This window comes from Ips typographus, linkage group LG1, assembly GCF_016097725.1.
Source record: "Ips typographus isolate SLU linkage group LG1, UJ_Ityp_2.0, whole genome shotgun sequence".
NCBI classification, from domain to species: Eukaryota; Metazoa; Arthropoda; class Insecta; order Coleoptera; family Curculionidae; genus Ips; species Ips typographus.
The window spans coordinates 24,947,390-25,524,105 of NC_138422.1; the positions used below are offsets into that span (position 1 = coordinate 24,947,390).

A 576,716-nucleotide genomic window follows, 5' to 3' on the forward strand; every position below is an offset into this window, starting at 1 on the left:
TTTTTGTATTTTGAAGTTTTCTGATTTTTTAATAGTTCGGTTTTGTTTTACCCTTTTAGCAAGACGTGCATTAACTTGATTAATTGCAGGCTTGTATCCTGGTAAATCTATTAGGCAATTTCCTTTTAATAACTGAACGTACAATTACAGTAAATTAAATCCTCTAATACATTGATCATCAAAAATAAATGAAATCACTATTGTATTACTGACCATAGTGACAATATTTTCTAATTCGAAGAGGTGTTTTGACCATCTTCTATTTACCTGTTTTAGGCTTTCTGCTAGTAATAATGTAAAAGTCACAATCTGCTTTCCTAATATAGAGTTCAAAATAATAGGAATTATTCTTATAAGAATTTCTTGAAGAAATCCTAGACAAAACATATAAAAAATATCACTCTGTTAAATTAACACAAAAATCATTTGGAACTACTGTTTATGAGATAATTTATATAGAATACGAGCAAATTAACCTAATTTGCCTACAAATTACTCTTATTTTGACCTTCGTTTTAATATAAATACATATGTCGTTTCCACACCTTAGTTTCAGAAGATTTGGACAATTTAAGTATAGGAAAGTATGCTTACATTAATATGAGTTCAGAAACTTTTCTATAAAGGTTAGTAATTCCAATGTTCCTGTATAAAACTATCTATATACAAATTCATTGACATTACAGTTCTCTTATAATAATAAAATGTATGCCATATCAACGATTACTGAAAAGCAATCACTTAAACTAGAGATAGTTTTTTTAAAGACAAATCCTGTTTAATAAAATGAGATATTAAAACAATAATTTAACTGAAGTAATTGTTTGTAATATTTTTCATATCGTAAATAGGTATAGATATAATAATCATTACCTAGTGGAAATGTAAAGTTATCAAAAGTTATCAAAAATGTGTCTAGTCTAATGTAATATTAATTTTGTCACTTAATATAATAATAACTAATCTTCTAACAAAAAGTAGATATTTGTTCTGTACAGGTCAGGTTTTACTAACAATCAAAAATCAAAATAATATGAAACTATAATGAGACTGATAGATACTATCCAGATATCTTGTATAAATTATGTGAAGACTTAGTAGTAAAATCATCTTTTGAGGAGAAGCACGAAATTATGCATGTACTAGAATTATACTAAAAACAGCTTACATCCTCAATGAAGACTTGCTTTTAGGTTATGTATGTACAAACACCAAGTTGGACAATGATATCTCAACTTCTCTTTTACTGTTCGATAGTTTTTCGAGATAGTATTTTTTTTTTGTTTTTAACAAACAAGCTTTAAGAATCTATTGATCCTTATTTAATGATACAAGTTCTTGTTTATTAACCAATATGACAGATTAGCCAGTGATTATATTATTGCGTTGCTTTTAATTATTGCAGTTTCGATTTCCATGTATTGCATATTTTTTAAATGCTTTCCAATTAATGCAATGTTAAAATTAACTCGGTTGTTTCAATACTTATTATAATATTGCTCATATTTTTTAATTTATCACTTTCAATCAAATTTTGTACTACTGCAAGGAAGTTAATAACAAACATTTTCAACTAGATTAATTCTAAGTTTTTTGTGTTGTAAATTGTTATTATTTTGATTAACCTGACAAGCAAGTATATCAAAAAATCACAAATCGAGTTTATAGTCGTTTTTTACTAATTTGAGGTCAGGGAATTGGATGCAACTAAAATTAATTGTGTAACTTCTTCAACCACACTGCCAAAACTAGCAAATTTGCAGTCAAAATGGCGTTACAGGTTGAAAAAATGTTTTTTTGAGGGTTTTTTTTGGTTTACTCCACCCTAAAATGCATAGTAGAAAATGAGTAATCTTGTTTTTCTATAATTTGAGACGCCATTTTGCTGATGGCAACTGTCAAACTATTGTCACTTTTGGTCTTTTTGTGGTTGAGTAAACTGCAATTAAATTGGACAAATTGAGTTTTTACTGGTTTTCTATTAAGTTTAGGTCAGGGATCTCAGTGCAACTGAAAGTAAGTGTATAACTTTGCCCTAACTGTCAATAATTAGTTTTTTTTTTCGTTTTTAAGCTAGAATGTACTACTACCGGAAACTTCGATTTTTGATTACTACATCATTTACACAGGTAGTTTAGAAAATATCACTTGGATTTTAGAAAATATAAGATGCATCTCAGAACTTCAAAATTGTATTTCAGTCTCGTAAATTTGATTTTAGAGAGCGTGAGTTGGATTTCAGATTAGTCTCTTGTATTTCAGAAAAGGTCTGTTGGATATTAGAATAGTTATTTTAATTTCAGAATTTGTCACGTGTATTTTGAAAAAAGTTATTTCAATTTCAGAATTTTATTATGTTTCTGTGTGTTTATTAGTCCATTTTTTTAATTTAATATCAGCGAATTGTTCTATATGTAGTAACAATTACGAGTTACAAAACGCCAAGAAGAATAACTTTGTCAATGAATACAAAATTTACATCCAAACTGGCATATCTTCATTTGCTAAAACTTTTAATAACTTTGTAACAATAACAGCACAATTACCTTTCACAAATGTTAGTATGAAGATTTCTGATATACAGTTTTAATTTTCCAAATTACAGTGATATTTCTAAAATCCATCACATGATATCTAAAATTCAACTGATGCTTTCTAAATTACATATGTAAATGGTGTAGTAAGTCAATAAATTAACGATTATTTCGAACGAATATCAAATATCGATAATACGGAAACTGTGTTACTCAAAACAAGTCAGTCTCGGTGTATCTAAAACTTTTTACATTATTATGTACAGGGTGGCCTTTGTTAGAAAACTTAATGGCGAAAACCGTTGGTTCATATTTGTCACCGTTTGACAGATATAAGGTGCTTCTCAATTGTCCAGGTGCATTGTTCTGAAAATACATTTCTACAGCAGCTTTTTGCGTAGAATCGAGTAGTGTAAATAGTTTTTTTTCTATTATACACGGTTTTTGAGATACGCACATAAAATTGTTTTTTTAAATGGAACACCCTGTATATTATTTTATTTTTGAAAAGATCCTAAAATTACCATTCTAAAGACATATAATACTTGATATTTCAAAATTTTGTCTTTTTAACGATGTCTATTAGAAAAAAACTATTTACACTACTGGACTTTACGCGAAAAGTTGCTGTAGAAATGTATTTTCACAAATAAAAAATAATGCACCTGGAAGTTATGAGGAAAAGTACGAATTCTGAGAAGCAGCTGTCAAACGGTGACAAATATTAACCAAACGGGTTTTCTCATTAAGTTTTGTATCAAATTTCAACTTCAGACACCGACATCAGTCTTTGCCTATTTGTATTAGTAAGAGCACTTTAAATACGTCCAATTTGGCCCATCCTGTACAGGAAATATATTTAGTTACCTACCTTAAAAAATATAAAAAATGTCTTGTCTTTAAATAACTATAGTAAGTAGAGATATAGTAAGCATTTAAGTAGAATTACAAAAAAGTGTCTTTCTCAAAAATAAAATAGACGTGTCCGATTTCTGGGTAGTTTTTGATGGGCCACTCTGTATGCAATGTGACAGTAAAGGTTGATTTATTGATATTTGGGTCGCACTGTATAAATAATAATTGATAATTTAAAAATGAAGACACATTGACAATTGAAACCAAAAGGTTTCTCTTCTAATTGATCACTCGTATCTCCGCGATAGCGCCGTTTCTCTGAAACTTTTTACCAAAAAATGAGTGAATTTAGAACATTTTTACCACACACAACTGCTTTTGATGCTATTTGAGTTTCTACCACCAAATTAAAATGTATATTAAATACTTGTTGCTAAACAAATTGCCGGTTTTCCGGAATAGTGTCAAAAAGGTAACTTCTCTTACTTTTGGAATAGTCATAGGACTTTTCCCATATGCAAAGCCTTTAAAACATATTCCGGAGAACTAACAAAATGTAAAGCAAATATTGACTAAAGACGACTAGAAAAGACAACAAAAGACAGCCAAAACAGCTGAAAAATTATAAAAAAAATGTCTTTAAATAACTATAGTAAGTAGAGATATAGTAAGCATTTAAGTAGACTTACAAAAAAGTGTCTTTCTCAAAAATAAAATAGACGTGTGTCCGATCTCTGGGTAGTTTTTGATGGGCCACTCTGTATGCAATGTGACAGTAAAGGTTGATTGATTGATATTTGGATCGCACTGTATAAATAATAATTGATAATTTAAAAATGAAGACACATTGACAATTGAAACCAAAAGGTTTCTCGTCTAATTGATCACTCGTATCTCCGCGATAGCGCCGTTTCTCTGAAACTTTTTACCGAAAAATTAGTGAATTTAGAACATTTTTACCACACACAACTGCTTTTGATGCTATTTGAGTTTCTACCACCAAATTAAAATGTATATTAAATACTTGTTGCTAAACAAATTGCTGGTTTTCCGGAATAGTGTCAAAAAATTAACTTCTCTTACTTTTGGAATAGTCATCGGATTGTTCCCATATGCAAAGCCTTTAAAACATATTCCGGAGAACTAACAAAATGTAAAGCAAATATTGACTAAAGACGACTAGAAAAGACAACAAAAGACAGCCAAAACAGCTGAAAAATTATAAAAAAATGTCTTGTCTTTAAATAACTATAGTAAGTAGAGATATAGTAAGCATTTAAGTAGACTTACAAAAAAGTGTCTTTCTCAAAAATTAAATAGACGTGTCCGATCTCTGAGTAGTTTTTGATGCGCCACTCTGTATGCAATGTGATTGTAAAGGTTGATTGACTGATATTTGGGTCGCACTGTATAAATAATAATTGATAATTTAAAAATGAAGACACATTGACAATTGAAACCAAAAGGTTTCTCGTCTAATTGATCACTCGTATCTCCGCGATAGCGCCGTTTCTCTGAAACTTTTTACCGAAAAATTAGTGAATTTAGAACATTTTTACCACACACAACTGCTTTTGATGCTATTTGAGTTTCTACCACCAAGTTAAAATGTATATTAAATAATTGTTGCTAAACAAATTGCTGAAACAATTTGCAAAAAGGTAACTTCTCTTACTTTTGGAATAGTTATAGGATTTTTCCCATATGCAAAGCCTTTAAAACATATTCCGGGGAACTAACAAAATGTAAAGCAAATATTGACTAAAGACGACTAGAAATGACAACAAAAGACAGCCAAAACAGCTGAAAAATTATAAAAAAATGTCTTGTCTTTAAATAACTATAGTAAGTAAAGATATAGTAAGCATTTAAGTAGACTTACAAAAAAGTGTCTTTCTCAAAAATAAAATAGACGTGTCCGATCTCTGGGTAGTTTTTGATGGGCCACTCTGTATGCAATCTGACAGTAAAGGTTGATTGATTAATATTTGGGTCGCACTGTATAAATAATAATTGATAATTTAAAAATGAAGACACATTGACAATTGAAACCAAAAGGTTTCTCTTCTAATTGATCACTCGTATCTCCGCGATAGCGCCGTTTCTCTGAAACTTTTTACCAGAAAATGAGTGAATTTAGAACATTTTTACCACACACAACTGCTTTTGATGCTATTCGAGTTTCTACCACCAAATTAAAATGTATTTTAAATACTTGTTGCTAAACAAAATGCTGGTTTTCCGGAATAGTGTCAAAAAGGTAACTCCTCTTACTTTTGGAATAGTCATAGGATTTTTCCCATATGCAAAGCTTTTAAAACATATTCCGGAGAACTAACAAAATGTAAAGCAAATATTGACTAAAGACGACTAGAAAAGACAACAAAAGACAGCCAAAACAGCTGAAAAATTCTGCAAGCCGGCCGTGATTTCTTCGGCGCGTAGCAGGAAAGAGTTATCTTCGACAAAAATCGTGATTGGCGGGGGCGATGGCGTTATAAAGCCGTACTGAGCCGGTTCGCGCCCAGTTATCGTTTTACTAAGCCGACCCTGTAAAGTAACGATGAAGAGCTTCGTGTGCGTTTTAGTGCTCAGTGCACTTGCCTACTCTGGTATGTACCCTGTAGCAGAGACCATTGTGAACCCGGCCATCGAGAAAATATCGCGATTCTAGTGCTTCATCTGGATGTGTCACTATAATTTCCAAGTTGGTTCCAGAACGTTCCAAACAAGTGCGATCGGTTTTTTTTTCTCGATTGCCGGTGGTCATTTGGTGCTTTTGTGTTTAATTTGATCGCAATTTTATGTTCTACGAGTCAATTTTTTTTATTATACTTAATATAACTTTCAAAAAAGGTCTAGTCCTCTTGAAAACGAAAGTTCCCTGGGTCGCTATTCTAGAAGTAAAACGAAACTCTCAAAAGAAGAGTTGATAGAATGTGACATAACTAACTGAACCTTAAGTCATATTCGGTGTTTCATCCATCTTTCGTTTCCAGAATCTTAGGTGCACATTGTCCAGAAATTCTAATAATCGTATATTATTGGACAGTAAGAATTCTTCAAGTTCTAAAATTGGAGAACTTTTTTTTAAATTACCGATAAAGAAGAAAACTCTAAAACTTCTTGTTAGGTAGAAAAAAACACAATTTAACCAAATTCATTGACTGGGAAGCTGGTAAGACCAATTAACGCGTAACTAAGAGTAAACCACTCCAAGACTTGACCGTTCGTTTATTGGAAAGTGAAATGAACCAAACGGTTCGGACATATGGCGAATTATGCAGCCCCAGATTATGCCTTTCACCGAAAATCATCTGAAATTCCTGCGATGCAATACAGTGTGCCAAAAAAAATGTAAAATAGAAAAGCCAGATTAGATAGTATGTCACAACTATTACTTATGTTAGCGACAAATCGTGCGTATATTGGAATTTGTTTCGTTCAGAAACAGGTCTAGAAATCTTAGCCATATAATCGTGTTTACTTATATGTGGGACAAAATAAAAGCGTTTTAACCGGTAAGCGTAATCTGGTTTTGAATTTGTCGCAATTAATTAAAGCAACATTGCTAATTTCCTAGTTTTATCAATTTAATGCCAGAAAATGTTAAGTAGGTAATGTTATTACAACATGCTAAATTGAAGGCTAACACGTTTCGAAGAAATTTCTATCCGGAATGCTGTTTGCAGGAATCGTAGAAAGGCCAAGGTTGTTCTACGGTTTACTAATGCAACGTTTAATATACGATCGTAACAAAAAGTTATATTGAATACAGGTTGGCCCGGAAGGATATAATCAAATTAGAAAGGGGCTACGCTTGTTTGAACCGTCTTTCGATTAATAATTAGATAAAAGTAAGAACAAGGAAGCATGTTAGTGGGTAACAGTGCAATTTGACTGTCCCATAAAGTTTTTACTAGTGTTGGTCAGTTTTTGTTTGAGATTTGGCGAAATTCTAATTCAACCTTTATAGTAATTTATGCAGCAGCAATGGTGACAGTTGGAAGAAACGAGTTTTGCACAATTCACCAAGTATGGAAGTAACGCAATAACGATTAAGTCCAGAACGGCAAAAAAATTATCTTGCATGTTTTCTTCATTACATAAATTGCATAATAAACGTGTCTTCTTGTACCTTGGTGGTTTAAAAAAGCAAGTAGTAGAATATTTTATCTAGAAGATGTTGTATGAGGAGTTTTGATTTTGGTCATTTGACCTTCTCACAAAGTTTGTGCTTTCTTTCTATGTCTAAGCATTTTTACTTTTCAATGTAATAGGCTTAAGTGGACATGATTTTCTATGGTTGTTGTTATGCTGGATAGTTGCGATTAGTTAGGCGCAAATTAGCATATTTTTCATCTAAATTACAAAATTTTACCATCTTTGATAAGTGAAATATTATTTTAACCCCAAAAAGAGTTTTTGGATGCAAAAAATATATAGACAAAACTTTTTTAGCTACATTGTTTTGAAATAATATATTTATCTTAGTTAATGTGTTGATATGTTATAGTTTTAATAATAATAATAATAATAATAATATTTATTTAGCAGAAATGCTATATACAAATACAATAAGGAAAACAGAAATTTTAACAATTAAATAAAAACCAAACTATTACTAACAATGTGCTTGGTTAACAATACTTTAAATGATTTTAAATTTCTACATTCTTTTATCACTTCCGGTAATTTATTGACCGGTTTTTTATTTTCAAACAAAACTTCAGGTAAAACTAAAGTTTAAATAAAAAAAATTGAAATGACAAAAAGGTTTCTATCCTAACCGCTCAGTAGTATCTCTGAGACAGCGTTTACCAGTTTCCACGTTTTTGTATTGGTAATGTGTATATGATATCTATATCTGCATTTTAAATTAATTTTGGGGGTGTTATGAAAGCCCTCACACAGAAAATTGCAAATTTTTCTTTTTTAATTTTTAGAGAAATAGTAAAATTGTTTTTGTTATTATTATCAAATGCTAGTTTTAGCAGAACTCTTCAAAATTTATTTTATGTTTTCCTCACAGATTGTTTCAAATTGAAATTTAAAAAACTGGTGTTTACTTTTGTTTGAAAATTGATTATTTTTACACTACAGGTTAGGTTAATTAGAAAAAGAAAAATAATACAATTCAAAGTTTGCTTGGAGGCATACTGAACTAGTAAAACGAAATCTAATCCAAAACTGACTAACTTTTTATTTCATTTTTTACTGTTTCTACTCCTAACATTGATTGCTTAAATAACGCAGTTTGTTGAATTTGTGAGAGGTAACTCTAGTTTGATGAGATGAAAACTACTTAAAAATTTCCACACAAAACTGGAAAATTCAACGTTTTTCCTAATTTTCAATAAGGCTTTTCGTCAGTTGTTGTTATTTCCATTCTTGCCTACAAGTTACCTAATTAATGCTTCAATTCAATAGTTCAAAAATAAACTGACAAATGTAATTATGTGCTGTTTTTAAATAACTTATGTATATTTTACGTTTAGAATAGCAATTTTTTACTAATCATAAGCAAACACCGCTGATTTTGTTTTTAATGAATGTGTGAACACAATTTTTTAGTAAAAAATAACTTTGATTTAAAATCAATAAATAAATCAGTTTCTTCTGAACAATTTAGTTTAATTAAGTAAAAAATAAATTGACACTCTGTTACGTTATGCCAACTTAGTGTTAATAGTTCAAATGGCTACTTGCTTGAATTGAATTCAATTCATTGTAACAACTAGAAAAAGGTAATTACCACTTCATACCAATTCCTGCTTCCTTTCCACTTCTAAATATACGTGTAGTTACCATTCACCTAATTTTATTCAATGTCTTAAACGTTAAAAATGACCTCCACATTCTTTAAAAAAAAATGAAACGTTATAATCAAATTAGTATTGTTTTGAAAACCAAAGTAAGTAAAATTTTAGGCAAAAAATTGCAACTGCAAGACATGGGAATATGAGAATTTTGATTTTCTTGCACACATACAAGAATTGGCCAAGCTAGACAAACTGTCTTGACTTATAAATGTATTACTACATTAGATAAAGCTATTTTACATTTTACATGTGAATATAGTTTTGCAGATGTTTCTACATGACTTAAGTTGCCATTTAATGTTATGCATGTTATTTAAATAATACGAAATGTATTTTCCATATAACTCTGCAAAGTACCCTGTTTAGAATACTAAAATATAATTGCTTATTGGATATTTATTATTGAAATAATTTAGTAGTGAAAACATAAATTTTTCTTCTTCTCCCTGCTCTTCTCTTTTTCGCCTTCTTTTGGAAACTTTGTCAAATATTTATATTTTAAACTAACTAACACATTGATAATTCCAAATTGACAGAAGAAATCTTTTTTACTTTTGTGTTTTTGTATAATGTTCAAGTTTTAGCAAAAGTCTGACACTCAAATTATCTTTAACTCTGTTTAAAAGTTTACAAGATAAATCAGAATAAGGTAATTAGTACTGACAAAGAAGTTGAGCACAAAAAAACAAATAGTGAGTAATATAAACTATCTGAGACCAATTTTTATAAGTATTTTTGGTTATTTGTAACTTGTAACTCCCTCATCATATGACAACTGTTGTTCTGTAATGTCTATACCTGTAATATAAATGCCAAACTTCCTATTTAATTTAGAGTTCTATACATTGAAACAAAATATTGCATAAACGCCATTATCACTCAGGATTGAAATAATCAGTCAAACGAAACCAAAAGTTATAATTTACGTTAGAATACCAAAAATACTAAATGATGCAACCATAGACTCGTTAAAACCTAATGCCTTTCTCTGAGTATAAATTTGAATAATAAACACTATCACTGTTTTACATATCTTCTTAATTTATTAAAGATTACTTTCAGACAATCATTAATTCAAATTTCAATTAATATAGGCTTGCTGGTAGCAATCAAAATAACAAAATTTAACCAAATCAGAGAGCATGATGATAAGGATGAGCTGATTATTCTGGCAGAAACCAGAGAAAAGTTCTAGAATTTGCAGAAACACACGTCTGTTGTTTAGTCAGTCATTGGTCCAAACCTACACGATTTACTTTACTAAAATATAACAGTTTATGCCACAGTTTAAACGACCATAACACAACTGACCCTAATAGTTTACGTTTTACGGTGTTAAAAATGATGAAATTGAAGGAAAATCATTACAACATTTTTGATTGAATATGGCCACGTCTTCCCTTTTTGTTGAATTGATGTGGACACATTTCACTACAGTAACTTTCCAAAGGCCGAAAGCTTTTAAGTCTATTTGTATACGACCGACGACATTCCAAAATGACTTTGTAATCGTTAAGGTTCGATCTATTGCCGCAACCAATTCGCATAAATTCATATTATCGTTACGTGAAAAAGACAATTACCATTGTGGGCTGGGAGACGTAGGATAGTTGCATTTCCCGCATACTTGTTCACTGTTTTTTTTTTCTAAGTTGAGTAACAACAATCCCAGTGAATCACTACTTTTTGTACCGTTATTGCTGGGATTTGAGAGATAGATGTCTTTGTTTGTTTACGTAATGAACTTGATTATTTGTACACAAAAAATGTAAACAGCAATGAAATGCCTTAGAGCTTTCTTCTTGACCAAGATGCGGTTAGTCGCCTATTACTGACCGATCGTATTTCAAATCAATTTCTCCTTTCTAGTTTCTACAGTTTTTCGTTCTCAAAATTTTGCGCTAAATACCAAAAACCCGATGGTTTTTACTTCACAACATACCTGTTGAGAGTGAATGGAATTTTGTTGATATTTATGATTTTAAATACCAAGCGACATTTCGAATACAAAAATGGAAAGTGGATCTCATGGGTAGAAAACCAGTTTTACGCACATGCATATTACGACATAAGCTGTTGTTTCTGATGAAAAACGTACTGATCAACTTTTCGTAATTTATCTTACACATCATTCATTTAAATCTTAAAGTAACACAAGGTATTGTTGTAGAGCTCGAATCAGATGAGAAAAGGCCACCGCATCATCAATGACGCAGTTTTTAAAACTATTTCTTTCTCCTTCTACAGTTGCCGTCGCATTAGATATAATCAGAGGCGTCCTATTAAAATATTCCCGAAAATATATTGTTAAGCGGTCAAAAAGCCACTTGGCAACGTAGTACGGTTTTTACTTGGACACAATTAAAACAGATGCGGCAGCGGCCAGGGACATTTGGACCTTTTTATATGCTTTTACTAGCCGGCACTCTAAACGGTGTTGCCAAGTTTAAAAAAATGTAGTGGCGGACAGGAAGACTTAGGTTAGGTTCCGTTTTAGTCTGGTGTTTTGGTTGTATTGTTGATGGTCGCAGTTGAAGTTCACATAGTGTTATGAATAAAAAACGTTATTTTGTCAAAATGTCTTTCAAAAAGGTTGGAAAGAAAGGTGTTATCATATACAGCCAAGGCCGTGAAATCGTCAGTAACGTCTTACAATTTATGAAGAAAGAAGCAGAAGGAGTTTCCATTCCTTTGAAAAACTTGTTGTCTTTTATTTTCTTTATTAAAAACGACGAAAATGTTTCATTTTACTGATAAAATAATAGCACGCCACTGACTGGCTGCAACAACTTGGAAAGTAACGAGAGCAGCAATATTTAAAGCGAGACGTACAGAGATCGTGACATCATCGTTTGATGACGCCTGTGGCCTTTTCTTAGCTGATTCGAGCTCTACAGCATTTTTTGATGGGCAAAAAATTACTGCTGTGCTACTATGTTTGTGTAATTAATTTTTTGAACGGAAGAATGTATGTCGTTAAATTATTCGGTCTAGTTCGATTGTGCACTTAATAACTTCCTAGTTTTAAACTGGTTTATTAATAATAATTATTGTATAAGTCTGTAGCTAAACAGGCTTCCTGCATAATACAATTTTAAATTGCGTAAGCTCGACCTGTCGCGTGAGTTGTTGTTGGTCTACATTTTGTGATACTGTTGGTTTTTAAAAATTTATTAAATTATAAGGCAAATTGAATAAACAAGGAAAAGAAAAATAAATTTGGTTAGCATTTGGACCAAAATCTCACTTGAAACTTTGGTTCAGATAGTCTTTTCATTTTGATGCAGTGCAATATGGGCATCATAGAATTTTACAAGATTACATTATATCTACCCTGGTTCTTGAGTCTTTCCTATAAATTTATTTAGTTATAAGAAGTTACTGTTGCAGTTTTCCAGTTCCTTGACATTTTCGTTTGCATACAGCTTCAGAAATATTAACCTGTTTATATCTGTCGTTCATTCTGAACTTCAGTTGCTTCATACTTCTAAAATTAAAAATGATGATCTATTCCTTTAAATATTATAGAAGCACTCTTCTGCTGAACTTTTTATTCTTTAAAGAAAATGCAATTGGTTTTGCTTCTTTCCACAGGACATTTTACTTATTTCTTGTTTATCTTTGCTTCGTTAGTAAGTAGTTATACTGATGCCTTTTTAAGTTAAATTTTGAGTTTCAACGCAGTTTTAGAATTAATTTCTGACATAGTTTTTTTAAATTTTAATCTAATAGTAAATTGTGTTGTAAATTCTTGCAATAATGTTTAACCAAATGTACAGTATTTACCCTCACGTATTTTTGCCAAGTTAAAATATTATAGATTCTGGTGTAGAATTTCACATTTACCTATATTCTCATTTCCAAATTTAACTCTGGGTAATTGTAGATTTTTGCAATTTTTTTAATGGAAGAAGAGCCTAAAGAAGAACTAAAGTACAATAATAATAATTGATGGGAGTATTCCTGGGAGCCACAGGCAAAGCAGTCTAGTTGACTGGACCTCAATAATGTAGATTAATTTTTATAAGAACATTTTGAAACATCAGCGTACAGAACACCACTTATTGTAAAGCAGTTCTTAAAAAGCTTCCACAGTTCAAGCATTTTTCAAAGAGAACTTAATAAGCAATGAAAAAACTGACATGCAAGAAATTGTTATGATGATTATTCAGCTATTGAATACATCCAATTGTATATCAGATGGTAAATTGCTGACTAAAACCGTTAAGTTAACATTAAACCAAGAAAAATTTACCTTATATGCTGTCTTTCAATTTCTATAATCTTCATTTTTCTTGATCTATCCTTTCTTCTTACAGATTTTTTTATTGTTACATAATAGTTATTTGTTGTTCTTGTTCCATATTACACTATTAAGCATCGCAATCGCTTTAATTGATGTTCCTTTCAGATATTCTCTTGTCAAGTGTTCTTTGCCTCATTCCCAGATCCTTAAAACATCGTTTTTTCTTGTGACTTGCTGTTCCTCAATACAGATATTTGGTATTTGTAATATTGACTTCCAGGTCGCGTTTTAACATTTTTCTGATCAGTTTTCGTGTCATGTTCTTCATGTCATCAATGTTTTGACGATCTACTACTTAGCTTTTCACTGTAGCTTTCTTCTTGCTAACTTCCATTCTTCTGCATTTTTTCTCCAATTTTTTTATACCCTTCCCAAGTAAATTGTAAATATTATTAGGAATATGCAGCAGCTTTGTTTGGAAATCTTTGTAACCTCAAATTCTGTTGTTAACCCAGCGATCTTGTGTCTTGATACACTGATTTTACTGCTTTACTTATTTCAACATTACTCAAAGCACAATGTTAAGCTCTTTTCAAGTAGTTGAACAAGATCTGCTGATAAAACGTTGATTTTTTTCTAGAATTTGTGTCAATGTCAAGAGATCAACTATCGTTGATCTTCCTGCTATGTCTGTATATTCATTTTCTATTCTGATTTTGTATGCTTTGTCTTTTTCTTTAATAGAAGATATGTTTGATCACCTTCATTCCTCAGAAACTCTCAAAGTGATGGTCTTTGGAACCAGTTTCTAAAAGCATGAACTAGTTTCTCAGTTCAACTTTCTGATAAAAGTTTTTTCCAAGATTTGTGTCAATGTAACGGATTGGTTATTGAGATAGATTATTGTGAGTCTTCCAGTTTTGCGTGTCGCAAATATCGTTGTCTTCTTTTTAAATGGGGAATATGTTTGATCATTCCCATTCCTCGAAAACTTCCAAAATAATAATGCATCTGTGGAACCAGTTTCTAAAATCACGAAGTGGTTTTTACTTTAATAATTCTTCCTGAATATGTTTCTTGGTCCTGGTGCTATACCGTTTTTTATATTTACACATTCACTTTTAACTTCTGACATTGTTATTCTAATTGGAGAGCTGTAGTAGAGCTATATTTGGTTTCTCGTATTGGGCGTTGATTCCATTCTTTTGAAACTAACTAGTGTGAATATTTCTCATGTTTGCAAGATTTCTATATCTGGCCGAAGACTTATTCTCAATAAGTTATACAAATCAACATAAAAAATAATGTTTATTAGAGAACATAAAGTTCAATGATTCATTTAAATAATCCTATTAGTATAATTCAATTTGTGATTATGATTTTTGGAAATAATTACTTATATTCAATTTGGACTTTAAAAACCATTCCTGTATTGAAGAAATTGCTCATAAATTTGAGAAGCGGAGTAAAAACGATTGGTTAGTAGTAATAGTAGTTTTGGAACATAATTTCAATAGATATAACAAGTTTGTACAAATGTTCTTTTTGATTCACTTCCGCTTCAACGTATGAACAACTACAGAATATTAATATTGATAGTCCGGTTGAATACTGATGGCGGTTTTTTGGACTTGGATCCTGTAGCAGAATGATGCAAAATTTGTTTACTAAATTTACTGTTTATATTAAAAACATAATCTAGCAAATACTTTTTTACTGACTTTTGTTATTTTTTGTTACAGCCAATGCACAGGACAGTTTCAAATGCCCGGACGATTTTGGTTTCTACCCACACACCAGGTCCTGTGACAAATATTGGAAATGTGATAATAACGTTGCCGAATTGAAAACCTGCGGTAACGGTTTGGCTTTCGATGCCAGCGATCCGAAATACCTGACCGAAAACTGCGATTACATTCACAACGTTGATTGCGGAGACAGATCCGAACTCGGTGAGCCAAAAAAACACTTATAAATGTACATGTAAATACTCATAAAATATGCATTATGAGCCAATCAGATTATGTAACAGTATTGGTTTCGAAGCGACACGAGAGGTGTTTATTAGCATAATGTATTAGAAATTTGACAAGTGAAATTTTTATTGTATAAGAATATATTACACTGTGTTAATATTAAGTAACGTTATCTAGAACCGCCAATTTCAAGCGGACATTGCGAGAGGCTGTACGGAATTTTCGCAGATGAGGCCAAATGCGACGTGTTCTGGAACTGTTGGAACGGTGAAGCATCTAGGTAGGTTTCACTATTGATTTTGTTTAAATTTCTCTCTTGAAAATCACTAAAACGTTTGCATATCGTTAGTTGTACGGTTTAATTAAACGTGTAAGCGCACCGTTAATTGCTTGGAACGGTTTGTTCATTTACGATTAGTCAATTGTGCAGAACAACTTTCCGTGTTGCAAACAAACACGTATTTCGTTTTGTTTTTATTGATTCTTTTGTTTATTTTTTTTCGACAATAACAAACTGTAATTTTCTGTTATTGTTTTGTAATCGGCGTGTTTTTCTAAGGTTACGCAGCTTCAGTTAGGGTGGAAGGAATGCGCCTTGAAGCAATACATTTTTGTTATTACCACATTTACGATCTCAAATTTTTGAACTTTAATGTATCCTTATAGTTGATTTAATTGGTGTTAGCTGGTACATAGGTCTACCAAGCTAACTTAGGCTATTATTTAGACCAATTTTGAGTAATTATCAGTAGGTAGTTGATTAGTGTAATTCTAATTGACATCAACTGCTTCAGCATTAGTTAAACAAAATTAATCCTAATTCTTTTGCAAATTTAGCTGTGGCAAACCATTTTTCTTCACAAGAGCTTTAAAGTTACCGATATGATTTTTCTGATAGCATATTTTCTTTACTGTTGGTAGCTGCTTTTTTTGACCAATCACAAACTACCCACTGTGCGAGATTTTCGGAAATCCTGTGGACGTACCATCAAATATGCTGGCAAAGTCAAACAGGTTTAGCAAATATAATCTGATATTTGAAAAGAATTTGAAACTATTCAGCTATCGCTATTTTAAGTGGAAACAGTCTATATCTGTTATATTCTCTTTGTCCAGTAAATTTCCTGAAAATAAGCTTTATTTTAAGTTATATACGAACATTTTTTTTAATTTTGTAGTTTATGTCTTGTTCTATGCTTCTTTACCTGCACAGTACATACTTTTTACTTCAAGCTTTTGCTGCAAGTAAAATAAGCTAATACTAACTTAGTACATAGCGCAACCACCTTACTCTTCTCGTCAGTCCTATCAAAATAAGAAGATAATTAAACATTGAGCAATAGTTCTTGTACATCCTTAGGTTACACATGCATGATCAGGTAAATCATGTTTCTTTGCTGATATTTAAATATTTCTTTAGGTTAAGTGTAGTTCAGCTACATATTCGTGATCAAGTCTAGTATTTTGCTCGCCTTGTATATTACTATAATTCTCTCGGTTACTAGCAGCACCACTCCTTGTAACGGTCAGTGACGCAAATGTCACTTGCGTGCATTATGGTTTTTCATAAAAGCTTGTTGAGTCTTAATAGTTAATAAATTCTTGTTCAATAGTCAATTCAAACTTTGCTTTCATCAGAACATTTCCACAAAGCATCATTTCATTTTTATCATGCTTTCCTATTCTTCTGCATGGTCATTCAGCAGCACTTTTGACAGAAAGAATCCCATTTAGTGGAAGAAAGTCATTCAGGAAAAATGATATTCTGTTCCATTATTCTAGCCACGTTTTTTTTGTGTGAGTTTATGCAAAATTGTGAGTGTTAAGATCAATCATTACCAGAAGTTTATGAACTAAAGCTGCTAGCCTCAGCAAATTTTGTTATTTAAAATCACATTTTTTATAGTCACGACCTGTTGCACTGTTAGAAAGAATTTGTAAAATACTTCTATACTCTTACCAGATGATTCTTCTTCGGATTAATCATACGAAATTCCTGTTTATCACGTATATCAGCATTGGTGGGAATTCTTTTGGTGAGTTTACTCATCTGCTGGTTGAGAAATATGCCAACACTGATCTTAGCATCTATTGCTTTGTTTTAGCTAATTTTTGTACTTGTATTAGATAGATATCACTTTTTCGGCCACTTTTATCCTAAAGTCAGTTGTCTCGTTATGGGTTGTTTGCGTCATTCAAACTGTCTTTTGAAGATTAACCCATGTATGCATATCAACAGTTACAGTATCATCCGCATAAATATTGTACTACTAATGGACACCACCTTTTTCTTATTATGCACATGTTTCATATGGAATCAGTTTCTGTTGCACTACAGGTTCCAAAATAGAGAAGGGCTGAAATTTTGAAATTATTAACTAAATAGTCAGTAGACTGAACTGTACAGAGATACGTATGTATCCTAATGCAACGTTTCAAAGTTTTCCAGATCTTGGTAGAAGCTTCTAAAACTGGCCGAAACATTCTAACCCTTTCTGCAACATTTCGGAATCTTCCAGATTTGTGATGACGCTTCTGAAACTAGTTAGAACGTTCTATAGGGCCTTAGGCGGCGTTTCCAAACCTCCAAGACCTTTGAAAACGTTTCTAGAACTTTTCATAATGTTATAGAGTCTTTGGCAAAGTTCCAAAATCTTTTAGTTCTTTGATGAAGCTTCTAAAACTAGCCAGAACTTTCTAGAGCCTTTGGCAACGTTCCCAAACTTTCCAGAAGCTTCTAAAATTTGTTAGAATGTTATATAGCCTTTGGCAACGTTTCCAAACCTTCCAGACCTTTGCAAACGTTTCTAGAACTTTTCATAATGTTATAGAGCCTTTGGCAAAGTTCCAAAACCTTTTAAATCTTTGATGAAGCTTCTAGAACTAGCCAGAACGTTCTAGAGCCTTTGGCAACGTTCCCAAACTTTCCAGAAGCTTCTAAAATTTGTCAGAATGTTATATAGCCTTTGGCAACGTTTCCAAACCTTCCAGACCTTTGCAAACGTTTCTAGAACTTTTCATAATGTTATAGAGCCTTTGGCAAAGTTCCAAAACCTTTTAAATCTTCGATGAAGCTTCTAGAACTAGCCAGAACGTTCTAGAGCCTTTGGCAATGTTCCCAAACCATCAAGACCTTTGCAGAAGCTTCTAGAATTTGTTAAAATGTTATATAGCCTTTGGCAACGTTTCGAAACCCTCCAGACCTTTGCAAAAGTTTCTAGAACTTGTCAGAATGTTATAGAGCTTTTGGCAACGTTTCCAAACCTTTTAGATCTTTGATAAAGCTTCTAGAACTAGCCAGAACGTTCTAGAGCCTTTGGCAACGTTCCCAAACTTTTCAGACATTTGCAGAAGTTTCTAGAACTTGTCAGAAAGTTATGGAGCCTTTGGCTACATTTCAAAAACTTTTAGATCCTTGAAGCTTCTAGAACTATCCAGAACTTTGTAGAGTCTCCTGAAACGTTCTAGAACCTTCGAGAGTCTTCTAGAAGATCCTGAAAACTTTTTTACTTTTGAACTTTTCTCGGAATTCGGTGAAATTTAGATGGTTCTCGAGTCATGCTGAAATCGACACTGAAGTGGCTTAAAAATGCTGAAATTTAGAAAGAAATAACCGTATCGTTCTATGTTTGTTAGTGTTTAGAAATACCCTGTAAAATCATCGAGTCCAGGATCTTCTTTCGGTCGTAAATCTTAATTGTGTCGTAATATTAATTACTTATTTTTCTTCTCGTTAATCTACATTTTTTAATTTTTGTCTTCTTGCTTTGCAAGTAATTTTAATTTTTTTTAGGTTGAAGCTCGTTAAGAAGAGCAGCAAGATTTCTTGACATTTTCAAACACAAAAACAACTGTCGAGATACAGAACCCGTTGGCTTTATTCTGCTGTTTTTTTGCATAATTTTAGCTAGAATTTTACAAAAACTTATTTGGAAGCAGATATCTCGAGAAAACGATTCTGTATCTCGAAAATCAGCACAACATGTTTGGTAGAATAATTTTAGCATCGTCCATTTACCTTTATTTATCATTATTTTTGGCCAACATAAACGGGACACTTTGTATATCCCATTTCCCCTGCTTGTATTCTTTGATGAAAGTTGGCTTTGAATAAAAAGTTCTATTTAGTTATTATTTTGTTCATTTTGTCCGAAGAGAAATGAAGATATCCAATCTACATCGGTTATATAATACAAATTGGTTTTCCAAAAAGTCGTACAGTCTTATAGGAATCTTCAGTAATAGTTTGTTTACCTTGAAAACACGATCAGGCACGATCTGTGTTTTTCCTCAGTAATGTAACTCAGTTTTGCAATGTAAATTATCGTTTAAAATACTTTAAGATGCTTTATTTTTATTAAATCTTCTTATTTTTTAATAGATACCAATGCTCTCCCGGTCTAGCTTACGACAGAGAAGCTCGCGTTTGCATGTGGGCTGACCAAGTACCAGAATGCAAGACTGAGGGTGAGTTTTTTGATTTCAGCCTTCAAATTTAAACACAACTAACTTGTTTCCTTTTATTAAAACTAAATTTGCCTAATTATTCATTAACCACGTTTTTATTTTAATAAAGTTTCTTATAACCTGTCTATACTTCAATTAGAGCAAAAACAATTAACCACCTTAACACACCTGCATGATAATTAATTAAGATAGTTACTTACTTATTATACATACACATTATACTGGCTCTATTCTTTTTGGCAATTGTACATAATTGGCACACTCTTTTCTACACTCTTGTTAGAAACAATTTCAATGTACAGTAAACAAATAAAGTAGTGGTTTTTATGAGGGTTGTACCAACCTTCAATCGAAATTCCAAATTGAGCCAATCCCTTGGTCTTGACAACAATATACTTACCTATTTCAGAGGTAGCAGGAGGTTTCAGTTGTCCAGCTGCTGGTGAAGTCAGCAACTCTGGCTCATTCTCCAGGCACGCGCACCCTGACGACTGCAGAAAATACTACATCTGTCTTGAAGGTCAGTCACTTGTGATAATAAAGAAAACTCAAGCTTACAGGGTGTTTCTCTTAAAACAGGACAAGCCCGTGAGTACGGTTGCCCCATTGGAACCGTGTTCAAAATCGGTGACGCTGACGGTACTGGTAACTGCGAAGACCCTGAAGATGTCCCTGGATGGTAAGTTCACTCACCCTGTATATATTTGAATTTAACGGCTGGGTTTACTACTATATTTGTGTAAATAATAGGGTTCTGTTGTGTTTCCTCCACTTTCACTATATAAACTAACTTTATCTTCTTTTCACTTTCATTCATCATAGTTTTCCTTGTCTCCCTTATTTTAAACAATGAGTGCAGACCACTTTAACCAAGTCGTTTTAAACAAAATTGCTGTTAAATTATTATTGGGTTAAAAGTTTCACTAATTATTACTAGATTACTAGAATCGACTTAAAGTAAAGACAACTTGCTTTAATTAATGTTAATTATACTGCTGTTTATGCACGCAACATTGATTTACATACAGGGTGCGCCAATTTAGTAAGAGAAAGTGGAATAGTTTCGTAATTATTTATTCTTATAAATAACTTTAGTACAAAAGATAGTTAAGATAGTGATTGAATTTTTTTCTAAATGTAAATTTTTTAGTCTAAAATAATTTTTTTATACAATTTGTATGTTGATTCTTGTATAGTACAGCCATATTTGAAATCCAAGTTAAATCACCTCACTTTTCAATGACTAGTTTTTTTTTAGGATTTAATGATCAATTACAAAATTATAATACTTTATAATCGTATTAGCTTTGTCAGGGTCAAGATAACTCTTCTTCAAATTACTCTTCTTATTTCTAAATAATTCTAGATGGTAAATTGTCAATCAATCAAAATTAATTTTATCTACTTCTAAAATATGCTTTTACGTATACTGAGGATTTTATGTACTTTGGTTTTGCTCTGAAGTATTTAATATACATCAAGTTTTAAGAAGTCTGCAACCAGTTGCCATAAGAGAAATTTTAGCAAAAAAAAAAAGTCGATTATGAATACTGCAACTCCCTATGTTTCAAATCTAGGAAAATATCATAAAATTTTTCTTTACCTGTCTTGGTCATAAAAATTGGGACGCTCTGTAAATGGCTATTTTCTATTCTCTTAAACTTTCTAGAAGCACCCTTAAATGTATAAGAATATAACAAAAAAACAAATAAAAGACATAAAACAATGAAAGACATTTAAAGCAATAGAGACGATAACTTTATTGAAAAGCTTTCAAAAACTAAATAAGCATGGATTCGCAAATCACACTTTTTAAATTCAGCAGACAACAAAAAAGAAAAAATATTAAAATTTCAGTTGTAAAATAATTGGTTGTATATAGGGTGTTAGTTTATATACCGTCAGATCTCTGGAATTAAACAGAATAGCCTATTTTTTGTAAAATTTTGATTTGAACAGATCTGTTCTGCTTTCTGTATTTTAGATTCATAAAGTATTTAAAAATTAGTTGTAATTGTAGTACCCTGTAGGTTTATATGCCATATCTATCTTAGTTAAGCTAATTTGAAGAATGTTAGAGTTGTCCTAGTATAAACTGACTCATCGTGTATATAATTTTAAATGGATTTTTTTTCTGAATTTTGACGCAAGAAAAAATATAGCTTGGTTAAACGGTTTGCACTCTTTAAATAACTGTGACATTTTACAACCACCTTTTATGATAACCTGATAATTTTTGAAGAAATAACAATCTGAATCCTTGCTTCCGCAAAATTTGTGATTTTGGCGCGACCAAGCAAAATTTTTCGAATTTGGGTAAATTTTCCTTGTCGTTGACCACGCACTTTCCTGGCCAATTTCAGCGAAGACTACTATGGCGACCTGGACTTGAAGAGCATCAGGAAAAGCGAACTTCTGGCCGGTTTACAGTCGAGCGGGTCAACGCGGGCCAATCCCGCCCCCAAAAAGACCGCCCCCAGGCCCGCACCCGCCTCCCGTAGCAACCCCGAACCGTCCAACTAAAATAGTTGTATAGAATGAGACTGTTTTTTTTTTTAAATAATCTTTTCATATTAATTTGGAATCCGGCCCTGTTGTGATGTTTTTGTACATATCGGTCAGTTTCACAATTAACGGGGGCTGATTTTTAACTTAAGGTGTACCTCCAATATGGGGTGAATTTTTTCTTAGTCCAGGCTTTTAGCCAGAATGGGTACAAAATTTTTCGGATTTTTTTTTTATACAAAAAAACAATAAACTGTAATATAAGTTTCTTGGTAGTGTTATTGCAACAATCCCAACGTCCTATTGACCTTATACCATCTTGACCTACCTACTTACTCAATGTATGCACTACTTCATCATGATTGCGTGCACATTTTATTTAACATGGATAACTATCTACTGTATCTAAGCATGTACTGACTGGAATTTTGTAAAGTTAATTATTTGCACATTTAACTAGAACTTTCTTCTCTGGGCACGTCTTTTTAACATGTAATCATAACTTTCTACTCTTCTTCTCGATAATAGTTACGTAAATGATACTACTAATCAACTTGTTTATTTTAACGTTCAGTAGTGAGGTTTACACACCCACAATAATAGAAAATGTTTATGTCACAACTCTCTTAAACGTAAAGTGTTAATTGGTTACTTTTAACGACCAATACTTTGCATTTTACAATATCCAGAGTTTCTTAAAAAGAAATAGTCAAATTTGAACACAAGGAAGATAAGTGTGAGCTTCGTTCAAACACAACTTAAAGAATTATCTCTAAAAGGAAGTATTTTACATAAATAAATCCATGTCCAAAGAAAAATTCCATGTTTTCTGCCAGATGATTAGATAACCTTATTTAGTTGTAAGAGTTTATTTTTTGTTTTTTCCTGAACAACATCCAGCTTTTCTTGTGAGTCAAATTGGCAAAACTGGCACTTTCTGACAGGAAAAAATCCTGATTAAATTGACTAACTAAAACGAAACAGTTTTTTGCCAAATGTCATTACTCTGAAGCTAGGTGACTTAATGCCTTAATTGATAATACTTAGAGATTAAATACACAAAGTACACTTATTTATTGTTTAAATTATCATTTATTGATAATAATTAAAGTAAAACCAATAGATAATTCAAACTCGTGCCAAATCGTTCCCAGTTGCGTGACGCAAGTAATCTGTAGGTATAAAACAATGTTGCCATAGTAGGTTAGGTTTGGTTAACTTTACTGAATTACTCTTAAACTGAAATGACTCTTACTTACTTACACAAATTCTATAAAATATCCTTTCCTTCTTCTATTTTTCTTTTTAAAGAAGGCTTGAGTAGAGTAATAAAAATATGTCAAATTATCTCTTAAAGTTTCAAACATACCTTTCAGACTGTCTAAAATAACGCCTTGCAGCATTTTAGAAAACTCACTTGTGTATTTTGATTATTCAGTGGGATTTGTGACACACTAATCAAAGTCGTTGTGGATTCACAAATGAAGTAATCAACCAGCTCCTTCAAGAGCCTAGTTTTCTCAAAACTTTCCAACTGGGACTAGAATGTGCTATTTCTTAGGAAAGTAGAGAAGCTGGTTAATGTAACCCTTGTATAAGCTAGGCTGGAAGTTTATACAAGGGTGACATTAAACCAACAAACAAAAACGTTAATTCTTAAAACACGTTGATGTTCCTTAAAAAGAGGGCAATATTTGCATTTTCTACAACATTGTGGTAGTTCCTGGGAGTCCATCGATAACGGTTTCTTTCAATGATTACTCTCCCCAACTTAACCTAAAAAAAACTGACTCTTATCCAGTTTTTCCTTCCACAAAATATAACAGTTTGTTCTTGAATCAGACATCATTAAAGCAAAATGTTTAGGAGAATCAAAAGGCGATGAATTTAACCTTATTTACGTGTATGTACATGAAAATTTCAGAATTATCCTTAGGATAGAGGAGAGGAACTATTAAAATAGTAAATATCTTTGTTACGTTACGACCTTATGGTAGTTGAATGTTTTTTTTTCCTGAGGAATTTACCTAATCTAACCTGACCTGACCTATCCAGAAAAGAAAATTGTTTTAAAGCCTTACAGTAAAAACATTAAAAAGGTTTTATTTTAAAAGATCTTTAACGCCATTGAAAATTAATAAAAAGTTTCAGAGAGTTTCTGGTTGATCAAAATATCGCAAAATTTGATAGAGTAATTGTGCTCATTGAAGTAGTTAAACAATTGTTAATTTAATGCAATACCAATTATCTATTGACAAGGATCTTTATTAAATCTATCAAATATATAGTTTAGCAACAAAATATGAACTCACAGTTGAATCATTTTATACATATTTTGTAGCAAAACATTAATTATTGTTGTTTTCTACTGCCAAAACGTCTAGTTAGGAACCTTTCTAAAGCTTAATATAGGCAAAATTACTAAGAAGATGTTGCTACTTTAAAATAATCGTAAAACAATCTTAAATTCAACAAAAGGCAAATTAAATAATATGTACTCAAAAAATCTGTCGAAGATTTGTTGGTATGCCATCAAGACGTCTCTAGGAAACAAGATAAGCCAGGTTTTCTCTTCGATAATCATCATAAGAAGATTTTAGTAATTAGTAATGAAAGTAAACGAGAATGTTGTCCAACAGCTCCGGTTATTACTCCAATAGAAAAAAATTAAAATTATTGACATAATCTCAAAACTAAATCCAGATGTCGACACAATTGACAATTCGTTATGTTGGTTGGAATACGGATAATCACGTAACATCAGAAAAACAAAAATAATGGTGGTATCTAAATTACCACAAGACTTCCCTTTCACAAACGTACATGGTAAAAAAACTGAACGTGTGAGAAAATATAACTGGGAGCAGTTATCAACGAAAATAACGATAGCTCTGAAGAAAAGAGAGTGACAAATTTGGAGGTTTCGCAGAGAATGCAGAGAGAAATAATTGACTATTAAGACATACCATGTGAAGAGGAGAAATACCAGTTGCTGCATCTGATTATCCAGGAAAAAATAATGGGCAAAAGATCCATAGGAAGAAGAAGGAATTCATGTTTGAAGAACTTGAGGGAATGGTACAATTGCAACAACTGCCAACTGTTTAGATCTGCCGTATGAAGAATACGCATAGCTTTGATGATAGCTAAACTTCAAAACGAAAGAAGAATAACAATAGCTCTGAAGAAAAGAGAGTTGCAAATTTGGAGGTTTTGCAGAGAATGCAGAAAGAGAAATAATTGACACTATTAAGACATGCCATGCAAAGAGAAATACCAGTTACTGCATCTTATTATCCAGGAAAAAATAATGGACAAAAGCCATAGGAAGAAGAAGGAATTCATGTTTAAAGAACTTGAGAGAATGGTACAATTGCAACAACGGCCAACTGTTTAGATCTGCAGTATAAAGAATACGCATAGCTTAGATGATAGCTAAACTTCAAAACGAAAGAAAAAGAAGACTTAGGAAAACTACATTAAAGCTGTTCAAGACTTATCAAGAAGTTTCTCAAGACAGCACATTGAGCTCACCCCAATATTTGATAATGTGGTATGGTGTGTGTCTTTCATATTTGACAAGCTTACAGTATACCATAAATGCCAACTGTCAAAATTCTTACTTTTATCTGTCAATTCAGTTTTGGATAGACTGTTTTGATAAACGGACGTTCTGTCTTCCTTGTGTCTCTGGACTCTGTATATCAGGTTGGTAGCCTTTAAAATACTTTTGGGACTACCCTGTATAGTTTGTATATGAGAAATGTCAAATAACTGACTTTTTTAAGAATAATATGTGACAGAAAACAATCAGAATGAAATGAAGAGAAGTAAATTAGAGAGTGTAAGCGAACTTCAATACTGAAATCTTCAAAATAATGTTCATAAAGTTAACCATCCTGAAGAGTACCAACTAATGGAAACGTGGGCTATTTCCAAAAAAATTTGTAAAATCACACTGGTTTAAATTGAAGGTGTGATTGTTTGTACCACGTTGCCAAATTGCTTCTAGTTTTTCAGATTTTGACCGAAGTTCAAAATGTTAATTGGATAAATACATACCCAGATACAAAAAAAATCTTATTTTACCTTTTTTTGTATCTCTTGTTGTTTCCAACATAACAGAACTGTTTGAAACGCCTTGTTACGTAACAGAGATATACAAGGTGTTACAAACAAGGTAGATTAATTCATTAACCACAGGTTACTTACTTGACCAAATTAAATTCAACTTTTACATAATACTTTAATTTGAGCCACAGTATTTTATATACAGAGAAACTAAATATACTTGGAACAACCCATTTGTGTTTCTTTTTGTTTTAACTGTCCTATTCTGTACGCAGTACTGAACCTGAACCAATCAGAGGTAAATTAAACTCATTTATATGAAAGAAAAATGAAATTTTAATTCTCTGTATATCAAATATTGTGGTCCAAATTAAAAATAATATTGGTAGAGTTAAGTTTAGCCTTTTGGTATTACCCTGTATACTTAACTGTTTACAGAGTAATACAAAAAGTGTGGTTGATACACATGAATTTAAACAACATTGAAAAATATTTAACATGGTTTTCCATTCCTCTCACAGTAAGATATTCCTAAAAATCATAATTTAAATTTTTTTCTTTTTAAACTTATTTTAATTCCCAACAAATTGTTCAATTGCTTCTATTGTGGAAATAGCTTTTTATTAATAACTACTTCATAACAACCGGATATATTGGAAGAAAGTATTCCAGGGCAGTGTTTGCAAATAATGGTCAAATTAACACAAGTCATTGTAAAGCTAAAAATTATGCGGTGAAAGTTTACCTATTTATACAAATTAATTATAATAATCAACGATTTATAGTAATATTTCTGTTACAGTGAGGACTATTACAAAGACGTGGACCTAAAAGCCCTGAAGAAATTGGGTTATTAAAACCACCACAACCACCATCTACTGAGGAATAAATGGAAAAAGAGCGATTGAGTGCGTGTAATGTTACGAATGTCTCTCAATTTAAGTGTAAAACCATATAGTTGTAAGCCTTGGAGTCATTAGAATCAGTCAAAATTAACCAAAAAAGTGTCAACGATTTTACTGTAAAATAAGTAGAATAATTTATTTGTTAAAGTCCCATCTGTTATGTACTTTTTTATGGTAATAACGTGTATAGTAGGTTAGTAAAAATACATTTTTTACACAATTAATAAGTTGTTTTTTTTTTCAAAATGTCAGCTGGTTTACCCATGCAAGTCCGTTATGAAAGTGAATAGTTTACTATATTCCATTACATTTTGCGCCAGTAACCTTGGTGTAGATTTCTTACATTAAACAATTTCTGAGTAATTAAATTGTTTATTACTTAGTGTATATTAAGTGAAACTTCCAGAATTTTCTAGAGGTTTTACCTATATAAAGACAAAGTCTAATGCTCACAAGTTAGGTTTAAGAACAGCTTGATCTGTCACGTTCAAATCTTCACTTACTCTTTATAAGTGAGTATACGTCGGTGGAATTGACCTACGCATATAAACAAAAGCAACTTCGTACGAATAAACCAGAAACCTAGATGATTTGCATTTTAATGAACCGATTGCGTATTTTGAGTCTTCCGAGGTCAGCTCCACCTGCTCGGAGATGTGATCTACATTCCTAAGAATGTTTGCGGTATTCGGATTTGTCAGACTCGACCTTCCGTATTTGGTAAAATGTTTCAACAAAAACATGCATAAATTATAAAATATTATCCCAGCAGGTAAATAAGTTAAGAAAGATAATATTTGATGTGTCTTTTGGATAACCCGGATCGAATCGAATATTCAATAATGCATTCCCCCATCGAAAATTCATATTTCTATCTACCGTATACATTTCTCATCCCTAATCTATCCTCTAATTTGACGTTATCAAGTATTTTAGTTAACAATTTAACCTGCTGTAGGATGCTGAAAGTTTAAACTCTGATTTCTTGAAACTGTCTGAATAAAAATTTGCAAAACCTTATTTGCTGATCCGAAGATGCTGGTCTGAAGATCTGGGTTCTAAAAATTCGAAATGATCATCAAGAGATAGAATTTTTATCCTTAGAGGATATTCAAAAATTTGTAGCTTTCACCTTGTGGAAAAATCCATTTCGAAACATTTCGAATACCCTGTATATTAGTCAGACGTAGAATTTATCGTAGAATCTGAATTTGCAAAAATAGTTATTTGTTTTACAAGGCGAAAAAGTAGCACATTTACTGCCGCAGCGCTATTCATTGCCGAGTCGAAGACGAGGCCATGAAGAAAGATGAGGCAGTAAATGTGCATTTTCTCCGAGTCAAACACATAATTTTTTCGCCGATTATTGTCAATCAGAATAACTTTTTATATTTAAGTAGTAATACACCTCTCCTATTTCTAATAATGAAAACTGTCCACCTATGATGTACTTACAACAATAATTATACCTGTTTGATCTTAAATAGACATCTTAAATAAGCCAAAATTGACATCAAAGTTTCGTCAAATTTATAAGTTGTTTCTTCATGATGGAGACTATGGAGAGTGACGACGATGTACCACTAACGCCTCCGGAGGTGCGAGAAGCAGCCAGGAATATAGAAATTAATCTCCTACCGGAAAAATCGAAAAAAATATATGAAGACACATACTGCCGATTTATGGATTACCGGAAGAACAAGAACATCGGTTCGTTTTCAGAAAACGTGTTAATCGCATATTTTGCTGAGCTGTCTCAAAAACTAAAGTCTGTGGAGTGTGTATTCTATGCTCAAATCCACCTTAAGCACTCATCATAATGTAGATTTGGCAAAGTATTTGAAACTAAGGGCTTTTTTAAAAAGGCAGAAAGATGGATACCAACCCAAAAAATCTAAGGTGATTGAGAAGAAAGAAGTTATTAAATTTTTATCGGAAGCTCCAGATGCCAACTATTTATCAACCAAAGTAAGTTTCAGAACTTTGGATCGAATTTTAAGTGAATAACCAAGTATTTTTGTCTAGGTTGCGGCGGTTCTTGCGATTGTCGGAGCATGTAGAAGTGACGAACTTGTGCGAATGCAATTAGATGATATTGTAACATAAAGATTACACTAGGCGCCGTTACCCTAAGTTGCCCCGGTCTCCCCCAGTACAATGTTTGTGTCAGCAATATTGGCGAATTGGGGTCATGATGTGGGTATAAATACTGCACCAAAAGCACGTACAGATTACCGAACTCTGGGGTCTTCCCCAGAGGGAAGTCACTGACTGATCTCTGGGATAGTCTGGGATTACCATCTGTGTAGCTTCTAGTGGAACAGTTGGTAACCAAGTGCAAGCACCCGGAAATCAGCCTGTCAAAGGAAATAGCACGGGCGAGCAGCATTAGTTGCCGTACCGACTTATCTCCCTTTGACAGTACGAACGCGTCTTATTCGGCGTGGTGAATGCCCTGGGACACTAGTCTAGGGTTCTATTCACCCCCGGTAAGCGTGCGCCCTCCGCGAAACCCTTCAGACGCTCCTCACATCATGATCCTCGCCTACTTGGCAATCTGGGGGTAAGACCTTTGTTGATTTGTCTTAAATAAAAACGGCTTACCTGTATACCTGTGGTTTTCTTCTACTGAGCTACCCCTCAACGTGACAATATTGAAGATATGGGCAATAAGCTATTAGTTTCCCTTCCTGATACCAAAACGAAGACACCGAGATCTTTTGTGGTATCAGAACACTTGGACATGTATAGAAAATATGCTTCTTATCGTCCTTCTGGATTTGAAAGCCGAAGATTTTTCTTCAGATATTGGAGAGGTAAAGCATTAAAACAAGTTATTGGAATTCATAAATTTGGTGCTATGCCACAAGAGCTAGCAACTTATTTAAAACTACCAAATGCTCAGAAGTACACTGGACATTGCTTTAGAAGGACGTCTGCTACTTGGCTTGTTAATTCTAGAGCTGACATCACAAATGCTAAAAAGACATGGAGGATGGAAGTCCACAAGTGTTGCTGAAGGCTACATAGAGAATTCAGTCGAAAGCAAAAGTGTGATTAGTGAAAAAATTCTAGCGAATATTCCCACCTGCAGTGACAGTGGGAAGAGAAAAGATGAAACTTCTAGTTCATCGGTGTATTTGAAAAATAGTTCTAACGAAGTGACCGACAAATCAATAATAATAGAAGGATGTTCTCATTTTACTGTTAATGTTTATAAATAATTATATATACTTTTGAATGTTTGACTCCAAAAATGTTATAGTGTTTGGTGTTTTTTCTTAATAAATGTTAAATTTTATGTTGTGTAAACGATGTCATATTTATATTGTCCCTGCGCCAGGTAAGCGGCAGTAAAAAAATTTTACTGCCTAGGCAGTAAAAGTGGTTGTTTACAGCCTGTCGTTAGGCACTAAAACGACAGGTTTACTGACAATCGGCGAAAAAAAAAAAATATGGCATCGCATTTTAAAAAAAGGGGTGTTTGGTAGACCTTTGTATCTATCAGTTTTTTATGGAAAGTTTTCTTCTAAAACTGAAAATAAAACTTGTATTGGCGTGGTCTAAATTCAATCAATAATTCTTAGAGATCCTTAGTAGGATCTTACTTATTGTAAATGTTTTACATCATTTTTTCAAATAAAGTTATAAAATTGTGTATCGTTGTGGTCTTTACGAGTAGTCCTAAAATCTGAAGTAATATACAGGGTGTGAAGTTTGAATTAAGAAAGTTGGTGGAAACGTTGTGACTGACCCTGTATACTTGCAAACCTCGTTTCACCTTCACGTTATGTGCTTTTATTTACTATAACAAATCTGGGTGAAAAATAAAATTAGTAGTTTTCGAGATATTTGCAATATTCCAGACTTTTTGGACAAGTAGCTTGTTTTATGGAAAAACTTAGCTAGATAAGAGCTGTTCGTCTAAAGTCTAATCTAATTGGTTTTCAAAAGAAAATTAAAGAATAGTCATTGGTTGAATGCTCACGTGACTAAGACATTTCCTGAATTCTCGTCAATGTTCAAGTCACGCCTTCATGTCAAGAGTAGAAACTCATTCAAATCTTCCATAAATTACAACACACAACTCTCTAAATGGATACTTTGGATACGACTTTATTGGGTGCTACATCACGCATATCATTGGGTGTTTAATTGAAAATAGTTGAGAGTTTTGATAGAGAAAAACGAATTTTTCTACTCTTCCCATAGAAACGTTGACAATACGACAAAAGCTACAGAATAAAGAATGGCGTCAATTCCTTTGCTGCTGGTTTTTGTGTTAAAATTATCAGCAAAACTGTGGAAAGAACTGAGCATAAAGCATCGCTTGGGTTTAAACAAATAAGTTGGTGCAATAACAACGTACTTTTAATTTTTTGAACAAAAATCCATTTAAACATGTTGTCCATAACCCAGTCATATAGCACCAATCCAATGGTAGATTTAACTACACGTATTTATGTATGATATTCATGAAGGTCTGTGAGTGATTTTACTGGTGATGAATTCAACCGGATCTTGAAGCACACAGGCACAAGAATTTAAGAATACAGATTGCAAATTGAAGCAAATCAATAATAGAAGTGAATTCCCAGTAGGTACCAATGGTAAAGAAAGCGCACCCATCAACACGTTCCGGTTAATTAATCGTTACCAAGTTACTACATTATTTCCTAGGGTGTGGACGATTTGCAGGCTCTGCATATAAACGCGGTTGTTTAGACGCTTATAATTTCAATCGTCTGAATCAGATGTCGCAATTACCTTGTGGATTTATACAAGTTCGTTCTTAGTACGCCTGGTACAGCCCGATTTTCTCTTAGGTGATCGTGATTGAACTTGATCATGCTCTTCTTTTCGAATTAAGTATATGCCGCTCGTAGTTAGGAGGATTTTTTGCCCCCTTTAACAACTTTAAAAGTGGTCGAAGCTTAAAGTTGGATGGCAAAAGCACCAGACTGCACTTCCTCTTCATTCTTATTGAAGAAGCCTATGAGCTGAAGATTGGTCTGATAAGTGTAAAAGAAAATCCCAAAATCTGAATTAAAGTCGATATCCTTGCCTATAATAAACGACGTGGGGAGGTCGTGTATAAAAGCTCAAGAACGAACGAGGTGTGGCTGTTTACCACTTTGTGCTTTGTTTTCGTTCGTTGCGTAGTGGTTCTTTAGCTGGAAAATGAAGATATTCGTAAGTATTGACATTCACTTTTTACCCTTAACTTATGCGATTAAGTGCGCACAAATCTTTGACATTGAAAGTCGATATAAACCGTTTTGTTAATCATGTTGTATGACTAACTTTTTTTTAGATTTTGACGCAAAAGAATTGCTTGAAGATTAATAAAAATTATAATCTTTTCAATATGTATTTTAAAAAAAAGTTATACAGGGTGATTCCAAAGTTGGTGCTTTCCTTTCACCTACGAATAGGGCTTCAAAAAATAAGTTTTTTTTTTCTTTGACGCTTTTTCGAAATATGAACAATAACGAAGATACAGGGTGTCAAAATTTTACTGAAAAAAAACAAAATAAAAAATAACTTAAATTTAATTTTAACTAACTACAGGTTATTCTTTATCAACAGACATAAACATAAACAAAAGATTTCAGCCGCCTTTGAACTAAGTTTTAATAATTTGACATTTTAAATTAAGACAGCATTTAATTTTAGGCACGCATTAAGATGGTTTTTATTTTTTTACTCGAAAGCGGTGCGTCGTAGCAAAAAATAATAAAAGGGGTTTTATTGTTAGAATTGAACAAGGAATTCAATAATAAATTTTATGTTGAAAAAAAAACTAGTAGGGTAATATATTTTACGCGCGCCACTGGTAAACGCAAAAAAATTGTTGTTTCTTGAAAAATTTCCTTTCCACGGAGCTACTGACACCTACAAAATTTTGTTTAATTACTTCAAGTGGTTTGGCCAAAATCATAAAATTTTTATTTTTTCAGTAAAACTTTGACACCCTGTATCTTCGTTATTGTTCATATTTCGAAAAAGCGTTAAAGGAAAAAAAACCTTATTTTTTGAAGCCCTATTCGCAGGTGAAAGGAAAGCACCAACTTTGGAATCACCCTGTATAAACTAAGCTAACTAATCAGAAATTTTCTTACTCACCTAAAATCCACATATTAAATGCTATACGTTATACACAGTTTTTGCAGGATTTGATGTATGATTTTTTAATATTTAAATAAGAAAGCTAATTTATTTTTTTAATTTGGAGTGCAGTGCATTCAAGTTATAGTGTGTAAAGTGGTACTTTCAAACACGACACTGCTGTTGCAACAGTAAACAGTTAAAGGGCGAGAAAGACGCTTTCCGCATCTGTTAGGTACAATTTGTTACCCACAAGTATCAATTTTTATTAAATTGAACGAAAATGTATAGTACAATTACGCAAATAAAAGTTTTGTTTGCAATGATGATTAAAAGTGTAAGTAAAGTAAAGTAATTAAGTAAAAAAAAAAAATATTGTAAATTTACCAAAAATTACAATTTTGGAACATTCTTGGTTTCATGACCTTCTTAGAGGCTATTGGTATTTTTTGAGAGGTTTTTAGTAGTGTTTAGAGGCCTCTGGCATTTTCAAAGTGATTCTAAAAATCCTTGGCAATTGTGGAAAATTCTCGGAAGTTTAGGAAGCTTCTGAGAGTCTCCTGGTATTTTTTGAGAGATTTTCAGTAGTGTTTAGAAGCTTCTGGAAATATCTTGCGGACATATCTTGTTGGAATATGAAGAATCAAATCAAAAATTCAACTAAACCAAATTACACACAAATCAATCTATGAATTTGAACTGTTGCAAGGTGCTTTGAAGATTTTCAGTACAAAATTCATGTATTGTTGCTATCTCAGAAAAATATTTTACTTTTTTTTCACTTTCTGTTACTGTTTGCCCTAAACATGTGTGTAAGTTAAGACTGTAGTTTTGTATATTTTTTTTTAAATTTCGTTAATTTTTGATTTCGAGAAATTTTGCTTCTTCATGGAAACACTAAATCAATTGCTCTAACAGAAAGATGAGTCTATCAAAGGTGTTCTGATCATAGAGGAGGTTGACAGAGAAGTCAAATTTACATAAACAGTAAGCTAACGTATTCAAATTTTTGATGGTAAATAATACGATTTTCTTATCTAACCTAACGTGCTAAATATTTACAAAAATAAAAGGTCGAAAAAAAATGAAGAAAATCTAATTATATCGTTAAATTATTTTCTACTATTGATCAGAATGAGAAATCCTATTTTTAAAAACGACTTCTTCCTGTAATAGGATGTCTAAACAATATTTTCTAAGTTAATTAATTATTGCTAAAGTATTATTTTAGAAGTTGACTGAAATAGAATTGTTAATTTTTGGCCCTCAATATTTAAACTACTATATGAAAATAACAATATTGAAACAAAAATAATGAATATTTCTTTCTAAAGAATTATTGTACCTAAAGAACTAATACACATTTTTTGAAGTCACGAAAGCTTAAATTTGGTCAGATAGTTCTTATGCTGTATTAATTAGAATACTTTCTTTTTGATGAAACTAGACGAGATTTGTTGGAAAAATGACCAGATCATAATTTGAAAATTTTGCACAAATTCAATTATGAAATTAAGCTAGAACAGCGAGAACAGTTCTCATATGAATCTACTTATATGAAATATCTATTTCAGATCGATATACCTATAATTAGTGCCAGTTTGACAAGTGACAAATCAATCAAGTGAATATCCATGATGATCAACAAGGAAAAAATCATCCACGATTTGTCATTAACAATGCAGTTTCAGTTAGTAAAAACGGTATATCGTATATTATCACTAAATGATTTTCTAATACATGTGGAACACAGTTATGAGAAACTTTTTTTGAGACGATATGTATTATCAAAAATGTCAAAATTCTGTGGTTAGGGTAGATCCAAAAAGGCCCTAAACAGGCTTTACAAGTGCATGTACACTTTTCCTATTCATTGCTAATAATAGTAAATAAATGACAAAAAATCGTTAGGTGAATCATAAAGCAATATATGTCCCACAGTTTCATTCATCATTTATCATCAAAAACTCGCTCATAATTTTAATATACAGAGTGCACCAAATTGTAATCGTGATAACTGAAGCTTTTTGTATGAAAACAACCAAAACCACTTTTGTACGTAGCTTTCAGAAATTGCTGTTAGCTATACCCCTTTTGTATCATCATGCCATTTTTGACATATGCAAAATTTGCTTCTAGAAATATTCATATTTTTATTATAGCTATTTGGCGAATTTCTAAATTTTTTTTAAATTTGCTTTACCAATTTGACACTTCTTGTTTTGAAAACGAAGCATTTACACATCGATGCTTACGAATGTTCATATAAAACGTCAGTCTTTTCAACTTTATGCTAAAAATTCAGAAAAAAATAAAATATAACTCAATAACTGGGTTGAACCGAAATTAATTAGATGATATCCTGGAGAGATCAACAGTCGCGTAAGTCAGAAACCTCTGCAAACCCGCATTTGATGTAAAACCAAAACCAGGATATTAACCATCGAGACTGCTTCATTTAGCTTCAAGAAACAATGACTAAACGAGATGTTAAAGAAGAGAACTAACCCATAAATAGCGTGGTGTAACTTCCGCGTAGACACAGACAAAAACCCGGTTCGATACTATCTCAAATGAAAAATATGCCCAGTCAACAATCAAGGACGCTTTTTTTACAAGCTTCAGGGGCCACTTATACAAAACATTTACATTTCAACATTATCACTCTTAATGTAACATTATCGTTTGATTTACATATTATGCAAAACTGGACTTTTACCTTTTGGAGCAATTTCTATACAGTTTTAGGTTCCGTTGGACTAATTAATTATCTAATTGATTTCAGGTGGTATTTTGTGCAGCACTGATGGGTGCGTCAGCCCAAAGGCCTTACGGTGGAGGGTATGACAGAGAGTATACCACCCCTGTACCAATTTTAAAACAGATTGATCGACATAATGATGACGGATCCTACAGTTATGGGTGAGTTTCTAAGTATTGCAAAATTGATTTCTTGAGTAATAAAGATTGTGATTAGATACGAAAATGCTGACGGATCGTACAAAATCGAAACCAAATATCCCACTGGGGAGGTTTATGGTAAATATGGTTACATTGACGATACTGGAAAACTTCGAGAAGTCGAGTATGGAGCTAGCAAACGTGGATTTGAACCAGCAGGAACTGATGTTACGGTATGTTACGTTAATTAGGTTTTTTGAGTGTAATTTTTGTGATTTTATGTTAGGTGGCTCCTCCCACACTGACCCAAAATCCGGACGCTCAACGTCCTCTAGGCCCTAACGAAGAGGACGATGGACAGTACCGTGAAGACCCAGCTGCTTACTACAAAAACGACCCCAACTTTGTCCCCAAAGCACCCACTTACAATTCATACGCCCGACCATCATTCGAGATGAGTTACACCCCTACCAAGTACACCGCTCCAATACCACAAGCACCATCAAGACCTGTTTACACTCCCACCTATCCCACCTACCCAACTTACACTCCACCCCAACCCCAACCACAATACAATGACTACTACAACAACAGGGTTAACAACCCACCCCAATACAACTACGCACCCCAACCTGCATACAACTGGAACCCCTCTCCACCCGCCTACCCCGGATATAACGCCTTCCAAGGACACCCAGCACAAAATGTGGATATCTGGTCCGGAAGCTACACAGTAAACTACCGGAGGTAGTTCCACAAGTAGTGTTGTTGTAAATAATAGCTGAAGTTCTAGTCTTAAGACAAACTGACTGTGTAACCTCCTTTAGTGTTATTTATTCGTGAAATGCCCTAGTAAATAGTTTAACTCGAGGAACAAAGAAGTGTTTTTCTATTGCTCCACCCCGGTACTACAGGCAGCGTGAAATGCCATTAATCTAAAAAACTGGACCAGTTTGTGGGAGTTTTATGGTACCGGCCCGCTGCCTTACATTCAAGGTTTCGACCACGCCTGGTTCACGTCATTTTACATTCTCGATTACGATTACATACGAGGGTTGATATGAAACTTGAGTAATGTTCTTTTGTTCGTTTGTGCTTCGTATGACTGACCAGAGCGGAACGGTATGCATTCTTGGTAAGGTCGTCCACTTTCAAGGCGGTTTGATTCTTGGTTTCGTGGTGAAGGAATAATTTGCAAGTTTTCTGAAGTTTGTTGATTTTAATTATCATTTAATAACAAATTTTGGAACAAAAGCTACTGAAAGTGTCATTATAAGCTGTGAGCATTAAAATGCCTAGTAAATCCCTATCCAATCTATTTTTCTTCCAATTTATATCAATAAAAGATAATGACAACCGTAGCAGAATTAATCTACCCGTACATCAAAAAGTTACTATAAAAATGTTATCATCTTTAAAAACTCTTCAAAAAGTTAAACGAAAACTTACTTACTAACCTTAAATTGATAAAATCGAATTAAATGTTAGTAAATCCTGTTTAAGTTTAATTCTGACGATTGGTGTTTAGTAGTTATTCTTATCGTAACAGGCAAGTAAAATTAATTTGAAAGCCACTTGATTTTTTGTTTAAAATTAACTTATTCATTTCACTGTTTCTATCAACAATCAAACTTACAAAAGTCACGCAAGAAATGTCTTTTAAAACAATACCTGAAACTCAAAACAGTACTCTACTGTACTTACAAAATAAAACATTAAAAGTTCGACTAAGACTTCTGAATTGAAATTTCGTGTGATATTTTTTAGAGATTTTTTTCAAAACTTGATCAGATTAATCGTATATTGTCTAAATAAGGACTTAAATATAGATAGAAACAAATAAAAACAAATTCAATTTGATTTCTTTTTTTGGCTTTATATTTCACATTTCACAGTTATATTTAAGATTGTAATATATATTTTTTTTTTGTTTTGCAATCAAGATTTCAGTGATTTTCCTGACATTTTTGTAAAATTTTACTTTTTCTTTAATAAAATTCAAATATTCATCAAAATATCATCATATACAAAAAGAAGTCATACACTTGGACTTACATATTCTATTATATCTTATCTACCTATTTTATATGTTGTTTAAGTCACATGTTAGTGATTATAGTTTAAGAATGTTTTTAAACATAATGTTATTTTGTAGGTTCGTTTGTTTTCGGAAAACAATTTTTCAAACTTAAAAACTTCTAAATCATTCTACTACTAAAACTAATACATTCTCTAAAAGCACCCTAAACCACTAAGTACTGTGTATGATTGAATTGAGCTAAATCACTTAAAAATACCAGCTATGTACTTATTTCTTGTAAATTCTTGTCAAAATTACATTAGATTTTATGATATTACTTTCATATCGGTCGTTTCTTTCAATAACATTTTTATTTGGTTTATTTTGTGTTTATAAAGATGAGGTTGAGCATTGTTTTGTTTCTCATAAGGTACAGTTTTGGTACCTCGCTCGTTTGACGTAACTAATTTGTAATATATGTAATTAACACTAAATAATGTGTACTATTCATTAAAATAATGATTAAATTAAAGCCAAGTTACAAACATGTATTAATAGATTTGAAAAATAATTTTGTAGAAAACTCTTTTGGCTGTCTTAATCAATCTTATAGAGTATTATAAGGGTTACAATTATTACTTTTGCATTTTCCTAACAATGCTAACAATTTCCACAGCACTTGCTGGATTGCTTCCGCTTTCAGCTAGTTTAGAGGTAATTCCTTCATCATAAACACGTAAACATGGATTTTGATTAAATTTTTTGGTTTTCTTGTGTCATTTTTATGTCCCTACTATAATGCATTATGCAGGGATTTTTGAATTAAAATTTCCAATATACTTAAATTAGTCAGAAACCAACATAAAATACAAAATACAAATTTTCAATTGAGCAAATAAAATACAAGGTATTTCATTTATAATAATCAAATCATGTGTCAAAAAGTGATTGACATCTGCCACTTTTGACACATTATACTGAATCACAAAAAATACTGCAACTTTGCTAATTTGAACTATGTCAGATCAAAATTAACTGAATTATCTATTCAGTAAATCAAGACATTTCCCACTCGCGACTATAAAATAGCATATAACACCCTAGTAATGTAAATAACTATATTATATACGACTAGCATATTAATGATCAGTACACAGCTCACTTTGAGTTTCACAATGAGCGATTTTACCACACAGTGAAAGTGCGGTAATGATAGATTTTAGCGCACTAGTGCGGAGTGCCCAAAATCGCAAAATACATAAAAAAATCTTATTATTGGCTTGTATATTATCGAGTATTTATTACTTTTTTATAATCCTAATAAATTGACTGAATAGATTAAAATCAGTCAAAATTAGCTTGAGTCGATTTTCCAAAAAAACGTTTATAGTTAGCGGTATGAAAGCTTAGTCATTTTCGATAGAAAATTAAATTTTGCATACACTCTAACTATAAAATAAGGGAGTTCCATTTGATTTTGACAAGTTATTACTTTTTAAAAGTTTTAGTTTCCTCGTAACATTTTTGAGACATTCCCATGAGCTAGACTATTTATTACCCTTGAATCATAAAACTTGATCTTTAGGCAGTTAGCAAGCGAATTTTGGTTAACAAAAATCAAACAGAGGTTAAGTGATTATACTTTAAACTTTGTTCTGCATTGTTACAAAATAACGAATTTCTGAGAAACTGTACACTTTAAACGCATCAAACCTCAATGTACCTCTACCAAGGTAGATTCTAAAAATCTAATCAAATACTTGGTGTTCCATTTGAAGAAATACAACTTTTATACGTTTTTTGCATTTGGGACAACCACTTATACTTTTAAAAGATATCTCCAATATAGGTCTATATTCTTTTCACTTTTTTTGAAAGTAAAATAGTTTAGCCACAATCTTCGATCAAGTGAACTCAACTTTGCTAATTTAATTTAGGTATAATGATGAAAATTATTAAAATCTTAACATACAAAAATCCTCTTTGAGCAAGAGACTATGTAATCAATAAAGAAAGTATAAAAGCTTCTTTATTTAAGATAAAAGTTTTATTTTTACATTTTCCTAACAATGCTAACAATATCTCATAATCTATGAAAATGAGCAATTAAACATGTCATGTAGACGGACTGCTTATTGTTTTTAAAATCTAGATCAGAGACCTAAAGAAGCACGACCTTGTCCAACAAGAAATTTGGGTAAAAGGCACCTGGGTCACTTGAAAAAACCGTATGAGACCTTTCACTTATTACGTATGTGAACAGTCGGTCATAAGAGTCTAAAAACTCAAAACAATTTAAAAAATTTAAATATTTTTCAAATTTGTTTTATTGACCACGTCCTTTAATTCTGCATATGACATTAGGGTAGCCTCCGCAGGTTCCAAGAAACTGGTCTCACTTCCAAAAATGCCTTCTCCATGGCTAAAATGTGGCTGGATCCCAGACAGCAAACCTCCGGGACCTTGTCCCCTTCTTCCGCAAATTGGCGCTGTATAAAAAGGAAAAGTACGACCCCCCGCGCCACTGTAGTGCGGTACCCCGACCACGAACCATGTTGACATACGTGAGTACCAACATTCACTTTTTTTTTGTTTCTTAAAAGTGTCATTTATTCATCCCCCCACCCCCTTAACTTTTTTTGACACTCATCCTGTCAAAAACAGATTTTTCAGAACAACAATTTTTTTGTAGAAAATTGTGGTGACGGCCTTATCCTTTAAATTGTAATTTACTGGACAATGGTTTAAAAGTAAAAGAAGTGTGTAAAAACCGGTCTTATTTCTTGTTTGCTGAAGGTTTCAGCCCCGCCCTGGAAATAGTCGATAAATAGTTTACGGATTGGGTAATAATACTTCTGGTCTATTGTAACACCAATAGGAACTCGGAGCTTCCTGAAGATTGTACTTTTGTCCGTTGACCGCTGTTTTTGCCTGTCAATGTGACCAAGCACTTTTATAAAAAGCCTTCTTTTTATTTCAATTTTTTCTATATTTAACCTTGATCAATTAAATACAATCTTGACCTAGCTCTGTTTTATGTAACATATCTAACCGGTTTCACCCCTAAAAATATTCCTAAATTAAATCAACATTCCTTCATTGACTTGAATCATAAAATAGATCAACCAGTTGAACTAATTGTTCACCAACCATGTCGACAAAGCAAAACGCACACCTACATTCTTATATAGTATTTGAAATTAGCATAAACAATAACTTTTTTCCTGCTCCGGTTTATTTTATACAAATTTAACGGTGCGCAATGCTAATGATTATCTCGGGGTCGGTTAGAAGCAAACTACCGGTCAGTGGAATAAATTGCCTTAAACTACTGTTTAAGGCAAAAAGGAAGTGCCAATTTAAGGACTTTGAGCACACCTGGCTCAATTTCGCTTTCAATGAAAACCTGCCGATTAAATCTGGGCGTATATGAATGTGTGACCCTCGTGAAATTCCACCGTAATATACTACATACTATGTATGAATGTTAATAAACTGTAAAATTCTAGTGACATTTACGATACAAGTGACTGGCTTAGTTAAAAATTATGTAACATCTCCACTTATAAAGACCGGATTTAGAGTAGATTGTTTAAAAATGTCATTGAAAACAACTTAACTTAAAAACTAATATAAGTACTGTCTTTTAATTCATTTACAGGGTGTGACAGAATAACAATTCCTAATTTTCAAAAATGATAAAGTGCACCTTTAAACTTATATTATTATTATCCCCAATTAATAGGAAAACACAAGTGGAGTTATATCTGGTGAACGAGGATGCCAAAAAATCTGCCCCTCTCTTTCGATCCATTCGTTTGAAAATTGTTCGTTTACGTGAAAATATGCAATCATTTGGAAAATTGTTATTTTTTAAAGATTGCTTTGAAGATTTCTAACTTATCTTATCACTGAAAAATTTACGGACACTCACTTGTTCGTTGATAACAAAATATTAAATGATTCTCTCTATCATTTCTCAAAATAAGGAATAGTTATTCTGTAACACCCTGTCTAGTAGATGGTAAGTATTGCTGTTAAAGCTTTACTAAACGTTAACACCTTGTAGCTACTAAAGCTTAACCATTAATGAAATAACCAAATCGGTTTTTAAGATATTGGATATCTCCCCTGTGTTGCATTTATTATTAATACACTCTAAAAACTACCATAATCTACAGAGATTTCAGTTACTTTTCAAATTTGTACAGTCTCTTGTGGTACATTGTTATTCATTTAAAAAAATTATTTAATTTTTTTAAAACAGTTTTTCTCTTCACTTTTCCGCGCGTATTTTTGGTTAGAAAGTTCAAGTTTTACGATGTAGTGCGACAAAGTTACTTTTTCGCTACAGCCTTTGAAAAACTGATTTTTTGAGTCCGTAAGACAAGCGTTTATTTACGAGAAAATAGATAAATACAGGGTGGTCCAGTTTTAAATGTCAATAATTCACCAATCGATAGCCCATCAAAAAATAAGTTGACATGCATTATGTCATTTTCCTGAAGAACGCTTCCTAAGGAAGACACAAACCTCCAATGTTATATATTAGCTTGTCTGTGATGTTATTCAAAATTGTCAAAAATGTCTACTTGGGTTATTGTGTTTTTTACTTTAAAATGGTTCAAAAGTATTCAAATCTGGTGATCTGTGAAGTTTACGAGTTAATTTTGGTCACTGAATATTAGTCAATAGTCAAAAAACAGGATTTTTGGACTGATGTTTACTGGCGTTCAATTTTTTTGACTATAGGTAGTGTAAAACTGATCATTCAATTCAAACTTTTTTTTTTATTTAATTAAACATTTTGGACTAATTTAATTCTAAAAATTAGCGTTTAAGACTAATATTGTAGAATTTTTAATGACAAATTTGTTTACTTTCATCCATGAAGAGTCTGAAACTTTACTTTTACTATAAAAATAGTTTAAAATTTGATTTTTCACTCTTAAATCACAGTGAAGCGTGGGTATAAACTGTATTTTTTCCTTGGGAAGCATTTTTCAGGAAAATGACATCTATGTATGTTAACTTATTTTTTGATGGGCTATCGAATGGTGAATTATTGACATTTAAAACTGGACCACCCTGTATTAATATGGGAAAATATTATATTTGCCTTTATGTTTACGTGTTTCTTATGTTAACATTCATTGCGAGAGAAGCATTTGACTCACTGGACAATAGTGACACAAGCTTATTTTCTATGACAATGGAATAGATGACTTGAGCAGAATATTAGTATTTTACTTTGATAAATAAGAGTAATAATATGATCTTATTACTTTCCATAAAATAAACACAATGTTCCTTACTTAACAACATCTGAAAATTTAGCAGGTTGGACTGTAGAAATGCAGAAACAGATAATGTTTAGGCATGAAGTAACGCTATTTCTAAAAAAAAAACAAAATACAGCACATAATAGACACACTAAAAAATCAAAATACATAATTATACCAAATTATACCATTAGAATTCTCCGAGGCTAGAAGAATCTGTATTTGTTGTACAAAAGCTTATTTACTTAACAATTTAAGAAATGCCTTTGAAGAGTGAAATCAAGACATAAATACCATTTATGTAAAACATGTTCTTATAATTTTAAAGTAAAATGTGAAAATTTATCATACATCTTAATGGTCTATTGCGAATTGTATCTAAGTTGTCCCAGATTCCGAGCATCAAAATGTATATTAGACTGGGTGACCCTGTATTACGAAGAAAATTTCGGTTACATCAGATTTATTTCTTCTTTTACATACATACAGTATATGGAGATCGAAGAATGTGTTTTTTGTAAGATTTTGCATGATAATTATTTGGTTATCTTCTTCTTCTTTAAGTGCCGAATTGAAACACTTTCTGCCTGTAACTGCTCTGTATTGCTCCATTTCCATGGCAGAAAGATTGACTTTACGCCCTATCTTTACACTCAACTCTCACATCATAAAGATTGCAAACTTAAAGCGAGCATAATCGTTCTTTCAACCCTTGATACGTAAATAAACATTATCATGCTTCTTCAGCTTAATTTTGATAGAATGTTTATGATATCTAAATATTCAATCAATGTTAATTTTAAGGTGGCTCTTTTTGTCTGTCTGGCACTGGTGCAAGCTCAAGACTTTGACTACGCCTCAGCTCCCCGACCGGCTCCCTCCAGGGTGCAACCGGGATATTCCGGACCTTCATCCGCTCCCAGGCCAGCTCCAGTGGCCATTATTAAACAGATTGACAGGTAAGTGATCTACTTTTGATCAATGTTCCAGTCTAACCCATAATCTTAGACACAATGAAGATGGTTCCTACACTTACGGGTACGAATCCGCTGATGGTTCTTTTAAAATCGAAACTAAACTACCCACTGGTGAAGTGAAAGGAAAGTACGGATACACAGATGATTTGGGAAAAGTCAGGGTGATTGAGTATGGTGCCACTAAGCATGGATTTGCTCCAGCTGGAGAAGGTAGTACATTTCCAGTTGCTCTTGTGAAATATAGATAACTCAATGAAGGACTTTTATGCAGGAATCACAGTTCCTCCACCAACCTTAGTAGACGAAACCACTGATAAAGGTGGTAACCTGCTTCCTGAATTTTCTGGAGCTTACGATCAACCAGATGACCAGAATCAACAAGCACCAGTCAGACAGCAACCAGTCTACAATAGACCAAGACCAGCTAGTTCCTTTGAATTTTCGGCTGAGCCAGCACCGAGACCAGCACCACGTCCAGCTCCTAGACCTGCCCCCTTCGAATACTCACCTCCTCAATCTTTTGAACCTGCACCAAGACCAGAACCACGTCCAAGACCACAATTACCAGGTAATGATAATTTGATCAACTTAAACCGATGATCCATACAAAGTTTTGTTGCAGCCTCTTCCTACTCTTTCGACTTTCCTTCATCACCAGCTAGCAGGCCACCAATTTCTGCACCAGTACCCCCAAGGCCTGCTTTTGCCAATGCCGTTCCATCGCAGGGTTTTGATGACCTACCCAGCCGATCTGCCCCTAAATTCTCTCAAGCTGATCCTCTTCCTCCAAGGTAACTTTCAACGTGATTTTTGTGGTTTTTTTAATAACACCACCTACTATAAATAAGCAGGCCTGCGCCGTCTCAATCTTTTGCGCCAGCTAGGCCAGCACCTCAGTACAGACCTCAGCCTGCTCCACGAAGTGGAGGTGGATCCATCTTGGATCAGCTGAGCAAAGACTACGCTCTGCCTCAGAGCAACTCCGCTCCTTTGCATGATATTAGCTTTGGGTACTATTGAAAAGATGCTTAAGATTTTAGGAGAATTTTTTGTAATTTGGTGTGTACTTACGGTGATTGTGGTCGGGGGAATGTGTGCTTCTTTTAGGTTACCAATATGACTTGTATTTATTCTTTCTCTATATCTTTAATCTATGCACTTTCTTTTCTCACTTCTAAGCACGTCTATCTTTCTCTTCCAAATTTCTTCACTTATACTTCTCTGTTCTGTCTATCTTTCCTATTTTCTGTGTAAATTGCTTTCTGACTGCTGCACTTCTCCCTTGGCCAGCACCAAAACATGTTAACTACTATAGACTGTTGCAACTTGCACAATTCAATTTTCCAATTTTTGTAGCGTTAAGAAATATAATTTTATTTTTTTGAAAATGATTGCCATGATGTAAGAAAATTACGAAATTTGTAACATATATGGTATAATTTGTTAATAAAGTAAGATTAAAAGTAAAAATGCTGTTTTTACTGTTTTAACTGAATCATTTTCTCATAGAAATTTTTCCAGAAAAAATCAATAATTATTTTTGAATCACATACATTACTTAATAAAATAAATGGCAAAGGTAGTATCAAATGTGTCTATTATACTTCTGGCATAATATTTGTTATCAAGCCTTTGCCAGATAAAAATTTTGTGACAGGAAGTGCTAATACCAGTTTAGTAACAAAAATAAATTTGAGTTTTATGTGTCTCTGTCAACATATCATATAGTCATTCTACTCAATTTTTCTGGCTGACATATTGAAAAAACAGTAAAAATGTATGAAAATTGGCTTAACCAACCGTTTCTAGTCGTTCTAGTTTCTTTTCAAGATCAAAATCTTTAAAACGATCAAATTTTATGACAATTGACTTATCGGAGTATTTGCAGTCGTTTTAGTAGATTTTTAAAGTCATAACGTTTAAAAATAGTCAAATACCATGAAAATTGACTTGATTTTCTGTTTTCAGTGGTGCAAATAAATTGTAAGGTTAAAACGCTAAAAAGGGTCAAATATCATAAAAACTGATTTAGCCGGCTATTTGCAATCAATCTAGTCAATTTTCAAGACCAAAACGTTGTAAAACAGTCAAATTTTATGGAAATGAACGTACTTGATTCTATTCGCGGTCAATTTTCAAGATCAAAATATTGGAAAATGCTAACATTTCATAGAAATTGACTTACAAGACCATTTTCAGTCATTCTAGTCTCATCTTTGAAGGTCAAAACTTTGAAAAACAGTCAAATTTATGGAAATTGACTTACTGTATCATTTGCGCTCACTTCAGTAAATTTTTAAAGTCAAAACGTTAAAAAATAGTCAAATATCATGAACACTGATTTATTTCCCTATTTCCAGTAATTCTAGTCAATTTTCAAAGTTAAAACAGTCAAATATCATAAAAACTGATTTAGCCGGCTATTTGCAATCATTCTAGTCAATTTTCAAGACCGAAACGTTGTAAAACAGTAAAATTTTATGGAAATGGACTTACTGGACTATTTGCGGTCACTCCAGTCAATTTTCAAAGTCAAAACGTTCAAAAAATAGTCAAATATCATGACCACTGATTTAACGCCCTATTTCTTGTGATTCTAGTCAATTTTCAAGATCAAAATATTGGAAAATGCTAACATTTCATAGAAATTGACTTACAAGACCATTTTCAGTCATTCTAGTCTCATCTTTGAAGGTCAAAACTTTGAAAAACAGTCAAATTTATGGAAATTGACTTACTGTATCATTTGCGCTCACTTCAGTAAATTTTTAAAGTCAAAAAGTCAAATATTATGAACACTGATTTAGTGCCTTATTTCAAGTGATTCTAGTCAATTTTCAAGATCAAAATATGGGAAAGTGGTACAATTTTATAGAAATTGACTTACCGGATCATTTTAGTGATTTTTGAAGGTCAAAACATTAAAAAAGAGTCAAATTTCATGAAAATTGATTTAGCCGGCTATTTGCAATCATTCTAGTCAATTTTCAAGTGGTTTCAACATTCAACAACGATTCTGGTAGGAGACAGTCTGTTGGAGGGCATTTATTGCCTTTGGTGAGTGCGCACGATTTGGCAACATTGCCAATGCCTTTGCTCGACAATAAAAAAAATGTCAAAATCTGTCATTATATCTATCAAAAAATGTCATTCTGACGCTAAAACAATCAAAAGTTGGCAGAATTACAGTAAAAGAAGTTGGTTGAGAATGTCAAATTTAAGGAAATAAAAATTGATGTGTTGACTAACAGCGATATTGGCGATTTTAACATTGTAACTGATAAAACTGTCATTTTTAACTTTTCATTAAAAATGTAACGCAAAATCTATTATTGGAAATGTCAGTTAGAAAGAAAACATAAAAAGCAATGTTTGGGGAGTCAGAAAAATTAAAAAAACAAAAACTAAAACCGTATAATTTAAAAAAACATATATTTGAAATCAGAAAAAGGAGATTTTTTGATTAAGCAAATAAAATGCAGAAAGAAATAATTATAACATGTGCCATAAATTTGACAACTGATTGACGTATATCAATTTTGACATCAGATTGCTACCAAGGATTCGTTCCATCAGGTAATATGACTTTCTTCAAGTCCTCGAATGTCTAAAATGCTTTTTCTCCGTGTATGTTGGTATCTATGGATGGTGAAAACAAATATTTCTTGATTTCTATTCTCACTTCTACCAGTGTCTTCTATTCATATCAAACAAAAAATAACAGTTTTAACAACAGAATTTAGGTTAAATTCTTATTTAACCAAATTGGTACCGTCACCAATATTGTAGGATATCATACTTAATAAAAACCAAAATTAAGCAGTCTCTAATAATTTTTTTCTAATTGTGATAATAAAAAATATTTTAATCACAGAGACAAAAAATACTTCATGTTATAAGTAAAGTACAAAGAATGGCAAAATTTTGTCCCGATTTGTCCCGTAAAAAATCTGTTTTGCAGCATTTTCTGTGTCGTTCGTTTATGCAAAAGTTATTAACACTTTTTTTAAATTTTACTATTTATCTAAACTATACACGGTCCTTAGTTGTTCGTAAGTTACTGAGATTCTCACTTCCATCCCTAATCTAAAATTCAATGTAACACATTATTCTAATCAACTCAAGAATACATTATCTCATTTTACCATATTTGAAACATTAAATCAAATTTTGTGAAGCATCTAAATAAGTTCGTGAACTGAAAACTTTTATTGTCGCAATATGCAAATCTATTGGAACAATACGCTTTGCATATGGTCGTCGTTTCCTGCATCCTGTCGATCTATGTGTAAAGTAAAAGTGTTTTGCTCAAAATAGGCCTACGAAGAAAGCGAAGAGTTGTGTTTGTTTTATGGTTTTGATATACATAATTGGATAATGTTGGTCGCACATACGCCAGTTGCAATTTTAAATCGTTTTCCTGGTTCTCCTCTAGTTCTGTGGAATTTTATTTGTGACTCAGTGGCAGAAATACTGGTTTGTAATTATAGAAAAGCTGATTAAATCAATACAAAAATTAATTATATTTCAGTAAACATGAATCTGGTGATCTTATATCAAAATGATGTATGTAAATCATGATATTCTTAACTTTCACACAGCTTCATGAGTTGTTTAAATAAATAATTTACAACTTATAATTAGGTTTTTAACAAGGAAATTGGGTTAGTTTTTATAAAAAAAATTTTTGGTTTTAAATTGCTATATCTGATTAAGTTCAAAAAACAAGCGAATTAAACTTCCATCCATTTAGAACCCATCTTGTAGTACAGAATTCTTCGAGAAACTGTTTGCTAAAAATTAATTACTTTGAAGATTGAGAACAATTTTTATATCATTTTTTATTTTTTCAAGTTTATCAAAAACGTTGATAACATTTTACCAATATAATTTTAATATTTTTTCTTACTATAACAAAATTCTTAGCTTACTCATTTTAATTCCAGCTATAATAAGGTGATAATAATTACCCGCAATTAAAGTAATAACTTGATAATTGCTACAAAACGCAACGTATTGCAACACATTCGCAATTGTTGTTAGTTACACACTTACAAAGTATCACTAATTGTTCACTTACTATATTAACGGATTAGACAGTAAAGTTATTTAATAAATTTTGCGAATTCCAATAATTTCATCTGTTTATTTAATACTCTAGCTAATAATTTAAAATTACATTTTATCTAAAGTGCTAACCAATTGAAACTAATTTTATCATGTTTCTTGTCTCATCTCAAGCTTCAGTTCTGTTTAAAACTGATTTTTCTTGTTGAATTTCAAAATAATTAAAAAATTTTAAAAATTGAATTAAAATTGTTCACTAAGTAAATAATTAGTTTAATTTTTACTGCATTATTTTACTGTCTGAATTTTATATGTGTGACTTACTAAATTATTCCAGTCAGTCAACAGTAACTTACCTCATTCATACAAAATTATTGTCTTACGAAACTATGGTACATATTTGTATTCAATATAAGTTTGCAATTTGTTTTGTCCGTCAAAGTCCACTCGTTTACCTAATTCTTACATTACACGTATCTTTTGTAGATGTAGTAATGCAAGTTAAGATTGTAAACTTGTGAAGACACACTGTTCTACTTATAGTTCTAATGGTAGGAAGAGTTGCAGTATGTAATTTCCATATTTTTGGTGTATTGGAGGTGAAGATAGCTAGTTTAGAGTGGCGTGGGTGGTTTAATTAAAATTTCCAATGTGGTTGTTGTTGAAATTTGCTGGAAGCATGTTTTCCATAATTTACTATGCATGACAATAAGTATTTTTCGCAGTTAATAAAATCAGTCACTATACCCAAATTTTGCATTTGTTCTTTTCTTAAAATAACATAAGTTTTATCAAATGTTTTTCAGAGAACACAAAAGAAAAATGAAAAGTTATTTTACAAGGTTTATTTTAAAGAAAATCTTTCAAAAAAACGTGCTTTCCTAAATTACCATCTTGAAATACACAAAATATTACGACTGAATTGAATCAATTCTTATCCATCTACAATGCACGTTTTAAGGCCATTTTTTGTTAGAAAAAAGGACTGTTAATGAAAAATGACCATCTACGCTACTGACTTTGAAATTATTTTTTTTTTAGTTTAGGGAAAAAATAAATTTAAGCCAAAAAAACTCAGTTTTATGATTTTTTTTTCTTGTTTTCCTGGAAAGGTGACATTTCGCAAACATCTACTGTCAATAAGTAACGAAAGTCACGTGACTTTTTGAACTAAAACCAACTTACACTTTAACAAAACTTTTTGAACCTAAAGCCTAAAAACCACAATTACTGCTTTAATTTCTAGGAAAATTGTCAGTTTGGCAACGCCTCACTAGCTAATTGTGTGGGTTGTCATCAAACCAGTGAACGTCATAACATACAGAGCGTCCCAATTAAATTGCTTTAAATGATGATGCTAATTCTTGTAGCAAATGCAATTTTTACCTTAAATATCTTGGAAACTGCAAATGTGCAGCACATTTTCAGTTCAACAGAGCGTAGCTCCGGTATCTGAAAAGTGACAGAGAAAATGTAAATTAGAGAGTTGAAAGGGATTTCACGCTCTACAAGATTGCCTTAAGGCATCTTTGCCCTAAATGGACAAACAAGCCGAAAGACTTACAAGCCGAAATCTGTCTACTATGCATTCAAATGCTTCAGTAACTGCATAGTGTGACTTCAATAGAGCGTAGCTCCGTTTTTTGAAGTGTTACAGAAAAAGTGTAAACTATAGAGTTGTAGGGAATTTTACGCTCTACAAGATTGACTCGTGGATCTGTTTCGTCCGAAGCCTTGTTGTTCTTCCCTGTTTGTTATTTGTGTTTCAAGTCTTTCCTTCAAAATGCCGGTAAAGAGTTTCATGCTTGTGTTCAGCAGCGTTATGCCCCTGTAATTGTCTGGCTGTCCTTTCTTGAATATAGGGATAGTTTTGTGCCATTCCGTAGGTATTTCCGATGTTTCTAAAATTTTCTTGTAGAGGATTTTTAGATATTTTCCTAGTTCAGGTCCGGCATATTTCAGAACTTCATTTGTGATGAGGTCTGTCCCAGGAGCTCTTCTGTTTTTCAATTTATTGATTTTTTCCATTACCTCTTCTTCGTTCAGTGTTATTTGATGGTTTGTCTCGTAGTTTTCGATGCTTGTGGCTTCTTCGGTGTTATAGAGTTTCCTGAAGTATTTTTCCCATACATCTTTGGTGACTCCTTTTGCTTGCACAAACTCATGTATTGGCTTTTTCCTGTTCTTGACCATCTTCCAGACTTTCTTCTGTGCTCCATATAGGTCGTGATCCATGTCGCTTGTACCTTTGACGTCATTATAATTTACTTTTACTTTTGATATTATACTTTACTAAAAAGTGTCTACAATTACATTTTCAAATTATTCCAAAACTGGATTTATAGATTGGCGCAACATAAGATAACCCAATACAGAACCTTGTGTCGAATTAATATAAATAAGCAGCAAATGTCATTCGAGGAAAATGCAAAATCAATCGATTTACATTAAAATAACTGCGTTTTCTAGGAGACTATTCCTGCAAAAGCTGTTTTAACTGAGACAAACAGTTTTGGAGATATTTACAGAAAAGGATATTATTGATTCAACTTTGAAACCCTGAATTTCAAAGAAAGGTTTATAGAAGCTTTTTCTTATTTTTTTGTTCACAGTTTGTAACACCAATTCAGGGACACTTTGTATATTATATTTGAAACTGTTGACAACAATTAGTAATCTACAATAATATTATATAATAATATAATAATATTCGTTTTATTGCAAGCAGTAAAAACCGCACCATCTGTAGGCTGTATTTTTACGTTTGATCATTATTTATATTTATGGTGGTCTATTCAACAATCAACGGTGTAATAGTAATAATCGACCTTCTTGCCCAACCGAGGTGTTTGGGAACGCCCTGTGAATAGTCGTTTGTTATCTTTGAATGTCTCTCGCAGTTAGAGCTTTTAAGTGAGATTTTCACAACACCAAAGTGCGTAATTAGGAAAAGGAGCTAATCAAGATATTATTGTTTCTAACGTTGTACAAGGCCGGTTAACAGGGAGCAATTAACACCTCAGACTTAACAGTAAAACAGTTATAAATTTGGGAATCCTTCACGTTTAAATGGGTGTGGTCACCGTGTAATTATGCCATTTTTAACCAGGATCTACTAAACCTTCAACTTAACGGATTTTAATCTATTATCTGATCGAGCAAATTTTCAGTGTGCAGAAATCGTGAGTGAAACACAGACTTCCTATGCCATACAATCTCCTTTTATAGTCTGGTGGGTAGTAATTAAAGCAGCATTTGTATATGAAGTGTGTTTTGTTTCCAGTTGATAATTCAAGGATAATCAGTGAAAATTTTAAGTGGGAGACCGATAGAAAGCGAATTAAAATGCAAATCAAGGGCGTTCCCAAAACAAATTACATAACAGTAAAAGAAATTTCTCTGCGATGATTTAATTGAATTTCTTTCAGTAATATTACGTTATTTGTTTGCCGGATCTAGATCGAAATATAAATTATTCAATACTGGCCGTAGACCCGCAAGCAAATATGTTAAATTAAATTTACTAGCCGCAAAATAGCCTTACATAACCAAATTTTGTGAAAAGTAAAACCTGGGCAATTAGCACTGTGTGTGTGTGTCTATAATACCATTCATTCATTATTCACCAGAATTTCTCAGGTCCTTGATAAGCGGATTTTTTCACAAAAAAAATTCTCACCGCTGTTATCCGACCAGTCGAACATAGAAAGTATAACAAAGTTTATCTCAATTATAAAAATTAATATCTGATTGTTGCCGCAAACTTGGAATTGTTTATGTGTAACTAACAGAAAAAGTTCTTTTGTGTCTGCCAAGTGTAGCGTTTAAATTAATTGATTATGTGGATTTCTTTGGATTACAATGCAGCACGGGAGAAAAAATTATAAACTTAATTAAGGACGAAGGTTGAGAGTAAAAAAAAGTTGGTCATCGTTTATGTTTATTAGCGTATTATGTATTAAATTGACACAAATGTTGGAAATGTTGTTCTATCTCTCTATGCAACTGCAGCAATTATGGTTTTTCAATTAAGGCTAAGAAACTAGCAGAAGTAGAGACAATTTGGTTATTTGGTTAGTATTCTGTAGTAACTTACAAAATTCTACTGGGTTGAAATCTGCTGGTATAAATGGTCAAGAAGTTGCTTTGTTACTGATTTATGTATTTTGTTAAAAATCAAAAATTTTAAGAATAGTAGACGATATTGACGTAAAGCTACACAATACAGTATGTCCCAACTAAAATTGGCTCATTGTAAAGGCTTGTTTACACCATTCTTTCTCTCTGAATGTTGGGTATATGAAATTGTGTAGACACTTGATTATACAGAGAAAGTAGACTAAACCTTAGTGTGAGCTGTGAACTAAACTAATTTAATTGAAACCCCTGTACAATTCAACGTCACAATATGGACTTGTGTCCAAGGAATGTAAAAGTTGATGTGAAAAAAATAATGAAAAGATCTTATTGGTACATTTGTATACATTAAAATCATGTCAAAAATTATTTTGGACTTAAAGCCAACATATTTTTTTTTACAAAAGGTGGTAACTGAAATATTCGAAATTCTGCGTCTAAATCAAATGCCTTAAACAAGTTAAATATCGATTGATTTCGTTTACGTTTGATTTTGATTAGTTACATTTTCGAAACAATTTAATTGATCATTCTAACAAAAGAGTTGCAATTTGCTTTAAGAAAACTTTTTCAACCTAATTAATGCTTATATGGCAACCCCGGGTTTATGACTCTTTGAGCTACTTCATGACTAGATTGGCAAATCAACATTTGTAAAGTTACCAAAGTAACATTTTTCCTAAAATTGCACACAAATAGTCCATTTTTCAGAAATGTTGCCAAACTGACAAGTTTTCAAATGTAGTACCAATTTTTTGCATGAATGGATGATACAGCTTAAGTCAAATGTCAAAAGTCTGTGTAAAGTAGGAAAAAGGCTATTTTTTATACTAAATGTCGCTATTAGCAACCAGCTAAAATAGTACAATTTCTCTAGCAGTGTTGCCACAGTTTATATACTATTTTGAAAAATATATGCATCTGTATTTGGTTTTGACCGATATTACTTTGTGGATTATTCACTTTAAAAGCACTTGTTTAAACTAATTAACTGCTTAAATATGGCAACACTGTGTTGGCTACTATCATGACAGCAGTTGGCGAGTCCACATTTGCAAATTTGACCAAATTGGCGCTATTCTTAAAATTACTTACAAACAGTCGATATTCATTTTTCAGCAACGTTGCCGATGTTTTGCTTGCCGTTATGTACAACTTTTTTTAAACTTTAAATTTACATAAAAAAATTGTCTAACTTTTGTTTTTTTCTACTCCTTCTGTGTTTTACTTACACTTTACAGGTAAACCCCAATTCATTAAAAATTATTAAAAGCTAGAGAATGTCAAAATAAGGATTAAAACAAATTTAGGATAATTCTTTATAACTTTAACTTTAAATTTTTTAAAACTGCTTTGAAAGCCTCAAGCTAAACATACATTTAATACTATAAACTAGTTGAAAAGGAAAACATATTTTAATTAGTTCCTTCGGATGTCATTTGCAGTGTTGGAGAACACACATTTTTTGTAAAAGTGGGTAATTTCTTTGATTCCATGGATGCTTTAATTACTGAATGCTGATTTCACTTCACTAATTACGTGAACGTGCAACAAATTCCAGTCGACGTTTCAGTGGTAATTTTGACAATAATGGGCGTTTTATGAATTTGTATTAATACTTTCGGTTAACGACTTGCTACTAGGAAGAAATAGTTGAAGTAGATTTGTAGATGTTTCCGTCTTTTATATAAATGGTCAATGATTTTAGTTGTAAACTATTCCTAGTATACGCTAAGAAACTGCTAGAACCTATTATTAACTGTTTTAAATAGTACCAAAAACAATAATTTTAAATAAAAAATAAAAATGTACATAAGTTTTTCACAAATTGGAAAATGAGTCAATGTTTTCTCAAAAAAGCTTAAAAAACTTTTGAAGAAAGCATTTTGATAAAAATTCTAATTAATTACTTATTAACAAGTTGTATTATATTTTAATATACTACCAATTTGAACACAAAGAAAAGTGTTTATTTCTTTTTTTTTTTGATTACTAGATTTGATTTGAACGTTTTACACTGCAAGGAATGTCTAAAAATTTATTGAAAATTAAAGAACATTAACCACCATACTAATAACTCAAACTTTTCAAGACATTTCTACTACTTCTTCAAGATTTGTCAATCATTTACTTGGAAAATCAACACCGTGTAAAATCCAAGAACCGTAGCGGAATATGGATACAGTATTTGACTATTATGCAAATACACTACTCTAAGAAATTAACGCATCATCTAAACTGTTGCTAAACAATCAAATTGGTTTTATTAATTTTTACAGAAATTCAATTTGTTTCTTCACAATCGATGTAAAGCTTAAAATGCTTTTAAAATCACAATAATTGTATTTTTTTCATAATTGAGGGTGGTCATTCTAATAATAATAATAATAACTTAGCGACTAATCATAATAATAACTTAAATAAAAATATTCCGAATAGTTGAATTGGTCGGGGAAACAAAATATCGTAAAATTACTTTGACCTCCTGTATATCTGTTTCTCTTGACAATTGGTCTGAGGTAAGTTGTGTTAAATCGAATTAATTTGATCCCAGAAAGCCGCCATTAAATTATTTACCATTACTTATAGGACACCCTGTATAAATAACAAACCTGCTAGCATTTTAATTGCAAGTTGATTTACTAACTAATTTTCCTAAAATGTCAGTTTTGGTTCTGTTCGATATGTCATTTTAGCGTTTTTTAAATACTGAAATTGGTTAGTTATACGATCTAAAAGCATCACGGATTAAAATGATTGCTCAGGATCTGTGATTGATGTATTTAAAACATAAGCTTGATAGCTGAATAGCTAAAGCTTTTGCCCTCCTTATGACGTAACACTATTGACAAACAAAATCATTGGAAACGAGGCCACCAAAATTATATCATTTTAAATCCACCGACTCAATCATCCAATTCGCCATCATAACAACCGTATCGTTGTTATATACTTTTACCGGTTAATTGATCGTTTTTACCGAGATCTTCCTACCTACTTTTTACTAGCTCAATGATGGCGAAACCCAACGATGTTCGCGTATCTTTAACCTGTCGTAGGTTAAGACATAAATTAATTCATCGACCCATCCGATGCTGGCTTTTCGTTACTGTATAGTTAACATTCTTCTATGTGGAAAAAATGCTAATTATGCGTATTCATGAATGTGTAACGGACGACTTTCAATTACGATGTCGCGTATATGTTTTGCGGTGTTGTAACGTCCGTAACGGACAATAAACCGGCGTGATTTCACCGTGGATGTAACGAAAGAAAATTTCCAGTTTAATAAGCTCTAGAATTACTTTTCCTGTTTGTTACCTTAAACTAAAGGATAAAGTTACAAAACCTTTTTTTTTTTAGAAACACTAAAGGAACTAAACTCAGCTAAAATAGGTATGTATAAAGCTTAGGATGACCGTAATTTTTAAGTTCAAATACTTTATTTCGTTCTTCTTTTTTCATTAAAAATCCATATCTATTACACAAACGTCAATTTTAACAGTAATGTGTGTCATTTACAATTGATATTACATTATGAAGTAATGCATCACAAACATAAGTTTATTGTTAACATTCTGTGCTCAACATGAGAAGTGTCAAGCTAATTATACTCAGAATCTAAATAAAAAAAAGAAGTCAAATTCGATTTTTATCAAAAGCAGAAATTTGCAATAGTTTGGATCTTTAATTAAACGTTTTTGAACACATTTTTAACGGTTTTCAATGAAGAGTGTCCGAAATTGAAAACTTTGTGCTCTATAAATAAAAAAAAAAGTTATTAAATATTTTGTAGATGAAAAAGTGGAGTTTACCATATCTGAATAAAAAAATCACAAAAAGTGCATACAAAAAAACAGTTTGGCAGTCTTTTTTACCCGACCTTGCCCTATCAACTAGCTTCCTGTTAATTGGAAAGAATTTTTGAACCTACGTTTACCTTGGAAGTATCAGTTGACATAATAATTCCGGATTTGGACATGTTAATCGTTAATTTGTAATACTCTTCTTATCATTGTAGTTAGATATACTTTAATGTCTTGAAAATTAAGAAAAGAGCAGATAACAAAACGTAAATTTCACTCAAATTAGGGTACCTTGGAGACACTTTCTGTATTCATCAATCAGTTTCAATAAGAATCTGAATGTGAATGGATTTAAAAATGTTCAACAACTAACCTTGTGTACGAGACAAAACGTTTTTTTAAATATAAATACGTGTAAAAGTTTGTTTAGTGAAAGCGACAGCCAAAAATATTTAGTTTTTTTAGTGAGAAACAAACATTTTTCAAAGTGCTAGTTTGTGACAAAAAATAAAATCTGAAAAAACGAAAAAGATTGTTTGCATGTATAAAATCCTACCACAAATCTCAACGAAACTTTTGCAGAAGAAATCAATGCATCCTAAGCTAGATTTGCTCTATTTAACAGAGCTTGCTCTATTTTTTTATCTATTCAACCTGATATTTTGTTTCTCGTGTATAAATAATATTTATGTCAATTCTTATGTTTCCTTAAATAATTACTATGTTTATTTCGCTTTCCAATCATGATTAAGTTAGACTTATCCTCTGCAAGAAGATTACACTGTGTCAGATCAGAATTCTTAAGCCTTAAGTAACATTTCTCAATACAAAATTAAGAAATTACGAAGGTGTAGAAGGGCCACAGACATTATTTTTCTTAAATTTTTACTTCAAACTCAGAAATTAACTAAATTCCGACTTCGAACTCCGAAATTAGTTAAATTCCGACTTCAAACTCGGAATTTAGTTGCAATGTTGTCAAACTGACAAATTCTACTAATTAAGATCAAAGAGTGTTTGCAATGTTGCCAAACTGACTAATTTTACTAATTTGGGTTGAAGAGTATATGCAATGTTATCAAACTAACAAATTTTACAATTTTGGTTTGAAGAGTGTTTCCAATCTGTCCACACTGACAAGTTCAACTAATTTCTTTGAAGTGTGTTTGCTTGCAATGTTGCCAAATTAACAAACTCTCCTAATTTAGATCGAAGACTGTTTGCAATGTTGCCTAACTGACAAAATTTGGTAATTTGGTTCAAAAGGTTCCTTGCAATGTTATCTGTAAACTAACAAATTCTACAATTTTGGTTCGAAGAGTGTTGGTAATGTGTTGTGTTTGCAATGTTGCCAAAGTTAACAAATTTTACTAATTTGCTTCAAAGAATGTTTGCAATGTTGCCAAACTGAAAAATTTTGTCTAATTTGGTTTGAAGAGCTTTTGCAATGTGACAATGTAAATTCTGAGTTGGAAGTCGGAATTTAAATAAATTCAGAGTTCGAAGTCGGAATTTACCTAAATTCCGAGGATTTTAAGAAAAAAAAATTTTGTGGCCCTTCTACGCCTTCGTACGAAATAAACAGCCAAGTTTTGTATTATTTAAAAAAAGGACCTAAATTTAGTTAACAAAATGCTCCTGTTTCTTTGAACAATGCAGATTTCAATCTTAGTTAGTCCATTGTGTTTTTTCTTAAAAAAAAAAACAAACCTTCAGATAATTGATAGATTATATTGAATTTAAATAGGATAAAGGTCGTTTGTATGAGTTTTCTTTAAGTAAATCTAAGTTACACTTTGCAAATCTAAATGACATTTTATAAACGATTTCTGTTTTCTTCACTATAAAATTTCCGTTAAGTGAAAAATAATTGCTACTTAAGATAAGCCAAAGAAATTATCCGAATGTTCTACATCACTTTTGTAAATAAGTTATCATATTGGAACATTTTTTTCTATTTTTATTATTTTTAAAGTTAATTGGTTAAAAATATCTGAAGTCACTTTTTTATGAGATATGTAATTTTTGAAACTTACTTGAAAATGCTTTTTTATACTAAGTTGGGTACTAAATAAGTTATCAACTTATTTATTTGATTTATTAGTTAAGTGTGAATCTTCAAATTGTATTCCAGTTGTTTGAGGTATTCAATTGAAGAGATTTAGTGCTTATAGCATTTTCTGCAAGATGCTTCGAAAATGTAAACTAATTTTGATTTCTGGTTCCTAAAAATGTTTTTAATCCAGAAATATCTGGTAGGATTTTGTAGAGGACAAAGTACAAAATATCCTCAAATATATTTGTTAAAATACATTAGTATTTCCTAATAATATAGTTTTGGGCACCGAATAATAATTATATTAATCAGAATTAAATCTGACAATAATTAATTATACAATAGGAATCTAAATTACAAACAATATCACCAATTTTTTTCAGGTAAGTGACTTTTCTGCTCATTAAACTCATTCTTCACACATTTGTTATAGTTGTATGAATAACTCTCTAATTTTGAAGGATTCCGCTTTTTTACACTCAAAACTTAAATTCTTTTAAGATCACGCTGATCTGTTATACATAAAATACATTACATCATCATACATTTTTGCGTCATATCCTGTTACTTTTTGACATCAGGATCTTCTAGAAACCTTTAATGGTCAATGTTTAAAACTTAAGCATAACATAAATTTAGCAATATATAAGAACCTATAATAATTTCATCTTCTTGTTCCATGCTCTTCACATGAACAGCTTTATTGGGTACTTTGGTTTTTTCTTTGGAAATCAATTATAATAAGAACTTTAAAACTGACATAATTGAAAACCAAAACAAACGTTTTACCTGGCTTAGCAAGTAAGAAAATATTAACTGATATAATTTATACTAATAACTAGTCATTTTTCATCAAAAACATTTAGTAGACAAATGTATTTAGAAATTAAAATAGCTTGAGGAATAATAAAATAGGAAATTACCAATCAATGTAGTTTAATTTTAGATTTATAGAACCAGCTTTAATAAAGTAGGTGTATGTTGCATTTCATCACTCATATTAAGTCATAATCACCTAACATTTAATCTAATTAGACTTATGAAGCTCAATTTGACAAATATAACACATATGGAAGCAGAGTATCAAATTAAAAAAGTTTCTATGATAAAGCCATTATACAGAAACACAAGTCAACCAGTTATGATCTTTGTCTCTTTTTTGCTTTTTTATGTGTGCATCCTTCGTAACTTTACTACCCTTTACTTTCTTAGTCTAATCTAATTGTAGTTGGAATTACGACTCTCTGACAGATTATTACCTTTCTATTAACACAACCCAATCTCAAATTGGTACTCTACATACAACCTAATAAATCAACAGCATAGACCACCAATGCGGGCGATCGCGATCATTTCGGCCTTTCAATGATAAATAATAGTACGTCGAACCACCGAAGAGAGCAAAAAAAATAAATGACTCAAAGCTTCCCCCAGGTACCACCGCCCTGGCGGAGGTTATAAAGCGGCTTCGGTACAGCTCAAGACATTGAAGTCCGTACTCGCTGTTATATATTTGTCGACCGTTGGAGGTACCACCGCGCTTCAAGAAGTACCGTCTCTGGGTTAGTAGACCGATTCGTTGGATTTTAGTCGCGAGTAGTGTTGTGACTATTTTGATCCAGCAAACTTGGACCATGACTGGTTTTAGAATTTTGGTAAGTAGTTTATCATCCATTTTGCTCAAATAATTTTTTTTCTTCATTTTTATCTGATTTACCATCAGCAGCAAAATCACTGAGATATTTAACACCAAACAAAGATCAAGTTAATGGTCTTCTTAGCACTTCCACTAATTGCTCTAGGAGTTAATCCGGTTTTGCAATGGCCCCTTCGAATATATTTACAGTATCCGTTCACCTGAGGTCGATTAATTGCATTGTTCACGGTTTGTTTACTTATATCTCAGATATCAGCATGAGTAATAATATTAAATATGACCTAAGGCGACCACTTTTTTGCAACAAATACTTGTGGAATGATTGCTTGTCTGGTAAAATTACGTTTGCCAAACGTTATTATGTGTTGGGAAATATCACTAGAATTTTTTGCAGGAAAAAACTGCACAATATGGACACAAGATTGTAGAAATTTTCTCTAAAGCAGTGTATTGTTATACTCTGTGGTAGCCCTTTTTTCAACTAAAAGTAAACGTGATTAGGTCATGAAATTTTCAAGGCTTCATGACATAACACAAATTGTTCAATAAGTTGATCAATTCAAAAGAACTGAAAACTGGAATGAGAAAAATTCAAAAAAGTGTTGTAATTGATAGTTGTGTGGCAACATAGAAATTACAAATTGTTCATAATAATTGTCAAATATCGATATGAACAAGCTTTGCTAAATAGTTAAGTTGGGCTTAGTTAATGATCTTTTGCCTAATACTTTAGTCAATAAAGTTATTGATTGATCTCGATAAATTCTTCACTTGTAATGACTTGACAAATATTTGTGTTCCAAAAAAGTCATTGAAGATTGCTAAGTTACAACGTTTAAGGCTAATTCAATAAGTAAGTGGTTGAAGCTTACATCAGTCTTCTCTAACTGTGCATATCTCATCATCTCATTGTCCTTTTTCTCTCTCAAACGATTAAGAAAATCTTAATAACAATTTTAAAATCACTAGTTTCAGCAAATACATTTTTCAAATGACAGAAGGATTTGTAGGCTTGATCTGTGGGAATTATTTTGAACTATTCAGTCTTATGTTCAAGTCAAATTTTGTCAACATATAACCAACTTTGTACCTTAAAATCGTTTTATTTGGTGTCTGAGAGAACTTAAAATATGCTCTATTGGGAAAGAAGATGATATTTCTTTTGCGTTATTAATCAGTAATATTATTTTCTTTTAATGATTGACTGGAACACTAAAAAAGGGTTAGTAGACTGATTTGAATACATGGCTTATGTTTCCAGTTAATTTTTATAATTTTGAAGATAATTCTTAAGTTTCAAGTATTGGGAACTCAATTCAAATAGTTACAAAGTGAGTTTTAAGTTCAGTTCGTGTGTTTTGAAGCAGATTTCACGATTCTAAGAGTATTTTCATAGTTTTGAACAAAAACATTTAACACAGTTTAATACATAGACATCACATACACGTGTTTTTTGGAGGATACATTTTGACTCAGCAATCACGTGACCATTGTCAAAATATCGGTCATAATTCTGAGAAATACGTTTTGTATCGAATACTGCAAGAAAACTTTTCTAAACCCCTGATTTTTGCAACTTTTAAGTACAGTTTGACAGTGTGACAGTCAGGAAAAAACTTGCTAGTCAAGTCTACTTGGATTGAGAAAATTCCAGTTTTAAGTACATTTTTGGAATCTTCATTAAATTTCCTATCCAATAACATGAAAAAACAGTACAAAATTTGGTACAGTCAGGAAGAAAAGCGGTGTCAAAATTTGAACTGCCAGAAATACAGTTTGAAAGGACAGTCAGGGATAAACTCGGTTGTCAAGCCCACTTGGAGCGAGAAAATGATAGTTTTAAGCTCATTTATGAAATCTTTATTAAATTTTCTATCTAATAACATAAAAAAACAGTACAAAATTTGGTTCAGTCAGAGAGAAAAGCGGTGTCAAAGTTTAAACTGCCAGAAATACTGTTTGAAATGGCAAAAACACAGTTTGAAAGGACAGTCAGGGACAAAATCGCCTGTAAAACCCTCTTGGAGTGAGAAAATGACTTTTTCAGGCACATTTTTGGAATCCTTATTAAATTTACTATCCAATAACCTGAAAAACACTACAAAATTTGATACAGGTAGAGTGAAAAGCGTTGTCAAAGTTTGAACTGCCAGAAATACAGTTTGAAAGGACAGTCAGGAACAAACTCGGTTGTCAAGCCTACTTGGAGCGAGAAAATGATAGTTTTAAGCACATTTTTGGAAACTTCATTAAATTGCTTAAATAATAACACGAAAAAACTGTACAACATTTGGTACAGTCAGGAAGAAAAGCGGTGTCAAAGTTTGAACTGCCAGAAATACAGTTTGAAATGCCAAAAATACAGTTTGAAAGGACTGTCAGGGTCAAAATGGGCTGTAAAACCCTCTTGAAGTTGGAAAATGACTGTTTTAGGCACATTTTTGGAATCCTTATTAAATTTGCTATCCAATAACCTGAAAAACACTACAAAATTTGATACAGGTAGGGAAAAAAGCGGTATCATCAAGTTTGAACTACCAGAAACACAGTTTGAAAGGACAGTCAGGGACAAAATCGCCTGTAAAACCCTCTTGGAGTGAGAAAATGACTGTTTTAAGCACATTTTTGTAATCCTCATTAAATTTCCTATCCAATAACGTAAAAAAAACTACAAGATGTGATACAGTCAGGGAGAAAAGCGGTGTCAAAATTTGAACTCTCAGAAACATGGTATTTGTAATTTACCAGTATACTGGTAATTTACCGGTCAAATTTTCCTATCACTACTCTATATATCTCTATCACTCTCTCTATAGAATCTATTCAAATTGCTCATTAAAAAGTTTCTGAAATCTTACTAAACTCCATTTTTCAAATACACATCTACTAGATCCACAATTTTCTTGATCCAAACAAAATTACATTTTATTTTATGACCATTTACGATAAGTCATTCAAATACGTACTTTTCGACTCTGAATCTCTTTTATGCATATTTAACAGAGTAAACGATTTGCTTGGACAAAAATAGCCTTCGTTTTGGCAGACTTCTTATTAATTCAACGGGTCAGTAACAATAACCTTCTAAACAATTTTTTTATCGCAAATTCAGATCTAACTCAATGGTTTGTAAACACGAACCGATTATAACCGAACATAATTTATTGAATAATTTTAATGAACGTAAACATTGTATCAATATTTAAATGCACAATAATTGTTTTTGAGAAATTTGATTTGTTCTGCTAGAGTACAACTGTTCCATGTCTTCAATTGTTGAGTTTTGATGAAAATACCCTATTGACCATAGAAAGAAAAAAACTAATAGATACAAATATATTGATACTGCATAGCAAAATTTTATTAAAATTTGTAAAAGCTATTGAAATTTGTAAAGCTAAATAAACTCTGTAACTTCTGTAAAACTTGCACCAAAAATAAACTAAGCTTCGTAAAAATCAAAAATAAACTTGCCAACACAGCTATTTGAAAACAACATTACCTCAATTTTTGTTTTAAAATACTCTTGTTCTTGTTTTGTTCCTTAAAAGTTTCTTTGTTAGTCAAGAATTTAACAATTTAATGGATTCAGCCGCCACAGCAATCGATACCACCATAGTTTTCAATTTCTGACCATCTCCTCTGAATTCGAGTAGAGTGCCTCTAAGTAGCTATGAATAGAGGTAATGTGTGTACAAAAATCCTGTAGTTGAAACAGTTCCTAAGATGTTTCCAAAATAATTTAATGAAAAATCATAATTTTTCATTAAAGCAATTTTTAGGAACACGCTGTATATAAAGTCTATGTCGAAATATTTATGTATGCATTGTGTTATTTAAAAAAGCAAAAATTTTCTGAGACAAACAGCAACGCTCTACAATTAAAAAATACTTTAGGAAGATGGATCATAACCAAATTCAGAGTATTTCTACTCGTTTCTAACTTGTTCTTGGTAAATGTTTAACTTACCATCCAACTTCATATACCTTGTATATTGAAAATCATCTCAACTCACCTCAAAATTGATTTTTATCCAGGAAAGTCACTAAAGTGTAGTGTCCTAGGTGCATGTTATTAAATTAGGTTTGAAAGTGTTTCTAACTATCCATGGTCTTTTCAATTCAAGTCACGCCTTTAATGAAAAAAATTACTAAAACAGATTCGGTATTCAGACTATTTAAAGTTGGTTAACAACAAAACATAAAAATTTTAATTTAATAAGGTATTAATGTGCACCAAAACCAATTTGGTTACATAACCAATGAAATTTAGACCAATTATCATTCCGTAAACTTCAGGTTCGTGACCAATTACAAACATTTCAATTTCATTACCGTTTAAACTTGCCCAATATGTGTGGCGGCCTTTAGGACGAGCTTAAATCAGCTTGATCCAATTATACTTTTAAACCTAATCACACAAATTTAGCAAATTGTCTGATCTACGCAATTCTAGACTATATAGAAAGCGCACTGCATATTACGTTAAATAATAATGTGCTACTAACGTTGCTAATAAGGAAAGTGCATGAGATGGCGTAACTAAATTTTCCTTTTTCCTCTTAAAGAGTTGTTTTAGTAATAGAACGACAAAGACTCGATTCAGCCGGACAGGAACCTCGTTAAGGCTTTCTTTGTCGTTATGCTAATACGGGAGATATTCTCTGAATTTGTACAACGAAAAATTACGTGAAACAACCGGTGAAATATTAAAATCAACCGGGCACTTAGCCTAGTTTGGACGGTGTACCAGAGTCATATTTCACGGAGGAAAGTTGCCTTATATTATTGCAGTATTTTTTTAATAATAATTACCGCAATTAATTACCGTAATTTGGACCGGTCTACATAACAATGTACACGCATCGCTGATGGAATGTTATGGTTTAATTAAAACCGCTTATGTTTGGCAACCTTTCTTCTGGTAACTAAAAATAACTTTAGAGGGTTTTGGCACATTTAAAAGTCTATTAAAAGGCTGAAAATGGAGCATGACAAGCTCAAGAAGGTTTTAGAGGCTTCTGGCCAACTAAAAATGACTCGTATAGAGGCTTCTGGCAGTACAAAATAGCTTCTAGAAGCTTCTGGAACTTTAAAAACAGTCTTAACAAGCTTAAAAAGATTGAGGGAGGCTTCTGGCAACTGAAAATTACTTGTAGAACCTTCTGGCACTTCAAAGGCAGTCATGACAAGCTTAAGGTGGTGTCAGACGCTTCTGACAACTAAAAATTACTTATAGAGGCTTCTAGCAACTGAAAATGACTTGTAGAACTTTTTGGCACTTGAAAAACGGTCATGAGAAGGTTAAGGTGGTGTCAGATGCTTCTGGCAAATAAAAATTACTTGTAGTAGCTTCTGGCAGTACAAAATAGCTTCTAGAGGCTTCTGACACTTTAAAAAAAGTCTTAACAAGCTTAAAAAGATTGAGGGAGGCTTCTGGCAACTGAAAATGACTTGTAGAACCTTCTGGCACTTTAAAAACAGTCATGACAAGCTTAAGGTGGTGCCAGACGCTTTTGGCAACTAAAAATGACTTGTAGACACTACTGGCGGTACAAAATAGTTTCTAGAGGCTTCTGACACTTTAAAAACAGTCTTGGTAAGCCTAAGAAGATTTTAGAGGCTTCTGGCAACTGAAAATGACTTGTAGAACCTTCTCTGGCACTTGAAAAACGATCATGACAAGCTTAAGGTGGTGTCAGACGCTTCTGGCAACTAAAAATGACTTGTAGAGGCTTCTGGCAGTACAAAATAGCTTCGAGAGGCTTCTGATACTTTAAAAACAGTCTTGATAAGCTTAAGAAGATTTTAGAGGCTTCTGGCAACTGAAAATTACTTGCAGAACCTTTTAGTACTTCCAAGACAGTCATGACAAGCTTAAGATGGTGTCAGATGCTTCTGGTAACTAAACATTACCTGTAGTGGCTTCTGGCAGTACAACATAGATTCTAGAAGCTTCTGGCACTTTAAAAACAGTCTTGACTAGTTTAAGAAGATTTTAGAGGCTTCTAGCAACAAAGAATGACTTGTAGAACCTTCTGGCACTTGAAAAACGATCATGACAATCTTAAGGTCGTGTCAGACGCTTCTGGCATCTAAAAATTACTTGTAGAAGCTTCTGGCAGTACAAAATAGCTTCTAGAGGCTTCTGACACTTTAAAAACAGTCTTGGCAAGCTTAAGAAGATTTTAGAGGCTTCTGGCAACTGAAAATGACTTGTAGGACCTTCTGGCAATTGAAAAACTGTCATGCCAAGGTTAAGGTGGTACCAGATACTTCTGGCAACTAAAAATGACTTATAGGGGCTTCTGGCAGTACAAAATAGCTTCTAGCGGCTTCTGACACTATAAAAACAGTCTTAACAAGCTTAAAAAGGTTGAGGGAGGCTTCTGGCAACTGAAAATAACTTGTAGAACCTTCTGGTACTTCAAAGATAGTCATGACAAGCTTAAGGTGGTGTCAGACGCTTCTGTCAACTAAAAATTACTTGTAGAGGCTTCTGGCAGTACAAAATAGCTTCTAGAGGTTTGTGACACTTAAAAAACAGTCTTGAGAAGTTTTAGAAGATTTTAGAGGCTTCTGGCAACATAGAACGACTTGTAGAACCTTCTGGCACTTGAAAAACGAGCCTGACAAGCTTAAGGTGGTGTCAGACGCTTCTGGCAAACTAAAAATTACTTATAGAGGCCTCTGACAGTACAAAATAGCTTCTAGAGGCTTCTGACACTTTAAAAACAGTCTTGACAACCTTAAAAAGATTTTAGGGGTTGCTGGCAACTGAAAATGACTTGTAGAACCTTCTGGCAGTTGAAAAACGGTCATGACAAGCTTAAGGTGGTGTCAGATGCTTTTGGCAACTAAAAATGACTTGTAGAGCGGTACAAAATAGCTTCTAGAAGCTTCTGACACTTTAAAAACAGTCTTAACAAGTTTCAGGAAATTTTTCCTGCATTTTAACTCCCAGTAGCGCTGTTCTGTGGTCACGCTATAAATTAGGGTCTTACAAATCAACTCTACTTTATATTTTTCTTCTCAAAGTTGACAAAATAGTCCAGTCCATGCCAAATTCCTGTTCTCAGATATTTTTTTATACTTCAGGAGCATTTGGAAATCATTTGGGTAGTTTAAATTTATAACTTTATATAGGATGTCTTAATTAATAAAGGTAATGTTCCAGATTTCTTTGATATGAAACTAGATTTGAATCAGAAATCGCGATTAAAAACCGTAGGTTTCGCAGTAATATGATAATTACTTGATAATACATCATTGGCCTAAATGCATGCATAAAACTGCATTGCAGGCAGCATTTTGATGGCATGTTGGTCAACCTCGTAACTGGTCTGCAAAACTTCAATCAAATCGTCATAATTACAGCATTTGCCCTTGCGACACATGTATTACGCTACTGGTTTCGGCTTTCTTTACCCCTGACCAGTAGATTGACGAGAACCTTTGCAGCCTTAAACTTCCAGGTTGTCGACCAAGGTAAACCGACAGTTTAGCGTTCAGGACGCGTAACGAAATTTCCCAAGTGGTAGAAAAATTGAAAAAAAAAAAACATGTTGCAACTGAACGAAACTCGTGAGAACATGTGCCATTACGTCGCCATTGTTCGATTCGAACTGTTGACCTTTGTGTGCTGCATTTTGGTTTCGCAATTTGCGTATGTATCGATGCTTCTAAATCGGCTATACATCGGGGGTTTTAATTGCTCTAGTTTGTTCTACTGAAGAAATGTTTGAAGAATGAAAAACCCTCAAGCCTACTTAAACACTTAATAAGTCAAACACAAGTATCTTCAAACCAATCATGAAGATGTCAAGTACTGTTCTAGTTCTTATAGGACTGCAAGCATTTAAAAGCATAATTGAGTGCTTTATAATTAGGTTTTCGTTTTACCTACGGTGGTTAAGTAATGGTTATTAATACCACAATAAACTAGTAATTAGTAGGAATCAGGTAATGGATACAAGGATAGGAAAATTATGGTATAGAGAGTCAAAACTTGACAACTTTGTAGAGTTTGTCACAAATTAGAATTATAGCGACAGCCAACTACACTAACCTAATTACTTTAAGTGAAGATCTTAAATTGAGTGATAAATTGCTCTTTAGCTACTTTTACCACATTTTCACACCATTTTAGATTATATACGCCGCACGTATGATGATAAGCAATCTCTCAAAAACGGCGGAGGTATTTAATTAGTAAATAGTGAAAGCTTTTTGTACAAGCACTTGTTATTCCATTCGCCTATCAGCAATATGAAATCTGTTTTTAATATGTTGTTTTCCTTTTTGTTTTTGGCGAATGATGATGGCAATTTTACGGGCAACGGTTTAACAGTGCTTATTAGTTGAATTGCATTCTGTAAATGTATTGGTTAATCTGCGTTACAGTTTCTAAATCGCAAAATTGCATCTTAATTCTATGGGGGTGATATCTGATTCAAATTCTATTATGTTTGAATATCAGAAATAGATAGTATGGAGAAGCAAGGCAAAAACAATAATATCTATAATCTACAAGTCATTTTCAGATGCCAGGGCTCTAAAATTTTTTTAAGCTTGTCAAGACTGTTTTTAAAGTGCCAGAAGCTTCTAGAAGCTATTTTGTACTGCCAGAAGCTTCTACAAGTCATTTTTAGTTGCCAAAAGCATCTGACACCACCTTAAGCTTGTCATGGCTGTCTTTGAAGTACCAGAAGGTTCTACAAGTCATTTTCAGTTACCAGAAGCCTCTAAAATCTTCTTAAGCTTGCCAAGACTGTTTTTAAAGTGTCAGAAGCCTCTAGAAGCTATTTTGTACTGTCAGAGGCCTCTACAAGTAATTTTTAGTTTGCCAGAAGCCTCTGACACCACCTTAAGCTTGTCATGACCGTTTTTCAATTGCCAGAAGGTTCTACAAGTCATTTTCAGTTACCAGAAGCCTCTAAAATCTATGTTGTACTGCCAAAAGCCACTACAAGTAATTTTTAGTTGCCAGAAGCATCTGACACCACTTTAACCTTGTCATGACCGTTTTTCAAGTCCCAGAAGGTTCTACAAGTCATTTTCAGATGCCAGGGCTCTAAAATTTTTTTAAGCTTGTCAAGACTGTTTTTAAAGTACCAGAAGCTTCTAGAAGCTATTTTGTACTGCCAGAAGCTTCTACAAGTTATTTTTAGTTGCCAAAAGCATCTGACACCACCTTAAGTTTGTCATGACTGTTTTTGAAGTGCCAGAAGGTTCTACAAGTCATTTTCAGTTACCAGAAGCCTCTAAAATCTTCTTAAGCTTGCCAAGACTGTTTTTAAAGTGTCAGAAGCTATTTTGTACTGTCAGAAACCTCTACAAGTAATTTTTAGTTCGCCAGAAGCCTCTGACACCACCTTAAGCTTGTCATGACCGTTTTTCAATTGCCAGAAGGTTCTACAAGTCATTTTCAGTTACCAGAAGCCTCTAAAATCTATGTTGTACTGCCAGAAGCCACTACAAGTAATTTTTAGTTGCCAGGAGCATCTGACACCACCTTAACCTTGTCATGACCGTTTTTCAAGCCCCAGAAGGTTCTACAAGTCATTTTCAGATGCCAGAAGGCTCTAAAATTTTTTTAAGCTTGTCAAGACAAAGTAAAGTTCCAGAAGCTTCTAGAAGCTATTTTGTGCTGCCAGAAGCCTCTATACGAGTCATTTTTAGTTGGCCAGAAGCCTCTAAAACCTTCTTAAGCTTGTCATGCTTCTAGAATTTTCATTTTCAGCCTTTTAATAGACTTTTAAACGTGCCAGAAGCCTCTAAAGTTATTTTTAGTTACCAGAAGAAAGGTTGCCAAACATAAATAGATAGTATGGAGAAGCAAGGCAAAAACAATAATAGTTACAAACTTATAGAATAGACTGCTTCTATGTACAAACTCGAAATATTAATTGCCTTTTTAATCATTTATAAATAGCTATGGCACCAAGATAATAGAGCTCTGAAAAGTGTAATTGAATTGAAAACAAAATTTGAATCAAATTTTATAGAAATACTCATCACATCAGGTATAATGTGAAGCAAAATAAGAAACAAATATCTGGAAACCACCTGGACATGATAAAATAGAAGAATCGAAGCATATTAAGCAACGCTTATAATTAAATTAGTATTTTATTAAATGGCTAACTACAAGTGATAAAAGTGACTACAATTTACACCTGTATTTTGCTTTTTTTTTGGTGATAAGCCAACCTCATAACTAACATAACTTCTCCGTGAAGGAACGATGTTCCAGGTCATCCAATGCTGAAAATGTTTACAATTAACCTCCATGCAGTAGTACAAATTCGATCTGGCATGCAGAATCTGGGGTGTAATTTGATCACATTACAGTACAATACTTTGACGCAAAAGTCTTCTAATGAGATAGGTTAGATTCGGTTTGGTCTTCAGAGGAAGAAATCTAACCATGACAAATCAGGGAAACCTGCCGGTCATTCAATGGCGTCGCTTCATCCAACCTATTGACTTTGGTAGTGGTAGGGTTAACACCTACCAAGAAATAGAAACTATCATGTTTTACGTTCTTTCGTTATCAATAACAACATTGCCTACTTTTCAAGTGATCTTTTCGTTTACAATCACTCATCTTATAATCGTTATGATGTTGAATTTTAAGCTCGCTTGATTTCTTTTACCAGAATTACTTGTGCAAGTTTTGTAATGGTTATTAATCAAACTTCCTGCTTAATTAAGCAGTTCATATACTAAAGCTTTTACTATGCAGGCCGGAAATTTGCGTTTGTTGCAATTAACTGTAGGCTTAACTAAATTAATTCCTCAAAAGCACCTTGAAAGTACGATTTCCGCATTTCAATCTATGCCAAAAATGTCTAGGCAAAACTTATCGAACCACACACTTTTTTGCGAAATTTGCGTAAATTCAACTTTTACGTGGTCGTGATTGCTTACACTCACGCAGATCACTTTCATAACTCACTTCTCTTAAACTTACCAATATGTATTTACATCATTACTGACAATTCACTTTTTGTGTAAATGGTTGTGTAAAACGGCCTGACATAATATTTTTGTTAAGGCGTTTCTTTGTTCTTCTAGTTTCGGTCGTACTCCAGGTAAACCTACTCTCAAGCAACCGCGAAATCCTTGACCTTTGCGGTTAGCTTTTTTCTAGTATAAAAAGCATTTTAGATACGTGACTGGATCCTAGATACAGATCAACTCGATTCAAGTGCTGATAAAAAACAATTCAATCATGGTTTCCGTGTTTTTCGAGTAGATCTCCTACATTTGTGTACACTTTCGTTTTTGCCAGCTTTCTGTAAAACGCAAACAATTTGATCAATGCTATTAAATAGGTGCGCTCACCAATTGATTAGTGCACATTTTACATCGTTCTGTGCCTGCATACAAGGTGTTAATTGGACATAAATAGTAACCAGGGGAAATATTAACGAGCTCCATATTTGATTTGGTGCAAATGTGAAGGGTCGATCACAAATTGCGTGTGTGTGTGCATGAATACGACAAACCAATTGTGGGGACAAACCAATACTCCTCAACCATTATTGGGGACAAACCAATACTCTATATTATTAGTTAAAATAATTAGATGATTGCAACAATGGTGCTTCAAACCATGTATAGGTTATTTGACCAGAAAGTTATATCTTGTAATTTGACATCTTTGCACACTGAATATTGTTGTGGATTTTAAGTTGGAAAATAAATTGTCACTCAGCACTAGTTGACTTCAAAAAGGGTAAAGCAATGACACTTAAAAAAGGTTAAATAATAAGGAATACAAATGGGATACAAATTTTGGTTTTGCCCGAATTGTCTTCTTATAATTATTAGTTATTAATTTTCTTGGAACATAACTGTTGAAATTCAAAAATAATTTATGTGACAAATACCTCAGTTTTATAAGTTTTTTTTAAATTTTTTAGATCATTTAAATAAAATATAATATTCTTTCCCAGATTCTAAAACCATTGGTAATATACATTTTGAAATTAACAATTTGTTTAGTATTCTATTAGCTATGCTTTTAACATAGACGAATCATATTTGAAATCAGGAAAAAATCTTCTGATTGAGAAAATAAAATACAGAGTGATCTGTTTAAAATAAGCTAAACCTGTGTCAACATTTTGATTGCATCACCAACGTCACGTGACGTGTATTTTGCAATTTAAGGTTTTTGCAACTGTCTAAATTTAATTTACCAATTTTCTAAAGTTTAAACTGCTTTTTGAAGGTCACGTGACTAGTTTTGACATATGTCAACTGACTTTTAGAGGGTTACAAGCTCAGAGAATTGCATAACCAACGTCACGTGGCGTGTATTTTGCAATTTAAGGTTTTTGCAACTGTCTAAATTTAATTTACCAAGTTTCCAAAGTTTAAACTGCTTTTTGAAGGTCACGTGATTGTTTTTGACAGGTGTCAACTGGACTTTACAGTGTTGCAAGCTCTAAAATTACATAATCAGTCAGGTAACGTGTCTCTTACGATTTCAGCTTTTACAACTGTCTAAAATAGTCTAAATTTAATTTACCTGTTTTTTTAAGTTTAAACCACATTTTCAAGGTCACGTGACTAATTTTGACAGATGTCAACTTCAACATCACGTGACGTGTATTTTGCAATTTAAGTTTTTTGCAACTGTCTAAATTGAATTTACGAATTTTCCAAAGTTTAAACTGCTTTTTGAAGGTCACGTGATTGTTTTTGACAGGTGTCAACTTCAACGTCACGTGACGTGTATTTTGCAATTTAAGTTTTTTGCAACTGTCTAAATTTAATTTACCAATTTTCCAAAGTTTAAATCACATTTTAAAAGTCACGTTACTAATTTTGACAGATGTCAACTTCAACGTCACGTGACGTGTATTTTGCAATTTAAGTTTTTTGCAAGTGTCTAAATTTAATTTACCAATTTTCCAAAGTTTAAATCACATTTCAAAAGTCACGTGACTAATTTTGACAGATGTCAACTTCAACGTCACGTGACGTGTATTTTGCAATTTAAGTTTTTTGCAACTGTCTAAATTTAATTTACGAATTTTCCAAAGTTTTGCAAGCTAAGCACTGAAAATTTGTAGCCAGTTTTCCTTCAAGCCTTATTGTCCGAGAAATAATTATTAAGAAGTTTGTTTTGAAATAAAAAGTTTCAAATTACTTTTTCATAAAAAAATATCAAATTACTTAAACTTAAACACTTCACACAATCTCATATAAAGTCAATTAAAATTTCTCTTGCAGTAGTAAAGTGAAAGCAAATTAATTTTCCACTGATATCGATATCAAGTTAATATTAATTGTGTCTCATATGACTATTAAATACAGATAACTAATAGATACTTTCAAAGACAGTGTGTGAACGTAACACTTATAAAAATTAGGTTTTGAATCAAATTGTAAACTCCGGTTTCCTCTTAAAAAAAAAATAGAGTGGGTAGTGAAAAGTTTGATCTATCGATTTCGATCCTGTTTCATTACGAAACTATTAGCCGATCGTTTATTCTGTAAAAGTAATTAAGATTTAATCTAGAACGTTTCCTGGTTGTAGGAGCAAAATGTGGGAACTGCCGAATAAAAAAATAATGGTAAATCCGCCTTGCCTATTTTTGGCACAGTTGAGACATGCACGCAGAATTGGGGCCAATAAGTGCTATAAATTTCCTTTGAAAAAAAAAAACAACTGACCGATTTTGTAACAAAATCGTGAATTACCCAATACACATGCGCCCAACTTATTATTATGTACAATGCTTCCCAAAGATATGGTCTGTTGAGTTAGTAGAAAGTAAGCAAATTGTTTTCTTTTAGAGGCAAAGGTGAAGGGGTGAAATATTTTTCTGCCTTGCCTTACTTTACTTTTCAAGATTTAGCAGTTTGACCTATGGAAACTGTCCGTTATGGTCGGACAAGGCGTTCAAGTGACTTTTTAAAAAATTTCAACATTAAAATCCAGTCTTCAACACACATCTTACATTTACCGGCTAGGTGAACTAGTAAAAGTACCACGCCTTTCAGAAAATGTCCTTCACCGCGTGACTTCGTGATCTGTCGAAAGAACCGAACAGATTTTTTACCTCGTAAACCAGTTACGATTCCACATGCCTCGTAACCACGTAAATAGATTAATATTTCTTGCATATTTGCTAGATTACACCATTCTTGCTATAATTAAGTAAACACACCACTGAACCAAACGTACAGCCCCTAGAAACGACTGAATTAAACCAAGAACTGGCAAAACCCTGAGGCTTTCTACCACTCTAATGAGAAATAAATTACATTCCAACCATTATAATGAAACACTTTCAAAATATTTTTCGTGCAAATGACGATTTTCTTTCAACTTACCAAAAAGTTTACACAAGAGGTTTTCCTAATGAGAACGTCGATGAATGTGCAATTTTAGACAATAACCTATTGTTCACCATTTTATTGTTGTTATTAATAACAAACACACATACACACACATAAAAGAAAAGAATACAAGGTCTTAAGCGTGCACATGATTTATTCATGAATTGGTTATGTTTATATTATTACAAACAATAAATATCCACCGCATTCAGTTCATATAACACCAAGAATGAACACCAAAAATCCAGAACAAGACCGACTTTGCCAGACTAAACTAAATAAAGAGATCAAAGTGGAATATCTTTAAAAAGATTAAAAATAGAGATGGAGTGAGTAAGATGGGCTTCAGGTTTTGTTACATGGATGGTTATAGTGTATATTCTGAAACAACTAATACGACCACGGAGTGGGATTGATTATCAGAAAGGATGTTGCTAGACACTTCACTAATTTTGTGCCTATGAACGAAAAAGTCATGCTCCTATAATTTAATACGGCACCAAAGAACGCCGCAGAATAAAGATCTTAAAAAGAAACTCTCTAAACAGGAAATCTTAATCTTAATGGATGACTTCAATGCCAAAATAGACGAAAGAAGAGAAGGAATGACAGTAATAACAAACACCTTCTATGAGATATCAGACAGACGACTATCCACCTAGACTTCTCCCAGATACAACGGAGAAGACCATATCATCCGAAACCAGATTGATTACATGTTAATAAATTGAAGCTAGAGAAACAGCTTCAAAAGCGTGAAAACCTGTCGGAGAATATAGGACAAAATTTAAGATTATACATAAAACAAAATTAACAAAATATAATCATAGGAAACTTAAGAACGACACAGTAAAGAACAGAATAAAGAAGGACTTCAAAGGCAAAAGCAGACTGATTGCGGAGATGATTGATAACACAGAAGAACAAATAATGATACTTGCTGAAAGAACTACAAATGGCAACGATGATGGAGCGAAACATAAATTATAAATGACGAAAGAAATTTTGTTACACACAGGGACAGGAGAGGGACACACAGAAGAAAATTTCTGTGGCCAAACAAAAATTGGATGAGAAATACCAGAAAATAGAAGTTTTGAAAAGCAGATGGAGATAGTTCAATGTACATAGGAAAATAAGAAAAGTTACGGAAAAGTTCAAAAGAAAGCATGTAGGAAGATGCAGGAATTGTGGATAGAGAAGATATTAGAGAAACTTGGAAGAAGTATATAAAACAGTGGTTTTTTGATGAGAGAAAAGTCCCTCCCCTTATTCAGAATACTCTAAGGGAAGGAAAGGCTCCAGACCAGGATGGAGTACATTCGGAATTCCTCAGGCTTATTAATGACGTTTTTATCACATTTCTGACTAGCATTTTTAATAAAATTACAATACTGGGAACAATTCAAAGTATGGTTTAACTCAGTTTATAGTCATCATATTCAGGATGATCGCCAATATTCTGAACGAATAGACAATTGAAGAAGAAGAAGATTTCTTAACGATAAAACACATAATTGTGTTTTTCTAATTTTGGCATATAAAGTGACACTTTTCAAAACTGATTAGAGTGACAAAACGTTTTACTTTATGTAACTAGTTATGAAAAGTTCATTTCATCACTCCCTGTTTTTATGCATTTCCGTAGAAACATATGGCGACATCCATCATAACATGTCGTTGTCACTGTTTATACAAGGTGCTATGAAAGTGAATATTTGTGTTAAATCACTTTAAAAGATGGTTTTCACAGCTTTTTGGTCAAAATTAGAAAAAATTATGTATGCAACACGTTTCGAAATTGTCTTCGTTACACAAAATCGATCTTTTCGTAACTGGTTACATAAATAGCTATTATATATAAAATTAAAAGCAAATCGTTTTTTGTACATAGCTTGAGTAACAAAATAAACGATATTATTACTGTTATTTGTTATCTTCCAGTGGGTGTTACTAGTGCTGGCGCTAGTCAATCTCACTCAAAGCAGAAGAGTCAAAGTTCAGCCCAGACTGCAACCCCTCGAAGATGAGAGTAACATCCAGTATTATGCTGCGGAGCCCCAGGAGGAGCCTGATAATAGACAGAGAGTGGTTCTTGGTGAGTATTGCTTGTCTCCCCCTTTAACTTAGTATTAACTTTAGTGTTAATATAGTGTCGTCAGCAGATCAGTACAACGGTCTTTACGGTCAGCCTACCGCTGCTTCAAGAAGTGCCCAAGACAATTACATCCCTAGACAATCATTGAAAGCTCAGAGAGTTAAAGAGACACCCAAAGAGCCGCCAGTGCAAACCATTAGGTAAATATTACTATTTTCTGGATTTAGTTATATTCCTAAACTATGTTTTGTCCTACTCGGAAGACTGAAGATGCCAAAACACGGATTTTTACTCTTGCTTTTTGAACAGTATATTCCATAACAAGCTATTATAGCCCTGGTGGTATCATAAATGTAATTACTTACTGATTACAGAAACTACAACAAAGTTAACGATGATGGTTCCTTCACCTTTGGCTACGAAGCTGCCGACGGAAGTTTCAAGGAAGAAACCCGTGGTACCGACTGTGTGGTACGTGGCAAGTACGGCTACGTTGATCCCGACGGTAACAAACGTGAGTTTACGTATGTGTCCGGAAATCCTTGCGACCCTAACGCCCCGAAAGAAGAAGAGGACGAAGCACCAGGTTAGTTCCTATAACTTATCCACTCGCTGAAGTTAACCGGTAATTTAATGGAATTTAGAAGAAAACGAAAGCAACGAAAATATTCCCGCTAACTACCCTACTAGACCAGTCAGACCGATAGCTAGACCAGTAAGCACCCCCAGACCTGTTACTCTATTCCAAAACCAATACGAACAGAGCGAGGAAGAACAGCCTGAACCTGAGCAACTACTCAGACCCACTCCCACAGTAAGTTTTTTGGCTTTTAATTATTAAGGTGTAGAAATTGACAGATTTAGTGTCTAATAAAAGTCTTCTGTATAGGAGTCAGGCTAAAAAAATACAATTTAAGAACTACTCTGTATAAAGTAAAAAAGTGGAGTAAAGACACATAAGAGAATATCGAAATTTCTAATCTCAGTTAAATTAGATGGTGTGGACTTTTTGATGAAACAATGACACACATAGATGAAGAAGCTTATTGCAGTTATCCGGTTTTTTGGTTTCTTATTTAGTATCTCAATTTTTCTCAAAAATTGTTGCCTCTTGCAAAGCGATTTGATCTGGACTGAGAGGCTGAGCATTTGTCATCTTACCAATTCTCTTCTACTTCATATGGAGTTTTTCTTTCGAGAGCCCTTTACGCTCCTTGGATAGAAAAAAATTGCAACAATTCTAGATGAAATATTACCATCCTACCTTTATAACTTGGACTTTCCAAGGTTTGGTCAAGGTTTCTGACAGTTCTACGAGCACAAGGACACCACTTGGGCTTTACGTAAAAAAATATTATTACCAACTATTTGGCTTCCAAAAAGCTTCGTTCTTAGCTTTGTAATTGGGTCTGCAACCTAAAACTTCTATATTTTCTCTCAGAATGTTTAGTTTCTATATTGTTCGAGCTTCTGACAGGCCATTATGCAAGAGCTTTAGTGAAAGTTTCAAAAAATCCTCTCTACTTCTTGTGTTAGTGTCTTTTTTGGTAGTTTTGTCATTTCTAACAAAATTTTGCAACATGATAGTCCAATATTTCCAGCGTGATGCTCATATCAGCATACAGTGTGTCCAAGATTCGGTTTTCTTTATAGGAATCTTGCTTAACATATTTCCAGCCCACACTGTTTCAACAACATTAAATTTTTCCTTCGTTTTTGAGTTATTTTCCAAAAATCAAAAGCAAACATTTTCAAAAAATTGCTGTATTATCTCTAATTTGAAAAATGTTTAACTTTGCCTTGAGCATTTTATTAAAGCAACTTTGTAAGAACTATCTTCCTATGTAGATCGTTTTCAATCCCGATTATTCATCATCTTTTTGCCTTATGGAGGTCATTTTGTTGTTTTCTCTAATTAAAAAGTGCACTTTTTTGCTCTGAAATGACACACATGACTTTTTTTGACCAAATCTAGGAACAGCACCATTAATGCCAAAAAACATCGAAACGAATGGAACGCCATCTGTACTTTCTAACTCATAGAGTTGAGTACAGATGTCACCAGATGTTGCACAACAACTATCATTTCTGGCATTGACTATACTGGAATGAAGGTGTTATTCTTTGGTTATCAAGCCTCTCTGATGAGCCGTAATACGGCGAAACCGGTCAGAGGATTGGGATTGATAAACAAAAAACAAAACCTCACCATTTTTATGCTTAGATGTATTTGACACATTTGTTCAAATTTGTGTACGATTTACCTTTAAACCAGCTGATTTGTCCAATGTTGACTCTTCAACAGGATTGCATACAACACTAAAGTTATCACAGATCTGCTAAACAAAACTCATAAAGTGGCCACTACTATATGTATTAACTTACTCACAAATGTATTCATTTATACAGGGTGTCCGGAAAATACGTGTACAACGTTTGACGACAGACTCCTGACGTCAAAATATGTCGATCTAAGCCGACTTAGTTATATCCAAAATTGTCTCGTTTAGCCGGTAGAGGGCGTCAAAAATTTGTAAAAATATTGGGTACAGGTTCATTTCTTAAAGAGTATTGATAAGTGTATTCAGCAAGATGGCGGTCATTTTACACATTTGCTTAAGTAATGTTTTTGGTTTACTTAGTTTCTTACAATAAATAATTTCAACTTTATTATACCTACTTTGATGTATGCAGGTAATTGTAAATTTTTTTTTTCTGGCGAAACTCCACCGGGATCCACCGGGAAATATTAAAGAGGTAAAATAGCTTCAAAATACTTCCGGTCACTCGACAAAAATATCTGGGTTGTCATAACGCCGTTCATATAAAAAATGAGGAGAAATGTTGACGTATTATATCACTTTTATAACACTTCCACTTATTTACAGCCGGTGACTATACTACTAGAAAACGTCATTTTATAGTATTATTCTACATACTAAAATTCATTAAAATCCATTAGCAGGTTTTCACGTAATTTAGTAAAAAACCAATATTTTTACAAATTTTTGACGCCCTCTACCGGCTAAACGAGACAATTTTGGATATAACTAAGTCGGCTTAGATCGACATATTTTGACGTCAGGAGTCTGTCGTCAAACGTTGTACACGTATTTTCCGGACACCCTGTATATCATTTTATAGACAAAATTGATAATCAAAATTTTAATAAAATTTTAGCCTGTGAGAAGCCGTCCTCAATATATTTCCAGACCTCAGTACGTAGAGCAAGCCCAACAAAGCATCGCCTATCAGAGACCCCAACCAGTACAATCCAGCACACCAGCATCTTTGTACAGGTAATAAACAACAAAATTACTATGGTTGAGTTTGAAACTTGAAATTTTAGACAAGCAATTGCAATTACTCAAAGACCAGCCATCCAAAGTGCTTCTCCCACAACTTCAACGAGAACCCAGTTGCCTGCAACTACTTTCAGGCCGCAGCTTCTCCAAGTCTCTGTAACACCAAGACCAGCTCTGCTTTACACCCCTAAGTCGGTGTCACCCTCTCCAGCTCCTAGTAAAGGGGTTAGTAAATCTTTATTTTTTTTATGCAATAGTTTTTGAGAGTTGTTTGTTTTAGGTTGATTTTGACTCAGAGTTCCAAAGATTCCAACAGGACAACAATCTGCTTTCTCCTACTCCTTCTACAGCTTCTAAAGCTGCTACTGGTCAGGTGTACAGTTCTGCCTTGGTATATGATCCTGCTACAGGTTTGTAATGAGTCAAAATGTACTCTTTACTTTCTAAATAAGACGTGGTCAACACAGGTCAATACAAAAACCAACTGTACCAGTCTTTACCTCAAAGTGAAGGACAGTTTACTTTCAACCAAAGGATACAGCCCTACGTACACCAGCCACAACAACAGCAACAGCAACGCCCTTCTTCAAGTCTACAGCAACTGCAAAGCCCCCTCTACAGGCAGCAGGTGGGTGGTTACGACGTCTACGACTCAAACGTCGACTACTGAGCCTCTCTGTGACTAAACCTTCAAGTTACCACTAACAACAATCATCTAAACTTGTTTATTGTAGGAACCATTTAGCGTGTAACATCCTGTATATACACCGCATGACAGTTTCTTCTACCATTTCACTAATTATTGTAGACGTATCTATGTTAATCTTCTATATCTATCTGTACGTTTCATTCACGATGCACCAGGGCACAACCTTTACCATCCCTAACCTAAAATATTAACTGAAAGATTCCTGCGCAGATCAACCCGCAGGCTGTTTACCAAGCGCAACAGGCTGAGGCACAATTCCAGAATTCTGCGCAACTGTACGCGCAACAACAGAAAGCTAGAGAACAACAGCAAGCTAGATCGACAGTGGCGCCTCCTGTATACTACGTACAGCCAACTGTAGGTGGTAATGCTGCACTAGGTGTCAGTCAAATTGATGCTTTCTTGAGAGGGCATAATATACAGTTTTGAGGAGGGGGTTTTTAATTGTGTGGGAGTTGTCTCCGGTCTAGCCATGTTATTTTTCTGTATGAAATGCCAGTTTTATTTGTTTGAGTCGGTGAAGTAATTTTTCCGAAGCGTATAGTTCTTCGCCTTGTGTAAATTTATTTATTTCTTTTCGCCGGTTTTTATAGCGTGTAAATAATAATTATTACGTTGTAGAGTCAATTCTAGAAATAAGTGTTAGCCGTAGTTTTATACTTTGATTATACTCGTAATAAACATTGTAAAATTTGTTATTATATTAAATTGATTTTAAAATAAAATTATGTAAATAAGACTTTAAAGTTTTCTTGTAACTCCCAAATTCTGCTTCTTCCCGTGATGTGTTAGTACTTTCAAAAATTACTTTTTGTGAAATAGGGGTTTTTCCTGCGGAAATTAAATAACTGTACATGAAATCTTCACCATTCATCATAATAACTTATTAAGGGAGTTTCTCGTTTCAGTAGCTTGGAATTTGGTTGTAAACCACCTTACCGACAGTAGAATAGATGCTATTCTATTAAGAACTCAGTTATCATAGCTCTAGTGCAAAAGTAACACTATAATAAGGCAAACATTATCAGTTGCCTCATGACTCAAGCAACTTATAGAGAGTGATAATATAATGCAAAAATGGTTAAACCAAGGCAAACCCAATATAAATCTTCTTCTTCTTCTTTAAGATCCGTGTTTTCCTAGAACCTTGGCAATAAGACCTTCACTTTGTCCACAGCCGACCTAAATAGTGTCGTGGTGTTTACTCGTGAACTTCTCGGTGACTTACTAGTGAAATTTTGAGTCAAGATGTTCTTCTGCAACTAGGATCATGATTTACCTCTATTTTTCCTTAAATAGTAATGTGAAGCAATTCATATTCCGTATTTCTCATTAAGTAAGCAAAGTCTTCCAGCTTTCTTCTTTTCAAAGTATTAAGTACCCCTCTTTGTTTATTCATCCGGTGTAAAACTGCTTCATTTGTTGCACCCACGATATCCTCAGCAGTCCACTTTTCGAAATCCTCTTGCACATTGCTTCAATAAGGGTTCATGCTTCATTCCCATAGTACCATAAGATAAAGACATAGCAATGTAATAGGAGTATTCTTAAGGAAATTCTTAGATATCTGTTGGTAAGCACTTTTTGCATGTTCTTGAAAGATTTTAGTGTCTGTTCTATTCTGCATTTGATTTTCGAAGTTACGTCCCATTTTTCATTCACCTAGCAGCTCAGATATTTGTATTTTTGTACTCCAATATTTTTCCAATTTATGCATCTGATATCTACTAAGTTATTGGCTATAATATATGTATATAGACAACATTTTCATTTTTAATCGTAGACTCATGCTGGCTATGGTCTGTAATCCTGTGCTGTGTCATCCGCGTATCTAAGATTGTTGATGAGTATTCCATTAGGAATTATACTCTCTGCTGTGTCTTCGACGGTAAACCCAATATAAATCTTCTTCTTCTTCTTCTTCTTCTGCTGTGGACGAAGTGAAATGATCTTCACTTCGTCCACAGCAGACCTAAAGAGTGTCATGGTGTTTACTCCATACCATTGAAAAATTTTTGAGTCAAGATGTTCTTCTGCTACTAGGACCATGATTTACCTTTATTTTTCCTTAAATAGTAATGTGAATCAATTCATATTTCGTATTATAGACAACTATCTATTTGGCCTTTTCATTTTTAATCGTAGACTCATTTGTTGGCTATGGTCTGTAACCGTGTGCTGTGTCATCCGCGTATCTAAGATTGTTGATGAGTATTCCATTAGCAATTATACTCTCTATTCTGTCTTCGACGGTTTCTATGAACATTTTGTCTGCATGTAAACTAAACAAAAAGGGAGAGATCCACACAGCCTTGTACTACTCATCTCCTAATAGGAACTTCTTCAGAATATAAATCATAGAGAGGTAACTGTAGTACCATTCACCACATGTAAACTGCATAGCTTAGACTAGTTTTGTCATTCTTTAGCTTTATGGGAATCATTTTGATTGTTTCCAAGTTTATGGCAGACTGAAATATTCTCAAAATTAGTATAGTGTCGAAATTTGAAAGTTGTACATAGAAAACCAATGGTAAGAACAGAAAACCATTAAAAACCAGTGGGCCAGACTTTGTAAGTGATACGTCAGTCATTCGATAGGTGGTCACATGACCACTCTATTAGAAAGACTGATTGATATCATGTGACTAAAACTCCAATTAACGAACAGCTATACTGGAGTCAATCATGAAAGCTACAGAAATGCTGCAAATTTAAATTTCTCCATATTTTTCATAACGATAGTTGAAAAACTTCTGTTTCGAACACATGCGGAAAGGGTCGTTCCTGCACTATACAGAATGAGGAAAAGTATCTTTCCGCACTTGTTGGATATAGTTATTTTCATTCCGCACTATTTTTGTTCCCGAAATATAGATTTTCCCGCACTAGTGCGTAAAGAAATCATTTTCCCGCATCTTGTCACTTTGTCCTTCACTTCAGGCAGCGTGCGGGAAAGTATCACTTTCCGCACTTGTTAGGAAAATCAACTATTTTCACATGCATAATAAAACCTTCTCCTTTAATTCTAAATGAAAATGTTTTTTTCTTCAACCAATATTTTTTATGTAGGTGAGTGTTTTTATTACTTAATTAAATTACTTTCTGACGTCTTTTCATCTTAGCTTTCCAATAAATTGCTTTATTATTTTTACGTCTTATAAGGCTGCTAGAAAAGAAAAAGTGCAATTATTTCTGCTATAAGCAACAAAATTAATAACATCTCTAATGATTAAATGGAGGTGTTAATCAAGTGTTACGTAGTAAAAAAACAAGCAAATCATTGCACTCGACGTTAATTGCATTAGAGCTGTCGTCGTACAGTAAAGAAAAAAATACTGTCGTAATGTCTTGCATCCTAAATGCAGTCATTCTTTAAATATGGCACATTTCTCAGACTGTTATCGTTAATTGTTTAATCGCCCATTATGTCTTAGTTTTGGTTCTGAAGCATGCCAGGCTGGGAATTTTCACGATAATTTATTTGAACAGGTCCGTACTGGGTTGTGAGTAGTACCGGTAACTTTATAAGGAGACGTTCAGTTACCTGGTAGTACGTAATCGTCGTGAGCAAAGTTATTTAGGTTTAAATTAAGAAATAACTTAACAGTGGAGGCTGTTGTTTATTAAAGTGGTACTCACAAATTAGTACCAAAAATTTTGCAAGTACCTACTAAACATAAGTTGGTTTTGACATTTTTGTGCCTATTACACTACTTCTTCCAAAAACCTCAAAATGCCAGAAATAGCACAACAATTGAGTATGTTCTATATAGAAGGTACGCACAATCGCAGGTTATGACAATTATACCATTAACAATAACAAATACAGGGTGGTCCAGTTTTAAATGTCAATAATTCACATAGCCAATTAAAAAATAAGTTGACATTCATTATGTCATTTTCCTGAAAAGTGCTTCCTAAGGAAAATACAGTTTTTTAAATTTCTGTTTAAAAAATCGTTTTTTTTTGTCATGACTGTCAGACCGTTGGAGCAATATTGATCAAATTTGGAACAAGCACTTTATTACACGTTATTACGGTCAAAGACCCAAAACTAACCCAACCCAACTTAAAAATAGTCTTGGAAACGGAAAATTCACTTAAGAAGTTTAAAAAATATTATTGTAGCCAGTTTTCATAGTTTCCAGACAAACTGAAAGGCTTGTTAGTTTTGAAAATTGACTTTTCATGCAAATCGAGAGACTTTAATACTAAAAATTGACTTGTAGACATAAAAACTACTTTTTCAAGAATTTGTTACTGCAAATTCATACATTTAAACCTTAAAAATTGACTTGAATCCCAAAATGTGACTGAACTAATGAAAAGTGACATCAGAAGCTTAAAATTTGCATTTGAAGTAAGTTTTCATAATTTGAAGACAAATTTCAATATTTTAGTCTTGAAAATAGTCTTAGATGCAGGACATTAACATTAGATTCATGAAAAATGTCTTGAAAACGAACTTTTCGTGCTTTTTACTTTGCTTTTCATTTTCTTCGAATTCTGGACTATTTTTAGTGCTTAGTGCAAAACTGCTTTCAGCTTGGAAAATCGAGTTTCAAGAATAATAGTCTTGAGAACTAATTTAATTTAAAAAAAAAATGAATTGAAAATTTAATTTACTTCTAGACTTGTTGTCCAGTCCAGAAAATTCAGTTGTACACCAATTAAAGTCTTGAAAACATACTTTTGAACTCTCTTTAGTCCTAGTAAAGTCAGTTCTAGCATTAAAAGTCAACTTTTATATTATTTTTAGTAGTAAAAAATGAGTTTCATGCACTATACAATTTTTGTCTTGATTTCCGGACTTTTTTTAGTTCTTTAATGCCAGTTTCAGACACTCAACCAGGATGGCAGTCTGAGAAAGCGAATCATAAGATCATTCCTAGTAGTAAAAAGCAAGATTTTAGACTATTGAGTACAAATTTCGACTTTCACAAGTCTTGAATGTTCAGTTTTAAACTATAAAACGATTTTTTAAATTGAAATTTGGAGGACTGTATCTTCCTTAGGAAACGTTTTTCAGAAAAATGACTTAATGCAAGTCAACTTATTTTTTGATTAGCTATCAAATGGTGAATTATTAACATTTTGAGCTTTTTGAAATCTCTTTACTTTCCTCAATTGGGAAGCATTACTGTAACATTGAAATATTTATTTTCCATTTCTCAAATGTTACAAAAGAACGCATTATAAAAATCAAAATATCAAAGAGTTTCGTATTAAGGATAATTTTGTGCCAAAATCATACAAATTCAAAATTCCCTTCCAAGTTATTCTGATTTTCATGTATTTTAAGTAACTGATAAAAAAATATAGGTAACAGGATGGTAAAGTTAAAATCCATCCAAAAGTTGGATTTAATCTGACTATTTGTTCATTTAAGGACTTCTTTAAAATAAGTTTTGCTTAGTAATAGAAATTTCTGGACAGTTAGCCAGCTCAATCATTCCAATTCTTCTACTTTTCTTTTCTGGCACTGAGTAAACTTAATTCTTCTTCAAAATAATGTTACAACATATTGCAGATAATGGAGATACCATATTATTCCAGTACTTCCAATATGAAGTAACTTTCAGTTGAACACAATCATGTTCGTATTGGAAACATTGGTCAATCTGTTTAAACGTTTCCTACTAACAGATTTAACATTTCTGATAAATATAGCGAGCTAATGAATGTGTAGGCGAATAGGCTAATAATAATGAACCATTGAAGATTAAAGTTCCCTTTTAAACAGTAGATAGTATTCAGCAACTATTAGGAAAAACAAACAAAAAGATTGTGATGTAATAATGCATACATATCAATGATGGGAAATACAAATACCTATTGTCAGTCATATTGGAAGAAAATTACCATAAACATGTACTTCCTTGAGAAAAATCATACATTTATGAGAATAACGGACAACTCTCACTGAAAAAAAAATCACTCTTATTTTCTAATAATTAAAAGATACTTAGCAAATGCTGACATTACAATTTTGACGCAAAACATCCTTGCTGATATTAATCGGGACCACCTAAAAACTGCATTGTATTTTAACGAGAGTAGTACCAAACAGTGGCACCGCGTGGGAAATGGTCCAAGTACCATTGGGTGGACGATTAAGCCTTTTGTTAAGAACCGATTTAGAAACTTTTTAGTTTCTGTTGCGGCAATTCAAGGTTTTTTTGCTAATTCAATTAATAACGCAAGTCGAAACCTAATTTCTGCAAATCAACAGTCATTCATTATTATTTTCAACACTGTTATAAGATTGAACCTCTTAATAACTGAACGATTATAAAATCAAATTGAACAGGCAATTAGAAATGTGGTACTGATATTAAAAACATCGAACCGACACACGTTACTACAAATAGTACCTTCTATATAATATATCCATCATCAAGAACCGGTCATTTTCCCAGTCGAGTGTGTAATTGCATATCTCACGTAACTTTCACTACATAAGTACTATCTGCTGTACCAAATGATAATTCTTACTTTTTTAACACAAAAATGTTTTTATTTTGTGAGGAAAAAATATATTTGGTAGATACCTACCACTTAAAGTTATAAGGAAACCACGAACTTAATCTTGGATTACAATCGTACCACAGAAGTAAGGTACAGTGACTTAAATTATATTTCATATGTCCATGATTAGTTTTGCCTTTTATTCAATTTGTAGTTTAAGTTGATACTACACTGTAAACTGTTCAAACACAGCCCAAAAGATAATAAAACTCTAAAACATAGTTGAAAGGTAAAAAACCTTATACAAAGTCTATTAAATGCATTTTATATGTCTATGGATCGGATTTTGACAGTTGTGACGTTTTAATGTTGTATTGGAGCAAGTAGTTTTATCTGTCATCATATTGTTTATTCGAAAAATTGTACCAGGAAACTATAAAGCTGCAAAAACAAATTTGAGTTTTAATGAAATTAATACATGTCACATAAATTATATTTTATATGTCTATGGTTAGGATTGTGACAGTTTTCCCGTTTGTTCAACTTGTAGTCTAAGCTGACATTACTCTCCAAAAACAACCCAAAAGGCAATAAAACTAAGTTGAAAAGGTAACAAACCGTATACAACGTATCCCGTATGTGCATTTTATATAATGTCTATGGTTAGGTTAAGTTGGGTTAGACAGAAACTGTCCAAATAAAGCCCAAAAGACACTGAAACTATAAAACACAGTTGAGCCGTAACAAACCTTATCCAGAGCATATTAAATACATTTTATATGTTTATACTACTTCGACAGTTGTGACGTTTTATTGTTGTATTATGACAACTGTCAACTGTTAAAAACACAGTTTTAATCAGAGTCTGTGACAAAATATCTGGGACGCCTATAAACTCACCTGTAGTGGAATCCCCATTAAATTTGCTCATTAATAACCTAAAAAAAAAATCATGAAAAAATTTGGTAGAGTTCGAAGGAAAGCGCTGTCAAAATTTGAACTGTAAAATTGACGTTTGACGGGACAGTCTGCGACAAAATCACCTGTAACACCCACCCGTAATCCCCGAATTACCTTACAAAGCACACTTTTGGAATCCTCATGAAATTTCCTATTCAAGAATCCAAAAAAATACAAAAAAAATAAGTACAGTCGAGGAGAAAAGCGTTGTTAAAAGTTGAACTGTAAAAATCACTGCTGAAAAGACAGTTCGAGACAAAATCGCTTGTAAAACTCACTTGCAGTGACCGGATTACCTTTTTAAGCACATTTTTGAAATCTTTATTAAATTTCCTATTCAAGAACTTAAAAAAAAGTACAAAAAAATAGGTACAGTCAAGGAGGAAAGCGCTGTTAAAATTTGAACTATAAAAATCACTATTTAAAAGACAGTTCGAGACAAAATCGCTTGTAAAACTCACTTGCAGTGACCGGATCACCTATTTAAGCACATTTTTGGAATACTCATTAAATTTCCTATTCAAGAATCTAAAAAAATACAAAAAAAAATAAGTACAGTCAAGGAAGAAAGCGCTGTTAAAATTTGAACTGTAAAAATCACTGCTGAAAAGACAGTTCGAGACAAAATCGCTTGTAAAACTCACTTGCAGTGACCGGATTTCCTTTTTAAGCACATTTTTGAAATCTTCATTAAATTTATTATTCAAAAATCTAAAAAAAATACAAAAAAAATAGGTACATTCAAGGAGGAAAGCGCTGTTACAATTTGAACTATAAAAATCACTATTTAAAAGACAGTTCGAGACAAAATCGCTGGTAAAACTCACTTGCAGTGACCGGATCACCTTTTTAAGCACATTTTTGGAATCTTCATTAAATTTGCTATTCAAGAACCTACAAAAAACTAGGTACAGTCAAGAAGGAAAGCGCTGTTAAAATTTGAACTATAAAAATCACTATTTAAAAGACAGTTCGAGACAAAATCGCTGGTAAAACTTACTTGCAGTGACCGGATTACCTTTTTAAACACATTTTTGGAATCTTCATTAAATTTCCTATTCAAGAGTCTAAAAAAAATACAAAAAAATAGGTACAGTCAAGGAGGAAAGCGCTGTTAAAATTTGAACTGTAAAAATCACTATTTAAAAGGCAGTTTGAGACAAAATCGCTGGTAAAACTCACTTGCAGTGACCGGATTACCTTTTTAAACACATTTTTGGAATCTTCATTAAATTTCCTAGTCAAGAACTTAAAAAAAATACAAAAAAATAGGTACAGTCAAGGAGGAAAGCGGTGTTAAAATTTGAACTATAAAAATCACTATTTAAAAGACAGTTCGAGACAAAATCGATTGTAAAACTCACTTGCAGTGACCTAATCACCTTTTTAAGCACATTTTTGGAATCTTCATTAAATTTCCTATTCAAGAATCTATAAAAAATACAAAAAATAGGTACAGTCAAGGAGGAAAGCGTTGTTAAAATTTGAACTGTAAAAATCACTATTTAAAAGACAGTTCGAGACAAAATTGCTTGTAAAACTCACTTGCAGTGACCGGATCACCTTTTTAAGCACATTTTTGGAATACTCATTAAATTTCCTATCCAATAACTTAAAAAACAACACTAAAAAATTAGGTACAGTCCGGGAAAAATCGTTTTTAAAGTTTTCTAACTTGTTTCACTCTGTAATATCTGGATTACTGCAAGTCCTTGCTTTTTTCATTTTTATTGAAATCTACTGGTGATATAAGACTAAATTTAAAATTCACTTCCTCAATATCATGAAAACACAAAATCAAACCCTCATGATCGGTTTCGTTATCACTCAATGTATTCATTTCATAGGAGGGTACTAGTATAACTAAATCCACACTAATTAAATCACCTGGTTGCATAATTGTACAAATACCATCCGTGTAAATGAAATTCTCGCTCCAAAAAAACATAAGTAGAACAATTTGGAACAATACCAATTCGGTGCCTTTAAAGTGGTACCGTCAAACAGTTTAATCGACAAACAAAACGAATGCACCACTTCTTGCAAGGTCGCGCTCTCCCTCTCGGTATCTTCACGAAGCCATCCACTAAGTTATATAGGGAACCCGGCTGGTACTCTCGAATAGTCTGTGGTACCGCGGCTAAATGGCATGAGAGAAATGATGGCTTGCATGGGCAAGGTGAGTTCCGCGTGCGTGGGTGTGTTTCATTGATCGTGATTTAGTTTATTTTTTCTTTAAATGTGTTTGTTAAAGTTTTTTTCAATTTTTTAAGGTGGTAAGTGTAGTTTTAGACACTTTTGAGTTTGTAACAAGTGTATAAAGTACACTTGCCATCCCAAAAATACTACCTTAACCTTTCATTATTGACATCAAGTGCGGAAAGTGATACTTTTAGGTACGCTGACTGAAAGTGGCGTTGGTAGAATGCGTAAAAACAAACTTTCCGCAAATGTTAGTAACAAATTTTCTCCCAAGACGTGTATTACAGAAACATACATATTTGAAGTCTTTTAGTAAGATAAGTTTCATACAAAACCAAAGAATGACGTTAAAAAATTTTTGCAAAATTTTGTCAAATCAACACAAACACACTTTTTGTTCAAGTTTCAAGTATTAATTTAAATAAAATAGTATTTATTACAGAGTTTTTGCAATTTTTCTTAATAAAAAATATTTAACTAATTAAAAACATTTCTTAGTGATTTTCTCGGTACAAATTTAAACAGGTTTCCAACGAAAGGTTAAGTAGTAATTTGCGACTTTGAAAATGTCAAGCGTGAAGTAGCAAGAAGATTTCATACATAAATTGGTGTAATAAGTGAAAACAAAAGCTTGTGCTCGCTTTCAGTAGTAATTTTCCGCCTAAAATCATCAACAATTTCTTCATTAGGTTTTGTTGACGATCCTGTTGGTGATATGGACGCAGGGTGTCACCAATGCGCAATCTTTGAATCAAACCGACAATGTTGCAACGACTTTTAAGAATGAAGACGAGGAACTAGTACAGTCGGAGACTAAAGATGGAAAATTGGAAATTGTTAAAAGAATCAAGAAAGTTAATCCGGATGGTTCTTACACCATTGGTTATGAGGCTGATGATGGTTCGTTTAAAATTGAAAGTAGAGACGTTCTGGGGAATATTAAAGGAACTTATGGGTTTGTGGATGATGAAGGGGAAATTAAACGAGTGTCCTACAGTACCAGTAATGCTAGTGAAGTATTCACTAAGCATGAACCAATCACCCTACCGGAGTTTCCACAAAAGTCTGCCGTACAGAGAATTCAACCCAAAAATTTCAAAAAAGTCACCACGCAAAACACAACCCCAACCACCCCAACTACTACCCCTTTAAGTGTTATACAGAGTATTGCTAGACGTAGGACTAGCAGTACTACTTCAAAACCTCCAGGGGTTGTCTACAGTTCAGCATCTCCTAGAGTACTACTGCAACGACCTTCTTTGATACTTACAAGCACCACAACCAGACCTCCTGTAGAATTAAAAACTGAGGGTCAAATTGGTAGACCTGAAGTTGACGAAGAAGAAGATGTAAAACCAGTTACTGAAGATTTTAGTGAAAGTCGTAACACCAACAGAAGACAACTACCTCCAAGTTCCACACAACCACCATCTCCCACTTTCCTTCCCAAAGAACATGTCTACAACCTTCAGCAATCTTTAGGGCATAACGATTTGCCTGATATTTACAACAGCGGAGTGACTTCAAGACCGTTATTCACCACAACTAGATCATCCAGGCTTGGTCTGTCCAGTACCACGCCACCACCTCCAGTACTGCTTATCAAACCCAACCAAAATTACTTGGCTAATTATCAAAGAAGTCAGCTGCAGGAAGTGGACAGCAATACTGCAGCCTACTCGCAGCCAGTGGAAGAAGTAGCCACAACAACATCAGAACCAGCCAGTACTACTACTAATGTTCCAGTCGTGCAAATTCCTCCTAATAACCAAGACCCTTTGGTAGCTGTCCGCAACCCTTTCCAACCTGGTACTATTTTAGTGCCACTAAGTCAACTCCAGAACCGTATAGTACCAGTACAGAATATGGAAAATCTATACGAAGCCCGAAGGCAATACTTACCCCAACCTAACATTGAAATTGAACGAGTCAACGTAAAAAGGTTAAACCCTGTACCTCTACGACCCATTCCAGTTCAAGTTGACGAGAATGGATATATTCGCGAAATGTCCAGAGCTTACACCCATCCTGCCCCAATTCCACCACCAGTACAAACCACTTTAAGACCTGTAGAAAGTGATATTTCCAACGAAATTGACAGTATTCACCCGCCAGTTAGTACAAGAGACTTTCAATTACTACTCAACCACTTGATTATGCGACAGAAAAAGCTGGAAAAAATTAGCGAGCTGACCAATCCAAGAGTGCAACGCGACTACTACCAGCAGCCTAGATATCGACAAAGACTGGCACCGGTACGTCCAGTTTTTGTCCAAAAGTACGACCAACCACAACCGACCAGTTCCACAAGGCAGTACGTGGCGGTACGGCCACAGTACCAATCCCAAATCGATGTAGAAGAGGAGCAGGATAGAAGAATGCCATCGTACGAGCTGGTTAACAGGCGTGAAACCAGAGTACTGGTACCACAGTACCAACAAGGTAATTATGATTGTTAGTTTTGTAAAAGAATGGTGAAAGATGTTCTGTTTTTGATTGATGTCTAATTTTTATAACTAAAAATGCAATATCTTTCCGAGAAAAAGATTTTTAAAAAATTACTAGAAACTTGCATTATTTGCGGAATACCCTATACTTGAACGTTGTTAAGCTTGTTTACCTACGACCTCAGTGTAAACAACTAATTACGCATAGTTTCCCGTTACGTAATGGTTCTCTTTACGCACCCTTGTAAAAAAAGCGCACAGTTTTAATGCTGGAGAAAATTGATTTTGTTTTCATTTTCTTTGTGTTGTTTCCTTACTTTGTTTTTCTAAATAATTTAATAAGCTGGTGCATAAAAAATGAAAATAGAAATGTTAATCCGATTGTACTATCCGATTTTTGATTAGAAATTTTTGTAACAACAATCTGATGTAACATGTTAAGCTTTTTACGATGTATTTTTTGGCATAAAATCCAGTGATTGCTAAAAATTTAAAAATACACAAACGTATTATAATAGTCAATAATACAGCAAATTAACGTACTATGCAGTTTGTCTGCTGTATTCTAGTAAAAGAATAACTGAAATCGTGCTAATAGTGAAATTGATAATTCTCGTCCAAAAATATTAGGTATTTTTTGACATCTACAGAATTTTGCCTTTACCAGTACATCGACAAAGGATATCGCAAATCTTCATTACCGACAATAACTGTGTAGCCGGATGTTGATTAAAACCTACTTTCACAAATTATTATTTATTTATACAAATGGATAAAATGTCAGGATGTATTCCTATAATAAGATATTTAGCTTTTAAAACTATCATTTCTGGTAAGCCTGCGACTTTAATTCAATGTTTGGTTCAAATTTCTGAACATTTTGGTTGTAAAATACACAATTAACTTAATTAACACACGTAACTTTCAATACTTTGTAGCTACAACACGACTGCATGGTTACAGTTTTACTTACTTATCTCTAGTATTTTTATTACCAGATTTAACTCTCCATTGTAAAAATAGCAACATGCCAATAAAGTTATAATAATTGTACAAAATTTCAAGTAAACAATCACAAAGCTGTTTTTTGATATGTTGCATTACATTTTAGGTAAAAATTGAGTCAAATTATCATTGAGTCACTATTAAAACATTGTAAAAGTTTCAGGTGCTACTCAAATAATTTAAAAAGAAACAGAGTGACACATTTTGAGAACCGCTATAAAATTAGTATATTCCGTTAGACTATTATAATAATCAAATACTCTTTCTTACATAAATGACATTAAATTAAATTTTTCTAATTTTGGCATATAAAGTGACACTTTTCAAAACTGATTAGAGTGATAAAATGTTTTACTCGTAAACGTTTACGTTTTACTTAAGTATCACTTTATGTAACTAGTTATGAAAAGTTCATTTCATCACTCCCTGTTTTTATGCATTTCCGTAGAAACATATGGGCGACATCCATCATAACATGTCGTTGTCACAGTTTATACAAGGTGCTATGAAAGTGAATATTTGTGTTAAATCACTTTAAAAGATGGTTTTCACAGCTTTTTGGTCAAAATTAGAAAAAAATATGTATGCAACACGTTTCGAAAATATCTTATTGTGTAACTCATTCAAATTGTAGGACCTCGCTGCGCTCGCCCTACAAACATACAACAACTTTTCGTAACTGGTTACATAAATAGCTATTTTCAATGCACTAAATATGACAATATATTTACTTGTAGAAGAACGCAAAAAAGAAGAGTATCTTCCTCCAGAAGTGCGAGAGATGCTGCTACTCAGAATGCTCCAACTGGCTATGAATCCCGCATTGCCTCTGGAAGAAGAAGAGGAAGAACAGGAGGAAGGTGACCAAGTCGCTACTATGCCAGCCCCACAGTTCCTCCGAAGACCTCCTGTTAGGAATGTGGAGATATTGGGGGAAGAAGAGGAGCAAGAAAGTATTCGAAGAAGGAAACCGGTGAGCAGAACTAAAAGGTACAAAGACGAAGATATGGAGTATATGGAATGATGATCTTTTTACACTCATAATATTTATTTTGCATTAGTATTAAAAAATGTGCAGTATTCTTGTTCAACATATGGTTTAAGTGAAACTCATATATGAATACGTTCTAGTGTTAGGTTTAATTGTGTAAATAGATTGCGTAAAAGTTACCAAAGATGTGAACAAACCTGTGAGAAAGACTTTTAACTGTTGTCGCTCTGAATTTGTAATAAAACAATGAAAAATTTACATGCGGACGTTTTTTCTCAGTTTCGTCATTCCTAGTTCTACGTACAACGAAAAAATGAATTGCGCATTAATTATGCGGCCTAATTGTACTGGTAATACAACAGTTTTTCTCACGTACACTATTCTAACACAGACTCAAGCCTTGAAGGTTCTTCCACGTCTTCCAGCTCTATAGCAACCTCTTTCTGGGAATTGTTCCATTCTTGGACGGATCCACTACCGCAAATCATAAAAAATATCGAGGTGAATAGAAGAATGGCGGTTGAGGCACCAAACACTAATCTCCACCAACCTGCAAACTAAAAATATATTCAATTATATTTTAATTAATTTAACTATTAGTATGATCTGTTAAGTGGAAGACACTGGATAAGAGAGTCTTGATAGACAAATATGTTTTATACATGACATATCTGACTTTAGCAATCATTACATAAAATTGAATTCAATTGAATCTATTCTATGGTACTTCTACGAAAATTCTTTAAATATTTGGTTTAACGTGAAGAAACAACGTTCCATTTCTGCATCGTATAATAATTATTGCTTGTAGTACCAAAAATGTTTCTGTGAAATCTGTTAGCACATTTTTTTCAATTTAAAATTAGTTAAATGAAATCAAGAACACTTGTTTTACTTTCATTGTGCTTGCACAGCGGTTGAAACATAGCAATTCAATTTCTTTTTGTGCTTTTTTTGACCTGACTGTCATTACAGTTTAAAATGTTTGTAATACATAATCAAGGAATATTTTAGTCGTTGATTTTAGCGCAAATAATTATACCAAAAGTGGTGCATTTTCTGAATATGCGCATATTTTCATCACACTCACTGTCTCTCCATATTGTAATATTTCAAATACATAACTTAATCATAAACAAGGCATTTAAAATGAATACATCGGTACTGTCTGAAGTATCTAAATCTGATAGACATAATTTCTTTTTGTAGAAAAAAGTACACTTAATTTAATGATTTTTAGATTTCTATAAACAATAAAGTACATAATGTGCAGAACGTTAGGAAAGTTATATTTTTCATAAATCGTAGATAGGTACATTAAAAAGAGTCTTACGTCTAATTGACATTCATGACGTAAAATTGAGTTCCATTGCATTCTTAAAGTAAAACACAAGAACGTAGCAACTTTGCATATATTCACGTTTCTTTTAGGAAACTTACGGAACCGTGTAATCCTTCAGAAACTGCATAGTTGGCTGCTAACAGCCCTGCAGCACCTACAGTTTGGCACAAACCAAAAACTGTCCCTATTAAACAAATTTTTAATATTATTGATCATACATGTGAATTTGAATAGTCACCTGCAAAATTCGGAGCTATATCAGCTGCACTGGAGAAAACTCCAGCTGGTGTAGCTCCTGTCATAGCCAAAGCGGCTACATAGAGGGCTGCAGGTGCAGCGGGGTCGCAGCCTGTATAGCCCAGAATAAACATTAGGGCTGCAGGTGGAAAATGTGCTGGATCAAAATTACACATTTACCATTATGCTTAAATTGCAACAACTTGGGAATACTAACACATGTAAACAAAAAGTTTTCTGGCGGTGGTTGTGGACACAATTCCCGACTCCCTGACGTGGTCCACCACAATACCAAAAGCTATTGCGGCAAAAAAGTGACCAATATGAGGCATAAACTGCAAAATATCGTCCTAAAAATCACAAACCGAAAAAAAAATCCTCCTGCTTTACAAAAACAATACTACAACACACATATTCAATTGAAAATCCATAAACTAGTTTAAGGTACTTGGTGACACCCAACATAAGAGTGGCATCCGCCCATTGACTGCCCACCACAGCCACCCCGCAAGCCCAAGCTGGTTTGGAAGCCAACAGTTGTCTCCAAGGCAAGTTTCTATGTTCCTAGTAATTAATTATGAATTTACAACACAAGTTTTGGTGTGGAAACTTACATCCCGCTTCGGACGATTGGGGTGCAAGGATTCTTCTACAAACCTCCACCATAGAAAGTACCACACGCCCGACACCACAGATATGACGTAGCTTAACCAATCTCGGCCCCATTTTCTTACCAGAATAGTACCCAAAATACCCACAACCGAGTATCCCAAGTTGACAGCTGAAAATGGATTATTCTAGTTTAGTGCAGGATCGAAAATTGGGGTGTATATGATTGTAATCAACTACATCAAACTTATTCTATGTGAAGAAATGTCTAACAAATACTTATGTAGCAATATATTTATATTGAGTAGTGGGGGATCCTTTTGAGATGAGTCGACATATTTTCATATCATTATCAGAATGATGCAGTGTTATTGTTCTTGAAGCACACCAAAAACACGATATATAAATAAAGCTTTCATAAAGATATGTTAGGAACAGTCTTGAAATTTCTTAGATATGAAAATCCACTGGATTGGACGAAGCAATAGCATGATTAGAAAAATTTTCCTGAAGCTGTAACTGATGTATTTCTACCGAAAAACTGAACACCTTCCAACCTATGGAGAACATCTTCAATGAGACAAAGAAAATCTTTCATCACCTTAATTAGTCTGCGGTAATCACAGCATAATCTGACATCTCCATCTTCCTTGCAAACTAGCAACCAGCAAAATCAGATGTACTAGATTTAATAACACTCTCCTTTAACTACTTATCAATCTGTTTTTCCTCTATCAATTCTCAGGTAGCGTCAACAGCATTCTTCTACAACTTTCACACTATTGTTAAATGAAAAGTTCCTTTCCTGGATGTGTATTCCTGTACAGACGCTTTTCTTTTCTTCTTTCGTGTCATTAGCATCTTATGAACTTGAGAACTACTTAACTTTTGCTCAAATTCTTATATCAATCACTTTTTTAATATTGAACAAACAACTTTGCTAGATCACTTAATGATTTTTTAGCAAAAATTGGTTTTTGTAAGACTTTCCACTGGGTAAGTTCGGCTATTTCCACAAAATCTAGAATCCATTTGGTTATTGGATATCCAGGTGAACCACCAAATGATTGGATACTGTCTTCAATGTCTCTAAAGGTCAAAAGCAAAAAAGTTAGTTTTGACACCACACTTTTTGTTTTATCATCATCATTTTGGTCCTTATCTTTGATTTGTTCTTCATCTTCTTCATCGTCTTTTGTGGCTGTCATGCCATCAAGTTCAAGATTATTTAAAAAAGAACAAATACGAATACCCACATTTTCTTTATTTCCCTGATGTTCTGATATCAATATGTTAGAAACAGCTACCAAATCAGAAACATCAAAACGTCGAACAACCTGAGCAACTTTATCATTAAAGTGTAAACCTTTAACATGCTAATTAAATACTTGTCAAGTCCTTCGTGGTGGTGCCTCTACACCAAATGCAATAACATATAATTACAATAATACATTTGTTGTCCTACTAAATAAGGAAATTGAATGAATGTAGTAATAAGTAATAATAATACCAGTAACCAACCTGAATATAATGACACAAAAGCGCTGATATTTTTCGGTTTGATCCAAGTCACGGCAAGCATATGAGCTGCAGGCCAAGTTGCTCCCTGGAATCATTTCAAATCATTTTTAGGCTATCTTAAGTGAGAAACAAATTACCATAAAAATTCCTTGTACTATTCGGACACAAACGTGACCTGCAGTGAGCCAACTAGCTGGTACCAGCACAGCCACCACTCCAGTACCTAAAACGCTAACTCCATAAAGGCGCTCCGCCCCCACTCTGGCGGCAATTCGACTAGCCGCCAAAGGGGACACTAAGGTTCCCCACATAAAGGCTTGACGAAGAACTCCTTCGGTTTCATCAGTTCTGGTCATTGGTATCTAATGCATAACATTAGTTTTTGCTATTGTCGAAGGCAGTAATTTAGTAAGTAAATACTACTGATATTTAGATCTTTATTTTTTGAACATAATAAACGAATAGTAGTGCTAAACCGTATCTCAAAATACAGGGTGGTCCAGTTTTAAATGTCAATAATTTACCAATCCATAGCCATTTAAAAAATAAGTTGACATTCATTATGTCATTTTCCTGAAAAGTGCTTCCTAAGGAAAATACAGCCTTTCAAATTTCTGTTTAAAAAATCGTTTTTTTTGTCATAACTGTCAAACCGTTGGAGCAATATTGATCAAATTTGGAACAAGCACTTTATTACACGTTATTACGGTCAAAGACCCAAAACTAACCCAACCCAACTTAAAAATTGTTTTGGAAACGGAAAATTCACTTAAGGAGTTTAAAAAATATTATTGTAGCCAGTTTTCATAGTTTCCAGACAAACTAAAAGACTTTAGTTTTGAAAATTGAATTAGAAAAGATAAAAATTTCAGAAGCTTAAAAATTGTGTTTGTAACCAGTTTTCATGCAAATCGAGAGACTCGAATACTAAAAATTGACTTGTAGACATAAAAACTACTTTTCCAAGAATTTGTTACTACAAATTCATACATTTAAACCTTAAAAATTGACTTGAACCCCAAAATGTGACTGAACTAATGAAAAGTGACATCAGAAGCTTAAAATTTGCATTTGAAGTAAGTTTTCATAATTTGAAGACAAATTTCAATATTTTAGTCTTGAAAATAGTCTTAGATGCAGGACATTGACATTAGATTCATGAAAATTGTCTTAAAAACAAACTTTTCGTGATTTTTACTTTGCTTTTCATTTTCTTCGAATTCTGGACTATTTTTAGTGCTTCAAAACTGCTTTCAGCTTGGAAAATCCGGTTTCAAGACTATCTTCACCAAGTTATTGACATAGCAAACTTAAAAAACACTTTTTACATTCTTCATAGACTTAAAATGGCATTCCAAGCTTTGTCACTATTAAATCGACTTCTAGACACCTCAGTGCTAAAAATTCGGGTATTTCTTAATATACTAGACTGTTTTTAGTGTTTTAAGGCTGTTTTCAGTGCCTCAAATCGAGTTTCAAGAGTATCTTTACAAAGTTTTTGACTTATCAGGCCTAAAAGCCAGTGTGTCCACTGACCATAGTCTTGAAAATGTTATTTCAAGCTTCTTCACTATTAAATTGACTTCTACACTCATAGGTGCAATAAATTGTAGCATCTCTAAGAAATTCAGACTGTTTTTAGTGCTTTTTAAGACTGAAAAATCGAGTTTAAGACTATTTCCAAAAGTCAAGTTTCTTCAGTAATAAAAGTAAAAAATTTTGGTACCAAATGCTACAATAATAGTCTTGAGAACTAATTTTTAGAAATAAAATAGTCCGAAAATTTAATTTACTTCTTGACTTGTTGAAAGTTAAAGAAGTTACACCAATTAAAGTCTTGAAAATATACTTTTGGACCCTCTTTAGTCCTAGTAAGGTCCGTTCTAGCATTAAAAGTCAACTTAGTAGTAAAAAATGAGTTTCATGCACAATACAATCTTTGTCTTGATTTCCGGACTTTTTTTAGTTCTTGAATGCCAGTTTCAGACACTCAACCAGGATGGCAGTCTGAGAAAGCGAATCATAAGACCATTCCTAGTAGTAAAAAAGTTTTTAGACTATTCAGTACAAATTTGGACTTTCACAAGTCTTGGATGTTCAGTTTTAAACTATAAAACGATTTTTTAAATTGAAATTTGGAGGACTGTATCTTCCTTAGGAAACGTTTTTCAGAAAAATGACACAATGCAAGTCAACTTATTTTTTGATTGGCTATCAAATGGTGAATTATTGACACTTAAAACTGGACCACCCTGTATAATACAGGTTGAAACATAAACAACCAGACTTTCCTTGTTCTGCTTGTAGTAGAGATCTTGAAGATTAATATGAAAGTGTTAACAAAATTACTCAGGATTATTTTTATACCCAGACAATATATACTTTTTTCAATACCTTTTTGATTATTACAACTAAAAAATCACTAAAGGGAGCTTGCAATAGACATTTATTTTGATGACAAAATAATCAAAAATACCCCAACCCAAGTTTTATGCAGACATAATTATTATTTCTATAATTTCTAACTTAAATGCTGGACAATATTTAAATTAATTTTCAAATCAAATACCTTTTTAACAAATGCAAAACATTTCGTCTTCTAAATATCGAATTCCTTTTATATGATCTTGATTTTCTTCATATTTGTGAATGTTTTGTTTATTTTATTAATGATAAACTAATCTAATAACCGTATTTGGCTGTAGTGTTGCACACCTATGAACATCAGTTTCTTTTAATAATTATGTAAGCCATTAAAAACTTATAACTGAAGAAGAGATTTTTGCGGAACTACTTAAATGAGTTAGGTAACCAGATGCAGCACCAACGGATGGCATATGTTTTACAACTTGAGACTATTACTATACTGTACATTGTTTATAAGGTTTATTTTAACCCCTTCAATTGTGGCCACTTTGGAATTTTTGACAGCTTGGAGCGACTCCAAATTAGTGAAAACAATTTATTTCCCAAAATTTTTCTGAAATGGTTTCTTAAAGCATGTTCATGTCAGATAACTTAAGAAGGCCAAGAGGAATCGATTGAAATAATAAAAATGTTCTGACTGTTTTAACTCTCGTTTTTGCATATTATACAAAGTTTTTATTTTTTCCATCTTTTTAGATTTTGACTATTTTTTAAAAAGTGAAAACAAACTAGTATTTTTTTTTTGGAAAACGCAATCAGAAAAGTGATATGAAACGAAGGCGCAGTTTGTGGTATACAAAGTTGCAATTTTCAAGTTTTTAAGACGTTATAGTTTTTCACATTTTTTAAAAAAAGTATTTACGTAATATAAAACTTCTATTTCTAGTGTGTGTATGATTGCAATTACATTATAGAAAGTTTTTAAATTTACCCTGTTTTTGGATTTAAAAGTTTTGACTTGAAATTTAAAAAAAAACCCATAGATATTATGTAGTTGTCAAGCTGTGTACTGAATTTTAATATCAAAATAAAATTATGTAAATAATTAAAAATGAAACAAACATTATATTAAGTAAAATTGTTATGTATAAGTAGTAATATGTTTAAATAATTTTGTTCTTTATCTACATATAAAATCAGTAACTTATGCGATTTTTCTACATAATCTAATTTTTTAATCATTCATTTCCTAAATTTTGTCGTTTTTGAGAAAACTCTATCTTAGTTTTCTCAAAATTGGGTGCTGCAAATTTCTATACTTTTTGAAATAAGATAATCCATAGTTATTGTGTAAACAGCAGCTCAGGGTCATTTTTTTTAGTTAAAACTACAATTTTCAGTACCGGAAAACCTTAAAAACACAACTTATCAATTTAAATTCTATGCTAAAATAGCTGGTTTGCCAATTCTTCAAAAAATACCATTGAAAGTCTAATTTCAGGACTTTAAACGGTTTTCAGACCTAAAACTGGTTAATTTTAAGCAATAAAGCTATTTCTTTAGTAAAAAATACAGTTTTCAATACCTGAAAACACTTTTTAATTGAAATTCCACGCTAAAATGGTTGATTTGTCAATTCTTGGAGAAATATCATTGAAAGTCTAGTTTTAGAACTTTAAACTGTTTTCACACCTGAAACTGGTTAATTTTAAACAATAAAGCTATTTCTTTAGTAAAAACACAGTTTTCAGTACCTGAAAACACTTTTTAATTGAAATTCCATGCTGAAATAGCTGAAAATAATTTTATTTAAATATGTACAAATTAAGTAATTAAGAGATTTTTTGTTGAAACTCAATAGTTGCTTTATCTGCATATATTTACTTTATTCGTTTTTTGTAGAATTTAGATTATACTTAACAGAAACCTCTTACATACACAATCAAAGTGTTTAAAACACTAGAGAAAGAACAAAAAACACGAAAATAATAGAAATTAAATTACCAGATGGAGGAAAAGAAAACACTGTCTAACCTCTGATGCTTAAAAAAGAAGAAAAAGCAAAAGATCTTAAAAAAACATTTATTAAAAGTAGATTATACAGGGTGATTCCAAAGTTGGGGCTTTCCTTTCACCTGCGAATAGGGCTTCAAAAAATAGGGTTTTTTTTTGTTTGACGCTTTTTTGAAATATGAACAATAACGAAAATACAGGGTGTATACTATCGACATTTTATAACATTTTTTATCATCTTTTCAACGATATATAGAATATCTAGATTGGAGAGCAAATTACAGCGTCACAAGGCTTCAAACCTGGCAACATCGCTGCAAACTCACAAAAAGTGACACAATTTTTGAATTAAAATATCTGAAAAACTGTAAACGTTAAAAAATTCTCTCAAACTCCATTTTGCATCTTTTTTCCATTTGAGTGCAAATTACGCGTCACAAAGATTTAATCCTGGCAACAACGCTTTCAACTCACAAGAAGTGACACAATTTTTAAATTAAAATATCTCAAAAACTGAAAAAGTTAGACAGTTTGTTCAAACGCCATATTGTGGCATTTTCTATCTTCTTCCCAATGACATATAGAAAATGTAGATTGGAGTGAAAATTACAGCGTCACAAGGCTTCAAACCTGGCAACATTGCTGCAAACTCACAAAAAGTGATTCAATTTTTGAATTAGAATATCTCAAAAATTAAGAAAGTTAGAAAAATTGTTCAACCACCATTTTGTAGCATTTTTTATTCTCTTACCAATAATATATAGAAAATCTGGATTGGATGGCAAACTACGGCGTCAGAAAGGTTTAAACTTGGCAACAACACTGCGAACTCACAAAAAATGACACAATTTCTTAATTTATATCTAAAAAAACTGAAACAGTTAGAAAATTCGTTCAAACTCCATTTTGTAGCATTTTACATTTTCTTTCCAGCGGTATATAAAAAATCTAGATTGGAGGCCAAATTACAGCCTCACAAGGGTTCAAACTTAGTAACAACGCTGCAATCTCACAAGAGTGACACAATTTTCGAATTGAAATTTCTCAAAAACTAAAAAGTTAGAAAATTCGCTCAACCAACATTTTGTAACATTTTTCATCCTCTTTCTAATAATATATAAAAATCTAGATTGGAATGCAAATTACAGCTTCACAAGGCTTCAAACCTAGCAATAACGCTGCAAACTCGCAAAAAGTGACCCAAATTTTGGAATTAAAATATCTCAAAAACTCAAAAAGATAGAAAATTCGCTCAACCAACATTTTGTAACATTTTTCATCTTCTTTCTAATAATATATAAAAAGTCTATACTGGAGTGCAAATTACAGCTTCACAAAGCTTCAAACCTAGCAACAACGCTGCAAACTCGCAAAAAGTGACCCAAATTTTGGAATTCAAATATCTCAAAAACTCAAAATTTAGAAAATTCGTTCAACCGACATTTTGTAGCATTTTTCATCTTCTTTCTAATAATATATAAAAAGTCTATACTGGAGTGCAAATTACAGCTTCACAAAGCTTCAAACCTAGCAACAACGCTGCAAACTCGCAAAAAGTGACCCAAATTTTGGAATTCAAATATCTCAAAAACTCAAAAAGATAGAAAATTCGCTCAACCAACATTTTGTAACATTTTTCATCCTCTTTCTAATAATATATAAAAATCTAGATTGGAATGCAAATTACAGCTTCACAAGGCTTCAAACCTAGCAAGAACGCTGCAAACTCGCAAAAAGTGACCCAAATTTTGGAATTCAAATATCTCAAAAACTCAAAAAGTTAGAAAATTCGTTCAACCGACATTTTGTAGAATTTTTCATTTTCTTTCTAAAAATATATAAAAAGTCTATACTGGAGTGCAAATTACAGCTTCACAAAGCTTCAAACCTAGCAACAACGCTGCAAACTCGCAAAAAGTGACCCAAATTTTGGAATTCAAATATCTCAAAAACTCAAAAAGTTAGAAAATTCGTTCAACCAACATTTTGTAACATTTTTCATCCTCTTTCTAATAATATATAAAAATCTATATTGGAATGCAAATTACAGCTTCACAAGGCTTCAAACCTAGCAAGAACGCTGCAAACTCGCAAAAAGTTACCCAAATTTTGGAATTCAAATATCTCATAAACTCAAAAAGTTAGAAAATTCGTTCAACCGACATTTTGTAGCATTTTTCATCTTCTTTCTAATAATATATAAAAAGTCTATATTGGAGTGCAAATTACAGCTTCACAAAGCTTCAAACCTAGCAAGAACGCTGCAAACTCGCAAAAAGTGACCCAAATTTTGGAATTCAAATATCTCAAAAACTCAAAAAGTTGGAAAATTCGTTCAACCGACATTTTGTAAGGTTTTTCATCCTCTTTCTAATAATATATAAAAATTTAGATTGGAATGCAAATTACAGCTTCCCAAGGCTTCAAACCTAGCAACAACGCTGCAAACTCGCAAAAAGTGACCCAAATTTTGGAATTCAAGTATCTCAAAAACTCAAAACGTTAGAAAATTCGTTCAACCGACATTTTGTAGCATTTTTCATCTTCTTTCTAATAATATATAACCCTAAAAAGTGACAATTTTTAAATTAAAATCTCTCAAAAACTAAAAAAGTTAGAAAAAAAAAAAAAAAATTGTTAATGTATGTTGATAGGAAATAACCTGTCAGTTAGTTAAAATTAAGTTATTTTTTATTTTCGTTTTTTCAGTAAAACTTTGACACCCTGCAGCTTTGTTATTGTTTACATTTCGAAAAAAATTTATTTAACCTTGAACCTTATTTTTTGAAGCCCTATTCGGAGGTGAAAGGAAAGCCCCAACTTTGGAATCACCCTGTATATGAGTTAACCAGAAAAATAATAAGTGCAAGTCTAATTACAGGAAAAAACAATTTATTATGAAACTCTCTTGAGACTTAGTTTCAGTCTGATATAGACGAAATTTCTATTACTACATAATTGTAACTAATACATTTTTTGGCAATTCAATCAATTAAAATATCGATTATGATTATCAACGCCTGTACTTACCTCTATATGTGGAATTGATCTCACCACATGAATAGTGTACGTACTTTCAGTATCATTGGCATCCTCGAGGGGTTGACAGTACCTAGTGATGTAACTAGTATTTTCCACGTATTCAGCAAATTCCTCTGCCGAGTAACTGGAAGTGCTGTTAGCCCTTAATGCTACAGAAGCACTTTGTTCCACCACCCCACAAAGAATGAATCCAGTGAATACGAAAAAGGCCAGAACTTGCCTTGACCCAATTTGATCTTAGTTATGTTGTACTTGTTATTTCAGATCATAGTTTAGTATTAATGGCTTACCATTAACTACTTTGGCAGCCCTCTGAAGCTGTACGCTACCTCTCTTTAGGGTGTTTAGCCCTGGAGCCATGTTAATACAGCTCACTGTTATCACTTTCACGTTTTCGGTACTCATTTTTGTTTCGTAGACGAGAATACTGAACGCTTTAAAGCGCTGATCAGGTTAAGATGGTTTTGATAGGATAATTTGGGCCATTAGAGCCTGTTAAAAGTAGCAAGTGGGTTCCATACTTTTGCCTACTAGGAAAACACTTGCAGGGTCAGAAACAAACTTCAAAAACAATAATTAGCTTTATTTATACAATAGTGATGCTTAAGTACAAAAACCCTAACTAGACTAAAACTAACGACTAGAAAAATTAGGTGTTTGCATTGACAGCGCCCTTAACTTATAACAATAAAAGAGCTTTTCAATTTCACGGTTGCTTAGGTTATTCATTACTGGACCGCAGTACGTGTTTGCAATACGTGCATAAATTACCGATTTACGTGCCCCAATAAATCCAAATTTTCGGCGGTTAAACCTTGACACCGTACTTTTTTTAAACACAACAAATATGGACGCTGCATTGACCAAATGGCTTTTTAAACGAAGACGTTGAACAACCTTTTGGCAAAGTTTACTACGGTGGCGTTTTCTAGGATTCTGTTGATGTACTGCAAAAAAATGCGAGCTAATTGTGTAACAGGAAAATTTGTTGGAAACTTACGCGTTTAATTTGATCCTCAACGGATGGTTTGATTTCAGGCCAGAGCATCGACAAAGCTTCAGGAGCCATACGTCCAATCACCCTGTTAATGATATCACCAGTTTCCTTGTCTTTTAGAAGGTTTTCAAATCGATTCTGAGAAGCAAGAAAATCACGTTAATAAGGGAAAAAGTGTTAATTTAAGAGGAGGAAGAACTAACCTCCAATTGTCCTAATTTGATGTCCACGTTGAGACTTTCCACTCTAAGCTTGGCTGGCAAAGTAAATTTGAGGATTGTTGAGGTACCCAACTTGAGGTCAATCAGGTTCAGCCTAAATTTGCAGAAACCTAATTAGATTTTGTTTTGAACAAAATTTAGATAACAGTATTTTTTGGAATCTTTAGAATATAAAAACAAGTAAAAATTCCATTTAAGTCTAATCGACAAAATATTGTACCTACTCGTTTTTCTTAAATAATTATGAGTGAGAAATTTACAGAAGGACAAATACCAATAATTCTGTAAAGTTCTTGAACTACTACTATTTAAGTTAGTTATAATACGCTATAAACAAAAATTACACATTTGAAATCTGAAGAAACATAATAATAAATTTAAGCAATATTTTTTATAATGACAGCATTGATTATTATTAAAGAATTAGTATAATTTTGACCATCGTATAACAAATGCAAAATGCATTTTATGTTGAAATGTAAGTTAACAAAATTATGTGTTCTGTGTAAAAAATTCTCAGATACTATTAAATAAACAAAACTATGAGAAAATATGTTCCTGAAAAACAATGTAAATTAAGGTATCATCGATGAAATACTTAAGATATTGTTTAATTAATTAAAACAATAATTTTAGCCCATTTTAGACAAAAAAAACTAAACTAACAACCCAAAACAAAATTTAGTTTGTAAGCAGAGATTTGTTTTAAAAAATATTTTCCTGAAAACTGTTATGTATACAACTACATTTTTTTCTAATGCAAGTGGTAAAGAGTTAATTTTAAATAAAAAAAGCATTTTTAACAAAACATTTTTCAATTATACAATACTTTCTCATCGTTAGAACATCCTGTATACCTTTAAGACCGGCAAGTTGTTATCGACTTCCGCCAATAAGAGAAATTATGGTCAACTTAAATGTTTTTTTAAAATTAATGGTTCTAATAAATTACGTGAACACGTTGCTGTAGTTTAAATATACAGAGTGTCGACCCTGAGATCTTCAGAAAATTTGCAATATATTTCGTTTTTTTTTATTTCATTTTTACTGGACGCAAATCCAGTAAAAGTAGTATAAGCAAAACCAAACGTAATTTATAGCTTTATTAGTGTAATTTTGACAGTTATGACATTTGGCTCTGTCTTTTGTTCTGTTCGAAACATAAAAACTGTCAAATTCAATCCAGCAGAGGAACTAAACAACAAAACATATTTGAAAAGTAACCAAATCAGTTTGAATTTGGTTAAATGCATTATATCTTTCCCTCAGAGTATTTTTGACTGACTAACTTAATTTTAGTCTATTTTTTGATATGACAACCGTCAAAATCCTTTCCAGAAAGCTGTAAAACCACAAAACCGTCTTAAAATCAAGTAAAATCAGTATAAACAATACCAAACGTATTTTATAGTTTTATGAGCGGAATTTTTACAGTTATGACATTTGGTCCTCAGTTACAATTCTGTTTTAAACCTGGAAACTGTCAAATTTCATCCCATGGAGGTATAAAACAAGGAAACATACATTGATTTTTGCAATAGCTGTACTATAAACAAAAAATAATATTTGATGTTGTGTTAAATTAAAAATCTGAAGAAAGACATACTTTCTCAAAATTGCTTTTTGAGAAGGAGGAATTTTTGAATGGCTTTTAATTCTTCAAGCAAAAGCCATCAAGAGAATGATTGAAGAAAATGAAAAAGAAAAAATTTTACCCACAATAACATCCGTTCAGGACTTCTACGGAAATCTATACAGTTCTAAAGTCCAGGGCCGTCAATACCAAAGGGAAATACGCAATGTGGGATCCGAAGAAGTCCCTGAAATAACTATCGGAGAACTGGAGAGCACTACATCAAATGAAAAACAGAAAGAGTCCAGGTGAAGATCAAATCACGAGCGAAATAGGAGGTGAGACGCTGATGGAGCATGTAAGATTGTTGCTGAATGAATGTTCGACAGAAGGTAAAATCCCATCTAAGTGGCTCTGTCGAAACCTGGGCAGTTCTAGAATCCCTATACAATGCCAGGATCGACTCTAGATACTCAAACCTCATCAAACACATCTATAATAACGCTTCCATTCATGTAAAAATAGATGATGAGTTAAAAACCGACAGTATTCCAATCAAAAGAGGAGTAAGGCAAGAAGACACCATCTCACCAAAACTTTTTACCCTTGCCCTGGAGGATATCTTCAAAAAGCTTGACTGGCAAGAGAACGGGATTCATATCGATGGAGTGCGTCTAAACCATTTACGATTTGCTGACGATATTGTGGTTGTTGCCAGCTCAGGTGAAGAGCTGAAAAACATGCTTCGGGAGCTTCATCGAGCATCGCTGCAAATTGGACTTGAAATGAACTTGAACAAAACAAAGAACATGAGTACAGAAGACATCCAGGTGACCGTTAACGACCAACCCTGAAGGTTGTCTCGGAGTATGTTTATTTAGGCCACAAAATTCAAGTTGGCAAACAAAATCAATCTTCTGAAATCACAAGAAGAACAGGCCTCTCCTGGGCAGCCTTTGGCAGACTAGGATTTATTCTTAAATCTAGTGAATTTCTTATAAATTTGAAAAGGAGAGTGTTTAATGCCTGCGTGATGCCGGTTCTCACATATGGAATAGAGACAATGGCAATTACCCGCAAATTTGCCAATAAACTGCAAACCACCCAACCAGCAATGGAAAGGGCTATGATAGGAATCACTCTAAGGGATAGAATCCGCAACGAGGAAATTCGTAGAAGAACTAAAGTGACAGATGTTCTAAGGCTTGTGGCACAACTAAAATGGAGATGGGCTGGTCATGTGGCAAGGCAGGACAACCACAGGTGGGCATATAGGATACTATTTTGGCGCCCAAGAGAGACCAAACGGAGCATTGGTACCCCCAGAGACGATGGCGAGACGATATCCAGAATGTTGCAGGAAGGAATTGGACCCGGACTGCTAGAAATAGAAAGGCGTGGAGGGATTTGGAAGAGGCCTACATCCAGGAGTGGATAAATACGGGCTGAGAAGAAGAAGAAGAAGAAGAACATCCGTTATTTTAGTGTCAACTAAAGCTTCTTGCAGCATATTCAGACCTGAAGGAAATAAAATAAACATTTTGAAGATATCTTTTCCAGCAATCTGTAAAGGTATCAACATTTCTTAATTTGTTAACTGAAAAAACTATGGTACATTTTTCCTCTGGAACTTTTGTAATTTTTATTCCACACGTCTATTAAGTGAAAACCATGAAAGAATAATTTTCGTCAATATGATGTTAAATTGAATTGAACCGATACAATTAATCCTAAAAACATCAATACTTTCTAAAGTGTTTCTTGCATAACTTCCCCAAAAATTAACTAAACCATTAAAATAATTTCATAAATTGAGAAAAAAGTAAACAAAAATATACTTAATTAGTAATCTAAATTTTCGCGATTAATGAACATCCAAATTCCAATTCTCATCTGTATGATGAATGAGAAAATATCCATTCCTTGTACTATTAATTTAATTTATAGTGTTGACGTCGACCACTAAGTAACCGCAGGTTTTAATGAGCGTTCAATGTCCCGATTAGTAAAAAATGTCAAAGGAAATAAACGAAGAACAATGACGCTGAACACAAATAATGGTTTTACCAAAAAGGTCCGTCGCCGTATATGACAAAGCCTCTGCCAATTTTTCCATCAATTTTATAGTTTCCAGTCACTTTAATGTAGGGGAAAGTCAGATTCAAATCCAGCTTGAACCTGTACAATTACATTAATTTTAATCTTTAATAATGGCTTAGAATGGGAGCGTCATACCTAAATTGACCCAAGTCAGTAAACCTCTCCTTGTCCACTTGAAATTTAGATATGTGTTTTATCGTCAAGTTCTCTGCTTTCCCTTTTAATCTGCAACACAACAATCGTTACCCAACTCGGCTCGTGACGAAACCACACCAAAAGAGCCCACCGAAAGAAAACCTAAAGGAATTTGCCGAGTTGCCCAACCAGAAAAAGTTTGACACTATTATTAGTAAATGTAACCGAAAAACTTACTTGGCGCTATCGTGGTTTACGTCGAATTCGACTTTGTTGACGTGCAGAGGATCGAGCACTGGGATATTAAGCTCGGGGATTCCTCTAAGTATAATTCCTCTAAACTCCTCCAGGAGAGCGCGTAGTCTGTCTTCTACTCGTCCGAAAGTGTTGATCACTCTATCCACTGCTCTACCTACGAAGTTTACACTGCCCCGGATAAGACCTAAGAAGAGAAAAACATGCTGAATTGTTAGTACTACTGCAATGTAAACTGTTACAGTTTTAAGAGAGTTCAAACACTTATACAGAATCTACCGGGTGATTGATTTCATCATTATCATGATCATCATCATCATCATGCTGTCCACTGCTGGACATAAGCCTCCTCTAGTTTCCTCCTAGTTGTTTTTTAGTTACTCGAGTTTCTCTGTTCTTCTGCTTCATATGTTATTTCCGGTAACACGCATTGTTTAGACACTTTTCCCTTCAGACTTCAGCATATTTCACTCTTAAATACCTCTCGGAATTTGCCAAAAGCTGCCCAAACCTATTTTACATTGTCACGTTTGATTGTTCTTTCCAATTTGTATTTCGTATCCCAGGTATTTGTACATATACGTCTCTTTTATCTCGGAGTCGCCTATTTTGATGTTCTGTGCCAACACTGGATTTGTCATTATTTGGTTTTTACTTGCTATTTATCCGGAAACCGACTTTTGATCTACTACATCTTCGAGCATTTTGCTTTGCATCTCCGATGTTATTTGTGACGAGAACGATATCCTTTGCGAATCTAAGGTATGTTAGTCTTTCTTTCCTTTTTCCTTTGTGGTGGCATTGCTGTATATGTATTCCATAAGCCTAGTAAATCTGTATATTCTTCACTGGTCCAGTGCTTCTATTATAGATTAGCTAAATCGCGTCGAATGTTCTATGGAAAACAGAGGACTTCTAACCAAGTTGCTGGATGCCGGCTTTTCAGTCGGCCTGGTAAAACTAATTAGATCCTTTCTTTCAGCTCACCGCTTTCGAGTCAAAATCGACAGCGTCTACACAAGTTATAGGGAAATGGAAGCAGGAGTACCGCAAGATGCAGTACTGTCGCCATTTCTCTACAACATTTTATTTTCAGATCTACCTAGAACGTAGCGGACCAGCTTAGCGCTCTACGCAGATGACACTGCAATCATGGCCCGGAGCAGAAGCGGCCGACTCCTGACCTGATACCTGCAAGAGGAGACCACAGCATTGGAGAAATGGTGCAACAAATGGAAGATAGTCTATCATCCTCATCATAGTCTTCAGAAGAAGACCAAAGATGAGGATAGAAGGAATGAAGGATCAAGCAGAGCGCAGTGGAGAAATTCCAAAAAGCGGAAAGCAGCAAAAATCAGTTACTGCGAGAAACAGTTTTTCTTTCTGTTTCAGATAGACGACAATTCAGGACCAACCAGCCAAGAAGAGGACCACAATTTCCCCCAGACCTTCCCCCTGGGTAGCGATAATTTTATTCTCAAAATCTGGGTAAAACCTTTCCGCAGTTATCCCGGTGCTAACTGGGCTCTGGCTGCACTCCTGGCACCTTCCCCCGTTTTGCCTAAGCAAAAGGGGTAAAACCATCCCCCACTCACCAGACTCCCCAAAACTTTAGGATGTAAAAACAGGCGAACGAAAGCCGGCTGTTTGGACATCCTATAGTTTGCCAGGACCACCAGAGGTGGATGAGCTGACGATGAAAAAAGGAATGGAGAACAAGAAGAGCGCCAGAAGAGCCTCTTCGTCAGCGGGGGCATCCTTTTCCCAGGACAGAGTATGCCGATGCAACTCTGGGAACTTCCCGAAAGGGAAAATTCCTGGACTGTAGCGACTTCCTCTTCCAGACCTATCCTTTTGGTTTACAGCGATGGGAGGGTAAAAAGGAGTAGTCTTGCTTGACCCATCTATCTGAGGCCGCATTCCCAGCCAAAGAATATTGGCGCGGGGTTCTATGGAAATCGATAAATACCAAAGCAAAGAATCTATTGTACTCCACCGACTTTTCTATCCAGACTTTAATTGCTGCTTGAAGATGGTCATTTGTTACGAAATATTTCGTAAAGTCATCCTGTTCTCTGCTGTTCTCGCCTGCTCTCGTTTGGCGATGATTTTGGTAAACAGCTTAAACAAATGGCAAAAAATGCTTATCGGTTCTCAAGATCTCAAGCTCGGTGATATCGCTCAAGATAAATGAGAAGCTGTACATCCTAAGAAATAAGTAATTCAGAATTAAGACTTACGTACGTACGTTATACAAATACTGAAAAGGTCACATATGTGGCCTCTTTTATTTACATAATCGTAATGTAGTGCATCCTTATCTTGGACAACATGTGCATATGCAGAACCTGCCGCATATTATGTACTATTTTTTAGAATAGGTATATAATTTTCTCCACTCGGTAATTAATCGGAAAGGAGCATTTTTCAACTTTCAAAATTTGGAAATTAGTGTTAAATATATTCATGTATGTAAATAAAATGTAATTCATAAATGATAAAGCTAATCAAAAAGTACAGTATGTCACGTGCACTTCGCATACTTTCTGTTATTACCAACAGATTTGTATTAAGACAAGAGACAGCAGATTGGTTAGAACATTTTAAACCAGGTCAGTTTTACTTTAAAAATACAACAATTCTCATTACAGGGAATAATCAGCAATTCAACTATTTAAAAGTTTTTCAGCAAAATCTTCTCTATAGCATCCAGTCAAGATTCTCTCCAAGCCTTACAATTCAATAACTAAATCAGTTTATCAAACTGTACATTATGAAACGTCTAAAAGTGAGTGGCACACTATAATAACCGGCATAATAAGTCCTTTATTTACATCTTACATAAAGTCAGGAAATTACGGGTTTTTACTACTACCAATCGACAATAATTATACTGCTTCCTATACACACATATTAAAACAAACTGCTGCAATATAACTAGAAAATTACGGTATTTTTTTTTCAAAAGCACATATCTTACTCTCACTTACCGAAAGTAGTGTTAGACACCCGATTTAAAATATCAGCAACCCTGGGAACCCTAACGTCGAACGACATTTGTCCTTGTCCCACATGAACCAAACACAACCAAACGACTAAAAAGTGAATTTTCCGCATTTTTCCCAGTTATTTTAACTTTCGGTTACGCGAATTACTTTCCCCGAAGACGGTTCACATGTTTTGGCCGGGCACCAGCCCGATGACATAAGAATAACTGAAGAATTCGCGGTGGTACTGCTCACTTCGTTTAGTACCCAAGCATTAATGTTCACCTGTTAACTGTTACCAGACAAGGCTAAAACGCGCGCATTATATTGCGACCACTAATTTTTTTCTTGCGTTCAAGTGCACAATAAATTGTTTTTGACTAATGCGGAACTTTGATACAGGGTGGACAACACCGAAATTGTTCAAATAAATCGTTAACACTCCTTATGTATTGCTCATGAATATTCAATTGTTAGCTTTTAGTGGTCTAAAATTGTTTAAGAGTAGATACCTCCTATAACAAATGTCTTAATAGCCTAGCAGTAAAGATACTATGTAACTTGATAGAGATAGATAATGAAGACAGACTTACAGGAAGAAATGTAAGTCAAAGTGAGATAAAGAAAGATTTCCTTAGATAGTTCCACTGCAGGCTTTTTAGTTAATATTTGATATCCTAATTTTACACCAAACTTAAATAACTGCCTTAACGTGTATCTTATGAACGGTTGAGATCAATGTAATCACGCAAATTCCTTATCAATTTTGAGAAATCACCCATTATTCCACTTGTACCTAAAAGATGGTCAGCTAAGAAGGTAAAAGTTATTACTTTATGTTCCAATCTTGCAATGTTTCCATTACCTGGAAGAGGTGTTATCTGTATCAAAGACCATTAACTTGCTAAAGCTGGTGATACTGTTACAAGTCCATTTTGTTCCATTTTTACACATCGGTACCATTACTTAGTTACCAAAGCAAAAAAAAATACGAATTTTTAAATATTTATCTGAGTTGGTTGTGGAAAAAATTGTTGCATGAATTATGGAAAACACAAGGCAATACTACTATGTTTATCTCAAACAGATTATTAGTAATTTACCATACAAAATGGATTCGGTTTAATGTTTTCCTCACCAGGTGAAGAACTGTAGGAACATTATCATCACTAATTTCCTTAAGGTTCCTCCTTTTGGCTCAAGAATACATTTAAAACGTGCTAATATCAGAAACACATACAAGAATGTTTTTTCGCGAACGTCAAGAATCGAGGTTCAGGAAGGTATTGATGGTTGGAAAAAACTCCAAAAACGACAGACCAAGAACCAGAAGACCTGATAAGGAGAAGAAGGTAACTAAAAACCCACATCGTAGAACTCGGTGTCTATAGCGCATTCCATCTTGGACCAAGTGGAACCAAGAATATAGATTTTCCAAATGAGAGCATCTTGCTCCGAAGGCATGGAATGAAACCAATAGAACGGTTGAAGCAACATTTTCTTATTCCAAAAGTCAAGCATATCTTGGCAGTTATTGTATTTACCGTAGACCGTAGTCTCTGTCTTGCTGGGAGCAAACCCTGGCCTTGTCAGAAAGAAACTTTAAAGATGTCATCATCGTCGAGAGGTACGGAAGAGCATTTCGACCGTTATACGTCATCGCCTTTGATAATGTCCGTGGACGAAACGTCAGAAAGAAATTCCATTTGACCACGGCTTATAAGCCCGGATAACTGTCCTTTTCAGTCATGGTATGGTTGGTGTTGACTGAACCTGAAGAAACCTAATCATATTAACAAGATATCTTCTATATGACCAACCAAGTCTGCCACTTGGTGACACTGGTGGAATACTGCAATGAAAAGCAGATCGGCTGGCTCTGCTGTGTTGATAACACCCAGACACATAATATGGAAAAGCTGAGAATTTAACAAATAAGGTTACTAATAGAATTAGAGACTGGTGCTAAATCGTCACCAATGTGGATATCAATCACAAGACTTCACAGAAACGACACACATTGCCAATAAAGAAATTGCGCTAGGCGTCTTTCTTGATTGGGTTCTTTCTTGGTGGAGACGACTTTGTGTTATTCAACTAGCCCAGTTTACTTCAACTCTCTCAATCTTTCTTGACATTGTGGAAGTTTAGTTTGAATCATTCAAAAAAGCTGTTGAAAGCAACCAAAAGCCTAATATGAGAGTGAATGAATACCATGATCATATCAAACAGGGAAGTAACAGACACTTTGGGAGCTTTGGTAGAATCCGCAGGATGGATGGGCTTTGCAGCCACAAAAGGTGAGCAGATGACACAGCCTTGATCGTACCCTGTATAATGTGCGTTAGATTTACACGCTTCCAAATGTTGTTGAAGAATTTTGGTAATAATGTGCTATGATATACAGTAATGTTTCAAGTGGATATCAATTGTTACGCATTTCTAACAGAATAATTAATTATAAACAAATGATCGGTTAACTATAAAGCTGCAAAGTGCGGGTTTCTGGTTTTTCCGTATTATTGTTTTATAAAAAAAAGCGGTATTCCGCTTTCTGTAAAATAGCGGAAAGAGCATAATATAAGCCATAAAAGTAGTTTCAGGGACATTTGACTTGTTTCTAAACATACGGAAATTTTTTGCGTTTCGTGCCTCGAATGTTAAAACTAAATAATAAGTTGAAAACAAAATTTACAAGTGTAGGTAATGAAATTGTTTATCTGAAAGATTGTTGTTATAGGATCAATTACTGTTGTAGTCATTCGAATCGATTACAACCGTTGAGGCAATTTAGAATATTCCCATTTTTTCCATAAACAACAATTGTCGAATTCTAATGACTGGAGTAGTGAATCACCAATTTTAATACCAGTATTCAGTTTCACGGTCCACTGTCCAGTTAGGTTTGCAAAATTCCCATTTAACACCACACTTTTGTAGCTGGTAATCGAACTTTTATGTATGAAAATTATAGTACGTAATTTGCTTGCGTATAATACTCGAAATAACAAACAGTCAAAAACGTAATTATTTTTTAAGCAATAGTAATCGTCAACTACTGTGGTAACATAAATGAGGATGTAACTTATTAAGGAAGGTGCAATTAGGTACGAACATGATACTTAATATAAATATTTCTCTAAAATTAAATGATAAAAGACTACCTCAATTATAGTATGTTAGGAAATTTGACAGAAGCATTTTAGTATTATTTTGCTAGATCTTTTGCACAATATGCCTCTTTAGTAACTTGTTAAACTTGTTTTTCATCAAACTCGAAGATAAGTTAGAAGATGCTTTTGCCACGTGATAAACCCAATTCACCACCACTAAAATCTTGTACTTGGGCTAGATGAAATCTGCAAAAACCAATTGCAACTGAAAATTTACGTTTTATCAGTTTATCATAAGATAATATTGGTTGTTTTGTTGGCAGCATCTCTGCTTCTTTTGGTGATCCTCAGAGTTAGCGGAGGGTATTTTGTGAGCCCCCAGAATCTTGATCATTTCGAATAATAACCATTTTACACACGTTGAAGAATATACAAGCCATAACAGGTAAATAACGATAACATTGCTTTACTTGCTTATCTGAGGCTGTTTTGTCAATAATAATTCCGGGAAGATAAACATTATAATCTGCAGATTACGTAACAATTATCAAACTTAACTTTTTCACATACTTTTTATTTTTTTAATAACAGTGCCTTAATAATAATATATTGAAATGGAAGCATACTAGTCAAAGTAATCATCCAACTCCTCTTCCTCGGATTTAATTTTATACATCAATTTGTCAGAAATATTGGAAAACAAGTCCTCCGTCAGTTCCTTTATAGAAGTTATCGTCTTCTTCACCCTAAAATACCAAACTAATTAAGGGATTTTAACGAATCGATACAAAATAAAATAATCTACTTCTCAAAAACAGAACGCTTGGCTCTTATTTTATCCTCCACTTCTGGGTGATCAACAGGGAAGTCAGCCAAATTACTAAAATTAAAAAACATTAAAAATTGCTGAAGTTTGCTTAAGATTAATTCCTTGCTTATAGGTTAAGTCTCGCTTTCGTCGTCCGTCTGTGTCCTTATTGGTTATGGCAGCTTCCAACTTATATCCTGCTTGACCCGCTATATTTTCTAAGTATATTTCAATTAACCCAACGATTTCTGTAATCTGAATTTCTAGCCCAGGCAGAAAATCTTGAACTAAGCTTAAACTGTCACAGATTTGTAGTCACAATTTTTGTAATATAGAAACAACTTATATACACACCTGGAGTTTAATAACTTTTGTTTGTGCACGTTAATGTCTTTGTACAGTTTGAAGATTCCTTCAAAAATAACCAGAGTTGCATTTAAGTCAACTAGAGCGTTAGTATCTTCTGATGGTTCATCAGTAGCTTCACGTATGTGCCTTGTCCTGCAAATATTTTGATTAAAAACTCTCTTTTCCTATTGTAAAATCTTTTTACTTCGATTCTTTGGTGGTGTTGCTAGAGTCTTCCAGTTGCTCTACCTGGCTACAAACAAACAACTGCTCTGTTAGTTTATTTCCGAAAAAAATTTAATTTACATACCTGAATTTCAACATGAGCTTCAAAGCAGTTTTTATAAGTTTAAATATACTTTCGACGACAAACACACATTTTCCTTTAACTTCAATAGATTTCAGGGTATCGGCAACTTTTTGAATTATACCTACACCCAATTGCTGGACATGTTTAATTTTGCTTTTCAGAGTATTTATTAATCCAACTGGAGTCGATAGACTATAAAAAAGCTTATGCTAGTTATTCTGACAAAAATTAACTTAAACTTACATATTTTTATTCTTGGGAGCATCATTGGAAACATCTTGCACACTTCTGAAATAGTCCACATAGTCCTGTGGTGGAGGATCTGAAAAGCAAATTTACCTTAAGTTCTGCTTTCTTGCAAAATATGAACCTTACCTTTGGGGGGTTTGTTTGGAATACTACCCGTTAGGTGGGGCACCCCAAGAGCGCAGCAACTGATGGCCAATACTAGTAAAATTAATTTAAACATGGCTACTAGCAAACTGATAACTTTTCACAATTTTTGCAGCTATTTGTATGATGTTGCCTAAAATTATTTCAGTTTACGTGGATTTTTAAACGTGACAAGAACAAAAGCAAATTTTATAGCCATTATATTTTTATAGCAATTACGCTATAAATTTTACATAAAAATAAAACTTAAATATTAAATAATTAGAAGCTTTACACATGTACGAAATAAATATAAAAATATCCTACCTCTAGTTGATTGATAACGTCGTTTGGCTGCTAGAGGGCGTCACAGTTCCTTCACCATAAAATAAAAAAATCACCATGAAATATTTCTCGTTGTGTGAGTATAACTCGTTGCTTTGACCCTAAATTACTCCCTTATTTGACAAGTTACGTCAAAATGTCATAGAAAACAAGAAATAGAGCAGATTTCAGGCTTTCCAAAACTATCCTCCCATGATTCGATTGATTGCACCGTTTGGCCGCTAGAAGGCGTCAAAGTTCCTTCACCATGAAATCACATATTTTTTGACACACGTTGTTTTGACCCTAAATTGCTCCCTTACTGGACAAGATACGTCAAAATATTATAGAAAACAAAAGATAGACCAGACTTGAAGCTTTCCAAAAATATCCCCATATAAATATTACAGTGCATCGTACACAGTTTTAATTAAAATCCTTAAACCTGCAAGATTATATTAAAAGCGATAATATTTTAGTTTATTTCAATCATTCAATTAAAAAATAATAACTAAAATTATAGAAAAATGATTAAATTGCCATAAAATTTTAACTCAGTGTTCAATTCCGGAATGGCCTTATAAATGATTCCCACATGACTTTCACATACAGGCTCTCATCCAAAGTTTCTTAGAATCAAATACTTGAAATTATGGAATTAAGATAAATTTGATGCGTGCTACTTAGAAACCAAGAGGATTCGAACAACAGCTTACCACCCAGCTGCCAATGGAATGGTGGAACGTTGGCATCGTTCTCTGAAAGCCTCTATCATGTGCCATGGTGACAATGACTGGGTTGACGTTTTGCCCACCAAGGAGGACCTAAAAGGCACAGCTGCGGAGATGGTGTATAAGACTACGTTACGACTTCCTGGAGAGTTCTTCACAGATGTCGATATGCTCCCTGATCCTCAACCTTTTCTTAAAAAGTTTAGACAACACATGCAATTAATTCGTTCAATTCCTGCCGCTCATCATCATAAGCCGCTTTTGTTCACCAAGATTTGTTTACTTGTTCTCATGTGTTCTTAGAGTTGATGCCGTGAAGAAACCTTTGCAACCACCATATGAAGGCCCCTACGAAGTTCTTGAACGTATTTCCGACGTGGTTTTCAAGATCAAGATCCAAGGCGAAGCCGTGACAGTCTCGACGTCCAGTCCAAGAACTTCAGGAACAGTCTCAAAATAGTTCAGGCAGATCCTCAACTTCAGCAGTACCCACCCCTAGGCACCTACTCCTGCAAGAAGAAGGTCCGTTTCAGTGACCAGGCAGGTTAAACTGGACCATGGCCAAGTCACTTGGGGGGGGAATACCTGTGGCGGCCACTATGCCTTTCCCTGACCACCTGGGGCCAACCTTGCTTACCTGAAGTTCCACGGCACGACGGACTTTGATTATTGTTGTTGTTGACTGTCAGTCAGAGACTTGAGCGTTCAAGAGATTATTAAAAGCATTGTTACATTTCTGCCTCCTTTTATTTGTGGACATCAGTACCCTCAAGATGTCTATTTGCTTATTTTAAGCGGGACACCCTGTATATTTTGCTTACCATTTTCTCTAAAATTCGACATTTTTAGTACCTAAAACAATTTTAATTTACACATATCGGAAAACGGTTTTTTCTAGGTAATTGTGTGTTTTGTCGTGTTGAACAACAATTTTTTCAAACAGAACATTCCTATTTTTATAATTTAATTTCCTGTTCAAAATTAGGGTAAGTTTGTGAAGGAAACTTATTTGAAAAATTGATACTTATTGAAATAATTAAAAATGATTGATTTTCTTTCCCATCTACGCAAAAGTTGAATTTTTTTTTTCTAAAATTAATTTTTACAATTAAAAGCATAAAATTATAGCAAAATTCTTGAAGCTTGAAAAATTCATATTTGAGATATGAAAATTTGCTGGACAATTTGACCAAATAGTCAATTTATACATTTTCTTGTTTCAAACTGGTGAATATGAAAATTTGAACAAGGCATTTTTCATGTTTTGACATTTGAAGCATGAAAAATGACCTGAAAAGTAGATAATTTAATGGTATTTACATTTCAGTTATGAAAATTGACTTCAAAATTTTTCCAAATAAACAATTTGTATATCTTCTGGTTTCAAGCTGAAGAATTGACTTGAAAAGTTGATCATCAAGGCATTATTCATGTTTTGACATTTGAAACTAAAGAATGACTTGAAAAGTATATATTTTGATCAAATTTTCATTGCAGATATTAAACTTGACTTGATAATTTGACCAAATAAACAATTTGTATATCTTCTGGTTTCAAGCTGAAGAATTGACTTGAAAAGTTGATCATCAAGGTATTATTCATGTTTTGACATTTGAAACTGAAGAATGACTTGAAAAGTATATATTTTGATCAAATTTTCATTTCAGATATTAAACTTGACTTGATAATTTGACCAAATAGTCAATTTATACATTTTCTTGTTTCAAACTGGTGAATATGAAAATTTGAACAAGGCATTTTTCATGTTTTGACATTTGAAGCATGAAATATGACTTGAAAAGTAAATAATTTAATGGTATTTACATTTAGTTATGAAAATTGACTTCAAAATTTTTCCAAATAAACAATTTGTATATCTTCTGGTTTCAAGCTGAAGAATTGACTTGAAAAGTTGATCATCAAGGCATTATTCATGTTTTGACATTTGAAACTAAAGAATGACTAGAAAAGTTTATATTTTGATCAAATTTTCATTTCAGATATTAAACTTGACTTGATAATTTGACCAAATAGTCAATTTATACATTTTCTTGTTTCAAACTGGTGAATATGAAAATTTGAACAAGGCATTTTTCATGTTTTGACATTTGAAGCATGAAATATGACTTGAAAAGTAAATAATTTAATGGTATTTACATTTAGTTATGAAAATTGACTTCAAAATTTTTCCAAATAAAAAATTTGTATATCTTCTGGTTTCAAGCTGAAGAATTGACTTGAAAAGTTGATCATCAAGGCATTATTCATGTTTTGACATTTGCAACTAAAGAATGACTAGAAAAGTTTATATTTTGATCAAATTTTCATTTCAGATATTAAACCTGACTTGATAATTTGACCAAATAGTCAATTTATACATTTTCTTGTTTCGTGGAAAATTGACTTGAAAGCTTGATCAATAAATAAGGTATTTTTCATGTTTATTTATGTATGCAATATGTTCCCCGTTTATCTGAAGAAACAATAAATTATTGTTTGTTTCTCCGAAAATGCTTCAAGATATAGGTGATTTATTACATAAAATTGATTTTGGCAAGTTCAAAAATATGAATTTTTGGCTCGGGATCTCTGAATTTTAGAAAACGTATCATGAAACAGAACAGAAACATAAAGTTTAAACTATGTGCTACCATTTTGTAAAATTGTATTTTTTTTGTATCTTTCATAAATATGGGAACACGGCATTTAAAAAATTGTCCTACAAGAGGCACAGTTTTCTTTTATGTCACTAATTTTTTGATTTTCCCTAAAGAATTAAAATTTGTTTTATGTATCATAACCTATATCTTATGTAACTGTTTTAGAGATATTGACGTTTGAAAAATGTCGTTTTCACGCTTTGAACCGTCATAGCTTTTTAATAAAGATAGACCAAAACGGTTTGCATTGCAAGTACCAACTCCTACGATCCTTCGACAGAAAAGCTAAGGAAAAACAGGAAGGAAACAAACAGGAATCTAATCTGAACAAAAAGAATAATCGATATAATCCATTTGGATAATTATATTGGAGAACAATCTTGTTATCATTCATTTTTATGTACAAGTATACTATAATTAAATTTGTTTTCCATGTCAAAAAGTATACGTTTAATATATGACAAAGGCAAACAGAATAGGTTAAGAGAACCTTAAGTGATAAAATATTCTTAAGTTGCACTTAAGATTCAGCGGTGAAAGCGAAGTGTAGTTCTGGATGGAAATGGTAGACGTCTAGTAAACGGTTTTGTATTGCTTGGGTCTTATTGAACGTGGCATCTTCCAACTTGTGTCCTGCTTGACGCGCCTTATTTTCTAAGTATATTTCAATTAACCCAACGTTTTCTTTAAGTTGAAGTTCTAGCGCAGGCAAGAAATCTCGAACTAAGCTTATACTGTCACAGATTTCTAATCACAATTTATGAAAAATATTAAAAAATTATACATACATGGATTTTGATAAATTTTGTTTGTTGGCCTCAATGTCTTTGTACAGTTTGAACATTTCTTCAGTAATAGTCAGTGTTGCATTAAAGTGAATTAGAGCGTTAGCATCTTCTGATGGTTCATCAGTAGCTTCACGTATGTGCCTTGTCCTGCAATATATCTTGATTAAAAACTGGCTTTTCCTATTGTAAAATCTTGCTAAGTTGCTCACCATGGCTACAAACAACTGCCCTATCAGTTTATTTCCAAACAAAATTGAATTTACTCACCTGATTCCAATGAACTTTAAACTACCTTTTATAAATTTAAATATTTTGTCGACGACATACACACATTTTCCTTTAATATCAGTAGATTTCAGTGTATCGGCAACTTTTTGGATTATACCTGCACCCAATTGCCGGACATGTTGAATTTTGCTTTTCAGATAATTTATTAATCCACCTGAACTTATTTTAGTCAATAGACTGTAAAAAAGCTTATGCTAGTTATTCTAACAAAAACTAACTTAGACTTACGAATTTTTATTATTCGGAGCATCATTGGAAACATCTCGCACACTTCTGAGAAGTTCCTTGACATGTGGAGGACCTGAAAAGCAAATTTTCTTAAGTTCTGCAGTGTAAAAATGTCTACCTTACTTGTGGGGGGTCTGTTTGGAATACGGGGCACCCCAAGAGCGCAACAACTGAGGGCCAATAGTGGTAAAATGAATTTGAACATGGCTACTTGCAAACTGTTGACTTTTCACAATTTTCCCAGTTATTTGTATATTTTTGCCTAAAATTATTTCAGTCTACGTAAATTTTTAGCGAAACGTGACAAGAACAATAGCAAATTTTATAGTCATTACATTTTTATAGCAATTACGGTACAAACTTTACAGAAAAAGAAAAGTTAAGCAATAAATAATGAGAAATTTTACACATATACGAAATAAAAATTATTAAATAAAATAAAACGTATTTATTTTAGCACTTGGCTAGTATACATTATTTACAGAGTTGTTACTTAGCGCTACGACATCTTAAGGAAAAAAACATTTTTATTTATTTAAATAAAACATTTTTAATTTTTATTGCATTGCATCCTATTAGGAGATAATTCCACTGTTAATTTAAATATAAGTGTAAGTCAAAAAATATAAAATCAATCTCCACAAAATTTTTATTCAGTATAGCAGGTCAGCTAAACGCTACCCAACATGTTTCGAGTGTTTAAACAACTCATCTTCAGGGACTAAAAAATGTCACACATGTCTGCTCGTTAGAATGCTCACATGTCATTCTACATTAATCAGTTGGATTTAAACTCCTTCTTTTTGCTTTTCAAACAAATCTAAAAATCCAAGTATTCTTTGCTTCAATTTTTTCAGTAGTTTTGATTCATTTACAATAGTCGCTAAAACATCTAGACGTGGTGGAGAACGGTAAATGTACTTGGTACTGCCACACAGTATTACTTGGTTCCTTAAGTTGATTTACATTTTATATTATTAAGTGAAAAGTATTTTGTTCTTTCAATTTTTTTATGCTTTAGAATAGTATACAGGATGGTCCAGTTTTAAATGTCAATAATTCACCAATCCATAGCCAATTAAAAAATAAGTTGACATGCATTACGTCATTTTCCTGAAAAATGCTTTCTAAGTAAAGTAGATTCCTTCAAATTTCTGTTTAAAAAATCGTTTTTTTGTCATAACTGTCAAACCGTTGGAGAAATTTTGATCAAATTTGGAACAAGCACTTATGAAATTAGTACTCATTATGAATGACGTTTGTCAAAATTCTCCAGTACCGTAGATACAGGAAGATGGTTTTAATGTTTTTGCCTTATCTTCTACGTCTCATTTTTAAAAAATTACAGTTTTTTTAAATTTCACCGTTCACGATGAAAAAGAAATTACCTCTTATAAAATTCTGATTTAGTTATTACGTTCAAAGACCGAAAACGGAAAATTCACTTAAGTAGCTTAAAAAATTTCATTGTAGCTAGTTTTCATAGTTTCCAGACAAACTGAAAGACTTTAGTTTTGAAAATTGACTTAGAAAAAATAAAAATTGATTTCAGAAGCTTAAAAATTGTGTTTGTAACCAGTTTTCATGCAAATCGAGAGACTTTAATATTGAAAATTGATTTGTAGACATAAAAAAAACTACTTTTTCTAGAATTTTTGACTACAAATTCATACATTTAAACCTTAAAAATTGACAAACAACAAAAACTGACTATGAACTAATGAAAAGTAACATCAGAATCTTAAAATTTGCATTTGAAGTAAATTTTCATAATTTTGAGACAAATTTCAATATTTTAGTCTTGAAAATAGTCTTAGATAGAGGACATTGATATTAGATTCACAAAAATTATCTTGAAAACTAACTTTTCTTGCTTTTTACTTTGCTTTTCATTTTCTCAGAATTCTGGACTATTATTAGTGCTTCAAAATTGCTTTCAGCTTGGAAAATCGAGTTTCAAGACTATCTTTACCAAGTTATTAACACAGCAAACTTAAAAAACAATTTTCACATTCTTCATAGACTTAAAATGGCATTCCAAGCTTTGTCACTATTAAATCGACTTCTAGACACCTCAGTGCTAAAAATTCGAGCGGAAAAATTATTTCTTAAAAATCTAGATTGTTTTACGACCTATCTTTACGAATTTTTTGGCTTATCAGGCCTAAAAGCCAGTTTGTACACTGTCCATAGTCTTGAAAATGTCATTTCAAGCTTCTTCACTATTAAATTGACTTTCTAAACTTATAGGTGCAATAAATTGTAGCATCTTTAATAAATTCAGACTTAGTTTTTAGTGCTTTTTAAGACTGAAAAATCGAGTTTAAGACTATTTCCAAAAGTCAAGTTTCTTCAAGTCAAAAAGTAAATAAAATTAAAAAAATTTGGTACCAAATGCTACGCGATATTAGTCTTAAGAACTAATTTTTAGAAATGAAATAGACCAAAATTGTATTTACTTCAGTTGCGGTCCAGAAAATTGAGTTGTACACCATTTAAAGTCCTAAGAATAGACTTTTGGACTCTTTTTAGTCCTAGTAAAGTCAGTTCTAGCTTAAGTAAACTTTTAGATTATCTTTAGAAGTAAAAAATGGGTTTCATGCACAATACAATCTTTGTCTTGATTTCCGGACTGTTTTTACTTCTTAAAATCCAGTTTTAGACACTCGACCAGGATGGCAGTCTGAGAAAACGAATTATAAGACTATTCCTAGTAGTAAATAGCAAGTTTTTAGACTATTCAGTACAAATTTGCACTCTTACAAGTCTTGAATGTTTAAGTTTTACACTATAAAACGATTTTTGAAATTGAAATTTGGAGGACTGCATGTTCCTTAGGAAACGTTTTTTAGAAAAATGACATAATGCAAGTCAACTTATTTTTTGATTGGCTATCGAATGATGAATTATTGACACTTAAAACTGGACCACCCTGTATTATCAAACAAGCCTTTTATGACAAATAACATTGGCTTCATAATGAATTGTGGCGACTTACACTTTGCCTGTACATGTTTGCTTCGGATGCTAGCACACAGATGACGAATCAGGTGTGAAACATGGCTAAAATCGTACCTACATCACAATGCATATGCCAAGTAGGAGCCATTTTCTTCTTGACATTTTTCAATGTTCCACCATTGCCACAAAGAGCTTGCAGCATGCAGGAATCTTCTTGTTATATTAATCTCCTATTTTGATTATCTTCGTGCATAAAATTTAATTTTCCACACACTAGTAGAAAAATTAATGTTTTAAAAGAACGGAAAGTACATAGTACGAAATGTTTTTGACCAAATTATATGGATAACTTTCTAAAAGTAGTAAAGCAAACTAACATTATAATCAAACTACATATTTTATTAGTTTTTGTTAGTTTGTTCAGAAAATATTTTGCCCTATACATAATACATATTTTATTGTAGCTCTCTCTTCTTAAGCTTAATTGAATAATTTCGATTTTTCAGTCTGGTGCTAACGTCAACTATAAGGGACAAATCATGAAGAGTTCCATCGGCTTGTATGACAAAACGCTGAAGAATAGACGCCACCAGAATTTTTAATGCACTATAGGCAAAAGGCTTTCCTAAAAATCCAAAATTGTTAGTCTCAAAAATATATTCAGCCTGAAAAACTACATGAATTACACAATACTGTGAAGAACTTACCTAAACAAGAGCGAACCCCAGCACTAAATGGTAAGTACGCATAAGCGTGCCTCTTCCTTACTGCACTTGGTGTAAAGTGTTCTGGAAAAAATTGATCAGGTTTCTCCCAGTGGGCAGGATCTCTGTGGATGTTGTGCACCGCCACAGCGACTGATGTGCCCTTGGGTATGGTATATCCATCTAAACTCCTCAACTTACTCCTAGTAACATATTGAAGTATCATACAAACCTAGTTCAACATTTAGACTGGCTTGTCGTAAAATCACCGGAGCTACAGGAAAAAGCCTCATGCACTCCTTTAGAACCATTTCTAGTTTCTCCAGCTTTGGCAGATGTTCTTCCTTAACTTCTTTGCTACCAATAACACTTGAAATTTCGGCCGCAACTTCTTCTTGGTTTTGTGGATGCATACCAAGCATCAGCAAAGTGAAACTGGCAATTGTGAACAAAGTGTCGTAACTCTGAAACATAGTTTAGTTTGTCAGGAGAAGTTTAACACCAGCCACTCACACAGATAAGAAAAAGGCCGTCAAGTGGTCGACTAATTCCTGGTCAGTGGCAAATTCAGGAAAAACTTCATCCCGGATATCCATCATTTGCTCCAACACTGATCTAGTGGTATCCTTTAGTCCCAAATGGGAATGGACTTTTTCAGCATCTCGAAAAGCCTAGAAACCACACGTTATCAGAAAATCTCTGTTAAACAAGACAAAAGCACTAACTTTCCAAAAAAATCGATGTAACATTTCTTTGGAGTGGATTTGTCTTCTGTAGGTTGGAGTAAAGAAGTAGATCAAAGGAAAATGCAGCCACGGTTTGGTAAGTTTTTCGTAAACCACTTGGTGCAAACTAAATGAGTTAACTTTAAGTCGTGTGGTTGTCTAGAATGGAAGCACTCACTTTCTGACTGCTTCAAGGAAGTCGTCCATGTTACCCGTTTGAGCACTGGTTTTGGTTCCAATAATACTTTCTGAAATTCCCTAACAATGTCATTCCAATATAAATACGAGTTTATTGCCTCACCCATAATAATATCAGCAATCGTCCGCTCCATTAAAACACCCACGTTAAAATCTCCTACGTCAACTTTGTCTTCTAAAACATCAAGCAAAACCTTACAATGTCTAATGATTACTTCCTCGTACTGGCTGATGTTCCTTTTAAGGAAAATTGGGGAGAGCAATCTACGGGCCTTCTTCCACTTTTGTCCTGCATTCGGTTTAAATAAAATTGTGATTTAAACTTAGGAAATCTTGTTTACCAGAACTGCTAACCAGGGCATCTCCAGTATAATCTTTCAGAACATCGTAGGTGTGGTCTTTGAATGATAGTACAGACGACGTGAATATTTTCTGAAATAATTTTTTTTCGAAAGGTAAAATGAACGTAATGAGAAAAATTTACCTCAATTTGGGTAGGGTCTCTGAAGATGACATAGAGTTTCCAGCCTGGTAAAAGTCTCATTGGGCTGGGGAAGCTGTTGATGCAACTAACCAAATTTTGGAGAAAATCTGCAAAAATATAATATTGTTCTTATACTTGTAAATATAAAATTATAAATACAACCTAAATAATTATGTTATGATTTGCAACAACTCACAAAATACTGATGAAACTCTGGCTGTAATGGATCTCTTTCATACGATTTGTGCTTTTGATCGAGCAGCGGTTCAAGCAAATTGGTTTAATGTTTGGCCAGTTTGGCAAAGAAAGCAGAAGCTACTATGAATCTTGTACTTTCTGAAAATATTTAGCATCCTGTGTAACTTTGGCACTAATGAACTGAGTTGAAATTTATAACTTTTTTAAAACAATGTATGAAGTGAAAGGGGAATATGTTGCAAAATTACCTCTAAACACTCATATTTGCATAAATTCTCTTAATTGACGAGACACACACATCAATTTTATTATTTTTGTAGTTAACGTTTCAACCAACAAGGTCACTACAACCAATTAAAAATATATGTATCAATCGAGGTATCAATGCATGTTTTATGTAAATGTAACAACGTTTATAACATATAAAAATCTAAAAGAGTTATGGTCGTTTTCATCGACTTTATGGAACGCTTAAAGCTATGAGTGACATTTCTAATCAGCAAATTTATAATTAGAGTCCGGATTTCTAGAAATTTTGCCAATCTTTGACATGTAATGTGAACGATTTATGCAATAACGCGTCATTTGACAGATTTTGTTAATGCTTTTTTTGCTTTTTTCTGTGTTTTGTGCTTATTTTAGTTTTTTGTGCTTATCTACTGCTATTTTTGTTTGGTTTAACTAGTTTTTTACAAAACAAGCTTTTCAAGTTTTTAAAAATAAACTAAACTAATAACTGCTTTGACAAAAAATTGCTTTATTGAGATATTGAAGGCTTACTGAACGACAAAAACATGTTGCAAGTATCAATTTACAAAATTAAACTGATCAAAACATTTCCAAATACTCCTGAAGAGGTCTAAAAAAATGTAAAAACATTCCAAAACACTATAAAACCTCTAAAATGCCTTGCAAAGCTTACAAAGCAGCCTAGAAGCTTCTAAATGCTTTTAGAACAGTCTAAAAGCTTCCAAATGCTTTTCAATTTATCTAGAAACTCTCAAAAGCTTCTAAAGCAGTTTAACAGCTTCCAAAAGTTTCTAAAACCGTCTACAAGGTTTCAAATGTCTTAAAGGCAGTCCAGAACCTTCAAGGCTCTTTAAATTGCCCAAAAACCGTCCAAATGCTTCTAAAGTAGTCTAAAAAGGTTTTAAAACTCTACAGAAACTCCAAAATATGTCTAAAGCGTTCCAAAACAGTCTAGAAGCTTTCAAAAAATTTCAAGGCAGTCTAAACGCTTCCGTATGCTTCTAAAGCAGTTTCAAAGATTTCAAAAGTTCAAATTCACATGTCTTAAAAGAAGGTCAGAACCATCAATGCTCCTGATAGTCTAAAAAGATATCAAAACACTACAGAAACTTCAAAATGCTTCTAAAGCAGTCTGAAGTCTTTCAAAACAGTCTAGAAGCTTCCAAAAGCTTTTAAAACACTCTAAAGGCTTCCAAATAGTCTTTAACTAGTCTAGAAGCTCTCAAGAAATTTCAAAGCAGTCTAAAAGCTTCCGTATGTTTCTAAAGCAGTTTAAAAGCTTCCAAAAGTTCAAATTCACATGTCTTAAAAGAAGTCCAGAACCATCAAAATGCTCCTAAAGTAGTCTAGAAAGATTTCAAAACACTACAGAAACTCCAAAATGCCTCTAAAGCAGTCTGAAGTCTTTCAAAACAGTCTAAAAGCTTCCAAAAGCTTTTAGAACACTCTAAAGGCTTCCAAATAATCTTTAACTAGTCTAGAAGCTCTCAAAAAATTTCAAGGCAGTCTAAAAGCTTCCGTATGCTTCTAAAGCAGTGTCAAAGCTTTCAGAAGTTCAAATTCACATGTCTTAAAAGAAGTCCAGAATCTTCAATGCCCCTAAAGTAGTCTAAAAAGATTTCAAAACACTACAGAAACTCCAAAAATCTTCTAAAGCAGTCTGAAGTCTTTGAAAACCGTCTAGAAGCTTCCAAATAATCTTCAACTAGTCTAGAAGCTCCCAAAAAAGGGTTGGTTCTAAAGCAGTTTAAAAGCTTCCAAAAGTTCAAATTCACATCATGTCTTAAAAGCAGTCCAGAACTTTCAATGCTCCTAAAGTAGTCTAAAAAGATATCAAAACACTACAGAAACTCCAAAATGCTTCTAAAGCAGCCTGAAGTCTTTCAAAACAGTCTAGAAGCTTGCAAAAGCTTTTAGAACACTCTAAAGGCTTCCAAATAATCTTCAACTAGTCTAGATGCTCTCAAAAAATTTCAAGGCAGTCTAAAAGGTTCCGTATGCTTCTAAAGCAGTTTAAAAGCTTCCAAAAGTTTAAATTCACATGTCTTAAACGCAGTCCAGAATCTTCAATGCTCCTAAAGTAGTCTAAAAAGATTTCAAAACACTACAGAAACTCCAAAATGCTTCTAAAGCAGTCGGAAGTCTTTCAAAACAGTCTAGAAGCTTTCAAAATCATTTAGAACAGTCTAAAAGATTCCAAACGCTTTTCAACTAGTCTAGAAGCTCCCAGAAGATATTAAAGCAGTTTAGAAGCTTCCAAAAAAATTTGAGAACCGTGTAAGAGATTCCAAATGCCTCTAAAGCATTCCAGAACCTTCAATATGCTGTTTAAACAGTCCAAATGCTCTCAAGTAGTTAAAAAAACTTTTGAAAGTTTTCAAAACAGTCTCAAATCTTCCGTATGCTTCTAAAGCAATTTGAAATCTTCAAAAAATTTCTAGAAGTTGAACTCAAAAAAATTTTGCATCTCTGAAAAAGTTTTGTGCATTTTTACAGATTTTTATGCCTTTTTAGAAAGAAGAAAATAATTTTGCTATTTAAGCGCTTTTTTTCACCACTTTAGTGCTTTTTAATCTAGAAGTGTTCATGCTCAACAAGTCTGTTTTAATCGTTTTTCTGTGTCTGTTATCTAAATCCGACTATTCCAATGGCTTAAAGCAAACAATTCACACATTTTAGCGGTTTGTTAGTGTTTATGATAATAATGCGGTAATATTAATGAAGTTGTAAGAAGCTTTCCAAAATTTTTCTCTCCAGAAAAAGCTCTGAAATAATCCCGAACGTATTTGCTTAGTTTTCCAGATTTTTGCATTTGTCATCATCTAAGATGAAAGTTATTTATAAAAATATGAAACATATTGGAAGAGTGAGTGGAGTACCTATCAATGAATACATTTTGTGATGTGGGTTATGTAGTTGCTGATCGATTGTTGGAAACTATTAACACATTTCTTTCAAATGGCAGTTTTTGGAGAATTGGAAGAAGACAACGGTGAAATAGTAAATACTGCTTTTTTGTTGAAACGTATGAGAAAATTTTAGAATTAGCAGTAAACAACCAAATTTAAAGAAGACAACCCATCTTATTGAAGTGAAACTGTTATAATAAAGGTATGTGATAGCTTCAAAGTGGAACCTGTTAAGAGAATTTTGTATTCTTGGAATTTAAAAAGGCTTTGGAGACAGATATGTTTGTAAAATGTTGTTTTTGTTAAATGGTTAGTTTGCCAGTACTGTTTCAGGTCTAAAAATAATAATGTCTACAGTATAGAAATACTGTAGAGAGAACTCGCACCCTTTAAGGACCACAGGACCAAAAATTAAGAAAACAGTACCCAAGAGTATGTAAAGAGCCTCATCTAAGGGCTTTAAGGTATCTAAAAAACTCTCTAAAATGATGTTTTACTCGTATTTTTACGTGTAATGTTACACTGTTTTAAGTGACACTCATATTTAAAAAAAAAAAACACTTTATTTCTAGGTTTCACTTTAACCTCCAAGAGCAAGTTTCGCAACAGTATGTCAATGTTCAACCTAATAGCGTTCTACATTCGCAAAACCAGTGCAGAAATAACGTATTCTTGTTCTTGTCGTTTTTTTTTCCTCAAATCACAACAAAGTATTGTGGTAATACACTCGCTATGCACTAGATGTATGTGAATGGCAATGGAAATAAACATTAAAGCCCCATTACCTGTAAAAGCGGGACAACCACACGCGACCTAAATCTCATCCGACTCAAAATGGCTGCCGGAGTGTGACGTCAGTCGCTACAGAAGGAAACTGTAAATTGATCTGTTTGTCGACAATATTGCAGCAAAAAAAAACTGTAAACTATTACAGTTTTCTTCTATTATTATTCCACTCTAACTTGATAATGAATGGAAGTTCATTCACTCGTTCATTCATAATCTGATTCGAAAATAATGAATGGAGGTGAAGCTCATTGATAGAATGGGGCTTGCAAGTATGCAATAATATTTTAACCTATTTCGCCTTGGTTTTGTCACAGTCACAGACTTTTGGCAATGTATGAGGAAATGTGAAATATGCATGTGCTGTGCATTTGGTGTGATTAGTGCGTTAATTAAATAATAACAGAATACTTCCAATTGTGGTTTGGCTCATTCTAACTCATAGAATTTCATTTCTTCATCCATGAGAGTTGAAAACATATTGTAGAAAATTCTCCAGAGACATTATAGTCTTTCTTACCAACCTACACCAGATCAATGTAATAATTTCAACTTGATTTTTCTCTTTATATTCAAGCATTTGCCCTTGATTTATATGGCTTTATTTTCATTACTCATATATCTTTCATAAAATCATTATATTAGACTATGAAGGCTTTCACGGCCGGTCAAAACTAAAATATGAAAGTTATCCGGGCTTATAAGCCGCCAATGGACCACGGGTTATAAGCCCGGATAACTTTCATATTTCAATCATTATATTTTTTATCTGATTCTCTCATTTGAGAATGTCTGTAAAAAAGTGGTTTCCAATTATTATGTTATTTATTATTTAGTATGCATTATTGACAAAGAGTAAATTGACAAAAACAAAATTATATATTATAAGTAGGTATTTATAAGGTCATGGATTTATAAAACTACTGACAAAACAATAATTTTTAAAATAAACTTTTTTTATTATTCCTATTTCTTACCCTATAAAGTAAACAGGAAAGTTCAACCATTCATTAATTTTTATTCTAGTGGTTTTAAAAATCAGCTTAAATTTTTTGTATCCTATGTATAATATTATAATGTAATATAGTTTTAACATTTGCAAGCAGGTGATAAATTATTAGTGCAGAATATACATATGTATACAGGGTAATTCAAATTCGACCCTCACCATTGGGATCTCAGAAACCATAAGAGATACGAGAAAGTTTAAATTGGGGCAAAGTTGCGCAATATAAAGCCCCACCAAATGCTGTTTTAAAAATTTTGATTTTCCGAGTACTTCCGAAGATATCCGAAAAAAACTGAAAATTTGATTTTTTGTTTTTATTTATTTCTAACCTTATTTGAAGAGATATCCCAAAACTAAAAGCATCTTTTCATTGCCACTTTTTCTTAGCTATTCGATGATGGATTCAAATTTGCCACACGACGTTTCGTTTTCTGTCAGTCATCATCAACTTTCTTTTTTCTTATGGGCGCCATATTGGATTTTTAGCCCACCAAATAGTACGTTTTATTCTGATTTTAGTGATGTATAATAACTTATGATTTGCTTCATAAATAACAAAATAATTCAATAAAAACTATTTTTACTTTAGTTATTGGCTTTGAGTTAATGGGCCATTTTAAAAAATGTCATTGTTTGACAGTACTTGTCAAACACGATAATTCGGACTATCATTAGAGCGTCAATCATAGTTAAAAATGTATCTAGAAAAGAAACCCCCGCAGAAAATGTTATTATTATACAAGCATTGCTGAACTATTTAGGTTAATCAGAAAAAGAGATTTGTTAGCATTATCTCTAACTTAAAAGGCTTATTTATGTTTCCAAGAGAAAGATCATCATTTTAGGAACTTAATTTTTTGCCAAATTTCAATTTTTTATAATGTTAAGTGCAAGTTTATAGTTATTTATTTTGGAAGTGACAAACCATTTTTTATTCATTCATATTTATTCGAGTGAATAAACCGGTTTAAGTCACGTGTCTTATACAGTATTTTATTAAATTTCGACTTCTTATATTAAAAAAAAAACTAAAATTACAGTTCTATTAAATTTGCACCGCGCCCCGTAGATGTAACATTGATGTTTGTTTGTTTACATCTGTAAATAGGCGAATGTCATTCAGAGTGATTTAATAGTTACTTTGCAGCAAGTGACTTAAACCATTTTTTATTCACGAAAAGAACAACTAGGTCCACAAGCGTAGCGAGTGGCCTAAGCTCTTCGAGTGAATAAACCGGTTTAAGTCACGTGTATACCTTTGTGACTAAGTATGTTCAGGCCAATTGCGTGTGACAAGTACTACTACCAAGTAATCTTCATAAAACGTTTCATTAACTCAAAGCTAACTAAGGTAAAACCTAAAAGTGTTAAGCTCTAATGATCGTCCGAATTATCGTGTTTGACAAGTACTGTCAAATAATGACATTTTATGAAACGGCCCATTAACTCAAAGCCAATAACTAAAGTAAAAATAGTTTTTATTGAATTATTTTGTTATTTATGAAGCAAATCATAAGTTATTATACATCACTAAAATCAGAATAAAACGTACTATTTGGTGGGCTAAAAATCCAATATGGCGCCCATAAGAAAAAAGAAAGTTGATGATGGCTGCCAAAAAACGAAACGTCGTGTGGCAAATTTGAATCCATCATCGAATAGCTGAGAAAAAGTGGCAATGAAAAGGTGCTTTTAGTTTTGGAATATCTCTTCAAATAAGATTAGAAATAAATAAAAACAAAAAATCAAATTTTCAGTTTTTTTCGGATATCTTCGGAAGTACTCGGAAAATCGAAATTTTTAAAACTGCATTTGGTTGAGCTTTACATTGCGCAACTTTGCCCCAATTTAAACTTTCTCGTATCTCCTATAGTTTCCGAGATCCCAATGGTGAGGGTCGAATTTGAATTACCCTGTATACCTATAATAATAATAGGTAACTTGTTAAACACAGACTAACATCACTATTACAAAACCAGTCTTACAGTTTATCATTTTAGCTAGTGGGGATAAATCTACAAAATGTCCTAAGTAAGAAAGTAAGTCGCACCATTACCTCAAATCAGTATCCCTTCAATAGATAAATTTGTTTTGCAGCTCATTCCAGCTAGTTTTTCAAGCAAACGTGGTTTCTAGTTGTTGATACAAACCATCAATCATCTTCAGGCCTGTAAGTAAAACTTGAACACATTTGAAGTGTTAATTGAAGTGATAAGTGAAAAATCATGGAACACAGACCATAGTTGAACCAAGTTGAATTAGCACATAAAACCACCTCCTATATTGTTCTTTTTTTTTTCAGTAGAGTGACATGTTTTCATAAATGGGTAGATATCACTGTTTAAACTTTGTTGGACTTGCCACATCCACAACCTACATCAGAATTTGGACTTTGTAAACAGGTGAATTAGGTAGGTACTTTTAGTATCATAAGTAAACTATAATAACTATTCAAATAGATTTGTAGGAGAATCACAGTTACAGTAGTAGACAAAACCTGTCAGAACATTGAAAATTGGGTTGGTTAATCTCGTGGAATCATCACTTTCAAAATTATCTGGTTTAGTGACTTTTGTGTTGTGTTTTCTTTTGTTCATGTGTTTAAGTTCAACCACAGGTTCAACACAACATAACTGTTTTGTTTGTTGTACCTATGTTGTATGTAAATAAAAGGGATTTTTTGGAATCACTGATCAGATTATTTTTCCTAGATTTACAAGTTAAGGTATCTTAGATGTCTTAAACATATGATGTGATGATGTCTCTTAAACAAGTATTACAAGAAATCTTCCTATAACAGGAATAAAAATGGGGCCCTAAGTAAGAGTGGGACCCTAAGCAGACAGCTTACATTTATTAGTGAATGATTTTAGCCAAACTTGAAGATGGCTTAATCAGTTAGTGTTATGAGTCACTAGGTGCTGTTAGCTGTTATGCTAAGTTAGGATTTTATCTCTGAGCTTTCTAGAACTTTTTACCACTGTTTGTTTTTTGCCATCTGTTCAAAGCTCTTCACCAAACTGTATGTAGGGACTCTGCAAGTTGAAGTGTGAATCAATAAATACAAACTTTCAGTGTAAAAATCGTTTTTATTTGCAATAATTGGTTGTGGGGAAAAGTGGGTACAACTAAAAGTTAAGCACATTTTGTCCTTTCTTAATCAAACCACAGACCACTAGTTGACTAGTCCATTATTGTTTACAAGCCTGAGAAAATAGAAGGAGTGCAAGACAGCTGGATTTAATAATAGTTTATGTTTTATATCTACCCATTTTTGAAGACTCCTCATTGTACTGAAAAAAATCCATGTGGGAGGTGATTTTTTATCCACTTTGACTATGGTCTGTGTTCCATGATTTTTCACTTATATACACTTCAAATGTGTTCAAGTTTTACCTGCGGGCCTGAAGATGATTCATTGGTGGTTTTTATCAACAACTAGAAACCACGTTTGTTTGAAAAACGTAACCATTCAACCTGGAATGAGCTGCAAAACAAATTTACCTATTGAAGCACCGCCCTCTGTACAAGAAAGCCAAGAAGGTGCATGCCAAAAATTCCAATATGGCCGAAATATGGGATTGACAGTTTGCATTTGTTTGTATTGTGGAAATTGAGTTTTTCGATGATTAAATTAATTTTTAAGGTTTAAAGTCAAGACTTGGGATTACTTGCCAAAATAATTTTTGTTTGCTATTATATATTGTTGTTTATATGTTTATTGTTCTAGTGAAAGTGGAGTTTGTGTTCATTTTATTGTGTTATCACTATTGTTATTGTTCCTTCATTGTTCTATAATTTGTGGTTGGTTTTTTAACTTAAATTCTATTGCCTCTACAATATGCCGTCCACTGGTTGTTTGCCAAATTTCTAAAAGCAATTTGGTGAAAGGCCCAAAAGTGTCAGTCTTTTATTTTCCAAAAGACCCTGCTCGAACCCAACAGTGGTTGAAAGCTTTGAAGTGGAATGATTTTACTCCAACACAATACTCAGTGGTAAGTACAATATGCTTTCTCATTCAGTAAACTTATTGCCTCTTACATACATAGGTATGTGAGTTACATTTTGAGGCCGCCTGCATTTTGAGAGCAACAAAGGTTTACTCTGAAGAAACAGGACAGCTTTTAGAAGTTCTATTGGCACATTTACATTTTAAAAGAAAGGTCTTGGTAATAATATAAAACCCATTTACCAGTTTTGCTTACCTAGATTCAAGGATTTCCAAATTTTCTTTGATTGAGCAGTTTTTACATTAGTTTGTTGTACTTTCCAAGACAAAAGGTTCTAACCAAACTTGCTTTGGCTGGACTTTATTGGATATAAAAAGCCATATCTATACATATCTGGATCAGGAATGAAGCGTTCTTTGATTTTTCACTCACAACTTCTAATCAACTACACGAAAAAATAAAAAAAAACATATTTTCTACTGCATCTCCATAGGTTTGTGTACAAAAAAAAATCCGATAACGCCGCCATTAAAAGTGACATTCTAGGCTTTCTTGTAAAGAAGGCGGTGATTGAAGGGATACTGATTTGAGGTTATGGTGCAACTCTGCAACTTACTTACGACATTTTGTAGATTTATTCCCACTAGCTTCTAATAAAGTATCTTTATCGGCTTTCCGTTTCATTTTCTTTGCTTTATGTATGTAATAGTTAAAATGTATGTAAAAATTAACTCGATTAACAAGTTTGGCAAAGAGATAAAATGACATTTCTTTGTTATGATTTTAAAATGTTGGCAGCGCGGAAATTTGTTTACGGGCCATAGTTACCGTGCGGCGGGACATTCAAATTTTCGGATTTTTAGAGGCGTTTTGCGACTAAACGACTAAACCCACAGTACTGAAAAAATTACAGGTTGATAGCCGAAGTTGCACTCTACAACTTTTATTAAGGAAGTTTTATAATTAAATGAACCGTACAGGCGCAAAAAAATCAAAACCGTTTTCCCATGTTAATCTCCTAATAATATACAACATACATATCAATAAAAAATAAACTTATTGTTTTATTTAACTTCTATCTACGTTAGTTTAGGTTAGGTTAGGTTAGGTTAGGTTAGGTTAGGTTAGGTTAGGTTAGGTTAAAATCGATGATATTACGAAATAACTATAAATTGGCATGTCTATAAATATAATACATTTTTCTACTTTATACTTGAATTAAAAATGCATTAGGTTAGGTTAGGTTAGGTTAGTTTAGGTTAGTTTAGGTTAGGTTAGGTTAGGTTAGGTTAGGTTAGGTTAGGTTAGGTTAGGTTAGGTTAGGTTAGGTTAGGCTAGGCTAGGTTAGGTTAGGTTAGGTTAGGTTAGGTTAGGTTTTAAAATCGATGATATTACGAAATAACTATAAATTGGCATGTCTATAAATATAATACATTTTTCTACTTTATACTTGAATTAAAAATGCATTAGGTTAGGTTAGGTTAGGTTAGTTTAGGTTAGTTTAGGTTAGGTTAGGTTAGGTTAGGTTAGGTTAGGTTAGGTTAGGTTAGGTTAGGTTATTCCCGAACGAGACAGCGTACGTGTCGGACGCGAAAATTTATTGCTCCGGTAAATTCGTTGTTAACGTGGGAAAGCGATAATTGAGTGTGCTAATTGGGTGGTAGATAAATGCGGATGTGAGTGAGAAGTGAACTGAGTGGATTGTACGTGTAGCAGGCGCGTTTTTTCTGCTGAATTGAGTAGGCAAATTTAAAAACGTAAGTACTGTGCATAGTGCAATTATAGCCATTTCTTAGCAAGCTTATAGCCAACGCAAAGGCCGATAAGCATACCACACTATTTTTTGTTGTACTTTAATGTTGACAATTAATGTAAATACAAACAACTATTGTAAATAAACAGAATCTTGTAAATAAACAATCTTGTATATAAATATAAATATAATTAGTAGTAGAAAAGATTAGAAAATTAAAATCCGGGTAGGGAACAGACTATCTGCATGGATGAAAATAACCCTGACCCGAAAGGCGGGGAAATTTGTAAAGAAGTGGAAAAAGAAGCAGGAGCTGTACAAAAGGAATTACCAAGGCTGGATGTGTTAAAAAAAAGCCCTCTATTGCAAAGAAGAGGATCATTAGGTGCCACTCCGATGGAAGGGCACAAAGAATGGTTTGAAAACTTTTTAAAGACAAACAAAGAAGCAAGAACAAAAACCAACCCAACTACAATTGACTTGACACAGGCGTGGCTTGGAGAAAAGAAAAGAGCTAGACAAGAGGAAAGCTTCATAGCCGATGAAAGCAGTACCAAGAGAGGTAAACAGGAGACAACAAAAAATAATGAAATGGACCAAACGATCAAAACAATGTGTGATCAAATAACACGAGTTGGGAAAATGATTGCTGAAGCGCACAACCCTAAAAGAGAGTTGAAAGAAACGGTCCAAAGATTGGTGCAACAAACGGAAAACCTTAAAAAGCTGAAGGCGTCAGTCGAAGAAAAAGAGGAGGAACAAACCGGCAATATACTGGAGGAAAATGAGAACCTAAAAGCAAAGTTGGAAAAAATGGAGCAGAGAATAGAGGAGTTGGAAAAGGAACGCTACCAAAATAGGCCAAAACCCATACAACTGCTGGAAAAATATGAAAGAGAGGACTATAACAAGTGGAAGCAAATAGCGGACAAAAATTGGGAGGCAAAACTACTGACAAACACGGAAATAAAGATAGGTAGTCCCTTGGAAACAGAAAGTAGTATTGCCAAAGTTGTGATAGTGGAACCCGATGACTTAGAAATGGAGAAGAGCATTCAATATATGTTCAAATCCCGCTTCCCTGATTTAACAGATTTAGACGATCCTGTAGACGTGCTAGAAGTAACAACTTGCAGCCGGAAGAAAAGCTCAACCCAAAAAGTCATCAAACTGGTGTGGAACGGGAATGAAGAAGATATGTGGGACAAACTGATAGCTCTGAGGGAAGAAACAAAAAATCGAGAAGAAATAGCGACTCATCATGTCAAAACTATAAATACAGACAGATTGCAAAAGATGCTAAAAGCAATATTCCAAGATGGGCCAAATGTTACAATATACACAACGAAAAACAGAGACACAGCTGAAAAACAAACTAAACTGGAGGAGAAAAAACGGAAGGAACTAAAGTCATACGCTATAGTAGTCAGCAAGACGGAAGGAGAGACAAACGAAACGATCACCAAAATAAAGAAGAAATTACACGGAATGAATAGCAACAAAGCGATAAAGCAAATCAGAACTTCTAAAGAAGGGAAAATAGTAATTTCTCTGGACAAGGACATACAAGCTCTGAACGACCTGAGTGTAGCGATTGAAAGTACTCTTGGACCGGGTAGCGTCACAAAGCAAGGGGAGAAAGAAGACGAGGAAATATTCTATATAAGAGGACTAGATCAGACAGCCACAATAGACGAAGTTATGGAAGCACTTATTGACAGAGTCGGACCGATCCAGTCGACCGAAATCAGGCTGAGCCCTCTACGTCCTTACGGCAGAGGAAATCAAACCATTACCGTAAATATTTCCGGAAAATACCTCACAAAACTGATGGAGAAAACTGAAATAAGAGTGGGACTAGTCAGATGCAGAATAGAAAAGCATATCGAACTGGACAGATGCCATAGGTGTTGGGCTTTTGACCACAAGGCTGCTGAATGCAAAGGAGAGGACCGAAGAGCAAATTGCTTTAGATGTGGTAAAACGGGGCACAATGCGAAAAGCTGCACAGACGAGGAAAACTGCCTCGTTTGCATGGAAACTGGACACTCTGCAAGCTCGGGCAAGTGTAAGGTTTATAAGGCAGCAATAAACTCAGTAAGGAGACGCCAGCAAAACAGACTAGATTAAACACACACAACAAGGAAAACAACAAAACTAAACACACTAAACAGCAAAGACAACAAAACTACAAACAACCGACGAAAGCTAAATGAAGATCCTTCAAACAAACCTGGGCAGAGCCCACGGAGCCCACGACATGGCTATGCTGACGGCCAGAGAAGAGAAAGTCGACCTTATAATCGCCAGTGAGCCAAACAAGAAAAAAACTGACTGCTCTGGATGGATCTCGGACCCCAACAAGGACGTAGCGATCTACATTATGAACAGAAACTTAGAAATAAGCTCAATTACCAAGAAAAACGGAATCGTCACAGTACAAATGCAAGACTACGACATATATGCATGTTACATGCCCCCGAGCCTAACGCAGCTCCAGTTTGAAGGTCGAATAGATTATATCGTGCAAGCTGTCCGAATCAAGAACCGGGAAGCTATCATCTTGGGAGACTTTAACGCCAAGTCGGAAGAATGGTGCTCTCCGGTGAGCGACCTCCGAGGACAAACTCTGGCAGACGCAGCAGCAAGCCTAGATCTTATAGCGCACAATAAACCAGGACACCCGACATTCGTCAGAAACTTTTCACAATCATACATCGATGTCACATTTACGACAAAAAACCTTGCGAGACAGGCAAACAACTGGACAACCCTAGAAAACGAACCACTTACTTACCACAAGCACATACTATTCGAAATTGGACAAAGCATCAAGGAAACTACTGGAACGTTTGAATTTAGAGGAAAAGTGCATATAAACAAAATCAAATTCAGGGACGCAATGCGCAAGCACTGTGATGGGAAAAATCTAACAAGTACCCAAGAGCTAAATGCAGCATTAAAACGGTGCTACAGGACCGCCCAAACTAGACAACCACAAAGCCCGAACAGCGCCCCCTATTGGTGGACAGACGAAATTGACGAACTACGCAACGCATGCGTAATAGCTAGAAGATTATACCAACGACAAAACAAGCACTATGACACGAGAAACACACAGGCCGAAGTACTAAAAACGACATATAAGCACAAAAAGAAAGAACTGAACAACGCTATCCGCAAAAGCAAAAGTCTATGTTGGGAAAAACTGTGCAATGATCTAGAAACAGATATATGGGGCCAAGGATACAAAATGGTGATGCAGAAGTTCAAAAGTACTAAATTACCGTATACAATGACAAGCGAATTTAGGTCAGGAGTTATAGAAACCCTGTTTCCGTCTGCGGAAGAGCCTTTGATACCGGCAGCAAAAGATCCAAATCCACCTCTCTTTACCACAAACGAAATAAAAGCAGCAGCCAGTGGACTAAAAACTGGAAAAGCCCCGGGCCCGGACGGTATTCCGGCCGAAGCTGTCAAGGAATTAGCTACTCTGCAACCTGAACTTGTTAGAGACATCTTCAACAAGCTTTTAGTTGCTCAGGAAATCCCAGCAGATTTCAAGGAAGCGAAACTGGTGCTAATCCATAAAACAGGCAAACCCATGGACTTACACAACTCCTACAGGCCCCTTTGTTTAATCAACTCTACTGCAAAACTGCTAGAAACAACACTTCGAGACAGACTGTACCAGGAACTACAAGAGAACGGAAACCTATCGCCAAACCAATACGGCTTTAGGAAGGGCAGAAGTACTTTGGATGCGCTGAACAAAGTCAGGGAAATTGCAATAAACGCCAAATTTAGCGGGGCCGGTGACAGATGGTGCATCCTGCTGACTGTTGACGTGAGGAATGCGTTTAACTCTGCTTCTTGGAATCAAATTCTCCGAAGACTACAGGCAATAAACATCAGCAAGTACTTAATAGCGATAATCAGAGCTTACTTCCATAATAGAACCATAGTGGACGCCGGCACCAGCTACACACTAACGGCTGGAATCCCGCAAGGGTCCGTAATGGGACCTTTATTATGGAACATAATGTACGACCCGATTCTCGAAGTGGATTACCCTGACGGCGTGGAAGCAATAGGATTTGCGGACGACCTGGCTGCAGTAGTAGTGGCCAAAACAAGAGACGAACTCAGAACCAGAGTGAGCAGGACTATCGACAAAATAAACCAATGGATGGAACATAACAAGCTATCCATAGTGCCGGAAAAGACAGGAATAGTAATACTGAACGGTCCACGTGCACGCCGGCAGTTTAAATTTAGCCTGAACGGTACGGACATTGCCATAGCCAAGCACGTAAAATACTTGGGAGTGACTATCTCGGAAAATATGTACTATGCCCAACATGCAAAAGAAGCTGTCGCAAAAACCGGCCAAAAACTCCAGAGTCTTACCGCGCTCATGCCTAATATAAAAGGACCCAGTTTCCAAAAAAGACGCTTGATGTACGGCGTACTACAATCAACACTGGTGTACGCAGCGCAAATATGGGGAAGCATAGTGCAAATAGAAAAATATAAGAAACTTGTCGAATCTGTTCAACGAAAAGCCCTCATTAGAATCACATCGGCGTACAGGACTATCTCCACAAAGGGCTCTCAAGTTATTGCAGGCATTGCCCCAATCGACTTAGAGATAGCTTCTAAGCATACCGCGCAAGGAATAAACGCAAAGGAGTGGATCATGGAGAAATGGCAGGAAAGATGGGAAAAGGAAGAAGAAACAGCCCAATGGACAAAAAACTGATTACAAACATAAAAACTTGGACGGACTGCAAACACAGACACACGGACTACTATTTGACGCAAGCACTGTCGGGACATGGCTGTTTCAAAGCCTACACTCAGAAAATTGGAAAAACCGATGGAAACTGCCATTACTGTGGAATGCTAGACACTGCAGAACATACATTTTTCAAATGCGATAGATGGATGGAACACAGGCGACGCGCTGAAACGAACTTAAACAGACAAATTACACCTGCAAACATGATCGATCTGATGATAGCATCTAGAGAAAACTGGAAATACATCCATGCCATGATACGAGACATACTTGTCAAAAAAGATTCCGACGAAAGGAAAAGACAATAGAACTAGTTTCCCACCCCCCCCACTGAAGAAATGCGCAAGCGGTCCCGGGGGGACAAAGGGGTGAAGAGAGGGAAAGGAGTTTAGTCGGTCGGTGATCCCTAGATTGGGAAGCCAACCCGGCATGCGCGAGCACACAAGAACGCTAAATGCCAGGCTCGCGTATCTGGACGGCAGATTCTCTTATCCTCTATAATCTCAAAAAAAAAAAAAAAAAGGTTAGGTTAGGTTAGGTTAGGTTAGGCTAGGTTAGGTTAGGTTAGGTTAGGTTAGGTTAGGTTTTAAAATCGATGATATTACGAAATAACTATAAATTGGCATGTCTATAAATATAATACATTTTTCTACTTTATACTTGAATTAAAAATGCATGATTATTTATTGTTTGTTGTTTGTAATAAAATTTTGTAAGAATTATAATCAAAAAGGGTATAAAACTACTTAGTAAATACAGGGTGTCCCGCGAGGTAAGGGACAAAATTTTACTATAGGCATTTACGAATATTCTACCGGTAGATACCCGTTTAACCTAGAGCGTTCGAAAATTGTTTTTGGTAACTACCATTGCCGTTCTGAAATTTTACCCATATACCGAATATATGTACCCGGTTTATGATTTATGGATCGAGAAGTTCCGTCGGTAAATTAAGAAAAAAGTGACTTTTGACAGGTTTTCCCTTAAAATTTAGAATCATAACCTCAAAAATTAGTTTATGGTTGACGGTTTGGCGGTTTGTTCCACAGTTTAGCAAGCTTAGGAGAGTGACCTGTTAAATTAAAATGGATATTGGAATATGTTCTGTTTGCGAGATGGAGGGAGAGTATGCCGATATTATAAAACATTTCAACAATGAACATCTGGATGCCAGATCTCAAAGACATAGGATTACCAATCGCGTTCTAAAATTCATTCAACCATAATGAACCAGATCCTTAAAAGTTACACCGATTGTGGTAAACGGTGGAATTAGCAGGTATAATTTTCGTAAATGCCTTATGAGTTCTTTAGGTAAATTCGAGTCGAAAATGTCCTATGAACATGGGTCCGCAAATGCTTCCTTACCAAGATATGATTTTTTTAATTTAATAGTGTTATTGTGCCAAAAACTACAATAATGCCGGAAAATAATTTTATTTAAGAAAAAAAAAATGTATATTACTGTGAAAATAACTGTTTACAATAATTGCTCAAAGTGTCCACCTTCACATTGTAAGCATAGTCTAGCTCTTTTAATGATGTGGCTGATAGCTTTCCCAATAACACAGGATAATACTTAAATAAATAAAATTAAATTTAAAAAAATCATATCTTGGTAAGGAAGCATTGGCGGACCCATGTTCATAGGACATTTTCGACTAGAATTTACCTAAAGAACTCGTAGTAAAATTTTGTCCCTTACCTCGTATATATCACATGAACACCCTCACTACCTTTTTCAGCAAGCAAAATTACTTGTGACCAAAAAAAAACACATCAACTTAGATATCGAGGGGGAAGTTTAAAACTATATAGTGGATAAAATTTTTAAATGGCAGAGTCCGCCACTACTAGGTCATGGCCAAACGTAATATAATAGTAAATGGTAGTAAATTAATAGTAAAACGTGTCTCTGAGATCGCGTATAGTAAATTTAGTTTATCACTTAAGTTAAAGATGGCGCCCCCATTGCGTAGGTCCCCTGTTGGCCAAGCGCCATCTCCCCGATTAAACGTGTACTTCGAAAATTTTTATGTATATCGATCGCGCTTGGATGTTTGCGACGATGCCACTTTGTCAACTATGTACCTATAACTTGAGAGTGCAAATGATATACTCAAGAAAATGCATTAACATTTTTAAAAAATTTAGACTTAACCCGAACAGCCCAATACCAATATCTACTATATTGCTCGTAACTAACCTAACCTATAACTTATAAAATCATTTTATTTAATTCCTTAGTTAGATACTTCAATAACCGCCATTTGCACCGTCGTACTTTAAGCTAAGCTTAAGTTAAGTGTGGTTCAGAGTGTGACTTTTTTCACCTAAACTGTCACAGTCTGACCCACACTTAACTTAAGCTCGGCTTACAATACGGCGATGCAAATGGGGGTAAGTATCGTTCGGATTCTTGATAATAAATAACTCATTAATGTTTGTTAATCGATCATTTCAGAAAGTAAATATATACATTGCATATTATCAAATAAATAAAATGAAAATAGAACTTTGAAACATAACTTATGTTACCAAATAATCATAGTAAAGTTGCTAACCAAGTTAGCCTCTCCCATGATCCTTATTGGTTTTAAGTCCCTGCATGTGAATACGTCAATAATATTCAAAGAATGGCTTATTTAAGTCAATATAGTTATTAATAATATTAATAGTTATTGTCAATATAAGTCTAAATATAAGATTAATACTAGATTAATTACACATTATTATAAAAATAACCATCACAAAGACTTTTTATTATTACAATTGGCAACGTTGCATCAAGCGAACAGTAGGTTCGATGAGATTTATGCCCAATGCACAGTAGGCTGGTTGAGATTTAGGCTCGTAGCTACCGTCTCGTAAAAGCTACAATATTCCATCTTTTGCTAAACTAGGCGTACCCGCAAACTACTTTTTTTTCGTTTTTTTACATTTAGCTGTTTATTTGAATAGGTGTTGCAATATACACTTGTTTTATGTATATTCATTACAGAGTCTAGTAATAAATTATACTGGTGTAGTTAAATGGCGCTAAATTAGGTTGTTAACTGATTTGGTTAATACAAAGTTATCGAAATTTAGTTTGTGATTAGTTTAAAATACTGAAAACCCTTTGTTAGCAGTTACATCAAAATTGTGTGCACTTATTTACATAACAAACGTAATTTTCTTATATTTTGTCCACTCTTTTTTTGGTATATCAATCTGTTTCATAAATTATCTTTTTACTAACGTAACCTACCTCCTTTTTGTCCCCAAACAGTCCAAGCATTCCCAATTAGAGGATGAACTTCCGGTCCTGGTAGATTCGCAACCAAATCGGAAAGTCCATCATTTTTTCCAAATTTCTTCCTCCAGTAAAATACCAACAGCAATACTACCACTATAATCACCAATTCCACCCAGAATACCAACCAACCCATGTCACCAAATGTATCAAAATAAAAGTAAACCCAACTTTGTATAATACACTTTAAAGCATGAAACAATTCATAGAAAATTCACTTCTAGTCCTCGAAAATTGAACTTTACTCTGGTTATTGTTTAATGGTCTAGCACCGAGGACATGGTTGACGTTTAATTACTCCTTTTCGGTACCATTTATGGTACGTACGCGTTAATTACCCCAGCTTTTCACTAATATCAGCGCGACTTTATGGAAGAAAGTACCAACACGACTTTACGAAGAAAGTATTGCGTGTAAAGCTCGGTATTTATTTGAATCAAAATCAATTAGTATAATTTAATAACGTCTGATTAACATGTTTATTTTTGCTTACTCGTCTTGTTGTAATTTGTGGAAATTATCAATGTAAACCATAATCTAACGTACTATGATTGTATATCTGTACCGTAGGGTATTTTGGGGGTAAAACTTTTCGGCAAATTCCATACTAATCTAAAGTAAATATAGGCAATATACAGAGTGTTCCATGCAAACACTACTACTTCCGGTAAGTGTCAACATGTTGCAGCTAAGTTATCAGAACTCTGCATAGCAAATGGATCACAGTGAGTGAACTGATCAAAATTTGTCACTGCAGTTCAAAATTCTTAAAACACCAAAACTATTTACAATAGTTAACAAAGTACTGGTAGAAAAAAAGATCTTCTCAGCTGAGTTTGGAAGAAGAAGATGCCAGCTCTAGCCGGAACTAACTCTATTTCTATTAAAAATCTAATCCAACTAGTAAATGATTTAAATACGAAATGAGATTGAAAACTCAACTTCTTCGAATTAAGCTTTAATTGGCTTACAAATTCACATTCAATACCCACATTTTTCCATTTTTTAGCGTTGTTTAGTTTTACTGACCTTAAAGTGGACACAAATCAGAGTAATTGATAATATCAGTAACACCCACCCAAGTTTTGACCTTTTCAATTTCCCTTCCCTTACAAGAATAGCTTATAAACTTTACAGTACCTAAGTCTAAACGAATTGCGCGGATTGTGTGGTACGATACATTCAGTAGAGCAATTAGCAACAATTGTTATATCCGGTGTGTAAAGAGAATGCAAATTTCTTGGAGTTTGTGCTGTGTCGCTCTAATATTCGCGCTCATTTTGCTATGGATGATCAAAAAGTGGCGCTTTTATTGGTTATCCTGGCAGTTGTCAGGCCCTCCAGCTATTTGTCCCCTCATTGGAAATGGACTAGCCTTTATAGGCGATCCTAAAGGTCACTATTTTATTTTTTTATGTTATAAATGTTTCAATCTTCTTAAGGTGACTAAGTATACAGGGTAATTTTAGGAAAGTATTCTGAAAGAACTTAATCTTGTACACCGGAAAATTGACTCCATGAACCTCAATTGATACTACAAAAATGTATTTGAATTTTTCAGTTTTCGGAAGTTGTTAGCTCAAATTTACGTTGAAAATGTCTCCAATTCAGTCCCTTTCATTTGGTCAACAGTGTAAAAAGCTTTCAAGTAGTTGAATATGTTTTTTTTTTGGTTCAGCAACTGGTCAAGCCATTCGACTTTTTGCCATGACCTAGTCAATGCATTTTATTACAGAACTGCATAACAAAATTCTAAATGTTATTCGGTCCAACGTAGAACGTATTACCACAAAATGAATAATATTACACAAGAGGGTTATTCGGGAATTGCATAGATTATTAGGAAAGATGAAAATATGCAGATAAACAAATCTAAAAATTTGCTAGAATTCCTGATTGGCTACCAAAACATTTTTAAAGTTTTCAAAATGTTCTGTTCTACTGGAAATTTGAAGTATTCATAAATATACCGATACATTTTTAGAAGAAGTCATAGAAGAAAACGTATTTAATTTTGTGGAGTGATGAGAGTGATGTTGATCATGTTATTTTCTGTCATTCACATTAACTTCAATTGCAATGGATTTGAAGATTTTTTTCGGTAGTTATTATTAATCAAACAAAAACGAAACATTTATCTGTCTGTTACATTAATATCTTGTTTTTGTTTCATTTACCGTATAACCATTCTTTATTTGATTAAGTTTTAAAAATGTGTCTATATACTGAATTGTCTGACAATCTTCTGTATAAAAGTAAATTTTATCAAAGTCTTGTAACATTTTGTGTATAATATTATTATTGCATTCATATTGATATTGACTTTACCCACACGAAATATCTGTTTGGGTAGCAGCCCTTTACAAAGGATAAGTGAAGACCTTATGCAGCAAGGTTTTTAAAGGCTTTGCTATAGCTTGTTGCTAAACAGCACAAATATAAACAAAAACTTATAAAAAGTCTAAATTGAATGATGTTACTAAATATTCAATAATGTGAGACAAATATATCATTTAGACGATGACAATTTTCACATCATTTATTATAAAAAAGGTAAAATAATACATTTTCTCTTAAAGGCAAAAAAAAGTTTAAAATCAACAATCCAGTGCATATTTAAATATAATTATTTTTTATGAACAATGCAATAATAGACGCTCGACTAACCAAACACCTTCAAAAATGCAATACTATATGCTTCATTTGGCTTGCAATTAAAATTTATTCAAATTTCACTGTAAAACTATGAATATTTATATGATATTTAAGCATAAAAATCAATAAAGGGTATAACAACATAATTAGTTTGATAACTTAATAGGCACACACCATCAGTAATGAATTATTATTAACCTTATTAACGACCCAAACAAAGAAAAAACATTACCTAACTTTACAGTATGATGTTCTTAAAATTGCAGATTTGTTAAGGAAAATCTTGTTATTAACTGAACCGTATTCTTCGCCTTTACGTTTATGGATAGGGCCTCAGCTAGTGATTTTCGTTAAAGATCCAGATCAGTTACAGGTAATTTGCAAAGGTATCCGGTACAAAATTCAAATTTTTAATTCACATACAGGTTATAATGCAGAGCTCCAAGTTTACGGAAAAGTCGTTCATCTACAGTTTTCTAGAACCTTTTATGGGTCAAGGGTTATTTACTTCTAGAGGTATGCATTGAACTATAATTTAACAAAATTTTAAAAAATAATTTAAAGGAACGAAGCATAAAAACGACAGAAGGCTTCTGCAGCATTTATTCGGTCCTAAACTCCTAGACAGCTATTGCCCTCTTTTCCAAAAGCACGCCCTTAATTTAGTAAAAATGTTAGAACCGTACATCAACAAATCCCCTTTTGATGTACTTCATATCATCCATGAAACTGCATTTGAAGCCACAATGGGTAAGTTCTCACTAACCTTTATGGTAGAAGTAAAAAAGTTGCTTTTGCAGATATTCTGGTTGAAGACTCTAATGATCATGATATAGACTACAAAATTATTCCCGGTTATATCAGAAGGTTAGTTTATTCAGAAACGTTTTCTATTCTTGCCCAGTATTTTGCAAATTGCAGGTTCTACTACATTTTCACACAAAGAATTGTAAAGTTCTGGCTGTTTTTGGACTGCATCTATAAACAAACAGTATTTTATAAAGAACAGCAGGAGATGTCTAAACTTCTAGAAAAGTTTACTGAAGATGTACTATTTTTTACAACAAAGCATTAAAAAAAACTAAAACTCAACTTTTAAGATTCGAAACAAGCAAGTTGCTGCCCTACTCCAAGAAAATGGAAACGAACAAACCGTGTATAAGCCTCCAAAACGTGAAATTCCTTCAGTGCTGGAGATGATGTTGCTCTTAGCTGCAGACAATGAAGATTTGCAAAATGAAAAGAATTTCAGAGACCATATGACCACTTTTGTTGCTACTGTAATTATTACAATAAAATTGTTATATGATTTGATTATTAATGTTGTTTTTAGAGTCAAGACACTCAAAGTTCCGCCATTGCTTTCACTTTGATGATGCTAGGAATGTATAGCTCGGTTCAGGTATGCTTGTTTTAGAATGTGCTGATAACTAACAATAATTTTAACTTTAACTATTTGTATTTTGTAGTTAGGATCAGTTTAACTGAAACTTTTCAATTTAACAATATCTGCTACTACGACGTTATCACTCCTAACAAAACACCTCATTGTTTATTTTTACATTAAAAGTTGAACTGCAAAATTTGTTGTAAGGTATTTGAATTGAGCAAAGTTTTAAAATTGTGCCGAATACCTAATTGCAAAAATTGCACCGATGAACTGCAAAATTGCATGTCATTTCATCTGATAAAAAAAAAACTTGAAAACTGGGAGAATAATACTTAAAAAGACGACTAAACTGCAGAACAATTTTATGTTTTTTTTGCAGTTTTGCACAATTCAAACTTTACAAACAATTTTGCAGTCTATTCTTGCAATTTGTTTAAATCGCAATTATATGCAATTGTGCGGCAAATGATGCCCATGCAATTTTGCTCTAAATGCTGATAACTTTTTGCTTTTTTTTGTCAGTTTTTATTAATTTAAGGGATCTGGTTTACATGCAATTTTGCAACTAATTTCTGCAGTAAAGTTTTCTCCGCAATTTTGTAGTAAACTTGAGCTAAACTTAAATGTTGCTACATTCAATCAATGTAAATTCTTGCAATAATCTGTTTAGAACGCAATTCTATGCAAGTTTTGCCAGCAAAATTTTTGCAATTTTGCATTATTTTCAAATACAGTTTATTTACATGCAATTTTGTTGTCGTCTTAAGTCATTCAGTTGTTACTTGATTATTCAAAGTTGAACTCGTCTTTTCTAGTAAGTTCATCAAACAAACAGAAGTTTCAGTCATGATTCTGTTTTGTTATGTATTATTTCTTTTTAGTCACCAGAAGAACTGGCTCAGATTTGGCTACAAAGTCACCTTTCTTTAATTTTAGATTACTAAAGCGTTTGGTATTATTAAAAACTGATCTGAAAATATTAGCCATTGAAAAAATTAGATGTTTGCTCTATTTCTACTTGTAGTCGAAAGTAATGGATGAGCTTCTGACAGTTTTGGAAGGACGTAAAGACCTCACTTTAGAGGACACTTCCAGGTTAAAGTACATGGAGATGTGCATCAAAGAGTCTATGAGGCTATTTCCTCTAGGTCCTTTTTTACCTAGGGACGTACTACAAACCTTCAGGCTTGGTATGTTACAACACATTCTAAACTATGTTAAACTAGTCAGAAAACTTTTAAGGAAAATTTACAATCCCTGGAGGGTGCTCAATGATCCTAGGAGTGTACAACGTGCATCGAAATCCGAAATATTGGGAAAAACCAAACGAGTTCTACCCGGAACATTTCCTAGAAGAAGCAATGTCGAAGAGACACCCTTACGCTTATTTGCCCTTCAGTAGCGGTCCTAGAAGGTGCATAGGTAAACTAAACTAATCTAGAAATAACTTAAAAAAATTAAAACACCAATTCTAACCAGCTCAACAGTATTCCTACGTAAATATGAAGATAATAGTCAGCCAAGTTCTGCTGAATTACAAACTAAGTTGTCCTTTTACTCTACGAGAAATGGAACTAATGACTGATGTTTCTATAAGACCTAAAGCAGGCTATTTAATCCAAATCACTCGAAGAGAGCTCTGTAATGATGCAACACAGTAATAAAATACCATAAAAAGATTTTGACCTGGTTGTTGTTATTTTGTAATCTATAACCTTGTTGCAATTTTGTAGAAGACGTTTTGTTGTCTTGTTACAATAGTTCATGTTTTTCTTCTTTTAGTCCAATAGTAAGTATGAAGGTGCACAGTGTGTTGTTTCTAGACCATTTAATGGACTGGGAAAGTATTTTTGAGAATGACGGCCTTAAAAGGTAAGTTTTGTTTATTTCAAAGTATTGACTCAAATTGATTTATATTGAATCAATTAACTTTAGAACGGAAAACTGATGCAATTCGCGATTGATTGTGCTTGAAAATTAGACGGGACTTTTAAATTTCTTGCGTGACCTACTTTCGAACAACGCCCGGTACCATAATTTAGAAAAAAAATGGCACGAAACCAGGCGGAACAATGGTTGTGGTTGACTCACAATATCAATTTATGGTATAAAAACAATGAGGGCGAAACTGGTATTTTCTATGGTGGTTAAAAATGCTAAAAACAAGAAAAACCTTGATATGTGTATCATGTCAATGATTCAAAGGTGTTTATAGCTTGCACACAGAAATATTGCTTACAAGATAATTGTTTCCGTTAAGTTAGACTTTCAGGTGAAGGTGATGCAATAGGGTTCATGGGAAAATCAAGAAACTGGGATTTTTCCAACTTTTTTTTTTATTTCATGTGTTTTTTTATTTAAACCACACCGTACGTATAACGTTTTACTCACTCATTTGGATAGCAAAATATTAACAAGTAGTATAATTAGTTTGATTTTACTTTATGACGATGGGCTGTTTTGTAATTTTACCGCCCGTTGTTTTGAGAGACGAGCCGTAAAAGTAGAGCGTAAAGCTGTCGTTACCGCCATGAAATCTATGTGTAAACAGACATTACCGAATCATTTCTGAGTAAAACGTCTATTTTGAACTTTAATTTAAACGTAAAACAAAATAAAAAATTACATGAGTTTTCGAGATATCCGCTCTTGAATGTCTGTATACTAAGCAGATATTTTAAAAACTATACAAGATACCGGAAAACCTATCCAGTTTTTAATTTGTATAGTGGCCATGTTCTGACTTTCCTTCATTTTCAATAGAATTTATCACAGTTTGAGTTAAGTAAGTATGCATTTTAAGGTCAATTTACTGGCTACACGAAAATACTGACTGAAATTGTTTCATTATTGCTTTTTAAACTGACAATCTTTCATTTTTAATGCACAGTTTTCATAAAGTAAGGCTTGTTTATGCAAGAAATACAGTACGTCTCTGAATTTTAAGGTCAATTGATACATTCACCTCCTAACTAGTTCAAACAAAGTTACGAAGTCAAAAATTGTGTTCCAAGCATTTGTTGCCAGGACTACTATCAAAGTCTACGAAAAAATACTGGCCATTGTATAATTAAAAAAATATCATTATATTCGTATGTCCAGTTGGAAAAAATAGTGTGAAAATGGAAGAAAAGTTGTGTAATCATAGTCTTAATAACAGATGTAGAAAACATGGAATTTTTCGATTTGAAATAACTTGAAACATTACACACAACACAAAAATCCAAAAAATCACTTTTTTTAAATATCTCAAAAATTAAAACGTCGGCCTCGTTAAGCATTGTTTCGCATTTAATAACAAAATAATGGTGGCATTTATTAGAGCAAATTGATTAGCAAACGTTGTACCATTATGTTCTGATTACACTAATTGTTACTACCAAAATGAAAGAGACCAATTAGGTCAAATCCTACTCAACTCATTCATTATTTAAAGACAACACTGCTTTTTAAAATTTTTTAAAACTTTTCCATATAATTGGTGATTTGTGTTAAGTTAAACAATGTTTAAAACATGGTTTTGTAACAAGTTACAATAAATCGCAAGTTTGGGAAAAGACCAAAAATAAAACACTTCTCAGACTCCACAAAAGATTATCCTTAGACTAAAGAAAACAGTTTTTGCAGGTTTCTGATGTACATTGCAGCCAATCTTCTTGTCATTCTGCTAGTTACTTCAATAGCTCTTTATGTGTGGAAACGAAGATATTGGTACTTAGCATCAAGGAAGTTCCAAGGACCACTGGCCCTTCCACTGATAGGCAACGCTTGGATGTTTATGTGTAAAAATGAAGGTCTGACTTTGCTACTTTTCCCTTTAAACTGAGTTAGTAACCAACTTTAAAATCCAACTAGAAATCTTAATGAAAATCTATGAAGTAACCAAGAAATGTAATAGGGAGCCTATGAGGTTCTGGCTAGGACCAAGCCTTCTGATAGTCTTCACCAATTTAGATCACGTGGAGAAAATTCTGTCTTCGACCAAGTTTGCCTATAAGCACGACGTTTATGACTTTATTAAAGTATACGTGGGCGATGGTTTAATCAGTGGATCAGGACCGAAATACAAAACTCATAGGAGAATCATTCAACCCATGTTCAATATGTGTTTTGTCTCTGAATGTACGAGGTACATACAAAACCATGTGGACGTCTGTATGAATCAGTTGGAGGAATACGTGGGGAAAGCCACTTTCGATTTTGGTCAGATGGTGCACAAATGCATGGTAGATGTTTTCAAAGGTATGTGAATGCAAACTAGTATTATTTTTGTATTAATAAGGCTATAAACTTCCAGAAATTATACTGGGTTCCCAGGAAAGGTCTCAACTGAACGGCTTAAATGCTTTCGATCATGCTTTAACCGAGTAAGTATCAATTAAATACAAGTTTTTTATTTTTATTAATTAAGCTTAATTATTATAATGGCAGTTTCCATAAGTTTAAATAATTTAAATTGTTTTTTTTATACTTTAATAGAGGATACGATTACGCCTTCTCCAGGATAGTAAAACCTTATCTCCAACCTGATTTTCTGTACAAATTCACCCCATACAAGAAAATTCAAGACCGACTAAGAAAGGCTTTAAGAACACAAGCCAAACAAGTAATATGTTTAATTTTTTTTCTTTGTGAATTGTTTAGAAACCTTTTTGTAGTATATTGAAGCCTCCAGAAAGAGACGTCACTCATTCCAAACTAACACAGGCATTTGCCCCATTATTGACCGTTTAACTGATTTTATTGACGAGAACCCCGGGGTGATTACAGACGAAGAGTTTGTCGACCATGTGATAACTTTACATGCTGCAGTAAGTATATTTGTTAAAAAAACTGTTTAAAAAAGTACTGACAGTTTTAACAGTCAGAAGATACAGTTACTATTGTGTCCGGATTCTTAGCTGTATGTTTCGGGATGTATCCAGAATGTCAAGTAAGTGCTTGTATCTAGTTATGTGACTTTTTAAAGATGAAATTTTTAGGCTAAAGCAGCTAAAGAAATCCGTGAGATTTTTGGTGAATGTCCCAGACCAGTCACCATGGAAGATATTAACAGATTAGAGTACCTAGATCGATGCATTAAAGAGGTTTTAAGGCTGTTCACCATAGGGCCGGTTATACTCAGGAAGTGTACTGGAGATTTTGAAATAGGTTTGTAAAATAACGCCAGTTAAAAGAGGAAGTAACTTTGAAATTTGTAGACGGAAAGATTGTACCAAAAGGCTGCGCTATAGTGGTCCCAATCTTTACGATTCACAGAGATCCAAAATACTGGCAAACACCCGATCACTTCAATCCCGACAACTTTCTTCCGGAAATTGTTAATAAAAGGCACACGTACGCTTATATGCCATTCAGTGCAGGTCCGAGAGGTTGCATTGGTAAATACGTTACACAAACTTATTAAAAGTTACTTAACATAAAAATTGCAGGTAAAATTCTGGCAAATGTTACCTTAAAGATTTTCGCTTGTAACCTTCTGCAACGGTTCGAAATTGAGGCTAATGGAAAAGTACCCGATTTAGAGCTGAAAATGGAAATTACTACCAGACCGAAACATGGGTATAATTTAAGATTGAAAAAAAGAATTTGGTCTTAAGAAGACAACATATACTAAATTAAACTAAACAATCAATCAATCAAATATAATGTTGATAAAACTGATTTTTATATCTTTCCTTCACCAGTTTATGAGATCTTTGTATAAATTGAAAGGTTAATGATACTTATTACCTTCTCTATATTGATTAACGAAAACATAAACTAGAGAAAATAATAGACAAGAAGACTGTACAATCCTGGCACAAGCTTATTTTTCATGACCACAAAAACACAAACATGTAATTTGAACGAAAAACCACATGTTGTTTTATAGTGTTTTTGTGATATCTTTTCTTCTTATTTGTCAGATTTTTGTGAATAGTGAATACGGATTTTGGTGTAATATTATCAACTATACGTCTTCCCAAGCTAATATTTTCAAACTTAAGAGTTAATAGCCCGAACGATATCGTACAATGTTTCATTACCTGACTTTGATACAAAAAGGAGAAATGAGAAAAGTGTGCCAAACTCGTTTATAAGATTCTGTTCCAAAGTAGAATCTCTGCTTCGTGAACCTGATTGTGATTTCTTGAAGATTCTGGTCTTCTGTAAAACGATCAAAATAATTGGAAGAGATAGATATATGGAGAGGTTCTCAAAAAATTTCAAAAAGAACAAAAATTGTGACGGTTACTAAAAAAGATTAAAATTATTCATCACTTGATGGGAACATAATATTGTTTAAATCATATATCATATTGTAACTCATTTCAAACAGATTGATGAGAATCCAAGTAAGTGATTTAGCGGATAAAGTAGTTAATTTATCTAATAAATATGATAGCATTGATGTTAAGTCCACATGTGCAACCTTTACGTAAATCACAGTACTGCTTCATTGTGATTGGTGAAGAAAAATCGATGGAAATCACTAGTGATAATGTTGTGACGCTTGGCTAACACGTCAAAGTGCAAATTATTGATTTTATATTTTTGGTTGAACGATATTGGTGGGTAACATACAGGGTGGACCATAAGTAATGGGACATAGAGCTACAGCATATTCTTGACATCAAAATAATACGATTTAGCTAAATTGTCCTATGCCGAAAGTTAGTATTAAGAAAGATACAGGGTGTGAAAGTTAAATTTTAATTTTTGATTTTTTATCATATGTTCACGGTCTTTTGATATAAAGCACTGAAAATTTATATAGGGGGGTTTTGCCAGGCGGAAAATAGGATGCTTTTATTTATTTTGTAGTGGCCGATAGGGGCGCTACCGGCAACCATTTCAGCTGCTTTAAAAGACTCAAACTTTTTTTTTTCAACTGGACCAGCGATACTACTTCAAAATATGATTCTAATAGGTATTCTCCGTAAAAAAGGTATACTTGTTCTGGGTCTTAAATGTTGACCGTTTTCGAGATATTTAACATTTTGGTATTGCAAAGAGCAACTTTCAAATTAGTAAATTATTTTTTTTATCAAAGTAAGTTTTTATTTTGCCTATGTAGAACACCTGTTGTCCAAAAGAAACATTTTTTTATTTCTAATTCTTTAATTTCTAGTGGTTTAAATTGTTTCATCATTCAGATAAAAAACTGAGAATACGAATGCGATCTATTATTTTCGATATTTTTGTTGTGTGATTTATCTAAAAGGTCTCCCAATTCTAGTTTTTTTATGTTTTGTACGAATTACATAAATTTTCTTTCACCCTTAACTTTTTAATCTATTAGCATATGGACGTATGCAGTATTAAAATATTAAATACCTCGAAAACGGTCAACTTTTAGGACTCAGAACATGTATACCTTTTTTACTTAGAAACCCCATTAAAATCATATTTTAAAGTTGCATAGCTGGTTCAGTTGTGTAAATAAAAGTTTGAGTCTTTTTAAGCAGCTGAAATGGTTCTCGGTAGCGCCCCCTATCGGCCACTACAAAATAGATAAAAGCATTCTATTTTCCGCCTGGCAAAACCCCCCTATATAAATTTTCAGTGCTTTATATCAATAGACCGTGAAAATATGATAAAAAATCAAAAATTAAAATTTAACTTTCACACCCTGTATCTTTTTTAATATTAACTTTCAGCATAGGACAATTTAGCTAAATCGTATTATTTTGATATCAAGAATATGCTGTAGCTCTATGTCCCATTACTTATGGTCCACCCTGTATATAATATATGGAATAGAATTTTTGTTCTATGGTATATTTCATATTATCTTCCTACGGATTCGGTCATTTCGATAATTTCTCTCCCAATTGAACCTGCATTAGAACAACTTTGTCTCCAGTGTAGATATACCCAAGTGATGGTTAATTATTGAAAATCCTGAAACATATTTGCGCGGAAATAGGTAAATATGGTCTTAAGTTGGTGTTTTGGGTTTAAATTGCAGAGGCTCTATTAAACTTGTTAGTCTACACTCTATAAGGCTTAAGCGTCCATTTGTGCCTTTCATACAATGGATTAACAGATTTGATAGCTTGGCTGCACCTGAACTACAGTTCAGCGGGTTTTTAAATTACCGTGATCATTTATTGAAAACAACCAAAGGGTCCCTGCTATTAGCCACGTTTTGGCTTTGCTGTTTTTTTTGTGCCTCGGGCACCAACAATTGGCTCCTGAACCTGAAATTGAACTCCTGAACGTCTGCTGGATTTGACAAGTTCCAGGTGCCAGATATACTAAACTTGTAGTGGTAAGAAACCTTAAAACCAATTTGGCACCAGGGAACAGTGAATGTTGAGGCAGTCATTTTCTTTCTAGTTTATCACTTTCCTAAATTTAAGCTTCTTAAGTCTTAAGTTCCATTTCTCAATTTGGGTGTATTTGTAGTTCTTTATAGTATTTTCAAAATTTGTAAAAGAAAGTCGTAACTTACCCCACTTACCAGTTATAGAAAGAAGACAGTAACACTAATAAAGTTCAACCAGAGAGACAAGGCATATGTATGAGAAATTGAAAAAACCATCCCTCAATCAGTGTTCTGTTAAGGGTCCAAACATGATTGAATTAATCCATTCTTGGTTCCAAAACTCCATTAAGTGATCTAAAATTGTTGTTAAACCTGAGCCTTGACTTTGACTGATGCTAAATCAACTCAAATATGACTGTTTTCACTAACCTCTTTACCAATTCTTTCAAACACTTGAGTGATTTCCAAACAATCCCAAGGGCTTTAATTAATGTCCAGGAATTTTTTTCAGGAAGCTTCTTATCGAAAACTTCATTAAGTCATCTAAAATTGTTTTCAAACCTGCTCCAACTTGACTGTTTTCACACACTTCTTTCAAACTAAGAAAAATACTGTTACGATTTTCCCGTGGGTTTTCACAAAGTCAGTTTAACTCAACAATAAATTTATTTACACTTTAAAACACTCCGTACAATAATTAATTCAACTACTAAAAACACTACTACAATTCCACAATTATTCCTCTATTTAAACTTTACCGCGTTCCCAAATTCACTACTACACTACTCCGCCGTCGTCGACACCGCTTCTTTTATATTCGCAAACCACGTTCTAGAATGACCGCAAAACGCTTCGCGATTTGCCTCGAATATCAAAGATGCTTCCAGGTGTCGCTTCCTAACTGTGGCCTACTTTAACACGCGCCCGGCCAGATATTGCGGCGCTTCGATTCCATCCCGAATCGAGAGCTCGTTCAGAAGTATCGAGCATAGTAGGCCCAAACCGTAACAATACTTAAAAAGGGTTCATCAAGCTTTTTCCAAAATTCAAATTGGTTTTTAGGGATTATTATTATTTATATTATATTATCTTACGGAAATTATAACGGCAAACCATTAAGGTTGTTGCTAAGTAATCTTAATAACTTTAAGAAGAACAAAGTGTTGTCAAACCTCTTTAGCATAAACGTGTATTTCAAAATATAAAGAGATTAGTTATTTTCAGAGCACAGTCGAAAGACTTCTTCGGAGTATTTATGTCGACAACTGCATCACCAGCCTACCCAATGACAGTTAAACAAGTTTTGTCAAAGAAGTCAGTTACTGTTATAATAGAAGTTACATTTAATTTAAGAGGTGAGAGCACAAACGTCACAACGTCATCAGGTAAAATCCTAATCCGCTAGAGTCTGTTAGTTTCGTCAAGTTCTTGCAACATTCAGGCTCAGAATGTACTTCTGGTGTAACTTAGTCGGTTTTGGAGATCCAGGATCCAGAAGTCTGAGATAAAGGGTTTGTCCACAAAGTCCTTCCATATGGATTAGGAAAAAAATGAACTTAAACCTGTTAAATTGAGTTTTAGATCAACATTTTTTTCTACATACTCCTAAAACTGCCAACAAATCAGGACCGTACTTAGGTACTTACTTTAGGTTAATTGACACAGACAGAATGTTTGTGGCCATTAACTATTACGACGTTGTGTTGCATTTCTGGTTTCCGTTACCTTTGAAGGTTTCACTATACATTACTAGATGCGCACTAAGTTGTAGTGACAATAATTATCACTTAAATATGTGTAATAAATTAACATTAAGTAATAATTGCATATTGGATACCTGTTGCTAAACATGACCTACTCGAGCTGAATGGTAAATAATTGCAAAGTGGGGTATTATGTATTGAATATAACTTGACAGTACCTCTTTGGTATTCTATAAGATCAGTGAAACCTGAATCCGAATCGAGAATGGGTAAAATTAACGCGGTCATCGCTTTTTGCGTCTTATTAGTGAAAGTTACCAAAGCTGGACTGCGTAAGTCGACTTATTATCTAATTACTATTTGAAAATAAAATTATTTTAAAGCATATAGTAACATACAAAAATGTATCAATGTTCTGATTAATAAAATCAATTTTCAAAACAACCTTGAACAGATTTGAATTATTTTTAAGCCATTTAACCGGCATGATAACTGGATCTGATGTACAGTGATTTTTTAGTACGGTCTGTAGACCGCTTACTACCCAGAAACATACATACAACCTTGGAAGTATCTAAAATTACTGCCAAAAGCTTGGTTGGCAGTTACTTTCTGATTTTCAGCTCAAAAAAGTCAAGTACGATTTTCAGCATTTTAAATACTAAAATTACTTAAAAATAATTTAATTTTGAAAACCATAAAAGCCAAGTCCACTCTTAATATTTCAATATTTTTATTATTCCGGCCGGTTCTGTATTTAGGATCTCAGTTACTACGTTAACAGTAGTCTTCAGCTTGTTACGTAACTGAGTTAATTACTTGAAATTATATTTGAAAAATAAAGTATATTACTTCCTCAAAATTTAAATTACTTCTTTGGTTCTGGCACTAACTCTCAAAGATTTAGGCCAAAATGCCTATGTCTACTAATTTCTGAATATTTTTTAGCACTAGGAGGCAGGAATGCTTTCATTTATTACCTCTAATATAAGTAACCTCATTTAAAAGTATCTGAAATATGTCAAATAGTTTGAAAATGCTTATTTTGGCTTTTGAAGGTTATTTTCATATTTTAATCCAAAAATTCCAAGTATGCTCGATCTAGAAATATTTTCTTACTGCAGTCCTGCATGGAACGATTTACTATCTAGAAAGTAACTGCAGTGGCTTTGAATAGCTTGAAATTACTTAGTTTAACTTTTTGCATTTGCTTTACACTTCCTAATAACTAGAAAAAAAACAAATTTACTTTCAAAGTAATTAAAATTACTTGCAGCAGGATGAATTCAAATTGAAGTCAATTACTAGCAAGGTTTTCGGATAAAAACCTGATAAAGTGTACTTGATTTGTAAATTTCCTAATACGGATTGATACCAAATAAAGACTTATTTTTCAATATTGCGTAGTGCGACCCTGTAACCTCAATATTTCTCTAACAGCTGACTATTTGGAACCGCTGGTGTGCAAAGCAACAGATCCGAACTACGAAAAATGCTTTTTAACCGGTTTTGCAAAAATGCAGCCTCTCCTCCTCAAAGGAATACCGGAAGTTAACTTACCACCCATGGACCCTTTCGTCCTTCCCATAATGGTAATAAACAGGACTTTCAGTAACGACTTGGTCAAAATCAACGCGACGGTTAGGAACATCCGAGTAGAGGGCGCTAGAAACCTCCAAGTTAACGCCCTTAAGTCGGTCCTGCATAATTTTTAAAAAATTTGTTGCTACTTTTTGAGGTTTTTAGGCTTGAACCCGCTAAACATCGAGGAGAAATCAGGCTGACCCTGCCTTGGACTTATGTCGAAATGGAGTACGACGTCACTGGGAGGTTGCTGACTTTACCGCTTCAGAGTAAAGGCTTTTTCCGTGGAAATTTCAGTGAGTTTTAACGTAAACATCCTTATTTGTAAAGTAGTTTTATCTTTAAAAAAATGCAGCCAACACCCAAATGTACTTAAAATCAAGCCTGGAAACCTACACCAGAGACAAGGAGGAGTACTACAGAGTGAAGAAGGTGAACACTAAAATTGTGATTGGAGACGCCTGGATCAAACTAGTGGCCAAGAACCCCAGTCTTCAATTTGCTGGTATTTATTTTCTTTTCTCCTTGCTGGTTCTCATTTTGTTTTATTCTCTGTTCTTTATTTCTTCTTTTGTTTTCTGGTTTTTCTTCCTTCTCCTCTCTTTTTCTAATTTAGTTTTCTTGCTTCCTTTTAGTGTTCCATCTCTTTATGTTTAGTTTTTCCCTTTTTTTATTTTTTTGATAACAATTTTTTTACAGCGGATGCTATCGCAAATTTCGTAAATCAGGACACTCGAACTGTCCTGGATGCCATCGCTCCTTTAGTGGCGGACACGACCAATCAGCTGATTCGAGTTGTGGGCAGTCAAATCCTCGCCACCGTCAAAGCTTCCGATTGGTTGCCGAGTTAAATTTGAAAAAAAAAAACTTTTTTTTTTCTTGCCTTATTAAATTTTGTACTTCTACTACTGTAGGATAATTTTAGTTTTAATATATGACGCAGATACAGTGTGTCTAGGTTAAATGCAGTGTTGCCAACCCTGGAAATAACTTGAAACGCCACCGATTTGAAAGATATTACTAGAAAACAACACCAAAGAATAAAAAATAATGTATTGAATATTTGGATAAACATAAATATAAAAACAACTTGTAAAAAACAAAAAATAACTCTGCGTCACTAATCAGCACGAATTCTTCGATATTTTATCCTGTTTCTCACCCTTGTCAATACACTTTTCTTAGGAGTTAACGACCGGATAAACCTTAAAGTAATTCGAACCCTGTGCATAATGTACCGCTTTTTAGAACCGTTATTATCTTGACGTAAATTTTCGGTACTGCCTTCGTCAGGAACACTGACGGGACTGTCACCTTTAAAGAGTTTTCTACTTGGTGGTACCGCCTCACTTATTAATGACTGGATTTTCTTATTGTGTGTTACGCCATCCTGGCTTTGAATACTCCCATCTACGCTATCTTGGTCGTACACGTCAGGGTATTTGAAATAGCTATTAGAACTGTCTGATGATTTATTTTTAGGGGTGCTGCATTTTGAGGTTTGTGGCAGTATATATTTAGAAATAGTAGACAAAGATGGACAACCACCTAAATAAACACATAATCAAGTTTGATTGAAGGTGCATAAACATGTTGAAGCTTAACCTGAGATATTCTGTTACAGCTTCAAAATGTTTATACACCGTAAATTGTCTTAAAAACCCCACTTACTCCTATTTTTCTTCTTATGCCCAACTTGGTTAAACTCTTCTTTTTTAAAAGTTTCATAATCATCATAAATATAAGCCTCGTCAATTTTTTGTACAGTTTTTACTGTTTCCTCCATAACGCTTCTCCAGTCCAAAACCTCTCCTTCTTGTAAAAGATCACTAAAGTGAAACTCATCAAGAGCAGTTTTATATTGTTCATTAGTTTCACTTGAACACTCGGAACTTTCTTCCTCAATAAACGTAAGTTTATATGCTTCCACGTTAGGAGTGGATAAATCTTCAGTCTGTGTGTCGGCATCTTTTTGAAAACTGTTTTTCTGGCCAGTATAATAAATGTTAATGGATTCTCTAGGAGCACTAGTATAATGGCAACTGTGCTCACAAATACTTTTCCATCTAAGTATTAAAAATACCAAAAGCGGAAGATGTTGGTCCTGAATATATTTATTAAATTCAATTTAAAAAAGAAAATTTAAGCTTATTATTATACCTTAACATACCATCCAGGCCGAAAAGGTCTGCTAAACAGGGAATTACAGTAAAACCTGGAGAAGACCATCAAAGAGGTTCTGTTAAATTTATGACTATTTCTGTTGACTTTCCTGGCACACAATAGTCGAGCAAACTGAATGAACACATTGAGTAATACAAAATGATGCACAGGAAGCAGGTTTATCACTCTGAAATATTTTTACTTTTAAATAACTTAAGTCAATAATAGGGTTCAATATCACATTAGAAAAAAAAACTTATTTTATTTAATTTACTTTGCGAACAATTTCACTAAGTGGTAATTGCTCCATAATACAATCCTGAATTATTACCCAATAAGCTTTATAGCGTATCAATTTCTATTTTAACATTGATAGCAGATAATTTTAGGCTATCATCACGCTGAGAACAGTGAATAACAAAAAGACTGTGTGTTTTAAAAGCATCATAATCCAAAAGTTCTTCTTTGCTTGGTAAAGCAGTTTCCTGCAACTTGTATGGTCAATGTAATCGTAACAGAAAACACCTTGTCTTGTTAATAGAGCAAATTGGTTGTCAGTCACGTAAAATTCTTTTTGTGTTATTTTTAAATCGGCAGAGGATCCAGTGTAGATTCACTTAATGACACGTTTAAAAATCTCAAGGAATCTACAAAGCGAAACTTGAGATTAGTTTCAGATCGTGAAGGAAATATATTTTTCCTTGTTAAGAGGTAGAACAATAATCTTCTCATTTTCCCCAAAATTTTTAATAAGGAAGTGAGAATCAATGGAAAAAAACTGGAATTACAAATTGTTTTTCAAAGTTTACATTGCAGGCTTGATGGCTGAAACCTCTAATTTTTCCCGTAAAATAACAATGATTGAGAACGACAATAATGTCATTTGTGTTAAATATTTTTTTTACAAATATGACAATGTCCATTCTTCCTATCATCGTCACTACTGAGATCTATTGGAATAAAAGTTCTTATTTTAGATTTTTAACCAATTTTGATAGAGTTTGAAAACTAATCTAAAGCAATCAAGACCTCGTTTTGGCGTCGATAACTCAACTGGCAATTGAAATATCTTAATTTAAGTCAAAACGTGTTTCCTAGCTACAAAATTGTAAAATTGGAAAGTTTGAGCTTATAAAAATAGGTGAAGGACTTAAGTGAAGTTATTGAATTTTTCGATGTGTTATTCTGCATTGTATTCTTTATAATTCACACCCGAAATGGCGTCGATGACTCTACTGGCTGCTGAAATAACCTAATTTAAGTCAAATGAATTTTGGATATGGTATTCTATATTAAATCAATGAATTTGCTTTTTGATCTACCATTATCTACCGTTTTTTGACTTATTGTTCTACCGCCATTAAATATTTTGACTTGGCAACATTGATGTGGAATGAGTAATTCCCGTCCTACTCCCCTCCCTAAATGTCTCTTATTACGTCACAGGGAACCGCGCCCCGCTTATTTTAACTTTCTTTTTAAGCTTTTTATAAGATTACTAACGATGAAATTGAAACGTATGAAGTAAAAAGTTTACATTTAAAACCTTAAATTCGGTTTACAACTCCATTGAATAGTTATAGCAAATGTATGGACACTTCTAATAGTGTTATGTGCCCTGAAAAAGAAAAAGTGCAAAAACTTTCAGGGTCAATTGAATGAAAAGATAGTATTAAGAAAATTAAGAACAGTTAACCAAGTAACTGATGAACATCTACAAAGTGTTCCAAATTCAAGGCAAATAATTGAGATTTCAACAATGATAAGGGATCAAAAGGTTGCTAAAACAGAAGACAACAATAAAAAGTGGAGGCAGGGCCTTTCTAGCTTTAGTCATCACAGTACAAAGCAAAAACAACCCTATAATCAAGCTATAACAAAATCTACTAAATATAGTGCAAAAGACCAAGAGAAACTGAAAATAAATCCCAGAAAGACACCAAAAGTGTATACCAGGTGTCCAAGAGCACCCTGGACATAGGAGATTAACATGGGAAAACGGTTTTGATTTTTTTTGCGCCTGTACGGTTGATTTGATTAAAAAATCTTAATAATGAAAGTTGTAGTACCTATCACGGACTAGTTTTCTGGATTTTTTTCAGATCTCTAACTTGAACCCTTTCGTCGTAAAACACGAACAAAAATGCGAAAATTTTAACTTTTTACCTGCACTGTATAAGCGGTTGTCGAGCAACCGTACCAGCAACAATGATCTGTTTACCCGTTGCCCGACAACCGCCTATACAGTGCAGGCCAAAAGTTTAAATTTTCTCATTTTTGTTCGTGTTTTACGACGAAAGGGTTAAAGTTAGAGATCTGAAAAAAATCCAGAAAACTAGTCCGTGATAGGTACTACAACTTTCATTATTACGATTTTTCAATCAAATCAACCGTACAGGCGCAAAAAAATCAAAACCGTTTTTCCATGTTAATCTCCTATGTCCAGGGTGCTCTTGGACACCTGGTATATAAACTACATTTGTGGTACTAGTTACACAATACAGGGTGATTCAGAGTTAAATGTACAAACTTCACCAGGACTTAGAATTACCTTCTCATGATTTGAAATCACCCATATCTCATAAATCAATTGTTACCAATATACAGAGTGATTTCCCTTCTAAAATGACTATAGGAGAATAAGCTGTTAAAGAATCTTTTACAAAAATGTCAAATCTTTTCCAATACTTAAACAAAAATGATAATTTTAGCATATAGCAGAAATGTTGCATACTTACTGAGCAATGTCATATTCTAAGCAGCTACGTTGCTTCCCCTGAAATTGCTGTTTGAAGTACATTTTACATTCTTCAGCTAAAGAAGCCCAGTCCAGTATAACACCTCTAGAATAAGACGGCACTAAAGGGATGGGCAGCAGGCCTATAAAATGGCGGAGGATCCAGAAATAGTCCCCAGCAGGAAAACAGTTGATTGTTTGATAATCATTTGCAGAAACTAGTTGATCCTTAAGCTGCAGGCGTTCATTTAAGCCCCCTTGACAGCGACTTTTTGAAAGAAAAATAACTAAACTTCTCCATCAATATATAAAAGCAACAATAAAAGTACCTTCTTAAGATGTAGCTGATTTCTTTGTCTTGTAGTTTGTAGGACTCATATGCTTTACTGAACAAATACTATAGAAAAGACTGTCTATTTTAAATGCAGTGTGTATGGAAAAACTTACCTTAAGACGGGGGTGCAACTCTTCATTGCTATAAATGTCTTCTAAAGGTACCCCAAAGTCAAATCGGTACCAACAAGCAGTATTGCATTCAGAATTTTTCCTACAACGGTGCCGATTTGAAAACGGATTTCTTTCGCAGGAACTTTCGAGCATTTTAGATAGATTAGAAATATTCGAATATCAATATATAGAATTCAAAAATCCCTTAAAAATATTATTTCCGACTTTTTAAATAACCCTCCATTCTCCATTAAAACTCACTAAACTGTCATGTCACGTGTTGCAAGATAAGTGACGTTTGACAATAAGCGTTTTCGAAGTTTTTGCCAACCATAAGCAATAATTCTGTAATCCAAGAACTGTGTATTATAGATCATCCGCATTTTTTAACGTCTATTTTGATATTCAAAGACCACTTTGTTGTCTCTACGGGAGCATTTCGGACATGGGTCTTGTTTTTGCTCTACAAGAAGTTGTACATATGAATCCCATGATATAAGAAAAGGAAACTAAAAAGCAAATAAATGTTCTAGACAAATCCGTTTTTTAAATCCGAACGTGACGTGCGATTGTTGCGTATGTTTAGTTTACCATTACTTAATTCTTGTCCGTTAAATTTTATATGGTGTGAGGGATGCGGGCTAAAATGGAAAAACTCAACAAGACCAGATTCTCGACCCATTTCACAATTTCACATCCTGCATTTTAATCTGGCTGAACGTCTCACTGACGAGTGGCCATCGTAACCATAACACACACACACATCCTGCATGAGAGTACTGTTTTCGAAAAGCCTTAGGAGTGTGAGAGGCAACGTCGGCTTAATAATGTCAGTCAACTGAAATTTGAAGTTTGACAGTTTCCTCGTTTAGTGAGTGTGGTTGTTGGTGTTTTGGCTTTTCCTGTGATTTGTTTACATATTTTTATTGATTTTTTTGGTTTTTATACTGTTTATCTGGAATTCCATTGATCATTTAGTACTTGCTCTGTGTTGGCGTTTGTTTTGACCCTATTTGTGTTGCGGTAAGTGTTGTACTTTTTACGAAATTGCCCATTCAAAGTGAGGTTGTCATGTCTTATGTGAACTAATTGAGCTTGAAAACCAAGCCAAATCCCTGTTTCCTTGTCCATGGAAGTTAATTGCTAGAATTAGACACAAATACTCATCTAATAAGCCTTTTTCTCTTAGTTTAGGTACCTGACTAAGTGATTATTTAATTTTAAAGAAAGGGCTAGTCTACAATGGCTAGTCCTTCCCCATCCAGCAGCCCTATGCCACCACCCCAGGCTCCCAGTCCCATGGGATTGCCTCCATCACAAAGTCCAGCCCCCCCATCTCCAGCATCTGCCCAAGGCTCTTACTCACAGGGTGGACCACCCCAGCAAGGTCCACCACCTAATCCAGGTAAGTTGTTAATAGAATATCCTGTAAAAGTAGTTCTGCTTGTATTATTTATTGATACTTGTTTAGCAAGAAACTTTGGAAATAAATGATTAAATTTTGCATCTTGTATTTCTTAACACATGATGTCAAGAGAGTTACATGTTGCTTGGATAAAAGCTCTTTTGGTTGAACACTAATTGAGGACTTTTAGTTTAACTACTAAACTATTTGAAAATTATTGAAACCATTTGTGGACAACACACAAGAGATTCACAGTTCTATAACCTCAGGCCATATATTTTACATTATTTATGGCAAACAATAAATAATAAAAGAAATAAAAAGCCATACAATAATGCTTCATTATTATTCCCAGTCATCTGTTAGTTGAATGTTGAATTGTCTCTTTAAGTCCTATTTCTACCAATAAAATATTGGTTTTTAATTTATTGTATTGTTTAAAGAATATAACATTTTATACATACATAGTGTATAGTAAAATCACTCTGTAACAGTTAATACAAATTTTCTTTTGTTACATAATTTATAGGCTGTGAAAATCTAAAAATAAACTTTTTTTGGGGCAAACTGTAAATGATTGAGACTTGATTTTACATTACTGACCCCCCTTTCAAAAGCTTAATAACTTCCATAAAAGCCTATTTTAAATTTGATAACATTATTATAACATGATGAAAATATGCAGGAGACCCAAACAGTCACTTATCCTATGAATTGAAATGAAAACTATTCATACACCCATCTTTAAGAGTTTAGATGAGTTGATTTCTTGTGTGTAGGTTTGGAATTGAATAATAAGCCTTTTGCTGTTTGAGTTCCCTCTATTTCAGTTAGACTTTGCTGTAATGGCAATGACAAGCTACTTAAGTAATATTCTGACATTTAGGAATGTAATGGATTATTATATTAAAAACATACCTCAAAAATCATTTGCTGACACTGATCTAGCAATTTGCTCGACAATGTGTTTCTAAATATAAGCAAGCAGTTGGTTTGGTTCAAGTGTAGCTGCATTCTGACTGTATGTGTGTGTGAGAAGGTATAGAATGTTAAAAATTTAGGACTTTTTTTTGTTATTTTCACTATTTTATTAGGTTTTGCTGAGTTGCCATGTTTATTTTTAAGAGGAAGAAGCAAGTTTTGATTTCTTTGGCCCATTATAGTGCTACTATCTTGTTGATTTGATTTTTGTAATGATGTTGTTAAGTTGCTAGTAAATTATGATACAGTGTCCAGGATAAGGAGGGCCACTATGGAGATCTTGAAACGGTTAGAATTACAACCTTTTTTGGTTACCACGTAAATTGTGGGTACACTTATTGAAGTTTTCTTAAAAAACTAAAAACCTAGCAGAAATATGTTGTAACACAGTCTGTTAAAAAAAACATATAGTTTCGGTTTTTCCAATATAAGATTGTATACATTTAAAGGCTTTTATAGAGCTTTAAGTTCAACTTTTTAAAGGACCCCAGTATGTTGGGTATCCAGGACATGGTCCTCCGCAAGGTCCCCCTGATGGACCACCACATGTTGGTCCTCATGGAATGCCTGGTCCTCATCATCCTCAACAGGGTTATCCGCCCCAAAACCATCAAGGTATGTTCGGTAATTTATTTTTCCTCCATTACTTGCAGTTACTAGTACTCCTTAAAATCCATGAACAACCCACTAAGCCCTAGATGGCAGGTCCGATTCACCAAACTATATAAAGAACATATTTTATACAAAAGATATTGTGTTAATAGATTAGTTCTGGCCTCTGGTAGGTAAAACATATTATAGTATGCTCTATTGAAACGTGTCAAGAAATTTAGTTGCCACAGCGGACGGACAATCGATTCTGCCGTTCACGTAATAGCAGACTACTTTTTTCTTAAAATCCTCAAGTGGAGATAAACCATGTTTGGTTCAATATTCAATTCCTTTTGTTTGTCAGATTTTGGAGTTGTACTGTATTAATTTGTTTTATCAAGGTTGGCCTCCTCATCAAGGTCATGGTCCTCCACCTCAAGGCCATATGCCTCCGCAAGGGCATATTCCACCTCAAGGTGGTCCTCAAGGACATCCGCCTCAACCAGTACCTACAGGACATCCTCAGGTGAGTTTACAGACCACTTTGCAGAACAACCATTGAAGAAGTGACCATTATTGATTAAATTGCAGCATCCTCCTCAAGGGCATCCAGGACATCAGGGGGCTCCGCCACAAGGTTATCCGCCCCATCCTCAAGGCGCTCCCGGGCAATATCCCGGCCATCCCGCCCAGCATCCAGGTGCTCCACCTCCGCATGGGGCGCCACATCCCGGTATGCCTCCTCAGGGACCATATCAAGGTCATCCAGGGTATCCTCCACAAAGTCGGCAAGTAAGTTGGTCAGATTACTAATGGCAGATTGCACCAACACATTTATAAGTTCACTTAAGCTAAGTGAAGCTTCAATGTGGCCGTTTATGTGCAAAATGTCACAGTCAAAACGAAAGTTCACCAAGCAAGCTTAAAAATAGTTTGATGTATTTTTTTTCGCACTTAACATTAAAAATAGTAAATGCTGAATTACCTCTAGTGGAGAGTACAACATATTTTTAATTATTTTGCAAAATTGTTTACTGAATATGTCTAATAAGTAATCTATTACTGTATTCTACTGTTATTTTTCAGTGTGGTTATATGACAAATCCTATTGAGCAGTTTTACTCAATATGATAAATTGTAAAAGGTCATTTAGTGGGGACTGAAATAGCTATTTGATGTACTTTAAAAATTTCAATCCAAAAATTCCTACCAAAATATTTGTAACTTTAAAATAATTTACAGATATCCAAGGTTTGACAAAAGACAAAATAAAATTTTCCTAATAGCCAATATTTGGGAAAAAGGTTCAATTACCTACAGGGAAGCCCAAAAACGTGGATGAGCCTGTACGAATGATTGTATAGTTTCCTTTGCACTTATTTTAATTAGAAGAAATATCTTTGAATTTATCTTAAACTTTGGAGTTCAATAAGATTACTTAATAGTGATAAGGTTTAGTGGATTATAATGACATTATTGCACATACTTGACCTTCCTGTGAAATTGAGTTTTGATAAAAGTGATTTTGGGCTTCCATCAAATTCACTATATAAATTTAAAAAAAAAAAACCTGTATACACAAAAAAGTGACCGTTTTCTGCAAAGTATGCAAAAATCAAACAAAAACGATGTAATAGACAGGTAAATGTTTCAGTTGTGGTAAATAAACAAATGTTACATTCAAATTATTACCTCTGTCCATATTACATTATTACGCCATCTTTTTTTGGTTTGATTTTCTGCAAATAACAAAATCATTACATTAAATATAGATAGATTAATGTCAAGTGTACTAGTTCAGTTAACTCCCCCTGGATTTAATTTTGTGGTGGATTCTTTGCAGTTTACTTTCTCACAAATGAGCGAAAAATTATCATCATGTAACCCAAAGTTTAGAAATAACTTTGACAATCAGTTGTTCCATTCTTCATACTGACTGAACTGCTGTGTTGTCAAACGTCTAAAAAATAACTGTTTTTCTGTAATTAGGTCACTTTATACATACTAAAAAAAGTTTTGCTCTGCCTTCTAATTGTTAGGATATTTTTTCAGTTGTCAATAAAAAAAAACAGTTTTTTTTTCTTTTCTTAATAATAAATGTAATTTATGATACATTTGGTACACAAAGAGGTTTGTTTCTGGCTCATTAAATTCTGGTAATATAGAATGACGTAAAAATCTAACTGGTAAATGTTTTGATTTTTGCCATAGAAAGGTCTATTTGAACTGTCTGATGAAAATGTCAGAGAATGAAAACTAGGCTAAGTAATTAATGCTGTTAACTTGGGAAAGTACAATTTATACAGTAGATTCAATTTAAAACCAAAAAAACAGTAACACAAATCAATTATTACTTTGTAATTGTAATATCCGAACAAAATTTTGTAGTAGGTTTTACATTTTACACTCTATAAAGAATATAATACCAGTTTGATGTGTGGGAAAATGCCGACTTTTTTGTGACCGGTCGTAAAATCACCTTATCGGTCTTTTACCAGGGACGTTCACACATAATTGCAACGTTTTCTCTCGGTATTGTTATACATGAAAACAACATTTAGTCAGTCCCAGGTAAAGTTAAAATTGTTAGATTACCTGCTGGACTACAGCTCCTAAGGCGAGCTGCGTCAAGTGAGGTCAAATTTTACGACTTGCTTGATCAGACTGATTATTTATATCTTTGGACTGTGACTTTACTAACAGGAGGCTTGAAACTTAAGAAATAAAACATGTACAATAAAATGCCTTTAAATTTATTTTATTATCATAGGATGTATTCATCTATAAGAGTAAGTTTGTTTAACATTGTTGACTTGAGTCGCCAACTGCTAATAAAACTTAAATTGTTAACTTCTTGCCTGCAATTAAAAAAAAATATCCACTTTGAGTATTGGTGGAAATTTAATAAATTTTTCTAGTTGTTTCAACAAATTATTAATTTTGGTATTGTTTAACTGTGCATCGTTTTATTAGCAGAATCCTACTTCACCAAGTGCTCAGCAGCAACAACAACCACCTCCAGGTCCGCATTCCCAACCTCCCAGACCACCAGGACCTTCATCAGAAAATTTGTCTGCTTTACAGAAAGCCATTGACACAATGGAGGAAAAGGTTTATACATTAGAGTCTATGAAGTGTCTGGTTTGTAGCATTTGTAGCATATTCTAGGGAATGCAAGACGACCAGAGGTATTCGCAACTATTGGCTTTGAGAGCGCGCACTGCTCAAGCTCAAGCCAACTCCGTACTGTCCTCGTTGCAAATGAATCAGCTACGCAATCAAATCTTGGCGTATCGATGTCTAGCCCGAAACCAACCCATACCGCATCAAGTTTTGATGGGTTTGCAAGGAAAACGCCCAGATGGAGCACCCCAGTTTCCCACGCCTCCTTCCAGTCCGTTCCAACCTAATCCGCCTGCTGATCAACCCCCTCCATCATCAGAAGCACCTGGTGAGTTAGTTATGTTTGTCTATTAAAAAATAATTTTCATTCTGCTTCAGTGTTCTCTTTAACAAATATTCTTGTTTTATTTAATTTTGTAGTCCTATTTAATTTCTTTTCTATTTATGGTTAATAGTCGTCTTCATCAACTTAGGGTATCTTATAGCAATTGAAGAACCAGGGAAAATAATGATAATGAGAAAATAATTCTCCAAAAAAAGTTAACCAGACAGAAATATTTACTTTTTTATGTATAGTATCTGGAATTCGTACTACGAATAATGTTTCCACTAATTTAAAACCAAAAAAATAACCGACATACAGAATTTTAAAAATGTTGTATGCCATTTTCAAAAAAAGTCGAATATCTCAGTTACGGTTATGGAAACTTTGCATAAGACCATACATTTTCAGAATGACTTTCTACACTCGGTGGACTAGGTTTACCTCATACTGCTGCAAATGTGCATTACGTTTTCTTTGTTTTTTTGATAGTTAAAAGTACTACAACACTACATATCTATGTGCAAAATTATTAGAAATATTGTAAAATTCAATTTGCTAAGCAATCATTATGAATAGCTGATCCAAATAAACCTGGACCATCTCAACAACAACGGCCAGGTAATCAGTTAGTTCCCGCCAAACAGACTAGGGTCACTACAATGCCGAAACCGTGTGGCATTGATCCTATTGTACTTCTACAGGAACGAGAAAATCGAGTGGCCGCTCGTATTGCCGCTAGAATTGAACAAGTAGGTTTAGTAGTTTTGTTGTTAAACTCTTAACAACTAACTCAGTTGGTTGAAATTTGACGGATGGAAACAATTTTTATTTCTCAAAGGTGAGCAACCTGCCGTCTGACTTAAGCGATAAGTTGCGCTTACAAGCGCAAATCGAGCTGCGCGCTCTTCGTTGCTTGAACTTCCAAAGGCAACTGCGCAGTGAAATTTTAAGCTGTATTCGTCGTGACACCACTTTAGAAACTGCCGTCAACATTAAAGCGTACAAACGCACCAAACGGCAAGGCTTAAGAGAAGCACGAGCTACCGAGAAGCTGGAGAAACAGCAAAAGTTGGAAGCGGAGCGCAAGCGCCGCCAGAAGAACCAAGAGTTCCTCAACTCAGTTCTGCAGCACGCTAAAGACTTTAGGGAGTTCCATAAATCCACCCAAGCCAAGATTGCTAAAGTTAACAAAGCTATTTTGAATTATCACGCCAATGCAGAGCGAGAACAGAAGAAAGAACAAGAAAGGATCGAGAAAGAGCGTATGCGACGGTACGGTTAATTTAAACAGCGTGGATGTGTTTCAAAGTACGTGATGGTTTAATCATGTTATAGGTTGATGGCCGAAGACGAAGAGGGTTACAGAAAGCTTATCGATCAGAAAAAGGACAAGAGATTGGCTTTCTTACTGTCGCAGACCGACGAGTACATAGCCAGCTTGACGGAGATGGTGCGTCAGCACAAAGAAGAGCAGGCCAACAAGAAGAGAGAGGAAGAGAGACGAAAGAAGCGTCAACAGCGCATGCTGGAGCCCGATCGCAAGGTGACTGTTATGGAACCAGCCACCGGCAAAAAGTTGAAAGGCGAGAATGCCCCCACTTTCAGGGAGTTGCAAGAGTGGTTGAAGACTCATCCTGGATGGGAGATGATCGATACCGACGATGAAGGTAAGTCTAATAAAAATTTTATTTTCTATTATTTAGTAAATTTATGGACAAGAAACAATTTTATTTTGAGTGTTTTAACGTTACATACATTTTTTTCATACAACTTTCCACAGCCTTTTTGCTTAAGATTCGTTCAAAAAATATGTAAGAAATTTTGATAATCTTAAAAAACAGGGGCTACAGCTATTTGAACTATGTTTTAAATGAACACTACCAAATTGTAAATTAAGTTATAATATGTGTTTTCATATAGATACTAAAGTTAAATTAATACCTTCATAAATAAATTATTCTTGCCTAAAGATGAAGATGATGACGGAGAAAACAGTTCCAAACACAAAAAACAGGAGCCAGGCGAAGAAGACGAGATCACACAGATCATCCAGAAAGCTAAAGCTGAAGACGACGAATACCAGAGAAATGCAAAGGAGGAACAAACCTATTACTCCATAGCTCACACGGTGCACGAGATGGTGACAGAACAAGCGTCAATTTTGGTTAACGGCCAATTGAAGGAATACCAGGTCAAGGGTTTGGAATGGATGGTTTCTTTATACAACAATAACTTGAACGGAATTTTGGCCGACGAAATGGGTTTAGGAAAAACCATTCAAACGATCGCTCTTATTACATATTTGATGGAGAAAAAGAAAGTGATGGGGCCGTTTTTGATTATTGTACCCTTGTCCACAATTTCGAATTGGATGTTGGAGTTTGAGAAATGGGCGCCATCTGTGCAGGCAAGTTTTAATTTATTTATATTCGTATTGTGATAAAGATTATTGAGTATATGAAGATAATTTGTTTGTTAAGATGTGAAATATTCTCGGCTTGTGTAATATTTATGATAAATGTTTTAATTTTTTAAAATTGAGTAATTATCATATCAAACATGGTTTAGATAATTGCCTATAAAGGTACACCAGGCGTTCGAAGAACCATCCAAGCTCAAATGCGCGCTGCAAAGTTTAACGTGCTACTGACCACTTACGAGTACATTATTAAAGACAAGAGCGTTCTGTCAAAAGTACCTTTCAAGTACATGATAATCGACGAAGGGCACAGAATGAAAAACCACCATTGCAAGCTGACGCAGGTGCTCAACACGCATTATTTAGCGCCTCACCGTTTGCTGTTGACTGGAACTCCGTTACAAAACAAACTTCCAGAACTTTGGGCTTTGCTCAATTTTCTCCTCCCGTCGATCTTCAAAAGTTGTTCCACGTTTGAGCAGTGGTTCAACGCTCCGTTTGCTACAACTGGAGAGAAGGTTTGTGGGTGGTTTAGACTGTAGTAGTGCCAGCTAAACGAACGCTATTTAGGTGGAGCTAAACGAGGAAGAGACAATTCTTATTATCAGGCGTTTGCACAAAGTGCTTAGACCATTCCTGTTGCGTAGATTGAAAAAGGAGGTAGAGTCTCAGTTGCCGGAAAAAGTGGAGTACATCATCAAGTGCGACATGTCCGGGTTACAGCGCGTACTTTACCAACACATGCAGAGCAAAGGTGTTTTGCTTACGGACGGCTCTGAACGTGGTCACGCCAATAGAGGAAAAGGTTTTTCCTGATCGTATGATAGTAAAAATACAATGATTCTAGCAAAATTTGTTGACAGGAGGATCAAAGGCGCTGATGAACACAATCGTGCAACTGAGGAAGCTGTGTAACCATCCGTTTATGTTCCAGAACATTGAGGAAAAGTATTGCGAGCACGTAGGAATTCCTGGAGGAATTATGTCCGGAGCGGACACTTACAGGTAGCTCTCTCTAGCGTTCAAGTGAAAATTTCTGATTTCTAATAAACTCTAAATTGGCACTTAAAGGGCTTCAGGCAAGTTTGAACTACTGGATAGAATTCTGCCTAAACTGAAACGAACCAATCACAGAGTGTTGCTTTTCTGTCAGATGACTCAATTGATGACCATTATGGAGGACTATCTCAATTGGAGAGGGTTCAAGTATTTGCGTTTGGATGGTACAATTAAAGCTGGTAAGTTCTTTTTGTAAACATTTTTAAATTGAATATTTCCCTCATGTGTTAAATGTCCCATATGAGCAGTGCATTTTCACCAAAATGACAGCGATAATTGCATTCTAAAGTGATAATTGCATTTCGATAATTGCACTGTACGTATCTATAACGACTGCATTGTTGTAGAGCCTATTGCTAGTACACTAAAGCCGGATTTATAGATTTGCGTAGCGTAACACAACGCAATCCTAGCGCATCGTAAGAAAGTTGAATCATCCAGAATATGTTGATCAATTTATAGATGCACAAGCGTAGCGTAGCACAACATAAGTACAACGCAGCGCATCGCAAGAGTTGGTAATTTTCAACTTTTACGCTACGCTTACGCTGTGCACCTCGCGTCTAGCCAATGAAAATAGGTTATTTTTCTGGGTAAAGAAGAAATCTGTTTTAGTTACTGACAATTGGCAGATTGGGAGATCGATAGGTACTTATTTGGTTAGGTTTTCCAACAATAGTCAGTATGATTATTTTATTGATAATATTAGTATTAAGCAAATTTGTATATCGTTCCCAGAGAAAATGGACACTGACGGTCAACTAATTGAATTAATACAGTCGTTTCCACATTTGTATGACATGAAAAACAAAAATTAAAAAAATCTTATTATGCAAGCCGATTCATGGCAAGTGATTGCTAATACATTAAAGTGATTCAAGAAAAATGTCACTTGTCGCTTGTCAGTCTTTGTTTGACGCGCATGTATTCAAAGGAACTCACATCAAAGGCGGATTCACGTTCGTACTTACAAAGTCATTGTCGTAAAAAGTCGCACACGTAAAAAGTTAAATTGCATGTAGTTATATGAGGCAGTTTTCAGTAGTGCGTGGAACGGCGCAACATAGAAGTTCGTAATACGGCGTGACGTAAAAGTATGTACGATTTCAACTTTTGATGTAGAAATCGGTACGTTTTTACTCTTGATTGAAGTTGACAATCGACTGACAAGTGGTAATGAATAAAAATTTAGCGGCGTCGACCGGAAATCTGTCGCAATTAAACCCAAATTGTTTTATTGTTTTTTGAAATGAATGTTATGTTTATATGTTTAGTGAAGGGCAGTGTTCATTGTTTAAAAAAATTTTACTTGGCACATTTCATGACTTGTGCGACAGACGTTCCGCGTACCAAGAGAAACTCCATTTGTTGCTTTAATAATTTCTACGCATATCTATGTTATAGTGTTATACGACTTTTTACAACAGAGAAGTCTCAAGTGTGAACGTGAATCCGCCTTTAATAATTTCTACGCATATCTATGTTATAGTGTTATACGACTTTTTACAACAGAGAAGTCTCAAGTGTGAACGTGAATCCGCCTTTAAACAAATGAATCTATAAATTGCACTACGTAAGAAAATTGCGCTATGCTGTGCTACGCTGCGCTAAGATTGCGTTGTGTTACGCTACGCAAATCTATAAATCCGGCTTTATTGTTGTCCCTGCGCAGTTTTTTGACTTTTCATAACCAAAAAATGTCAAACTCGATGTCAACAAAAATTAATAAACGGTTTGGAACTTGCTCATTGAGCTCCATTGAGCAATCTATAGTTGCAGCAAAACCAAAACATTTTCTTTATTCGGGAAATATTCCCCAAAATTACATTCGTGCCTTAAAAATGACCTGATAATTCTGCGTTCAAACTTGTTATCTTTGCAAACTGCATTCGGTCATTTTCATATTTTTTTCTAAAAAAGCCCTCCACCTTCGGTGTCGGGCTCTTTCGCCAAAAAAATATGAAAATAAACTCATGCAGTTAAGAGATAACAAGTTTTCATGCAAAATTATCGGTAATTTTTATGCACTTGTGCAATTACCCCCGACAATTCCACTCATGTACAAAAAATGCCATATATACGTAATCAAAACACGGTTTGCTATCGGCTAATAAGGAAGGAAGAGAGTTTGCTAGCGGATAAAAAGATCGGATAAATTTTGCTGTTGATTTCATCTTTTCCACGGATTTTCACTACACTTCTATTGTTACAATGTCTCACCTTGAGATTTTTGCTGGCACTGTCAATTTTGATTTTTGTTTGTATTGTTTTGGTTATGGCTCGCTTCGGATAGAGTTCTACTGCAGAAAATCAAAAGAACCAGAAAAATGTATTTCTGCCAGTACAAGGAAGTGGCAATCTTATTATATTATTGATTATATTCAGGGAATTGTCTTATCAAATACCATTCGAGCTCAGATTTTGAACAGGATAATTTTTCCGCTTGTCTTCTCATACTTTCTTTATGGTACAAAACTCGACCTGTTTGGCAAAATCACTCGAGCTGCGCTCTCGTGATTTAGTTACAACAGGTCTCGTGCAGTTACACCAAAAAGAAAGTGTTCTAAAACAAGCACAAAAATTATCCGGCTAAATCTGAGCTCTTATGGTATTGCCCCCAATAATTTTATTGCTTTTAAAAACCACTCTTGATTCATGAATATTTTCAAGTTTCAGCAACAATATTAGTTGTAATAATGATTTTATTAAACTTATATTTTTATAACTCTAGTTGCACGTCATAAATCAGGTGATTGTTATATTTGTTGGCAATAAGATGCAATGTTGTGTGTTTCCCGATTTTCGTTCTACCGAATTATTCCGATCACAGATTATCTCACACGATCTTTATATGTCTCGAAGTGTCAAAGTTTGAAGTAAATAGCAAAATTTTCGAGATGTTTTGTCTCCTGTAATCCTATTTTATGTTTATGTGTTCATTGTCTCATTGAAAACTTGTAGAGACATATGCACCCATGTTTTTTGCGTACTTTTTTAAATTTATTATCGCGGAAATGTGAAAAGCTAGAGAAGCGAGGTTTGGCTCATTTTGTAGTGTTTTCCATGCTCTTTTCCAATGACGTTTGAATGAAATTGATTGGAGTTGAAATAGTTTAAAAATTTGGCCGAATTTTGTCAATTTTTTATTTAGCTCTAGATGAACCTTGAAGATGAAATAACCACAAAAATGCACTTAAAACTTCTAATTAAAAAAAAAAGTAAAAAAGAGGGTATTAGAGATGTTTCACGTACTTTTTGAGATTGAGACATAAGTTTTGCAAAAGTACAATATTGGCAATTTTTGTATTTAGCTTTATTAGTATTTATTAGCTTTATATTTACGACAAAAATTCTTAGATTAAGTGAAATAAGCATAAAAACACGGTTTGATATTTCTTTTTTTTTATATGGAAATTAGAGGGGATTTCACGTATCTTTTGATATTTAATATTTCTGAAACGTGCCGAGCTAGAGATGCGAGTTTTGGATCATTTTGTAGTATTTTAATGTTCTTTCCAATGGCGTTTGAATGGAATTGGAGTTGAAATAATATTCCTGTAAAAAATTGGAAAAATGTTATTATGAATATAAAAAATGTTAATAGTGGCAGAAGGTGTCCCAGAGGACAGAAAAAAATTGCTTTTATTTAATATTAATTATTTTAACGGTGAATCAGAATTACAAAAATTTACGTGACAATGGTTTTAAACGCGCAAAATTCTATTCTCTTAACTATTGTCATGTACGTGGGTAGAAAACTGGTTAATCTTAACCTGGTATCCGTCATCTGTATTAGAGCATTGTAGGGACATTTTAGGGAGACCTTCTATTTATTATTTATTTAAATTAATAGTGCAGATTTTGAATTAACCCAGTTGGTACAATTTCTAAAAAAGAATTGGTTTTGGATAAATTTTTCATATATTTTCCATCTAGTACAGTCATCTGAAATCCCTATTAATACATTTTAGAGGACAGAGGCGATTTGTTGAAAAAATTCAATGACAAAAACAGCGAATACTTCCTCTTCCTTCTGTCAACCAGGGCTGGTGGTTTGGGTCTTAATCTTCAAACCGCAGACACTGTTATTATCTTCGATTCCGATTGGAATCCTCATCAGGTATTTGAAAATTAGTTTTTTTTTTAAATTGATATAATTAATAAGGCCCAATTAGGATTTGCAAGCCCAAGATCGAGCTCATCGTATCGGTCAACAAAACGAAGTGCGTGTTTTGCGATTAATGACCGTAAACTCGGTGGAAGAGCGAATTTTAGCAGCCGCCAAATACAAACTGACTATGGACGAAAAAGTTATCCAGGCTGGTATGTTCGATCAGAAATCAACTGGATCTGAGCGGCAGCAGTTCTTGCAAAGCATTCTGCACAACGATGGAACCGATGAAGAGGCAAGCAATTTTTCTATTTTTAAGTCGAATTAAATTTTGGTTTAAACATCAAAATTAGGAAGAGAACGAAGTTCCGGATGACGAAACTGTGAACCAGATGGTAGCCAGAAATGAGGATGAGTTTCAGCTGTTCCAGAAAATGGATACGGACCGCAAACTTGAAGAAGAGAAAATCGGAATGACCAATAGACTTATACAGGAAGAGGAACTGCCAGACTGGCTTGTCAAAGTAGGTTGTCATTTTGACAGACATCCCAAAGTGTCTACTACTGTTGTGTTAATATTTTGACAGGATGACGACGAAGTTGATACCTGGAAGTTTGAAGACGACGATGTTTTGCTAGGTCGGGGCACTAGACAAAGGAAGGAAGTGGACTACGGCGATAGCTTGACAGAGAAAGAATGGTTAAAGGTGCGTTTAGTAAAATAAACAATTTGTTGCGAAAAAAGCAAAATGTATCTAGGCAATTGACGAGGATGGAGACTACGACGACGAAGAGGAGGAAGAGGAGAAACTGAAGCAGAAAAAACGCGGGCGCAAGCGTAGGAAGAAAGACGATTCGGATGAGGAAGACACGCCGCTGAAGCGCAGACGTAAAGCTCCCGGTTTGGCTAACGAAGCCAAGATGAAGAAGAAAATGAAGAGGCTGATGAGCGTGGTTATTAATTACACAGACAGGTAAGTCAATTTATTTAGGTAGAATAAAATTTGTATAATTTGTACCATCGAGCATGAAGTTTATACTCTATTTAACTGGGAGTAGTAACTGAAGAAGCCTGACAGACACAAGCAAAAGTTATTGTGTTATGGGTGTAACAAAAAAGAAAAGTATGTTTGATCAAGAATGTGTTGTATAGTCTGTTAATTAGGTGTAAAGGATATCCATTAGACAAAGCCAAAAATATCTTTTTCTTTACTAAAAGCACCATTATCAAGAGAGATTTTAAAAAGAAAAGTGAATTAAAGGCTGCCATCTTATGTGAGTAAGGGTGGTTACTTTTAACTGAAAACAAAGCTTCGGTGGTTGGTTTACGGTAAAAACCAATATCACAAACTGTAAATTTTATAATATGGTTTTTCTTTATTAACAAAAGCTTGTAACTCCATTGTGAACTTAATTTTGGAAAATTGTTTAAGAAGTTTAAATACTCACATACTGTTCTCGCGGAGTGAGTTTACCCGTGCGTCACGAAGGCTACGTCATTTATAATCATATGAATCAAATCAAGTTTTCGTCAACAAACCTGTTGTGTTCATATTATAGAAAAGGGCGTGTCTAAAGCTTCGTCACGTTTAAAATTTTGCGTATATTGTTAGTCAGAAAGTAGAGATCTTTGGCTGCAAATTTGCACTAAAACAACCTTATACCAAAGCAAATCAAAAATATCTTGACCGAAATAACATTTTTTATTTATGAGAAGTCTCCGTTTGGATCATAGAATTCCGTCTAAATTTGAAACCTAATTTATTTACCAAAATTCGCAGAGATGTATCACCAATATGTAGTATTTCTTTAACTTTTAGCTCTTGATTTAGGTTCTGGATGGTTACATGTTTCTCTAAAATAAATACAACAAATTAAAAATTCAATAAGACATTCTGAGTGATGCTGTAGTATCTCATATCTCATTTTCAGGTTGCAATCCACTAATTTGATTTTAAACCCGCTGGAAAACATTTTAGACGCTTATTTTATTTTTTCTATGACTTTATTATTAATATGTTTGAAGAAATTTTTATGAAAAATCTATCATGCAACCCAAAAATCTCAATCTCTGGAAACAATGAAATGTTAATAGATGTTTCTTACAAAAGTAGATATATTTTACTATTATTAACATACTATCGTTGTACATATCATATAATGTATTTCGAACATCCATTTTAATGCTTTCAGATAAATCAGTGGTCTTGACCCGTCGATAACGTCTCGATTTAGGTTTTCTAGGTGAGGAAATCATAAGATTACTTGCTTGCTTTTCCCGAATCGAATAAACAGTTTTGCGGGAAATTTTCAAAGCAGCTGCAACCTTCTAGTATCAAAAAAATACATCAGAAAGAATAAGTAAGGTCTTAAAATTTCTTATTTTCTTCCTGAACAGATGATAAAGCTTCTAAAGGTCCTCCATTAGATTTTTCCAATTCAAAATATTCACAAAAGTTAAGAATTAACTGCTGGGCTTGTCTGTAGAGAATTTTTCCAGGCATTTTCTAAAAAAATACTGTAATAGTAAGTAATTCCGAATTTAGGAAAAACCAAATGGCTAAATAAAAATCATAATAGACACCCCCACTTTTTTTTCAAAACAGGTTAGTAATTGTGCCAATTTTGGTTAGATCGTGACAGCCGACATAAAAAAAATAAAAATATTAATAATAATATTATGAAAGTACTTACAGAATGTTAAAAGCGTAGAAACAATAGCTCTTAAAAGAACTGTGGTGGTGTGGTAAATAGAAAACTTTATAAATGATTAACAACACAAAGAAAGGGAAAAGAATTAATAGTAAACAAATCAAATAAATTTCGATGGTTGTCAAACTGACAATGACTGAAATAGAAGCGCTAATCAGAAAATGTTTTTTTTGGAAGACATTCACTTAGATATTTACCCTTTCTGAAAGTGAACGATAGACAAGGATGAAGTCAATAATGCATGTCTACTTCTAAATCACAGGGGGATGACGCACGGGTAAACTCAGACCGCGAGAACAGTATAGATTCTTTATTACAGTTGAAGATCAGAAAGCAATCATTCTTGTTTTTGAAAACATGAGCCATTTTGACTTTTTGAAAAATTACCGTCGTTTCAGTCACAGCTTTGATCATGTTTTCTTTTCTATTAACAGGGATGAGCGCCAACTCAGCGAGCAATTTATGAAATTGCCAAACAGGAAAGAGTACCCAGAGTACTATTCGGTTATTAAGAAACCAATCGACATTAATAAAATTATGATCTACATTGATGATGGAAAGGTACCTTTACCCACATTTTTTTCCATAAATTCTTATTCAAACTACCTGTTTTTACTTGCAGTATTCAGACTTTAGCGACTTGGAACACGATTTTATGCTGCTTTGTCAGAATGCCCAAATATTCAACGAGGAAGCCTCTTTAATTCACGAGGATAGCATCGTCCTTCAATCGGTTAGTAAATGAATATACATTTAAAATTATGTTAAAAATGTTTATTTTCAAAATGGCTTCAACTTAAGTGACAATGTTTGTAAAGTATAAATGTGAGTTGTATGAGAATATGCAAAAAAACTTAAACTTTCATACTGCATCACATAAAGTATCACTTACACTTCTAAAAAAGTAATTTTTTTAAAGGTATTTTCTAACGCTCGATCAAAAATTGAGATTGACAACTCGGATGACGATAATATGGAGTCCGACGATGAACCGGAGCCCACTCCGAAAAAACGGAAGGACAAAGAACCGAAGGAAAAGCGCAGGCGTGGTCGCCCAAAGAGAAGCGCCAAAAAGTACGTGTCCGACGAGGACGACGACGATTAGTTCAGGTAGCTTTGGTTTTTGTTTTCGCCAGTTTTTTCTCTTCAATTTCCTAGTTTTAATGTCACTTTCCTTGTGGGAATAGTATCGTATATAGGCCTTAGCGGAAGTTCCTAATCACCATAGCCTTACATTTTTCGAATAGCTTTCTCTTTATCCGCAGTTCAAAGTTCAAAGATTAAATTTATTTTTTTGGTTTTCCGTTATTCTAAACTGGTGGTAGGGTTAAGATATTCTTATGATGTCCTACAGGGAAATCAACTTAAGTAGTCACTATGTAATCCAGATTAAAGTGTATACGAAACAGGTACTGAGAAGGTTTTTTTTCTTACTTATTTGTCATTTAGCATGTATTCTTCCCATTCCTTGTATTCATATTTTTTAAAACGTTACATATTTTATTTTACAAACAGATTGACAGTACGGTGGTCTTGAAAACGGTAAGAGATACAGAGGTGGTTAGATGAGGGTAAAGTTACTCAATTCAGAGTTAAAAGAAGTTAGAAAATTGCTAGGTACTTCAGGAAGTATCAGAAAATTGTAAATTGCAGAAAAACGTTTTTATTTTTTTTGCGCTCATTTGAAACGAACCACACGTAATTATTATATAATTTGATACAACTTTTTAAAAAAACACTTAATTTAATACAAAATTCTTAATTTACAATAAAGTTATACTTGAGTTACTTCATGGAAGTGCTGCTGCTGAATGTATATTTTCAGTTTTAAATATCGAAACAAATTATATAAAAAATACTTGTTTTGCCTTGGACCCAGAGAAAAAGTAACTAATTTCAGAGCAAAGAGAAAAATACATTTTGTCATTTTTTTTAGATAAATAATTTATTTATTAACCTTAAAATCCAGAATGTTTTGCACTCTTTTCATAAACAGCCTTTACTTCACTTAAACTGATACAGACCATCAAAAAGTAAGGATTGTCAGTTAAAACGCAATAAACACAATTTCAGTCAGTATTTTAGAAATCTGAGGGTTACGGCATTGAAATTTGCTATGTAACCCAGTAAATTGATCTTAAAGTCCAGGGACGTACTGTATTTTTCCATAAACAATTCTTACTTCACTCAAACTGTGATAAATATTTTTGAAAATAAGGAAAGTCAGAAATGCAATAAAACGCCATTTCAGTCAGTATTTTTGGAATCTGGGGGTTACGACCCTGAAATTTGCTGTGTAGGCAGTAACTTAACCTTAAAATCTAGGAACATTTTGCACTCTTTTCATCAACAACCTTTACTTCACTTAAACTGATACAGACCATCAAAAAGGAAGGATTGTCAGTTAAAATGCAATAAACACAATTTCAGTCAGTATTTTAGAAATCTGAGGGTTACGGCATTGAAATTTGCTGTTTAACCAGTAAATTGACCTTAAAATCCAGGGACGTACTGTATTTTTCCCATAAACAATTCTTACTTAACTCAAACTGTGATAAATCTTTTTGAAAATGAAAGAAAGTCAGAAATGCAATAAAACGCCATTTCAGTCAGTATTTTCGAAATCTGGGGATTACGACCCTGAAATTTGCTGTGTAGGCAGTAACTTAACCTTAAAATCCAGGAACGTTTTGCACTCTTCATCAACAACCTTTACTTCACTTAAACTGATACAGACCATCAAAAAGTAAGGATTGTCAGTTAAAACGCAATAAACCCAATTTCAGTCAGTATTTTAGAAATCTGAGGGTTACGGCATTGAAATTTGCTATGTAACCCAGTAAATTGATTTTAAAGTCCAGGGACGTACTGTATTTTTCCCATAAACAATTCTTACTTAACTCAAACTGTGATAAATCTTTTTGAAAATGAAGGAAAGTCAGAAATGCAATAAAACACCATTTCAGTCAGTATTTTCGAAATCTGGGGGTTACGACCCTGAAATTTGCTGTGTAGGCAGTAACTTAACCTTAAAATCCAGGAACGTTTTGCACTCTTTTCATCAACAACCTTTACTTCACTTAAACCGATTCAGACCATCAAAAAGTAAGGATTGTCAGTTAAAACGCAATAAACACAATTTCAGTCAGTATTTTAGAAATCTGAGGGTTACGGCATTGAAATTTGCTATGTAACCCAGTAAATTGATCTTAAAGTCCAGGGACGTACTGTATTTTTCCCATAAACAATTCTTACTTAACTTAAACTGTGATAAATCTTTTTGAAAATGAAGGAAAGTCAGAAATGCAATAAAACACCATTTCAGTCAGTATTTTCGAAATCTGGGGGTTACGACCCTGAAATTTTCTGTGTAGGCAGTAACTTAACCTTAAAATCCAGGAACGTTTTGCACTCTTTTCATAAACAACCTTTACTTCACTTAAACTGATACAGACCATCAAAAAGTAAGGATTGTCAGTTAAAACGCAATAAACACAATTTCAGTCAGTATTTTAGAAATCTGAGGGTTACGGCACTGAAATTTGCTGTGTAACCAATAAACTGACCTTAAAATCCAGGGACGTACTATATTTTTTCCATAAATAATTCTTACTTAACTCAAACTGTGATAAATATTTTTGAAAATGAAGGAAAGTCAGAAATGCAATAAAACGCCATTTCAGTCAGTATTTTCGAAATCTGGGGGTTACGACCCTGAAATTTGCTGTGTAGGCAGTAACTTAACCTTAAAATCTAGGAACATTTTGCACTCTTTTCATCAACAACCTTTACTTCACTTAAACTGATACAGACCATCAAAAAGTAAGGATTGTCAGTTAAAACGCAATGAACACAATTTCAGTCAGTATTTTAGAAATCTGAGGGTTACGACCCTGAAATGTGCTATGTAACCAGTAAATTGACCTTAAAATCCAGGGACGTACTATATTTTTTCCATAAACAATTCTTACTTAACTCAAACTGTGATAAATCTTTTTGAAAATGAAGGAAAGTCAGAAATGCAATAAAACGCCATTTCAGTCAGTATTTTCGAAATCTGGGGGTTACGACCCTGAAATTTGCTGTGTAGGCAGTAACTTAACCTTAAAATCCAGGAACGTTTTGCACTCTTTTCATCAACAACCTTTACTTCACTTAAACTGATACAGACCATCAAAAAGGAAGGATTGTCAGTTAAAACGCAATAAACACAATTTCAGTCAGTATTTTAGAAATCTGAGGGTTACGGCATTGAAATTTGCTATGTAACCCAGTAAATTGATCTTAAAGTCCAGGGACGTACTGTATTTTTCCCATAAACAATTCTTATTTAACTCAAACTGTGATAAATATTTTTGAAAATGAAGGAAAGTCAGAAATGCAATAAAACGACATTTCAGTCAGTATTTTCGAAATCTGGGGGTTACGACCCTGAAATTTGCTGTGTAGGCAGTAACTTAACCTTAAAATCTAGGAACATTTTGCACTCTTTTCATCAACAACCTTTACTTCACTTAAACTGATACAGACCATCAAAAAGTAAGGATTGTCAGTTAAAACGCAATAAACCCAATTTCAGTCAGTATTTTAGAAATCTGAGGGTTACGGCATTGAAATTTGCTATGTAACCCAGTAAATTGATTTTAAAGTCCAGGGACGTACTGTATTTTTCCCATAAACAATTCTTACTTAACTCAAACTGTGATAAATATTTTTGAAAATGAAGGAAAATCAGAAATGCAATAAAACGCCATTTCAGTCAGTATTTTCGAAATCTGGGGGTTACGATCCTGAAATTTGCTGTGTAGGCAGTAACTTAACCTTAAAATCCAGGAACATTTTGCACTCTTTTCATCAACAACCTTTACTTCACTTAAACTGATACAGACCATCAAAAAGTAAGGATTGTCAGTTAAAACTCAATAAACACAATTTCAGTCAGTATTTTAGAAATCTGAGGGTTACGGCACTGAAATTTGCTGTGTAACCAATAAATTGACGTTAAAATCCAGGGACGTACTATATTTTTTCCATAAACAATTCTTACTTAACTCAAACTGTGATAAATATTTTTGAAAATGAAGGAAAGTCAGAAATGCAATAAAACGCCATTTCAGTCAGTATTTTCGAAATCTGGGGGTTACGACCCTGAAATTTTCTGTGTAGGCAGTAACTTAACCTTAAAATCTAGGAACGTTTTGCACTTTTTCCATAAACAAACTGTGATAATTCCTTTTGAAAAGTCAGAAATGCAATGAAACGCCAGGACACACTGGAAATATTTATTAAGATAAACGTACTAATCTACTCTACAACAACAAACATCAAGCTAAAACTATGCAACCGAAAAAATAACAGCCTAAAAATAAAGTCGGGTTAAACCGATAAAAATCACTTTTCATCTTAAATAAATAACAAAAAAAAATTAGTGACAACTTTGGGACTGTTCCCAAATGTCCATCACGTAAGTTTATTGCACGAAATACACTAAAGCAGTTCTGGCAACATTTATTTAAGGGTTTTCACCCTTAACTTCTAAAACTCAGTTTTCTGATTTACCGAGATCTAGACAGAACCGCTTTAATAACGCTCTTATCACTATCGATTACTCGCAAGCAAAAACTCTCAAATAGCGATAAAATTGAGCGTCCACTTATAAACTAATCACATCCATTTTAATGGCACCAAAATTATTGTTATTAAAGGATTTTTTCCCATAAAGCTACATGTGACAACACTGCAAATAGTTAAAAGGTTTGTGGCGGAAACATGCAGAATGTTAAAACGGGCAACACAACACCGATAAAACTTGAAAGATAGTGAATGAGCAACATTTTAGTATTAATTATCGTCATCGTCTGAGCCGTATTTGCGCACATTTTTCCTGCGCTTTGCCGACTTTTTTTCTTTACCTAGTTTGATCTTCATTTTAACAGCGGCGTCCGCTTCCGACTTGCTGGTTGATGTATCTGATTTTTCGTCTACCTAAGAAACAATAAATACAACAAAAGTAATTACTGTTCTCGCGGTCTGAGTTTACCCGTGCGTCATCCCCCTGTGATTTAGAAGTAGACATGCATTATTGACTTCATCCTTGTCTATTGTTCACTTTCAGAAAGGGTAAATATCTAAGTGAATGTCTTCCAAAAAAAAAACATTTACTGATTAGCGCTTCTATTTCAGTCATTGTCAGTTTGACAACCATCGAAATTTATTTGATTTGTTTACTATTAATTCTTTTCCGTTTCTTTGTGTGGTTAATCATTTATGAAGTTTTCTATTTACCACACCACCACAGTTCTTTTAAGAGCTATTGTTTCTATGCTTTTAACATTCTGTAAGTACTTTCATAATATTATTATTAATATTTTTATTTTTTTTATATTGGCTGTCACGATCTAACCGAAATTGGCACAGTAACTAACCTGTTTTGAAAAAAAAGTGGGAGTGTCTAATATGATTTTTATTTAGCCATTTGGTTTTTCCTAAATTCGGAATTACTTACTATTACAGTATTTTTTTAGAAAATGCCTGGAAAAATTCTCTACAGACAAGCCCAGCAGCTAATTCTTAACCTTTGTGAATATTTTGAATTGGAAAAACTAATGGAAGACCTTTAGAAGCTTTATCATCTGTTCAGGAAGAAAATAAGACATTTTAAGACCTTACATATTCTTACTGATGTATTTTTTTTGATACTAGAAGGTTGCAGCTGCTTTGAAAATTTCCTGCAAAACTGTTTATTCGATTCGGGAAAAGCAAGCAAGTAATCTTATGATTTCCTCACCTAGAAAACCTATATCGAGACGTTATCGACGGGTCAAGACACTGATTTATCTGAAAGTATTAAAATGGATGTTCGAAATACATTATATGATATGTACAACGATAGTATGTTAATAATAGTAAAATATATCTACTTTTGTAAGAAACATCTATTAACATTTCATTGTTTCCAAAGACTGAGATTTTTGGGTTGCATTATAGATTTTTCATAAAAATTTCTTCAAACATATTAATAATAAAGTCATAGAAAAAATAAAATAAGCGTCTAAAATGTTTTCCAGCGGGTTTAAAATAAAATTAGTGGATTGCAACCTGAAAATAAGATATGAGATACTACAGCATCACTCAGAATGTCTTATTGAATTTTTAATTTGTTGTAGTTATTTTAGAGAAACATGTGACCATCCAGAACCTAAATCAAGAGCTTAAAGTTAAAGAAATACTACATATTGGTGATACATCTCTGCGAATTTTGGTAAATAAATTAGGTTTCAAATTTAGACGGAATTCTATGATCCAAACGGAGACTTCTCATAAATAAAAAATGTTATTTCAGTCAAGATATTTTTGATTTGCTTTGGTATAAGGTTGTTTTAGTGCAAATTTGCAGCCAAAGATCTCTACTTTCTGACTGACAATATACGCAAAATTTTAAACGTGACGAAGCTTTAGACACGCCTTTTTCTACAATATGAACACAACAGGTTTGTTGACGAAAACTTGATTTGATTCATATGATTATAAATGACGTAGCCTTCGTGACGCACGGGTATACTCACTCCGCGAGAACAGTATAATTTCTAACTGAAATAATTTTTATATCTTCTGATGAGCCGGTTTTAGCTGAGTTTCAATGAGTATTAAATCAGTATGTTAGATCATAGTCAAATTAAAGGGTCAACAGTGTTAGCCACTTACCTCTTGAGGCTTATCTTCACTATCAGACTCCAATCTCGCTTTGGCGTTAGTAAACACCGACTGCAACACTATACTATCCTCGTGGATCAAAGAGGCTTCTTCGTTGTAAATTTGGGCGTTTTGACACAACAGCATAAAGTCTCGTTCTAAATCAGCCATTTCCGTGTACTTAAAAAACTATATTTAGCCTTTGTTTTAAAAAAAAAAAACACATTCTGATACCTTGCAGTCTTCTATTCGAGCCATAATTCGCAGGATATCAATGGGTTTCTTGATAACTTCGTAATAGTCCGGGTAGTCTTTTCTAGGTGGAAGTTTCATAAACGGTTCGCTTAACAAACGTCCATCGCTAGAAAATGAGTTTTTTTCCAGTCGTTTCCAGATTTTAGTGAAAGTTAAACTACCTGTCTGTGTACTTGGTTACCACTGTCATAAGTTTCTTCATTTGTTTCTTCAGTCGACTTTCTTCTGAGGGTTTTCCCTTTTTCTTTTTGATACTAGGTCCGGCGTCACTACTTTACATATAAAGAGAAATTCTATGTTAATAGGCATTAAATTAAATTTTTAAATATAATTGAATAACGTTTAAAAAGGTGATTCTTCCTAAACTTGAAGATTGTTGATATGTATTAACAATTTTATGCAGCCACTAAAAATCATCATATACAAATCGGTGACACTTCCGGTTATACCAACTCGCTTACTTCAAATGACACACCCTATAAAATTGTTTGTTTTTTGGATTCTACGACAGCTCTATTCGTTTCTGAGGTATTCATGAAATTTGACATTTGCAATAACCAAAACAATTTTCGGTTTATGTGCTTCGTTTTGTTAAACAACGTAAAAACCGTCGAAAATACAAGGTTGTCAAAATATGGCTTTAAAAAACGAATTTTAAAAATTGAGAAACAAATTTTTTTTACCGGACCGCCTTTATTTTAATAATTTTATTATGTTTCCTGTCTAAAATTAAGGAAACTTTGCATGTTACTTATTTGAAAAAATAATACTTTTTGAAATAATTCAAAATAAATGAATTTCTAACTTCTCCAGTCGATTTCATTTAAAATCCCTCTGAATGCAAACAAATGAGTTTACATATTTCTTGCAAACCAATTTTATACGTTTAGCGAGTTTTCATTAATGCCATTTAGACTCTGAGAAATTTCACTTTCTGTAGTTGGAAGTGGTCGTGCCACAGTACCGTAGTTTGACAGTTGTCAAATTTGGTTTGGTTATAGTATAACGCTAGATTGACATTTGTTACAAATTTGACCTTAACTGCTCGGCTATTTCTTGAGAAATTTGCCTTTGGACCGGATCACCGCCCTCTGTACAAGAAAGCCTAGAATGTCACTTTTAATGGCGGCGTTAGCGGTCATTTAGCGGTTTTCGTTTTGCACACAAACCTATGCAGATGCAGTAGAAAATATGTTTTTTTTTATTTTTTCGTGTAGTTGATTAGAAGTTGTGAGTGAAAAATCAAAGAACGCTTCATTCCTGATCCAGATATGTATAGATATGGCTTTTTATACCCAATAAAGTCCAGCCAAAGCAAGTTTGGTTACAACCTTTTGTCCTGGAAAGTACAACAAACTAATGTGAAAACTGCTCAATCAAAGAAAATTTGGAAATCCTTGAAGCTAGGTAAGCAAAACTGGTAAATGGGTTTTGTATTATTACCAAGACCTTTCTTTTAAAATGTAAATGTGCCAATGGAACTTCTAAAAGCTGTCCTGTTTTTTCAGAGTAAACCTTTGTTGCTCTCAAAATGCAGGCGGCCTCAAAATGTAACTCACATACCTATGTATGTAAGAGGCAATAAGTTTACTGAATGAGAAACATATTGTACTTACCACTGAGTATTGTGTTGGAGTAAAATCATTCCAGTTCAAAGCTTTCAACCACTGTTGGGTTCGAGCAGGGTCTTTTGGAAAGTAAAAGACTGACACTTTTGGGCCTTTCACCAAATTGCTTTTACAATTTGGCAAACAACAAGTGGACGGCATATTGTAGAGGCAATAGAATTTAAGTTAAAAAACCAACAACAAATTATAGAACAATGAAGGAACAATAACAATAGTGATAACACAATAAAATGAACACAAACTACACTTTCACTAGAACAATAAACATATAAACAACAATATATAATAGCAAACAAAAATTACTTTGGCAAGTAATCCCAAGTCTTGACTTTAAACCTTAAAAATTAATTCATCGAAAAACTCAATTTCCACAATACAAACAAATGCAAACTGTCAAACCAGTATTTCGGCCATATTGGAATTTTTGGCATGCACCTTCTTGGCTTTCTTGTACAGAGGGCGGTGACCGGATACAATAAATAACAGAGTTTTTAATGTTGGCAGCTAGAGGTGGATGTAACAGTATCACAGCTTGACATCTGTCAAATTTCGCTTGTTTATAGTATAACGCTAGATTGACATTTGTTAGAAATTTGACGTTAACTCGTCAGCTCCTTTTTGAGAAATTTTACTTTGGACCGGATACTTGACTGAAACTTTACTTTTGACCGGAAGTTTGACGAAACCGTGTTACAAAACTTACACAAACTTAAATTAAGAAATAACCGTATTTTTAATGAAAATTTTATATTGATGGTTGGACGTTCTTTTCTGACATTTTTGGCAACTGTCAAAATTTGGTAAGTTCGTAGTGTAATGCTAGATTGACAGCCTTCAGAAATTTGACCTCGAATTGTCCGTTACTTTAAAGGCGTGTCTTAATTATCGAATTATGTTAATATGGTCCATACACATGGTTTTTCGATTCTCAGCTGTTTGGGTGAGATTATGTACTATTCTCCCGTTCTTTTTAAAAATACGGCCCCTGGTGGCGGAATTTGCAAAGCTGACAGAATTGTAATTTTCGAAATCTTAAAATAACACTTAAAATGGAATAATGACAACACTTTTGGTACTAGATTATAGTAACAGACAAAACTTGTCATTCCTATTAAAATGACAGGTGTAACTTGTGCATTGAACGAGGATTTCATACTGACAGATGTCAGAGACGAAATACGATATCTCTAAAACGTTAAAATTTTCCAACCTTGCATACCATAGACATAAATCAAAAATAGTATAATTTCCAATGAATAAAAAAATGTAGCAGGAAGCAAAGACATTAATATCTTAGGATAGACCCGCCTAGTCATTCATAAATACACATAATTTTTAAGCATACACCTCTTTTTATCGATCGGTTGCAGCCGAAAGTAATGAATGAACAAACGGCGGGTGGGGATGGGTCTGTGCTAACACGTGTTTTAGGTTGTTGTCTCTCTCCTTATAGTCCGAAGTGGAATTCAGTGGCGAAAAACTGAATTGTGCATCTTATATCATATAGGGTTAAATATATTGCTAGTATTATTCATTTTTTTACTGAAAATTGAGAAATATTTTTACAAACTATATGGAAATACGTGGTCACACCATCAAAATGCAAATCACAACAAAGCACTTTCAACATGGCCGCAATTTACTAGAAATACTATCACCAGCTAGGAGCTTCCCCATTGGTCAGCTTTGTATAGTCGTGTTCTGCGCTGTTGCCACGTTTCTTACAACGTTTTCGCAGTTTATGAAGCCAAATCATATTTTACAATGTAAATTTTAAAATACTCGTATATATTAATAAGCAGAACAAATGTGTAGAAAAAATACACACGAAAGTTTTTTTACAGTAAGACTTTCGCTATAAACTAATTTCGTCTTTCTTTTCGTCTCTTATAACTGTGTATTACTTGTCAGCGTAGTTGCACAAGCGGGCAACATTGCCTACATAATTGGCTCAAATTTTGGTGGGGTAAAAGATGTGCTAAATGCCGTTTATGATGTGACATTTCATCTTGGCACAAACTTTGATAGAATAGGGGCAGGTCTATATACGTTAGTATATATTAATGTCTTTGGCAGGAAGGAGCATTAGCAACCAAAGTAGGAGACAAAAATCGTTCAGTATAGCGGCCGTAAATTTCCGGTTGGCACTGTCAGAAAATCAGTGCCGATAATCAGTTTGCTGTTGCTAACTAATTTAAGTTTGCAAAAATTAACCTTTAACGGACCGCAAAGTAAAACAAACAAAAACAAATCTTTGCGGGTTTTAGCTAACTCTTCACATACCACCAAATATAAACAAAACTGTTTTACGACTAACTTGGAAGTTTCATTCAATTGCGCAGTAGGCGAAAGCGCAATCGATGTCGTTCACAAAGATGGCGACTTTGGTCGCTTAATGCACAAACGGGGGGTATATTGTTACTTCCTGATACTTGTTTTTTTTACTCGAAGATAATTTCACTTACCTATCAGAGTCATCGCCGCGTTTACGTCTTTTGCCTCTTTTTCTTTTCTTAGGTTCCTCTTCTTCATCTTCATCGTCGTCCTCTGATTCATCAATTGCCTATAAAAACAATCCTCACATATTTAAACTTTAGTCGATTAAAAAAAAACACAAACCTTCATCCACTCTTTCTCTGTCAAGCTGTCAGTATAGTCAACTTCTTTGCGCTGTCGCGTTCCCCGGCCCATTATTACGTCAGTTTCGTCATAATTCCACGGATCCACCTGTAAAATAATACGTAAGTCAACAATAATTTATTAGTCACTTGGAGGTTCCCTGAAAAGGTAAAAAAATACCGCTACCTCGTCATCCTCCTTGACCAGCCAATCAGGGAGCTCGGATTCCTCGATCAGACGTGGTTTTCTAGCGCTGCCAAGTTTAGCCTCTTCGCGCCTGCGCTCGAGGTCTAGCTTCTGAAACAGCTCGAATTCGTCGACCGATCTGGCCACCATCTGGTTCACTGTTTCATCGTCTGGAACTTCGTTCTCTTCCTATCAAATTATTCTCAGAGTTATCAAATTAGTTGTCGCCAAATTCAGCAAAGACTCGCCTCTTCATCGTCACCGTCCTGATGCAAAATTGTCTGCAGGAACTGCTGCCGTTCAGACCCAGTGGATTTCTGATCAAACATACCAGCCTGAATGACTTTTTCATCCATATTCAATTTATATCTAGCTGCAGCTAAAATCCGTTCTTCTACAGAGTTTACAGTCATTAATCGTAAGACTCGCACTTCGTTTTGTTGGCCGATACGGTGAGCTCGGTCTTGAGCTTGCAAGTCCTATATGATTCACTTAGTTAATTTTGTTCAAAAACGAGGTTTGATAAAATACCTGGTGAGGATTCCAATCAGAATCAAAAATTACGACAGTGTCGGCACTTTGAAGGTTTAATCCTAAACCACCAGCCCTTGTAGACAGTAGGAATATAAAGTATTCGCTATTTTTGGCGTTGAACTTTTTTAGTAGCTCTCCACGGTCTTCCGCTTTTGTGGTACCGTCCAAACGTAAGTAACCAAATCCCCTAAAATAATGTCACATTTTGTGTTTTATTATTATTATTTAATTACGAACAATTTACAAAAAACGCGTCAGAAATTTTAATTTGTTACAAAATCGACTGTCAGTTATTTATTATCTCCTCCTCTTCTTGTTATTTATTTATTCTGGATTGTTCAAGTCCAGCTCTCATTGTGAAAAAATAGAAAAATTATAGGTTTGAGGGAGAAAGCAAGTTTCGTAAATTTTGTGGTAACTGTACAGGGTGTCCCACGACGAAAGACATCGATTGATATTGGAAAAAGTATAAATAGGAGAGTTTTGAAAATTTGGCAGGATACTGATGTGGGCATGCCCAATCTAACTAAAATATTTTCAAGATGGTTGCACTTCCGTTTATACCGGAAGTCGATCACAACTTTCTTATTTTAAATAGAACACCCTATACAGGGTGTCCCACGACGAAAGACCTCGATTGATATTGGAAAAAGTATAAATAGGAGAGTTTTGAAAATTTGGTAGGATACTGATGTGGGCATGCCCAATCCAACTAAAATATTTTCAAGATGGTTGCACTTCCGCTTATACCGGAAGTCGATCACAACTTTCTTATTTTAAATAGAACACCCTATATATTATTACATATTTGGATTCCTCACAAAATTCTGACCAACTTTTGTATAGAATGCCCTATGCCTATCTCTAGCCGTTTTCGAAATATTTGATGTTTTTCCAAAAAAGTGACAGTTGCAACGCTCAACATATTTTTGTACTATGTTAAAACCGTATTTCATTTTGCAATGAAACTTTGGGTTATTGTAAATAAAGGATCGTTTTATTAAACTGAGGGTGCGTAATGACCCATTTGTATACAGAGTCGTCAAAAAAAAATCATAAACTTGCCACTAAAAAAAATGAAAAATGTCAAGTTTTTTAAATAGAAACCCACATTTTACTATACGTTTCAATTTACTTGCCTATACCTAAATCCAACCCATTTCGTTTTATTTGAGAATAAACATTTTTTTATTAGGCTGCATGGTTGGGATTAGCTGGTACTCTAGTTAGCCATGCTTTTGACACACGGTGATATTGGAGAACTGCAAAGCATGTTATGTTGAGCGTTGCAACTGTCACTTTTTTGGAAAAACATCAAATATTTCGAAAACGGCTAGAGATAGGAATAGGGCATTGTACACAAAAGTTGGTTAGAAATTGCAATTTCTACATTTGTATTATTAAGGATTGGTTTTGTTTTAATAGCTTTTATCTTCACAGATCCCGTATTCTTAAAATTTTCAATTATTTGCTTGACAGCTTTTCGTGATGGCTTTGGTTTTTCTGGATAACGAGCGGCAAATACCTCACATGTTCTACTCACAACTTTATCACATTCTCCGTAAATAATAAACAGATTTAAGTACTCTTGGTTTGAATAACGTAACCGCGACGGCATATTTGCAGTTGTCAAAACACTCAAAACTAGTGTTATTAACATGCCCTGCAGGTCTCCAATATCACCGTGTGTCAAAAGCATGGCCAACTAGAGTACCAGCTAATTCCAACCATGCAGCCTAATAAAAAAATGTTTATTCTCAAATAAAACGAAATGGGTTGGATTTAGGTATAGGCAAGTAAATTGAAACTTATAGTAATTTTTAATGCTCAAAATGATTCCGTCATAAAAAATGGGGGTTTCCATTTAAAAAACTTGAGATTTTTCATTTTTTTTAGTGGCAAGTTTATGATTTTTTTTTGACGACCCTGTATACAAATGAGTCGTTACGCACCCTCAGTTTAATAAAACGATCCTTTATTTACAATAACCCAAAGTTTCATTGCAAAATGAAATACGGTTTTAACATAGTACAAAAATATGTTGAGCGTTGCAACTGTCACTTTTTTGGAAAAACATCAAATATTTCGAAAACGGCTAGAGATAGGCATAGGGCATTCTATACAAAAGTTGGTCAGAATTTTGTGAGGAATCCAAATATGTAATAATATATAGGGTGTTCTATTTAAAATAAGAAAGTTGTGATCGACTTCCGGTATAAGCGGAAGTGCAACCATCTTGAAAATATTTTAGTTGGATTGGGCATGCCCACATCAGTATCCTACCAAATTTTCAAAATTCTCCTATTTATACTTTTTCCAATATCAATCGAGGTCTTTCGTCGTGGGACACCCTGTATATTATTACATATTTGGATTCCTCATAAAATTCTGACAAACTTTTGTGTACAATACCCTATGCCTATCTCTAGCCGTTTTCGAAATATTTGATGTTTTTCCAAAAAAGTGACAGTTGCAATGCTCAACATTTTGCAATGAAACTTTGGGTTATTGTAAATAAAGGATCGTTTTATTAAACTGAGGGTGCGTAATGACCCATTTGTATACAGAGTCGTCAAAAAAAAATCATAAACTTGCCACTAAAAAAAATGAAAAATGTCAAGTTTTTTAAATAGAAACCCACATTTTACTATACGTTTCAATTTACTTGCTTATACCTAAATCCAACCCATTTCGTTTTATTTGAGAATTAACCTTTTTTTTATTAGGCAGCATGGTTAGGATAAGCTGGTACTCTAGTTGGACATGCTTTTGACACACGGTGATATTGGAGACCTGCAGAGCATGTTAATAACACTAGTTTTGAGTGTTTTGACAACTGCAAATATGCCGTCGCGGTTACGTTATTCAAACCAAGATTACTTAAATCTGTTTATTATTTACGGAGAATGTGATAAAGTTGTGAGTAGAACATGTGAGGTATTTGCCGCTCGTTATCCAGAAAAACCAAAGCCATCACCAAAAGCTGTCAAGCAAATAATTGAAAATTTTAAGAATACGGGATATGTGAAGAGAAAAGCTATTAAAACAAAACTAATCCTTAATACAAATGTAGAAATTGCAATTTTGGGCTATTTTGTTGCAAATCCAACTTCGTCAATAAGACAAGTTTCCGTAGAATCAGGCATATCTAAAAGCTCAATTCAGAGGATCCTGAAGAAACATAAATTTCACCATTTTTCATTTAAATTAGTGCAACACTTAAAAGAGGTTGACTTTCCAAAGAGAGTGGTTTTTATTGAGTTTTTGCTCACTTGAGTCACTATGGAGAAGAATTGTTTTTGAATAATATTATTTAGAGCGACGAGGCCAAATTCACTAAAAATTGAATGTTCAATAGACATAATTCACATTACTGGTGACATAAATCCACACATAATTAGAGAGAGAAATTTTCAAGAAATCTGGAGTTTTAATAATAAAAAATGTTTATTCTCAAATAAAACGAAATGGGTTGGATTTAGATCAAACGTATAGTAATTTTTAATGCTAAAAATGATTCTGTCATAAAAAATGTGGGTTTCTATTTAAAAAACTTGAAATTTTTAATTTTTTTTAGTGACAGGTTAATGATTTTTTTTTGACGACCCTGTATACAAATGAGTCATTACGCACCCTCGGTTTAATAAAACGATCCTTTATTTACAATAACCCAAAGTTTCATTGCAAAATAAAATACGGTTTTGACAGAGTACAAAAATATGTTGAGCGTTGCAACTGTCACTTTAAAAACTCACTCACTCACTCACTCATTAAATATTTCGAAAACGGCTAGAGATAGGCATAGGGCATTGTACACAAAAGTTGGTCAGAATTTTGTGAGGAATCCAAATATGTAATAATATATAGGGTGTTCTATTTAAAATAAGAAAGTTGTGATCGACTTCCGGTATAAACGGAAGTGCAACCATCTTGAAAATATTTTAGATTGGGCATGCCCACATCAGTATGCTGCCGAACTTTCAAAACTCTCCTATTTATACTTTTTCCAATATGAATCGATGTCTTTCGTCGTGGGACACCCTGTATAGTAGTAATAGTTTCTAGAGGCAATGTAACTTTTTTTTTATTAGATTAGAAAATGTAGTTGATGCGTTTTAACTAAACTACTGACCAATAAAAGTGGATCTTCCAAGAACAAATTTTTTGTTCCCGTGCTTTCCCTTGGTATTTAGATTTGGGTTTGTCTGTTCTTAGGTGGTCTATATGAGCTTTTATGGTTACCAAGATTCCCATGACACTCTTTTGTTATGTAATTAGTATAATTTCGTTTTGAGCAACTGTCTTACCTGTAATTTAAATAATCTTCCATGATAGTCATAAGTTGAGTCATCTGACAAAATAGCAACACTCTGTGATTGGTCGCTTTCAGTTTGGGCAGAATCCGATCGAGGAGTTCAAACTTACCGGATGCTCGATATATATCAGGACTGAAAAGTCGCTTTATACATATAATCTTTCAAGAAACAACCAAGCCTCACCCCGAAATTACACCACCAGCGATGCCTACATGGTCGCACCATTTTTCTTCAATATGTTGAAACATAAATGGATGATTGCAGAGCTTCCTTAGTTGCACAATGGTGTTCATCAGGGCTTTAGCACCACCTTTACCTTTGTTGCCTCTTTCTGAACCGTCTGTTAGTAAAACACCTTTGCTCTGCATATGTCTGTATAAAACCCGTTGCAGCCCAGACATATCACACTTAATAATGTACTCCACTTTATCGGGCAACTGAGACTCCACCTCCTTTTTCAACCTGCGCAATAGGAACGGTCTGAGCACTTTGTGCAAACGTCTTATAATCAGGATGGTTTCTTCTTCATTTAGTTCCACCTAAAACGTATTCTTGTAGCAGGCTACAATACAGTCTAATCCATTCCTTAACCTTCTCGCCAGTTGTGGCAAACGGAGCGTTGAACCACTGTTCAAACGTTGAACAACTCTTGAAAATAGACGGGAGTAGAAAATTGAGTAGCGCCCACAACTCCGGAAGTTTATTTTGTAATGGTGTGCCAGTCAGAAGAAGACGGTGGGGGGCTATATAGTGCGTGTTTAAAACTTGCGTCAGTTTACAGTGGTGATTTTTCATTCTGTGTCCTTCGTCGATTATCATGTATTTCCATTGCAGCTGCAAGAAACAGTAATTAAGCAGAAAAATCCGGATTTTTTTTCTAAATTATACATACTTAGGAACCCCCTGATAAGAAGAGAGAACTATTTCAAATTAATGCTCTAGACTTATATGGAGATTTGTAAGTAATGTGTCAATGTTCCAGAGCGGATGTGACGTTCAAAACTCAACAAGAAGTCGGATTAAAGTATTTTCTGAGAAACTGTTAAATGACCTGACATCCGTTTTGGCGCACTGACATATGTCACTTAGAAAGATGGAGATAAACTTTAGACACATTTTCGTGTGAGTACTTACTAGAGTGTTTACAGTGTTGTCTATTTTATTTAACCTCCATTCTGACCGAATTAGATAGTCTATGTTGCTACAGCTGAAAAGCCTGATTAATACTAGGGTTGGGAAACTTTCGGCTTTAACTATTTGTGAGATAAGAATTTGCGCGCGTTTTTTTGCGAGAAAATTAAAATTTAGTGACTTCATGTGGAATTTATACTTATTCAACATATAATATATAATTTATTTTATAATAATATTTGTAATAACTTTTTCCTTCAAATCAATTTTGAATATTAAGAAGAAATAATTTATTAATTTAATTAATCATTTTGTTCTCATCTATCCTTGATTTAACATTGATTTTTTTTGCAAACTATTATGCGTTTTCCGCCCTGACCCTAAACAATCTACAATTTTTAGTAAATTGGTTTAAGGTTGTAATTTTCTTTTCTCCAGAATAAGTTTTGTTCAGCGTTTAATTACAAATTTAAATAATAATTTAAATTTTGCAGTTTCACCATGTAGAAAGACATTCGACACCGCCTTTTCACTTTTGAGATCCTGAAGATGGATACTTAGGTACCCGAAACATTTAGAGCGGTTCTCTTTAATTAGAAGCTCAATAAAGATTTATTTAGAGGCTTTGTTTCTCACCTTCTTTTTGTAGAAATAGTTATGCTAGAAACTTGATTAACTTTATATTTGGTTTTGGTAGATTTAGTATGTTTCAATAACATTTGATACAACAGGATACAAATACACTAGTTTTACTAGGCTACATCAAACACCGACATTACATACCAAATAAATTAATAAAAAAAATAATAACCCTTAAGGGGAGAGATTTATATTTCTTTTTGAACATCTACAACGAAAGCGATCAGGCAGGAAACTGTTCATTTTTTTGTTTCTCACTCCTATTTAAGTTTACTAATTTAGTATGCATGTATAATGTGATTGTGTCATTCACAATCACATTAAGATTTTTCATTTATGTGACACTTTCCTGAAAAAGGCTTCCTAAGGAAGACAGAACTCCAGTTTAAAAAAATTGTATTTTTTTTGCTATAACTGTCAGAACTGACATTTTTTAGACTATAAGTAGTGTAAAACTGATTGTCGAGTGTCTGAAACTGGATTTCAAACACGAAAAATCATTTTCGTCATTTTTTACTACTAAAAGTAGTCTAAAAGTTAATTTTAAAGGTAGAAATGACTTTACTATGATTAAAGATAGTCCAAAGGTCTATTTTCAGGACTTTATTTGGTGTACAACTCAATTTTCTGGATTAAAATAAGTCTAAAATTCACTGGTAACAGTTCAAATTAAATTTTCGGACTATTTTAATTCTAAAAAATAGTGTTCAAGACTAATATCGTAGCATTTAGCGTACTGAAGTGTCTGAAATTAAATTTCACTACATTCACTAATATAAATAGTTTTAAACTCGATTTTTTAGTGTTACAACACTAAAAACAGTCCGAATTGCTTACAAATGCTCCAATTTGTTGCACCGATGAGTGTAGAAGTCAATTTAATAGTGAAGAGGTTTGAAATGACGTTTTCAAGACTAATGGACAGTGTACAAACTGGCCTGATAAGTCAAAACCTTGTGAAGATCGAGAAGAGCCTTAAAACTCTATTTTTCAGGCTAAAATCAGCCTTAAGCACTAAAAAAGTCTAGATTTGTAAGAAATGGTCGAATTTTTAACACTGAAGTGTCTAAAAGTCTATTTAATAGTGACAAAGCTTGAAATTGCTTTGAAAAAGCATTTTTAAGCCTATGGATAATGTTAAAATTGTTTTTTAAGTCTGCTATGTCAAAAACTGGTCTTTGATAATATATTCTTGATTTTCCAAGCTGAAAGCTGTTTAAAAAACCCTAAAAATAGTCCAAAGTTATTTAAGTAAAGAAGCTTAAGTTAATCTTCAAGTTAATTTTCATGAATGTAATGTCAATATCCTGTATTTAAAACTATTTTCAATACTAACGTATTGAAATGTGTTTTCAAATTATGAAAACTTACTTCAAATGCTAATTTTCGGATGTAACTTTTCGTTGGTTCAGAGTCACAAGTTTTTTGTGTTTAAATGTGTGAGTTTGTAGTCAAAAATTCTAGTGAAAGTAATTTTTCATGTCTATAAGTCAATTTTGAATACTAAAGTTCTTCAATTTGTCTGAAAACTATGAAAACTGATTACAAAGACAATTTTTAAACCTCTCAAGTCAATTTTGACTGTTTCCAAGACAATTTTTAAGTTGGGTTGGGTTGGTTTTGGGTCTTTGAACGTAATAACTCAATTATCTCATAAACGAAGTTTCAAATCAGAATTTTATAAGTAGATAGCCTGACTAACCTACTTATTTTTTCAAACTGAACAAGAAAAGTAAAAAAAGTGTAATTTTTGAAAACGATCTTTCTGTATCTACGCCACTGGACAGTTTTGATAAACGTCATTAACATCACATAGGAGTAGTAATTTCATAAGTACTTGTTCCAAATTTGATCAAAATTGGTCCAACTGACATTTATGACAAGAAACTGACTTTTTTAACTGAATTTTAAACCACAGTATTTTCCTTAGGAAGCATTTTTCAGGAAAATAACATAATGCATGACAACTTATTTTTAGATGGGCTACAACTGGACCACCCTGTATAATTTATTCCCCTCTTTAAGCGCTATTTTCGTTGAGTTCATTTTTATTATAACATGGGTCTCACTGTCTTTACTAAGTTGCGATTTAAGCTTCTGAAGATGGGCATTTCCATGTCCTTTAATTCTTGAAGGCTGAAAAGTATTGTGGGGACGACGTTATTCCTTCCCTTTCGCAGAAAAAAAGGTTATCTCTATATTTGTTTACAGCATTAATTTACAACAGTTCTCTCTTTTTATCGTGGGGCATATTTGTCAAATTTAATAAGTACTGGTTCAAACTTCTGTTTTTTTTATTTGTAGTCATAGAAGCAACAACAGACATTAAGTACAAGCATTACTCCGTATTCAGAATAGCATATCATGGAAGTAATATTACAAGAAAAATTAACTGAACACTTGAGAAAAAAAAACAATTTTGTACTATTTGCCGGACTTTGAGGAAATAATGATTGCAATCCATGCAACTTCTAACACTTCATCAGAAAGAATCTTTCTTAACGTCTTCAGACTTCTAAGAAAAAAAATAGTAAAAGAGTAAGTACACTTACCTTCTTTCAGTGTTTAGAATTTTTTACTTTAATTCGTTTTATATCTTTAACTTTCGTGACAGTTTTGTCAAAGTATAAGTCACTTTTTTCCCGCCGGAGTATACGAATTATATCGAAAACAATACAAAAATATAAAGCCGTCCAACAAAATGTCAAAAACAGAAATCCGCGTCATAATACCGCGATTTTCACTATAAGAACTCAAATAATTAATTAGAAACTAAAAACGTCAACCCCTGAAGTTTGTATACATATTCCCTATCCAAAACAAATCTTATTAATGGTATAATCCATCACCTGAATAAAACATTTCAATTCAACACTATAACATAAAAATATAAAAAAATTCTTACCTTGGCCAAAACTCCTTTATCCTTGATGACGTACTCGTAAGTGGTAAGTAGGACATTAAACTTGGTTGATCGCATCTGGCCCTGGATTTGACGTCGACCCGCTGGCGACCCTTTGTACGAAACGATAATCACAGATGGCGCCCACTTTTCAAACTCCAACACCCAATTGGACAACGTCCTGTCAACAAATTATCAGTTAGTTAATCAGTCCGTTATTATTTGTGTACAAAAACTTACGATAAAGGAACTATAATCAAAAATGGTCCATTCACTTTCTTCTTTTCCATCAAGTAGGTAATGAGAGCGATTGTTTGGATTGTTTTGCCCAAACCCATTTCGTCGGCCAGGATCCCGTTTAAGTTATTGTTGTATAAAGACACCAGCCATTCTAATCCTAAAAATCACTTGTATAGATTTATAATTACGCAAATTTACAAAGTTATCTAACCTTTAGTTTGATACTCTTTCAGTTGTCCATTAATCATAATCGAAGCTTGTTCAGTGACAATTTCATGCACAGTATGAGCAATACCGTAGTAACTCTGTTCTTCGCCAATCTTCTTATGATACTCATCGTCCTCAACTTTGGCCTTCTTGATTAACGCTTTAGCTTTGTCTTCTTCCGTTTTGGGTTCTTCACGTTTCTCTTCTGTAAATTAATTAAATACATTTTTTTACACGCTTTGTTCAAAGTTAACCTTCATCGTCATCCTCGTCGTCAGTATCCACAATTTCCCATCCGGGGTTTTGTTGCAACCAAGCCTGGAGTTGACTCATCAAAGGAGCATCATCACCTGAAAGTTTCTTTCCCGTTGAAATTTCAATCACGGTGATAGGTTTGTCGGCATCTTGGCTTCCTTCGTCTCCTGGAATTAATACGCCTTCGGCGGCTAAACGTTTACGTTTTCTCTGCAGATTTAAGTACCAAATTACGGATCTTTACGGAAAACGGCGTGAAATTGACGTTACCTTTTTGCGTCTTTCCTCTTCATGTTGTTTTTTACGCTGTTCGATTTTGTGCTGCTTTACCATTTCAGTTAGACTCGCTATATACTCGTCAGTCTGTGACAGCAGGAACGCCAGTCTTTTGTCTTTCTTCTGGTCAATCAGTTTCCTATACCCTTCCTCGTCTTCCGCCATTAATCTACGCCAGAACAATATTAAACCACCCTCAAGAAAACTGTATTAAAAAGAATACCGTCGCATACGCTCTTTTTCAATCCTTTCCTGTTCTTTTTTCTGCTCTCGCTCTGCATTAGCGTGGTAGTTCAACACTGCTTTGTTCAATTTCCCAATCCTAGCTTGACTGTTTCTGTGAAAGTCTTTGAAGTCTTTGCCGTGCTGCAGCACGGAGTTGAGGAACTCCTGGTGTTTTTGTCTGCGTTTGCGCTCCGCCTCCAACTTTTGCTGTTTTTCTAGTTTCTCCGTGGCCCTGGCCTCTCTCAAGCCTTGCCGCTTGGTGCGTTTGTAAGCTTTCATGTTCACCGCAGTTTCTAAAGTCGTGTCTCTTCTCGTGCAGGCGATTATCTCGGTGCGAAGTTGCCTTTGGAAGTTTAGGCATCGCAATGCTCTCAATTCGATCTGAGCTTGCATACGTAGTTCTTCGGACATATCAGAAGGTAGGTTGGTTAGTTGCTCCATTCGAGCGGCTATTCTGGCCGCTACTCTACAAATTTCAGAGATGGATTTAACATAACAATTTATCAAATTGTAAAACTGTAGAAACCAGATGCTGTAACCCTCAAAATTAGGCATTTCTTGCAAAAACCAGCATTACAAAGTCATTTGTGTGTAAGAACCATTCTACTCCCATTACATAAATGTAAGGGGGGGTGATTTGAAGCCAACAAAAAAACTTTAGAATTTTAAAAACTAAACTAAACTTTAGAAAAATAGATAATTACAAAAACAGTTGGTTAGCACAACTGTTTCAAAGTTAAGGCTAATATCATGGCGGTTATAAAGTTAAAGTTGGATTTTGACCTTTGAAAACAGATTGGCGTTGACAATTCGTTCGGTAGGTCAGTTTTCATAATATTTGACTGTTTTTCATCGTTTTGGTCTTGACAATTGACTAAAATGACTTGTTGCTTTGTTTGCTTGTTTACATGCTTCAGTTGACATTTGCATAAAAGGTTCCAAATTGACATTTGAGTCAAAATTTCAGATGACCATTTTAAATGACGTCATGCAAGTGAAAAATCGCGCATAAATTGATGTGTTTCACGGCTTTTAACCTGCAAATTCTTTGGACGAAGAGCGTCTTTGCAAATAACTGATCTTGTAATAGCTATTTATGTAACCAGTTACGAAAAGATCGATTTTGTGTAAGGAATGAATGTTTGTAGGACGAGCACGGCGAGGTCCTACAATTTGAATGAGTTACACAATAAGACATTTTTGAAACGTGTTGCATACATAATTTTTTCTAATTTTGACCAAAAAGCGGTAAAAACCATCTTTTAAAGTGATTTAACACAAATATTCACTTTCATAGCACCTTGTATAAACTGTGACAACGACCTGTTATGATGGATGTCGCCCATATGTTTCTAGGGAAATGCATAAAAACAGGGAGTGATGAAATGAACTTTTCATAACTAGTTACATAAAGTGATACTTTTCTAGTTACGAAAAGTAAAACGTTTTTTTAAAGTAAAAAGTGTCACTTTATATGCCAAAATTAGAAAAAACATTATAGTGCGATACATGGTCGTATTCACTCATAATAACATCTTTGAACCTTTTTCTCTTCATAATCGAATCTAAAGCACAATATTTGGAATTAGCAATTGTTCTTGTTTCTTGTATTTTATTAATTTAGCAATTTTGGCATTTAATTTAATCAAAATTACATGTTTTTTCTCCTTAGACCACAATTTACTCTCCTGCCTTTTTTGTTAAAATCATTAATTTCATGTGATTGATACGGCAGAAACAAAGATGCAAAAAAAATAATTTCAACTACATATACCGTTTTTAACCTTACGGATTTACGTTCCAAATTAACTTTGTTAATTTTTTAGTCGTTTAAATTAATTTTTAACACCCTCTCGATAAGTGAGACCTTGCACACCCATTCCTATATGGACTTTTTACCTTTAAAATATAATCACCCTGTGAAATATATGAAAAAACACCCTGTATAGAAATTAAACTATTTTGTGGAGATGTATCTCACCTGTTTTCTCTTTCTTGAAGAAGCATTATAGGATCGAGCCCCACCGGTTTAGGAAGTGTGGTGATTCTGGCCTGTTTAGGGTGCTGAAGAGCTCCTGGCGGTCTTGGCTGTTGTTGTTGCTGCTGCTGTTGTTGTTGTTGAACCTGCTGCTGTTGTTGCTGCAACTGTGGCTTGTACGGCTGAAATTATTGATAAAAATAGTAGCATTCTACTTAAACAGTCGATTATGTGTAAAAAGAACATATTGCTATGTTTTAGAGGAATATAATTATGTAGAAAAAGTCACAGAGTAAATGGATGAGTAGGTAAATAGCATGAGAATAGTTACGCCACTGTATGTTAAACCCAACGAACCAAATTGCCTCTCACAAAACCTTTAAAGGAGGAATAAATTACCCTGGTTACCTGACAAGGCTGCTGTGGAGGATGTTGATAACTGCCAGGAGGAGGGGCGTGGGGATGCGGCATTGGCGGAGGCGGTCTCATAGTTTGAAGAGGCACTGGAGGCCCTTGAACTTCCTGTCCACCTTCCAAATTCGAGTCCCTCCCACTTTCCTGCAGGATCGTACTCCGTCAATAGAGGCGAGCATCATCCACATAAAGCTGCGCATGCATATTTAAAACCCTGCCAAACGGTGGGTTCCTGTCACAATTAATCAAATAGGCAACAACAGCCACTACCGAACCGTCTACGTCAACCTCAAAAGCATAGCAATACTTCTGCACCATCTACTGTCTAGCTACAAAGTATATCTACTTCATTTTTCATTTACGTCTTAAGAGCCAGGAAGTAATATTGAAATTTGTGAAAAAAATGAAAACTTTTTAAGTCACATTAGAAACTCCTCAAAAAAACCCACTCAATACAATGAGTTACTATCTAAAAAATAACTCCGGCCCATGATCTCTAAAGACGTGAACAAAAAGTGAACACCTGTCACACTTACCTGTCCAGGAGGAGGCGTTGGAGGTTGCAAAGGTGACCCATCCGGCCGTTTTCCTTGTAACGCCATCAAAATAGGTTGCGGTATTGGTTGGTTTCGTGCCAGATAGCGATAGGCCATGATTTGGTTCCTATGCACACCTGCTAGTTTAGGTTCCACCCCTCCAACGGATTAGGATCAGTTTTAAATCTCACCTCAATTGAGTCATCTGGAGTTGCGACAAAGCGGCATTGCCATTGGCCCGCGCTCTCAGCACCAGTAACTGTGAGTATCTCGGATCTTCTTGCATCCCCTTTTCATCCATGGAGTCTATGGCGGACTGCAACGCTCGCAAATTCTCCTGACCTTGAGGTGGTCCTGGAGAAGTTTGGTGCGTGGGAGATGAATGGCCTTGGGGAGCGTGGCCTTGGTGACTTGGCGGCATTGGAGGCATTCCTGTTGTTACACTTTGTTATATCAAAGAAGACAAGACAGTTGTATTTAGGAAACGAATTAATTTAATTAAATTAATTCAGCGTTGCCGTACCTACGTAAAATCATCAGATATCATCATTTTTGACCAGCTTAGTATATAACTGATACTATTTTTTTATATATAATAATTTTAGGTATATAGTTGGAATTTTACCTTTTTTAAATGACGAAGAAACAGAAGCCCACATCGTCATTGATTGCTACAAAGATGTGCATGATAGAGCATTATATGCTTTTTAAGTATCTTATCCTATGAATTTAAGCAGACGAAGTAGCAGATATGTCCTATTTCGTCCTTATTTCTAAGAAAATGTCGATTAGGAAAACTAAAATAACTACTCTATGAAAAACACAATGAGAGATCAAATTAATGTATGCTAAAACAGAATTATTATGTAAGAACAGAAATTTTGCAAAGACCATTATTGCAGGACCATTTCTGCCTTGCAATAATATGATGCAAATAATTGGTTTTAACTGTAAATAGCCGCAGAAACTATCTCTAACTGGTAAATTAGTCAGTACTTTCCTCAGTAATTTCAAAAATTATGGCTATTACTCACTTACAACACTCGCCTTCGGCTCATGTCACAAATTTCATCTTCGTGAGTAATAACTAACATTACATGCTCGTTGAACAATATAGAGTAGGAGATCTTCATTCAGAAATAATGCTATACAACTTTGAAATATCATAATACTAGTTAGGCGATTTATGATGCCACAGGGGGAATAAAGATGAATAGAGAACTTGAAAATGAATGGATCAATAACATTAGATACGCTGACGACACTGCCATTATAGCTAGTAGTCTGGAAGTCTATTACAGAAGGTGAACGATATATCCGAAGAATTCGAACTAAAACAAAGCATCTCAAAAACAAAGTGGATGTGCATTAGCAAACAACGAAAACCAATAGAAAAACTTACACTAAACCAAACACCCATAGAGCACGTTGAAAAAAACACATATTTAGGAACAATTGTCCACAGTTAATGGAACATGGCCATAGAAATCAAATCCAGGATTGAAGAGAAAGATAGAGGAAAAATAGTAGAAGAAACGTCTCACTGCCACTAAAAATTAGACTGATACACAGTCTTGCTATACGGAGTAGAAGCATGGACCAACAACATTATGAAAAAGATCCCACCCTTTGAAATGTGGATTTCTCGACGTGTTCTCTGAATATCCTGAAAGGATCACGTCACAAACGAATAAGTACTCAGAAGAATCGGAAAACCGCATTAAGTCACATTTATGGTAAAAAAAAAGGAAACTGGAATACTTTGGCCATCTGATGAGACACAACAAATATCGCCTTCAGCAGCTTATATGTCAGGGCAAAGTGGACGGTAGAAGGGGTCCGGGTAGAAGAAGAAACTCTTGGATGCAAAATCTAAGAAAGTGGTTTGGCCTGTCGTCTCTCTAATTGTTTAGACAAGCTCCTAATAAAGATAGAATCGCCAACGTCCGAAAGAAGTAAGAAAATCTTGGGTCTTCTTTGTATAAGTAGAGTCGGTCAAGATATCTTGTTCCATAGTAATACTGACTGTTCAGGTTGATCAATACCCTACATTACTTAGGAGATAGCAATAATTGAGTAAAATACAGGAAATAAACACTGTATCTACCTACAATATACGATATAATTTTTATCACTTTTACCTTGAGAGGGATGTCCTTGAGGTGATAAATGTGGAGGAGGTGGATGCATCTGACCCTGAGGCATGAGATGTCCCTGTGGAGATGCCCGGCCTTGCATCGGTTGGCCTGGTGGATGACTTTGCTGAGGATGTGGGTGGCCTTGAGGTGGAGGTGGGTGTGACGGCGGTCCCGGTGACGGGGAGCTCTGTAATTGGCCAAAATACTAACCTTAACTAGGTTTTTTGCTATTCTTACCATATTGCAGGTTTGGAGATAAGGTTATCGGGCCGCGAGGTCGTGCATATAATGTTTATGGTGTAAACAATGACGAAACAATTTCGATCGAGAGTGGATTAGTTGGTTGACATTGAGACACTTACTGGAGCATTTGCACCGATCAAAACAATAGTAAAATCCGAATGCTACTTATAGCGAACTGGTTTTTTCCAAACTGCGAGTCAAGCAAAAACGATTTTCCTGTCCAATAATACGTTATCAAATACGAAAGCGATAACCCGTTTTCGCCCGTAAAAATGCTATTTAAATACTTATCGACAAATTTATTACTTTATTTTAATGCATATAGAATAACTTTAATTATTGTACGATACGTTTGTTGATTAGTCACCAGTTTCCACAAGTCTACCATTACATAATAACTGTTACTAAGACAGAAAATTAATTTTAAAGTACAGGATTCACATTGCAGAGAAAGACTTAACTAATAAAAATTTGATTAATAAATCTTTAAAATAATTACTACTAAGGTCATTTTACCACAAGACATAATACAGCAAAATGTTTTGTATATGAACAAGTCAAGTATAAAAATAGTGTTTTTTTTATAAATCTCTGATTTAATACAACATCAATAATCTCCAGATAGTTTTTGCTTATCAATCCAAATGTAAAAACACGGTCAAACCAAACATTTTTACATTGGATGTTCAAAACTTCTACCATCAAGTTTAATGAATAGGGCTGTATCATTTTTCATGAACAGCTCTTAAACTTCTTGGCATTTTTGCAATATCAAGAACAGCCGTAACAATTCTTCCTACTAACTACACTCTTTCTCATTTAATGTTAGGGAGGGGTTTTGAGGATAAAACCCTCGATAAAACCTCATAGACAAATAATGGTCATCCATTGAAATAATCAAAAAAGTAGAGTTTTTTGAGCTATTACTCAAAGAGTAGCAGTAGCAAATCAGCGACATTTTAACCACATATTTGTGTTTTGTATTCATTTTACAATTTTTGACCAACATACCTACCGTAGCAAAACAGAAAACTGTATCTGTGATGCGAAAATTGGACAGATCTATAAGTTACTTCAGAGTAACGTTTATAAAGCGATTGTAAATTACTGTGATTATTAAACCAATTATATTTACTTTAAAAAAACCATCACATGCAAGTGATTGTAAAACTTGAAAGAACAAAGAAATTGGATAATGCATGTTAAACATTGAAGGTAGAAGTAAATACGGCTTCTTAAATGAAAACTCACATATCACATGAAATTGTCATGTCGAATTGCGTAACCAATTGAGACTACATGACTTGGATTTTAGAAAGCCTTCTTCTAACAAAAGCTAAAAAAACATTAATTTCTCAGAAATGCATTTGAAGAACAATATTTAACCTGAATGATGCAATATCAATTAGTATTACCGAATAAAGTGAAATATTATTTAATAAAACTTGGAATTAGTGTCTTCAAACAGTCTATTCTGGAGAGAACAAACAATATAAGGGACATTCCATTTAAAGTATGGAAATGTATGTTAACTGTTTTCCATAGTAAATCAAAGGTTGTCAAAATTCTTCATCAAAACACCTTTCCTTTTACACAATACTAATTAAATTGACATTAAATTAATTAACTCGGCGGAACCACATTAAAAAGGAACCCGTTATTCTTAGGCAGGAACAACCGAATCAGATTTCTATTTCAATGGGTCTGAAAAAATACAATTAACCCACACTGGTGGGAAATCCCAAGTTTAAGGCTTTAGGCAAAAAAAGTTTCCGTCAACAGTTGTTGACTAGTATTTTATATTACAACGCGATTAGTTGAGTAACTGCTATAGTTGTCTTTAGTCGTCACAATGGATTTGGTTTTTCGGTTGAAGAATTTGTGTTGTTTCGTTAAGGGTGCTATGGTGGAGGATGAACTGCAAAGTTACATGAATTTCGTGCTACCGTTAGTTTTGGCTGCTGGAAAGGTAAGTAAATATTTATCTCTAATAAAATTAAACCTCAAGACCGAATGTAATTTTTGTTAAGCCGGATGCACCAGTGTATTTACTTTGTAATAAATGTGAAGGAAAACGTGACACTCAAATCACGATTAAGTAGTTTGAGTTTCACGTTTTTGTCAACATATCTTTAAGCTTTACTTAAACATGTTAGATTTTGGCAAGGACTTTTTTCCAACCCAAGGTCCCAAAACTGTGAATTACATAACAGAATAAATCTGAAATTCTAATAATAAGTAAATAACTTGTTTTGTTATCTCGAACTGGAAAAATGAAATTAATATGTCTAGCCTTTCTCGTTTAATTTAGCCTAATTTAAGCTTTCCATGTTATCATGCTAAAGAGAAGGTGAATTAAAACAAAACACAGTATTATTAAATATAAAAGTTATTAAAAAAGGCTCCTTATACATCTTCCGTCAGTCAGTCAACCAAAATACAAAGTAGATGAGCCTTATAATAAAACACCCTGTATATTTTTCCGCTAATGTTTGTTCTGTCAAAAATCGTAGGTAGTTGTATGGTTTTTCCTAATTGCAGTCCCTCCGAATACACAAATGCATTGAAAGTCACTAGTAAATAATATATTTTTGTTTTAATAATTATGTCACACTTTTTGTAACAATCTTAAACTTAAACTTTCTTGTTCACTTAGTGAATAGTTTGTACATTCTGCGTAAAAGTCTGTTTTACACAGTTCAGTTAAAGTTGTAGTTAAAACATGTCTTCGCAGCTCAAAGTTGACAGTTAAATTTAAAAAATACTCTCAACAAGAACGAATTTCCACTCTCCACAGTCTTAACGATATCTACACTAACAAACAGCGATGGGACGCTAAATTAGACTTTACGGACATTCATTTAAAAATTGATTAAAACGGAAGTCATTATTCTGTCTAAGTGTCAATTTACAAACTTCTAGTTAACTTTCAGAACTATCTTCCAGATCAGTACAATCTAGAGTCTAAAACTGTTGAGATAGGATGCTACATTTCAATTCAAAAAGAGAGTTTGTTGACTAGTTCATATAACAAACTGGGCTTGAATTTGATGTAGAATTCATGACGTATAACCCTGTATACCAAGTGGTTCAAAAAATATGACAATATTTGTTTTCAAATTATAAAATTGATCGTTAAAACCAGGATATTTCTTTGTAGTAGTCTAATTTTAAAAATTTCCAATTATTACATTTTAATAGTTGAATGATTAGACTAATGACCTGATTCAATTCAGAATCATAAAACCAAAACCCTATACAAGTTGTATAGGCTGTTTCGCATTATCGCAGTCTAAACTCTGGTTCTGGTAATTACTTAATAAGACTAGTTTCAAGGTCTAGTTTATAACCTTGATAGTGTAACCCCAGTACTATTACTAATTGGCCAACAATGACTATGCATAACATGTTTTCTCTTTTCCTCCTTCAAGGAATTATTGACAGTGGACGACATCAATACAGAAACAAAAAATGGAAACGCTTGGGATGTGGTTACCATCTACGACCGCAAAATCGAGAATTTACTGTTTCAGAGGTTGAAACAGAGGTATCCATATCATAAGTACGTAGAAAATGCGTAAATATGATTGGATTTTAATGGATTTTTTTAAGGTTTATTGGAGAAGAAGAATCGTCCATCAAAAACGATATTGCGGTTCTGACCGACCTTCCTACATGGATTATCGACCCCATCGACGGCACTGCCAACTTTGTGAAGCAAATGCCTCTCAGTTGTATTTCAGTGGGACTAACTATTTATAAACAACAAGTGTTGGGAATAGTGTACAATCCTTATATGAACGAATTGTTTACCGCTATTAAGGGAAGAGGAGCTTATTTGAATGGAAAAAAGATTTGTACAAGCGGCGAAACAGGTATAACACCTTTTTTTTAAGGAAGTTTAATTGGTGGTAAAATTGGCTGGATTTCATCATGTTCCACTTACTCGAATTACCAATTAACTTTCTAGGAACAATCCAAGAGGATGCTAAATTAATAAGTCATGTTCTCCAAAATTATTAAAAATTTATTCCAGTGAACGAGATAATCAGACAAAAAACCAATTTCTCTACAACTGTCAATTAATATACGCATTCCAGATAGTTTTAAATTGATTAATAGTATCAAATCCACACCTCGGTGAATTCCAAATTGAAAATTACTGCTGTTGGTCAATCAAATCATTCCTATTTCATTTTGAACCCCCACAGCCAAAAAAATGGAGATATAGCGAAAAAAGAATATGATGATGGTGTTTTGTAACCGAATACACAAAATGATAGTCTAAAGTTGCTCTACTATTATGTTCAAGCCGCACTTTTTTGAAAATGAACGTTTCCATTTTTTCGAAAATATCTCAACAAGAAAGCAAAAATTTAACGTTGTTGGATTGCTCATTAATTTCTTTAAAACATTCTCTATATAACCTTTGAAGTGATTCTTACAGAAAGCGTGACCTCTGGATGAAGAAACGATCTTGGACACACTGTATAGATCAAAAATAAGTTGTATTAAGGTTTTTGGAATCTCATATCAATACTGAAATTGTCAGAGAGCTTAAAACAAGTAAAAGTTTGACTATCACCTCACAAAACTATTGTTTATCTTTTTTAACGTAAATATTGGAGTATTGTATTGAACAGTGAGTTGATCAGCTATCTGGCATTAATAAAAGAGGAAATTGCACATGTTTTGGAAAATAATTTAATTGAATTGTATTATGGAGTATCACCAGAAACTAGGTTAACTACGCTTAAGGCCATCTTAGCTAGTTCGCCTAATTTTGGCACAATTACAAATATCATTTGCAAAGCAATAAACAAAAAAGATATAAATCAGTAAAATAATAAACAGTCGACTGAATAGCAGCATTATTCTGTCGTTTAATTAAATTTATATTAAAACAAATTTTTGGTCTAATGCAGCCCTTTTTTGCCTTAATTTGATCCATGACAATTTCTTCATTAATTTATACAACACTACAAAGGAAACTGTTCTTGTTGATGAAAGGTACAGATTTCAATGCTAGCCAGATTAGGAGATTTCAGAAAAAGTTACTTATTGCTATTCGAACATTTGAATAACTATTAAATTGTCTTGATTAAAAGATTTCAAGTCACTGGTTTTCGAAAATTTGGTCTAAGCCCCATCCAACTACAGTAGAAACTCTTTTCTCTAAAAGCAAAAGTAAAACACTGTAACATAAGTAATTTTGCAACATTAGGTCGTTCTTACTGAGTAACTTCTGGCTTGTTGATTCTTAAGAAAAGAGATTACTGGCAAGAGTTTTTGGTAAAACAGTGAAGAAGTTATTCAAGAGCAGATTCGTTTTAACCACAATTTGGAACTAAAATTCAGAGAACCTAATTAACACATTATTAACCACAACTGTTAACTTATTATCTGTAGTAAAAACAGAAAATGACTTTTTATTTAATATATTGCATCAAAATATTAAGTACAATGAATAACAGAACTAGACTTATTATTTGTGGTTTCAGAAATGAAAAAGTGCATATTCGACTACGAACTATCCCTAGCAATACAGAACGAGACCCTAAAAGAATTATATTTAAACAGACTACAATTCCTGATCAACAAAATATCTGGGTAAGACCAAACCTTCCTCAATGAAACCAAAATTAAAAGTGACTGTTCAGGCTGAGAACTTATGGTTCCGCCGCCTTAGGATTGTGCTACGTAGCCTGTGGAAGAGTGGACGCCTATCAATGTGACGGTTTGTACCCATGGGATGCTGCTGCTGGTACTTTGATAGTCCAAGAAGCTGGTGGACACGTGGTCGACTCCTCGGGAGGAGTTTTTGACTTGATGCACCCCAACTATCTTGCCACCTCTACTGAAGCTTTGAGCTGTCAATTTATGAAAGAAGAACGAATGGCTGATGAGTGCCTAGTGAAGAAGCAGGACACTAGATTTATGGTAGAAGATATTCATTATAAAGACGATGAGAAAATTCAGTAGTTGTATGTAACTTAAATAAAAATTAATATAGTAATTTGTTAATAAGTTTTTCCCGAAAAATCAGTTAACAGTAGACCTTGGGTTATAATCGCATTTACAAACATTGCACTTATTTGATTAAAATGAAAAATAATAAGCCTCGTTTGTGGTCGTCTAAAAACACCAGCTCACAAAAGTACTTAAACATTATGCGGTTTAAAACTCACTTTCACTTAAAAAGCAGTTCTCGTGAGCGTAGGTAACACAACAAAATGTCCACCTTACATGAGCAAATTCACGAGTACTACAATTTCATCCTGCCTTTGGTGCTCCAGGCTGGAAAAGTGAGTGTTTCTCCTATTATAATCTTCACCAAAACAAGTAATAATAATAATCTTCACAAAAAATAATTCCAGATTATGAAAGAGGCTACAGACATGAAAGTTGAATTCAAACAGGATATAGTGTACGACTTAGTCACTGTGTATGATAGGAAAATCGAAGAGGTCCTCATCCACAAAATCAAGCAACGATATCCGGAGCACAAGTAATAATCCTTCAAATTATTTTTTTTCCATATAACAAAGACAATTTTTATAGACATATTGGAGAGGAAGAAACTAGTATCAAGGGTACCATCCCTGAACTAACAGACGATCCTACCTGGATCATTGATCCCATTGATGGTACCCAAAATTTTGTTCGATATATGCCAGTCACATGTATTTCAGTGGGAATGACGATAAATAAAGAACAGGTTTTGGGAATTGTTCTCAATCCCTATTTAGACGAATTATTCACTGCTATTAAAGGGGAAGGAGCATATTTGAACGGAAAACGCATTTACACAAGTGGATGCACGGGTGAGTATAATGAGGGAAGACACAAAATAATTTTATATTTTGAAATGTATTTTAACAGAATGTGCTTAATCAGTTGCAACATGTTTTACCAAAATAAGTGACAATTTTGAAAGAAATTAAAGGTTTTTTAAGAAACGAACGGTATATCGGAAGATTTAAAGCAAACGGGTAAAATTACTGAAAATAATAATTAAGTACAGAATGTTCTGGGTTGAATTAACTATCACAGTCAAAAATCCTTTTATCTCTGGAATTTTACATAGTAGAGGTATCCCTAGTTTAAAATTGAAGATTTTCAAACGATTATACAAAATCAACCAAAAACAAATTAGTTTCAACTCTTCTTTAGTTTTTGCATAATAAGCACTGGCCAAAAATAACCAATAAATAGAATAATGTAACCTTATTTTGAAGATATACAAAAATCAGTGATGAATTTCGAAATCAGCGTAGCCAGAAAAAACGAGTACTACTACAACCTGTGTATGTACCGGTTCAAGCGTCTTATTACAGTGATTCAAGGGTGAAAAAATCAAATCTATTCAGTAAATACGAAATAATGTTGATTTACAGGTTTCGATCACTCGGTTGTGCAGTTTTGGGTATTTGTTATATCGCCTGCGGTCGTACCGACGCCTACCAACTAGACGCGTTATTCCCTTGGGATGTGGCTGCAGCTACCCTCATCCTCACAGAAGCCGGAGGACACCTGGTGGATACTACAGGTCATATTATTAATTTTTTGAGGGTGGTTGATTGGAAAAATTGAGTTTTAGGCAAGGAATTTGACTTGATGAACCCCAACTTTCTGGCTGCTGCTACAAAAGAATTGTCTGACCAGTATATGGCGCTTGAAAATCAGGCGGATCTGGAAAGAGAGAACGACCTCAAACAGAAAAAGAATTTTGTGCCATAAGTTGAACACGTAGTTTAAAACGGTGTAACCTAAAATGTAATTTTAGTTTTTGTAATATACATTAACCTTTAAATGCTTTAGATTACTTTATTAGAACAACGTTGCATAAATAATAATAATTTAAGAAGCAACTTATTTTTTACATTTATAATTAATTGTATTAATTAAAATGCTGTTGGAGTATTTCAAACTCAAAATTTGTCATTTTGATGCACTTGAAAACCCTGACACATAATTGTACAAACTTACTTACAAAAACCAAATATCTCACTGACCATACCCCTTTGGAAAAACACTTTATAGGTTATGACGTAGCCTCTAGTAAGGAAAATCAAGTGATGCTAAAATATACAAGGTGTCCCAGTTAAAATACTGGAGATTTCTGGATCTGAAAGTAGTTTAAGCAAGTACAGTGCAATTCTCAATGCAGGCAAAAGTCAACTTTGACTCTAAATCAAAGTTAAAGTCAATTTAGTAAAGAGAATCGAATGACCTAAATATACAGGGTGTCCCATTAAACTAAACAAAATTTCTGGATCTGAAGGCAATGCACAAACGTACAGTGCAATTATCAAAGAAAGGCAAGAGCACTTTTGGCTCTGAATATCTCAGAAATTGTTTGCTCAATTTGTCGCATATGAGACCTAAAAAACTAATGAACTCTCCGATAAAATTATAAATTTGACTGAACAGATAACAAATCTTATACACCCTGGAGCAACTTGAAATAGTTCTCTAGGGGTGTTAAGCCTCCGCTTTATAGATGTGAGGAAATTCGAATGGTATTTCTGTGAGTTTTCTTATCAGTTTTAAAACTTTCATAAAATTGCAAGTTTTGCCAAAATGGTACCAGATAAACGAATTGAACTAGAAAGTCAAATTCGTCATACATACATAGGGTTTTATTTAAGAAACAAACACCAATTAATTATTTTTTGAGACAACCTGTACAATTACAACTAATTCTTAATTGTGCTTCTGGTGGACCAATAAAATATGCGTATAAAAAAAATTATAACGGTTTAGCTGTAAATGACCAACGCAAAAAGACACTCTGAATAAGTTGGTACTTTAAACTGAATTTTTTAAATTATATTTAAAAATAACTGGTATATTTTTGTCAATCGAACCGCAGAACATTCTGTATATCCTAAATCACGAGATATTAAAAACTGTATAAAGGTTGGAACCAATCCATTTATTATAATAAAAAATTCAAGTTTTGTTTCATCTTAAAGATAATATTGGAATATAATTTTAGGACCGAGAGTTTTAACAAATTATTAACGAATGTTTAATTAATAAACAAAAAATTGTAGCAGTGACATCATAAGAATAGGTTTAATTTTTGGCAACGTTGTTTCTAATCAATAAGTGAGAGAAAGAGAGACAATAACAAATAGACTGACATTGAAGTTCACAAAAGAAGAATCTATTTAACATAATCAATCTTGAGTTGCTTCAGTCAGATTCAGATACAATTATTTAGTGAAGAACCGCTTTGGAAAATGCTTGATTTTGCCAAATTGCATGTGTTGAGCTCAATCAAAACAGGGTTTTCATGACATAAGGAACTAATTTACTAAAAAAATTGAAGGAGTTTAAGGCTTATTTAAAGAAAACGTTCATTTTGTTGGCCGCTTACAGACAATTTAAACAATAGTCGTCCTTGAGTAACAATCCCAACTTTAGATATTGCATTTAATAATATATTTGCTTAAGATGAGAATAATAAAGAAATAATCAGACGTACACTCTCCAAACATCAACAACCTTTTTTTTGGTGCACACTTTCTTAAAAATGCAGTATTTAACTTTATATAAAGATTAGAATTGGATTTTACATAAAAACGCAGAGTTGCTGAATTCAGTCCTGCTGATAACGTCAAAATGTCCCTACAACAGCAGATCCACGAGTATTACAATTTTATCTTGCCTTTGGTGCTCCAGGCAGGAAAAGTGAGTGTTTTTTTTTATGTCAGACAAATACTAACAGACTCATTAAAGGTGATGAAAGAAGCTACTGACGTGGCGATTGAGTACAAAAAGGACGTAATTCATGACCTGGTCACTGTTTACGACCGGAAAATTGAGGAGGTTATCATCCAAAATATTAAAGAGAAGTATCCGGATCACAAGTAAATTTTCGGTCTACAATCTGTGAAGTAATTTATGTCATGAAACATTGTTAGGCATATTGGAGAAGAAGAAACTGAAATCAATGGTACTATTCCAAAACTAACAGACGACCCCACCTGGATCATTGATCCTATTGATGGTACTGCTAATTTTGTGCGAAATATGCCCATCACTTGTATTTCAGTTGGGTTGACAATCAACAAAGAACAAGTTTTAGGGGTAGTTTTTAATCCTTACATGGATGAGTTATACACCGCTATTAAAGGAGAGGGAGCTTATTTGAATGGAAAACCAATTCGGACAAGCGGATGTAAGGGTGAGTAAAAGGGTAAATTAAAATGAAAAATTTACTAGTGAATAATAATCATGGACTTAAAAATCAAACGTTATTATATAATTTAAGTGAATGTCCATTTTCTGTTGAGATTGTAGGATATCTCAGTTATTATTTAAGTTAGAGAAATTGGGTTTTTGCAATAGTGTGTTCAATTTTTGTCAAACGAATGTGATGGGTCTCCGCAGAAATGTTGGTTCCGCAGATAGAGGAGATTTTTGAAAATTGAAAATGAGATTTCTGTATTTCTATTATTCATCAAGATATTCAAAAAGTAAAACTTTCGCCTTAATTTGACTTTTTCAGATAAATCGATATTTATTGAGACACAACACCCAAAAACGTCCCGAGATATTGACCTAAATATTAATGCTTAGCAATTCCATATAGTTCAGTAATATTTGGCTTTGCTCTCATTAGAATTATTAAATGAGTTAACCTGGGTTTTTCTGAATAAAAGTAAACAAAACTTCAGTAAAGTAGTAGGTATTTTTTCATATTTTTTGTCTAGTAGAAAATTGAATATTTTCAATGCAGTGATGTTTCTAACAAAATGAAAAATGTAATATGTAATTGGACCTGGAATTTGAAAAAAATTTCACTACATATTTAAAATTTGTGATAGGCTCAATAATTAAACACAGTCAAAATTAAAACACTAATTGACAAATCCCAGAATTTCAGTAAAAAATACTGACTTGGAGTCGAAGTAAGAGAAAGCTTATGCTCATATAATTTTACAGATTATTACAACTCGTGTTTGCCTAAGAAACGTTTTACTGTAAAATATCTCTTCTTGCAGATATACAAAAATCAGTGATGAACTACGAAATAAGTATAGCCAGAAAAAACGACTACTACTACAATTTGTATATGTACCGGTTCAAACATCTTATCAAATACATTCAAGGGTAAATTTTTCCTTTTAAATTTAAATAAAAATTGAAACCAAAAAGTGCGTTTTTATCAAGGTTTCGATCACTCGGTTGTGCAGTTTTGGGTATTTGTTATGTCGCCTGCGGTCGTACCGACGCTTATCAATTGGACGGATTATTCCCTTGGGACGTTGCAGCTGGTACTCTCATTCTCATGGAAGCTGGGGGATGCCTGGTGGATACTACAGGTAAAATGTTCAAATTTAACACTGTAGCTGTTTGGTAACACTTGCTTTTAGGCAAGGAATTCGATTTGATGGACCCCAATTTTCTAGCAACTGCCACTAAAGAACTGTGCGACCAGTATATGAATATTGAAAAAGAGGCGGATGAGGAAAAAATGAATAAACTGAAGCAAAAAAAGTGTTTAGCTTGTTAATAAGAAATTCATTTTAATAGAAGCAGACGTTTCTGTAACTTTTGCTGTTTGGGGCGTTTGGTTGACGGTCTGACATTTTCTTGTATCCGTTATCTATTTGCGTATCATTTTTACTTTCCACTTGCATTTTGCAGTAAATCAGTAATTTTCAATTTTTTATGTTTAAGATGTGCCACTTAAACCGTTTTCTTATAACAGTTAGTAATATACTGTATAAATGTGTATAAAATTAGCCATTTGGACGACTCCTCTGAGCCTTTTACTTGATCATTAGTGAAGCAAGTTAGTGGTTGGTAGACTGGGAGGTAAAAATCAACTTGGAACCTCCTAGCATCTCTCTCTTTTCTCCTGGCTTCTAATTCTTGAAAACAAGAAACGGGATTCTCAAGAGAAGTGTTGATAGAATATGACAAAATAATCTGACAATAGCGGGTTTCTGTCACATTCTGCATACCTTTCTTTTGACAACTCCCTTCGCTCATTTCCCCTCGTTTGATTTCAAGAATTAAGGCTCAGGAAGGAGCCACCAGAGCATCCTCTTCCTCGATTTCCATCTAGTGAGGCTATTGCTGCATCCATCTTGGTGTATCCTGTGCTTCTTTCAGTTTTCCAAAAAGTCTCCAACCCGGCAATTTTGTGGACAAACTGACCAGGAATCTGCTTGGGCTGAAAAAGCCTAATGTCTCTAGGGCAGGAAAAAAGTACGTTTCCAGAAGAACCATGATTAACTAAAGAATCTATTCATCGACCCTTAGTTTCAGTTCGAGTATCTATTTTGAAAATGGCACCAACATGACTAGACGTTTAAAGTTATTCACATTGACCAGTTTGTGGCATATTATGGGATTTTGTGGTACCATCAAATTGCATAAAAAACTATCTCTCATATAAAACTGGGCAAACTGATCCTATTATTAGCTAGAATTGAAAATTATAGAACGCCACTTTTTCAAAATCTCCTTTAAGGCATTAAGCTCAAACTTCAAAATAATTTATCAAGTCGTAAAGTTAAGTAGTTGTATAGAAAATAAGTAAAGCCTCAAAACATGTGCGTTGAATAATTTTTTCGCAGAAAATACACGTGTGAATGGCTGCGCACGATTAAACAATGGTAGTCCTTGAACAATAATCGCAAATTTAAATATTTTTTTACCTAACAGGTATATGTGTATTTAAGATAACAACAATAAAGAAAACATGTATGTAGACAGTAACAACACAAATCTCCAAATATTAACGACCTTTTTTCAGTAGCCTTTCCTTAATGATGTTTAAAATTTCGTTTCACTTATAACCGCGTACTTGAGGAACACAGTTCCCCTGAAAACATTAATATGACTACCTTACACCAGCAGATCCATGAGTACTACGATTTCATCCTGCCTTTAGTGCTGCAGGCTGGAAAAGTGAGTATTGTTACTTCAAAGTTTTCCCAAAAAGTAACCACATTCTAATTAAAATTAAAGGTAATGACAGGAGCTAAAGATGTGGAAATTGAATTTAAAAAAGACGCAGTTTGGGATCTTGTTACTGTCTACGACCGGAAAATCGAAGAAGTCCTAATCTACAAAATTAAAGAGCAATATCCAGACCACAAGTAAACATACAGGTTTGCAAAAGTTTCTAGTTTCTATATGGGTAAAACGATTGACAGACATATTGGAGAGGAAGAGACTGAAAGCAAGGGTACTACCCCTAAATTGACAGGTGACCCCACCTGGATCATCGACCCAATTGATGGCACAGCAAACTTTGTACGCAACATGCCCATCACGTGTATTTCAGTGGGATTGACAATCAATAAGGAGCAAGTTTTGGGAATCGTTTTTAATCCCTTTATGGATGAACTGTACACTGCCATTTCGGGAGAGGGTGCTTATTTGAATGGAAAACGAATTCGTACAAGCGGATGTAAAGGTGAGTACCAATGTCGTCGAAATGTAACTTTAAGAAAGGGTTTATGTTTGGAATTTGACACAAGTTCGATATTTGAACAGGATTTTAAGCGCAAATAATAGTAGACACAGTTATGACAAGCTTTAATCCTGAGGAGTATGTCAAAAAAATAAGAAATAAATGCTTACAATTTCAGAGAGAAGGTAAATGGATTTGTATCCATTTTACAACTCCAAATCTTCTGTAGAACAGTTAATTAAAAAGCCATACTATTGCATATGAATTTTTCGAGATGAGAATGAGAATGATCTCTAGAAGCATTTTGAAAGTTCCATAGCTCTAAATACTACTGAGAACTTTCTAAAAAGTGCCAGAACCATCTAAAAATGTCTTAAACCTTCACAGAACTGTTTGGAATTGCCAGAGGCCTCTAGAACCATTTAGAAACTTCCAAAAACATCTAAATGGTATTTTGAACCCTAACCTAACCTACCCAGAATGGTTTTAAATTGTCAGGGGCCTTTAGGACCATTTTTAAAGTTCCATACACCTTTTAATGCTACTGAAAATCTTTTAAAAAGTGACAGAGGCCTTTATAAGTGTTTTACACCTTCCCAGAACTGTCTTCAAATTGCCAGAAAGCCTATAGAACTATTTTGAAAGTTCCATACCTATGCCCTTTGCAAAAACAGAGTCTCTATGAGTGGCCTTTCTCGTGATGATCCATTTCTTTATACATACATTTTAGACTAACCCCACTAATTACTTAATTAATAATAAGCTTCATCTGATTAGGATTTAAATTTGTATGCAGTTCTTGGGTATTACTAGTTATTAGTTTCACTTTCAATAAGCACTTAGTTTCAAATTTTAAAGCTTCTTGAACTTCGATTCAGTCTGAACAAAACGTGTAAGACTTTCTCAGTATTTTTAAAACTTTTTGATCGTAGGATTAAGTCTTTACCTTCATTTTTATGTTCGTTGTAGTGTTTAAAATTGATAAGCTATATTTTAAAACCCGCATTGAATGCTGGATGAAAGACAATCAGTGTGGATATAAAGAAGATGGCGCAAAAATCACAATTTCTGATAAAAGTGAATTTACACATGTTTCATATGACGGTGACGATATTCAAAGTCCCTGGAGAAGCATGATATCAAAACTGTAGAACAATAATTAGCTGAAAAGGATGAATCACCCATCTTAACGACAAGAACCATCTTCGAAGAAGACGATATTTCAAAGAAAAAATAGAATTAACTAGAAATGTCGGTGGAGCAGCTATGCTCTTAGATGATTCCTTAAAAGTACCAGCAGATTCATGGTATATATGTTTCAAAAAGCTAAACCTTTACATTTTCAAACTAAACAGAGTTCTTGTATAAGAGCTACATGATTAAGTCGACTGTGCTGTCTATACAAGACATCAGAGAAATATATATAGTATTGCTATGTTGCTAATTTTCATTTTTCAGAAATACAAAAATCGATTATGAACTATGAAATCAGTATAGCCAGAAGAAACGACTACTACTACAACCTCTACATGTATAGGTTCAAGCATCTCATAAGAGTTATTCAAGGGTATAAACAAAGGGTTTAAAAGTAACTGAGTGACGTAATAATGAATGAAACTTCTCCAGGTTTCGTTCACTAGGCTGTGGAGTTTTAGGCATTTGCTACGTCGCCTGTGGCCGTACAGACGCTTACCAATGTGATGGTTTGTATCCTTGGGACGCTGCAGCTGGTGTCCTAATTCTCAAAGAAGCAGGAGGATACGTGGTGGATTCTTCAGGTGAATTGAAAAAAATTGGTTTAAAATAAAAGAAATAATTGAATTTCCAGGCAAGGAGTTTGACTTGATGGACCCTAATTTCTTAGTCACCGCTACCAAGGAATTGTCGGGCCAGTATATGGAAGTCGAGAGACTGGCGGATGAAGAAGAAATCAATACCGGAAAGCAAAACAAGGCTTTCGTACCATAACTAATCTATTCGGCTCAAAGTTATAATATTAAAGTTAAAAGTGTAGTTGATGATAATAACGATAAAATCTAAAAAATTATAGAATAAAAAAATAAACTAAGTATGCAAAGCTCATAAACGTCTAAACAATATTATACAAAGACTTCAACAACCATGGGAATTTGATTGGAAGGTTTTTAAATAATAGAGAGAAAAAAATTCTTACGTAGACCTGTACAGGGTGAGTCAGTTTATACTAACATTCGATAGAGCATTTTAGTTTTAAGAAACACATTTCTTATAAACATATGTCGGTAGTTGCTTCTATTTCGAGATATCTGGGTGTCTCTCATTCAGTTTTTGAGATGGTTTGATCAAAAGTTACCCATAATGAGCTGCAGATTTTGGTAAATGATCGAAAATTCTATAAGGTACTGCTTTTTCATGGTAAAGCTCTCCAGTATACAGTCTAGAACTTTGTTTTGACGCTCTGTTGATTGCTGATTTGTAAACCATCAATTTCCTCATTTAATTTGAAAACTGGTTTAGGTACTCCTTGCACATTTAGTGTTTTCTACTTTCTACCTTGTAGAGAAAGGGAATGCATACCAGCAAGATTATTGAAAAAATTTTCATTCTAAGAGAATGTCATATAAAATATGTTGTCAAAGGCTGCCATTTTTGGGATACAAAAAATGTCAAAGTTTTGATAGAAATAATAAAAAAATCAAATCAATTTTTATTTATTAACATTGTCTATTTGACGTTTATTCTCTCACGTTCAAGTTAATCTACTTTACACAAAAACTAGTAGTGAATAGAATCTCTGCAGCTTCTGCTCCTTTTTATATAAAATTTTGCTCAACTGAAATTTTTAACCAGTTTTTTGTACGATTAGTGTATTACACACCAATTTTGAGACACCCTGTATTTACCGTACCCGATTTTTTGTTAGGTTGTGTATTACAGTTCAAGATCAAAGTAGATTAAAAAAAAATTAAGTTATTATTTGTAACCAAACCTGTATGGAAATAGTTATTTCACTTTTTTCCTACCACAAAAACCAGACCGCAAAAAAATAATGATTAATGAGTTAAAACACTTCTGTACAGATATTTTCGTATAAGCTGATAACTGAGTAATAGTCTACATAATTAAAAAAATATGTGATACCAATAAAGTTTAAATCCGTCACATTCTGCAAAAATAACACTGTAATACAAAGGTCATTGGATGAGAATGTTGATTGGAATAGCGACTATTAAAATAAAGAAAATATGAACTTTTTGTGCAAGATCTTTCTGCTAAATAAACAAAGCATTTAAAAGCAATGATGCGCAGTAATTATTTTATATACCCCTCCAGCTAAGCCTACCTTGACTCAGTTCCATTATGCGATTCTTACTTAACGAAAACTAAATACAAACGTATTTAGTCGCTTTCAAGGCTTTCGCGCGAATTAGTAGCAAAATTAAAACACACCTGAATAAGAAAATAATGGAACCTGACGAAATCAGACAATGCTTCGACTTTATCCTGCCTGTGGTCCTGGATGCTGGTCAGGTACTGTAGAAATGTTTGGATTAATATCCTTTAGTGTATTAATTGTATTTTAGGTTCTGCTCGAGGCCAAGAACATCAAGGGTGAAATTAAAAATGGACTAGACTATGACTGGGTGACAGTTTTCGACACTAAAATCGAAAATTTGCTGCATGAAAAAATCAAAGAGAAATATCCCAGCCACAAGTTTATAGGGGAGGAATCCAGCACTGAAGAAATTACCCTCACAAACGACCCCACGTGGATTATTGATCCCATAGATGGAACTGAAAACTTTATCAGAAAGCTAAGACTGTCCTGCATCTCAGTGGCGCTGACTGTTAATCAAGAAAGGGTTTTAGGAGTGGTTTACAACCCTTACTTGGATGAAATGTTCACTGCCCTTAAAGGTCAAGGAGCCTATCTAAATGGAGAGAAAATTCACGTTAGCGACCAGAAAGGTTTGACGATATTAGCTTGCCAAGGTTAGGATATTAATTTTTCTGCTTAGATCACAAACAGTCGTTTTTCAATTATGAAATTTCCATGGCCAGAGTGGGACCGTATTACTACAACTTGTATATGTACAGGCTGAAGCATTTGATTCCCAAAGTGATGAGGTAGAAGTTTTGTCATTTTGGAGCTTTTAAACTAGAAAAAAAATTGCAGCTTTAGGTGCCTAGGATCGGCAGCTTTAGGACTGGTTTACGTGGCCTGTGGCCGCACAGATGCTTACCAATGTGATGGTTTGTATCCTTGGGATGCCGCAGCAGGTTCATTAATTGTCCAAGAAGCAGGAGGGTATATTGTGGATAGTTCTGGTAAGTTTAATTTTTGAAGCAAAAGTAGTATTTCAAGTAGCTTTTCACAAACTTTGAAATTTACACAAAATTATTGTTTTTTTTTAATTCAAAGAAATAGTTCATTTTACTCTAAGAGACTTGGTTCAAAGACTGAAGTAATTCATAAAGTCAGAGTTTCAAGTTTATTTAAAAAATCAGTGATTCTCTGTTTTGCTTGTTAAGACATCTTACAATATTAAGCTGGACCCTGTTGTAAACTCAAGTATGCATCTGAAGATGCCTTAACTACGTACAAAATACTGATATATTAATACAAAATTTCACTACTGAACACCTTAGAATGATAAGGTAAAAGATCAAAAGTGTGATTTTTTAGGAAAAGAGTTTGACTTGTTGAAACCGAACTTTCTGGCCGCCTCAACTAAGGAACTAGCCGATCAGTACCTGGAAATCGAACGGGAGGCAGATATTGAAAACGAAAACGCTACAAATTGCAATAAACCTTTCAATCCTTAACCTATTTTTTAATTTCTTTATTCTGGTTGTTAAAAATATTGAGTTAAACTTGGGTCTGTTTTGCAATGCCTTAAGCTGTCGACAGGTAAATCAATTTACCAACATAATTAAGCTGACAAAATAGGTCTCAAAATATGGTATTTTCTTTGCCCATTTCCATAATTAATACAACAAACAAAACTCGAACGCTTTGCCACCATAATTGATTGTAATGATTGTATGACGCATCAGTTAATACCGGTTACCGGCCTTACACTTCTGCACATTCTTCTGTGGTAATTAAATAAAAACCAGGTTACCACCAGTTCTTCAAGTTGCAAATTAAAACCAAACAAGTTAGTAAGTGAACAAGTCCTTTGAATATTCTATTTCATATAAAACTAATACCCAGGCAGGTACAGGGTGATTTAAGTAAGGACTGAACAGCGCCTTGTTGACTTACTTGTATAAATGACAAACTTTAAGATAGCTATGTGAGGCAGTTTTTTCTGCAGAATTAAAAAAAATTAAAAAACAATCTGTAAAAACAAAATAGTGGCGACGTATACATTTTGCTTTTTAAGGTAATGTATAGTTTTGACATGAAAATGATGTGAGATTTGATTTCTGATTATACCATTTGGCAATGGCGCAGACGTACTTCCCAAATCAGCTATTTAATCAGATTCCACAAAATGCTATGTTAAAAATTGATGATTTTCAGAAGGATGACAAAAATGATGAATTTTTCATAACTAACTTCTCTACTATCTCCTCTTTTTAGAAAAACAGCTAGCTCAGAAATTTTTGTTCAAGCTCAAAGGCTTAATATTATTATGGTGAAGACTGTGTAACTTAATACACTTCCCTTCCAACTAAAAGTTTAATACAAAAAAGAAAAAAGCTTTTAATTCAATCAATCACTTACCTCTCGATGTTGCACATGTCCTCCTGGTTGCGGGTACTGATGCCCACCTCCTGGACCTGGAGGATGCCCCATATGATGACCCATCTGCTGATGGCTCTGGGGCTGATGAGACGGAGCGCCCGGCGAATGCATTGGGTGTGAAGGAGGTGGGGGCGGTCCTAATCCGCTCATGTGATGTCCTTGTGGTTGGTGATGTGACGGAGGCGGATGCATATTGTGGCTCTGCACGTGCGGAGGCATACCGTATTGTGGCATGTTATGTTGTTGTGGTGGTTGCGGATGTTGTCCCATTCCAGGGTGGGGCTAAAAATCATCATAAATTATCTGATAAAGTTTTCTGTAAGTTGTTGTACCTGCATGTGTGGTGGTTGACCTGATTGTTGTAGATGAGGTTGGTGTAATGAAGGACCAACCTGATGGGGAGGTGGGTTCATGTGTCCTCCCATTGGGGGTGGCTGATACGGGCTGTGAGGAGAGTGGGGTGGCGCTGGACTTTGAGTTGGTGGTCCCATAGGGCTAGGCGCCTGAGGAGGCGGCATTGGACTACTTTGAGGCGACGAACTCGTCATGTTTCTTGTTACGCACAAGAAAATATAATCAACTAAAATGCTTTCTTTCCATTGCCAACGTTAAAGTGCTTAAAGTGCAACTTTAAAATTTTATCTACTCTTTGGGGTAAATAAAGTACCACTTTATCTACTCAACTGTCATCATATGTGTCAATGCCACTTTTACAGCAAGGGCACTTAATTTGTTAGAAAAAAAAACAAACAATGGCCGCATTCATTCCTCAATTTATTCAAATCTTCAAGCATTTGTAGACCAAATTCGTATGTAAGTATAGGGATCTCAAAAACGGTTCAGAGTTGAGTAAAAATCGAAAAAATCAGAAATTTCCTTCTAAAACCCGACATTGCCCCATTTAAGTTCGACGTTAATATTATTATTATTTTTTTTTTTTAAATGCGAAACTGTATTTTTTAAAGTAGATTTTGAGAATGCTGTGTTTTCTGATTTAAATGACGTGCAACAGTTTTCGAATATCTTCAGAAGTAATCGCATTTTTTTAAATATTAAAACGGCATAAGATTGAGCCCTAAATTGTGCAACTTTGCCTCCATTTAACCTACTCTGTACCTTTTACCGTTTTCGAGATCCCCATACTTACACATGAACTTATCTTCAACTGATTCTGACAGAATTTCATTTCAACCAATGTAAGTTATACAGACGCCATTATGTATTAACATAAAATAATAAATAAAAAGCAAATAAAATTTGAGTGGTATTAAGTATTAAACAAAATAGTTATACAAACATGTATAAGATATGCTTGGAAATTTGTTCAGAATTTAAATATCCAACAACATTCAGGGTGTTCTTTTTGTTGGTAAAATCAGTTAGGTTAAGGTTTCTCAAAATTGTTGGTCCTATGTTTCTTTTATAAAATTCAAATAAGAGAAAGCTATCTAGTCAACTATGCAACTATGGTTTTTGTTTCAAATCGATAAATTACGGCTGATCAAAATGTTACTAAAGTTAATAAAATGCACTGTCCAAAGTGTCTCATTACAGTTATTATACATCAGTAAAATTGCAACAAAAAATTGGTGTGCCTGAACAATTTTCTAACAAAAACAAATACTTGAATTTTAAATAAAATTTTTTCATTAAAATGAGCATTAAATTCAATTTTTTATGTATGCTTTATGATTTTATCAGTGTTTTAAAGGGTTTTTCCAAAATCAGACACTTGGATTCACTATGATAATAGTATATAAAGTTTTTTATTTTTTGTTTCTGTACTTTTTTTAATTCTGTTTCATCTATTTATGACTGGAGACAAACAGCAACTCAGTCATGCCCTATCAGCATTCTAAATTCGTTCAATAGACTTCTACCAGCAGTCACTTTATTTACCTACACAATAAAACATTTTGTCCTGCTTTTGCTCATTAGCAAGTTTATAATAGACCTTTTGATAGATAACATTTTTGAACAAAAGTAATCTTATTATTTCAGTAAATTGATGTAAATCTGATAGTTTCTTAAAATATTTACTCTACTTATTCTGGATCAGAAAACTCTGACCGCATTTGTTTTCAAGCTCCATAGAGCGAGCAGAGCGTTTTTTACGTCACGGTGACGTAATTTGGCAAAACCATAGGTTGACCAATTGTCAAACTACGTCATTGTGACGTCAAAAAAGCTCTGCTCTCTCCATGGAGCCTAAAAACAAATGCGGCCTCTGTCTCTGTCAATAGTGACAATAAGAAGCATACTAAATACCTTAGAAAGTACATAGTTTCTAGCTTTAAAGTTAAATTAGTAATTAACCAAACCTAACAAGAAAATTTGCATCAAAATATATAAATAATTTGCTATCTGCTTGACAGTTGAAATTTTAATTAAAGTTTTCCTTTGACATTATTAAGACTGCCTGAGCACAAATTTTTTTTTACATCAGAGTGCCTATTCTTGAAATTAGAGAAGGGAATTATTGAGGGAATTATCAAGAGAAAGACCTGTAGAATGTGACAGGAACCCGCCATTGTCAGCTTCTTCTGTCACATTCTATCAACACTTCTCTTGAGAATTTCATTCCCTGCTTTCAAGAGTAGGCCCCCTGATATCAATGCTTGGTTGAGTTTTAATCAAATGCTCAATGAAATATAACTTGACCAAGTGTCTTAATTATTAATTACAATTTGATGGACAAACTAAAACTTTAAATGAAAAAAAATACTAGAGCAATGATACTGAAGAAATCAAGCCAGCCTCAAAGCCAACACTGACAAACTATTTCCCTATGAAATGAGGTAAGAAGCCTCAATTACAACTAAAACTAAAATTATCATTAACAATACTTAGTGTAGATGATGTATAAGTAAGTAATATGAGTAACAATTTTGTACTGTACCTTCCTATTAGTAGTTATTCATTTCTTAGTTGACTCTGGTAAGAAACCTCTATAATTTTTAAAACAGTGAGGTTAAATATAATAAAAGCATCCTAAATAAGCCTGGAAAGACTATAAAATACAAAAAACGTTTAGTTAAACAAAATTAAGCAACATTTCTCACACCCACATTGTTGAGGCTTAAGGGCTCATATTAAAATAATATCAAATCAATAAATAGATGGAATTAATTAAATGCAAGTTTACCTTTAAAACTGCACACTGACACTGTCCATTAACAAAATCTGTACCAATAGCCACATCTGATAAATGTTTATATTAAAACCGTCCTAAATTTAAATTAAATCTTTTTAAAATTAAAAATTTCAAGGTGAAAAAGTGTATTTTGGTGAAATCCATTTTCGCAAAACATATGATTTTTTTTTCTTTTATCTCTCTTCCCCTGTTGGCAGTTTAAATGTGGCTGCAATAAGAGGGAGAAAGACAAAACATAAACAAATCAAAAAATCTCTGGGGGGGGATGCAAGTCTGTCAACTGGCGAAGTCACTGCTGTCACTTTTAGAGCAGTTTAATAGTGGTAGAGTATAAAATTAATGTGGTAGAAAGAGATAACAACTGTTCTGACGGGTAAAAAATAATCTGAGACAAAGATTTGAAGTTCTATAACTGGATGAGAATCATAGCTAGCATCAACTATTTGAATACGAAAAGCCAATCAAGCAAATTCTTTCTATAATTAGACAGAAATAACACACACAACTCAGTTCTGTACAACCTCCTTTTAATATAATATTTTATTATTAATATTTCCATAACAAACTCATATAATCTTTGCGATTTAGAAAAATGGTTTTTAAAAGTGCTTTAGTTCAAACAATATCAAATACATAACTTATAGAACTATAGTGTAGTAGTATAAATAATAACTGATCACATTCAGAGTAAATTAATCTGTTTCAAAAATGATATGCTACATTATAACGATTATTAAATTTATTGCAGTGATATTCCTTTCTCAGTTAAACTGTGTATGTAAAGATACTATATATTATGTATACATAAAATGTATACTCTATTTTTACTAACCAGTTTATAGTAATATAGTAACTAAGTCTATTATGTAGTAGTACATACACCAGACAAGCACACACTGCCAAATAGAGAGTAAATAAGTGTGATATTCAATTAGTAGAAACCCGTTTTTCCGAACGTCAAATATAGAAATTCACTTTATATAAAATTTAAATGTGCACTTACATGGTTATATAAATTACACTTTGGTACACTTGGAGTACAAACCAATATTATTTATAAAATATAAGTAAAAAAATCCGGACGTTATAATATTTTGATATCACCAAAATTAAAATATAATAAAACTACTTTGTAAGTTTAACTGAGTGAATTCAAAACATTCAAGACCAAATCAAGCCAATCAGAAGTTTGTCATCGTCGTTATATAACTAACTACTTCTAATATAATTTATTTGTAGGTAAAGTATATACATTTTAAATTTCTTGGGTTATCAAGATTTTATCCACATTTTGAACCTGTATCATGAAAACCCTTATAATATGAAAAACATCAGGTAGTGCTGAGGGCTTTTTCAATTTTTTATACTTTTAAGCCCGTATATTTACAAATAATTTACAGTATTAAATTTCTCACTCCTGGTTGGGCTTGTGCCCTACATTTTGTCACAGCGGTCCTTAAACTGTTGAAGTGGTTTGAACACCGCTGTTTTAGTTCTTAAGTCACTCTTACTGGTCTCACTCTGTTTGATAGTATTTGCCTTAATCCTAGATACGGCAAACGACTATCATTTGATAGCCGCTTGTTGCACTCTGGCTCTTACTGGAGGCACTGGTGAGCTGCTGGCGCTTCTAGATACTCTGGGAGATTCTGGAACCTGTGGAAATATGATCAAGATGATGAAAAAAGTTTTTTTGTTGATTGATAGATCAGTGTATGTGTGTTTCTGTTACTGGCTTCACAGAAGATTTCCTACTTCTGCAGCATTTTGGCGCTAATCATAAAAACATTGCTATAATGTTGGTTGTCGGTACTACTTTACCAACATTAGAACTTATAATTTAGCAAAAACTCTCCCCAAACGTTGCTCTTACCGCAAGTTTCGAGTCTGCCGATTTCCATACAGGCGGTGAACTCGTTCTGGTGTGATCAGGATGAGGAGTTCTTGATAACGAATGAATTGGAATACGATATATTCTCAAAGGTTTCCCTTCTGGGGAAGCTATATGGAAAACTTGTGTTATTTCAGTCTGATTTAGTAAGTGGACAGTTTACCGTTGGGACTTGAGGGTGGAGAAACCTTCTGGACATCCGGATACCTTGTCTCCACGTAAAGACGATCAGACTTGTTGGGAAAAAATTCAGGAGCCGTGGTGGCAAAGTAAATATCGTTTTTGCTGGTAATCAACTGCAGCTTGGGCATGCTCATGGTGTGAATCAAGTTACCGTTAACAACCAGACGGATCTCCATGGTATTAGCGGTGAAAGCGATGACGTAAGGAAAAGCGCAAACTATGTCAGTGGGAGCGGAATTCCAATGGAAATCAAAGTTTGTCGAGGTACAGTTTGTACCGCTTTCGTTAAGTTTTTGAAAATGGCAAGTATCTAAAACATTTCATAAAATCAAAACTTCTTGTCTTAAACAGATACTGGGAGACTTACGGTTGTAACACAACATCAACTGAATTTCCTGATCTTCATACAGGTCTACAGCGGCCACAAGATGGACTTTGTTTCCTTCGACTGTGTAAAGATGCTGCGCCTGTCCAGAACGTCCATTTACCACATCCCAGTGGCTTTTGTAGCCCACGCAAACTAAGACATCTCCATGCGTGGGTGAAATAGGACTCCAGGCGTTCTCCAACACGGTTAAAATGGAAGGAGTTTCATTTAAGTTGAGCTCCTACAGTTTTCTTTATTGTTGAACAAAAAACATGAATGCTTAATGTTGTTACTAACCCAGAAGAATGTAAAACCTTCGATGGTGTCTGTATCACTAGCCGGACACCAAGCTGTCCAAGCTGCAGAGTGTTTCCACTGGAACATTAGGAGTTTCTTGCCAATGGCAACGCACATTCTAAGTCGGGCTCCACCTAAATAGTTTTCCCCATATAAGTCAAATTTACGATCATTTTATTAAGGGATCCAGTCCCAAAACTTTCCCCATTACAACTATGAATAATTAAATCCAATTTTTAGCTGGGGGATTAAAGTTCCAAATCCGCCGCGACTACTCATTTACTTTAAACTACCTCCGGCTTAACGAAAACTCTCAAAATTCCGAAAACTCGCTTTATTCAGCTAATCCAGCCACTTAAAAGGGTTAACTTCATTGACTGGGGATCCTTTACCTGGCCGTGACAAGGCATATAAATGCACACCGCGCGTCCTCTCCATCCTGTAATCCTTTGCTTCCATTCTGGTCCAAATTTCTGTACAATTTTCGATCTGAGACAGCCTGAAAACGTAGACTTTACAGTCTTTGTGCGATGCTCCAGCTCTGAGCAGGAGGATTCCGTGGGGTTCCACTACGTTAAGTTGTTTCACCTGCAAGGTCTTGTCGAATATTTGTCTGTGGGAGCTGCCATCTAAAATGATGTTTTCAATTATTATTATAGAGTTTCAAAAAGAAAGAGATTATGTTTTAAATGTGTAGCAGAATGACTGTACTGTACCTTCAACCAAGAAAGTACCATCCTCCGTTGCTAAAACTAAGCGGTTGTCTCCCCAGGAATCGCCAGTGATGATGGGATGTGATGGAAAAACTGGATAAAAGCAGTTTGCCTCCCATGGCGATCTCTTAAAAACAGTTCCAGCAGCTCCTGTACTTGCCAAACTGAAAGTACATAAAATATTACATTACTTCTAATAGGAATTGTCAAAAATCTGTTGGAAATGATATTATTATCCCAACTTAATTAAAAACAACCACTGTTTTTTGTCGATATCTAAGACGAGTCTTAAAATTGGAAACATTTTCTGTTGTTAAGCTCTACAAATCGAATAGAATGTTTACCATTTTGCCCAGAAATTATAAAATTAATTTGTGCTAGTAAAAAATTGGCTAATTTAAATTTCTATGGTAAATTGTAGAATATTGATGTAACAAGGTTTTAAATTAGTTATGAAATTGAACCTGCAAAACTACTATTCCTTTTTAGGATATTCGTTTCTTACTTTAAAATTATGACTTTGTTGTTAAAATTGTACATTTTTTAATTAGGACTTTATTAGTGCCAACCACATTTATAAAACCAAATTGGGTATGAACATCATCATTCTGTTCTTTATATTTCTTATAAACTAATCTATGAATAGCTTAAATACAGTTTTTGTTCCAGATTTTTTGGCTAGCGCTATAAATTCTGATTACGTTCATATTTTGGAGATATCTTTCCAGAGTTGTAGATACTAAGTTAATCGGCAAATTCATGTCATTTCCTCATCATTAAACAGTTTAAGAAAATCAGCCAACACACTCTCCAGATCTACTGCTTTATTGGTGTATCTCTTAAAATACGATTTCAAAAATCATTTTCATCTGTTCTTCAGATTCTGTTTGTCTCTGCCTCTCTATTTCTGCACTTCTTTCTTCTGCTTTCTTTTTTTTTATTTCTCAAATCCTGTGTCTAAACTTTATTGTTTTTTATTTTCTTTGTAATGTTCTTATTTGCCCATCTAAGTCTAAAATTAAATTATTTATCCAAGATTTCCTTTTTTGGTGTTAGATACTTCGTCTTTGTTAACTTAATGTTTTTGTGAATTTATTCATCTCCACCTGCATGTAATAACTATAAATATTTTAACCTTCTTGTTCTTGTATTCATTTGCTTTTTGTTTTATTAAACATTGTTGCAGAATTTTCCAATTTTCAAATCATAGTAAAGTTTAGTTTCTTCAAGTTCACTCTTATGACTCCTATAACACTAGAGATGTATAATCTGATGCTATGCCCACTTTAGGATGGGTTTTCAATCCCTTAACTAAAATATAATCAATTTGGTTAAGGACAATGTGATTATGTGGGTTTGTATAAATATGGTTTTCTTTTCTGCAAATGCTTCGAACCTAACTCCTCTATATTTTTTTGTCCTATTCCAGCTCAACTATCAACAGTAGCAAAATTACTCGTCGTATTTAATTTCACTGAAATCTCAACCTAAAGCAAGTTTAATATTTGAGCACTGTCAATTTAAAGCAATAAAAATGAACTGAAAGCTAATTGTTTGATTTATCATCAATTAACGTTCGAAAGCTTTTTAAAAAGTAGGTCTATTGGCGTGTAACTGTAACGTGCCATTCTACCGATCCATTCATTATATTGATGGTTTCAGAACATGCGAATGTCACGTATATTGTTGGTTGGCCTCGTTATGTTGCCATATAATACACATAAATTTAACTAAAATTTCATCGAGTTTTATCAAAAATTAGGATTTTGCTCAGATCTATCGAAGGGAAGCTGTTATTTCTACTTCAGATGATTATAGAAGAAGAAATTTCTATTATTGCATTATTTTCTGTTGAAATTTAGAACTTTTTACATGTCTCTAAGTGATTTAATTCTGATTAGCTAAATTCACAAACCAATTATTCTGTTATTTATTTTTAGATACTACAAATTATAGTACTTTACCAACAGTTTGAGTACACTTTGTACCTTAGTCCACATTGTCCACTTTTGGCCTAAGAAGGCTGGCTTGTCATATTTTAAGCCTTAAGTGTGGTAGCTACTACCATTTAAACTTAAATTTGCAACTCTCACTTTGTATGCTTTAAATTGTCTAGATTTATTGAATCATCAACTTTCACTTTAAAAGTGTGTATTTTTGGTTAGCCAATGGTCCTCCAAGTGTGTTTTAATTTGTAATTTTCCCTTGTAAAACCCAGGACTTAAACCACCTGTGTAAAAAAACTCAATATTATAATCTTAAGTATTGCAGAACCTTTGAAGTAAACTAGAAAGTGATATCATTTTCAGTTTAGTTAACGTGACAATATGGAGGAGCTATATTGAAAGGAATAGCAAAACCCAGCAGGTCGCTTCAGTTATTAAAAACCTTAGAATAAGAACAGTCTATTTCAATTTACTACCTTAATCTAGCGTCTTATCTAACCTTCTGGGAGAAACAACGAGTCCGGGTAATCGGAATTTATAACCGGAATTCGTAGCTACAAAAGTGATAAAACGTACAAAAGGGAGAAATTTTTCTGGCATTTTTGTTAAGTACACTTTGATGGATGTGTAATGGTTTTGTAGTCTTAATTTATTTATTTATACCTTGTGGGTGCGTCTCCTCTGACGATGGCTTCCAGTTTGAGGGCCTGGCCGATCCGGACGAATTCAATTTGCCTGGAGTCTTCTTTCAGACGAGAATGTCGGGGTGTTTCCGCTAATACATCGGAGAAAGCCCTTCGATTCAGCATTGTCTAGAAAAAAAAATCGTGGGCGTTTTAGCAACGATTCGTTTAATTTAGTCTAAATTTTATTGGATGTATTATGTTCCATTTCAAATGTTTGCAACGATAATTAAGGATTAAGCAAACAAACATGGATTACTAAAGTAATTTTAGATTTAAATTTGTTCAGGTTTTATGCAATTACCGAGTAATTGGGCGTTTCTACAAGATTTAAAGATATTTTTTATTATTTTGTAAGTGATAGATAGAGAACTCACGTCCCGCATCGCTCTAGAGAATACATGCAGTTAGTAGATTTGTAAAAAAAGTAGTAAGTTTGCCCACTCTAACAAATCTGATGAATAAAAATAAAACTATCTTTAAGTTGTTTTTTTAAAACTGCATTTTTCTCCATTTTACCCACTTTCTATTTCTGGAAAAATCTAACAATTTCTTGCTAAAATCATAAAATCTGCTAACAAGGGTAGACAAAATTCAATCAATCATATCTTGTACCTCCAAGAGCTGGAATACCTATATTAAATGGCTACATTATTATGAAAGGTTATCAGTCAGATTACTGCGGTAATTTAGGTATTAGGTTTCGTTTAAGTTTGCGGCTCTTAATCAGTCCAAGCTTCCCTCCGCCATTAATCAAATTCAAAACTGCGTGGCCCTTTTAATGAATTCGCTTCTGAAAGTGTATACAGTCTAAATTTATTGCCCAGAGCGTTCTTAAATGAATTCTAACTTCTAGGCGCCCCTACATTATAAGAACTAATACGGATATTTTGAATTATAGTTGCAGTTTATGTTTTGTTTTGGCTCTGTCAAGATTACTTTTATGTACGAGAGTTTTGACCCAGTTCCAGAATTAACTCAGTTTCCAGGAACTTTTGGTATATCTGACGGTGATTTCCCGATTATTCAAAACTTAGGAACTGTCGTTTTAGCGCTATTCACATCATGAAGTAAGACAGAGCTGACTTATAATGAGAGACTATATAATTGTAAAATTTAAAATTAACGGAGAAGAAAAATAGAAGAACTGACAGGAAAGAATAAAACAAGAATAATTAACAGGACGGCAGAAAACAAGAAGAATCAAAAGAACAGAAGAAAAGTAGATTAATTGATAGGAGAAAAGAAGAATCAAAAAAAATTGTATTCTACCAGATTAAAAAATACGCATAAAAGTCCATAAACCGTAGATTCTTTACATCTTTATGACAAAGAATAAGCTTCTGATCATCTGAATGACCTTAGTTCAGTCTGTCGTGTGTAAATTTTGTTCTTTGCAAGTCTTTCCCAACAACTGGTTATAAGAAACAGTTATAACCAATCATATCATAGTAAATTTGCAAGATACGACATTTATGAAGTAGTTTCCAGATTTAGAGACGCCATTTGTACATACATTTTAGTTCAGTGTCCTAATATTCGGCATAATCTATAGGGTTCTTAAAAACGTCCCTAGTTTGAAGCTTCCACACTAAAATAAAGACTAGCAACTAAATACAGGAATTCTTCTTCTTGGCATTTTCTTCGTTTTTGTTGGATATCCAAACCAATAAGTACTCTGGCTAACCGTGATATTACTACAACTCTTTAATTCATTGTTCGAGCCATTCAACAATTTCAAAAACTTTGTTATTCCTTCCACCTCAGAGCTCTGAAAATCGTAATTAAACTCTAAATAATAAATAAGTCTGACAGTTTTGTTCTCTCGGCGTAGCCCAAAAAGCCAAGAAACAAAATAAATAATGTCGCGTCTCCCCCTAAAGATCAGCCCCAAATTCCAAACCGATTTTCCGAACAAACATACATTAAACTTAATGAACAATCTTAGGCCGTGTTTATCCAGAGCGAGCGCCTCCAACGCAAACATTTACCTTCAAATCTGTTTACTTGAACGACTAATAAGCAACAAAACCTGCGCTCAAACACAGAGAGAAGTGAGGCAAGTCATATGCAGTTGATACTTACGATTCTTGCATCGGTTACGTGCTCTGAATGTAGATCTTTGATGAGCATCTCCAAGGTGCGTTGACGTTTTCTGGAGAAGGTAGGGGTTTCAAATGTGGCTTTCTCCCCGTTGATCAGCTTGACCAGGAGGAATTCCCTGAAGAGGTATGGGTCATTGAAAATGGGAGGACAGGGCAAGCTGGGCCCAAAAAGAGGAACGGCCTCATCGGAAAAAACTGAAAGACGGTAGTCTCCTTTTGAGTTGACGCTGACCACTGCAAATATGTCTTTAGGGATAGTTAAGGCTGTAATTTTTATATCAATGCTATGTTCCTTTGTTGGTTAACAAACTAAACTACTCACTATAATGGTTTTGCTGCTTTAGGAAATGTTGTTTTTATGTTTCCAGTATGAATATCATTAAAAACTATCTCAAATTTTATTTTAATGGGGCATCAAGTGATGTTGCTCAAATTCAAAATGCAGAAGAGCCCTGGACTTTCAAGCCAAATTGTTGAAAAAACAAAGAAGATTTTTAAAATCAAGAAGCTATTAAGACAAATAATATGACAAAATCCTAAAGTGGATCGCAGGAAACTGTGTCTTAACTGGTTGGTTGGGTGGGGTGATCTCCTAGGAACCTTTCTTAAGAATTCTTTACACTCCAAATGTGATTATCTATTTTTTTAGGTGTGGTTTCTAATTTACTCCCTTACTTGACAAGATACGTCAAAATGTCATAGAAAACAAAAGATAGTGCAGATTACAAGCTTTCCAAAAATATCCCCACATGAGTTGATCGGTCATACCGTTTGGCCTCTAGAGGGCGTCAAATTTGCTTCACCATAAAATCGCACATTTTTAGACACCCGCTGATTTCACATTAATTTACTCCCTTACTTGAGAAGATACGTCAAAATGTCATAGAAAACAAAAGATAGTGCAGATTACAAGCTTTCCAAAAATATCCCCACATGAGTTGATTGGTCATACCGTTTGGCCTCTAGAGGGCGTCAAAGTTGCTTCACCATAAAATCGCACATTTTTAGACAGCCGCTGATTTCACATTAATTTACTCCCTTACTTGAGAAGATACGTCAAAATGTCATAGAAAACAAAAGATAGTGCAGATTACAAGCTTTCCAAAAATATCCCCACATGAGTTGATTGGTCATACCGTTTGGCCTCTAGAGGGCGTCAAAGTTGCTTCACCATAAAATCGCACATTTTTAGACACACGCTGATTTCACATTAATTTACTCCCTTACTTAAGAAGATACGTCAAAATGTCATAGAAAACAAAAGATAGTGCAGATTACAAGCTTTCCAAAAATATCCCCACATGAGTTGATCGGTAATACCGTTTGGCCTCTAGAGGGCGTCAAAGTTGCTTCACCATAAAATCGCACATTTTTAGACACCCGCTGATTTCACATTAATTTACTCCCTTACTTGAGAAGATACGTCAAAATGTCATAGAAAGCAAAAGATAGTGTAGATTACAAGCATTCCAAAAATATCCCCACATGAGTTGATTGGTCATACCGTTTGGCCTCTAGAGGGCGTCAAAGTTGCTTCACCATAAAATCGCACATTTTTAGACACCCGCTGATTTCACATTAATTTACTCCCTTACTTGAGAAGATACGTCAAAATGTCATAGAAAACAAAAGACAGTGCAAATTACAAGCTTTCCAAAAATATCCCCACATGAGTTGATCGGTCATACCGTTTGGCCTCTAGAGGGCGTCAAATTTGCCTCACCATAACATCGCACATTTTTAGACACCCGCTGATTTCACATTAATTTACTCCCTTACTTGAGAAGATACGTCAAAATGTCATAGAAAACAAAAGATAGTGCAGATTACAAGCTTTCCAAAAATATCCCCACATGAGTTGATTGGTCATACCGTTTGGCCGCTAGAGGGCGTCAAAGTTGCTTCACCTCCGCGCGTTGCAGCATCTCCTTTTTCTTGTTCTTTGTCCATAATCAACACATTTGTTGCATATTCCTAGATCTCTTTGTTCCAACGTGTGTTACATTTACGTTTTAAGTTCCATCTTCTCCAAATTGATAAAGTCTCTTCAGTTGAGTCCTACCAAAGAGTTGGTGCTTTCTTGGTTTTTCTTTGTGTCTTCTTTTTATGAACATTTATGTTTTTTTGCTAAGAAGTCCGTCTCAGTGTCTTATGTTGTTGCCTTTACAGGACTATTATTTCTCTTTTGGCTGTCTGATATGTGTCAGATAACACGGAGGTTCTTTACATGTAAGTGTTAGTTATTTTGGTGTTTCTTTTGTCTGACGAAGGTGTATTTTCTTGTGTTGATCGTGTTGCGGACATCTCCTGATCATTTTAACTTTCTTACATTCCAATCACTTTGTCAGTTTTATTGATTGGTTGAAAGCGTTGTCAAACTACCTTAATGGAAAAACTTTCTTGGATGGCATTTTTGATGTAATTTTTAAGTGCCCCTCTGTATACCAAGTACATACATCAAATTGACATGATGATATGGGTATATCTGCTCTCTTTCTAGCTACGATGACCAGAAAATGTTGAACACACTTTCTGGAACATTGTTACTCTGTTGCTTATCTATGGAAAAAATCTAATAAAAATGTGACAATTTAGTGTCTAAGCAATAAAAATCTAAACCGGTCTGATGTAAAATAGATATTTTAATTAAAACCAGAACTGTTAAACTCGCGGCTGGTGTTTAATTAAATTTTTAATTTCACGTTTCACTACCTGGCGTAATTAATCCGGTCTTGAGGGAAAACTTACTGAACAAAAAAGGATACGAGTAAATTGTGACTTTATCCAGGTGGGATTAAACTGTGCGTGAGCCATTTCACTTTGTTCATCGTTGTCTATATCCACAAACACTATGTTCACTATATCGTTGCCGATGTGCCTTTTCCTTTCCACTTGTTGTCGGTTGTCACGTGAGTATGGCAACAATGTGGACACGTGAAACATTATCTCGTGGCCCTCGTACACAGTGTAAATTGAGTGTTTTCCGGTCATGTCACCTTAATTTTATAAGCAATTTTATAGTAATCAAAAAAGATATCAAACACTTACCTTTAGAATCCAAACCTCCCCTGTATTTGTCCCAGCCTTTTAATCGTATTTTATCGCCTAACAGGCTGAGAAACTGGTCGAACTTAGAACTTCCGTGTTCTGCAAGTGGAAAAACACTTAACAAGATCCGAAAGCGGCAACTTTCTTGACAAAGACAATATTATAACAGGGGAAATGAGATTCTCTAAACGATTTAACTAGAAAGTTTTACCACAGAAAAGTTGCGGTATCCTAACGTTTTCCTATCACTACTTTGCCTTTGTTTCATGTAAATTACTTGGAAGTTTAAATTGATTTTTTTCTTCAAAGGGAGCAAACGATGTTCTTTAGCTGACATTTTTTGCTTATACACGGTGGTCCAGTTTTAAGTGTCAATAATTCACCATTTGATAGCTAATCAAAAAATAAGTTGACTTGCATTATGTCATTTTTCTGAAAAAGGTTTCCTAAGGAAGATACAGTTCTCCAAATTTCAATTTAAAAAATCGTTTTATAGTTTAAAACTGAACAACCAAGACTTGTGAAAGTCCAAATTTGTACTGAATAGTCTAAAAATTTTTTTACTACTAGGAATGGTGTTATGATTTGCTTTCTCAGACTGCCATCCTGGTTGAGTGTCTGAAACTGGCATTCAAGAACTAAAAAAAGTCCGGAAATCAAGACAAAGATTGTATTGTGCATGAAACTCATTTTTTACTACTAAAAATAATATAAAAGTTGACTTTTAATGCTAGAACTGACTTTACTAGGACTAAAGAGAGTCCAAAAGTATATTTTCAAGACTTTAATTGGTGTACAACTCAATTTTCTGGACTGGACAACAAGTCTAGAAGTAAATTAAATTTTCGGACTATTTTATTTCTCAAAATTAGTTTTCAAGACTATTATTGTAGCATTTGGTATAGTTTATACGAAGTCAGTTGGGACAGGTCAAAATACGGGGTTCGATCAACACACCACATAAAACATTAGAAAAAACCAGCAAATTTGTATGTGATTGTTCCCCGTAGTAATTTACGAGGAGTCAACGTGGACTTGACGAGTAGCTGTCACAAATAATTTTAGGCGTAAGCACCGTAATACCGTTTAATTGGTCACCACACAGTTCTTATTGGTCGGCGGCTTAAAATCTATTTTTAGTTTCTTCCTATGCTTTCTTAAGACAATCCTATCTTCCCCACAGGTGGCAAAGGCAGTGCAGTCCGGTGTTTATAGTTTGCATTGCAGTAAGCGATTAATAAGCGTTTATACACAGAGTCCCTCAATATTTTTTATTTTCACGCCGCCCATGCTCAACAAAGACGCCGACTATTTTGGTTTTTTCTTTACTCGATTTTTCAGTCTTAAAAAGCACTAAAAACAGTCTGAATTTCTTAGAGATGCTACAATTTATTGCACCTATGTAGTGTAGAAGTCAATTTAATAGTGAAGAAGCTTGAAATAACATTTTCAAGATTATGGTCAGTGGACAAACTGGCTTTTAGGCCTGATAAGTGAAAAACTTTGTAAAGATAGTCTTGAAACTCGATTTGAGGCACTGAAAACAGCCTTAAAACGCTAAAAACAGCCGTGTTTATTAAGAAATACCCGAATTTTTAGCACTGAGGTGTCTAGAAGTCGATTTAATAGTGACAAAGCTTGGAATGCTATTTTAAGTCTATGCAGAATGTAAAAATTGTTTTTTAAGTTTGCTATGTCAATAACTTGGTGAAGATAGTCTTGAAACTCGATTTTCCAAGCTGAAAGCAGTTTTGAAGCACTAAAAATAGTCCAGAATTCGAAGAAAATTATAAGCAAAGTAAAAAGCACGAAAAGTTCGTTTTCAAGACAATTTTCATGAATCTAATGTCAATGTCCTGCATCTAAGACTATTTTCAAGACTAAAATATTGAAATTTGTCTTCAAATTATGAAAACTTACTTCAAATGCAAATTTTAAGCTTCTGATGTCACTTTTCATTAGTTCAGTCACATTTTGGGGTTCAAGTCAATTTTTAAGGTTTAAATGTATGAATTTGTAGTAACAAATTCTTGAAAAAGTAGTTTTTATGTTTACACAAGTCAATTTTTAGTATTAAAGTCTCTCGATTTGCATGAAAACTGGTTACAAACACAATTTTTAAGCTTCTGAAATTTTTATCTTTTCTAATTCAATTTTCAAAACCAAAGTTTTTTAGTTTGTCTGGAAACTATGAAAACTGGCTACAATAATATTTTTTAAACTTCTTAAGTGAATTTTCCGTTTCCAAGACAATTTTTAAGTTGGGTTGGGTTAGTTTTGGGTCTTTGACCGTAATAACGTGTAATAAAGTGCTTGTTCCAAATTTGATCAATATTGCTCCAACGGTATGACAGTTATGACAAAAAAAACGATTTTTTAAACAGAAATTTGAAGGACTCTATTTTCCTTAAGAAGCACTTTTCAGGAAAATGACATAATGAATGTCAACTTATTTTTTAATTGGCTATGGATTGGTGAATTATTGACATTTAAAACTGGACCACCCTGTAGAATACGTTTGTTTCTGTCAATTAATCGATGCCAAGAGAAGGTGTTTCTGATTTTTTACCATATATTTAGCAATGCACATAAGTTTTCTGCCCAAATTGAAACCCCATTTATTATTATGTACTAAAATAATTTAAAATTTAGACCTGACAATATGCTTGACTATTTTAGTGTCTGGGGTTTCTCACATAAATTATTTCAAAAATAAACTCCACTGCAACAAATGCACTTGATTGATCTAAATATTAAGGCGAGATTCAAAAGGGGGATCGTAAAGGAATTTCAATATTTACCGTTGCTTAAAATTTCATCGTCACTGCTTTGTCCTTGTTTCATGTAAATCACTCCAAACTTAAAATTCACCGAGCCTTCCTGCTCTTCCAACAGCAACAAGTCTTTCTGGATGTCGGGCGAGAAAATCTCCTTGGGGCCTTTTTCCACCTTATCCATGTTGGGGAAATTTGAGAGAATTTGCTTTACGGTTAGCACTTTACTCGGGGGAATAGGGAGGGAGATTTTATGGGCCCCCTGAGAAAATACCGAATTAGTATACTTAGCACCAGGACATAAGTGGAGCTACTTAACAGTTTTCCTGAAGAGTATAGCTCTGTAGAGGGGCACGCAACTGTTGTTGTCCTCGTTCAATACGATGCTGAGAAAGAAAGGTGACTTGTCGTTGTCTACGCCTATGTAATTTTGATGCACTAAAAGTAATATTTACTATTAATTAAGCAAAAAAAATTATTTTTAACTTCTTACGTTTTCCTAGGAAGTATTTGAAATACCATCTGGTCTGGTACTCGGGGTTTTCCAGTACTGGAGTGCTAGGAGATCCAAACATCTGGAATAAGGTACAAAATTTAGCTAAGGTTTATACAGAGTGGTCTTCCGTGAACTGCATACTGAATTTTACAACAACCAATTTTCTTGACCTATATATAATATTTTTAGGATCCGGAATTAGGTAACAGCTTGCTTGTTTCAAATTAGATACCTTGTATATTAACATTTACGTTTATTTTTTATTTACGTTCATATGTAGGTATACTTTTCACAAGTAGTGTAAAAACGAAAAAAAATACAAAAAGTAGCAATACTAGGTAAAGTCGATTATTTTGATGACACATCATGACATGATGTTTAATGACATTACATTGAACTCAGCAAAAATGATAATTCCTTTCCCTTAAGTATTGGAAAGCCAATATTCTAGATAAAATAAAAACCGACAATTTTTTATAGGAGAAGAACATTTCTAAGGTTTGGATACCTACCAAGCTTTTGGGAGGAGTAACTTACCTGTTTGGCAACTAAATTTCTTTTAGATTACAGTCAGTTGAAAACAGTAAAAAAATCTAAATTCACTCACTTTTACGAGGTGGAAAAACAGGGAGAATGTAGATTTTGTAGGGAATGAGAAGGAAACTCTTGAAGATTTGCTTTGTAGATGTGAGGCCTCAAACATCACATTTTTTTGGTAAGGGTTTTAGGGTTTGTCCCTCCATTTCAATAAAATTGCTGGCAATATTAAGATCGTTGAAGAAACCATTTGACAAGCAGTTTCATCTTCCAAGTTTCTTAGTACAAAATTGTCTAATAAATGGGAATTTTGCCTGCTTTAGGAGGCTAAAAAGTTTTGTGGTAATATCTCTACAACTACCATTCCAACATCTACTTTGGGTTTGTTGAATTGGTTGAGTAATGGAGGGTTGTTGTCTGCCAGGTCTTCATAGCTTTTGGCACAGTTTTTGGCCTGTTATTCACATAAAAGAGCTTTTCAGCTTTTAAAGAATTAAATTCTCTACCATTTTTGATTCAAAGTTGTTTTAAATTTTTGTAAATTACCGACTTACAGACAGAAGAAAAAGTCTTTCAATGCGAAGGAAAAGTTTCTGCTCGGTAACTCCCTGAGGAAGTTCTTGCGTAGGATTCCTTACAACTTACATTCAGAAATTTTTCTTAAAATTTTGACAAACTTACAACATACGGTGACTTTGAGAAGCCATGTACATTTTGCCATTTCCAGATAGTGTTTGACAATTGTCAGATAATATCAACAAAGTTAGTCCTTCTGAAAGTCCATCAGGAAATTGAAATGTTAAAACATCATTTACAGTATACATTTCTAACAATTTTAACCTTTATGGAGAAATTTTAACGGTTTTAGTTACAAAATCAAAACTACTAATTTTTTAGTTGTGGTGTGATGACTTTTAGCTTTCGGTAACTAGATAGTTTTACAAAAAGTACTAAATAAGAATTGTGTACTATTGAATTTGTTATAAAAAGCCTACAAACAAGCAAAAAACTGTGGCAAAAGTTATGAATCCAGATCAACTAACTCTAAAAATTTTTCAAATAAAATATGGGAATTTGAACGTGAATGTGATACGTAAAAACAAACTGAACACACCCTGTATATTATTACAGTCAGTATCAAATTCCTTTACAAAAAAATTCTATTTGGACATTTCCCTATGTGCTGTATATTTTACGAGAGTCTTCTTATTGAATTTGAATGCGAAGCGGAGACAGAACAAAATAGTAATTTCTTTTGATATTTTCTCGGTGACTGCCGAGCGGAAATATCGTTCCGACGCCTTATAGTTAATTAAAACTGTGCCGCTATCGTAGCAATCCACTAGAATTTCAGCGTAGCTGAGTCGCAAATTTCGCTATTAAGTTAAGTTAAAGCAAGCCTGAAAAATTGAAGTTCTTACTTCCAAGATTCTTGCTAGTCGACGTTACATTTGAATTGGAGAAATACTTAGAGTTAATAGAGCACTGATACTTTTTTTCTTTTCTCAGTTGCTTCTAGTTTTGTAAAAATTTTCAAATGGAAATATCCCACAGATTAAAAAATCAGTTCTTATCATTTAGAATAGAAAGTATGAGTGCACAAATATGATACTTTTCAAATTTCAGCCAGAAATCAAACTTCCTGACGTTTTTTGGAAACTACGTTTCCTGATTAAATTTAAAGTTCTTATTTGTTGAGTTTTGAACAATGTAGTGTTTCAGTACTGTTTTTTCGGACCTAAGTTAGTATTTAAGAAGAAGTTCTTCAAGTATTTTGAAAACTTGTAATTTCGTATTTTCAAAAGTATCTCAAACTTCCAATTGCCAAAAATGGCCCCAATTTGACCCATTCTGTATTTCTGACCGTTGTTGAAATTTAATTATTTGCCTGGAACTTGCCACATCCTGTACAATAGTCTTAAGTTATTATGATTCCCAGTTAACTAAAAAGTAATAATTAATAAATCAATTCCCTGTTTAAAAATTCTATTAACTAGGTCTTGATGAGTAAGTTTAGACGTTTTCGCCAGTTGGAGATTAAACGCTTTCTTTACTTTATTTGTTTCAAAGTAAATAATCCATATTAATATTATTGGGTTTGGCTATTGGTAATTTCATAAAACTGTATTAACCTCTTGGCAGTGGATAAAAATAAATATAATATTTATATAATTTATGTGCATTACTTCTACCAGTTTAACTAAAAAGAATGAAAATGCAAAATTCAGTCATTATAGTCAATTTTTATGGCTACAATGTTGAAGAAACAGTAAAAATTTATGAAAATTGGCTTAACCAACCGTTTCTAGTTTATTTTCAAGATCAAAACCTTTAAAACGATCAAATTTTATGAGAGTTGGAGATTATGGGAGTTTGGATTATGAAGTATTTGCAGTCGTTTTACTAGATTTTTAAAGTCAAATCGTTTAAAAATAGTCAAATACCATGAAAATTTAATTGATTTTCTGTTTTCAGTCGTGCCACTCAATTTTTAAGGTTAAAACGCTAAAAAGAGTTAAATATCATAAAAACTGATTTAGCCGGCTATTTGCAATCATTCTAGTGAATTTTCACGACCAAAACGTTGTAAAACAGTAAAATTTTATGAAAAAGGACTTACTGGACTATTTACGGTCACTCCAGTCAATTTTCAAAGTCAAAACGTTTAAAAATAGTCAAATCTCATAAACACTGGTTTAGCGCACTATTTCCAGTGATTCTAGGCAATTTTCAAGATGAAAATATTGAAAAATACTAGAATTTCATAGAAATTGACTAACCGGACCATTTGCACTCCTTCTACCCATTTTTCAAAATCAAAACGTTGAAAAACAGTAAAATTTTATGGAAATTGACTTATTGGACTTTGCGGTGATTGCAGTCAATTTTCAAAGTCAAAACGTTAAAAAAATATTCAAATATCATGAACACTGATTTAACACCCTATTTCAAGTGATTCTAGTCAATTTTCAAGATCAAAATATTGGAAAGTGGTACAATTTTATAGAAATTGACTTACCGAACTATGTCATTTTAGTGATTTTTTAAGGTCAAAACTTTGAAAAACAGTAAAATTCATGAAAATTTATTTAGCCGGCTATTTGCAATCATTCTAGTCAATTTTCAAGACCAAAACGGTGTAAAACAGTCAAATTTTATTGAAACGGACTTACTGGACTATTTGCGGTCACTCCAGTCAATTTTCAAAGTCAAAACGTTAAAAAATAGTCAAATATCATAAACACTGATTTAATGTCCTATTTCCAGTATTTCAAAATCAAAATATTGGAAAGTGGTACTATTTTATAGAAATTGACTTGCCGGACCATTTTTAGTCATTTTAGTGATTTTTGAAGGTGAAAACTTTGAAAAACAGTAAAATTCATGAAAATTGATTTAGATCTATTTGCAATCATTCTAGTCAATTTTCAAGACCAAAACGTTGTAAAACATTCAAATTTTATTCAAATGGACTTACTGGACTATTTGTGGTCACTCCACTACTCCAGTCAATTTTCAAAGTCAAAACGTTCAAAAAATAGTCAAATACTATAAACACTGATTTAGCTCACTATTTCCAGTGATTCTAGTCAATTTTCAAGATAAAAATATTGGAAAATGCTAACATTTTATAGAAATTGACTTACAAGACCATTTTCAGTCATTCGTCATAGTTCTAGATCAAAACTTTGAAAAACAGTCAAATTTATGGAAATTAACTTACTGTATCGTTTGCGCTCACTTCAGTCAATTTTCAAAGTCAAAACGTTAAAAAATAGTCAAATATCATAAACACTGATTTTGTGCCCTATTTCCAGTAATTCTAGGCAATTTTCAAGGTGACAATATTGAAAAATACTAGAATTTCATAGAAATTGACTAACCGGACCATTTGCACTCCTTCTACCCATTTTTCAAAAAGACGTTGAAAAACAGTAAAATTTTATGGAAATTGACTTATAGGACTTTGCGGTCAATGCAGTCAATTTTCAAAGTCAAAACGTTCAAAAAATAGTCAAATATTATAAACACTGATTTAGCGCACTATTTCCAGTGATTCTAGTCAATTTTCAAGATCAAAATATTGGAAAATGCTAACATTTCATAGAAATTGACTTACAGGACCATTTTCAGTCATTCTAGTCATATTTCAAGGTCAAAACTTTGAAAAACAGTCAAATTTATGGAAATTAACTTACTGTATCAAGTCAAACCGTTAAAAATAGTCAAATATCATGAAAACTGATTTAATGCTCTATTTCCAGTAAGTCTAGTCAATTTTCCAGATAAAAATATTGGAAAATGCTAGAATTTCATAGAAATTGACTAACCGGACCAGTTTCAGTCATTCTACTCAATTTTCCTGGTCCAAAAGTTGAAAAACAGTAAAATTTTATTGAAATTGACTTACTGGACTATTTGCGGTCATTTCAGTCAATTTTAAAAGTCAAAACGTTCAAAAATAGTCAAATATCATAAACACTGATTTAATGTCCTATTTCCAGTAATTCTAGTCAATTTTCAAGATCAAAATATTGGAAAGTGGTACAATTTTATAGAAATTGACTTGCCGGACCATTTTCAGTCATTTTAGTGATTTTTAAAGGTCAAAACTTTGAAAAACAGTCAAATTTATAGAAATTAACTTACTGTATCAAGTCAAACCGTTAAAAATAGTCAAATATCATGAAAACTGATTTAATGCCCTATTTCCAGTAATTCTAGTCAGTTTTTAAGATAAAAATATTGGAAAGTGTTACAATTTTATAGAAATTGACTTGCCGGATCATTTTCAGTCATTTTAGTGATTTTTGAAGGTTAAAATATTGAAACACTGTCAAATTCATAAAAATTGATTTAGCCGGCTATTTGCATGCACAATCTCAAAATAGGAAAATAAAACACAATCAATTCGCTGATGAAAACAAAAACACGTTATAAACTTTCCCAAAGCCGAACAAACTGGTAAATTTTTGCACCAAAATTTCCTATTCATAACTTGGTGTTTCACGACACACTTTTCGTTTCAACCGATCCGGGGTGATTATTTCTGCATTCGTGCAAATGACACTTTCCTACACAGTGACCTTCCCGTCCGAAAAGGGTTTTCTGATAACGTTTTCGTGTAAAATTTTTTTATAGCCCGACAGGGAGGCATTAACAAGTCTCCCCCTCGTGGAAAACACTTACCTCGTCCTTTTCCCCCGGAGAGTCACCATTTTCGATACGGAATCGCCTGCAGTGCTCTTGGCCATCCACCTCCGACTGCTGTAACTAATAAAAAATTATGTTTAGTGATCATTTAACTTTAGGGAGTTATACTTAGAATACAGAAAAGTTGAGTTCCCTATTTTTCTCAGATTTTCCTTGAGAATGGTAATTTCCCGATATTATGTTCTCTCTCTAAAACGATCTGGTTTCTGTTTATCATACTGAATAATATTGAGTTTAGAGCCAGAAATAACCCCACTTTACAGTTCTCCCGGCGTTTCAGCTTTATTTAATTCTTCTTCAGGGGTCAAAAGCGTTAATGGTTAAAACTTTCTGACTACGTGACATTCAATACCTTTACCAGTTATTGTGTATTGCTGTTTTTTCTTGACTAATCACAAACTACGATTATTGCTGCGATTTTTGCAAATACTGCACTTGTGGATTATCATTCCCAAATCACTGTGTTTAACAAATAACTGTCAAAAACAAGTCAATTTTAGGTTATTATTTGGCATCAGTATGCACTTTTTAGGCGGGTTTTGGTGATTTTTATCAATTTTTTGTCACGTTCGGAATAAAAGTAATCAATATGGAACGTATGTAATTCGCCATAAGCAATGTTTTCACCTGGACTTTTTAAAAGTAGAAATCGTGGGCGATTAATTGTTTACCATTGAGTTTAAGCAGAAATGTTTACTTCGAGTTTTTAAAACGAGGTTTTACTCTCAGGCTCCGGCTTATTTTTATGAAGAATTAAAACTTTTAACAACGAAAACATGTATTTTTGATATGAGTAGGTAATAATAGGAAAACTTACAAAAGAAAAATTTAAATCATCATTATTGCTTCTTTCAGTTGAGAGCGCTATCAAAAAATTACATCATACATTTTTTCCCATCAGAAAAAAGTCACCTAAATATTGTACCGTCGTACTCCTTAATGACACACTTCTTGTACAACACTGTATATTGTTTACAAACAATAAACTGACACTGACACTTAACCTCGTAATCTGACAACTTCGACTTCACTACAACCATCAACTCAACAACTAACTAACCAGGCCTGGTTCAGCTGCTTATATAGGCTTCCATGGTTTCTAGAAAGTTCCCAAATATTCATGAAATAGACTTTCTCTCTCACACTCATTAAGCTATAACATACTGTTCTCGCGGAGTGAGTTTACCCGTGCGTCATCACCCTGTGATTTAGAAGTAGACATGCATTATTGACTTCATCCTTGTCTATTGTTCACTTTCAGAAAGGGTAAATATCTAAGTGAATGTCTTTCAAAATAAACATTTACTGATTAGCGCTTCTATTTCAGTCATTGTCAGTTTGAAAACCATTGACATTTATTTGATTTGTTTACTATTAATTCTTTTCCGTTTCTTTGTGTTGTTAATCATTTATAAAGTTTTCTTTTTACCACACCACCACAGTTCTTTTAAGAGCTATTGTTTCTACGCTTTTAACATTCTGTAAGTACTTTCATATTATTATTATTAATATTTTTATTTTTTTTATATCGGCTGTCACGGTCTAACCAAAATTGACACAATTACTAACCTGTTTTGAAAAAAAAATGGGAGTGTCTATTGTGGTTTTTATTTTGCCATTTGGTTTTAACAGAATTAATATATGTCGTAAATTCGGAATTACTTACTATTACAGTATTTTTTAGAAAATGCCTAGAAAAATTCTCCACAGACAAGCCCAGCAGTTAATTCTTAACCTTTGTGAATATTTTGAATTGGAAAAAAACAATGGAGGGCCTTTAGAAGCTTTATCATCTGTTCAGGAAGTAAATAACAAATTTTAAGACCTTATATATTCTTAGTGATGTATTTTTTTGATACTAGAGGGTTGCTGCTGCTTTGAAAATTTCCCGCAAAACTGTTTATTCAATTCGGAAAAAGCAAGCAAGCAATCTTATGATTTCCTCACCTAGAAAACGTAAATCGAGATGTTATCGACGGGCCAAGACCACTGATGTATCTGAAAGCATTAAAATGGATGTTCGAAATACATTATATGATATGTACAAAGATAGTGAGTTAATAATAGTAAAACATATCTACTTTTGTAAGAAACATCTATAAACATTTTATTTTTTCAAGAGATTTTTGGGTTGCATTAGATTTTTCATAAAAATTTCTTCAAACATATTAATAATAAAGTCATAGGAAAAATAAAATATGCGTCTAAAATGTTTTCCAGCGGGTTTAAAATAAAATAAGTGAATTGCAACCTGAAAACTTCCGGTTCTGGCATATGAGATACTACAGCATCACTCAGAATGTCTTATTGAATTTTTAATTTGTTGTATTTATTTTAGAGAAACATGTAACCATCAAGAACCTAAATCAAGAGCTTAAGGTTAAAGAAATATTGGTGATACATCTCTGCGAATTTTGGTAAATGAATTAGGTTTCAAATTTAGACGGGATGATAACAGGAGAGCTCTAATAGAACGAAGCCATATTTCTTCCATGAGGGCTTGTTTTTTACGCAAATATATGGATAATATGACCAGTGAATACCGACGACAAGTGATTTTCCTGGATGAAACATGGATTTACTCTAAGGGAAATAAAACAAAGTCATGGCAGGATGAAAGTATAAAAAGTGTGCGTAAACCAGAAGGATATGATGGCAAACGTTTTATCATTGTTCATGCCGGATCTTCAAATGGATTTGTTCAAAATGCCAGTTTATCATTTTGTTCAAAATCAACGACACTAGATTACCATGGTGAAATGAATAATAGTATATTCACTAAATGGATGACAACACAGCTAATCCCCAATCTGGAAGAGCCATCTTTAATAGTAATGGACAACGCGCCATATCATAGTGTACTAGAAGAGAAACAACCATCATCTGCCTCTACAAAAGGAGACATAATAAAATGGTTAAAAAAGAACAACATTACATTTGACGAAAAACTACTAAAAGCTGAATTGTTACAATTAGCTAAAAGGAATAAGAAGGAGAATATTTATATAATTGACGAGCTAATCAGGCAACATGGTCATGAGGTTTTAAGACTTCCACCTTATCATTGCCAGTTTAATTCAATAGAATTAATTTGGGCCCATGCTAAGAATTACTACAACAAGCATATTGGACGCAATGGTTATGGTGATGAAAAGGTCTTCAGCATGTGGAAAGAAGCTCTGGAACAAGCTAAGTGTTTCTAACACTTCTGATTCAGACTCTGATGATATTTATGATTCAGAATAATTTTGTAGATGTTTGTAAATTTTTTTCATTGCCAATGTGAAAACTCCACTTTATATATTCATTTGAATAGTTAGAGTGTTACTTTATTTATTTATTGTCAGCAATAATGAAACAATGACAATAATTAGGAAAATACGATAGGGCGACATATGTTTTTTCTATGATCCAAAGGGAGACTTCTCATAAATAAAAAATGTTATTTCGTTCAACATATTTTTGATTCACTTTGGTATAAGGTTGTCTTAGTGCAAATTTGCAGCCAAAGATCTCTACTTTCTGACTGATAACACACGCAAAATTTTAAACGTGACGAAGCTTTAGACACGCCCGTTTCTCTAATATGAACACAACAGATTTGTTGACGAAAACTTGATTTGATTCATATGATTATAAATGACGTAGCCTTTGTGACGCACGGGTAAACTCACTCCGCGAGAACAGTAAATCTCTCTCTATATAAGCAACGGAGCCAGGATTTTCTAGAACACAGACAAAAGAATGTAGAACGTAAACAAAGCAACATAACATACAGGGGTAACAACAAATAACTAAAGAAATCCTAACTAATAATAATCAAAAGTTCGCTTCGCAACACTGCCCCCCTCCTAGAGTTGATCGTCCCGATCATCAACTCCACCAGCTTTGGGTGGTCGGTAAGGTGCAAGTCGATCCAGGTGAACTATTTTCATTTTCGCCCGATGTCCTCGCTGTATTCTGTAGACGACGTCGTTCAGACGCTTTATAACGTCGTAGGGTCCCTCCCATGACCTCTGTAGCTTCGGTGACTTTCCTTTCTTTCGAGCAGGATTGTATAACCAGACCTGATCACCGTCTTGGAATCCGCTACTGTTGGCCCTTTTGTCATATCTTGTCTTTAGTCGGTCGCTTGCAAATTTCAACTTCTGCCGGACTTCCTCATGGATCACGTGCAAGCGTTGCGCCAATTTTTCTGAATAGCTATCACAAGAGGCTGGGGGTTCTTCCGGTCGTCCAAAAAGAAGATCCATTGGCAAACGAAGCTCCCTTCCAAAGACAACACTAGCTGGTGTTTTGCCAGTGGAATCATGTACTGCCGATCGATAAGCCATCAGGAACAACGGAATGTGCTGATCCCAATCTGTCTGATTGTTATCGACGACTGTCCTTAGGTAGTTGTCTAGTGTCCGGTTGAAACGTTCCACCATACCGTCTGACTGTGGGTGTAATGGAGTAGTTCTGGTTTTCTTAATTCCCAATCGGTCACACATTTCCGTGAATACTGCCGATTCGAAATTACGCCCTTGATCCGAATGCAGCTCCCTCGGTACTCCAAATCTGCAGAAGAAGTTGTCAACCAGAACTTCTGCTACAGTAGCGGCTTCCTGGTTTGGTATTGCGTACACTTCTGGCCATTTACTGAAGTAGTCCATTGCGACGAAGACATAGCGATTCCCGGAATTAGTTTTGGGAAAAGGTCCAGCTACATCAACGGCAATCCTCTCAAACGGAGCTCCGACATTATACTGCTTCATACATCCTCGGCTCCGAGTTTTGGGACCCTTGCTACTGAAACAGTCTGCGCAACGCCGACACCAATCTTCTACATCTGAGCGGCTTTGTAGCCAATAGAACCTTTCCCTAACTTTATTTAACGTTTTGTTGATGCCAAAGTGCCCTCCACCAATTCCACTATGGGCTTCTTTCAGTACGTCACTAACTCGGTTTCTTGGCAGAACTACCTGTAGTCGTTCTTCTTTCCCATCCGGACTTTCCCATTTTCTTTTTAGTAAATCTCCATCAATAATAAGGGACTCCCATAATGCCCAATATCCCTTTAATGTTGGAGACTTAGCGGAAATCTCCTCCCAATTTGGTCTTTCTCCACGCTCTTTCCAGTTAATTATCTGTCCTAAATCGGGGTCTTCTCGTTGATCGGCAGCCAAGTTTTCCCGATCCCATGCGATGTCATTTTTCAGAGCGATCCTTCGACAAGGCTTTCCAAATTCAGCTATCTCCAGGCGTTTACAGGGATTGCAACCTTCCACACAAGGTCTTCGTGACACTGCGTCCGCGTTTCCGTGCAAACGTCCCTTTCTGTGTTCAATCTGGAAGTCATGTTCTTGAAGTCTTTGCATTCTTCTAGGTTTGGGGCACTGCGATTGAATGTGCCCCTTTTCTCCACAGTTCCAGCATTCCAATGACCGAGTAAACGTGGTGGTTTGAGCGTTTCGGTTGTTCTGACTTCTTCTATTTAACGCTCCCATTAGTTCTTTTCGAAATGTCTCCAGCTGACGATTCAAGTCTGACTGAGTGATTGTGTGATCTGAATTGGAATATCGGTTTCTCGGTTCCGGTGTAAGGCTTCTGACTTGACGCACTCGAGTATGTCCTCGTGATACTTGCTTGACCGCCTCAAACTCCAAAGCGTAGGCAAGAGCATCATGCAATGTTTGGCATCTTGCTAATCGTATTGCTTGCTCTGTGTCACAATCTTTAAGACCTCGTACAAAAGCCCGTACTGCCATTCGTTCTCTAATGTCGTGAGAGGCCGTTGGATAGGCCAGACAAACCAATCGAGCAATGTCGGCTTCATACTGTTGAAGTGTTTCCGTGCTTCTTTGGGTCCTACTAGACAACTGAGCTTCGTATACTTGTTCTAGGTGCTTATTTCCAAATCTCATCTCCAAATGTTGGATTAAGTCGTCGTAGTTTTTGTACTGGCTCTCGTCCAAAGTCTGCAAAACCTCCAGTGCTTCTTCTCGAAGTGACAAAACCAAGGCAGTGGCTTTGTCACTTGATGTCCAATTGTTGGCCTCTGCGGCAGCCTCAAACTGTTTTTTGTAAACCTGCCATGAGGTCTTACCGTCGAAAACTGGTGGCTTAATATTTGAGCAGACACTAGAACTGGCGACTACGGTTGGCTTTGAAGACTTTTCCTGTAGTTTGTCAAATTCCTCTCGCAAGGTCTGAACGGTCTCCTCCATACCGCTTATCCTCTCATTTACCTTTTCTTCCAAAATTTCCATCCTGTTGTCCATTTCTCCTTTTATTTCATTTATTACTCGGTCTAATTTTTCATCTTGTCGTTGAAACTGGTCTTTAATTTGGTCTTGGCTTGCTTTGAACTGCTCTTGACTTATTTGGCTTGCTTTTAACTCCTCGAACTGCTCTTGACTTATTTGGCTTGCTTTCATTTCTTCGAACTTTTGGTCTTGGCTCGCTTTCATTTCTTCGAACTTTTGGTCTTGCTTGCTTTCATTACCAGGCCTGGTTCAGCTGCTTATATAGGCTTCCATGGTTTCTAGAAAGTTCTCAAATATTCATGAAATAGACTTTCTCTCTCACACTCATTAAGCTATAACATAAATCTCTCTCTATATAAGCAACGGAGCCAGGATTTTCTAGAACACAGACAAAAGAATGTAGAACGTAAACAAAGCAACATAACATACAGGGGTAACAACAAATAACTAAAGAAATCCTAACTAATAATCAAAAGTTCGCTTCGCAACAATATTATTTTTTTTATGAGACATTAAGAGTAAGAGTATAAAAAAACAAAAATGCATAACTTTTTCTTCTCTGTAGCTGTCATAGAACCAGAGTTATGACCTCTCAAAGCAAACAGTGCATTTTGGTACTTAAGCTTGGTTTTACTTTAAAGTTTCTCCTCTGGGCCCTTTCACAAACCATTTTTCTGAGAAAACTCTAGAGGGTGGTCAAATTAAGCAGAGTTTTGGCTACAAACTGGTAAAAAAATCCACTCTGTGGCTATCATAAAACCAGAGATATGACCTTTCAAAGCGAACAGTGCATTTTGGTACTTAAGCTTGGTTTTACTTTAAAGTTTCTCCTCCGGGCGCTTCCATAAACAAATTTTCAGAGAAAACTCTACAGTGTGGTCAAATTAAGCATAGTTTTGGCTTCAAACTGGTAAAAAAATCCACACTTTAGCTGTTAAAGAACCAGAGTTATGACCTCTCAAAGCAAACAGTGCATTTTGGTACTTCAGCTTGGTTTTACTTTAAAGTTTCTCCTCCGGGCGCTTACACAAACAAATTTTTCGAGAAAACTCTACAGTGTGGTCAAATTAAGCATAGTTTTGGCTTCAAACTGGTAAAAAAATCTACTCTGTAGCTGTCGTAGAACCAGAGATATGACCTCTCAAAGCGAACAGTGCATTTTGGTACTTAAGCTTGGTTTTACTTAAAAGTTTCTCCTCCGGGCGCTTTCATAAACAAATTTTCAGAGAAAACTCTACAGTGTGGTCAAATTAAGCATAGTTTTGGCTTCAAACTGGTAAAAAAATCCACACTTTAGCTGTTAAAGAACCAGAGTTATGACCTCTCAAAGCAAACAGGGCATTTTGGTACTTAAGCTTGGTTTTACTTTAAAGTTTCTCATCCGAGCGCTTTCACAAAAATTTTTTCTGAGAAAACTCTATAGGGTGGTCAAATTGAGCATAGTTTTTGCTACAAACTGGTAAAAAAATCCACTCTGTATCTGTCATAGAACCAGAGTTATGACCTCTCAAATCGAACAGTGCATTTTGGTACTTAAGCTTGGTTTTACTTAAAAGTTTCTCCTCCGGGCGCTTTCACAAACAAATTTTCCGAGAAAACTCTACAGGCTAGTCAAATTAAGCATAGTTTTGGCTACCAACTGGTAAAAAAATCCACTCTGTAGCTGTCATAGAACCAGAGTTATGACCTCTCAAAGCAAACAGTGCATTTTGGTACTTAAGCTTGGTTTTACTTTGAAGTTTCTCCTCCGGGCGCTTTCACAATCAAATTTTCCGAGAAATCTCTACAGGGTGATCAAATAAAGCATAGTTTTGGCTATAAACTGGTAAAAAATCCACTCTGTAGGTGTCATAGAACTCAAGTTATGACCTCTCAAAGCAGACAGCGCATATTGGAGCATGGTTTCACTTTGACGTTTTTTCTTCTGGCGTTGTCACAAAGAAAAATGTTGCACAAGCTATACAGGGTGGTCATATAAAACATTCCTTTGGCTACAAACTGGCAAAAAAATCCATTCTGTAGCCGTCATAGAACCCGAGTTATGAGCTGTCAAAACATTCAAACCAAATTAACAACAGCACTGTTTACCTAAAACTGCTATACAGGGTGTCCCAGATAATACAACAGTGTTGGGTTAAATAGGGAAAAAGTTGAGTTACTCCGTTGTTCAATACTCCCCTGGAATTAACTATATATTTGTACAGAGTGTATCAATAAAAATAATAAAAAATGGTATAAACTAGAAGACGCTCGAGAGTGAAGAGTGGTAGAAAGTGACAAATTACGACACAAATGACAAATTGTCTCCATATTTGTTAAGAGCATTGATTTGCAATAAGTACAGCTTTTAGATTTTAATTATCTATTAAATGATTTTGAAATTTCCGTAATTGTCAACTGACATACTCCGGTGAAAAAAACACAAAAAATCGTATTAGTAATTTTTAAAATAAATTACAAACTGGACACTACAACATTTTATAGAAACGCAATTGGGATTTGGTTTTGCGTCTCACTGATGGCCAATTTGTCTGCTTGATTTACACGTGTGTTAGATAGATGTTTGTTTATTGAGGTGTGTGTACCATAAAGTTTCTACTAATGTGTTTTACGTTCAGTTTAGTGCCCATAATATTGTTGCACTCCACTTGAACTGTAGCAGATCAAATGTTGTCAAAAAAATTGTATAATTTAATTAGACCAGTATTAGCTTTAGTGTATTTAGTTAGTTCTTTAGTTTATTTACGCACAAATGATCTTTGTTTTCATCATGGAAACATCTACTCCTAAACAAACTTTACACAGAGCCATTTGTGCCTAAATAATATTGTATGTAGAGACTGCAAAACGTTGATTAAAACGTACAATAAATATTTATCTTATTCTAACCTCTTTTGATTATCCAACAAACTGATTGCAACCTGTATTATTCTATGATCGTTTATGGATTGATAACGGGAGTAAATTAACATTTTCGGTTAGTTTAAATTTTAAATGTTCTGTTACATATTCACAAGAGCATCGGTAAATTACGAGGGCGTCAGCAAAATAAAAGTGATTTTTGTAGGACTGTTTTTAATAATATGCATCTTATTACTTATACACAGTGTAATAGAAGTTTTGAATGTAACGTTTGTGTTCATTTGCATTTTCATTTGTTCCATTTGAAATATTTACAATTCTGGGACTAGAAGTCCTAAACCTTGATTTTCCTTTCTATGACATTGCTATGTCATCTCAATTTACTTTGAGTTTTGTTATAGCAGTCAAATTGTCTGATATCAAACCGAACAAATAAGCAAATGACTCGCCTTTGGCTCGTGTATAATATACCATTTCGGGATATAACAAGCATGCATCTTTGGAAAAAAACGCTGCTGACGCATAGAGTACAATGGCATATTGACGTTATCGGAAGTGCATCGAGCCGGCAAATATGGAACCGGCATTCACACTGATGTTACCGAGATTCTATAGATGTGTGACCTAAATATCCATCCGTGCGTCTTTTTCATGGATAACAAGTTTCTGGAAAGTTTGTTTTCGAATATGACTCCCTGACACGAGTTAGAAGTTACGATTTTGCGTTGTGGCAACTTTGACGTGCCACAATGGAAGCGAAAAGAAGCCGGCGAAGAAAAATATCCCATTTATAACGCAAATTTATCAGTCTGGGCTCTAAATTGGAGATACGACCTTCATTAGTAACTGCTAGACGTAAAACACTGCATAAAACACCAAGCAGTGTCCATGTGAAACCTTGGTTTTGCAGGGAGAAGATTTATTATTAAGCTCCTTTTTATTTGAAAAATACAGGTGATAACAAGGCGTCTTGAACATCAATTTTGTATAAGCAGAAACGCTTTTGGCATAAAATAGAGGCAGAAGTTTATCCTGTGTTTTTGACAGCTACGCCTTTCAGAATGTTTGATAAACTGGGTAGAGGGGAAAAGTGTATTAGAGGGCTACGGATTGATGGATTATAGAAATTTAAATTTGGATTTATATAAAAAGCCAACGACTAAACACTTAAAAATGTGTCCCGAGAATTAGGGATGATAAAAAGAATTGTATTAAATGAGTCACATCCAGGATTTACTGACTTAGTGTTTTTAAAACTCTTAGATTCTTTAAATATACTATTTGATTAGTCAAGAAGAAGCTGAAAGCTGTAAGCTGACCAATCACAAACTACCAACAAGTCCACAAGTTAGTTAGTTAGTTTGTAATTGGTCAAGAAAAGCAATATACATCTTGTTGCCTTTTCTTGACCAATCACAAATTACAAATAAGTCCACATGTGAAGCATTTGCATAAATCTCAGCACAGTGGGTTGTTTGTGATTGATCAAGAGAAACAGCCTTTCAACAGTTATCTCTCACTTTGACTTTCCTCTCAAACCACATACACTAATAAAAGAACGATTAATAAAGGTTTAGAAAGAACGAAAAGGTTTTAAGCTCCACGTGTCAGAGCCAATAAATCGAAACCTGTGGTTTGGCATTGCTTCTCCAATTTAATCCACGAAAAGGAAAAATTGCACGGGTACAGCTTGACATCCAGCCACTTAGACTTGGATATAATGAGATTCCCTCGCGTATTCCAGGAGAAAAAGCAGACAAATAACGGTTGAATGTGTCGCTGAGGTAACTGTTGCTGACATGTTCGCCATTTTTTGCGTTAATGCACTGTCTAACTGATTTCTTGAGGTGAGTAAGTGAAAAGCTTACCTGTTCGACGGAGCCATAGTATCGTCGCGAGAACACGCCTCTTCTGGATATTAAGTCGCTGGCAGTTGAACTGAAACAAAAGTTAGTTAAGAATTTTGATTTTTACTGAAAATTGAGACAAATTTGAATGTCAATATGTGGGGTAAAATGTGACAAATTTGTTTTACTAGACTTCATCTTTTATTGTAGAAGAATGAATGAATATGGTGTTCATGCTGCCCAAATTAAGCTATACATAGTAAAAAATTAGTTTATAACTAATAAGATATACCAAAGAAACTTTCTGAAATGTGTTCTGAAACAAAATTGTTGTAAAAAATTTGGAAAAATATGATTTCCTTTGCCAAATATTTGCTATTAGGTGAAGATGTTGCTGTTAAAAGGGAAAATGCTATGCAGCCAACTTTATTATAAGCTGAAAATCAATAAATAGAAGGCAGCTTCAAAAAGCTGGTGAACTTATCAAAAATGTAAAAAAGGGAGCTGGAATTAATTGGTGGATATTGCAAAAACGATTAAAAAGAAGAAGAAGAAAAAGAAGAAGAAGAAGAAAAGAAGAAGAAGAAGAAGAAAAAGAAGAAACAAAGGAAGAAATAAACATAAAAACATTAAAACTTTTTGCACTGTTTTGCGGAGAAATTCACTATTTTCCACATTTTATTTAAAAACCCATTGTGGCCGATCAGAATGAAAAAAAAAATTGCAGTATGCTTCCTGGTAGAAAAACTGTTCGAGAAACCTCGAAATGTAGAAGTTGATTACAAAACCATAAATATAGCAAATTAGGGAGATGTAGTAATAACTAGTAAAAACCGGAATAGAGAAGAGAAGAATCTGATGGGAAAAAACATGGGAGTGAGGATATCTGCTAGAGTAGTTATAGAGAAGACTGACAAAGCTGTAAAACAAATCAAAGATGAAGCTAATGATGCTAAAAAAAGACTACGAGTTTTTGGAGTAAATTGAGAAATTATGATAACAGTAAATTAATTAATCAGAAGCGAAAACCTTAGACAATGGAGCGTGATACAGAACATAGGAAGGTGGGTAAGACAAAGAAGAAAATACTGGAATAAACACGTAAATAGAATGGAAGACAACAAACAATCCTGTCGGAAAACGAACCCAAGGCAGACCTCCGGACGCTGGAAAGAGTGGTGGACATTCACGTCCGAAGAGGCATAATAGGACAAAACTGGCATTACCCTACCTATATGGACACCCATATAAGTAAGAAAGAAGAGAAATTAAAATAATAGAAAAAGCAAAAATATGGAAATATCTTGCATTGAAATATCTTACATATGAACTAACTGCCATAACTATTTTGGCCCATAAGATCTTGTGATTCTTATGCATACATTTTGTTTTGTTCTCCTTTATGCTGGTACAAACTTTTGGTGCTCTCTGTGATATCATTCTAATCTAATTTGATTTCTTATATATTTTGGTCACTAGCACATTTCTGAATGATAATTGGTGGTTACACTTTTGCACATTTTGAGATATACAGCCCCCAAGCAACAAATAAAACTATTTGGAAAGCATTCATGAATTTCAAACAATTCAATTCATTCAAACTCTTTTCAAACAAGTTTTTACTAAATGACAGATTTCAGGATCAAAAGTCTCTCAAGATTAACAGAAATTTTCAGTAATTGCACCCTGTAAACCAAGCAAATAAAATAAAATTTGGTTAAAACAAAACTCCAGTTTAGACGTTTATTCGACCGGCAACAAAACGCTTATCCAGGACCTCTTTTCTCTTTTCCGGACTACGTAAAACGCCGTTGAATACTAATTCGGTGTCCTCATGAATCTCTGATAGATTGGCACGGCGGACGCAGCCCTTCGCTATTTCTAAAGGGCCCGTTAAGCTCGAGAACACTTGACCTTTTTCCTTCCTAAAGGAAAAACTGCTTCAGGTTAAGTAGGATTCGACATCAGGTTCGACTGTTAACAATTCGAAGGTCTACACACTCGACACTATGATTTTTCAGGCTTTTATTGACGTGGTGGCAAGTCAGGGACAACAGCTTTTGTTACGTTTTGAGTATGTTAGTTGAGATAGGTCAATAATTGAACTAACTTTACTATAAAGTGTGTCCAGTTTAACATCTTCTAAAAAGGAGGAATGTAAAGAGAAGTTATGATAGAATGTGAGAGAAACAGCTGACACTGCCAGGTTTCTATCACTTTCCGTACACTTTTCTCTTGGTTCCTCCTTTTCCTCATTTCAAGAATACACACCCAGCTATCATGTGGCTGCTGGTTGATAATGATTTTACCGGAAAAGATTCTCTTTCATCGTTACCTCTCAACTTACTGACCAGAGTTTGTGATAATATTTCTGATCCATTTGAAGGAACAGTTTGGTACTTCCTTAGGTACTGTTATTTTCACTAATGCATTTTCAGCTGCTCCAGCTTTAGCTAAGCTAGTCACTGTAGAAGCTTTGCGTGAGTGAGTCGTGAATTTAAAATTAGACATATCAAAAGCATTTTCTGGTGAATATCTTATGTACACTTTGATATCTCATTGCGTTCCACTGCAATATTTTTATACAAATCCCTAGTTTTCCACATATCAGGTATTACTGTAACATCTACTGGATACATATCGAAGTTTACAGTGGTTCCAATCTTGGCATGCTTTTGAGAAAATTGGGTTATACCTACTCAGTTCTGTTACTTAGAAACCCATCGGTCAGTTTATCATCTAAAGTCTATTGGGAGTATTTTCTTGTAAACTTGTATCATTTTAACTAGATCTTGAATTGATTAAGCTAAAGAACTGATCTATTTTTGTAATATCCCTTTACAATCTATGGTATTCTTGCATTTCTTGTTTTTTTAAACATGTCACAAAAAGGGTTAATAACCACTGAAAACTTTCTATGTCTGTACATCCTACATATTTTTAACCACACTTTCTTTATAATGGAAGATATACACAATTCTTCCATAAGAGTTGTCCTTTCAAGCTTGTAACTCCTATATTAGTTCGTTCTATGAATATTCGTTAAACTCTCTCTAAATGTATGTTTTCAAACTTATTGTATTTTTCAGAATAAGTAGTTTGATATTCTCGTCACTATCTTCCACTGTAATTCCTGTTTACAATAAATTTATAATTTTTGTTGCACATTTTATATTACCTATGTTATTTTAGTTTACTTCTCCTTAGTTGTTAACATAACTTCACGTGCACTTCTAGACGACAAATTTTTATTAAGAACTATTAGGAAAAATGTTGGGTTTTGTTGGAAAGAGCAGATTAGGAATCTATTGATGCACTACTTTAGGTTGTTAGTGTTCTGTTGTTGAATTGACCTTATGAACCACCCTTCTTCCTTCTCTTTGACTGTTGACTAACATTTCTTCAAGATAAAAGGTGGTACTACAAAGTCATACTATCTGTTTTTTACCTGCATTTCTTATTACCTTCGTTTTGCAATAAAACATCAAAAACCTCCTGCATACACAACTTTTGTCAGCTGCTTTTAGAAAAATGTTCACACACAAAAATTGTATGTTGTGGAACATCCACTGTCATAATACTATCGTTGTTTGACTTTCCAATTTTATGCACTATTCAAATACTCGATGCCCCGTTATACCCTGGGAAATAAAATAATTTATCTCTTTTCAATCGGTTTTGTTGAGTTATACACTCTTTTGCCTATCGACTATTGCAGTCCGTATTTGCTATCATTCCATATAAAAATATGCATGTTTTATTGCAGCAGAGAGTTTGGTAAAGAATGAATTGGACTATTATTGTGGAAAGTTTTTGTCCAATCTTCGAAAGTATAGCAAAATGTGTTAGGCAGCTCTTGTAATATTAATTTCAACAATATGCAGCATGTTTTGATTAGAATTCGATTTTGGTTATTTAGTAAGTGCTTTAAAATGTTTGAATGAGCTAAATTGACATAAATTGTATCAATCACATAATGAGTGATTTAACATTGGTAAACAATTCTTCTTCTCAACTTTTTCGATATTTCTAAACTAGTGCTAGTCTTTTAGCATACGCAGTTTCAATAAAAACTTTCCTCATTAAAATTCATTTTGTTAGTTCTCTCCGTAGATATAGGAAAACTACGAGTAGTTTCCTCAAGTCCTCAAAACTTATACTCCGACTTTTATGAATAGCGCAAGTATTATGTCGAATCCGAAAGTTTCATCTCTTACTCGTAATGAACACTGCCGTTTTCCTTAAATGCACGCACAAACTAAAGTTTTCTAATTTTCCCCTTGACAGTTTGTTTGCACTGCTATATTCGATAACTTCACAAGTTAATACGATTTTATATCCAATTTAAAAATTGTATTGAAAATAAATTGATTCAACATGTTGTACAAATGCATTTAGATTTTAGAGTGTGATATTAAATTTCAAATGGTGATTTTATTAAGGCAAACCCAAAATAAAATTGGAAACATTTTTATTTTCTGCATTAAACGTGGATATTTTTAAAAAGTTTCAACTGTCGAATAGTTTGAGTTTATAATAAAATTGACTAACGAAACAAATAATGATTTAAATTGTTTGACAATTTTTGACGTAATTTTTGTGGTTTGTTGCTAGAATATGAAGCTTCCGAACTCCATATTTCAAATTGATTTATTGTAAATTACAAGAAACAGTTCCAGCGAGATTCGGTTTAGATTAATTTGTAGACCACTTTAGAATGAAAATCTTTTTCAGAGTTTTCATTAAAGGATTCAGTCGCAGTAAATAAAGTTTTCAACGTTTTTCCAGTTTCAGACAAAAAACTTATAACTATTATATGTACAGGGTGGTCCAGTTGTAAATGACAATAATTTACCATTCGATAGCCCATCAAAAAATAAGTTGACATGCATTATGTCATTTTCCTGAAAAATGCTTCCTAAGGAAAATACTGTCGTTTAAAATTCAGTTAAAAGAATCAGTTTCTTGTCATAACTGTCAGTTGGAGCAATTTTGATCAAATTTGGAACAAGTACCTATGAAATTAATACTCCTAATGACGTTTATCAAAACTGTCCAGTGGCATAGATACAGAAAGATCGTTTTCATTTTCGGCCTTATTTCCTACATCACTAGATATTTTTCAAAAATTACACTATTTTTACTTTTCTTGTTCAGTTTGAAAAAATAAGTAGGTTAGTCAGGTTATCTACTTCTTATAAAATTCTGATTTGAAACTTCGTTTACGAGATAATTGAGTTATTACATTCAAAGACCCAAAACCAACCCAACTAAACTTAAAAATTGTCTTGGAAACAGTGAAAATTGACTTGAGAGGCTTAAAAATTGTCTTTGTAACCAGTTTTCATAGTTTTCAGACAAATTGAAAGAGTTTAGTCTTGAAAATTGACTTGAAAACTGTGAAAATCGACTTGAGAGGCTTAAAAACTGTATTTATAGTCAGTGGTCATAGTTTTCACTTTTCAGGTAAGTAGAAGAACTTTAGTATTCAAAATTGACTTGTAGACATGAAAAATTAGTTTCTCTAGAATTTTTGACTACAAACACACATTTAAACTTTGAAAATTGACTTATTAGACACAAAAAACTTGTGACTCTGAACCAACGAAAAGTGACATCAGAAAATTTGCATTTGAAATAAGTTTTCATAATTTGAATTTCAATACGTTAGTATTGAAAATAGTTTTAAATACAGGATATTGACATTAGATTCATAAAAATTAACTTGAAGACTAACTTTTCAAGCTTCTTTACTTTTCATTTTCTTAGAACTCTGGACTATTTTTAGGGTTTTTAAACTGCTTTCAGCTTGGAAAATCAAGAATATCTTCGACAAGTTTTTGACATAGCAGACTTAAAAATCAATTTTAACATTATCCATAGACTTAAAAATCCTTTTTCAAAGCCATTTCAAGCTTTGTCACTATTAAACAGACTTTTAGACACTTCAGTGTTAAAAATTCGACCATTTCTTACAAATCTAGACTTTTTTAGTGCTTTAAGGCTGATTTTAACCTGAAAAATAGAGTTTTAAAGCTCTTCTCGATCTTCACAAGGTTTTGAGTTATCAGGCCAGTTTGTACACTGTTCATTAGTTTTGAAAACGTCATTTCAAACCTCTTCACTATTAAATTGACTTCTACACTCATCGGTGCAACAAATTGGAGTGTTGTAACACTGAAAATCGAGTTTAAAAGTATTTATATTAGTGAATCTAGTGAAAGTTAAGTTCAGTGATGAAAGTAAAAATGTTGGCACTAAATGCTACGATATTAGTCTTGAACACTATTTTTTAGAATTGAAATAGTCCGAAAATTTAATTTGAACTGTTACCAGTGTTTAATTGAATTCTAGACTTATTTTAATCCAGAAAATTGAGTTGTACACCAATTAAAGTCCTGAAAATAGACTTTTGGACTAACTTTAATCTTAGTAAAGACATTTCTACCCTTAAAATCAACTTTTAGACTACTTTTAGTAGTAAAAAATAATTGTTTTTCGTGTTTACTCTTTTTACTTCCTAGTAGTAAATAACAAGTTTTTAGACTATTTAGTCTTGAATGATCAGTTTTACACTACTTATAGTCTAAAAAATTTCTGGAGAAATTTCTGGTATAGAAACTGGAGTTCTGTCATCTGTCTTCCTAAGGAAACGTTTTTCAGGAAAATGACATAATGCATGTCAACTTATTTTTTGCTGGACTATCGAATGGTGAATTATCGACACTTAAAACTGGACCACCCTGGATAGTGTTGGCGTAATAAAACTTTTTTCTGTGTTGATAATAAATATTTAAAAGCCTTCTTGGTATAAATATTATCATTTTTATTAAAGGACAAAGTTTTCCAAACAGTTTCCATACATATCAAACTGGCTCTTGAATTTTCCACCCGGAGCATTATGAGATAGCATCAAGCAGGAAGTCAATAAAACTTTTCTCCGACAGGTGAGCGACCCTAGAGAAATTGCAATCAGACTTTTATAAATCCATACTGGTTCGGGAACTCTGGGAAAACTTTAATGTCATTGTAGTGGACAGGGTTTATAAGGCGATTAACTGAAATATCACACAGAAAAATGAGTTGTAACCTGCCTTTGGAGAAAAAGAAACAGATTTCCAACTGTTGTATTAAACATCAAATCTTAAATTTTTACGCAGTAACATCTTCATCTTCATCAAATTGTTCAATTTTGTTCAGCTACAATAAAAATGCAAAATGAAAGTCTGATTTTCAGTGATCAGTAGTCGAAAACAAAAGTTTTTTCTGTCAATTGTTCGGTTTTAGGGCAATTGTTGCAAAACTTTTAAAATAATAATAAGGTACTTACAATGTACAGTTTAAACATGTAAAAACAAAGAATAAATGTAATTTTATTTAATATCTAAACTTCAACAAGAATAGCTACACCAAAAAACATGGAAATTTCTAATAAGTTGAATTTGACATGAACTGGAATAGTAAAAACAATTTCATTTTTGGAAACTTTTCTGTAAGAAATTTATTTGTTTCTTGTTCTAGTAATCATAATAATAATAATTATTTAATTACCTAGACACGCTACTTACAAGAATGCACCAAAAGATACTTTTGGTGATTTGTTGAATTTTGAACACCTCCTTAACTCCTATTTTTCCTCTTATTTTTGAATTTATCAAATATTGCCAAATCTGAATTTTGTAGATATTTATGTCTACTTCATTTGTAGATAATCCATTCGTATACAGGATGTCCCAAATTCGAGCAACAAACCAAACTTACAATTTTTTAAATGGTGGTGAATTTTTAGGCATACAAAATGTTGTTGTGTAACTCAACTGTTTTTGCTCTAGCAGCCTTACTTTGACCACCCCCATCGAGAGCAAAGATTCTTAATTTTTGTGCATTTTTTCAAAAAATCGTTAATAACTCGCTTATTTGACACATTCTGTATAGACACGTTATATGACAAAAGAAAGCTAATGAATGGGGCTGTCACGTGACGTTAAGCAGATACCGCTAAGTTGGTCCGTTTTGCCGCTAGAGGGTGTCAAACTTGACTTGAGTTTTTTGTAGTTTCTCTTGAATATCTCAGAAACGCTTCATGTTAGAAGTTTGAACATTTTACCGCAACGCACCTTGATATTACGCAACTTTTATTATGTTAACACTTTTTTCATACCATGCACTGGCTGACCTGGAAAAATTAAAAGCTATATTATATTATTAATTGTTTTATTGTTATTATATTATTATTAAAACCAATATTCCAAATTTTTCAACGGTTGACCGTACAGATTTTTTTGAGAAAAATTTGAATTAAATTTTTCTTTTATTAAGTATAAAGTATATAAAAAGTTGATCCCATTGAGGTGCGTTTGTGATAAAAAATATTAGACCTCTAACTTGAAGCGTTCCTGAGATATTTAGCAAAAACCAAGAGCCAAATTTGACGCCCTCTAGCGACCAAACGGGGCAACATAGACGTGCCCGCTCAACGTCATGTGATATCCCCATTTATTAGCTTTCATTCGTTGTATAATGTGTATCTACAGAATGTTTCAAATAAGCGAGTTATTAACGATTTTTGAGGAAAGTGCACAAGAATTTAGTTTCATTTAGGGATTTTTGCTCGGTTAGGGGTCAAATTAAGGCTGCTAGAGCCCAAACCTAGAATATGACGTAGATTCCAAAAATCAAATAAAAAATAGGTAATTTCATTTAAAAAATTTCAAGTTTGATTTGTTGCTCAAGTTTGGGACACCCTGTATACTGATGGATTATCAAGGAATAAAGTAGACATAAATATCTACAAGATTTTTCTTCTACAAGAAGAAGTAATTTTTTGATAAAATGAAAAATGGAGGAGTTACAGGGATGTTCAAAATTCAATAAATCATCCTGTACAGGGTGTCCCAATAAGCCCTGCACTCGAAAACTATACATAATATGGCTACGAACATTTTTTTTATTAGTAAATGTGGCCAACGGAAAATGTTGGAAATAATTTTCAGCTTTCTAAATCCACCGCTAGGAAGCGTTTCGATACCACTAAAATGAAAAATGGCCAAAAACTCTGAAAATTTAAATGGAAAGGTATAGTAAAAATCTCATAAAAGTAATCCCCGATTCTCTACGAAGAATTTTCCTATTTAACTTTTTTTTCTATCTCTTCAAATAAAGTGATAGAAGTAGTCCAAAGTGTGCTTTGACAGAAATGAAATATCTCGAAAACGGCTAATGGTAGAAACTTCGTTTTTGAGGCATTTTAAAGAGAATTTTCTGTCCTGTAGAGTGTCCCAAAACAATTTTCCATTTAATTTTCGGTCTTTTCGATAGAGGGCGTTTTTACAAAAATTACACTTTTATCTTAGATATCTCGAAAAATTCAAATGCAATGGTATAGCTTCCTATTACCTCTTCCATAAGCAATCAGATTATCTATCGTTGTGTGAAAACTGAAGTACTCTATCTCTTTTGTAACACGAGATATTATGAAAAAATCGTTAAGAATAGCCTTTTTACAGTTATAAACATTACATTATTAATCAAATTAGAATACTATATGTTGCATAGGGTTTGATTATAATGGCAGTCATTAGTACAAGACAAAAGTGCAACTTTCGTAAAAACGCCCTCTATCGAAAAGACCGAAAACTAAATGTAACATTGTTTTGGGACACTATACAGGACAGAAAATGCTCTTTAAAATGCCACAAAAACAAAGTCTCTACGAATAGCCGTTTTCGAGATATTTCATTTCTTTCAAAGCAAATTTTAGACTATTCCTACTACTTTATTTGAAGAGATAGAAAAAAAAGTTAAATAGGAAAATTCTTTGTAAAGAATAGGGGATTACTTTTATAAGATTTTTACTATACCTTTCCATTTAAATTTTTGGATATTTTTCAATTTAGTGGTATCGAAACGCCCCCTAGAGATGGATTGAGAAAGCTGAAAATTATTTCCAGTATTTTCCCTTCGCCACATTTACTAATATAAAAATTATTTTTTTCGTTTTTCGTAGCCATACTATGTATAGTTTTCGAGAAATAGCCTCGTGCACGCTTATTGGGACACCCTGTACATTTTCAGTTCATTTGTGCGTAAAAACTGCTGATAATCAATTAAAACAAACACGTTTCTGTCGATTTTTCATGTTTAACTATCATTTAGTATGGCAAAACAGTGTGAGACTCCTAATCTTCGGAAACTAAAGATCAATTAACTGAGTTCGATAAATCTTCTGGGAGAAGTTTGCGTGTTTCGAAGACCGAACAATAAGAAATCGTTAGACGTGGAATTAAATTACACGCCCTTAGAGAGAAAACAACTGTCGTGATCGACCATTATTAAGCTCGTTGATGGTGGAAATCGGCGGGAAAAGCACTTAATAAAAACGGTAATTGTCACAACACCACAGTAAACTTATATTTAGTTTGTTTTGTTTGATTTATGACACTATCAGAAACTTTCCGCCGGTTAGACAATAATACAACCCTCGTTAATTCCGAATGTACGAAGATCTCGGATAATACGAGCGATGAAAACCTCCCAGGACGACTATAGAGTTTCCAATTTTGCCTTATGAAATGAAACTGGATGCCGCGAGTTCTAGTCGATATTTCCCATATTTCGTGCCAACTTCAAAGAAACACACATACAAGCTTTTGATATGAAATATACCATTCATCACTGGCAAAAGCAATTACTTTTAGGAAATCATACTGTTTTATAAAAAAGTTTCTGAATTTTATCACACTTCAAATATAAGTGATTAGAGAAAACACCATTATTCAAGCAGAAGTAAGACCCCTTTTAATAGGTCTGAGTAAAATAAAGCAGCCAGTTTAAGCTGAAAATACCACTTTTTTTTGAACAATTCCATTTAGGAGGGTTCAACTTCTTAAACGAGTTTTAATGTTAGTCCTAAAAATAACCCCCAAAAAGCTATAGAGAGTCAATGAAGCGTTTCGAGCTAATAGAGTGGACTAAAAAGAAGAAAATAGAACTTTTACTTTAAGGATTTAACTGCCAGAGTTGTTTTACTCAAAAAAATATAAGTTTTCGTGCTACATGTCTAATTACAGTATGTTTTGGCAAGAAAGACTAGTTTTAAGGGTATTGGACCCAGAAGTAGTTCAAATAAACGAGAAGTAAAATGCAAGATTAATGTTAACCAATTTTTACTAAAATTAACTGATTAATTTGAACTAACTAATTAAATTTAAGCAAACTGATAACGACAAAATAATACCAGAAAAATGTATGTTTTAGTACTGCCAAAGTTTACTTTTGATAGTCAATCTTTTGAAAGTTCTTAAGGTTAATTTTCAAATTATCAGTAAAGTGTGTTCGTTTATTTCGGATTTTGAGAAGAACTATTGGTGTAGAGCAAAAGTTGTAGTCGTACTACAAGTTTCAACTTAACTTGACGGCAACACCGGAAAGTTAAGTTGAAACTTGTCAAAAACAGTCACGTGACAGGAAAAATGTGTCAAATTAAACCTGGACAAGTCTGTAAATTTCATTTAAACAGGTAGAAAAGCTGATATTGTAAAAGCACGCCACGTAATCGTGACAATTTAAATTCGCAGCTGGCAACACCGTAAAGTTCAATTGAAACTTGTCAAAAACAGTCACGTGACAGGAAAAATGTCAAATTAAACCTTGAAAAGTCTGTAAATTTCATTTAAACAGGTAGAAAAGCTGATATTGTAAAAGCACGCCACGTGATCGTAACAATTTAAATTTGCAGCTGGCAACACCGTAAAGTTCAATTGAAACTTGTCAAAAACAGTCACGTGACCGGGAAAATGTCAAATTTAACCTTGATAAGTCAGTAAATTACATTTAAACCAGTAGAAAAGCTAATATTGTAAAAGCACGCTACGTGCTCGTGACAATTGAAATTCGCAGGTGGCAACACCGTAAAGTTAAGTTGAAAATTGTCAAAAACAGTCACGTGACCGGGAAAATGTCAAATTAAACCTTGAAAAATCTGTAAGTTACATTTAAACAGGTAGAAAAGCTGATATTGTAAAAGCACGCCCCGTAATCGTGACAATTTAAATTCGTAGCTGGCAACACCGTAAAGTTAAGTTAAAACTTGTCAAAAACAGTCACGTGATAGGAAAAATGTCAAATTTAACCTTGAAAAGTCTGTAAATTACATTTAAACAGGTAGAAAAGCTGATATTGTAAAAGCACGCCACGTGATGGTAACAATTTAAATTCGCAGCTGGCAACACTGTAAAGTTAAGTTGAAACTTGTCAAAAACAGTCACGTGACCGGGAAAATGTCAAATTTAACCTTGAAATGTCTGTAAGTTACATTTAAACAGGTAGAAAAGCTGATATTGTAAAAGCACGCCACGTGATCGTAACAATTTAAATTTGCAGCTGGCAACACCGTAAAGTTCAATTGAAACTTGTCAAAAACAGTCACGTGACCGGGAAAATGTCAAATTTAACCTTGATAAGTCAGTAAATTACATTTAAACCAGTAGAAAAGCTAATATTGTAAAAGCACGCCACGTAATCGTGACAATTTAAATTCGTAGCTGGCAACACCGTAAAGTTAAGTTAAAACTTGTCAAAAACAATCACGTGACCGGGAAAATGTCAAATTTAACCTTGAAAAGTTTGTAAATTACATTTAAACAGGTAGAAAAGCTGATATTTTAAAAGCACGCCACGTGATCGTGACAATTTAAATTCGAAGATGGCAACACTGTAAAGTTAAGTTAAAACTTGTCAAAAACAGTCACGTGATAGGAAAAATGTCAAATTTAACCTTGAAAGTCTGTAAATTGCTTTTAAACAGGTAGAAAAGCTGGAATTATAAAAGCACGCCAGGTGATCGTGACAATTGAAATTCGAAGATGGCAACACCGTAGAGTTCAATTGAAACTTGTCAAAAACAGTCACCTGACAGGGAAAATGTCAAATTTAACCTTGAAATGTTTGTAAATTACATTTAAAGAGATAAAAAAGCTGATATTTTAAAAGCACGCCACGTGATCGTGACTATTTAGATTAGCAGCTGGCAACACCGTAAAGTTAAGTTGAAACTTGTCAAAAACAGTCATGTGACCGGGAAAATGTCAAATTTAACCTTGAAAAGTCTGAAAAATTACATTTAAACTGGTAGAAAAGCTGATATTATAAAAGCACGCCACGTAATCGTGACAATTTAAATTCGCAGCTGGCAACACCGTAAAGTTAAGTTGAAACTTGTCAAAGACAGTCACGTGACCGGGAAAATGTCAAATTTAACCTTGAAAAGCGTGTAAATTACATTTAAACAGGTAGAAAAGCTGATATTGTAAAAGCACGCCACGTGATCGTAACAATTTAAATTCGCAGCTGGCAACACCGTAAAGTAAGTTTATATGTTTTTACTATTTTTATAAATATAAAACCAAACTTTTTTAGTGATCTCATTTTGATATCAGACAAATTGGAGGTTTTTGGGGAGGTCCAATTTAGGTAGTATATCGTGAATAAACATACTTAGGTATACATGTTAAATGAAGATAATACGATTATACAATAAATTGGCAGTTACTTAACAAACAGAAGCGATTAATCAGGATGATAATAATCATAAGGAATGATAAGGAATGAAATTAGTCGTTTATTTCATTATTAAACATACTCTCGGTTATGATCGATTACATAGCGTAAATGTAAAAAAAAATGTTTAAATACATATATTTTACTAACAAATTTCGTGGGATTAAAGCAAAAAGACAAGAGAGATTGGTAATTTCTAAAACACTCTCAGGAGATCAAATAAAAAAAATGCCGAAATGAAAGTCTAAGCAATTAATTAAATCACGTTTTCCAAGAACTAAAACGTTCCCTCGTTACTCTCATAATTTGCAAAAGATTAATTTTCAAAACATTAAAAGTGTTATATAAAAAAGGGGCACAGAAGGTTTCAGTTCATTTCCTGCAGGTACAAAATTTTACGCACGAGTTTCTAGATTAATGCAATTACTGCACGTTCCAACGATTTGGTAAGTCGCATGAATGAAAAATGAGCGTTCTGTGCAAGTTTTATGAAATACGTCTCTAGTTCTTACAAAGTTTTGAAGTGATATGCTTTTTTAAAATTTTTCCTTCTGAATGCAATAATGTTTGGAGAATTCCTAATATTCTCGGTTCACCGGTATGGTCCATTGCATTGTTAGGATATATGCAAATTACAAAGTAATGGAATTACTAGTGTTTGCATTACTGGTATAAGTTTGTTAATGTTATTGCAGTGTTATAACAAAATAGAATAATTTTGTGTACATACGTTAGAAAGCAAAAAGTGGTATTGTTATTTATTAACGTGGATCATAGAAATCTGTATTCATGATATGAGGGATATCAGTGAAAGCTTTTTGTAATCAGATTTTTTTAAAAATGAAGCACAACAGAAGCTGAAATTGGTCGAAATTACTAAGAACGTGCTAAGAACTATTTGAAAAAGTTCTGGTAGTGATGTTTTGTCAAACCACTATCTTCAGAAAGGAGTTGACCAACAAGTAGAAATCAGGATAGAACTAGGATTTAGGCAACATTACAATATATTTTGCAATTTTGATACATTATTGTACCAAAAACTAGTTTCAGTTTTAATGATGAAATTTACGAGAAGCTTAATGATTTTTTATAATATAATTTTTTATAATAATTAATTCTACTGTTAGTCAAAACACCTTGATTCCTATAGTGTAAATAAGTCATTACAGCCCTAGTACACAGAATCTTACATCCAAAATTATTCATATTTCAGTTTATATTCTCGATATACAATTCTATACCATCAATGGAGCATTTCCAGCGGTATAAGTAATATGGAAATACGACTTACAAACTTTCTACTAAAGTAATAACCTGAAGCGGCCGTTTTTAAGATATTCTACTTTATTACGCCTATTTCCACGTATTCCTAAAAAATTAGATATACAAGATCGATCTTAGACTTAACCGTGGGGCTCGTTTATTTTCAAAACTCCTGCTATGGTCGAAAATATTGGATTCAACATTTAATTTGCTACATACGATGAAAAATTTAAGTAAATAAACTTATCATAAATTTGTAATCTTTTATAATTTTGGTAAGCTCACAGCAAAAATTAGTAGTAATACAAAATCATTAAAGAACCCTCGTTTATTACAAACTCAATTATAAAATGCTTAAAAAACCATATTCATAAATAAATAACTGCAGAAGTTAATGACATTCTACTGTATAGCATAAGTTATGTATCTTGATCTAGTTACTACCCTCGAGCACGCATTAGACCAGTAAGAAAATGAATGGTTGAACCCATTATTTCAATCGAGATAAGCCGGCGTCTGACTGACAAAACCTTTTCAAATAACTGGGCCACATAGTAAAAATACTAGATAAACGTATGCTTATCGGACTAATTTAGATATGCATCAGAAAATGCTTTATTATTATGGCCCTAGATATTCATGCAGATTATCTTGCAGCTTAAGGATTTGATTTAGTCAAAGTTTAAGCCGAAATTATAATAAAGTGGAGTTGATTTTGTATTTGTAATCCCAATTTATATTCATCAAACTGGGTTAACCAAGACGTTTTTGTACAAGAAAGAGGAATGTAATTTTGCTATTTACCTGTGTGGAAAGTGACATACCGGAAAAGGTAAGTTACTCCTGATTGCTTTGAGCAGAAAACTTATCCACTCGAACGCAGACGTTATTTACAACTTCTACAAACATTGGGAAAAAATAACCTCTTTATTTCCAAAAAAATGGACGAACTCTACCAAAAAACCCGTTTCTTGCACTCTTCATCAATACTCTGCTTCTCCTATCAAACTTATGTTTCTCGAATTTATTCTTCCTTCCAATCTTAGACGAAACCCACTCTATCATTTACAGTCTTACTTTCTTATTCTTTTGCATTTCATCCTAAAACATTCCAATATATCCTCTGACTCTTTTAAATTTAAAATTTTTAGGTAAACAGCCGTTAAAGGACATTGGATGCCTATTCGTCTTCACTGCCCAGCCAATTTGACACTTTCCTGTTCTTTGTTTCTTTGTTCCTTTTTTAATTCGATTGGTTCATTGTTCTCATTCTCTTTACGTTCAATATCTTTATCTTTGATTGCTCATCCCACCAATTACTCTCCTTTACATCTCTTCCAAGCTACAAAAATTTTAGTTTGAAGTAGTACTCCATTTTCACTTAGTGGAACTGTACAAATACAGAGATAACAGTAACCCACAGTCATTTTTTTTTACTTTACAGTACCTTTCGTCCTCCCCCCCGCCCCTCGGTCTATTTTAGTCTCTATTCTGAAAATTTGTCAGAATCTCTCTGAGCAAAGCGTTTGATCGAGTGAGTCTAAATGACATTTATTGAAAACTTGAACACCAATACAACGACCAGAATACTTGTGAACAACAGCCTGACCCAAGAAGTGCCCATATCAACAAGAATAAGACTCTCTAAGCCCGGTACTCTTTAACCTAATCATGAACGAAATAATAAAAGATATTAAAAACGCGGGGCATAGTTACAGTTCGCAGATGACACAGTAATTATATCAGAAATCGAAGATGAGCTGCAGAGACTACTTCATCAATTCTACCTGACAGCGAAACGCTACAATATGTCAATTGCGATAAACAAGACAAAATCACTAGTTATAGCAAAAGAACCTAGAAGATGCAAACTAGCTGTTAACAACGAAATAGTAGGACAGGGTATGTCCTTCAGATACTTAGAGGTAAAAATAACCGCCCATCAGGACAGGAGATCTGAGGTAAAGAATCAAATAGATAAGGCCTCTAAAATAGCCGGATGTTTGAAAGACATTATATGGACAACCAGTTCCTAAAAATAGAAGCAAAGACCAGAATATATAAATCATGGGTAAGGTCAATAATCACCTATGCCGCAGAAACCACGGCAGACACCAGCAGAACCAAGAGCATAACACTAACGGCAGAGAATACCCAACCAAGAAATAAGACGAATCTGCGACATGCAGAACATTGTAAGATTGACGAGACACAGACGGCGAGAGTGGAATCAACACATCAACAGAATGAAAGACAATAGAATTGCTAACATTGCGAGAGACGGAAAACTACACTCCAGAAGACGGCCAAGGCAGACCACCAAAGAGATAGAGGGATAGCTGGATGTCGACGTCGCAAGGAACTCCTTAAAGCTAGAAAAACAAGCTGAAAGCCTATTTCAAGAAAAAGAAGAAGAGATTCTGAAACTTTCTCAGAATCTCCCAGAAAGATTCCTACTAATCCATTCTTGCAAAATCATAAATTGAAATGTCTCATCCGTTCATTTCTTTTACTTTAAACGCAATATTTGTGATTACTTAGTCTCTTCGCTTTCAACTTCCTTCCACACCTCTTGGCCATGTTATATCCACTCAACCACCATTTGCACTCCACCAAAAGTTAAACACTGACTACCCATATTTGATGATTCCTATTCGTATAGTAAAATTGCTTATCTCCGTCACGTATTCTGTAGAGAAAAATACCGCCTTTTACTTACCAAAGAAAAATTCGACGGAAAATGAAGTGTTGGTGAGAGGCAGATGGCAGTGGGCAGGAGTTCATAAAGCTGGTGAGTTTTTCAAATTAGCAGAAGATGTGTCTCCTCTCTATGCAGATTTGCTGGACTCCGCTAAAAGCATGGCTCCTCAACATACTTTTCTTTTATCCTATTTGTGCGGCTGTTCTTAATTAAACAAAAAAAAACCAGTCTTAATCAACCAAGATTTGATTTAATCCTTCTTTCAAATCACTCCTCTCCTTCCGTCTTCCTTTCCAAAGCATCTCGTGTTTTGATTCCTTTTTGTTTGGAGGATTCTTCCCTCCCTTGGTTGCGCCACAATCATCAAACTATAACTCTGTTTCGCAAACACTCTCATCTTTTCTGGCAAAATGTATCTTTAGAATCCCCATTGAATACGACTTTCACAGTATCTTCTCTCATGATTTCCTCCACATTTGTAACAACAATTTTCTTCTCGACAATTCTTTCCAGTATTTGTTAATTTGTATTTTTTTCACACTATTTTTTATTTTATTTCTATGAATTTGTGAATCAAAGTTAATACTACGCTTATACTTATTGATAAAAAGGACAAATTGGTTAAAAGTCGATATTGTTTTTTCCCAAACCAATGTTTAACAATAATAATACAACTCTGTGTGTTCATGTGTAAATCCTGACTAAGACCATCCATCTTTCGATCGTTAATAGTGAGATATAGAGATTAATTTATCTCTTTCGATATATTTTAACCGGTTTAACACGCACTGTTGCGGATAACAAAAAAATGGTGAAACCCATTATTTCGATCACGGTCGGCCAGTTTCCGGCTGACAGGGCTTTTTCAAATAAACGAGCCACACGGCTAAGGGCAGAGCCCGTTTCTGTTTATCTTAGTTATTTAGGGATATGTCGGCGTAAACGAGGTTTTATTAAACCCTCAGATAAAAATGTACGTTTGTTGAATTTGAAAATTATGCGATATTTTTAGAGTTATAATTTGTGATAAAATAGCAGTAAAAGGACCGTATTGCAGACAGAAATAACTGTCCGCATACAAAAATACTAGGTCTTATCAAAATAAGAGTATCCAGACTGTCACAGTTTCTAACAACCTAACCTAATTTAACCAGGCTGCACACTTTCCATAGAATGCACCGAATTCTATGGAAACTCTTTCCAAAACGATTAAATAAACTATAGAAACACAAAGAAGAGTGAGAAATTATTAAGGAAACAATATGACTCACTCTGACAAGAAGTCTCTGACATAGGGCGATCCCGAATCTTCATGGAAGGAGGTCCATTTATGACCATATTCTTCATTTATCAGCTTCATATATCTTATGCCAGTTTTAAAGGAATCACTCCTTATCACACCGTAAAAAATAAGCCTTTTAAACCAGATTAAAGCTAAGCCACTCATTTTGGCGGCTTTACTGACTGTCATCATCTAAATGTCTAAATATCATGAAAAATGAAGTTCGTCAGATTTATTCTTTATTTCTAGAACTTCTATTTCTCAATACCGCTATATCAAGTGTTATTTCTTTACCATAAACAACATTTACATTTGTTTAGACGATAAGAGCTGGAGGATATTTAGTATTATTATTAACAATTTAGAACGGTTTTCAATTTACGACCCTGAGAGCTGCAGAAATTCGGGATGACTACAAGCTGTTGACTGTCGATCTCCTTTAATAACGTCTGTTCAGACTGATATTTATATGGATGGATTCAGTGACAAAATCAACTAAAAATAGTCAAAATTAGATCACTTTTAATCTTAAGGATAATTTTTGAACTCTTTGGGACTCGTGAGTTAAAACTAGAGGGATAGTAACAATTCTTGTAAGACAAGCACGAAGCGATGCTTCTAGGAACAATGTTGCAAGAATGTGACAGAATTGGTTGACAATCGCAGGTTTCTGTCTGTATGCATTGTGCTTGACAACTCTCTTTTTTCGTTTCAAGAATATGACGGCAAACTATTTTTTATAGTTCAGATAATGCTAATAAAACTAAAAAGTGGAAAAAGACTCAATTGACGTTAATCAAATATTTACTGTTACGGAAATAACTCATAACGTTTGGTTTGATATTAGCTTCAAAGATATTAGCATTCAAATTTCTTTAAAACATTAATAAAATCGCAATGCAGCCGGAGTTTCACTATAATCTTGACTGGTTGCATTGGTAAGCATATGATGCATAACTTACTACATAGTTGATTTATTAGACAACTTAACGATTTTTAGCCAAGCTTGTAAAACCGCAATATACTTCTAAGTTAATATATTCCGTTATCAGAATAAAATCCTTTATCTTGATTTCCGTTTTCCAATTCAACATGCAGTAGCTTGGAAAGCAAAATAAAGGTTAGAGCTATTATTTCGAATTGCTGTTGGCCAGTTTCTGCCAGAGAGGAAACTTTAAAATAAGCAAACTGCACAGTTAATACACCAGAATTGTTCTTTTTTTTATGTTACTTATTTGGAAATTCGTCTGAGGAATCTAAATTTACAAAATTAAGCTTGAAATGTTTTTAAACTCAGTTGCAATGCAAATGTTATACTGTAATATGAGTTGTTATAATAAGAGTAGGAAAAAGCACTGTTACTCAGAAAAGGTTATTCCAGTGGATTGTATTTCTTATGGAAATGTGTAATTTTTTTACAGATTCAGTTACATACCTTCTTTCCCTGTCAAGAGAGCATTACATTGCTTATCAACAGTGTTTGTTCGTAGGTAAAAACTATTATGTTAATCTCACATTATCAATATTAATCTAGATAGCTGGAAAAGCGGTGCAGGATCTAAATTAAAGTATCTTTCAGTCTAAACTAGTATATCTACCTTTATACCCATTTTCCAATCGAACACGCACTAGTCTGGAAAATAAAGGGATGGCTGGAACTATTATTTTGATCACGGTCGGTCAGTTTCCGGCTGACAGTATAGGATCCCACAAATAAACGAGATAAAAGACACAAAACCTCTTTGCCTGAATGTCTATTTTAATTATTTGTCGATAAACATTTTTTTTGACAGTATCTTGCAATACCAAATTTCTTCTGGAGTTGCCAGATAGTTAATGACAATTCTCGGATAGTTTGTGGCTTTACCAGATAGTTTCTAGCAATTGTCAGATTGTTTTCACTCAAAAACTCGGGTTTAGTAGATTAATCATTATTTTTATATGAGGTTAAATTATTAAGAAATTTGGGACCTTTTGCGACAAGATCAGTTTGTTCAAAGTTATATGGGACGGATAATCCAATTGGGAACTGTTAAAATACAAAAAGCTTGAAGAAAGTTTCTGGAGAGAATAAACTAATTTAAGTCTAAGTCTCTGTATATGGCGTGTCAAGAATTACCAGGCCCAGAAATTATCTGGAATTTTCCAGAAGCAATCTGACAGTGCCAGAAACTATCAGGCATTACAAGAAGCTATTTGCCATTATCAGAAACTATCTGATAATTGTCTGGTAAAGCCAGAAGCAATCATTTCCGGAAACTATTTGACAATTTCCAGAAACCAAATGGTATTGCCAGAAAAAAATGTACTCGTCTCCTTTAAATCCACCGTATAATCCATAATAAAATCAAAGCTTGTTTGAAAAATTGTAAAAATTCTATTTAGGTTGGAGCCAACTACATAAAATATTTATTTATTCACGCAATTCGTTAAAATAATATCAGTCGATAAAGGATTTAAAGCTGAAATTTATTTACTGAAAAACCATTCTAGCAAAGCTGTAAAAAGAGAAGTGTCCTGATTATTTTGTGAAATAGTTTAACTGAATAAAACAACGATGTTATAGCCAAAGTACAAGTTTAACGAATGTATAACTCCTTTTTAAGTATATTTCTTGCAAGTATTATGAAGGAAACAATAAGTTTGATTTTAAATTGAAATGTTTTAATGAAACTTGTGTTGCTTGGATAATTACACAATTTTTCTGTCGGAAACTTGTTTCGGTAGAATAAATCTCATTAGAAAGTTCAGCAAAGAGCAATTAGGAAGACTTGACGCAATTTGCATCGTAAAGTTAGATTTTAATCACATGAAATGTGACGTTTTTCCTCTATTAATTTTCGTCAAGGAGTTCGTAATCAGAAACTTTATTTCTACTTTTTTTAACAAAACGATTGTGTTGAACTAAAAATGTAGAAAGTCAAGGTTAATAAAACGTATAGTATCAATGGGCTCTATCATTGTTATTTTTGTCCCAAAGTTTTGCCTTTATAGGGTTGATAAAAGAAAATTTCCCCAAAAACTGTTTTTTTAAGGACAAGACATCCGCAGTGATAATAAACGTATAAAGTTTGTGGTGGTGGAAAATTTCTTATATTCAATATGCCAAAACAGATTTTCGCTAGCCTTTTGTAGTATTTTGACTGAGGAGACGTCAGTAACGGCTCTAAGCAAATAATTTATGTATGCAAATACATCCTTATGCTGAAATATTTGTGCTTTCGGTAGAGTGGTAAAAATGAACATTCAGTGAGGTCTATTTGTCAAAGAGTAGATGAGAAGAAATTTAATTTTTCCTTTAAAACTTCAGTTTATAAAACAAGGAAATTACATAAGTACTTTGGATATTAGTGATATTTGAGGTGGTTTTTATAACAACCAAGAAAGAACCAATCACAAAACGTAATCCTTCAACACGTAAAAAAGGCAGCCAAACATCATTCCTACTTATCGGTCACGAAGAAAATAGGAAAACAAAACCACACCAAACAGAGATTACATAAAATAGACATAATAATACAGGAAAAAGATCTTTTATGGGCAAAATAACAAGCACTGGAAATTTCAGTGGATTGTAGTTCACTATTAAAAATGACAACAAAGGAAAACCCTAGCAGCGAATATTCCATAACTTGGGGATAGTATCGCCTAGGAAAACCGATATTTCGTGTCTGAACAGTAAAATCAGAGGTGTTGACCTTTTTGTGCTTTTGTGTGCTCCTTTTGGATCGTAAAAACATGTTTTGATACGTGCATTACTAAAAGTTAAGCCTGGTTTATAAAATCAAATTTAATTTTAGCCTTAGCATTAAGAATAATGATTTTAAATCATGTTGATAATAAACTAAATTTAACTTTAAAACTTTAAATTTAGCTGTAGCTACACAACGACCTAAAATTCAAAATTTTCTTACAGTTAATGCTAAAGTTGTATTTTCCAATGTTTGAATATTGTGTTAAGATTGATTTTGTGCTTAATTTAAGAAAGTTTTAAGGAGAAGTTTTATAAATTCTTTCTTTCTTAAGGGTGGTTTATACCAGATTTGTTGCTAATGTGATTGTTATAGGTAAAGTCTAAATTTCTTTCATAAAGAAGGATTAATTCAATTAGTACTAATAAGATTGAAATCAATACAAATGAACAAAATACTTGGAAGGAAGCTGTTAAGAAAACAGAAAATATTCCTAGAAAGACTATAGAAATTACAAAAAAAACATTTTAATATCGATATCAAACTTACAGCCTCAAATTGATGATGTATAGCCTATACAAGTGGCTGTAAACTAACCAATATTGCTATGTACGTAACACTAGTTTAGTATAAATGCAGATTTTCTATGTAACCACTAACAAGGCAAACTGAGTATCATAAACAACACATTGCCACCTGCGAGATATTATGAGATAATATACACAAAGCAAACTGGAAATTTCTAAGGTTTATTATGTTTCAAAGGATACTCCAGTTTCATAAAGTTCTCTAAAGTAATCCTGGTATTACCTTGTATATTTGCAATTATTATGGTTTATTTGTTCCAATTACGGTCGACTATTTTCTGGCTTTTTTCAAATAAACACAAAGCGAGCCACAAGGACAAAGGCGCATTCTTATTTATCTTAGTTGTTTAGGGATTGGGACACACCAGGCGTTATTAAAATTGTAAATAAAAGTACGGGCTCACTGAATTTGCAGCTTTAATTAACGTTATAGTCCCGGAAATTGTGACAATGTGTTTGGTGTACCCGTTTTGTTTTAAAATAAGTTTTAATAAAAAATTCGGAAAATGATTATAAAATGGTCTCTTAAAACACAGTTCAAATGAAACACAGTTAAAAAAAGTTAACACAAATTCTCAATATTATTAAATAATTTTTGTCATAATTTGCCCAAGTATGATACACGTTTTTTTAGTAAAACACTGAAAGTAACCCGAGTTCTATTATTTCTAGGTCAAAAAACTTTATGATACCATAAATTAGTTAATGTAAAAATTAAAAGTTAACAAAAAGACACAAAGATGACGCAGCTTTAAGTAGAATTGGGCAACTTTTAGGGTTCCAAATAGCTTTTGTTTTATTTCCTGTAATCAAATTTAATGACCCATTTTTGTGCAAAAAAAACTTGTTTTTAAGGCGTCAAAAAGCAATTTTGTACTCTTATTATATCAAAACTGGGCTCCTTGGTAAACTTTGAGAGAAAAAACGTATGTATCTTTGTACTTGTTTCTCGCAAAATTATACCTTTTTTCTCGACACTTTCCCCAAAAGCAAAAAGAAAAAGATAAAACCCATTATTTTTATCTCGGTCACCCATTTCCGGCTGGTTTAAATAAACGATCCACACACTTTGAGCACGGAAAGGTTTCTGTTTATCTTACTTATTTAGGGACGAGTTGGGATAGGCCAGGCGTATTTGCAGATATAAACACACGCGTCCTGCATTTTGCAGTTAATCCGGCTTTATTGAGAAGCTTCCAGCATAATTTACGAGGATATGACACACACCGATATTATTGTTTCCTTTAATTGGGTTATATTGTTGGATAAAATTTTTTTGTGTGAGTCTAATTTTTAATTTAATTTAAGAAGTCTTTAAGAGCAGCTGCTAGTGCTAAGTTTATAAACTTAACCAGTAAGAAAACGGCTTGTACAGGGTGTTGAAAAATTCGATGGTTTGAAACTTCCCTCTATCATTTAGCGACACAGAAAAGCCACACTTCAAATATCTAATCCGTTTGTTTCTGGAGCACATCGTTTTTAAGATATGAACCAAACGTGTATATTTTTTTTAAAATGGGACACCCTATATATTTTTGCAGATTTCGAATAAGCTTTAGGGCAAAAGTGCCCTAAAAATCCATTTGCAATCTTGTAGAGAGTAAAATTTCCCACAACACTTTTTTGATACCTTTCCAACTAACTGAGTTACGTTTGTTGAACTTGTTTAGGGTCTTTTACAGCACTTTTTTGTGCTTTGACACAGTTTTTAAAGAATATCTCCCTGAGGAGGCCCCATAGGGCAAAAGTGCCCTAATGCAATCTTGTAGAGAGGAATTGTTTTACAACTTTCCCCTACTACACTTGTTTGATATTTTTTCAAATAACCGAATTTTTTTATTTCATACTTTTTAATAATTATTATCAAAAAAATTAGATTTTGTAACCAACCCGATTTTGACAATGTTTATGAATTTTAACTAGTTTTTTAAAGATCACGTGACATTTCCGCCATTTTGACATGTTTTTATTTTCTTATTTCAACCGGTTTTTACGTGATTTTTATTCCGGTCATTTTGATATGCATTCTACGCTTTTCTAAAACCTTTCTTGCACTGTTTTGTATTTTTCTTAAATTTCGACTTCAAACTCGGAAATTAACTGAATTCCGACTTCGAACTCGGAAATTAACTAAATTCCGACTTTGAACTCGGAAATTAGTTAAATTTTGACTTCAAACTCGGAAATTAACTAAATTCCGACTTCAAACTCGGAAATTAACTAAATTCCGACTTTGAACTCGGAAATTAGTTAAATTCCGAAAGAATTTTGGTAAATTGCGACTTTGAACTCGGAATTTAGTTAAATTCCGACTTCGAACTCAGAATTTACATTGTCACATTGCAAAAGCTCTTCAAACCAAATTAGACAAAATTTTTCAGTTTGGCAACAATTGCAAACATTCTTCGAAGCAAATTAGTAAGATTTGTTAACTTTGGCAACATTGCTAACACACTTCAAAGAAATTAGTCGGACTTGTCAGTTTGGTTACATTAGTTACATTACAAACACTCTTCGAACTAAAATTGTAGAATTTGTTAGTTTGATAACATTGCAAGGATACTTTTGAACCAAATTACCAAATTTTGTCAGTTAGGCAACAATTCAAACAGTCTTCGATCTAAATTAGGATAGTTTGTTAATTTGGCAACATTGCAAGCAAACACACATCAAAGAAATTAGTTGAACTTGTTAGTTTGGACAGATTGGAAACACTCTTCAAACCAAAATTGTAGAATTAGTCAGTTTGATAACATTGCATATACTCTTCAAACCAAATTAGTAAAATTAGTCAGTTTGGCAACATTGCAAACACTCTTTGATCTTAATTAGTAGATCTAAAATAGTAGAATTTGTCAGTTTGACAACATTGCAACTCATTTCCGAGTGCGAAGTCGGAATTTAGTTAATTTCCGAGTTTTTAGTCGAAATTTAAGAAAAATAACGTCTGTGTCCCTTCTACGCCTTCGTAGTTTTGTAACCTAAACTAACCTAAATAACTTTCGTATTTGACTGACATGGTAAGAACTTTGATATATGTCGATGGATAGCCAATAAAATGGGCTTTGTAAAAAATTAAACCACTTTGGTTAATTGGTTTGACGGTTTAGCCGTTAGAGGGCGTCAAAATTAACCAATTTTTTTCACTTTTTTGATGTAACGTAAATAACTCCCTTATTTGGTTCACACTATATAAACTTTTGCAGGTCAGTAGACAGCCAATGAAATGGGCTTTCTAAAGATATGACAACACTGATTAGTTGGTTAAACCGTTTGACCGCTAGAGGGCTTCAAACTTAGCCAATTTTTCTCTCAACCTTGAAAATCTAAGCAACTGAAAACAGTTCAGATGATATTTTAAAGGAACGGAATCCACTAATGCCATTTTGCCATTTTGGTGTTTCTGACCTGTAAAAACCGTTTGAGAACCTTTTACATTACCTTCAAGACAGTTTGAAAGATACATTTTGGTGTTTCTGAGGTGCAAATAAAGTGCTGGAAAGCTTCTCCAATGTCAAGAGAAAATTGTTTATTATTCAACGAGCATGTAATTATAGCTACTTTCCGCACTGAATGCGGGTAAAGTAACTTTTCCGCATTCATTTTATTTTTGCCTGGTTCAGGCAACTGCAGTTAGTAGAAAAAAGTACCACATTCCACACTTGTTAGGTAAATAACTAATTACGCTTTTTTACATAAAATTATGTGATAAAATTGAAACAAACTAATTATTTTTAATACTTACAAAGCACTGCTGGCACGTCTATGGAACAATTTAAAAGCGCTGACATCTCTAGGTGGTTTACTCCTAAAACTAGTGACGCACACACTTTTTGACCGATCCCTGGACGTGGATTCTTCGTTGACCGGTCGTTCACCACGTAAACGTTGCACCAATCTCATATCGAAACACAACATTCTTCATTCACACATAAACAGCAAATTTTTGTATTTCGAGGGAATGTCAAAATGTCTGACGAACGTTTTCATCCAGGTCCTGGGGCAACTGGAACTCTTAAACTTGTCATTAAACCTGGCAAACGATACAAGAGCCAAAAACATTTTCTGAGCTGGTATTTGACCTAGTTTACATTCGGAAAACTAATAGTCCATGCATTGAGAAAGTTGCCAATGCTTTTAGTGCGACGTAAACCTGATCGTTGTAAGGGAGTGTAATGACGCTCTGATGAATAGCGATTGTGTACATACAATAGCTTATAGGATCTTTAATTATGTTGGGGGTGTGAGAGTGGTTGTTTTGCTTTATAATTATTATTGTCAAGCCTTCTTGGTCTAGCTGATTTGACGTAACTGAAAGTTTCACGCGAAACCAGACCTTAACTAAGTTATCTTCAGGAGTCCAATTAGTATGCAAATCACTTTAGAGACTTAAGACGTTTTCCAAAATGAGTAAGCAAAATTCCCAACAAGATTTTAATGAAACGTCACTTAAACTTTGCAGTTTACAGGGAAGACTATCGATGCAAATGGAATGTACCACAAAATTTACATTTCAGTTTAAAGCAAAAAAGTTAAGTTAAGTTGTGTTGTTTTTAGCGATGGATAAATTACTGGTAAATTACAAATATTGTGTTTCTGGCATTAATAATTAAAATTTTGACAACGCTTTTCTCCCTGACTGTACTAAATTTTGTTCGATAGAAAATTTAATGAGGATTCCAAAAATGTGCTTAAAACAGTCATTTTTTCACTCCAAGTGAGTTTTACAAGCGATTTTGTCCCGACTGTCTTTTCAAACTGTGTTTCTGGGGGTTCCAATCTCGATACCACTTTTCTGCCTGACTGTACTAAATTTTTTAGTTTTTTTTTTTTGGTTATTTGAGAGGAAATTTAATGAGGATTCCAAAAATGTGCTTAAAACAGTCATTTCATTACTCCAAGTGGGTTTTACAGGCGATTTTGTCACTCACTGTGTTTTCAAACTGTGTTTGTGGCAGTTCAAATTTTGACACCGCTTTCCTCACTGACTGTACCAAATTTGAGTTTTTTTTTTAGGTTATTGGAAAGGAAATTTAATGAGGATTCCAAAAATGTGCTTAAAACAGTAATTTTTTCACTCCAAGTTAGATTTACAAGCGATTTTGTCCCGACTGTCTTTTCAAACTGTGTTTCTGGGGGTTCCAATCTTGATATTGCTTTTCTCCCTGGCTGTACCAATATTTAGTTTTTTTTAAGCTATAGGAAAGGAAATTTATTGAGGATTCCAAAAATGGGCTTAAAACAGATATTTTCCCACTGCAAGTGTGTTTTATAGGCAATTTTGTCCCTAACTGTCTTTTCAAACTGTGTTTCTGGCACTTCAAACTTTGATACCACTTTTCTACCTGACTGTACCAAATTTTTTAGTTTTTTTTTCAGGTTATTTGAGAGGAAATTTAATGAGGATTCCAAAAATGTGCTTAAAACAGTCATTTTTTCACTCCAAGTGGGTTTTACAGGCGATTTTGTAACTCACTGTCTTTTCAAACTGTGTTTGTGGCAGTTCAAATTTTGACACCTCTTTCGACCCTGACTGCACCAAATTTGAGTTTTTTTAGGTTATTGGAAAGGAAATTTAATGAGGATTCCAAAAATGTGCTTAAAACAGTCATTTTTTCACTCCAAGTGGGTTTTACAGGCGATTTTGTCACTCACTGTCTTTTCAAACTGTGTTTCTGGGGGTTCCAATCTTGATATTGCTTTTCTCCCTGGCTGTACCAATATTTAGTTTTTTTTAGGCTATAGGAAAGGAAATTTATTGAGGATTCCAAAAATGGGCTTAAACCAGGTATTTTCCCACTGCAAGTGTGTTTTACAGGCAATTTTGTCCCTAACTGTCTTTTCAAACTGTGTTTCTGGCAGTTCAAACTTTGATACCACTTTTCTGCCTGACTGTACCAAATTTTTTAGTTTTTTTTTTCAGGTTATTTGAGAGGAAATTTAATGAGGATTCCAAAAATGTGCTTAAAACAGTCATTTTTTCACTCCAAGTGGGTTTTACGGCGATTTTGTCACTCACTGTCTTTTCAAACTGTGTTTGTGGCAGTTCAAATTTTGACACCTCTTTCGTCCCTGACTGTACCAAATTTGAGTTTTTTTTAGGTTATTGGAAAGGAAATTTAATGGGGATTCCAAAAATGTGCTTAAAACAGTAATTTTCTCACTCCAAGTGTGTTTCACAGACGATTTTGCCCCGACTGTCTTTTCAAACTATGTTTCTGGGGGTTCCAATCTTGATACCGCTTTTCTTCCTGTCTGTACCAATATTTAGTTTTTTTTTTCGGCTATAGGAAAGGAAATTTAGTAAGGATTCCAAAAATGGGCTTAAAACAGGTATTTTCTTACTCCAAGTGTGTTTTACAGGCAATTTTGTCCCTGACTGTCTTTTCAAACTGTGTTTCTGGGGGTTCAAATCTTGATACCGCTTTTTTCCCTGGCGGTACCAATATTTAGTTTTTTTTAGGCTATAGGAAAAGAAATTTAGTGAGGATTCCAAAAATGGGCTTAAAACAGGTATTTTCTTACTCCAAGTGTGTATTACAGGCAATTTTGTCCCTGACTGTCGTGCCCTGAAGACGCGTTTCTGAGATTTGTGACAGTTATTATGACAATTGTCAGTTTGTAAACATTACTAATTGTTTAAATAATAATATATTTAGTTTTACGTCAATCTTCTCATCTCAAAAACATATTATTTGTCTTAATTTAGACAAGAGATAATAAAGGAAAGTGACAAAAAGCTGAAACTGCAATTTTTTTTAGAAAAGGCTTCCTGTCATAAAAAAAGTTATAAAATTGGTACTCATTTGATACAAGAATCACTTTGTCAGCTTTGAAGTTTTACTTCATTTAATTTATTATTGATAAACCAAAATCTCTAAAACAATAAATAACAGAAAACGTTAAATTAAGTTTTGAAATTTGCCAGTTTATTTTTGCATCATCAGAAGACCTCTAGATCTAACTAGATCCAACCGCTAAAAAACTCTTTATTTATAACAAAAACAAATTGTAACACTGCATTTACAAATCTTAAGAACAGGAAAAAGCAAGTATGGCTTTCTCTCGGACGAGGACAAATTCGTTCGCATTACTCAGAAAAGAACAACTTTCCCAAAATCCTTGCAAAGTTAATTTCACGTGTATCTCCGGAATTGAATGCGATCTTATTCCGCTCCTATTAAAGTTTAATAGGAGTAATCTATTCAGTAATAAATTTCATTACTCAGGCTAATCTCGTTTTGGTCGTCGCGTCGGTTTGAATTGATTCGTCTACGCGCGGATTTCAATGGGAGTTTACCATATAATGGAGACAATATTTTGTGAATTCGGGCACGTCAAGTGAAATTCCGTAGCAAATGTAGTTAGTTGCAAAGTGCCTAATCAACAATCTGGGAACAATAAGCAGCTAAATATTTAGAAAGAAAATAGATTCAAGAGAAGTTACAATGCTGAGCTTCAGAACTATTGTAGCTTTTGTGTTAGTCAGTTAGTCTAACAAAATTTACATAATATACATTTTTACTAATGCAGTATTGACCGATCTATCGAGAATGGTAATGGTGAAAAACAAAAAACTGATTGTTTCGTAAATATGATAATTAACTAACAAATAATTTAAAAAAATTGACAGGAAATGCTCTAAAGGTTCAAAAACGAAAAATAAAAAAAAAACACACCGTATAAAGTAGGAAGAACTTTTTTAAGTAAAAGTTGGCCTAAATTGTACATTTCAAAGCTCAGAGTAAAAATCAATCAAATACTGTGTGCAAATTGAAGACAATGAAATTTTAGAAGCCACTGGCATTTCCAAATGTCTCGAAACTGCTGGATTTTTAGTAAAATTGTTAGAAATAGTATTAGAATCTGACAATTTTAAATGGAATGGCAAATTTTCTTTTCCATTTTTTCAATAGCCTTGTTCAACAAAATTTTCTTGTACTTCTAATAAAAATTAAAAAAATGTAAAACTCTGATTTCTTCCTGGTCCTGGTTCAAACCAGGCTAAAGTAACTTATGGTTCAAGTATCTTTCGTTGTTTTGTACTTCCATGGGATTGGTTTTGATTTTGACGGTTGTCATTTTAAAAATTAAGTCAGAAACAGACAACCAAATGTTATAAATGTCATTCAAAAATGCATTCAAAATTCAAGCTGATTTCGTTACGTTTCAAGTATGCTTCGTTGTTTTGTACCTCTATTGGATTGAATTTGACAGTTTTCTGGTATAAAACAGAACGAAAAACAGAGCTGTCTGATACTATTACTGTTGGTACTGGATTTTAAGAGTGTTTTGAGGTTTTACAGCTTCATTAAGAGGATTTTGACGGTTGTCATATTTAAAAATAAACTAAACTTAAGTCAGAAACATACAACCGAATGTTAAAAATGTAAAAAATTCACTAATGGAGGTATAAAATGCTCTCAACCAAAGTCAAACTGATTTCGTTAATTTTCAAAAATAATATTTCGTGGTTTTGTACTTTTATGGGATTGAATTTGATAATTTCCAGGTTTCCAGGAGATAACTGTGCCAAATGTCATAACTGTCAAAATACCACTCATAAAGCTATAAAATGCGTTTAATTTTGACTGATTTTCCTGGATTTTAAGAGTGTTTTGAGGTTTTGTAGCTTTATTGAGGATTTTAGACGGTTGTCATATTTAAAAATAAACTAAAGTTAAGTCAGAAAGACAACCAAACGTTACAAATGTCAAAAATGCACTGATGGAAGTATAAAATGCATTCAAATAAAATCAAACTGATTTCGTTAATTTTCAAATATAATATTACGTGGTTTTGCACTTTTTTGGGGATTGAATTGATAATTTCCAGGTTTCCAGGAGATAACTGTGCCAACTGTCAAAATTCCACTCATAAAGCTATAAAATGCGTTTAATTCTGATTGATTTTCCTGGATTTTAAAAGTGTTTTGAGGTTTTATAGCTTTATTGAGGATTTTAGACGGTTGTCATATTTAAAAATAAACTAAAGTCAGAAAGACAACTAAACGTTACAAATGTCAAAAATGCACTGATGGGAGTATAAAATGCATTTAACCAAAGTGATAAACTGATTTCGTTACTTTTCTAGTATGTTTCGTTGTTTGGTACCTCTATGGAATTGAATTTGACCGTTTTCTGGTTTAGAACAAAAGACAGATCTGTATGATACTAACGGTCAAATGTGATAATTGTCAAAATTCCACTCATAAAGCTGAAAAATGCGTTTGATACTGTTTACGTTGATTTTACTAGATTTAAAGAAAACTAAAGTAAAGTCAGAAACAGACAAACAAATGTTACATATGACAAAAATTCGCTGATGGAGATATAAAATGTATTCAACCAAAATCAAATTAGCTTTGTTACTTTTCAGGTATGTTTCGATTTGTACTTATATGGGATTGAATTTGACAGTTTTTAGGACTAGAACAGAACAAAAGGCAGAGCTGTAATTGACAGGCAAATGTCATGTGTCAAAATATGATGTAATAACGTAATTGAAAGGAAAGTCAAGGTTTAAGAATAACACTATGCACTATGGTCTTCTAAGTCGCTAAATTTGACGAATGACTAAAATGTGTAACTGACATTGCAGCATAAAAAATACCCATTAAAAAACAAAAATTTAGTGGTTTGTACGTTTTTCAGAAATAAACTGAATTTTAAATGAATTTTCCTTACTGGCCTGAATGAGTAAAAGCTACTAAATTGTATTACTACTCAGATAGAGTCTGGCTCTAAACCTAACTACCCATTTCAATAAAACCGAATTACTTATACTACTAACCAAGAATTGAAGTCTTAATGTTGATTGGATAGGCGGATAAAATGCAAACTCAGCTAAAAGTGTGCAGCATGGAATATAGGAAAAACTCGTTAGTAAATTAGAAAGAAAGCTTTAGAAAAAAGCGGTTCTGTGGAAAAACCAATAATGGAAAACACACATGTTACTGAATGGAAAACTTTTAACATTCTTATACTATTTTAGAGTTACGTAAAGTGTACTTTCACTTCAGAATAATTTTATTCTAAACATAATTTCTGATGAAATGAGAGTCTGCTTTCACAGTACCCATAGAAATTATCCTTGAAATAAATTTATTCTGAACTGAAAGTAAAAGAAGAGTAAAAGATTAATTTAATAAGTAAAATTAGCAATTTGGCTTAAATTTGTAATTGTAATTCGATTAAAAATTATTGCCAGTAATTTTAAAAATTAGTTCAGCTATATCAAATTGTTGAACTTAAAAGAGAGGTATTTTTTTCAAAAATCAATTGGGACGTGAAATCATTTTAGTTATGCAATAACCAGTAGAGTTCTACTTTTTTTTAATACAAAATATGCGCTTTTCATATTATTTAAAATACTCCAAATTTTATTAAAATATCTGTTATTATTTTGGAATAATCACGACATTTTTGCAACTTGTTACTAACTAAAGAATATAAGATTCAATTTTTTGTGCTACTGTACGGTGTTACCTACTTAACGATAGTTTGCAATTTTAAAAACAAATTGGTAAATTCTATCTAATGTCCAGGTTTTAAGATAAAAAAAAACGTTCGTCATACAAAAAATATCTTGAATTTTCATTAATATGTCAATGATCCTTTCAGCGATTTTGTTAAAATGTGGTTTGGTTCAGTGCAATAATTCAGTTCACTTAATTATTTTCTTGGTTTGTAGTAAAGTGGGATCAGTCTTTTTTCTTAAAAGCAAAGAAGGAAAGAGAGAAACATTTTTCCATCCTACTGTTTTGTGCCAAAAAAGTACAAAATCTATAAAAAAATAAAATACACACATTTTGTCCTCATTATATCGATTCTGCATGATTTTTATGAATTTATGTTTAAAATTGCTTTTTGCATAATTACTTACTCACACGCCTCCACAAAATTAAGTATTTGTTTGTATCCGATACTTTTGTATACATGCAATTTTCTGAAAGGTGTATAGGCTTTGTCAAAATCAATTCGAAATTACCAACAGCTCGTCATGTCATGCATATAACATGACGCTGTTCAGCATGAAAGTTCCGGTTGTCGCTTTGTAGCTAGCGATACAAATTCAGCAGCCATTATACTCGAACTGGCAGCCTTGTTAATAAAACAGTGAATAGAAATGTGAATTAAATATTTCAATTTTCCAAAAAACTGATGATAAATTGCCTTGAATGAACAATAAGATGCAGGTAGGTGTGAACATTTAATGACGTTAACAAAACGCGAAAAAAATCGCTCGCTTTGTCCTAAAAACGACTGATCTTATCAATATAATGGCCCGCTTTATAGCCGCCCGTCTGCCATTATTTATTAGCCGGTTCAACAACCCGAACCGTAAATAAGGCCAGATATTCATTAACCCCCAGAATACCACTAATCCGAAACACATTGTGGGAAAGTTAATCGTAAAGTAGGCCCCCTATCTTATTTAAAATAGCAAAAGCGCGGGCTTTATCGCACAAGTGGAAAAAACCAGTCCTGCCTGAAATGCTGATCTAATGCCTGCTGATTTGCAAATTATTTTGTCAGTCAGTATCGTACAAGAGTTAAACAACGTAATTACATTAAAATAATGAAAGTTGTCAAACTTCAAACTATTTATCTGCTTTGACAATTTTGAAATATATAGATCAAAACACTCAAAGCAGATCAGAAGGGTCAGTTTGTAGAACAGATTATGACAATTCTGTATTAACATTTTGGAGCTAATGATAGTCAAAAAACTGCCAAAATTGTCAAATTTTCAGTTTCCAGGAATAGTGGAAATATGCAATTTTTGAAGTAAAATTTAACTTTCAGGGGTTGAAACTCGAGAAAGTGGAGTGAAAATTTCAAATGTTAAGTCTAAAGTCAGAAAAGCGTTTACTATTGTTAAAAGTTAAGAAAATGCTTGGCAAGAGTCAAATTTTTAATTTTCAGCAAGTTAAAAGTGAAAATATGTGATTCTGGAAGAAAAATGCAATTATCAAAGTGTAAAACTTGAGACAGTGGTACAAAAGTTTAAAATCATGACTTTTAAAGAAAGAAAAGCGTTTCCTAATGACAAAAGTCAGAAAAACTGTGAAATTTTCAATTTTCAGATTGTCTATTGAAATAGAGAGTCTTGATGGGAGCTCAAAATGCAATTTTGAAAGAAACCTGATACAGTGGGACAGAAGGTTAAAAGGTTAATTTTCACAGCCAGAAAAGCGTTATGTAGTGTCAGTAGTAAAAAATCTGGCTTAAAACTGACAAATTTTCAAATTCCAGTAAGTCAAAAGTGAAAATATGCAGTTTTTGAAGTAAAATTCAACTTTGAGGAATTGAAACTCCAGAAAGTAAGTTTCAAATGTTAATATCTAATTAGAGAAACTTTTTCGATTATCAAAAGTGAAAAAACTGCCTGACAACTGTCAAATTTTAAATTTTTAGCTAGTTAATAGTGAAAAGATATCTTTCAGGAAAGTAAAAATGCAATTATCAAATTTTAAAACTTGCGACAGTAGAGAAAATGTTTAAAATACTGATTATCAAAGACAGAAAAGCGTTTTCTATTGTCAAAAGTCAAAAAACTGCTTCACAACTGCCAAATTTTCAATTTTCAGCGAGATAAAAGTGGAAATATGTGATTCTGGTAGTAAAGATGTAATTATCACAGTATAAAACTTGAGACAGAAGGAAAAAAGTTTGAAATGTTAATTTTCACAGCCAGAAAAGCGTTTTGTAGTGTCAGTAGTAAAAAATCTGGCTTAAAACTGTCAAATTTTCAATTTCCAGTAAGTCAATAGTGGAAATATGCAGTTTTTGAAGTAAAATTCAACTTTTAGGAATTGAAACTCGAGAAAGTAAGTTTCAAACTGTTATCTAGTCAGAGAACCGTTTTCGATTATCAAAAGTGAAAAAACTGCCTGGCAACTGTCAAATTTTCAATTTTCACCGAGTTAATAGTGGTAAGATATGTTTCAGGAAAGTAAAAATGCAATTATAAAATTTTAAAACTTGCGACAGTAGAGAAAAAGTGTAAAATACTGATTTTCAAAGTCAGAAAAGCGTTTTCTATTGTCAAAAGTCAAAAAATTGCCTCACAACTGTCAAATTTTCAATTTTCAGCGAGATAAAAGTGGAAATATGTGATTCTGGTAGTAAAGATGTTATTATAACAGTTTAAAACTTGAGACAGTAGGAAAAAAGTTTAAAATATTGATTTTCAAAATCAGAAAAGCGTTTTGTAGTGTCAGTAGTAAAAATTCTGGCTGAAAACTGTCAAATTTTCAATTTCCATTAAGTCAAAACTGGAAATATGCAGTTTTTGAAGTAAAATTCAACTTTTAGGAATTGAAACTCTAGAAAGTAAGTTTCAAATGTTAATATCTAGTCAGAGAAACGTTTTTGATTATCAAAAGTGAAAAAATTGCCTGACAACTGTGAAATGTTCAATTTTCAGTGAGGTAATAGTGGAAAGATATCTTTCAGGAAAGTAAAAATGCAATTATCAAATTTTAAAACTTCTGACAGTAGAGAAAATGTTTAAAATACTGATTATCAAAGTCAGAAAAGCGTTTTCAATTGTCAAAAGTCAAAAAACTGCCTCACTAAAAGTCAAAAGTGGAAATATGCAGTTTCTGAAGTAAAATTCAACTTTTAGGAATTGAAACTCGATAAAGTAAGTTTCAAATATTAATATCTAGTTAGAGAAACGTTTTCGATTATCAAAAGTGAAAAAACTGCCTGACAACTGTGAAATATTCAATTTTCAGCGAGGTAATAGTGGAAAGATATCTTTCAGGAAAGTAAAAATGCAATTATCAAATTTTAAAACTTGAGACAGTAGGAAAAAAGTTTAAAATACTGAGTTTCAAAGTCAGAAAAGCGTTTTCCATTGTCTAAAGTCAAAAAACTGCCTCACAACTGTCAAATTTTCAATTTTCAGCGAGATAAAAGTGGAAATATGGGATTCTGGAAGTAAAGATGTTATTATAACAGTTTAAAACTTGAGACAGTAGGAAAAAAGTTTAAAATGTTGATTTTCAAAGTCAGAAAAGCATTTTGTAGTGTCAGTAGTAGAAAATCTGGCTGAAAACTGTCAAATTTTCAATTTCCATTAAGTCAAAACTGGAAATATGCAGTTTTTGAAGTAAAATTCAACTTTGAGGAATTGAAACTCGAGAAAGTAAGTTTCAAATGTTAATATCTAGTCAGAAAACTGTTTTCGATTATCAAAAGTGAAAAAACTGCCTGACAACTGTAAAATTTTCAATTTTCAGCGAGGTAATAGTGGAAAGATATCTTTCAGGAAAGTAAAAATGCAATTATCAAATTTTAAAACTTCCGACAGTAGAGAAAAATTTTAAAATACTGATTTTCAAAGACAATAAAGCGTTTTCTATTGTCAAAAGTCAAAAAACTGCTTAACAACTGCCAATTTTTAATTTTCAGCGAGATTAAAGTGGAAATATGTGATTTTGGAAGTAAAGATGTAATTATCACAGTTTAAAACTTGAGACAGTAGGAAAAAAAATTAAAATGTTGATTTTCAAAGTCAGAAAAGCGTTTTCAAATGACAAAAGTTAGAAAACCTGCCTCAAAACGGTAAAATTTTCAATTTTCAAACTGTTTATATTGATATAGTGTGGTTTGCGAATTAAAAAAGCAATTTTCAAAGATTGAAACTTGATACAGTGGGACGGAAGTTTAAAATGTTAATTTTCAAAGTTAGAAAAGAGTACTCAAATGACAAAAGTCTGCCTATAAACTGTCAAATTTTCAATTTGGAAACTGTCTATATTGAAATAGTGAGGCTTGAGAGTGAAAAATGCAATTTTCAAAGTTAGCCTTTTCTAGTGTCATAAATCAAAAAACTGCCTCAAAACTGTCAAATTTTGAATTTTCAGGTCTAAATTAGAATAGTGTGATTTTAGGGTTAAAAATTTTATTTTTACATTTCGAAACTTGAGACAGTGGACAGAAGTTTAAAATGTTAATTTCCTAAATCAGAAAAGTGTACTCAAATGACAACAGTCAAAAATTTGCTACTAAACTGTCAAATTTTCAGACGTTTACTTTCAAATAGTGTGGCTTGAGAGTGAAAAATGCTATTTTCAAAGTTTTAAAGTTTCTAATTGTTGGGCAGAAGATTAAATTGTTCATTTTCACAGCCAGAAAAGCGTTTTCTCAACACAGACAAAAGTCAGAAAAACTATCAAGAGTGTCTCAAGAGTGTCCTTTTGATGGTTGATATCAAAATGTCAGTTCCAGTGAATTATTCCTTGCTTCTGTAGTTTTGATGAGTGAGATGCCACCTTTATAAGCGAGTTCAAAATGTAACTTTAGCCAACAAGGGTTGTAGATAACAAGGTATTGAGCGGAGATTGCATATCCATTAATCGACAATTTCTCCTTTAGTAAAACAATACATTGAGACAGGAGACAGGAGAATACATACAAAGACAGCCTTGTCAATAATGTTTTGAACGTGTATAACGGTAAGAAATGACTGTTACATAATTCAGTTGGTAATTCTGTGAAATTTCATATTCCTAGAATCCATTTCTAGTCAACCAAACAGAAAAGGAAAGAAAAGTTTGGTATATAAAATAGCTTTGGTATGGAAATTGTATGAGAATTTAATGCCAAAAAATTAATGTAATTAGTAGATAGCAACTAATTGCAATCAACTGAATAGATTTCGTCCCCGCTTAAAACTAACTCAACTTACTTCGATTAAGACGTCAAAAAACACAATTAATCTAGGTGATCGATTAAGTAGCAACATGAAAATATTTAAATCAAGAGTGATAAATGATGGTTATCAGAAAATAAATTAGTTTCACCTCTTACTATAATAACTCCCTAGATAATTTACCTCAAGTTTTATCTCCATAAAAATGACTCTAAAAAAGTGTGAATTAGTATATGGTGAACTAAATGTTCATTAAGCTTCTGTGTTGCACTATAAAAACTTAAAAAGCAAAACAAAATTTTAATGGCATAGTTGCTCAAATTAATGTTCATTTAGTTTTCCTTTAAACTTCCTATTCACTCTACTAAGGTATGTAATTATTTAGCTTTTACTCTAAGAGCTTTTTTATTTGAATTAATAACTTGTTGACTAACATTTTTTGGATTAAGCTTTAATAAAACGTTTAAGTGTTTTGTTGAAATTGAATTGAAATAATATTTAAAACTATTACTTCGGTTGTAATTCTGTAAATGACCAAAAGTTATAACCCTATAAAGGCAACGCATAAAATTTTTTTATAACATTATCTTAAAACCCCTCATAAAGAAAGCGATTTTCGATATATTTTTTATAAGTAATTTACTTATCTTCAAATAACCTGCTTTATAGAATTATTGGGTGCTTCTTATTCACACTGGAAAACTGTGTTTCAATAGGATTTAGTGTATTTTTTGTGGTATTAGCTGTATTGAATTTTTCCATATTATTAGCATACATTCTGAAAACTACCGTTGAACTTGGCAAGTTTTGCCTGCGGTTACTTAGCTTTATTATATTTTTATTAGATCTGAACATAATACTCGTAAAATATAAGAAGAAACATGAAACGTTACTTGGAAATAATGCAAATAGCTTTTATTTTACTAATCGTTCAAAAAATCTATTTGTGGTAAAGTTACATTTGTTTAATTAAATAAATATAATAAACAGTGTGTCCCGAAATTATAATATTTTAAGATAACTGTGTATTCTACATAAAAAATACAGAAATTTAATTTAAATATATGCAAACAAAGGCGTCATCAGAAAGGATTCTTTTATACAGAACCTCCTATTGAAGAATATTTTTTAATTATTCTTGAAATTAATTATTTAAGTAAAGAAAAGAGATGTATTTTTGATAATTCACTTTTTTGTTCTGTAAAACGTAATAGATACAAAGTTAGTTAAATTAGGAGATTGTAGTACGGGTCGTTTTCGAAAATAAATTCTGGTGCTGATATGTAAGAAATATTTAATTGAAACTGTAGGAAGAAGTTATTGACGTATATTAGAACTGACAAATGCGATTCTGTCATCGATCGAAAACCGGACATAACTTTTGACATAAGAACTGACACAAATCTGACAAGAAAAATGACTTCAATCTTGAAATTCAGTCTACTTTGCATAAAATCCATAATGAAATGAATTAATTTACTGTATACCCTATTAAAATGACTATTTAATAACATTCTGTGCTTTTTTTTTGCTCCATATAATAACCAAAGATGGTTTTTAAGTATTTTTTAAAATGGAATATCTTGGTAATGTGAGGAGCTAGAGAGGCGAGTTTTGACTAATTTTGTAGTATTTTGTATCCCTTTTCTAATAGCTGTTTAGCGAAATTGATAGGAGTTCAAATAAAAAAGTTACAACTTATCAAAAATACAAAAAATGACAGTTTTGGTAAAAAAGTCCTTTTTTTGAAAATTTTTATTTTGTTTCATAAGGGTTTTAAGGCACAGCAAAGGGTATATTTATACCAAAGGAGTTCAAATAAGGTAAAATAAGCACAAAAAAGCACTAAAAGAATTTTCATTATTCAAAAAAATTTAAAGAATGGTATTAGGGGTCTTTTTTAAGTACTTTTTAAGATTCAATATCTCGGTAACGTGAAGTACTAGAGAGGCGAGTTTTGACTAATTTTGTAGTATTTTTTGTCCCTTTTCTAATGGCGGTTTAGCGAAATTGATAGGAGTTCAAGTAAAAAAGTTACAACTTATCAAAAATACAAAAAAATGACCGTTTTGGTAAAAAGTTCATTTTTGGCAAATTTTTATTTTGCTTGATAAGGGTTCCAATGTACAGAAAAGGGTATATTTATACCAAAAGAACCTCAAAATAGGTAAAATAAGCACAAAAAAAGCGATTTAAAATTTTTTATTTTTCAAAAAATTGAATGAATGGGGGGGTACTAAGGTTCTTTTTTAAGTACTTTTTAAGATTCAATATCTCGATAACGTGAAGTACTAGACAGGCGAGTTTTGACTAATTTTGTAGTATTTTTTATCCCTTTTCTAATGGCGGTTTAGCGAAACTGATAGGAGTTCAAATAAAAAAGTTACAACTTATCAAAAATACAAAAAATGACCGTGTTGGTAAAAAGTGCATTTTTCGCAAATTTTTATTTTGCTTCATAAGGGTTCCAATGTACAGAAAAGGGTATATTTATACCAAAGAACCTCAAAATAGGTAAAATAAGCACAAAATAAGCGATTTAAAATTTTTCATTTTTCAAAAAATTGAAAGAATGCCCCGGTATTAAGGGTCTTTTTAAAGTACTTTTTAAGATTCAATATCTCGATAACGTGAAGTCCTACAGAGGCGAGTTTTGACTAATTTTGTAGTATTTTTTATCCCTTTTCTAATGGCGGTTTAGCGAAATTGATAGGAGTTGAAATAAAAAAGTTACAACTTATCAAAAATACAAAAATTGACCGTTTTGGTAAAAAGTGCATTTTTGGCAAATTTTTATTTTGTTTCATAAGAGTTCCAACGCGCAGCAAAGGGTATATTTATACCAAAGGACCTCAAAATAGGTAAAATAAGCACAAAAAAAGCGATTTAAAATTTTTCATTTTTCAAAAAAATTGAAAGAATGGGGGGGTATTAAGGGTCTTTTTTAAGTACTTTTTAAGATTCAATATCTCGGTAACGTGCAGTACTAAAGAGGCGAGTTTTGGCTCATTTTGTAGTATTTTTTATCCCTTTTCTAATGGCGGTTTAGCGAAATTGATAGGAGTTCAAATAAAAAAAGTTACAACTTATCAAAAATACAAAAAATGACAGTTTTAGTAAAAAGTGCATTTTTGGCAAATTTGCTCTATAAGAGTTCCAATGCCCAGCAAAGGGTATATTTATACCAAAGGACCTCAAAATAGGTGAAATAAGCACAAAAAAAGCGATTTAAAATGTTTAATTTTTCAAAAAAATTGAGGGTATTAATGGTCTTTTTTAAGAAACGAAACGAGAATTTTAAAAGTTGCAATAAGGTTCTTATTTTCTATTTTAAATAAGTCCGAAAATAAATAAAAATCCATAATATCACTTTTTTCTAAATATCTCAAAAATCAAATTTAACTGATTTCGTATCAATAAAGTATCAAAAAAGCTTTCTCGAATTTTCCTTCTTCTGTTTTAAGAAAAAAAAATTAAATTAATTTGAAACATCATTTTCTAATCTTGGAAACTATACTGATTTGTGAACATCACTGTATTAAGCAAACTGGCTAAAATTTGTAATGACATCACTCATTTCATTTTGCCATCAAATTTTTGTAAACCCCCAATATGATTCCTGTAATTCAAATGTTTATCAATAACAAGTTTAAAGTTGTTTAATCAGTTTTAAAGTTAAATAAATACAAAATTAGTTTAAGAATTGATGAAAATTTTCTCTTTCGTCAGACTTACTGATAACCCAGACCGAACTAAAATCGCATGCACCACGTCAAAGACGACATTTCCGCGTTACTGATGGTTTAACACCGAACACTCTGGTGAACTTTAACCTTCGAGGAAGAGCGTCCAAACTGAAGTTTTCCCGATTTTCGCGCGTTTTCATACCGAAAGTCGGTTGCGCACGCTTTGCCGCAGTCCCGACTCTAATTGGCTTCCCAATTCGGGCATATCACATTGTTGAACTTGACGTATACGTTTAGAGCGGAGACGTCGTTGCGGTGCCCCATTGTGCTGCCAATAAATATCGTCAGTTTGATTTGAGATTGGTTTTACAACCAGTCTGAAGAGTGAGGTTAGATAATGCCAAGTAAAATGAGATTTGGATTAAACTTGGAAATTTTCTGATTTTCTGAAACACTCTGTATATTTTACAGATTTTGAGAACTGACATTCCTGCAATTAAATTTAGTACAGTACACCCTGTACACACAGCTTTTAAAAAGAAACGTCAGTGTTAATTAATATTAAGACACTATAAAGCTGAATGGGCAAACTTGAATCTACAAACTATCAGTCAATAGTTCGAACAGATATTGCGTTTTTTTTAATACTTTTACACTTTATTCATAAAAATCAGGGAAACTGAAAAGTTATTGTAAATATTTAGGCTTGATCTGGAAAAAACGCAGAGTTACAAAGCCCACTTCGTAGGTCCATATTGACAAAGAAATTCAAAAGCTAGCTCTATAAAAGCTCTTTTGGCTAAAAAGCTTTTACATATTTTAAGGGTCATATTTTCGAATTTTTACTTCTAAAACCCTGTCTACTTTGCTTATAAAAATCTACTTGATAAAGTGTTTTAAAGCAATATTTTTATTCATACTTTGCCTCGCACGATTTTTGCAACAGCTGCAAGTTTAAGTGCGAGTGTTCAAAAGACCGTATCCATTTCAGTTATATTGCTATTTAGAGTAGCCGCACAAGCAATATATTCCAGAAAATCTTTATTAGGGTAAAAGGTCCCCCATACATATTTACTTTATGTGATCGATAAACAAATAACACCAGTTGGCCGATAGTTCTGGCATTCCTCCCATATTAATATTCCCGCATTATTTAGTCCTCTGATTAACGACCATAAACACGAATTTCCCTTATGTTTGTGCACAAGTTTTGATTGATACTAATCCAACGGTGACTTGCCTGACAAACAATTATTAATCATCTTGAGATTGTTTAAATAATTGACTTAACCTAAAAACAAGCGTTTTAAATACTTTAGCAATCTAATAATAATTATAATACTTTTAAGCCAGAATAAAATAAAATATTAAGTTGAATCAGATGGTGAATTAATTTTTTTGTTTTAATACAAAGTTTTGTTCATAGATGGCTCTATTTTATTGAATTGTTAGTTGATGGAGTAGGACACAGGTGGCGCCAACCTCAAGGGTAAACCGTCATTGATTTTCACCTATCCTTGAAGGGTTTTTGTTTAGAGGGAGCTGTCCATACTTTCTAAAATATTATACAGAGGGAGCTGTCAGATTGTATTTGACTATTTTTTGACTAACCAAATTTAATGCTGCCTTTGGGATTTCTTATAATTTTCAAATATGAAACATTATTGTCATTTTCTAATAATTAGTACATTTTTATTAATTTTGAGGAAAGCAGTTTAAAGGTGGTTATTCTAAAATAAATTTAAAACCGATAGTTTTCTAAAAAGAATTATTTAACAAAATAACAGAAATGACAGACCACAACAGTGTTATTTTTCTGTTCAACATAATTATTAATTATTAATTAAAAAGTAGAAAGTTATAAAAATAAATAAGAGATATATCAGCAGATTTAATAAAAACTATACTAAACATAAAATTTAGTACAAATTCTTAGATTTTCAATTGGATTCAACGAACTAGTATTTTGATAGTCTTATTGTGGAAAAAATTAATGAATTTAATAGATAATTATAATTCGAGAATCAGTTTCTTAATTTGAATGTTTTTACTTTTCCTGTTTCCTGTTATTTCTGTCATATTTCTTGTCTCTTTCGCACTTTTTTCTCTCACTATCTTTCTATTGTAGCGTGCAATTATTATCTCTTTTTGTTCCTGTCTTTTCCTGATTCGTCTATCCTTCATTTTGCCTCTTGAGAAATCAAAAACACTTTCGCTTTCTAACCCGTTGTATTCTTACTATTCCTCTCTCTTTCTATCTTCTCATCTTTTCCTCTATCAATTTTGCTGGTTCTTTCTGTTTTCCTAAAACTTCTCTTTTTCTTACTGTAGCGTCTCGACAAGGAAAAAAATAAGAAAGAACAAAGAAAAGAAGACAAGTTGCTTTCCAGTCGAGAAAAGTAGTAAAATTATGAAATAATACAAAATTATGCTAAAATTATAAAATTTTACATAAAAGCTGCCTAAAAAAAATGAAAAATAAAAATTTCCAAATTAAAATAGTCAAGACACTTTCTTCTTCTGTTGGACAGTTAGACAATTATCACGTGACTGTGACAGACCAAATTTCTGAAACTAAATCACGTGACGAGTGTCATTGATTTCTTGTCTATTTTCTTGTCTTTTTCTCGTTAATCTTTCATTTTGCCTCTTTAGAAATCAACAACTCCTACTATTTATCTCTATTTCCCTCTCAATTTTGTCATCACAGAAAAGAAGAAAGATAGAGAAAATAACAAAAATAAACAAAATACGAAGCTGCCATATTCAGTCAAGAAGAGTAATGAAATTCAAACTATATTCTGTGAAAAATTGCTAAATCAAATTTAGACATTTGTAAAAGCTGCTCAAATTCAATTTAGACAGCTGCACAAATTGAAATTGTAAGAGACAATGTGACTTTGATAATCCAATTTTAAAGATCAGTTGACACTTGCCAAAACAATCACGTGACCAAAAAAAAATAGTTCAAAAATTTAGAGAGTTGGAAAAACTGAAATTGAAAAATACTTTTCAGGTGATGTTGCAAATGCAATTCTAAGCTGGCAACACTGTAAAAGCTAGTTGACACACAAAATAAGTCACGTGACTTTAAAATAAAATTTAATCGTTGATTAAATAAATTGATAAGAGTTAAAAGAAGATGGAGTGAATCATTCTCGACAAGACATTTATAACAATGAATTTACGTTTCCTTGTGAAAGGGAAAGTTGTTTTAGAGATCGTAAATATTATCACTTATTTTGAAAATACTTTCTTGTCGATCTTGTCGTCGAAAGTTAAGCTAAAACTCTAAAGCCATTAATCCCTCTTTAAACCACTCTAAAATCCCCAACTCCTCCTTAAAACAAGCTTTATCCGCCGTATGGTTTTCGTCCTAAAAACTCTAAATCGATTTTGAATCCAAGAAATATCATTAAAGCAATCCAGTTGTTTTTAGTTTTCCTTTCCAATCCTATTATGCTTTTATTTTAGATGTTGTAGCAACATTCTTAAACTCAAATACCAAGAGTATTTTTTCTCAGAGATATTAGAAGTTCTTAAATCGTTTACAACTATAATAGAGACATCTCATCTGCTTGTAGTAATTTGGGTTAATCCCTTTAATAGGGAGAACTAATTCCGTGATTCCTGTCAGTTACCTGTTGTGTGTCCCACTACGGACATTAAGTTGACATGCAATACATTTAGTATTTGGTGCTCTATAAACGTGACTAAACATATTGCAAAGTTGGCAATCCTGCTTTATCACGTTCAGCACGAAACGAGTATAATTCATTCTGACGTGTCGGCACTGATCCCCGAAAGAATTTTTGATATTTCCAAATTCGATTCCGAGCGTAATTTAATGAAACAGGACGCTCGGTGAATTTACAATTTGTACAACTTTCTCACCTTGGAGGAGAGTTTAAATTAATATTTATGAAAGAGGCAAGGACGAACTGCAGACAGGATATTTGATATATTGACCAAAGAGATACAACACAGTCAATCTTCTATTACAATCTAAATATTTAAAATATTTTCGAAAAACCTGGAGACGAAATTTACTCTTTAATATTAGGGATGTCCTTTGTCCCAAGGATTTTAGATATTTGGAAATATGTAATTATTGGAACCCTCCAAACTTTTAGAAGTTATTATTCAAACTAAAAAAACCGAAAGAATTAAATTTTTTATTAGTAAAAAAAAAATGAATTGAATGTCATACTCCATACCATTGTACTATTATAATGAAAATGGAAATGGTCATCACACACATCATATGTAATATTCAAAGGAGCAAATCTGGCCATCAAAATCACTAGAAAAGAACTCGGCAGATCACTGGAAAGAGTTTAGTATAACTTTAACCTAACCTAACCTATTCAAGAGAAGAATGCAATTCACTGCCAGAATTTTTAAGAGAAGAATGTGTTGAAAAGATTGAGCTGACTAACTGCCTACAATTTTGAAAAGAATTGATGAAATATGTGATGAAATGATTGAGATGGCTAGTTGACCAACATTTTTAAGAGAAAAGTAGAAGAATGTTGTAAAATTGATTGAGCTCAAAACTGAAAACTGATTGAATTGCCTAAAATTTTGAAAAGAATAGATGAAGCAGATGAAGTATGTGTCGAAATGATTCAGCGTAGAAGAATGTGTTGAAATGATCGAGATGGCTAATTGACCAAAACTTTTAAGAGAAAAGTAGGAAAATGTTCGAAAACTGATTGAGCTCAAAACTGAAAACTGATTGAATTGCCGAAATTTTTGAAATGAATAGATGAAGTATGTGTTAAAATGATTTAACAGGCTAATTGTTCAAAATAATCAAGGAAAGAGTAGAAGATTGTGTTGAAATGATCGAGATGGCTAAATAACCAAAATTTTTAAGAGAAAAGTAGAAAAATGTTGTAAAACTGATTGAGCTCAAAACTGAAAACTGATTGAATTGCCTAAAATTTTGAAAAGAATAGATGAAGTATGTGTTGAAATGATTTAACTGGCTAATTGTTCAAAATAATCAAGAAAAGAGTAGAAGAATGTGTTGAAATGATCGTAAAGGCTAACTGACCAAAATTTTTAAAAGAAAAGTAGAAAAATGTTGTAAAACTGATTGAGCTCAAAACTGAAAACTGATTGAATTGCCTAAAATTTTGAAAAGAATAGATGAAGTATGTGTTGAAATGATTTAACTGGCTAATTGTTCAAAATAATCAAGAAAAGAGTAGAAGAATGTGTTGAAATGATCGTAAAGGCTAACTGACCAAAATTTTTAAGAGAAAAGTAAAAAATTGTTGGAAAACTGATTGAATTGCCTAAAATTTTGAAAATAATAGATGAAGTATGTGTTGAAATGATTCAGCTGGCTAATCATTCAAAATATTTAAGAAAAGAGTAGAAGATTGTGTTGGAATGATCGAAATGGCTAATTGACCAAAATGTTTAAGAGAAAAGTAGAAGAATGTTGTAAAACTGATTAAGCTCAAAATTGAAAACTGATTGAATTGCCTAAAATTTGCAAAATAATAGATGAAGTATGTGTTGAAATGATTCAGCTGGCTAATCATTCAAAATATTCAAGGAAAGAGTAGAAGAATGTGTTGAAATGATCGAGATGGCTAATTGACCAAAATTCTTAAGAAAAAAGTAGAAGAATGTTGTAAAACTGATTGAATTGCCTAAAATTCTGAAAAGAATAGATGAAGTATGAGTTGAAATGATTCAGCTGGCTAATTGTTCAAAACATTCAAGAAAAAAGTAGAAGAATGTGTTGAAATGATCGAGATGGCTAATTGACCAAAATTTTTAAGAGAAAAGTAGAAGAATGTTGTAAAACTGATTGAATTGCCTAAAATTTTGAAAAGAATAGATGAAGTATGAGTTGAAATGATTCAGCTGGTTAATCGTTCAAAACATTCAAGAAAAAAGTAGAAGAATGTTGTAAAACTGAAAATGCGATATGTTACAAGTAACAAACGCCTATATAATATCGGTTTTTTCAATGCGAGCACAATCAAAATGCAAGCTACCCTGAACTAGTCCTGTCTTCTACCAACATTTTGATGTTAATTATGTTAAATATCTATCAAGTTAACAATGTCAAAATTCTGAAACACCAATACTCTTACTCATTATCGATATTAACACCAACAAAGCGAATCATCGAGAATTCGAAAAAAACAATGATTCGATTATCAGTCATTATGAAATTATAGTCAAATCCAGACCAAATAAACCCTAGTAGTACGACTCTTTGAGTTAATAAAATATCTCATAAAAATCTCATATAACAATAATTACTAAAATTACCTTTGATTCTCGAACGTCCAACTCTGCAAACTGGTGCTTCTTCTCTCCAAAAACTTGCATTTGAGGCCTGTCGTCCGCCTAGAAAGTCGTTCGCCTGTTTTTGTCACCACTTTCACACTCATCGTAGAAAATTTGTCACTATTTCTCTTCATCTCGCACCAAGCACAATCAGTTTATAAGAAACATTAAGCTCTGAATGATCCAAGCCCCAGTAAACTGTCTTTTTCGTCGTGTTCGTATCAAACCTAAAACCTCCCCTTTTCCGATTTCAACTTATAACATTTTTCATGATTGATGGACGGGAAATTTCCCTTTTTGGCAAGAATTTCCTTTTCACCGTTATTAAAAGATCGTTATACCTTAAACACCTTCTAAACATAAAATTGCATCTCTCTATAAAACGTAAAGCTTGAAAAGGGTTTTCTAATATCGACCTGCTTGCGTTGCTTTCAAGTTTTCCATGAATGATGACTGCCGTTCTGTTCTTATAAAAGGCGCCCAAGAGATGTTCCAGATAAAATCATCTCTTTGCTCCGGTTTGTTCGGTTGTTTATTACTCGTGTTCGTCATTTTTATTTCTTGGAAGTGAGTGCTAGAGTGGGGCCAATCCTCCAGAAAATGATATGCACCTGCAATTTGTTTTGTGAATTTTGTTTGGTTTATTAGGTTAGACACTTTAATAATCTTGCTGACATGAAAGGAAAAAGAGTTCATATGCTTCAGTTGAAACTACTCTTAAAATAGCTGGCAAAGTAGACATTACTGCAATATTCCTTCAGACAACAAGGCAATGTTTTATTAGATTTTAAACCGGAAAAAAAACTCATGGTACGATAAATCTCCATTAATCCGAACAGTTTGTGTAGTTTGAAAGGGCCGCAAGAAATATACGGCAAAATATACGTTGAAATTTTGGAAAAAAACCCGTCTGTGCATTTCCGGTTTTCCAGAAATTCCGGCAGGATTTAAATTGATCAGCCCGTTATTTCCGACGGCATATTATGTCGCTGATGGCATTTTAAATGACGACGGGGAATTGGAGGTTCCCTTACCCTTTCACCGTCCTCCTCCTCCAGTTGGGAAAATTCAATTTTAATATACAAACTTCGTTTAATTAGAGCCAAAGGCGGCTCTACAAGGGACGCTTCTGTTATTTTAACAAATGAATTTGAATGATGAGTGGATGATGGTTTAGCTCTTCGAATGATTGATGATGCTGATTACAACGTATTTGATGTTTTAAACAGGAACCATTTTTCACTTTAACAAAAGGACTCCAGATGTAATACAATAAGTATTAAAAATAACACTTATTGTAATAAAAGTAACCAAGTTTTCGATAGTTTGCGTATGCTGTTTTGTAGCCAAGATATCAAATATGTACAAGAAAAATACTAAAATTTGTGAAATTTCTTATAAAGCTGTATAGTAGCTGTAGCTGTACCTTTTTAGTATCTAAAACAAAACTTTCGATACGTTTTTCAGTAAATAACAGTATTTTTATTGAGCCATCATTGTTTGATTAAATTTAATTAATTATCGAGACTTTTAAGTAATTTCACATTTTAATTTACTATACAAATTAAGATTCTTTTTCCTACGTTCTCTCTTGGTTATTTTATTACCTTTCTGTATGAAACAGTTTTCTTGAAGTATTCGAGAAGTCGTGGTTTTTCGGCAATTATTTTGACAGTTGTCAAGTGACCGTCTAATAAAATAGTGTACCAGTATCACGTGATTGCTGTCACAGACGTCATAGTTTGCTCAACTTCAAAAACAATTTGAAACAGTTTTCTTGCAGCGTTAAGCAAAAAATATGTTTTACAGCTTTATGAACCCAAATTTAACATTTACTTTACTTTTAAAATGTTTCTTTTTGCTCAATTGATATGTCAAAGCCAAGGTTCAGATTTTGGTTTAGATAAAACAACAAATAACAAAAGTAAAAGTTGAAATATATAAATAATTCGTAGACTATTAAGTCTTGAAAAATGACATCAAAATTTCTTAAGTTAAATTAGTCAAACAAATTACAAATAACGCAAATTAATGCAGTAAAATCTATTTTTTTTTAAAACTTAAAATGTAATAAAAACTATTAGGTTTAAGTACAGGACATTATTAAGAATAAAGTTTCGGAATTTCATGGAGAGTTCAAGATGACTTTTAACATTTAACCATAAAAGTTTGACTTGAATCTTTTTGTCATTTATTATACAGGGAAAAGAACCAAAAAGATTGTAAATCACCAACAAATAAAAACATTTTCAAAACTTTTTCACCGATAAATTTACCACTAGTTTTAACTTTGTCGGAAACTAATTACGTCCAACTGCCTTAATTTTCCATTTGTAGTTAGTTTCGGGCGCGGAAAAACAGTCGGACCGAATAAAAGTTTTGTACTTTTTTCCTGTCTCTACGGGATTAAAAAAAAAAGGATTTATCGCCGAAACTCTCCGTTTTATAATCCGGGGGCTCAGGGTGTTTCCGAATATCGGACTGCCTAATTAATACCCAATCAGACCGATCGATTTGCAAACACCCCGAAACGTGCCACGGTCTTCATAATTTCCACAAGTTTGCGGTGGGCATTACGGTGATTTAGCCTGAAGGTTTGGTTAATGAATAATTTATATGGGTCATATCAGTGGGTCTCAAAATTTCAATTTGCGATATAACCATAAATAAATAAGGTGATAAATGGAAGAAGAACGTGTCAATGTCAATGGATGGAAATTTACAGAAGCTTAGACAACTAAAAACTTGTATTTTAAAGCAAATAATACAGAGAGAAAGGAAGATCTTTTCATAACATTTGTTGTTGCTTTGAGTTCAATTTTAAGTCGGTTTTGAGCCTTTCTGGTAATTCTGTGGAAAATTGATTTAAAATGAGAGTAAAAACTAAAACAGTATAGTCAATTTAAGATAAAAAGGATTTAAGGACCCTTTGACACATTTTATGCTCATTCTGAAACGGTTGATCAATTATATCAACTGCCTCAGAATATACCATTTTACGGGTTAAACAGTCTAAATATCATCAAAATAACTGTAATTTCTTCTTCTTTTTTATCTTCTTTTATTAAGATATCCACTAACTATGGCGTCTTTCCTTCCTTTTTTCTTGTCAATTCTTTCCTTTTTTTTTAATTCTACTGCTGTATTTTTTTCTTCCATTTCAATTTGTTTAATTCAATTATTTGTCTTCTTTCTTTATGACTTTTCTTTGTTCAATCTAGTGGAACTCAATTTTTGGCACGCAAATTAATTCTGACGCTATTTCTCTTTTTTGCTAGTTTTTACGTTAATAGCGGTTATCACGTGATACCAGAACTACTCAGTTACGTAACAAGTGTCAAAATAACGGTCATAGAGCTCAAAAACGTTTTGTGTCGATTATTGCAAGAAAGCTGTTCTGAACCATGATTTTGACAGATTCTAGACAAAGTTTGGAAGTTATGACAATAGTGACAGTTGTCTCATAATCTTGAGCGACTATTTATTAAAACATATGATAACTGTCATAATAACTTTCATAGAGGTGAAAACCAGTATTGCTTCAAATAGGGGCAAAAGCCTGCTCTAAAATATAGCTTAAAGAATCCAAAGTTACCTTTTCCACTTTGTTTACTTGTTGACACTGACCAACTTCTGTCCATTAATTCTGACGCTATTTCTCTTTTTTTGCTAGTTTTTACGTTAATAGCGGTTATCACGTGGTACAAGAATACTACTCAGTTACGTAACAAGTGTCAAAATAATGGTCATAGAGCTCAAAAACGTTTTGTGTCGATTATTGCAAGGAAACGGTTCTGAAACATGATTTTGACAGATTCTAGACAAAGTTTGGAAGATATGACAATTGTGACAGTTGTCTGATAATTTTGACGATTTATTAAAACATGTGATAACTGTCAAAATAACTTTCATGGAGGGAAAAGCCAGTATTGCTTCAAATAGGGGCAGAAGCCTGCTCTAAAATATAGTTTAAAGAATCCAAAGTTACCTTTTCCAGTTCTTTCCACTTTGTTTACTTGTTGACACTGACCAACTTCTGTCCATTAATTCTGACGCTATTTCTCTTTTTTTGCTAGTTTTTACGTTAATAGCGGTTATCACGTGGTACAAGAATACTACTCAGTTACGTAACAAGTGTCAAAATAATGGTCATAGAGCTCAAAAACGTTTTGTGTCGATTATTGCAAGGAAACGGTTCTGAAACATGATTTTGACAGATTCTAGACAAAGTTTGGAAGATATGACAATTGTGACAGTTGTCTGATAATTTTGACGATTTATTAAAACATGTGATAACTGTCAAAATAACTTTCATGGAGGGAAAAGCCAGTATTGCTTCAAATAGGGGCAGAAGCCTGCTCTAAAATATAGTTTAAAGAATCCAAAGTTACCTTTTCCAGTTCTTTCCACTTTGTTTACTTGTTGACACTGACCAACTTCTGTCCATTAATTCTGACGCTATTTCTTTCTTTTGCTAATTTTTACGTTAATAGAGGTTATCACGTGGTACTAGAATACTACTCAATTACGTAACAAGTGTCAAAATATTGGTCAAAGAGCTCAAAAACGTTTTGTGTCGATTATTGCAAGAAAACTGTTCTGAAACATGATTTTAACAGATTCTAGACAAAGTTTGGAAGTTATGACAATAGTGACAGTTGTCTCATGATCTTGATTTATTAAAACATGTGATAACTGTCAAAATAACTTTCGTAGAGGAAAAAGCCAGTATTGCTTCAAATAGGGGCAGAAGCCTGCTCTAAAATATAGTTTAAAGAATCCAAAGTTACCTTATCCAGTTCTTTTCACTTCAAAAACGTTTTGTGTCGATTATTGCAAGAAAACTGTTCTGAACCATGATTTTGACAGATTCTAGACAAAGTTTGGAAGTTATGACAATAGTGACAGTTGTCCCATGATCTTGAGCGAGTATTTATGAAAACATGTGATAATTGTCAAAATAACTTTCAAAGAGGTAAAAGCCAGTATTGCTTCAAATAGGGGCAGAAGACTGCCAGTTTTTCCAGTTCTTTCCACTTTGTTTTCTTGTTGACACTAACTAACTTCTTTTTCAAACATTTTTTGTTAAATAAGCCATTTTAGAAATATACAATTTTCTGAAAGTTAGTACCCATAACGATTGTAGGGAAAGTTTTAACAAACCATAGACAGTTAACTCAAAAAGAAATTATTTGATTAGAGTTTCTGGAAGTTGTGTTAATTTCTTGAGTAAGTAGTTGTACCGACTGGCCACCTACAGCTATTTAATGAAAACTAACATCAAATTGCTTATAATAGTTGGACAGTTTGAGAACCTTCGGCCCACGAGCGATTATCACAGGGTTTAAAGCAGACTGGTAGTTTGAATAAAGAAACGTGCGTCATAAACCCCCAAGTTATGTAACTTTCTAATTAATACTCCTAAATACCTGGTTAATTTTCTTGAAAACCGCACCACAATAAATAAATTTCAACACAGTTTTTGAAACCAACAATGACGTACGTAATAGAATCGCGCCAGACCGCATTGTCGAAGTGAACTGATCTAGATCAAACTTCGTCTTGTTGGGTTTGATTAAAAACTGTTGCAAAAATGGCGCATGAACCGGTTGGGTCGCAGAGCTTTTATGAGATGTGCTTCTGCCCTGATAAACACCAAAGCGGAAGCATAATTAAAGTTGCCTTTTACCCCAGTCAGTAAAAAGAGTTTAATGGGAGTGATAGACGTTTAATGATGTCTTTTTTGTGGTTATTTTAGAATTCAATTAAAAGATAGGTTTCTAGCGAATTTTAATTACATTTCTGAGTTTACGACTTTGTCTATCCGCAAAAGAAAAATTGAAGTATTATGAAAGATTCCACAAAAACTGTTTTGCTTCTTTAACCCTTTGGTTTGTCTGTAATTAATAGTTAAATTTTGTTTCATGTCAGATGAATATGTTTTCTGTTTGCTTATTCCATTTTAATGAATATCAGCATTTTTTATAGATATTTTCTATTAGGGCTTAGGGGTTCAATTTACTATTCTCAGTGAAAGTTTCAGGTCCGTAATTGCACAAATATCTGAATTATGAGTTGAGTGTGTTTTCTGCAATTTTCTGTTTTCTTATTCCAGTTTAATGTAACTACCCAAATTGTGATTTATGTTAGTTGAGTGGGTTTTCTGTCATTTTCTCGTGGTTATTGCCATCTGATTGAAATTAAGGCCTTTTCTAAAAAATGTTAAGTACTACCCTGGTTTTGTGGATTAATTTACTGATATCAGTGAAAGCTTTTAGCCCGTAACTGCTCAAATTTTGTTTCCTGTCAATTCAGTGTGTTTTCTCTGCTATTTTCTGTTTATATCTTTTCCAGTTTAATGCATACTAGGATTTTTTATAGAAAAATTTCTGTACGGCCGTGGTTTTCAAGTTCAATTTACTACTTTCAGTGAAAATTTCAGGTCTGTAACTGCTCAAATACTCCAATTATTAGTCAATTTGCGTTTCATATCAGTTGAGTTCTTTTGGATTCAGTTTTATAGTCTCAAATACCCAATAACTATCATTACATCATGCTCGTTGAATAATATACTATTATCTAAAAATCTCCACCACTCTTGGTATAATTAGTGATTATTGATCTCAATTCAATATACTTAATCAAATCAATGGTTTACTTCGCCCTTATTGGAAACAAAACATCAAAGCCTAAGTGTAGACCTGAGTTTAGCTTTCAACCTACTCACGTTTCAGCTTGGTACGTCGATATCTGACAGAAGTCACGTTTAAGACCGAAAATAGTTGCCGGCAATCTGATTCGAAATGTTTCCAAACCTCTGACAATCAAAGCCGGAGATTTCAACGAAACAATAAGTTTGTGTTTGGATTTTAAAACTTCTCCTCTCATAAATCACGAAAAAGTTTACTGGTATTTTTGTGTACTTATTTGCAGTATTTTTTGGTTGCATGGCTGAATTTATTACTATTTTTTCAATAATTTGTAGTAAACCTAATGTGTATTTGCACTACACAGCAAAGTAACTGCCTTAATTGTGAGGCCTACATAATGGTTGTGATGGTTATTTTGCATTAAAATTTCCGTCAAGTTGTATATAAATTATTTAAAAAAAAATATATAAAATATTTGTAACTTATGCTATTTTTTGAAAGGTAAATTTTAGTTGCAAATTTGTATCGACTGTCAGTAAATTCTGCTTATTAATTAATTAGATTGACGTGAAATAGAGAGATTATTTAGTTCCAGGTTTGCTCAATTAGCTTTGTGTTTTGCCGTCGATATAATTATTTAATTAATTTATATTATTATATTAATATGATACACGGTTCATAAAATTTAATACGGGAATACTGATAATAACTTTTATTATTTAATTTGTTTTGTATAGGAATAAATTGTAATTTTCGTGTAATTTCCTATAGATCCATTATCCAAATAATGCTATTGTCAGGAATCGTGTAGTTGTCTTCGTTTATTATTTTATTCTAGGTAATGACTTTGAATATTACCGGTGTTGTTTTTAAACTATAAATACTGTATTAATATTTGATTCGAATAATGCACAACGGAATGGAAAGTCCAAAAAGTAATTTGAAAGAACAAATAAATTGTAAATTCTTCTTTGTTAATTGGTAGTATTATTATACAGGGTGGTCCAGTTTTAAATGTCAATAATTCACCAATCCATTGCCAATTAAAAAATAAGTTGACATTCATTATGTCATTTTCCTGAAAAGTGCTTCCTAAGGAAAATACAGTCCTTCAAATTTCCGTTTAAAAAATCGTTTTTTTTGTCATAACTGTCAGACCGTTGGAGCAATATTGATCAAATTTGGAACAAGCACTTTATTACACGTTATTACGGTCAAAGGCCCAAAACTAACCCAACCCAACTTAAAAATTGTCTTGGAAACAGAAAATTCACTTAAGAAGTTTAAAAAATATTATTGTAGCCAGTTTTCATAGTTTCCAGACAAACTGAAAGACTTTAGTTTTGAAAATTGACTTTTCATGCAAATCGAGAGACTTTAATACTGAAAATTGACTTGTAGACATAAAAACTACTTTTTCAAGAACTTGTTACTACAAATTCATACATTTAAACCTTAAAAATTGACATGAACCCCAAAATGTGACTGAACTAATGAAAAGTGACAACAGAAGCTTAAAATTTGCATTTGAAGTAAGTTTTCATAATTTGAAGACAAATTTCAATATTTTAGTCTTGAAAATAGTCTTAGATGCAGGACATTGACATTAGATTCATGAAAATTGTCTTGAAAACGAACTTTTCGTGCTTTTTACTTTGCTTTTCATTTTCTTCGACTTCTGGACTATTTTTAGTGCTTCAAAACTGGTTTCAGCTTGGGAAATCGAGTTTCAAGACTATCTTCACCAAGTTATTGACATAGCAAACTTAAAAACATTTTTTACATTCTTCATAGACTTAAAATGGGATTCCAAGCTTTGTCACTATTAAATCGACTTCTAGACACCTCAGTGCTAAAAATTCGGGTATTTCTTAATAAACTAGAATCGTTTTTAGTGTTTTAAAGCTGTTTTCGTTGCCTCAAATCGAGTTTCAAGACTATCTTTACAAAGTTTTTGACTTATCAGGCCTAAAAGCCAGTGTGTCCACTGACCATAGTCTTGAAAATGTTATTTCAAGCTTCTTCACTATTAAATTGACTTCTACACTCATAGGTGCAATAAATTGTAGCACCTCTAAGAAATTCAGATTGTTTTTAGTGCTTTTTAAGACTGAAAAATCGAGTTTAAGACTATTTCCAAAAGTCAAGTTTCTTCAGTAATAAAAGTAAAAAATGTTTACGGTACGTACGGGTTTGGTACCAAATGCTACAATAATAGTCTTGAGAACTAATTTTTAGAAGTAAAATAGTCCGAAAATAAAATTTACTTCTAGACTTGTTGTCCAGTCCAGAAAATTGAGTTGTACACCAATTAAAGTCTTGAAAATATACTTTTGGACTCTCTTTAGTCCTAGTAAAGTCAGTTCTAGCATTAAAAGTCAACTTTTATTTTTTTTTAGTAGTAAAAAATGAGTTTCATGCACAATACAATCTTTGTCTTGATTTCCGGACTTTTTTTAGTTCTTGAATGCCAGTTTCAGACACTCAACCAGGATGGCAGTCTGAGAAAGCGAATCATAAGACCATACCTAGTAGTAAAAAGCAAGTTTTTAGACTATTCAGTACAAATTTGGACTTTCACAAGTCTTGAATGTTCAGTTTTAAACTATAAAACGATTTTTTAAATGGAAATTTGGAGGACTGTATCTTCCTTAGGAAACGTTTTTCAGAAAAATGACATAATGCAAGTCAACTTACTTTTTGATTAACTATCAAATGGTGAATTATTGACACTTAAAACTGGACCACCCTGTATAAATAAAGAGTTGATAAACACATAGCCTTTAAATTTATTCTAAAAGAAGGAGTAGTCTCCAGTGACACAACAGTAATTGTAATTATTACAGGACATCTAACACAGATTAGTTGTCCTGTAATAATTACAAGTTTAAAAATGTAGACAGTTTTTTAAGTCCTCAAATTTACTAGTTGCATTCTGATTATTTGTGATCTCATTCAAAATTTCCGTAGCTTTAACCGTTTCCGAAATATTCGAATTTTTTCACTTTCTTTTTGGAAATTGCATCAAATTTTTTTAAATTCCATATCTCCGCCATATTTTGGATTTCAGCGTTTGATAAAAACTGGAAATATTCAACTTGAACTGCTTTTTCACCTCTAGCTAACCATTTACTCTAACCACTACTTGTACTGAAAGCGTTATTTGCGTTTAATAATATGACTTCCAAGTACTACTTAAAAAAGTAAATATTTCTGTCGGTTTAACTTTTTTTTGGAAAAAAATTGATTTTTATTGTTAGTCTCTGGTTAGTAGGCTTTTTAAATGTTAAATTTCTTCGTTTCCTATAATAACTGCAAAAAATCACAAACATTAAGGTAAATGATACTGATGCCACACATTTAACTATAACATTAAGTTTGCATTATCCTTGCCCTTATCCTTTTCCACAAACAATTTTGCCAACCAACTGTTACCAAACCGTTAGTCATGATATGGTAAAACGCTGATAATCAGATCGTTACCGCAAAAACTCAAAACGGTTCGTGTTCGCCCCTTAAACCCTTACCGCGGTAACGATCAAACTAAAGAGCGAAATTTCTCACATTACCCTTGAAACATTTCGGTAAAGAATGGAAGACAAAAGCAAAATTAAGGAAAGCTCCCGGAAAATCCTTATTTCGACAAAGGAGCGATAGAAATTTCAGAGCATCCGACGTATAATGTTAATGGTTGTTTCCGCTTTGGGTGGCTGTTTTCTTCGATTATTATATTTTCTACGGTAATAGAGCTATTTGTTCCATTCTGGGGGTGCACTGGTTATATATGGGTAGTTATAAGACTTACCCGGAAACACTGTTGAGCAGTTCAGGCCATGCTAATGTGAGCAAAGAGTCTCTGACGAAGAGTTCCCAAGAGGTAAGGTGCGATTCGCTAAAGACTCGCTCGGATCGTTGCAGTTTAGGCCGTCCTGGTCTTGGTTTGTTTTCGGACATGGTCCACTAGATTATAGTCATTTCCATAATCTACAAATAATTGTATTTGTGTTATAATAGAAATAAATCTCGGATCTGGTTTGACAAGAATATTAAATGGACAAAACTTAGTTTAGTCCTTAGACTGTTAAAATAGTTGTACCAGAAAATTGATATAAACAAATTAAATGATTTTCTGTGCTCTTCTTTCATGCGAAAATTGTACTAAGTTACAGTCCTCCAGAAAGCTTCAAAGTAATCCGTGTTTTCACAGTTTTTTCTACTAAAAAACTTTGTTTTGTACAATTACAACAAGTTGTATAAGCACAAAACTGCTAACTTTGTTCCCAATAAAATTACAGAGTTACTAACATTGGTTTGCCTTGTAGAAAAGTTAATTCTTTCGTGTCATAATAATGTTAGAAAACTCGCTACCCTCATCGCTTTAACATTCAACTTTGTTTTTATTTTGTTTTTGATTTATAAATTTCTGTTTTTCATATTCACACGAGATATTTACACTTGAACTAAAAACAATATCAAAAATCAAAGGAAAATTGGAAGAACATGATTGGTGGTTTTAAATGCCACATTTAAATAAACTATTAAACATTGTTTGAAAAGAAACACCGGAATCAATCTTTGCCGGTTTTGAGACGAAGAATACAAATTGACCACGAACGAGTCAAATTCAGCGACCCAAAAGACGTAGAATTGCTCAAAAGTAACAAAAAATGTGGTACATAGCCCAGTCTGGCACTTTTTAGAATTCTACGGACCTCTGGCAATTTAAAACACTAATGGGAAGATTTAAGACACTTGTAGAGAATTTTGGCAGGTTTTAGAAGATTCTCTGTTTGATTTAGAGGTCTCTAACAATTTCAAAACGGTTCTAGAGTCCTCACGAAATTAAAAACATTGATGGGAATGTTTAAGACACTTGTGACACCTTTTACAAGGTTCTCAGTAGCATTTAGAAGTCTCTCACACTTTCAAAATGGTTCTAGAGGCCTCTGGCAATTTAAATCATTTATGAGAATGCTCAATTCGCTTGTAGAGGACTTTTGCACTTTTTAGAAAGTTCTCAGTAGCATTTAGAAATGTCTTGACATTTTCAAAATGCTTCTAGAAGCCTCTGGCTATTTGAAACTGTTATGGGAACGTTTAAGACACTTGTAGAAGCTTGTGGCACTTTTTACAGGGTTCTCAGTAGCATTTAGAAGTCTCTCACACTTTCTAAATGTTTCTAGAAGCCTCTGGCTATTTAAAACTCCTATGGGTTCGTTTAAGACACTTGTAGAGGATTTTGGCACTTTTTAGAAGGTTCTCAGTAGCATTTAGAAGTCTCTTACACTTTCAAACTGGTTCTAGAGGCCTCTGGCAATTTAAAGCATTTATGAAAATGCTCAATACGCTTGTAGAGGATTTCTGCACTTTTTAGAAAGTTCTCAGTAGCATTTAGAAATGTCTTGACATTTTCAAAATGCTTCTAGAAGCCTCTGGTTATTTGAAACTGTTATGGGAACGTTTAAGACACTTGTAGAACCTTGTGGCACTTTTTACAAGGTTCTCAGTAGCATTTAGAGGTCTCTCACACTTTCTAAATGGTTCTAGAGGCTTGTGGCAATTTAAAACAGTTATGGGAATGTTCAAGACGCTTGTAGAGGATTTTGGCACTTATTAGAAAGTTCTCAGTAGCATTTAGAAATGTCTTGACATTTTCAAAATGTTTCTAGAAGCCTCTGGCTATTTGAAACTGTTATGGGAATGTTCAAGACGCTTGTAGAGGATTTTGGCACTCTTTAGAAAGTTCTCAGTAGCATTTAGAAATGTCTGACACTTTCTAAACGTTTCTAGAAGCCTCTGGCTATTTGAAACTGTTATGGGAATGTTTCAGACACTTGTAGAAGCTTGTGGCACTTTTTACAAGGTTCTCAGTAGCATTTAGAGGTCTCTCACATTTTTTAAATGGTTCTAGAGGCCTCTGGCAATTTAAAACAGTTATGGAAATGTTCAAGACGCTTGTAGAGAATTTTGGCACTTTTTAGAAATTTCTCAGTAGCATTTAGAAATGTCTGCCACTTTCAAAATGTTTCTAGAAGCCTCTGGCTATTTAAAACTCTCACTTGTAGAGGATTTTGTCACTTTTTAGAAGGTTCTCAGTAGCATTTAGAAGTCTCTGGAACTTTCAAAATGGCTGTAGAGGATTCTGGTAATTTTGACAGTTTTTCAAGCCTTTTTCTTAAGTATTCGATCTTTGTCTAGTGAAATGAGATATAAGATGTGCCGCAACAGCCAGAAATCACCCAACCAAGCTTAGTTTAGTTATTTGATGTTGAATATCTCCGAAAGTTGGAAAGATATTTGGTTGAAAAATTTCTTTAGCTAAGTTTCTGAGACAGGATAGACAAAAATACATGCCATGACGAGCAATTTGATCGTGTTTCAACAAAAATTTCAACAGGAAATTCCAACAAAAATTGAAAAATATAACAGACAGATAAATCATTTAAATGTGTGTGTGTGACTTTTTTTGTCAGATTTAAAATATTCTATATTAATCTATTTAGTTGCATATTTGTTTATTTCAATGTTAACTAAAGAGTTCTTACGAAAAAATAAAGCTAGCGTTCTTACGAAAAAATAAAGTTTTGTGGAAGAGATCCATAATGGAGTGAATGTTTCGCAATTTCAAAATTTTTAGGCCGAAAAACTCTAAAATAGTTTAAATTTAAAGCTTACAAATACTCCAAATCATCATATGTTCGATGAATATGATAAAATTTAGAAAACTGATTTTTGTGAAAAAATGCAATCAACATACTATTAACGGTAATGTGCATATTTCACCAAAAATAGATTAGAAAAAACAGAAATATTAGCCATAAAATGAATGAAGCTCTTTTTCATTTTACAAGGGTAATTCCAGATTTTCTTAACCAGACCTTTGCTGACACATGGAGAAGCAGATTTGAGTTCATAACTGGATCTCTACCCAAAATTATCTAGTTCTGAGGATATTTGAATTGCAAATAATTTTTTTAAAAATGGAATGTTAGGATTTTCTTTCTAAAACTGAGTAATAAAGCAAACATAATAAATTAAGGTTTCATTAATCTCAAGCTGCTCTTAAAACAAATTACCACAGTGTTAGGCAAACTCTGATTTACGCGTATTAAAGTGCGCTTTTAGAATATGAACTAGAACTTAGTATCTGATCTAAATGTAGTGTTCAGAGATCCCTCAGTATAATTTTACATACTTATGAGAATGTTATAACTGAAGCAAACTAACTATAAGCAACTAAAAGAGTCCTGTTACCTTGTGCAGTTTTCTGATTAAAAATTTAGGATACCCTATAAAAAGTGTTGAAAAAAAGTGTATTTCTTCAGTAGAGTGAGCTAAACAACAAAAATAAAATTTGTTTCAGAAACTTGAAATAAAATGCAATCGACAAGATGCAAGCGCATTGGAAATGTGCCAAGCCAGATTCTGCCACCTGAATACAAAAATATCTAGTTAAATCAGGAAAGAACAACGAATAAATCAGATAACCAAGGTTATGTGTGCTGACTTTAACAATAGCTAGCTGCCCCAGCAGGTTATGTATGGAAATTCACATAATATGGTGACCCTTTTAAAAGGTTATGAAAGTCACGCAAAAAAACAACCACCGTTCAGGTCAGATCCAACCATTTTCTAAATTATATCTAAACCATATACGAGCAGGAGGCAGAAAGATTAATGGACAAAGCAAACAGCACGCATTAAACTGCCTTAAAAACTGCCTCAAGCGAGGGGCAGTAAATCAAAAAGAGAGAGGAGGCGGCTTTTTGACCCCTTATCCAGAAGCATAAGGCCCCGGTTCAGGGAAACAAAGCCCGTTTTTCCAGTCCCATGGCTCTATAAATTCACACTCGACAAACTGCCGAATTTATTGGTCTTTACACGGCAACTGTTCCGTCCGGTTCAAAAGGTTCTATACTAAATAACTCGATTTACATGCAGATTTGAAAGCAATCGGTTTCGTGGCAGGTCAGGGAGTTCGACTGACTAGGAGGAAATAAATTTGCATTTGCCCAAATCAGACTTCAAAAGAAGGCTGATTGCCTTGTCAAATGTGTGAATTTTATGGGTCGGGAAATATATCCCAGTAAAAAGGAAAATTAATATTAAATAACTGATGCTTTTAACTTGACCGACTACTCATACTGAATTCATGCAGAAGTGTACAAATTCAGGACTCCTCTCCCTTTCCCCGGGTAAATAAGAGATAAGTCAGCAAAAGCCCTTTTTCAGTCATAAAGTCAATATATTTTGCCCGACATTTTACATGATCAAACATTAAACAAGAAAATCTTGAAATAGACTTTCAGGAATCACAAAATAGTACCAGGAAAAATTGTCTGCCAAATTTCATCCTTTTCCTAGCGGATCCTAGTTTCTCAAACTTTGACATTCTGAATTGAAAGGTTGGTGTTTCCTGATCCGCTTCGGGTGAAAAACACCAAATACTAACCCTCTGATGACTAAAACGTGTTTTACAACCGTTATTTAGAGTCTTTTCAAATGTTAAAATCGATTTTATGAAATATATTTGTTACAATGTTTCTGTGCATTTTTTGCCTTGCTCCTTTTTCTTTATTATAATATGAGATGCTGCTGATGTGTTGCATGTAGACAAACACGTAGTAAAGCTGTAACTTTAGCTTGTAATAAATATTTTAACAACTAAAAACGAACTAAAAAAAGAAACATTTGTTGCAGAATTATCATCTTTGGTCTTCCCACTGTTTCACCTTATTTTTTGAGGAATTGCCTACTAAATTATTGAATTTCCAATAGTAGAAGTAAAAATAGCCAAATTTTTGACCTATTGGTATACAGGGTTAGCCACCCAAACCGTTTATTAAAAGTTTATCCAATAAGAAATTTGAAATTATGGAATTAAAAGAAATTTGACGAGTGCTATGTTTTAAAAATATTTTCATCCTTAAGTCACTTTTGGTTTAACCGGAAGTTGATGTCAACTTGTTTATTTTAATTGGAACACTCTGTATATTATTGTATTTTTGAATAGTAGTCAAATATTTTTCATGTATCATAACCTATATCTATCTACAACGGTTTTCGAGATATTGACGTTTGAAATATAACACTTTCAAGTGTCATAATCTCTAACCAGAATGAGATAGAGCATGTTCTTACCTTTACTTTTTGAGATCTAAAATTTGATAACATTTTTACCTTTGACAAAAAAATTTTATATCAGTAAAAAAATTGACACCTGTCAAATTTTCTAGCATGACCACGCAATAGATCTCAAAAAAGAACATGCAAACCATTTTGCTCTATCTTATTCAGATTAGGAGGTATGACACTCCAAAAACAATAATTGTCATTTTTCAAACGTCAATATTTTGAAAACCGTTATAGATATAGATTATGATACATGCAGAATATTTGAAATCGGTAGGACTATTCAAAAAATGAATAAATATTTGATCCTGATTGAAACTTTTAATGAACAGTTTGGGTGGCTAACCCTGTATTCGGTAATCGGTTCTTAAGATCGCTGTAACAAACTGTAATTTTCTTATTTTTTAACTTGGACCACTTGAGTGACCAGTCGTTTTCGACTAATTTGGGGTCGCTGAATCCAAATCCTTAGTCAGATTTCACGTACCTCTCACACAGCTCGATTTATTTGCAAAAAAGTGGTTAACTCTGTCAGTTTTGGAGATATCGTCAAACCGTCTGCACTAGCGTGTTTTCCAGGCAATTTTAGCATAAAATGACATTGAGACGAACGCTCTATCTTAAATAGCAAAAAAGTTAGGTTTCTCGCTTGGCAACGTCGCACAAACTCTAATTTTGTTATTTTTTAACTTGGACCCCTTGAGTGACCACTCGTTTTCGACTAATTTGGGGTCGCTGAATCGAAATCTTCAGTCAGATTTCACGTACCTCTCACACAGCTCGATTTATTTGCAAAAAAGTGGTTAACTCTGTCAGTTTTGGAGATATCGTCAAACCGTCTGCACTAGCGTGTTTTCCAGGCAATTTTAGCATAAAATGACTTTGAGACGAACGCTCTATCTTAAATAGCAAAAAAGTTAGGTTTCTCGCTTGGCAACGTCGCACAAACTCTAATTTTGTTATTTTTTAACTTGGACCCCTTGAGTGACCACTCGTTTTCGACTAATTTGGGGTCGCTGAATCCAAATCTTCAGTCAGATTTCACGTACCTCTCACACAGCTCGAGTTTTTTGCAAAAAAGTGGTTAACTCTGTCAGTTTTGGAGATATCGTCAAACCGTCTGCACTAGCGTGTTTTCCAGGCAATTTTAGCATAAAATGACTTTGAGACGAACGCTCTATCTTAAATAGCAAAAAAGTTAGGTTTCTCGCTTGGCAACGTCGCACAAACTCTAATTTTGTTATTTTTTAACTTGGACCCCTTGAGTGACCACTCGTTTTCGACTAATTTGGGGTCGCTGAATCCAAATCTTCAGTCAGATTTCACGTACCTCTCACACAGCTCGAGTTTTTTGCAAAAACGTGGTTAATTCTGTCAGTTTTGGAGATATCGTCAAACCGTCTGCACTAGCGTGTTTTCCAGGCAATTTTAGCATAAAATGACGTTGAGACGCACGATCTAGCTTAAATAGCAAAAAGGTTAGGTTAGGTTGGGATAGAGACGTTTTGAGATATAGATTGGATTGTTAAGCAAATATGTATTTCTTTAGTAAATATATTAAAATTTCTCAACATGCTAAGGTTTATAGTAAAACATAAGATTCCACTTTAAATGGTCTTTTTTCTCTCCTTGTAAAACGCAGTTCATATTTTCACATTATAAACGTAAACGCAGTGTTCCTGTCACAGAAAAAACTTAGAGATATTGACCACAAAAGTCGACTTTAAAATCTTCTCCATGTTTGCTCGAAAGAAGGATAAAGCAAATGTTGCTGAATCACTTGACTTTAACAATAAACTGTCTTTTTCTGCCTTAGTTTAAATATTCAATTCGGACACAAGTAAAAAGTTGTTTTAAATAAAGCATGATTTTAGAGAGGAAATACCTCCTGTGGAAATACTGCTTCTTTTGCGTTTTTAAGTGGTGCACACTTCCTTTATGAAAGCCACTCATTGCGGACAAAACACTTTACAGCTTTGTAGCCTTCAGCACAAAACCGAATGGAGTAGGCGATATTTGAAACGTAAATCAGAACAAAACACTAAAAAATCAGAAGGAATTTGGACAAACCAGTAAAATTCAGTCAGCACTTGCAAACATACATTTGTTACTTAAAATCTGTAAAGTTTTACAACATGGGACAACTACTTTTGTGTGAATTTTTGTTTTAATGAAATAGTTGGAATTTTCTGGTAGAAACCATACTTTACTTTTTTTTCCGCTGACTAAGATTTTTGGCTATATAATTACGGAGAAGCCATTTTGTGTTGTTGTGTTGCCCCTCATCAAAGTTATCATAATAAAACGTAAAATTAGTAATAAAATTATGTGTCTCATCCTACAATTCACTGTTTAGATATTTACATTTCAAACGTCAGTTGCAACATTTTGGTGCTTAATAGGGCTTCTAAAACAAAAAGCAGCTATAAATGCACCAATCTGAAACCATCGATGGGCTTAACAAACCATCTAAAAGCTTAACGAGGTCACACGAAACAAGACGAAATCAACCCGAGACCAGGGTTGAATTTTATCTGAACTAGATAGAAAATTAATGCGGAGCTTTCAGGTGTTCCCGTGGGATTACGTGTCTATGGAAAATAAGAAACACGTGAAAGCGAAAGCCTTTTTATGTTCTCCGTAGGTTGGCGTGACTCTTATACCGTGCAGTTAAGTCGGTGGGGAAAAGCCTAAAAGAAAATTTATAGGTCGCAATATCCTGTTGATCGAGCCTTTTTGTTTTACAGATTGGGTTTAGTTGAGTGTATTGACATACCGCTCAGATTTCAATGGACCAAACAACAAAAATGTTTCAGTTTGGCCGAAAAGCGGAAAAACCTGCTTTCCTTTCGGTCCATTCAATCCGGCTGGAAAAATTAAAAGAAAACAGATTTTCTCGAAAATAAATCCGGGAAAAATCTTTCGTGTATTTATATAAGAAGAAAGACAACACTTTTTAAATTTTCCACACCTTGAGAGACAGTTTACGCAACTTTGTTTTTAGTTTTACTAGAAAATTTCAATTCTATATCAATGCCTATGCTAAACGTAACACTTCCGCTGGATAAATTGGAACTGAACTTCCCTTATTCATTCAGACTTTGAAATTCAATTTGGGAAAGTAATTCTCTACGTGGAGGTGTGGCATAATACAGCCGTTTTCATTCATTCGTCATATTTTTTCCAAACTTAAGGAAGAAAAGCATTAAACTCGTATTTTTTTACAGAAGTCATTCAATGGAATTTGATGCGAATGCCAGGAGTTTTACGGGAATTAAAATGGTCACATTTACATAAATTATTACACAACTGGTGCTGATTTGTTCTTGTAACAAAGTTTTCTAATTTATGGTTAAAATTCTCATGTTTTTTTTTTTTAAATTAATGTATGCAATTTGATTCAAAACTTAGGATGGTTACGATATCTAAATCATAAGATATTTAATAAAGATATTTTTTATGTAACACGAATTGAACACAAAATGGTTAACACTGCCAAAGTAACCCATTAATAATAGCTATCAAAACGCATTATAATAACAATAAAAAGAGTTTAGATTAGATTTAATAAATCCCAAAAATTCGTGATTTTTGTAACTGTGTTATTCACATGTAGTATAGTATTAAAATTAAATAAAAAAACAGATCACAAATGTAGTAATACATACAAGGTATTTTAAAAATGTGTATCCTTGTTTCACCCAGTAAACTGCTCGTAACTGAAATTTTGTTTGCACCCTAAGAAAACTTAGTTGAACCAGAATACCAAAATAATATACAGAGTGTTTCATTAAAAATAGTTGCTCACTACTTATTAAGTTGAGAGTTCCCATCCAATTTAGTGTAAAAGTTCAGAATTCTGTTCTTTACTGACAAACAGACACTACCCTGTATCCTCGTGTTTATTCTGGGTTTCGATTACTTTCTAATCCACTGTTTCCTGCTCACGATCTTAAAGCGGATTAGCATTAAAGTTTCCCAAGATTATCCTCTTTACTTGGTTTGCAATTGTTGTCTCGGCAATCCTAATAGTATATGAACTATTATCTGAGCTGTTTAAGAGAATTTTATCAATATAATAATAAAAACATAATACGCTAATGTAACAATGTCAAAATTATCCATTACCTGTGGACGATATAAGAAGAGAAACAGTTATGTTCTTGACAAACACAGAATATGTTTGCAGATGATACAAATTATGTGTCAGCCTGAGAAAAATTTTGTATTTAAATTATCTCTGTACTTGCACTACACCGGTGGATTCAAAAATAAAAATTACTTTGGTTTATAAAGGGCATTTATCAATGGTAAGTAGCCCTTCCAAAATATTTAGGAGGACAAAAGAATACCTGTATCCAAAAAAGGGAAAAAACGTACTCAGGCATATATCTGAGCTAAAGAGCTAAATATGTTAGTCAACAGTTTTTTAACTTTTTCTCCCAGAAATCATTTTATTTTACTTAACTAGTAATTTTCCAGCCAACCTAAGTTATGTTTTAATAGTTTATCCTACCTTTTTTGTTAACATCATCATAGTATATGTCTAATTTTTCTAAAGCATTAAAGTTTATACAGGGTGGTCCAGTTTTAAATGTCAATAATTCACCATTCGATAGCCCATCAAAAAATAAGTTAACATATATTATGCCATTTTTCTGAAAAAGGCTTCCTAAGGAAAATACAGTTCTTCAAATTTCAGTTTAAAAAATCGTTTTTTTTGTCATAACTGTCAGACCGTTGGATCAAATTTGGAACAAGCACTCTAGAAATTAATACTCATTATGAATGACGTTTGCCAAAATTCTCCAGAAGCGTAGATACAGGAAGATGGTTTTCATGTTTTTGCCTTATTTTCTACGTCTTTGGATATTTTTCAAAAATTACAGTTTCTTTTAATTTTATTGTTCACGATGAAAAATTTATTATCTCTTATACAATTCTAATTTAATACTTCGTTTACGAGATAATTCACTTATTACGTTCAAAGACCGAAAACTAACCCAACCCAACTTAAAAATTGTCTTGGAAACGAAAAATTGACTTAAGAAGCTTAAAAAATTTTATTGTAGCCAGTTTTCATAGTTTCCAAATAAACTGAAATTCTTTAGTTGTGAAAATTGATTTAGAAATGATAAAAATTTATTTCAGAAGCTTAAAAACAGTTTTAATACAAATCGAGAGACTTTAGTATTAAAAATTGATTTTTCTAGAATTTTTGAGTACAAATTCATACATTTAAACCTTAAAAATTGACTTGAACACCAAAAAGTGACTCTGAACTAATGAAAAGTGACATCAGAAGCTTAAAATTTGCATTTGAACTAAGTTTTCATAATTTGAAGACAAATTTCAATATTTTAGTCTTGAAAATAGTCTTAAATACAGGACATTGACATTAGATTCATGAAAATTGTCGGGGGCAATACCACAAGAGCTCAGATTTAGCCGGATAATTTTTGTGCTTGTCTTAGAACACTTTCTTTTTGGTGTAACTGCACCAGACCTGTTGTAACTAAATCACGAGAGCGCAGCTCGAGTGATTTTGGCAAACAGGTCGAGTTTAGTACCATAAAGAAAGTATGAGAAGACAAGCGGAAAAATTATCCTGTTCAAAATCTGAGCTCGAATGGTATTTGATAAGACAATTCCATGAATACAATCAATAATATAATAAGACTGCGACTGCCTTGTACTGGCAGAAATAAATTTTTCTGGTTCTTTTGATTTTCTGCAGTAGAACTCTATCCGAAGCGAGCCATAACCAAAACAATACGAACAAAAATCAAAATTGACAGTGCCAGCAAAAATCTCAAGGTGAGACATTGCAACAATAGAAGTGTAGTGAAAATCCGTGGAAACGATGAAATCAACAGCAAAATTTATCCGATTTTTTTATCCGCTAGCAAACTCTCTTCCTTCCTTATTAGCCGATAGCAAACCGTGTTTTGATGACGTATATATGGCATTTTTTGTACATGAGTGGAATTGTCTTGAAAATTAACTTTTCGTACTTTTTACGTAGAATTCTGGACTATTTTTAGTGCTTCAAAACTGCTTTCAGCTTGGAAAATCGAAGTTATTGACATAGCAAACTTAAAAAAACAATTTTTACATTCTCCATAGACTTAAAATATCATTCTAAGCTTTTATACTATTAAATCGACTTCTAGACACCTCAGTGCTAAAAACTCAAGTATTTCTTAAAAATCTAGACTTTTTTTAGTGCTTTAAGATGCTTCAATACTATCTTTTGACTTATCAGGCCTAAAAGCCAGTTTGGACACTGTCCATAGTCTTGAAAATGTCATTTCAAGCTTAGCTTCTTTACTATTAAATTTCTACACTCATAGGTGCAATAAATTGTAGTATCTCTAAGAAATTCAGACTGTTTTTAGTGCTTTTTAAGACTGAAAAATCGAGTTTAAGACTATTTCCAAAAGTCAAGTTTCTTCAGTAATAAAAGTAAAAAAATTTGGTACCAAATGCTACGATATTAGTCTTGAGAAATAAAATAGTCCGAAATTTTAATTTACTTCTAGTCTTCTTTCAGAAAATTGAGTTGTACACCAATTAAAGTCCTGAAAATAGACTCTCTTTAGTCCAAGTCAGTTCTAGCCTTTTAATCAACTTTTAGATTATTTTTAATAGCAAAAAATGAGTTTTATGTACAATACAATCTTTGTCTTGATTTCCGGACTGTTTTTAGTTCTTAAAGTCCAATTTCAGATACTGCAATCTGAGGAAACGAATTATAAGGCTATTCCTAGTAGTTAATAGCGAATTTTTAGACTATTCAGTACAAATTTGGATTATCACAAGTCTTAAATGTTCAGTTTTACACTATAAAACGATTTTTTAAATTGAAATTTGGTGGGCTGTATCTTAGGAAACGTTTTTCAGAAAAAATGACATAATGCAAGTCTACTTATTTTTTGCTTGACTATCGAATGGTGAATTATTGACACTTAAAACTGGACCAGCCTGTATAATTATCATCAAACTATCTGAATATAGTAATTACATCTACACCACTGCATCTTAGATTTAGAGGTCAAAACAACACAATTATCAGCTAAACCACCAAGTATTCATTTCAAAACACACATTCGATATGTCAACATTGAGCTTTTTTATTATAAGTGCATTATTAATCTTAAGTGTGCTTTTCCTTAAAGTTGATGTTGCTTCTTCAAGTTCTGAAACTTCAACTAAGTCTACTGGTTTGTAATTTTGTTTATCAATTTTAGTGTTCTTGCAATCTTTCCTTTTATGATAGAGTGGTTAAGAAACCAGTACCAAAACTCTGGATTTACCAGATACAGTGTCCGGCAACGGGACGATTATAAATCCAGAGCTCCGGTAAGTTTCCCAGTGTCTCTTCCAACGTATCCAGAGATGATCATTTACTTCGTGTCAGTTGTAGATGTCCTGATGGATGCGATAGAGCAGGAAAATGTAGAACAATAGAATCAAAATAAGTATGTAATTAAGAGTAAACAGTAGTTATTTTGTTATTAGAAGTTGTCTACAAGTGAATTTTAATTACTTAGAGATGAGATTAATAAATCAGACTAGAACTAAGACAAAGTCAATTTAAAGAAGGTAAGCCAATAATTTGATGGTAAAATGGTGATTTAATTCCCGTTTCCTGAGCACTAAAGCAAAAAGTGAGTGTAAAGCCCATAAATTTCAAGTTTAACCAACAAAACTCCCATATATTTCAAATAAACAGCCCGAAACTCTATCCTCAATCTTGCTGCTATCCAACAGACGAGGTGACGGCTTATTTCCCGAAAAGAAAAATGAAGAAGTATTATTATTAATGGTTTTCAAGGCGAGATTCACTTTTCTAAAAACCCTTAACGTTGCCTTAAAATCAACTTTTTCTTACTAGGAAGTTTAGTCATTAAACTTTCACTGTGTGACAGCATCCTTGAACATGTCAATTTTATAATTTTATAAAGTTATTCACGGAAATTTTTAAATTAATTTGCTCGGAAAAAGTGCGCCAGAAGGTTTCAAAAGAAAATTAACAGGTAACTCGTTTATCTAATGCTCGAGGCGGCTAACGAGATTATAATTTCCAGTATATCTTTCGCTTACTATTTCCCGGGTTTCATTTATATGTTTCCGGTTTAATATTGGAGAAAGATTTATTTTCTGGAGAGACGTTGCAATTTTCAACAGGCACTTTTAATTGATGATTTTTCAGTTTTTAACGAAATTACAAACCATGAGTTTTCATCTGTAAAATTTTAGTTTATTCCAATAATTATTATGACTTAACACTGTAAATTCATATGTTTCTGTTCAACCTAGAAATGTCCTAAGTTTTAATCCGAAAGGTGGATCAAAAGATAAAACATAACGACATAAGAAAAGGTCTTATTATACAGGGTCCTGCATCTGAACTCCCTCAGATGTTACTCGGTAATTTATTTGAATGAAATACAATTTTGGGATTATAAATAAAGATAATGAAAGCACATTTTAAAATTTTCTGATGCAGTAATAAGCCATGTTTTCATAGTTTTAGTTTTATCGGTATAAATTTCCAAAAACGCCATGTAATTATAAGAAAGTGATTGTCGATCAAAATATTTGAAGATATCTCTATTCGAGAAATAAAATATATCTGAAAAGTCATGTAATTTGTTTTTTAACAGTTTCAGGCAATGTCCGAGAGCTTTTGGCATTGCCAATGTTTTCTGGCAATGTCAGATAGTTTCTACTAATTGTCAGACAATTTCTGGCAATGCCAGTTGGTTGATAAACTAATTTTGTCGCAAAAGATCTATAATTCCTTAATAATTCAATCTCATAAAAATTACACTTGATTAAGTTACTAAACCCATAAATTTAACAATACTTATCAAAATATGCTATCTGGCATTGTCTGAAACTACCTGGAAATGTCAGAAGCTCTCGGGCATTGTCACAAACTATCTGAAATTGCCTGAAACTATCTGGTAAATGTCAGAAATTGTTTGGAAATGTCAGAGTCTATCTGGAATTGTCAGAAACTATCTGGCAATATCAGCAGCTATCTGCCATTGTTTGAAACAATCTGAATATGTCAGAGGGGGTTTAATGTTTCATGGGTTTGAAGTCAGTTTTCAAGACTGGAGACTTGAAATGTGTTTGAAAAGCATAAGAAATTACTTGAAAGACATAGTTTAAGCCTTCAAGTAAATTTTGAAGAGTTTGAAGCCAATTTTCAAGACTGGAGACTTGACGTTAGTCTGAAAACCACAAAAACTGACTTTAAAGGCGAATTTTAAGCCTTTAAGTTAATTTTTATGAGTTTGAAGTCAATTTTTAATAGTAGACACTTGAAATTATTCTGAAAACCACTAAAACTGACCTGAAAAGCAAATTTTATGCTTTTAAGTCAATTTTCAAGTGTTAGAAGTCAATTTTCGAGACTGGAGACTTGAATTTAGTCTGAAAACGACAAAAACTGACTAGAAAGGCAAATTTTAAGCTTTCAAGTCAATTTTCAAGACTAGACACTTGAAATTAGTTTGAAAACCACGAAAATTGACTTAAAAGGCAGATTTTAAGCCTTCAAGTCAATTTTCATGGGTTTGAAGTCAATAGACACTTGAAATTATTCTGAAAACCACTAAAACTGACCTAAAAAGCAAATTTTAGGCTTTTAAGTCAATTTTCAAGTGTTAGAAGTCAATTTTCGAGACTGGAGACTTGAATTTAGTCTGAAAACGACAAAAACTGACTTGAAAGGCAAATTTTAAGCTTTCAAGTCAATTTTCAAGACTAGACACTTGAAATTAGTTTGAAAACCACGAAAACTGACTTGAAAGGCAGATTTTAAGCCTTCAAGTCAATTTTCAAGACTAGACAATTGAAATTAGTTTGAAAACCACGAAAACTGACTTAAAAGGCAGATTTTAAGCCTTAAAGTCAATTTTCATGGGTTTGAAGTCAATAGACACTTGAAATTATTATGAAAACCACTAAAACTGAGCTGAAAAGCAAATTTTAGGCTTTCAAGTCAATTTTCAAGGGTTAGAAGTTAATTTTTGAGACTGGAAACTTGAATTTAGTCTGAAAACGACAAAAACTGACTTGAAAGGCAAATTTTAAGCTTTCAAGTCAATTTTCAAGGGTTTGAATTTAATTTTCAAGATTGGAGACTTGAAATTAATCTGAATATCACGAAAACTGACTTGAAAAGCATATTGTTTCAACAGTCAATTACTAAAATTACGTTCAGACTACTCAAATCTTCACTAGAAAACAAAAAGTCTGAACTTTTAACTCTCAGCAAGATTTATATGTATAATACTTAACTCTCTTTTTTCCCACTTAAGAAAGGGAAGAAAAATATCTCTAAATTTTTTACAATAAGTTTCTACTCTTTCGAGGTTCTAAAAAGTGCACACGAAACATTATTACGACGGGAAAACTACGAATGACCTCTTTAAAGCCTAAATAAGTGATTCTAATTAAGCCGAGAAGGCTAATTTATTTCACGGTTTCTAGAAACAGTGGGCCATTACGCGGCAAAATAATACAGCCAGAAACTACGTAGCTAGATTAGTTGCAACGTATTGCGGCCACTAAATTTAACCAACAAGAAACTCAGATAAAATAAAAATTATATCTCCACAAATATAACAACTTTGCTAACAAAATTAGTGGGTTCTAACTTATTGTTTTGTTGCTTGAACTTTTCGTAAAGGTAAATTTATTTTATAGAGTTATCTGAAAATTAATCCAATCGATCCTGGAGAAAATACAGCTACTAATTTACTAAAGATACGCTTTGCAGAAGAAAGTTTAAAATTGATTACCGTGCTGCTAGTTTATATTTGAAAATCTTGCATTTTCAACGATTTTCCTATAAGGTTTTAAACTGAAGTTAAATGGTTTCAATTTTAATTAGTTTGTGAGTAAAATGTCAATTGAAATTAGTTTTTATACTTTAGTTTCAAGTCAGGTTAGTTAGTAACTGTTAAATGAATTAATAAAGCACGTTGGCATAGTCAAGAAAAATAACGTTTAGATAATATAGGGTTTTACAGTTTTTTTTATTGTTTTCATGTTATTTTTTGGGGTTTTGGTTCGAAATTTGTTCAAAAAAGGAAAAAAAATTGTTACGAAAATTTGATATAAAATTTAACTTTTTGCTAAATAATTACATAAAAACCTGTTCTTAAATTTTGATAAATTGGCTGATTCACAACAGTTGGCAAACTAGTCTTTATCTACTAACTATCTGAGCTCGTTTTGCAAAAATTTCACATAAAATAGACCTGCTCTCGTTTGAAAACAATTTTCAAATACTGGAGACTTGAAATGAGTCTGAAAACCATAAAAAGTTACTTGAAAGGCAAAATTTAAGCCTTCGAGTCAAGTTTTAAGAGTTAAAAGCGAATTTTCAAAAATAGACACTTGCAATTAGTTTGAAAACTATGAAAACGGACTTAGAAGGAGATTTTAAGCCTTCAAGTTAATTTTCATGGGTTTGAATTCAATTTTCAAGACTGGAGACTTAGGAATTATCTGGCAATATCAGAGTCTATCTGGCATTGTCAGAAACTATCTGGCAATATCAGAAGCTATCTGGAATTGTTTGAAACAATCTGAATATGTCAGAGGGGGTTTTATGTTTCATGGGTTTTAAGTCAGTTTTCAAGACTGGAGACTTGAAATGTGTTTGAAAACCATAAGAAATTACTTGAAAGGCAAAGTTTAAGCCTTCAAGTCAATTTTGAAGAGTTTGAAGCCAATTTTCAAGACTGGAGACTTGACGTTAGTCTGAAAACCACAAAAACTAACTTTAAAGGCAAATTTTAAGCCTTCTCAAGTAAATTTTCAAGACTAGACACTTGAAATTAGTTTGAAAACCACGAAAACTGACTTGAAAGGCAGATTTTAAGACTTCAAGTCAATTTTTATGGGTTTGAATTCAATTTTCAAGGCTGTAGACTTGAAATTATTCTGAACATTTAAAAACTGACTTGAAATATAGATTTCAACCCTTTAAGTCATTTTTCATGGGTTTGAAGTCAATTTTCAATACTGAAGACTAAAATTAGACTGAAAACCACGAAAACTAACTTAAATAGCAAATATTAATTTTTTAAGTACATTTTCAGAAGTTTGAAGCCAATTTTCTTGGGTTTGAATTCAATTTTCCAAAGTAGACACTTGAAATTAGTCTGAAAACTATGAAAATGGACTTGTATGGCTAATTTTAAGCTTTCAAGTCAATTTTTATGGGTTTGAATTCAATTTTCAAGACTGGAGACTTGAAATTAGTCTGAACATCATGAAAACTGACTTAAAAGATAGATTTCCACCCTTTAAATCAATTTTCATGGGTTTGAAGTAAATTTTCAAGATTGGAGACTTAAAATTAGTTTGAAAACCACGAAAACCGACTTGAAAGGCAGATTTTAAGCCTTCAAGTCAATTTTCATGGGTTTGAAGTCAATTTTTATAACTGAAGATTTAAAATTAGTCTGAAAACCACGAAAACGAACTTAAATAGCAAATTTTAATCTTTTAAGTAAATTTTCAGGAGTTTGAAGTCAATTTTCTTGGGATTGAAGTCAATTTTCTAGAGTAGACACTTGAAATTAGTCTAAAAACTATGAAAACGGACTTGGAAGCCAGATTTTAAACCTTCAAGTCTACTTTCATGGGTTTGAAGGAAATTTACCAAACGGAAAACTTGAAATTAGTCTGAAAACCTCAAAAACTGACTTGTAAGGCTAATTTTAACCTTTCAAGTCAATTTTGATGGGTTTGAATTCAATTTTTAAAACTGGAGACTTGAAATTAGTTTGAACATCATAAAAACTGACTTGAAAGATAGATTTCAACCTTTTAAGTCAATTTTCAAGACTGAAGACTTAAAATTAGTCAAAACTGAATTGAAAGACAAATTTTAAGCTTTCGAGTCAATTTTCATGATTTTCATAATTAAGATCTTGAAAAGTCGCTTAGAAATCAACATTTTATATACAGTGTGCTCAAAAAATATATAAAACATGAACATCAGTTTTTTAGTTTTTTTTTAAACTGTTTTAACCATTTTCTAAATATTTGACATTAAAGGTTGCTTTTATGTAAATTTTGTATGAAGCATTTTTTATGTTTTCCAACATATTTTTCAAATATTGGTTGTTGATACTTGCTATTGCCATAAAAGAGTCTAATAATGATCAAACCAAAAATTATGGTCTTAATTTTTCTTTATCTCAATCTTTTTAAAATATATTCTAAAACATCGGAGAAAGATAAGAAATTCTCCTGAGGTTAATCGGATTGATTACCCAGAAACCAGGCAATGTTTCCTGAAGATGAATCCGAAGTTTGTTATAAATCAGTTACTCTCGAAAGCCTTGTTCGAAACGCCACTTCTAAATGGGAAATCCCATGTTTTATTAAGAAAATGTATGGTAAGCAGAAACATAAGAGCATTAAGGGTCTTTGGCAAGCTGGTTTCGAATTGAAATTGGGGACGTTATTTTAATATTACATGTAAAAACATTATTACAGTAAAGCCTCCTTGCTCTTGCTTTAATAGAATTTTTGTTAATTTAAGATGTGATTTGAGTAAGTAACTTATTCTCGATTGAATTAATAATGTATTATCAATGTGGTCTTCATTTTTTCAATTAGTAACTAACTCTTGAGTATTTGTTTCTGTCTTTATTCGAAACATTTCCTAGTAATGATTTAGTTTTTTTAGTAGCCACAAATTATTGCATATTTTACCAAAATCTCTAATCTGAAAATGACAAAAATATCAATCAACAAATCGTATACAATTTTAAAAATATTCGAATTGTAATATGTAAATCATCCAAATGACTCAATATGCAGTAATTTTAAACTCTTAATACGTTATTGAAATAGATTTTAGTTAATAATAGAATAATAAGCGTAACCTCTGTTACATGTTGTATAAATGAACGGTGTTGCATTGTGAGTAGATTTGAAATAGATTAATTAATAATAGAACTGTTTATGTAAGTAGTCGATTATATGTATACAAAACTAATTTAACATTAAACTGGATTTTTAGATTGACGTGACACAATCAAATTTTGCGTCTAATTAAATAAACCTTCGACTAGAATGCTTACTGATATTTTTTCAACAGGGTTTAAGCTTTAAATCAATCAAGTTTAATTACTTAACTAACGTAGTTTTAATTAGTTAAAAGCAAATAAAATTATCTTAATTGAAAAGCAACTCTACCCGGTCTCCTTATTCAATTGTTGCAGCTCTTTAGGTTTGCTGCAATCTAAACCAAAATCGGTTTTCACTGTACGAAAAAGTTTTCCAAGCCTTGGAACACTATCCCGAAACCAATTTTCTGGACAATTGTCCGTGCATGCAGGAAGAACGACTGAAACAGGGATGATGGTTTTAAGCTTAACAATTTGTCACAGAGTTGAGTGCTCGAGGTGGTTTTAAAATGGTTTCACCCCGGTCCATTGTGTTGTGTGGATCGATGCAGTTTTAGAAACTTATATACTGTTTTATTGTTGTCAAGATTTACAGCCAAGAAAAGTGATAAATTACTTAATATCCTTTTGCATGGTGCACTGCAAAACATTAATCATATTGTGGATATTTCCAGAAACATCAGCCCTCCTAACTTTGTGTCATACAATACCACACATTTTCAAGTCAGTAATATCAGATCATATCAGCAATCATTTTCAGAAATTTTGCTTTAGCATCTTTGAAAAAAACTGCTATAAAACAGCTTTTTCCAGTAGGTTAATTTGGATTGGCTCAAAAGTTTTCCCATTACATTGAAGGAATTTCAGATTTTGAAGAGCGACAGGAACAATAGAGTGGAAAGGTTCATGCAAAGCACGTTAAAACGCATTGTTGCTAAATTGCCTACCTTTATACTTAATGTTTCAAGGGGGGAAAATGGCTAAAATATGTTTTCTATGGAAGGGCACCGCTTTTGAGTTCATTACAGAAGATTGCGGGATTAAATTACTAGAGAAATTCTTGGGAAGAAGAATGGAGGAATCTCTAGATAAATAAGTAAATCGATCACTCAATTTCCTAGTAACTCGTTTTGTCTTTTATTTGTTAACACTTTATTAGAAGGAGTATTTTCTTTACGCTTTCTTACACTGCAAAAGTAGAAACTTGAATGAAACACACAATTATTAAAAATTTGGTTAAATGCTAAAAGTAAACTGAATGTTGTCACAATTGGTGCAATTTTCTGTTGAAACTTTCACCCTGTATGTCTGAGGAATGACAGGATGTCCCATTTAAATTAATGCACTTTTTGGTCTTTCAAAGAATTCATTTTTGTTTGTTTATATTCATGCAAAAGACATACAGTTAAAAACAATTGTAGGGTATAACTCTGCTTTTGAAAGCTGCAAAACTGCCACTTTTTCGTACTTAAAATATAGGACACACTACAACTGACGAAAATTCAAAATTTTGCCACTTAAATCCAAACAGTGTAACAAATTTTTAAGGTAATAATATGATTGAATTTTAAAAACAGGCTTTGACCAGAAATTACAAAAAGTGCTTCTGAACATTATACGAAAGATGGCTTTTTTATGTAAAAAAATTATGGCTCCTTTGGGTCATTTTATAACTTTCTTTCACCCTATAACGAGTCCTCTACAAAATTGAGAATATTTCAACGTATCCAATTGCCAGAATTCGCAGAGACATCAAATTATACTCGTGGGAATTAGGGGCTATTATAGAAGTAATATAAAAAGTTGGAAAATAGTTATTTTGGAAGAAGTGAAGAGTTTTTCGATAAATTGCGAAATTATATTGGAAATTTGTTTGAAGTCTTTAGTGTACAACGTACCTTTAGTTACCATTTTATACAAATTTTGTCGTTTACGAGTTATTAGAAAGACTGCTTTAACAGAAACCAACTTTCTATTAATAAGGTTTTCACCAATAGCCCTTCTGATAGGTGAAAGGTCTTAACAGCAAACCGACAAACACAATTTCCACACAGATAAAGGGCATCGTAGACAGAATTTGCGGCTGCCAGTAATCTATAAACGTCCAGTAGGACACTTGAAGGAAAACAGACAACGCAAACTAGTTTCCTCAACTGAATTGTCTTAGAGAGAAACCTTGTTAAGCTCTTGACCATTTAACCTAGTTCCTATAGTAAAAAGCCCTCCATAATCCTTAAGGCTACGCGAATTATGTCTCTGAAAGGTTTTCATGAGCAACAGGGATCTCTAATTTTATGAAGAGTCGCTCAATGTCGTTTTAATAATAAATCAACATTGTCGAGCCCTGGAGTTGTTTGTGTTTGTTTTACTAGGTCAAAACTCGCAAGAAAATACGGGAGACGTTGTCAGCTAGACGAATTGAAGTCGAAAAAGTTCGGTAAACGTTTAAAATAACTTCTGTAAAGTTGACGTTGTCTGGAACAATAATGCCAGACGACTAAAAACGTTCGAAGAAAAATACAGAAAAGTTCTGGTAGAACGTTTTAAATTAAGTTACACATATTGGTACTTGAGTACACTTGATGAGATAGTGGATGTTACATCTAAAATAAGGTTATTTTTTCCATTATTGATAGATCCACTTTCTAGAAAAATGTAAATGTGAAAATGTTCAGACAAAACTCGTTTCGCACGTAACACAGTAATTTGTTATTCATATTATGATTTTCTACCTGTTTTAGAGCATGAAACTAGTTCGTTTACACGATGTTCGAGTTTCTACTCTACTTAATATGAAATAAGTCTGATTGTAGTAATTCTTTCCATTTGGGAAAGTGTAGATTTTTTAGGGTAAATCAAAAATTTTCAAATACTGGAGACTTGAAATGAGTCTGAAAACCATAAAAAGTTACTTGAAAGGCAAACTTTAAGCCTCCGGGTCAAGTTTTAAGAGTTTGAAGCCAATTTTCAAAAATAGACACTTGAAATTAGTCTGAAAACTATGAAAACGGACTTAGAAGGCAGATTTTAAGCCTTCAAGTCAATTTTCATGGGTTTGAATTCAATTTTCAAGACTGGAGAGTTAGGAATTATCTGGCAATGTCAGAGTCTATCTGGCATTGTCAGAAACTATCTGGCAATATCAGAAGCTATCTGGAATTGTTTGAAACAATCTGAATATGTCAGAGGGGGTTTAATTTTTCATGGGTTTGAAGTCAGCTTTCAAGACTGGAGACTTGAAATGTGTTTGAAAACCATAAGAAATTACTTGAAAGGCAAAGTTTAAGCCTTCAAGTCAATTTTGAAGAGTTTGAAGCCAATTTTCAAGACTGGAGACTTGACGTTAGTCTGAAAACCACGAAAACTGACTTTAAAGGCGAATTTTAAGCCTTCTCAAGTCAATTTTCAAGACTAGACACTTGAAATTAGTTTGAAAACCACGAAAACTGACTTGAAAGGCAGATTTTAAGCCTTCAAGTCAATTTTTATCGGTTTGAATTCAATTTTCAAGACTGTAGACTTGAAATCAGTCTGAACATCATGAAAACTGACTTGAAAGGTAGATTTCAACCTTTTAAGTCAATTTTCATGGGTTTGAAGTCAATTTTCAAGATTGGAGACTTAAAATTTGTCTGAAAACCACGAAAACTGACTTGAAAGGCAAATTTTAAGCCTTCAAGTCTATTTTGATGGGTTTGAAGTGAATTTTTATAACTGAAGATTTAAAATTATTCTGAAAACCACGAAAACTAACTTAAATAGCAAATTTTCATCTTTTAAGTAAATTTTCACGAGTTTGAAGTCAATTTTCTTGGATTTGAAGTCAATTTTCCAAAGTAGACACTTGAAATTAGTCTAAAAACTATGAAAAATACAGAAAAGTTCTGGTAGAACGTTTTAAATTAAGTTACACATATTGGTACTTGAGTACACTTGATGAGATAGTGCATGTTACATCTAAAATAAGGTTATTTTTTTTATTTTATTATTGATAGATCCACTTTCTAGAAAAATGTAAATGTGAAAATGTTCAGACAAAACTCGTTTCGCACGTAACACAGTAATTTGTTATTCATATTATGATTTTCTACCTGTTTTAGAGCATGAAACTTTGTTCGTTTACACGATGTTCGAGTTTCTACTCTACTTAAAATATGAAATAAGTCATTAATATGAAAGTGTACATTTTTTAGGGTAAATCATGGTATACATTCAAAGAGAATACATTTCTACTTGCATCTATTACTCACAGTTTAAATGCCTAATCACTTTACCAATAATGTATAATACAATACTTTTGTCAATATACAAACATCGAAGCTTGTATCAGTACAATCTAGTTTGTTTGACCTGTTTAATACTTTTTCCAAGAAATTTAGCATAATATTTAACCATCCACAATAACATAATATTACAATAATTTGGTTATTATAACGAAATAGACAATGTTTTATTACTATCGAGAGAATGTATGTGTACTTAATCCCCAAAACTACAATATGTATAATTGTTATTTATGGAGTGTACTACACTATTTTACTTATGACCAAATATTTTGAATAAACCACATATACCGATTTGAATGTAATGCAATCAGGAACTTCGTAAAGTTTGATTATTCAGTTTAGTGTAATGGTTTTCAAAGTGGGGTTTTCTGGTATATTATGACTATACGAACTTAATTGAAGTAGTAAAAACCAGACCAGTTTGCTTTTTTTTCTAGAAGTTTGGTGGAAGTAAGACTTTGGATACTCCGGTGGTGATATGGGTAAAGAAATGGATTGGCTGGGGTGGTGAGCAAAATGACAGGTTTAAGTAGGAGTAAGAGAAGAATAGACAATGAGGAATGGAAAAACATGCAATGGTATGTGAGGAGTGAAAGCAAATGATAAATGGGTGAAAAGACGTTTGGGGGCGAAAGAGAGAAAATTTATGTTGGCTGCAGTTTGATGCTATTGAATCTGAGTCACATGGACCTTCAGAATTTTAAACGGTACGTTTCCTTGATATTTGATGGTAGATTTAGGAAAGAGAGAGCGAATTGCTAAGAAAGGAGATAAAATGATAGGATTGTCCAGAAAGGAAGTTGTGAGATGATGAGAAAGGTTTGAGTGGATACAAGTTTGGTAGAATGGAATATTGGAGTTAAATGGAAGGAGATGTGGGAGTGTGTGATAATGTAATAAAAGATAGTTGTAGTGCTGAGATATTAATGATATACAGAAAATAGAGAATAGAAATTGGGTTACGGGCTGATGAATTGGTTGGTTGGCGAAATGGGAGTTTGGGGAAATTGTCTCACCATTTCTCTCCATTCTTACGCTTCTTCGTTGATACCCAATCTACTATTAAAACCTTTAATTAATAGATTTGTAAACTTTACTCAAATTTTAATTCAATATACTAAACACCAGAAAAAAAATTTATATAATTTTCAAGAGGCTCATATGTAACACAACGGAAGCCAAAACCACCCAAGTTGTGCTCGCTCTAAAAGGCAGGAAGTTAAGCGTAAATAATGTAGAGAGAGTGGTGGCCCTTTTGAAAACTTAATTGTTTATTCTGAAAACTGCTTTTCAGTGTTCTAGGTTGGTAAGTTTACAACAGCAATACGTTGAGTAGTCCAACTTAAAAGACTCGGAAAGGAGTTGTTTTTATTATAAATGTATTCAGTAAACGGAATAAATATCAGGAAATAACAAGAACCCCGTTTGTCTCGCAAAGGAAGGGGAGGAAGTCGCCATGTTGGTTAACCTTTTTTGTGTGTGCGGTCGACGTAACCTAAAAACTCGAAAACAAAGTACACATACATAGGCAGCTCGTGATTTGTATCCGTGTTTTATAGCAAATCAATTTACACAATTATTATAATGAAAAATATTTTGGTTTGACAAAATTCACACACAATGGAATAGTTTACTAAAAGGCACAGGACAGAAATGACTCAAAAATTCACAAGTTGTTTGTGCTCAAGACGTTTTAATGAAAATGGTTTTGATTGGCTTTTACAACTAATTTTTAGAACACATCCCTCTGTTAGTATCGTAAACCGAGTAAAAGGTGTGAAGAAGAGGTACTTCCTGGCCCAACTCACCAACAAAATTGAAACAAAAATCATACTCAACAACCTTTTCACGTAAGTACAACAAAAAACATTATTATTTTGACCCCACAGCCATTGATCTTTGATTGTGCCAATCGAACAACTTACGACCGCCATATGCAACAACCACTTTTTTCCCATGTTTTGGTTGTTCTCTCTACTCATTGGTTTTTATTCAGTTAATACCGATATTATTAGGTTGACCAATTTGTTCTAACAAACTTTTTTTAATTTACGCAAAGCTTTTATGACAAATGGGGTATAATGTTGATGGAACAAATTTTAAACTTAATTATTCAACTTGTTTTTTTAACGCTTTAACGTTCATTAAATTTAATTTTCTCTTCGAGGCAAACCTAATTAAGCACTGAAGACTGAAACCGTGACATAATGGAGTGATAGCTTGTGTTTAGTAGTCGGTTTTAATTAATGCTGTTAAACTTTTCACTTTTTCTGACGTTTCGTTAAGGTTTAATGCAGAATTAACATGTAGGAGTGCACTAAACGCAGTAACTAACTGACAATTTGATTTGCCAATTTGTGATTTTTTTTTCGGCTCATTAGAAAAGTGTTGAAAAAGCACATTTAAAACTCCATATCCAGAACAATTTTTTTATATCATTGTCGTTTGCAATATACATACACATAGAGAACAATTTAGAAGATCTACTACAACAGGTTTTCCCCATCACTTTGACTGTTTTCAAAAAAATGCAAATTTTTACTAAAAGTGAGTAAATTCAATTTGTCCTGCAAAAAACAAGAAGAAATCCGTACATAGTCCTAACAGACGTGCTCTGAAATGTCTAAAAGCTATCCAACAGTAAAAAATATGACTTAAATTCTATTCTAAAGTTACTGAAAATTAGTGAAACTTGCTAAATTAAAAATTTACTTAAAACAACTACACCCAGTTGTGGTTGGTAAGTTAAATCAGTTAATACAATTGAAATGATCATTTTTTTAAATTATATTTGTAATTGATTATAAGTTGAATCGTTAAATTTAAATCGTAAACCCTGACATTGATTAAATTTTTCCCTCAGAGGTAAACCTGATTAAACACTGAAAACTGAAAACAGGACATTATAAATGATAAATCTGATACGTTGGGCCGTTAGTTTTAATTTTCGCTGTAAAATTGCATGCACACTCGTTACATCCCGATAAGGCTTAATACCCAATTAGCACGCGCACGTCAAATAAAGCCGAATAACACCAATTTGCTGATGATCTATGCTTCTACGCTCTTTTATATCAATAAAACTGTTTTTGGTTTAGTGGACACAACGAAATTGACGAAAAAGATGTTTTTTCTAGTGCATGTGATTGTTAATTGTTCATATTTACTAGTCTAGTTAAATTAAAAAAAATCTTTAGAAACAGTATGAAATAACATTATTATTGAGGGACTTGTTCTTTTTCCTGGAAGTATTTAAGCATGTCTTTGTGTCCCTTAGTATGATTTGAAATTTTGAAATTTTTTTTAACAAAGAATTTTCATATTTTCATTTTTTGAGTTCCATAGTACTGATCTTGGAATAGGTTGTAGCTTTGGTCAAAAACTGCCTCTATTGTATAACCTTCTAGTAAGAACTTACAAATTTCAAAATTCACTCCCCTCATCGATCTATGTATTAATGTAATGAGTGGAAGTTTTAGCGTTCATTCTGAAAATGCTTCCGCCAGCTTAATTCATACATACACCTAACGTTCTAATTTGAGAAACTTTGTTCAATTCAAACTCCAGAACTGGGTTAATCATGATCCAAAAACTTCTCTTACAGCCTGCGTTATCCGTCGGTTTAAATTAAAAATAAATGCGTTTAGTCAAAAATTATGTATTTTAATGGTTGGTATATAATTTTTTTTAATATTTATGGTCTGGCACCACGTTAAAATTTATGTTTTGTTTAAAATTGTTTAAAAAAGAATTAGAAATTAGAAAATAATGAAAAATTTCAAAAATGAATGAAAATCTCACTTTTTAGAATAATAATTTTTCTTCAAAAAATCACGAAATTTATTCTAATTAACTATTCCAAACGATTATGATCCAAAAACAGAGTTAATTTAGTTTGGTGAAAACTCTAGTATTATGGAAGACGACGATGAAAATAGGGGTTAGTTAATTAACTAAATTTAACATTCAAATTTAGGAGTATATTTGTATTATATGATTAAAAGAAACTAAAATTATACATTTGGAAATCGAATGTTTGAAAAAACTTTAATTAACACGTGGAAGTCCAGTGAAGTTGAATCTCGTTAATTATCTGTTGACCTACTAATCTGTGCATTTATGTCTTTTTGCAAATGATTCATAAGTTGGAAATAAACTCTTGAAATACGAAATTTAAAATAGACCAGCAAATTAGTGCTTTTTCTATTTTAGACGTTTAAGCACAAAATTCTTTGGACAATTTAACGTTAAAAAAAAAACAGAAATTGAAATTAGCTCAAACACTGGGTTACAAAATGTTTAGAAGAAAAAGGGTTCAGTGTATTTTAATGAAAAATGAAATATAATGTTCCTACTAGTAAATATCAGTTCTTGAAGTAACTTATTAAAGTTACTGTTAATCTGTTGGGTAAATATTTAACTATATTTGTTCCTTAATAACTCTTTATAAACCTGTAAGGATTGCAGTAAAAACTCAGCTTAAAATAACTGTTATAGAAGAGTCACTAGAGACAAGTTTCACGTAATGAGTTAGTTTCACCGTCCAATCAGTAAATTCATCCGTCAGCTTGCATGTTATGTACTAATTTCCAAACCTCTGCTTAATTTAATGTCTAGAACAGAGATAAATCAAATAAGCTATTTGTGGTATTTTTTAGTACAAAATGTTTCTTGTTGAAACTAAATATACTGGCAAAAAATTTGTGTATTACTCTATAATACAAAATTGTTGGTAGAAGAAATCATGTTTCTGATAAAATTTATTAAAATAATCAGTTGTTTTTGTTTGCTATAAAAGTTTTACTAGCAGAAGTAGCCTATTTACACTGGTTATTATTAATAAAATACAAAGTGACTCATAACAATTGTGTGTCTCAAAGCAAAAGTTAATGTTAAGCTAAAAAAATTAAATTGCAAGCAAACTCGAGCTTTCCGATTCTAATTTAGTCGTGTCACTATAATTGGAGTTTCCCGGTTTTTCGCAAATATCTCCCTTCAACCCCCCTGTAGAGCAAAAATGTTTATTAACCTTCTTATAGACAATCAAATTTCCTGCATTTAGCTTTTTTTAATATTTTTCTAGCATTACCAACAACGAAGACACAGACAGCTAAATTTAAAGAATAATTATGTTAACTAGAGCGATAAGGGTCCCGAGTTATCAAACTTAACAGTTACAGTTTTGTTGCGAATATCTCTTTTAAAAGTTTTCTAGGCGAAAAATGCGTACGATCATTCTTGGACACGGTGAAATCGCCTACGTTTTGTTTTTTTGAAATATCTTTTAGTTTAGCAGAAAACAAAGATACAGAGAATTAAAGTTGTATCGATAAGGGTTGCAAAATCAAGAAAATTGGTTTATAAACAAAAAAATTTGCAAAATTATGAAAATTGATCAAAATCATGAAAATTGGTTTATAAACTAAAAAATGAGCAAAATCATGAAAATTGATCAAAATCATGAAAATTGGTTTAAAAACTAAAAAATGAGCAAAATCATGAAAACTGATCAAAACATGAAAATTGGGTTAAAAACTAAAAAATGAGCAAAATTATGAAAATTGATCAAAACCATGAAAATTGGTTCAAAACTAAAAAATGAGCAAAATCATGAAAATTGATCAAAATCATGAAAATTCAATTTTTGTCAAAAGTGTACTTTTTGAAATTCAATATCTCGGTAACATGAGGAGCTACAGAGGCCATTTTTAATCCATTTTGTAGTATTTTTTATGCTTTTTCGAATGGCGAACGAATTTAATGCGAATTTAAATAAAAGAGGTACGATTTTTCAAAAAGTGCAAAAATGCCGTTTTTGCTAAAAGTGCAATTTTGGCAATTTTTTATTTTGTTCCAGGAGGGTTCTAATGCACAGAAAAAAACATATTTTTACCAAAGGACCTTAAATTAAGTAAAATAAGTACAAAAAAATCACTTTAAAATTTTTCATTTTTCACAAAAATTTAAAGGAGGGTATTAGGGGTCTTTTTTTACCACTTTTTGAAATTCAATATCTCGGTAACATGAAGAGCTAGAGAAGTCAGTTTTCTCTCATTTTGTAGTATTTTTTATCCTCTTTCTAATGGCGTTTTAGTGAAAATTATAAGAGTTTAAATAAAAAAGTTACTAAGTAAGGGAGTAAATTAGGGTGAAAACAGCGGGTGTCTAAAAATGTACGATTTTATGGTGAAGCAACTTTGACGCCCTCTGGCGGACAAACGGTATGACCAATCAACTCATGTGGGGATATTTTCGGAAAGCTTGTAATCTGCACTATCTTTTGTTTTCAATGACATTTTGACGTATCTTGTCAAGTAAGGGAGTAAATTAGGGTGAAAGCAGCGGGTGTCTAAAAACTAGTGATTTTATGGTGAAGCAACTTTGACGCCCTCTAGCGGACAAACGGTATGACCAATTAACTCATGTGGGGATATTTTCGGAAAGCTTGTAATCTGCACTATCTTTTGTTTTCTATGACATTTTGACGTATCTTGTCAAGTAAGGGAGTAAATTAGGGTGAAAGCGGGTGTCTAAAAATTAGTGATTGAAACTTTATAACTGCAGCTTTGCGGTTTTTGGCAAATATCTCCTTTAAATGTCGTTTTAGACCAAACATTCTTATTTGCACTTTTATAGAAGGTTAAATTTTAATACAAGAAAGCATATATAACAAGAAGCTTATTTTATATTTTTTATTTTGGTTCATTGGAACATAACAGAACTATTATTAATTTTTTGCATTGCAAAAAACTGTTTGTTACATAACAAACTAATTGCATAAATAGTAATTGTTAGAAAATCAACTCCTTTTACATTCAATTAATTTTCATAACTATTGCAACTTTATAGTGGAACTACGAAAATTAGATTTCGCAAAAACTACATCCCAGCTTAACTTAGCCAAGACAAATATTCTGCTTGGTTTACCAAGCACAAACACAAACAGTATTTTGGAAAGTTACTCACTTGAAAATTGCATTATATTAGCTACTCAAAATAACTACTTTTCTAGATATAAATATGGTAATTTTATGGTGACAGTGGGCTGCATAGTTGGATTTGAAACATCTTTTTGTTTGTACCGCCGGTAGTATTTATGTATTTTTTTAAACTTATCTAGTAACTTAGTTAGTTTGTCAATACTTTTAGGGGATTACTTTACCAAAAAAAATGTTTTGATACATTTAACATGAATATTAAATTTAATAAACTAAAACAAACTACAAATTTTTTAACCCAAAGTTGACATATTTTACTTCGCTCAATTTCTCCTACAAAAGTTCTTTTATTTGTTCTATAAAATGCGCGAGTTTTCAGTTTTCTCGAAGTAATTTTACGACAACATAAAAGTTTCCTTTGTTTAATTTATCTTGAAACGTGCGGTATTATCTATTTTAGTTTTAAATGGAAAGAAAATAATGTTCTAGAAAAAGTTTTAACTTTATCAAAACTGTAGGATAAGCCGTATTAGACAGTTGCAACTTAAACTGAGACATTATGAATAATAGATCTGGTGGATTCATAATCTTTGGGCATTAGATTTAATGTGGATTCCAAAGTTACAAGCACCGCACACATTTTCGATAAGGCTTAATAACCACTTAGCAAACTCCTATTCGCTCAATTAACGTACCACTTGTACAGATTGCTAGAGTATCAGTTATACAAATTATTAAGTTGTAATTAACATGAAAGTAGTATTGTCTGTTGCGTAGTATACAATTTTGATGTAACATGAAGCCCCGACAATTACATTGTAAACGATTTATTGGATTATACAGGCAACACCCCACAAAACTGCATATATTATGAAACACAGTTTCCCAATCGATTTGTCCATTATGTGTGGTTATGTACTAAATGGCTGAAATGGATTTCCGATGTTATTCAATGACAAAGTTATCATGAACACAGTTTATGCTATTTACCAACATCAGAATTTTTAGAAAACAGTAAAATAGTGTTTAAAAAAATTATCTAAAAACATTACACACAAGAACATATCAACTAAAATTTTTGACTGGAAGAAACGACTATTATCCATACATTATCACAATTTGAAATAACGTCACTGCTTCTTGTTTAATATTTTGTCAATAATTATTTCTTTTTTTATTCTCACATCACAAGATTCTAATTACATTTCAAAATTATCCTTTTACTGAGTGTGATCGTAAAACGAGGCAGTTAATTGAGTTTTAAGCGAAACCAGGAATGAAAAATGACGAGATAAAGTAAATTAACGAATAAATTAGAAACCTTTGAAAGCAAATCTGTCAAATGTCTAAAAATTTCTTTTTATAAACTTCTCCTAATTAATATTTGAAAGTAGTTGACTGAATTTTAATTGGGTTTTTTAATATTAAAACTTCAGAAGATGTAAAGAGTAATATTTTACCTTGTAACACTTTTTTTTCCAGTAATCCTTCAGACGAAACGAAACTTTTTCAAAAGAAATTTAACGAAAGGGATTCTATCAACTAATCACCAAGTATGTAGTTTTTCCTTTTCTTCACTGTATCAAATCAAAACTTTTTCAATTTAATGGTAAACATTAAAAGCAAAAGTCTGGTTTGGAGATGGGTTCATGTCGAGGTTCATGTTTATCTTTGTATTCTTCATCTCTCATTAAGCTTTTTGTCAGGCAAAACCTTTGTCAAACTAATTTAAGAAACGAATCCTTTCTTATACAAGAGTTATTTGAATAACTATTTCTTAAATTATAATATGGATTGCAAAAAACGAAAACCGATTTTTCAAAGTAACTCCATTTTGACTGAAAAATAGGGTTATATTATCACTTTTAATGTAATTTAGTTAAGATGTTATGTGACATTTCATTATTTAAATGGCTCATTGCATTTTCGTATGCCTGTTCTCTGATAATTTACAGTAAATTTGTCTTTTCTACTTAAATTAACTTAACAACGTTCTATTATAAACCACCCTGTATTTATATTGCAGTGTGAGAGCCCCGTATATAGCTTGAGTGCAAAAGATGTACAAACATTTTTATTTTTAACCATTTTTCATTAGTATACGTAAGCCTCTGCTCGTTTAAAATTCTTTTAAGAGCTTTTCCCATCAAAGCGGTTTAAAAAAAAAGAATTACAGTAACAAGCCCTAGGGAATCGAATATGACTTTTCAAAACTACAGCAAACTGTAATAACTGACCTCGCATTTATTCAATTTTTGTTGGTATAAATAAAACTTATGAAATATATTTTACTGAATTAATTAGGCAACTAACGGCTCAGTTTACTACACTAATGAACCTTATATCTAGCAGCGTTTGATGTTTGTTACACAAACCATGTGCAACACACAGTAACATTCATCATTAAGCAGCCCGGACAAGAGATAATATAGTTTCCGTTTAATGTCAGCTCTAAAGATATTTGAACGACCCTGACTTAATTAAATACTCACAAATCAGTAAACTGAGACTTGAGTTAAAAAAAAATAAATAAGTAACGTGGCTGGAACCCATAAAAGGTATATCAAAATGATATTTGATATGTAAATATGTATACCAGCTCATATTTTCAATCTTGTTTTGTAGATATTAAGTAAACTACTCAGTATTGAGTTTTAACTATTCTCAACTAATTTTAAATTTATCTTTGCAGTTTTTTTCAAAACTTGAAAAAACTAATAACTGTGTCAACTACAAATCCTGTGTCAACAACAAATCTTAAATGCAATACTCCCTAGGTCAATAATTCAAATGACAATCAATTCTACCCTCTGTGATTGTTCTGTGATTTGATATTCTTTCAGTTAACTGCAATTACCTACTTATTCATTCTCTAAACTGTTAAGGAAAAGTGAATGAGAAATGAGACTATACAAACAATTCGGTGTAGTAGGTTTTTCATGGTGGTATAAAGATAATATTTAATTTATAAAATTATTGGTTATTCACAAGTGGTTTACGCTTAAATGAGATAAAATGTCGACTACAATTACTTTAAGTACACAGACAAGTTGTTCGATAATGAAAACAAATCTTTAGATCAAAAGATTACTTTAATTAATTAGAAATGTCGCTGGGAAATAAATTAATGACTTTCTCCTCCAAACTCTTGTAAAGTGTAGCTTAATAATTTGACTTTTAGATGCACTCTCCAATCGTTTGTCTAAGTCACTATGCTAATTCAAGATGCACAAGCAAGCATAATATATTTTTTTTAGATTGCACATTAGCACTTTCCTATAAATGAAAAATAAATAGGAAGACGCTGAAAATATGAAAAGAAAGGTAATTTTTCAGCAAAAGTTTTAGCAGAGATAATAGAAAGAAATGTTTGAGAAATAATACTACAAAACAGCACAAAAAGTTTAATAAAGTATTTTCAACATAATTCTGTAAATTATGCTGTCCACCCTTTGGTTCAAGTTTTCATTGTTGAAACTTATACTGAAAACTGGGGTAAACAGTGGTAAATTTAAAAATTTGACAGCATTTTTAGCTGTAGCTTAAAGATAATCTGACTAACTTAGCTACAATTTGGGTAGTTTGTAGTTGTATTCCAGCTTCTTTTTCAAATAAGTAGCTGTAGCTGTTTCTGCGTTTTAGCATTGGTATTCATAAAGCTACATTTGAAGTAACTTGAATATAGAGAAGTAGCTTTAGCTACATAGATTATTTAAGTTTGAATTAGTATACTTTAACACAATAAAATAAATAAGACATAACTATTTTAAAAGATACAATTCACACAACTATTGAGTTGATTAGAAATTTGGTTATAAATACAGGGTGACCCAGTTGTTAGTGAAATCCTCTAAATAGTTATGAACCAATTTTGCAATCCCAAGTCACCCTGTATTATATTATAATTTGTAACAAGTAACTTAAAACCAACTAGTTGCTTCAGTTACTTTGTAACTTAATCATTTTTTTTTCAGAAAGTAGCTATCCAAATTGTAGCTTGAATAATAGAACATCAATGTAGCTTGTAGCTGTAACTAGCTACTATATTTCAGTAGCTTGCCCGGCTCTGTTGACCGGTCTGTTGGTAATGTGGAGGTGAAAAAATGCTTTTTACAAAATTGTAAAATTCGTCCCCCTCATCGGTCTAATAGTGGTGCATTAATTATTTATTCTCTTTTTATTCGGTATATTTGTATTGTTTTTAACGCCTGAAACCTGTCTTTTCTTCAAAGTCAAAAACGGTTCGTGATGCTTGGACTATTTTTTGTCAACAAACAAGTGTAAAACACCTCAATAATTAGTAAAAAATTAGCATTGGCACTTTACTTTCCAATCTGCTAAAAAGTAGACCAGAAATTATATTAAAAAATACAAAAATACTGACGATAGGAAATTACCGAAATAATGTAAAAAACTGTAATTCATAATTTAATAAACAACTGAAATACGATGATCAAATATGGAGGCTTAGAAAGGATGAAACCAAAGAAAAATTATCATCCTGTAGTGATGTTCCACTCTGGTACCTAGTCCAGTAAATAGATGAATGTAATAACTTGTAAGGGTGATTTACCATACTCATTTGTAAATATTATTCATGAAAATAGAGATTTTAAATATTACATTTTCGATTAAGTACGAAACACAAAGTAAAATAATTCTTGTAAAATGAAAGTAAATTTTATCTAAGGTCTGTAAACTTAGATTTACATGTTAACTAGTGTTGACCTTACAGTTGTCAGGACTTCTACTCATATTTACTGTAACTTTTTCCAAAAATCACCTTGGATTAGCAATAATGTAAGGCTCTAGTTACATGCTTGCTTACAAGGCTTCTGTAAAAAATAGGAATTATGCAATACCCAGTGTTAGTAAAAAGATACGTACTCTTTGACGTGTTTGTAGAAATCTTTGTTTTAATTTAGTAAAAAGTTTACAACCAACTAAATAATTTAAATGAAAAACTTTTTTTAATTGTATTTTTAGACTTAATTTTTGAGAATGTTAATTTCACTTTTTAAATTCTTATATAACTTAAACATTTAACTTACCTGACTTAAAAAAATTCACTGGTCAAACACTAGGACCACTCATCCACTTAAAATCGGAACCACGTCGACTTTTCCGCATCACCAGCGAGGTGATGTCACGGACAAGAGACCACGAAGCACTGGAGGACGCCGAGACGTCCGTCCTCAAAGACCTGTAGCGTCGCCGTCGGCGTCGCAACGCTACGTTCCACACGCCGTCGTTTATTTTACTTGATTGCGTTTGCCGTGCGGACTTTGAACATTTCTAGGTTAAGGCCGTTTGATTGCGATTTAGGTTAACCGCAGATGTAGGCGAACAATGTAACTTTGATAGCTAGAAGTTGTTTTATGGTTTAGTTTAGTGGAGCAGTTACGGTTTAAGATATTTAAAGTTGCAATTTGTATAAGTTATCATTCTCGTTTAGTTAAGTTGATGTTTTATACAGGGTGCTTGTTCAAAAATATGAAAAATGTTTCTATTAACTTACCCTCTAAAATATTTAAATCATGACCATGTTTTCAACATAAAAGTGGATTTTTCTAAAAAATCATTGATTTTGCAGCTTATCCAGGAACACTTTTTTGTGTAGAAAACTTTTTGTGTTGTACTTTTTCCAGAAACATAGAAGTTGGGGGAAAAAATCGCACACCCCTCCTTTAAAACCTTCACGACGAAAGGAAAAAAAGCACAAAACTTAGCTTATTATGAGTAGAAAATGCTTATAAAAGCTGTTTTCAGTACTATAAAAAGTATCGGAAATATTTGCAAAAAAGTTAATTTTTTAAAATATTTTTGTACAAACTACCATACTCTGGAGTCTTGCATTTAGTTTATGAAAAAACCCTGTATTTTAAATTAACAGTAATTGAAAACTAAAATAATTTTACTCCACAGCCCAAATAGAAATGCAACTGTTAGTGCAGATGATAATATTTTTTTATCTACTCCTAGCATGGTAATCATTCATTACATAGCTCATTTTGAGTTACGTAATGAGCGATTATTAATAATCGATTTTATCGCACTAGTGCGATAAAACAACTTTAAATGAAAATTTCTGCTGTAATTGTTTATTGAATTTAAACATAACTTTGATAAAACCATGAACAGACCTATCTTAAATAATAACTATATTTTACTTTTTATAAATATTAAAAGTGAAATGAATTCCTGAATTAGAAAGTTCTTGGATCGAATTTACACAAAAAAAAAGGCTGGATGAACTATAGGTTGCTGCCAAGGTTTCAAAGTACACGAGTAACACTTTTTCTTGAAAGGGACTCTTTATGTTCTTGGTCTCGCACCAGGTGACAAAAGGTTGATACATTTTTTCATATTTCTCCTTTGACTTGGCAGGCAACAAGCCAGATACCACGTTTGCGGCAGCTTCTTCAATATCTGACGGAAGTTCTTCAGACATGTTCATAACGAAATGCACTTTTAAAAATTTGTGACTGACACTGTTAAATTGTCGCTTAAGTGATATGTGGAAACAAATGGCCACCATAGCAACAACACCAAAACAGTACAGCGTAGATGAGAAGATTTAAGGGTAACAAATAACTACCCGTAGCAAGCATATACGAGACGTTCCTAAATAGTTCACATTGCACAAAATATGAATTTTTTTCTTACTTTACGCTGCTTCTGATGGTCGTAGATAAAATGTTGTACATCACCCGTGGGGTATGGCAAATTAACGTACTCGTGTGATCACCACAACTCGGTCTACGACCTCGTCGTGGCAACACTCCCACTCGTGACTATAAAAATGCTCATACCCCACTAGTAATGTAAATAACTATTATTTATAAATGTCATGCTTAATACTGTCTGTGATTGGTTTATTTCATATTTTACAGCCAGTGATTTCATTTCCGTTCAGCCAGCAGGAATTTCCTACTTATCCTTTCTTTGAACTGTTAAGGAAATAGCAATTTTTCTTCTACAAGCCAAATTTGTGGTGCAAACTAAGCTTTAAGTATATTCTGTTCAATTTTTATTACAAACAAGAGTTACTTAGGAAACAAACGCGAAAAATAAATTGCTGCAATGAAGTAATACATTAACTTTAACTACAGATGAACGCCATGGGATGCAAACAAAAAGAAAACGAAAACAAGAATATATCTCGGGTTTTATTAATGTTTGTTTTCATTGCGAGTTCGTGTTTTCACCGCAAACACGTTTTTTAAAATTTGCCAAAGCATCGGTAATTACAATTTTGATTTACTTATTTAGTACAGAAAAGTAATGGGAGTGATATGATAAACTTTGCTATATATGCTACAAATACCAAATTTCATATCTTGCAGTTTATTATAGTAGTTAATTGATATATTTTTACTTTTTAATTTTATTATGAAGTTTGGTTTAGTTCTTGTTTTGCTTGGTTTTGCTTTTAGTTAACTAACATGTAGATTTCCGGAAATTATGATCACGAGTAAAAAGCTAAAAAGTATGTTTAAACTTACTTTTATATTAGCTGATGATTCCTATAATAATTATTGTACTATAAGCAAAAACTTGAAACTAGTATTAATAGAGCTGTATTTGATGTTATTGACGTACCTACATGAAAGTCTTGTTGGGCAAAATACAGATTGGTTATTATCACAATTTGATTCAGCTTTCGCTCAAATCAAAGACAAAAACTGGCAGAAACCAATTGCAAACGCTACTTTGGAGCAAGTATCACAAAAGTAAAAACACATTTGAGTTTGCTAGTAGTGTTCACAGATTAAAATTCACGTTGAAAATTAAGATAAACCGTGCTCAGAACGTGGCAAAATTGCTAACTTTCCATCATTTGCAATTGGGAATTTTTATCAACACATTCCTACTACCTTATTCAGCACCAGCCAAGTTGGAACCACCTAAAAAAAACCTTTCCAAACCGAAAACGCTATTGGGTACGTTGTAAACCCCATTTTAACGCCGATAAAGGCAATTTCGTAAGATATAGGAGAAAACGAAGCAATATCTCTTGAAAATTACTTCATTGCAGTATAATTTGTGGATCAACTCGTAGTTGAGAGATCTATTACAATTTAAGTGAAAGGGCGTTTAATTATTTAGTTTCTAAGTTATCAAACTTTGATTGATTGATAAATCCTCATTATTTCAAAATGGATCGAATATCCTAATTAATCTCTCTCTGACGGTTTATAAAATTAAATGTCCGCCGAAAAACCAACAAAACTCTTACTATTTAACTAATTACGGACTTTCCGTTTATGTTTTGGAACTTTTACCTGTGGGAACTCGTGTAAATTCAGCAGCATTGCGGCATGTTAGTGTAATACCCTAAAGCCTACCGAAGTGTGAATTTATAATTTTGGATTCCAAGGGTAAAAGGGATGTTACGTAACATCCCTAAGGCTCATACATGCCGCCGTGTAATTGGTTTAAAAAGGAAATTTCGATTTTGTCTTGTTTCTCCATAAAAAGGCTACTAACTGTTACCTAATGCTTATATGCATGGAAATTTTTGTCGTAAATTTCGCTCGTAATTAAAGCCCCTGCTGCGGTTAACGGTATTAATTTATTTTTTGGAGGATTATTTTGGAAGATAAACAGTGCAATGCAATAGTTTGCTAATAAAGGCAAAAAAGTTTTCAATTTGTTATTGGATTAAAGTGGAATAAACAAATATCTAGAAACAAGCTTAATTGTAAATATAACCATATAAATGTATAGCAATATTTTCATAATATTAATAGGAAACGTTCAGAATAACAAATCGATTTTAATTAATTTTTGCTTTTTTTGTTATGCTTGTTGCTTGTTAAGCATATTAGTAGTTATTTGTACAACAAGCATTGTACATTGGATTAAAATGAAAAATGTGAGTGATGTGGTAGCAGACGAAATAATTCATTGAAAGCTTTATTCGACATTTTAGAATAATTGAAATATTGATTATCACCGAATTTCATTTCACTTAACAGCTGATGTTAAGCTTCTTGCTGTTTTCTATTGTTGGAACTAAAACCTTATTATCATCTTATTATCAGTTTATTTTTCTCAGTAATAACAAGGACAACAATTTAAGTTTGAGTTCACCATTTTGGACCATTACTTCAAAACTTGATTAAGTGGAAGTACAAAATGTAGAGTGAGGTTAAAAACGAGACTGTTACCTGCTAAAGTTGAGTATAATTATATTTCAGTTTTTACCACCGTATGCACCGAAAGTCATTTTGAAAATTGATGTTTGGATTGGATTTTCTTTGTAGTGCATGCTACCTGAACATTCACAGTCTAATCTTAAATTAAATCTAAATAGATTTAAGTACAGTGTGGCCAACTAAGAATGCGAGGTAATGTATCTAGGAAACTAAAACTGATACATGTTTGGAACAAAAATGTATTAAGCAATATGACCATAAAGAATACATCTAAAATATTTTCGTGATTCCAACGTTGCCGCATCTACATGAAATCAGTGGCCACTACGGATTTTCGTTCGACAATCATTTCGTTGCTTAATCTAGTGAGTTTTGGTTCTAAAACAGTATGTCTCTAAATGTCGTTTTTGAGATATTGACTGTTAAACATTAGAATTTTCACTATTTGGAAGGCTATAACATGCAGACGGTTGAAGATAGAGCAAAACGGTTTAAATGTTCCTGTCTTACTTTTTTGAGTTCAAATTTTGAGTATTTTTTGTTTTTTTGAAAATTCTGAAAATGAAAATAATAAACCATTATACAGGGTGGTCCAGTTTTAAGTGTCAATAATTCACCATTTGATAGCCAATCAAAAAATAAGTTGACTTGCATTATTTCATTTTTCTGAAAAACGTTTCCTAAGGAAGATACAGTCCTCCAAATTTCCATTTAAAAAATCGTTTTATAGTTTATATTTATAGAACTAAAAAAAGTCCGGAAATCAAGACAAAGATTGTATTGTGCATGAAACTCATTTTTTACTACTAAAAATAATATAAAAGTTGACTTTAAATGCTAGAACTGACTTTACTAGGACTAAAGAGAGTCCAAAAGTATATTTTCAAGACTTTAATTGGTGTACAACTCAATTTTCTTCAACTTTCAACAAGTCAAGAAGTAAATTAAATTTTTGGACTATTTTATTTCTAAAAATTAGTTCTCAAGACTATTATTGTAGCATTTGTTACCAAAATTTTTTACTTTTATTACTGAAGAAACTTGACTTTTGGAAATAGTCTTAAACTCGATTTTTCAGTCTTAAAAAGCACTAAAAACAGTCTAAATTTCTTAGAGATGCTACAATTTATTGCACCTATGAGTGTAGAAGTCAATTTAATAGTGAAGAAGCTTGAAATAACATTTTCAAGATTATGGTCAGTGGACAAACTGGCTTTTAGGCCTGATAAGTCAAAAACTTTGTAAAGATAGTCTTGAAACTCGATTTGAGGCACTGAAAACAGCCTTAAAACACTAAAAACAGTCTAGTTTATTAAGAAATACCCGAATTTTTAGCACTTAGGTGTCTAGAAGTCGATATAATAGTGACAAAGCTTGGAATGCCATTTTAAGTCTATGAAGAATGTAAAAATTGTTTTTTAAGTTTGCTATGTCAATAACTTGGTGAAGATAGTCTTGAAACTCGATTTTCCAAGCTGAAAGCAGTTTTGAAGCACTAAAAATAGTCCAGAATTCGATGAAAATGAAAAGCAAAGTAAAAAGCACGAAAAGTTCGTTTTCAAGACAATTTTCATGAATCTAATGTTTTGATGATGATGTCCTGCATCTAAGACTATTTTCAAGACTAAAATATTGAAATTTGTCTTCAAATTATGAAAACTTAATTCAAATGCAAATTTTAAGCTTCTGATGTCACTTCATTAGTTCAGTTACGTTTTGGGGTTCAAGTCAATTTTTAATGTTTAAATGTATGAATTTGTAGTAATAATAAATTCTTGAAAATGTAGTTTTTATGTCTACAAGTCAATTTTTAGTATTAAAGTCTCTCGATTTGCATGAAAACTGGTTACAAACACAACTTTTAAGATTCTGAAATGTTTATCTTTTCTAATTCAATTTTCAAAACTAAAGTCTTTTAGTTTGTCTGGAAACTATGAAAACTGGCTACAATAATATTTTTTAAACTTCTTAAGTGAATTTTCCGTTTCCAAGACAATTTTTAAGTTGGGTTGGGTTAGTTTTGGGTCTTTGACCGTAATAACGTGTAATAAAGTGCTTGTTCCAAATTTGATCAATATTGCTCCAACGGTCTGACAGTTATGACAAAAAAAACTATTTTTAAACAGAAATTTGAAGGATAGTATTTTCCTTAAGAAGCACTTTTCAGGAAAATGACATAATGATATGGATTGGTGAATTATTGACATTTAAAACTGGACCACCCTGTATGATAGATCTCAAAAAAAAAAAAGATAGGAATATGTTAACCGTTTTGCTCTATCTTCAGCCGTTCGCTTGCTACAATCTTCCAAGTAGTGGAAAATGTAATATTTAACAGTCAATATCTCGAAAACGACAACATTTAGAGAAAAACTGATTTGAGTAAAAACGCCCTAGATTAATCAACAGAATCAAGAAATAGCATCCGTTGTTGCCACTGATTTCATGTATGGCCATATTACTTAATAACATTTTTGTTTCAAACATGTATCATTTTTGGTTTCCGGGACACAGTACCTCGCATTCTTGGTTGGCCACCCTGTACTTATTTCGTTCTACCTTCATTTAATAATTTTAATTAATTAATTTGTACTAGTTAAGTCACGTAACAAGCACTTAAAAAAAAAGAAAAAAAATCAGTGGAATCCTGCAAGATAGAAGTAAATTTCTGAGATACTGTAGCAAAATACTATACCACAACTAAAAAATTCACACTCAAAAGATGAAAAAGCGTATTTATTTAAGTATTGCTTACAAAATAAACGATATAAAAAATCCTTTTGGCAAAATACAATTACATTGTCTATTTTAAAATATTGCAAATGCTACAATTGACTAAAGAATAAGAAAATAGAAACCCCGGTACCCGACACCAGAACGTATATTGAGCAAATTGAGCAAACAGACCTCAAAAGCGTGAAGTCTATTAAGTCAATAGGAAGGCTAAAAGATTCAAGAGAATCTTGGCATTAGAGTTTTTAGTGTTTAAATAAGACAGTAAAAACTCCAATGCACATAAAAGAACATTTTAAAACTTAGTGGTAGCAAGGAATAAGACTAAAGAGAGAAGTACATATCCAGAAGCCTTAGTTTAGTAAGTACAAAATGTGGTTATCACAGCTAGTTACAAAAATAAGTTTAATTCCGTTATTAATGTCTTCACGTTACAAGATTCAAAGTAACGAGCGGTAATTTAACTATATCAACTATGTTACTAAGTAAGTAAAAATATAATATGATACACACTATCAAATAGACACATGTAAATGGCAAAGAAGTTTGTTATCGTTAGTTAAAAAAAATAAAGTTGTTTCTGAGATCCGTATTTACAGACCAAAATTTCTGGCGGTAATGGCATCATCAGGCTTTCTTAACTACTTATAACTAGATTCGCTTTCGTGGTCGGCGAACCAGCCTCTTGGTGACATAAAGCTGGTCGTAGCTTCGCTTCTAAAAAAAATTTACTTATGTATCGTCACTCATTTGTATATGGTTGGTACTAACCTAAATTCCCTAGTGACTTCTTCGCTAGTAGCCCCAGGTGCCCTAGTAGTCTTCCTGGACTCTTTTGTCTGCCAAGAAGATTGCTGTTCGGAACCACCTTGAGGAAGATGGAACTGTTGCATTCGACTGCTTCTTTGCGATTTGGGAGTACCTTCAGGAGATGTAAACTCGCTGGCGGTATCGTACCGTGAAGGTGCCACCCACCTGGAATAACAGTTAATATTCAGTGTGACTGTTGCTATGTGGTTGATTAGCGACTAACCTTTCTGTAAATTCACTAGCTGATCTGGCCAAACTGGGTTGGCTCAGGGACCTGGCCAATGATCTGCCGTGAGTTGACCCAGCGTCTGAGTCTTCGTAGTACCTCCTAGCTTCCGGGTAGTAACTTGAAACTTCTGAGTGGGTATCAAAGTGATCAGGCCGTCCAAAGTCAACTGTCACTTCGGACATTGATCGTAAGTCAGCCTCACTCTTAAAACTTGACCTGGAGGACCTAAAAATGTATACTAAAATTCGATTGTTACTCAAACTTTAAAAGGCTAACCTTCTTGGTATTGAAGGATACTCCATAGATTCTCTGGTCAACGTTTTGACGCTACTGCCACCATCAGAGTCGTACTCGTACAACGTAGGAAGACTACTTCTTCTACTTCGGTTGTCCCAGTCTGCTTTTTTCTTGTACCTCATTTTTGGTTGCCTGTCGATCTACAAGAAGAATCAATTGTAAAGAAAGCAAAAGGTGTCAGTAAAACTGATGTTTATACACTGCTTATTCAGAAGATTCTTCCACATCTTCAATCTTTCACTTAAAGTAGGAGCACATCTGTCCTAATATTTTTGTAAAATCAATGATTTACGATGAAGAACCATTAATATTTGTATAATTTTTTGAATGTCAACTTTCTGAAAATCTTCTTTAAGTATGAGGAAAAAAACAATACGGAAACCTTTTAAAAGTTTTTTTTTAGGTAGCTAAGATTTATAACTATATACTTTAACACAGATGAGTAGTATTATTAGAACTATTAACGTCTCAGTAGAAATAGCAGAATTTTGTTATTATATGTTTAAGAATGTTTTGTTTCAATTCAGATAGATTGAAACAGTATTTGTCGTTTTCAGACTATATTCAAGTCTCCAGTCACGAAAATTGACTTAGAACCTAAAATTAGCTTTTCAGGTCAGTTTTAGTGGTTTTCAGACTAAATTTAAGTCTCCAGTCACGAAAATTGACTTCTAACCCTTGAAAATTGACTTGAAAGCCTAAAATATGCTTTTCAGGACAGTTTTAGTGGTTTTCAGAATAATTTCAAGTGTCTATACTTGAAAATTGACTTCAAACCCATGAAAATTGACTTAAAGGCTTAAAGTCGGCCTTTTAAGTCAGTTTTCGTGGTTTTCAAACTAATTTCAAGTGTCTAGTCTTGAAAATTTACTTGAAAGCTTAAAATTTGCCTTTTAAGTCAGTTTTTGTCGTTTTCAGACTAAATTTAAGTCTCCAGTCACGAAAACTGACTTCTAACCCTTGAAAATTGACTTGAAAGCCTAAAATTTGCTTTTCAGGACAGTTTTAGTGGTTTTCAGAATAATTTCAAGTGTCTATACTTGAAAATTGACTTCAAACCCATGAAAATTGACTTAAAGGCTTAAAATCTGCCTTTTAAGTCAGTTTTCATGAATTTCAAACTAATTTCAAGTGTCTAGTATTGAAAATCGACTTGAAAGCTTAAAATTTGCTTTTCAGGTCAGTTTTAGTGGTTTTCAGAATAATTTCAAGTGTCTATACTTGAAAATTGACTTCAAACCCATGAAAATTGACTTAAAGGCTTAAAATCTGCCTTTTAAGTCAGTTTTCATGAATTTCAAACTAATTTCAAGTGCCTAGTATTGAAAATCGACTTGAAAACTTAAAATTTGCTTTTCAGGCCAGTTTTTGTCGTTTTCAGACTAAATTCAAGTCTCCAGTCTCGAAAATTGACTTCTAACACTTGAAAATTGACTTGAAAGCATAAAATTTGCTTTTCAGGTCAGTTTTAGTGGTTTGCAGAATAATTTCAAGTGTCTACTATTAAAAATTGAGTTTAAACTCATAAAAATTGACTTAAAGGCTTAAAATTCGCCTTTAAAGTCAGTTTTTGTGGTTTTCAGACTAACGTCAAGTCTTCAGTCTTGAAAATTGGCTTCAAACTCTTCAAAATTGTCTTGAAGGCTTAAACTTTTCCTTTCAAGTAATTTCTTATGGTTTTCAAACACATTTCAAGTCTCCAGTCTTGAAAACTGACTTCAAACCCACGAAACATGAAACCCCCTCTGACATATTCAGATTGTTTCCGACAATGGCAGATAGCTTCTGATATTGCCAGATAGTTTCTGACAATTCCAGATAGACTCTAACATTTCCAAACAATTTCTGACAATTACCAGATAGTTTCAGGCAATTTCAGATAGTTTGTGACAATGCCCGATATCTTCTGACATTTCCAGGTAGTTTCAGACAATGCCAGATAGCATATTTTGATAAGTATTGCTAAATATATGGGTTTAGTAACTTAATCAAGTGTAATTTTTATGAGATTGAATTATTAAGAAATTATAGATCTTTTGCGACAAAATTAGTTTATCAACCAACTGGCATTGCCAGAAATTGTCTGACAATTAGTAGAAACTATCTGACATTGCCAGAAAACATTGGCAATGCCAAAAGCTCTCGGACATTGCCTGAAACTGTTAAAAAACAAATTACATGACTTTTCAGATATATTTTATTTCTCGGATAGAGATATCTTCAAATCTTTTGATCAACAATCACTTTCTTATAATTACATGTCGTTTTTGGAAATTTTTACCGATAAAACTAAAATTATGAAAACATGGCTTATTACTGCATCTTTCATACACATGCTTTGTTGAAAAAGAAAATTTGATATATCGACCGAGTAAATATACAATAGGAATCGCGTTTTTGATGTATCTAATAGTTGAAACCCTAAACCATTAATCGGAAAATTTTAAAATGTGCTTTCATTATCTTTACTTATAATCCCAAAATTTTATTTCATTCTGATAGCAAATAAATAAGCGAATAACATGAGTTTTATAGCTCTATGGAAAGGCATTTACACTGTTGCCACACCTATAACAGAATAGATTGAGTCAGAAATCAGCAGCCACAAGTGACAATTGTCAAAATCGTACTAGTGAAGCTATACAGTGCATTTGAGGAGTTGCTTTAAAATGTTTTGCAGTTTTCTAGTTCTAAAGAGTGAAATTTACACGATTGCCTCGTTTATGACCGACCTGCTTACGTCAGGATCGAACTGTCAACGTCTAAACTGTCAAGATCTCTGTAGTGGAACTATGAAATGCATTTACTGTTAGTTATGCTGATTTTACCAATTGATAGCGGCAATTGATAGCTTCATGGAAAGGACTTTACACAGTTGCCAAATTTGTAACAGATTAGAATAAGTCATAAATCAGCAATCTAACGTCACAACTGTCAAGATCTCACTCATAAAGCTATAAAGTGCTCTAAAAGCTATAATGTTTTCAGTTAATTTTGCAAGTTTAATGGCTTTTTAAATGATATTTCGACAGTTACAACAATTATGACAGAATGAGTTTATATCAGAAATAAACAGTCAAATGTCATTTCATTTCGTAGTTTTGTAGCTCCATGAGTTTACGCTATTGCCACGTTTATGCCAGATCAAACTAAGCCTGAAATCAGCAACCAACTGTCAAAATACCACCATTTGGTGAACCAGTAAGGTTGTTTAAGAATATTCTACAGTTTCATAGTTCTATGGATCGGAATTTAGACGGTTGCGACGGTCTGACTGGCAAAATCACACTAGTGAAGCTATAAAATACATTTGATATTATTTATACTAGCACGGATACATGCACAGCGAGTGTAACGTAACACGACAACTGGTCACAAAAGATCAATCAGTTTGCCAATTTCACTCTTCATAAACCTTCATCTGTCTTGAGTTACGTTTATCTGTACTGAGTACTTTAGTTACTAAATATCCAGTTTAAACGACATCTTTGCAGTTGATCCTTAGCTCATCATTATTACTTACAGGGGTCAGAATTCGAATAATAACGTCCCATTTGGGTGGATCGAACAGTTTAACGTATCTCTGATCGCTTCTGATTAGTTCAAAGTCTTCTTTGACCACCGCCTCGGTAAGAAGAGTGCGCAACGTGGATTCTGTAGTAATAATCTGCCTCCACTTCATTTTATCCGTCATGGTTAGTTGAGAGTTGAACGTTTCCGCACTTTCAATCACAGGACCTGCAATCAATTCCATTTAAGTCAGATTTCTGAAAAGGCTTACAAGGTAACACAAACCTTCTTCTTCTTGCTCAGTGGGTTGTAACACTCTAATCAAAACGTTCCAGTTAGGAACTTGAGGATTCTCTAAGGGTACATTGAAAGTCTGCAGGTATGAATCTTCAGTTTCCTCCATAGTGTGTACGTTTTCCCTGTATACCAAATACAGTTTATACTAAATTGAGTCATCAAGTTTCAAGCATACTACCTAAGTCTGGAAGTTAGATCGCTGGTAACCACTTGATGTCGGTTAGGATGTATATTGCTGACTAGCTCTGGTGCATTAAGAGGTAACTTATTATCGTTGATTTGGGGCTGAGGTGGCAGACTAAGTGGCGCTCTTTCCATTTTGGGAGTTAACGTCATCCCTGAGGCTGAGGATATGTCAGAGAAATTCTCCCACTCTGGAGGTTCCACCTGAGTTGGGTAGTTTTTAATCGTAACATCCCACTTGGTGGGTTCCGGGGCTTGATGCGGTTTTACTCTGGTGTGGAACTCTGTTATAAGCCTACAAAACCGAAAGTTATAGTACAAGTACAAAAGAAAACGCAGCACCACCAACCTTTTATGTCTTTCAATATCCTCAATAGTCTTCTTCTCTGTAATAGTTCTCAAAAAGACGTCATCCACCATATGGGAAGTAATTTCAGGTTTGTGGACCGGAGCAATTGGGGGTTCCAACTTTGGCGGTATTTGCATTTCAGATAAATAGTGCTGTTTGGGTACTATAGGAGGTGGAGGAGGTGGTACAGGTGCCACCATAATATGGTGCGAATCGTCGATTGTTTCAGTCACTGAATGTGTGTCGGTCATTTCAGTGTTTAGTGAAGCTATGGATCTGGCATCCGCCATTTCCTGTTGCTTTCTCAGTATTCGGTTGTAAGTGGGTGCTGGTTGAATATGTTTTGGTGGGTGGTGCAGCTCAGGAACGTAGGTGAAATGGGTTCTTTCTGTAACTGGAGGGGACACAGAACGGATACTCATATCTTCCATTTGTTCTGGGATGGTGGACAAATTTCTTTCAGTTCTGGTGCTTTCAGTGTCTGAGAAAGATATGCTGGAAGGAGAAGGTGGTGCTCGTTTTACTCGCACTTGTACATCAAAGTTTGGTGGTTCTCCTAAAAGACAATTCAGTTGACCAATCAGTTTTTAACTCTCAAAAAAACGTACCTTTGATGGCCATTGGGTATCTAGGAATTCCTTCAACGTTAGCAAAAGCGGCATGCTGCATTTGATGTTCCTGGGCATGACCATAACCTTCTGATCCAAAGAAGCTGCCATTATCTTGAACAAAGGCGCGGTTCTCAAAACTGCCTGCTGAAGAAACCTGTAAAAACACTTTAGTTTTGCTCTCCAAGTTGTACCGCAACACTAACCGGTAGAGAACGAGTTTCTTCGACTTCAGAGTGAGACTCGGAAGGGTAATCAGAAGGTAAGGTGTCACTAATCAGGTTGCCTCCCTCACTTCCGGAACTGCTTCCTGTTAATCCTACAGGGGCGTGCGCTCTAGGGATTTTCAAGCCTTCGAACATCGACAAAGTACCTGAGAATTTATATATTTCTAATACACTTTGATGGAACAGGAAGAACTGTACTAACCAAGAGAACTTCCCGATAATTTGGTAATTTCCGAGTCACTTCCAATACTAGAAAAGGGTCTGATGAAGGTTACTGGTCTTCTACGAAGACAGTAGTAAGAACAGCCCAGTCCCAAGAGCATTAGAGACAAAAAGAGAATTCCGCAAATTATTAGAAGGATTTGGAACCCTTTTAGTGGGGGTTCTAAAGCAGCTGCTGGAACCGCAGCTTCTTGTCTAAATTAACATTTTTGTTATAATATTGCTGTGTGGACAATACGTCATAGGCTTACATTGGAAGTGGTATAGGAGGCACTGGTGCCACTGGAGGAGGGTATCTGCACACTATAGTAATAATCTCGTCACCGTCCATTTCCAGGTTTGGGTGGAACCTCACCACGATATTATTGGTGAAAACACGTTGAGGTTCCTGGATGCAAAATATTGGTTAACTTCTTTAGGACAAATGTTTGTACAACCACTAACCTGTTTGGTTCCGCAACCCTTTAATGGCAATTCCAGCTTGTAACTGTGTCCTCCCTTGCCAGTTACTTGGCAGGCTGAGTTTCTGTCAAAATCCGCGTAGGCTATACCATGAAAAGCGTCGTTAAACTTTAGTTCAACCTGAAACCAACCCCCAAGTAATGTAAATGAACTAATTTTGGGCAAATCCATCAAATTACCAGCATGGAGCCAGCGGCACAATTTAGAGCGGCTTTGGTTCGGTTGAGAAAAATAATAGGGCTGAGGTCGTCAAGTTTGGTAACTTTGCCGTCGAGGGTGGCTTCGGGTGGTAGACCATCCCCCTGGTACTCGATATTGTTGGCCTGGTCATTGTAATTGGACTGGGCGGCTGTCAGTGCCAACAAACTGGTAAAAATGTGAAGAAGTGGAGGAAGCATATCTGAAATAAAGAAAAAATTATAGACCGGCATACAAAGTAAGTATTTGAAATTCATTTTTCAGGGAAAATTGTTGAACCAATTTTATACAATGTGTTTTAACAGTTCTAGCTGAAAACCCATGTGATTGAGTGGATTAACAATATTTAGGGATTTTTTAAGATAAAAAGTGTCTGATAAAGGCACGTTTTAGTTGTGAATTTCCATAATAAAACAAAGCTTTCTAGTGAAAATTATTTTAAAAATTATATTTGCAATAGTGTAAGTACAGTTTAGTGTAATTTCTTTGCTGAATAATACGCTAATGCAAACACAAACCCTTTCTTGATATTTACATTCGATCTATATCAAATAGAAAGTTTTAGTTACATCGTCTCGACTGCTTCAAGGAGTGAAAGATTCCTATTGGAATTGAATTTCAAATGCTATTCTACATTTACTTGAGGCAGGAAGTTAACAATTTTACTTAATATCCATTGACACTATAGGAGCACACATTAAAACTCCTCAAAGCTTTTCACTTTTTGTAATCTTGGTCAGTTCTTATTTCAATGTGGTCTTTATCTACTCAATCGTTGCAAAAAATGTCCTTTCATAAGTTTGTTCAGTTTTAGGAACAAAAAAAAGTCATTCAGAGTCAAATCTGAGGGAAACAGTGGTTTTAGCCAAAAGTTCTGGTAAAAGCAACAATGTGTGAGCAGGGGCGTTATCAAGCTTCTAAAAGCTAATTTTTGTTCTTTTACAAATTTTGCGACGTTACTGGCAGATTACTTGAAGAAAACCTTGTAGCAGAATGTCTCCCCTGCAGCAATGTTCTCATCAATTCTTGAAGTTTTGGGGCGTCCAGGGTACGTATTCTTCCAACAAAAAACGCAGTTTCCAAGAAAAAGGTCTGCAGAATGTGACAAGAACCCGCCATTGTCAGCTCTTCTGTCACATTCTATAAACACTTTTCTTGAGAATTCCTTTCCCTGCTTTGAAGAATTAACACTCAAAGCGAGGTTTGCTCTTGGTGTCTTACTACGTGGATTAACGCGGTTTTCTATTTCTACCTGCACATCCACTGTTACAAATTTATTAACTATGATGACTAATGACAATAAGCAACAGAAATAAACTAAACGTAAAATTGCTCGAAGGCAATTTGTGGTCGAGAAATCAGTATGTAAAAGAAAATATTTTTTTGGAAAAATATGTTTAGGAAGTTCTAGCATTCTCCAGGAAAACAACCAATTGGAACATCTTCTATTCTTTCTGGTACTTGTGAATAATCTGCTTGAGGAGAGTGCTAGTGCTCAATAAAATAACTTTCTAGAAAAGTAAATCCTCTTTCCTTTGACGATTCAATGTAAAAGTAACTTTGATAAAAAATCATTTGGTAGAGTTTACTTTCAGTCGAATCTCAATTCTCATAACATGAGTAATAGCAATTATTACACACTCGTTAAATAATATACTATTTTAAAAGGAAATTGTTTTTTGGCTTAATGTCTTCCTTTATAGTCGTATATACGACACAGTTAAAATGCAAAAAAATGTGAGAACGTTAACCTAAAAATTATGAGAAATTATTCTTTTTGTTGAAGCTCATTTCCTACTCTGTACCTGGAGTACAGTTACTGAACATAAAAGTCAATAATCTTGTAATAAAAGTCAACGTTTTTCTTATTTGCAAAAAGCCAATAAATCAAGTTTCATTACAGTGCAAACCGCATTAAAATCCGTTTTTTCCTTTAAGAGTTATATGCTTAAAAAAATTTACTATCCCGGTTAACGTGATGAGCAGTTTAGTTTATTTACGACCACTTTTACAGGTTATAATTAAACAGGAAACTGAAGTTTGACCATGCTAATTTTCGATTTTAAACTCCAGATGAAGATAAACTGATGTAAAATAAAAACTTTGTATAATGTGATTTACATACTCAAAAATTCTCCTGAGAAAATTATATTGATTTACTTGCAATTCTTTAAAATTGTCAAAAATTACAATTTTATTATAATAAAAACTAAGCTCACTTTAAAAAACAGTTTAGTTTTTTTTAGTTGTTCAGGAATTTGGAAAATCTAAAAACATTGTGAAAATAAAAACTTTGTAATTGATTGCGGTTACATGCACTTTATACAACTTTCTTTAAAAAATTGCTAAAACCAATTTCTGAAGAAAGAACAAACAGTTTCCTTGTTTTTTCGAGATTGTTAAATTCTAAAAACGTGATATAAATGAAAAATTTGTATAATTGATTGCAGTCACATGCATTCTACACAAACCAGAGTGTCGTCAAAACAGAAATTCTAAATTTAAAAAAAATTAAAAATTCTCTGTTTCGAAAAAAACACAAATGCTTTAAAATTGTCAAAAATGACTTCTTTGTGTAACACTAAATCACTTCTTTTCTGACAAAAAAATCAACATTTTCGGTTTTTAGCAGTTTTTCAAAATCTAAAAACATTATAAAACTGAAAACTTTGTATATTGTGATTCGGTTACATGCAAATTATACAACTCAAAGTAGCCGTAAAAACTGAAATTTTCTTATTATTTTTTTCGAAAAATTGAGATATCTTTAGTTCCAAAAAAAAACTGAAATTGCTTTAGAGTAAACTGTGTATTACCACACACAACCTGCGTTCATAGCACTATAAAAAATAGGTTAAACTAATTTCCAAAAAAAAAAAAAACAAAATTTTCGTTTTGTTTTTCATTTTTTGGAATTTCAAAATCAAAACACAGGGCACAATCATTGCGGTCATACACATGTTAAACAAACTTTAGAGCCATGGCAAAAAAACAGCAAAATTTATAAAAGAAATTCAATTTCCACCATTGATTAACTGGTATTGAAGGGTTTAACAGTCTATGATAACTTTTCTTTGTAAAATTCGTGATTTTCACATCCATTTGTGACTCACACTGTACACGACGCATTTGACCACATAATGGTCGTTCTGAAGGTGTTTTTTGTTGACGATTATCTTTGGGCTTCTTAAACGAGTCGATATCGTTGAAACCCGTCCCATTCAACCTTCGAATTTACGACAAACACTGGTTTATAATATAAAATACTGGCGGACATTAAGGCCCGTTTTATTGCTCAAGGTATGTGCGTTTACGACAACGAGCTCATTAATATTACGTTTTATTAACAACTGACAAATCCATTAAAATATTAATATCCAGCATTGCCAAACGGCTATTTAACCGTCGCAAAATCGAAAGTAATCGAACCAATTTAAGCTGAAATGATTGTTTACTTGTCTGGTTAATACTACCCAGGACTCAGTAAACCAGGTTTAAAAGTCCGCTTATGCGTAAAATAACACTCGTTGTGGTAATAAGCAGAAAGTGGCAGTGGCTCGCCTTGGAACAAAGCTCTTGCGACATTTTTTTACGAAATTCCCTATACCACCTGGCTTGGCAACCACACATATTAGTTTATTTATATCGCTTTTAGCATATGGAATGTCTTTTGATTGTTGTTGCGAACTTGCTACATTCTAAACAACACAAAACTCGTTGCAACTGAAGAGCTTAACGGCACGCTGATTACTTACAACCAACGAGGAAATTCTTTGATGATTGACCGGATAAATAATAAAAAGAAAAGAAATTTATGCCATTTCATCGGGTCGGATGCCAATCACCTGCTAGGATAGCATCTAACAGTACTGGCACACGAAGAAACGTCAATTAGAAAGTACCGAGAGTCGCATTATCTGGCAGATGGATTCAGTTATGCGACTGAGTGCTCGCGGTACTGCTTTCGGTACCGTGAAAATTCATCTTTCAACCTTGGCTTCATTGTTGTTTGCCTATTCAAACGTTGAAGTGATGAAAGAAACGCTTTTTTTGTCAGCCATTGTGTTTCTTGCATATTGTTCTTTAACTAATGAAATTCAGTTCTGTCAATAAGTTTACTCACCTCAGAAATCACTTCAATTTTGAGAAAATAATGTAAATTACAAATAATATGAAACAGATTCCCTGTTGTCACGATATAACCTCCCTTTAGTTTTTCCTTACTTTCTACAAATAATCAGCTGCATTTTTTAAAAGTGACAGTAGCAAAAGTTTAAAAACTTTGTCCACCCAAGCAACAAAGTGAATGTAATTTTCTTCTTTTTCTGCTGCTTTTTTGTATTCTTATCCGCTTGCTTTTTATCTTTTCGTTCTTCCTTATTTTTCTTTCGTTTGTCTTTTTTTTAAATATTCTTATTCTTTATGATTGCTTCTGGTTAACCCAATCGACTGCGAGACAACAGACTTCTATTTTACATTTTTGTTTGTTTGTTTGCCTTCTTCGTTTGCGTCTTAATCCTTCACTTTTTGTCTTCTGCATGCTCTTTTCCTTCGTTGAATTACCTGATCTGGAAGGACGGCCACTAGAGGGATCTCAAGAATTGTTAGAAATACAGTTTTGGTTAAGTGAAGGAAAAGTTGCGTCATCATTGGCTTAATAAAATGACATTGAAAAAACGTCAAATTTGTTTTTGGATTTTTTGCAAAATGTGACCTTGTTTTTTGACTAAAATGTGTAAAAATTATTAATAAAAATAAAGTAAGTTATGGTTAATTTAAACTTAAAAATTTAAAGACAAAAAAAACAGTTTTCTCCAAAACTAAAAATAGAAAAAGTAAAGTTTCATATCATGGAAATAGGCTTTCAGAATCTAATATAAAAACATCAAAACCGTATTTAAAAAAAATTAAGTAGAATATGAATAAAGAACCGTTTTCAAGAGCTCCATGTGGTCCTCCTTATTGTGGACATACTGTATAAGGTGAAAAAAGAGGATTTATAAGGCTACAAATTGGTATATTTTGGTATATTGGCACTTAGAATACGTGGAGTAAAATTTTGAGAAAACAATGAAAATTACAAATAATATGAAACAGATTCACTGACGATATAACCTCCCTTTAGCTTTTCCTTACTTTTTACAAATAATCAGCTGCAGATTAATTGGCAACACTGAAAAGTGACTGCTGATGTATATTTGTTCCACCCAAGCAATACAAAGTGAATATCATTTTCTTCCTTTTTTCCTGCTTTTTTGTATTTGTTCTCTTCCGCTTGCTTTTTATCGTTTTGTTCTTCCTCATTTTTCTTTCGTTTGTTTTTTTAAATATTCTTATTCTTTATGGTTTCTTCTGGTTAACCCAATCGACTGCGAGACAATAGACTTCTATTTTACATTTTTGTTTGTTCGCCCTTCTTCGTTTGCGTCTTAATCCTTTACTTTTTGTCTTCTGCATGCTCTTTTCCTTCGTTGAATTACCTGCTCTTAGTTTCCTCTTCTTTCCTTAGATCTATTTTTTTGTACCTGTTTTCCTCTGACGTGTTTTTGTCTCTTTCTCAATATTTTGTCTTTTTGTTTTACTTCCTTTTCTTTATCATCCTTTCCTTAGAATCATCTTGCAAATGTCAAAATAACCGAATTATTGACAGGTACGTGGCAACTACAATCAAATGTAGTCAAAACTGTCTTTTTTGCCAAATAACTCAGTTATTTGACATTTCTACCATAGACACCATACAGTGTGTCCAAAATAACGACCGCTACTACAGGGATCTTAAAAATGGTTAGAGATACAGATTTGCTCAAATAAAGAAAAAATTGCGTCATCATGACATTAATAAAATGACATTTAAAAAACGTAAAATTTGTTTTTAAATTTTTTGAAAAAAGTGACCCTGTTTTTTAACTAAAACGTCTAAAAATTACCAATAAAAATAAGGTAAGTTATGGTTAATTTAAACTTAAAAATTTAAAGACAAAAAAAACAGGTTTTCTCCAAAACTAAAAATAAAAAAAGTAAAGTTTCATATCATTGAAATAGGCTTTCAGAATCTAATATAAAAACATTAGAACTGTAGTTAAAAAAAATTAAGTAGAATATGAATAAAGAACCGTTTTCAAGAGCTCCATGTGGTCCTCCATATTCTGGACATACTGTATAAGGTGAAAAAGAGGATTTATAAGGCTACAAATTGGTATATTGGCACTTAGAATATGTGGAGTAAAATTTTGAGAAAACAATGAAAATTACAAATAATATGAAACAGATTCACTGACGATATAACCTCCCTTTAGTTTTTCCTTACTTTTTACAAATAATCAGCTGCAGATTAATTGGCAACACTGAAAAGTGACTGCTGATGTATATTTGTTCCACCCAAGCAACAAAGTGAATGTCATTTTCTTCCTTTTTTCCTGCTTTTTTGTATTTGTTCTCTTCCGCTTGCTTTTTATCGTTTTGTTCTTCCTCATTTTTCTTTCGTTTGTTTTTTTAATATTCTTGTTCTTTATGGTTTCCTCTGGTTAACCCAATCGACTGCGAGACAATAGACTTCTATTTTAAATGTTTGTTTGTTTGCCTTCTTCTTTTGGGTTTTAATCCTTCACTTTTTGTCTTCTGCATGCTCTTTTTCTTCGTTGAATTACCTGCTCTTAATTTCCTCTTCTTTCCTTAGATCTATTTTTGTTGTACCTGTTTTCCTCTGACGTGTTTTTGTCTCTTTCTCAATATTTTGTCTTTTTGTTTTACTTCCTTTTCTTTATCATCCTTTCCTTAGAATCATCTTGCAAATGTCAAAATAACCGGGTTATTGACAGGTAAGTGGCAACTATCAAAAGTAGTCAAAACTGTCGTTATTGGCAAATAACTCAGTTATTTGACATTTCTACCATAGGCACCATACAGTGTGTCCAAAATAAGGACCGCTACTACAGTGATCTTAAAAATGGTTAGAGATACAGATTTGCTTAAATGAAGGAAAAATTGCGTCATGGCATTAATAAAATGACATTTAAAAAACGTCAAATTTGTTTTTGGATTTTTTGAAAAAAGTGACCCTGTTTTTTGATTAAAATGTGTAAAAATTATCAATAAAAATAAGGTAAGTTATGGTTAATTTAAACTTGAAAATTTAAAGACAAAAAAAAACAGTTTTTCTCCAAAACTAAAAGTAAAAAAAGTAAAGTTTCATATCATTGAAATAGGCTTTCAAAATTTAATATAAAAACATCAAAACCGTATTTAAAAAAAATTAAGTAGAATATGAATAAAGAACCGTTTTCAAGAGCTCCATGTGGTCCTCCTTATTCTGGATATACTGTATAAGGTGAAAAAAGAGGATTTATAAGGCTACAAATTGGTATATTGGCACTTAGAATATGTGTAGTAAAATTTTCAGAAAACAATGAAAAGTGGCAACTACAATCAAATGTAGTCAAAACTGTCTTTTTTGCCAAATAACTCAGTTATTTGACATTTCTACCATAGACACCATACAGTGTGTCCAAAATAAGGACCGCTACTACAGGGATCTTAAAAATGGTTAAAAATACAGTTTTGGTTAAGTGAAAGAAAAGTTGCGTCATCATTGGCTTTTGACAATTAAAAAACGTCAAAAATGACATTTAAAAAACGTCAAATTTGTTTTTGGATTTTTTGAAAAAGTGACCCTTTTTTTTCTACTAAAATTGCCAATAAACATAAGGTAAGTTATGGTTAATTTAAACTTAAAAATTTAAAGACAAAAAAAAACCAGTTTTTCTCCAAAACTAAAAATAAAAAAGGTAAAGTTTCATATGCTCCATGTGGTCCTCCATATTCTGGACATACTGTATAAGGTGAAAAAAGACGATTTTTAAGGCTACAAATTGGCATATTGACTGATTTATATATTGACACACCCTGTAACTGTCAAAATAACCCAATTGATGTTAAATTGGAAGCTGTATAATTGAGATTAAACTGTCTTGACACCATTCCATTCCAAAGTAAGTTAAAATAAAATAATTGCCAGCAATAATAATTGCTTCTCGGTATTGGATTAGAATATTAACTAATCTGTTTAGAATTTTAGAGGAAAAAGCGTTGATTTGACTTTTTCTCTTCAGAAAAACTCATTCAAATCATTATCAAATCTTCTTTAACTAGCATTTGGCATATTTAATCAAGCATCTTGTACTGAAACGAAATCGAAAGTAGATGCAGACCGACGACCAAACCGGATCCAGGTCAACAAATTTGTCCGAGTGCAACAACTTTCGATTTTGCCGTTCGGTAATAATACCGCGGTATTCTCGGCTGTCAGTCTGGCCTAAATGCTGATTTTTTATCGAAAATTATATGACCCTCTTACGTAATTCTCCATTACGTAGTCATTAATAATTGACATATGGTAGTCTCCTTTTAAACTGTCATTATAGTGATTAATAAACGTAGCGATGATTCATTTTATTTAATTGACTAGTTTGCGGTGAATATTTTAAATACATACGTTCAGCTATTTGTCACCTTCATGCTATCATCCTTATTTTGTTTTCCTACTGTATGGATAATTCCATTAGAAAACAACCATTTACAATTCAAGGCAAACTGAAAACCGTATTACCTTGAGTGGAAATAAAATTGTTATGGCTATTTCACCGTTACATTTGAGACAAAGTAACCACATACACACGTTCTTAAGGTTTTCGTTTTAGTGGCATTAAAACGTGACAGATGCTACAAAAGTGGAAATAATTTACTGTCAGAAGAAATATACGGTGACTTAAATAAAAGTAAATGATGAGTTGTGCAGCAAGAAGAGGACCTGCACGTCATCCCCGACGAGCAATTTGGATTCCGGAGGACACTATCAACTCCAAGTCCTGAGGATGACCGAGTACATCACGGAAGGGTTCAACAGGAAAGAATAGGAGAAGAAGTCTCCAAGGCCTTCGACAGGGTTTGGCACAGAGGACTTCTAATCATACTTTCTTTCAGTTCGTCGCTTCCGAGTCAAAATCGACAGCGTCTACTCAAGTTATAGGGAAATAAAAGCAGGAGTGCCGCAAGGTGCAGTACTGTCGCCATTTCTCTATAACATTTATGTTTTAGATCCACCTAGAACTCAGCAAACCAGCTTAGCACTCTACGCGGATGACACTGCGATCATGGCCCGGGGCAGGAGGACTTCTGACCCGATACCTGCAAGAGGGGACCACAGCATTGGAGAAATGGTGCAACAAATGGAAGATCGACCTAAACACGGAAAAAACGCAGGCGATAGTCTTTAAAAGAAGACCAAAGATGAGGATTGAAGGCAACATCAGGTTAAAAGACATAAGTGGAGCAACGAGGTGATGTACCTTGGGGTCAAGATGGACAAAAAAACTTACGTGGGAAAGCCATATAGAATACGCCAGACAGAAAGCCAGAGCGACCAGATCAAAACTGTACCCCATGACAAGCAGGATATCGAAGCCAGCACTTCGGAACAAAGTGAAGCCCATCAAGTCGGTTCTTCAACCGCACCTGACCTACGCCTGGGCCTGTAGAAGACCTGAAGAAACTCCAAGCTGTAGAAAGCATTGCGCTCAGGACAGCGGTGGATGCCCCATAGTACGTCAGAAACGAGGACATCCAGCGAGATTTGAAGTTCACCATCGCAACGGAAAGGATCAAGCAGAGCGCAGTGAAGATATTCCAAAAAGCGAAAATCAGTTACTGCGAGAAGCAGTGAACTACGACCCGGAGCTAAAAGCACCCCACAAACGCCTCCTAATTATTAATAAGTTTTTCTTTCTGTTTCAGATAGACTACAATTCAGGACCAACCAGCCAAGAAGAAGAGGACCACAATTTTTCCCAGACCCCCGGGTGGCGAGAATTTTATTCTCAAAATCTGGGTAGAACCTTTTCGCAGTTATCCCGGTGCTAACTGTGCTCTGACTGCTCTCCTGGCACTTTCCCCCGCTTTACCTACGCAAAAACCATCCCCCACTCACCAGACCCTAACTTCCCAAAACTTTAGGATGTTAAACCAGACGGACGAAAGCCGGCTGTTTGGATATGCTATAGTTTGCCAGAACCACAAGAGTGGACGAACAAAAAATAAATGGAGGACAGGAAGAGCCCCTCCGTCAGCGGGGGCATCCCTCTCCCAGGACAGAGGATGAGAGGATGCCGATGCAACTTTGGGAACTTCCCAAAAGGGAAAATTCCTGGACTTGTAGCGACTTCCTCTTCCAGACCTATCCTTTTGGTCTACAGCGATGGGAGGGTCAAAGCAGTAGTTTTGCTTGACCCATCTATTTGAGGCCGCATTCCCAGCCAAAGAATATTGGCTCGGAATTCCGTAAACTCAAAAATTTTAGAATACTCTGTCATAAACTCTAAAAAAGCAAGTGAAGATTTGAATACTTGTTTAAATAACTTGTTATACATATAAAATTTTATAAAGAATTCCACAAAACTGCAGTTAAAAAATGGGAAGAAAATATTGCTTAATGAAGATAGATAGATTTGGCTTTCTACCAAAATAAAACGAACTGAATGTCAACTTTAAACAAAAGGGTTCGCCAAATGAAGAACACGCTTACACACAACAAAACACTTAGAGACAAAACGCTTAGAGACAGATTGAGAAGCAGCTATATCAGAGCCCAATGTGAGTTAGATGTTTTAAGATAGTCCAGAATAAGAAGACGAGTATGGAGAGACTAAATCTACAAAATGGCTGATAATCAACTACTTAAAATTGCAAAAAATAATTAACTGTAGACCTCCAGAAAGACGATAATTGAAATTGGAGTCACAACTTTAAAAAATGAAGCCATCGTCTTAAAATAAGAAGAAGACGAAGAAGAAGACGTCAGTGGAACGTTTTCGGGATGCAGTGCAGCACCTCAAAATGTAGAAGAGATTTTTTTTTAATTTAAAAAATCAGAACAGTACTCACTTATATCGGTATTTGCTTCATTAATGGAAACTCCTGGTAATGTTAAGCTGTCATCCTGAAACAAAAACCAGTTTTATTTTAGGAAACGTATTGCATCGGATTTATTGATAAATTTAACAATACTTCATTCCAACAACCAATTACACCAGATAAATATTTATCCAACCGAATTAAGCAAACTTTTTTTGTTGCGGTTCAGTTTGAATTATATTGATAAATTGAATTCTCAATTAAGTATGCTGCAGCAACCCTCGTCGATGATTCAAGCGAATATTTTCTGCCCATCGTAATGGGAATTTTTGCATGGTTAAATGACCGTAAAGGAAAGCAATTTCTGCGTTGATACGCTGATAGGAAGAAGTTACCTGTAATTATAGACCAGCAATGTCGCTGATCAGTATCTGACATAGCTTTCGAGGCCTACGGTGTGAACTGGCAATATTCTCTATCACTTTTAATGCTTATCGGTTTTAAAGCATGCGTGCCCAGTAAAATTACATTTATATCTAGATCGAGGCTCAGTGAAATATTATAATATTAGATTACTCTGGTTTGACTAGGTATAATAAGCATCCAGTCAAATCGGTAATTTATGTTATGAATAATAACAGAGATGAGCCGGAGGATGATAAGCTCCATCTTGATTGTAGTCTTGAGGCTCGTTTTTAATGACAAACTGGATTTATTGGAGCATTGTTGCGAGTAAAAATTGAATTTGCAATATCACTTTTAAATTGAGAATTATACTAGGTGGTCTATCCTGAAGAACACAATAAAACTGAAAAAAGTGAAGTTGAAGTAAGACAATATAATAATTTTTTGGAGAAGACTGAATGTCCTTAACTTGTTCATGTTCCTGAGTTCCAATCAACTGGAATTTGAATCAATTCGAAAACCAAATCCAGTAAATGAAAATCTTTCTCTGCGACTCGTAATCTTATTGTCGTATTCTTAAAACCAGTTTCCTGGATTACTGCAAGGCTTTTGATTTTGTCAATTGGAGACGACTTTGGGATGTCCTGTCGCAGATGGGGACTCCGCGGCATCTGATTTACCTACTAAAAGAACTATATAACAATAACATACCACTAATGAAGGTGGATGGAAGAACCTCTGAACCTTTCAACGTGGAACGTGATGTTCGGCAGGGTTGTGTTCTGTCACTCTTATTGTTTAACGTATATGGAGAATATATCATAAGGAAAGCCTTGGACGGCTGGGAAGGAGGAGTTGTCATAGGTGGCAAAAGGATGGATTATCTCCGCTACGCTGATGACACCACACTTATCGCCAAAGATGAGCAGGAAATGTCGAGTCTTATTGAGCGAGTGGAGAGAGTGAGCTTGGAGTTCGGTCTACAACTGAATCGCCAGAAAACGAAACTTATGTTAATATGGTAGATCGCACGCACAGCATGAAAGAAATGCCTAATATTAAAGATGTCGAGAACGTGAAGAAAATAACTTATCTAGGTGCCCACATCAGCAGAAATGGCGGATCAAGTCAAGAAATCAGATAAAGGATAGCTCTTGCTAAAACGCCCATGACCAGAGTCAACAAAATTTGGAAAGATCGGCATATAACAACCACAACAAAATTCAAATTAGTAAACACCCTAGTTTTTCCAATTGCGCTATACGCAGTGGAATCCTGGACCTTAAAAGCCACAGGCATCGTCAAGTTGGATGCGTTTGAGATGTGGGTCTGGAGAAGACTACTGAGGATTCCCTGGACAGACCGCAGAACTAACGTATCCATACTCGAAGAACTTAACATCCAACAACAACTGATTCTGAAGTATTTTGGACATGTCAGCAGGAGGAAAGATGACAATCTCGAAAAACTTATGGTCCAAAGGAAGGTAGAGGGAACATGACCTAGAGGACGTTCTCCAAAACGATGGCTGAACCAGGTGAAGCAGTTTACAGGCTTTCCAAGACAGTACGTGCTTCTACGTCAGATAGAGAGGAATGGAGAGAAACTGCTAAAAACACAACATGAGACTAACATAGGATGAACTTGACGCTTGAAACATCAAGCTAACGAATATAGAGAGATTGGATTTATAGTCTTACCATCATTCCAAACTAAAGACTTAAATTCCAGGTAGTACATTTTCTATACATAGTTTCTGCTCATAGTTTTATAGATTTTACCAAATTATCGGTAGGAAACGTTACATTTCAGTTAGTTGGAAAGTAGGCAAACTAGGGTAAAATTAGGTTATATTGAATTCTTAAATGAAAACAGTAAGTATCGAATGAACTTGGCAATTTAGAGAAATTAAATCCGGAAAGTCTATTGCATTATTTTTACTCTAACCTAAGTTCACGTAATACACTTTGTGACTGATAGTCCCCATGTGCAGTACTTGCGTAAATCACAGCTCTATTCGAAATTTATGATTGGTCAAGAAAAAGCTGCTTTTTTTGACCAATCTCATTTTCTTCTGTTAAATATGATTATAAGATTCCCATTTAATTTCGCCAAGCTAATCAAATGGAACAACCTCCTTGAATTAAATTGGAGATAAAACTATTTATTATATTACGTTGTAGTGGTAAAATAGTACTTCCTGTACCTTCACCACCACCCAGGTGTTCCCGGTATAGGAAAAATAGAAGGGCGATAAATAATATCGCACTGGCAGCACGCCATTTTGACTGGGATCCATAAATAAGAGCAAGCCGGTACCGCCCCTGGTTGCAAAAGCGATTATCTCTCAGTGTTTCGTAATTTTTAACTTAAAGTAATTGCTTTATGCAGCAGGGCGCTTCCCTGCGACTATTTACCCATCTAGACCGGCTACATTCCATTTGACAGAATGGTCTGGTGTTGATTTAACCTCGAATAGCCCATTCGATTCGAATTAAACGCCGCATTTTCCTGTCGGCTCAAGCAAACTTAAGAGAGATAAGCGCCGATTTATCACTAAATAGACTTTTGTTGTCCCCGACCAATTAAGGAAGTTTACAGTTTGTCTTTGCTAATTAGTTACCTGGAATTAACAGAGAAACTTCCTGGAAAATTCAACAACAACGTGGTGAACCGTCTTCATGAAGCAAAAGAGAACCCGACCTGGGTTACGCGATTATTAATTGATGCCGTCGATTTAACCCAATAATTCATCTACCGTGTGGTCGTCAGACTGTAACCGCTAATGAAAAGTGGATGTGTATGCGATCGATTCTAAACTCACGGGTGGTAAAGGGTATTAAGAATGCGTATAACGTATTTTTTTGTTTTGGTTACAACCAGGTGCAAGTCTTCAGTTAGAGTAATCGAAACTACTCGATTTTATTATTAATTTTCTTAGCTTATAACCATAAAATAACGATTTATTCAAATTTGTTTTTGTTTCAAAAATCTGGGTATTATGAAATCGTAATACATTTTTTAAATCTTCTCTTTCTCTTCTCTTCTTTTTTAAATCTCTAAATACATTTTGTGTATGGACCATTTCAGAACAAGTGACTTTGACAGATTTCTGATGAGGGGGGACCAAGAATTAAATTTTTGATAAAAGTTTAATTTTTTCAATTTTTGACTTGATTGAACTTCAAAAAGTTTCATACAGAGCATAAAAATAGTGCAAAATGAGCCTCTAGCCTTTCCCGTTTCCGAGATATTGAATTTCAAAAAGTTCTTAAAAGTATTTCTAATATTCCGTCATTCTTTGAATTTTTTTGGTGGTGTTTAGGTTGAAAGCTAAATTTTTAAGGGTGTGAAGTCAATTTTCAGGACTAAAGACTTGGAAATGGTCTGAATCCATAAAAACAAACTAGAAAGGCACATTTTAAGACTTCAAGTCAATTTTTATGACTTACTAGTCTGTGAACCATATAAAAACTGACTTGAGAAACAAATTTTAAGACCTCAAGTCATTTTTCAACTCTGGATACATGGAATTAGTCTGAAAACCATAAAAACTGATTTGAACGACAAATTTTAGGCTTTCAAGTCAATTTTCATGTTTTTCAAGAGTGGAGACTTAAAAGTTAGTCTTGGAGACTTAAAGTTAGACTGAAAACCATAAAAACTGACTTAAAATGCAAACTTTATGGCTTTAAGTTCATTTTTGATGAGTTTGAAAACAATTTTGACTTGAAATTAGTCTGGGCAGCATGAAATCTGTCTTGAAACGCAAATTTGAAGCCTACAAGCAATTTTTTATGGATTTGAAATCAGTTTCCAAGACTGGAGACTTGAAATTAATCTGAAAACTGACTTAAAAGGCAAATTTGAGGGCATCAAGTCAATTTTTGATGGGTTTGAAGACAATTTGCAGGACTGGAGACTTGAAATTAGTCTGAAAACCATGAAAACTGACTTCAAACGCAAATTTTAAGCCTTCAAGTCAATTTTTATGGAATTGAAGTCAATTTTCAAGACTGGAAACTTGTAATTACCCTGAAAACCATGAAAACTGACTTGAAAGTCACAGTTTAAGCCTTCAAGTCAATTTTTATGGGTTTGAAGTCAATTTTGAAGACTGAAGACTTGGAATTATTCTGCAAACCATTAAAACCGACTTGAAGGACAAATTTTACTGCTTTAAGTGAGTTTTTGATGGGTTTGAGGATAATTTTCGAAACTGGAGGCTTGGAATTAGCCTGAAAACCATGAAAACTAACTTGAAAGGCACATTTTAAGCCTTTAAGTAAATTTTTATGGGTTTGACGTCAATTTTCATGTTTTTCAAGAGTGTAGGCTTAAAAGTTAGTCTTGGAGACTGAAAAATTAGTCTTAAAATCATGAAAACTGACTTAAAATTCAAATTTTACGGCTTTAAGTCCATTTTTGATGGGTTTGAAGACAATTTGCAGAACTGGAGACATGAAATTAGTCTGGAAACCATGAAAGCTGAGTTGAAAGGCAAATTTGAAGCCTCCAAGTAAATTTTTATGGAATTCAAGTCAATTTTCAAGACTGAAGACTTGGAATTAGTTTGAAAATCATGAAAACTGACTTAAAAGGCCCATTTTAAGCCTTCAACTCAATTTTTATGGGTTTGAAGTTAATTTTCAAAAAACTGAAAACTTGGAATTATTCTGCAAACCATAGAAACCGACTTGAAGGGCTAATTTTACTACTTCAAGTCAATTTTAGACGGGTTTGAGAATAATTTTCGAAACTGGAAGCTTGGAATTAGCCTGAAAACCATGAAAACTGACTTGAAAGGCACATTTTAAGCCTTCAAGTCAATTTTTATGAGTTTGAAGTCAATTTTCAAAACTGAAGACTTGGGATTATTCTGCAAATCTTAAAAACCGACCAAAGACAATTTTCAAAACTAGAGGTTTGAAATTAGTCTGGAAACCAAGAAAACTGATTTGAAAGGTACATTTTAAGGCTTGAAGTAGATTTGTATACGTTTTAGCTAAATTTTAAAGACAAAATATTGGGAATTAGTCTAAAAATCATAAAAACCGACATAAAGGGTAAATTTTAAGCCTTCAAATCAGGAAAGAAAAAAGAAGAAAAAGTGCAGTTGTTACTCTACTTTGCGGTACATGCTGATCAAAAAATGGCACATTTTACAATCTTTTTAATTATTAGGAAATTAGTGTCATAAACTTAAGAATTTGCCTGCCTCACCTAATAAGAGCAATTTGAAATACGTTAAGAACAACAAAAAAAAAACAAATTTCATTGGCTATCCATCGACATATAAAAGTCCATACCATGTCAGTCAAATATGACAGTTGTTTAGGTTCAAACAAAAAGTAATTAAAAATTGGAAAAACAAACTTTATTAAGCTTGAACCAATCAACGAATGTTTACATATCGGTGGAAAACTCATTTCATTGGCTATCCATCGACATATAAAAGTACGTACCATGTTAGACAAATAAAGCAGTTGTTACAAACATTTTTGGACAGAACCAGGAAGCCCTCTAGTGGGCGAACAGAAAAAAAACCCACCTACAGACGTTATACCCTGTATCTCTCGTTATTTGACCCGAAAACTTAAAAAAAAATCAGGGTTTTTCTGCTAGAGATACTAGTAAATTGTACTTTACATTACCACCTAAATTTTTGATTTTTTTTTAAAAAGAGTCTTTTACATGAAGCAGACGTTACATCTTGTATCTTTGTTATCCTAACCAGGATAATTTCAGGAAAATCTTCATGGTTGTACTTCTAGAGACATTAGGTAGTTAATTGTACTAAAACCTGACTTTTGAAATAATGATTATCTATTTAACCAAACAACCAAAATGTTTGTAATATACAATAAACCCAAAAACCAAATGATCTTGTCTGGTTACGAAATTCTAATAACCATTACCAGTAAGAAAATGTATAGATAATGATTTATCTAGTATGTTATTCTAGTGTTGGTTTAACGAGGCTGAAATATTTCATATCTGGGCCACTGACCCTGGATTACATTAAAAGAACAATAGTAGCTTTAGATTGGATTTAAATACGCCTACTTATCTCCAGGTGGCACTTTTATGGTAGTACCACTTAGAGTTGTAATTGAAATATTCACTACGTTATGTTCGGTGCACGTGAAGAATTCATTAACACCGCTGCGAAGTAATTTTCATCTTTTATCAAAAGTGAAAGTTAACACTATACCGTAATTTAATGTTATAATCTAATAGCCACATATAATCTGCAGGCATTGTCTAGAATTTCAGAGAAAGCACTCCTTTGTTTTATCTGTATGCAACTATAAGAAAAGTGGTATTGTTATCAATGTTTAAACTAATATTCACAGAGGTTACAATAGTTCAAAAAATTTGTAAAGCTTAACACAAACGGCTTCACTGGTACCATGTAAAAAACTCTTTTGTTCAACAGACTACAAGCGACCTTGCCATTTTATTACTTGAATTGGTTTTGCATGTGGTGTGATTTATCATCAAGGTCCGACACAGCCTTTAAGAAAGCTTCAAGGAGAACAACGCCTTAATTCCTCTACCAAATTGTTCACTTATTATTAGTTCTAAGATAATTTAACCTTAACAATTTGGTTTTAAATCTAATTTCGTATTACCCACATGTAGGTATATAATATACTAATTCCATTATTACCGTAAGCCACAAACTAGTTTTTTCGATTTTTGATTAGGTTGAACAACCTCAATTATGTCGAGTGGAAACAACTTTATTGAAGTAGTGTTACAAGCTAATAGCAGTTATGATCAAAGGTTGCTGTTCTTTTCTGTCTCAAAAAAAAGCTAATTTTTTAAAAACCGTTAATTTTAGAGGTAGAAAATTTGCTCAGAAAAAAAAAACCTGAAAAGACGGTTTAATCACGTTGAAAAAAGTTTTAAGGAAGATTTATCACAATGGATTGTACAGTATTTCTTTGCGGTAAAATCAATTTTATAGCATTAAACGTTAAAATTTTTACGTGCAAAAGTTTGCATTTTTTTACTGTACATGCTAAGGTAAACAAAAAAATCAAAAGTTTGAACTTAATCTTGCAAAAGTGATTAAATATTTTATGTTTTTATTATTATCTTAATTAAACATTTAGAAGAAGGTTTTAACATCAAAACCCTGGTTTCAAACTTACCTAAATTAATTTTTATGAATAGTATACGGAATTTTGAGTAATTTGTAAAGAATCTCTTTCCGGTATTAAAATTTACAAGTATTTTTTTACTACTTGGTTTTGAGTATTCTTCTTGTTGAGTATTCTTCAAACCTACTTCATTGTTACTCTGAACCAGGGAAATTACAGCAATTATTTGCACTAGTGCAATTATCCATTAAAACTACAAAAGCATTCAAAATTTCTATACAACTTGACTTGTATTCTCATATTTACAGGCATAAACATTAGTGTCAAAGTAGGTGCATGTAACTTCAACAAATAAACTTTATTTTCAACCAGGTATGTAATAACGTTATTTCTTATGTGTATCCCAGGTGGAAAGATGAAAATAACCTGTATTTACTTTCCACCCGGCTGGAAAGTACTCATTTCCACCCGGGTAAATGTTAATATGCGTTTTGTCATATTTGGGCTTACTTTTTATAAGTGAAAACAAAACTCAGAGTCGATCTCCACAAATATTTATTAAATACCATGTTTTGGGTGTATTCAGACATCCATCTTCACAGGCTGCAAGTTGTACAGTATGTTAATTAGTTACTTACAAAACTATCAATATTTCAACTGAATGATTTATTAGAAGTTCGATGAGATTTTGATAAACGGTTGAAAATAAAACAGTATACAAACCACGGTAGAAAGTTTAATTTCTGTCTCGAGATAAAGTTCACCTCGACTTCGTCTCGGCAAACTACCTAATTTCTCGACAGAAATCAAACACTTTCCACCTGAGTATGTAATATACTATTACTTTCAACTTAATTTGCATTTAGGCAAACATTTTTTTCTAAGATTTTGTTTAAATATTATAATTAAATTATTGAAGAAAAAAATAACTAAGGACAGCCAGTTGGTTCATATTTTATTAAATCCTGTTGCATTATCATATACCTACTGATTCTACGTAATATTTGTCATACGTTAAGTATTTATGTATATGTTTAACGTGAAATATCCTGAACTAGTCACACTACTCCTTTATTCAAAGAAACCATTATGCTAAGACAATATTCAGAGCAAATATCGGATAAGAAACGTATATTGTATGAAGTGTAAATATTATCTAAAAATAGTATAATTAGGTGTAACACTGCCAATTTTGGGTTTTATTCACTTTGTTGAGGAGGCAACTGATCCAAAAGAAATGAAGAAGTGGAGGTGAGTGAGGTGACTTATAAAATGTTGATTAATTTTTCTGAACTACTTATACTTTTTAGAGAGTTTAGGCAGCAAAATGGAAGAAAACTACAAAGACAAAGATTAGAAAAAAAGCACATTATGAGAGTATTAATTTAAAAAAAAAACTTAGAATTCAATGTACTGTTAATTATGATCATGTAGCAACTATATTCGTTAATAACAATGCAACTAAAAGAAGATTTAGATCAACAAGAGCTTAGCTAACGTTTTTGTATAACCAATGGTAACGTTAAAAGATAAAATAGCAATAACACAAATAGAAGGTAGGAATATGTAGAAAATTTAATAAAAAAGTAAGCAATGTTCAATCCAAAGATTATACTATAGATCATACTTCCGTCACTTCACTTCTCTTCTCAAGTTTCTAGTTGTATATTATAACTTATTAGACAAAAAATAATTAATGAGAAATTTTGCGTTGTACAATAACTAAGTAAAAAAATGTATGAGGCCACTTTGTATAATTTTTTTTAATGATTTACTAAATTAATAAAATGTAAGAGATTTCAGTCGCTTTTGTTTCACAAAGTCGCCTTTGTCTTACAGATAGAGAGACGTGGTTGTATTAGAATTGGGTTAATTTGCACTTTTTGCACTTTTCACCATATCGCTTAAGACTTATTAATACAGGTTCAGTTCAAGTAATATTCTCCGTTTATTATAATTAACATAACAACAATGAGGCTTTTCAATTTGTTTTGAAGGCACATTTATTTGTCCCATAAAAAGCTAATACAGAACTAAAACATGTCATTTTAATAATTTTATAATACCGTTTAAGAATTTTGAAAACCATTGTCTTCCTAATGTGTTTTTCCTACTAATTGTTGGTAATTACGTCATCAGTAATCAGTAAAGCAAAGTTTTGTATTTGAACAAACTTACTGCTCTAAACTGTGTCTACAAACAGTTTAACATATCCAGTTAAAGCAGAAGATTTACATTCCATAGAAGCTTAAAGAATTTATAACGTCATCATTGAAGAAAGATACAAACTATAAATGTAGTAATCCATATTCATGCAAAGTGTTCTTAACTCTACTTGACCTAAATAATACATAACAAATTAACTTGACGTCTTCTGTTAAAGCAATAAAAGAGTCTACTTCCTCTAAAGCCTTCCATGTAAAGCTTTTATTTGTACCATTTACGTCTAGAGTGTTATTAATCTTTTCCATTGTTCTGTTGGATGTCTAAACCTGGAAAAAAGCTGAATGCAAAAAAGGTTAATCAACTGATTTTCATCGGTTTGAATGTCTTTTTACTCAGTTATCTAGAATCTATGTAATTCAGGTAGCTTAAAGTTTAGGTAAAGATTTATTTAAGTCGTTAAGCAATGTCTTTTAAGTCGTCCTCATTAGGAATTGATCTCGTATTGATTCTCCAATATTTTTTATTTTAAAGCTAGATTGACTCTTCGAATAAATGCACATTTTATAAGTTTTTGAAATTAATGAAAAGTGTAAATATTTGTTCTAAATGGGATTTCTAGGTCATCAAATGTTAAATAACATATTTTGGTATCCTCTAAATAAATTAGCAAACATACTGTGCTAGTTAGCCTTAAAATGCAAAGTGCGATATTGATAGTTTGGAAGGAACAAATTTCACTTTTATTAAAATATTATTTCTTTGCTAATCAAAATTGAAAGATAAGTACCGGACTTAACATCATAACATAACGTCGTAAAGTAATATCTGATATTTCAAAGAAAACAAAATAAAAATGTATATTTTTGTTAAATAATAGTTATTTGCATAACAAGTGCGGTAAATGGCATTTTTCCGCACAATGCATCACTTGCCCGGACGATGCAAAGCGTAGTTTGGAACTTAGTGCACCTAGTGCAACAAGTTACTTTTTCTCTTTTCAGGAACTTGAAATTGGACATTGTAAAGGTTATATTAAGGTTCTAAAATGTTATTTTGCGATTTCATCAACTTGTAGTAAATTTGTGATTTTTTGAACGGTTAAAAACACTAGTCCAGTTGAGAAAAGTCTTAAAACAGCTTGTATTTCTTTGGACTTTGCAAAGCATCTGTATGATGTAAAAATCAGTCACAAGTGTATTTTTGTACAGTTTCAAGTGGATTTTTATACAAGCATCAACCTTGAGACACTTACAAACGTTCTTAGACCTTGTAAAGGCTATTTTAAGGTGTAAAGGCCTGGTTATTCACTTGCTTTAACTTGAAAACTCTTGTAAAGTCCTTAAGACCTTTCAAATCCATAAACCTTTAAACGATAAGTGAATCGGGTGTAGTTAGGATGAGTCTTAAGTGGAATTTGAAACTTAAAACAACTATAAAGCTTTGGCAGCTAGTTCTTTAAACTTTGCAAGGCCGTTGGACATTTTAAGGTAATTTTTGTGTTATTACAGTTCAGTTGAGAAGAATTTAAAGCGAATTTTGGTACATGGTTCAACTTTTAAGGCACTTAGAATGGTTATTGGACACTGTAAAGGTAATTTTAAGGTTTAAAGGCGTTGTTTTCCACTTAGATCAACTTGAAAAGTTGAAAATTCGTTGAACCTTACAAATTTATGAGCATTTGATCGTTAAAAGAAAGTGGTCTTTGACACTTAAAACAAATGTTAAGTACTTGCAGCTAGTTGTTTCTACTTTGCAGGTAGTAGTAAAATGACTGAAAATAAATGCAGCAAATCGTAGTTAAACTTTACTTTAAATAAATTACTTTCTTCCACACATCACATTTTGTTAAATTCAATATCTAAGAATGCTTATTTTACAATAAAATGTTTGTTTTTATAAGCCAGTTTACACCAGTTTGTGCCAAACTAAATAGAACTAGACCCTATTATTAACCTAGGTCAACAATGACTATTAAGGTAAAGAAAACTAATTTCTCCAATTACTAATCGGTCAATAATGGTATGTTTATCATGTTAATACTGGAAAAATTTGTTTTTTGCTAAGAAATTCTACAATTACTACTAATTAATCAATTTTATCTTTTATTACTTTTTCAGACTGTTAAAATAAAAGTTTGTACTTTTATTTGGACGAACGTTACTGTGAAGCTTTTGTATACCGTTTAAGAGCATTCCTAAAATGGGTATAATAAAAATGTCAATAACGGTGCAATATCGCCAACGATCTGCAAACTAAACTTAACGATGATATCACCTGAAGACGGGAGGGCGACGAACGAAACGCCGAGGACGTCGACGGTCACCTAGGTGGCTAACCTCGCTTGAAAAAAAAAAAATCTGTCGCAGGAATTTGGGCATTGCTATTTAGTGACGTGATCGTGCAGATTATAATCGGACGGTGAGGACACAGCAAAAGAAGAAATCGCGTTTTGCTGAAAGGTTCCGTTGGCGCCCGATAACTCAAAATTTACGGCCTTTATTAATGACTCTCGTGTTTTAAAGGCAAACTTTCTCTGTTGTTAGAGACAAAGGTGAACAACACCAAAAAGCCGCTTAATAACGCTTTTCCGTTGATTTGACGGAATCTAAGTTCAATGCGGAATGTACTTTCACGCCAATCATAATTTCTTCTCAAAGTTATACGAAAAGGATGGCGCCAGCTCTGAATTGCCGTGCACCAGGAAGCATTAACAGCGCCGCCTTTACCTGGAAGATAAACGTGTAACTCTGATGATACTTTACCCCCAAGTGATTTAATTAACTTTACATCGCGTGCATGTAAACAACACTTAGGTTGAGATTTTGTTCAAGTTTTAGTGCAGTTCTAGGATATCAAAACCGCTGGATGTCACATATTTTGGCTAATTCCACGTTATTTAATCTCTTCTGACTTAGACCATTTAGAATACGTTATTTGGTAATTAGAACGTTGCAACAATTACATCAACATCAGTGACAGTAACGAATTTTTTTTCAACAACCTTAGTAAGTGATGGTATTGTCTTGAAAATAAGGATTTTTTTTTCAAGAAAATAAAGAAAATTTATTTATTTAATTTATAGAAAAGGTACATTTTTGTAGGGATGTCAAGTGTTTACCATTATAGTTAGTTTTAGTAGGATTGTATGTAGTTATTAAGAAAATTAACAGTATTACTTGATGAACTTCAAAGGAGGTGAAAAAAGTGGTACGTGGAGGTAGAAGGTGGGAAAAAAGGTTTTTTTTTTGTTTTTGGTTGTTGATTGTCAAGAGAGACATTTAATGAGAGCTGGAAAGTCAGTTTTCTAAAAAATTCGAGCAAAAATCAGACTATTGAAGATCAGGAGATCTTAGAAAGCTTTTTCCTTCCGGAATGGAAGTTACTGGGTGTAATACCGAGTGCTACCAGCAATTGTACCGTCTAGTCCACGTTATGACATGGAGCAGATTGTGATAGAGGACCTATTCCAGAAGTGGTTAAATCGATAATCGAGGAGGCCTCCCGGCTGTTACCGAGATATAGCCTTTGCAGATAAAAATCCACCTCAACGGAAAATAAGAAGATTGGTCAACTGACGGTTTATTTTGGACAATTTGGACTCTTTGACTTAGTAGTATTAGTAGTAAGTAGTTTGTAATTTTTTGTATTAAAGATATTTGTAGTTTCAATGATATATTTAGAAGCAGGATTTTTAGGTAGAAAGTAAGTTAGATAGGTTTAGTTATTTACCTTAAAAATAACTTGGCATCCCTATTATAGAATTTTTATTCAAGCTTATTTATTTAAATTTTCTTTATTTACTAGATTATTAGAATGAATGGTCAGGGTGAATCTGATGCCAGTTATGATGATATTATCATGCAACTAGGAGGTGAGGGAGATTTAAGTAAATCTCATCTTCAGGATGATAATAATCATGACAGTATTTTTAAGTTCTGCTACTTCCGATCACAAAGTTGCTCATGTAGAAAATATGCCATTTAAGCTCTATGATTATGTAGAGTAATGTAGTTTTCACCATAAAAAAGTTAACTTTTAGTTGCTCAAGAATATCATAATTTAAGACTTTTAAACAGTGAAAGTTTAAATATTTCACAGATCACAGATAAAATTAGTTTTCCTGTCTCTAACTTACTTTTCTGAAACCAAAAAATTAAACCAGATGAGATAGAGCAGATCAGATTCCAGGTTCCTTTTACTCTTGATTTTTATAGAGCAGTTCTGTGTCCGAAATGCCCTTCAGGTATAGGGAAAAGGAACAACTTATATCAAGACTATTTCCAAAAGTAAAAAGTGGTTTTCAGTGTAAGTTTTTGTTTAATAACGCTCTTTTTGTTTTCTGCTGATGTCACATTTTACAACAAGTAATGTTGATTGGAGGAAGAATTGATTGATTTAAATTGCCAGAATCATTTAAGGTCATTTTTAAAGAGCCAAATACTTCTAAATGCTACTGAGAATCTTCTAAAAAGTGCCAGCAGCTTCTACAAATATCTTAAACTTTCTTAAAGTTGTTTTAATACAAACCTTGTATGAAAAAATTTTAAACTGTCAGATGCTTCTAGAACCATCCACCTTTCTAAATAATACTGCAAACCTTCTAGAAATTGCTAAATGATTGTTTTAATTTTTTTCAAGAATCTATTTAAATTGTCAAAGGCTTCTAGAACCATAAATAGTGCCAACTGCCTCTAAATGCTACTGACAACTTTCTAAAAAGTGTCAGAAGCTTCTATAAGTGTTTTAAACTTTACCAGAATAGTTTTAAATTTCCGGAGGCATTTAGGGCCATTTTGAAAGTTTTCAATACTTTTAAGTGCTATTGAGAATGTTCTAAAAAGTGTCAGAGCCCTCTACAAGTGTCTTAAAACTTCTTATAAATGTTTTAAAGTGTCACAGGCCTTTAAATGCTACTGAAGTATAAAATGTAGTCAAAACTGTCTTTATTGGCAAATAACTCAGTTATTTGACATTTCTACCAAAGACACCATACAGTGTGTTCAGGATAAGGGAATTTTAAATGAGAACGTTTTTACCAGAAGAAAATCACTAAAGGCATTTTACCATAGTTCTGTTCCATAGTTCTTAAAAAACTAACTTAAAAATGTGCAACAATACTTTAGGTTTTAAGTATTTTCGAACATGTCAAGCACACAACATTTCTTACACAACAGTGCATGCTGGATGTCATGTTCATTTAACTTTAATTTTTAGAAAACATTCAAAAATGCAATAATATACACTTTATTACACACTTTTTTTCAGACATTTAGTAAAAATTACAAAGACATACGTTCATGTATATTTAGTTTTACTCAGTTTGCTATATGCTGAAGAAAGAGGGGACAACTGGCCTTTTCTACGTCACATATGGAACTTTTTCGTATATGGTGTATCAAATAAGTGTAGTTTTTACTAACGTGTGTTTTGCAGTTATATTTACAACACAAAAGGAAAAACATGTGTCCCATATTTTTCAGAGTACTACTAACTACTCCAAAATAGTATATTGTACAACAAGGGTGAAAAAGTTCTATTATAAGTCTATTTCTTTACGCACCCTGAAGATTGTCTGTGATTGGTCTATTTCTTTACGCCTGCTGAAGATTGTCTAGGATTCTGTATTCGTTCAACCTTCTCTAAACTGTTAAGGAATGAACCAATATCCCTGTAGGAGTAGAAAACATGTTTTTAAAACTCGACCCCATTTAATAACATCTTTTATACACACTCTGTATAAACAAGTAAAATTGAGTGTATTTGAGTGATTATTCTGTGAAGTAATATAAAATTAGTAATCGTAGACAGAATAAGTTATAAAACTCCTCTCATCCTATATTCACTCTTGTTGTACAATATACCATATTACAATAATCTCTGTGTAGGTATAGTTGACAACGATTAGGGTGTAACAATTTTTGAATTAGCTGATTTAAACTCAGAATAATAGACGGTCAACTGTTCTGAATATGAAGTCATACATAAACGTTTCTTGCATAAATATTATGCAAATGGTGGCGTGTAAGTGCTCGAAACGCCCTGGCTCGGAAATTATGCTTATTATGGCGTTTAACTGGAAGTGGGTTACGCTTTTAAAGCCCGGTTAACCATGCCGTGGTTATCTAAAACTATTTGAACTATGCAGTTAGAGTGAACGGATCAAAAGACTTAGCAGACTCCCAATTAAACGTACCTAGTAATAGTTAAGGTGCAGCAAGAATGTCTATAATTTTCTTTGACGTTGACACGTCATGAGTGAATTAAATTACAACTTGTAGAGCTTTTTTACTGACTATGGGTTGTAGTAAGAATTCAGCCAAATTGTCTAAAAAAAATGGTCAATTATCATATACCAATCAAAGAAGAGAGAAAAAGTGACAGTGGGTGGACTATTTAATTGAAAAAGTCAATTAGTGACCGGTTTCGGCATTCTGGCCATACATAAAGTATAACTAAACACTGTCACGTTTTCGTAATTGGCTCTTATGTAGCATCTGAAGATGGCAAATAAACCGAAACCGGTTGACTTTTTTCATTAAGGCCCAATTTCGAGTCAAGTTTGTTTTAATTTCCAAAACCAAAATTTTAGCTCGTATGAGGAGATTTCTGTACTTCTATTCATTTATTAATAATATAAATCTAGTGGATAATTAACTTTACAAGAATATACTTTCAATTTCTTTAAATTTGCTTTGTACTCGAGCAAAAAGTGAAATGTCACATTATTAACGTTTGAATACAAGTAAATTTACTTTCCTGTAATGCTCTGTACGATGTGATTTACTAATTAAGTAACAATTAAAAAAAAACTGTGTAACTGAGTTTTCATGTTTTAAATAATAACACTGCAGGTACAGGGTGAGATATCTTGACATTTTTGGACATAAATATCATCAAAGTTTGACCAGATATTCAAAATGATTTCCTTCAGCAATAAAAATTAATATTTTGTTTCCTGTGTGGTAAAAATTACAAGGGTTGAATCAACTTCAAAACAATTTAAATACACATGTCCTGGTAATTAGGGTTTACAACTCGAACACAAGAAGTTGCAGTACGTGTGGGAAAAACTGTCCGGTTGCAGAAAATCCTAATTAGGGGTCATTAAGGCCGTTCGTGCTGGAATCCGTCGGCATTATTTCAAAGTCCCTCTCTAATATTGAACGTATAGAATGACTCCCTGCAGGACAATCACAATTTTTACTAGATTTTTTTTTTCGTGACGCGACTTCCTGCATTTTTTACCTAGCAATTACGAGCGTCACGTATTTTTCTCCGAAGTTGATTGAAACGATGCGAGGTGTGGAATTTTACATGCATAAGCCCAACCCATCATCATCAATGAATCAAAGACCGTTTTGCGCATTGTTGACTCGAAATATAATGGTCGAAACGCGACTGGACTCTAAAACTGTCCGTGACTGTACCTCCTAAATTAAATCTTTACATTGCCAATTTACATGCTGAATAAAAACGAGAATCGATGACACAAGTTATTTTTCTTTGAAAAGTATACCTGGTTGACCTTTTGCTTCGACAGAATAAATCAGGTTTGGTTTTATTAATATAAGTACAAGGTGTCTCAGTAAAAATTACTGCAGGTTAACTGACTAGCTTTATATTGCTGCTGCAGTACAATTTGTAAAGTGCAATTGTTGCATTCCAACCTATTGAATTTTATATCAAATTAGTATGCGAATCGAAATGTCAAATACATAAGACATAAGAACAGTCTTTCAATAAAAGGATTTGTATTATTTGATTGCATATACTGGGATTTCATCCTCCTGCAGGAAACTACATCTGCAACTGCACTATGGCAAAATTACAAATAATCAAAATCTGAATGATTGACAACCCATTTAAGCCGATTTTCGTGTGCGACACGTAAAAGTTATAACTGTGATAAATCTCAGAAACTTGTCTTGTTTCGAAAATTTTGACAGTTTAGACATTAGTGACAGATACGTGATCTTAAACGATAATTTAGCTAGTCAGTCACGTAACAACTGTTTAAATCTCAGAAACGCATTTTATACCGAATACTGCAAGAAAACTTTTCTATACCCTGATTTTTTCAAAGTTTGAACTGCCAGAAACACTGTTTGAAAAGACAACCAGAGACAAAATCGCTTGTCAGACCCACTTGGAGTGAGAAAATTACAGTTTTAAGCACATTTTTGGAATCCTCCATAAATTTCCTATACGGTAACTTGAAAAAACACTACAAAATTTGGACAGTCAGGGAAAAAAACTGTGTCAAAATTTGAACTATTAGAAACACAGTTTGAAAGGACAGTTGTGGACAAAATTGCTCGTCCAACCACTTGTAGTGGAAAAATGGAAGTTTTAAGCACATTTATAGAATCCTTATTACATTTCCTATCCAATAACCTGAAAAAACACTACAAAATTTGGTACAGTCAGGGAGAAAAACTGTGTCAAAATTTGAACTACTAGAAACACAGTTTGAAAGGACAGTCAGGGACAAAATCGTTCGTTCAACCCACTTATAGTGGGAAAACGGCAGTTTTAAGCACATTTTTGGAATCCTCATTAAATTTTCTATCCAATAACCTGAATAAAACACTACAAAATTTGGTACAGTCAAGGAGACAAGCTGTGTCAAAGTTTGAACTACCAAAAACACAGTTTGAAAGGACAGTCAGTGACAAAATCGTTCGTCCAACTCACTTGGAGTGAGAAAATGACAGTTTTAAGCACATTTTTAGAATTCTTATTAAATTTCCTATTCAATGACCTGAAAAAACACTACAAAATTTGGTATAGTCAGGCATGAAAGCGGTGTCACAGTTTCACCTGTCAGAAACACAGTTTGAAAGGACAGCCAGGGACAAAATTGCTTGTCACACCCACTTGGAGTGAGAAAATGATAGTTTTAAGCACATTTTTAGAATCCTCATTAAATTTACTATCCAACAACCTAAAAAACACTACAAAATTTGGTACAGTCAGGAAGAAACGCGGTAAAATTTTGAACTGCCAGAAACACAGTTTGAAAAGACAGTAAGGGACAAAATTGCTTGTCAGACCCACTTGGAGTGAGAAAATGACAGTTTTACGCACATTTTTGGAATCTTCATTAAATTTCCTATCCAATAATCTGAAAAAAGCACTACAAAATTTGGTACAGTCAAAGAGAAAAAATTTGTCAAAATTTGAACTACTAGAAACACAGTTTGAAAGGACAGTCAAGAACAAAATTGTTTGTCAAACCCACTTGGAGTGAGAAATTGGCAGTTTAAAGCACATTTTTGGAATCCTCATTAAATTTCATATCCAATATCCTGAAAAAACACTACAAAATTTGGTACAGTCAGGAATAAAAGCGGTAACATTTTAAACTGCCAGAAACACAGTTTGAAAGGACAAGTTTGCTTGTCAGACCCACTTGGAGTGAGAAAATGACAGTTTTAAGCACATTTTTGGATTTCTTATTAAATTTCCTATCCAATGACCTGAAAAAACACTACAAAATTTTGTACAGTCAAAGAGAAAAACTATGTCAAAATTTTAACTACTAGAAACACAGTTTGAGAGGACAGTCAGGGACAAAATTGTTCGTCAAACCCACTTCGAGGGGGAAATTAGCAGTTTTAAGCACATTTTTGGAATCCTCATTAAATTTACTATCCAACAACCTAAAAAACACTACAAAATTTGGTACAGTCAGGAAGAAACGCGGTAAAATTTTGAACTGCCAGAAACACAGTTTGAAAAGACAGTAAGGGACAAAATTGCTTGTCAGACCCACTTGGAGTGAGAAAATGACAGTTTTACGCACATTTTTGGAATCTTCATTAAATTTCCTATCCAATAATCTGAAAAAAGCACTACAAAATTTGGTACAGTCAAAGAGAAAAAATTTGTCAAAATTTGAACTACTAGAAACACAGTTTGAAAGGACAGTCAAGAACAAAATTGTTTGTCAAACCCACTTGGAGTGAGAAATTGGCAGTTTAAAGCACATTTTTGGAATCCTCATTAAATTTCATATCCAATATCCTGAAAAAACACTACAAAATTTGGTACAGTCAGGAATAAAAGCGGTAACATTTTAAACTGCCAGAAAGACAGTTTGAAAGGACAAGTTTGCTTGTCAGACCCACTTGGAGTGAGAAAATGACAGTTTTAAGCACATTTTTGGATTTCTTATTAAATTTCCTATCCAATGACCTGAAAAAACACTACAAAATTTTGTACAGTCAAAGAGAAAAACTATGTCAAAATTTTAACTACTAGAAACACAGTTTGAGAGGACAGTCAGGGACAAAATTGTTCGTCAAACCCACTTGTAGTGGAAAAATGGCAGTTTTAAGCACATTTTTGAAATCCTCATTAAATTTCCTTCCAAATAACCTGAAAAAACACTGCAAATTAAAACATGTGGATTTGGCAATTCGCAGTGTATAATGTTTCACAACCCACATAATGGCAATGTTATTAGAAACTGTAGATTATAATATAAAAAAAAAACAGGAAAACCGTAGAAGAACCACAAAAACAGTAGATATACTCTTTTAATAGACCCGACAACATTGTGAATAATGCTCTAGCAATCTAAAAATTTCAATCTTGCCACGTTGCCGCTATTGTTAAAAAGTAGTGGGATTAGAGTGCGGAAAATATATTTTTCACAAATTTTGGCGTTTACTTTGTTGGTATCTACAATTTTGAGACAATATATTTCAGTGGCATAGCTTAGTTGCTATCCAGAAATCCAGTTATACAGTGCTATTAATAAAATTTTCATTCTTGTAGAAGATTTTAAACGACTTAAAATGGTCCTGCTTACCTAAAATATAAGGTAAAGTTACTGACTTTCATCTGAATGTATTTCAACTTGACATTTTTATGGTTTTTCGGTTTAAACCAAGCTTTAGCTTCTTGAAAATGTTTCAAAAATATTCTCAAAATTGTATCATCACTCGGTGGGAATAATAATGATACACACTTTTTACATGCCATTAGGTACTTTTCACGTGTGTTGTCTAATTGACCGACAACTGCATCGAGCACACATAAACTTGGTTTAATGGAGTGTAAAGGGTTCCTCAGTACCAAAAAGTGATAAATATCATTGTCGTCGGCTAATTTACTTCTAAAGTTCGTGCGCTTCCTAGATTTTAAGGCGGCGAAGCATATCGCCAGGTTGAGCATTAGTTCTCGAGGTCAACAGAGGGGAACAGCGCTAGTACCGTTACTTTTGGTACTTCAGGTGGAAAAAAACGGGTCCAGAGGCTGAAAATTCTTCACGTCGCCTTCCTAGTTATTGTGTATTTGGACCACCCTAGTTATATATTGTTTTTAATTTTAAACATTCAAACGGTACTATAATATTAGAAATGGCGTTTCAACGTAAACCTTATGTTGCTAGTAGCTCTGTGTTTTCAATAAAGTATTAAAAATATCTATTTTCTACTACTAACATGATAAACATATCATTATTCACCGATTAGTAACTTGAGAAATTAGTTTTCTCTACCTTAAGGGTTATTGTTGATCTAGGTCAATAATAGAGTCTAATCTCTGGTTCTAGTCTGGCACAAACACAACAAAAAAGGTAATATTATTCACCTAGGTAAATAATAATATCAATGTCTATTAAGACATATGACATATGAAATATACTTTACTTGACAGATAAATTAGGTTATCTCTTCATGTCGTTGTTTTGTTGTTATCCTAAATTTTTTGAATTTTGAATAAAAGGACCATCAAATAGTGAAAAAAACGCTATATTATCCACGGTTTAGACAACGGTCGATAAAAGCTTCTGTCTAAACCTTGGTCAATAATATACTAATTTCTTGTACTTTTAAACGTGGTTAATGTAAATAAATTTTCTAATGTTGTTAAAACTGTGTTGGATTGACCATTAAATTATCTACAAAATTTATGATTTTTGTTGAAAAATAATTCAGATAATTGACATTTTGTTATTGCAACTTTCCTTCCATTTCCCTCTAAAACATGGCAACGTCACATTTGTCCGACGGTTCTGTTTTTGATAACTATCAACTTCATTTTTCTTTTTAATTCGATCCTTTTTTTTTTGCTAGGAATATTACAGCAGTTTTTCTCTTGAAACTTGACTTTAAAAGACAAATTTTAGAATTTACAAATGTCAATTTTGTTGCTGAAATTTACTGGAATAATAAATTAAAATGTCGATAAAAATTTAGTATTAAAGAAACAAAATGAACGACACTATTAAAAGTAACCATTTCCTAAAGATGTCTTGTACATTTGTCAGCGTTGAATTTCCTATTAGTTTTGAATTTTTTTTTTAAATTTTTAAAAGCTTTTTTGTAGTATCACTGGCACATTAGTAAAATCACTCTTTCTCTCTTTCTCTGTAACTTAAATTAGCGTGTACTTCTCCCAAAGATCCAACCTGTAAGTTAAACTCAAAACTACAATTCTCAAAAACTTGTAAAGTTTTCTCTCATAGTTAATCTCTGAATGGCTTCACAAATAGAGTTGGGCAAATTTTCGTATTTCTTCACTTTCCAGGAAGATAGACGTATTTGACGACAATAATGACAGCAATTCATTGTCACATCTCAGACACGCAATGTTGTCTTAACCATATTGCAAAACTGATCTATTGATTTATTGTTTCAATGACATTTCATAGAATAGAATACACTAGTTTTACTAATTTTGCACTAGACTTGTGGAAAACGCAAGTATTGACTGAAATGACAGGTTAAAATGTCAATTGACACTTGACAAATGACGGAAACTTTCCCAGCAAGGTTTATTTCGTTCTTTCTCTCTTAACTTAATTATTCTTCACAATTTGTTGACATTTTTATAATTTTCTAGAAGTTTCTGCTCGAAATTTTGCTTAAAAAGGCTAATTTTAGTAATTTACAGATTTTACAAATGTCAATTTAGTGTCCTAAAATTACTAGAATGTTCTTCTTCAGGTTTACCATTGAACCTTAAAAAACTAGTGTCAGTATTCTACCAATTTTGCAAACGTCAATTGAAAAGCTTTAAAGATTAACCTTGTACGTATATTTTAAATAGTTTTTAGAGCATTTTTGGAATATTTCCAGAAAAATGTATCTAGCATACTTAAGCAACTAAATTGACTAATATAATAAAATGGATGAATTACTGAAAAATAATACAAGAAATTACAATTGAACTTTGAAAGTATTATTGCCATTTTAATAATATTTTTAATTAATGTTCAACACTTATTTGTTTCAATGTTTGTCTTTCTGGCAAGTTTTTACAAATCGAGGTTTTTTCGTTTTTCTTGTCTTTGCTATTTTCCTTTTTTTGAAATTTCTTTTCTCACTGCTTACTGACAGAAACCTCAAACTCAATTTCAGTTAAGCCTAGTTTATAAAAGAAATTTTAACTTTAGCTGTAACTTTAGCATTAGTAATAAATTTAGTATTAACCCTAAAAAAAAGGGTGTTTATAAAACCTTTAATTTAACCATACAGTTTTCTGAAAGGTAACCTAACTTTAATGTTATTTTTTTCAAGTTTTGTTGCCTAATACTACATTACTGCACTAAATCAATAGCAAAAGGATATTCTTTGAATTTCTGTTTAGAAATTTCATAAATAAAGCAAAAATTCAATCTTAAGAGGAAGTTTAAACATTGGAGATTTAACTTTAGTATTGGCTGTAAGAAAATTTAGAATTTTATGTAAAACCAAGGTCAGCAGTTACAGCTAAATTTACAGTTAAAGTTAAATTTTGTTTATGAACATCACAATTTAAAACCACTATCTCTATTCTTAATGCTAATACTAAAGTTAATGCTAAAGTTAAATTTTGTTTTATAAACCAATGATCTAATGACTTTTAGTCCACTTAAAGAAGAAAATCGTGATCATTTATTAGATGCATTGATCAATAAATAAAAAGTCAACTGCACACGTATTGAAATAAATCCCGATCAAACAAAGACGTGGATTTGCACGTGCGAACCTTCGTACATCCCTGAAATCGCTCCAAGCCGTACATAACCTTCATTAAACCAAAGAGGAAAAACGTCGTAAAGAGCGGTTTCGACAACTACACCTAGAGGGAATTACATCATCAGTGAAAAATTGCGTTTTATCCTAGCTATAGTGTTTTGCGACACAAGTCTCAGCAGAGGACAACAAAAGCTCCAGCGTAATAGTTATTTCCTTCTGTAGTAACGGTACTCTGGCTGCGTTTAACACCGAAAGGAGAACACTTACTATGATGCAGATTCCAGTTTTAAATATTATGTTTTATGCGAGGCTGTTGAACCGCGATCGCAGTTGACGTTTTCCGCGTTCATTTCTATAAAATATGTTAATTTCCTGCTTGTTTTATAGTAATATTTTATTGATAATCTATATCTATTTCAGGTCGCTTCCTCGTGCTTCTTCAATGCGGTCTGCACGTGTGTTTTGATTATCCTGCAGATATTTGCTTAATTGGGCTTTAATTGAATTAATTAAATACTATTCCTTGCGGTTTATGTAGGGTTTTCAGTTTTTTCCCAAGGAATTTATTAATATTATTGATAGTAAATTACATAATCTATTGAATTTCCAATATCACTTAATTATTACGAGTAAATTCACAGTATTCTCAAATGCCTATAAAGTGTAAGGAGAAATAACACTATTAATGTTAAAAAAAGTGATTTCCAAGAAAAGAGAAAATGAAAGTTTTATTATGATTATTTCCTTCCTATCAATTTTGACCAATCGCTATCAAGAAGTAGTATAACAAATGTAAATTTTAAGTGGAAAAATCACTTAACAACTGTCAACTTAGCTGTCAGAAGTTTTTCCGGAAAAAAATTCGAAAAAATTTCACACTCCTCACAGCAACATAAAGAATAGTGTTACCCTTTCTAGCTTGAAAGTTATTGTTCTTATTAATTATTGTTCTTATTGTTTTAATTAAAATAAAATGTTTATTTAACTCAGGAAACAATCTTACCAAATATCCCTCGTGCATCTAATTTTTCCTGTGGAAAAATTGGAATACTCGTTTCTAAGTAATTTGTTTTAACAAATAGCATGAGCGAGAGTGTTAAAAATCATCCGAGTCGAAGACGAGGATTTTTAAAACCACTTTAGTGAACTACTTAGAAACGCACCAAATTACTTAGAAACTCGTTTTTCCGAATTTTTCCGGAAAAATTAAATGCACTAGGGATATTACCCTCGAAAATTTTTTTAAATGATTTTCTTTCCTTTTTTGTCTTGTAGCAATTCGATATTATGGTTCGATGTTTTTGTTTATAAAGTTTGAAAAGCTGCATTAAAACAACTAATAATAATTTATGTGCTAAGCTGAAGTAATACAGTTAGATACTAAGTAGGTGTAAACCTAGTCCACTTGGTGTAGAAAGAAATTCTGAACATTTAGGGTCTTAAACAAAATTTCTGTAATTTTAACCGTTTCTGAAATATTCAACTTGTTTTGGAAATTGCATTGAAATTTTGAAAATTATGTATTTTTGCCTTTTTGTTGAGGTTTCAGCTACTGTAGAAAGCTCAAATTTAACCTCATGCTAACCGTAAGATTATCACATACAGGGTGTTCAAAAACCTGTTACATTTTAAACTAACGCTCTGCCAGGTGTGGCAGCGTTTATCCTGGTCTAAGTGAGTGTAAACTTAGTCCAGTGGATGCAGAAAGTGACTTTGAACATTTGGGATCTCCTGCTAAATTTTCGTGACTTTAACCATTTACAAGATATTCGCTTTTTTTTACTTATTTTTGGAAGTTTTTGAAAAATCCGAATCTTCGCAATTTTTGGAGTAATAGGGACTGTAAAAAGCTCAAAATGTTTGTCTTGATCTGCTTTTTTTAAACGCAACATGATGGATCATACACAGGGTGTTCAAAAAACAACAAGGAAACAGTAAAAAGCTCAAAATGTTTGTCTTGATCTGTTTTTTTTAACCGCAATATGATGGATCATACACAGGGTGTTCAAAAAACAACAAGGAAACAGTAAAAATCTCAAAATGTTTGTCTTGATCTGCTTTTTTTAGCCGCAATATGATGGATTATACACAGAGTGTTCAAAAAACAATAAGGAAACAGTTAAATTTGAAACTAACGCTTTTCAGTTGTAACTGCGTTTACCCGGTTCTCAGTGGTTGTAAACCTAGTTCTCTGGGTGCAGAAAGTCATTGTGTGCATTTCGGGTCTCCTGCAAAATTTCGGTAACCTTAACCGTTTTCTAGATTTTCAAGATTTTTTACTTTTTTTTGAAAATTGCACAAAAATTTTGAAAATTTCGTATCTTGGCAATTTTTGAGATCAAATATTGTAAAAAGCTCAAAATGAACCGCTACACATTTCAACAAATACAGAATGTTCAAAACGCTAAAAAATAAATTATGAATTTTTGAACTAAAGCTTTGCCAGTTGTAAACTCGTTTACCCGGTATTAAGTGGTTATAAACCTAGTCAAGTAGGTGCAGAAAGTCATTCTGAACATTTTGGGTTTATTAGAAAATTTCCATAACTCTAACCATTTCAGAGACATTCAACTTTTTTTGGAAATCGCATCAAAATTTTTAAAATTCTGTATCTCCGTAATTTTTGGGATTTTACCGACTGTAAAAAGCTCAAAATGTTATCTTAAACTGCTTTTTCATTTCGTGTTAATCGCAACACAATTCAACATATACAGGGTGTTTAAAAAACGAAAAGAAAAGCAGTTAGATATTGTGCGTGCAAACTCTTCACAGATATTCACTTTTTTAACTTTTTTTTGGAAATTACATCAAAATATTTAAAATTCCGTATCTCAACCATTTTTCGGTTATCAGCAACTGTAAAAAGCTCAAAACGTTTGTCTTGAACTGCTCTTTTACCTCGTGCTAACTACAACAGGATTGAACATATACAGGGTGTTCAAAAAACAAATAGAAAAACAGTTAAGTTTGAAACTATGTGACAGCATTTACCCGATTCTAAGTGGATGTGAATCTAGTCCACTGGGTGTATTAGAGTGTAGTTTTGTGCCCTTTAACAGGTTATTTAAAGCTGAGTAAATATTTAAAAGGTTGACGCATTAAATCCATTGAGGCAAAATGGTTTTGTTTGGATCACGTGTTGTTCTACGTGTCCTCAATTAGGCAATATTGGATTAGCGTCACTGAACACTTCTATGATTGGAAATATTACATTTTCATGGACGAAAATCGCAGATTTCAGCTTTTAAACTTTTTTTAACCAAAAATTGCTTAGATTTAATTTGGCGATTTAAAAGATAAAAGTGTTTTTAATAGAGAAATGGTTTGCAACTTGGAACCTAAACTCCACCGGATTTTTTGGAAGTGCTTATACAGTGTGTAGAAAATTCGATTCTCTATACAAAAATTCCGCTTTTTTTCATGCATTTGTACTTTTTGTCAAAATCATTTGGACACTTTTAGGTGTAAAAAAGGAAAGACTTAATAACTCATTCAAGATTCAAAATGCAAGTAATTTTTTAAATAGTCGAACAAATGCAGTTAATGAAACGTAACAATTTTCAATAGTTTTGTAACTAATATTAAATTTAATTAAAATTCCTTCTAACATAATAATAATTGTGTCAAATTAAAACAATATAATTAATAGCAATTAACTGAAAAATGCATGTTATATGGCGCAAATTACTGGCCAAATATCGATTGAACCACTGCCCGTTCAAGTGAAAGCATTTTTGCCTTAATTATTATATTATTATTAAACCGTGCTAACGTTATTATTTAATAGCAAATTGCACGTGTTACGTAATGATTTATTACATTGGTGGCGCATACGCTAAATGAATAGCAAATCAAACAGTGGCATGCTTTATATTACCATAGACTGAAACCTTGGCCAGAAATCACCTTCGCTAGGAACCATTAGACCAAGACATGTATAGAGGTTTGGTACCGGAAATTATCTCATTGTGACTAACTTGCGAAACTGGTCTTAATACCAAAAATGTTAGCAAATTCTAATGCTTTTAAATTAGACTAGAAAGTGTGGTAAGAAAGAAAAATTTCTCCACGGCTACAGTGAAAATCAATTGAAGGTACTCACCTAGATGGTATCTAACAACCAAGAAATCTGGGTATCCAAAGACACACAACGACACAAAATCAAGAGCGGTACCACGGAACCGCTTCTATATCGCTCGTGCCGCTTCGATCGTACCGACGGCTAAGTCACTTCTGCGGGTACGGTGTGCGTCGAGAACCACGTCATAGACCAGGTGGGGAACCATTAGATGGCCTAGGGAATGACAGTGGTACTGTGGGTGGGGAAGTGATTTAATATCGCATAACAAAACTCAGAGTGTTTAATAATCCGAATTTCTTTGCTTTGAGGTAGGTTAGTGTGGGTTCCTCAACCATCCCTCGAATCTGAAAGTACCTGAAAGAAGTACAGCTGAGTTTTTCCCCGGTTAGTATTACGTCAAGATCTCCTGGCTAAATTCTGGGGAACCCAACCGCATTGGTGACTCACATATTGCAGGCGGTTCTTTATGAGATACCGCTTTTCCGAAGGTGTTGGGTGCAACAGATTGGTTTTTACCGTAGGCATATTTTCTTGCGTAGGACAAAATTGCGGACTGGTTCAAAGACCTGTCACCCATATTAGGAACCAATCAAATTCCATACCAAAGACTATTTACTAAAGCCCACTGAGCAAAAAATAATTTTTACTACGGAATTTTAATGAAATTCAGTAAATGTCACGGTACTATTAGTATGCATAATTTCTGAGAACCAGTGGGTTTTCCGATAAGGTAACGGGAATGGGAACTAGTGACCAGATAGCCATGAGAGTTTTAATAAATTGTTACCAAATACATCCAGCTGTCAAAATATTCATTTACGTTTACATAAAAATTGCGGTGTTTTGTCCCTCCATGACAGTGTTTGAGCATGAGAACTCTAACACAATTAAACAGTTCCAATCAGACCCATATTAATGATAAGTAAAGAAATGGAAGGAACAAAACCCAGTAAGTCGAATCATCAACGTTTTCTCAAAGATTCTTGTTTGGTGCAATTTATGGAGCAATGCCAATTGAGTCTTTGATGCCAAAGCTCGATAACATGTGCAGATCTAAGCTTTGGTTCCAAAAACGTGATGATGTCTTGCAAGAAAACGTTTTCGACTTATTTTATTTTCCAAGTAGGAAGATTCTGGTTTTGAAAGAGTAGAGATCATCTTGTCTAAAAATGTCAATCTTCTTCTTCTTCATATGCCATCTTCCTTAATGGCAATCACTTCACCAAACGCTTCCCTATCCCATACAACGTGAAACAACTGTTCAAGACTGAGGTTAATCCACTCTCTGATATTCCTTAGTCAAGGTTTCCTTTTTCTTCCTATGCCTTTTTTCCTTCTATTCTTCTCTGCATCTTTGCTTGTAAGCGAGAGTATGCGGCCCAATTATGCTCTTTTTCTTACTCTGGCGATTGTCATCAGTTTTCTGCCGTGTCCAATTCTTCTTAGTGCTTCTTCATTTGTGAATCTATTAGTCCAAAGAATTTAAGTATGCGTCTGTAAAGCCACATTTCAAATGCCCTCAATCTTTTTTTGAATTGCGCTTTTGACGTTCAAGTTTTTACATCATATAACAGCTGAAACCATTTTTATTCTATTTTATATTTCCTATTTGTGAACATTGACCTGTATTTTACCAATTCTTTCCGGGATCTATTTTGAGAACAACAGAAGAGTCTCTTCATTCCTACAAATGTGCTTCTGGCCTGTTCTACTTTGATACATACTTCTTGGGAGCTGATGATGATGATTCTCTACATAAGACTTGCGGTGTTTTTGTTATCAGCATTTATTTGGTTTACTTACGTTCAGTAAATAGTCCATATTCTTCACTAACTGTGACTATTCTATTAATTAGCGTCTGTAGATGTGTTTCAGCTAAAATAATTGGCTCGTCCTCGTATCTCAGATTATTTACTGTCACACCGTTTATTTTAATCTCTATGCCCTGCTCATCTAGTGCTTTATCTACTATTCTCTTCTGGTACGAGGATTTGTGAAAGTATACATTCTTGACGTTGGTTTTTCTATTTCTTCTGATGTTATGTCTTCTCTTCGAATTACTGCTTTTTTTAATCACAGTACAGATTTGGGGGTATCTGAGGTCTAATCTTCTCTTTACTAATGTTTCGATGGCACGTTTAAGCATTTCTGTAACAGAACATTGAGCGAAAACAGTGCTTCCCTTGTTCCTAAGTTTGTCCGGACTATCTATAACAAGCTTCCTGAATATTCCATTATGGACCCCTTTCAATAGGATCTTCAGTGTGTGATAGTCAGAACAATTTTTGGATGAGTTATAATGTTTTAACGAATGCAAGCAAGCATGTATTCCAATTTTTCTAATCAATGTTTCATTCAAATTCTCTTTGTTTTGTAAAACTATTTCTTTCGCTGTGGAGCTTGCGTCATCTACTGGCAAACACAAAATTGTAGATTTATTGATTTATCTATAAAAATTATTGTTCTGCAGGAAGCTTTGTTTTTGACGATAAACTGTAGAAACCTGAAGATGATCTGCTTTTATTCTTCTTTCTTAAATCACTGCGTGAGGTCAACCCAACAATTTTCTAACGCTAAAAGGGCATCCCATAAATAAAGCACACGTCCTAGCAAAATTACAGAGTGTTTTGTTTTACCAAGAAGGTCTTATATTATCGAAGACCACCTTCCAATTGCTGCGATGTGCGTGCTGGAACATTTTTCAGTACCACATCACCGCAAAAGTACCATTACAATATGAATCTTGACCAATTAGCCCGTCTAGACCATCAGGCATTCGGCCTGGGCGAAATTCCAGCTTTTTTCTTGGATTTCTTTACAAATAACCGTAATTACGACGATTGTACGCCGCTGAATGGGATCTTGATGATTTATTACTACTTGCAAATTGTGATGGGTCGTTAGCGTCCTGTGTGTTGCCAACCAAATGTCATACACACGGTACCTACGGTACCATACCATTACAGACCAAGTAGTAAATTAACGGGATTGAAACTATTTTTAAACACATTTTATTGTCGAACAATACAAGCAATAAGTAATATTATCGTTTAGTTAAACCCTAATTAACAAATAATAGTACAACGTAAACCTAACAAACAAGGAGACAAACTATTTTAAATACAAACACGAAACAATAAAATAAAATGTAAAGCCTTTTATGACTAGGAATGTTGGTTATATTCGAGAAATGGGACTTTTTGAAGTAATCATTTTTCAAAGAAAAAAACAACAATATTTTTTATTTATTGTCATGCACTATCACACCTATTTGTTGAGCGGATTCTCTATCGAAAATTTTATTGAGAATCCATTACAATTTTACGTAAATTTCCATTTGAAACCAGTCAGAAAATTGGCAGTGATTGGTACCAAATATCACAGGCACAACTTCCAAATGATGTCAGTAATTTTTAGATGATTTTGAAGAAAAGATTTATCCTTCAGTTTCCAATAACGGTGCTCTTGTTCATCTTACAAACGTATGGAAAAGTGAAATATTATCCAATGTCAGGTCATTGTAAAATAGCCCAAAACATATTGAAAAGTGCACTAAAATCAATAGTCATAACAACAAAAATATACTTAAAGCGGTAAAACCCTAATGTCCTAAACTTGAGGGTCTTTATTAAGATACATTTAGTACCACATTGCCTTAAATATCCAACAAAAGTCTGCTAAATTTCGAAAAAGGGTTTTAAATTTAAAAATTCTCTGTAGTTTTCAACTAAATATATACCTTTCACATTATTACTTCAGTAGATCAGAGTGATGTAGAACAAAACTTTATAAAGGCACTATTTTTGTAGTTGTCGCATAATTTTTTTTGCTAAAAAAACTGTTTTAAGGGTCAAATGACCAGTCCGATAGTAATTTTAGAAGATGTTAATGACTGTTACTCAAAAAAGCTATATCATACAGTGGACATGACATTAAATCAGGCAAAGTACCTCTTTAAGGTAAACGAAACACAAAATACAATGTTGTTTTTTCTTAACAACTACGGAAAATGGTCGATTTCCGCATGTTTTATTCTAAGAATATTTTTTCTTTATTAACACGTTAACATTAATGAAAATTTTTCAGCTGTGACGTTATTTAAATTTATTTCCATTTTAACATCATTATTATACAAATCAATCGAGAACAGATGCAAAAATCGTGACATGAAAGTCAGTTGTCAGTTGGTTACAAAGTGTCATTTAGACTTCCTAATAAGTAGTCACGTGACCAACTGTCAAGTGACATCAAATCCGTTCCGACACGTGTCATTTATTTATTTTTTTACATTTTTATTCATAGCATTGACTGGTAGTAGGATCGAAACCATTGTAAAACTTAAGTTTTTAAATATAAACTTTTTAAAATGTATTCATTAAAACGAGATTTTTCGTCTTACGTTTCAATATTACTAGTAATTTTACAAAAAGCTTAAAAAGAAAGTTATAGGGAGCCGGGCACCGTCCCCTGTGACGTAGGAAGAGACATTTCAATTTTATAACGTACGTGGAAGTTTCGTAAAAATATCTTTGGGGACTCCTCTTACTATTGTTTGACCATGATGACTTCCTAAACACGAATCACTATAAAATAAACATAAATCATAACTTACAGTTTCAACAATACGTCCATGAATTCCGTCTCACTCAACTCACTATAAACAAAAGAGAGATAGTGCACATGTGCCTTTCTACGTCACTAGTATATGGTGTACCAAATATTACGTTTTTTTGCAGTAATATGGGTCGTTTTTTTAAAAAGGAAAAAATAGGTGTCAAATATTTTTCTGCGTACTTCTAAATACCGTACAATTTTTTTTTGGTTTACGTCTCCATTTGTTCTGTATTAAGGGGTACTCTGTATAGTGATAGTATAAATTTTAACAAAACATGTATTTATACGTAAATTTGAGGTCACCATATTGTTCTGAATGAGAAAAAAAATGATATTTTGCTAAGTTAGGAGAGATTTATAATGGAATTTGAAATTTCATTAACAGATTTTATTTGGTAAGCACGATAATAACGGATTTGATGAACTAAAATGACAATTTTTATAGGTTCAAAGTTATGACAATATTAAGATTTGAGATGATTTTTCAGGCAAAACATTACCCTGTTTAAACGGAGTGAGATAGACAACTGAACATTTTAGAATTAGTAGAAGAAAGTCTGTTTTACTATAATATGTTAAGTTTCAATCAGATCAGTTCATGAGGAGTGAGGCTCCACCATGTTGTTTTGTGTACAAAAACTCAAATATCATTATGGTTCATCTTGACCTGAAACAAACCATTTGCTCAATGGGATTTACCATAAGCATTGAAAAAGATAGCAAGCATAAATTTCAATAGGAACAACTTAGCTTAATTTTATTAGTTGACAGAATTCTACTCTTCTTGCATATATTTATTGAAATACCACTATTAGTCACAACAGCAACTTGTAGTTCTGAATGGAAATAGTTTCTGTATTTTCAGACGTAAAAGAACAATTTTGATAACCTAAGCCTTCCGTTGAGAATTATAATATGACGTCACTATTTTTTCTGGGTCACACTGTATAGTTGAATATATGGTTGTAAAGTAAGCTGTCAGACGTAATATAGGTTCACGTTGGAACGAATAAGCTTAAAAAAAAACCTAACCTGTCGCAGTTTAATTACCCTTTACTAAGAAAACTTGTACATATTTAACAAAATACTTTTAATACATCTGTTAAGGATTTTGTCATTTCTAAAAATATTCATTCAGCAGGAAACTCATAGTAAAATTTTTCAAGCTCATGGTTCCTTTAAGTCTGATTTCATTACCGTTTCACTGTCTTGTCAAGCATACTGATTTGTCTTTTTGTCTGAGAACAGTAGAATAGTAAATTCAGTATTTCACGTCCGTAGCAGCTAAGGCAATTGTTTTGTTATAATCGAAAAAAGTGCTGGTTATATTATTCCATTCGTATCTGAATCCCCATAATCGCACCACCGTTACTGGAATACTAATAGGTAAATAATTGTCACGCCTCTTGTATTTCGCCCTTAAAACCGGGCGAATGATGGAAATCGTGCCGATTCAACTTGTGAGCCAAATCCTGCAAAACGTCCCTAAATATTAACGAGTCCACATTCTCGCCCAACATATAAAACAGGAACCAGTCACCCATTTTGCTTCGTCGCACTATCGTGTCTATCACCTCTTTGCGCACCAGCCGGTACCGCACCCGAAGTAGGTAGACGCGCATCCTGGGCGAGAATATTATGACCACCCTGTAGACGACTGTTAATAGAGTGAGCAATGAGAGGATGATGAACCAGAACCACAGAAATATGTAAATTTTTTCGTTCACTACATTTAAAGGTAAAATGCACAAGGCGTCGTGCTTTTCCTCGTCCCCGGACACGCCGTATTTCCTGAAAGTGCACTTGGTCATCCTGGGGAATATCTGGATCATGGGATCGATACGGTCCTCTTGGTCTGTGTTGATGAAGGCGATCACGTCAAAACCAAACATTAAAAATGCTCCGTCAAAGAATCGGTTCATCAAGAACATTTGCCCTGTTGATAATATTGTATTAGCAACTGATTAATGATCAATATAGAATACAACGTGTCCCAATTTGGTTTAAAACGTATTCAAATTATAAAATCAAAAACCAATTTCCAAAACAAACTCTAATATCAATGAATTGTGAAGTAAAACCACTAAATGACGAAAATAATAACAAAACTAAATTGAAGAACTATTTACTGTTTTTGACAGACATACTAATACGCTTCTCACCATTTTGAGATACACTGTAGATAATAGTAACACTCACCTACAACGTTTATAAGGGCTAAAACTTCGCAGAAATAATACCGATACGCCCACCAATTATGGAATCTCAAATTCTCCCATAAGTAATCGATCATCAGTTTCTTCTTCTGTTTCTTCTCGATGTCGGAACAGACGGCCACGTCGAGGTCCATCATCAGAGCGCAAATTTTGCCACCTTCCCAAGACTTCCACAACCATCTCGGTGTATAGAAGAGAATCGCCTGAAATTACATAATATGTTTTAAAATTTATATTAGAGTTTACAGCATAGAATTATTATCGCTGCATTGCAGTTGAAAATCTGTTGGCTAGGCCAGGGTGGTTGTATTATGCAAAGAACAACATAAATCGTATCTATTACTATGCAGCTGCAGTAAGAACTATTGTTGAGTACAACTAGGAAAATGTCCAAAAGTTAGAAATTAATCGCGATTTTATTATAAAAGCAAAAAATGTAATAAAGTAAAAGAAAACTAGTTCAGGTGCAGGAAATTAAATTGATTAAAACCATACACTGCTTTCCTAAAAAATAATTACCGTCCCGTTCACCTTGGACCACTTTGAAACGTAAACCGATTGTTTCGGTTTGCTTATACTAATCCCGAAATAAAATATTTATGATTTATTTTTTCCCTGGACCAGATGCCTCTGCCGTATTATTATATAAGAAAATCGACGATCTTGGTACTGTTGATTGAGGGATCAGAAGCAGAAATTATTGTTGTTTTAATTACCTTTGTGAGACCAGAATAGTAACAAAAGATTATTACTACTAAAATGTTATGAATGATGTCTACTTTTTCGGTTCTAGGACAAAAACCTTTTTTAAATTATTTCTATTGGTTATTTTTTTGTCAATTCTTCCTCCATTGATCATCCAGCCATCATCGAAGGACAAGTCATTCATTCAATAATTTGTAGTTCAGGAACGAAGCTATTGCCAAAAATCTGATAGAAGAAATAATGTTTGTTTTGTCGTCCTACCAAATTTTCGTTAAATAAAGTATTATTAAGATCAGCCAAACATTTTAATCACTTAATTAAGGTTCCCCTTTGTCATTTTTAGTCTCATAATTAGAAGAGTCGAGGAGAAGATGACATCAAAGCAGAAATGCTTAAGCACCTCTACTCTCATACCGCTGCATAAAAAAGAATTCAGTAAAAAATGCAATATGAACTATAGCACTGATTTCTCATCCAAGCAAGATCATACTCAGGATCCTGTTGCAGAGACTTTTTTTAGAATGGCAAATACCACAAGAACAGGCCGGTTTTGTGAGGGGAAAGGGTACGAGAGACCAGATTATGAATGTGCGGCAAATCATTAAAAAAACAAGAGAATATGGCAAAACTGCATATTTGTGTTTCCTGGATTACAACAAGGCTTTTGATTGTGTCAACTGGAGACGATTTTGGGATGTCCTGTCGCAGATGGGGACTCCGCGGCATCTGATTCTCCTACTAAAAGAACTATATAACAATAACATAACACTAATGAAGGTGGATGGAAGAACTTCTGAACCTTTCAACCTGGAACGTGGTGTACGGCAGGGTTGTGTTCTGTCACCCTTATTGTTTAACGTATATGGAGAATATATTATAAGAAAAGCCTTGGACGGCTGGGAAGGAGGAGTTGTCATAGGTGGCAGAAGGATGGATAATCTCCGCTACGCTGATGACACCACACTTATCGCCAAAGATGAGCAGGCAATGTCGAGTCTTATTGAGCGAGTAGAGGAGTGAGCTTGGAGTTCGGTCTACAACTGAACCGTCAGAAAACGAAACCTATGTTAATAGATCGCACGCACAGCATGGAAGAAATGCCTAATATTAAAAATGTCGAGAACGTGGAGGAAATAACTTATCTAGGTGCCCACATCAGCAGAAATGGCGGATCAAGTCAAGAAATCAGAAGAAGGATATCTCTTGCCAAAACGGCCAAACTCAACAAAATTTGGAAAGATGGGCATATAACAACCACAACAAAATGCAAATTAGTAAACACAGCAGAATCCTGGACCTTAAAAGCCACAGACGGTGATGATGTGGGTCTGGAGAAGACTAGACTTCCCTGGACAGACCGCAAAACTAACGTAACCATACTCGAAGAACTTAACATCCAAGTCAGATTGTCAACTAAAATCAAACAACTGATTCTCAGGTATTTTGGACATGTCAGCAGGAGGAAAGATGACAATCTCGAAAAACTTATGGTCCAAGGGAAGGTAGAGGGAACACGACCTAGAGGACGTTCTCCAAAACAATGGCTGGACCAGGTGAAGCAGTTTACAGGAAAATCTTTCCAAAACAGCAGTAGAAGCACGTCGGATAGAGAAGAATGGAAGGAAACTGCTAAAAACACAACATGAGCCTAACATAGGATCACGACAAGATGGTGCAAGTGCCTATTATGTTCTAGAAATCAGACAATATCAAATTTTTCCTAACCAATGTTTCTGACTATGGTAATGTATATCACTTTGGTATCAAAAAATGAGCAAAAAAAAGTAACTACAGGAGTGTATGGGAAATTGTTTGATTGATTGTTTGGTTGAATGTGGCGCTAATTCATTGTGTTCATTTTGCAATCTGTTATGATTAAAAAATCCGTTTTACAACAAGCACATTTGGTTTTTTTTAATTTCAACATAAATGCAAAGAACAACAATAATAATTAAAAATACGATAAACTTGAATGTAAAATTAAGGCATATACGAGATTTCTAAACAGCTTATTTCCGACACTTTCAAGTGAGTCATATTTTTGGCACCCAACTTTACTTTGACGGAAACTTATCATCAACAGTCAGTTAAAAGCTGATTATAAAAGTGAAAAACCCATTTGAATCGAGATCAACCCGTAACTGTAAATCATCTTGGAGCACAGGCAAGTTCCTTAGCAGTTAATCCAAGAAAACGGGTGTTTAGGCAATAACCCCATATCGTCAGCCGTTGAATGGAGACTAATTATAAACCAACACAAGGAACATGTTTGGAAACACGATATTAACCTAACCCACTGAAGTTTATTTTGAAAATTCGCTGAAATCGTGACAATATATCGGATACTGAGTCAGGTGCACGCACAAGACAAATTTCCCAGATTTCCAGAACCGTCTACTTTAGCTTCCAGGACGTCGTACAGTAATTGAAATTGAGTGGTTAATAAAATTTTCAAAAACACCAACAGATATTGCTTTTGATGTTATAATATGTACATTTTTCCATTGCGTCAGAGAGAAAAAAAAACACGTTTACGATTGAAATCCATAATCGTAAAACGCCCCTAATCAGCCGAGTTTGCAACTATTCTCTAGGAATTTAGAGTACCAGAGCTAAAAATACAAGTTTTACATTTTAGGGACGCTGCTGAATGGCTTTTTAATGTCCTTTTTGATGTTCGCAATCTGTACGTGTGGTTGCCTGCATTTTCAAGATTGCAATATGGCAGAAATTTCGATAAACGTTATTCGAAGCTTAATTGCTAAAGACACCCAAAACAGATAACAAATCTGACTATTAATTTTGCGTTGAACGGTTGGCCACTGGCCAGAAAAGCATTTTAAAATTAACCTTTAAAAAAACAGGAAAAAGCTTTAAAGAAATATTTGGATAGCGATTTTGGTGACAAGTACACGCTTATCTTACAAGTCGGTTCCAGCCAATTCGTTACACACTGAACATGCTGCTGGCGACAACTTAATTTTGACTGCGGTTTTAAAATAGAAGATACGGCCTCATCTTGTTGAATGCGATTAATCGATTGAGACGAAAATATTATTTACAAGAGAACATCACATTGTGTAGGTCACAACTAATTTGCCAAACCGATTTTGCAAATTTATTGATGTTTTTCAGCTATAATTTAGTCTTGACATTACAAGTATTTATTTCCCAAATTGTCTGACTACTTTGACAAATCAACATATAAACAATTTACTCTTATATTACAATTTTAGCCTTTTCCATCAATTGTTTCTCTTTGCATAGCTTTAATATTTCTTTCACAGGTTTTAACATAAAATGACTCTCTTAAATGCGTTTCTTGTCATGTTTGTACATTTTCTACATTATTTTATCGGACGTTTTAAAGTACACCAGACATAAAATCGTTCTGACCATTTGAAACTTAACTTGACCAGGAATAATTGGAAAAAACAGGCAGAACAGTTACATATTTTTCGCAAGGAGTGACTATTCATGTCTTTATCAGGGTGGTGCCCTTAATCGGATACTTTTTGCTAACTCTTTGGAGGTTTACCCGATAAAGTCCAAAAATCCAAAACATCAAACGACAATTCCTATTCGCAACAACCAAATATTTAGTTTAGATTACACCGTAATGGCTGTTTTGTAACTTTTTCAAACTACGGGACCAAAAGACAAATTTTTTGAATACTAGTTTCAACACCAGCACAGCAGAGATAAACACTGGCCATTTTGAAGAAGCACTGGATGAAAGGTGTTTGGTTTCCAAACTCGTATATGAAGTCATGTGCTTTAGGGAAGAAAACCAACCTTTCTGTCAAAGTAAAGGACCAGTAAAGGCCATTTTGGATTTTGAGACCTGATCTGCTGTACATTGCACATTCTGCTTCTTGAATATGGCCATCATTAACTAGCTGTAGTTTTTTTTTAAAACACTAGTATTTTAGTAATGTTGTTTGAAGAACTTGAGACCCGGCATATTCTACTTGTCAGACGGTGTCTGTTCTTGTGATTAAGTTCAACTGTGACTGTAAGAAAATTAAACATTTGTATACAGCAAGGTTCCAGCCGTTTAAAAAACCCAAACCATAAAGAGAGAGTATAGATCAAATAGCACTAGGATAGATTTGCTTGCACTGAGTAAAACATCTTTTCTACGACCCCTACAGAAAATAAAATTTTCCTGCCTTATTTGAGAGACGAAAATATCACTTTTACTAGTGACACACAGAGTAAACTGCTTTTTGCACACGTTGCACTGCTTTTTGCAAAAGTTGCACTTTCCTCCCTAGTTGCGCAAATAACTATTTCACAGCAATACCTTAAACCTTGGGGGTTGTAAGAATTTTACATTTGGCATGATTTTCTTTCTTAAATAACCACATACGATCTCTTTTGCTTCCACTTAACTTTTAAAATTGTAATGTGAAGTTGATACGGCTATAAGTTTCTTCGAGCTAATTTTAGACTGGCGATTAACCTTAACACTCTTCCAGTAACATCTGGCACTCTTTTGGTTTGTAAAGTCAGTGTTGGAACTGTCATTGTCTCAGTTTTTTCTTGTTTTTTTTGTTTCTCACAGGGTCACGGTACCACATATTTGAACAATATCATCTGCACATCTGACTCCAGAAATAAAGTCTTTCAATCCTTTCAAAAATACAAAAAATGACGGTTTTGGTAAAAAGTGCATTTTTGGCAAATTTTTATTTTGCTCCATAAGGGATCCAATGCTCAGCAAAGGGTATATTTATACCAAAGAACATCAAATTAGGTGAAATAACCACTTTGAAACTTTCAAAAATTGAGAAAATTGGATTTTTTGACAAAATTTTTAATTTTTTATTTTGCTCCAAAAAGGTTCCAATGCACAGCAAAGGGCATATTTATACCAAATGACCTCAAAGTAGGTGAAATAATCACAAAAAAAGCAATTTAAAAATTGTCATTTTTCAAAAAATTTGAAAGAATGGAGGGTCACGTCAAAATGTCACTGAAAACAAGAAATAGAGCAGATTTCAGGCTTTCCAAAACTATCCCCCCACGATTCGATTGATTGCACCGTTTGGCCGCTAGAAGGCGTCAAAGTTCCTTCACCATGAAATCACATATTTTTTGACACACGTTGTTTTGACCCTAAATTGCTCCCTTACTTGACAAAATACGTCAAAATATTATAGAAAACAAAAGATAGAGCAGACTTGAAGCTTTTCAAAAATATCCCCCCTCGAGTTGATTGATAACGTAGTTTGGCTGCTAGAGGGCGTCAAAGTTCCTTCACCATAAAATAACATATTTTGTGACACTCGTTGCTTTGACCGTAAATTACTCCCTTATTTGACAAGTTACGTCAAAATGTCATAGAAAACAAGAAATAGAGCAGATTTCAGGCTTTCCAAAACTATCCCCCCATGATTCGATTGATTGCACCGTTTGGCCGCTAGAAGGCGTCAAAGTTCCTTCACCATGAAATCACATATTTTTTGACACACGTTGTTTTGACCCTAAATTGCTCCCTTACTTGACAAGATACGTCAAAATATCATAGAAAACAAAAGATAGAGCAGACTTGAAGCTTTCCAAAAATATCCCCCCTCGAGTTGATTGATAACGTTGTTTGGCTGCTAGAGGGCGTCAAAGTTCCTTCACCATAAAATAACATATTTTGTGACACTCGTTGCTTTGACCCTAAATTACTCCCTTATTTGACAAGTTACGTCAAAATGTCACTGAAAACAAGAAATAGAGCAGATTTCAGGCTTTCCAAAACTATCCCCCATGATTCGATTGATTGCACCGTTTGGCCGCTAGAAGGCGTCAAAGTTCCTTCACCATGAAATCACATATTTTTTGACACACGTTGTTTTGACCCTAAATTGCTCCCTTACTTGACAAGATACGTCAAAATATCATAGAAAACAAAAGATAGAGCAGACTTGAAGCTTTCCAAAAATATCCCCCCTCGAGTTGATTGATAACGTCGTTTGGCTGCTAGAGGGCGTCAAAATTCCTTCACCATAAAATAACATTATTTGTGACACTCGTTGCTTTGACCCTAAATTACTCCCTTACTTGACAAGATAAGTCAAAATATTATAGAAAACAAAAGATAGAGCAGACTTGAAGCTTTCCAAAAATATCCCCCTCGAGTTGATTGATTACGTCGTTTGGCTGCTAGAGGGCGTCAAAGTTCCTTCACCATAAAATAACATATTTTGTGACACTCGTTGCTTTGACCCTAAATTACTCCCTTATTTGACAAGTTACGTCAAAATGTCATAGAAAACAAGAAATAGAGCAGATTTCAGGCTTTCCAAAACTATCCCCCCATGATTCGATTGATTGCACCGTTTGGCCGCTAGAAGGCGTCAAAGTTCCTTCACCATGAAATCACATATTTTTTGACACACGTTGTTTTGACCCTAAATTGCTCCCTTACTTGACAAGATACGTCAAAATATTATAGAAAACAAAAGATAGAGCAGACTTGAAGCTTTCCAAAAATATCCCCCCTCGAGTTGATTGATTACGTCGTTTGGCTGCCAGAGGGCGTCAAAGTTCCTTCACCATAAAATAACATATTTTGTGACACTCGTTGCTTTGACTATAAATTACTACCTTATTTGACAAGTTACGTCAAAATGTCACTGAAAACAAGAAATAGAGCAGATTTCAGGCTTTCCAAAACTATCCCCCCATGATTCGATTGATTGCACCGTTTGGCCGCTAGAAGGCGTCAAAGTTCCTTCACCATGAAATCACATATTTTTTGACACACGTTGTTTTGACCCTAAATTGCTCCCTTACTTGACAAGATACGTCAAAATATTATAGAAAACAAAAGATAGAGCAGACTTGAAGCTTTCCAAAAATATCCCCCCTCGAGTTGATTGATAACGTCGTTTGGCTGCTAGAGGGCGTCAAAGTTCCTTCACCATAAAACAACATATTTTGTGACACTCGTTGCTTTGACCCTAAATTACTACCTTATTTGACAAGTTACGTCAAAATGTCATAGAAAACAAGAAATAGAGCAGATTTCAGGCTTTCCAAAACTATCCCCCCATGATTCGATTGATTGCACCGTTTCGCCGCTAAAAGGCGTCAAAGTTCCTTCACCATGAAATCACATATTTTTTGACACACGTTGTTTTGACCCTAAATTGCTCCCTTACTTGACAAGATACGTCAAAATATTATAGAAAACAAAAGATAGAGCAGACTTGAAGCTTTCCAAAAATATCCCCCCTCGAGTTGATTGATAACGTCGTTTGGCTGCTAGAGGGCGTCAAAGTTCCTTCACCATAAAACAACATATTTTGTGACACTCGTTGCTTTGACCCTAAATTACTCCCTTATTTGACAAGTTACGTATGACTTAGTATTTGGGGCCTTTTTTAAGTACTTTTTAAGGTTCAATATCTCGGTAACGTGAGGAGCTAGAGAGGCGAGTTTTCGCTCATTTTGTAGTATTTTTTACACCTTTTCTAATGGCGGTTTAACGAAATTGTTAGGAGTTCAAATAAAAAAGTTACAACCTTTCAAAAATACAAAAAATGACAGTTTTGGTAAAAAGTGAATTTTTGGCAAATTTTTCTTTTGCTCCATGAGGGTTCCAATGCACAGCAAAGATTATATTCATACCAAAGGACCTCAAATAAGCTGAAATGAGCACTTTAAACTTTTAAAAAATTGGAAAATGCCATTTTTTTGCTCCAAAAGGGTTCCCTATGCACAGCAAAGTTTATAGATTTATACAAAAGAACCTCAAATTCAGAAAAAGCGACAATTAGATCACCAAACGTCGCACCACAGTTAATTGGGTGTTTCTGTTAACCTCCTAAACCCACGATTACCTAAGCAGTTCTTCAAAAGAAAGAGACCAATAGATAGTAAACCAATATTATTTTAAACGCTTAAAAAAATTTGATATTTTATTATATTTATTCAACAATTCATTTTGGTATAAAGATGCAAATATCCAGCATAAAGAAACAATAAATATTCTAAACTTAGTTTCTCAGCTTTATGAAACTTAGTACTTATTGTTGTACCAACTATTTTTTGTGAATTGACAGTACAAACTATCTTTTCAATGCATTGCTTCCTGTTTTGGGTTTAAATCAGAAGAATGAGAGCAGACACATATTGTAGATGTAATAGAGGAGTAATAGCTAAAGTAATTTGTTCCAACTACCACAAAAGCAAACGTACATTACCGCAAACCGGTTTTAAAGAACAAACAAACCTTGCCTTTGCCCCGTCTGACAACTGACATAATGACACTGTAACAACAAGCATTCCAACTAATCCGATCTATTATTAACTGCTTGGCAGTTAAAATCAAATAAATAGTGGATCAAGCTTGCACTACCGAGTGTATCAGAATTCGGAAGCTTGTCCTTTCCCGAACAGAAAAACTATCCAGAATCAACGAACCGTCAAAAACACGAGTTTCTCAATAATTACACCGCAACCTTAATCAATTAAGTTGTAAATAACTCCACCGTGTTTGGGGCCTTGTACGCGTTAATTTAAACAATTTTAATTTATGCAAAGCTTAATTGGGTGAAACTAATAAATCTTAAAAGAGAACGATATAAAACAGAACAGGTAGGTGGTTTTCTGGACGATTTTTTACACCCACCGAAAGGTTTACGATCTCTCACCGATTATAGGACAGAAATAGTGTATGTAGGGTTTTATCCAGATGTGGCGTGGTATTCAGGTACCTTCAGACAACTGATTCCATCGGTTAAATGGAGAATTCAAAAATACTCAATTTCCTAGAACGGTCATTGATCCATGTTTTGGTTGGCCGTCTGCCACTTATTGCTGCACTTTAGGCTCGTGAATTTTAGCGTGTTTCCTGTAAACGCATAGTAGGTAGACTTTTGACAAAAAATCACACCACAATATCTTCAAAATTGATGTATAAAATTTAAAACAATAACACAAAAAATGTATATTTTTCTAATTTTGGCATATAAAGTGACACTTTTCAAAACTGATTACAGTGACAAAACGTTTTACTTTATGTAACTAGTTACATAAAGTATCACTTTCACTTTATGTAACTAATTATGAAAAGTTCATTTCATCACTCCCTGTTTTTATGCATTTCCGTAGAAACATATGGGCGACATCCATCATAACATGTCGTTGTCACTGTTTATACAAGGTACTATGAAAGTGAATATTTGTGTTAAATCACTTTAAAAGATGGTTTTTACCGCTTTTTGGTCAAAATTAGAAAAAATTATGTATGCAACACGTTTCGAAAATGTCTTATTGTGTAACTCATTCAAATTGTAGGACCTCGCTGCGCTCGCCCTACAAACTTTCATTCGTTACACAAAATCGATCTTTTCGTAACTGGTTACATAAATAGCTATTTTGAAATCCTCAAATTTCTATCCAATGACATAAAGTGGTGTCAAAATTTGAACTACCAGAAACACAGCTTGAAAGGACAGTCATGGACAAAAGTCAAAGTAAAACCCACTTGGAGAGAGAAAATGACTATTTTAAGAACATTTTTGGAATCTTCATTAAATTTCGTATCTAACAGACTAAAAAAACACTACAAAATTTGGTTCAGTCAGGAAAAAAAGCGGTGTCAAAGTTTGAAGTGCCCGAAACACTGTTTGAAAGGACAGTCAGGGAGAAAATCGTCTGTAAAACCCACTTGGAGTGAGAAAATTACTGTTTTAGGAACATTTTTGGTATCTTCATTAAATTTACTATCCAACGACATAAAAAAGAACTACAAAATCAGGTAAAGTAAAGGAGGAAAGTGGTGTTAAAATTTAAACTGCCAGGAACACAGTTTGAAAGAACAGTTCGGGACAAAGTCGCCTATAAAACCCATTTGGAGTGAGAAAATGATTATTTTAAGCCCATTTTTGGAATCCTCATTAAATTTCCTATCATATAGACTAAAAAAACACTATAAAATTTGGTTCAGTCATGAAAAAAAGCGGTGTCAAAGTTTGAAGTGCCAGAAACACTGTTTGAAAGGAGATTCAGGGAGAAAATCGCCTGTTAAACCCACTTGGAGTGATAAAATTACTGTTTCAAGAACATTTTTGGAATCCTCATTAAATTTCCTATCTAATAGATTAAAAAAACACTACAAAATTTGGTTCAGTCAGGAAAAAAAGCGGTGTCAAAATTTGAAGTGCCAGAAACACTGTTTGAAAGGACAGTCAGGGAGAATATCGCCTGTAAAACCCACTTGGAGTGAGGAAATTACTGTTTTAAGCACATTTTTGGACCCCTCATTAAATTTCCTATGTAATAGACTAAAAAACCTTGAAAAAAACACCACAAAATTTGGTCCAGTCAGGAAAAAAGCGGTGTCAAAGTTTGAAGTGCCAGAAACACTGTTTGAACTGACAGAGGGAGAAAATCGCCTGTAAAACCCACTTGGAGTGAGAAAATTACTGTTTTAGGAACATTTTTGGAATCCTCATTAAATTTCCTATCTAACAGACTAAAAAAACACTACAAAATTTTGTTCAGTCAGGAAAAAAAGCGGTGTCAAAGTTTGAAGTTCCAGAAACACTGTTTGAAAGGACAGTCAAGGAGAAAATCGTCTGTAAAACCCACTTGTAGTGAGAAAATTACTGTTTTAGGAACATTTTTGGAATCCTCATTAAATTTCCTATATAATAGACTAAAAAAACACTGCAAAATTTGGTTCAGTCAGGGAAAAAAGCGGTGTCAAAATTTGAAGTGCCAGAAACACTGTTTGAAAGGACAGTCAGTGAGAAAATCGCCTGTAAAACCCACTTGTAGTGAGAAAATGATTGTTTTAAGTCCGTTTTTGGAATCTTTACTAAATTTCCTATCTAAGGACATGACATACCTCCCAATTAAGAGTGTAAGGTCAGTTTGGGAAACTATCTAACATAGAGGCTTGCGGAAAAAATTACAACTAAAATGGCAACACATCTAAAATATTTTTGTAATAACAACGCTGCCACATCTACAAGTAATCGGTGACAACAACAGATTTTGTTCGGCAACCCTAATAACTGGTAACATTTTTCGATTCTGCTACTTAGACTTGACAATCTTTGTTCTGAAAAGTGTAGCAAACAATTTTTGTGAGGACAAAACGGTTTGCTGGCTCCCAAAGAAGTCCGCAAGCAAATACAAAATTTTTTTATAGATTGGAGAAGCAAAAGATTGATAAAGAAAGACGTAGAAAAAGTACAGTATTCTGCTAGCATGTAATAACTATCACTCCCTCTATGTATTTACAAACTTCAAACTACATCCTCACTGAATATAGATATTTCTTTTAATTAAACTAATTCTGGTAATAACCTAAACCAGTTTACTAAAGTGGATTTAGTAAAAAAACCGACAGTAATTTATTAGATTGGTGTGTAAAAGGCAAAAAGACGATCTGCTTCGAATGCGTTTCTTTTATTCGTATTGAATTGGCTTATTGGGGTAGAATTGAAAACACATTAAGGGTGGAACTATTGTATAAAGCAAAAACTGCATTAATACCCGCAAAAAGTAGTTTTTTTCCAAATAACTAGTTAATTACTTAAAATATATCAAATGCTTTTTCCTGAACAACTTACTTGAAAAAATAGACAAAAGCTAACCCACTGATAATACTTGTACACTTTCTTCTCCTTTTCATCGTGAGTGGTTCGAATTCCAGGAAGGTACATTTTGGCGTAAGGTTCCTGCTTATTAACTGAGACAGTGAACGTCGAATGGATCCAGCAAAAAGTGTTAAAAACATCCTCGGGAATCTCCTTGGTGTGGATGCAATCGATGGGATTGCCCACGTACTGACGTGTGGTCACAATCAAAGAAAAAGCAATCAAAATTGACACCGTAATGGAATAATGCAACCTAAAAACTGGCGAATCTATGTGGATATTGCTGACCCTCAAGAGAGACTTTAACCCTCTGAAGATATCCAACATTTTGGATTAAGGCAGTTTCGGAATAGTTCGTTCGATCGCTCGGGCATAATGGCCAGGTAGTACTATTTCGGTCACGTGTTTCGATCCTTGCGTCTACACATATTTAGTCGAAACACTAGTTTGAGGCACTTTAAGGACGGGTCGTTCCAAGGCATTCTATTCTGGAGGAATCCGAAGAAGCGGTTAATTGGTTCATCAGTTTTTTGGTGGAAAGTGCCGAAGAGTTTGCTTTCGGTCGTTCGGTGCCGTGCGTTGTGATCTAAATTTAGATTTCAGTTTTTAAACAAGTTGCTGTCCTAGATTCCGGATGGGATTTCTACGTTTTTCGTCGAGTTTTGGCAGATTAAACAATTGCAGAGGAACTGGGTCAGGATTGCCTAACGCAGATGCTTTGCCGATACTTTGTATCTTAAAAGACGCTACTCTTTGCCTCACTCCCGTGTTTCTTTACCACAATATTAACGACTTCTTAAATGAAATATTGTTGTGTATTGGCTTTTAATATTTTAATATTTAAGTTACTAAATTTTGAAATTAACTAAGATTTCTTTACTTGGATAAGTTTACTAGTGGACTAAATGGTATTGTGTTGAAAATCTGAACGAGCTTCAAGAAATACAAACAAGACATCATTACATTTAGTCCGCTACCTGATTTCAAAAGATTGAGCGAAAAATATAACTCAAAAGAATTTTAGTACTTATTCGTTGTTGCAATGTTATTAAAAAGTAGGTTTAATAGTATATTTTATAATTATTGTGTTGAGTAGGTTATTACCTCAGGCAAGTAAAAATTTTAAAAAAAGTTATTTGAGGGTGGTAATAACCCCATTCCACATGTATTATACAAAGTATAATAGTATTATTATTTTGAACTTTATTGGAAGAATTTATCACTTTGGCAATATTGTGAACCCATTTTAAACCAAATTTTACGGTTTAACGGTTTTTAAGTTTCAAGAAACATCTAGAAAACAGAACAAAGTACAAATGGGAATCACAAACAAGAAACTGATAGTTTAGACAATTTATGACATTCAATCGTTACAACGTTTTCTGTAAAGACTCACCACATTAAATTTGAAATTCAAAAAAATCTTTAAAATCAGTAGATAATCTCAAAAAAATTCTCATTTATCACATATTATATGCATAACTTTTGTATTGATAATGTATTGAATGCATTATAAATGAATTTATTTCAAACAAATAATATTGCAATTTTTATTGCAGTAGTTCAGTAATTAAGTAAATCAGAATATTATCTTAGATCCAAGTTGATTAGAAAAGTGAAATTTTAATCCAGAAATAGAATAATGTCAAATTATACTCTTTTTTAGCAAAATTGTTCCTACAATTCCTATACTAAGCTTCGTTTAAAATATTCAAAACCTCAAACCCTAATTGTCTTCTGATTAAATGTTGCTAATCATCCTTCATTGAGTCCATCTGGTACAAACAACGATGTGCCTACAACGTGATTGTAATATCTTACACAAATCAAAACATTTCTTGAACTTTTGTTTATTTTTCTAAACAGATTCAAAGCATCAGCAAAGAGAAACTTGTTAGACCAGGCATTTCATTTTATTGTTACACACGAGTATATTATTGTTGTAATAACAATAACAAAACCAGTTGTGCACCTCAAAATATTTTTTTCATAATATTTAAAACTGCCACAACCAAAACAAAGAAACCCAAACCTCAAAAACGCGTCGAAACTGTCAGAAACCCGTCAACTTTCCACTCAAACAAGCACATTTTCGGCGGTACCGTAACTCAAATCGAGCGATCGACGGTACCATTCAATACGTGATCGGCACGTGCCGATTATGGTAGTTAGCAGACGAATTCTCCTAATCGGCTTGCCGTCACGACGCCTGTACCGACGCCGTTTCTTTGATGAGTCGGACTGGTCCGAGCGATGTTTTGCCGAAGGTATTTTTGGATTTGGAGAGGTGAGAATCAGACATGGACCGATGTTGCCAGAACCGAACTTTATGTTTTTTTTTTTTGAGAAATCACATTGCAATTAGTAAATAGACTGATTTATCTGGTTTATTTAGTAAATTTGAATGCAAACCAAACAAAAACTTACACAAAACATTTTGTTTTTTTCTTCTAGATAATAATCTGGATTTTTTGCAATAATTTGCAAAAAAGATAAAAACAGTAAACAGTTATTATTATATTAAAATAAGTTTTGAATGAACTTTCTATTTAGTATATTTTCATTCTCGTTGTCCAGTAATAAAAGAGAATGTAGATGTTTGCAACTTTTCCAAAACAATACCTTTTTTAAAACCGAAATCTACGAAGGCGTAGAAGGGAAACGACATTTTTTTTCTTAAATTCCGACTTCGAACTCTGAATTTAGTTAAATTCTGACTTTGAACTCGGATTTTAGTTAAATTCCGACTTTGAACTCGGAATTTAGTTAAATTTCGATTTTGTACACGAAATTTAGTTAAATTCTGACTTTGAACTCGGAATTTAGTTAAATTTCGACTTTAAACTCTGAATTTAGTTAAATTTCTATTAAATCCCGACTTCAAACTCGGAATTTAATTAAATTCCGACTTAGAACTCAGAATTTACATTGTCACATTGCAAAAGCTCTTCAAACCAAATTAGACAAAATTTTTCAGTTTGGCAACATTGCAAACATTCTTCGAAGAAAATTAGTAAAATTTGTTAACTTTGGCAACATTGCAAACACATTTCAAAGAAATTAGTCGGACTTGTCAGCTTGGTTACATTACAAACACTCTTCGAACCAAAATTGTAGAATTTGTTAGTTTGATAACATTGCAAAGACACTTTAGAACCAAATTACCAAATTTTGTCAGTTAGGCAACATTGCAAACAGTCTTCGATCTAAATTAGGAGAGTTTGTTAATTTGGCAACATTGCAAGTAAACACACTTCAAAGAAATCAGTTGAACTTGTCAGTTTGGACAGATTGGTAACACTCTTCAAACCAAAATTGTAGAATTTGTCAGTTTGATAACATTGCATATACTCTTCAAACCAAATTAGTAAAATCAGTCAGTTTGGCCATATTGCAAACACTCTTTGATCTTAATTAGTAGAATTTGTTAATTTGTCAACATTGCAAAAACACTCTTCGAGCCAAAATAGTAGAATTTGTCAGTTTAACAACATTGCAACTAAATTCCGAGTTCGAAGTCGGAATTTAAGAAAAATAACGTCTGTGGCCCTTCTACTCCTTCGTAGAAATCTGTTGGGTATAAATAAAAAACATACAAATATATTCTCACTGAACAAATTTTCCGGTTTCTTGAAACATTGCTGAAATATTGCTGAAATTGCGGCTTGTAGAAGAGACTTAATTACCGTTATGTGGATAACGTGGAAAATTGGATCATTCATCTCGTAGAGATGGAAAAACTCCAGGAAAAAAGTTCATTTGAATTAAATCATCATTGTCATTATATTAGAAACTATATTAAACTCTCTACATATCCACAAGAATGAGAATTACAAATTTGTTTCAAGAAGAAAGACTAGTCAAGAGGAACAAAGTGTAAACTTTTTCACAATATGATAATGAATGATTAGTGTTCATTGCACACCTGAAATGGGTTGTTTCTAATAAAAAAAAAATAAGGATCGAAAGATATATTTCCTAATTCAGCAGCATTTCCATTCAAACTGATCCTGAAAAAACTATTTACACTAAATTGGTATCACCAAACCTGTAACAAGTCACATTATTGATCTAGTTAGACTAAGACGAGTTAAATTAGTATTTTATAAATTTACTTTTTATTTGTAAAACCATGTTTTAGTCAACATTTTTGTTAACTAACCGTCGTATGAATCAAAGGTTCAGGTTTAGGTTAAATGCTACATATCACAGTCAAGTTTTACACAATCTGTCACAATCAAAGTACCATTTAACTTTAAAATACTTTTAATCTGACGGTTAAACAATATTTGAATCACCAAAAGTTTGTAAATCTAATAACATCAACGAAAATAGTTCAAAATCACTCATTTCAAATCTTTCCAGAAAACTTGCCAAAAAATTCTATCTTGCGTTTACATCTTCATTACATTCGAGAGTTGTTGTTGAGTTGTTCAACATCATTGACGTAAATTGATTATTTCGGTCATTTTCCTGTAAAATATGACTTTGAAATTCAGCCGAATGAAATACACAATATTCTTCAAGAACTGGACATTGTTTCTCCATCAAAAGATGTAAAGTTGTAAAGTGTTGGCAAAACATGTTATGCATGAATGAGACAGTAACTTGACACTGAACTGAACACAACACCATTAATTATGAGGGTCTACAAATCTTTTTACACATTTACCAGCTTTGTAAAGATTTTTTATGGACCTGAACAATTTTTATACAAAAGCTATCAACGCACAATCGCGTATACAAACAGGTAGCTTTACACTACCTACCAAAATGGTGTTTTTCACTCTAAACTACCAGAGTCGTAAGTAAACTAGAGAAAAATATCAAACGTAAGTTTTTTTTGATGGCAAAAATGAAAATGACAAGTAGAGAAGAATTGTCAAAATTTGCTTTTTATTGTCAAAAATACAATTTTTTCAGTGTCAGAAGATAAGAAGCTCTTTTTCAACAGTCAAAGATACGACTCAAAATAAGTACAGAGAAGTCAAATTCTTGACTTTAGAACGTCAAAAATAGTTTATGTCCGTTTACCCAACATTGACTAAGTTGAGTTTAAGGACAGCTTAGATAGATTTAGTTTAGACTGTTATTTTGCATCTGATCTGTCACATTTAAACTTCAATTCAGCTTAAGTTGTACTTAAAATCGACTTGGAAGTGTCGGAGAAATAGAGTTGAAAATGCAAGATCTATTTTGATAGAGATGTGCAACGTATTCTCATATGTTGTGATCAGAATGTTCAGTCACTAAATAAGAAAAAAAAATTATAATAAAATGAAAAATTCGTAGGCGTTAGGAGATAACGTTTTTTTGGTTTACACTATAAATATTTTTAGACAAATTGTCCGTTAGCTAAAACGTTCTCCTTTTTTATAAACAGCACTTTAAAAACAAATACACAAAAGTCCAGTTCGGTTCCAAAATAACCGCGTTTACACCTTTAAAATTTATTACTCACCGGAAATGCGAACGTAAACCTTCTCAAAACACAACCGCTACCGAAGAACTTTTAAGATAAAAATACTAGCGTTTGAAGACCCGATGACACGCCTTTAACTGCACCGATATTTACGTACGCACACCAAAATAAATGGAAACATTTAAACAATTTATCTAAAATTAATTTACCTGGAAGAATAAGACGAAAGCCACCCATTGGTAATAGCGCACCTGTCTGATGGGACGATTGCCTGTGAAGAGGATCCCCGGGTAATGATCCTGGTCGGAAATCAATCTGGCTCTAGCCTCTACCACAGTGAAGGTCGAATGGATCCAGCAAAATGTGTTGAGAACGTCTTCAGGGATGTCTCTAAGTAATTTAAAAAAACTGACTTAAAACTACAGGTGTGGTAAATGTGCAAACCTACCAGATATTAAACAGATGTAAAACAGAGTATCATTCAGAACGCTATCTATTAACACAAATACTGATGATTAATTGCTTATGCCAACTGTACAAGGCAAAAAAATGATTGAAGTTGCGGAAACTAGTAAAACCATCAACATGATGCGGATTTGCAAAATTTCAGCCCTTATGAAGCCTCTGGGCAAGCTAATAATGTCCGAGGACTCAAATGTGTCAAACTTGAGGAGCGTGATTGGATTGATGTTTTTGAGTTAGCATCAATACAAAAGGGTCAACTTTTAACAACTTTCTAAGGTAAGTTTTGCTCCATTCATTTTTCTTTTAAGAAAGATATGGACCTCAGTAGAAAACAGTGGAACAAGAGCACACCATTGATTGCGGCAATGGAGACTGGCGGTTTACTTAGAGTATTTGGAGATCAACATGATGCGGTAAAATATCCACTGAAAAGACATTCAGCCAAATTACAACCAATTGGATTGAGTTGGAAAATGAGTCTAAAACATATTGTCATAGAGCTCCCCAAAAGTTAAAGAGAATTATGTATGCAATTTCAACAACCACTGTACTTTTTTCCAAAAACATCAGATTATTCTGAAAAGGCTAAACATATTTGAAAAATGGTGGAATCAAGTTTGTAACGTTAACCTGATTAATGAAAAACAAAAATAATAGATACTGCTCTCATAAAAGGAAAGGGTGGAAAATAGAAACAACATGGCCTTGCTATCCCAAACACCGGTCAAACTAATGTCTTGGCATTAGAGAGGTTATATACAGGGTGTCCAATAATGGATGGTGCAAAAACTACTACCTACCGAACTATTTAAAGCAGCCCTGAACAAAGTCATCATATCCAAGATGATCGCCAATATTCGGAACGAATAGGTACTTGAAAAAGAAGAAGCAGAAGCCAAATTAAGGAACATATATTCTCCAAAGAGCACAATATTTACACAAGCAATAGGAAGAGTAAACTAAGAGTCAATGAAAGAGGAAAATTAGCAGTGGGAGGAGGACAGAGTTTAGCAAACGTTGAGCTTAACAGATATTGATATTACACTTGAGATATTAATACCGGATTGTAAAATCATTAAGGAATTAGGTTACAGATTATTTTTTGCTTCATACATGTTGGAAATAAGTTTGTGACAGCTGCTGCCATCGATAATAATTCGCGGCCTATAAAAACGCCTCTAACCGACTCCATAAATATGAAAATGAGTCAAATCATTATTAATAAATATGATTGCAAAACAATGGTCGTAAATAATAAAAGTGACTCTCCTTGTCCGTGTCACATTGCTACATAAATGTCGATCGGAAAAACAGAATTATTGTTTCACTGTCCTCCAGAGGTTAAAACAAAATTATTAATAATTAACGTTGGCGGACAATAGGAGGAGATCCAGACACAAAACGCAATTTTGCTCTTCAACAAGACGTAAATCAAATTGGATTGTAAAATGGCGGGGCAGTTACGTCTTTTCCATAATTCTATTTGTGTATAATGTCGGTCGTCGGAAATTAAGCAAAATGAGTTACGAGCGATAAATTTTAGTGGGGCAATTAATCCAGTTTGATTGCTGCAATTTAAATACTTTCCAGGCACCAGAAGGTGGAAATCCACACTTTGTGGAAAAGTTTCAAATTTATCAACAGGTGCCTATAAAAAAAAGCGAACGTTCGGTATTGGCCATCTATTTTAGTGAAACCGAACTAAAAGTATAAGTGGAAAGGTGAGTTGGTTATTTCTGTATAACACTGTTCTATTGTCTCGTAATAGTGCTGGCTAGCCACGCTAGGTGTCACTTATACACTATCTAGAATCTAGATGTATTGGGTGTCACAAATTTGTGTGTAAGTAACTCAAAAACGGTAAGAGTCTTTTTGGGTTATATTGACATTTTTCTGGTTACGGTCATATGATATGGTTTATTTTGCGCAAAGTTTTTTACTTGAAATTTGGCCTAAAAAGACTACTTTTTTTGTAATGTACCGATTTTACAAAAATGTCAATTTAGTGTCCCAAATTTACATTTACATTCATAGCTGTGGATAGTTAATGAAATGTGCTATCCAACGGTATAATAATATGGTTTGGCTTCTGCAGAGCTTCAAACATGAATAATAGGACATTAGCCATCTTCTTCTTCTTCAAGTTCCGAATAATAACCATAATCCTGGTTATGATGACTTTCTTCTCGGCTGCTGCTTTTTTATTTTTAAACCATGATATTCTTCTTCTTCCTGGTGGTCTTTTGCATGCCATAAACTTTTCCTTGGAGGACGGACTGAAGCTTTCTTCTTTTGATGATGTTCATTACGTCCAAGTGCTTTTGCATTCTTTCCATCATCCTTGTAAAGCCACATTTCGAAGGCTTTGAATTTTCTTTATGTTGCCCTCCTGCATTATTTACAAGTTTCCCCACATTTTGCTTTTTGAACTTTCCTGTAACTTCTCTCACATTGAACTCATCGAATCTGCTTTTCAAAACCTAATTAGCCATGTGTAGTATGTAAAGGACTTTAGCCATGTATACACAAATTCATTTAATCCTGCATAACTTTCTTATTTAATAAATAAGATCGTTTATTTTCCAAGTTTTGATAGCCCAACAGTATAACTGTACATAATTGAATATACTTACCGTGTGTGTATGCAATCTATGGGATTGCCCACATATTGCCGGGTAGTGACTAGCACTGTAAAAGTCATCAGAATCACTACTGTAGCCTTGGTGTGCAATCGGAATATGATCGAGTCAAGGGTGATAGTGCTTCCCTAGAAAACAAAATACAAAATAATGAACTTAATGAAAAATAGAAAATATAACGTGAACTCATTAAAAACAGCCCCAACAGATTTAAGGTATTAAAATTAATATTTTTTTTAAATCAGTAAACATTTTAATCATTTGAATAAAAAATTTATGGTAAAGTGTCCTTTTCAAATTATATAATTTATATTTACACTTTTTTTAAAAAAAATAGACATTCTACACACACTAGAGTACAATTTTTCAGAAAATTTTATTCTTCTAAGCATCAGTTTTGCGTTGTTTGTTATTCTTAATTGTTTTCGCTATTTTATACTTAGAAGAAGTTTAATCGAGGACAAGTTCAAACGAAGACAGTTCACAGAAAGTTTTAGATGTGAGATAAGAAATAAAACAAAAATTTTAAAAAAATTTGACATCAAAAAAGAAAGATTTTTCATAATTTAATTATAACAACTACAATATTTTCTTATCATACTTCCTAATGTTTTTCCACGTTTTTGGATTCAATACTGCAGCGTTTTGAACTAATTTTCCACCAGTTTTGAGGCTCAAATTGAACCATACTGACAGAAATTTTAAGTGACTGAATATTCATTTAAAACCACTTTCAAAGTTAGTTTACACTAAATCGCGCTTTTTAAATTTTCATTAGATATGAAATCACTTTAAGCTAAACATTAAGCGACCTTGGCGGTTTTTTTCTTAATTAAATCACAATATGCAGCGAATTTTGAGTTTTAAATATTTATATAAAAAAATCGTCGATAACGTTTTTAAGTAAAAATAGAGCAAAAATGCTCGTTTTAAGCCGATTTGTTAGTGTTTGAAATATGAAACTATCCAACTGCGGCTCGCAATCAGACGTCTCTGAGCTTATTACTTATTATAGATTGACACACAGGAAAATAAACTCGAATCCGACTAGTTTCTAGTCCATAAGTCAAATAAACTTCCCCTTTGATCAATCGATGGTAATAATCTGAACGTTAAATCTCCTAATAATAATACATAGCTTAGAAATTTAAAGCAAAAAATTCCTTTTGGTTCGTGTTCAGAGCACATCCTGTATAGTCTGGTGCACTAAACCGTGTGTCGTAATAAAAACAGTAATTGTAAATATAATTACGTTTTGGAATAGCCGCCGATAAATCCCAACCATGTTTATTTATGTATTCTGGCCGAAATTAACAATTGAAATGTTAAAGGCGCCTTGTTTGTTTGTGTAAAATTTGGCATAACCTTTGCAAATTAAGGCATTTACGTGATTCTTCAATGATTAAAATTGTTTATCCACGACCAGTATATTCTGAAGGATTTAATACTTAAGGAGGATTAAAGGCCTTTTAACACACTAGTGTATTAAATTCTTAAAAACACTATGCTTACCTGCAAAATCTTGTCGAAATAAATTTGACAAATTTAATACTTTCACACTTATTTTCTTTAATTGAACAGTTTTGTGGCTTCGATTTTATTTTAGTATTTTATTTTGAATTATTTTCTTTATTGACATTAACAATTTTGTGTCAAAAACAAACTTGTCATTTTGACCAGCATTTGGATTGGGATTTTATCATCCTTTTAACAGACTTGTTTTTGATTTTAGCAGAAAATTACAAAATACGAATCTTGTAAATTTTTAAAGTTTATTTCTAGATAATTTATTTGACAGAGTGTCCGACTTCCCTTTACTCCCCACGGTGTAAAAGTGCCATTTTCATCCCTCAAATGAGGGAGAAAAGATTTATTTTCTATAAGGGTTGTAGAAAATACTTTTTGGGCCAACAATTTAAACGAGACGTACGTTTATTACTTTACTGAAACCTCGTTTTAAAGATCAAACCACTTGGTAGAAAACTATAATTTAATTTAAACGGTTCACAATTTAAAAGTGGCAATATTTTGTTGTAAAACCCTTTCGTGGGAGCAAAAGCTGCAATTTCCTCCCTAACGCAATTAATTATTCATCATCAATTACCACTTTAAAGACAAATTTTTCTTCAAGAAGCTTTTGAAAATTGCTAATAGAATATGGTATAGACTTTTGCAATAACAAACCTGGGTCATAGTATAAAAACTCCTCAGCAAATCCATCATTCGCAACCCTTCCTCACTAGAACGACGTCTCCTGATTGGTAAAGTAAAGTTCTGACGGCGTTTCCTTCCTTTCGTCCTCAGGGACGTTTGGTGAAACGGATAAGTTTTGTAAAACGGTTTTTTTTCCAAATGGCGACGTAGGACTGCAATGTTCCGTTTTGACTCTACCCATTTGGGAGATCTGAATAAGCAGAGTCGCATTATTTGCAGATCAGGAGCCAAGACCTAAAAAGGTGATTATTGTTAAGTATTTTTCAGCCCAACATTGATAGTCAATGTAGAACATTATAATTATTTAGTTTGTATTCTAAAAGTAAACTGTAACGGAAATCCTATACAGTTTGGATCAAGGCAAAACGAACGGAACTACTTTATGTCAAAGATGGTTTAAGTGGCTGATTTATGTACGTATCCAAACCTCTCTTAAGATTATTTATAAAGGTTCAACTTTATGATTTTCTCAGCACTTAGCAGAACGATTTTCTAGGTCAATAAGGAACTAAAAATAACAACGTTATGGCGTAAATGTTTTGGAAAAAATTCCCTTCCGTGTATCATCATCAACTTAACCGGACATTACATATGTTTCCACTATTCTAAGCCAGTTTTAAGATGCATCAATGATTACTTACAGATGCTTTTGCTTGCTTTGTGTGAAGCTGCAGTACACGAAATAGGATTTTACTGATCTAATCGCACCGTATAAATAAAGAAAGATAATCAGGAGTCATTGCCAGTTGGTATTTGGGGGAGCGCCATAAATCTGGATATGTCAAATCGGGTGGTCGTGCTGGCTTTGTTACGCAAAACAGTGTCTTTTTATAAATGTGATGTTTATAGATTAGGAATCTAATACAAACAACATTAAAATAATTTGCTTTATATCTATAAAAATCTTTCTTTGGATAGTCTTTGAATTTATGTGTTTATTATGTGCTAAGGGTTTGTAATTGTGATGTTTAATGTTTTTTTTTTGCTTTCTTCAGAGTTGTATAACTCTAGCATGATCTGCACCAATAGAGTCTACAATTTATCCATTTTTAAGCGTAAATATAATTATTCTAGTAAAAAAATTCTATATTGACTTCTGGTTGTATCAACTGGATATTCAGAAATTCCGTATAACTTTACTGTGTTCTGTATCATAGTCAACTAGAAGTACAAGGTTTTCCAAATGATCCGGAAAATCTTCTTTCTTTGCGTCATAAATCGAATCGAATTCGATTTTGCAAACCCCTTTAGATATTATTCTCAGAATTGGATTAGTCTCAGAAATGCACCACTATTGTTTTTCATTTAACCAAAAACATCAGTGACAGACTTCTTGTTCAGTCATTATTATTACATTAAACAATATCAGTGTTCAATATGGCTGAGAATCTTCAACCCAGACTTTAAGAGATGTTTACAGGGTGAAGAGATCTCAGTACATGTTCTACTAGCCCTGCTTCAAAATGAATACCTACTGATTAAAAAGTAATTAAAAGTATGAGAAACTTACTTTTGCGATTTGGTAGCATAGGAAAACAGTGGATTCTATATTTTTTGAGTAAAAGTTATATTTCGGAAAATTCACTTTTTGTCTATTAAAGTTTGTAAACATTCATCTCTTCTTCATCATGCTCCAAATCTAAGTGAATTGTTTTGGTATTAACAGAAGATATGCTGTGAAAAAGTAGAAAAGTAAGTTAATTTTGTATTTTCTTCTGTTTGATTCATGTTTTATTCAACATATTGTTAACACTACCCACTTCTGAAACAAGTACACAATTATTGTCTATGTCATTCCCAAAATTTAACATGACATGGTGAGCTATTTTTACGTAAACATGACTGTCTTTATAAAATTCTGCCGCCTTTTACAACAAAAGAGGCATGCTGGCTTATGAAATTTGTTTTAATCCAGGGCCACTGAACAATGACTTGAGCAAGTTATCTTTTTTGAACTTCTTCACAATGATAAAATAATTTTAAAACGTAGCAGATAAACCCAAGGTAAACTAAAAAAGCTTTAGTGCTTCTAAACTGACAAGCAGCTCAAAGAAGCTATCAGAAAGGGGTTAAAGCATCTTCAATAATATGACAAAATCTAAGTCTCAATCGTCAAAGTGATTATGTAGAGAAGTAATCTTGATCGTATATTCTTCTTCTTGAAGTGCCTTCTCCATTCAATGAAGATCGGCAACAATTCTGGCAAAATCGTCTCTGTCTTGGGCTCTTCTTATTAGGGAGTTTGAATCTAAGCCTGTCCAATCCCTTATGTTTTTCAGCCAAGAGCACTATCTACGTCCGGGACCACGTTTTCTCTCAATCTTTCCCTCCATAATCAGTCTCGAGAATTGTTCGATCTGTGTTCATTCTATGTAACACCTCTTGATTGGTGGTATGATCGGTCCATGAAATGCGCAGCATCTCAAATGCTTCCAGCTTGTTATTACTCGATCATATACTACCTTTCCATTAAGAAAATATGTTGTGTTCCAAGCAGTTTCCTTAACTCAATGATTTAGTTAAAAAAATGGGTAAATTTTCGAATTTTATGAACTTTATAGAAAATTATTACCTATATGAAATATTTATATAAACATCATCAGTTAAATCCTTCAGCTTCGCTGATTATTGTTTTAATAAATCTTCTACACAAATTTACCAAATTTTGATATTTTTATTGCTTTCCTAACTTTGCCTTCAATTTTTTTTTTATTTGGTGTAGTTTATTGTGTGAATCAATATTAGAGATTTCTATTTAGTGCAATTACTAGTCTGTACTAGTAGTATCGATGGAGTTACATGAAAGAGAAATCCAAAGAAATGTATTTTTAAAACAACAAAACACATCTTTAAAAAAACGTAAACGATAGTTAGTTTTACTATTTTCCTTTTAATGACTCACTTCAAACCGGCAACGTAAAGTCGTAAATTTGAATATAAGTGTGGATATTTGCAGTCTCGTAAATTTTGTACATTTCTCGAAATAACATTGGAGGTAAGACTAAGCTAAGCAAAAATATAATATATTTTTTGGAGGCCTACAGTGTACAGTTTTTGATAGTTTTTTAATAGTTCTTGAAGACAAAAAAAAAATAGTTTAGTATTTAATTGATATTTTGAAAGGTTATTCGAAGATATATTTAAGAATTAGCGAATATTGCGATGACATGTAAAGGGGAAAGATGTCAACAATTTTGGACATATAACCCGCGTGTCATATGCAGCGCTACCCTAAATATGTTGAGTTTAGATGATATAAGCGCGAAAACTGGAAAAAGTTTGGCTATTTTGTGTTTAGATCATCACCACTTTCTCGAGGTAGAAGAAGATCAAAAATCTTTGATTTATTGATAGAATATCGACTGAATCATAAGTTGACGTAATATCTTACATTCCTGCAGCCCAAATGTGAGGTTAACTCCGTTTGGCTTGTTGGCGGTCATCGTCAGTACCGTCACTTGTCACTAGTCACTACCCGTAAAGTCCCGGAACCAAATGTAAAACAAATGACCGAACTGGAAAAAACAATAATTTGCTAGGCGAGACGCGGCCTACTAATTCGGGCGCGTCTGGATCGCTTTGATCGTCTGGATATCGGTGTATCCGCGTACCACACCGGCATCGGTTTGGACATTTTGTTGCAAAACAATTATTTGTTTTTCGGTTGTTTTGTCAGGAATGAAATGTGCGTGCCTATTGGCGGTACGGACAGTCGGTAATAAATTAACCGGCGTTTTCTATCTTGCCAGAAATAGGATCCATACTGGAAATTAGTCTGTGATTTCTTCATCATTGAAGATCGATTGGAATGCCTCGCTAGTTTTGATTAAATGTTAGGAAACATTTGGCACCTGAAATTATATTGTAAATGAAAACGTTTTTCTCAGTCAACAAGCTACTACACAGATGGCAGCAAATGCTTACAGCTGCATGAGTGAATTATTATTGATTGGTAATTCTAATGATCAATTATTTTGTAGAAATGATGGAAAAAACTTGATACTAAAATCATGTATACAAGAGGTGTTCCAAAAACAACTCACTTATAACGTCTTACTGCTAAAGACTTTATATTACTTCAAATTAAAAGTTATTTTCAATTTGACAGTATATTACAAAACGATCAGACCTGATACACACTCTGTAAAATATTTGGTGAGATGTTGTTGCACTGGACCGTATACCTTCTGTTTTACAGGTTTCAATACTGTCGGGTTTAATTTTGGTATACTACATTTTTAAGATGTCTTCAAAAAAGAAAATCTATCAAATTGAAGTCTGGAGACCTCGGCGATCACTCAATGGTACCACGTCTTCCAATCCATCGAACAATGACCAAATACTAGGGTGGAGCTCCATTTTGTCGGAACCATATAGGTTTGCGTTGATTACTCTTGGATTCTTTTGTATCTGGAAAATAATTTATTATTGTAAAAACCAAATATGTTTCCATCTAATGTATCTAATTTTTTGATTCCTGACTATACCAACTCATACGTGAATATTCTCTCGATTTTGCATATGATCCCTTTTATTCATTGAGGATTCTCTTGCCCAGTATTATTTTCCTCACATAAAGTAAAAGTAGACTCTTTCCAATACAGGGCCCTAATTGTTGAACGCAGGGAGTAGAATTGCCGATAGAAGTGTTGATAGAATGTGACAGAACTGGTTGGCAATGGCAGGTTTCTGTCAAATTATGTATTCCTTTCTCTTAATAACTCTCTTCCCTCGTTTCAAGAATCTAGGCCCAGATATGATCATTAAAATTTTGCAAAACTGTATTCTTTGATCTTGGTCATCTATATTTAACTTTTGTACCGGATGTAATTTAAAAAGATGTTATTTTTCTGATGTGTCTTTCTTAGTCTTTTTGTCAGCTTGAACAGGGTGCTGCTCATCTTTAAAATGTAAAGAGGGAACTTGGTTTGAAAAGTTTCATGTTGCTTGACATTATTTTAGTTAAAATTGAATCTGCCTTCGACCTGTATTAAACTGTGTACTAGTCGAATTTTCAGTAAGTTTATTTTGTCATCAGAACAAAGCTTTCCATATGAAGAATGGCATTATTATTGTATCCAAGAGCTAAAAAATTACTTTGTTTATGTACATTTCACCCCTGACAATCAGATCTGTTGTAGGCATAAAGCAATTTTAGATATAATTGTCTATTCATTTACTAATGAGAAGTATCAAAACTATTCTTTGTATTCATTGCTTAAAATATGGCTATTTTTCTATGCTACTGTCATTTTACAAATGCCTAGTTCAGGCAGATGTTACTTGACTAGACAACTTATTTGCTATATTAATCTCTCTCTCTAATGTCCAGATTTTTAAAGATTCTGTATAGAATCTACATTTATTTACAACGGTGTACAGACATAGGTATTATACTATTTCAAAATTCTGCTTCTAAAAATCAAATCGGTTGCATGTACAGCGAATCCTCGCCAACATGTCAAGCAATCAGTACATAGAATTGATCATATTATGCACAGCAATTTCATTAAGATATGCGATGAATTGATATTTGTGTTTATTACATTATACAAATAGATTTGGGGATTATTTGGATGATTATCACTTATAATTCACTGATAATTAATGAAACTAATTTAATAATCGTTGTATTCCTACATTATAGCCTAATCTAATCTGTAATCTTTAAGGCATTACATTATGCTTTAATTTCTAGTTTGTTGATTGAACGAATTAATCACTTTACTTAATGTCCTTCATACATAAAATTGTTATATACAAATTTTCAATTTTCCTAAAGAGTAACTTTTAAAGTAATAGAGAGTGAGGTGTGAGTAACAGTGTTCTGAGATGCAGGCACTAAAGTTTTTATAATTTATGAGTCTAATAAATAGCGTTTCCAGTTTCATAAATAACCCTGGTTATAATACAGGGTGTATTGAAGTTAGCACCAACATTTTTAGTACGTTAGCATAGGTAGATTATCAAAATGTTCAGTCATTTTTTAAAACTCCAAAAAATTTTCACTTAAACGATGGAAGATAGAAACTGGCTTCATTAGATGATATTCCAGAATTCTCAGCAATACATTGACACTGAACCTTTGCTGATGATGGTGCTGATAAAAAACATGAGAATTTTTTAGCCCTTTGGTTGTGTTGATTACTCCATCCCTGGAGAAGCTCGTCTGTCCACGAAATTTTTGTATAGAAAAAATGAGCATATTTGTTGATCCTTTCTTCGTTTAGCAGGCGATTTGTAGTTACGTTGCGACATCTCTAACGTAGTAATTTGATGTCAAATGCAAAATAAACTAACATAACTGCAAAATGCAACAATTTTAACTACTCAGCAACCATAATATTGTTATCAGTTTCATGAAAATGGTGTACTAACCTGTATATCTTTTGGTAATCTAATGGAAAGCAACCAAAACCCTTTATTAGAATGTTCTCACATTACATTTCATTTGGCAACTGGAAACAATGGAAGTTGTAGTGTTACCTTGCTTTAAACTATAGTTAATATAATCTTCGCTATTTGTTTGCAATGTAGGTACGGAGTATTTACTACAGATACACTACTAGAAATTACAACAACTTAGAACTGACTATATGATCTTAAGTGATTTTAAGTGGATCTCTCTACATTTGAGTAAGCCATTTCCTAGAGTCTCATTATTGTGCGAATAGTGCAAATCTTTCCTGTTTTGCCAAATGGGTTACAGGGCTCTGAACTCCAGAAAAATCTGGTCGTTGTCTATCATTTTCTAGAGAGTGGTCGCAACGCAAAAGCAATTTAAATACGTAACAGATAAAAGATATCCATTCGGGTTACACACCCTATATATTTGAAATTAATACAATCGAATGGAGTAATAATGCAGACAGATTTGTAAGTAAGTTTAATTTTATTTTTAAGCTCAGATTCTGAGGGTTGACGCTTCATAGTACCTTAGATATTAGTAAATATAGAAATATTGTAAAAACCATCTTTTGTATTGCTTTTATTCTGTATTTCTTTTGTAACGGAGATAAACCAACAAAATTGAACAAATTGGGACAGCAAAGACATTTTAAAACAATTAAATGATATTCAATCAATTATTTTTCTGACCTTTAAAACCTCCTTTGATGCTTAAATTCTGAATTTCTAGTTGCCTTACTGTACTTACTACAATATCGTCCATCGTGTTTTTCTTAGGTTTGCTTTATTTGGGACTCAACTAATTGAATTCCCAACAGTTGTGGCAATCAATTCCAATTAAAACGATCAACATGGAAATACTGGTAATACAATGAAGAATGTAAATGATGAAAAGTTACCAATCCAATTTTCGATAATAAAACTACCTCTGACAAATTGAACGTTTTCGTTTACAAGTGTAATGGACTTCTACTTCTAAATCCGGTCCGGTAAATATGCATCATTAAATAATTATTAGTATTTAATAAAGTAAATAAAAGTAATCCAGTCGAAAATAGGCGTTTGACAACACTGCGTCGCAATTTTCACCTACTAGACGTTTTATTGGGTTTTTCTGTCTTTGTCTCGTTCATGAAATTTTCAATGTATCTCTGTCCGTTACACATTTAAAGCTATAGTTTTTCTTTTACCACGTAGGTATCTCTAATATCATGATATTGTGGAGACGAGGGTGTATTCCTTTCTTTTGGCAGGAGGGTAATTTTCTGACAGTCACAGAAGGAGTTTTTAGCTAAATTTGGAAGAAAAGTAGCCGTTTTTCTGTGAAGGAAATTGTTACTTTTTTCCCTGAAATAAGGGTAGTAATGTCTCCTTTCTAGGGGTGTCATAAAATAGCTATTTATGTAACCAGTTACGAAAAGATCGATTTTATGTAACGAATGAATGTTTGTAGGGCGAGGGCAGCGAGGTCCTACAATTTGAATGAGTTACACAATAAGACATTTTCAAAACGTGTTGCATACATAATTTTTTCTAACTTTGTTTTTTTTCTAATGTAACTAGTTACATAAAGTAAAACGTTTTGTCACTCTAATCAGTTTTGAAAAGTGTCACTTTATATGCCAAAATTAGAAAAAATATATTAATGTTTCATTCTCCATGTGTATTTAATGATTTGATATTGTGGAGACGACGGTGTATTCCTTCCTTTTGACAGGAGAGTAATTTTCTGACAGTCACAGAAGGAGTTTTTAGCTAAATTTGGAAGAAAAGTAGCCGTTTTTCTGTGAAGGAAATTGTTACTTTTTTCCCTGAAATAAGGGTAGTAATGTCTCCTTTCTAGGGGTGTCATAAAAAATATATTAATGTTTCATTCTCCATGTGTATTTAATGACGATGTTGAAATACACCAAACCGGGAAAATTTTACCAGATCGGTCAACAACAATGACACTGAAACTTGCGCAGTGCGCCCCACCCCATCCTCACAACCAATGAGAACCACACAAATGCCCCTCAAACCGTCAGCCTGTCAGATTTCGAGCTGATCGCAGTTGCCAGTCAGCTGTTAAGCCGGTTCTACATATCGGGTGATCATTACGGTTTTTTCACCGCAAACCGTGTAGTTATTCTTTACATTAGTTCCTTTAAATTCTTCTATTAAAAGGTAAGTGAACCGTTGATATTTTATTATTTTTCTACAGGTGAAGGTCTGATTTTATTTTGGTAAGTCTCAAAGGGATACGGTTGCAACGTGCATAGGTCATTGCACAGTTACAAGGGTGGGGCCCTTGAATTTTTGGGGGTTTTCTCACTCAGACACGCACATTTTGTCACAGCTAGTAAATGAGACCTTTCAGACATAATGCGATCGATTCATTCAGTTTTGTGTCTGTGACTCATCGTTAGTGGGGGTCAGTTCACCAACCCCATTTATGACTAAATTTATTTTATGACCAGAAGAAGAACTCTTCTCACAATTGTTCAAGGCAATTTCACAAATTTTAGTCCTCAATTAAATTACACACATTAAAATGTAATAACAGGAATTTATTAAGGTGTCTTAAATAAAAATTGAGATAGTTAAATCGGTTCTTAAAATAGCAAGCCACCTCAACGACAAACAGAGATAAACTTATGACTGGTTTATCCACTTTTTATTTGTTACTAATTTATTGCACTCATCTCTTATCAGAGGGGCATTTCGCGAACTGTAAATAAATATCACTAATTCCATAAACCAACAATTCTTGTTAACAAATTAGAGGTAAACGAATGCTTAGTGTGAACTGGTAAACAATAATGCAACTTATTAATCAGCACTCCAACAAACATCCATTGCTTTTATACATCATGCCTTTGAACGGAAATACCACACTTGACAACTAATTTGTGATAAGTGATTTCCGGTACCAAAGCCCTCTAATCGCTTAATGAGTCGACGATAAGTCTCGATTTCACCCTTTCCAGGTGACGATGATTCATCGGTCGATACGCCCCACCCAACCCTAAGTCTTTGACATTGTTTAAGTTATTAATATCCGTTTGTATGGTAATTTTCAAAATAAGGTTTATTTCAGGATACCGCAAATATTTCACTTGGGCGCCACTGCTTTTTTAATGAAATCAATTTTTTTTTGGTACCGTTAAGGACCGTCTGCATTGAACGTGTGTAATCGCGATTAAGCAGTTTTATCCGGTTAAAGATCGAGAATTGTGCACTTTTGCAGTATTTTGACCCTGTTTAATATTCTACAAGAGTTTTGTTTTGTATTGTGCCCAAGTGTTGAATTGTTTCACTTTTGTTGACTATATCTGGCTTTATTAACTTGTTTTTCGACTATATAAACGACAAATATTTAATTAGAACTGTTCTGAAAGAAATTTAATAAAGAAGTTTTTAATTGCTCTTCTACTATTAAAGGTCACTTTTTTTATTTTGGATGAAAAGTAACTATAGTCTATCCGGCGAACCTACGGAGTAATAAAATTCGATGGTCGGCAACTTTGGTCGACCCGCATTACACTGTAAAACAGGTACGTAAAAGTGAATCGAGACATGAGACCCGAGAAGTCCTTACATTAGAGAGAGAAGAAGATATTATATTGTAAAACGGACCGGATATATACTCCGTAGGTTCGCCGGATAGACTATAGTAAGTCTGAAACTTTTCATCTGCTTAGAGAATTAAGAAAGAATTAATTTTTTGATTTTGTCTGTAATTTTTCTACAAATTTGTCTTAATCCCTCTCTCTCCCTCCCTCAAGTCCTGATATCTTAAGAATTCAGATTGGCAAAGCAGGCAGTGTTGTTATTTTGTATGTAATAAAGGAAAAGTAGATGTGACGGAAGCAGTAAACACTAATAGACTAATAATTGAACTTATTGTACTCAAATTTTGTTTTCTTCTTTAGACATACAAATAAACTGCTCGTCAAAAAGAATAGGACTGCAAAATGTTTGTCCTTTTTCAGTCCTTGTTTCTTCCAACTGATTAAGTCGATTTTAATAATTCTTTCGAAGATTAAAGGGCATTTTATTTCTCTTTCATTTGACCTAAATCGTCTTTTTGAAAGTTGCCACTGATCTAAGTATACAGGGTTTGACTGATGTGTAGTCAAAAATTTGCTCTATCGCCCTTTGCGCTCAAAAAACCAAAACCAAGCAAAACATTTTAAAACCCAAACACTTTTTGGTGTTTTAAAATAACCTTAATCGAGTGTTGTGGTTAATATCTCGAAACGTTTTCGCCAATTTGACTATTAAGGACCATTTACATTTATTGCAAAATTTCAAAAATGAAACTATTTTCTACTTCTCTTGTTTAAAATTAAAAATTTTTTTGCGGAAGAAGAAGCGTGCTTAGCCTTATTACACTTCAAACTAACCGAATTAGGTAAAAAATTATTAACTGCGCTATACAGGGTGACCACAAAAAACAGTCAAAAGTTTGCACCCACTCACCAGGTAAAACCAATCACAACTGGCAGAGAATTTTAAATTTTCGCAGTTTTTCTTTTTATTTTTTGATCACATGTTTAAACGTGTTCCAGAAGAACAGTTTGAGATTTTTACAGTCGCTCATACCCTAAAAATGGCGGAGATACGAAATCTCAAAATTTTGATAAAATTTCCAAAACAAAAAATATCTGGGAAACGGTTTGACCTCCGGAAACTTTGCAAGAGACCCTAAATGTTTATAGTTGACTTTTATCACCCAGTGTGACGTGTAACTGTTGTTTTTCAGTTCAGTTTTAAAAATAAGTCGAATATTTCGGAACCGGTTAGAGTTACAGGAAAGCAAAAATGTTCAGAACCACTTTGGACATCCTGTATAGCCCTTAAAAATTAATTATTTAGTTTCACTTTTTTCCTGTAAATTGTTTATTCCGTAATAGTTATTGGAATGAAGGTTTTGTTCTTTGGCTATCCTGCCTCTCTGATGAGCCGTAATACGGCAAAATGTTAATGTTATTTTTGATTAAATTGAAAGAAACACAATACGAACTAACCAAATACATCAAACCACAAAAACTTCTGTATAATTATTCCCAATCCAAAGTTTTGGAGCAAGTCAGCTTGACTCTTCACTGGCAGTAAAAGTGGTGTTCAAACATCAAAACTTTGATTTTTTAATAAATACTTTTTTGAATTTCCTCTTCTTGATGCACTAATAAAATTCTCGAAGAATTTCTCTTCAATAAATTTTCATTTAAAAAAAAATGAAAGTGTCCTTAATCTACTTAACAGTGCAACTGACTGATTCATCATCACACAATAACGTATATAAAAGGAGTGGGCGACTCGTGTGGGTTCTATTCTACCTGGCTAATAATCCATCAATAAGAAAAACATAACTTCTCCCAGTTAGATCCAATAGGCCACCTTGGACGAAAAAAATTCGTTGAACTTTCGTACTAAATCGGTCACCAGATGCGAGAATATTAATAAAGCATCCATATAAGGCTCTGCCAGTTTGCAAAATAACCCACATTTTTGCTTTGGCCACTTCTCGATTTAACCTTGTTCAAGCAGGTTTGCGTTTTATGCATAACTTGTGTCGAATACCGGGTGGTCACATATTGAATGTTTTTTTGTTAAGTCTACTAAACGGAGGCAAAGTTGTGCCAAAGATAATTGACAAAAACCAAAATTTTAATATTTTCTTACGTTTAATTGGAGACAGAAAACACATTTTTATTTCTCTAGTGCTCTTCTGTGCTAATTTCAACTAATATATTGTCCTTTAACATAAATATGCCATTTAATCGCATTTTTTTACTTTCAAATGGCCGGTGTGTCCTTAGTTGAACTCCAAGAGCATAAAAAACTACTAAAACTTTTTACATGAGACAATTTTTGTAATGATGTACGTATTTACAAAATTCAATTATTCACTTATACAACAAACGTAATTATTTTCTACTAGTGACTTTAATATACCATTGAGAACCTTACCTACCTCAGAGTAATAATATTAGAATTCATAGTCAACAGACTTAATTTGCGTAATGAATTAAATTTTAAAACACCTGGTGCACCCACAACATTTTTTTCTCCGATTTAGACTTTCACTTGGTGCAGATAAACAGCAGCATTAATCAGAAGAATGATTAGTAGACACTTTGAGAAAGATGTTTAGGGCAATGGAAATTTAAGAACAAAAACAAATTATGATGTACTAAAATGAGTTATTTTGAGTTGTTTTTTATTGGAAACTCTTAGGATAACATATCTCTAGACATCTATAACCCTAAATTGTTAACTTAAAAAAGTGCTTTTTAAATCTCTTTCCGACGAAAACATGACGTGAAAGTTTTTGAAAGAGGTTCCTAGAAATAGAAGATTTGAGTAGATCAGTATTTTTACATTGTTTACATTGTTATAGTGCCCTGGTAAACTCACAAAAGGTGCGGTTCTTCGACTTTTAGAGTGATTTATTATCATTTAGTAGACTTCTAAAGTTATCTTCAATGAGTTTGCATGTGAATCCATCGTAAAGTCAATGGTAGATGCAAATTTTATAAGAAAATGTTTTCAATTTCTCAGGTACTTAAAAGTCAATCAGGTCTTCAGAGACTCATTAGACTTCGATAAGGTTAGACTCAAAGAGTTTCGATAAGCTACCACTTTTCAGAAGCTCGTTAAGCTCCAATAGGCTTTAAAAGGTCAATGGGTTTTCTGATAAAATCTAGGACTATGACTGCATGCACTTAAAAGCTTGCGAAAAAATGATATTATGGAGTTTTGTGACATCTGGTAATTTTTTTGGTTAACTTTCTGAAGAAATTGAGTAACAAAATTAAATACAACTGGCAACCCTGTCTGGCAGACATTTAATTCAAAGATGGTTCTCCCTTCAAGGGTTCTTTCACAGCAGACCAAAAAAAAACTATTGAATAATGCAAAAATGGTGGTCACGAACACTGGTATATTTATTACCGGAGTTTCCGGCCATTCACCGTCAGGTATTAATATTAAGTTGGTGGTTTTAAGGACTACCCTTTGAATGTCAATATTTTAATGATCAATAGTTCTGCAGCTTGTAGGTAGGTTTATTCAATGTTGGTTTTCACGTCGTTACTAAACAACAACATTTTTGTAGGCTCAACAAAGCTAAGGGTACTTCATTTTTTAATACACTTATTTCAATGTGCTTTCAAATCGTCCGCCAAAGCGAGAATTTAATGACGTAACCAGACAGTATAGTGCAACATTGTCACTAGTTAGCTTGATGACAGGATTGTCTTGAGCTGACATCTGTCAGCTGATTAGCCATCTTCAATTTAGAGATTCTTTTGATCTGTGTGATCTTGTATCGTTTCTGTCAAAACTTTGGTTAGAGTTTTCTTTTGAAATTAAATCCAAATGGCATCTACAAACGGAATAATGTTGGTATCGGTCTTTAAGAACCTTGAGTCAATAATTTCAGCACTTTTGTATCAAAAGATATGTGAAACAATTTTTCTTCTTCTTCTTTCAACAGCCTTTCGTGCTCCATTCCTGGAAATAGGCATCCTCTTCCGTCTTCCCTGCTTCCTTGGTGTGTGCCATCTGATACCAATCTCTACCAGCTTTCTTTCTAATATCATCATGCGCTTTGTCCACCTGGCACTTCGTCTAGGTATGCCACATGTCAAATCCAGCTCCACTTCATTCAAGCTATTCTTGCTATGACATCCTCGACTCGTGTTCTTCTCCTGAATTCCTACGTTCTTAACAAGATCTCCAAGACTTATTCCCAACATCATTTGTTCAATGGCTCTTTACGTTGCTATAAGTTAAATTTCGGAATTGATGGTTTGTTTCCATTCCATAAGTCGAAACAGGGACTATACAGGAATTAACTTCTGTTATTTTCAGGTTAATTGGCTTTGATGAACTCGTCTATTGAGCTAAGCGGTTTGATTTTCTTTACCCAATTTAATAATGTGTCCCAAACACTCTTTACATTTTCCTATGATGTGATCACCCAGACGTACAGCAACATTTTCAATTTTAGTCATAATTTTTGTCTTGCTCGGGTTTATAATTAATCCTATTTTCTTTGATTTATCTTGAAATCTTTCATCATGTTTTCAATTCTCCAACATTCTGACTTATGAGAACTACATCGTCCGCAAAGCGAACATGGTTTAGATATTTGCCATCAGTGTCTTGAAAACATCTTCCAATGCAAGAGTGAACAGCTTTAAGGAGATGATGTCACCCTGTGTTATAGGAATTTTGTTGGTTTCTAGTTCTCTAAAACGTAATAGCTGGTAATAATCAAACAGAATACACAATAATCAATTTTATTGTACTAAACAGTCTGGCAACCTTTCACACCAATTAGAAGGCACTTCAACCAGCTTTCTCCAATATGTCCCAATCCCCTAGTTAATTTTTACAGAAATTATATGTATTTTTTATTTTTTTAGAGACTTGTTGGTTTTTAGTGTTATATTCTACAGAATTTTAAGCGGTTTTACCTAACTAACCGCCGGTTGAAGTAAAAAAAGGAAATACAAATCTGTTTTGTAATAAATCTTGATAAATCGACATAACGGAGTAGGAGTAGAATCGTCTGTATAGTGTTTTCTGCATTGACTTTCTGAGCACAGCGTTTGTATGCTAATCAGACGTTATGTTCATTAAATCATATAATTATTTGAATTTCAACATTATTTTCAAGTTATTTAATTTTAAGTTTTAAATCTTATATTAAAATCTTGGTTTACTTTTTCAATTTCAATTCAGTAGATTAAAACATAGAAACTAAGTAATATATTAAACTAATAGCAAGAATTAGATTGATCTTGTGCAAAAATTTTTAATTTTCGAAATAGCCACAGTTTTGGGTTCTCTGAATATAATTAATTTAACTTGGTGACCAAAACGGAAAGGTCGCCATCCAACATAGTCTTAGTGGTATTCTTCGGATATTGTTAATGTCTTAAATTGCAACTTTTTTCATGTGCAGTGACAGTATTTCTTAATTACTCACCCAATAATGTTTCTTTTTTTGTTTGTTTACTGCTGACCCCGTTTAATGAAACGAAACTGCGTCGAATTTACCATCATCAGCGGAATTACACTCAGATTTGAATGCAGTGACTCAGTTTTCGAACAATGAACCACCTGACGTTGTGAGAATGATGATTATTATTGTTAAATTGTGTTCGTCAAAGAAAGTTTGCCTGCATGTGTATGGGAACAGAAAATTACGTTTACAGCTTTTCTAGAAAGTTCGTTTTTCTAAAGTTCAGGTGCCCCGTTGAGCTGACCGACCTTCTGTTTATATGAGAAAAAGAAATGGTTTTCCTATACAGGCACCGTTTAAGGCAACCAAAGCTTTAGAATGTTCCGTTTTTGGTCTAAGCTGTTTGAGGTCAGACTTCGATGCGTCATACATTACTTATATTAAGTGTTCCATACACGTACGTACTTTGGTAACCAGTGGCGTTCTTGTATTGAAGTTTTCGGTGTATACAGTCTGTTCTAAGTCTAGTTAACATTTCTAGCAAAATTTTGTTGTACAATCTCAGTTTAAGGATCTGTTTAGTGAATTGGAGGTTGCAATTAAAAACATTGCCGTCAAAGTGGCATTTCTAACTTAACTGGAGTTTGAAGTTTAAAAGCTGCTATTGTAGGTACAAACGAGCTTTAGATGTAACGTTTATAATATTTAATTTAAAGAGATTTTGATTTTACTTAGTTTGTGGATTATAGTATAAAATTATTACAAATTAAACACACTTGGAAGACAACTAGACAGATCGAATATTACAAAATGGAAGTTTAAGTTTATAAAATTATATTTAAAACCAGAATTTAAATAACGCTAATTTTTCTTGGTTTGAGACCGATTTAAATCTGTAACAGTTTTTAAGATGTGTAGAACGAATTCACAATGCACAATTTTTTTGATCGACATTTAAAACAGAACAACATATTGTCGAACTAATACTAATTCCAAAAACGGAGCAGAATAGTATATCTTTAAAAATATTAAAAGAAAAATAGCATGCAAGTATGCAAGTATCTTAACAAAGTCTAAACTATAACTAAAAATCATTCTTGCCAAATTTGGCTGATCAAACTCTTTTCATAGTCTTTTAGACAGTTCTTTGCGTTATTTAAATATGTCTCAATCAAGTGTTTTGTTCTCAAAAAAATTGTTTATTACAGCTTTATTTTCCTTTGTTAGCATAAGTATTATGCTATTAAGGTATATTTATTTAAAGCAATTACATATTTATGTAAGAGTGTATTTATGCTTTTTTAGCTTATAAAATGTTCTTTTGTGGGTATGGATAATGTCCAGCTATACTCACGTTTTATGGCAATATCTAATAACTGTATATCTAATGGAGAAACAATATTATTGTGAATGATGGATGATGAAGGGCTATGCTGTAACAGGGGATAAAACTGCTATGATAAACTGTCAGTGACTTTTAATTATCTCATAAAAATAGGCACAGAACAAATTAAAACTAATTTAAATTTTTGTCAGACTCAGGATCACTTACAGTTGCTAATAATGTTCCAATAATTTGTCTCAAATTTGATCCGGTGTATAAAAATTGTTCAGACTTTCCAGAAACGTTCAAATATCTAGAGTATTCCATTTGAACTAACCAAGTTATGCCTGTTAGAGTAAATAACATGTTTAAAATCCTTTTTATACACGTATCTACGGTCTATGACTTTGGCTACCTGTATTACTAATATCAATAATGAATCATACTGCTATCCACTTTTACCGGTCTAATGAACTGAAAATTTAGTCAGTTTGATTAGACAAGATAAAAAGCAAACTGATATTATATTATAACTGGGATTCAGTTATGGCTTCCAATAGTTACAAGCGTACCGTACATGTCTGTGAATCCTGTCGTTGCTGTGTGTACGAATATCTAAATTCGTTCATTCCGCACTTATAAAGCCAGATGACATGTGCAAATTCCAACAGATGGCAAATATAATAAACTTGCAGACGCGCAAATGGTGCTCGAACCATGGACGTGTCTAATAGAAATGTGCGAGGATACTGGCAACCCCTAATTGGTTTGTGTTTATTGTACCAGCATTTTGCGCTGATACCTAAAATGTTCGTTTAACTAAAGATATGTGCTTAATAAGTGGAAAATAATTATGTTAGAACGGCGATTATGTATGCGGAGGTACCACCATTAAACAGTTTTAACGAGAGCTTAATTAAGACTCGTTAAGAAACGTCTTCACAAAAAATCAGGATTTACAGTTTTCGGGTTAAAAACCTTCAAAATAGGTAATCGTGCGAGGTTTTGTTTGCAGGCTTCACTTGAATTGCAGTATAATTGTTATTCGATGAATGTAGACAGTCGTGACTAGTTTTCTTTACATCGTGTGAGTATGAATGGCATATAACTCAGATAAGACCGAGTGTATTCTGCGGTAACTGATTAATAGCCTACTAAGTGTGCGATTATTTATTTTCATTGTGCAAACAGGTTGTTTGATTATACTTTCATACACCGGCTGGTTAATCAAACCAGGAAAAACCATCTAAGTAGGAGTATTCCATAATTTTCGGGGGCAATACCATAAGAGCTCAGATTTAGCCGGATAATTTTTGTGCTTGTCTTAGAACACCTTCTTTTTGGTGTAACTGCACGAGAACTGTTGTAACTAAATTGTTTTGACAAACAGGTCGAGTTTTGTACCATAAAGAAAGTATGAGAAGACAAGCGGAAAAATTATCCTGTTCAAAAACTGAGCTCGAATGGTATTTGATAAGACAATTCCATGAATATAATCAATAATATAATAAGACTGTGACTTCCTCGTACTGGCAGAAATAAAATTTTCTGGTTCTTTTGATTTTCTGCAGTAGAACTCTATTCGAAGCGAGCCATAACCAAAACAATACGAACAAAAATCAAAATTGACAGTGCCAGCAAAAATCTCAAGGTGAGACATTGCAACCCTAGAAGTGTAGTGAAAATCCGTGGAAAGGATAAAATTAACAGCAAAATTTATCCGCCGACAGCAAACCGTGTTTTGATGAGTGGAATTGTCGTTTACAAACTATTTGGATTTTGAAATTTATTCATTACGAAAATTAAAATGTCTGTATCAGTACATAGTAAAAATTTTCTGATTAAACTCTGTTTTACTTACAAAGTTCCATAAATTGTCTCTTCACAAAGAGGATTTTCAAGTTGTTTCAGAGAGAGATTTGGTCCATTATAAAGTGGAATTGGATGGAATGGAACGGATTTTTTCTGTAAATAAACAGGGAATATACCAACAGCCAACCAAAACATGCCAAGTCAAAAATATGCTTTACAGTTCTCTGTTCTTAAGTCGAATTTTAAAGGTCACACGTGTTCAAAAGGGTTTAGGTCAGTGCCACGTGAAGGCCTCTCGTGTTCCCATTTTATCCGCCTGATTAATGACAATTATTGCGCCTTATCGATATAACATGCAAAAGGCTTGTTGTTTATATTTTTATACGGCAGAAAAGTAGCAACAAACATTAAAAATACGACCAATAAGATATAAGATTCCAGGGACTCTGTAAGCTTTAAAATTCACAAAATTCACGAATTAAAAACTGTTCCCTACATTAAATTTAGCGTTTGATTTTGCTATAGGTAATAATAAATATACAATGTAATATAACATGTAATTAAAACATGTTGAGTATGAATCAAATTCAACTTTTTTATGATAACTTTTCGTTAATAAGTCTGCTTTTATGTGCTTTTTAATGCTACTGAATGATCAAGTTTAAAACAACCAAACAAAGCAACAACATAATATCTAGAAGGGGTAGATAAATATCTGAAAAACTAAAAATAAAGAAAGTAAAATAAACATTCAAATTTGAACACCCTGTATCTCAGATTACTCCTGACTAGGATTTTTAATATTAAATAAGATAAATTTCACTACGTGTTCTTTAGGTAAATTCGAGTCGAAAATGTTCTATGAACATGGGTCCGCAAATGCTTCCTTACCAAGATATGATTTTTTTAAGTTTAATAGTTTTATTGTGTTGAAAAGTACAATAACCTCACAAAAATATTTTTTTACAAAAAAAATTAATACCTCTTGGAAAATAACTGTGTATAATAAATGTTCAAAGTGTCCATTTTCCCATTGTAAGCATAGTCTAGCCCTTTTAATGATGTGGATGAGAGCCATTGTAGTTTTCGGCACAAAATCACTATTAAATTTAAAAAATCATATCTCGGTAAGGAAGCATTTGCGGACCCATGTTCATAGAACATTTTTGACTCGAATTCACCTAAAGAACACGTAGTGAAGTTTTGTCCCTTACCTCGCGGGACACCCTGTACATACATCATATTCAATAACTTACAGGGATTTCCTATTGATACTGTCATATTTCTTTTATTATTTACCACTTATTTTACATTTATTATACAATATTTTTGATTTTAGATGTCGTCCTGTGCAGTACCAGCCGCCCCCGCTCCCCCAGCCCTTAAAGACCTCCCTAAAGTAGCCGGTGACCTGAAAAGTGAACTGGAAGGATTCAGCTCCAGCAAACTGAAAAACGCCGAGACTCAGGAAAAAATTATTCTTCCTTCCGCCGAAGGTAATTATCCTCTTTAAATAAACAGCTTCATCCAGTATTTTTAAATTTTACTGGAAGAATTCCAGTTTTTTTGTTACACTTTTTTTTGGTTTGGCGTGAAAGCAATGCACACCCTGCTACTTATACGTACACATGTGCAACGTATCCATCTCGGCTGTCAAGAACAGTCGCGGTCTTTAAATAGTTCCCCTTGCTCGCAAACAAGGGCATTTTTGGCTGGATTCCGTCTGTCAAAGATTTCTAAATTAAACAAGTTCTAAATGCTTTAGCGCCTTCATTTAGCAGCCCGCCAGGGTTGAGTCATTAAAAAATATCTGTACACAAGAACGGTTGGATTTAGGCCAAATACAGCAGCTATTTTATTATCTACCATGTGTTTTTTTGTATTGTAGTTTATTAAATGTATACTGCTTTAAAATACTGCAGAATACAAAAAAAAAACGGAAACGAAAAGAAATAATATCGTAAAAACTGATGAGGTACAACATCTACCAGAAAATTTGCCTCGTTGGTGGTCAAAACCGTCAAAGATCGACTCCGCTGTTATTCTAGTCTGCATAAATGACACCTTTGAGCCAATCTACGTCTGTTGAGACTGAATTGGTCGCTTTATTCAACTACACAGCAAATTGGAGACTAATCTAGTGTAGAGATAATGTACCAGGCAATCAAATAAGAGGACGTCTGCTGTATTCATTTAAAAAAAAAATGTTAAAATCAGGTTTATTTAAAAAATATTCCCTAAAACTTATACTTCCAAATCTTCTTCAGCCTCTCTCGGTCCACTGTTGGACGAAGGCCTCTCCCAGGACCCTCCACGAATTTCTGTTCTGTCTTTATTGCCCACCTGTCTGTATTCTGCCTTGGAACGTCCTACCCATTGCCATTTAGATTGCTGAATAGAAATAATATCCGTAAAAACTGATAGGTACAATATCTACCAGAGAATTTGCCTCGTTGATAGTCAATCTGTGCCAAATTGTATTCTTACATCTCAAAACCGTCAAAGATCGACTCCGGTGTTATTCTAGTCTGCATAAATGACACCTTTGAGCCAATCTACGTCTGTTGGAACTAAATTGGTCGCTTTATTCAACTACACAGCAAATTGGAAACTAATCTAGTGTAGAGATAATGTACCAGGCAATCAAATAAGAGGACGTCTGCTGTATTCATTTAAAAAAAATGTTAAAATCAGGTTTATTTAAAAAGTATTCCCTAAAACTTATACATCCAAATCTTCTTCAGCCTCTCTCGGTCCACTGTTGGACGAATGCCTCTCCCAGGACCCTCCACAAATTTCTGTTCTGTCTTTATTGCCTACCTGTCTGTATTCTACCTTGGAACGTGTCCTACCCATTACCATTTAGATTGCTGAATAGAAATAATATCCGTAAAAACTGATAGGTACAACATCTACCAGAGAATTTGCCTCGTTGATAGTCAATCTGTGCCAAATTGTATTCTTACATGTCAAAACCGTCAAAGAGACTAATCTAGTGTGGAGATAATGTACCAGGCAATCAAATAAGAGAACGTCTGCTGTATTAATTTAAAAAAAATGTTAAAATCTGTTTTTTTTTTAAATATTTCCTACAACTTAAACATCCAAATCTTCTTCAGCCTCTCCCAGGACCATCCACAAATTTCTGTCCTGTCTTTATTGCCCACCTGTCTGTATTCTGCCTTGGAACGTCCTACCCATTGCCATTTAGATTGCTGAATAGTTTGAAATAATGAAATATTTTTTGAAAATTTAGAACTTTACCAAACAAAACACATCGTCTGCTCTATTTGACCTAAAATCAACTCAAACCTTGATAAACATAATACACCAAGTAAAGACTTCTACCAAGTATGTTATACACAAAATATCTGTGGTTGTATACAGATGTGGCACAGGAAAAAACGCACAACGCCCTCATAGCAGGCGTGGAAAACTTTAACTGTTCCCTACTGAAGAGGACCGACACCAAAGAGAAGATTGTCTTGCCCAATGCTCAAGGTAACGGAGGACAACAGCAGGGTTAAGGATTTTATTAACCCGTTTGTGAATTATTGATGTGGCCCTAATTTAAAATAATGCTTTTTAACCGAGAGTGGTTTGTTTATTCTCCAGGCTACCATTGGTTTGAAATGCTACCATAACTCATACATGTTTTATTTAAAAAGCTGAGTGTTGCAGAAAAACTGTCAATTTTTTTTTGATTTTGTAGTTCAGTCAAAATTAATATTTTGATTTATACAAAACCGAAGAGTCTGTGTATTCTATTGGTATAAATTTATCAATTTGGTGTATTGATGCAGTTGCACTGAAATGGCTGAAGGAAATAGAATACACTGTTGAAAATTTGAAAAAGTAGCAAGCTTAAACCTTAATGACCATTTGTATGAAAATTATTACAGGCTTTTGGCTAGTTTTTTAAAGGGTGTGAAATAATAATAATAAAATTCATATTTTTGTTACTAATTTAATTAAACCCCCATAACTTTGATTGGATTTAATCCCCTTGCACTAATGACAAAACTCTTTATTAAAATTTGTGAAAATTTCAGATGTGGCCGCCGAAAAGACCGAAAAAGCCCTTATCGAAGGCATTACCAAGTTTGATCAGGCCAAACTAAAACACACCGAAACTCAGGAAAAAAATCCACTGCCAGACAAAGAAGGTAGGTTTGGTTTTAACTATTTTTCACCTGCTGTTTGATGGAAATGTGTTAACTGCACTTATAATGCAAGTTGCTCTAGCTGTAGCTTATTAATGCACGTTTTTGTGTTTCACTTATATAAACACTGCTTTGCATGGTTTGAACTTTAGTTGTGCAGCAAGAAAAGACCCATCAGAACTTCCTGAGCGGTGTCGAGCACTTTGACAAGAGCACAATGAAACACACCGAAACCTCCGAAAAAGTGGTTTTACCCAACACTGAAGGTTTGTACATTTATAAAGTGATATAGCAACAGTTTACTTAGTTTATTGGTTATTGGGCAATTTTTTGGATATAAAAATCAACAGTCACTAGTGAGTAAAACTTTGAATTTTGACCAAAAATTGGAAAATGGTTAAGGAGAATTTCTGAAAGTTTAGTATACTTTAATGGAACAACTTTCATACAACTTTTGATTCACACAAAAGTTTAAAACTTATATCTACATCTATTGGTGATTAAGACCAATAGATGTAGATATTTCTAATATTTCTTCTGGCTTCTTTTAGGCTTGTCTAAAACCAAAATTTAGCTACAGATATTATAGATTTAGCAAACTCTTAATAACTTGTACATCCAAGAAAATTTCTGTTTTTGCTCATAATAATTGTAATTTTTTTAGGCTAAAATCTAAATCAATATGCTGCTCGTTCCTAAGGGCAGAGTGTTTATAAACCAAATATTAATTCTGCCAATTTACAATTACAAAAAAAAACATTCAGAAAGTTGTAGGTTTTGCTCTTAAATTTATCAATTATGCAGTTAAATAAGTAGTATCTCTAATCAAAGAAACGGTTTAAGAGAACTCTTGCTGTTGCAAATATTGATTAAAATTTGAAATGTTTGAAAACTTAACAAGATAATAAACTTCGGTTAAGTTTTGAAAAAACAAGTTATTATCCTAAGAATTAGTCTATTCTAGTCTGATTTAACATACTGTTTTTGAAACACAACGTTTCATTTTATCGAACATAGATCATTGTCACAATTGTCATGTTTGCTTTGGTCAAACTATTCAAATAGCTATAAGTAGGATTTTTGTCAGCAGAAAGCAAGGTGCACAGTTAGTGACCAAGTAACTAATTTGCTCATTATTGTTTTTTGATTTCTGAATCTTATTTTCTAGTGATTTATACTCATTTGTCTAAAAACAAAGCATTTAACCATTAATACTGTTGCTGTATCATTGTTTTTTTATAATAGTCACATAATATAGTTGTCTGTGTTTAAGCTGGCATGTTTGCGTCTTGGCCTGCTTTACTTATTCCTAATTTAAAATATTCCAAAACTAATTTAAAATTTCAATTTTTCACAGTGATCGAGCAAGAAAAAACCCAAAACAACTTGCTGTCAGGCATCGAAAACTTCGACACTAACAAGTTGAAACACGCAGAAACTCAGGAAAAAAATCCACTGCCGACCAAGGAGATCATCGACCAGGAGAAGAGCGCCTAAACGGTCCACGGGCTCAGTAATCCACTTTTGTAATTTTTTTACTTTTATATGATTATGGATATTTATACTATAATATACATACATATTTATATTAGACATCGGCGCGATAATTGAGCTGACTGAAGTAAAACGCGGAACAGTTGTAATTATTGTGCTGGCGATCCAGCGCGCTGCCAAATCGGTTTACCGAGTTTTCATACTTATTTTTGACCGATAATTTAGCCTTTTTAAGAATTTATCGTTTGCATAAGTTTATGGTGCTTCAAATAAAATTTTGTTATAAAGCCTCAATGAGTTTTATTTTGTGGTATCCGCAAAATATTAGTAATTCGTTATTCAAACGCTGACACTGTTATTTCTCAACTTTTAGTTGTATGGTTAACTTGAACAGTTTGGCAGCTATTTGCGTAATGGCTTTAGATGTGCGAGAATGGATAATCGAGTTAGATTTCGATCAAAATAGCTACTTACATTATTTTCTATCTATTGTTCATCTGAACAGATTATCATAAACCCAGAACCAAATATCTTTGATTTCTTCAAGATCATCTACTGCCACAAGTGAACCAACTATTTTCAAATAGAAACGATTTGTGGTTGCAAGCAGCAAGATCTGCAAGCAAGTCTGCTTAAATAATATTTCCTTATGTAAATGAATTGGGAAGAAAGAATAGAATGGCCACCAAGATCCCCAGATTTAAGTCGACTGGATTTTTATGGGGTAACTAAAAAGCAATTTGCACAAAAACCAACCTAACTAACTTGAAGAGTTAAAGAACCGCATCAGAACAGAAAGTTCCGGAAAATGTTAAAAATAAATTTGCCGCCAGAAAGTCTCTGCTACCAGAAATTATGCAAAATTCAAAGCAAAATTTGAAAATAAAATAAAACCTACAGATGCATAAAAATAAAAACCGATTTTTCCTGCTAATTTCCTATATTCAAGGTTTTCCGTGCAGAGAGCGACTCTCATTACATTACATTTAGCGACTCAATTTACGACGTGACACTACAATAAATTAATTTTGTAACAAAACTCCACCACCATTCAATCAGCCCGCCTTATACAAGACGGAAGTACGGCAGCGCCATCAATCCTTTCCGCTTTGCCTGCAACCTGCAACATCCGTCCCGAGACCCGACAGGAGTTCACGTTGAACCGCCGTAGCATCCACCACACGCCGGAACTCATTAAGACTTTTAATTCTTTGCCATGTGCTATTATTAACAGTTTTGAGTCAAAACCCCATTAAAGAATCATTCATCGTTAAACCAGTGTAGTTCCGTTCTTTAAAATTCCTGCGACCTTTTCCAACAACGACCAGAAGCCCGTGGTTAGAAAACCACCAGATCCAGGCGTTACCAAGCGGAATAGCTTTCCAGTCTCTTGTGAAGAACCCTAAATTTTATTTGTGAGACTCCACCCCCTTACAATTTGAGATATCCCTCGGCAATACATCATTTCTGCCATTGTAAACAAGTAAATTCTATAGTAATTATAAGAAATCTATTGATAACTAGAATTTTGAACGGTTAGGTTAGACAATAATAAATAACATCATATCATCGCATGGCACACAAAGCGCAATTTAGTATGCCATTCAATTATTACAATGACAATCAGGTAAGTACAGACGTTAGTATGAATACTTATAATCAAAGATAAGATATTATAAGTTGTTTAGTTATTATAACCATAACAATTTAGATTGATTATTATTGATTTATAGACACCCGCTTAACAAATTTTTATTAGCGTTTGTTTTTATTTTGTTTATTAGGTAGTAATTCCTTAGTTTTATCTGAATTTATTAGAGATTAATAATGGTATTTATTTAGCATGTAGCTATAAAAATAAACACAATGACAAATCATGCAAATATAAAAATATTAAAATTAATGAAAAAATAAAATAAATAAAATGGACAAATATGGACCGGTTTAAAAACAAGTAACGAATTAAAAGTAAAAACATTATACAAAAACAAGCTAAAGCACTTAAATTACAACAAAACAAAATCAGAACAGTTTCTCGTGCTGTAACTGTGGACTTCGTTAAAAGACTTGATCCGCTTGCATATATAGGGTGGTAACAGTCCATTTTTTAATTTAAACAGAAACACGTGAACGGCAAACACAATCATTTTCTGGATAGGTAACATACTTAAATTCGTGGACATTGTTACGATGGGAGTATACCTGTTGCATCGCAATATGCACCTCATTGCTCGATTTTGCACAATCTGGATCTGATCTATCTTAAAACCAGGTAGACCGTACAAAAGAGCTAGATATATGCCCTTTTGTGCATACTTGTTTCATTTATTTTTTAGAATATATTCCAAATTGCAATAGGTATTGAGTTGATCAGCATTAGTGAAATTTGTGCTGAGAGAACGTAAACAGATCTTGGACAACCAAAAACTTGACTTTTTTGGCTACTTAAGGCCAATGTACAGAAATTTGAAACAAAAAAAAATTGAATTTTGATGCTATGTAAACAAACCCAATTTTTATTGACAACATGAGTTGGTACGTTTACAATTAATACGATAAACCAATAACGTTAGTGGAAATTTATTTTTTTTTTAATTTATTTTTTTTTGGAAACCCCTGAAACAAATTGAAGGCTGACTGGAGCATGAACAGACCTTCAAAACAAGGTGTTATTCGACCACCCATTCCATTAGGAAAAATAAAGGAAAGTGCCGTAAAACTGTTACTTTGACATTTTAAGCCGTCATTATTATGTGAAAAGATGGACAATTTGATCTTATTTAAGCGTTCCAAATTTATAATTAAATTGATCTTGTTTTATAATTAAATTGATCTTTATTTTAAAAATCGCTGAAATAGGTCAACTATAACTTTTTCTTGCGCGTTTTATGAAACAATCTAGACATATACAGGGTGCGCCAAAAAAAGTTATGATAGACAACTTGCTATTTTTATGCACGAGGTTAAAGAGCATTTAAACTTACCTAGTTTCGCAGAGTTTTACTTTTCAACTCCTAGCGGTTTTTCATAAGAGCAAAACAAAATAAATTTGATGAACGAAAATTAAATTAAAGGTGATACTTGTTAAAGTTAAATGTGTTAGATATACAGAGTGATTCCAAAGTTGGTGCTTTCCTTTCACTTGCGAATAGGGCTTCAAAAAATAAGGTTTTTTTTTTCTTTGACGCTTTTTCGAAATATGAACAATAACGAAAATACAGGGTGTCAAAGTTTTACTGAAAAAATAAAAATTTAATGATTTTGGCCAAACCACTTGAAGTAATTAGACAACATTTTGTAGGTGTCAGTAGCTACGTGGAAAGGAAGTTTTCCAAGAAACAACAATTTTCTTTCAACACCAGTGGCGCGCGTATAATTTTTTTAAACACATTTTCGAAAAAAAATATTACCCTACTGGTTTTTTTTTCAACATAAAATTTATTATTGAATTCCTTGTTCAATTCTAAAAATAAAACCCCTTTTATTATTTTTTGCTGCGACGCACCGCTTTCGAGTAAAAAAATAAAAACCGTCTTAATGCGTGCCTAAAATTAAATGCTGTTTTAATTTAAAATGTCAAATTATTAAAATTTAGTTCAAAGGCGGCTGAAATCTTTTGTTTTTGTTTATGTCTGTTGATAAGGAATAACCTGTAGTTAGTTAAAATTAAATTTAAGTTATTTTTTATTTTGTTTTTTTTTCAGTAAAACTTTGACACTCTGTATCTTCGTTATTGTTCATATTTCGAAAAAGCGTCAAAGGAAAAAAAAACTTATTTTTTGAAGCCCTATTCGTAGGTGAAAGGAAAGCCCCATCTTTGGAATCACTCTGTAGATTAAAGGTAGTGTTAAAATCAAAGGTATATGTGTCAATATTGTCATAAGTTGAAAAAAAAATGCCACACTTAACGGAAACTCATTGAATTGAAATACTAATGATACTAGGATACGGAGATAGAAAGAGGTCTCAGGAAGAAGTGGTTTATTTATTTAGAGAAAAATATTTTGATTTGCCACCATTAAGCCAAAGTACCGTAAGTAAAAATGAAAAACGCTTTAGAGAAAATGGGCATGTAAGCCCTGTAGCTACTAAGAGGCGTTCAGCGTTGAACAACGTCACTAAACTGGATATCTTACTATCAGTCCAAGATAATCCGACGACCGGTTCAAGAAATATAGCAGCAGAAAACGAAATGTCGCAAAAATCGGTACTAAGGGTCCTTAAAGAACATTGGTATCACCCCTACAAAATACATCAACTCCAGGAATTAACAGAAGGTGATCCCGACAGAAGGCTCTACAGTTTTGTGAGAAAATGCAAGAATTACTCGATACCAACGGATTAGACTCCAACAATATTTTTACTGATGAGGCAACTTTTACTTTAACAGGACATGTTAATAAACAAAATTGCCATTATTGGGCAAATCAAAATCCTCATTGGATGAGGGAATGCCATACACAATGGCCACAAAAGATCAATGTCTGGGCAGGAATTATTAAAAACAGGATAAACAGGAAAATTTAACTGGAGAGCAATATTTATATTTTATTAAGCAGGAACTTATCCCACAATGAGCAGCTTTATTTCCCAACGGTCTAAACCCAAATATGCCTAATGCAAATATCTGGCTACAACAAGATGGAGCTCCTCCTCACTTTGCAAGGGCTGTTCGAAATTATTTTGCCAGAACATTTCCAAACAGGTGGATTGGAAGAAAAGGGCTGATAGAATGGCCACCGAGATTCTGATTTCAGTGATGATTGATAACTTATGATTTGTTTCATAAATAACAAAATAATTCAATAAAAACTAATTTTACCTTAGTTGGCTTTCAGTTATGAAACGTTTTATGAAGATTACTTTCTAGTACTTGTCACACGTAACTGGCCTGAATATATTTAGTCACAAGTCACAATGAGGAAAAACGAGGCAATATTATTTTAAGCTTCATCACAAATTTGATACTAAGTTAATAATATGAGAGCAAGCCAACTGCAATCAGTAAGCCAACCGCTCCACATAACATTATTTAGTTAAAACTTAACCAAAACATAACACAATTTGGTGTTTTTCAAAATCCAATATTATATTATTTAAACTTGCACTTAACATTATAAAAAAACGAAATTTGGCAAACAATAAAGTTCCTAAAATGATGATCTTTCTCTTAGAAAAATAAATGAGCGGTTTAAGTTAGAGATAATAAAAACAAATCTCTTCTTCTGATTAACCTAAATAGTTCAGTAATGCTTGTATAATAATAACATTTTGTGCGGCGGTTTCTTTTTTAGATACATTTTTAATAATCGTCCGAATTATCGTGTTTGATAAGTACTGTCAAATAATGACATTTCATAAAACGTTTCATTAACTCAAAGCCAACTAAAGTAAAATTAGTTTTTATTGAATTATTTTGTTATTTATGAAGCAAATCATAAGTTATTATACATCACTAATATCAGAATAAAACGTACTATTTGGTGGGCTAAAAATCCAATATGGCCCATAAGAAAAAAGAAAGTTGATGACGTGACCACGTGTGATAATATTAGATATGTGTGATATATAGATAAGAATATATCAATATATAAACAGAGTGACTAAAAGTGCTCGCATTTTGTGCTTGTAGTTGTAATATTGATAAGGTAAGTTTTAGTGAGATAAAAAGAGAGATATGGATGTGCAAATGATGCCTTGTCCCTAATAGTGGCTTCCTTACGTTGACATCTGCGCATGCGTTTTTCAATTTTAATAAAGCGAGCCACTAATAGGGATTGTGCCTGCCTTAAATTAAGACTTGGTCATGCTTGGCTTTAAAGAGTCCTTTATTGTACTTCGGTTAGTTCCGTATCATATTCGGCGATTTTTGTTTCAATTTTCAGGTTAGAATTTAAAATAAGGCAAACGGTGCAACACGTATTAGCGACTGCGACCGCCGCAGTCGGTAGTGCAATAATAATAATTTTAAAAAAAATTGTTCTATCGCCTCTGCCGTGGATGGTAGAGTAGAGAGAAAAATGGGTCTAATTTAAGATTTTTTTTTTGTGATTATATTATATGTAGTGTCAGGTTTTTTTCTCCATAATGAGCTTTCTTCCCCCCTTTAAACCACTTTTTAAATTCACAAAGTCTTTATAATATGAGTCTCACTGCCTCTCCCTTTGTGGAGACGACTGCGTGTCATTCCCTTCCTTTTGTACTTGTACAACTCCACTGAAAGACCTCTATTTCAATTTAGTGAGCCACCACTCTTAATTTATTGACATTGCTTTATTATTGTTTATAGGTTAACTTATTATATGGTCATTGCAGAAAAAGATGTTTATAAAGAAAACTAATCCAATTTTGCTGACGGTGTTTGGATGCATCAATTGTGCAATGTCTCTTGGTAAGTGCTCACGTATATGTATATTATAATGCACAATTACAATAAATGTTCCAATTTCAGCAGATACGTGTTCTTCACTATTGGAGGTCGTTCATGAAAACAGCTCCCTGTCATTTGCAGAGACGGTTTTTAACACATCCAGGTAAATAACATAACATACAGTATATTATTAAATTTTGTCTTCCTGACGTTTCGTCCACATCTGCGGCGGACATTATCAAAGGCGATGACGTAAAGGTCGAAGTGCTCTTCCGTACCTCTCGACGGTGACTGGCTCGACTGCTGTAGTGCTGTAGCGTCGGTCGTATTTATAGCTTTGGGGTGCGCATAACGGCTACGTATCGGCACGCACGATGTCTGGCGCAAGGTTCGTTTCCACTCCGGACTCCAGTGGGCGGACATAACGGAGCGCCGACCATCGCTCTGACCATAGCATCGTACCCTAGAATCGTTCACAAAAAATAATAAACGCATAGTTTTAAACGTATATGGTCATAACGGAGCGCCAAGTCGCGCTCCGCGCATAGGTCGAAGCCAAGGCCTGGCACCATCGAACCGAGCTTAGTATTTTTAGACCTTCGACCAAGGGACATGCTCATTAACAAGGTGATCTCTTCCTTTCTGTTGATGATGTTCTCGTGCTTACAGATCTCAATGGCTTCTCTGGTTAATCTAGGATAGTAACATTGTGATCGATCCAAAACCTCCACCTTTTCAAAATGAATATCGTGTCCTCTGGAAAGTGCATGTTTTGCCACTGCTGATTTCTCGGTCTGTCCTAGTCTACAACTTCTCTTGTGCTCTGCTATTCTCGTGTTAACACTACGTTTAGTCGTTCCAATATATGCGGATCCATAGCTGCACGGGATCCTGTAAACTGCAGAAGCCGATAAAGGATCCTGTTTATCCTTGGCCGATCTTTGTGCTTTGTGCTTTTCTCACCTTGTTGTGTTATGATAATGTTATCTATAGCAAATGAAAAAAAATGAAAAAATAACTGACGCGTATACTTCACTGACAGAATATAAAACCTGACTGAAGTAGGTCACGATAATGATAGGTATAAGTGTTTACGTTTAGAAGCGCCTATCTGAATTTTATTTTCGTCAATATCAGTAGGTACGTTTAGACCCTTACAGCTTATTTTAGGGCAGGAAAACCCGACTGATGACTTGCAAACTTTTTACTTAAATACGGTAACTTATGGCACTGCGAGTGCCTCCTTTCTGGCTACACGTTGTCCGCAACAGTTGTCAATCGAACATCAACATTCTCATCCTCGAACTTCCAACATAATTGATTAGAATCAGATCAGAATAAAGATTTCTATATGGATGATTTGCTTACAGGTGCTGATTCTTTACCTGAAGTTGTTCAGTTAAGCAGTGGAATATTATCAATTTTAAAAAAGGGATGTTTTGATTTTTGCAAATGGAAATCCAATAGTACTGAAGCGTTAAAACAACTTGACCCCATCAGAATCTTCTCAAGTTCCTAATTTTTTTTTGCTCGTCTGAAGTCAGTAAAACACTTGGCATGCTATGGTCCTGTCAATCAGACACTTTTTACTTTTCAATATCTTTGAAATTTAGTTAAACCCGTTACTGAAAGAGTAATTCTATCAGAAATTTCAAAAATGTATTATCCTTTAGGATTAATCAATCAGTCCTGTCATTATAAAGGCTAAGATAATTCTTCAAATTCTATGGTCATTGAAGTTAACCTGGAACCAGCCTGTCCCTCCTGACCTAAACAATGGACAGTTTTTGCCTCTCAATTACCAGCATTAAAGGATTTGTCCATTGCTAGGTGGGTATCTAGCAAACGCACTGCTTCTATGCAATTACACAGGTTCTGTGATGCTTCGAATGTTGCGAGTTTTAAGCTCCGATGGATCTGCTAGTTCAAAATTATTAATATTTAAAAAACACGTTGCGCCACTAAAATCCTTAAGTATACCCCGCTTAGAACCTTGCGCTGCTGTTCTGCTGGCAAACTTACTTCACAAAATTAACACAGCCATGGATATGAATTTTATCGATACATGGGTCAGACTAACAGTTGCCCTAGCTTGGTTAAAATCACCTCCAAGTAAGTATTCGTAGCTAATCGAGTAGCTACTATTTAGTATCTTACTTCAAATTGTTCTTGCAGATACTTACCTAGCAAGGACAATCCTGCAGATATCCTTTCCCGAGGCTTATCTCCTAATGAATTAGTTCTTTCAAAACTATGGTTTTGTGGTCCTGAATGGCTCGAAACCTCTGAAGAAACGTGGCCTATTGACATTACCTCACAAAGTCCTTTTCCAGTTGAGCAGCTTCCGAGGATAAAACGTAAAACCAGTAAAGTTTTTGTTGAAGTAGACTATAACGACTCGTTTCCTTTTAATCGTCTTTCGTCTTTTGTACGGCTCGTGCGTACTACAGCTTACTGTTAGTAGTACTATGTAGATTTATTCGACTAGGATAACCACTCCATCTTAAATCTCAAAGATCCACCGGTCATTTGACAATTCAAGAGCTTCGCCAAGCTAAACTGGTCTTAGTAAAACTTGCCCAAAGACAAACTTTTCCATCTGAAAAGCACGATTTAATAGCAAGGGGTGTGGTTTCCAAAAAGAGTAGTCTTCTTAGCTTGGTTTCCTTTCTTGATGATGAACTTATTCGAGTTGGAGGCAGGTTACAAAATTCAATTAAGGGCACAATCCGAGTAAAAGATATAGTCATTCCTCGTGGAAACTATAACCGTCACTGTCACATCCACGTGGTCTTCTCCTAGGTTTTTACCCTTTCCGCCTCTTGGAAGTGCACCGCACAAGACCATTCCCTGTAGACTTTTAGGAATCGACGTTTCCACTTAGAGATTCCACTATCTCCACTCGACGGAGTGCGAAATTCGGTCGTCAACTTCAAATTTCCCTGAACAGCGTTTCAATAAACGTAGTTTCTTAGTGGCAAAAAATGGCACCCACGAAACTGACGTGCGGTACGTTCCAAGTTGAAAATCGAACTGCATTGAGATCTTTAAGCACGAGAACATCATCAACAGAAAGGAAGAGATCACCTTGTTGGATCCGGAGTGGAAACAAACCTTGCGCCAGACATCGGGCTCGCCGATGCGTAGCCGTTATGCGCATGTGCAGCCCCCCACTGGTATAAATACCACCGACGCTCCAGTAGTCGAGCCAGTCATTGTCGAGAGGTACGGAAGAGCACTTCGACCGTAAATTAACTAATATTTACAAAATCAAAATTAAATTTACAGTTAAAATCTAAGTTGTTCCAATAGGGTGCAGGAGGGATAGGAAAATTGGGAATGTCTCGTTTGTCTTCTTAGACAAAGAGGGTCATTTATAGTTGTTAGGGTTGTTTTTCTATTTAGTTTGAATTTGTAGTTGTCATTTGTGTGCGTTCATAAAGGAGTTCGTTGGATGGATTATGTAAAGGGTTAAAGGGTTATGGCGTGCAGGCAGAGTTGTGTAGCAAATGAAATCTATATTAGATTCAGGTCTTAATTTCGCTATTATTAAAAAGTCCAGGTAGGTGAGGAACATTTGTTATTTACTTTATTGTGATTAGCAAACTACTCTAATGATAACCTTGATAACTTAGATTAAACTATCTAGGGGACAACCACAATGTCATCTATAGCGAATGCAAAAAAAAATTTAAAAAAAAACTGACGTATACTTCACTGGCAGAATATAAAGACTGAAGTAGGTCACGATTATGATAGATTATATAAGTAACTATTTTTTATCTTAAACAGTGGTCAAATCCAGTGGTGCTCCAGCGACAACATGGTCTATGAAGATGGCGAATACTGGCTAGAATTTGACCTAAAAGAAGTTCACATTATCACAGCCTTCGAGATTCACACGGTGCATAAAAATAACAAGTCAGAGTTTCCAAAACCCCTCATTTTCAGCCTTAACTACACCAGGTTCAAGAAAAAAGTTTCCTCTATTTCAATAGGCCGTAATCAAAAATGTTTTTAGGCCTGTACTAAGAGATTGGATTAACAAATGGAATGTGCTAATGACATTAACAGGAGACAAATACAGCCTAAAACATTCCATTTGGGCTAATCAGATTCGCGTTGTACCTATTTTGGACACACCCATTTGCCTAACAGTTCAGTGGTACGGTTGCCTTTGGTCAGAAGGATTGATCAGCTATACGATGCCTCCAAACGACATAGGTGAGAAAGACTACTACGATGGAGAATTAGAAAATGACCTCTTGAAAAATGGTAATGTTATTATTTCCTAGTATAAGAAGTAAGAAAAAACAAAAATTGAATATGTGCCTGTAAATTCGTTGTGTGTTGAGTTGGTGAATGATGAATGGAGTAATGAAGGGCTAGTCATAATATGGCCTGTCAGAGGATTGAACGTAATCGAATATAAAGTTTTAATTGTTGAGAACCTGCGTGATCATAAAAATCTGACATTCACAGTCAAGGATATTGGTAGGAAACAAATTGAAAAAAAAGAAGTATGAATTAGAGGAAAATCGTAGAAAAATGTCTGTGAATACGACTGAAAGGAGTTGAATAAAAAAAAGTGTGACTTGGATTATGATTGAAAAAGTATTCAAAAGTATTGCACGAAGCAAGTATGCAGTACGGTAAAAATGAATGACAAAGGGATAAATGAGTGGTTGGATGGGAATTGCAAGAACTAGGAAAGAAGGGTAGAAGAACTACTTGTGCGTAATAGTTAGTTATTATTCACTCGAAGGTGGCTGAATAAAGAGTTACACGGATTTTGTTTTAAAGGTTTGGGACAACTGGTTGACGGACTGAATCGCACTAGTGAAGGCGAAGACAGAGTTAAGAGATGGGTTGGCTGGCACGACTCTACCAAAATGAACTCAGTTGAACTTGTCTTTGAATTCGACGATGTGCGAATTTTTGACTCGGTTCAATTGGCCGTTGAGAATAACCCTTATAAGGAAGTGGAAGTGTTTAAAATCGCAGAAGTGACGTTTAGTACGGAGGGCCAAAATTATTCGTACCCTCCAATTTGTTATCATCATTTTCTGAATGACCACACAACGGGTGCCCAAACCATCACTCTTGACCTTAATAGTCATAAAGGAAAGTTTGCCAAATTGAACTTGTACTTCAAAAGCAAATGGATATACCTTAGCGAAGTTAAGTTCAAAAATCATACAAATACATTTCTTGCTCTTCTTCTCTTTCACGGTACCTGTGTCAGTTTCGTTTTGGTGATTTTGGCAGTTTTGCTGGTATTGTTAACCATAGCGGTTATTTGTAGAAATGGTTTGAAAAACCTCATTGCTGCGCTTTTACTGAAAAAAAAATCGGAGCTGAGAGATGAACATTATAATGATGATGGTTATTTAAGACCCAAGGAAGATCAAGATACGTTAGATCCGATGTACGAAACCTTGGAGGAGTGCAATGTAAAACAAAAGCACGAAGCATGTTACAACGAGTTACGTCAGTTAGTTATTGACAAACTGACCCAAAACGGGTAATATATTGTTACGGTCTGGGCCTACTATGCTCGATACTTCTGAACGAGCGCGCAAAGCAAATCGCGAAGCGTTTCGCGGTCATTCTAGAACGTGGTTTGCGAATATAAAAGACGCGGTGTCGACCGCGGGAGTAGTAGTGAATTTGGGAACGCGGTAAAGTTTAAATAAAGGAATATGTCATGTCATTTTCCTGAAAAGTGCTTCCTAAGGAAAATACAGTCCTTCAAATTTCTGTTTAAAAAATCGTTTTTTTTGTCATAACGGTCAGACCGTTGGAGCAATATTGATCAAATTTGGAAATTAATTTTTGTCCATTAGTCTAAGTTACTTGTTTATTATTTGTTGTTATCAACAAAAATTTAATTTGTAATTACGACTATAACTAAGTTTTAGTTTACCTATTTTATGTATAATATTTATTTTTATTTTTATATATGTAAAGTACAAATTTTGTTTAGTTAGAATAGGAAGATTTTTTTTATCATGCAGAACAAATAATTAATTTGAAACATTGAAAATAAACTCATTTAGTTTTTTATTTTATTGGTTTTATTTAGCTAATAAATGGACTCGATCAAAAAAAATTAAGTCAGCTTAAATACTATTACTGAACAAATATTTTAAGGTAAGATAATTTTATTCCAATCTACTCATATTAAGCGATTTAGTTTTATTATTTATTATCACACTAAAATTATCTTATAATCTATGACGTGCATGCAGCGTTATCTGCCGTTGACTACAGTACATTGTCATACAATGCACATCGTGTATTCGCACACAAAAATGCCCAGTAATTTGTGATATGATGATATAAAACAGTTCAAAAGAAGTCCAATAGTATAATCTTGTTTCTATTATTAATACACGGGGCGTAAAAGTAACCTAAAACTTCAATAATAATCAAAAAGAAAAATTTATTATTGTAGTAAAATAGCTATTTATGTAACCAGTTACGAAAAGATCGATTTTGTGTAACGAATGAATGAGTTACACAATAAGACATTTTCGAAACGTGTTGCATACATGATTTTTTCTAATTTTGACCAAAAAGCGGTAAAAACCATCTTTTAAAGTGATTTAACACAAATATTCACTTTCATAGCACCTTGTATAAACAGTGACAACGACATGTTATGATGGATGTCGCCCATATGTTTTTACGGAAATGCATAAAAACAGGGAGTGATGAACTGAACTAGTTACATAAAGTAAAACGTTTTGTCACTCTAATCAGTTTTGAAAAGTGTCACTTTATATGCCAAAATTAGAAAAAGATTATTATTATTTAATTATCGCACTAAAAGAAAAAGTCTTTGTGTGTCACATGTTTTCGTTAGAAATTTGTCATGTCACAGTAAATATCAGTTTTTTAATCAATTGTGTCATTTGACTCATTTATTTTATAAAGGAACTAGTTTATTGTCTTTTTGGGAGGAATTTAGATTTTGATTCTCTTATATCTTAGAGTTTAAATCTGTGAACATTAGAGGCAGATTAGAGAGAGAGAGATTAACATGTTTTTTAGTTTTGGGTTTAAATTACATGAGAAATATTTATAACCGAATTTTTTTTTACTCACACATTTGGATAGCCTGGAATTTACCTAGTAGAAGAACATCCGACCATTTACGATCATTGATCAGATTGCTATGCAAAGATTGGTTATCATACTGGAATTTTTCCGCACAGGAGAGCTGGTTTTTAGTTAGAGGTTTTATTTGTTTGTCTGCTCTGTATACATTTTCATCAGATAACATTTTGTCTCTAAACATTCTGGATTTTTATTTATTTGTTATACAGGGTGTCCGCCGGGAAGGTATACTACTTTATTTGTTTATAATTTTTGATTAAATGAAAGAGAATGGATCTTATATTGATAAATGTTTTATTTAATGTCGGCAATTATGTATGGAATACAATATCAGATAAATGTCCGCCTCTGTTAGCCTCACAAATGCGAGCCCTTTTGAGCACATTTTTCATTACATTCTCACACATTTCACGCGGTATTTCATTAATTTCATCACGAATATTTTGCTTGAGTTGCTCAAGCGTTTCTGGTTTGTTTGCATATGCCTTGCTTTTTAGATATCCCCACAAAAAGAAGTCCGGAGCAGTTAAATCAGGCGACCGTGGAGGCCAATCAACATCACCATTTTTTGAAATAACTTGTTGTGGAAAGAGGTCTCGCAGTAATTCCATTGTAATCCTGGTTGTATGCGATGTGGCACCGTCTTGTTGATACCACATGTTAATCAAGCCCAAATCATGCAGTTGTGGCGTTAAAAAGTTTTCAATCATATCACGATATCACTCCCCATTCACAGTTACCGTTACGCCGTTTTGATTTTCTAAGAAGTAAGGTCCATGATTCCTCCTGACCAAATTGCACACCAGACTGTCACTTTTAATGGATGTAAAGGTGACTGATGAATAATTTGAGGGTTTTGCATTGCCCAGAACCGACTATTCTGTTTGTTCACATATCCATTTAAATGAAAATGTGCCTCGTCACTCATTATGATTTTTTCATGAAAATCGGGGTTGTCATGGGCGAGCTGTAACATCCTATTGGCATATGTACGGTGGCGTAAATGGTCTTGTGGAAGAAGCTCTTGTGTCAACTGAATCTTAAATGGAAACAAATGCAAATCCTTGTGCAAAATTGTGGCCAAACTTGTTCTTTGAAGACCAAGCTCCTGAGCACGGCGTCGAATTGAGGTTGATGGATTGTTTTGAACACTTTCTTGAGCAGCAGTAATGTTTTCAGCCGATCTTGCAGTACGTTGTGGCCTATGCTTGGGCCTATCACTTACAGACCCTCTTTCTTCGAAATCATTCACTACACGAGTAATAGTGCGTTTTGTTGGCACGTTGTTTCTCCCCGTCACAGTAATCGATGATTGATTTTGATAAAATGTTTTAACGATTAAAACACGTTGGTTTATCGAATATTTTTCCATAATAAATTTGCCACGTGTGTACTTCACGACTGCCAAATAGGAACTGTCAAGACTAACATTTACCACAATGGCGGCAAAACAAAGTAGTATACCTTCCCGGCGGACACCCTGTATTATAATTAAAGTAGAACTGGGCAAATAAATGGTAAATGCCTCGCCAAATGACAAAATTGATGATTGCAGCAGCAATATTCAAGCTGGTTTTTTAAGTTTTGTTTTGACTGTGACATTTTGAAGCTGAACTGTCATATTCAAATTCCATTCAGATTAAGTAAGCTTTTAACAACGTTGTTGTTTAACAATCGGTCATAAGGCACACATTCTTCTTAGTCTTAAAATCAATAATCCTGAAAACTTTTTCGCATTTATTTGATTATAGGTATATATCTGCATAAAAAACAAACCTTCATCCTGTATCATATATTTTGGAAAAAAGTTTTGATCAAAAAACCTTCTGAATGCAATTAGACACCCTAAGAACGTAGATTTTGTCCTTAATCCGATGATCGGTTTTAATACAATTTTTACAGGTTTGCCGAACCATCAATATTGACCAGAGGTGTAGTCACTCGCGTTTTTTCTTTGCTGAAACCACTAACATTTTAACAAATTTCAACTGTTACGCCACTGATATGTTAAAAAGCCGAAGTAATTAGTATGGAAACGTTCGGCAACTCAAAACACATAAATAAGTGAAAAAGATTAATTCAAAAGCGTCGCGGTCGATACACTCGCGGATAGTGACCAGTCTTTGGGTACCATTCAAACATAGCACAAGTGGTACCGATGAAATTTACATTGTGGTAAATAGTCAATTTTAGTATCTGCGGATTGAAATCGCAAACAGTAAGTAATCTACTCTTTTAATTTGTTTTATTTAGCCTCTTACCCATTCTTAAACAAAACATTGTTGATTTAAAAAAATATCAAAAACTCAAACAATGCACAATTATTTTGGTTTACTTTACCACCCGTTGTCAATGACAACAAGGTTTTTGGAAGTTTACAGTGTACGACTGTTAAATAATATACTTATTACTCAGTAGTTGTAAAGAGGCTATTACTCACTGGTTTAGTCCATACTCGGGCACCACCTAATATGAAATGTTGTGAATGTAATGTTTGTAACGCTTGCTGCTTCATTTGTCAAATTCAAATTTTTTTTTCTGTGGGACGTAAAAGTTTATAGTGTTATTCCTAAACCTTGATTTAAATTTCTATTACATTGTTACGTCATCTCAATTGACTTTGATTTTTGCATATCACGTCATATTGACAGCGTGTTATTTTTGTTTGTTATGAATACTTACCATATAGAGAGTCGTAGAAAAAGTGCAGTATTCTACTGCACAAACATTTGTGAGTAATAACTAACATTACATGATGTGTAAAGAAACATTACAGAATTGTGCGTAAAATACATACAGCGTCATTCAGTCTTTGATAATTCATAATTTATTGTTATGAGAAGTAAAATCTGTGATGATGATACAGTTTGACCTAGTGACCGTTTTTAAAATGGTCTTCACCAAAATGCTGCGTTCAAAATTGTAATTAGATAAAAATTGTGTAAATCTACAAACAAGAAACAATAATAATCATAGTTCATTGGAGATAATTCATGTAAATCAAGTACCGGTCAAGAGCTCAGAATACACTGCTTCAAGGCAAGATGAAAAGTCATGAAATAGTAATTTTGATTCCAGGATCATTTCTATAATAATAAAATTACAAGTCAAAATGCTTGTATATCCTTCAGTTAGTGGTGTTGCGAATAATACGAACTAAAAAATAAAGTAAAATACTATGTAACTAGGAAAAGTCTCATTTTGTGTAACGATTGATCAAATTTTGTATGATGCAATTTGCATGAGGTTCATAATAAGTGATTATTGAAATTTCTTTCATTAATTTTTTCTAATTGTCACTAAAAGTAGTGTATTTTATTGTTTTACTGATTTAAGAGGAAGATTCACTATTAAATTACCTGGTATGTATGTAACAATATCAAACACTATTTTATTTTTATTTTAAACACTTCTTAGTTTATCTTAGTAGTATTTGAAACTGTGATGTAGTGTTTGTTTGGTTTATCCCTTGAATTTTAAATTCTCTTGCCTTTTAAGTATGTAGGACGTACTTTAGTTAATTCAGTTAGTTGTTGTACTATACAGTCTATTTATGAAATATGGTACCAAAGTGAAATAGGTTGTAAATCATGAAAAATTCAAAGTCAATTTAACAGAATTAATAATAATGTTTGAAAATCAACAGATTGAAATTCAAAAAAGTTCCAAAACCGTTCGTAAGATGTTTATGAATATGCATGACTATTAACTGTTAGGTAAAGTGCTTTGTTTGTAGTTCGACTTTAATTTGTAATTTTACCAGTGGCGCAACCAGCGCTCTGGGCCAATCTGGGTAATTTAAAGTATTATCTTAAAATTGCTAAAATGATTTCAATAATGATAGTTCAACTGCACCACACTAAAATTCCTTAATTAGTTGCTTTCTAGCTACTTTTCCTATGTTTATAATTTTAAGATTTGTTTTAGACTAATTTGAAGATTTAATAGACTTCTAGAGCCGTTTAGACAATGCTAGGAAGCTACTAAATACTTTCTAGAAAAGATAATACTTTAGTGTCTTTAAAAAGTTTAGAATGATTTATTAAACCTGAGTAATTTGCTAGATTTGCTTTATTTTATTGGTCTAGGTCTTTCTAACCTAGTTTAACGATTTACATGCTTATCTAAGTAAAGCAAAGTATTGGAATTCCTGAACTGTTTTTCTATTTGCCATAGCATTAAGTAAATGCCTAAAATTGCTTGTTTTAATGTCATTTGATAAAGCAGAATACAGTTTTACTTACTAGTTTTGCAATAAATTCCCCAAACAAAAACTAAACTAAATCTTAACATTTGTAGATCCTTAAATTCACTGATTTTTTGACCATGTGCTAAATGGTTAAGAATTTATTCTTCTCCAACCTTGCTAACAATTATCTTGACGGCAAAAACCGCATAAGTTATTTAATTTTATTAACACTAAAATTTCACGGCAACAACATTGGATTATTATACTAATAACAATTTTAAGTGAGGCAATTCTTGACCACCCAAGCGTAATTATATGGTATTTCCACGGTCATTGCATATGAGTGTACAGCAACCACAAACTTTAATATTTTTTGTCGATTTGCAATTTATCAACAAATAGCCGAGCACCTTTTTGCTGATCAACAATTCGGTTGACATGAATAAATCAAAAGTTGACCGGAAAATTACAGTGACATTTGAAGTGTAATCTATATTAACAAATTTCTGCAATTTTCCAGATGCTGCCCAAATTATTTTACTTTGGGCTGTTCTACCTCACCATCAGCTATCCCAGCACTCTCACCAAAGACGTCAGTATTGAGGAAGAGGAATATGAGGCGCGCAACTTCCTCATCCTCCTCAACAGAGAGAGCGAAAAAGACGCCAACAGAGCGGCTTTGGCTAACTGGAACTACGCTTCTAATCTGACTGAAGAGAACTTGAAAGCCCAGTTGGAGGTGACCAAGGAGATAGCTAAAAATGAAAAAGAGGCTTGGAAACGTGTGATCCAATTTAATTGGCACCGTTTTTCTGACTATAGCATCAAGAGGCAGTTTCAAAAATACTCAGTACTGGGTGATGCCGCTTTGCCTGAAGATAAACTGACCAACTTGAGTAAAATTATTAGTGACATGGAAGCGATATACGCCAAAGCTAAAATATGTCCTAAAGGTCACAGGACGGATGAAGGGGGAGAGTGCAAGTTAAGCTTAGAACCAGGTAATTATTTTTTAAGAAATCTGTAAAGTAAGTAAAATTTAAGTTTGATTTTAATTAATTTAACAGTTCGTGGAAGACTTTTTGTTGTCACTCTTTAAAAAAAACAATTTTTTTGTTATTTTTACTAAAGTGCAAGATTAAATTATGACATGAGTCAGAAAATGCTAAGGTGTGATTGATTTCCAGTCATTTTATCAAATAAATCGAAAAAAAATCTAGAATTTATTTAATACTTTGGCTCCAAAGTACGCAACCTAATTGAACTTCTCTTGAATCTCTATCCTCCAATCCTGTATTTGGCATGTACTTATTTACACTAAAATTGTAATAATTTACACATAATTGGGCCTTGTTGATTATTTTACATAACTTTACAGAACTGACCAACATTTTGGCCACTTCAAGAGACCCGGAAGAGCTGAAGCACGTTTGGTTGGAGTGGCGCAACGCTGTAGGACCGAGATGTCGTGGCATTTATGAGGTAAGTCACCCTTCATTTTTTCATTATAAGAGTTTTTTGATAAATTTGATAAAAAAGTAAGACGAGTGAGTTCGAGATGTCAAAATATTGGGGTTTCAGTAATCTGTAGTAAACCATCTCTCTAAAATTTCATTTTTAATCAGTTTTATGGTCACTAAAAAAATTGTAATTTTTGAATTGCAAACAACAAGTTAATAACTGAAAACAAAACTAACCACTTCTTTTAAAATGCTCAACCAGAACAAATGGTTCTTAAACTACCTACTTCATCACCATTACAATGGGGAAAAACACTAAAAATTGATCAGAAACTATGTTTACCAAATATTGAGAATATGCATTCATCATTAGTTCAAATTTTTGAGTTCTATAGAGATGTTCCCTTAGGATATTGAGTTTTTTCTTGAGTATTGATCAATCGTGACAGAACAAAGTTTTGCTGGTGTAGGTAAAATCAAATTTGAAGGGGAAAATAACACAAGCCTTCTCCACAAAACTTTGACTTTCATTAGTTTTTAGCATGTTTTTAGTGACAAAGTGACATATTCAATGTCGAAATCATTTCATCAGTCTTAATGTCCAGCGTCTGAGACGTGCAGAAGTTTGGGCACTAAGTCTCTTCATATAATTTTTACTAAAAAAGGCAAAGTTAGTGGTTTGTTGCTGTTTCTAATGTAAAATACCCCAGAAAAATTGAAAAAACTGTTCTACTGTAACAATAACTAAGGTAAGTATCAAACATGTACTCTTGTAAAAAAATGTCCCAAATTGACAAGAATCTGCAGTTACTATGAAATTCTGGCGATTTTGGATCCGTCTTTCACTATAAATTTTGACACTTGCGGTCTTTAACTTTCATTTCAACTTAAAGTCAAACACCTCACTCATTCAGCTGTCCAACTACTCTTCGTAGTCGTTGATTATGGCTCTTCTCTCAATGAAAGTTATCGTTGACTTAAATACGTAAAAATAGGACAACCACAACTTTTAAATTTGTCAAGTTTGTAGACCTACTTTATAACTTAAATAGTAAGATTATAGAAAATCATGTAGGTATGCAACATATTTGAAATGTATGTAACTCATCTTCTTCGCTAAACTTGTTGTGTTTGTATGGTGTAGGGTTGTCCAACTGGGTACTAGCTGTCATTAAATGTTACAGCAATATGTCGAATTATCCAACGAAGCTGCCAGACTGAACAATTTCACGGACAACTCAGAGTATTGGTTAAATGGGTACGAAGACCCCAATTTCAAGAATGTCGTGCAAAGCTTATGGGAACAACTAAGACCTTTGTATCTACAAATTCACGCCTACGTTCGGACAAAGTTGAGACAAAAGTACGGCGACATAGTCAGCGAAAAAGGACCAATTCCAGTTCATCTACTTGGTACATAATCCCATATAAAATCTCGTCTAACCTAATATTAACTGATTTTAACAGGCAACATGTGGGGCCAAACATGGAGCAACATTGCTGACTTCACCTTACCTTACCCTGAAGTGAAAAGTGAAAATCTGACCGCAGAACTGATAAAACAAAACTATACAACCAATAGAATTTTCCGTACGGCAGAGGCATTTTTCAAGTCCATTAATTTAACGGAAATGCCACCGGCGTTCTGGAAAAATTCCATCTTGGAAAAACCTACCGATAGGGAAATGATTTGCCACGCTTCTGCTTGGGACTTTAGTGATGGAAATGACTTCAGGTTAGTTTTTTTTTTTAAAACTAGAAGTTTAAAATGTATATTAACTGGATTGTTTCAAGGATTAAGCAGTGCACCGAGATAACAGAACAGGAACTTGTGGTGGCCCATCACGAAATGGGGCACATAGAATACTTTCTGCAGTACAAAGACCAACCGTTCAAATTTAGAGAGGGCGCTAACGATGGTTTTCACGAGGCTATCGGCGATTTGATTGCTTTGTCTGTTACCAGTAGCAAACACCTGAAAAGGATTGGACTGTTACCTAATGAACCTGACAATCCTAAAAAAGTTCTTAATGCACTCTTTAAGGTATGCATATTTTGTTTATTTGTGGAAAATCATGTTTGTATTACCAAAAAAAAAGAAAATTCTCAATAATTTTTTACAATAATCCGGTTTTCTTACACGAAATTATTTTAGCTGGGTAACATAAAACTGTTTTATCACGTCAAATAGGACACAGGAGAGTGAATTTTTAACTCATTTTGAAGCAAAATACGAATTTTGATTTGGTTTGCACTTTTCCGATTTATTGCCATTTCCCTGCTTTGCACAACTTTGACTTTAGTGTTCTAGAAGTGTCTTATGCAAGGTAGAGAAGAACAGAGCGCAAGAAAGCAAGATAATGTCAACTAAGCAATATTTTTTGTTGCTTTTTAAGATAGAGATATGATGTTCATGTCAATTTCGTTTGAACATGTATCGATTTATCTGAAAAAAATTTGCATTGTTTTTACTTTTTTTGGAAAGAATTCCTTCATATCCTGTTTTACCAAGTAGTAAACTAGCTCCTTTTGATCTTAGATGTTGCATCAGCTTATTAACGTATAATGTTGGATATGCAGACGATTCTAAATGTCAAATGCGGATATTTGACAAACAATCTAGAAAACGTCGCTTGAGTAGAATGTGATAAAGTTAGCAAGGAACTTTTTTTAAAAACTTGACTTTAAAAGGAAATGCGAACTCTTGCAAAAGTCTAGTAAGAATGTCCTAGGAAAAAATCAAAGCTTTTTTTAGAAATAAGAGACAAATTACAAAAACTGATACAAATAGAGAGCAGATTTCAAGTTATAAATAAACTTAAGATTTTGTTTTGATTATCACTTTAACAATTAATGTCATTGTTACATTTGCTTGTTCTTCTTCCTGTCACTGATAGAGATGAGTGAGTTAAAAAATTAATTTTCTAGTTGGGTTTGGACAAAATAACATTCCTACCATTCGGTTATTTAATGGACCAGTGGCGTTGGGACGTGTTTGCGGACAAAACCAAACCAGAAGACTACAACTGCAAATGGTGGGAGTTGAGAGAAAAATATCAGGGAGTGGAGCCACCAGTAGACAGGAGCGAGGAAGATTTTGATCCTGCCGGCAAATACCACATTATTGCCGATGTTCCTTATTTGAGGTAAACTAGACCGGGAAATCCGAATTGTGGCTGAAAGAAATATTAAATTTCAGATACTTCATTAGCTTTGTGCTGCAATACCAGTTCCACAGATCTCTGTGCGAAAAGGCTGGTCAGTATGAACCTAATAACTTGGAGAAACAACTCCACGATTGTGATATTTATGAGAATACCGTTGCTGGAAATGTGTTGAAGTAAGTATCCCACTGCATTTACTTTATAAAACTTCCTTATTTAAGCACTTATTTTATTATTTTTAAGTGACCTGGTGTGAACTACGCTTTAAGGGCCTAAAGTACTTTTATTCAACATATTTTTGTAACAAAAAGGAAAGAGTTGACACAGTTATTCTTCTCTTTCGTAGCTGATGTTTAACTCTAAAGAGTCTAAAGTAATGTACCACAGCCTTCTTTAAGACAAGCTCACTCCACTAGGCGATTTGGTATTAATGGTATTATCCAAATTGGAAGATGAAATTACTTGTCAAGTTCTTCGAAACTTGCCATGTATGACAATATTCCAGTAATTTAGCGGTCAATTAACCTTTCTGTAAAGCTTTATTTTATCAGTTATCGTTGTTATAATAATGCTGGCTGTCGAAGTCTTTTGGTTGTCCAAGTAAACTCCATCGTGCATTCTGTTGAAATATTCATGATTTTGATGAATTTTATTTGTTCTTAAACAAATTTTTCCAGCTATTGCATTCCTTGTTTCCAATTTAACTGACATGGTACACCATCTATGGAAATTATCGCAATCACTGGATATTTCCAACACTTGAATCTTGAAACTATACACATCATTTGTTCTTCATCATCACAATTACTGAAAAATATCTGTTACTCTCTTCGTTTTGAAGAGCTTTTTTGTCGTTAATTCAATTTTATACTATTATTGTTTAAATTTTTGGTTTCCACCACATTTCTTCTGTTTCACACCGTGCAATAGCTCTTGTAATAACTGCCTGTGAGTAACAGCTACCATTATATACTCGTTGCATAATATAGGTTATGTTCTACTATTATAATTAGGTACTATAAACGAAATTCTATTAAGAGATATAAAAACCACGCTTTATTTTAGACAAATGCTGGCAATGGGTTCGTCGAGACCATGGCCAGATGCGTTGGAAGTAATAACCGGACAAAGGACAATGGATGCAAGCGGTATTTTGGACTTTTTTAAACCGTTGCAAAAGTGGTTGGAAGAAGAAAACAAGAAAAATAACGCTTTCATTGGCTGGGAACCATCTAAAAGAGGTTAACTTTTGTTCTTTTATTTATTGCATTTTTTTGCAACTTATTGCCTTGCAATTGAACGACACTCTTGTTTTCTATACAGGGTGATTCTCGATAGATATTTAATGAGCACGATGATAGTTGAGAGGCTAGGGTAGTAAAAAGGGACATGTCCTCTACAAAATATTACTTGTTGCATTCTTATAACAGCGTTATAGAAATTTCGAAATTATACGTAGGAGTCCTTTATAATGAAGAAGAGACAACTATTGCAAATCAATGCTCTAGACAGAGATGAAACATCTAAGTGGCATCTGTCAGTGTGTCAAAACGAATGTGGCGCCATCCAACAATTAGTCGCAAAACCAGATCATCAGGAAGTCTGTCTAAAATTGTGTGACCAACTGTCAAATAATTTTTTGAGTGACACAAAGTGTCACGAGCAGTGACTTGCAATAATAGTTCTCCTTTCTTATTATGGGACTCCAATGTAAAATTTTGAAGTTTTCAAGAAATGTCAAAGTCACGTAAGAATTTAACTAGAATCACAGAAACCTGCCATTGCCAACTAACTGTGTCACATTCTATCATCACTTTTTGAAGTTTCTGATTTCACGACGTTCTCGTGACGAGTCACCGCCCTCTGTACAAGAAAGGCAAGAAGGTGCATGCCAAAAATTCCAATATGGCCGAAATAGTGGTTGACAGTTTGCATTTGTTTGTATTGTGGAAATTGAGTTTTTCGATGACTAAATTAATTTTTAAGGTTTAAAGTCAAGACTTGGGATTACTTTTGTTATTGTTCCTTCATTGTTCTATAATTTGTTGTTGGTTTTTCAACTTAAATTCTATTGCCTCTACAATATGCCGTCCACTTGTTGTTTGCCAAATTGTAAAAGCAATTTGGTGAAAGGCCCAAAAGTGCCAATCTTTTACTTTCCAAAAGATCCTGCTGGAACCCAACAGTGGTTTTGAAGTGGAATGATTTTACTCCAACACAATACTCAGTGGTAAGTACAATATGCTTTCTCATTCAGTAAACTGCCTCTTACATACATAAGTATGTGAGTTACATTTTGAGGCCGTCTGCATTTTGAGAGCAACAAAGGTTTACTCTGAAGAAACAGGACAGCTTTTAGAAGTTCCATTGGCACATTTACATTTTAAAAGAAAGGTCTTGGTAATAATATAAAACCCATTTACCAGTTTTGCTTACCTAGCTTCAAGGATTTCCAAATTTTCTTTGATTGAGCAGTTTTCACATTAGTTTGTTGTACTTTCCAGGACAAAGGGTTCTAGCCAAACTTGCTTTGGCTGGACTTTATTGGGTATAAAAAGCCATATCTATACATATCTGGATCAGGAATGAAGCGTTCTTTGATTTTTCACTCACAACTTCTAATCAACTACACAAAAAAATTAAAAAAAACATATTTTCTACTGCATCTCCATAGGTTTGTGTACAAAAAAAAAACCGCTAACGCCGCCATTACAAGTGACATTCTAGGCTTTCTTGTACAGAGGGCGGTGGACGAGTATTACCATAGTTTTACCGACTGTCAAACTACGTCACAGTTATGTCATATTTTGCTCTTCTCGCTTTTTAGCTTTATAGAGCGTCAAAACGGTGCATTTGTTTGCTAAACAAACTATACTTGGATAACATGGCTGATGGCTTCATAAAATTAATGGATTGATTTAAAATTATGAATGCAACAACATTCAGGAATATGCCTGGTTTGCTCATCCTGACGTAATCGATTACAGAACCAAAGAGTGACATACTGTCAAATGACGTCACGGTGAAGTAACCAGTAGACATGTGTAATGACATTTGATAGAGCAAAATACACATACATTATCTGTGTTCTAATGGAAACCGCCCATAAGTCACGTGTTTTTATTTATAAGGCCGTGTATAATATAATTGTTATTATCTACATTATAACATCTTTTTACTCCTTTTAGTATGCGCCAGAACCCGCCAAGAGTTACTAGGTAGCTCAACCACCCCAAGTTCGGAACCTCGTCGAGACCAGTCTACTGAGAAATTGACGTAAATGTACCACACTGCCTTAATTACGCTTTATGTACTTATACATTTTTTAGATTTATTTTTATTATTTATGACAAATTAAATTAGTATAAAAAAGTAGGAAAAATGTGTTTTTAGTAGTTAAGAAGCAACTTGGCAACGGCGGTTTTCTAATGAACGTTGACAACGTTGTTTTTTACCTAGAGTTTTACAGAAATCTGTAATTTTGAAGTTTTGCGTCTTCGCCGCAGTAAATTCCGACACGTTTTGGCGCCACCATCGCTAAACTCATTAAAATGGCAGCAAGTGAGTGGGAGTGTTCGTGCTCACTTCTCCTAACCTATTAAAATTGTAGCAAAGATTTTCGCGAATTACGACGCGCTGGGGCCCCACTTTCGTTCCGGTTTAGTTTTCGTGAAAATGTGGCGCCTAAAGTGATCACTTTTGTCTACGAGTACCTTTCCAAATTCCCTACTTCAAGTTTATAAACAAACCATCGATTGTGTATGTGTATTTATGTTTTATTATTGTCTAGATATTTTGATGTAATTCCTTTTTATTCATTGTTTTGTACTCAAAATACAGCTGTCTACTCCCCAACTAACCCACATATCCATCCAGTGACCTATTGTTGTAGTTTGTTTTGTTCCTATATTCCTATCCACACTTTGCATCTGTATTTACATCTAAACTTTGACAAGCTGAAACTAACACCCACTTATAACCTGTCAAAAATAGGACCCAGTCAAAACTACATAGCCACCCACATCACACACCACTCAAAATTGAACCTCTAAACCAACCTGACATTCCTTACAGTAATAAAAACAAACCAGGGGCATGGCAATTAAATCTGAATAGCCCCAATCTACTATCATAATGACGTCTCGAATGCATCCAGTGGTTTCGTTCATGAACAATTCCCTGGCTATTCGACAGGAGATCCAGAGATTTGAAAGTGTTCATCCCTCAATTTATGCTATCTACGATCTGATTGATTTGATCCCAGATGGAGTAGTGGCTCAGCAGATTCGAGATCATGTAGTTTGCATTGAAGGTAAGTTATTTTCTTATTACATTTTAAATTAACAATAACAGAAGAGTAAGCAGTAAGACAATTATAGGAACCAAGTTATGAACATGTCAAGAAAGTATGTTCTGGTCTTTGAATAGGCCACAGAAATATTTTGTTCTACCAAAGATCACTTGTGCCTAATATTGTACCTACCATAAGCTGAAAGAAGGACTATTTCTTGCCCAAATTAACTTGGTTTCTCAAACATTTTGAAAATGTTCTTCTTTCAATCCTGATATGTAAATAACTATTCAGTTTGTGGGTTTTAGTAACACCTGAACAACACTTATTAATCTCTAATATAGGAAAGTTTTGTCCTTGTGTTTTATCTTCGATTTCATCCTTGATTTTATCTATTCAAACTTAATTAATAGAGGTATTTAAAATGCATTTTTCTGTAATAATCAGAATGTGTTGCTTAAGAAAATTGGTCTAAAATTCCCAGCAAAGGAGGAAGTTAAGCAATAATTAAAATTTATTATTTCAGGCTATTTATAAAGTCTATGCCAGCTTGAACAAACAAATGCATTTTAAGTAAGTAGGTCTGTCTGCACTGATCTACACTGAACAATTTAAATTTCAATTAGGCAACAGAGAAAGCAGACATTGATGACAACTTTAAGCTAAATATGTATTTTGGAAATTGCTAATAGGTGACCAAGAATATTAAGAAAAGGAGTCAGGGCAGTTATTACATCAATTAGTGTAGCATTAAAAAGATCCAAACTTTTTGAGTAGTATGACAAGTTAGGTAAATTCAATATTCTTAATAGTTTCTATAATGTGTAGGAGGTCAAATTGGTGTAAATTTGTTTAATGTTGGTATCAGGGAAGGTCTCTGAAGGAAGACCATTTTAATTTTATTTGTATTTCCTTAATTCATGTTAAAACAACTGTCTCAGGGAGAGTAGTGTAAAATGTTAGTAGATGTGCCATTTGGGAGTACCTAAATGTAATGAGACTGTTAAAGCACAAATTACAAAATAAATAGTTTTAAACACCCACAAGCTCATTTTGGAACATAAGGAACCGAGCAGGAAATGCAAGGATGTCTTAAATAATTTAGGAATGTTTAAAGAATAATTTCCTAGTTTTTTTTACGTCTAGCTAAATAATTGAATCTCAATTTTTCAGAAATCTATGAATATCATTTTAAATGTCTTATTTACTGTAGAATAGTTTCATGATGGTAGCAATATTTATGACTGGATTTAAGTCCTATGTGAATTGTCAGTGCATCCAAGAAACAATGTAAACAGTAAAAACGAGTTCACCATACTTATCTAAGAACTCGTCTAAGAATGCGTAAATTATTTGGATTTAGTTTCTTGACTGTGTAAACCAACACAATTTAAACTGGAATGACAAACTGAAGTAATCAAATTGCCATAGGTACGCTCAGTTTATTTGCCTTTTGAGATGTGATATCGTTTGTGGTCGGGGAACTTCCTGTGCGTCTTTCAATGCGTTCAATTTTAAGGTCGTGACAGTTAATCTCGGTTAAAGTTGCATCAAAAAGTTCCCTTTATAAATTTGAATTGGGGACTTAAAATATGGTGTTTTTTTTTATTTTATTAAATCTGACCTTAATTCCCACGCACGTCCCGGTCATGCAGACGAGCGTCTTTATTTTAAAACCGCTCACGTATTTTGCGCATACTGCAAATTGCAGGATTACGTGCCCGCTCCATATTTGGTCAAACGGCCCACACATCACTTCCTCTAGTCTAAAGTGTTAACGTCTGTTAGCAGCACGGCGCTCCAGCCCAATGATAAATTGTCTCGTTTATTATTAGTTTGTTTGTAGCAGTCGCCGGAGTGGTGTTTTTTTTTAATAGCGGTAATTATTGTTGTAAAATGATAATGTATCAAGGCGTTTTGCGTAACTCGGTGCTCAGGCGCCGATAGATTCCATTAAAAGCAAAACAATGCAACTTTCGTTGTTTTTATGCTGTTATTCCGCTTAACCGAGAATATTTCTTGGGAAATTCATCGGCTTGATGTTTCGATCTCGTTTCAATTTGCGTTACATAAAACGTGGCTTTATCTTACTCAACATCAATCTGACGATACTGTTGCGTGTATCACAAATATCAAAGAATTCTGAAATAGAAAATCCTTTACTTTTGTTCAATGGTCTCAAATGGACGAAGACCGAACTAGATTAAAAACCCAATAAAACTGGAAAGGAGGAAAAATTAATTTTAGAGATGAAACACATAAAGGAGTGCTTACTGGATGAAGTGACTGAAAAAGCCAGAGTTGCCATGTAGTCTCCTTTTTGTAAGTCTTGACTATCCAAGGATGGCTGCACTTTTCAACTCTTTCATAGTTGTAGAAAGATAGACACAAAAAGAGAAAATGGATTTGAAAACGAGTCAAACTTCAATTGAGGAGATGCATGTCGCATATCATCCAGTATGTGATTGAGGCATTTATATCTGGCAATCTTGCAATAGTACCAACTATAAACAAGAACTCAATAGTAAGAAATCACTGAATTGAGGGTTAATAAGACAACAAAAAGAAACGATACAATCGGTTATCAAGCCTTAATAATGTCACATTATCAACATCAAACTGAATGGATGTAAGTCAGGTGTGTTTTTTAAAGAAAACTTAAAAAGAAAGAATCAAAGTCGTTTGACCAATCTTAGGTGCTGATGCACGAATAACATAGTTGCTTCTTCAGGATCTCGGAATAACGTAAAATTTTCAATAACTTATTTTTAGCAGAAAACAGATGGTAACATTTAATTTTACAATAAACTATCTATGCAATCCTTATCTCATAAAGTCTGTACGTACAAAGCGTTTCATAAAAAGGTGATTCAACGTTGAAGATTAACACTCAATCCTTCTATAAGCCACTCAATCTTTTTTAGTATATCGCTGGTAGCAGTATCGATACTTTTGAGTGTAGTATCGATAAACAACTTAGATAGTACCTCCGCTAAACTAAAACAAATACATTTGGGTCAGGTGTCTTTGAAACTAACCACCCATATGGGCGGATGAGTTTTGACCACGCATTTATCTGCTATCTTGACTTTACGTTGATCATTTTGGGTATCGCAAATATTTAATAACACAGCTAGGTCATTGACATATTATCGTGGTATTATTATGAATATTGAACAATTTTTAGGAATTGATCATCTTATGACTTAATGCACCAACGTATTTTTAAGACAGTTTAAGTTATTGGAATTTGAATGTGTTAATATGATTCAGCTGGCTAATTGTTCGGGAATATTAATTGAAGACTGACTTGTTGATTTCAAAACGCCAGACATATTATAAAGAGGAATGAAATTTTGTCTGCATCAGAAAATAAGAACGGAATAATGTCTCGATACGTTTCAACTGGCTAATTGCCCAGAAATTTTAATAGGAGACTGATTGGTTGATTTTAACATGTTTTATAGAATAATTTAATTCAGAAAAGAAGAGCGGAAGAATGTGTTCTGTTGGGCTGTAAGCTGCTCAATATGATTGAGCTGGGTAATTGCCTAGAAACTAGAAAGTTTAAGAGAATACTTAGCAGACTTAAAATTTGCTTTTCTAGTTATCTTACCTTTGAACAGCAATACAAATACAAGATATGTTTTCAATTTCTTGTAGCGTTAAAAATTGACTTAAAATTAAGTCAAGCTAAAAGCAGTTTTTGAAAATTGATTTAAAATTATTATTTTCACTCACTTGACTTGCATATCATCTGCGATTGCAACAAAAAATAGTCCTAATTTTTCCAAAAAACATGTTAAATTTATTCAAGTTCCCGGAATGAAAATGTAACTATTTCAGTTCCATCTTCTATAAAAGTACTGTATGGCTACCCTCTCAAAACTAGGTCTTGGTAACTAAACATTTTTTGAGTTTCGAAATTGAGTTTTTGTCCAATTTTTTGACTTTTAATTGTCGTAAAAACCGCAGTTACAATCTCAGGTCTAGGCTCTAATGGCAGTTCGGTATTATCCAAAGAAGTTTTCACGTTTTCTCCCTAAAAAAAACATGAGTTCCTTAATGGATAAGTCAAAAATTTGTATTACCTTGTAAAGCAACGATGCCAATTTGATTGAAACTTCAATTAACTTGTACCCAATCCCTCTATTAGATTGCTCTGGCAAGACCAGTAAGTTGACAATTTTAAAACAACAGTCAACGTTGTTATAACTAAAAGGATCCACTGATCGTGCTGAATTGGACATAACTTCCAATAACCTTTTTGTTTCAGGCTGTTTAGCGGTGTTAATATATTTTTCCAAACTCGCAGGTCCTGAGGTACTTTTGTGCTGAAAAAAATACGAAAATCGTATGTCAATACGAGTTTAGTTGAAATATTACCAGAATTTTGTTAATAGTTGCTCCAACTATTTTATTGCTATTTCTGTCGATTGCTATTAGTGACACGCCTTGTTTTGCTCCATCAATTATCAACTGTTCGCATTCTTGGATTGCTTCAACATTGTTGCCTACACCGGCAACTTTACAGAAATTCTCTTGTGAGAAATAATATTTGCGGAAAATATCTAGAAGTTCATCCAATCTGTCGTTAGTTAGAGACAAATACTGAATTTTACCTGAAATATGTTTAAAATAGTTAAGAAGTAGTGGTTAAATTTAAAAAAAACTTACCATCGTCACTAGTTGCCCAGACCTTCTTCTCCGACATTTTGAAAAATAATACCACCTAAAATATCACAACAATCGTTTATTTACTTATAAAACATGTTTATCACAAGTGCTGGGAGAGCAGATTGGTTGGAAATTGTAAACTGATGTGGACCAGTAACAATTCGTATTCTAATCTACGTAAAATTCCTACCAAACCTAATATAACATATTTAATATGTTGCAAGATAACATTTAAAAATACAATTTCAATGCAAGACTGATGAGTGATTGATTTCAAAAGCCAACATATTTTCAAGAAGAATTTAAATCTTTCAGCGTCAGAAAATAAGAGCGGAAGAACGTACTAATATGATTGAGCTGGCTAATTGCCCAGAACTTTGAATAGAAGACTGGGTAATTGATTTCAAGAGCCAACATATTTGAAAAAAGAACCTTTCTTTCAGCGGAAGAATGTGTTGTTGATTTGATAGAGCTTGCTAATATCACAGAAATTTTGAAAAAAGACTGGAACAGAACATATTTGTTCGTTCAGCGAGAGAAAAAAAGTGCGGAAGAATGTGTTGATTTGTTTAAGATGGTTGATAGCCCAGAAATTTTGAAAGAAGACTGAGTGGTTGATTTTAAAAGCCAAATAAATTTTAAAGAAGAATTTAATTCTTTCAGCGTTGGATAAGAGGAGCGGAGGAATGTAATGTTGTTCTAATTGCCCAAAAATTTGAATAGAAGACAAACTGGTTGGTTTTAGAAGCCAAATATATTGTAAACTAGGATTAATTGTCTCAGCATCAGAAATGAGGAAGAATGAATATGCGGACTGACAATATTACTACTGTACTTCCATCTTTTATTACAAAATGGCTGTAAGGCTCTGATAGTCAAGAAATAGTTCCTCGAATTTAATCACTTTTTGTATCTCTTGGGATTTAATGGTCGTAAAAAGTTGCAATGTAAGGTCTAGGATCTAATGGCAGTCTGGTATCATCTAAAGATGTTTTCACGTTTTCTCCCTAAAGAATCATATAAATAGATTAGTGTATAGGTCAAAATTTTGTATTACCTGGTTGTCAGTTTGACTGAAAGTTCAGTTAATTTGGATCCAATTCCTGTATTTAAATACTCTGGTTGTAACTGAAATAATCTACTTTTTGATCTTTCCAATAAATGTATTTCTATAGATAAATGGAATCGCCATAAATGCATTCATTAATCAATAACAATTTGATGCATTCAGGTATGTTGCGTTAGTAGGCAAAACAATGACGCGGTATTGTTACTTCTAATAATTTTTCTCATGATAATTTTCTCTCAATTGTTAAATTGTTAATAACTTTATACGATGTGCATTTGTTGAAGGTCACAACTGACTGGACGACTTTTTTTCAGAATTTTGTACTAAGTGATTTTTGACATCAGTCGATTAAAAACTAGCACATCTCTATGACGAAAACTTTATAATTTTTATTTCTGAAGGACCTTCTTGCGTCCTTGTTCCACTGTTCGATCGCGTATCGGATACATTATTATTTGGACTAACGGGATTGGTGCCGTTTTAAGTAACACCGTTATTTGACAAGAGACACCAATTTGTGTCACCGCAATAAATATCGCCAATCGATTCGCTTTTTCATTGCTTATATTGTGATTCGGACTAGCTTAAGAAAATCTAAATTTATTGTTGCGTCAAACTGTTAATCGGTGCCGAAATGCGATTTAAAACACATTCAAGCGTTTAAACGATCAACAAAAGCAAACGAGTTAAATTTACCCAATTTTATGCTTTCATCCTTTCAAATTCCGTATCGGTTTTATGTTTAGTAGTGGCACCCTCTGTTAGACGTTTGTCGTAACATTTTAGGCACTGTAGTAGTGTAAAGGTGGCGCTACAAGCTATATGTAAGTTGAGTGTTGAAAGCCATCGTCAGATGGCGACTCAAGTGTTCACATACTACCACTACCTGTTGATTGCATTCAGTCTTTAATTTTCTTAAGGTGTGGACACTCTAATGTAATTAAATCACTGTCGAATACCATAAAGCATCATTAAGGTTCTGTATTGTCTAGAATTGGATCAGGACCTCAAACCCCAAAAACTGGCTCTTTTACCCACCTTATAACAACCGAACGCAATTTCTAAGAAATCCGATACCAGGTGTGCTGGTATGCCCACAATCGACGCTCTAATTCACCTGGAGTAGTATAAATCGTCTTTACAAATCAGTTTTGGTGACTTGTCTCAACTTCTTTTCATTTCAGGACTAAAAAAGGGGATCATACAGTCCGACGAGTTCCTTTATCCAGAGACAGTTTTAATTAAACTACTTTAACAATTTCAGAAAAGTGCTTAATTAATTTGATTCCGGCTTGAGTAAGCTCATTGAGTAAATAGAATCAGGAGGTAACAATAACCCTGTTTGTGATGTGTGACGGAAGTCGCCATATTGTTCAACTATTTTTAGGAGCAAATTTTTCTACCACGCAGCTGTTGAGTCATTCTATGTCTGATGAGACTTCACTGGACGCTGAATTTGGCTCGTTCGTAGTCAATCTGTCCCAAATTGTATTCTTGCGTCTCAAAACCGGCGAAGATCGACTCTGGTCTGCATATTCTTGAACGAATGTGGTTGAGCGGTCGTTCACTTCTAATCTTCTAATAAATAATACTCATTTCTAAGTTTTCTAAAGGACAGAGAAGAAAAAAGACTCAAAAAGCTACAAGTTTCTTATGCTCAAGACATTTTAATAAAAATTGTTTTGATCGAATTTCACAGTTGCTTATTAGACTATATCCCACCATAATTATTTGAAATCAATTATATATGTGAAGAAAAGGTACTTCCTACCTTCCTTTTTGGTTTGGTGGTGAACCGGATGTGATACGGCCGCCATATGCAACAACCACTTTTGCTTTTTTTCATTTTTGTTCTTTCTTGTTGTGCTCATACTTTTTATTCATTGACGATGCTATTTTAAATGTTTTTTTTACGTCCACTGGTTTTGACAGCTGACAATTGAGTAACAACTTTACTAGGGTATTTGTGTCATATTTGTGTGGTCCGAGTATTATACCTCGTTGAAACGTCAACGTTATAATTTTAAAAGCAAATATTTGTACAGGAATTAAAGCATTTTGTCGAGTTATAAGGCCATTTTTTAGCCTCGCTGCCCTTAAAGAATCAACGGGTTATTAACAGCAAACCGATGACAGGTGGGATTTTTTTGGCCGTGCGATAAGTTTATTACTATACTGATGCAACCGTTACGATTACGTTTAATTCACGGTTATTGCCGTTTTACGACTCATCTTAATCGTTAAATGTATTTTTTGTTTGATGGGTAGGTTTACTTCAATTTACGGTCACTTCTAGCAAGTTTCCTATTATTAGGTTATTAGCCTAGTATGGAGTGCAATATACACGGTGTTGCCAACATTTATCAGGACTCTTGTGAATGTCATTCTACATGACAAATTATGTACGTATTGTAGAATGTTCACAGAAGAAGTCTTTAGAAGTATATGCTTTTTTTTGGATTCGGTTTATTCTATGCTATTCTTAGACAACACATTAGAGTAATCATGTCACATAAAACATTCCACATTCAGTTCAAATGATTGAAACTAGTTTTTTGTTATTTTGCAACTAATATTACTTTTGTTCAACAACTAATTAAAAATATATAAAATATAATCACACAGTTTGCACATATTATATGTCAAAGCTGCCAATCCCACAGTTTGATAGCTTCAGCATGAAGTTAAAACATGGTTAATACAGATTCTTAATATGACAATTACATAATGACATTTGAAAAAAAATGTTGTCCCAGAAATTGACTTAAATTTTTTGGTATACTAGGCTATTCAAACGTAAATAACTCTCTTATTTGCAACACTGTCTATATAGTGTTGGAAGGACCATATTTGCAATCCATACTATAAAAAGCTGCAAACAACCGAGTTATTTTGGATTAAAGGATTAAAGCCTATACTTTTATACATCTTTGGATAGCTAATAAAACAGGCTATCCAACGGTGGGGCAACATTGCTTTGTTGGTTCAACCGTTTGCCCGCTAGAGAGCGTCAATTTTGTCGTAGTAAATTTGAATATCAACAGTGCACCGTTTTATTCAATCCAAAATAACTCGGTGGTTTGCAGCTTTTTATAGTCTATGGATTGCAAATATGGTCCTTCCAACACTTCGTCACCATTGATTTGTAGGTTAAACCGCTTGACCGCTCGAGGGCGTCTAATTTAACTTAAATGTATTGGGATTTTCTTATTTCTTTTCACTTTTAGGAGACAAAGACAAAGCAAAAGTTGGAAACGTTGTTAAGACCGAATTTACCCATCTTTTTAATCGTTAATTCTTTATTCAAAGATGGTTTATGTAGATTCATAAAAAGTATACAAGTACAAAATGACATTTGAAAGATATTTTTTGTCCCAGTTTTCTGACTTAAACTTAAAAAGGTAAAAGTTGGGAAGGTTATGCATTAGTGTAGGGTGGACCGGCGGTTAATTAAAAATAGCCATAATTTAAACTGATGATTATTAATTTAAAACAAAAAAGCTTAAGTTTTAAAATGCATAAGAGAACACACCTCTCTATAATCTAATCAGACAGAACACACGACGTTGACATCTGACATTCTGCAAGATTGTAACAATTTAATGAAGAATTCATTCATTTTATCTGTTTTTATATTTTCAGAACTCTCTCTTATACAAATTAGCACTTTAAACCATTTAGATGATTGATTTTTTCTAAAAACCATAGACAATGAGCTTATTGTGCTACGTCGAGTAAGTTTTGCTCTACGTCCGAGTTAACTGTCTTCGACAAAAGATTTCTTGTAGTCCATTTTGTGCTAATTAATATATATCTTCTATAACTAAAGGACAATATATTGTTAAAAAACAAGATTTTTCTTGTTGAGCCCAAAGTTATAAGGGAGCAAAACCAAAAGTTTCAAAGGATGTTCATCTTTTTCTAACGCATAAAATAAAATTTGGCGTACCAACGAGTTAAAAGGGTCGAGGAAATAGCATTTAATAATGGTCTTGACACTTTTCGAAGGAGTTTGGTTTCATTGCTCTAAAACCCACTACTTTGAGCACTGTTGTGAATTACTCTTCGCTTCTTTATCAAGTGTTGCTCCCAAAAAGCAAAAGTCACTAGTTCAAATTCAGCTAAACGCGGATGAAAATGTTTACCTTAATTTTGAATCATTTAGATTGGTAACTTGAAACGTAACTTGTTCAAAGGATGTTATCCAAAATCCGAACAGCCATTGTATAACAAGAAGGTTTGATATTGAATACTGCGTAGAACATAATTTTCCCATTTGCATTGGGTAGTTAATTTGTATAAACCACTGATTTGAATCGTCTTTAAACAGACGGTGAGCAATTTCCCGCCAAAACCGACCGCAATTTTCTGGTCTAATTGTCGAATAACCGCCGCAGGTTTCGAGTGGTTTTCTTTTGAGAAAACTGGTCTGCAGCTCCCTCTGCCGTTTGCGGTCATCCCGGACAAGCCTAAATCATCCCCGGTCCTTTGTCTCACCTGATTTATGGCCTCTGGACCGTAATTACCCTAACCGTGACCGCATTTTACGCGAAAAACGACAGTTGCTTTGGTTACATGATGCGCATTTTATGCGCTACAAAGACTGTATATTTGCAGTTTCACGTGGGCGTGGCTTTCCGTACAAAATAGGTCCATCTGACCGGGAGTAATTGAATTAATCACGTGCCACAGCCCCCGAATAGGGCTGATGACAGCCCTCAGTCAAGTTAAACGGATTCAAGTCTGGACCGCGCGTAGGTCACCTAGTAAACTAACCCTCGTGACGTTGACGTATACAATATTAAGCCGTCATTAGTTAACACACAGCAGGGTTGTAAACAAAAATTTAAGGGGGTGTGCGTGCTATAGGGGATGAATAGAGATGTGACGGACATTTGGACCAGTTTTGATTGTATGCGTTTTTTATATGGTTTATAATAGGGTTTTAGTAGGTGTGTTATGAATACTAACTAGGGTGGTAACCTAGTTGGTAACGATGTGTTTTTTTTACGATCCGGTTAAAATCTAATAAAGTAGCAGCAGCTGTAATTTCAATCAAAAGTAAACCAACAAACCCTCAAGTCGGCTTTCTCCCTGCTTCGGTTACACGGCGGGTATTAAATTTATTGTCGTAAACATGAGCGATAAATATTGATGTAAACGACCGCTCGCGGACCACTTGAGAAGCAGGTAATTTACCTTCGATTATGTTGCGTAATTAAGGGTTTATTGTGCTACCCTAGGGGGTTTCAAAGACCAGACGAAGCTCTCAAGTCGAGTATACTGGGGTAACTTGGAAGAGTTTGACTGACCAGACAATGTCAAAAGTGTTTAATTATGTGGCTCTTTTTTATTCTTTACTTAAGGCCACAGCTGAACCATTTTCATAATATTATGAATGGCATGACAGATTAAAAATCTTAAATACAGTCTAGAAGCACATGATCAAAAGGGGTCACATTCTTTAGATCGAAACATGACGTGATTGTCAGTAGGAAAAACTGACACTGCTATTGATGGTCAAAGTTCTTGAAAACAATCTATGTTTGAAAATATTTAGTTAACGTTTCGATGGACTTCCATGAAAAGCTGTGGACATGTCTCTGTAAGGTTCATGTTATAGTAAAAACTACTAGAATGTGCTTCAAGAAGAAGCAACTACTTGGTGGTGTGCTTCATTCCCGGAATATGTTACTGTAGCCATTGAACATGGTGTTCTGAGTAAAAATTTGATGTTTAGAAGATATTCCGGCATCGAATTCGAATCGAATCTTGGTCTGTTGAACTCGAATCCGACATCTTTATGAATTTTTCAAACTAGACTTCTTGGTTTTATTTTTCAGAGTAATAACTTACTTCTTCTTACGTGGATTTTATATCATGTTTCAATAAAACTAAAGACAAAATACGTTGATTTGAATATCAACATATTCTAAAAGTGAAACCTCAGGTGCAGACTTCTTCATTTAGGTCAGTTTTAGCCTAAAATATTAAAACTAACTTAAATTTTTATCTCAATTTACCTGAATCAGATCAAGAACATATACAAGATGTCCGTTTTTCGAGCCCTAGCATGGGGATCTCGGTTATTTGAAGAGATACAAAGACATTGGGGAAAAATTGATCAATTTGGAGTTCAGTAAAACGCTGATTTAAAAATTTAAAAATTGTTAGTACTTCCGGAGATATTCGAACAAAACCGAAATTTTCGAAATTAAATTTCAATTCTAATTTATATTATGAGATAACTGACACGTTACCATTGCTACTTGTCCTCCTCTACAAACATGGTAGTATCATCAGAATTTGATATCCGACGTTTCGTGAAATGAACGAACGTGAAATTTGTATGAACGCCATGTTGGAGTTTTGATTATGTGAAATGAGACTTTTTTCTGATTAAAATTATGTACCATATGTTATGGTTTAGTCTTACAATTTCGTAGAAATAGTAGAATATAACATGATTTGTCATTGTCATCTCATTTATGATAATGCCACGTTGTAGAGGAGGGAAAGTGGCAACGGTAAAATGTCATTATAATCAGTTATCTAATCAAACAAATCAGGAAAGAGTCCTCATTCAACAATCGATTAGAAAGTCATAAGAAGTTCCGTGACGTTATTTGTCAGTGTGTCACATACTCATCGGTTTGAAAATGACAATAATGTCACGTGAATACGGATCAAGTGTTATAGCAGCTGTGATTTTCAAGACATCCTTTATTAAAGCATTATTTTCACTAAATTGCAAATTTGAATCACATATGAAGAAATCATAATAGTGCCCATAAGGAAATTCAAAGTTGATGATTGTAGGAAAAGTGGCAATGGAATTTCCAAAACTCGAAGCGAGATCCACATAATGGGGCTCGCAAAACGGACATCCTGTATTGGCCATTGGCACAACTTTATTAAACGATTCATTCGAATTTTACCAAGAAAGTACAGCACCAGATTTATACACAGAGTGATTTATCAAAAACGTACCTCAAGAGATTACAAGATAGAAAAAAACTTTTTGGCAAATTCCAAAAACCCCATGTTTCCATGGAAAATAAGTATGTAGCAAGAGTATTTTTTCTCTTGTTTCTTAAAGCTGTTCATATACGTCAGGATCAGAGGTTTTGTGTTCAAAAAAACTGCACAAGCCTGTTTTTAATACGAGACACTGGTATTCCTATGCAAACAGACCACTCCGGAAGACTGTAATGTGTCTGACTGGTTTAAAGGCGAAAATATAGATTATTGACCAAACTAGATAACTTAACCGCACTAGAGCAGAAAAGTGGACTTTTCTAAACTAAAATGTGTGCTGAAAACTAAACTTTTAAAAACTGTATGTATAATAAGAAATCGGGGTCTTGATTGAATTATGCTTGACATGTTTTCCAATCAAAAAGTGGATGGTGTTATAAATGATGCTATTGATGGTATTCAATGTTGCAAGTAACTGTACACAACTATAATTAAACAACAAAAGGATGACTCATATGCGCAACCAATTTGTTAATTGCATCTATCGGACACACTAACCCACGGGATAGCAATTGCTCCAACGCCCTGTAATAGCGTGGACGTACCAAAAGACATATTTACGTAACCGTGAAATATTTGAGAATTAATAATATTCGATCGTTATCCACCTTCAGTCACCTTGTGCATTTTATTACGGCACCTAGTGCAATTAGGGCTGAACTCAAGGAGCACGTGCCCCTTACATAGTAAAAAGCGCGATAGGATCTTTCAGATGATGGACGATGACCGGTACCGGTACGTCCATATGCTGGGTACGTGCCCTAATTACGTATTAAAGAAGCTTGGCAGTTTAATTTGTTGCCCAGCATGACGAACCTATTATTGAACATTTCGAAAGAAAACTAGGTAATATATTCTCGTATTGAATGGTTACAGTTTGGTACTACCTAATTGGGATGATTGTTCTTTTCAGAACTTTTTCCCACTAAAAGTCCTTGAATCACCTGGATTTAGATCATGCCGTCGACAAGGCCCTTTAGGTTTTCGGTTGTGCTTAATTACCTGTATCACACTGGGGGCACTGCATATTGACACTAGTGCTTAAAAACCTTATGTGACGTGACGTCCGCTATACTGGTGAAAAAAAATAATGAATTATAGGCGGATCGTTGCTTTCATTAGTAGTACCGTTGCACAGAAAGTAGTTCAGTAATGACCAAAAATTACATTAATCTCAGCGTTAAAGGGAGACCTAAATGCTTATACCTAATGCATATTTTATGAACTGTCCGAGATGACTTGCACGTGTCACAAGGGCCATCAGAATCCGTTCCGAATGACCATGTTATAACATTACCTGTCTTTCAAAAGGGATGATGGGACATCTGTTCTAGTGGAACTGGACGATTGATGAACTTTGTGTCTGGTTTTTTTGCTGGTCAGTTCAAATTATTGTGGAGGATGACTTTTAAAAAAAACGCGCGTTGCAGAAGTTGGCATAAACGTTAATTAGTTTATCAGAAAAAAGTATGCTACTTTAGGTCACATGCAAAATTAAGGTTACGTATTTAATTAATTGTGACTGTCATTGTCAAATAAATTTTGTGTGTCAATTTCTAGGTAACATATTATGTATCACTAAATATCTTCTGAATTCCATACAAACTGTTTTCACCTTCAAAAAGTCGGAGAGAGGACAAATTCTCTTAGAAAATTGTATCTTTTTTGATTTAAAGCAAATTTTGGATTTTATTAGCTGAATTATTTTTGTCTAAGACCAATCAATATATTGCAATAATCGTTAATCGCGCATAGGATTTAAAATTAGAGTGGAGTTAATTCCTCTATGAGATGTATAACGGTTAATGAAATATTGCGTTCTACAACAGTATTTAGAATGTGATTGTAGGCAAAATATTATCAAAAACTAAACTACTTTAGTCGAAAGTAAAAAGTAGCACTAATCTAACAATACAAATTAATAATTTGTACATACAACGATTAATACTTCATTAAGTTGATCTTTCCCTATATAAACCATCACAATCAAAGAGGTTTTATTCAATCCAAGTATCAAGTACCAAAAATGATTTTGTGACTAAAATCTTCCCCTTAACTGATCTAAGTAATTAATCCTCCCTACGACGGTATACCGAGATTTTAATGAAACCAACCCCTAAACAATCACCATCCCCCTTTTCGTAGCTTACGTCTTCCTCTTCCTGAACGCCCTTAGGGTGCTCTCTGAACCGTGCACCATGATCCCTTAAGCCGCACTCCTTGGACCAATCGAATTAAAAACGGGGCGCAAACCGCCCCGAAATTTTCTCACTATTACCAGGAAACGTTTAGAATGTGCTTCGCAAAAATTGGTAATGGCACAGTCCTATTTATGAAAGGATCAGGCTTGATTGACATGTGTGTGTATGATTTTGGAAGGGTGAGTCGTGCGAAAATATATCTTCTGCACATAAACAGAATTATTTGTACTTTTCTACCGGAAATCAAACCAAATTAAGATTATGTCACAACTGAATTTGTTTTTACTGTTAAGTGTAGGAAAATAGAAAAAACGAACCGTTTGAAAATGTTGCTTATTTCTACTATTATAACTATACCCACAGGGTTAGTCCAAATTTTGATAATTGGTCCCTAATTTGAATGATTTAGTATTTTTAACGATTTAAAATAGAGTAATACAAATTTGATAATAATGTTCATTGGCCTATCTTGGAACACACTTTTGAAATTGGTGGTATCATCCTAATTTAGTTCCATATACAAACGGTTTGTACCTTCCAGTTTTCTATCAAATTTGAGCAGTGTCAAACTCCATAAATCCACTTTTACCACCTTTTTGGTAACCTTTATAAAACATAGGACATGTCCTTATCTACCCTTTCAAAAAAAGGGTTATGGCATATTTTGCCACTCATGGATTATTTATGATCTGGTGATTGCGGATAATATGCGCCACCCTTTTAGGGCAACCGCGATTTGTCCCTTTGATTTCGCGATTGTTATCGGCTAAACTATTTTTTTTGGCGCCGTTGTGTAATAGGGCGGATTACTAAGGGTTCAAGGTGCGTATTACCCTTTTGTCCTGCTCATTTGTCTTTTGTTTCATGAAGGCACCCTGATCTGGGTTGGTTCTAACGTATGGTTATTTTTCTTTTGCAGGTTAGTACCACCTTGACCATCACTATACAACCGTCACTGGTAAGTCGTGAAAGAAGTTTGTACGGGAATAGAATTTGTGACAAATCTGACCGTTAAAACACTTTACAAACAATAGGGAAAAACAGGGGAGATTATGGAAATTTATACCAAAATCGCGGGGTGAACTGATTAATGAGGCCCTAAGGGCACTGAGAAAGAATTGTCCATGCACGATTCCTAAATTGCTTCATTATTCGCTCGGCTGATTTCTACAAATCATTGTTTTACACCCGGGTAAACTGTTATTTAAGCAGACGGTAAACTTGGAAAGCGAAACCATTTTTATTATAATAATTATTCAAGAATTACCTAATTTTGAGCGCATTCTTTCGGAACTGATTTTAAACTGCAATTTTACTGTTTACATGATTAGGTGTGGGAAAGTCAATATACCGGTCAATCCAGCACGACGTTTAAACAAGCTTATTTCAACAATGTAAGCAATCAAATTATTTTTGAACTACCACCGTCACTCAGTAAGTAGCAAAAAACACACTGTTTATAAGCTAATGTGAGCAGTATATTACGTACTAGTGCTTTAAGAACCGTTTTATGCACGAAATGGAAAAAGTTAGTTTTTACATTAGTGCGTAAAACGTCTTGGAGCACGTGTGACGTACTTTACCTACGATCAAATGTAAAGATTGGTTTTTGCAACTCACATAATTCAAGAATCACCCTGTATACCTCAGTTGAATTATTGTTCGTATTAGAAGTAGTACTTTCAATAACATTACTCGATGTGGTGTCTATTTAAAACCGTATGACGAACACCATTTGGTTTATGCCCGACCGTGGGTAAAAAGAATCATTACGTAACTAAAAACTATACGTAATTGCACGCATTCTCTGCTCCGCAGTCTCGTTTGTGCGTAAAATGCTTCTTACTACACTTTTTAGAATATTAAGTTTGTTAGTATGAGTTGTTGGTTAACCACGTTGATACGCTAGTTTATTGTCCAACTTAAGACTTATAGAATACATGAAAAAAAATTATTGCAGTATACTATTTCACAAATTATCTCCATTTTAACTTAATTTTCGTAAAAACATTTATTTTTTTGCATTATTAAAGGATTAATGCACCGTCGTACATAAGTTAAGTGTAATTCAGACAATGACTCGTTCTCTCAGATTAAAAGTCAACCTAAACTCAGTTTAAAATACGACTGTGCAAATGGCGGTTATCAATGTAAGCCTTAAATAATAGTTACATCGAATGGTTGGTTCTACATATAAGCATCAATTTCATTGTTGTTTAACCACTGCAAAAATCATCAAGCATTCTTCATAATGCCTTCATTAATAACGTTTTCGGGTGTGAAAATGTGTTTCGGTCGTACCGAGATTACGACACGACGTTTAAACAAGCTTATTTCAACAATGTAAGCAATCAAATTATTTTTGAACTACCACCGTCACTCAGTAAGTAGCAAAAAACACACTGTTTATAAGCTAATGTAAGCAGTATATTACGTACTAGTGCTGTAAGAAGCGTTTTATGCACGAAATGGAAAAAGTTAGTTTTTACATTAGTGCGTAAAACGTTTTGGAGCACGTGTGGCGTACTTTACCTACGATCAAATGTAAAGTTTTGTTTTTGCAACTCACATAATTCAAGAATCACCCTGCATACCTCAGTTGAATTATTGTTAGTATTAGAAGTGGTACTTTCAATAACATTACTCGATGTGGTGTCTATTTAAAACCGTATGACGAACACCATTTGGTTTATGCCCGACCGTGGGTAAAAAGAGTCATTACGGAACTAAAAACTATCCGTAATTGCACGCATTCTCTGCTACGCAGTCTCGTTTGTGCGTAAAATGCTTCTTACTACACTATTTAAAATATTAAGTTTGAGTTATGAGTTGTTGGTTAACCACGTTGATATGCTAGTTTATTGTCCAATTTAAGATTTATAGAATATATTAAAAAAAATTATTGCAGTATACTATTTCACAAATTGTCTCCATTTTAACTTCATTTTCGTAAAAACATTTTTTTTTTTGCATTATTAAAGGATTAATGCACCGTAAGTTAAGTGTAGTTCAGACAGTAACACGTTCTCTCAGATTAAAAGTCAACCTAAACTCAGTTTAAAATACGACAGTGCAAATGGCGGTTATCAATGTAAGCCTTAAATAATAGCTACATCAAATGGTTGGTTCTACATATAAGCATCAATTTCATTGTTGTTTAACCACTGCAAAAACCATCAAGCTTGAAAAATGTTACCAATTCTTCATAATGCGTTCATTAATAACGTTTTCGGGTGTGAAAATGTGTTTCGGTCGTACCGAGATTAATGGTCTTCGAAGGCAATTATGGTACTTTTCTTGTCGGCTTTTTGTATGCTAGGTACCGTTGCACTGGATTGGAACTAAGTGTCGATCGTTTTTACTTCTTGATAATGATTAATGTACCATCATTTCAGTGCGTAATAGTTGGAATGCCTGCTAATGATTTTATCAAGGAAGGAGAATCATTTTTTTGCTTGTCAAGAATTGTTGCACCCGACTGACTTTATAAATACCTCAACTGAACTTTAAAAGGTTTGGTCATTAGAAATATTTTCTGACCCTTGAGGTTCCTGGAGGAACAAACCGGAACTACCGAAAGTGACGGACATCAGTCAAAGATCAACAACCGCCCTTCTTTATTTCCGGTTGACGAACAGTCACATTCTGGACTAGTTTTTTCTCCTGTGGGAACCCTCTTCATTACCATTTTTAAAAAAGGAAACAGTTTTGTTTTGACTGTCTTGCATAAATAATTTCAAACACCCGGTAACTGCCAATCAATTCCCCTTTCCAACTTCGGAAGAGGAATTGGAAACAGCCCGTAAACATGTCTTGTTCAGTTTTTACGATTGCGGAACTGTCAATAGGCACAAAGCCCGGTCTTCGGGGTGTCTTCCCTCCCTCTTTTCATTGTGCTATTCGGGGATCTAACAAGGCTTGGCGTCTTCCTATTCATATGATTTTGGCTATTGAAACGGGAAAAGTTACGACCACGTCACCTTTTATGACGTCCTTATTTTATTCGCCCAGATATTTTTTTAGTTTGGATTTAATTGGGAGGAGATTTTATGGCCGCCTTTTTTTATAATATAATTCACGGGGTGTCACAGGCGAACATTTTATTACCTAGGAAGCAATGAAAGTGTGTGACATAATAATGTGCCATAAAGTTAATAGTCCATTTTTGAAGTAATTTATGACATGTTATATTAAAATGAGAGGCACTGAATTAGTCGTTAAATAAGGTTATGGAGGTAAGTTTAATCAAAAAGTTGGAGTTGTAGTTGGTTTTCCAAGTTTAGAACCTTTTTCTTATACAAATTTGGTTTAGATACATACTATATCTCTCTCTCTAGTCGTTAGCTTCATCTTTGAAGCGTCGTGATCCTATGTTAGTCGCATGTTGTGTTTTTAACAGTTTCCCTCCATTCCTCTCTATCCGACGTGCTTCTAATGCTGTCTTAGAAAGATTTTCCTGTAAACTGCTTCACCTGATCCAGCCATCGTTTTGGAGAACGTCCTCTAGGTCGTGTTTCCTCTACCTTCCCTTGGACCATAAGTTTTTCGAGATTGTCATCTTTCCTTCTGCTTGTGCTGTTGTTTGATTTTAGTTGACAATCTGACTTGGATGTTAAGTTCTTCGAGTATGGATACGTTAGTTCTGCGGTCTGTCCAGGGAATACTCAGTAATCTTCTCCAGACCCACATCTCAAACGCATCCAACTTGGCGATGTCTGTGGCTTTTAAGGTCCAGGATTCTGCTGCGTATAGCGCAATTGCAAAAACGAGGGTGTTTACTAATTTGCATTTTGTTGTGGTTGTTATATGCCGATCTTTCCAAATTTTGTTGAGTTTGGCCGTTTTTGCAACAGCTATCCTTCTTCTGATTTCTTGACTTGATCCGCCATTTCTGCTGATGTGGGCACCTAGAAAGTTATTTCCTCCACATTCTCGATATCTTTAATATTAGGCATTTCTTCCATGCTGTGCGTGCGATCTATTAACATAAGTTTCGTGTTCTGAAGGTTCAGTTGTAGACCGAACTCCAAGCTCACTCTCTCTACTCGCTCAATAAGACTCGACATTTCCTGCTCATCTTTGGCGGTAAGTGTGGTGTCATCAGCGGAGCGGAGATTATCCATCCTTCTACCACCTATGACAACTCCTCCTTCCCAGCCGTTCAAAGCTTTCCTTATGATATATTCTCCATATACGTTAAACAATAAGGGTGACAGAACACAACCCTGCCGTATACCACGTTCCACGTTGAAAGGTTCAGAGGTTCTTCCATCCACCTTTATTAGTGTTATGTTATTGTTATATAGTTCTTTTAGTAGGTGAATCAGATGCCGCGGAGTCCCCATCTGCGACAGGACATCCCAAAGTCGTCTCCAGTTGACACAATCAAAAGCCTTGCTGTAATTCAGGAAACACCTGCAGTTTTGCCATATTCTCTTGTTTTTTCAATGGTTTGCCGCACATTCATAATCTGGTCTCTCGTACCCTTTCCCCTCACAAAACCGGCCTGTTCTTGTGATATTTGCCATTCTAAAAAAAGTCTCTGCAACAGGATCCTGAGCATGACATACTATACAGGGTAATTCAAATTCGACCCTCACCATTGGGATCTCGGAAACTATAAGAGATACGAGAAAGTTTAAATTGGGGCAAAGTTGCGCAATTCAAAGCTCAACCAAATGCCGTTTTAAAAATTTCGATTTTCCGAGTACTTCCGAAGATATCCGGAAAAAACTGAAAATTTGATTTTTTGTTTTTATTTATTTCTAACCTTATTTGAAGAGATATCCCAAAACTAAAAGCATCTTTTCATTGCCACTTTTTCCTAGCTATTCAATGACGGATTCAAATTTGCCACACGACGTTTCGTTTTTTGTCAGTCATCATCAACTTTCTTTTTTCTTATGGGCGCCATATTGGATTTTTAGCCCGCCAAATAGTACGTTTTATTCTGATTTTAATGATGTATAATAACTTATGATTTGCTTGATAAATGACAAAATAATTCAATAAAAACTAATTTTACTTTAGTTATTGGCTTTGAGTTAATGGGCCGTTTTGTGAAATGTCATTATTTGACAGTACTTATCAAACACGATATGTCGGACGATCATTAGAGCAAGTCAATCATAGTTAAAAATGTATCTAGAAAAGAAACCCCCACAGAAAATGTTATTATTATACAAGCATTGCTGAACTATTTAGGTTAATCAGAAAAAGAGATTTGTCAGCATTATCTCTAACTTAAACAGCTCATTTATGTTTCCAAGAGAAATATCATCATTTAAGGAACTTTATTTTTTGCCAAATTTAAATTTTTTATAATGTTAAGTGCAAGTTTATAGTTATTTATACAGCAAGTGACTTAAACCATTTTTTATTCATTCATATTTATTCGAGTGATTAAACCGGTTTAAGTCACGTGTTTTATACAGTATTTTATTAAATTTCTACTTCTTATATTAAAAAAAAAACTAAAATTACAGTTCTATTAAATTTGAACCCCGCCCCGTAGATGTGACATTGATGTTTGTTTGTTTACATCCTGTAAATAGGCGAATGTCATTCAGAGTGATTTAATAGTTATTAATACAGCAAGTGACTTAAACCATTTTTTATTCACGAAAGAAACAACTAGTGAATAAACCGGTTTAAGTCACGTGTACACCTTTATGACTAAGTATGTTCAGTCCAATTCCGTGTGACAAGTACTACCAAGTAATCTTCATAAAACGTCTCACTAACTCAAAGCTAACTAAGGTAAAATTAGTTTTTATTAAATAATTTTGTTATTTATGAAGCAAATCATAAGTTATTATACATCACTAAAATCAGAATAAAACGTACTATTTGGTGGGCTAAAAATCCAATATGGCGCCCATAAGAAAAAAGAAAGTTGATGATGACTGACAAAAAACGAAACGTCGTGTGGCAAATTTGAATCCATCATCGAATAGCTAGGAAAAAGTGGCTATGAAAAGATGTTTTTAGTTTTGGGATATCTCTTCAAATAAGGTTAGAAATAAATAAAAACAAAAAATCAAATTTTCATTTTTTTTCGGATATCTACGGAAGTACTCGGAAAATCAAAATTTTTAAAACAGCGTTTGGTTGAGCTTTAAGTTGCGCAACTTTGCCCCAATTTAAACTTTCTCGTATCTCTTATGGTTTCTGAGATCCCTATGGTGAGGGTCGAATTTGAATTACCCTGTATACTATTACAAAGTACTCTAGATTTTTGCAATAGCTTGTTTGAAGCGTTAGTTTAATTATACTATAATTACTATAACTTTAACACGTTTTACCATTTGCAATAAGTTTAGTATTAACCTGAAGAAGAGTGTTTATAAAACTCCTAATTTAACACTACAGTTTTCTGAAAACCTTATAACCTAACCTAACAAAAGTTTCTCGATAGTTTTGATGTGAAACAGTTTAGACTTCAAATTGGACTGATTCCTAACATGGTCCTAAGACTTAACTAGAAGTGTGACAATTTACAGTTAAAATATTGGCCTATGGATGTCCACAAGGTTTGTTTTAGATTCTTATCACTCTTTGTTTACCGTAGTAAATCTCATTAAGACCGTGATTCGTTTCAACGTAAAATCGTCTTTATTGACAGTGTGTAAGTGTGTGTGTGTTTTCTAAAATGTATCTATCAATTTTGAGGTGCTCGAGCATGTTTTAGTTTTACAGTTTTCTGATAACTAACCTAACCTAACGAAAAGTTTAGAAAGAAAGAAACGCTGTTTAAAAGAGCAGAAATTGTCATAACGTCATCAGTCAATTGGAATGACATATGTTACAGAGAGAATTACCTGTCATCAGCCTATGATTTCATGAAAAATGTCTACTTAATTCGTTTTATAAACTGCTAAAAAAATAAAAAAGAAAATTTTAAATTTTATGTAAATCCAACATGAATAGTTTTATAGCTAAGTTTAAAGTTTGTAAGTATGAAGAAAATTAAGTACAAAGATAGATAAAACCGAAAATAACTGAAAACCACCAACATTTAATTAAAAGATGTTCGTATTTTTGACTAATAATTTTAGGGTAGTCTGTGTGTATCTACATAATGTATTTTCAGGTGGTAAAATACATGTTTTATTACTTGTGCATTCTTGCCAGGTCGTTTTTAAAGTTCAAGTTCATCGACTAACCAAAAAAAGCCCTTGATTTTGACAGCTGGGATTTGAGCTTATATGTTTTTCTAAACGCTACAAATACCCCTGGTTGTTTTGCATCGTATTGTTAACAGTTTCTTGCTCCCTTTTCGGTTTTTCGCCTTGGCCCTGGTCGAATTATGGTCAGCAGTAGCGTAGTTTTTGCCCTGATTTCTTTGCTCCTAGTGTGTGTAGCAACCCTCAGGAAACGCCACTGGGTAAGTCGCAAGTTCAAAACGAGATTTTTTTCAAGTAAGGGGCTGTCTGCGTTGATTACCCAAATTCTCATGCAACCCTTTGACTCGGGGCGTATTATCATATTTTTCTGAAGGGCCAATTTATTCGCCATATATTTCCAGTTACAATAATGTTGTGGCTTATAATCCGGTATGTGATTTTAATTTTTCTCCAATACCATTTACCCGTAAAATTTTGATTAATTAGTAATAAGATTGATTGAACCGTAACCAGTCATTTTCAAGTGGTTGATTAGTCCTCGACACTGTTGCCAAACTGTTAAGAGTGGATGCAAAAAAAATTGGACCAGAGAGTCACGAATCTAATTTCAAGGTTTGAAGCAATTTCTTGGTCACTGGAATGGAACCGAACGGGCTTTTTTTGATAACCTTCGTAAGAATTTCACTTCGACGCAATTTCGGGTGTTATTGTTCGTATAAAGAAGGTAAAAGATAGCTATTCCCAAGGCGGAGACGTCACTAAGTCGAAACATAAAGGCACAAGTAAACCGATACGTTCGCACTTTATCAAGATGGTAAGCGATACATTACTGAACGCCTTTAAATTTACCGTGTACAGATAACCATCTCCGACCCTGTATACAACCACTTTTGCCTGTACCGTAGATAAAAATGCCATCTGTCTTTCGGTTGGTTGCTTCACTCCAAGAAAACTAATTATATTCTTGTTTGGTTAAATTTATTTTATTTAGTAAAAACCACCTTAAAAACTCAGTTGATGATGATGCGTAATTGAAATAATATCTGTTTCTCTTTGATGCTTTAAGCTGAATTTATAGATCGACGCAAAACAAGCACAACCATAACATAACACAGCACAAAACTTAAAACATAAGACGTACACAAGTAAACACAACATAACACAAAGTTTGGCTAAGTTTTAACTTTTGTGATCTGCTTATTATGCTTGCTTGTTATTTTTGTGGTAAAAAGGAAATATTTTTTTGTTGAGAATGTGTTCTCCTTTGTATTATTTTGTTATGGTTTGTTATTAGTTTTCCTCTGTATAGTCTTGGGAAATTTACTGTGATTTAAGAAATTACCAAAAAAGGGCATGTATCTATCCTTTCTGCATAAAAATTATATTAATTAATATAATTATAATAATTTGCCTCGTAACAATATTCTTCGTATTAAAATTTTCTGAGATAAGCTGAGCGAGATTAGCTTTTTACTTTCTTACTGCGGTACGTAGATCAAGTCTGTCTTCTTCTGGCTTGTTGTTCTCGATCTGAAAATAAAGAAATACGGTTACTATTTATCTATTAACGATGGAGAATTTTGAAACTTTGGGTGTTTTTGGGGTGGTAAATAAAATTGAAATTTTGAACATCCTAGATCACGACAACAAAGAGTTTGCAGAAATTCGAATTTAAATGTATCTCCGACAGAATCGTTCTGTTTTTCTATCTATCCATATTGTTACTAACGAAAGTTGTTTGATTTTTACTACTAAAGTCAGTCAAAAATATGTTTTGTCTATTAAATAAGAACCAGAAATGTGCAACACCATGATGACATCTTTCATGGCATTAAACCTTTGGTCTCTTAAAAAGAAGAATTCTGTTAGAAGGGAAATCTCAATCTAAAGAGAACTTTCTAGAAGTTGTTAAACTGATCTTAAAGGCACCCCAAAAATTACTGGGGAAGCAAATTGTGTGTTCTTAGTACTTTTATCTTGTAGCATTGACTACAGATGACACTATGTGCTAAAGATCTGTTTTGACACACTATGAATGTTAAGCGTCATCAACACTTGCCGCCAATGGAAATGCAGCAGTTTTAGCTTCCTTCTCTACATACAAGAGCAGAGCCAGAAAGTGGGCTTAAAAGTCAATACGACCAAGCCGCAACTTATGACAAATCTAGTCTTTAGTTAATGATATAAGGACCAGAAATGTTCTGATCTGATACGTAACATCTTACAAATACCATGTTATTGTATTACGTGAATTCAAATAAGAGGGACCGTGATAACTCAAATACTATTCTATTGAGAATATGGATAGAACCCATAGAACAACACACAGAATTATGAGATATGATGCTGATGTCTGGTATTGTAAATGGGAAAGCACGCAGGATAAAGTGCTGACCATCCAATATCATAATTCCTTCTTGATACAAGACAAATTTTGCTATTCTCTATTGAAACACTTTGCTATGAATCAGGCATGGTTCTTGTGGTTACGAGTTTGAAGAAGAATGGAACAAAAATGTTTCGTTGTCCCACTCTTCTTCAAACTCGTAGACATCTGTCATAGACCCAGTGAGGAAAAACGGCTACTCATGTGACAGTTCTTATAATTCGAAGCTAAGTGTTGTTAATCAAAGACCAGAATGACAATTCTTGCCTTTGAAACTCTACAACAGAATGTTGGAGATTCTATTCCGATAATTTGTCGCCCTAACCCTTATCATCTTTTAGTTATCAGGCCAGTTTTTTGGTAGCCCTTACCAAATCAACGTTGAACAGCAATCCAGAGTAGTAACAATAATTACATTTGTTTGAACGATGAGGGCAGTTCTTTCTGGATGGTTTGGCACTTGCGATTTTAATAGTTTAGAATTACTTTCAATTGAAATTATTTACAACCCTGAGGGATACAACAATTCAGGATGACATACATGTTGTATGGATTCAGTGTTTAAATTTATTGTTTAAAACTTAATTTTGCATATTTTTACATACTAGAGGTGATTTTCTTTTTTATTATTTATTGCCTAATAAATCTATATTAAAGAGGATTACTTTTGTAACTTTTGTAAGGTAATTTGAGTGCTGCCTGTGACACGAATGTTATTATGGTCATTTATAAGATGCTGGTTCAAAACATCAAATGTTTTAACAATTTTCCGTTTGTTTTAGACCTTTTGACAACAATTGAGACCACGTTTAGATTGTTGGAGATTGGAAGTTTCTAACTTTTAGATTCTAGAACAGAAAATAATATTATTATCCCAAGGAGTGGTATTTTCATGTCGCCTGCTGGCAATTATTAATGGCCCCAAAAAAACCTAATTGCAACTTTAAATCCGAAACTGACCGGCTTTGACACGTACGAATTTCCCGTGAAAGGGGTGACACAATGGCCGTGGCCGTAAAACATCACCCAGTATAATAAAACGGGGTAATTTTCGCATACTAATAGGACAATAACCGTCCGGCCTTATGCACGCGACCAATCTGAATTATTGCCTATTCTGAACTCATTACGGACAGCTGTCAGCACCATTTACTTGAAACACTTATCAAATGACTTTAAAGCTGAATAGGATGATTTTTCAGTATAAATGATATTCAAAAAATTATTCGTTATTAACTCTAAGAAATGAATCAAGCATATACACGGTGTGCTTCTCGCAATCTCACGTATATAATATAGAAAAGACTCTGTAATTTATTATAACTACAACTGTTACTTTCTGTTACTAGAAGTAGAGAACGACTCAATATGATAATTTGAAAAAAAGTACCAACTTTTGATTTTCAAATGAATCACACTGTATGATTGTGGCTTTGTCAGCAAAACACTCTTCACTTCTGTGAGAAACCCTGGGTGTAATGGGTATTGTAAGCTCGTTGAAGAATATACTATTATTTGATCTTCACTACTGTCATTCTCACTAATTGGGTTAGCTTGATAGCTCCATGTCAGGGAAAGATGTATTACTTTATCATTATTAATAGCCAGTTCCTTTAGAAGAGCACCACATCTTTGTTCACTTTATACCAAATAAATGCTATTCAATTTATATTAATTTTAGTTTAATAATGAAAGTAAAAATAATTGATGATAAATGTGGTATTTCGTTTAAATCAACAAAATAACTATTCTGTTTAGACTGAAGTCTTGTAACATGCGTTACACAGATTTACTGAAATAAAATACAACAATCGCAATTTATTGCTTGGAAATTCAACCAAAAAAATTTGCGTAATAGTTTTGTTTATTGATGTTACAGCCATATTGTAACTACATGTGTATTCTCTGTTAATAATCTGGTTCTATATTTCTAGATATCTAAGAAATACATTTACATGTTGCGATGTTCACTGTTGGGAATTACCAAAAGGAGATTTTAGTTTTAAGTATGAGTAGAGCTTGATTTCTTGTTTTTCTTTGGTTTTCGCTCCTGCTAGAAACTGAACTGACAAATCAGTCTAACACAGGGTTAAAAATGCCATTTTTGGTTTGGTAGAAACTTCTCAGTGCAAACAAAACAAAAAAAATAGTTGAGACATTTGTCAATTGTACTCTGACTTGACGTCACTGTTACCTGATCTTTACCAGACTTTAAACTAGTTTACTTTTTATTTAAGTGTATCTCAAATGCGTTTCCAGTGAACCAGAGACATCTCTTTGAAGCATGTAGAAATGTACTGAATTATTGAGGGTTCTGGAATGCATTTACAATTTATAGGAATTCCTGACTTGTTGGAAATTTTTCATAGATATTTTTCGGAGAGTTTGAAGCAGAAGTCTTTATTTACAAAATTTGTTATTGTGAAGATATGCAAACCCTGACAGATTGTTGCCAGACTCTTTCTTACAAATTACGTCCATTATCAAGAAAAGAAAAAACAAATTTTTCTAATTTTGGCATATAAAGTGACACTTTTTAAAACTGATTAGAGTGACAAAACGTTTTACTTTTCGTAACTAGTTTCATCACTCCCTGTTTTTATGCATTTCCGTAGAAACATATGGGCGACATCCATCATAACATGTCGTTGTCACAGTTTATACAAGGTACTATGAAAGTGAATATTTGTGTTAAATCACTTTAAAAGATGGTTTCTACCGCGTTTTTACGTCGTTTGACTACTTTAAGACACCAGAAATGCCAATTTTGACAACTCCAAAACAGAAAAACTGTAATTGACTATATTTGACGATTTTCGGACATTTTTCAGTCATGACGTCAATTCTGACAATTTTTAGACAAAACAGTCTCTGTGACGTCGTTTGACTACTTTAAGACACCAGAAATACCTAAAAAGTCAATTTTGACAACTCTAACACAGAAAAACATTTTTTACTGTATTGGACACTTTTCGGACAATTTTCAGTCCTTATGACGTTATTTCTGACAAATTCTTGATAAAAACAGTCTCTGTGACGTCGTTTGACTACTTAAAGACAGCAGAAATACCTAAAAAGTCAATTTTGACAACTCCAAAACAGAAAAACTGTGATTGACTGTATTTGACGATTTTCGGACAATTTTCAGTCCTTATGACGTCATTTCTGACAAATTCTTGATAAAAACAGTCTCTGTGACGTCGTTTGACTACTTAAAGACAGCAGAAATACCTAAAAAGTCAATTTTGACAACTCCAAAACAGAAAAACTGTGATTGACGGTATTTGACGATTTTCGGACATTTTTCAATCTTTATGACGTCAATTCTGACAATTTTTAGAGAAAACAGTATCTGTGACGTCGTTTGACTACTTTAAGACACCAGAAATACCTAAAAAGTCAATTTTGACAACTCTAACACAGAAAAACATTTTTTACTGTATTGGACACTTTTCGGACAATTTTCAGTCCTTATGACGTCATTTCTGACAAATTCTTGATAAAAACAGTCTCTGTGACGTCGTTTGACTACTTAAAGACAGCAGAAATACCTAAAAAGTCAGTTTTGACAACTCCAAAACAGAAAAACTGTGATTGACTGTATTTGACGATTTTCGGACAATTTTCAGTCCTTATGACGTAATTTCTGACAAATTCTTGATAAAAACAGTCTCTGTGACGTCGTTTGACTACTTAAAGACAGCAGAAATGCCTAAAAAGTCAATTTTGACAACTCCAAAACCGAAAAACTGTGATTGACGATTTTCGGACATTTTTCAGTCTTTATGACGTCAATTCTGACAATTTTTAGAGAAAACAGTCTCTGTGACGTCGTTTGACTACTTTAAGACACCAGAAATACCTAAAAAGTCAATTTTGACAACTCTAACACAGAAAAACATTTTTTACTGTATTGGACACTTTTCGGACAATTTTCAGTCTTTATGACGTCATTTCTGACAAATTCTTGATGAAAACAGTCTCTGTGACATTCGTTACACATAATCGATCTTTTCGTAACTGATTACATAAATAGCTATTTTATGATTCACTTTCATGCATTAACTGCTGCTCTTTACTTAAATGAAAACCAATACAAAACTTTATTAAGGACGTGTAAAATGTATGCTTGAATACAAACACCCACTCAATTTTTCACATTTTTTGGAAACGCAGCAGGTTTTATTTACGTTTCACGTTTACCCAGTTTGAATAATCGAACATCTGATTGTCAAACTTGGATACTAAATTTTCAAATAAAATTCAAAGTTTTATTAAGATTTTGTAATAAGCACTTGCCAGATGTGTTTAAACTTTGAAATATTTCTGCTATATTTGTCTAAAATAACAAAACTGCAAAGTGGATAGTGTATCTGTTCACAAGCATTTAGCCACATTGAAACGTGTTCACAAGATCAAACACTCATAAGACATTGTTTCGGGAGTTTATCTCAGGTATTCACAGACCGCAAGGAAATTTAGATTTTTATGAGATTTTTATGTCATAAGACAAAAATGTCTCATTGTTCTTTCCCATCTTTATGAGAGCTAACTCATTATTGATAATGAAACCTTTTAGGACACTCTGTGAAAAACTTCTAGAGTTGTCCTTACATACTGATGTGATAGTTTGAACTACTAAACTATCACAGTTATTTTGACCAAAGAATATTTCTCTTTTTTACCAAGTTTTTCTTCTTTGTTCCTTTTTCCCTGTCATATTCTTGCTTCATAGAAGGGTTATTTGATAGCGACTTCTGGGTTGAGCAGTATTTTTGATCTGTTCCATGTGTCACTTGTAAGAAACAAGCTGGATTACTCCAGCATAATATGGAATATCTATGAAAAGTATGTATATACAATAAAAGGCGTTTAAAGTAGATATCTTAAGTGGAAACATTTTAGATTAGTTGGCTAATATGTTTAGCATCAAAGGGAAAATTTGCAAACTTCTTTATAAGATCCCTACTTTGGGTAAAACACAGTAATAGTCTTAATTCACCGTATAATAAATGACGATTTTGACAATATTGAATTCCTAAACTTAGTGAATATCCGGATTGCTAGATTAGCTAACTCTCAAACTTAAGTTCTTGTTAACTGTGGTCAAACAATCTCCTTTGTAGTACAATATGTATATTAGTGCAGGTGTAGTAGTAATTTGGATATTATCTAATTGTTTATTTGAAACAGTTAAGCTCACCTTAAACAACAGTTTTAAGATCACTTACAGGATTTAATTTCTGTTGGTTTAAATATATCAATCAATACATTATAGGTGAAATGGGACTCTTGTTTTGGTTCTTTTCGCTTTCATTATAAATGACCACTTAACGATGAAAGACACATAAACATTAAGACTCCCCTGTTGGGAAGATCGAGATGACTCATTCATTGAAACAAATGGGGGATTTGGTTCAGAGGGTGAGGGATACAAGTGAAGAGGGGGGCGTTATGGGGTGGATTATCAAGACAACTCCCTTTGCAAGTGCATTCGTAAGTTTCGTAAATCAAACTGAATCTACACAAAACGCATATCAAGGCAGAATAAAATATGCACCGCGTTACATGAAAGTTTTCGAAAAAGAGTGACGCGCGCATCGTTTCCACCACGAGGGCTCCAACATTGGGAAGTAGGTAGTTGTAGCAAACCTAGCCAATTCGCATTTGTTCGCGTGTTGTACGGAACGAAGGTTCGCCGACCAATCGGCCGGAGTTCCGACGATGTCGTACCGTGCTGTGATCATGGAATGACGGTGGTGATTAGTGCAACAATAAGAGAAGGAAAACCGGAAAATGGTGGATATTAGGAACGAGGTGCCGGCAACGCCGACGCCGAAGAAATCCCGCGGGATTTCCATGACGACGGTGAAGAACTGGCTGATGATGTCCGACGCGAAAAAAGCGCCAGAACCCAAATTCCAGAAGATGCCGGAGAACTTCTTGCGTAGTTTGAGGAGGCGAAGTTTGCGGGTGAAACGTAGCAAAAGTTTTGTGCTACCCGAAAAGAGGAAGAGCGGTGAGTTTGTTGCCAGAGAAGAGCTTTTGAGTGATAAAAGTGTGAAATTTCCTTAAAAATGTATTTCAGTTTTTTTGACTGTCAAATTGTTAAGATTGCTAACGTTTAGCTTCCTTATAAACAATTTTTGTTTTGGCAACAACAAATAATTAAAACTTTAAAATAACAAAACCAAAACTACAGGAGCACAATTGAATAGCATTTTGCAATTGTAAAAATCTGAAGAATTTTATAGATTATATGGTACTAGGAAGAATTGAGACTTGAAGAATTGAGATTTGAAACTATAGCTTTTAAGCCTAAGATAACATGAGCTTTGGTGGTAGTGCTTAGAAACTTTGAAAACCAGAAGGACCTGCAGCAAAAATATCGGCAATCGCCACAAATTCGAATTTACCTAAAATTGTAATGCGGAGGACAACCGTTAGTATCACAGAAAGTACAAATATTGAATGAAGTTTTGAAAATATTGATATTGTATTTCTGACCAATTCTAACTCTGTTCATTACTATGATAGAATTTAAAGACACATTTCTTCCTTCTAATTTGGATTTTGTTATTTTTTACCTAAAGGCGATGCAAATATGTATAAAAGAAGTTATTTTAACCAAGAAAAAAAAAATCGATTAAAACTTTCTTCTTATTAGCTTGAATTTTGTTGAGTTTATAAAATTTTTAATTTTAGAAAAAAGCTCTTTTAAGAATAAAACTAATAAAATTACTAAAGGCAATTTTTGGTTGTACCTTTTACTTACTTTTTAAACTGTGTGTCCTATTTTTCATTGTCATGTCATTTTAAATGATCTGTCCTACTGTTGTCAATAGATAATCTCTTCAATGTTTTGATAGTTATTTATTTAGGTAGCTACACCGTGTATTTGATTTGGGCTCTATGACCCCTAAATCGTAATCCTCCAGATATTGTATTTGTATGGGAATAGTAAATAAGGCAAACTGAATCCTACTGGAACATAAATTAATGGCAGAAAATGACACTTTTTGTGTTATTTGTGTATATCCGACTAGTTTGCGGCGATCATGTTACAATAGAGGATTTATATTGTTTTAAATTAACTTGTAAATGTACTGCCGGCGTCTGCGTTGGCGCTAGACTGCCCTCTATCATCAATCATATCAAGTTTATCTATCAATCGTACCAACTTACAGTACGTTGGTAGCATTGAGCTAGCAATCAACAAACTTGATGATAAATGGAATTCATTTGCTTTGCCAAATTTTTTCCAAAGGCCAGATAGAGTCCTTGCACTAGAAGTGAACCAATTCAGAATTTTGAAAATAAATACTGACGTCAAACAGTTTTTTTTCATTTTTTTTAAAATTAGGATCATAAAGGATTGTACAATAATTGATGTAATTTAATGATCAATTCAAGGAATTTTTTTTTGCGGTAGTGCCTGGAACAAGTACCATGTGTAAGATGACTATTTTCGTACATTACAAGACGTACACAATGGTTTCATTCCTCGATATTGGATGATGCAACCACTATAGTAGATAGGTCAGCCTCATTGTAAAAGTCTTATGACAGCCACTTAGAGAATGATGTCATATACGTAACGCATATTAACTAGTGAATTCAGATATATCTATAGTGGTCCAGTCATTTGGATAAGTACAAATCTACAAAATAGCGTTGACTTTCCGCTTAAAGTTATTCTTTATTTAAACTTGAATAACGAACAAATTATGTAATTGTATATTCCAGTGATAATAGAAATTGCTCCGTTAGTAAACGAAGTTTTGGCAAAAACATCTTAAAACAAACGTCTAGGCACAACAAATTTGTGTTTATTATGAATAGGTAAATTTGGAACAGTTGTGTGGCTCGCGAGCATTCCTGATGTGACGTTATTGGATTTCTTTGTAAAACAATTAAATAACGCACCTTGTTATAGAAATATCAATTGCTAGTATGTTAGTATTGTTTATAGAAGGAAAAATTATAAAATTTCCCTAAATCGGTGTTTTTTAATATAAGTAATACAAGGCTCTACAGAGTGTCACATATCTTATCACAAAAGATGTTCGGTACTGAAAACACACAGATACACTTGTTTTGTAGTTTAAATTGTTTTAGGTAAATTTATTTGTTTCCTGGATTTGTGGATAGTTGTAAAAAGTAAGAACCTCGTAGTCTCAAAAAATGCCGTTTTTGAGTAATCTTCTGCAACAAACTACTTATACACCATATTTTATTGTAGAACAGTACGTTTAAGTGAAAGCAATATAAGAAATTTAATGGAAAAGTTGAAAACAACCTAAGAAACTAATAATTAACAATTTTTAGGTTATTTCGACTTGAAGGTGCGAATGAAAATCAGACTAAATTCTTCTGTCTTATTCTCATTCCAAGTGGGTTTTACAGGCGATTTTGTCCTTCACTGTTCTTTTAAACTGTGTTTCTAGCAGATCAGTTTGACACCGCTTTTCTCTCTGACTGTACCGAATTTTGTAGTGTTTTTTTTAGGTTATTAGATAGAAAATTCAATGAGAATTCCAAAAATTTGCTTAAAACTGTTCTTTTCTCATTCCAAGTGGGTTTTACAGGCGATTTTGTCCTTCACTGTTCTTTTAAACTGTGTTTCTAGCAGATCAAATTTTGACACCGCTTATCTCTCTGACTGTACCGAGTTTTGTAGTGTTTTTTTTTAGGTTATTGGATAGAAAATTCAATAAGGATTCCAAAAATGTGCTTAAAACTGTTCTTTTCTCATTCCAAGTGGGTTTTACAGGCGATTTTGTCCTTCACTGTTCTTTTAAACTGTGTTTCTAGCAGATCAAATTTTGACACCGCTTTTCTCTCTGACTGTACCGAATTTTGTAGTGTTTTTTTTAGGTTATTGGATAGAAAATTCAATGAGGATTCCAAAAATGTGCTTAAAACCGTTCTTTTCTCATTCCAAGTGGGTTTTACAGACGATTTTGTCCTTCACTGTTCTTTTAAACTGTGTTTCTAGCAGATCAGTTTGACACCGCTTTTCTCTCTGACTGTACCGAATTTTGTAATGTTTTTTTAGGTTATTGGATAGAAAATTTAATGAGAATTCCAAAAATGTGCTTAAAACCGTTCTTTCTCATTCCAAGTGGGTTTTACAGACGATTTTGTCCTTCACTGTTCTTTTAAACTGTGTTTCTTTTCTAGCAGATCAGTTTGACACCGCTTTTCTCTCTGACTGTACCGAATTTTGTAGTGTTTTTTTAGGTTATTGGATAGAAAATTTAATGAGAATTCCAAAAATGTGCTTAAAACCGTTCTTTTCTCATTCCAAGTGGGTTTTACAGGCAATTTTGTCCTTCACTGTTCTTTTAAACTGTGTTTCTAGCAGATCAGTTTGACACCGCTTTTTTCTCTGACTTTACCGAATTTTGTAGTGTTTTTTTAGGTTATTGAATAGAAAATTCAATGAGGATTCCAAAAATGTGCTTAAAACTGTTCTTTTCTCATTCCAAGTGGGTTTTACAGGCGATTTTGTCCTTCACTGTTCTTTTAAACTGTGTTTCTAGCAGATCAGTTGGACACCGCTTTTCTCTCTGACTGTACCGAATTTTGTAGTGTTTTTTTTAGTTTATTGGATAGAAAATTCAATGAGGATTCCAAAAATGTGCTTAAAACCGTTTTTTTTCTCATTCCAAGTGGGTTTTACAGACGATTTTGTCCTTCACTGTTCTTTTAAACTGTGTTTCTAGCAGATTTAATAAGATTTGAAGAATGTTACAATTTAAAGGCTTCAAATGAAACCATTCACTAAAAAAATGTTTGGTGAAGATTACAATTAATGATTATCTGTAATTTTCTAATGTTCTAACTCTCTCAACTATTTTAGATTATTGTGTGGTCAGTTTTAATAAACTTTATTTTTCTTTTAGTAAGTATTTGCATACAAAAACGATCCATATTCTTTTCCTAACCCATTTTTTTTGGAAAAAAAGCATTGTTTATACCACTTTTCAATGATAAGCTTTCTATACGTAATAATACATAAAACATTATTTAGAACTCAATGCAAAATTTGAAAATAGAATAAAACACAGGTGTGGTTAGAAAATGTTAAGTTGTTAATCATGTTGTTTATACGAATTTTCCAAAAGAAAAATCTTTTTTACCGAACAATTTGACTTTTCATTTTTTGTAACATGACTGTATCACGTATGGGTAAATGCCTAATCGAATAGCAAAATCTTTGATAATTTAAATTGTTCTGCTATTGGACCACTTAGTAAATGCCCAGACAAAGGGCTCTATATACCTAAAACTACTTTATGCTGACGACACAGCTAAAATCTTCCTTTGCAAAATTTACTAATTTCAAATACATCAAGAAAAGATGTTTTAGGTTCTTATAGTGAATTGAGTTCTTAGATTAATGAAACTTAAGTGACTTTGTGAGGTATTCTACGCTTTCCTATAGCATTAATGGTGGGTCTAAGTGGTCTATTTGGCTTATGTGCATTTGATTTCTTCAGTTTTGCGGTGTCTTCCTATTCGAGTATTTGAATATCCTTAGTTGATTGGTGGTCCTTAGTATAGGACTGTCAGATCTCTTGTAGGTCCAAACAAGAATCTTTATCTTCAGTAACAGTTCTGGCTGATTTGAACTGTACTCCATGCTCTACGTCTGCTATGATTTTCTTTGTAAGTAGCTTGGAATGTTTCATTGCAACATGTCCTTCTTTGCCGATTTAAATCAGTTTAGCGAATAGTTATTTCCCAGTTCGACAACAAATCTACGTTTCTTCGGATGATGCTCTTCCTAAGCCCAATTGATTATTCTTCGATGCGGATGCTTTAAATTTCTTTTGGAGATCTGTTGTCTGTAGAATGTCATCAGAGTGGTTTTGGTGTCACGATATTGCACTAAATAGTTTATCTGTTCAGCCTAGAAGCATCATCATAAAGGCTTTCACGGCTGACCAAAACTGAAGTTTGATGGGCTTCCTATCGGTTCATTAATAACTTTACTAAAACTCTGCTTAAGTTCAAAACGCTTATTGGTCTAAAATTCTGTTTTGTTTATCAGTCATAGAAACCTAAAATTATGAGAAAACACAAAAATGTTGGCCACTTGCAAATAATCAAAAGCACAGCCACAGAACAAATAAATCTGCCGACAGCGAGAGAAACGTCATAGGAACAGATGCCAACCACATTATGTCATAAATGCATGTGCGAAATTTTGCAAAATAAACTTATTTTAATGCTCTGTTTATTGTCCGAACAGCTTCCGTTTTTAGATCGCTTATTACGACATGAATAATCCGCTTAGATTACGTAATTTTTAATGTTGCCGTTCCATATCGTTGCCGTCGACTGTTATTGTTATTAAAAAAAATAATTTCAATGTCAACCTTACCAAAAAAAAAAAATAATTAGATACCCACCACAGTGTAACTATTTTAACATTTTTTGGTATCAAGGATATTGTTTTAAATTCAGTGGTTAACAAGATCCGCAAAGAGTTGAGTCCCTTTGAAACTAACCAAAGTAGGGGGTAGTTTGAGTAACACACAATCTTATCCACAATTTTTTTTTTGTGGGGAAGATTGTGTTTTACTCAAGTAGTACTACAACTCTATGTACTACAACTACAAAGCGGAATTATTTGAAATTTGCATTTTCAAAAGTCAGAAAACGCTTTATCTTTGATTGTTTAGTTGTGTTAAGTGTTCTTTTTGAAGAGGAGCTGCAGAAAACTGTCTGTGTGTGAAATAAAAATTTATGGAAACCATTAAAACTCAAGTTTGTCATTTTTCCATAATGAACTACAGAGTTTGTGGTACACACTGTATACAGTAGATCTTACCATAGATATACGTAAACTTCCTTACTTTAAATTAACACTTTGTATATTGCACCTTATTTGTTACCTATATCAAAGTGTTGACATACTTATGATGTATGTCGTATCCATATCCGTTTTGGAGATATTTAATAAATTCAGTTAAGATGGTTAGTTTAGCCGACATTTTGACTATACAGGGTAGTCCAAATTGTTTAAAACGCACTGTTTTCTGATTTCTTCACTCTCTGAAAGGAGGCATTTTTCAACCATACTTTATATGGCACTTATTTTTTTATGTACTTTCTACCCTTTAAGTATCCTACAATCAATTTGGACCACGCTGTATATTTTATGCCCTTCTGACTATTTAGTGCAAAACATGAACAGCTGACATGAGGTTCTTTTGCACAAGAGCCCTGAAGAGTTATAATATGATGGAAACGTCGGCACTTTTGGTAAAATTGATTATTTCTTTTTTTGTTTGTCTCCTCGATTGTCTTAAACCCACTAAACTGGCTATATCATCGATATTTAATAGAAAATTTGCTGGATGTCACTTTGACAGTTTTTCATAATGTACTTTGTGTTGTATTGAGTTCGTATTATACTGTCTTGTAAACATAACCATTAATTATTACTACTCTATTATTAAAAGTAACGTGCATGATGTTAATTTTCGTATACCAGAAAACGTATTATTTTTGATCTCTGTTAATGTTGCTGCAGATAACTGTCTAAATAATTATACGGGGTGGTTAAAATTTAGGTCCAAAACAAGTTCCGCAAAAAGTCAGGTTTTCCAGATCAAACACCCACCACCTTGTATATCAAGTATCAAGTCGATTTACATAATGTACTGAACATAAATTTCACAATAAGTTTTTCTCCTTGATGGGATCTTATAATTTGGCAGTTCAACTTAAAAAGTGATACTTGTTATATGGTTTGCCGATACAATCATCCTGTATATTTATATTCAGAAACATCATTCAACTATTGTTTATATTAACCGTCATATTTTTTAAATGTATGTAATTGGAATGCAGTTGGAACCAATAAAATTTAAACATTTTCTAACCAAACTAAGAACATAACAAAACGAAAATTGAACATAATCTACCCTGTATATTTTAGAGAGGTCAGTAAAACAATTATAAGAAAAAATATGAACATTCTTTACATTGAGCAGATGTTTCTGTTTGAGCAACTGAAAATACACAATATAACAGGGTCCTCTCTTCAAATATTACTATTTGCGGAAGGATTTTTTAAGGTAACACTCTGACTTGAGCATCGTAGAAGAATTTATTGGAAACTGGGGGGTTTTGAAGGATTGCATTTTTGTTTTGTTTGCGCACTTTTAACGTCCCACGAAGGGTTTGGCGGGATATAAATCTGTCAGAGTCCCGTTTAGAAAACTCCATAAAGCGCAACAATAAATATTTCTGTTTGTTTCGAGCTTTAATAGTTATGTGAGCGCCATATGTCGCGAAACGTGAATCTCTGGTACGCAAAAACGCCTCATTTGCTCTTATCTGAATTTTAATGAACACGCTCCTTGGTTTATCCTGATTTTACAGCGTTTTATTGAGGTAATTAGGTTACGCACGGTATTACAGTAGTTTAGAAAATAATCCATTTGACTGGTATGATTGGTCGCAGCTGTGATGTGCTAATTTTTTAGCCCTGACAGCGGAAATTACGCAGAGTCGTTCAATTTGTCAGTGTTTTGCATGTTGATTTTTTTATATCATATGCAAAACAACTTTATTTAACCTAGTTTTTTAATTATAGCTGAAATGTTGACTAGAATGTAATGAAAATTGTACTGAATATTACCTAAAATTGATATGTATTTTGTTTGATTACTTTTTGTCGACTTAATTTTTTCAGCATTTCAACTAAAATAATCATTATACAGAAAAGCTAAACCAATATCACGTATACGTCGTATACGTCGAATCTCCAGGGTATTCCGGAATAGTTGACCAAGAAGAATACTTGATATTCGATACTCTCTTTGTCGCTCTTGTTCTAAACAAGTGTTGGTACTTAATTTTCTTCAAGATATTATTAATCTGTGCTGTGGAATTCGCTAATCAAAATTCTGCTAAGACTTTTATACAGGGTGGTCCAGTTTTAAATGTCAATAATTCACCAATCCATAGCCAATTAAAAAATAAGTTGACATTCATTATGTAATTTTCCTGAAATGTGCTTCTTAAGGAAAATACAGTCCTTCAAATTTCTGTTTAAAAAATCGTTTTTTTTTGTCATAACTGTCAGACCGTTGGAGCAATATTGATCAAATTTGGAACAAACACTTTATTACACGTTATTACGGTCAAAGACCCAAAACTAACCCAACCCAACTTAAAAATTGTCTTGGAAACGGAAAATTCACTTAAGAAGTTTAAAAAATATTATTGTAGCCAGTTTTCATAGTTTCCAGAGAGAGAAAATTGACTTTTCCTGTAAATTGAGAGACTTTAATACTGAAAATTGACTTGTAGACATAAAAACTAAGTACTTTTTCAAGAATTTGTTACTACAAATTCATACATTTAAACCTTAAAAATTGACTTGAACCCCAAAATGTGACTGAACTAATGAAAAGTGACATCAGAAGCTTAAAATTTGCATTTGAAGTAAGTTTTCATAATTTCAAGACAAATTTCAATATTTTAGTCTTGAAAATAGTCTTAGATGCAGGACATTAACATTAGATTCATGAAAATTGTCTTGAAAACGAACTTTTCGTGCTTTTTACTTTGCTTTTCATTTTCTTCGAATTCTGGACTATTTTTAGTGGTTTCAGCTTGGAAAATCGAGTTTCAAGACTATCTTCACCAAGTTATTGACATAGCAAACTTAAAAAACAATTTTTACATTCTTCATAGACTTAAAATGGCATTCCAAGCTTTGTCACTATTAAATCGACTTCTAGACACCTCAGTGCTAAAAATTCGAGTGTATTTCTTAATAAACTAGACTGTTTTTTGTGTTTTAAGGCTGTTTTCAGTGCCTCAAATCGAGTTTCAAGACTATCTTTACAAAGTTTTGACTTATCAAGCCTAAAAGCCAGTGTGTCCACTGACCATAGTCTTGAAAATGTTATTTCAAGCTTCTTCACTATTAAATTGACTTCTACACTAATAGGTGCAATAAATTGTAGCATCTCTAAGAAATTCAGACTGTTTTTAGTGCTTTTTAAGACTGAATTCCAAAAGTCAAGTTTCTTCAGTAATAAAAGTAAAAAATGTTGGTACCAAATGCTACAATAATAGTCTTGAGAACTAATTTTTAGAAATAAAATAGTCCGAAAATTTAATTTACTTCTAGACTTGTTGTCCAGTCCAGAAAATTGAGTTGTACACCAATTAAAGTCTTGAAAATATACTTTTGGACTGTCTTTAGTCCCAGTAAAGTCAGTTCTAGCATTAAAAGTCAACTTTTATATTATTTTTAGTAGTAAAAAATGAGTTTCATGCACAATACAATCTGTCTTGATTTTTGAGAAAGCGAATTATAAGATCATTCCTAGTAGTAAAAAGCAAGTTTTTAGACTATTCAGTACAAATTTGGACTTTCACAAGTCTTGAATGTTAAGTTTTAAACTAAAAACGATTTTTTTAAATTGAAATTTGGAGGACTGTATCTTCCTTAGGAAACGTTTTTCAGAAAAATGACACAATGCAAGTCAACTTATTTTTTGATTGGCTATCAAATGGTGAATTATTGTCACTTAAAACTGGACCACCCTGTATAAAATAGCTCTAAAGTTATGAATGAAAAAGTGTCCTTTGGAAGCTACTTTTACTTTACCCTTCACGTCAGTTTTTTTATTTGTTTTTAAATCATACTGACAATTTAAAAAAGTACGAAATCAGAATGATATTGTAAAACAAAAACTACGTACCCTATTTTTACTTTCCTCATTTTACTATTTTGCTGTAAAATATTCATCATTGAAAACTCGAAACTTTATTGAAATTAATTAAATTAAAAAGTGAGTAAGAAATACAGAGATAGTTAAATTAGGACAAAGCAACTCAATTTGAAATTCCCTGTAATGTCGTAAAAACCCCAAATTTTCTTATTTCTTTGAAATTACCTGAAAAATTACGAAAATTTGATGAGATTATTTGGTTCAACCATCAATTTCTTGAAAGGTAAGTAGATTTTCTTCTCAAGTGGGAAATACAACAATAAGTTAGTGTGTTACTATTGTAAAAGTGTATCAAAATTATTTTTGTATGTGGGGAGGTAGTAAAATATTGAAAAAATTAAAAACTATTTTGTTGTGACTTCTACTTTACTACATGCAGCAGAAGCAAAAGAGAAAAGTTAAGTCATTAAGTCCGGTCAATTTTAACCTACAATCCAAAAAAATTAAATTTTAAATATTCCGATCACTTAACTTTTTCAACGATCTCAAATTTTTGAGATTAATTAGAATATATCAAATCTTAACAGAATTGCGTACTTACACACAGTTTTATGACACTCTGTATAGGGAAAGTTTTGTACCGTATACTTAGAAAACACTCTGTATAAAAATAAAAAATTATGTCATTTATGATCACAAATAATATATCATTTTGATCATAAAATACAATTTTCTTCAAAAACGGTCGGTTTTTTGAAAAATTTTGCAAAAGTAATTTTGGATGTAGAACAAGGTTTTGGAAAACGTTTTTAAAGCAAACATTTTTTTCAAGAGAAGAGACTATTCCTGCAAAAGTTGCTGAGATATTTACAAATAAACGATATTATCTTTTTAACTTTGACACCCTGTATCTCGAAGAAGGTTATAGACCCTTCTCACATTTGTGGATCTACTATCTCTTTACAGTTACTGACACCCTGTAGATAGGCATATTTTCACTGGTTTAAAAATATTTCTACAGGATTGTTGTTAGTTCATTTTCGTAATAATTCTCCTAATACGTTTTTGTATGATCCTCAAAATGTAATTCTCAATTTCAATTTAGACTCAAGATTATCTCATTAATATTACACACCCGAAACTTATGTTTTGTTCGTTCTTGTAGTTTGAGAAAATTATCATAAGCTAACACTTAGCTTAGCACATACAGTTAACATAATGAATAGTCAAGTGAATATGAATAATAATACCTATAATTACTACACCATTTACACATGTAGTTTAGAAAGCGTCAGTTGAATTTTAGAAACCATAAGATGGATTTAAAAAATATCACTTGTATTTCAGAAAAGGTACTTTCAATTTTAGAATAATAACTTTGATTTTCGAAATTGCAATTTGTATTTCAGATTAGTCACTTGTATTATAGAAAAGAGCAGTTGGATTTTAGACATGGTCATTTGTAATTTGGAAAATTAAAGTTGAGCAAAAAAAGTAAATAAGTAAAAAAGTAAATAGTTTAACGAATATTTTTAATAACATTGTGGTTTAAGCAGTTCAATGAAAAATCAATTTATCTCGAAAACCGTTTATTTTATCGAAATAAAGAAAGAATACAATTTTTCGATAAAAATGTTAACAGTATAGTAGTATATACATTAATGGCGTTTGCAGCTGAAAATAATGGCAGCTGTCAAAGTTTAAGCAAATTGTGTCTTAGGTCCAGTTAGTTCCTGCCTTTCGAAGACGAGATACCTGGTTTTCATGTCAAATAGAAACAATCTTTCAACAAAACATTAAACCCAATAATCCTTACAATATACAAAGTGTTTCAAAAGTTACGGCCAAAAACGTTAATTGGAAAGCAGTTCTTTGGGGCTCGATATTTCCCTTGGGAATGACTTTAAAAAAAATTATATGAACAAATCGTATTATTTTGACCTCCTCTGTGTGTCCCCGAGAGATTGTCATATAGTTACGGGACACCCTGTATATTTCATATAAATTAATACTCCCGATGGGCGGGTTTTTTTGCTTAAAGTGATATTTAAAAAAAAAACAATGAACTAATAACCACATAAAAACACAAAAAAATCTGAAATTGAAATATTGCGTTCTAAAATACAAGTGACCTTTTCTGAAATACAAGTGACAAATCTGAAATACAACTTACGTTTTCTAAAACCAAATTTACGATAATGAAATACAAGTTATAGATTCTGAAATCCAACTTATATTTTTAAAATCCAAGTGATATTTTCTAAACTACATGTGTAAATGTTGTAGAAGTTCCTAAAACGTAGATTAGTTACGTTGCAACCCTTATTTGCAAAACTTTTCCAGACTATTTCTTATGTCGGTTTAGGACTTCACAACTTTCAAAATCGTTGGTTATGAACTAAATTTATAAATCAGGACAGAAAATACTCATATTTAATTTTACATTTAGTGGTTGAGATATGGCACTGGTTTAAACCATTCTAGAAATACTGTAAATCACTTTTTGTGGAGTACTCAATATGACATAATCCTCTTGAACAGAGATGACCTGTACTGTCCTACAACCGTCAATAATAAATAATAAAACCGGGCAAGATGTCCGGGTCTCTTTGCACAGCGGGACAGCTGCTAGATCATCTGTTATACGAGATGCCAGCCAAGTGACGAAAAATCTTTAATAACTCAGCTGGTGTCCTTTATTGACTTCCGCATTTACCAGGTCAGATTAGACCTTTGAAGGAATGCCACTTCCAAACTAATCGTTTTTTAATTTAGGTTGGCACCAGATTATTAAGTCATAACCTATAGCGCAACGAACAATGTTCCAATGATGGTACCACCGTCCAATTATTAAGTTGGGATTTCTAAACCCTATTTGATTGACGTGGAATTGCGCGGTTCTTTTGTTAACCGTCAAAAAGTGTCACGGTTTCGTAACTTGACGCACGGATATTCGGACCGACCGTTTCATAAGCAGCTTTGGAAAAAGGAAAAAACGACGGAAATCGAACCGAAACGTGTTGCGGTTTTTAACTATTCAACCACAATAATCGGTCTTCTAAGCTTGGTTCGTGATGTTCAGGTTGATGTACTTCCGTAGTTAGGTTAGAGCGAGTAGTAGTAGATTTTTTGCATACAATATACCATCAAATTACTTGCCTCACAATGTTTATTATTGGTCTACCAAAAAAACAGAAAAAATAATCCAATTTGGTAACCGGGCATGAATTTGTCATAAAATTCTCAAAAACTTTTGGCTCACCCTGTATATGCACTTAAACATCCCTCAGAAGAATTTCACCTGCCTCGTTGGTTATTGAGCCAGTAGGTAGTAATTTTGTAGAATAATAAATTAATAAAGATAAAAGCGTGAAGATAATATTCAGTTTTTGAAAAATGATTGTGCATGATAAACGACGATTAATTAGTAATTCCTGATTAATTTCCATTTAATTAATCATTTCGCGATATTATCTGGTACGATTTGATCTTTTTCTACTCCTAGACATTATCGGCGAATTTGATTCTGACTTAAAGTAAAATTAGCGTACAAATTAATTATGTATAAGTATTCTGATAATAAATATGGTTAGTTAAAACAAATTTGATAAGCAAGATTAACAATGATTAGTTCCTTATCGAATACACATTTTGACTTCTAATATTATAATGCTATTCAAAGGAATTACTCTTACAGTTTTTAAGACCAATTCAGGGACCACCAGTAAAATGTTTTTTCCAAAAATATGGTAATCTTTCTTTTTTGGACGTTATTTTATCTGATTTTGGTCTCAGGGGTCTCCTTAAGCAGTAAAAACAAGGCAAGCAGTGACAGAGTGCAACCAAACTTCATTTATAAAGACAACCAACATGAAATAAAGTTGATTATTATTATTACTGAAATTTTGAAACTAATGGATAACGCTATCCTTCATATTTGAAGATTTCTCAGTTATTGTACTAGAAAAATCAACTAAAGCTTTCGTTTACAGATTCTTTCGTAAACTCCCAAGAATGGACATTGTCAAGAGCAGTGCCAGATCTGAGGCTGGGCATCGTGGGTTCTCTGAGTTCAGGCAAATCTGCGCTGGTTCATCGCTATCTAACTGGTTCCTACATGCAGGAAGAATCACCTGAAGGAGGCCGTTTCAAGAAGGAAATCCTGGTGGAGAACCAGAGCTATTTGCTGTTGATTCGAGACGAGGGCGGACCTCCTGAACTACAAGTAAGTTTACTCCTATATACAGGAATATCCGAGCAAAAGTGAGCAAGAATTAGTAATAATTGTATTTTATCTATGAAAACAGAGTGTTACACCAAATATGTCTACCCCATTTCCTTTAGATTCTAAAAATGTTTCATCCATCTGAAACAGGGATAAATATATTTGGAAGACCTGTTCACATTTATTTGAACAACCCTGTACAAAAAGCATCTAGTAGGGCTAATTCAAAAATTAGAGGTTTACATTACCCTCCCCCTGTCTAAACATCATACCGCCAATTGTAACGGTATGGGTCTGCTTATTACGGGTGTGAGTTACACACCTTGCCTTCTAATGTGCAGGTAGCCTGGATACCCTCTTTTTTCTCGTGTTTTTTCGAGTAGAAAACTAGTTCGTGTATGTGAAAAGTTACCCGGAGGGGTCGTTTGCAGCCTATGGGTTAACCAAAACTAATGTGCAGTCTAGATTTCTATTTTTGTAGTTTTTAACGGTTTTAAGTAATGTAACGATTATGCTAAATTAATTTTGAATCACACTTATAATGAGTCTAAGGGAATTTCATAATTTTACAAAACCGTTAGTAATTACCACTAAAATAACGTTAAAAACTACTTTAAACTGTCGCCAGAGCATAGTTATGTCTTAACTGCTCGTTAATTAAAATCCTTGACAATTTTTTCTATTAATTATCAATAAAGACAGGGAAAAGTAACTTAATTTTATAAAGGGAAAGCTATTAGTACGAATAACAAATTAAATACAAGTTTTCTCTTTCATTATTGTGGTTTTGTATACATACAGTCTTGAGTTGAACGGGGTCAAATCAGGTGGTCAATTCGCGGTCCATTATATTCCATCCAGTTACGCTGAATGTTTACATTAGATCTGGGATATTTCTACTAATATGGGCTGAAATACCATCGTGTTATATAATTCTTCTATCCATGTACTTATTAGGAGTAAACATTACAAAATTTGTAATGTGTAATTTGTAAAGTTTACTTTTGTTACTTAAATATTGCCTGATACAATTCAACATAATCTCTTTAATACTTTTTATTGCATTACATAAACATTATTAAGTTTCTGTTTACCTAAAATAAACACATTTATTACAGAATAATCTCTTATCAATGCCCTAGGATATTATTTCACATTCACATTTGGTAAAAATATTGAATTATCAAAATGATGTCACGATGTAAATATAAAAATGGAAATATAGAGCTTCTTAGAATTCAAACTATTTTGTATGGCCCGTATTTTTTAAAATGTTTTAAATGTACTTTTTAACGAATTTTTACAGATTTTGTTTCCACCAGATCAGAGCAAAGTACTTGATTCGTCTAAAGAGATGAATTCTGTTTTTTGTATTAATTTTGCTTCTTAGTGATTGTAAAAGTCTAAAGTTTTCTCAAAATGTTTTAAACAAATGTTAAGGAAGTTAACAAACAAAGAAATTATTAAATATGTTACATCCTACATGGAAATATGCTCTTTGTAGATGTGTCTGTAAATTTTACCTCCTCTAGGTTGCAGTAAGCCATCCCCTGATGATTTCATTTTTTTACATCCTCTATTCATATTTTTTCAAATTTGATAAATCATGAAAGGTATTATCAAGCAAAATCTTCCAAAGATTCTTCACTTACATTTCTAATTTCTCCTAGTCTTCCTTATACCCTTTTTCAAAAACTTGTCACATTTTCAGGAAAAACACCCTCTTGATGTTTTAAATGCTTCAAGCCTTCTTCACAGGTTCGTCAGTAGATTTTGTATACAAATTTTGGTGTAATCCATGACGTAGTAAAACATCTTCAAAACCATGTCACATGATTGTAATTTCAAAGTTTTGTTTCGTCAGTTTTTCGTACATTATGTTGGTATACAAATCATGCTACAGTTTTTGAATTTTAATAATTAAACTCAACACAACTAATTCTTCTAAATATGAACAAATTGTTGTTGGATATAAGTAAAAACTACCGACTATACGTTGTGATTTGTCCGCAACAGACATGTCGACTTAAAGTACATTTTGTTTAACAGTTTCCTAATGGATTTTACACATTTTGCCCATTTCCAATGGTTAAATCAACTTCAAAATTTCTTATTTCACCAGCCCCAAGTGGCCAAAATTTTGTTTTAATAATTTTTCTGTTCTTCTCTTAAAATTTTCCCTTTTTCAGATTTACAGTTTTCATCTAAAGACATCTCTTTAGATGACTTTATTATGTTTTGGTGTTTTCTAGTCGCTTCAGAAAGTTGTACATGCTCCAAGTGGCTTAAGCCGTTTTGACAGCTTTATTTCTCAGTGAAATATATTGGTATACATTTCAAAGCCACCCAAAATATGCTCCAAATAGTCTAGAGGCAGCCAAAGCCTGGTCTTTTGTTGACAGGTGATTAACATGTGGAGTGGAACTCTACTTCAATTAGAGATCTATAATTGGAACTATATTTCTCAGATTTTGGCACAACTACCAAATTTGCAAATATTTATTGGTCATTGAGAAAAGACTTAGTTGACTGTTTTAAGGCTGTTGAACTTAAGCTTCTGAAGGGTGAGCCCGATTTGACCTGGTTGGAGCAGAGTTTGTGATTTTTCCAAACTGGTGGAAATGTGGTATCATCGGCAAAAAGCATTACAAGATCATGAGTGTGTCCAATCTACTGAGGAGAATGCCTGGGCGAGTTTACAACTGATACTGTCAAAATTTTACTAGAATTTGAGTTGATGAGCAACTTTGAAACTTTGAATCATGTAATTGACACTGAAATGATGATAATTATTATGCTAAGTCTAAGTCTAATATTCGATGGCCTCGCCTTTTAGCGGTGTTTGTTTAACAGTTTGCCTCATTACAACCGTCGTGTTGCAACACAATCATAGAAGAAGTTAAACATAATTTATTTATTCGACCCGGTTATGATACACTAGCGACCGAGAGAGTAGAAAATCGAACAAGTCGAGCGTGACGCCGCTCTAATCCGCAACGAAAGATATGATCATCATCATTAAACAGACGTAATCTTGCAGTCTCCGCTTTATTTAATGACTTAACTGTAATCTGCATCCTTTTCGTGCTCCTCTGCAAATATTACATCTCGAATTCCGCTAGCACTAGAATATGTTAAGATACCAGGGTGTCTATTCTTGAAACAAGGGAAGGGAGTTATAAAGAGAAAGGTATGCAGAATGTGACAGGATTCTTTCATCAAGTCTTCTGTCAACCTTGTATCAGCACTTCTCTTGCGAATCCTGTACCCTGCTTTCAAGAACTAGCACCCAGAAGAACGTCACTGTTTTTGGTGGAGCAACCCGCCACTGGCAAATTCACATGCATGCAAATAATGCAACTGCTATCGATCAGAGGAAGGAGAGATGTATGAGCAATGGAGGGAACAGAGAGGGATGTTCTTAGAGATTTGCGGGGGTTGAACGAAGACGGATAGAGACAGAGACAGGGCAAGGGTGAAAACGTGTACTCGAACGGCCGTTGGCGCCATGCGGCTTTTGTATTTGGTCCTTCAACAGTTTTGGCCTCCCAGTCGTTCTTTGTGCGTTTTCTAGCTGTTTGCTGTTACTTTTGTGAAATTTTATTCAAAAATGCACTACTATAGGTGAGTTTCAGTTTTTAAATGTTTAATCTCGATTGATTTCCGTTCTCATTAATAATTCAAGGTGTTAATTTTCTGGGTTGTTGTCGATCGAACTGTGCATACAGTAAATCTCTCATTGGGGCAGTTTCTCCTTTGCCGTTTACGGTCATTACAAAAAAAAAGTTAATTGCTTTACGACCTAACCTCTTTGGGTAAGTACGGTCACTTTCTCCGCGATTTTTTCTTCACATCACGCGTCGTCCGTTTTGTTTTGACAAATAAGCTGAACGCGGAAAAAGTACAGACTACGATCGACAGATCTTAATTGAACACTTTCCCCTTGAAATTATCAAGAACGGTTGCTAATTCAGAAAATTGGTTTTTAAATTACAAGGCGCAGCAGATAATTTGAATTGAAAATTTGATTTCAAAGCACAGGTTCAAGATACGGGTGTTTGGGTTAAAGACACACAAGACTCTCGTAAAGGTTGGTTAGATATTGAATCTGCTTAAATTGAAGACCTAATCATTTCTTATTTAAATATGTTAATGTTATGTCCTGCTCCTTTTGCATGGCATCTGTACTTGTACACACAAAGGTGTATTACACTAATATTCATGTTCTTAGTGTATTTTCGATTCTGTCCACTGGATCATAAAGATGTAATTATCTTCAAGTTTTATATGCCACCAAGACAGGGCAACCGTAAGTAATGATGAGAAGTATTACCCTGGCGGAAGCCCAGTTTTCCTAACCCTTCATACTCCTGGAGGCCACTATAGTCTTACCTCTTAACTTAATGGTATATCTTGCCTCCATAGTTTCATGTTCTGCATTTGCAACTTTCTTCGCCTTGTAGCGGTCGCTATTCGTGCACCAAAGCTTTACAGTGAGAAGACTGGCCCACTCTCAAGTTTTCTCTACCGAGCAAGATTGTGTCGTCGGCATACTTTTGTACATGCTGCACTTTGGTTCAGTTCTGTTAAAATAAAGTTCATCTACAACCAACTCTATAGCAGAAGCATGTCCTTTTCAACTTTCCTACATGTGGTGTTACTTCTGTATTTTTTATCAACCACTCAAAGTTATTTCTTTATTAGGTGTTCCTTACCGTTTTTCCATGATGGATATTTTGGACCATCTGGTATTTAGTAATAGTATGACAGTAGGAAAACATCATATACCTTTTTTATAAAATAGTTGGAAACCTATAGTTTACTGTTCAAATATTGGTTTAGTTAAACTGCCACTGATGATCAAACTTTTATATATAAAAAGCCCTACTGTCAAAGTGTCTTTTCTGATTTAAACTTAGTTTAAAAGTTAAGCCTCTATGGTACAAACAGGTTTCAAAAACAAATTAAACCATAGAAAATGTGCCATTTAAAAGTAAAAAATGTCTGAGTTAAAATAATCAAAGCTAAAGATTTTTCCACAAGAAATTACTAAATTAGAGAAACTACCAGATTTAGAATATGATTTTGTTAAGGAGAGTTATAGGATTTTATGTAAAATTTAATTAAAAATAGAGTGACCATTATAAAACCTTGGGTTAATGTTTGTTTTTCAACCATCATGTGTACACAAGAATGATAATTTTAATTTATGCACCTTATTAACAACTGAACTTTAATTGCTGGGACACACTTTTTCAGGCTTACAGTTTTTCTAAGATGACAATATCAGTATTATTTAGTTTTACTAGTGAAGATATTTTAATGGGTTTTTAGTCCACACAATCAATCAGTAAATTATCAAATTGAAATTAATTTTCATAAAAAATCATACAAAACATCGTCGCTGAAACTTTATTAGTGCCCTGAAAGCACAGTGTCATATAACCCCAAATCGGGTCAGTGGGTCAGCCAATCAGAAGCGAACGCTCTCAAACTAGGACGTTCTCTCATTTAACCCTTTTTTAATGTTGATCCCTTAATTTTGCAGTTTACCGCTTGGGTGGATGCAGTCATTTTCGTGTTCAGCTTGGAAAATGAATCTTCGTTCAATGCCATCTACAACTACTACACGAAAATGTCCCATTACCGCAACTCCGCTGAGATTCCACTGATTCTTGTAGGCACTCAAGGTGTGTCCGGTTCACTCTGCTGTTTTGTCCATTTTGTTGTAATGTAACTGTTTCAGATGCAATCAGTGAAAACAATCCGAGGGTGATAGACGACTCGAGGGCGCGAAGATTGGCCAACGACTTGAAGAGGTGTTCGTACTACGAGACTTGCGCTACCTACGGCCTGAACGTCGAACGAGTGTTTCAAGATGGTGAGTTTTTGAATTTATTGGTTGGCTGCAAGTGTGTGTGTAATGAATAATTGTAATGATCCCGAAGCGTGTACGGCGCCCACTATTACCAACTTGATTTATGCCCGATTTCAGTTTACTATAATTTGCCATTTTACCTGATAAATGGCGCACAGGAAGCACATACAGTGCGTTTTTTTTAACGCGCAACATAGGATTTCACGTGTTAAATTTTTAAGCCCATGTTAGACCATGTTATTTTGGAACTACAGGTGTAAAACTTGACAAGTGTGTCTTTAGTACCCTGAAGCTTAAGTACAACCACCAATTCGGTCTAAAAAGTGTTTACAAACTAGCAAAAAGTCATCTTCTTTTGAAAAGATTTATACTCCCTGTATGTATGGTAGGTGTTGTTTTTGATACTGACAGGGCAGATAGCAGGTAAACATACATACAGGGAATATGGAAAGATAAAATATGTTCCAAAAAGATGACTTTTTGCTAATTTGTAAACACTTTTTAGACCGAATTGGTGGTCTTACTTAAGCTTCATGGTACTGAAGACACATCTTCCAAGTTTTATACCTGTAGTTCCAAAATAACATGGTCCAACATAAGCTTAAAAATTTAACACGTAAAATCCTATGTTGCGCGTAAAAAAAAACGCACTGTATGAAACAACCTGTTTGATGGCCATGATTCAGTTACATTTGCATTTAAGTATGGACAGTTTTGGTTTACTTAATGTAGATTAGTCTACAGAGTAGCTAAATTCTAAAGTAGGGTTCCTGTAAGAATTTAAAATTGTCTTATCCATTGAGATTTCTTTGGAAGAATGTGTCAGACACTGTCAATGTTACCACTTATCTGTCAAAACTTCTATTAAAATCTTTGCTAGTCTAATTTCTGAGTGGCTCAACCATCAATCAACAGTTCCTTAAAATAAAGGTAGTTGTCTATTTTCCTATACCTTCTTGTATTTGATCTTTTCTTACTATTACTACAACCTACAGGAACTAATGTGACTCTTCAGGTTACAGAACTTTTTTTAGTTTAGTTTCTTCCATAACTTGACAGTGGTCCCTTAATGTAGTTTGTTACTTCAGCTGATGAAGCTGTTGAAATATTCAAAAATGTATACATTTAATTTGTTTGTTAATTTAATATTTTTTTAATTTTAATTAGCCTGTCAAAAAATCGTTCAACATCGATTAACTCAATCCACGGTCTGTCTTACTCCTACCAATTCGCGCCCATCAACGCCCAACAGTCACTATCACGCTAGCGCAGTGCAACGACACCTGCAAGCCAATAACGGCTTCGCCCCTATGGACAGACACGTGTCACCAGGTCATCATACTTTACCGCACAACAAGGTGAGTTTTACCATTATTTTTTAATACATTTCCTGACTTTGTTATAACCAGGAAAGTCATCTAATGCAAGAACTGCGCCAACACATCGTCCCGAAACCTCCGCAACAAGACCGCGACAGCTACAAGTCCATGGAGGAGGAGCGCAAATGGAACTCTTCTTCATCGACTTTGGCTAGTGTGACCTCCTCCCAAGGAGGCGTGGTCACCACTGAGAATAACAACGTAGCCAAGTTTGCCGCGCCTCACTCTTTGGACAATCTGCAAACGCACGCCCCGCCCAAAGAGTTGCCCACGCCCAGTTCCACTCCCACCACATCGAGGAAGAACCGCAGACGTTCGAATTTGTTCACGCCTTCCAAGAATGACAAGCTGAAAAACGGCGGTGATTTTGGAAGTGGGAGGGCCATCCCTTTGAAGCAAGGTTATCTGCACAAGAAATCGAATAAGCCGTTGAATAAAGAGTGGAAGAAGAAGTACGTGACGTTGTGCGACGATGGACGGTTGACGTATCATCCGAGTTTGCACGATTACATGGACGACGTTCACGGCAAAGAGATCTCGTTACAGTATGTTACGGTTAAAGTACCGGGACAGAAACCCAGAGGTAAGTCCACTAACGACAATCGACAAAGAAGATAAGAAAGTTAGTACAAAATAAAAAATTTGCAGGTTCCAAATCAATTGCAACAGTGTCGGGTCAAGGCTACTCAGCTCTGCACGAGAACCTGGGGGGGTTGTCTCTTATAAGTAAGTGGTTCTTATCCAATCATCACATTGTAGCTTATTAAAATATTTACGAACAGACAAGGACAAACGTCCTACGGAAAAGATGTTAATGTCCGCTTTTGAAACCGTGAAAGATCCCAGCAGCAAGTACAGCCAGCAGAGCGGCGACGAAGGAATGACTTTGTCGAGCAGCAACTCGTTTCTTAACGGTGAGATTGGCAAAACGGAAACTCCCAACGTGAAGAAACGTCATCGAAGAGTGAAGAGCAGCGGTGTTAAAAACTCCGAATACGACGGTGAGTTCATTTTTCCTGGTGTTCTGTGAAATAAAGTGAGAGAGAAGGATTGAGGTTATCAAGTAAAACTAATACTTAACTATGTCTGGTTAGAAAGTTTTTAAGTTATTCAGATTTAAATGTGTGCTGTTACGTAAGGAACATTTGGATTAACAACTTTCCAAATTCATCATGAGAGACTTTGATAAAGCATTTTTTGACACTACTCTTTTTCACAGACCCTGAAGGTTACGAGTTCTACATAGTCTCCCTGGAGGGTAAACAATGGAACTTTGACGCCACCTCCGTTGAGGAGCGGGACGAGTGGGTAGCCGCCATCGAGCAGCAAATCCTTAACTCCCTACAACTCAACGAATCGTCGAAAGCGAAAAGTAACCCAAACGAGGCCGCTGCCATCTTGGCGATCAAAAGCAGAGTGGCAGGAAACGGGTTTTGTGTTGACTGTGATTCTCCCAGTACGTCATTCAAGTTTATTCAACCTTCGAGTCAAAAATCTTATTAGAAATTTTATGTTTACAGATCCAGATTGGGCTAGTTTAAACTTGGGCGTGCTGATGTGCATCGAATGTTCCGGGATCCACCGGAACTTGGGTTCCCACATTTCGAGGGTGCGATCGTTAGATTTGGACGAATGGCCGTGAGTTTTTTTCTTTGATTTTTTTTGTTGCTTTGTGACTACCAAAGTTGTTACAGGCCTGGAAATCAAAGTGTGATGTTGGCTATTGGCAATGCTCTCGCCAACTCGGTGTGGGAAGCTCAAACTCATAATAGGACCAAACCTACGCCTAGTTCTAGTCGCGAAGAAAAGGTAAGTTAAATTACTAGTGCAGATTTTTTTTTACAGAGAGTTGGTTTTTAGTTTATTTTATCTGTTCTGAATATCTAACGCTAAAGTTGACAATAATCAATCCTCCTCCTCCTCCTCCTGTTTCTATTATCCTCCAAAAGATGTAGTGACACCATTTATATTTGATTTAGCAGTTGATTCCATGCTTGCCTATCCTGTACAATCCTTTCTAGTTGGAGATCTGCCTCTTGAGTCTTCTGCCTTCTACTTTCACTTCTATGATTAGTCGTTCCATTGTTCTTGATCTTCGAGCTATATGTCCAAGGTACTGCAGATACATGCGGTTTATTCTGTTTAGCAGCCTTGAACGTGGACCAATTTCTTGTAATACGGATACGTTGGTTCAGTGTTCTGTACCACGATACTCTTAAGAGTCGTCTATAAACCCACATTTCGAAAGCCTCTTTCCGCTGCTTACGTTGCAATGGGGAAGACAAGAGCATCAACTAGACGGAGTTTCGTTTTTTTGGTGATAAATCTGTCTTTCCATATTTTGTTCAGCTTGGTAGTCGCTGATCTTGCCATAGTCAGGCGACGCCGTATTTCGCTTTCACATTTCCCAGTGTTGGTAATCAAGGAACCAAGATAATTGAAATTGTTTACCACTTCATAGCCTGCAATTTCTGATATTTGTGGAGAATTGTTGTCTTGTCTATCAACTATCATTCTGTCTATCAAGAATCATCAACAATCTCTCATTTGAAAATGGTGAGGTTTTGTTTTTTGTTTATCAATCCCAATCCTCTGACCGGTTTCGCCGTATTACGGCTCATCAGAGAGGCTATAGGGCTTGATAACCAAAGAACAAAACCTTCGTTCCAGTATAGTCAACTGGATGCCAGAAATGATAGTTGTGTGCAACATCTGGTGACATCTGTACTCAACTCTATGAGTTAGAAAGTACAGATGGCGTTCCAAAATCTAGGAACAGCACCATTAATGCCGCATCATTCGGTAAACACCGAAGGTTTTGTTCTTTGGTTATCAAGCCCTATAGCCTCTCTGATGAGCCGTAATACGGCGAAACCGGTCAGAGGATTGGGATTGATAAACAAAAAACAAAACCTCACCATTTTCAACCAATCAGATCGGTGTTTACCGAATGATGCGGCATTAATGGTGCTGTTCCTAGATTTTGGAACGCCATCTGTACTTTCTAACTCATAGAGTTGAGTACAGATGTCACCAGATGTTGCACACAACTATAATCTCTCATTTGTTATTATTGTCATATGACATATTTAGTAGAGAAAAAATGCTATCATAAAGAAGTTTTTTGCCGAGATTTAAGCCGATATTAGTAAATTTGATAACTTGCTTGCAATTGATATTTGTAAAAGTTTGCTGCTAACGGGGAGATGGTTTGACAGTTGATGTGATGAAAGTAAATTTTGCAATAGATATTAGTTATTATGGTTTTCTTGTTGTATAAATTAATCTGCTCACGGGAATAATCGAGACCTATCGAGACCTAAATAAATGACACATTTAGACGCTGTATTGGGCTTGTTCGTGGTCAAACTGCCTAATTGTATTGACTCCGGTGTTCTTGCGTACACAAAAGGCACTTTTATAGAATCTTTATTAACCATTATTTGATATTCATTTATTACAATGAAATCAACATTTTCAGGAGCGATGGATACGATCCAAATACGAGCATAAAGAATTCCTGCCGCCTTGTAACAGCACAATGCCATTAGGTCAACAGTTGATCGATTCGGTCTGTAGCTCGAATATAAAAGCGATTATTCACGTGCTGGCTTTGGCCAATACTCATCAGGTCAACACCACTGTGGGACCAAGAGATCTGCGTACGCCACTGCATTTAGCGTGCACCATGGGTAACTTGGCTGTAGCCCAGCTACTTATTTGGGTAAGTGTGTTTTGTTAATTAAACGCTCAATATACTTATTTATATTTTTTTTTTCTAGCACCACGCTGACGTAAAAGCAGTAGATCAGGATGGCCGCACGTGCTTGACTTATGCTAGGGCGGCTGCTAGTATAGCAGTGGCCAAGTGTACGGCCGCGAAAAATGGCAGTTTGGATGCGTCTGCGGCCAGTTGCAAGCATTTAGTCGATTTACTCGTTAGTTATGGATGTCCCGAGGTGAGTACATTTTTCTTTGCTTGTCCAATAAATATTTAAAAAAAAGTTAAAAGTTGGAAGGTTTATAGGGAATGCAGTTAAATCGAGTCGTATATAAATACATTTTGTTTGCTCTTCAATAAAGTGCTTTTTTCTTACAAAGTAGTGACAACTTAATTTTGCATTTGTGATTGCTGAAAATAGTGGCGGTTCCAAAGACACTGACAAAAAAATGATCAAATTTAGTGAAGAATTTCCACGGAAAAACCGATCCAATTCAAAGGGTGCAACAACGTTTTCAAAGTCAGAAATAAATAAAATTATTCACGGGTACGAGGAAAAAACAGCAGCGGAGCTGATAAGGACACAGTCAACTAAACAAACCTTCCAATATAAAGATAACATTGGTATCGCTTCCAATATCGAAGATAATACTAATAGCAGACAAATACCGGAGATCCTCAATAAGTTAAAAGACAATTCGACCGTTACTGACTACGTATTTAAGTCGCCGGATAACTCCGGCAAGCGAACACGTAACGTTATGTCACCTGAAGAAGAAAACTGTTACAAAAGGACATGTGATGGAATAAGACTCATGTCAGACGCGGAAGCACCAATTTTAAAGAGGACCTCCGTTCAACAAACAATACAAACATCAGAAAAACAAAAAGAATGATACATTTGAAGCACTAGGAAAAATTGAATTTTACACAAGTGAAGAAGTAAATGGCAGTCCAGTTATAATTAGGTACAATCAAGAAAGGTTAAGAAAATCAACTACTGTTATTTACAAGAACTTGACTCTTATCACCCTAAAAATGGGACAACTAGAGCAAGAAAAAATGTCCATTACACATGAATTAGAATTGGCAACCTTGAAGATAAAAAATGACTCAAATACACACCCTTATTGAAAGCTAGTAATCAAGAATCCATTGTGCCAAAAGAAAAAACATACGCAGCTGTAGTACAAGAGATTAATCCTTCAAAAACAAACAATGATCAAGAAAAACAAACATGGACAACACCTAAAGTTTCAAAGAAATTAGAAACACTCGTTAAAATCAATGATGTCTCAGACCCAAGAGAAGCAATGTGTCAACTTAAAAAATAAATTGAAAGATCTGGGATAGAAGGAGGATTCAAAAATATCAAGCATTTGAAAGATGGGGCAATAGTTTTTGAAAGCCGGAACGAAGCGCAACAAAAGATATTAAAAAACACACTGGAAAAGAAGGACAACATAAAAATTAAAGAAAGTGGGATAATAAATCCAATGTTTATGATAACTGACATTCTAAAGGGCTACTCAGAAACCGAATTTATTGAAGAATTGATCAGAATGAACGACACCATCGAAACTGATCTGAATATTTCAAACCTAAAGATGGAAACAGTGTCGTAATCTCACCAAAAAAAAATTGGATTCTACAAGCTCAACCAGCAATAGCTAAGTGGTTTTTAAAAGCCGAAACCGTCAATTTTGATATGATGAAAGTGTACGTCCAAGAACATGTTAACCTAGCCTTATGTTTCAAATGTTGCGGTTTTGGACATGTTGGAAAATACTGCAAGGAAAGGCTGTGTTGCCATAAATGCAGTGATTGCCAGTCAATACGATTAAAATGCATTAACTGTATTAAAATGAAATACAAAGCAGAAGAAAGCCAACATTCAGCACGTGACATTAACTGCCCAGTGTACCAAAGGAGGCTGAAAAACTACCGGAGTCAGATAAATTATTCAGATAATTTTTTATAACCAATAATAATAGCAATGGAACCAACAGATCTGAAAACAGAATTCTTCCCAAAACTGTCACAAGGATAATACACCAAAATGTACAATCTATCGGTAATTCCATTGATAAAATAAATGACATTGCTTATTAACCTAGAGCCATATACTCTGGATGACTACATGAATATGTAAAAATACCTATAGTTAACTTTAGAACTTTTTTTTTATTATTAATATGATTTTAACAATGTATATATAGCTAGTGTAACATTTTGTACAAACAAGTAAAACATCTTTTATGTAGCCTATTATGGGCCTATTGACGAAGTTTTTTTTTGTTATCTCTTTATGTAACAAATATGAAATATATATTGCCTATCAAGATTCAGTTAGACAAAAAAAATGAGTGGGTAATTTCCCAGTATGAAGCAGTTAGATAAGCGGATGACAACCTGGGGACACGTTTTGCTTGTTTCTGCTTGTTGGCTTTAGTTGACCACTAACCTTTTGTTTGATACATTAAATATTATTAAAAAACAGTTTGCGTGGTACAGCTTTCCAAATATTGAAAGTGTCAATGTTTTAACCGATGTTTTCTTGAAACGTTAATGTAATAACATTTGGACGTTTTCCACTATAGATTGTTAACAATTTGAAGCCAATCTCTTTTAGTATATTACTCATAAAATTTCAATCAAAAACCACCAACAATACTGTTGATTTTCACAAATGCTGTAACACTGTTACAGTTCACACAGTTTGGCCATTTGGTTGTATCTCCGAAATGTCTCCGAAAAGCCGAATTTAATGAATAAAAAAAGTTTAAAAGATCGTTTTTTGTAGAATTAGAGACAAGGATTCATTTTGACTCACAGCGATTCCTTCACGGATATACAGGGTAAAGAAAATGTGCTGAAAATTTCTTAAATTTTAACCCAATGCATTTAGTGTCATGGGTTTGGTTGATATTTCGGGACATGTTTGGGGTGTTTTTCCATTTTGTAATTATTGACAAATCAGTATCAGGTTGTTAATCAGTGTTTTGGAAGCTTCTAAGCTGTTTCAGGAATCTTTTCGAGTTTCTATAGTGTTTTGGAAGCTTCTGAAATATTTTTATACTTCAGGCGTATTTGGAAGGTTTTAAGACAGTTTAAAAAGCATATTGAAGGTTCTGGACTGTTGAAAGCTTCTAGACTACAGCTTTTGGAAGCTTTTATGCTGTTTCAGGAGCATTAGCAAGCTTCTATACTATTTTGAAAGCTTTTGTAGTTTCTACAGTGTTTTAGAAGTTTCCGAATTTTTTTACTACTTCAGGAGCATTTAGAAGATTTAGGACAGTTTAAAGAGCATATTGAAGATTCTGGACTGGTTTTGAAATCTGTTGAAAGCTTCTTGACTAGTTGAAAAGCAGTTGGACGCTTTTAAACTGCCATAGAATCATACGGAAGCTTTTAGGCTGTTTTAAAATCTTTTGTAAGCTTCTAGAGCTTCTTCTGTAAAGAACTGTGATACATTTTTTCAGAAATCAACAAATTACTATATACAGGGTGCGGAATAACACACAGTCTTCTTTTATAGTGGAGAAGACTGTGTGTTATTCCGCACCCTGTATTCTTACACCTTCACTGCGAGACAATGGACTTCTACTTCAAACTAAATTACTATATGATCAGTATCAGTCATTATTACCACTTAGAACTATCCAATGTGCATTGGTGCAACACTTTATTAGTCTTAACAAAACGAAATAGAATCCGTTGTTTAACATCTAGTTGTAACTTTGTTGTGTTGGTTTCAGATGGCTACTGTGGCAATTAGCGGTACGATACCACGAAGAAGAGGCAGCAGCCAATCGCAGCAGCAGCAATACGAAAAACTGCCCTCTAGCGTCATTTAGCAGTTAGATCACTTTGATTTCAATTTGTTTTAGAAATCCTCAGCAACTGATGAAGATTTATCTCAAACGTTGTCTTTGGGTGTGCAATCTCAACTATCACCCCCTCTCCTCGACTGAGTAGTTGTTTAATTATCTTTCTTTCTATCCCTCTGTCTCTCTCTGTCTTAATATGGAAAAGTTTTGGATGCAGAACTGTAGATTTATATCGTTCCGTCCTCGAGCGTTTTTTAATATTATGCTTCAGTCAATCCGTAGGTGTAACTGTATACAGGGTGTTGTAGTTAAAATGTAAGTGACTTCAAGCATTTGGTACAATCATTTAAAGACTTATTTGAAGACTCTTCTGAATACTCACATCATAATTATGCGATTCTAGTTAGATAAATGGATGTTTACGGCACTATTGTATACTCGAGAAGACACACAACATTTTGCACTTTTTCACTATTATCGCAACAAAAAACAATATAATATCATTACCGGTTTTAGTGTTAAGCTTAAATCCGCTTAGCGTGTATTTCGTAGATGTGATTCACCACCGTTTATGTTTATGTGTCGATGTGTGTCTCCGTTCTCGCTTTATTGTCCGCAGCTACTAACCAACAAAAGTACAAATTTCCTAGGTTTACTCCCTAAAAAAAAGTCGAGAGGCAATACGGTTAAGTACTTAATATGCAGCGACTCGTTATGTTTTATTAGTTATGTTTATTTCGTGTATATATTATGGCCAAAGAGTTTTTTTGTACTGTACTGTTTGTTTTATTTTTTGTATATATCGACCGATTTGTGTACAGAAATTTATATTTATGTCGTTCTTCCTCTAAGAAAACAATCACAAACTTTTCTAGTTGTTTTATTATTGTTTGAAACCCAACTAAACTGCTCGTCACCTAAACTGACTGCTAGGGTAGGAAAAATTCCACAAATTATCCATGAGAAATAAAAAGACACTAATTATAAACTGATGGTCTCGACAAGGATGGAGAAAACTGGATGTAATTTCGCAGGTAATAGATATGTTGTGCAGTAACTGCTCTTCATTTTAACTGTTTCTGGCGAAACGCATCACTGGATTAAGATTACAGACAGACACATGTTACCTGTTACAGACAGATCATATAACCTGTCTTACGTGAGTAACAGGGTTTCATTCATAACATTTTTAAATTTATAAGTTTGGGGTAAGATAGTAAGATTCCTCCTTACCTGATTACATGACATCGCAATTTAAATGTTCTTAAAAATGTGTCAAACGACCGACACTTAACAAAATTTAAACTTACAGATTGTGAAGACAACACAAAGACAAAAGTTTATATATTTTTCAACGAGATATGTTCAATCAGAGATGAATAAAGCAGATAATTAGACCTAATTCACTTTCTTGCTGTAGTGTTTCATGAAACAATAAGAGCCATCAAAACTTCTACTAAGATATTACAATTAAATAGTAACGTTCAGTAGTTTTATGCAATGAATTACATTGTTGCTTAAAACTGTCCGAAACATTGTATGGCAATTTAAGTAAAATGAAATCCAACTATCATCAATATATTTTTATCAACTTACAGGCTTTACAGTACCTACATACTTAAAGATGATGTTTGCTTTGAAGGTACTTAACAACCTTAGACCCCCATCACAAACGTCGTACCTCACCAGCAGATAATTTACGTCACTTCCTTCGTACAATGATATAGGTGTAATCACCTTTTACTATTTGATTTGCAGTGAGTGTATTCCACTTCAAACCAAAGTAATGAATAAAACTGTTTCATGTGGTTTAGTTGATACACACTTGGGTAATGTAAATATCGACAAAAAAATATAAATTGTAGTACTATCAAGTTTGCGTACCTTGTACCTTTCAATCTTCAATGACAAATGAAATTTGAAAATAACATTGATTATTTAATAAAACTACGATAAGAATAAACAACTACCTATGTGTAAATACTCATAAATAGTACATTTTAGCCATTGCATTACGGCTTATTCACAGGCAATGCCAGAGGTGATGAGCAAAACAAGCGTCAGAGCCTTCATGAACCAACCGGTGATCGGAGAAAGTGGTGCAACGAAGAGCATTCTGGCTCATGGGTGAGAACGTCGGGGATGGTCCATTCCAAGGAATTTATGAAATAAAGATCCGTCCAAGAATAATAGGACTGATAATCTCCTGAAACTCAGCAGAAGTATTTAAGTACCAAGGGAGTTAGAGAGATCATAATGTCCTGAAACATCATCGGGCCGAAACAGCCCGAGGAACAGGTGTTGTTTATTCTACCTGAATAATGTGACTTTGATCTTGTGTGTTTTGTGACTTTGATAGTCCTGTCTGTCATTGAAAATGGCGGCAAAAGCTGTACAAAATCTTAGAATAAAAGAAAATGAAGCACAAGCTAATGAAAGTTTATTACCTAAAAGTAGTCAAGAGCATTCTAAGGTAGGAAATACGTAGTTTTTATGGCATGAAAGAATAAAAATTCCATTGCTAATATTAAAAAAGGTTTCAGGGCGTTATGATAACGCCTATAATGCTCTCAGGTTGTTATGAACACTATACCCTACACCGTTTCCAAGGTATTATGTATTCATTTTGATTCATAACGTATAGGTGAAACATAATAGTAATTAAGATATCAAGGGTATTATAAGGACATAGTTTTGGTTCATTTACTGATAATGGTTTTTGAAGTTTTTCTCTACTAACTGTAACGACCGTTATCTAATTTGGGTTAACTGATAACTGTTCATCTTTGTACCACCTTTGTATTACAGGCAACAATACCCTTCCACCAATAGCTATTCTAGCAAAACAAACAGCTAAAGAGGAAACATAATTACAAACATCCCTGTAGTGTTACTGTACAGAAATCTTTCAGAAAGCGCTTATCTCTAAATTTCTGTTGACAATTGACGGCATCGACCGTTTTTAACGAACTTTTCGGATCAGCTGAGTTTAACTCGTTTGAGCCAATAGAATTTCAGAACGACTATCCTAGTAGTCGTTTATTATTCGACAACCAATGCAAATTACTTGAAACTCATCAGCTGATTGAGTTGAATCTTAACCCATATAAACAAGATATTTTGCCAGTTCAAAAAATGGCTGATAACGTATTTTCTGATGCTGCTGAAGGAGATGGATGGGTTGTTGCAAGGCAGGTCGATGGAAAAATTCAGGTAAAATGTGTATAAACATAAACGTTATTACATACATATTAGAAGTAATGCCTCTTTCACAATGGACGTTAACATAAGAAACACGTAAACATAAACGTAAAGTTAATTTTTGCAACCTTATTTATAAGACAAAGCGGCATTTCTATGTGAAATGTTTATATTTTGTTTACGTTAAAAAGCAGTTTTTCACCAAAAAAAAGGTGTTGAAAAAAATTAACTTTGCGTTTATGTTTACGTGTTCTTATGTTATAACGTCTATTTCAAAGTACGAGGGTGCAAAAGACAGTTTACTCCAGAAATGCGCATGTCAATTTGTCATTAAACTAGAGACATTATTGATTTCACTTGTGGTTTCACTCCCTAGGAACTCAGTAGAAAGCAAAAGTGATATTCTCACCAATGATGGAGAAAAGTTTAATTTTCTATAGGAGTGGTAAAAAAAAATTTGACATTTCACATAGTTGCTTTGTCTTACGGATTCCAAATCATAATCTAAATAAGGTTTCAAAAAACTAACTTTACGTTTATGTTTACGTGTTTCTTAAGTTAACGTCCATTGTGAAAGAGGCATAACACATAAATATTACTGTGGTGGTACATACAACATGTTATTATTAGATTGCCATAGATAATGCAGATAGCAGCTATAAATTTGATAGATCTCTGAATGCTGATGCGTGGACAACTCTACGTAGTACTTCGACTGAAGGCCAGAGTAAAAATAATGTAGGAACAGACAACAAAAGTTACGAAAAATTTGGAGGTACCTATATAAGCATTTTTTCGAAAAAGTAATTAGTATACATACATACAGGGTGGTTGGGGTTTGCTGGCACATTATCTGAAAGCAAATAGTAATAATTTGTCATTTTTGTTTAGTTGCTATTTAAAACTTTTCTAGTTGAAACGCTTCTATTATAAAAAATAAACCGTGGTCCCACACATATGAGATTTAACATGCTTCTTTTGTGATTTTTAACATCATTTTGTCATGTGTCTTCTGTTTGCCTTCTTCAGATCTAAAATTACACACAAAAAGAGTAAAAACCTAACCAACACAGAGAAGCAATGTATAAATCACTTTCCGCACTACTTGTTGGGACACAACTGATTCCCTGTCAATTACTCACACTTCCTCATAATACATTATTGCAGGTACACCACTATTTCTCATTCGGGACTTGTTAAACTTTAAAAAGGTAACCAGCTTGTCCGATTGTTTTCTTGCCTACGACAAACTGGTGAACGGGGTGTTCTTTTGTGGGAGGATAACGGACGTTAATGACAAAGATTACCATCAAAGATTGATAATAGATGACGGAACTTCTGCCATTCTCGCTATAGTGAGAAAACGGTTTGATGAAAACAATCTGGATGAAACACTATGCGATGATGAAACTTCTGAAGAAAGGTACTAAAATTGATGCTTGGTTTATTGCATTTAAGTAACTGTAACACACACAAGATGAATACCTATAATTTCTTTTGAGTCAGTGCAGAAATCAGCAATAATCATGCGATTTTACTGGCCGCATTGGAGAATCGAGCAAAGGAGTTAGAAGAATACTCTCGCAATGACGTTTTTCACCAGCAACACTCATTAGGCATCCCAGTCAGAGTGAAAGGAAAATTGAATGAGTTTATGGGGAAAAATTTCATATTTTGTTACCATATCAAGCAAATTCCTGAAGAGGAATATTTTCAACACTTGCATCAACTTATTTTAGTCTATAAATTCCGGAATGGGAAAACGTAGGTTATTTTCTGATGTATGATGCCTATAATTTTTTGTTGTTTTTTGGTTGTTCTCTGTTTCTACAATTATCTTTATAATTTGTGTTAAAGTAAACAACCTTACCTAGTGTTTCTACACCTTCCTTTTTAAACAAGTTGGAAAATTAATTATAATAATTGATTCAAATTGCAGTTGCAAAGCAAGTTGAATGAGGCAATAACAATTCAAAATTGAAAGAAAAAAAACAAAACTTCTACTAAACACAGTAGATAATATCAGAATAACATAAAATAATGTATATTCAAGTATAATCTTGTAAAAAAAACCACATAAAAATAAATAAAAATATTACATACTATTAAAACCAATCGCAAGATCAGTCGTAATACTTGACTTGGCTGTTCTGCATTTCTTTGATACTGCTGGGAGGACTGGGGCCTTTACCAAAATTGCACACTTTCGAAAGCTTCAAGAACTTCTGCTGGCTGCCATTGTGAGGTCGAATCCAGTAAACGGTCTGCACAGCGTTTCTACCCCTGATGTAACGACTGGCTGATCCTACCAAAGTGGTTGAGTGAGGCATCTTCGTGCTTTTATTTTTTGGTGTATCCTCTATGGCAGAGACAGTGAAGATGTTTGATTGTATGCTGATTGAGCTGGTCATTTTATAGCCAAAAGCGTGTGACGACTTTGTTGTTTTTCTAACATGGATGCTGTTTAGTTGCAGCCTAGTCACGTTTTGTTACAGGTTATTAGGTTCAAATGACTGATACAGTACTAGAGATAATTGATATTATTGTTATTGCAAATTGCGTATTTTAGACCTTACTTAACATACCTTACATACAGCTTACTAAATTAATGAAAACAATATAATTGCTAACCTAGGCTACAAAATACTATACTTGAAAGTCTGAAATAATATTTGGTGGATAGAAGATTCAACAACATTCAGAACGTTTAAAAATTTCGTGAAAATTGTTGTTGTGTGTTCCTTGTTAAGTTCAGCTAGTTTAATTTCGCAAGAATCCAAAAAAAATATTGTCAATGATTGTAATGACCGTCAAATTGAGTTCTTCTTATTTTCGATTTCTTCCAACTCAAACCTGCAGTGGATTATTTCACTTAATGGACAAAATTTAATGGAGTTTAACTCTTTGCGACCAAAAAATATTTCAGTAGGAGTAAACCCTCACCAAATCAAAAAATCTGTCAATCCTACCCACTGCGCCAAAATGCGGAGTAGTGGAAGACACAGGCAGAATGGGTTTGGATAATTTAACAACTGACTTTTCAATGACACAATTAACCACTTGTGTAACTGTAAATAGGTACATAGGAGAAAATGACTGTGATATCCAACTAAAATGAAATTTTATTCTCTGTAAGTGTTTTTTAGTGGTTATAATCGGAGTATATAGATATTTTCCCAGTTTATAATTTTTAGTTTTGGCTGTTTTACTAGATTTTGAGAGATGTTCGTTAGTCGTAGAATTTAATTTTCTTTTCTTTGAGTTTCCTAATCCTTCTCCTAATCTGTGGCTGGTTCTTCTCTGCTTAATTAAGTCTAAAATTTTATTAATCATAATATTACACTTTAATGCAATTTTGTGACGAACTTTATGTTTGGTTTTTACCAGTGGAACTTAGTTGACTAATATTTGTATCATATTTCATCACTTCCATTAATTTTAAGTGCACGCTGAAGCACGTGAAAGGAATAAAACCAGCTGAATGAAACCAATCAACAATAGAGATACCAAGCAAAATGATCGGAAAAATTCGGAAACTGATAAAAATTTGCGTTTGACTAGTGTTTAAAAACAAACCTTGTAATAATGATGTAATTGAAGCTTTTCGTTTTTTTTTTCACTATCAGTAAAGTGTGTCGCAGCCGAAAACAGTATTAGTGTTGAAAGAAAAGAACTTTAAGACCAGCTTAAGTAGAACTAGTAAACTAATTAGGAATCATTATGTTTCACCAAATCCAAATACAGGAAATTTGTCTATACTACCGACTGTGCCAAAGTCGTGGAAGAAGAAGCATCATACTTTGGTTAAAAGTTGAAATTACAATGGAAACACCCAACCATCAATTTCGTTTTTCTGTACTTTTCAAGTGGACCCCTCAATTGTAAAACATTTTAAATGATGTCATCTTTAGAACAAGGATTTAAATCACACAATGCACGTTTATAATGCACTTCAAAACTTGAAATTAGTCTTTGATTTCAAACTTGACTATAAATAATCACTTACGAGTGACGGAAATGATATGCCACACTTCAAACGATAAGGAATCTGTATAAAAGCTGGTGGAGAACAGCCAGGTAAGTATTGCAGTTTCACAAAAGCGGCAATCCGAACCACAAATGCACTCATTACACCTGAAACTTTTGTTTGAAGTTTTCCTTCAGAAGAAAAACGAATCTCTACGTCTTTGGCTATACCTCCAGCAGTAAGATGCCGGCTCCAAACCACTTGATCTCTTCAGCATCCAGGTACATAGCAGGAAGGAACGCAGTCCAAACTGTGTACTGGAAAACTGGAGCTGGTAAGCAGCAGAAGTTGATGAAACTGTCCAAGACGTGCAACTTTTTGAGAGGACCTAGTGGCCCTAGTTTACCACCCAGGACTACGGCCGATTTGTTGCAAATCAAATTGTTGTAATTTGTCTTACATGTATCATGTAATAATATTTGCTTGTTTGTATTATTGTGAATTTTGTCTAATTATAATATAATATACTAGAATTTTTTTTTTCTAGCATGTACATTTTCAACGGTGATAAAATAGTATATTTTCTAGCAAGTTGGCTCTTGAGTTTGGGAACCAGGTAAATGGGTAACTGTAGTCCTTCTCAAAATGTCATAAAAAATTATTTCCTGAAAGGTTTGCTAATGTAACTTTTCGTTTTTAGATATTACTACTACGACTTCTTCTTCTTCTTCTCAGTCCGTATTTATCCACTCCTGGATGTAGGCCTCTTCCAAATCCCTCCACGCCTTTCTATTTCTAGCAGTCCGGGTCCAGTTTTTTCCTGCAACATTCTGGATATCGTCTCGCGATCGTCTCTGAGGCCTACCAATGCTCCTTTTGGTCTCTCTTGGGCGCCAAACTAGTATCCTATGTGCCCACCTGTGGTTGTCCTGCCTTGCCACACGACCAGCCCATCTCCATTTCACTTGTGCCACAAGCCTTAGAACATCTGTCACTTTAGTTCTTCTACGATTCCTATCATAGCCTTCTCCATTGCTCGTTGGTTGGTTTGCAGTTTATTGGCAAATTTGCGGGTAGTTGCCATTGTCTCTAGTCCATATGTGAGAACCGGCATCAGGCAGGCATCAAACACTCTCCTTTTCAAATTTATAGGAAATTTACTAGATTTAAGGATAAATCCTAGTCTGCCAAAGGCTGCCCAGGAGAGACCTATTCTTCTTGTGATTTCAGAAGATTGATTTTCTTTGCCAAGTTGAATTCTGTGGCCTAAGTAAACGTATTCCGAGACAACCTCCAGGATGTCTTCTGTACTGATGATCTTTGTTTTGTTCAAGTTCATTTCAAGTCAATTTGCACCGATGCTCGATAAAGCTCCCGAAGCATGTTTCTTAAGCTCTTCACCTGTGCTGGCAACGACCACAATATCGTCGGCAAATCGTAAATGGCTTAAGTAAATAGCTATTGGAAATGATCTAAGCCATTTAAAATTTTACTACTACTACCTTCTGTGTATTAGGGTTTTGGATGGAAAAACATTCAATGTATCCGAATAGGGTCGGAATACGTCACCGTTTGTGGACATGTTCTAACAGAAAGTGATGGTTTTTGCATCTATCCCTACAATTATGTACGAATGTTAATAAAAAAAAACGTCATATTTAAGTCATGCTGTTATTTTAAATTTTGATCCTGATGGCGTCTGAAAAGCTAAAGCACAGTATTTTCATCTGAGTTAACTTTGAAATATTTCTCAGCAATTTCCTGCAAACACTGTAACGGACATGACACACGTTTTATAAAGTCAAGTTCAATAACAATAACTGCAAACGCGGTTTATTGTTTATTATTAAAGATGTTAACGAGGCGGAAAAGTCACGTTAACATTGCCATCAAAAACAAACATTAAAATCATTTCGATTCAATTCGGATTCACGTTGCTCATTGCCGTCATCTTTCGTTCAAAGGTTGTTTGATGTGCATATTAAAATTCTGTTTCCAGTTTCTTTTATCTCATATTTATGTTTTTGGATCCAGACGATAACCTTTCAATGCAGATAAAACTGCGATACTACGTCTATTATATAGTTTTTTAAACTATTTTTTATAGTTTACTTTAATTTTGATGTAGCTTTTTCTCTGTTGATGGAGTAATAATAATCTTTATTTCAGAACTATGTTGTCAACAGAAAGACGGGCAAATGACTATAAGATCTTACTTAAGGCTAGTGTAGTATTCCTCTAAATCATAAGGCTCTATCTCCACAAGTAGCTTGTAAATAGATTTCTTTATCTGGTTAAGGTTGGACATACTCTTTAATATATAAAGAAAACCTTGTTCATGCAGCGCAAGTATGTGTGTTTTGGCGTACCTACTATAGTCTAATGTTCTTGTACCAGATCTACTATAGGTGCATATCACTAAACACTGGTCTATGTTTGAAAAAATACAACAAACACTCCTGAACGTCAATTATTTCGACAGCCATCTCTGGCATTCATATCCAAACTTATTCTGATCACTCTCTTTTGGACTGAGAAGATTTTAGCATAACTAGCTAAAATGTCCGAAAAGAATTACTCCCATATCTCAAGTGAGATTCAAAGTTAGCATGGTATATCATTTTTTTGGTATTCTTGCTGGACATTTTCAATATGAAGTAGTCAACTCAGATTACTCTGCAACGTAACATCCAGCAACTTAACAGTATTCCTTACTTCTAGGTTTTGATCCACTTTGCATATAAGATTTGAATTCTCAACATTAACTTTCGATCTACTTGTACCAAAGATCAGTGCATTGGTTTTTTTGGTAATAACTGCTAGCTTGTTCTCAGTAAGATGAATAAGTTTAATGGAAGCATTTCAAGAACACACCAGAAGGAGGAAGAAATATTGTCATATACTGTAAAATGACGTTGTTTTAGAGGTTATTTTCTTTTACTAATTTAAATTTCATTAATAAACTACCAGTTTGCTAGAGTAAAGTTGGAACTAAATAAATTAATTTCTACCACTTTAACAACATCAATAATTGACATAAAATACTAATCTCATTTAGATTTACAGGGTGGTCCAGTTTTAAGTGTCAATAATTCACCATTTGATAGCCAATCAAAAAATAAGCTGACTTGCATTATTTCATTTTTCTGAAAAACGTTTCCTAAGGAAGATACAGTCCTCCAAATTTCAATTTAAAAAATCGTTTTATAGTTTAAAACTGAACATCCAAGACTTGTGAAAGTCCAAATTTGTACTGAATAGTCTAAAAACTTGCTTTTTACTATTAGGAATGGTCTTATGATTCGCTTTCTCAGACTGCCATCCTGGTTGAGTGTCTGAAACTGGCATTCAAGAACTAAAAAAAGTCCGGAAATCAAGACAAAGATTGTATTGTGCATGAAACTCATTTTTTACTACTAAAAATAGTATAAAAGTTGACTTTTAATGCTAGAATGGACCTTACTAGGACTAAAGAGAGTCCAAAAGTATATTTTCAAGACTTTAATTGGTGTACAACTCAATTTTCTTCAACTTTCAACAAGTCAAGAAGTAAATTAAATTTTCGGACTATTTTATTTCTAAAAATTAGTTCTCAAGACTATTATTGTAGCATTTGGTACCAAAATTTTTTACTTTTATTACTGAAGAAACTTGACTTTTGGAAATAGTCGATTTTTCAATCTTAAAAAGCACTAAAAACAGTCTGAATTTCTTAGAGGTGCTACAATTTATTGCACCTATGAGTGTAGAAGTCAATTTCATAGTGAAGAAGCTTGAAATAACATTTTCAAGACTATGGTCAGTGGACAACCTGGCTTTTAGGCTTGATAAGTCAAAAACTTTGTAAAGATAGTTTTGAAACTCGATTTGAGGCACTGAAAACAGCCTTAAAACACTAAAAACAGTCTAGTTTATTAAGAATTACCCGAATTTTTAGCACTGAGGTGTCTAGAAGTCGATATAATAGTGACAAAGCTTGGAATGCCATTTTAAGTCGATGAATTTTAAGTTTGCTATGTCAATAACTTGGTAAAGATAGTCTTGAAACTCGATTTTCCAAGCTGAAAGCAGTTTTGAAGCACTAAAAATAGTCCAGAATTCGAAGAAAATGAAAAGCAAAGTAAAAAGCACGAAAAGTTAGTTTTCAAGACAAATTTCATGAATCTAATGTCAATGTCCTGCATCTAAGACTATTTTCAAGACTAAAATATTGGAAATTTGTCTTCAAATTATGAAAACTTACTTCAATTTTCATTAGTTCAGTCACATTTTGGGGTTCAAGTCAATTTTTAAGGTTTAAATGTATGAATTTGTAGTAACAAGTTCTTGAAAAAGTAGTTTTTATGTCTACAAGTGAATTTTTAGCATTAAAGTCTCTCGATTTGCATGAAAACTGGTTACAAACACAATTTTTAAGCTTCTGAAATTTTTATCTTTTCTAATTCACTTTTAAAAACTAAAGTTTTTTAGTTTGTCTGGAAACCATGAAAACTGGCTACAATAATATTTTTTAAACTTCTTAAGTGAATTTTCCGTTTCCAAGACAATTTTTAAGTTGGGTTGGGTTAGTTTTGGGTCTTTGACCGTAATAAAGTGTAATAAAGTGCTTGTTCCAAATTTGATCTATATTGCTCCAACGGTTTGACAGTTATGACAAAAAAAAACGATTTTTTAAACAGAAATTTGAAGGGCTTTATTTTCCTTAGGAAGCACTTTTCAGGAAAATGACATGTCAACTTATTTTTTAATTGGCTATGGATTGGTGAATTATTGACATTTAAAACTGGACCACCCTGTATTTACTGGGTTTTCATTAATATTTTGTGTAATTCTTCTTCTTTAGCCTTCTTCCATCAGCTTCGACCTATTCCTCCTATCATCTATCCAGCTGATGGTCCATTTTTCACTGTTCTGGATTGCAACATGCCCTACTCAACTCATGTTCCCCTTTCTTCAGCAAAAGCACAAATTCTGCTTTTGGATTCGGTATTCTACCATCCTGTAGACAATTGTTGAGCAGAGTCTGTAGGGTTTTCTCTATCTTACGTTCTCCAAACTTCTACATTGTCTTTCCTCGGGTTATTATCGTTCTTCATATCATGCGCAGAGCTGTTTTTATTTTTTTTGTATTTAGGAAAGGTCTTCCGATGCCACATTTGTTGTTGCTTCCACAGCAGGTATCCCCCAGACAAATACAACTCCGTGTAGAATTTGTTATGAAAATGTTTTAAATGCGTTATTTGTACGTTTTGAGAGTTGAGTACCGGATGTTCCACTACAACTGACATGAAAGCTTTACTTATTAAAGGACTTCTCTAAATTTAAAATTGATGTAATTTACGACTTTTCAGTGAAAGAAAACCAATTGACCCCACGGACCATTACTCTAGCTTTTGTGCTCTTAACCATATTAACTAAGACAATATGTTTGTTTCCTGATTATACAAGTATCTAGACCACTTTAATGATGAAATAAAGATAAGTGGGGTTCAAAACACTATCGAGATAGCACTGGCATTACCAGACCACATGTCTAGATCATGCTTTTGTTTTATACATCACCGGATTTCTGTCCCTTCTAGGTTATCTTTAACGTATTTACCTTTTACATTGTGTTATTGAATGGTCCTAATAATATTTTCCAAACTTGCTATAATCAATATTTTGATTGCGCAAAATTAAAAGAATGCACTCCACGTCAAATGTAAATTCCAACTTCATAAACAATAAACATCAAAGTCCACGCCCAAACACTCTGATCAAGCCGGACACTAATGACGCTTGAGATTAGTGATTCGGAAGGCGCAATACCATAAACAAGAAAACATAACTGCCGGTTTTAATTGGCGATAATAAGTCCCCCCTAATGACATCGGACCTCCACATGTAACGTGCGTCATTGTAGACTGATAAAATTCTGGCTATAAAACCGTCACCAGCCTGATGGATCTTCACTGTCGCTTCTTGCAACAGCACCAAAAACACTACCTCAAAAGTCCATACCAAGTCAACCAAGATGCCCTCACCAGCAAGCACTTTGATTGGCTCGGCCACCAGGTACATCGCAGGTCGAAACGCAGTCCAGACAGTCTACTGGAAGGGATCATCGGGAAGCAACCAGAAACTGCTGAAGTTGTCCAAAACGTGCAACTTTGGCAAGTCGAGTTCGAGCCCCCCTCAGAAAGTCCAGGATCTACAACAAGTTAAGTTTTATTGATTCGGGCACATTTTTTTTTGTATATAAGTCCTACAGATCCATAGTAGTTGATTAACATGTGATATTTGTGTTTATATTTATTTTTAACTGTAATAATAACTATTTATTAAACTCTCCTTATACGTACTTTACTTGACTTTATTAACATAAAAAATGTATTCTTTACTATAAAGAATGTCCTAAACAGCCTAACTTATAGAGTCTGATTTCACAGTTTCCACAGAAATTATCCTTAGAATAAAGTTATTCTTTTAATGGCGGGTTGCACAGAGACTTTTTTAAGAGCCTCATCTAGCTAGACCACAGTCTATACTAAGTGGCGATTTGACTGTGTCAGGTCAGGTGCAAAATGTTACAGTCAAATGGAAACCTAGCCTAAGGTGTCCCTTTTAAATATGTCATAAAGTGAATTAATTTACTTATTCGTATACAGGGTGAGTTTTTTTCGATGTTTAGTGAAGATATCGGAAACTATAGTAGCGAGTTACAAAGTTGTTTAAATAGGGAAAGACATTCAGTTTTAGAAGACAATAATTCAAAACCGTTTTTTGTTTTTTGAAAAAGTTTATGGATTACTTGATATTTACCAAAAACCAAATTTTAATACCAAAATTTGTATTATTTTGTATTATTATTAAGTAATAATAATAATGGTAAAACAATAGTTATTACTCATTCATCAATTTGACCAGTAAATTTATGGGTCTAATTAAAGTTTGTTTGAAAGATATGTATCATTTTCTTGTAATTAATTTCATTTAAGTTATTTCAGATGAGTAAAATTTTGAAAAATAAAGACTGAATAAAAGGCTGATTTGATTTGATATTTATTGTTTTAGATTTTAGTTTATCAATAATAAAATAAATGAAGTAAAACTTTTCTGACAAAGTGATTTTTGTACCAAATAAGTTCCAATCTTATAACTTTTTTATGAACAAGTATTACCTCATCAGGTTTAAATTATGATAAATAATATGTTTTTGAGATGAAAAATGCGAATCTGAATATATTATTATTTAAATTTGTAATTTACATTTGCAAACTGACAATTATCAAAATAACTGTCATAAATCTCAGAGACACGTTTTTTGAAAACTTGTCTAAACCCTGATTTTTTGCTTAACTACTATATATTGAGCACAGTTTGACAGTCAGACAAAAGTGCTTGTCAAACCCACTTGGAGTGAGAAAATTACTACTTTAATCATATTTTTGGAATCCTTATTAAATTTCCAATAACATAAAAGAAAAGTAGAGTCAAAATTGGAACTGCCAGAAACGCGCAGTTTGAAAGGACTGTCAGGGACAAAATCGCCTGTAAAAACCCACTTGGAATGAGAAAATGACTGTTTTAAGCACATTTTTGAAGTCCTCATTAATTTTTTTTATCTAATAACATGAAAAATCACTACAAGATTTAGTATAGTCAAGGAGAAAAGCGGAGTCCAAGTCTGAAGCCAGAAACACAGTTTGAAAGGACTATCAGGGACAAAATCGCCTGTAAAAACCCACTTGGAGTAAGAAAATTACTTTTTTTCAGCACATTTTCGGAATCCTTATTAAATTTCCTACTCAATAACATAAAAAACACTACAAGATTTGGTACGTACAGTCAGGGAGAAAAGCGGTGTCAAAGTTTGAACTGCCAGAAACACAGTTTGAAAGGACTGTCAGGGACAAAATTGCCTGTAAAACCCACTTGGAATGAGAAAATGACTGTTTTAAACACATTTTTGGAATCCTCATTTAATTTCCTATCCAATAACATAAAAAACACTACAAGATTTGGTACAGCCAGGAAGAAAAGTAGAGTCAAAATTTGAACTGCCAGAAAGACAGTATTTGTAATTTCCCAGTTATAATTTACCAGACAAATTTTCCTGGTAAAGCAAAATATTTACTTTACCGGTAATTTACCCCACTACTTATAATTTTTTTTAAAGAAAATGGTTGACTAACGATTTTGATTTATTTCTAAAAATAAAATTATAGCGTGTCTGTATTGGATTTAGGTAAAAATATTTACGTTATTTGTTTGTTTATCATACTAGTATATCGTTTTCTAAGTTGGACTTCCTATTTTCAACACTTTTGTAGAATATCTCGTTCATTTTTTATAGGATAGTAAATGATAGTAGCATACTAACACATCTCTAGTTAGTATCTCATCCTAGTCATCTCTAGTAGAAAAATAAGAAATGTAACTATTGTGATATCTGCAAATTCTCAGATATTTTTAAATTTTGTCTTATAGCCTTCATCAGACACTTTTTTCTGTATGTTTTTTACATTTTTTTTGAATTAACACGTGATATTCCTACGATCTTTCTGTTATTAGTTTGAAGCCTGAAAATAAAAAAGAAGAATTTGTATTTTCCTTTAACGGTTTCTCGTTGACCATAACCTGCTTATTCCACAAGTTTAAAATTTTTCAGTTTTAGAATATGAATTTTCCATTTTTATATTAAAAATAACAGTGCAAGGGTACGAAACATAATTTTAGTTACTTCAGTACTAAAAATTAATAATGTAAGCGATTTAGCAGACATAACAAATCACAACAACAAATACCTAGTTATACTGGTGTGAAGGCAGGGAGCCCAAAAAAGGCAAATACCTCTTGATGATAAGAGATTAACCGACGTGAAAACAGCAACCTTTTACCAGTGGGAAACGCGCAAAACAGCGACCGGCCAGAAGGGCGACTTTGGTTGCTGGTAAAAGGTTGCTTGCTATTAGAGATTAGTCCTTTTACATGTATCCCTTCACACAGTTCACACCAGTAATAGTTATTTGAAGTTAGAAAAATGGTAAGTGAATTGGGTTGTCTTTTTACCTCTTTCTTTTCTTTCTGTTTTAGTGCAATGCACTTTCTAAAATAATTCTATTCTTGCAGGCTGAGGCTCTAGTTAATAAGCCTAATAAACATATACATGAAGTGTACTCGTTGCTTAACGAGAATCTGTCTCTCCTCACTGAACTACAGCCTCCTTCAAAGGTCAAACCTAAACCTTTAAAACCAACATTAAGCAAAACAACATTTATTAAACCCAACAAGGCTGCATTTCAGGACACAGTCTACTATTTGCTATACTGTATCAACACTGATTTGACTGAAAAATTGATCTGGCCAATTATTCACTCCAAAGATGAGCCCCAGTTCCGAAACGACCTGACTTCTTGTTTAATTAAAATAAATGCTTTGTACAAAGGTTGTGATATCCCCATTACTCCAAGCTCCCAGTTTGCCGCTCCGGGAGGATATAAAATAGTCTATTTACTCTTTAAAATGTCTCAGTTAGCTATGGTGCAGCTACTTCAGAAATGTGGAGTAACTGATGTTTTACTACCTAACAAAGTAACTGATCCCCAGTCAATTGAAGACCTCAAACTTGCCACCATGTGTATTGAGAATGAGACTCGTGAGGAATTGAAAAAAATTCCAGAGAGACAAGTTGAGTTGATGCAGAAGGCTAATGTGATTGTTAAAACTACCGAAACAGTTCACCAAGATGTGGCAATGCTCAAAAAACAATTAAAAGAGAAATTATCTGTCTCTGACAAGAATGTAGTCACTGAAGAAAGCTTGGAACAGTTAAGAAACCAAGTCAAGCAAGTAGTAGAGCTGGAACAAAGTTTTATTAAATTGCAGAAGATGACCAAGTATGTAGAAAGTTTGATTATTGAACACAAACAACCTGAGATATTGGATTTGAATAGCTATTTTACAGGTATGTTTTAATAGTTGAAATACAATATTATTGTTATTACTGATGATATTTAGATGTTATTAGTCTACTGACTAAAATGGATCAAAAGTTATTATGTCCCTCTACTGAATTTCTGCAGTCAATTAAAGTTAAACTTGAAGATTGCATTATTAAGTACAAAAACTGTATTAGGAAGTTACAGGACCAGGAAGAACAGCTCATCTTGCTTCAAGATTCTATTAAACAATTATAAGCAAAAGAATATTATGCTGCTATTATTATGTTCATTTATTATTATTATATCACTTAAATAAAGTATTAATTTTTGAAAATTTTTTTTTATTCAGGTGTTTTCTTAAACTCCTCTCTCTGATATCTTACTGTAAAGCCAACTTTCTATGTTATGCATTAAGTTATGCATTGTGCGCTGTATAAACCCAGCTTTAGATGAAAGTGCAATTTTTGCCAAAATGCCCTCTATCGAAAAGACCGAAAACTAAATGGAACATTGTTTTGGGACACTCTACAGGATAGAAAATGCTCTTTAAAATTCCGCAAAAACGAAGTTTCTACGATTAGCCGTTTTTGAGATATTTCATTTCTTCCTTACTTTGGACTACTCCCACCACTTTATTTGAAGAGATAGAAAAAAAAGTTAAATAGGAAAATTCTTCATAGAGAATTACTTTTATGACCTTTCCATTTAAATTTTTAGAGTTTTTGGACATTTTTCATTTTAGTGGTATCGAAACGCCGCCTAGCGGTGGATTTAGAAAGCTGAAAATTATTTCCAGTGTTTTCCTTGGGCATTTACTGTGGTATAGTTTTTGAGAAACTATATCCTTTTATTGGGACACCCTGTACAAGAGACAGAAAGAGTATTCAAACAGGAACTAAGGCCGCATTCGTTTTCAAGCTCCATAGAGCGTTTTTGACGTCACGATGACGTAATTTGGCAAAACCATAGATTGACCAATTCACTAAGTCATTGTGACGTCAAAAAAGCTCTGCTCGCTCCATGGAGCCTGAAAACAAATGCAGTCTTTGGTTTGTTTCGGTTGTAGCAAAACTTGAAAAAAAAAGTCTTAAAATCACTTAAATAAAAATCATATTTTTATTCTTAACATATTACAAGAAATATGTTCTGGGTTTCCTAACTGAGAACAAGTTCATTGATCTATGTTGGATGCGTTTAGGCAATGGGAACCTGATCTTAGAATCATGGAACTGTTTCACTTGAGGCCTCCTTGTGTCAGCAGCCTTCACCTGTTCCACCTTGATAATCTACAAAACAAACTCATCAAATTATTGCTGAAACTGAGAATAGTAAAACCTACTTGAATTGCGTGGGCTCGAGCACGATGGCGAGCTCCCATGTCTCTGTAACATTGAGTTACCGCACCAGAGACACTCAAGTCTCTGTATTCACGGTACATATTGTGGGTGCCAGAACGCGAGTCATATCTACAAAAATTTGTTAGAAAATAACCTAAAAATTTATAACATCCTAACGCACCTCAACCAAATGCCGAAGTTCTTAATTTTTGTTGGAGTTTTCTCAGGAATGGGCTTGACAGAGACAATTTCTCCTGTGGCCTTTTTGAACTTCTTGAGCTGACGCAAAAAGTACCAGAAACGGGATTTAGCCACAATTTTATCCGGAGCGAATATTCTCATCTTGTATAGGGGCGTTTTCGGCTCCTTTTCGGAGGGCAGCTTGCGCCCAATAACTTCATATTCCCTCAACTGTAATCAACAATAAAACATAACCTAACAATTTCACTTATTATTACCACTCTTGTTACTGTACTAGATAAACGTTTTTTTTTAAAAAATTAAAGGATTACAATAAAAAAATAACGCGTTAGTAATAAAATGGAAGTTTTTAAGAAAAACAAACTAGAAGAAAGTTTGAAGCCAGCACGTGTACGGATGCAAAGATATAAATGGAGGTTATGAGGAAGTAATAAGCATTTAAGGAACCTCTTTGATTAGAATTAACTGTTGAGATGTTCTTTTACAAATTTGTGTCTACAATACTACAAAACAAAGCGTAAAAATAGAAAATTTATGAAACAAACCTCTCCTTTAGCTTTCATGGCTGCAGTTTTGGGACCGAAAAGAAAACTCGTCGACCGTCTTTTTTTGACAACACGAATA

General features: G+C 33.5%; 34 protein-coding genes and 7 long non-coding RNA genes across 77 annotated transcripts in view; 26 read left to right on the top strand and 15 right to left on the bottom strand.

Annotated features, from left to right (window-relative positions):
- The first annotated feature begins 5,860 nt into the window (after nucleotides 1-5,860).
- Nucleotides 5,861-27,608, top strand: Gasp (Chitin binding Peritrophin-A domain-containing protein Gasp). Of its 3 annotated transcripts, none has more exons than XM_081973542.1 (7): nucleotides 5,861-6,001; nucleotides 15,200-15,409; nucleotides 15,611-15,713; nucleotides 19,815-19,900; nucleotides 20,310-20,420; nucleotides 20,480-20,579; nucleotides 27,279-27,608. In XM_081973542.1, the coding sequence occupies exons 1-7, from the start codon at nucleotides 5,953-5,955 to the stop codon at nucleotides 27,331-27,333; spliced, it is 714 nt and encodes a 237-aa protein (XP_081829668.1). In that variant the 5' UTR covers nucleotides 5,861-5,952; the 3' UTR covers nucleotides 27,334-27,608. The 3 variants fall into 3 exon arrangements, with proteins under 3 accessions (XP_081829668.1, XP_081829655.1, XP_081829661.1); XM_081973529.1 differs by lacking the exon at nucleotides 27,279-27,608 and adding an exon at nucleotides 22,264-22,673; XM_081973535.1 differs by lacking the exon at nucleotides 27,279-27,608 and adding an exon at nucleotides 22,264-22,673 and having other exon boundaries at nucleotides 20,319-20,420.
- A 4,535-nt stretch (nucleotides 27,609-32,143) lies between these two features.
- Nucleotides 32,144-37,260, top strand: LOC145725711 (uncharacterized). The gene is made up of 4 exons (XM_081974572.1): nucleotides 32,144-32,574; nucleotides 36,275-36,411; nucleotides 36,467-36,623; nucleotides 36,677-37,260. Exons 1-4 carry the CDS (start codon nucleotides 32,563-32,565, stop codon nucleotides 37,139-37,141), a joined length of 771 nt encoding a protein of 256 aa, XP_081830698.1. The 5' UTR covers nucleotides 32,144-32,562; the 3' UTR covers nucleotides 37,142-37,260.
- Nucleotides 37,261-40,834: 3,574 nt separating this feature from the next.
- On the top strand, nucleotides 40,835-46,139 carry Cpr97Ea (cuticular protein 97Ea). Of its 2 annotated transcripts, none has more exons than XM_081974557.1 (6): nucleotides 40,835-40,974; nucleotides 44,497-44,651; nucleotides 44,701-44,879; nucleotides 44,941-45,237; nucleotides 45,292-45,460; nucleotides 45,518-46,139. In XM_081974557.1, the coding sequence occupies exons 1-6, from the start codon at nucleotides 40,963-40,965 to the stop codon at nucleotides 45,687-45,689; spliced, it is 984 nt and encodes a 327-aa protein (XP_081830683.1). In that variant the 5' UTR covers nucleotides 40,835-40,962; the 3' UTR covers nucleotides 45,690-46,139. The 2 variants fall into 2 exon arrangements, with proteins under 2 accessions (XP_081830683.1, XP_081830691.1); XM_081974565.1 differs by having other exon boundaries at nucleotides 45,521-46,139.
- A 15,078-nt stretch (nucleotides 46,140-61,217) lies between these two features.
- Nucleotides 61,218-82,604, top strand: LOC145726780 (uncharacterized). 5 transcript variants are annotated; one of them, XR_014177682.1, is made up of 11 exons: nucleotides 61,218-61,390; nucleotides 77,698-77,851; nucleotides 77,907-78,051; nucleotides 78,226-78,437; nucleotides 78,496-78,665; nucleotides 81,032-81,150; nucleotides 81,201-81,381; nucleotides 81,437-81,566; nucleotides 81,624-81,834; nucleotides 81,891-81,995; nucleotides 82,076-82,217. XR_014177682.1 is itself a non-coding variant. In XM_081976028.1 (10 exons), the coding sequence occupies exons 1-10, from the start codon at nucleotides 61,370-61,372 to the stop codon at nucleotides 82,292-82,294; spliced, it is 1,512 nt and encodes a 503-aa protein (XP_081832154.1). In that variant the 5' UTR covers nucleotides 61,218-61,369; the 3' UTR covers nucleotides 82,295-82,604. The 5 variants fall into 5 exon arrangements, 4 of the variants coding, with proteins under 4 accessions (XP_081832154.1, XP_081832163.1, XP_081832137.1 ...); XM_081976028.1 differs by lacking the exon at nucleotides 81,891-81,995 and having other exon boundaries at nucleotides 77,919-78,051; nucleotides 81,624-81,784; nucleotides 82,064-82,604; XM_081976037.1 differs by having other exon boundaries at nucleotides 81,891-82,207.
- An 8,808-nt stretch (nucleotides 82,605-91,412) lies between these two features.
- Nucleotides 91,413-96,199, top strand: LOC145729228 (uncharacterized). Of its 2 annotated transcripts, none has more exons than XM_081979910.1 (3): nucleotides 91,413-91,475; nucleotides 92,188-93,940; nucleotides 95,688-96,199. In XM_081979910.1, the coding sequence occupies exons 1-3, from the start codon at nucleotides 91,446-91,448 to the stop codon at nucleotides 95,972-95,974; spliced, it is 2,070 nt and encodes a 689-aa protein (XP_081836036.1). In that variant the 5' UTR covers nucleotides 91,413-91,445; the 3' UTR covers nucleotides 95,975-96,199. The 2 variants fall into 2 exon arrangements, with proteins under 2 accessions (XP_081836036.1, XP_081836043.1); XM_081979917.1 differs by having other exon boundaries at nucleotides 92,188-93,956; nucleotides 95,703-95,821.
- Nucleotides 95,980-107,575, bottom strand: LOC145729240 (sialin-like). The gene is made up of 10 exons (XM_081979923.1): nucleotides 107,363-107,575; nucleotides 107,061-107,308; nucleotides 99,788-100,012; nucleotides 99,651-99,735; nucleotides 98,135-98,301; nucleotides 97,932-98,084; nucleotides 97,738-97,870; nucleotides 97,522-97,677; nucleotides 97,382-97,467; nucleotides 95,980-96,498 (listed from the first exon to the last, which is right to left on the bottom strand). The coding sequence occupies exons 1-10, from the start codon at nucleotides 107,475-107,477 to the stop codon at nucleotides 96,319-96,321; spliced, it is 1,548 nt and encodes a 515-aa protein (XP_081836049.1). The 5' UTR covers nucleotides 107,478-107,575; the 3' UTR covers nucleotides 95,980-96,318.
- Nucleotides 107,576-107,634: 59 nt separating this feature from the next.
- On the bottom strand, nucleotides 107,635-115,651 carry LOC145729246 (uncharacterized). Its single transcript, XM_081979930.1, has 7 exons — nucleotides 115,344-115,651; nucleotides 112,336-112,540; nucleotides 112,099-112,188; nucleotides 111,931-112,041; nucleotides 108,273-108,384; nucleotides 108,073-108,207; nucleotides 107,635-108,019 (listed from the first exon to the last, which is right to left on the bottom strand). Exons 1-7 carry the CDS (start codon nucleotides 115,468-115,470, stop codon nucleotides 107,948-107,950), a joined length of 852 nt encoding a protein of 283 aa, XP_081836056.1. The 5' UTR covers nucleotides 115,471-115,651; the 3' UTR covers nucleotides 107,635-107,947.
- A 3,355-nt stretch (nucleotides 115,652-119,006) lies between these two features.
- On the bottom strand, nucleotides 119,007-120,445 carry LOC145729255 (uncharacterized). 2 transcript variants are annotated; one of them, XM_081979937.1, is made up of 8 exons: nucleotides 120,295-120,445; nucleotides 120,163-120,241; nucleotides 119,920-120,111; nucleotides 119,815-119,862; nucleotides 119,616-119,762; nucleotides 119,389-119,559; nucleotides 119,259-119,333; nucleotides 119,007-119,199 (listed from the first exon to the last, which is right to left on the bottom strand). In XM_081979937.1, the coding sequence occupies exons 1-8, from the start codon at nucleotides 120,386-120,388 to the stop codon at nucleotides 119,079-119,081; spliced, it is 927 nt and encodes a 308-aa protein (XP_081836063.1). In that variant the 5' UTR covers nucleotides 120,389-120,445; the 3' UTR covers nucleotides 119,007-119,078. The 2 variants fall into 2 exon arrangements, with proteins under 2 accessions (XP_081836063.1, XP_081836068.1); XM_081979942.1 differs by having other exon boundaries at nucleotides 119,007-119,212.
- A 184-nt stretch (nucleotides 120,446-120,629) lies between these two features.
- LOC145729273 (uncharacterized) lies at nucleotides 120,630-122,081 on the top strand. Its single transcript, XR_014178324.1, has 2 exons — nucleotides 120,630-120,712; nucleotides 121,650-122,081. It is a non-coding gene; the product is annotated as an uncharacterized LOC145729273 (long non-coding RNA).
- Nucleotides 122,082-124,355: 2,274 nt separating this feature from the next.
- On the bottom strand, nucleotides 124,356-125,590 carry LOC145729265 (uncharacterized). Of its 2 annotated transcripts, XM_081979948.1 has the most exons (5): nucleotides 125,434-125,590; nucleotides 125,311-125,383; nucleotides 125,062-125,259; nucleotides 124,795-124,941; nucleotides 124,356-124,740 (listed from the first exon to the last, which is right to left on the bottom strand). In XM_081979948.1, exons 1-5 carry the CDS (start codon nucleotides 125,513-125,515, stop codon nucleotides 124,527-124,529), a joined length of 714 nt encoding a protein of 237 aa, XP_081836074.1. In that variant the 5' UTR covers nucleotides 125,516-125,590; the 3' UTR covers nucleotides 124,356-124,526. The 2 variants fall into 2 exon arrangements, with proteins under 2 accessions (XP_081836074.1, XP_081836077.1); XM_081979951.1 differs by lacking the exon at nucleotides 125,062-125,259.
- A 3,059-nt stretch (nucleotides 125,591-128,649) lies between these two features.
- LOC145729304 (cytochrome P450 4V2-like) lies at nucleotides 128,650-149,657 on the bottom strand. 3 transcript variants are annotated; one of them, XM_081980012.1, is made up of 10 exons: nucleotides 149,288-149,657; nucleotides 130,383-130,489; nucleotides 130,240-130,330; nucleotides 130,002-130,187; nucleotides 129,879-129,948; nucleotides 129,701-129,827; nucleotides 129,491-129,646; nucleotides 129,208-129,439; nucleotides 128,979-129,158; nucleotides 128,650-128,896 (listed from the first exon to the last, which is right to left on the bottom strand). In XM_081980012.1, the coding sequence occupies exons 1-10, from the start codon at nucleotides 149,466-149,468 to the stop codon at nucleotides 128,727-128,729; spliced, it is 1,500 nt and encodes a 499-aa protein (XP_081836138.1). In that variant the 5' UTR covers nucleotides 149,469-149,657; the 3' UTR covers nucleotides 128,650-128,726. The 3 variants fall into 3 exon arrangements, with proteins under 3 accessions (XP_081836138.1, XP_081836147.1, XP_081836151.1); XM_081980021.1 differs by lacking the exon at nucleotides 149,288-149,657 and adding an exon at nucleotides 134,524-135,603; XM_081980025.1 differs by lacking the exon at nucleotides 149,288-149,657 and adding an exon at nucleotides 130,545-130,670.
- Nucleotides 136,552-138,224, top strand: LOC145729332 (uncharacterized). The gene is made up of 2 exons (XR_014178334.1): nucleotides 136,552-137,944; nucleotides 137,993-138,224. It is a non-coding gene; the product is annotated as an uncharacterized LOC145729332 (long non-coding RNA).
- Nucleotides 138,603-139,747, bottom strand: LOC145729327 (uncharacterized). The gene is made up of 2 exons (XR_014178333.1): nucleotides 138,802-139,747; nucleotides 138,603-138,739 (listed from the first exon to the last, which is right to left on the bottom strand). It is a non-coding gene; the product is annotated as an uncharacterized LOC145729327 (long non-coding RNA).
- Nucleotides 140,058-143,366, top strand: LOC145734966 (uncharacterized). Its single transcript, XM_081988639.1, has 2 exons — nucleotides 140,058-140,581; nucleotides 140,717-143,366. The coding sequence occupies exon 2, from the start codon at nucleotides 141,483-141,485 to the stop codon at nucleotides 143,364-143,366; it is 1,884 nt and encodes a 627-aa protein (XP_081844765.1). The 5' UTR covers nucleotides 140,058-140,581; nucleotides 140,717-141,482.
- An 811-nt stretch (nucleotides 149,658-150,468) lies between the features above and the next one.
- LOC145725610 (uncharacterized) lies at nucleotides 150,469-158,976 on the top strand. The gene is made up of 21 exons (XM_081974447.1): nucleotides 150,469-150,727; nucleotides 152,254-152,360; nucleotides 152,413-152,503; nucleotides 152,552-152,737; nucleotides 152,788-152,854; nucleotides 152,909-153,035; nucleotides 153,088-153,267; nucleotides 153,321-153,389; nucleotides 154,402-154,567; nucleotides 154,620-154,799; nucleotides 154,857-155,035; nucleotides 155,107-155,249; nucleotides 157,005-157,171; nucleotides 157,233-157,619; nucleotides 157,675-157,744; nucleotides 157,857-157,983; nucleotides 158,036-158,188; nucleotides 158,242-158,310; nucleotides 158,360-158,528; nucleotides 158,579-158,758; nucleotides 158,810-158,976. The coding sequence occupies exons 1-21, from the start codon at nucleotides 150,562-150,564 to the stop codon at nucleotides 158,974-158,976; spliced, it is 3,150 nt and encodes a 1,049-aa protein (XP_081830573.1). The 5' UTR covers nucleotides 150,469-150,561.
- A 4,530-nt stretch (nucleotides 158,977-163,506) lies between these two features.
- Nucleotides 163,507-165,823, top strand: LOC145729319 (circadian clock-controlled protein daywake-like). Its single transcript, XM_081980034.1, has 5 exons — nucleotides 163,507-163,666; nucleotides 164,775-165,027; nucleotides 165,081-165,214; nucleotides 165,274-165,423; nucleotides 165,618-165,823. The coding sequence occupies exons 1-5, from the start codon at nucleotides 163,600-163,602 to the stop codon at nucleotides 165,767-165,769; spliced, it is 756 nt and encodes a 251-aa protein (XP_081836160.1). The 5' UTR covers nucleotides 163,507-163,599; the 3' UTR covers nucleotides 165,770-165,823.
- Nucleotides 165,824-165,957: 134 nt separating this feature from the next.
- LOC145729296 (uncharacterized) lies at nucleotides 165,958-170,665 on the bottom strand. 2 transcript variants are annotated; one of them, XM_081979988.1, is made up of 7 exons: nucleotides 170,527-170,665; nucleotides 170,266-170,469; nucleotides 170,148-170,215; nucleotides 169,820-170,086; nucleotides 167,079-167,268; nucleotides 166,590-167,022; nucleotides 165,958-166,466 (listed from the first exon to the last, which is right to left on the bottom strand). In XM_081979988.1, exons 2-7 carry the CDS (start codon nucleotides 170,416-170,418, stop codon nucleotides 166,039-166,041), a joined length of 1,539 nt encoding a protein of 512 aa, XP_081836114.1. In that variant the 5' UTR covers nucleotides 170,419-170,469; nucleotides 170,527-170,665; the 3' UTR covers nucleotides 165,958-166,038. The 2 variants fall into 2 exon arrangements, with proteins under 2 accessions (XP_081836114.1, XP_081836124.1); XM_081979998.1 differs by lacking the exon at nucleotides 170,527-170,665 and having other exon boundaries at nucleotides 170,148-170,204; nucleotides 170,266-170,423.
- Nucleotides 170,666-171,145: 480 nt separating this feature from the next.
- LOC145729279 (brahma chromatin-remodeling complex ATPase subunit-like) lies at nucleotides 171,146-188,403 on the top strand. 4 transcript variants are annotated; one of them, XM_081979963.1, is made up of 23 exons: nucleotides 171,146-171,288; nucleotides 171,492-171,670; nucleotides 173,135-173,266; nucleotides 173,644-173,768; nucleotides 173,834-174,034; nucleotides 176,216-176,353; nucleotides 176,411-176,693; nucleotides 177,267-177,439; nucleotides 177,529-177,962; nucleotides 178,026-178,357; nucleotides 178,661-179,097; nucleotides 179,259-179,627; nucleotides 179,680-179,914; nucleotides 179,973-180,114; nucleotides 180,181-180,347; nucleotides 184,140-184,288; nucleotides 184,344-184,574; nucleotides 184,633-184,803; nucleotides 184,867-184,986; nucleotides 185,039-185,253; nucleotides 187,426-187,552; nucleotides 187,614-187,724; nucleotides 187,911-188,403. In XM_081979963.1, the coding sequence occupies exons 2-23, from the start codon at nucleotides 171,508-171,510 to the stop codon at nucleotides 188,094-188,096; spliced, it is 4,641 nt and encodes a 1,546-aa protein (XP_081836089.1). In that variant the 5' UTR covers nucleotides 171,146-171,288; nucleotides 171,492-171,507; the 3' UTR covers nucleotides 188,097-188,403. The 4 variants fall into 4 exon arrangements, with proteins under 4 accessions (XP_081836089.1, XP_081836094.1, XP_081836100.1 ...); XM_081979968.1 differs by lacking the exon at nucleotides 171,146-171,288 and having other exon boundaries at nucleotides 171,508-171,670; nucleotides 176,219-176,353; XM_081979974.1 differs by lacking the exons at nucleotides 171,146-171,288; nucleotides 171,492-171,670; nucleotides 173,135-173,266; nucleotides 173,644-173,768; nucleotides 173,834-174,034 and adding an exon at nucleotides 175,876-176,031.
- A 3,856-nt stretch (nucleotides 188,404-192,259) lies between these two features.
- On the bottom strand, nucleotides 192,260-237,894 carry LOC145729337 (brahma chromatin-remodeling complex ATPase subunit-like). 2 transcript variants are annotated; one of them, XM_081980055.1, is made up of 26 exons: nucleotides 237,726-237,894; nucleotides 234,913-235,132; nucleotides 234,560-234,862; nucleotides 215,166-215,349; nucleotides 213,216-213,456; nucleotides 213,025-213,151; nucleotides 212,483-212,632; nucleotides 212,078-212,256; nucleotides 210,095-210,562; nucleotides 209,866-210,040; nucleotides 209,595-209,805; nucleotides 209,345-209,545; nucleotides 209,134-209,290; nucleotides 208,897-209,074; nucleotides 204,813-205,055; nucleotides 204,405-204,760; nucleotides 204,213-204,353; nucleotides 199,903-200,092; nucleotides 199,620-199,850; nucleotides 199,372-199,560; nucleotides 199,186-199,293; nucleotides 199,032-199,129; nucleotides 195,100-195,210; nucleotides 194,918-195,044; nucleotides 194,696-194,863; nucleotides 192,260-192,976 (listed from the first exon to the last, which is right to left on the bottom strand). In XM_081980055.1, the coding sequence occupies exons 2-26, from the start codon at nucleotides 235,126-235,128 to the stop codon at nucleotides 192,833-192,835; spliced, it is 4,896 nt and encodes a 1,631-aa protein (XP_081836181.1). In that variant the 5' UTR covers nucleotides 235,129-235,132; nucleotides 237,726-237,894; the 3' UTR covers nucleotides 192,260-192,832. The 2 variants fall into 2 exon arrangements, with proteins under 2 accessions (XP_081836181.1, XP_081836174.1); XM_081980048.1 differs by having other exon boundaries at nucleotides 199,369-199,560; nucleotides 237,726-237,893.
- On the top strand, nucleotides 193,190-193,923 carry LOC145729385 (uncharacterized). The gene is made up of 2 exons (XR_014178336.1): nucleotides 193,190-193,328; nucleotides 193,516-193,923. It is a non-coding gene; the product is annotated as an uncharacterized LOC145729385 (long non-coding RNA).
- LOC145729349 (uncharacterized) lies at nucleotides 217,087-221,421 on the top strand. Its single transcript, XM_081980064.1, has 5 exons — nucleotides 217,087-217,374; nucleotides 218,837-218,967; nucleotides 219,018-219,280; nucleotides 220,907-221,015; nucleotides 221,066-221,421. The coding sequence occupies exons 1-5, from the start codon at nucleotides 217,258-217,260 to the stop codon at nucleotides 221,385-221,387; spliced, it is 942 nt and encodes a 313-aa protein (XP_081836190.1). The 5' UTR covers nucleotides 217,087-217,257; the 3' UTR covers nucleotides 221,388-221,421.
- On the top strand, nucleotides 221,552-223,221 carry LOC145729355 (uncharacterized). Its single transcript, XM_081980077.1, has 6 exons — nucleotides 221,552-221,710; nucleotides 221,783-221,913; nucleotides 221,967-222,229; nucleotides 222,644-222,752; nucleotides 222,803-222,954; nucleotides 223,006-223,221. The coding sequence occupies exons 1-6, from the start codon at nucleotides 221,639-221,641 to the stop codon at nucleotides 223,143-223,145; spliced, it is 867 nt and encodes a 288-aa protein (XP_081836203.1). The 5' UTR covers nucleotides 221,552-221,638; the 3' UTR covers nucleotides 223,146-223,221.
- Nucleotides 224,960-226,970, top strand: LOC145729371 (uncharacterized). Its single transcript, XM_081980102.1, has 6 exons — nucleotides 224,960-225,104; nucleotides 225,153-225,283; nucleotides 225,338-225,600; nucleotides 226,421-226,529; nucleotides 226,590-226,741; nucleotides 226,793-226,970. The coding sequence occupies exons 1-6, from the start codon at nucleotides 225,036-225,038 to the stop codon at nucleotides 226,930-226,932; spliced, it is 864 nt and encodes a 287-aa protein (XP_081836228.1). The 5' UTR covers nucleotides 224,960-225,035; the 3' UTR covers nucleotides 226,933-226,970.
- On the top strand, nucleotides 228,186-230,932 carry LOC145729364 (uncharacterized). The gene is made up of 6 exons (XM_081980089.1): nucleotides 228,186-228,338; nucleotides 228,399-228,529; nucleotides 228,587-228,849; nucleotides 230,305-230,413; nucleotides 230,473-230,624; nucleotides 230,675-230,932. Exons 1-6 carry the CDS (start codon nucleotides 228,267-228,269, stop codon nucleotides 230,812-230,814), a joined length of 867 nt encoding a protein of 288 aa, XP_081836215.1. The 5' UTR covers nucleotides 228,186-228,266; the 3' UTR covers nucleotides 230,815-230,932.
- On the top strand, nucleotides 232,193-234,344 carry LOC145729377 (uncharacterized). Its single transcript, XM_081980115.1, has 5 exons — nucleotides 232,193-232,356; nucleotides 232,410-232,794; nucleotides 232,845-232,953; nucleotides 233,003-233,154; nucleotides 233,513-234,344. Exons 1-5 carry the CDS (start codon nucleotides 232,291-232,293, stop codon nucleotides 233,650-233,652), a joined length of 852 nt encoding a protein of 283 aa, XP_081836241.1. The 5' UTR covers nucleotides 232,193-232,290; the 3' UTR covers nucleotides 233,653-234,344.
- A 346-nt stretch (nucleotides 237,895-238,240) lies between the features above and the next one.
- LOC145740111 (GTPase-activating Rap/Ran-GAP domain-like protein 3) lies at nucleotides 238,241-364,184 on the bottom strand. Of its 5 annotated transcripts, none has more exons than XM_081995474.1 (18): nucleotides 363,704-364,184; nucleotides 328,150-328,328; nucleotides 268,967-269,036; nucleotides 257,965-258,048; nucleotides 252,235-252,316; nucleotides 252,061-252,179; nucleotides 251,769-252,003; nucleotides 248,968-249,066; nucleotides 248,685-248,915; nucleotides 245,900-246,165; nucleotides 243,795-243,943; nucleotides 241,189-241,349; nucleotides 240,865-241,101; nucleotides 240,473-240,606; nucleotides 240,176-240,416; nucleotides 239,789-240,118; nucleotides 239,608-239,735; nucleotides 238,241-239,390 (listed from the first exon to the last, which is right to left on the bottom strand). In XM_081995474.1, exons 2-18 carry the CDS (start codon nucleotides 328,296-328,298, stop codon nucleotides 239,301-239,303), a joined length of 2,805 nt encoding a protein of 934 aa, XP_081851600.1. In that variant the 5' UTR covers nucleotides 328,299-328,328; nucleotides 363,704-364,184; the 3' UTR covers nucleotides 238,241-239,300. The 5 variants fall into 5 exon arrangements, with proteins under 5 accessions (XP_081851600.1, XP_081851597.1, XP_081851599.1 ...); XM_081995471.1 differs by lacking the exons at nucleotides 328,150-328,328; nucleotides 363,704-364,184 and adding exons at nucleotides 295,773-296,033; nucleotides 311,429-311,533; XM_081995473.1 differs by lacking the exons at nucleotides 328,150-328,328; nucleotides 363,704-364,184 and adding an exon at nucleotides 317,677-318,271.
- Nucleotides 259,399-261,687, top strand: LOC145740114 (uncharacterized). 2 transcript variants are annotated; one of them, XM_081995478.1, is made up of 3 exons: nucleotides 259,399-259,792; nucleotides 259,851-260,040; nucleotides 260,327-261,687. In XM_081995478.1, the coding sequence occupies exon 3, from the start codon at nucleotides 260,481-260,483 to the stop codon at nucleotides 261,189-261,191; it is 711 nt and encodes a 236-aa protein (XP_081851604.1). In that variant the 5' UTR covers nucleotides 259,399-259,792; nucleotides 259,851-260,040; nucleotides 260,327-260,480; the 3' UTR covers nucleotides 261,192-261,687. Both variants share the same exon structure in this region, with proteins under 2 accessions (XP_081851604.1, XP_081851605.1).
- Nucleotides 340,544-341,080, top strand: LOC145729478 (uncharacterized). The gene is made up of 2 exons (XR_014178357.1): nucleotides 340,544-340,699; nucleotides 340,756-341,080. It is a non-coding gene; the product is annotated as an uncharacterized LOC145729478 (long non-coding RNA).
- Nucleotides 364,185-370,531: 6,347 nt separating the features above from the next.
- Nucleotides 370,532-416,754, bottom strand: LOC145740110 (uncharacterized). 3 transcript variants are annotated; one of them, XM_081995470.1, is made up of 16 exons: nucleotides 416,596-416,754; nucleotides 388,874-388,928; nucleotides 377,920-378,140; nucleotides 377,723-377,860; nucleotides 377,530-377,666; nucleotides 377,259-377,473; nucleotides 377,036-377,202; nucleotides 376,830-376,986; nucleotides 376,222-376,777; nucleotides 375,868-376,167; nucleotides 375,678-375,811; nucleotides 375,406-375,620; nucleotides 371,862-372,022; nucleotides 371,580-371,801; nucleotides 371,318-371,521; nucleotides 370,532-371,263 (listed from the first exon to the last, which is right to left on the bottom strand). In XM_081995470.1, the coding sequence occupies exons 3-16, from the start codon at nucleotides 378,136-378,138 to the stop codon at nucleotides 371,188-371,190; spliced, it is 2,901 nt and encodes a 966-aa protein (XP_081851596.1). In that variant the 5' UTR covers nucleotides 378,139-378,140; nucleotides 388,874-388,928; nucleotides 416,596-416,754; the 3' UTR covers nucleotides 370,532-371,187. The 3 variants fall into 3 exon arrangements, with proteins under 3 accessions (XP_081851596.1, XP_081851594.1, XP_081851595.1); XM_081995468.1 differs by having other exon boundaries at nucleotides 371,580-371,810; XM_081995469.1 differs by lacking the exon at nucleotides 388,874-388,928 and having other exon boundaries at nucleotides 371,580-371,810; nucleotides 416,596-416,728.
- A 2,815-nt stretch (nucleotides 416,755-419,569) lies between these two features.
- Nucleotides 419,570-446,681, bottom strand: LOC145727026 (innexin shaking-B-like). The gene is given in 6 exon segments (XM_081976410.1): nucleotides 419,570-423,124; nucleotides 423,388-423,607; nucleotides 441,353-441,533; nucleotides 444,242-444,375; nucleotides 446,432-446,593; nucleotides 446,595-446,681. Coding segments are annotated over 6 exon segments (1,284 nt in total). The 5' UTR covers nucleotides 446,643-446,681; the 3' UTR covers nucleotides 419,570-422,585.
- Nucleotides 446,682-454,873: 8,192 nt separating this feature from the next.
- Nucleotides 454,874-470,914, top strand: cib (thymosin beta cib). Of its 5 annotated transcripts, none has more exons than XM_081974266.1 (6): nucleotides 454,874-455,035; nucleotides 466,307-466,463; nucleotides 468,355-468,468; nucleotides 469,020-469,133; nucleotides 469,283-469,396; nucleotides 470,488-470,914. In XM_081974266.1, the coding sequence occupies exons 2-6, from the start codon at nucleotides 466,307-466,309 to the stop codon at nucleotides 470,625-470,627; spliced, it is 639 nt and encodes a 212-aa protein (XP_081830392.1). In that variant the 5' UTR covers nucleotides 454,874-455,035; the 3' UTR covers nucleotides 470,628-470,914. The 5 variants fall into 5 exon arrangements, with proteins under 5 accessions (XP_081830392.1, XP_081830414.1, XP_081830405.1 ...); XM_081974272.1 differs by lacking the exon at nucleotides 454,874-455,035 and adding an exon at nucleotides 463,764-463,921; XM_081974288.1 differs by lacking the exon at nucleotides 469,283-469,396.
- Nucleotides 470,915-476,253: 5,339 nt separating this feature from the next.
- LOC145733079 (discoidin domain-containing receptor tyrosine kinase B-like) lies at nucleotides 476,254-483,060 on the top strand. Of its 6 annotated transcripts, none has more exons than XM_081985840.1 (6): nucleotides 476,254-476,272; nucleotides 476,914-477,015; nucleotides 477,076-477,157; nucleotides 480,787-480,960; nucleotides 481,016-481,269; nucleotides 481,798-483,060. In XM_081985840.1, exons 2-6 carry the CDS (start codon nucleotides 476,946-476,948, stop codon nucleotides 482,520-482,522), a joined length of 1,305 nt encoding a protein of 434 aa, XP_081841966.1. In that variant the 5' UTR covers nucleotides 476,254-476,272; nucleotides 476,914-476,945; the 3' UTR covers nucleotides 482,523-483,060. The 6 variants fall into 6 exon arrangements, with proteins under 6 accessions (XP_081841966.1, XP_081842125.1, XP_081842039.1 ...); XM_081986131.1 differs by lacking the exon at nucleotides 476,254-476,272 and adding an exon at nucleotides 480,644-480,733 and having other exon boundaries at nucleotides 476,823-477,015; XM_081985999.1 differs by lacking the exon at nucleotides 476,254-476,272 and having other exon boundaries at nucleotides 476,818-477,015; nucleotides 481,016-481,218.
- Nucleotides 483,061-484,394: 1,334 nt separating this feature from the next.
- On the bottom strand, nucleotides 484,395-486,025 carry LOC145733408 (uncharacterized). Its single transcript, XR_014179211.1, has 2 exons — nucleotides 484,512-486,025; nucleotides 484,395-484,472 (listed from the first exon to the last, which is right to left on the bottom strand). It is a non-coding gene; the product is annotated as an uncharacterized LOC145733408 (long non-coding RNA).
- Nucleotides 486,026-486,194: 169 nt separating this feature from the next.
- LOC145733005 (angiotensin-converting enzyme-like) lies at nucleotides 486,195-496,311 on the top strand. The gene is made up of 10 exons (XM_081985634.1): nucleotides 486,195-486,334; nucleotides 488,826-489,306; nucleotides 489,684-489,787; nucleotides 490,950-491,178; nucleotides 491,233-491,500; nucleotides 491,560-491,809; nucleotides 492,694-492,911; nucleotides 492,965-493,105; nucleotides 493,995-494,170; nucleotides 496,118-496,311. The coding sequence occupies exons 2-10, from the start codon at nucleotides 488,826-488,828 to the stop codon at nucleotides 496,207-496,209; spliced, it is 1,959 nt and encodes a 652-aa protein (XP_081841760.1). The 5' UTR covers nucleotides 486,195-486,334; the 3' UTR covers nucleotides 496,210-496,311.
- A 161-nt stretch (nucleotides 496,312-496,472) lies between these two features.
- On the top strand, nucleotides 496,473-558,330 carry CenG1A (Centaurin gamma 1A). Of its 2 annotated transcripts, none has more exons than XM_081995477.1 (14): nucleotides 496,473-497,241; nucleotides 542,420-542,652; nucleotides 548,201-548,342; nucleotides 548,399-548,533; nucleotides 549,698-549,888; nucleotides 549,940-550,492; nucleotides 550,558-550,635; nucleotides 550,692-550,910; nucleotides 551,129-551,365; nucleotides 551,430-551,547; nucleotides 551,604-551,718; nucleotides 553,391-553,633; nucleotides 553,692-553,868; nucleotides 557,389-558,330. In XM_081995477.1, exons 1-14 carry the CDS (start codon nucleotides 497,064-497,066, stop codon nucleotides 557,485-557,487), a joined length of 2,718 nt encoding a protein of 905 aa, XP_081851603.1. In that variant the 5' UTR covers nucleotides 496,473-497,063; the 3' UTR covers nucleotides 557,488-558,330. The 2 variants fall into 2 exon arrangements, with proteins under 2 accessions (XP_081851603.1, XP_081851602.1); XM_081995476.1 differs by lacking the exon at nucleotides 496,473-497,241 and adding an exon at nucleotides 528,380-528,736.
- LOC145740116 (uncharacterized) lies at nucleotides 500,616-500,952 on the bottom strand. The gene is made up of 2 exons (XR_014181341.1): nucleotides 500,837-500,952; nucleotides 500,616-500,771 (listed from the first exon to the last, which is right to left on the bottom strand). It is a non-coding gene; the product is annotated as an uncharacterized LOC145740116 (long non-coding RNA).
- Nucleotides 501,006-502,034, bottom strand: LOC145740115 (uncharacterized). The gene is made up of 4 exons (XM_081995480.1): nucleotides 501,898-502,034; nucleotides 501,607-501,842; nucleotides 501,312-501,554; nucleotides 501,006-501,262 (listed from the first exon to the last, which is right to left on the bottom strand). The coding sequence occupies exons 1-4, from the start codon at nucleotides 501,932-501,934 to the stop codon at nucleotides 501,095-501,097; spliced, it is 684 nt and encodes a 227-aa protein (XP_081851606.1). The 5' UTR covers nucleotides 501,935-502,034; the 3' UTR covers nucleotides 501,006-501,094.
- A 1,475-nt stretch (nucleotides 558,331-559,805) lies between the features above and the next one.
- LOC145724073 (uncharacterized) lies at nucleotides 559,806-562,537 on the top strand. Of its 3 annotated transcripts, none has more exons than XM_081972177.1 (5): nucleotides 559,806-559,933; nucleotides 560,269-560,673; nucleotides 561,292-561,436; nucleotides 561,829-562,084; nucleotides 562,164-562,440. In XM_081972177.1, the coding sequence occupies exons 2-5, from the start codon at nucleotides 560,596-560,598 to the stop codon at nucleotides 562,183-562,185; spliced, it is 501 nt and encodes a 166-aa protein (XP_081828303.1). In that variant the 5' UTR covers nucleotides 559,806-559,933; nucleotides 560,269-560,595; the 3' UTR covers nucleotides 562,186-562,440. The 3 variants fall into 3 exon arrangements, with proteins under 3 accessions (XP_081828303.1, XP_081828310.1, XP_081828294.1); XM_081972184.1 differs by having other exon boundaries at nucleotides 562,173-562,440; XM_081972168.1 differs by having other exon boundaries at nucleotides 559,807-559,933; nucleotides 562,168-562,537.
- An 8,031-nt stretch (nucleotides 562,538-570,568) lies between these two features.
- On the top strand, nucleotides 570,569-570,971 carry LOC145724093 (uncharacterized). The gene has a single exon (XM_081972195.1). The coding sequence runs from the start codon at nucleotides 570,645-570,647 to the stop codon at nucleotides 570,843-570,845; it is 201 nt and encodes a 66-aa protein (XP_081828321.1). The 5' UTR covers nucleotides 570,569-570,644; the 3' UTR covers nucleotides 570,846-570,971.
- Nucleotides 570,972-573,435: 2,464 nt separating this feature from the next.
- On the top strand, nucleotides 573,436-574,888 carry LOC145726510 (uncharacterized). The gene is made up of 3 exons (XM_081975636.1): nucleotides 573,436-573,656; nucleotides 573,743-574,577; nucleotides 574,631-574,888. The coding sequence occupies exons 1-3, from the start codon at nucleotides 573,654-573,656 to the stop codon at nucleotides 574,807-574,809; spliced, it is 1,017 nt and encodes a 338-aa protein (XP_081831762.1). The 5' UTR covers nucleotides 573,436-573,653; the 3' UTR covers nucleotides 574,810-574,888.
- A 759-nt stretch (nucleotides 574,889-575,647) lies between these two features.
- Nucleotides 575,648-576,716, bottom strand: part of RpL18A (ribosomal protein L18A) — a 1,128-nt gene continuing 59 nt past the window's right edge. Inside the window, exons 1-4 of the mRNA XM_081975649.1 lie at nucleotides 576,638-576,716; nucleotides 576,073-576,302; nucleotides 575,894-576,020; nucleotides 575,648-575,840 (exon numbers count right to left, since the gene is read on the bottom strand). The exon at nucleotides 576,638-576,716 is cut by the window's right edge and continues 59 nt beyond it. Of these exons, the coding sequence (XP_081831775.1) occupies nucleotides 575,685-575,840; nucleotides 575,894-576,020; nucleotides 576,073-576,302; nucleotides 576,638-576,655 (531 nt within the window). The 5' untranslated portion in view covers nucleotides 576,656-576,716 and the 3' untranslated portion in view covers nucleotides 575,648-575,684. The remainder of the gene's footprint in view (nucleotides 575,841-575,893; nucleotides 576,021-576,072; nucleotides 576,303-576,637) is intronic.

Bases quoted from the DNA above. Each gene is read 5' to 3' on its own strand.
- Gasp (XM_081973529.1), top strand. From the start codon at position 5,953: ATGAAGAGCTTCGTGTGCGTTTTAGTGCTCAGTGCACTTGCCTACTCT. The intron at 15,410-15,610 runs GTGAGCCAAAAA...AACGTTATCTAG, and splicing joins CGGAGACAGATCCGAACTCG to AACCGCCAATTTCAAGCGGA. The intron at 15,714-19,814 runs GTAGGTTTCACT...ATTTTTTAATAG, and splicing joins TGGAACGGTGAAGCATCTAG to ATACCAATGCTCTCCCGGTC.
- LOC145725711 (XM_081974572.1), top strand. The intron at 36,412-36,466 runs GTGAGTTTCTAA...GATTGTGATTAG, and splicing joins GACGGATCCTACAGTTATGG to ATACGAAAATGCTGACGGAT. The intron at 36,624-36,676 runs GTATGTTACGTT...ATTTTATGTTAG, and splicing joins CAGCAGGAACTGATGTTACG to GTGGCTCCTCCCACACTGAC.
- Cpr97Ea (XM_081974557.1), top strand. The intron at 44,652-44,700 runs GTAAGTGATCTA...CCATAATCTTAG, and splicing joins ATTATTAAACAGATTGACAG to ACACAATGAAGATGGTTCCT. The intron at 44,880-44,940 runs GTAGTACATTTC...ACTTTTATGCAG, and splicing joins ATTTGCTCCAGCTGGAGAAG to GAATCACAGTTCCTCCACCA.
- LOC145726780 (XM_081976011.1), top strand. From the start codon at position 61,370: ATGACTGGTTTTAGAATTTTG. The intron at 77,852-77,906 runs GTGAGTATTGCT...GTGTTAATATAG, and splicing joins TAGACAGAGAGTGGTTCTTG to TGTCGTCAGCAGATCAGTAC. The intron at 78,666-81,031 runs GTAAGTTTTTTG...ATAAAATTTTAG, and splicing joins TACTCAGACCCACTCCCACA to CCTGTGAGAAGCCGTCCTCA.
- LOC145729228 (XM_081979910.1), top strand. From the start codon at position 91,446: ATGAGAGAAATGATGGCTTGCATGGGCAAG. The intron at 91,476-92,187 runs GTGAGTTCCGCG...TTTCTTCATTAG, and splicing joins TGATGGCTTGCATGGGCAAG to GTTTTGTTGACGATCCTGTT. The intron at 93,941-95,687 runs GTAATTATGATT...ATTTACTTGTAG, and splicing joins GGTACCACAGTACCAACAAG to AAGAACGCAAAAAAGAAGAG.
- LOC145729240 (XM_081979923.1), bottom strand. From the start codon at position 107,477: ATGAGTACCGAAAACGTGAAAGTGATAACAGTGAGCTGTATTAACATG. The intron at 97,678-97,737 runs GTTAGTATTCCC...ATTTTGATCCAG, and splicing joins AAAACTTTTTGTTTACATGT to CACATTTTCCACCTGCAGCC. The intron at 97,468-97,521 runs GTGACTATTCAA...TTTGTTTAATAG, and splicing joins TATAGCTCCGAATTTTGCAG to GGACAGTTTTTGGTTTGTGC.
- LOC145729246 (XM_081979930.1), bottom strand. From the start codon at position 115,470: ATGCGGAAAATTCACTTTTTAGTCGTTTGGTTGTGTTTGGTTCATGTG. The intron at 112,541-115,343 runs GTAAGTGAGAGT...TTCTCTTCTTAG, and splicing joins GGTGTCTAACACTACTTTCG to GTCTTATCCGGGGCAGTGTA. The intron at 112,189-112,335 runs GTAAGTTTTTCG...GTTGTGTTGCAG, and splicing joins GTAAACCACGATAGCGCCAA to ATTAAAAGGGAAAGCAGAGA.
- LOC145729255 (XM_081979937.1), bottom strand. From the start codon at position 120,388: ATGTTTAAATTAATTTTACTAGTATTGGCCATCAGTTGCTGCGCTCTT. The intron at 119,334-119,388 runs GCAAGGAATTAA...TTTTAATTTTAG, and splicing joins AAGCGAGACTTAACCTATAA to TAATTTGGCTGACTTCCCTG. The intron at 119,200-119,258 runs GTAGATTATTTT...TTGGTATTTTAG, and splicing joins AAGCGTTCTGTTTTTGAGAA to GGTGAAGAAGACGATAACTT.
- LOC145729265 (XM_081979948.1), bottom strand. From the start codon at position 125,515: ATGTTCAAATTCATTTTACCACTATTGGCCCTCAGTTGTTGCGCTCTT. The intron at 125,384-125,433 runs GTAAGGTAGACA...TTTGCTTTTCAG, and splicing joins TCCAAACAGACCCCCCACAA to GTCCTCCACATGTCAAGGAA. The intron at 124,741-124,794 runs GTATGTATAATT...AATCTGTGACAG, and splicing joins CAAAATTTATCAAAATCCAT to TATAAGCTTAGTTCGAGATT.
- LOC145734966 (XM_081988639.1), top strand. From the start codon at position 141,483: ATGGATGAAAATAACCCTGACCCGAAAGGCGGGGAAATTTGTAAAGAA.
- LOC145729304 (XM_081980012.1), bottom strand. From the start codon at position 149,468: ATGGGTTGGTTGGTATTCTGGGTGGAATTGGTGATTATAGTGGTAGTA. The intron at 130,188-130,239 runs GTAAACAAGATT...AACCGAATGCAG, and splicing joins TGCCCTGGTTAGCAGTTCTG to GACAAAAGTGGAAGAAGGCC. The intron at 129,828-129,878 runs GTGAGTGCTTCC...TAACTCATTTAG, and splicing joins TTCCTTGAAGCAGTCAGAAA to TTTGCACCAAGTGGTTTACG.
- LOC145725610 (XM_081974447.1), top strand. From the start codon at position 150,562: ATGCAAATTTCTTGGAGTTTGTGCTGTGTCGCTCTAATATTCGCGCTC. The intron at 150,728-152,253 runs GTCACTATTTTA...TTAAAATTGCAG, and splicing joins CTTTATAGGCGATCCTAAAG to ATTTGTTAAGGAAAATCTTG. The intron at 157,172-157,232 runs GTCTGACTTTGC...AAATCCAACTAG, and splicing joins GTTTATGTGTAAAAATGAAG to AAATCTTAATGAAAATCTAT.
- LOC145729319 (XM_081980034.1), top strand. From the start codon at position 163,600: ATGGGTAAAATTAACGCGGTCATCGCTTTTTGCGTCTTATTAGTGAAA. The intron at 163,667-164,774 runs GTAAGTCGACTT...TTTCTCTAACAG, and splicing joins AGTTACCAAAGCTGGACTGC to CTGACTATTTGGAACCGCTG. The intron at 165,215-165,273 runs GTGAGTTTTAAC...AAAAAAATGCAG, and splicing joins CTTTTTCCGTGGAAATTTCA to CCAACACCCAAATGTACTTA.
- LOC145729296 (XM_081979988.1), bottom strand. From the start codon at position 170,418: ATGCTCGAAAGTTCCTGCGAAAGAAATCCGTTTTCAAATCGGCACCGT. The intron at 170,216-170,265 runs GTAAGTTTTTCC...TCTTTTCTATAG, and splicing joins AGTTGCACCCCCGTCTTAAG to TATTTGTTCAGTAAAGCATA. The intron at 167,269-169,819 runs GTAAGTATGCAA...AAAATATTTCAG, and splicing joins TTAGAATATGACATTGCTCA to AGTGATAAACCTGCTTCCTG.
- LOC145729279 (XM_081979963.1), top strand. From the start codon at position 171,508: ATGGCTAGTCCTTCCCCATCCAGCAGCCCTATGCCACCACCCCAGGCT. The intron at 176,694-177,266 runs GTGAGTTAGTTA...CATTATGAATAG, and splicing joins TCCATCATCAGAAGCACCTG to CTGATCCAAATAAACCTGGA. The intron at 179,098-179,258 runs GCAAGTTTTAAT...AACATGGTTTAG, and splicing joins AATGGGCGCCATCTGTGCAG to ATAATTGCCTATAAAGGTAC.
- LOC145729349 (XM_081980064.1), top strand. From the start codon at position 217,258: ATGGATTTGGTTTTTCGGTTGAAGAATTTGTGTTGTTTCGTTAAGGGT. The intron at 218,968-219,017 runs GTACGTAGAAAA...GATTTTTTTAAG, and splicing joins CAGAGGTATCCATATCATAA to GTTTATTGGAGAAGAAGAAT. The intron at 219,281-220,906 runs GTATAACACCTT...TTGTGGTTTCAG, and splicing joins TTGTACAAGCGGCGAAACAG to AAATGAAAAAGTGCATATTC.
- LOC145729355 (XM_081980077.1), top strand. From the start codon at position 221,639: ATGTCCACCTTACATGAGCAAATTCACGAGTACTACAATTTCATCCTG. The intron at 221,711-221,782 runs GTGAGTGTTTCT...AAATAATTCCAG, and splicing joins TGGTGCTCCAGGCTGGAAAA to ATTATGAAAGAGGCTACAGA. The intron at 222,955-223,005 runs GTCATATTATTA...ATTGAGTTTTAG, and splicing joins ACACCTGGTGGATACTACAG to GCAAGGAATTTGACTTGATG.
- LOC145729371 (XM_081980102.1), top strand. From the start codon at position 225,036: ATGTCCCTACAACAGCAGATCCACGAGTATTACAATTTTATCTTGCCT. The intron at 225,284-225,337 runs GTAAATTTTCGG...AAACATTGTTAG, and splicing joins GAGAAGTATCCGGATCACAA to GCATATTGGAGAAGAAGAAA. The intron at 225,601-226,420 runs GTGAGTAAAAGG...CTCTTCTTGCAG, and splicing joins TCGGACAAGCGGATGTAAGG to ATATACAAAAATCAGTGATG.
- LOC145729364 (XM_081980089.1), top strand. From the start codon at position 228,267: ATGACTACCTTACACCAGCAGATCCATGAGTACTACGATTTCATCCTG. The intron at 228,339-228,398 runs GTGAGTATTGTT...TTAAAATTAAAG, and splicing joins TAGTGCTGCAGGCTGGAAAA to GTAATGACAGGAGCTAAAGA. The intron at 228,530-228,586 runs GTAAACATACAG...AACGATTGACAG, and splicing joins GAGCAATATCCAGACCACAA to ACATATTGGAGAGGAAGAGA.
- LOC145729377 (XM_081980115.1), top strand. From the start codon at position 232,291: ATGGAACCTGACGAAATCAGACAATGCTTCGACTTTATCCTGCCTGTG. The intron at 232,357-232,409 runs GTACTGTAGAAA...ATTGTATTTTAG, and splicing joins TGGTCCTGGATGCTGGTCAG to GTTCTGCTCGAGGCCAAGAA. The intron at 232,954-233,002 runs GTAGAAGTTTTG...AAAAAATTGCAG, and splicing joins TTGATTCCCAAAGTGATGAG to CTTTAGGTGCCTAGGATCGG.
- LOC145729337 (XM_081980048.1), bottom strand. From the start codon at position 235,128: ATGACGAGTTCGTCGCCTCAAAGTAGTCCAATGCCGCCTCCTCAGGCG. The intron at 209,291-209,344 runs GTTAGATAACTT...AGTGATTTTTAG, and splicing joins GAAAGAGTATCAAACTAAAG to GATTAGAATGGCTGGTGTCT. The intron at 209,075-209,133 runs GTAAGTTTTTGT...ATTTGTTGACAG, and splicing joins TTGATTATAGTTCCTTTATC to GACGTTGTCCAATTGGGTGT.
- LOC145740114 (XM_081995478.1), top strand. From the start codon at position 260,481: ATGAGGGCTTGTTTTTTACGCAAATATATGGATAATATGACCAGTGAA.
- LOC145740111 (XM_081995471.1), bottom strand. From the start codon at position 295,945: ATGTTGTGTTTCGATATGAGATTGGTGCAACGTTTACGTGGTGAACGA. The intron at 252,180-252,234 runs GTAAGAAGTTAA...TATTACTTTTAG, and splicing joins CAAATACTTCCTAGGAAAAC to TGCATCAAAATTACATAGGC. The intron at 246,166-248,684 runs GTATCCTTTTTT...CTATCCCTAAAG, and splicing joins GATAAAGTCACAATTTACTC to ACATATTTGCAGTGGTCAGC.
- LOC145740110 (XM_081995468.1), bottom strand. From the start codon at position 378,138: ATGCTTCCTCCACTTCTTCACATTTTTACCAGTTTGTTGGCACTGACA. The intron at 377,861-377,919 runs GTAATTTGATGG...GGTTGGTTTCAG, and splicing joins GTGCCGCTGGCTCCATGCTG to GTTGAACTAAAGTTTAACGA. The intron at 376,778-376,829 runs GTACGTTTTTTT...ATTGTCTTTTAG, and splicing joins ATACCCAATGGCCATCAAAG to GAGAACCACCAAACTTTGAT.
- cib (XM_081974266.1), top strand. From the start codon at position 466,307: ATGTCGTCCTGTGCAGTACCAGCCGCCCCCGCTCCCCCAGCCCTTAAA. The intron at 468,469-469,019 runs GTAACGGAGGAC...TGAAAATTTCAG, and splicing joins TGTCTTGCCCAATGCTCAAG to ATGTGGCCGCCGAAAAGACC. The intron at 469,397-470,487 runs GTTTGTACATTT...AATTTTTCACAG, and splicing joins GGTTTTACCCAACACTGAAG to TGATCGAGCAAGAAAAAACC.
- LOC145733079 (XM_081985840.1), top strand. From the start codon at position 476,946: ATGTTTATAAAGAAAACTAATCCAATTTTGCTGACGGTGTTTGGATGC. The intron at 477,016-477,075 runs GTAAGTGCTCAC...TTCCAATTTCAG, and splicing joins CAATTGTGCAATGTCTCTTG to CAGATACGTGTTCTTCACTA. The intron at 480,961-481,015 runs GTTCAAGAAAAA...AAATGTTTTTAG, and splicing joins TTCAGCCTTAACTACACCAG to GCCTGTACTAAGAGATTGGA.
- LOC145733005 (XM_081985634.1), top strand. From the start codon at position 488,826: ATGCTGCCCAAATTATTTTACTTTGGGCTGTTCTACCTCACCATCAGC. The intron at 491,179-491,232 runs GTACATAATCCC...TGATTTTAACAG, and splicing joins AATTCCAGTTCATCTACTTG to GCAACATGTGGGGCCAAACA. The intron at 491,501-491,559 runs GTTAGTTTTTTT...GATTGTTTCAAG, and splicing joins AGTGATGGAAATGACTTCAG to GATTAAGCAGTGCACCGAGA.
- LOC145740115 (XM_081995480.1), bottom strand. From the start codon at position 501,934: ATGTCGGAGAAGAAGGTCTGGGCAACTAGTGACGATG. The intron at 501,555-501,606 runs GTAATATTTCAA...TATTTTTTTCAG, and splicing joins CAACTATTAACAAAATTCTG to CACAAAAGTACCTCAGGACC. The intron at 501,263-501,311 runs GTAATACAAATT...TGTTTTTTTTAG, and splicing joins TGGCATCGTTGCTTTACAAG to GGAGAAAACGTGAAAACTTC.
- CenG1A (XM_081995476.1), top strand. From the start codon at position 528,514: ATGGTGGATATTAGGAACGAGGTGCCGGCAACGCCGACGCCGAAGAAA. The intron at 542,653-548,200 runs GTAAGTTTACTC...TTAATTTTGCAG, and splicing joins GCGGACCTCCTGAACTACAA to TTTACCGCTTGGGTGGATGC. The intron at 553,634-553,691 runs GTAAGTGTGTTT...TTTTTTTTCTAG, and splicing joins TAGCCCAGCTACTTATTTGG to CACCACGCTGACGTAAAAGC.
- LOC145724073 (XM_081972168.1), top strand. From the start codon at position 560,596: ATGGCTGATAACGTATTTTCTGATGCTGCTGAAGGAGATGGATGGGTT. The intron at 560,674-561,291 runs GTAAAATGTGTA...TGTTATTATTAG, and splicing joins AGGTCGATGGAAAAATTCAG to ATTGCCATAGATAATGCAGA. The intron at 561,437-561,828 runs GTACCTATATAA...ACATTATTGCAG, and splicing joins AAGTTACGAAAAATTTGGAG to GTACACCACTATTTCTCATT.
- LOC145724093 (XM_081972195.1), top strand. From the start codon at position 570,645: ATGCCCTCACCAGCAAGCACTTTGATTGGCTCGGCCACCAGGTACATC.
- LOC145726510 (XM_081975636.1), top strand. The intron at 574,578-574,630 runs GTATGTTTTAAT...GATGATATTTAG, and splicing joins TTTGAATAGCTATTTTACAG to ATGTTATTAGTCTACTGACT.